The sequence below is a fragment of the Phyllostomus hastatus genome, unplaced genomic scaffold (assembly GCF_019186645.2).
Source record: "Phyllostomus hastatus isolate PE091 unplaced genomic scaffold, TTU_PhHast_1.1 phas_scaffold_1674, whole genome shotgun sequence".
NCBI classification, from domain to species: Eukaryota; Metazoa; Chordata; class Mammalia; order Chiroptera; family Phyllostomidae; genus Phyllostomus; species Phyllostomus hastatus.
Window position 1 is genome coordinate 18,886,035 of NW_025334011.1, and position 576,716 is coordinate 19,462,750.

Consider the following 576,716-nt stretch of genomic DNA (forward strand, 5'->3'; position numbering starts at 1 on the left):
GAAAGGGAAAAGGACTCGTGGACATGGACAGCACTGTGGCGATTACTGTGGGGAGGAGGGTGTAAAGGGACTAAATGGTAATGGAACAAATATAATAAAGATTTTTTAAAAAGAATGAAGAGTGGTATTGACTAGCAGTAGGACGTGAAGAGGCAGAGTCTGGGCAGTAATCACTGCATTCATAGGTCAAGTTAACCCAGCCTTTCTCCTCCTGGGGCCCCAGAGTGACACTCAGGAGTACACAGCTCAGGTTACATTGGAGGGTTCCCAGCTTAATTGGTATTTGGGTCATGTAGCTGTCTTTATCTCTTGGGCCACCAACTGCACCCTGGACAACAAGTCTCTCATCTCTGAGGAGATTTAGGAGCAAAACCCAGAGGCAATGTAAGTGACAGCCGTTAGAAGTTCGTGAGTGAAATTGCATTTGTCCCCGTGTCCTTGAAAGTCTGGGCTCCCATGTGGCTTGTCTCGGACCATGGTCACAGTGCCGTACCACAGCCTCTGTGGCTTTCTAGGAAGGCTAGGGTTTTATCACAGCCTTGAGTCACTGAAAAAAATACTTAACTGAGACAACCCTGAAAAACAAAATACTCTACATGGCTTCAATGCAACTGGCAGCTTTTGAAACAGGCATGGAAAACAAAGACAGAGGGAGTGCCATCATCTCATTGCCGACGCACTTGATTATGCTCCTCCACACTGTTCTGCTGGCAAGAGCAGTGCAGTTCTTAATGAGTAATTTGAAATATCCTTGAAGTAAATATACCCAAAGGAAAAATACTTGAAAACATATAATCTTCAGAAGAAGCAATTGGGCCTGAGTGGTGTCTGCCCAAATCAACTGCAAGTTAATGACTTGGCCTCAGGTACACACCCCCACCCCCGCCACACACATTCCCCAGCACCTGTGTTACTGAGGGTTCCTCAGACTTCAAAGAGCAGTCACACATCAGGTTACCTCAGATGATGACAACTGAACAGGGGCTATAAAAGGGACAAAATATCAAACATTAAACCTCAGATTCCTCTCTAGAGAGAGTCTTCAGATGCCAAGGTTAAAAGTCTTTGATCCCTATTTATCCTTTACTGTCATTTCTAGTCCCACTTTCCCATCAAATTTCCCCATATTATAATGATTTCTTAACCCACCTCCCTGGCTCATCCTTCTTGGTTCTGATTTCTCATGTGTCAACCCACTAGATTAATATTTCTAAAGTACCACTTTGATTATCAATGCCAAAATTTCTGAGAGCCTGTTTATGTCCTTAAACTTGGCACTGAAGAGACAATAAGAGCAAAACAAACATCCTGCATTTAAGGGACTCCCCGTGTAGTGGGTAAGAGAAGTGTGCCAACAATAATTACAAAAAATATATGCTGTCAACAGAGGCAATAATAGTTATTATGAAATGTCTGGATCTATCCCAAGGGGCTTAAGCACATTATTTTATTTAAAATTTTCAATAAGCCTGTGAAGTAAATATTATTACCAGACTAAAATAAAACATTATTATTCAGACAAGGAAACTAAATCTCAAAGGGCTTTAGTAAAAGCAAGTGTGTGGCAAAAGCAGAATGTGAATCTAAGTCACTTAATGATAAAGTAAGCAACTGGAACTCTGATGCTGTCCTGCTTCTCACTCATAAAGTGCTCCTCTATTTCCATGCAAGGCTTCTGAGATCAGAACCATGAGACATCTAAGGAGGTGAGCTAGGATGCCACGCTCCTCCTTCAAATCACATGCCCCTGGAACATTGGTTTTATGGTTGATTTTGGAATTCTGAAGCATTTCCCAGACATCACTTAGCTCAGGAGCCCCTTCATCTGTGAAGGGAGGAGACCTTTCAGACTGAAGCACTGGGATTTCAGTGCCTACTCTTGTAAACCTGGAATCCAAGCCACTCGTCCATTTGTATTAATTATGAAGTTGCTAAGCGTATAGATCTTGAAAGTTCTCATCACAAGAAGAAATATATGTAATTATGTGAGGTGATGGATGTTAACTAAACTTAGTCCGGTGGTCATTTTGCAATGTAGGCATATATCAAATCATTATGTTGTACATGTTAAACTAATACAATGTTACATGTCAATTATATTGCAATAAAACTGGAAACAAAATGTCAAAGAATATACCACTACAAATAAACCCACCGTGGAAAATCAGGACACAGAATGTTACAGAAGAAGAGCAAAGACTATGAGGATCACATTATAATTAAAGAAAACGTGGCAAAGAGAAGTTGAGTGCCTTGCCCAAGGCAACACAGCTAATGACTGATGGGATCCAGATTTGAACTTGCACTTGACAAATCTGGTATTAGTTAGAAATTAAGCTAAAGCTGGCCAAAAAAGAAAATAAAAAAAATTATGGAGTTCATGATGAAATTGAAAAGAAAGGGGGCACAACTGTTATTCCTGTTTATATGACATACACCAGAAATGTGAAATTTTCAAAATACCGCAACTCAGGCACAAAAAAAGGACCTTTAGCTCTGATCCTTGGAAGAAAAGGAAGGAGAATTTTATAACCATCAGATTAGCCATTTAAAAAAACCTGTAATGCCAAGTGAGGATTAGATCGTGGGGAACTGGACATTCTCACACAGTGCTAGAGAGGATTTCAGCATTGTTGAGAGCAGATTAGGAACACTGAGCAAACCTGAAGGGGCTCTGGCTTGGCACCTGGATGTTCCATTCGTCTGATGGACCACAGGGAACCCGCATGCCCAGCAGAGCGGATGTTTGTAACAGAGAAAAATCATAACTAGGCTAGAGTACCAAAAACAGGATTATGGGTAAGTATATTGTTGTCTATCATATAACGGAACACTATATAGCAAGTGAATGAATGAATAAAGCTTACACATAAAAAGTTAGTTAAATCTTAAAAACTTTATGTTTAGCCACAACGAAACAGGCTGAAATAGTACATCATTTATATGAAAAATAATACTATATTTTGTTCATGGTTACCTAGATATATTAAAGTGGTAAAAATGCTTACTGTGCTGATAAATACAAATATAGGATAGCTGTTTCCTTGAGGTAGGGAAGATGGAGATCGGGATGATAGTGGAAAATAGGAAGGGCTTTAAAACCCCTCAGAATATTTCATGGCTTAAAATAATCTGAGATAAATGTGCTAAAACATAAAGATGGCACTTTATAAAGTGCCATGTGCTAAAGTGCCATGTGCAAGAGCCTTTATTTAGTTAGTCCCTGTATTACTTGCCTAAATGCCTAAAATATTTTAAAATTTTCAAAAAGTTACGAAGGAAGTAACTGTGACCTTATTGCCCAGCCACGAACTCCGCAGCTCAGGGGTGCCAGTTTGTGACTAGTAAACACAACTCGGAAACAATAGGACACTCAGCCAGTTTATCTGATTTTCTTCGTCAATCAGTGATGAACTGTATGTAGTGCGGACAATCTAGCTCTGAATTGTGAGCTCTTCTCTGCTCAAAGTCACATGATCATTCATAAAAGCTTTAGGGGAAAACTTTTGAATTAAACAATTTAAAGCTTTTAAACTAATCGGGATTAGTGTGTGACAAGGTGGATAATCATTTTCTATTAATCCTGACAGTATCCTGCCCCATCTGATCCTACTTAAGATGCAGATTTTTTGGGTAATTAAACAGCTTCTTTTGATGAATTTTTTAATATAAAAGGTAAGGATACCAGGATCCTTTAAAAAATGCATGAGCAGGAAAATAAAAAATTGTAATAGCTGTGTGCCTCCCCACACCACTCCCACCCCGCAGCTGAAATCCATGAGATTTAGATAGTTTTCTTCTTGAGGTGAGAAAACCAGTCTCCATTTCCTATAAAACAATAGCAATTGAAAAAATCCTCCATCAGTAACAAATACCAATTTTCCCCAAAGGCTCTACTTTACCCTAGTTACTATTTTTGATCTTTTAATTATCCCTATGACTTGAACCAATGGGCAACAAGTATCTGATGCTGGCACATTAGCTTGCAATAGTTAGACTCCAGCCAGCAGTTCTCAAACAGCACTCAACAACACATTTGGGGGGTGTGTGTTCTTTTCCTAGAAAAGTATCTCGGTAGTGACTATCACATAGGTCCTTCAGTTCAGGTAATAGCCTTCCAGCTATCTCTGTTTTGCTATCTAAGATACTCAAATAAATTACTCTTACACCTTTCTAGAATTAAATGTCATTATTACTTTTATTACTGTATTTGTCTGAAGATCTAATTAGAATATAACTACCTAAGGCCCAATCACATGGAGCTATAATCTTCACATTTCCTGATCGGCTACACGTTAAATACATCCAACTTGACTGAGTATGTACAATGTTGCAGATGTTGTATTATCATATACATCTCTTACAACAAAAACTCCCTAAGGGAGTTATTATTCCAATTTGTCAGATGAACAAACTTTGGCTTGGAAAGGTCTAACTTGCATTTGCAGCACTGATGGATATCCAAATTGCTTGGAGAATTTTTTGCAACACACCAATTTCTGAAATGGAGACTTGCAGGCAGGAGAATTTTTAGGCAGTGCACCTGGAAACCACTCGGTAAGGAGACGGGACGCAGGACGGGACAAGGGGAGAGCATGAACTATCATGACATTGCACAGGGGCCTCGGCCAATCCCACGGAATGCTCTAATTGGAAGACATTTCAAACTTATCCCCAAATGGAGGCATAGGGCCAGCACTGTACTCTTATCAGCTGATCTTTTGCGAGCAGGCTGCTCCAAGGGAAGGCAGTCTCCTGCTGATGCAGCAATTCCCAGAGCCCACTGCAGCTGTGAGCTGCCAGCAGCCTGTATTTGCAGCAGCTGGAGAGGTAAGTGCCTGGGTCCCGAAGGCGCGATCTGGGTGGCACCCCACCCCAGCGCTATTTCTTTTTAATTCCATGGATGATTGCAAACAATTGAACCTCTGTATCATGAATTGCCTATTTGGTTAGCATTGCTATCAACCGGGGACTCAGAGAACCATGCCTACTTGTGTATTTATAGGTAAGAGAACTCAGGTGCAATACTGACCCTCACAGCATCATGACCTCACCTTTCCATACACAATTACAAAAACATTATTTCATTTGAGACTGAACACAACCTATGGAGGAGCTCCAGTTTTACAGGAGAAGACATTGAGATTCAAAGATTGTAAGTGCCCAAGTCACACATATAGAAGGTGTCTCTGATTTTGCAGCCAATTCTAAGTTCATATAGACCTAGTTGCCTTGTGTATTTCAGCCTTGTGTCCAACATGCCAGGGTGTTAATAAACCTCAACCTCCCTTCTTCTCTAAGGTCTGATACATGTTCAGCTTCCCTACAAAGCACAAGCCCAGCACATCTGGTGACGTTAAATGATGAAGAAAACACAGGAACAGCACATCGCTGCATAAATGTCTGCTTTATAAGTCACCCTTAGTAAGGGAACCTATTAAATTATGCATTTTAGCACAAAATAAACCAATTGATCTTGATAACCAGTACATCTTATTTACTCATATGTACTAGAAACAGATGGAATGTCATAGGTATGAATGACCATACCTAAGGAAAGTTTTAATTCTTAGTATCTCAAGGCAAAGGGGACTAGGCTGCTTTAAAGCACTACGATATGTCAATATGTAATGATCCTCCTTTTTCGATCTGCATGGGGCACATCCTTAGCCTTCTGCAGTTTTTCTTCAGTATTCTCAGGGGAATGTTTTTGTTCTCTCTCTCCCTCCCTCCCTCCCTCCCTCCTTTCCTCCCTCCCTCCCTCCCTCTCTCTTTATTTCCTCATTTTGGTGGAACCTCCCAAAAACCTGGAAAAGGGTCCCTAGGAATACATCATTTTAAGAACTGAAATGTCTGAAAAAGTCTAGTCTACACTTACACTTTAGTTTATTATTTGAGTGGAAATAGAATTTTAGATAGTAAATCTTTTATTTATTTTTAAGGAGATTTCCCACTCTCGTCTGTGTTTTAGGGTAGCTGTTGAGATGCTTGATGCCATTCGGGTCCCTTCATTACATAAACCACCCCCAACTCTTTCTTCCCTCTTTTTATTCCTGCAAATCCCCAAAATGTCACAGTGATCATATTTAATATACCTGTCAATTTGTTAGACAAAGTGTGGTATTACATTATTCATTGAAATCTTGGGGAAATTTCAAGTGAAAGGCCAGGAATCACCTTCTGGATTCTTCTCTACATTCTGAGGTAAAAATAACCTGCAACACTAATGTTCTTACTAAGTGGAGAAACCCCCCAGACACAGGACACTAGTTAAATTAGACCCATTTGTCAAATAGATTGAATTCTGTTCACATTTACTCCATTTATCAAATGAGACCACTCTCCTCACTTAGGTGTGATTTTGCTCCCCAATTGCATTTATTTCATGCCACAGAGGAAAGTAGATGGCTTGGGGCAGATGCCAAGAAAAGAAAATGTTTAGCATATATTTCTATTGTATACTCCAAAATATAAAGTTTGTTTAAGCCTAATAATGTAATGAAAAATTAGAAACTATTTCTGGCAAAACTGATATAATCCTAAAGAAATAGATAAATTAGGTTTGAATATATATAAATTCAAACTTGTTCTTAAAGTAAATTTAAAGATTATTAAAGTGAAATTCCTGATAGTGTACATGATTTGGTTTAGCAATTTAATACTAAATAGTATAAAGATGTCAAGGCATAAAGTAGGGGTCCCCTAAAGATGTTTAAGCAAAGATCATTACAAATCACAGTGCCCAGAGAAGTTACAGTTGCAAACTACAAAGTTGCCTACCCAGAAATACCTGTGCTTATCCCCACCCACACCTCACGTCTGTGCTCTCTCCTTCTCACCCTGGGCTCCGGGTTCAGGAGAGGTGGCCCACTGGGACTCCAAGCTTCCTTGCTCTGCAGGTTCTGCTTGGCTACATCCATTAAGAAGCACTGACAGGAGATCATACCGCAAGAAGTGAGAGAGGGATGGACTTCTTCACTCCTCACCCTCTCCGTTCCACTGCCGCTCGCTTCCAGCCTGGATATGGTGGCATTCCTCTGCATACAGCAACTGCTACCCAGCTGCAGCCGTGTTTGCCCTGTATTCCAGTCACACCGCCATTGCCCTTTGCTCCCTCTATCAGTTAACCCTTCCTGCCCGAGTTAGACCTCGGTGTGTCGCTCTCACAGTCCTCTTGTTGAGCTCTGTACACTTAACCCTTTGGAGTGCACAGCTCTTCCCCCGAAACTCGCCCTGGTACAGCCTATTCTCTAGCTTCCTCTCCAGTCTTGTTCTAGTCATACAGACTACCTAACTGTACTCACAGCTTCTAAGCTTTAAGTATACCATTTCTTCTCATTTCTCTTTATATTCATCTTTATCATTTAAAACTCCTTTCCAAGTTCACCTTCCCTGGAGACCCTGCTTGAGACTGAATGTGACTTCGATTTCTAGACTCTATGCATCTTTTAAGCCTGTTGTTACCATTTAAAATTGTTTAGAGCATTTTAACATTACTTATCTACACCCCCCCATCCCCAGCCACTGAGGGCTTCTTCGGAGCAGATGTCATGTCTCTGTCTCCTTTAGTCTCCAGCACTGGGAACGAGACTGCTGGCTCAGATTAAGTCAGAGAGACTGCCAGCCCTGGTCAACCAGAGATTATTGCTGTGGGTAGAACATAGGGGAAAACAAAACAAACAAACTAAAAAAATGTTGGTGAACACTAATCAAGAATATGGAGAAGGCAAGAACCATGGGAAGTTGGCTGTCAGGTGAAGACATGCACAGTGGGAAATAGCTGAGGAAGAAGAAGACCTAAAAGGCATCTTCCAGGGATGCAGATGAAGGGGTGGAGTCTGGGGAATGTGGGTATCTTTCTTCTAGGGTTTGAAGCCAATAGACTGGCTGGGATTTCAGAAGGAAATAATCTGGTCCAAGTTGTGTGAGACCAAGGGGTGTGGGGAAGGAACCAAGCAGAGGCAGCGGAGAAAAGAGAGGCAGGCAGAAAGAGAGTGCCATCGCTCTGTGCCACACAGCAGTGGATGCTGGGCCTCCAGGGCGATTAGGTCTGGACAAAAGGGTGCAGTAAGGGGAGAGGAAGGTTATCAGGATTGGGGTTGGGAACCCGCTGAGCATCCTGGAGGCAGATGTCAGACCAAAGGTGTTGAGGAACTGGGGAAGAAATGGCAGAAGGACATGCTGAGAAATTCAGAGGGGGTGATAGTGTGAAGATGAAGTAAGTTTCTGAAATGGATGGAAGAGATGAGGAAAGTCTACTCTGATTTCTTTGAAATTTTCTAAAACATGCAGGAAATGTCATTTTCAATCTTTACACTTATTTTATTTTATTTTGTTTTTTTTTTATTTTTTGTAAAGTATGCTACCATTTGTGGGAACCAAGGAGACAGGCTTTGTATTCATACATGCTGTGAGTGCTCAGAACACTAGATAACTTTCTTGACTCTAACTAAGAGTAAGTTGTCACTGGTAGGTTTAAGTGGGCAGGGTCAAGCCTCCATGTGCCTTTGTAACTTTTCAAAATTCTTTTATTGAATTTATTGGGGGACATTGGTAAATAAGTTTATATAGGCTACAGGTGTATGATTCTACAATACATCATCTGTATATTTTTTCATGTGTTCACCTTCCCAAGTCAAGTCTCTTTCCATCACCATTTATTCTCCTACCCCTTTGCCATCTTCTACCTTCCCTCATCCCCCCCGCCCCCTGGTAATCACCATATTGCTTTCTGATCTATGAGGTTTTTGTTTGTTTGTTTTTGGCCCAATAACCTTCACCTTTTTCACCTAGCCCTTCAACTCCCTTCCCTCTGACAGCTGTCAGTCTGTTCTCTAACTATCTGTTTCTGTTTTGTTTGTTAGTTAATTTTGTTCACTAGATTCCACATACGAGTGAAATGATATGGTACCTGTCTTTCTCTGACTGGTTTATTTCATTTAGTATAATGCTCTCCAGGTCCATCCTGTCACAAAGGATAAGATTTTCTTTCTGTTTATGCTTTTAAATTTGTAATTTTTCTTATAGTATTGTCTCCAGCTGTCCTTGGTTGACAGATTGAGGTTATCATTGACAGAATATATATGTGTGAAATTTTATTATTTTCATAATTAACTCCAGCATATCTAAACTTTGCTTTATCACATTGTCTTAGCCATTCTGCAGACACCACTCTGAAAGCTTCAGTGTGTCCTCCTTTGGTCTCTTCAGTGGGCAGACCTGTCAGTTCTGTGCCGACATTCTCATGCACCTGTGCAGTTTGCGGGCACCTTTTTAGGGAATGGATTTTAAGGTGAGCCTTACATTTAATGGTTTGTTCAAGTTTAAATTTTTGAAATTATAAAAAGAAAAATGCTTATTTCTTCCTAAGAAAGCCTTTTGCCACTCTAAAAACACTAAGATTTTCAGTACAGTAGTCATATGCTCCCAAGACTACTTCCTGGGACTGCAAGAAAAGCTGAAAAGGTGGATGTAGATACTGAGGTGCTGCATCCTCAGAAAATGGAAGGTTCAGGGTGAGTTGCTGAGACATGGGATAAAAATAAACCCTGTGACTAGACATGTGAGAGATGCATCCTGAAGGTGAAAGTGCAGTGTGGGGGTTATTTCAGTTACAGAAAGAAAAGAAAATGGGATTCTAAAATGAAGAAGAAGAAAGAGAAGGAGGAGAAGGATGAGAAGGAAAAGGAGGAGAAGCAGAAGCAGAAGAAGGAGGAGGAGGAGAAGGGAAATAATAGTAAATGCTGAAACTGAAGTTTGGCACCTTGCAAAAAGTGTGTAGAAAGAATAAACTCAGCAGACTAGAAAAAAGATCTGGAAGTCTGTGGGTGTGTGGGATTTTTCTTTTTTTCTCATCTTGGTTTTTAAAGATCCATTCTTGGTTGGGAACACAGAATCACTTGTATTCTTGCTGCAGAGATAACAATCTATATTGCATGTCAGCCTGTGCTATCTAAAGGACAGAACACAGAAATCCTATTATCGCAGTCCCTGGTTTGGTGGTAGAGATGAAGAGCCCCACTGGTGGTGTTAATCAAGTGCGCAGATTCCTAAGTCTTGGTAGACATCATATTACATTTGGGTGTTTGGATGTAGGTATCTAAACAATTATGGCTACTTTCTATTTTTCCAAACCTTAGGATGGGTGGAGAAGTTGGGAGTGATGGATTCTCCATAGAATGTGAAATCAAAATAATATAGATTTTTGCTTCCTGCTAGTGCCGGAGCTAATGGAGAATGAGAGAGCAAACTGGAGTATTGTGAAAGTATTTCCAACGTATCTTTGTTTTCTTCCTTTAAAAGCATTTCCACCTGGTGTTCTGTACTCTAATTTTTGATTCTGAACTTTGAATTCATCATGCATTTGCTCCAAAAAAGCATAAAGACTTGACTCATAAAACAGAACAGATCCTTAACACCTTATAATATGTTTCTACTCAGAGCCTGGATCTGCTGGGCATCATCTTCCTTACACCGTAAAGTAAAAGTCATGCTCCTTGATGCTAGGAAGTTGAAAGCTGTTTAACTTTAAGAAGGGTTTATTGAAATGATGATGTAAGTTCCCTGATTAAAAAATTTCACCAGAACATTCTGTCTACATCATGCTTTGCCAAAAGACTTTGGCAGAAGACTCAAACATAAACATTTACAACTAAGGCAGCAGCCTAGATAAAGAGTGGGTTTGCTCCTGGGGGTCAGAGTGAGAGGAAGGGATCCGCAGAAACAATGTGCCAGCTTCTCTGAGTCACACATCTCTGACAGGCTGTGAAGTGCACCAGGATAGTAACAAGCTAGAAAAATTCCTTGACAAGTGGAATAGAGCAACTGAAACAGGTAGCTGAGCAAACTGGCCGAGCAATTTATCCCCCCATACAGAAGGTTACCTCCCTAGAGTTATCACTTGGCCTCAAATATATTTTAGCTCCAGGCCCAGAAAAGCAGCAAAACCAGGTGGGTGATACTAGGATGAGCTGCAATAACTAATGACCCCCTGCCCTTGCACTGATGAATAAGTGGAGACCATGATGCTGAAACAGCACACCTGGAGAACTGATGAATATTCTGCTGAAACCCTCCCAGGTCCCACCTGCAAGAAAGAGATAAAAGACTCAGGACAATGGACCCGGCATGCTGGGGAGCAACCCATACCTTTCCCTTTCCCCTCTTCTTCCCTCAGCTCCCCCCCCTCCCCCCAACACCAGACACATATCTCCTAAACTCCAGGGGACCCTGAGACTTGCAATCAAGGGGCAAATGAGAAGTGGCACTCATCCCAGGCTAATCCCCTGAACCTGTCCCCAAGGCCCCTTTTCTCTGACTTCCCAGTGAGCTAAGGCAGCCCCACCTGGACTCTCCTTTTGCTTCTTCTATGCTAAGCTCTTCCTTGTTTTACTGTCCTCAGCTTTAATAAATGTACTCTCACTGTCACCTGGGCTCATGTTGTGAAATCTTTCCTGCATGAAGTCAAGGACCCATATACTACCAGCTGGCCCTAGGCAGACCCACTCAGGGCCAGTTCCCTGTTTGGTAAAAGAAGGAGCTCAGCTATTCTATTTCCCTATCAAAACAGCAGAATGTGCTCCTTCCATTTATTTCAAGGCAAACAACTCTTTTCAGGTATTTTTGATACCTAACAACTGTGGTAGAGATTATTGTTTCTGTTGCCAGTATTCACTTTTACCCCATATTCCTTTGGACAACCATTCCACCATCAATCTCTGCCCATGTGGTTTGACAGTTACTGTTATCAGCTTATCTACAGAGATGTGCCTTTGCCTCCTGCCTGGCTCATCCGAATCCTGCATTCAGCCAGCCACAGCCATTAGTTCAGGGATGATCAAGAGTCCCTCTCAGAACCACATGTCATTTTCTATGCGCCTTGAAGATGTGGAATGCAAGCCTAGAGCCATTGACTGCCACTTCATCATCATGAAGGGTGACTGGGCGTGTCCTCAACACATGGGAATCCAGTAATATAAGAAGTTCTCATAAAAAATTGAAACAATTTTCAGAATAAAGTAGTGATGTTAGTATGCTACCACAGATCTGCTAATCTGGTTCTGAGGTTTTTACGGTATCTGCCTCAGCTGCCATCATGGAGAGTTTCCTCTCGTTTTCCAGGCCTTCTGGCTTCTGCTTACTCATGTCCTTCAACTGCTGCCTCTGTCCCTGGGTGTCGTGGCTCCTGTGATACTCTACTCTTTGGGTCTTGCTCTGTGCTCCTCCTGTTCAACATAATTAAGAATGTCTGATTGAGGTAGTTTTTCACTACCTTGTACAAAGTGCTCCTGTTAGAAAAATATAAATTTTTAATTTCGTGTCTAAACTATGAACTATATATATATACCATATGTGTATATGTGTACTGTATAATATGTGTACTGTATATTTTATATATATAGCCAGATACAGAAGGTCACCTCCCTACAGGTAACACCTAGACCTAGTTGTATTTCAGTTCCAGGCCCCTATACATATAGCAGGGGAGGAAACCTTGTACCTTCTTAGGTTCTGTGGCAGGGCCTGAGAAATAAGCTAACATATGACAAATAGGAGAAAAGCATATGTTGCATTTAATATTTTTATGTGCACACAAGCGTCTTCATAAGGAAAAAGAAGACCCAAAGAAGACTTTCAGTTCCAAAAGTTTTAAATCTTCTTAAATGAGGAGCAGTGAACTGTGAGGATGTGACGAGCAGCTTGGGCTTGGGGGCAATAAACTGTGGGGCAGTGACTAGGAATTACGTGATGGAAGTCGTGGAAGGTAAGAATTATTTTCCTAAGTTTGTCTGTACAGATACATGTTGACGTTGACTCATAGTCTCCAGGGATAAGAATAATTTTCTCTTCTGGGTACAGGGAGGACACAATTCTCAGGGGAAATCTTATGACTTGTTTTTTTTAGATAGAAAGGAGGGCAGAGATCCCTTTCTGTATCTGCAGTTTCTCAAGTACCTTCCGCTCAAAATACGCAACATGCCACAGTAGCACCATTTTGGAAGAGCATGTTCTGAACCCCTTCAATACCTTTCCACAATATATACTTCTAAAAATAATGTATAGGTAGAATATATACTTTTAAAATTATTTACTGAGTACCTACTATGTGCTGGGCATTGTTTTATGCATGTTAACACATTTTATTCTCACAAAAACCCACCAGGTAAGAACTATTATGATCTTCATTTTACGGATGAGGAAAATGCTACACTTAACTAATTCACCCAAGGTCCCACAGCTAGTAAACAAAGGTGCTTTGGGACCTCAAATATTCATATCTCTAGACTGCATACTATTAATTTTCCTCTACCATGGTCCTGGGTTACTTGGCCACATCATGCCATAGGCCGTTGGCCTTTCGCATGCCTGACCACATCAGGGCCAAACTCCAAGTGGGTCACCTCTGCCTGGGGTGACATGGAGGCCAACAAATAGGAAATGACGTCTGTCCTGTTGGGGCTCTTCCCCAGCCTTCAGAAGAAAGATGTGTAACTTCAGGTAACCATGTCCTCTTTCAACAGGAGTATTTGGTTAGACAGTTACTTCCTGGCACCGGAGTGGGGCACACTGCAGGTGGCTCCCATGTGCCTTCCCCTTCCCCCCTGCAGCCAGGCCGTTCGTATTCCTCTTTCCATTTTTATCACATGCACTTTCTGCATGGCTCCTCTCACAAGGTTCACGTGTACAGATTCACCTGTGTGTTAGCTCTCTGACCATTATTTCCTGTTTCCTCAAAGTCAGGAACTGCGATCTGTTTCATCCCTGTGGGATCATCAGCAGGTTCTGGTGTGCTAGGCTATCCATAACCATTTTTCACAAGAATAGATGAGCAAAGAAATGAGTGAATGACTTCATTATCTGGATTTCTCCTTTAGAGAGAGTCTAAAATAGAGGTAAAAGGGGCAAAGCTCAAGAACCAAAAAAAAAGTGCTTTAGGAAGCCAAAGAAAAGAACCATTTAGAGTTCTGCAGAAGCTATGGAAAGCAAATAAGTTGAATATTATCTTTGGTTAACACAGTAGTCCCCTTATCTACGGGGGATGCATTCCGAGATACCCAGAGGATGCCTGAAATGGCAAAAAATAGCAAACCCTATGGGTACTATATTTTTTTCCTATACATAAAGGAAGCATGTTATGGCTCCCCTCTGGCATGTGTTCAAATTGCCAGCATCACTGCTCTCGTGTTTTGGGATCTTTATTAAGTAAAGTAAAGATGACTTGAACAGAAGCACCGCAGCCCTGCAGCAGTCATCTCGTAACACCAGACAGCTAGGTAACTAATGCGTGAGGAGTGTCTATAGTCTCCAGATGCTGGACAAAGGAATGGTTCATATCTCGGGAGGGATATACCAAAACAGCGTGAGATTTCATGATGATACTCAGAACAGCATTAAATTTAAAACCTATGAATTGTTTATTTCTGAAATTTTCCATTTAATATTTTCGGACCACAGATGACAAGGGTAACTAAAACCTCGAGAAGCGAAACCACACATAAGGGCCACTGCTATATTGCTTAAGGTAGATGCCCTATAGATAAGGTAACCATATGTCCCCGCTTGTCTGGGACAGTCCTCATTGGCCCCTGTTGACCTGGCATCCTGTCTGGTTTAGCATTTGCCTGGGATAATGTGATACAATCTGAAAGCCAACATTGATGCTTGTCTTCATTTCTCTGACTCCTTCCAGACATAAGGTCACTTTCCAGGATAACAGTGTGCCCAGGGCCTGCCGATAACACTAACTGTGCTCAAAGATAGCGCAGTCTCAGGTGGTCGTGGGAGAAGCACTCGGTGTTGCCGCCCATGATGACCACTTGGCACACCAGCCTGACTTGCCACAGACCCTGCCATTTGCTTCAACAGTACCCAGGAACAGCTGCTGTTGGGGAACCGGAGGAAAATAAAGGAAAACAAAAAGTTAGGTGGGTGTGGGTATCTGAAAGAAATAGTGCCTCCGTTTGATTCTTAAAAGTGTATAAATTATATGGATACCTTATCTAGAAACCTCATTCTTTTCTATTTTTAATTTCATTTTCTCGTTCTATTTTTGGTAAATACTGTGGTTCTGTGGTTTTTGTTGATAAATGGTCTGTCGAACACCTGGATCCCAGGACTCCCTGTAGGTGCCGAGACTTAATAGGTCTGCGGTGGGACTCAGCAATCTGCATTTTAACAAGGCTGTTCCAGGGTTCTGACCCAAGGATTCTGCAGAACACCTTGGAGAAGAACATGGGTTTCCATAGAGGGGCAGTACATTGCCAATGGCGGGGTGTGGTGGTAGCAAGAATCCTGGGCCTGAGTGAGGATCGACATACGGGAGGAAGAGGAAAAACGTAAGCCGAGAGAGAAGGGAGCCAGAACCACCTGCTCCAACTCCTGCTAATCCCTGCCTTGGGGTTGCAAGGTTTCTCAGTAGGAAACACAGACCATCAATCTGATTACGGCATACGTGTTACTTTACTTACTACCAAGTGTCTCTAGGTATCAACTACACGCCCCAAAGCAAGCACTCTGAGTGACATTTCTTCTTGAAGCTCAGGTGATGATGATTGGAGGCCCTGACATCTGGTCCACTACGACCTTCCTGACTGTTGCTGGACAATGGTGCTTTCTTCAGGCTGGTGTGGATCTCCCTGAAGTCATTAAGCTAAACCTCATTTAATAGTAGAAGTGTAGAATATGATTTTTATGTGTGACATCTATGTACAAGCACATATGTGATGGCAATTGAAGATTAGAAAATTGCCCCTCCAAACCCAGGAAAAACACTGATAAAGATTCGTTGCTTGATTAAGCTTTAGTTAGGCCCCACCTTTTTCTAAACCCTGTGTCTGTGAACTGCCTTGTAAAATCCTGTTTTGTCAAGAACCTGCTCAGTCAATTTGGTAAGAGTACTTCATTGTGCGTTTCTTCTTGCCCTTAGCACCTAATCTGATTCCTCGTCTTCCACCATACTCCCACCTGTCTTCTGTGAAGACCCTGTTAGCTCAGTTTAGCCAAAATAGAGGAAACTAATTAGCCAGAACTAGGAGGAAACTCTTGATATTTCCTCTTAGTTCTCCACCGCTTGACCTCTACTCTGCTCCATGGCTATACACTCCCCATCACCCCTGCGATATTTAGAATCGAGCCTGGTTCTGTGCTAAGGTTCTTCTCCCCTATTGCCATAGTCCTTAATAAAATCTACTTTCACTGCTTTAACTTTTTCTAGGTCTGGTTTTTCTTTTATAATTCTGATATTGACAGTGATATAATATGGCAAGGTATATATCTTTAACCTCAACACATTGAAAATAAAAAACTTTATTATGCATTTAAGTACATAAATGTATATTATATATTTTCATTTAATGTCAACAGATTGTATATTAAAAATTCGATTGTACATTTAAATACATTATAGATTTTCATTTAGAAGAGACATTTTTCTCTGAGATCTGAGAACATCCTGTTCTGTTTTATTTTCTTTTTATAAAAAAATCAATCCATCTGTTATGTTTGCCATGCACAAGAGAAAATATTCCTAGTTGGGTTAATTTTCACTAGTTTAAAGACATGGTACTGAATGGTTTTAAAAAATAACAGCTTCAAAAATCTTTGTTCCTTTTCCAAAAGGCCCATTTAGAATATTCCTTGAATGCTGTGGTGCCCAGATGGTGCAAAAGTGAAGCAAGATGCTGCTGCTGCTGGAGCTGGGTGTCACTTAGTCCCCCCACGTGCCTGCCCCTGGGCACGGACAGCCTCAGGGAACAAAGCAGGCAGGCACACCAGGGTTTGAGAACTCTGCACAGTATTTCTGCATTAATAGAAAAAGAAAGCAAACTGACCAGTGGTATTTGTTAAATGTCAGCGTTTGAAAAGAACAACAAAGGCAGATTTAAGTGAAATTCACAAAGTTCCAGAAGTAGCAGTGAGACTCTGCTGAAAGGAGACTACGGAGGTTGGGTCCTCTGTCCTCCATTCACTGAGTGTGTGAAAGTGTCAAATCTTGGAGGGGAAAAGATGAAGAGTAAAATTATTCTGCTTAATTGTTTAATGTTTCAGAGTTTTGTCTATGATGGGGAATGATGATAGCTATATGACAAGGTCTGTCCAGAAGGTATCCAGCCATGTGCTATGAAAAATAGAGACATTTATTGAAGAAGATACAACACACAAGAAACATTGTACATAGGACAATGATGCCTCAGCCCCCTTCAAAGTAGGCACCTTGTGACCTTTCACAGTTTTCCCAGCATCTCTTCCACTGTTCAAACCACTCTGCAAAATCCTTTGTTGGAATTGGCATCAGCTGCCCTGTCATATTTTCCTGAATCTCATTGACCATCTGAAATCTCTTTCCTTTCAAAGGTGATTTTAATTGTGAGAAAAGCCAGAAATCACAGAGTGCCAAATCTGGGCTGAGGTGGGGTTGGGTCACGTGGGTGATTTGATGTTTTGCACAAAACTGCAGGAGACGTGATGCAGGAGTGGGCACATTGTTGTGATGAAGCTGCCAAACACGAGTTGCCCATAGCTGCACCCATTTTCATCTTATCACGTCGTTACTTGAGAGATGTCTCAACCAACTAAGAATGCTGAGGTGGTACTCCTTATTAATTGTTTGTCCTGGAGGGGCGTACTCATGATGGACAACACCTTCCCAATCAAAAAACACAGTCATCATGGTCTTGATCTCCCTGCAACTTTGCCGCACCTTCTTTGGGTGTGCAGGCCCAGGCGACTTCCATTGGGACGACTGAGCCTTTGTTTCCAGCTCATAGCCTAGACCCACCATTCATCTCCAGTTATACGACCTTGAGGAAATCTGGTTCATTGGTAGCAGTTTGAATCAAGTTAAAGCAACTGCAGCACAATGTTCCTTGTGCTCTGGTAGCAGAAACCACAGAACGAATTTTGTCACAACACATTTCATGCCAAGATCCTATATCAAAATCTCTGACACAGTAGTTTTTGGAATCCTTGGATCAACTTCTAGCTCCTCACACTGTCAGTTGCTGATCTTTGTTAATTGCAGCCCTTACACATTCAACATTTTCAGGTGTTCTGCTTGTTGCAGGCCTTCTAGAACGTGGATCACTTTGAACAGATTTTTGACCACCTTTCAAGTGTGTGTGCCACACTTTTATTTGCACTGTACTCATTGCATTGTCCCCCAAAGCCCTCTTAATCATCTGAATTGTTTCTTCAGAAGAAAGTTCAAGAGTAATGCAAATTTGAGGCAGGTCCATTGCTCTACTCATTCAGTCATTTTGAATGTGATGGCCACATAGTACACGTGCTCATTCAACAACTTCTGCCACCCCCACTGACTAGTACAGTGAAGTCATCAGTGTTCACGCATGCACATCCAGTCCACTTTCTTTGGCAGCCAGGTAACACCAATGTCACACTTTAAATTATTCTTGTTATATTAACAATGGCTGGACTTTTTCCAGGCAGACCTCGTATATCATTGTCCCAGAGGAAAAATCTCAATTTATGGGGGACCACTTACAAAAGCAGCTGATTCTAGTACAAAGCTTTGGGTTTGGAATTCCTGAGTCCTCCAAGAGAAAGGAGTGGGGTAGGGGGAAGAGTAATTTGCATGCTGAAGGTGCCAAACAACCTCTTGAGTTGGGTCTTGGGGTCTGAAATCTTGAGCTCATATTCCTGGCCCCAGTGGTTTCTAGCTGGGTGACATTCTACAAGAAACTTAGAAACTCTTTTGTAACAGTGGAAAATTGTTAACAGTGGGGAATTGTAACCTACCCTGGCATTCTCTTGACACTGTTTCTGTAAGAGCTGATTCTGACTAATATGTAGCTTGTAGATAAACAGCATGTTTGTATAAGAATCCTAGGAACTAGCTTCAAAAGGTACAGACTCCTTCCCTGGCTGGTGTAGCTCAGTGGATTGAGCATGGACCTGAGAACCAAAGGGTAGCTGGTTGGATTCCCAGTCAGGGCACATACCTGAGTTGCAGGCCAGGTTCCCAACTAGGGTCATGCGAGAGGCAACCACACATTGATGTTTCTCTCCCTCTCTTTCTCCCTCTTTTCCTTCTCCTTCCCTCCTCATCTCTCTAAAAATAAAATATCTTAAAGACTCCGGCATCCCAGCTTGAGGTTTGCTGACCTTCAACCAAGGAGCCAGGATGATGTGAGACGTGAAGCCAGGATGACTAAACCAGGATGAGGCACACCGGGCCATCACTTGCCTTATCAGAGTGGACTGTGTTCGTCTGCATGTAGAGAACTTTCCAACCCCGCCCCCTTGATCTCTTTGTTCTGTGCCCATCGCCTTCCTTCCCTACAAAAACACCACTGACATGTGGAGATGGGCTTTGAGATACAAGTCCCCCATCTTCCAGGTGGCAACACCAGAAAATCAGCCATTTTTCTTTACATCAGCACCTGCCTCTTGCATATTGGTTTTCGTAGTGACAGGCAGCCAGACTTTTGTTCAGTTACACTTTCACTCTCTAAACCCCATACCTATAAAAAGGGGTGAGCCAAAAGATTTACTTCTCAACAGTGTCATTAGGATTAAGAAGTAGCATCTAAACAGACTAGACAAGTGTCTGGTGTACAAACAAAAGAGGTGACCCACCCAAATGGAATTATCTTCTGGTGGGTGGGCCTCTTGAAGTATAGGCTCCCCCTGCTAGGTGTTCTAGGAACCCACCTATACCAGTGTATTAGCTGGTGGTGTTGTGAAAGGCTTCGTTTGGCTTCAGTGAATTTGTTTTTAAGATTCAGTGTGTTTGCCCATTTCATGATGGTTGATTTATGAGCACACCTGCCGACACCACACTGAGCATTCAGCAGTTTTTGACTAAAAATGGCATGACCCCCATGCCCTACCCTCTCTATTCACCCAATCCCACCCTGAGCAACTCTTTTTTTCTGTTTTCCCTGATGCAAAAAGACCTCAAAGGGAAACATTTTGTTGATGTGGAAGACATGAAACAAAAAATGGCAGAAGCACTAAAAGGCATCAAAATCAACAAATTCAAAAACTGTTTCGAACAGTGGGAAAAAGTCTCAGTAGGTGTATTGCATCAAATGGAGATTGCTCTGAAGGTGATTGAAGTTTAAACATGTTACAGTAAATACATAATTTTTCATAAGTAAATTCCAGTTTTGGGGGGGTCCCCCCCTCATAGCACACAGCACCTGCTGAGTGTTAATACGATTCTCCTCAGCGAAAACATGCACTGCGACTCTTTTCACTAGGCATATTCTGAAATTTTCTCTTTTGATTTCTGAGGCTTTTTTTAGAATTATGATTGAAATGCCCACTGGTGACTCCTTTTAAACCTTTTCTTTTTAATCCCTTGTTAAGAGAGTGTATTCAATTAACTTCTCTCTACAGCAGATTTTCTAAAGAATATTTTGAAACCTAGTTTTCTCAGAGAAAGCCATTGTGCAGGAAAAAAAGAAGTGGGGTGGAGTTAGGTGGGACATGGATTTCCGGGACCAAAGAAAGCTTGGGGAACACTAGATTAAATTATTTTTGAAAAATCTTTCAAAAAATCTTATCATTGAGTTTTAGTTACTTAATTATGATTTAATAAATACCTAACAGTGCTTACTGTGTGCAGGCATTGTTGTAAATGCTAGTAGCTATAAATTATTATAAGTGCTAGTATTTATAAATTTAGTGCTTACTGTGCTCAAGCATTAAATTGCCTACTGTGTGCAGGCAATAAATTGTTGTGAGTGCTAGTGCTTATGAACTTAGTGCCTACTGTGTGCAGGCATTGTTGTAAGTGCTAATTAGTATTTATAAAAATACTAACATACTAATCCTACGAGGTAGAACATATCCTCATTTTAGCAATAAGAAAACAGAGAGGTTAAGTGCATCGTCTAAGGAATCACAGCTAAGAAAGGAAAAGCTGATACTCTGGTTCCTGGACTCTACTTTGAACACCTCGCAGGTACTAATAGGCAGTTTGAAACTCCAAGTGGGAGCTTGACTCGAATGTGCACTTCCTCTGACCATGTAATTCCCTACACTTATCTGGCCAGTGAACCCACTTTTTTGCAGAACATCTGTCGGACTCGTTTTCTCCATAAATCACAAACTCACCGATCTCAGTGGAGAAAGGAAATTTATATTCATTGAGCCTGGCTCTTTGCCAGGTATAGTGCTGGAGTTTTGCTCCCAACGGTAATAGGTCATCAGGACACAAGCAAAGCTTTGACCTGAAAATGATGGACTGTCCTTGCATTTGATTAATAAAGTCTGTATGAAATAGCACAAAGCTGGATAGCTCATCCTCAACTGCTGGATTTTCCCATCCATCAGACACAACTGTTTATGCTGTCAGCCAGAATGAAATAAACTAGGTGTTGGGATCACAAACAGCAACCTCAAATTAGATCACAAATCATTTCTGAAAGAGCTGAGCCCACCATTGCGCTGAAGGTGTTTGCATTACATACAGCCCAGGGTTTTGATCTCCAGAGATGACCCATCTCCTTAATCAGGCTCTATCAACCCCTTCAGGTCTCTTTCCTCCAAAACACTCCTACTACCAGGAAAAACAATGCAGATTGTTCTAGAAGCTACCTCTCTTTGTGAAGACACATTTTTATCTGGAGTTGGTAATTTTAAACTGAAGCATAAAGAGAATAAAGTCAAAGTTTAGAAATAAACATCCTATACTCACCAAAATCTTCAGAAAGTTAAAGAAAAGGCACATACAATTTAAATGTAATGAACTGAACTTCATAGCTGCTGAGGCGGCTATAAAGTATAGTAGGAAGGCATCTCTGAGCCAGAGTGTTTGATTTAAGATAACCTAGGCTGAACATAGAGGTGGAAAAATTGAAAAAAATCATCAGGGTGTCTTACGTTTGTTATTCCTTCAAATCTAAATGACAACAAAGCCATCATCCATCTCTAAATAAAGAAATTATTTTTATAACTAATTTGTGTGTATGTCTTCTATTTCACTTAAATATGTTTGCTAATAAGGATGACCAAATAAATCTCCAAATATTCTTAGACACATGAACAAAATTTATGTTTCACTGTGCACCATTTATATATCTCTTTAAAACTAAAAATAATTCAGGGATAATTTTGTTTGTTCTGTTTTTATGTAGAATGAAGTGGGTTGTTCTCTAAATGTAATTGGATTGAACTGTAACTTCTATCCCCCTACAGCTGAAGCTACCACATCAGCTTTTAAGGTATTCCTAAGAGAATAGTAAACAAACAAAACCCTCTCAAAACCCAGAATGTTCATTTTTTTGGAAGTTACTCGTCTTTGAGAAATACTTTGCAATGATAATATGTTAAGAATGAATTTTCTATAAAGTTGTAAAACCCCAGGAACATGTTTTTGTAAGAAAAAAATCAGTTATACAGAACCACAAGGCTTTGATATTTGATACCAACCTTGGTGTTCAGACACTTACTGTATTTTTCGGACCATATGATACACCTAGGTTTTAGAGGAGAAAAATACGGAAAAAAGTTTGAAGCAAAAAATGTGGTAAAATATTTAATAACATAAATAACATAATATTTCACCAATGTAATTATAAACAGAACTCAACAGCAGCATTAACAACCATTATTCTTCCCGAATTTGGGGGCAGGGGGGATGTGGGTCTTATAGTCCGACAAATACGATATTTAGTGAAAAGCAACCCAGTCCTCCCTTCTTTGGAAACTCATGGCCATGCACCAAGTAATTTTTCTGTGCCTACTCCCTATTAGGAGAGAGATGAACATATGGCCAACATAGTAATGAATGCATGTTTTATTAATTTGTCTTTTTTTATCTCTCTGTTCTGCCTCTCTGCTGCCTGCTATTCAACAGAGTTCTGATCTACACTCATTGCTATAAGTCATAAATGTGGCAGAGCAGAAAAATTAAGTTAAGGAGTAAAATACTTCCCTTTCCAATTTTGTTTTCCAGAGCCTAAGCACTAGGCACAGGAGTATGCAAACTTTTGGTGTCTCAGGGCCACACTGGAAGAAGAGTTGTCTTGGGCCGTTAAATACATTGTGACACATAATCACAAACAAATCTCATAGTGTTTTAAGTAAATTTACTATATTGTGTTGGGCCAAATTCATAGCCATCCTGGGTTACATGCAGCCCACGGGCCATGAGTAAGACACCCCTGTGACCAGGGGCATTTAAATGACTTTCACAGTGAGATAAAAAGGACAGAATTCCTGATCTTAGATAGCCCCTGAATTTGGCCAGAAACACTAGGAAACTTTTCACCAATTTAGAAAGAGATTTCCCTTGGCTGGATAGTGGATAAGAAAGTAGAGATTCAGAGCTTGTCAGATTCAGGAGGCCAGGATAAATGACTTCATGTTACATCCAGGCAAAAGGTGACCATCACACTCAAGCACATCCCTTTGAGAACTGTTTGTAGCCTGGCAAAATCTAAGTAAACTCTAGGCCATGTATCAAATAAGAGGCCTTCAGGAGAGACCCTGGGGAGTGCCCAGGGCTATGAGATCTTGGTCCAAAGTACTGCTCCCTCCCAGATCCCGCCCTTCCCTGGAACAGCCTTGCCTATGGTGAATGCCCTTCTGGGCAGAACTAAGGACAACATCTCAACAGTAGACAGCAGCCTGCCCAGTGAAAGACAAGCAGTAATTCATTCATTCATTCATCCATTTTAATTAAGTCAACAGATATATATTGAACACCTCCTGTAGCTGGGCACTTTTGCAGGCATTGGGCAGAGAGAAAAGAGCCTCATGGCTCTTTCATTCTCCTGGGGAGACCAACAATAAATAAATAATATGAAATATGTCAGGTAGCTGTAAGTGCTATGAAGAAAAACAGGTGTTGGGGATTAGAGAGAGAAAGGAGGAGATTCTAAATATGAGCTAGTCAGGGAAAGTGGCTGTGAGGAAATGGCATTTGAACAGAGACCTGATTGAAGGGAGGGTGGGAGACAGCAGGACAGCCTGGAGGAGAAGAGTGCTCAGGGCAGATGGGGCCATGATTGCTGTGTAAAGACTCTGGGCCTGAGCCCTGGCTGGTGTGGCTCAGTGGGCTGAGTACTGGCTTGCAAACCAAAGGGTTGCTGGTTTGATTCCTAGTCAGAGCACATGCCTGGGTTGCAGGGCAGGGCCCCAGCTGGAGGTGCACAAGAGGTAACTACATATTGAAGTTTCTCTCCCTCTCTTTTTCCCTCCCTTCCTCTCTGTCTAAAAATAAATAAAATAAAATCTTAAGAAAGACTCTGGAACAGTGAGAAGAAAGAGTAGGCAGCAGCTAGTTTGTGAAGGGAACTCATCGTGGGGTGCAGAACACAGAGGTGAAATTTAATAGGCCACTGCAGACTGTCAAGCTGCAGAACAAGAATGTCACAAGAAATGTTTATAGCACACTTACGTGTCCAGGTAAGAAGTATAAAGTAGCTCTTGAGTCGCACAGAGCTCCAGCTGAGGCAGCTGAGGTGGGCCTGCTGCTCAAGGCACTTCGTGTAGACTCCTGCTTGAGAGTTTACAAGGGAGATTGTTTTTCTTTTCTTTAATTTTGTGTGCGTTTTCTTTTGTGTGTGTGTGTGTGTGTGTGTGTGTGTGTGTGTGTGTGTTTTATAATTCATTTTATTTCAGTAACAAGATGTAATATAGGACATTAAAAAGATAGCATATATAGAATCACTCAAAAAGCACATAGGATAATTATATACTACACATTAGCCAGGGCAATTAACGCAGAATTTCACAGCACAGTATTATAAGTATGTTAATGTCATATAGAAACAAAGTGCATGAAATTGGTTAAAAAAATACAAGGGTCTGAAAATGCCTTTTTTACAAATGGAGACCATTTTATGTCATTTGGGAATGTAAACAAAGTTACTGTTCTTTATCATTTTATCAAGAACTTAAAATACTGTCAGAATTTTTTTAATCCTCATCCAAGGATATTTTATAATTGATTTTATAGAGTGAAGAAGTGAGAGAGAAGAAGAGAGAGAGAAAGAAACATCACTGTGAAAGAGAAACATTGATCAGCTGCCTCCCTACCCTGTATGCCCCCTGACAGGGGATTGAACCCCAAACCTAGGTATGTGTCCTGACCTAGGATCAAACCTACCACCTTTTGGTGTGCAGGGCAATGCTCCAACCAACTGAGCCACCCAGCCAGGATTTTTTTTTTAATGTACTGGTTTCAGGTGTACAGCTTTGTGGCTAGACACTCACATGCTTTACATAGTGTTCTCCTTGATATTCTCAGCACCCTAACTGGCACCACATATAGTTATCACCATATTATTGTCTATATTTCTTATGCTTATTTATTTCCTTGTGACTATTTTGTAGCTACCAATTTGTACTTCTTTAATTCCTGTACCTTTTCACCCAATGCCCCAACCTACGTTCCCCTGTGGCAACCATCAGTTCTCTTTCTGTATCTATGATCCAGTTTCAATTTTGTTTGTTTATTTCTACATATAAGTGAAATCATATTATATTTGTCTTTCTCTGACTGACATATTTCACTTAATATAATACCCTCTATGTTCATCCATGCTGTTGTAAATGGTAAGATTTCATTCTTTTTTGTGACTAATATTTCAGTGAGATATTTTAAAGGTCAACTATATCATACAAATCATTGGGAAGGCTATGTGGTAAAATGTCAAAAAAATTCTACTATGCTACTGGTTTAAATCACATCGGAATCTATAATTCCATTCTTCTTCAAGACCATTAGCACTGGTTAATTTCAGATACAGTAAATATAATATCCTTGTGTGTATTCCTAATGTTTGAGAGGCAAGAATTCTCAAAGAATTAGGGGCACGCTTCCTTCCTCACCTCTAGATTTGGGTGTAATCCTTTCAAATGCTGGTTTAGAACCTGGTACTTTTCCTTCATGGCTCTTATCACAATTTTGTTCACATATTTATGTGTATGATGGGGTTAAAAATAAATTTGTTTAACAGCTGCCCTCAGTATTTAGACAATAAACTCCACCAGGGCAGGGGCTAATTCTATTTTGGTTATCATTTTATTCTTTTGCTGTCATTAGTTTTAAAATGTAGTAATATAGTCAAATAAAATATGGTCCAATGAACTTTTTGAGCCTCCACTTTCTCCTGATGCCTATTTTATGGAATTAGAAGCAATATGTATAAATTATTAGCACAGAGACTTGCACACAGTAGGTACTCAATAAATGGTAATTATTAGTTTTATTATTATTATTATAATATAGTACTTTTTCTTGTTTTCCTCAATTAATGCAATATCATGAGGACTTTCATGTGTCATTAAATATACTTTTAAATCATTATTTTCCTGGGTTACAATATACACTTTTTATTAGACTCTTAATGTTTTAAATAATTTTTCTTGTTGAACATGTAGTTTTTCTCCAGCTCACTAATCTAAATAACCCTGTAGTGAACATCCATGTGTATAAAACTATAGGAAAGTTCCTGCTTATTTCTTTAGGGTGGGTTCCTAGAATAGGAAAGGCTGCTTTTCAGTATATAGACTATGGATAAAAATTTCCTTTATATAATGCTAAATCGCTTTCCAGAAAGTTCAGCTCAGTTATTTTCCCAATTGTGGTGTAAATAGGTACAACTACTTCACTGCATTCTTGATACCACGAAGTATTTATTTTACTTCTTTTTAAAAAATTATTTATTTATTTACTTTTAGAGAAAGGGGGTGGGAGGGAGAAAGAGAGGGAGAGAAACAGCAGTGTGTGAGAGAAACATCAATCCAATAAGTTGCCTCTCCACGCTCCCAGCTGGGGCACCTGTCCTGCAGTCCAGGCCTGTGTCCCAAATGGGAGTCAAACCCCAAACCTTTGGGTCTGAGGGACAATGCCCAACCCACTAAGCCACACCAGTCAGGGCTTATTTCACTTCTTAATTTAATAGTCAAAATGGTATCTTATTGTCATTTTAACATGTATTTAGTTACCAGTGATTTTGAACATTTCTACATCCTCAAAACAGTTGGTTCACCGGGCCCCTTGCACCCCACTTCACTGCTTGTCCTTCTGCTCCGCTGGGTGCTTCTTCTCAGTCTCCTCCGCGGCGTGCTGCTCCTCAGCATCCCGACTTCACGTAAGGAAGTCCCAGGAGTCAGTCATTAGGCCACATTTCTTTTTCTACATTTACTGCTTAGATGATCTAACTGGTCTCACGGCCTTAAATACTATATTTTTGTCAGACACGCCCAGATTTATACCTCTGATCCAGAATATCTCCCTTGAATTTCAGACACATAAATCCATTTTTGTTCAACGTCTTCACTCAGCTGTCTTGTAAAAATAAAACAAAATGATATTTCAAGCACAACTACACTGAGCTTCTAATGTTTTCTTACAAATCTGTTCTTTTTCAGTTTTACTCATATTTGTTGTTGGCAGCTTCACTCTTCCCGACTCAGGCCCCAAGCCCTGGACTTCCGGTGGGGCCCTCTTTCTGCCGCATCCCGTCTAACCCACGAGCAAGCACTATTGACTCCTCCTCCAAATATAGCCATAATCTGACCGATTCTCAAAATCGTCAGTATTTCATTGTCATATAGCTTTCTTTTTAATGCTACCTTGACCCAGTTCTGAGGCACCAGTGGAGGCTGGTCTGCTTCCCTTCTCAGCAGCCAATTAAGGATTAAGTCCGCACTTCAACAACTTTCCGCGTTGGGCTCTCCCGCTCAGAACAACTAGACACCGGCCCTATTCACTCCTCAGCCAGATAAGTGGGTACCAGGTAAGTAGCAACAGCATCAATGCCCTAGAGTCTGCAAATTAGCAAACCAAATTAGCCAAACCACAGGGTCCCCAGCGGAAACCTAACTAATCCTGCCCTCAGAGAATTTAGATATGGACAGGTAAAAATAGTTTTTAAATAACACTCAGAAGGCTTACTTTATTTTTCTGAAAAACCATACATGGATGACTCAAGTGTAGTAAACCCTTGAACAAAATAGGTTTGAACTGCACAGGTTCACTTTTTTTCAGTAAACACAAACCGTACTGGAAATGTATTTTTTCTTTCTTATGTTTTTCTTGATAACAGTTTCTTTGTTCTAGCTTACTTTATTGTAAGAATACAGCATATAATACAATATATGTGTTAATCAACTGTTTGTTATCTATAAGGCTTCTAGTCAACAGTAGTTATGTTTTTGGGGAGTCAAAAGGTATAGATGAATTTTTGACTAACCCTGCGTTGTTCAAGGTCAACTGTGTGTGTGTATGCAGGTACTTCTTTAAATTCTATGACCAAATGTTTTTTTAATAAAGATTTTATATTTATTTTTAGAGAGAAGGGAAGGGAGGGAGAAAGAGAGGGAGAGAAGCATCAGTGTGCGGTTGCCTCTCACATGCCTCCAACAGGGGACCTGGCCTGCAACCCAGGCGTGTGCTCTGACTGGGAATTGAGCCAGCCACCCTTGGGTTCAGAGGATGGCACTCAATCCACTGAGTCACACCAGCCAGGGCCCAAGTGTTTAATACAGATTTCTTATTGTGTTTGGCATTTTTTTATTCTTCATAAAAATGAATGAGGTTTAAACCTCCTTCTTACTCTGGTAGATCTCTCAGAACGGATAAAGAACAGACTGACAAAGACAGTGGAGAGAAATGAGACTGGCAGTGAGAGTGAGAAGACTCTAAGGAGAGTAGCTTTCCTCCTGTGCAATTCCATCCTTTCAGTTCACTGTTCCTCTCTGTTTTTGGCCTTAAATTTATCTTCTTAAGGACCAAGACAGCATTTTCGCTACCAGAATCAATGCACCTTTCATGAAAAACAATAATGATGGCATAAATAGTAACTTTTATTGAGTGTTATAGCATAACGCAACACTAAATATTTTAGGTCACTTATTTGTCACACTAATCCTAGAAAAGCAGTGCTATTTCAATCGTTGTGTTATCAGTAAGAAAGCCCCCTTCTCAGAGGTCAGTTGAGAGATGTGGCAGAGTTCACTGCTTGATTACTACATGGGTGTCAGATGGCCTAATACTTCATGTTATTGGCAGAGAGAGAAAACTTATCTTAGGAAACTGACTTCAGTAAACTTGAGAGCAGATGCCTCTGAGGAAGCTCTTGATAATAAGGGTATCCTGGCTGGACATTTATTAGAAGGGCAAAAAGCAGTCACCACTGGGCCCTCTTCCTGGTTTTAAGGGGAAATGAAGGACCAAGTGCCTTTCTGAGCTCTGACTGACAGCCAGGTCAGCTCTCAGCTGTGGTTTTACGTCAAGAAAATCAATCTGACCCCAGTGATCTATGTGAAGGAAAGGAACTCCTTTCTGCCCCCAGCACCTCAATAAAGCTTCATATCAGGGCACCACATAAAACAACAGAAAAGCCACATGACTCCTTTTCTCCTCCACATACCACCCCCCTGCTCACCCACACTGCCCCTTTATTATGCTCCGTGCTACTGGGAGTCTCCTGTGATACTGAAGCCCTCCTTTCCACGTTCTTCCTTAACAGCAGGGCTCCTTTCTTATTTGCTGACTACTGCTTAACCTGCTGAGATCTCTGGTCTTGTTCAAATAACAGACATTTCTTTAGGAAAAAAACAAAAAAGACATTTAATTAAATTCTAAATGACAGCATTTTACAAAAACGAATAGATACTTCATTTTTTTTTTTTTTGCAAGTCACTAGCTCTGTTTCTTGCGATTTGCTCTTGCTTGTTCAGAATCTCACTTCAAGGCATTCTGATGCGGATTTAAAACATTCTAGAAGGAAATAAAATGCAAGGTCTTATGGCATTTAGAATAATTTGTGCATCTCATCCTCTAGGCTAACAGCCAAACTGCAGTTGAAGAAGTTTCCTTCACATTCCATCAAGGCTAGCACCACGATAAATCCTTTTGGAAGGAAATCTAAATTGCAATTGTATAGAGAAATCTGGGGAGAAAAATAGTCCAGTGCTACTCTGCAACTCCTAAATATTTGTAAACTTCACTGAAAAAAATTGTCAGGAGAATATCTGGTAGAAGTGTAAAACTTCCAAGTAAATTTTGTTGCCGCTGTTAAGAGGAATGCACATTAAAAGGGGCCAATTAACATTTATCAAGAGATGTTGGCATTTGTGAAGTGTATTTATTCTGGGTGGCCAAGTACATTTCTGTGTGTATTCAAAGTGGTAGGAATCAGAAAATATAAGCCAGTCACTGAGTGGAGGGTGGGGTTCCCACACGGCCCAGAGTAGCAGACTCTAAGGGACCCTCATTGGTTTTCTTTTTTTGACACATTTTTAAAATTTCCAAAAACTATAATTGCCCTATGTTTAGAGTTGAAGAAGCACATATGTAGATGACAGCTTAACATGCCCACTGCCTGCACGAGGGAATCAGCGTCAGCTAAGGCAGTAGTTTCCTGTTGGCAATCCTGTCTTCTCTCCCCTTCCACCCTCTTGTCTGCCCTGCCTATGTTCATGCTCCACCCTAGGGTAGTAGGGGACAGGTATGAAATCTGGTTACCTGTGAGTGGGAGGCACACGGGAGGCAACTGTTGGGTTCTGCTCTTCTACAAGCTTTTTGTACCTCCAGGGTACACCCTCATGCTGAGAATGCATTAAAGCTCATGGCCATGGTCTTTAAAAGTAGTCAGGTTTATGGGAACCAACTGGTTTCATGACTAAATCTTAATAACTCCCCTGATGACTAAATCATATTTATCTGCTCCCTTGAAGATCTCTGAAATACTTCAGTGTTTTCTCAAATTATCCAAAGGCAGTTTGCACTGAACTCTTCTCACTGTGGACTGCTTCACACCTCTGAGGCTCTGGCTTTGGTTTTTTTCAGTCTTGACTTTCCCTGTCTTCCCGCTGGATCTGAGATCTGGTTCTGCCCTTTAATGACATTTGATGGTAACCCTGGTGCAGGTTTCATCCATCATGCCTCAGGTCCCCTTCTGAAAGCTAAACCATTTGATCTTTCCAATTTCTTTCTTTAACTCAGATTCCCTGAGCTTTGTGATCACCACAGAGCATTTACTAATTCGTTAATTCTGAGGACAACTTGGCAGGTTAAGTATTAACCTTATACAAACTAACAAATAAAAAAAATCACTGGATCATTTACTTGATGAACAACACCTTAAATTCAAACCCCAAATACTTTAATCAGTTTATATTGACCAGGAGGAAACTGATGTATGTCATTATCCTGTTTTATCATCATCTAGGAGGAAAGTTAACTTCCACTTCAGGTGGCCTTGATTGTCTGGGTTTTCCTGGATTTTTATATATGAAAAAGAGGGCTCTTATTGTACAGATTGGTACACCTTGGCAGGTCCAGCTGATTTCACGTAGAAATCTGGCAAATTATGCTGTGTTGTTACTTTTGGGGAAAAGGAGTGCTTAATTTGCTGAAAGGGAGTGGGCATTTCACACATGCTGTTGGGCTCGGGTTTCTTTGGTAGAGGCCTGAGATCTAGAGATGTGGAGAGCAGACCTGAGGACTAAGAAAAAATAGTAGCTGGGGAGCAGTGGCCAGACTTGAGCAGTTGTCTCCAGAATGGTCCCCAGCTTTTTCCCCTGCAATTCGCCCATCACTTTGCCTACTGGGTGATATTTCTAAAACAGTTTGAATGATTTGACCCCTCTGTTTAGACGCTTTCAATTGCACCTACATCTCTGAAGATAGACTCTGAAGTCTTGTTGAGGTAATCAGGGTCTTAACTCTCTGGCCTTGTCTACTCTTCTGCCATCCCCTCCTTGCTCCCTCTTTCACAGCCAGTCTATTGGCTCACAGCAGCTGGCCTAATATGTCTGTGCTGACCCTGGTGAAATCCTACTCACCTGTCAAGACCAAGTTCAATATCACTTGCTCTGTGGGAACTCTCCTGATTCCTTCCATGCTGAATGAACTCTTTCCTTTCCTGTGACTTCCCTGTATCATGTAAATATTTCTGTCCTGGGACCTGTAATCCATTATTTGCCATATTTGTTCAAATGTTTGTCTCCCCCACTATGCTGTAGGCTAACTGAAACCAGGGACCTTGTCTTTTTTTGTTTTTGTAGCCTTGGAGTCAAGCAGATTTTATAGTACAGGTTACACATTTGATAAATGTTTGTTAAAATAAACTGAGGGGAAAACACTCCCAACTTCCTGGCAGAAGATTCTGATTCTGACGTAGGTGACCTGGGAGGAGAAGACGTGGTTTCCAGATTCACAGGAGACATATCTACAGCTAATTTAAAAGTTGCATGACTGTCATTAGCATCTGTCTTTAATACTTGCATTGCACTATTTAAAGAGATGGCACATGTTAATGATTTTTAAAAGCACTGACCTTAAGTTTTTTTCCTGTTCTTAGGGAAAGTTGCATGACTTGCAGCAGTAATTTTGCCCCTTTGGCATCAAAAAGACAATTCACACCATTTAAAATTGCAGTTCTGAATTTACTCCATGATATCAAAGTATAAGCGATACAGTCCAAAAGATCCACACAGAAGTAAGACTTAGAAAGGCAGGATGGAGCTGCACAGAGCAACTGCTCCTCCTTTGACTGGAATTCCCGACAGCTTCCAGCACCTGCTGCCAGGCCCTGGGTTCAGGCCTGTGCACATTTGGTGGTTGTTTAAAGGATAGTCCTTGGATGGTGGATGAGGAAACAGGGAAAGAATATTTGGAAACCCTAACATCTTGCTTCAGACCTTGTACAAAAATTAGCTGAGATGCATACCCAAAAGCCCCTGAGAAACAGGTACCATCATTTCCAGTTTGGGAAAGGGGATGGAATATTTGAGAAACTTCAGTAACTCACTTGGAGAGTTATTAGAGCTCATAAACCAGGACTAGTGACAGAGGCAAGAGCTGAACTGAAACTCCTTGACTTCTAGTAGTTGGATTAAAGGTGGCCGCTAAAACCCCACCTCTCTGACCTAGAAGAACTCAACATGTGGGCTCTGTGGGTTGTGGGTAGGGGCCAAGCCTCCACGCAGCAGCATCTATGCTGTTCTGGGCCCTTTACTCTCTACAGTTCCTGCTAGTTGGGATCAGTCCCCAAACTAGGGCAGGTTTAGAAGAAAAAGGATTTTTGTCACTAGCTTGTGGTTCTGGACACTTTGTTGACTTTTCTCCCACAACAGGTGAAATGTCTCTAAGGCTAACAGTGGAAAGGAAACAGAGTATGTTGAAAGACAAGGGTAAACATATTTAAGAAATTAAAACAAAATGATCATTTATTGTTTTTAATATGTAGTTAAATATGACAGCAGTATTACACAAATTGTTCCCTTCTCCGCCTTCTAAGATCCCAAATTTGTTGACTTTAACTGAAAGTGAAAACCAAAATCAAACGTGATTTAATCCTGAAACTAGCATTCAACAGAGAGAACACAGGTAACATTTGGCTACCACCCGCCTCCAGACCTTTAAAGATGAATTATGTCACCATGGCAGTCGATAGATACACTGGCTTTCTTACAAACTCATTACTCAGAAGAAGAAAAAAAAAAAAAGATTTCCCACATACTGTAAGCAGAACCAGAAGAATTATAGAAACACTTGGTTTAAGAAGCTGTGTGAGGAAACCTTTAATGAATTATTGCAATCATAGGATCTCCAGGTAAAAGAGAGATGGTAAATTGATGAGCTGTAAGGAAATACATTCAAACTTAGATAATTATTCTTACAGTGAAAAGAAGCAAGAAACTTGCAGAAGTATGTAGCATCTGAATTACTGAATTTAAACAGTAGATTTCAATAAAGATCACATCTCTTCTGCTATCAGACACCATTTAGTGCAAAATCAGATACAATCATTTTTACATTTGCAGGTTCAGGTACATCAAGCATGAGGTCATCGTGGAGTATGAAGATGTTATTCTCTGCCTGAGAGAGTGCAGCCCAGAACGTCTGATTAACATGGCCGAGGAAGCAGACACGACGCCCAGAGGACTGGACTAAATGCAAAATACTCCGTTTTCCAAACCCTGTAGTAAATGAAGTTTTGGAAAACTTCCGCAAAATTAACCTTCGCCTGAAAGACACGTCCTTGATTTGATGGACGGACTGTGCTTTGGAAAAGAGTGAGAAACAAACCTGCTATGTGCTGTGCTCACCCACACAGTCCTCCTCCCTTGTTTGAGGTTGACTGGGTTCAGAGGGTCAGATTTCCCCCCAGTGTTCTCTCTCAGCAGCACCACAGTGGGCTTTGTGATTCTGACAAAGGCTACAATTATACCCACTTCGAAATGCATTTACAAATATTCTGTGTGCTGGTGCAACTGGCATAAAACACAGACAGCCCCCGGGTGCCCAGCTTCTCCTTTCACACTTCAACGTTTCAAATTGCTACAAGCAGAGTTACCAGAAACAGTAGTAAATTCCTGGCATTGGGAGTTCCCATGATCCCAGCTGGCATGCAAAAAAGGCTGTCTCTTTTTCCCTCTGAAAATAGTGTACTTCCCAGGCACTGCCCAAATGCCTCAAATGAAGCAAGTGAAAGATTTGTTTTGACCAACCTGTGAAAGACTTTCCCCTCTCAGCTAGGGCCCTGAGATTTAGTGATAATACATACAAAATGTCTGTCCAGAGAAACTTAATTTATTTCCCTAAAGTGATTTTTAACATTTCTTAGCAAGGGAAGCTCTGATTTTACTTAATGGTATTTTCCAAGTAGCCTGGTAGAGGACACTTAATTTGAGATTTTATTGCCCTGCTACAAATATGACAATCTGAGCATGTTTTTGTTCAAACACTGTTAAAATGATCACAAATTCCACTACTATGTCTAGACAATAGTCCTGGAGTCTGCCCTGAGATGGTCAGACTTCACGGAGATCCTGCTATGGGTCCACAGTTGAAAGTGCCCTTTCTTATCTTTTCCTTAAAAAAATTACTTTTTTTTTTAAAATTGCCTGTGTGTTGTGGCTCCCACGTGGTCTCTGGTATGAGGAAACCAAAGAATGTGGTTTGTAAGTCACAGGAAGATGAATGGGAAGTCTCTTTTTGGTCATTACCTGACCATAAGTAACCCAGGTCCCTACAACAAAGGCCTCAGTGATTTAGGATCAGTGCTCTAGGAGAGGAACAGGTGGACGATGCCCAAGTTTTTGATTAATTGGGGGCATCCTTTACTTTCTTTATGTCACGTGTTTCTAGCATGATTTGCAGGATTTGTGTCCCACTATCTGAATGACCTAACTTTGAGCTGATCCTACTGGAATATTTATTTGCACATTGCTCAGAGAAAATTAAAACCTCTGCCTGATAGCATATTTTGATCTTTATTTTTTCTGTGAATCATTCCCATCCACCCACTCTTATGTTTATCTTTCCCCACATACAAACTTCTAAAATTAGTTTCATTCTATGTGTCTATTCTGTAGGCACAAAAGGCTTATAGCTGCATGATGAGTAAGTGACATAATTTTTTGTAATGCTTGAGAAAAGAGAGGATGTGCTTCAAAATTAACATGTCACTATCTGCCATGTCAACACTTTCACTGTATTTCGTTAGGAGAGAATTTTTTTTTAGTAATTCTCAAATGTTTATAAATCTTAGAAATTAGAAAAGGATGAGTACCAGCATATGATTTGCATTGTTTTTTTCCCAACTTTTTATTCTGGGTTTAAAGTAACATTGACTCTTATAGTGTGAATAATGATCTGGAAATGAACAAGAATTAACATTAAGCAGCAAATGATGATGTATTCCATAAACTTCTATGGAGAAATGACTTAAGAAATTATATAACTTTATTTTCATAATTATCATCTTACTTCTTTTCAATAATCAATGTGAGAACAGAGGGCACTAAATGGATTAAAAGTTATGTGAGGCAATAATTAGGCTATTCTATTATAATTTAAGTTGAAATTGAAGATCCACTTAATCAAAATGTTAAGTAATACCATACTGTCTGACATGACAGTAGCAGAGTAGAAAATTATATGCATACTTGAGGCCCTCTATGTTATGGTTTTCTGATTTCTGCAACTGTCTTATGAGAGCTCACTCTGGGTGTGCTTGTCAATATTCTATACGCTTTGACTTTGTAGTCCAGGCTTTCAATTGTGTATCCATACTAGTGACTTGTAGTCCATAATTATGAGTGCTTTCAGAGTCTGGGTTGGGCTTTCAGCAAAGGAATACAGGGAGACCTGATAGGCCAGTGGAGGGGTTGCTGTTAATTTTGGGACTATTCTTAAGAGGCAGGCTTTGTAGAACTTCACCAAGTGTTTTAATTGGTGTAGAAAAGACACAAGCACTAATGGATGGATTCAGAGTTATCCATAGGAAATCACTAACCCTACAGGAAAACTGACATAAGGCACATCAGATCAGTAGAAACTTTGGCTTGATCTGAAACTTCCAATTTTCAATTACTCGGGATAGTGAAAAGGTTTTAAAATTTTTTCCCCATAGAGAGACAATAAAAAACAATCAGTATCAGAAATAGAAAATTCACCAGATACACTTAAAATTAGAAGCACCAAACTTCAACTTCTCTGCACATTTTGAACGTAAAGATGAAGGAACAAGATTTGTAGATGTGTGACGTGACCAGGAGTAAACTCCTTAAAGCAGTCTCTGAGACACTGAAGTTTTGTGAAGCCAAGTCTACAAACTGAAGTGAATACCACTGCAGCAGCTGCTACACCAGCAAGCCCAACTGCCGAACAGCCTGATCACTAGCTACTAAAAAGTCAATTCCCAAGTTTCTAGAGATTACCAATCTTTACATCTTCGCTCAGTAAATTTGTAGAACTGAAAGATGGAGCAATAGATAAGGATGATATTGGATTGTGTCTGAATTACTGACTTTTTACAATCCTTTTTAATGCAAAGAGTTTATGATTCCAGTCTTGTTGTAAATAAAAACCTATCTATGATAAAAATGAAGCTTACTAGCTAATCCAGTAGATTTCCGAATCCCACCCTAGGGGACATTAGTTGTCATAACTAGATTGTGTGTTTTGTGTGTGTGTGTGTGTGTGTGAAAGATAGAGAGAAAGAGAAAGAGAGAGAGAGGAGACAGAATTTTTGGCATACAGTTAGCAGAAGTAGAAACTTGGAAACAGCCAAATGCACAGGACAGTTTGCAGCTCCACTCCCCAACAAAGAATAATGGGCCCCAAAATGTCAGTAGTGCTGAGGTTGAGAACACCTGAGACAGTCTAATAAATGACAAACAACCACACATGCCTAAAGTGCAAATGCTTCTTTGATACACTGGTGCTTCTGGAATACCTTAAAATTATAATGTTAATAATTCACAAAGGCACAACAGAAATATTGGTGCAAAAAGTGAACTATTATATTTAGTCAAAAAGAATTCAAGTGGCTTGAAAAGTCCTCCAGGGTCTGGGACAACTTTGAATGAGTAACTTTTCTCATCAATGCAATTAAGAGAGCATTTGAAATAGAGCAAACAGTACAGATGTGCATGCATTGATGTACCACATTTCAGAAACATTCTTTGGGAAAATTCTCGATAATTCCTTATCTAAGTAGAATAGAAAATTGGAATTGGAAATAAGATAGGGTAATAATATTGATCACAGCTACTTGCCAAATTGTGTTTGGGGATTCGCCATACTACAATTATCAGTGGCATGCCTGATCTCTCACTACTTGTATTTATTACTATACTCATATACTACAGATCTAGTACAGGAGCTTGGTTCCTGTAGGTGCTCAATAAATATTTAAGTTGATTGAGTGGTTGAATGAATAAACAATTACAGGAATGAGTCAAAGTACTCTGCAAACACAATGGAATATTACTATATATGTAAGAGGTAATCCCACAGAGCTCGTATCTGCTTAACAAAGCCTTCTTAGGGCAATAAAGTTCAGAAAGTTTAAGAAGCGAATAAAAACCCTGTAATAACTAGAACTTGAAATTACTGGTGATTATGAAAATGGCACCATTCTTGAGACAGCGATATGATAGAGGAAGATTGGTCCACTGTCCTGCAGGGCAGAGTAGACAGGCAAACGGAACAAAGCTAGCTCTGAGACGGACTGTGCCTGCTGAGCTGCTTGGCTGGCCTCATGTGCTGACAAAGGGGTGTAGGCAGGAAAATTAGAACAGAAATAACCTGACAGGAGTGTTCAAGACCTACTTCAGACAATGGGAAAATTACTTTTCTCAGCAGGCCTCAATTTTCTGGTCTGTGAAAACAAGAAGTTGAATTAGATGGCGTCCCATGATTCTGGTATACGGATGCTGAAGCCAAGAGTTGGGGCAGGGATGGGAAAGAAAAAGCAAGAGCAACTTTTGGAATTAGTAGAGCACATCGCAATAAAATACCTGAAAAATGTCCGATGGAATGCAAAGCAAAATAAGATTTCACAGGAGGAAGAAATCATAACCACAGGCTCTATTTCTCAGTTAGTCTTATTTAAATATTCATTTCTTATCACAGAACGGAAGTGTCTTGAACCACAACATGGGTTCTTGGAAAACTTTTCCTCAAATGTACAACAGACCCTAGGGGCATCACCAAATTTATATTCTTTTAGAATGAGGAAATAACATAAGATTTTTTTTTGCCAAACCTTAATACATTATACTAATCCGAGAATATATGTTATCTGTATATTAGCATAATTTAAATTAATTTTATTCATTTTATATAGTTTTCATTTGTAAATTTTTTACAATTAAGTTCCACACATTTATATTTTAATGTGACAGCTCCTTACATTTGTGTTACAGGGATAAACTAAATATTTAAAGGTATTTGTGTTTGAGGTATTTCCTTCTAAAAAGAAGCCAGCTGGTCAGCTTCTGGGCCTCCCTTTGCTGTGGAGAATAAACTGGGGAATCAGAAGAAACCAGAGAGGCTAAGTGACTACATAATAAAGAATAGAGCCAGCTGAAGGGTGAACCCAGGGGACTTTGGTGTGGGAGAGGATGGATAGCTGGGAGAGATGTCACACAGATGAAATAGAAACACAAAATATTGAGATGAGGGAAAAGAAACTTAAGCAAGTTTGCTGTTTGGTTTGACTGTATCCTGTTTTGGCAGTCTCTCAAGAAATGTGTTTGATCTGACTGTCTTTGAATGCTGTGTGGACTGGTGGACATTTTCCCCCCGGATGCAAATGCGTGCTGGTACTGTACCAGCAGCTGTGCTTTATTTGGGTTGCACTGACATCAGGTTTTTAAAGTAAGTGCATTTGTACATTTAGTTAATCTGCATAAAAAAATCTTTAAAGGAATATAGGGAAAAATGGTTTTATTTTCTCAGAGTGCAAACGGCGACTCATGGAGATTAAAGTGAATTTGTCAAAATAACGGTGGAGACTCAAAGCTGGGTTGGCTGTCTTTTTTCATTATTCCATTGTGCCTTTCTGAGATCCAAATTCTTAAATACAGCTAAGAACTACTAAATCTTCTCTTTCTCCGCCTTCTCCTTTCTCTTCAAGGGGAGGGAAATGAAACGAAAGACTTCTATAGTACCACTTAATAAAATTTTCTGTGATGATGGGAATGTTCTGTGTTGTCCAATATGGTAGCCACAAGCCACATGTGGCTACTAAGCACTTGAATGTGGCTAGTGTGACTGAAGAACTGAATTTTATTTAATGTTAATTAATGTAGATTTAAATAACCATTTGGCTACTGGATATAATATTGGACACACTAACTCTAGAAGCTACAAGTGACAGGTTATCAAATACCCTATGTATCTCAAACTAAAATAATAATTGGGGGTTAATTGTAGGTTATTGTTTATCTTTAGTTTTCTATTTATTAGTATATCCTGAAGTACAAATCATTCATAAACAAACCAACATTGTGATCACAGATATCTGGTTGGCTTAAGATATTTTTCTTGACTTTTAATACTTTTATCTAATCATTGAATATAGTTTTTACAAACAATTAAGATGAAATAGCTAACTTCCTGTATAGAACTATTTACCTGATTTCTCCAGAAGTTTGTATGTGCTACCTTGCTATTCTCAATTTTTAAAATTGTTATTCTCTCTCTATGTTCATAGTTTATTAAGCAATGTACAGATGTGCTCCTTCTAATACATAATATATGTGAAGTTCAAAGCATCAGCATCTATTCTGAATTTCCAGAAACATTGTGTATGCTTGCTCTTCTTTTTCAATAAATGGGCACCAAGAACATAACAGAGATGCATACAATAAAATGAAAGTTGCATGAAAAAAGGGATTCAGCCAGCCTTTCCCTTACCACTAAAAGATCCATATACAGTAGAAACATCTTACCACCTTTAACTCCTAGTTATGTTAGGAAGCTTCCCCACACTTCAGCAGCCCTTTTCCTTCCAGAAAGTTGTCCCTATCACTTGGTGCTTTAGTTCACTGAACAATTTAGAAGCTTTTATGTTTTTCTACAAAATTGCCAATTCTTTTGAATCAAAAGTGGAAGATGGGAGGGTATAAAGATAACATTCCTGCTTCAAAGAATTGTGTAAGAAGTTGTATATATAGATAGGATTCATATAACTGTCAATCAACTGCGATTAGAAGCCACACCTACCACAAGAGCTAGTGAAAGAAGCATCATCTTATCCTAAAAGGAATCGTCTATGTGTCCCTTATGTCTTTGTAGAATACCAGTTGCACCAGTTACATTGGCAAGTCATTTGGTTATCTCTATCTGATCAAACCTACTCCACAAAAAAGCAAGTTGGGATACATCATATAAACTGAACAAAGCTACGGCAGAGAGATTGTCATCACATACTTTAATCACCTTGCTTGTCATTTTTTTTTCTTGCAATTTTTAACTAAGTAGATTAGGGAAATAATTACCACCTTCACCAGGTACTTAAAAATGTAAAGCAAAATATATATGATGGAAAATGGCACTAGTTTATGTTAGACAAGTGTGAATATACATATGATACTGTTAGTAAACTGATGTCATTCACCCTAAACACTGTGTAGAGATGCTACGCTGTTAGTAAAGTGCTGTTGAAGACATCTCTGCTTCTTAATACCCGAATCTGCAAATGGTAGACACTGTACCCTACAAAAACCAACAGCTTCTTGGCACAGGATGTAAGTTTCATGGGTTAAGATGTTAGTGAAATTGTACACATAGTACCTGAATTTTAAACATTAGGAGCTCGGTATATATATTAACCACTTTCCTCCTCAAACGAATTTCTTTTCTATCTTCGTTCAGGGGGAAATTTCAAAATCTGGATTTTCATTATAGGGCAAATGACGGCTCATTGAAAGAGCTTTTGGCATCTGCTCTATTTAGCCGGGGAGGGAGGGGTTGATATGAACAAAAGGGTGGCTCAAATAGGCAGGAAAATGATCTGCACTGCAACCAATTGAGCCACTTTTGCTAAGTGACATAAAAATATTCTAATATTAAGGATTATTTTACAACTCCATGGAAGTATGCAGTAATGCTCCTTGCATTTGTTTTGTCTCGATGACAAAATGCACTCGTAGAGTCACAAGAGCCTGCCTTGTGTTAGTTATAAACAAAAATATATTTATATATATATTTATGTAACTACTATGTGCTTTAAAGAAAATTATGGGATGATTCAGCAGGGTTCTTTCCTTCTTTTTATCACCAGGGATAGGCTGATTTGAACGGCTTCTTCAAAAGGAATCGACAATGAAATGGGCCTTTAGTACTGAAATGGCAAAAAGTAAAAATATACCCATAGACTTAGAATCCCTTAACATTTTTGTTTCAAAAATGGCAATGGAGCTATTCATCCTTTTGTTTCCTTCAGCCAAGAGCAAATGTGGCTTCATAGGACTTCACGCTTCATAAAACGAATCTGAAGTTTTATTCTGAGGAGCGAGAATGGAAAGCCTCATTTGCTACTCCCTCCTTCCTAAACCTTGGCTAAAAGTTTGAAAATTCTGTTACAGATCATAGAAAGGGCATTCATTAACAAGAAAGGGGGAAGCATAGTTTAAACTTCCTGTGCAGATCAAAGATTCATCCTATAAAGTAATGAATTTGTTGGAACAGGTAGATCTAGACCAGAAAACCACAATCCTTTGGCCACACGTCTGATGAAAAGATAGAAAATCTCTTATTTTGTGTTTGTTTTTGTTCCTTCATGAACTATTTTTCTCAGCAGTCTTGAAACATTCATCATTGCTCTTTTGAGTGAAAGGGTTCAGGCTTTTGAACACAGTTATCTTTGAGACATCAGAGAAGAATATTTGAATCAAAGGTGTAGATCCCTTGTGAGCTACATTTTGTTATTAGTATTTTTTCTCGATCCCTTTGCAACCCTGCACCTAAGCCAATAGCACTGTAATCTTGTCATAATTCTGATAAGTCCACAGGAGATATTCTGAGTGAACTACAGATGCCACCCCACTAGGGAATTCTGTGTTCAGTGGAAATAGTATCTTGGGTAAGTTTTAGTTTTTCTTGTACCTTTCCTGGGCGGAGCATGTCCCAAAATTTTGTTTTCTTCAGGTTACAGTAGCTTAGGGCTCCTGTGTGTGTGTGTGTGTGTGTGTGTGTGTGCGTGTGTGTGTGTGTTTGTCTGAATGGTATAGGCAAAATTTTAGTCTTAACACCTGTAAACCAGCACTGGTGCTGTTCTGTCCTAGAAATCTTAGCACTGCTCTGATACAATAAAACCTTCCTTCTCTCCCATTGGTTCAACTTCCGCATAGGCAGGATGGCCAGAACCTCTTCGAAACTTCATCGCAGGCCATCTGCTTGGGCGTCTCTGAAAGAGAAGATGAAAAAATAATGAACACCAAGGTGATGATCTCATCGGGAGAAAAATATATCTGTCAAATATTTTAATTAACTTCTGAATTAAATTTAGTGACATGTAAAATTATCTCTTATTCCCACCACAGTTGGAATTACACACCCACACAGCCCCATGCCTGGCTGTCCATTGTGGCACCCTCAGCGTCTTTTAGGTGACAGTCCATTTGCCATACCTGCCCCCGTGGGACTGAACTTTGCAAAGGCAAGTTTTATGGCTTATGCACATTTATGTCTTCAAGATTCCGTACATGCCCAAATATTACTAGGCAAAAATGAACTGTAATAAAACAGAAGTCTTTTTAATATGTAGCTGCTGACTCTTTTCTCTAGGAGTCAATAGTGGCATCACTTCCCTTTATTCATTAATTCACTCAAAACATAAGGCCATGAAATTCTGCAGGGTACTTAGAGGTGTATTTCAAAGGAAGTGCTAGATTTTTCTAGCAAATAAACTAAAAGAAAAACCACCTAATGTCTTAAGAAATTATTTGTTAAGCTAAGACTTTACATATATGACTTTTTGTGCTTCAAAATTAACAGCCATCATGCCCTGAAAACTGAATCTAACATCAGAGGATGCAAACCAGCTTGACCCTATGAACCAAATCACTGCACATATAGACACAAGTCCTAAAATGCAGGTTATCTATATCGACAGAGGAGTGCATTTCTCCCTGGCATGCCCTCTGTCAAACAAGCCCTCGGTGATTCACAAATAGAAGTGAATCATCAAGTTATGGCACCAGACACACTAACATGTACTTCATGGTCACAATGACACTAGAAACTGTTACTCCACTGATTAGACTGCCTGCAGTTTTGGAGTAAATAAGGTATTAAGTATTGAAGGAAGTTTATTTCTATCTAAGGAATTTTAAAGTGAAAAACATTAAATATCAGTGTAGATATCCTGGCATTTGGCCACTTTCTAGATTTGCTAATTACATTCCAGCGTCAACGATTATTGGCTGTAGAAGAATTTTCCAATCAGGTAAGAATGAGTATCAGCCCTACTTTCTGAGAAAATACCAATAAGGTAATTACATTCTGCCTTCTAATAACATCATGTGCTGTCTATGTAACATTATGTGGTCAGAATACTTTATATGTAATAGCCAATTAAATTCCATGAGTTAAGTGGAACTGAATTATCCTTATTTTCCAAGAGAACAAGTTAAAACTAAGAGCTAGGCAGCAAAATAGTGTCTTTGTTGGAACTGAAAATCGTCATCAATGGAAATATACAAAGCACTTTTCGGGAGATGGACCTGTAGAGATGGTCACTCCTGTTTGTGGGAAAACACTAACACGTCATTGTACTCACTATCTATAACCCCACTCTGGTTTCAGTAACTTTACAAGGGGGCTTCTGAAGCCACAACTGCCCTAGGCCTTCTCCGAGTCGAGCAGCACAACTACGTCTTGCTCCAAATCCCCGCCGTTACGAGGCTCACCTGGGCGTGGGTCCGAGCTGGCAAGTGTAGCCGTGTGAACCAGCGCTAGTACAGCCCAGCACGTAAAGACACGTAAAGCTACAGGTGACTTTTCATTAACAAGAGGCACAGATGACAAGAATATTGATGATGATGCTTGTGAAAATTATATTTTGCTAAGTTCTAACAGTATTTCCTGCTTATTAGGTGTCTTATATAAAGGACCTCATTTGATCTGTACAACCCAGTCACTTACATTTTGCTCAAACCTGTGAAGTTAGCAACTGGCAGAGCCAAGATTTAACACAAGGTTTATCTATTTCCAAAGTTAATTTTCCCCACTGTAGAACTAGTTCTTAACATTCAGTGGGTTGTGTATAGCTCATCTGAAATTTGTGAACGTAGTTCCATTTTTGTTTCATCCTTAAAACTATAACATTATCAACTTCAGTATTCTGTTAATAAGTCAGAAATACTAAGTTAATAATTCTCTGTCTTAGTTGGAAAGATTGCAGGATTAATGATAATGCTTATGTACTTGGTGAGCTCATCACAGAGGTTCTCAACGTAAAGTACACAAATACGGACAGTGAAGTTTCCTCTGTTAACACAATACTAACTTATTTTCTGAATTATATAGCCTTAGAAAGTTCTCATGATTTTTTACTACTCATCGTAGAAAAGACATAGAAGTACCCCAACAACATTGAAAATCACTAGAGATCCTAGCACTCATGAGTAATTTGGTTCAACTATTGGTGTACACCGCTTACATGCATTTCTAGGAACATGAAAGCATTGAACATACTGTTTTAAGAGCTCCTTTACTTTCCACTTAAGTACACACTGAAAAATACTCATGAAAAAAATTATTTTAAACATCTGTAGTGTATATCATTTCTCATTAAATCATGATTTATATAGTCAACTTAATATTTGAGGTACTTTTCCAAATATTTTGACAATATAAATAATGCTACAATGAATATCTTTGCTGCTCACCTAAGCATATCTCTTATTAGTTCCTTTTATAAACTCTTAGAAGTGAAATCATTGGGGGCAATGACAATGCACAAATTATTTATAAAACACTTGAAATATCTAGTAAGGTGCTAGATGTATTGAAGGACATATGACCAAAGAAACATAGTTTCTGGTTCATATGGAAGATAAAGTCATTTCAGAGAAAAGGGATTTTCAGTGTAGGTTGGACAGGTGAGGAAAATATGGAAAAGCAAGATTTGATACAGGTTTCAAATAAACATTTTGTAGTTGAACAAAATAGAACAGATATCATGTAGCTACAAAAATTACTCAAGATTACTCTTTTATTTGTGCCTAGATTAAAAGACCTTTTCAATAATAATATCTTAAAATTCATAATGAACTCTAACAAGTATCATACAACTGCAGTTTTAAACATTTGGTCTAATTTTACATTCTTTTACATTTCCTTGATATTTCCATCTTAGCCCTAAGGATACCAAACAAAGAACAACAACTTTTCCAAAGTTATGCTTGCTTTCTAGAATACTTTCATGTATCACACAAATCAATTATATGATCTTAAATCACATGATTTCTTTGAGCCTTTGTCTCCTCATTTGTAAAATATTATTTAAGGGTTTGTTCTTGAAACTCATAGGATCCTTATACTGCTTGCCTGAGATAATTGACTTTAGTATTGTGGAAAAAATAATGATTAAGAACTCTGTATGGTGGTTCTTCTGATCGTTATCCCTCCTGCTTCTCTCCACAAACTTTTAAGATTTCTAAATTTAAGGGAAATTTATATAAATTAGTCCTAACTGAAATTGCTTTTCTATGTTGATCTTCAGGTGTTCAAAATTTTTTTTCTTTTTTGTGTGTGTTCCTATTGAGATTTACATAATGAAACACATTTACATGAAAGTAAGAACAAAGGAAAGGAAGAGAACAGACATTTTTCTCCATAAGATTCTGTTAACAACTTCTGATTTTCTTCTAAATGACAATAATGGGGGCCATCTTATGACAGTGAAGGAATGGCTGAATATTTGGTTCTTATAGAAAAAATTTTAATGTTGATGCTCTAATGAGGCCTCTATCCCACGGACAGAGGGATCTAAAAACCTGGGGTCTGGCTCTGGCACGAAGTGCTGTGGTCACAACCTGGCATTTATATGTCTCTCTCAAGGCTTGGTCATGTCCAAATGTGTCTTCTTTTTAGAAAAGCTAATCAAATTACTGCAGAACCTGATAGGGACACAGGATGAGTTTCTTACAGAGCAGAACGTGTGCTGAAATTGAAAAACCCAAACCAGAATGTATTATAATTCATTACAGAGGTTCAGGAAATAATGCCTTAAAACATTAGTGGGTGTAATGCGTGGGTGAGCTCCAATTTCATGTCGCAGAGTTATTTATGTGATTAATCACGTTCGGAAGTCGATGTGCACATTGCTGTGTCAGCATTGGAGTGGGCTGTGCAATCAGGTGTTCTCCCTAATTACTCCTCAGTACTCTTAATTGAACAGTCACCCAAATCTGTCTCTGTGGTCGGTGGCAAGATAATTAGCTGAAATATCCATAAACAAACCTGCAGGGTACCCTCAGTTAGCAGTGTACACAAAACTGCAGCTGGAGACTTCTCAGGCAGCAAAGCAGACAGTGCTTTTTGTTGGGTTAGATGAGCTTTGAAAGGAAGTTACTAGGCATGAGTGTAAAGAAAAGGCACCAATTTTGAAATTCAAGGCCCAGCTGGAAGACACCTGTGGTGCATGAGGGCACTTGACAAGCAGTTGGCTGGAGATTTCTGGTGTTTTTGTGCTGCTTTCTTCAATTAACACTGGGGAAGTAGAAAGAAGCTGGAATCAGAAGACTTAAACAGCATCTGTCAATTTCCAGCACAGGACTTAGGCAAAGTCATGTTTTCTTTGTTACTCAGTTTCTACATTTGAAACATGCAATGAACTACACTATAATTTTTTAAAATTTTATTTTTTCATTGAAAAAAGTGTTTAAGTCACAGACCCTTTGTTCCAATGAAATCTGACCTTGTAGCCCAAATAGGATTGCACAGTTGGTCTCCCTCCATTGTGATGGAGGAGCACCTATCACACACTCTCCCCGGGCCATGAGTGCTGTCTGCAGATCCTGCACCTCCTCAGAGCATGTTTCTGGGAACTACAGAACTAAACCTGTGTTTCTCAAGCTGGACTGTGCATACACATCACAAGGGATCTTGTTAAAATGCACAAGCTGACTCATTATTAGGTGTCGGGGGAGGTTGGGACTCTGCATTTCAAACAAGGCCCTGGTGATGCTGATGCTGCTGGTCCACACAACACACTCTGAAGAGCAAGGATGGTGATTTGTCTAAGGTCTCTTCAAAGAGTGAGTGAAAGGAACAGTAGTGAACTTTAACCTTCCTTGTATCTCCTGTGGACCTTCAAGGGAACTGAGCACATGTAGTATAGCTGGGCTAATCTTTCTGTGTTTAGTTTTGATAAAGTTTATTCATGAAAAGGGATTTTTTTCCTTTTTTATGCCTTTAAATACCAATTATTGTCTATTATCCGTATTCTATGTTGACTATTACTTCAGTCTTAACAAATTGTATGTCTTGGTTGCCAGATTTAGCAAAATACAGAACACCAGTTACATTTGAATTTCAAGTAAACAATGAGTAATTTTTTAAAAAACTATAATGCATAGGACATATTTATACTAAAATTTACTCATTTTTAATTTGAAATTCAAATTTATCTGGTGTCCTATATTTTATTTGACAATCTTATCAATAGGGACACACAACGTTTTGGGGCCCTGGCCAAGGCAAACTTGCAATGTAATTAAAACAAACTACTCCTCTTTGTGGTTTTGCCACTTTGCTTCATAAATTGTAGGTCTCTTTTTCCTTAAAAAGAGTAATTCAAATGGACGCATCTGTCTTGTGGAGTGCCCAGGAATCCCAAGCAATAACTCGTGTGCAAAGACCTAGGCGTTCCTTTACACACTTCTGCTCATCTGATATTGGTCGCTCTTCTTGTCTTACTGTCCTCTCTCTCAGCCTACAGTTACTACTCGCCATTGGCATGTTGCCTTCATTCTAGAACTGCCCTGGTAAGACTTTGAAGAATCAGTTAACACAACCAGAGTTGGTACATGTCTGTGATGAAAATTGTCCCAAAGCATGTAGAGAATAGCTATAAACTGGAATTAACAAAACCCTCATATGATTTATGTGATTTTCTGAAAGTTAAAGTATTCTCCAAACAAAAATTCAGTGGTTCTCCATTGGCTGCTAAAGTAAGTACAAATTCTTTAATGTCTGAAAAAACATCTTTTTGGGGGGGCATAGGGTGAGGGGAGAAACATCTTTAAATCATACATTTCAAACATTTAATGTCCATTGTTTTCTTTCACAGCCTTTCACTCATGGTGGTTCTCAGACCTGACTGAAAATAACATCACCTAGGGAGATAACAACAACAACAAACAACAACAACAACAACAACAACAACAACAACAACCAACAGAGTACTGATGTTGAGGCCTATCTCGGCCAACTGATTCAGGATATCTGGCTGTGGACTAAGCAGGGGTATTTTTAAAAAAGTCTTCAGGTTGGTCCGATACACAGGGACAGTTGAGAACCACCGTCAAACCATATTTCTCTTGGTTCCATGTCTGTGTCCCAGAATGCCCCATTCTGAGCCTCTGCCTGTGTTTATTGTCCTCACCTGCATTCCTACTTACTTCATCATATTTACCGATTCAAACACTATTTCATCTTACTTCCAATAAAGCTTTCTGGCTTTTCAGCTATAGATCAGAAGTCACTTGCATTTTCCTGCACTGTCTCAGACATGTCCTGGCAGTTCTTCCATATCCTCGGTCCTATTTCAGCACACACTGTGGTTGTGTATGTGGTGCACATGTATTACAGTGTCTGTCTACGCCCTGTGGTCAAATGTCATATTCTGTGTGACTCTGAATTAGGCATGGCAGTGGTGCACTGAAGGTCTCTGACATGTGGAGAAGACCTATTTTGCACCCTCTGCCTCCACTATAAGACAACATTACTTTTGTAATAATCATAAAAAATGAATAATAATAATGACCAGGGAAGAAATGAAGACAGAAAAAAAAATGACCAGAAAAGAAATTCTTCCTGTTTTGCACTTCATACATATAACCATTTCAGTGAAAAACATTACAAATAAAAAAAATTACCATACAAAAAAGGAAAAGTAGGATGAATTAACATAATTTTGAAAAAATAAAAAAGGTAAAAAAGATGAAGGAATACTGCCAAATGAATGAACTCCAGAAGGATCACAGAATGCTTTGCAGTTTGTAATAATAGAGTTGAAGTAGTTTCTAATTGTAGTCAGTCTTGTTTCTTCATCTTTACAGCCACAATGCTCCCATTCTTTATCTTAAATCTACTGTTTTAACACAGATATATGTAGTGCCATATGGGCTAGATTACCTACTGAGCCTAAAACGAGTGCACAGGATTCCAGACTCTTATGAACTCATTCTCTAAATGAATGCACACAGCCGAGTCTACTGACAGGGCCAAGTGTGTAATGGGGAGTTCTCCGAATTAACTTCCATGCAGAAGACAATGTTTACTGAAGGCTAAGTAGTAAAATTGTGCTAAGTTGAAGTTTACATATGTATTGTCAGTAAAATTCAACAGTAACTGCATCAACTCTTTAGAACTTAGATAAGCACAATTTCTAACTCACTTTAGAAGTTCTGGCACACTATGGTAATGAAAAGCTAAGCTTAATCTGGACAGTTTTAGTAAAATTTTACCACTCTCTACAAACAGTGCACTCCCTTATTACCTGCACTTGGGGCAGATAGCTCCCACTGTCCTGCCCTTGGTTTCCCATTGATCTCCCATGTCCAGTAAAGTGGTATGCGCAGGGAGACTCACAATAAGTGTTTGTGTTGAACTGCACAGAACTTTTTTCGTGGTTTATGCCCAACAATGGGCACAGCATCCAGATTCTTGAGTGCCAAGCTATCCTCTCGACTTTCTATTTTCCTCTTTTGACTTCAGCCCATTATTGGCCACTTTGTAACCCCAAATGACCGATGATAGCCACTATTAGTGCATTCATACGGGAATAACTGCACGAGGTTAGCTGATAAAATTTCTATTTACATACCTGTATAACAAAACACAGTACTGAACTTAAAGCGTTTAGAGCATGTTTAGGTAAAATAAGACATTTCCATACAAATGCCTGGACAGGAGCTAACCAGTAGTACAAGCTAAAAACACACAGACAAAAGATTTGATTACTCAATATAATATCAAGTATCTGCTGAAAGCATTTGAAGTTCCTCCCTGTATGCCACTGGTGCCTTTCAAGCTGCTATCCGAGTGCTGGAGCTCAGAGGGAATGATTATGAGTAAGTCTGTGATTAGATTCTTTAAGAGGAACTATTTGGGACTCCAGAAGTGTCTTCCACTGAGTCAATCCCTGCTGGGTTTTGCAGCCAGAAGTTATGGGGACTTCCCTTCTTGGCACTGGAACCCTGGGTTGGGGGACCTGGTGTGAGGCTGGGAATCCTTGCTCCCAAGATAACCCTCCTAAATTTTTATCTACCACATATAGATGTGGGGCCATTCTGTTCTGCATCTCTGCCCCTCTGCACCAGTCTGGATGGATGTGGTTTCTTTAATTCTGTAGTTGCCAGACTTCCATTCAACTTGATAGTTCTGAGTGATAGTTGTTCTATAATTTAGCTGTAATTTTTATGTGGTTGTGCAAAGAGGTGAATTGTGTTTATCTATGCCACCACCTTTTCATTCCAGGTTTTTAGAAAACGTCACCCACTGCTTTTGTGTGCTTTGTTTGTTTATTCATGTTCATCTCTTCTGTATTGCTCATTCTACCCCATCTCAAACAGCCACCTCCCAGGCCAGGCCACCTCATGGCACTGCATTGCCTCAACCTTCTTCAGATTATGAAACATTGCTTCTTATTACTCTCTACAGTTCATTCAGACTTCACTCACCTTCCAGCCATGTCGAATGCCATGGTAGGCCAGTTCAATCAATGTATTCTTTGTTCCCTCACATATCTGACAATCCATCCTGCATAAGTTCTACCATTCTTAGTGAAAATCCTCAGCTTCTACCTTTTCCTCTTCCAGACCCTACAGAGTCCCAACCATTGAAGGAAAAAGCCACACATTGAGGTTCCCCAGATTGGGAAGTCAGTGATTACGCTTTCTCATTGTATCCTTATGGCACACCCTAACTCCATCCAGTCCATGCTGCCCTTCCTCAATTTTGTATTTCCAAACCCATTTTTTATTATAGAGAAGATTAAGCCATTAGGAAGATGCCAAACCTGTGCCCTCTCTCCTCATTAATATCTTTGTATGTATCATCCTTTCTTCTTATCTGAAATAAAAAGATATTCTTCCTTTGTTGCATAATTGTTTTTCCTACTCAATCATGTCTTTGCTATGAAGTCACTTCATTTCTTCCTCTTCCCAAGTACCCTGAAACAAACATTTTGTTGGTTCTTTACCTTATGCCTGCATTCAATATGGGGAAAACTCTTCATTTGACTTTCATTTGTATCCCCAGGACTATATCTCTGATGAATGTCTGACTGAATACACTACCTTTACATTACAAACTCATTTTTTTTACCCCCTTAAATTTGGTGCCTGTCCCCTCCCTTGAAAAAGCATTCTAGCAGGTTAAAAATGATTTTATTGTCACATTAGTACTTTTTTTCCTCTTGTTCTGCCACTTCTCTAGAGCACGCCACTCTGCTGCCTAAACTTCATTCTTGACTCAATCCCTTTTGCTGGCTTTCTATGATGGTTTATTATCTTGCATCTTGTCTATTTATTTTCCACTTTTCAACTTACCTCCTTTCCTGGTTTATAAACACTAAATGTGAATGTGTCCTAAAGTTTAGCCATGAATGCTCTAATCTATCTCTTCCCCTAACATCCCTTTTTGTTTTCTTGGGTTTCAACTTCGACTATTATAACTTCAATCATTTTCTTTAATCGATTCCTTTTCCTCAGTGCTTTTTCTGAGAGGCCCAAATGTAATTTGACCATCAGCTCAAATCAAATCTGCTTAATACTCACTCCTTGTTTTCATTTCTTAACTGTCTTCTGACATTTCTAATTCCACTCCTGGAAACTTTAATTTCACAGTTGCTCGGATTTTGTACTTCTCTCCTTCTTTCTTCTTCACCTCACACACTCAATGCAAAGAATCAAGACAAAGCCCCTACCTTGACTACTAATTATCTGCAGGAATTTTTGGAAGTTGTTTAATTTCTTGGAATCTCAATTACTGATGTGTAGAAGAGAGATATAATAATGCCTACATTTATAAACTTCATTGGGAAGTAGGTGAGAATCAAAGATAATTGATTCCAAGTACTTTCAGACACAACACTTTATGCAAATGAAAACTGTTGAGTTCTCTCTTCTTTCATATGGCTCTTGAATTAGCCCCATTCTATTCCTCCTACAGACACCCTAGTTTGGCTCTCAGTTATCACCTCATACATGAATTACTGATAAAGCCTTCTAACTCTGCGCTGCGTGTTCTTTTACTCTTTTAGCTTTTTCCAGCCTCTTTCCATTTTCAAATTCTATTTCTTTATTACACCACTGATTATCCCTGCCTATAGAATAAATCCCAGATTTTGGGATTTATTCTATATGCCTGTCAATGCCTGTCACATCTAACCTCCATTTACGTTAAAGGCATTCTCAGTATCTGTCCATAGATATTAATATATCATTGAGTAAGTGAATTCATCTTGCTCTTTCTTGACTTAATGTTTTTGCAAAATGATATACCTTTCTTCCATGTGAAATGTCATCTCCTCTTCTTCTTTGCTTAGGTACAGCACAGCACTCTTTCAATACTCTGCTCAAATACCTCTGAAATGAAATCCCCTCTGATTAATCTCTCTCTCTCTTTCCTAGGAATTTCATAGTGCTCGACTGTACCTTTATTCAGCATTGATTATACCTCTGATGTTTGTTTTATTATTGAGTTTGTATGTTGCTACTTGGCCTCTAAAGTTTTTATGTTCTATATGTCCACATATATAATAAACTGGAAAATATAATTATACATAGAGTGACTATGTGACTTGTATTAGAGGAAATGGGACAACTATTAACAATTTATATCAGACCACAGCCATAACCTGGGACAGACAGTCTGGGCAAACTGGGATAGTGTTTACTCTAGTTGTATCCCTCTGTGATATTAAACACATCTACCAAATTGCAATGCATACATGGGAGCTTAGTTTGGGTTGATTTCCTGTGGTAAAAGTGTTTCTAGTCTTCCTAAGCAGTAGCTTTTCTTCATAATATAATGTTGATACTGCATTTGGCAATATCACTTGGCTTTTTTTGAACCTCATTGCCACAAGTAGTTGTTTTCTACTAACACAGAATAATAATTAGCTATTAGATAGGCAGTTTACTCTGAGGGAAAGTAATTTTCAATGAATATGAGAGTACAGGACAGTTCACTATTGGTTAAAAGACAAGATAATGCTGCCGAGGTCATAAATGTTCTAATAAAAGTCCAATGTGAGTAAGCGATACCCATCACACAACAATGAGGCAGGTTTTGTTCCTCCAGAGGTTATTCTCATAAAGTTACTTGTATCTGAGCATCAGTGTGTTTCTTAGTGAGGCCAGACAAAAAAGCTGGCAAATTAAACTTTTGTTTAGCCATGATCTTAACCACGGTAGTCCGCTATTTTCTGCCCTAAAAGGCTGTGTCCTTTAATCCACACTTCATCACAAGATTAGGACACAAGTCAATAAAATGCCTTACTGCATAAAATTCAAGAGTGAACATTATTTATTTGAAGATTTAGAGTAATGCTTATCAATCAAACCAAGGCAAACATAGACCTAACATATTGGACCCTAACATATTAGACTGGTATTTTATGACATGTTTAATTTGCCTATGTTTAAATGAAATGAAAAGTGTTAGAAAAATTTAAACGATTGATAGCAAATCTTTTACCTATTTAAGGTACTACATTAAAAATGAATATTCATAATGATGTCCCTTTTTAAAATTTGAGAATCTTGATCTATTTATTTTGGAACTTTGGATACATACTATCTCTTGTCAAATCAATTTGGGGATTAAAATGAAAAAATTATGTTTCTGAGAAGGAGAACTAGGTAGCATTAGTATGGCAGAAAAATAAAAGTCAAGAAATATGTGCTGTAGAAAATCAACTGCAGAGGTACTACAGATGCACTGATAGCTATATTTTCATATAATGTTACATGTGGCACATGTCAGTGTTTCGTCATCGCGTAGGGCCTCCAGCGATCTTCATTACCGTGCTTTACAAACATTCATGTAATTACCGTGAAAGTTTAGTTAACAGCATAAGATGTTCATCCAATGATGAAGAAGTACTGATAGCCATTTTAATGCCATTATGTGAGCCAGGTTATAGTCCTGGAAATAACTCCAATGTTTAAACATTTTAAAAATGAAATAAAGTAATTAAAAAACAACATGTCTGAAATATGACAATTAATAGAAAAGCTGACTGTTTTATCGCACAATTTATAGTTTTATAGCCAGGGGTTGATAACATGGTTTGTGAATTATTTAGATTCCTTGTTCTTTTTCTCTTCCTTTTAGCATTTGGATAACTCACCAACATTTGTTTAAGAAAATGGTATAGGGATAGGAAATAAATAAATTTTGGCTGAAACTAATGACTATTTTTTTTTAAAAGAGTGCTTTTAACATTGTGCAAATGAAGGCTGTTTGGGAGTCAGCAAATTTGGTTTTAATTCCTGGCTGGGTTACTTAGAGAGGATGAGGAATTGACTAAAAGCCATGAAGTTAGTAAGCTAAGCTAGAATTTAGACAAGATCAGCCTTCTTTGCACTGCCGTCTTTCTGCTAATATTTTACTGGTTCCTGGTTCTGTTATTGTCAAACACTAAGGCATTAGGCAAATCACATTCCATCTCTTGTCAATCATGTTCTCATGTGTAAAATGAGAAGGTAGACAAACACTGGTTTTTTACTTAGCATGAGCTTACAACCTCCAAGAAGCCTTTATAACTGGTAAATATATGCCAATGTGTTTTAAGAGACTGTATTTAATCAATGACATTACTTTTATGCATTTAAAATACACTATGAATGACTTGACTACAATATTCCAATAAGATTTGAGCTGAAAATGTCTGAATGCATCAAATCCTGCAACATCAATGGTGCAATTTAATAAGTTGTTTATATTTTCAAGCATGCAAATGTGTTTTTCAGATAAATGGAGTTTAATTCTTTTTAGGTGAGACATACAATACAGCAAGTTGTGAGCCACTCATTTGATTTTTCTTTAAGTTTCCTGCCATTTTCAATTATCTATCATTTTGTGATTCCGTTTACTAAAGTTTCAGTTGGGTAGTTTTAGATGAGCCTATTTATGTAACAAATATTTACTAAGCATTGTGCTTTTCCTCAGGGATAAAAACAATGAATGAGACAAATATGCCATCCACTGAAGTTTCCATACTGTTATCAAATTTCACCAAGAATTTAAAAAAAAATGAATAAAGTTTTTCTGCTTTTGTCTTTAAGTCAGTTCCTCTAAGGAACCCATCAGTCAGTTCCACCTCTTAATCCAGAGTTAATAGAAAAACATTTTAAATCTCACAAACTCTGGTTACTTATTTGCCCCACTGATACAATAAATCATTCCATTTTAAAAAGACATAAACTAAAATTTCCAATTACCCTAAATATTTAATATATTCTGCTAAATAGATTCTATAGTTGGTAAATAAAAATTAAATAAAAACATAATTGTTTAAAATATATCTTTTTGCCTTATCTTTTTTTGTACCCCAGTATTTTTTAATGAACAGTATCTTTCTCAATACTTCCTATAATTCTAGTGTTTTCCACAATAATTTCATTGCTTTTACATTTGGAGTTGTCATGATCAATAGATTTATAGCGTAATTTTCCCTTTGATTTGGCTTTGCTCAGCATCCTCAATGGTTAATCCATCTGATCCCTTTTTTACATACTTTTCTTCCTTTACAAACTCTCGTGCAATTATGTTGTTTGTTCAAAACACACCCAGCCCCATGATTTTCCCTGAGTTTTCATGATTTTAATGTATTTCTTATGTGGCTTTATATCCACTTGATGGTAACTATTTTATCTATTACTAATCCATCTTTTCTTAATTTCCTCAATGACTTAAAGTTTTTTCCTTGCTCACATAATAGTCCAAGACAACTGCATAGGCAGGCCACTTCTTTCCATACCTGGACCAGGCTTTACCTATCCTGGCCTCTCCGTTGCCTAGGTACTGTGTGCACCCAATGGTGCATATAGAATGTGCATATATAAATTATGCACATGATTATACAGTATATAATATATAATTATTGCATAAATCACAGTATGCATGTATAAATTAGCAATTGCATTTACTTTTTTAATTCTTTATTGTGGTATACTTGATATATATAATATTATATTAGTTGTATATTAGCAACTGCATTTTAAAAATATAAATGAAATAAAATATGGAAAAATATTATAAACATTTTCCAAGCACTTCCAGAATGTTTGTTGCCATTTCCTGCATGGGTCAGAGGCTGATCCACTTCCCCCCACAACCATGGGATACACAATGCGCTCGACCACCTAGGTGAGATGCCTTCCTGCTCTTCATGTAACATGATGTGTTTTTAACTTGATAGTCACACATTACTGATTACACATTTTGAGATTACTTTTCTCACTAAAATTTAATGTTCTTTATCTATCCTCACTCTACACCAAATTTTCTCCCTATTAAATGTGTACATATTCAAAATTCAAGTACAATTTCAAGCTACTGAACCACAGACATTTCAAGGTTAACAGCAAGGAAAATTTGAAATAGCAAGGAAAAAATAATGTGTGACAAATTCAGATATAAAACAAAAAGCATATGATACACAGTTAAGAGATCCACCTTTGCTAGAACCCTAGAACTTTACCTTGCATTAACATTTTGAAAATCTATCATATATTTTTTTTCTTCTGTTAACAAAACAAATATCATTTTTTCTTCAAAGTCTTGGCAAAGACTTGGCAAAGTCTTTGCCAAAGATAACACTTGGCACAGAGTCAGTGTTCATAAGAATTTTTTTTAAACCAGTGAAACAGATGAATGACGTTTTTATTGAACTATAAATATTGTAATCAGCTGAAAGTAGAAAAGGTAGAAATATAACTAATAATTCTGACTTACTATTTAATATAAAAAGGTATTTTGAATCAGCATTATTTTGTTTATATTAGGAAAGTTTTAATAGAGTCACCACCTCTACAAAATAGAGCAAAATAATCTTAATTCATTTGCAAATTAAAAGTACCTTTGGCTAATCACTTCTAATATGATTACAAAAAGCATAATTACTTCTATCATTTAAAATACATTTCCTTATATTTTTCTTCCTCCAGTTCTGAGTTTTTTTAACTTCCTGAACTCAAATTCAACATTTTAATCTTCTAACAGTCACAAACTATTTTAGTATTATTTATAAACCAAAATATGTCACAATAATCAGCTTATTTTTAGTTGTTTTGTATTTCTGCCAGAAAAACAAATTATGGTATGTGGAATTAATGGGGAAAAGAACCTTATAATTGAATACATTCATTATTGTTATGAAGCAATAACTACTGCTAAAATTAAAATTCTACCCTCTGTCACCAAAAACAGAAAGATATACTTATTTTAACAAAGAACAGTTACCAAAGTCACAAGGAAGAAATTACTCAACAGTTGGTGCTGTAAGTGGAATAATCTTCTGTTAAAGAGGTGACAGAAGGGAAGGGTCTGAAGACCTAAAACATACGTCATGTGCTTACAGATGCTCAAGTGAATTATCTTCTGCCCGTTTTTATTTATATATTCATGTGGTTCTTTCATTTATTAACTTTCCTGTGGATATTTCATATATATGTAAAATGTACACACATAAATAGAAATACATATTCATTTCATGGCTTTATGCAGCATTATAAATGATAAGCCAGGGAACAGTAAGTAGGAAGGAATTAGAGCAGAGAACTCAGTGAAGTGTTAAATATTTTATCCAGTAGTTTTAATGATTGTTCCCAATGAAGGGAAGAAAACATCTCATTACATTAGAAACAATATTTTACTTTTAGGAATTTAAATTAAAATATGTTATCCACAAGAGTAAATTAAAGATGACATTTATAGAAGAAACCTTAATTAGAGAGGAATCACTATGAACTTGAAGCATCTCAAAAACATTTAGTGATGTACATTAATAAAACTCCAGCATCTTAGAACAGAGAAAAGAAAACCATGAACACCCAAGCAGTGCAAAACAAAAACAAAAAACCAGTTTCACCTATTTTCTCTTCTTTTTACTATGTTTCTGAAATACTGCCATCTAATAAAACAGCTTCTTTAACCAGGGTGTCAAACTATTTCAGTAAGGTTTAGCCTAATCTTTCCTTCCTTCAAGCAGTTCATCAAAAGTGAAGACTATCTTTTGCCTCCTCTGAGAAATAAAAATGTTTTGTTTCAGTGAATCAGTTTTTCCTTGAGCTTTCTTTAAGACAGAAATAAGACTAAGGAATACCTAAAGGGCAAAATTCTTATAAAAAACATCTGACTGCAAGATAAAAAAAAAGTTCTGTAAGTCTGTGAAATGATTTCTGTATTTACTATACAGGTTAGGCAATGGTTCATATATTCCTGACTCCCAAGTGCTATTCATGCAGCAGCTGCAAAGCAAGAGGCCAGACTTTCTAAACACTCTATTTTTCCTCCCAGCAGCAGCCTTTGAATCCTTGCCTTACTCCTTCCTGGCTTCTGTCCTGGCAGCACAACTGATTGCCAGGAAAAGTTGAGGGCCACAGCTGCCTGTCTTTCTGTAATCTTATTCTCCATGGGGCCTTGTTCTCCACAAATATTAATTGGGCTGAGGAATCCCTTGAGTGGCAAACCGCTCAGCAGCTTGTCGGTATGCTATTCTGTAGCAGCATAGCCTACAGGACCAGAACGAGGAATTCTGGGTTCCAGACTCAGCTCTGAAACTCAGTGTCACATGACCAAGGCAGACCGTTTTGCTATCTTGGATTTCTAATTCTTCATTGGAATTGACTTCAACAAAGGTCAATTCCAGGAACAGAGGGCTTTGCTAGTTTGAATTTACGTAGATTTTATAGCATTTACAAGTATGCGATAACTGGGGTGCTGGGGATGCACTCAATTATGGAAGACATAAAAATTGTCTTTGGGAATGTAAACTTTGGTAGAAGACTGGTAGAAATCACTTTTTTTAACATCAAGAAAATATGTCTATATTATAGAATAAATGCAAAATTTACACAAGTTTTTAAGATAAAGCATAAAACCCTAAGGAAATGTATCTGTGGTAGATACTTGGGGAATTCATACGCTTTATTCAAGAAAAGTTGCAGAATCCTGGGTTGCACGTATGCTCATGCTTCTTTTTGTCCTGACACCCTGTGCTGTGATTTTGCTGACAGAAAATACTGGCACTTACACCAAAGGCAGGTGTTTTGGTGTTCTTGCAACAATAAGAATTTTAAAGCATAATGTGAACAATGACTGGTATTTAGACATTTACGTCCAGGTTTTACTATGAACACCAGCGTGCAATTTCTGACTCAAATCAGTGTGAACAATTTAAGAATGGTAAGACTATTTTGTCCTTTAGGAAAATCAACTGTTTTGGAGAATAGTCATTTTTATTTTATTTTATCTTTTTTAAAAATATGTATCCATAGCTCTAAATGATGAGATGATAAGAATAGCAATAATAATAATCTCACTTATTACCAAATTGCAAGTTTTGGGCACAAATACCATCACAAACTCTTATATCCTTGGTTATTTGACTAATAAATCTTACTTTTTCTTCAAGCTTTGATGAAGACTGCCTCTTTTGTAAAATTAAACATTCAACTTAGAAATCCACATCTAGATTAATAGGTTTATCCTCTGTCTCTACCTACTAGAAAAAGTAAGCTCCATGAGGCCTCCCGCCCACTTTTGTTGATCTCTGCACCTTGGCTACCTGGCACGGAACAGGAGCCCCACAAATCTGAACGAATGATCTGAATGAATATGTGTCAACATGTTGGACAGCTTTGTGAGCCATCTCTCTCCTCAAGCTTCTATCTCCCCCATGCTGAAAATCACTTGGTTTTCCACTTTCGAAAAATATGGAGCAAATCAGACTTTCTTTCCAACCTCTCCTTTTCTGCAAGGTTTTCTTTATAAACCGTCACTGTCTAAAAGAAATGCAGCGTGAACCACACACACAGTTTTATGTGTTTAGTAGCCACATGCACAAGTCAGTGAACTAACTTTAAGAGTGTATTTTATTTAACTCAATATTCCCAAGTTATTTTCATTTCAACATGTAATTAATGTAAAACTTAATGAAAGCTGACATATATTCTACATGGGTTTCATTCAAGACTAGCTACATTTTTACTGCTAAATAGCCACATGGGTACTGGCTACCAAACTGACAGCACAGCTCTATTGCCTGCATTTTCCCCAGTCCTCAGGGTAAGAATCATAATCTATCTGTCCAAAGGCAAACTCCATTGCAACTGAATTCTTAGTGCCTTCCTGAGACACGAGGGACATTGTTCCCATCATTTTCCCTCCTTTTCTACCTTCTTTAAATGAGTTCTTAGTACGGGTTCTTTTCTCTCTGAGGATATATTTCTAGCACTATTATGCAGCATCAGCAGCAAGGTGAGAATTCTTCGTTTTTACTTTTCTATTACTCAAAAAAAAAAAGGCCTCCAATATTTTACTCATAGCACTTGTTTTTTAATGTTTTGATCATTTTGATCATTAGGGTCTTATACATTTTTCTTCTTTTATATTAAATTAGAACAATAAATCTGCATATAAATATTTAGACACCAGCTATTGTTTAAAATACTAAGAAAAATCATGGGTCATGTTCAAAATGAATTCTTTTATTAAGTTTGCTAGTCTACATTTTTTCATTTATAGTCCACATAGAATCCTTCCATGGAAATGTTTTATATGATTACCTCTTTATAGTATCATTTTCTTTACCTTCAATTAGATTACAGTTTATGTATTTTATTTAAAAATCTTAAATAGTGTTGTGTGATAGTATGTAACAGTGGGAACATTTATATCCATAACCCATATTCATGCAACACTAAAATGTATTATAAACCACAGAATTTCTGCCTAGAAATGTTCAGCAAAAATAATGTGGAACCTAAGGCATATCCAATTCATCTGAAAAATTAAAGATTTAGTAGTTTCATTAAAATATATTAAAAATTAAGGGATATATGCATATTCGAATGTGTTTTTTCTTTTGTTTCAAGATAATAAACTTAATTTTTAAAAAGCTTTTAGTCACTGTTACATACGATGTAATTGTTATATCGTATGTAACAGTTACTGTTAGTTTAGTCACTGTTACACTAACATGATGATTTTAGTTAAAATCAAATATCTTTTAAAAATTTACTAGAGAGAAAAAAGAAAAATACATAAAATTTACTGAGAAAAGTCAGATAGGTAAACATAACATGAAAGCCATTTAGTATTTAAAAGTCAAAGAAAATGCTCAGTGTAAGATCTGAAAATGGAATACAGAAGACACCATATTTTGCCGTGTATAATGCACACTTTCTTGCCCAAATTTTTGAAAAGAAAGCATATTATACATGGGTAGTACTAATTCTGTATCTATATAAATGTTTTTAATTACTTTATTTATGCTTATGAATTAAAAGTGCAATTCTAGAAAGCAATAATGATATCTGTATGCAAAATAACACCCTGGAATACAATAATCGGTTTTGTTTCTAAATATAAATAAATCATTAATTGAATTAAAAAATTAAAATGAAAGACTTTTTTCCTGAAAATTTGGGCCAAAAATGTGGGAGCACACTAGAAAAAGAAATACATTATACATGGCAAAATATGGTAAGTTCATGAAAAATGGACTACTGAATGTCTTAGGAAAACTGGAACCCTTGTTACAGATCCTATATATGAACATATGGAATGCAAATAGTTAATTCAATTATTGTTTAACTGTACAATACATGGGGTGATTATTTGCTTTATTATCAAGGCTTCCTCATTCTCACCTACTCTTCTCTTCATTTTAGTCATTTCATTGGATTTAGTCACATTTACTTAGAATTCCATATAAGAATATATTTCTAGATTAGATTTTAATTCATACTTTATTCCATTTCCTTCCTACAAACACGAAGTTTAAAAGCTAAAAATACTATGCAAACACTTTTAAGAGTGATTGTATCCACAAAATATATAATTGGTGTATATTTTCTGCAAGAAAAACACATAAATAACAACCACTGTCTTTATCAGCACTATAAATAGACAATAACAATAGTTGTTATGTAAGTTGTTAGACATTTTGTGGCAGTGATTTTGGTAATATTAATTAAGTACCTTTAAACTCTTTATTTCTTTCTTTTGATTCTATTTTTGGGAATCCATTCTAAGCACACAATGTATGTCCATAGGTATATATCTTCCTATATTTCTACACCCAGTGCGGCAGAGTGGCCTAGTAGTTAAAGATATGGTCTCTGGAGAACCTCAGCTCAGTACGGGCTCCACCACTGACTAGCTGCCTGATGTTGAGTGAGTTACTTAAATTCTGTACCTCAGTTTCCTCATTTATGACAGGGAGATCATCTTAGTACCTTATAAAGTCTTCATGAAGATTAAATGAGGTGATAAGAGCAAATCACCTCCACTAGTGAATTTAATAAATGTTCACTGTTACACTGTTATGTTCATAATGGGGCTAATATTAGATTGGTTGCATTAATGCTGCTGTATCCACTAACAGGGGTGTCTAGGCCGCTGCATGTGACCCAGAATGGCTATAAATGCGGCCCAACACAAAATCGTAAATTTGCTTAAAACTTTTTTTTCCTTATCAGTTTTCGTTAGTGTTTGTGTATCTAAATGTGTGGCCCAAGACAACTCTTCTTCTTCTAGTGTGTCCCAGATATGCCAAAAGGTTGGACACCCCTGTCAGGAAAGTGAAATCAATAAATTTGATCAAAATATACACAGTATCTAGCACAGGAACTAATATCTGTAAGTGTTCGAAGCAATATGGATTTCATTGTGAAATACAGAAGATACACACTGGGTCACATTTTAATAGCACTGAAACTGGCATGTCTTTTATGGTCCAGGGTGTGTCACAGTTTAATGGGTAGTATGTGATGCATACTGCATTTGATGTGTGTTGTAGGCAAAATAATGGCCTCCCCAAAATGTCCTTGTCCTAATTGCCCAAAAGTGTCAGTGGTACCTTCTATGGCAAAACAAACTTTGCACATGTGTTTAGATTAAAGACCTCGGGATGGGAAGATTATCCTGAACTATCCATGTGGGCCCGATGTAATCACAAGGGGCTTTACAAGAAGAAGGTAAGGGCTCAGAGTTAGTAGTAAAAAATATTATGACAGAAGCAGAGGTTGGAATGATGCAAAGAAGGGGCCAGGAGCCAAGGAACGCAAGCAGCCTCCAGCAGCTGAAAGCAGCAGTTGAAGCCTGAAGCTTCTAGAAGGAACCTTGCTGACACCTTGCCTTTGGCTTGGTGAGACTAACTTTAGACTTCTGACTGCCAGAGATGTAAGATAATAATTGGTGTGCTGCTTTAAGCTACTAGGCTTTTGGTAATTTGTTATAGCAGCAGTAGGAAAGTAATTAACATAGTCTTAAACTGTTTGAGATGGGGTTCTTTTTGACATATGGGCAACATTAAGCCCCCAGTGCTTTCTGAATTGCCACTTAGCATAAATGGCAATGTCTATAAAGCTACTGAGTGAATGCTGATGAAATAATATACAGTCATTAAAGTGTGTTTAAAAAGATTTAGTAAAGTAGAAAAAGTTATCTGATAAAAAAAAAATGTCATTTTGCATTTTACTGAAAACAGAATTTTATTAAATGGGCAAACATCAAAAATACTCATAAAAATTCCAGAATAAAATAAATTAAAATAGAAAAAAATGATTGTTTTTGCATGTTGGGATATAAGTGACTACTTTTCCTTCCTTTTACATTTCTGCAAGTTTTCTATAATGAACAGGCATTGCTTTCATAATGCAAAAAAGTACATCAATTTCATTTTGAAAATCAGTATTACATGAAATAAAAAGCAATGTGCACAATATTGGTAAACTCCATCTCTTTATGCACCAATAACTATAATATAAGGTCATTCGAAGCCTTCAAATTCAAAGATCTGACATTTCACTAACTATACAGTCATCACAGATCTGGGTTCGTGTTGCAAACTCGGGTCAGCATTAATCATAGTAAAGTTAAGATTATCATCTTCAAAAACCACCCACCTCACAGCCACTGTGGGCTGCACAAGGACAGCAGGGTGTCAGAGAGGTAGTGATTTAAGCAGAAACTGATAGCCGACTCAGTTGGAAGGAAAAAGGCCACAAGAAGAAAAGCTGGGAACCTGCAGTATGGTTCTGCTTCACTTGAATGTGGAAAGACCACAGAGTTCATTCTAGACTTATAGCTCTTTGACCTTGGAGAAGTCCTCCACCATTCTGAGCATTGGTCTCTTCCTTTGAAATTTTATGAAGGAAAAGGACCAAATTATCTCTAGGATTCCTTCTAGCGCTAAATATTCTGTAAATAATATATGTGCAAATATTCACACAAACACAGGGACATATAGTCTCTGCTTATAAAAGAATAAGATTGATTCAAAGAGGCAAAGGCCAGAAAAAATACTTTTTCACTATTCTCCAGTCTCCGTTTATATTCACACAGGGATTGCTGTGAGCTGGTGTGAAGTAGGTCTTTTGCACTCTGCAATTTTCCACTAATACCATTGCCATCAGATATTTCACAGTATCTTTTCTCTCAGGACATCAAAAAATAAACTGCACAGCGTATTAAAGGCTTAAACATGTGAAGGGTGACAGCAGCAGCCTGTTGTCTGGTTAGTCGCTGAAGCTTACAGCTTGTCACTTGTCAGCTCTTTGAGGCATGCATTCGTGACCTCGGGTTAGCTCTCTACTCTCTTCTGTGGAAATCCAGCACAGTAACAAAATTTAACAACTTTCCAACTAGTGAAACTCTTGATAATGTTTCCATTCTTAGGGTTTTAAGCAAGATTCCATTTCTGGTATATGTCACATGTGAAATTTTAGTGGAATCTTGAGATGTCTTAGTATATTTATTATCTTTTTCCCCCACAGGAAATATTGATGGGGTATCACTTATTTGAAAGAAACTTAAGTCATTTACTCCACATCCTACAGAACTTAAAAGTCTCTAGGGTACAATAAATCATGCACATATTTAGCTCTAATGCAGAACAGAAATGCAGGAGAAAACATAGCTGTTACAATGGATCAAACTTCAGAGGAGAATGAGAGGTTATGTCCAGCTGTTCAGAAAGAGAATGGTCCAGGAAAGCTTATAGGGTACATGGCATTGAAGGCTGTTTGGGTCTTGAACTTAAAAACTGAGGTGGAAGTGGGCGGCTTTCTTGGTGGAGGAAACAGAATAAGCAATGACCTGGTGGCATGAAAAATTGGGGGTGTGCATGGAGAGGAACAAAGAGTAAATTTTGGTGGCAGTACCAGCTTGAAGTTGGGAAGCCATGGGATAAAGGCCAAAAAGACAGATAAATCCAGTTTGCCAAGGCCTTGAATGCCAACCTAAAGAAGCTGCACTTGATTGAACAGACAGTAGAGAGGCAATATAGGGCTTCTGAGCAATTATTTAACTGATTTTCCTTCATCCCCACTTTTTAAAGGTGACAGAAGTAATTTTGACTTTGTACTCTAAAAGGCAGTATAATTTCTCACTCAACAAATGAACAAAATTCTAAGTAACCTTTGTATGTATCAACCAATGAATTGGAAAATAATTAAACTTTACATGTTTGAAAATCTGAAGGGAAAGATTTCCTTTATTGCTCTACTGATGTTGGAAGAGCAGTGACCCATTAAGATGTTGGAATGAAAGCTGCACACAGAGGGAGCTGCACACAGAGGGAGCTGCACACAGAAGCCCAATCATCTGGAGGACAGAAGGTGACTTGGCCACATCGACTTTATCCTGTGGCCCCCAGACTTCTCAGTGTCAGGCCTTCCGGTCATCAGGGTTTGGCTCTGGCCCTTTATACACAGACCCTGGTCCTTCACCTGACTGCTCTGGGGCACTGGCCCTGAACTTATATTCTGTACATGAAAACACAATACTGATTTAGCATGGTGCTTTCCTTTTGTTTGTATGAAGAATGTGTGTGCAATTATATATAAATGTATAAATATACACACATTACATGAAGTGGTAATAGCCCATCCCATTATCTTATTGCTGTTTTATAGTGAAAGCTACTATTTTTCCTGAATCGTTTGTGAGCAGTACGAGAGGAGGCTCACCATATAGTATCATGCATCCCAGCCAGAACTCAATTAGTATTTATTGATTAATTGATTTAAGAAGTGTTCTTTAGCCTCCAGCATATGCTGTATTGCCTTCCAGAGTCAGAACAGCTGGTTAACATATTTGGTGTAATAGGACAAAAAAGTATGGTTTCTATTTTCTTTTAGATCTATAAAAAGCAAGACAGGTTGTTTTTTAAAAGCTCCTGAGATGAGATAACTGAACTCATCATATGAAAGCAATCTATCAATGTGTGTGCGTGTGAGAGAGAGGGAGAGAAATCAGCCAGCTCCCAAATGCAAAACGAAGAAGTAATGTGCTAAATATTAAAATACAAGTGATGTTAGCAGATGGCAAGAGTTTGTCAGCTAGCATGGTTTTTATGTGTAATACTTGAAACCTACCTCAATAAAGAAGATGCTGGCTGCTGACGTTGGGTGGTGATACATATAGACTGTCACAAGAATGGCTGCTGCTATAATGAGGACCAGGATGAGAATTCCAACAATGAGGCCCGCGTGCAAGGTCCCCCCTTTCTTCTCGGCTGCACTGTCATCTGTAGAAGCTGAGGGAACAACACGGCTGTCAGGACATTCAGGTTGCATTCTTAAGCTTGCATTTTCATTAGAAAGGGTGTTTATATTGTTAATAAAGCACTGTTAGATCTTTTTTTACTTCCTGGGCAACTTTTCTTTTCCATGCCACCCATTTTAGAAGTCCAATACTCTTTACTTGGGCAGTATAAAATCTATACTATTCATGATTAAAATACATTTATCACTGTGTTTTAATTTCTGGTTCAATAAACAAGATCAATAGCCTTTATTCTAAAAGTACTGTAGAAAATCTAAACCTCTATCTAATAAATTTAACTTTGATTTTTCTCATTAAACCACAAGCACTTTGACCTATGAAAAATTGATTAGTTTTTCAAAGCTTCTCTCTCATTTTCTTTTGGAAACTTTAAATTGGAGAATATTGGACATCTCTTGGTGGACTGACTATACAGGCATTCTCAGAAAGTCTGAATGAGTTCAAAGATAATTTTCAAAATCTGTCTTGAACTGCAGTGCTCCTTATAACAGATGGAAGCTAAAGGAGCCTCCAATAGTTTTATCACTATCCAAAGGAAATGCACAGCATATAAAAATAACCTACTACACAACAAACCAACACAGTATTCTCTTACTTTTACTGAGATGCCTTCCACTGTAATACTCAGAGAGGTATTTGTGAACTAATAACTTTCCAATTTAAAGTCAATCAACCAAATACAAGTAATCTTTAAAGTCTTATCTGGTTCTAAAATTCTATAGTCTTTGATAACTACTCAGACATTTAGAGGAGATCTTCTTAAAGTATGTGCAGTAGGTAACTGTATCTTATTGCAAAATATTATTGGTATTTTTAAATTAGAAAATAAATTAAGACTCATAGAAGTTTTAGAACAGTAATTCCTAATTATTTTATTACCAACTTATGACTGTTATTTTCAAACTTTGCCTCTATGTTTTAAAGATTTTTTGGTCTATTAAGCCTCTTTAATAAGCTCCAATTTACTTATTTTATTTTAATTTTTTGTTAATAGAAAACAAACATGACTGCATATCAGAATATGTGGTCAATACTAGGAAATACAATCTAGCTAAAGCAAAAAGATACGATCTCCCAAATTTCCCACTGTTCCTTTAAATAGTGCTGCTATCATTTGTTGACTCTGCTTGAGATCCTTAGTGTTCAGTAATCTTCCTCCAAATCAAATAAACCTCAAAATCCTAAAGCATTCCCTTACCTAACAAATTCATTAATGAAAGAATGTAAAATTTAAAGAGTAATTCACTATAAAAAATTCGTTTACAGAAAGAATTCTGGGAAGATGGCAGTAAAATATCAGGAATCTGTCTCCCCACCTAGATGCCAACAGCATTGGCCGAATCTGCCTACGGCAGCAATTTTCAACTGATGTGTCACAAGAATTCTAAAACATGCAGTACTTCTCTATTTAGTTCAGGGCACTGACCTTCTTTTCCCTTAGACTTTTAAATAAAAAATTGACAATAGTCAATAAAACAATATCTCTCTGGTGTGAATAAATCTGAATTATACTTTTTTGTGTGAGACTGGCAGAAAATATATATTTGTTGGTGTGCTGAAGAATTTTAGTAGTTACTTTATGTTTGCCATGAGATGGAAGAGGTTGAAGATTGCTGGTCTAAGATACCTATTTTGTAACTCTGGACTCTATTGAAGGCTTGCAACTTCCAGGGGAAGGCTTGGACTGTAAATTGTGGTTGATTTTAGTCAATTTCAGCTTTTAGCACAGTAGTAGCTGTCTATCCTTCACCCCTCACTCCTGGGACAGGCAGCGATACACCTGCTCTGATCACTGATTTGTGCTTGTGATCACAGAGGTAGAGGTGCAGATAGAAAGACCAGCAGCCTTGGTTCCTTGGTTGCTGCACCTCCCCATGACTGCAAGCCCCTCCCCCTTTGGCTGACCTGACTTCCAAGGGAATTGAAGAGACTGCATGTGCCATTTTCCTCCCCTTTTACCTTTCTCATTTTTCCCTTTTAGGGAGTCAGTTATTAACCAGTAGAATGCTCAAAACAACTGTGTATATGTGTAACAATGAAAAGTGGTAGTGCATGCCCAGGAAAAGGCTCAGAAAAGACTTGAGAGGACCCTAAGTTTATACTTGAAGCTGAACCTCAATACAGAGACAGCTTGCCACAGTAAAACAAACAAACAAAAACAAAAACAATAATCAAACTCAGCAAACTCTAGGGTAGGAGAAGAATTTGATTTCCAGATTTACTACATTATTAGATTCAAGTGTCCAGTTTTGAACAAAGATTCACAAAAAGGTATGGTTTGTTCAAAGAAAAAAAATCAACAGAAACTGTCCCTGAAAAGGACTTGATAGTGGGTATACTCAACAAAGATTTTAAAATAGCTGCCTTAAAGATACTTAAAGAACTAAAAGAAGATGGGCAGAAACTAAAAAAAAATGTGGGAACAACATGGAAATATAAATGAAGAGATAGATATTAAAGAAACAAAAAGAAATTATGGAGCTGAAAAGTATAATAATAAAATAAATAATAAAATTTAAAAATCACCAGAGGAATTCAAAGGCAGATTTGATGATAAAAGAACAAATGGGCAAAACTATAAGATAGGATGACCAAAATTCTTGAGTGTGAGGAACAGAAAGAAAAAGACTGAAGAAAAGTGAACACAGACTGAGGAACTGTGGGGGCCCATCAGTGGACCAGCAGATGCATGATGGGAGTCCCAGAGGGAAAAGAGAAAAGCATATTTGAAGAAATACTTATTGAAAACTTTCTAAATTTGATGAAGGACATTCATATAAATAAATACTATCTCAAGGAATTTCAAGTAGGATGAATTCAAGGAGACATACACTAAGACAAATTATAATCAGACTTTCAACAACAAAGAGATAATCTTGACAGCAGTAAAAGAAATGTGACATTTCGCCTGTAGGTGATTCTCAATATAATTATTAGCAGATTTCTCAACAGAAATCTTGGAGAACAGAAGGCAGTGGGCCAATATATACAAAATGTTCCAAACAAAACAAAACAAAAACAAAGACAAAAGAACAATGTGTCAATAAATAATCTAATATCTGGCAAACTGTCCTTTATAATTGAGGGAGAAACTAAGATATTCCCATATAAAGTAAAGCTGAGAGAAGCGGTTACCACTAGATCTGCTCTGCAAGAAATGCTCAGAAGATTCCCAAAAGGTGAACCATAAGAACATGAGACATAACTGAAAGCCATATAAAAAATAAAAATCTCAATAAAGGAAAACCCATGGAAAAATGATAAAAGTGAATATTACTAAAATTACTGTAGTCTAAAGGCTAATATTATTGTAACTTTAGTTTTTAACTCTAATTTTTTCTATATAATTTAGGAGACTGATGCATTTAAAAATTGTTAATTTATGTTTTTAAAAACAAGAATGCATAAAAATGTGACATTGTGACATGAACAACCAAAGGTGCCATGGATGGAGATATAAAGAAGTACTTTTTATATAATTGAAATTAAACTGGTATGTATGCAAATTAAAGGGTTATAACTTTAGGATGTTAAATATAATCCTTATGATAACCCAAAGAAAAACAGCTATAATATATACACAAAAGAAAAGACACAAAGAAAATATATACACAAAGAAAATAGCTATAATATATACACAAAAGGAAATGAGGAAGTATAATTAAAAATTCCACTATGAAAAATCAACTAAACACAAAAGAAGGAAATGTTGAAATGAGGAACCAAAAAGCTACAAGGAAAATAACAGAACTATAGATGTCCTTAGTTATCATGGAGATTTGCTTTAAATATAGTTCAATTAAACTCTCCAATCAAAAGACACAGATTGGCAGAATGGATAAAAACATGTAACGCTGTCTATAAGACACTAACTTCAAATCCAAAGACACAAATATATTGAAAATAAAAGTATGGAATATTCCATGTAAAATAGTAACTAAAAGTTATAATTGTAACTATAGGGTTGCTATACTAATATAAGACGAAATAGATTTTCATTAAAAAATATTACAAAAGGCAAAAAAGAAAATTATATATTAATAAAAGGTTCCAACAGCAAGAAGATAAACAATTAAAAACATTTATGCACCTAATGATGAACCATCGAATTACATGAAGCAAAAGCTGACAAAATCGAAAGGAGAAAGAGTTCTATAGTAATAGTTGTATATTTCTAGATTCCCCTCTTAATATTGAATAGAACGACCAAACAGAAGATAAGTAATAAAATAGAGGATTTAACACAATAACCAAGATACATCTAACAGATACACGTGCAACACTTGACAACAACACATTCTTTTCAAGTGAACATAGGACATAGGGCATTTTCTAGAACAGACCATATATTAGGTCACAAATAGTGTCTCCACAGATTTAGACAGGTAAATATCATTAAAAGAATCCTCTCTAAACATAATGAGATAGTTAGATATCAATAATAGAAGTAAAAGTGGAAAGTCGCAAATTCATGGAAATTAAACAAAACACTTTTAAATGACCAATGGATCAATGAAAATTAGAATGTTTAAGAGACAAATAAAAACAAAAATACCAATACTGAAACTTATGAAATACAGAAGTATGCTGCAAGATTCACGATACCATATAAACTGTGTTGTATTCCCCATAACATTTGTTATTTTTTAATGATTTGGTTTCATTCTTAAGTATGCCTGTATCTTTGCACTTTGTGCATGTGGCTTTTTTCTTGTTTTTGAAAGAGTATGGAACATTACTTTCATGGGGCAATAGCATTAATTTAAAATGTTGCTTTGGAGTAAATACGGCAAAAATATTTACTTGAGTCAAGAAGGGAAGTCCTGAATGTTTCTTCAAATCCCATTGTAATTCCAATTTCTCTACCCATCAATCCATCTAATCATCCATCCTCCCTGACCTTTTTTTCTCCCTACCCCCATTTTCCTTCCCTTCTTTAATCCTTCCTTCCCTTCCTCCCTCCCTTCCGTCCATCCATTCATTTATCCATCCACACACCATCCAATTTACAAAATAGAAACATACTGATAGATACCAAGAAGAAATTGATGGTCGCTAGATGGGAAGGGCTTAGGGGGGTGAATGAAAAAGGTGAAATATTAAGAAGTACAAATTACCAGTTATAAAAATGGTCACAGGGATGTAAAGTACAGCATAGGAAATATAGTCAATAATACTGTAATAATTTTGTGTGGTGTCAGATGGGTACTAGACTCACCAGGGTGACCACTTCATAAGGTTACCTAAATGTGTAATCTAATATTATACACCTGAATCTAATACAATATTGTATCTCAACTGTGACTGAAAAACAAATTAAACAACAAAAAAACCCAAACAGCATCCAGTTCTATTTCTGGGATTAGTATTTGTAAGGTTCAGTCTCTCTTCTTTTGTGTGTGCAGAACAGGGAAGGGAAGGACAAGGCACTTTTGAGCTGGCCTCAGGCTGCCACTTTCCCAAGCGGACCAGAGACCCAGAACCTCTTATGGAGGTGGCAGGCAACAGGCAAGAGGTACCCCTTTCCAGGATGGGAGAAGAAAGCAAAGAACCTGTACAATTTTCTTCGACCTATCTCCAAATATACATAATTTTCTTCAACTGATGTACCAAAATGTATATAACAGACATACATGCAACACCCAATAACAACACGTTGGACACAGGTTGCCAATCTTTAAAATATAAAATTATAACTGAATTTATACCTTAAAATCTCACTCCCTTTACTTAGGCAAAAATATTTACATTTACCATTATTATATATTTATATTTCCAATAATGGTTTAGTTGTAAGTCCTTTTTAAGATTCTCCATTGCAGTGTTGTAGATGTTAAGACCCATTTCATGTCTAATTAAATCTGTATAGATGATAATTTGTTACTAGCCAAATATGAATTTTATAACATTTTTGGATGATGATTTTAATAAAATAAACAATCTCATGAATTCTCAAATGTCACTAACCAGTAGACAAAATAAATATTTAGGAATCTACAAGTGTACACAGAAATTCATGATGTCATAATTAGAGTAAACTATTTTAAGGAGAAATGTAGCAAATTCAATTCCAGAATATTGTAGAAGTATTCTTGTGTCACAAGCCAGTGCTCTTTGCAAATGCTTCAGAGTGATCACCTGAGTGGAGTGGCCAAAATTGCACACATACTTCTGGAGGACTTAATTTTCTACTTCCATATTATTTAAGCAAGGTTTCTGCATCTCTGTTCTAGCAGCTTCCTCAATTAACAGTATTATGATGGCTTATTAAATGTTGTCAAATCAGGCATTGAAGTGATCACTCCATTAATGTACGTTGACTTTAAATTCTTTTACTGTTTGGTTTATGGTTTAATATTACTGCTCAATTAAATGGTACAGGCTTTGCATACTTATGGGAACCTGTGAACAGAATGCAAGACATCCTGTGTTAAAAATGATGAGCACTCCAATGCAAGATTGAAATTTTAAAAGTGTAAGAAAGTGCTAGTAATTTCCGTAACTGAAATTTAGCTTTTTCATATTGAATGCAGATTGCTCAAATAAATTGATTCCTTCAGAAAAGATAGTAAACAAAGATGTCAGCTTTGAAAAGTGTCATTTATTCCTATGGCTTGACTGATTTCTTCTGGAAATCCACAGATAGAAATGGGTCAAAGAAAACTTAAAATCTGTTTCAGGTACAAACTTCTTAAGTTAATCAGCATCTATTGGAAGCTGGGGGAATATTCAAAAAGGCCAGGAGGGATCTAGTCTGAAGACCCAAACTTTTATTCTACTCTTAGAAATATCTTAATGCCCTTTCACTATGACCAAAGGCAAACAAAAGTCAAATAACTATCACCACTCACACACAGAACAATTCAAATCTTTAGCCTTTTTAGGTTTACACTGTGTATTCAAGTAAGAGGAATTAACGTTAAAGGACAACAAGTCACCATGAAATGAAGCCTCAAAGCCACAAAAACAAGTATATAAATATATTTGAAAAGTCTATCAAATCAAGGCATTTTTTGGTACTATGTTGAAGACATTTTAAGAGAGACATCATGCACAGAAATTCAATAGTACCCAAGATAATATGCTCTCATATTCTCTTTCCAATTCAATAGTATCAAAGATAATATGAGAGCATATTATCTTTGATATTTCATATTATCATATGAAACTCAAAAACTATGAATTTCTAGTTTTTCAGTGCTTTATAAAATACAGATCAATATTTAGACACAGAGAGGATTGTGAGAATTGTTAAATTTATCAAAACAATCCGTTCTTTGGGGGAAGTTTTAGCTATCATGATAGCAAAGACAAGGGAGTTTTAAAAGACATGAAGTACAGATTAGAAAATACTTAAGACCTCATGTAAATGTGTTTAATTTGCTGCATTCCAAGAAAAGTTTATGACTTACTGATAAGAGGAAAGATGAAAAAAAAAGTAGAAGAAAGAAGGTAGGAGAAAAGAAGAAAGTTTGACACTTTTCTTCAAAGTGTAGCATTTAATTTTAAACCTCTCTATCTCCTTGTTTTTTCTATGATTGACATATTTGATTGATATTTTTTCAGGGTTTACATGCATGTAGCATAGATATGCTGTATGAGTACAATTCTTTGGTATACGAAATATATTTTAACACATTGCTAAAATTATCTGCATCCACTACTAAATCTTGCCAATAATTAAAGTCCAGAAATAAAATAAAACTAAAATACAAATACTCCTTCTCTGAAATTTTTACTCACTTTAGAACTAACTCTTCCCTTGGCTTTAAAAAGATACACTGTAGCTCGTAAATTCTGAAATGTATCAATATCCTTTGAGGGAGCAAGATGGAAAAAGTCTTGCATAAATTAGTTCACTTACACAGACAATGTCAAAATGCACTTTTTTAAAAAGTTAAACAAAGTTAAAGTATAAATGCTTAAAATATTAGTGTTCCATTTTTGGCTTAAAAACATACACAGACACTTGGCTTTCCCTCTGGAATATTATCTAACCCATTTATAAGCTAAAACACATAACTGAAGAAAATCAAGTGATAAAATTTTTCATGCAATGACTTTCTTTTTTGAAGTTTCCCTTGTAACTGAGCTCATTTTGTAGCTCATGTATTTTTCCTTTTAGCTCTTTTAACTTTTCTGCAGCCATGATCATTTAGCATTTCTCCTGGTGTTTTATGTATTTTCTTATTTTTCATAATTCCCTAATGCTTTCATTTTCCTAGTCTTGATATTACTACTTTTTGGATGCTTACCAGTCTGTCAATATTATGCAAGTAGTAGGGTACCTTGAAATAGTATACAAGCTATACCTAATCCACAATATGTATCACTGTGACAATACATTCATAATTCAAGTTATGACATTTCCAAACAAGGGATTTGGGTAAGTACTGTGAAAAGACATTGAATGAGTGCACTGAACACAGCTAAGTGCACTGCGTGTGGTGAGAACAATATCTGGCAGGAGCAGCTGGCCCAGATTCTCCGCCGCAGCCTGTGCTGTTTACTTACTACAGGGCCACTGTGAAATTTCATTCAGGGAAACATATACCACATTCCGGCTAAAAGAGCTTAGGGCACGACCATCTTTTTAAATGATAATCCATGACTTTTTATCTTAGAAAAATGAAGCTAAATAAACTCTTGTGAAATCCTATTTAAAGAAATGCTCGATTCCATCAAAATGCAGGATTTTGGAGAGCAGCCACCACCCAGTCTGCCTCTGGTCTCATTATGCAATCAGTGCTTCGGTGCATGTGCCTGCCTGAGCATCTAAAGCACAGGGGACTGACAGTATTTACAGCTACATAAGACCAAAAATAAGTTTCTGGGATAACCCATTATAGTTTTCATTTCTTGTGTGTATGTAGTACTTTTAAAAAATAATCTGCCTCTGCCTCCAGTATTTTCAGCAACCAAGCTCTTTGTAAGACCTAACTTTTAAATTTTCCTAGCATCAGCATTCTGTACCAAGACATCTTATTTCTCCATTAAAAAATTATTTTTAGAAAAAAATATTTTTTAAGAAAATAATCCACAGAAAAAAATCTTAGTACTGTACCTAATTCTAAAGTACCTAAAAAAAACCCTAATTCTCCAGCAAAATATTAGACTAAAGGGTTTTGTAGAAATAATTCCCCTTTTAATTCCATGCCAAGTCCTTGCAGCAGTTAAAAAATTTGGGTTTTAAATTACATAAAAATTTTAGAGTGTTTGCTAATGAGTGTATTCACAGTGATTATGAAATACTAAAAATAAGGTTGAAAAAGTACTTTCAAGATCTAAGGGTACAGAACAGGGTGACTCTAACCCATGAAGTCATGTATTAAAACAGTCCATTTATATACAAATTTCATTGTCACAGTGAATGTTTCCTTTTTTTATTGTGTCAATCAATTTTTCTGAATATAGAGGACGAATCCTCTTTGCCCTGCTCCTAATGGAAAGATAAATGTGTGTCCAAACTTCTCAGCTCATATGGAACCTTAGTACTTCCTAAGTCAATATGAGGCTTTCTTGAAATTATTCATGGAAATGGGATTCATTCTCCGGTGAGGTCTGAGTGCATACTGGATAGAAATAAGGGCACCTTGGTGACTAGTTTTTTCTGTGGAAAAATCAAGGTCTATCTCATGTGCACCTGCTCTGGTATATCCACCTTAGGTAAACAGGCTACCAAAGTCCATACAGGGTTAACTCTCTATCCCCAGAACCCAGCAGTAACTAGGACATTGGTCATGAACCTGGAGCCAAAAGTTGAAAAGCAAAAGCCCAGCTGCCAGAGGTCAAGTTGTCAGTAGGCTATGCAAATAAAATTGACCTTTTATTAATTATCCATAAGCAGCTTCTTTTGAGAACTTCTGAATATTAAATCAATTTCTCTGACACCTGACTTTATGCTCAGAATTAATGAAAAACTTTGGGCTTCCTAAGAAAGCATGGATGAATTTAGGTGCCGGATGGGATGTATCACTTGGCTAGTGTGTGCCTCAGGGTAGAAACCTTAGCCCTTGCTGTTCTTAACAACCTTAAGAACCTTTTGCTATTTGCTGTGGTTTGATGTATACAATCCACAGGAGGGTAAATGGGCAGGACCCTAAATGTGTGCTCTGTATCTCAAGGAGACAACCAGATACTGGAAAAAAATGGGCAGAGTCTAAAATTTCATTTTACTCTGTATTACCAGAACTAATAAAATATATTAAGGGTAGAAAGAAAAATTGAAACTGCTGAGAACTGGTTTTGCAGGGTATTTATATTTCACAGCTTAGCATCAATACTGGCAAACACGACTCAGATAATGACTCCAACAGGGAAAGAATAAGCTAGCCTGCTTGGGAAGAAAGATGCTATAAAATTATTTAACACAATTGTTTGCCTCCCAGGTCATGGAATATCAGAATATGGTTAGGAGGTGAGCACTAGTCTCAGTCTAACCTCTTCCAGCAGATCAGCTCTGTACAATGGCCACACTTACAGGTATGCAGCGCTCCTGTGAGCTTCCCATTTGGAAGCTCTTTACTCTCAAAACATTGGAGGGTGGGATTGGAGGAGCCATAAAGCCCATTCAGACTCTTTGATTTGCAATTGGTGCTGCTGTGTTTGCTGAGATCCTGGGTGGCTTTAATAGGGGGAGGATGGCCAAATGGCGACACAGCTGACTGTGGAACACAGGAGCAACCCTCTGTGCAGGATGGAATGGCAATAGGGAACATGGCACATGATCTGACACCCGAGAGTTTGGTAGTAGAGCCCTGTTATGTCCCTTATCAACTGTGTGACCCCAGACAAATGACTTAAACCCCTGTGCTTCTGATACTTCATGTGTAAAATGGAATTAGAATAGTACTTTCTTCATAGGGTGCTGTGAGGATTAAATGAGATAAACATGAAAGCCCTTAGAAGGGTTTCTGGTATATAGTAACAGCCCAATAGTTGCTATATGATTTGATCATTATTAGAAACTCTGCAAGAAGGTTTTAAGAATAATTTAAAGCAAAACATGAAACAAATAATCAGAAGTATTACATTTTATGCCTACTAATTAGAGAAGGTGGTTTGCTAAGGACATGCCTCTTTCTTTCACTGAGAATTTTGAGAAGCTTAGAATTTACACACGAGAATTAAAAAAAGAAAAACTCTATCTGCTTTATGAGGAGCATATCAAAATTTCTCTCTCATAATTTTTTTTAACTGAGGTAAAATTTGCATCTCTGAAATGCACAGATTTTAAGTGAATAATTCAACAAATGTTTATAACTGTATATACCAAAATAACCATCAGCCAAATCAAGAAACAGAACGTTTTCATGACCCCAGAAAGTCCCCTTTTCCTGTTTCTGGTCAGTCTTTACCACTCTCTACCCTGCCCCACAGAGGCCAACCACTGTGCTGATTTCTACTATTGCAGATTAATTTTGCCTATATTGAATTTCTTATAAATGTATTCTGTCATGCCTGAGTTCTGTCTTAACATATTTTAAAAAATGTATCTACATTATAGCATGTATCAATAGTTTTTTTTGATGAATACTAAGTCCATTGTGTGAATAAACTCAATTTGTTTATTATTTTATTGCTGAACATTTGGATTGTTTTCAGGTATTCATAATTATGAACACAGTTGCTATGAATATTCTTATGTATTACTTTTGTGGATATTTTTCTCTTGGATAAATACATAAAGTATAATTCATGGCTGAAAAGGAAGATCTATGTTATATTTGAAAGGAACTGCCAGTTTTCGTGCACTATATTCTCAATATTATTGTCATGTCTTCATAGTTTTAGCCACTACCATGGATATGAAACGCTAGCTCATTGAGATTTTGGTTTGTTACCTTTTTATTACTAATTTGCAGGAATTCTTAATATTTTCTGGATATAAGTCCTTTGTATTTGCAATATGTATACTGTAAACCTTTTTTCCCCTGTATGTGATCCAACTTTTTATTTTCTTAATAGAGCTTTTGATGAATATAAATTTTCAATTTTGGTAATTTATCAATTTTTGAACAGTTTTTTAGGGGATATTAAATTTATTAAAGTTTTCAAAGAACCAACGTTTCAAAAAATATGTTAATATTCTCTATCATTTGCCTATTTTCTATTTCATTTTTTTTGTACTCCTCTTATTTCCTTCCCTGTACTTATTTTGGGCTTACTTGCTCATTTTCTTAAACTCTTAAATTGAAGGCTTAGATCCTTAATTTTAAATCTTTTTTCTTATGTAAGAGTTAAGAACTATAAATTTCTTTCTTAGTACTTTTAGCAGCTTCTCACAAATTTTAGTATGCTGTATCCATTATCTTTCAGCTGCAATATTTACTAATGGTATTTAGAAGTGGTTTTCATTTCACAGATGTAGGGTTTTTCTAGATATATTGTTACTGATACTTGTTTGATTCTTTTGTAGACAGAGAATAGAATCTATAAAACTTTAATATTTTAAAATTTAAGATATCTTTATGGTCCAGCATATGGTCTATCTTGGTGACCATTTAATGTATATTTGGAAAAATATATATATTCTGTAGTTGTTACAAACAATGTTCTATAAATATTAACCAGAACAATGTGTTTAATAGTGTAATTTAAATCTATATGCTTCCTAATTTTTAATATTTTGGTCTAATTTTTAAATATTTATTGTCTTCCTGATGAACTGATCCTGTTATCATTTTAATACTTTCCTCTTTACCTCTCTTAATGTCCTTGTCCTTAACTCCATGTAGTATAATATTTATATAGTCACTGTATGGTTAGATTTTCATACATTTTGCAATTTTACCTTAAAGCACTCACGTCTTTATGCCTTTATGTTTTATGTTCATCTCTTATTTATAGTACATAACTGGATCTTGCCTTTTAAAAAGCCAGTCTGATAATCTATGCTTTTAAATGAAGGGTTTGGTTTTTTTATTAATATAATTATTGATACAGCTGGGTATGGATCTGCCATTTTGCTATTTGTTTTCTTTGTGTCCATCCATTATGTGGCTGATTTTTACTACACCCTTGCTTCTGTAGGTTAAACAAATATTTCTTAGAATTCCATTTAAATTTAACTCTATATTTTTTAGTTCTTTTTCTTTAATGGTTGCTGAGCATGATGTTAACATATGTTAACATCACTTATGGTTGAAATTTTATCCAACAACTTGTTAACTCATTGTTACAACTGAAATAATATTTTGACACAGTATCTTACAGCACTGTTATGAATGTATTAATTAACCTTTGTCCTTCCTACCCAAGGTACAGTTTAAATCTTACATGGTATTATTTGAGGACTGGAAAATAAAACTAAGGCAAACATTAGTATGGAACAGCAAGCCATTGAAAACCTAGCTGCTGAAAAAAGTTTCAAGTAAATTTATCATCTAATGGGTTAAACTACTCTCTTGAAAGCTTTATGCCTTTTTAAAAATAGCATCTATTTTTACTCCATCAACATTTCCTCCTTTTTCCGTTAAACTAGATGAGCATATTACATGACTAATAAGCACTGGAAATTCAAGCAGAAATGAAAAAGACTAGTGTTGACCTTGAGGATGGTCACCAAAGTGAGTGGGCTCTGAGTACATTTCAGCATGCCCTTTAGACATTAATAGGAGGCTTCGCTTTCCATTCCCTGAGGAAATGTTTTATGGGTTCTCTCAACTCCTACACACCATGCTCTGAGCTCTCCTGCTCATTTTTACCATATTACTGGGCCTCCTATTAGGCTGAGAAAAAACAAGCTCATATAAAACTCCCTCAGCCTCTCCGTTTCACCTCTCACCCATGCTGACTACCCAGCAATGCTTGTCCATATACCACTTCACCCTCAGCCATCTTTTAACTCCTTTCTTCCCTGTATGTTCTTTTCCTCAACACCTATAATATGTAATTATGCTCCTAAAATAAAACAACATCCACAACATAAATCTCTACTTCCCTTTTCACCAAGCTTCTTGAAAAAATAGCTTTTCCTTGTTGACCTCAATTTCATGATTGCCCAGACACTTCCCAAATTCTCTGGGGACTGTGCAACTGTGGATTGCAGGTTTGTTCAGTTAAGGTCAACAAATGTTAACATATTACCCAATCTAATGGTCATTTTTTCAGGTTTTTTTCCTTTCTTTTTTCACTTGATCTGTCTGAGGCACTGATGTTGTTCACTACTTCCCCCCTGAGATCATACTCTCAGTGTCAACCCAATAAATTCAATAAAAAGTGACGAAAAAAAGAGAAATGTTTCTTGAATAAATCAAATCATGTCAAGTAAAATCAACATCGAAGTTAATCTCATTTTCTAGTGACATACATCTTATTTTACTAACACAAAGCAATTAACTTTGATCACTAGACATTTCATATTTTAAAAATATATAATAACTTTACATATGTTCACAACCCTGGGAAGGTGCTTAAAAATTTTTAGGTAACAGAAAAACTGCTCCTGGGGCACCTGATACATCTCAGGTTCCACAAATTCATGCTATATGGAAATTTCTTTCCTTTGGCAGGAGATTCCCAAGCCCAGGTTCTGACTTGAAGAGGGTAGATAGAAAATTATACATGACATGAACACAGAAAGGAAAGGAGGCATTGATGAGACAGTGGGATATAGTAAAACATTTTGCTGATGGCAAATTAAAAGTGTATTTAGAGCTACTCTTGGAAGCTGTGTTATTTCTTGAGAGCCTCTGCTACATCACTTTGCTCTATGTTCTATCAGCAGCATAAACTCTGTAAGTTAACATGAAAAGGAAAAATATATTCCAATGTGATTTTTCTTTATCTTTTCCTATGCTGGATAATAATATTTTAAACTATTAGATTGAACAATAAAGTTATATTTTTGCAGGCCAAAAATCGATGAGAAAAGAATGAACAATTTCATGTTTCAACAAAATACAGAAAATTTAACTGTTTTTTAATAAAATAAATAATTGAAACAGCTAAAATGTACTCATTTTCACACACTATACTAAAATGAGTCACACAATATAACGGACATAATGCTTTCGGGGCCCCTGCCTCTGCTGAGCAAGCTGCATTCTTTACATGAGTACAGAGGTAAATACTTGTTGCCGCCAATTCCAATTTTGTTTCAGGGGAGTCACGAGGGATAGGTAAGGACCAATGGGTGGACTCAGAGTAAGAGATGTCATTCTTCTTTTAGAGACTCTGGCAGAAAGAAATCAAGAGTTCATTCAAGTCTTGATACTCAAAGTGTGGTCTGTGACCTGGTGGTGTTCGAAATGCAGTGCAAGTTTGGGCTGCACCCAGAAACTACCACAACAGAAAATACACTGTAACAAGACTCTCTCTTCCCCCAACTTCCCGATGCTCACAATATTTCTGAAGCACTGCAGCAGATCATTTGCTCACAACTCAACTTTCCATAGGAATCACCTGGGGGTTTCAAAACAGTGATGCATGGATCCCAGCTCCAGGATGCAGTTTAAAGGGCCTGGAGAATGGTCTGAGCACTGGGGATTTTATAAGCTGGAATAACAAAATTAGATGAGAATAACTAGAAGATTCCAATGTATACAAATAGTTGAGAACCACTGCTCTGAAGAAAATTTTAGGAGACCAATTTCTAATCCTCAGGGATATTCAACACAACATTCTGAAGTATAAGAAGTGTTCACTATTACTGCATATACATACTTTGAAGAGTGAGAGCTATCATGAAAAGTAGCCAAACAAAGCAAAAGATAAAACCAAATGCCAAGATGGTTTACAATTTTAGAAATAGTAAGTGATAGGTATTCAATAGCCTGTCAAAAGGAAGTAACAGTTTCCCTTTGCTTACAAAACTCTGATCTGCGCAAAAGAAGTATATTTTAAAAATAGCAAAGGAAGGTAGGGGAAAGAAATGAAAGATTTGCTGCTTTGACGACTTATGTATTAGAGTCAAAAATAACTCCACTGACTGATGAATGAAATACTAGACACTTGATCTGTCACTACAGACTAGGTAATAAAAATATAACCTTAGCGGTGTTCCAAGTGAAAAGAGTCAGAATAATGTTCTTACATTTTTCTCTTTGGATGAAAAGTATTATGACATGTTCAGAAATAAAAAACTACACAGAACAGAAAAAAAAATTAGACCACCCATTCCACAGTAGTTCATTCAAAGTGTATCTGTATTAGCTGTTTGAAGTCACTTTGCAGGTATGTACCTCAGAATTAATCATACTCTGCAAGCTGCTTAATGTAGCTATTTCAGTGTCTCTTTGATGGGGACTCCACATTCTTTTTTTTTAAATCCTCACTGGAGGATATGATTATTGATTTTATTATTACTTTTTGTTTATTGATTTTGGAGAGAGAGAACAGAGAGACAGAGAGAGAAACACTGATGTGAGAGAGAAACATATGATGGGTTGTCTCCTGTACACGCCCTGATGGGAGATTAGGGAGTGAACCCACAACTGAGGTTTGTGCCCTGACCAGAAATTGAACCCATCACCTTTTGGTGCATGGGACAATGTTCCAACCAACTGAGCCACTGGCCAGTGCTGGAAACACCACATTCTGACTAAAGAATACAGCCCTTCAAAATCCAGGTTTAGTAAAATTTTTAGAAATAAGAGGAAATGACAAATACAGCAGTACCTGCATAATATAGTTGCCTGGAGTGCTGATAGTCTTTAAATATTATTAACAATGAAGAACTTACAGTCAAACTGTTTTTTTTTAAACTTTATCAAAGGAAGACACTTTAAAAGAACAAAGAGGGAATGTAGTTTTGGTACTTGGATAAATATCAGCCAACAGATTTTAAATAATAACATCAAATCACTGGATTTTACAGCTTTAAATCATTTTAACACCTGCAGTATAGCAGAATGGCACAATTCCATCTGCTGAATTGAGCTGGTTGAAGATTTTACTTTTCAATTTAAAGACATTGCCATTGATTGAGCTTTTGACCCTCTTCAGTCCTGGATATAATTTTGTGCACTTCACATCTTAAAGACATCTACATTTCTACTAAGGCGATGAGTGCCATTTGAAAGCAACTTAATCTAATGCCAAAAATGCATTTAATAAGTGTATCTGATAAAATAAATAGCTAAGTTATTCCTTAAAAATGAAACTCTTCTAATAACATTTTGCCCAGATTTGAAAATCCAAAGATGTAGTTTTTAGAAACTGTTTTTTGATTGCAGTTGACTTACAATATGATATTAATTTCAGGTATATAGTATAGTGGTTAGATATTTATATAACAAGATATGGTTTAAAAGCTTATAACCATTATTTACATTTATAACAGGTAGATGTGGTTTTAAATGCTATAACCATTATTCAGGGGTGTCAAATTCATTTTCACCGGGGGCCACATTAGCCTTGCAGTTGCCTTCCAAGGGCCAGATGTAATTTTAGGACTGTATGAATGTAACTACTCCTTAATAGTTAAGCTAGAGCTTGGCACTGCTGCTGGGTAGAAACAAGGTACTGGGCTGGACAAAACAAGATGGAGGGCCGGATTTGGCCCATGTGCCTCCTGTTTGCCACCTGTGCATTATATGTTTAGTCTTCCCAGAAAAAGTCCAGTCATTGTTAATATAATGAGAAGAGTTTGTGCAACATCCATGTAACTTGGCAGTCAAGGAGAGTGGGCTGGAATGCATACTCATGAAAAATGACAACTTTACTGTACTAGTCAGTGGGAGTGGTAGACACCATTGAGTGAGCATGTGTACTGTGTGGCTGTCACATTTAAAATGACTGAGCAAGTAGACCAATGAATCTGCATCAAATTTTGCATTAAATTTGAACATTCCTCTGCAGAAACTATTCAGACGATTCAGAAGGCTGTAGTTACAGACAACTGGTGATCAGCAACTTCATCACGACAATGAGTCTGCTCATGCATCACATCTCATGCAGAGTTTTTTTGGTCAAACATCAAATCACCCAGGTGATTCAGCCTTCCTACCACCCAGATATGGTGCCCTATGACTTCTGGCTTTTCAAAAAACTAAAATCATCTTTGAATGGGAAGAGATTTCAGATCAGCAATGAGATTCAAGAAAATGCAGTGGGGCCACTGTTGGCAATTGGGAGAACTGTGTGAGGTCCCAATGTGCCTACTTTGAAGGGGACTGGGGCATCATTGTCCTATGTACAATGTTTCTTGTATCTTGTATCTTCTTCAATAAACGTCTCTATTTTTCATATTATATGGCTAGATACCTCCTGGACAGACCTCGTATATGTTTAAAGAATACATTCTAGTCAACCTTCATGGTGAATTAAAATGGAATTTCTAGAGAAACCAAGTAGGCTGAAAGAACTTTAAGGCATTGAACGTAATCTACAGAGCAGCCCTGCAGTTCAGAGACCACATGCCAGTGATACAGAGACACTGGTCAATTACACAGGACGATCAAGGCACTGTGATTTTCATGGAAAGGATAGAATGGAGGCTAATGCATGATTACATGCAAAAGGCAAATTTCATTTTCAAGCACTTATAAGTATAATCAGTTGTTATTGAAAAGAAAAAAGAGTATAATAAGTGTATGTAAAACACCTTATAGTGGCATCTTCCACATGGGATTTATTGTAAGAGATCTGTACTACAAGTGAGCAGCACTAGCAGCAGGTTTTAGGGACTAGAAACCCACACCAAGGTTAAATAGATCCTCATCCTCCCTCTGCCACATACTGCTAGGCACCCTATCCTTTCTATGCCTTCATTTCTTCAGTTATAAAATAAAAATAAAAATAGGGCCAACTCATGGGTATTATGTGAATTAAGTGAGGTAATACAGGTAAAGCATTTGGAATAGTGTCTGAGACATAGTAAACACTCAATAAATATTTCTTTTTCCTCTTCTTTTCCCTCCTCTATTTCCTCTTTCTCTTTCTCTTCTGTTTCTCACATAAATAAGGTACACTATTTGATTAGACTTTTGGGTTTCTATAAACAATATTATAAATATGCAACTTGTAATATTTCAGTTGGAGACATGTTATATTTAGATCAGCTCCTCTGAGGTTTTGTATTCAGCCACTTAAAATGGTCAGTTAATTTTGTGTCTTACTAAGGGCACTGTACTCCTTAGATATCATTCCTCTGTTTACATTTTTTTCATGTTCTCTACTCCAAATTATCTAAAGAGCTTAGAATTTACACTCAAGCCTGAAGGCTAGTAAAACTTTCAATCAAACAACTAGTCTGAAACTTCTAGAGGCCCTACCTAGACCTAACCTAAAGGTAGCGGGAGACTCAGCACACGTCTGAAGACTCATCGGGAGGAGTGATGCAGCTGACCGCAGTCGGTCTGGGTCCTGTCGATGAGGAACCCTGCTGTGCACCTTTGATGTACTGCTGCTCAGAAGTATGTTATGCTTTCATATCAAAGATGAAGGAAAATCTCTGGGAAGGTGAATGTATAATCATGTCAGCTGAGGATTCCACAAAGAAAATCAACTCCTTTAACCCAAAGAGAGTCCCAGAAAGACTCAGAGACAAGGTAATCCAATATCAAAAAATGATATATATAAAGACAGTCATTGGTTTCTAGCAACATACTATTTTGAAAAATGTCCCTTTTCCAGAAAAGTACAGACCTCTAAAATAAAATGCTTTTAAGAACAGCCAATTAAATCAGAAAATTAAATAAAAAAATAAAACATGTTAAACTTCTTTGCAACAATACATAGCAGTTTACAAAAATTTATTAGCTTGTATTTAAAAAATTCTCAATAAATGTGAAAAAATATTTAAATTAGGCATTCTTTTTATTATCAGTTCAATTTTGCAAAATGTTAAGCTAAAGGGTGTTTAATTAACTAATGCAGTTGGATTTAGATTGACAACTCTTCCTGCATTCCCATATTCCATAAAATAAAAAGCAGTGACAGCGTGCTATCCTGATGAAGGTGCTCAAACTGTAGTGTGTGATTTTCCTCAAACGCTCTTTTGGAGGAATATTTATCTTAATGCTGATCAGGGTGGTCTGCTCTAACTGTACTTTCAGGAAGAGTACTTTATAAATGGCCCTAGAGATGAAGAGAGTTCCAATGCACAGACATAGTTGAACTTGTATTGTGGTATTTTAAAATTCTGATGGCTACCTGCTGCGTATCAATGATCTAAATATCATCTGAAAATCCAACAGTCAACTTTTCTGCTATAACAAAAAAGAAAAAAGTCTTCTATTTAAATCTTGGTATTTATTTAACTTGATATCTCATTATCATAAGGTAGTTCCAATGCACTGAATTACTATCTCCAGCTTTATCATTCCTTGCTGCATTAAACACTAAGGATTGTCCTTGGAATAACTGGCAATATTCTAAAAACCTATTTCCCAATGTGTATTTTATAAAACACTCTCTATGAGATGCTACTTATAAAAAGATTTTATGACCAAACGAGAAATGCTAGCTACTCCATCTTTATTGCCAGCTCTGAGTTTACTTAGAATAATACACGCGGGCTGAAAGCAAGGCAGTCTAAGCTTTGTTCCCTGCCTTAGCTCCAAGCCTGTAACGACGCCTTTCCATTCCCAGGCGTTCGGCAGGAATACAAGACTGAACGAGCAAATGAATTTTAAAAGCTCTGAACAGTTCTCCACTCAATACACTTCTTTCATTTTTCTCTCACACACAGTATCCCACACCTATTTAATCACAGGTATCTTTCGCTTGTTCTGGTAGCAATACAGAATATCTTATTACAAACAAAAGAAAAGAGAGCACAGAGAATAGTAACAAGCATGCATGCCACCATTATCTATTTTAAGAATTAAGTTACAAACACAATAGGAGCCTCTTGGGAACCCTCTTCCACATATTCACCTCATAGCACACATCATGCCCAAGTGAGGTAACCCCAACATCAGGACTAACACTCACATGAGACTTACTAATACCCCACTTGGAGAAATCCTGAGCTGGGGGGAATGCTAAAATCCCTTTAAACACTAAGATTTTAATTGATTTCGATATAGTATGCATTTTACAAATGGTCATCCGTAAAACTATCCACTTACTGCATTAATACAATAAGTATGAAATAAAAGAAATAACACTATGATACAGAAGCAAGGCAATGGACAACTGATGCAATGATGAATATAAAGAAGCTAAGCAGCTTCTTTCACAAATAAACTCATATAAAATCTAAAAATAGATACATGCATATGTCTTAGGTCACCGCATACACACACAGTGACCTGAGAAAAGTTAAAAATATGTTCCTTAACCTAACCTGAGTAATTTAGAAACCACTCTGTACAATTGCAGAGAAAATTACCCTAACAATTCTGACATACTCACAAAACCGCCTGAGGCTGCAGAAGTAACACTGTGGCTCATCAGTGCACAGCATGCCCACGGTTATGTGATAGATGCTGCGAAGAAGGGGAGGAGACCCTCTTCCTGAGCTCAACACACAGTTAGTAATAAAACAAATCTCCTTTAATGGGATCCAGCACACTATGACAGAGAAGCACCGTGAGCTAATAGAGCCCAATAGGAAAAGAACTATTTTTTTTAAAGATTTTATTTATTTATTTTTAGGAAGGGAAGGGAGGGAGAGAGAGAGAGAGAAACATCAATGGGCGGTTGCTGGGGGTTATGGCCTGCAACCCTGGAATGTACCCTAGCTGGGAATTGAACCTGGGACACTTTGGTTCCCAGCCCACACTCAATCCACTGAGCTACGCCAGCCAGGGCTGGAAAAGAACTATTTTAAAAATTTTAGTCAGTATTTTTCACAGCCTTATTTTGGTGAAACTTTTCTGCCTCAAATTTTCAAGTATCATTATAGATACGGTAATTCTGAACTGTCTTAAAGCATGCTTTGAGTATGCCCTAACTGAATGTTCTGCATATTTGTCCCTTGCTTCACATAAAGGATAAAAAGGCTTAATACAATATATGCCTGTATTGCCCTATTTCTTAATTTTATTTATAAAGGATATTAAACAGTCAAGTTAGTGAAAGAAAAAAAATAACAGTTGAACCCAATACCTGCTCTGTGTAGAAAATCACATGTACAATGAAACAAAGAACCAGAGCAACAAAGAATACGAAGATTTTTGGTGTATATTAGCCCTAATCCTCTCAATCTTAATCCTAGTCATTATCCCAATACTCCATACATCAAAAGAAAAAAGCGCAGCATACAAAATTTTCACTGGTCATTGCGTCATGTAGTTTTTATAGGTAAGTACATGGATTAGAAACTCCCTTCACTCTTCAAACCATTTCACTTTTCAAGCCAACCCACTGAATTTGTCTCATGTTAAATGCCAACAGAGAGCAAAATATGACCTTGTTCATCTGGAAGCCCAAGTGCTTTCTTACACTTACATTAATGAAATGGATTAGTGTCTAAAAAATATTTATAAGAAAAAGTGTCAATTCCTACCTCCATTATCTTTTAGATGTAGTGCTATCTTGGTATCATCTGAAAGAGAAATTCAAAGTTATTACAAGAGAAAAAAATTTAAACATGCATAAATCTCATGAGCAGTAATTGTTTATTAATGCCTTAAGATTACATGAATAGATTTTAATGCTTTACTGAGTTAATTTCTAGTTCAATGAGAGCAAATCCTAGCTTACATGATGTAGTACTGAAATGTCTTCGTGAGATTGTAAGGTCTGAGACTTTAGTAAAATGTTATATGAGTCTTAAGATCTGTGAGAAAGTACACTGTTATAATTGTAAATTAAAACACATTTATTTTTAAGTTTCTAAAATGAGTTACTGTTTTTATATGTTATAGTATGACCTTTATCTATTTTAAATATTAAGATCAAGAAAATTCTAAATTATTTGGAATAGTAAAGATTTGTCAATATTTACAAGTTTAAATTCAAAAGTTAAATGCTTATTCATTGCTAATGAACATACCCAACATTGCATGAAAAAATATCTTTAATGGACAAAATATAAGTAGGACACTTTTTTATTTCAGTAGTTTTGTTTCATTTTAAAAGGTAGGATTCAAATTGTTGGAATATTTCATAGGGTAGGAAACTGCAAAAATATTTTCATAAGCTATGTAACAACCCAAATCATATGGATTAATATATAATGTTGGTTTAAAATATCTAAATGAAATGTACTTAGCAGCTGTTCTCCACCTCCCTTTATCACTTTCAGTTAAGTTTTAAATTTCAATTAAAATAAAAGGTTTCAAGTTTAATTTCTTATTCAAATGAAAGCAAGATTTATGAGAGTAAAGAAGTGAGACAATCCCCCCAAGCCCCTCCCCCCATCCAAGCTTGCTCTTGGCCAGCTAGTCTCATATTGTTCTTAGTGGGGCTATTCAGAACAGATGGTTAAACTTTGGCTACAGACCTCTTCCCCCAATGAGTTGTACCTGTGCATTAATGGTTTCTGGTATGTTTTCCTTCCCTGGCAGAGGAAATGTTTCCAAGGACAATTTCTGTGATTTATACAGTGCCTTTCTATAGGTTATGGACCAACATATTTTATTGATTGTATTCAGGAAAATGTTAGAAGTTCATATGAATAGAATTATCTATTATTCAGAATCCAACATCAGTGGACATTTTAAATGAATTTTGCCTTTCTATCCTGTGACTAAAATATCAAATTCAGTTACTGCAAAGTTCAGCAGTATGAAAGGAAGTCTATGTTTCTTTTCCAGGGAGGGCAAACAGTCACTATTGGGAGGCACAGTACATTATGAGATGCCCCACACATATTTTTATTCCGTAATAATTTTGTCTTTTCCCTTTCAGAAATTCAGTTTGTTTTTAAAAAACAAACAACAAAAAAACTTTTCCCTCGAAAGAGCTACCCCAGGACATGTGAACACCATGAGCCTTCCTCCTTTAGGAAAACGCCACAGTGTCTCCAGGGCACCTTCGGTGGGCAGGCTGGTGGGCAGCTGGGACGTGGCCGCTCTGCGGGTGGTCGTCAAGACCCGGAACTGCGTGGTGGTCGCTCGCGTGGTTGTGGTGGTCTGAGAAGAACTTTCCACTGGCTCTGTGTTCTCACACATCTTCTCTTTTGACTAATGAGAGAAACAAGTGGGAAAACAGTTTAAGAGTAATCATGTATTTTTAAAAATTACATCAGAGAAGGTGGTCTGGAAAGCACAAAAGACTCAAATGAACACAAGGGATACATTTTTGTACAGGACTATTTTTAAGGTTCTGTTAATTTACAAACAGGGTAAAATAGAGGAGAGAGAAAGTTGGATGGAATGAAGCATTGCCATCTTTAGATGTTTGGATTTCACCGTTTTCTACTGATAACCTTTCTGTTTACCATAATATTGCTGTTTATCTTGCCCTAACTTTTATATCAATATATTTGTAAAAGACATAATGTCAAAAGGGAAAGGTTCATACAAGAAGAAAAATATGTGCATAATACATGCTTAAGGGTTAGAACATGCTTAGGTATGTGAAGAAAGAATGAATTCCCTTCGTATCAAACTGATAACTATAAATTCTAAAAATTTGATATCTATTCCATACTACTTTATTGTTTAAGAACAATCCCCCTAAAGATTGAATGGGTATGTAAAATTTGTTTTTTCTTTGTGAAATACTGAAACCACCCAAGCAAAGGATTGGACAGTTGTTGTGTGGTCGCTTAGCCTGTCTTTTCTCTCAGACACCAAGGAAAGGTGCATATCATGCCTATTACTACTTACAGCCTATAAAGATAAATCCTATAACCTTCACCAGTAACAATCTTCAACATTCAAACTTGTATGGTTTAGAAGTTGGTGTTTCTCCCCACCTCTCTGTACTTCAAAAAACTCCAAGCCTCTGATAGCCCTGGACAATAACTGGGAAGGTTCAGGGAAGGTACACGTGCCACATTTGAATTTATTATTAAATAAGTACCTTAAACTTTTCTGGTCATTAATGAAATACAGTGCACTTTACTGCTGCTTTGGAAGAGTTCCTGAGATAGCTTTCTTTTTACCCACTGGATGTGACACAGGCTTATTCTCTATTTTATCATCCCAGGGCTCCCATCAGTCCCCTAACTTTAGTTCCTGCATCTCTTCAGCCCCAGAGGTCTCATGGTCTCCCTCTTGACTCCACGTAGTTGTCATCTGCACACCCTGCACCTTATCTGCAGCTGGAAATACTTCAGATCTGAAATAATGACTCCAGTTAATCTATCTTCAGCCTACCATGTACCTGTTCACTCAACTTCTTCTTGTACTGTGACTACACAGAAAGCCCAAGCACGATAATTTTCTTCCTTTAAGTCTTTTTTTCCCATCACATCAACTTCTCTTTTCAATAATATCATGTATTTTTATACTATTTTTCTTCCTATATCACCTTTTCAGTAAATCACCAATACTGAATACAGTAAAAGAAAATCTGCCTTCTCTTGCCCGCTCCCAAACCAGGCACAGCTGGGGAACATTCGCACAATCCCCCACAGGGAGCTCTGCAAACTCACCTCCAGCATCCTCAGCGGGGCCTCTGGGGCCGCTTGGCCATACTGGCCCACTCTGCTAACCTCCTCACCCTTCACCCTGAGTATCAATTTCAAACCCTCTGCACTCTACTTAAAAACTCTAATCCCATAATGCCTCTTTCCATTTTACTCCTTGGGCTCACCTTTTATTTCCTAAATAAAAGAGCCATCAGCAAGAATTCTTTAATTTTCTGTACAAATCAGCATTTATTTGTTTGAATCTCCTAACCTATCAATTCCTTCTGATATTAAAGATGGAGTACATTATTTATAGCTATTCTCTCAGTCTCCACACCGGTCCAACTCAGCCCAGCTTCTCGGGAATTGTCAACTTCCTCCCACTGGGAGAAGTCATAGATATCTCAGACTCCTTAAGTCTAAAATGTGACCTGCCACACACATATTAGTCTCCTCCCGTGTTTCTAATTCCTCCCCACCAAAAAAACCCAGTATTGTCAAACACCCTAAAGTTTGAGGAAATTATGGACTTTATGTGCCTATGCTAGTAAAGATAAAGACTATAAATGCAAGTAGAATAGAATACAGATAGATCATGGATAAAACATGAATTTTAAAGCATTTCTAGGATTTGCAGGAAGGAAAGAAAATCTCCAAGAGTGCCTCTCTACCGCTCCACAAAACAAAGCAGTAGCTACGCACCATATAGACAGTAGGGGCAGTGTGCACTACACAGACAGGGAGGGTTTGCTTTGAGGGCAACAACATCAAAAATCAGCATGCTCGAAGGAGTTCAGGCCGTATGTCAGCACTAGATGGGGGAGAAAAAGCTACATCTCTCCTTCTCATATAAAGGAAGAGGCGCAGAATTCTCTAAAACCCTCTGGTTCCAATCATCAAACCCCCTTTGGGGGAAAGCACCACCTATTCAGGTCATAGGGATTCCCATGGAATAGAGCAAACAAATATGCATTTCTAATGAAAGGATACCAAAAGAAACAGAGAAAGAAAAAGAGAACCTTGACAAAGAATAGAAACAATGAATGCCTTATGTACATTACCAAAAACTTTAGACACAGGAATCACCTAATATAAAATATTTTAAATCATATAGGAAATAATTTAAATAAGTGAAAGGTACAATTTAAAAATAACTAATATAATAGGCTATAAAAGTGACCTGGCAGATTTAAAAAAGGTGCCTAATGTAAATTTTAGAAATAAAGATATATTTCTTGAAATTAAACAAGGGAGAATTAATAATCTGGCAGCTATATCTGAAGAAATTTCGCAGGATGCAGCAGAGAAAAACAAGGTAGATGGTTCACAAAGGACATAAAAGATATAAGAAAGTGATCAGAAAGCAAAGCCTAACTCCAAAGAGCTCAGAAGGTGAAAAAGAAAATGGGGAAGTCAGATTAAATAGCACATTTATCAAGCTTGACACCCAATTGATTAGAAAACACATTTTTCGAGTACATGTAGATCATTGGTTCAAATTGCCCATGTGCTATTTTATAAAAAAGTACCAACCTATTTTAAAGAACCAGTGCCATGTTGAATATACTTCCTAACAACAATTTAATTAGAAGTCACTAGTAAAAATATCAATTTTTAAAATGCCCGTAATTTAGAAATGCGATACAATTCATAATTCAATGTAATTACAGTAATTATATTAATGAAATTGACAGATGGATTACAGATCTTGACAAGTTGAATCCAAAATTTATATAAAGAACTAAAGCCCCCAGATGGTCAAAACACTTCTGAAGAAAGAGGGAGGAGACCTGCCATATTGGTAGTAAAATTTCTTATATAACTACAGTAATTAAAACAGTGTAACACTGGTCAGGATATTGAAACATTGAGTATTAGAGGAGGAGATCCAAGAAACCAATCCCTGTCTGTGTGAAAACTCTATAAGAAAAAGGTGCCTTTGAAAGAAATTGCCAGAAGGAAAGACTACTCAGTAAATACTGCTTGAAGTTATCCATAAAGGGGAGATCCTGCAAAACTGAATTTCTATATTATACAGAGAAACGAATTCCAAATGGAGTAAAGATTTTAATGTGAAAGACAGAGTTTTACAACACTTGGAAGAACACTTGAAAACAACCTTATGAAATTAGGTAGAAAAAATCTTTTTAAACAAGATACACATACACAGAAAACTAAACATAAAAGATTAATTAGACACATTAAATTTTCAATAAATGGTAACTAAAAAATATAGAGGAACCAAAAGGATGATCCAAAATTTGGAAGAAAATATATACAAGTGGAGATAACAGAGCAATAATACAACAAAAAATATAGTTAAATGATATAAGGAATATAAAATAAGAAGCAAAGCTGTCATTACTTACAGGTGATATGATTGTTTTAATGGAGAACCACTGCGTGTTTTAAAATATATGTTTTTTAAATTAGGAAGAGAGTTTTGTAAGGTGGCCATCAATCCGATTTGCTATGTCTGTTACATATAATCAATAAAGACTTGTTGTTACGAATAAAGAGATAACAACTCAATTAAAAAATGAGAAAGAGATATGAACAAATATCTCAGAAAAGACAGAAGAAGAAACATAGAAGTTAAAAAGCATATGAAAGTATAACCAATTTCACTAATGATTGATAAATGTAAATTAAGTTCCCAATAAGATACCATTCTAAGTTCCCAATACAATTTGCAGAAATGAAGAAACATGACCAAACTGGGGTTGTCAGGATCGTGGAATAATGAGAACTTGAGGACCAGTACTGTGCTGGTTGTGTGGTTTGGCATTGACTTTCAAAGTTGAACATTTACCTAACTGACATTCAGTAATTCCACTTTAAGGAATATTAGAGAAACTTTTGTGCATTTGATTCAGGGGACAATCATAAAATCTTTTTTGTATAGAACAAATCTAGAAATAATGTCCATAAACAGAAGATTGAGTGAAAAATATACGACTATGAGAACATAGATCTAGGATGGCGGGGTTCAATGGCTTTGCTCTGTTCTCCAGTTGTGTCACTAATGTACCCTGGCACCTGAACAGTGCCTGGGACACAGGGGCACACAACACATATTTGATGAGTCAGTGAAGAGGATATTCATACCATGGAATATACAGCTATGAATGTAAGCCACCACCACAAGCACCACCCGGTACAAGTGGTGAGAACAAATTCTGAGTGATAAACTCAAAATTCAGACTGGTTTTACTTATTTTTAAGAGGGAGAGGCAAGGGTGCAATGGAGCTGAAGCAAAGAACCAGTTTTATAGTCATCAGTAATTCCATTTCTTTAACTGGGTAGTACAATCATAAATATTCATTTTTATTGTTTTCAAACTCCAGTTATTTTATAAAACTGTTTAAAAATTTTTCAAAAGAAAAAATTAAAACACTTTCATAGCACTCATTTCCATTCAACTAGCTACCTAAGGATCCTTTCATCAGCCCACCCCTGTGGTCTCCACCCACCCCTGTGTTCACCACCACCTTCCTATTATTTTAGTCCTGATCATCAGCATTATTGATCTATATGTGTACAGATCAAAGTGTGTGTATACATGTATAGCTAAAGACAACTTATTGGCCTTTTTCACTATAATCCATTATTTACCCACAGCCAGGGTGATTCTTTAAAAAGTCATTTGGATCAATTCGTCCACTTAACTGAAACCCTTCAGGTAGTTTTTCTCTTGCCCAACATAAAATCCAAATTCCTTCCACTTGTCACATTTTTGCCCTTGCTTACATCATCTATGTCATCTCTTGCTACTCCTCTTCAGTTACCCTTTAGTCATCACCTTAAATATCACCTCTTCAGCAAACCTTCTCTTATTCCACTTAGCAAGACCATGCACTTGCAGATACTGTGTCTTTGCCCATGCCATTCTCTGAGTGAGGCCCTTTGTCCAGTGGTCGACCTACCCAATGGACACGCTTCTTATGCACTTCCACGTTACTGATGCTTAGAAGAGTAGATGTAAGTGCTCATATTAGGATTTGTACTTATTGAATAAACTCATCTCAAAATGAGAAAGAAAATTTAATCTTGGTTTTAGGTATGGAAAATGGATTGGAATCAGTGACCTTGTTTCTTATGTATAAAATAAGGGTGGAACTGCTTACCATAAAGCTAGTAAGGTTGATAATGTAATTTCAGAATAAAATGGAAACACCAAATATAACAGAATGTCTTAGATTCCGAGATTCTTGGGAGTAGAGAGTAATTTTTTAAAAAATCTTTGTAATTTTAGTGCTTAGCACAGGCCAAAGAACATGGTAAATTCCCCATAAATATATTTAGGAGGGCATCAAATATGATGGATTCTTCTCCATGGATCATGGTGGGCCCACATTGAGGCAAGAAAATTGAGATGTCTGAATTATACCCTTAATCTTTATATAAATATAAATAATTGAGGTAACTGTGATTATATAAAAGAAATATCAAACTAATAACACAACTATGACTCTATCAATATATTTTCTTTTCAAACTATGTTGTTAAGTGAAGTGAAATAGTTGGATTAGTATATGTCACTGTAATTACCTACATGAATGTCAAAAGTTGACTAAAGTTTAAGAATATTCTCAAAGGTGTAATTTATCAAGATACTTATGAGATACCATACATAAAAACTTAAAATTAATAATCTAGTAACTATTGATCACCTAATAGTTTTTAAAATAGTACTTTGACAAGATTTGCTTTACTGAATGAGAAAAAAATCTATTATTTTAATTTAAAATTCATACCCTAAAACATAAAAAAGGGAGAAGAAACATACTTTTCTTTTTGAACTTTACGTGTGATACTTTACATGTATCTTTATGTGACCCTGAAATGACTGTAAATGCAATTCACTAAAAATCCTTTAAACAGGTTAAAACTGCCTCTGAATTGCACTCATTTGTTTGAATCACTTCATTGCATCACTGTCTCTATCATGTTTGCCTAGGAGTTACTGTGTCCATGTTATATCACTTCTAACTTATCTCAGTCCAATTTCCTGCAATCAATCTTTTCCTCCATACAAGTCATTTTACAATTTGAGTGAAAAATATGAAAACTGGCTTCCTAGGTCTTAGAAAAGCAGCATGGGTTTAAGAGAACTACCCTTTGCTCACGGAAAGTCAAATACTGGTTCTGTTATTCCCTAGCCACATTCCCAACTCTGGACACCCTCACTGCACTCCTCTCCGCACTTCCCTTCCCCCTCCCCCCTTCTCCTCTTGGTAATGTGAGGGCCATAACAGCTTGGACCTCACAGGGCAGGTATGAGAATAACTGAGAAAATACATACAGACTTAAACCCCAAGTCTGACACATATGAGGTACTCAATAACTGCTGCCTACTTTTATCAAATTAGATACCACTTTCATTAAGTTATTGCAGCTATACATGACAGTTTGGTCCCCAGAATTTTGTCATAATAAAGCACACGTGTACCTCTTCGGGGCATCCACTGTCCACCCAGTCCTGGCGATGACGATCAAATCCACTGGAACATCTTCAGAGAAGACCACAATGCAGTTCGGAAAAGGGAGTACAGGATACAGAGTGAGGGGCAAAAATTAAAAGGAAAAGATTGGTAAGTAGTTAATTCTCAAATTTTCAGTTTACCACAACAGAAGCATTCTTCTACAGACCTGGTAATCAGAGCAGTAGTGAAGAATTTCCACTGTTATATGTACCAGCTCACTCCCACATAGTTATCTTATTAGGATCAAACAAATGTCCCCATGGAGGCCCACTTCACTGTGCACCCACCCAGAGGTAGTAAGACTGACTGATGTTATATGAAGTTGGTGTTGCTCATTTTTATTTCTCATCACTCAAACACATGGATACAGAAAAACACTGTACAGGTATCACTTTGGGGGATTTCAGATCTTTTTGTTTCTCTTAAGTTTTTATATTTAAGATCCACAGTCATATAAACATGACTATATAGCAAAGGGTTATCTCAGTACGTCTGAGGTACTCAAACCCACACATTCCAGCTCCTGGGAGATAACCTCTAAGCCCTTGGAACATCCTGCTGGAGAAATGCAAGATAGCTTATGCTAACAATATTATTCATGGTGAGTGAATGTCTGTTTTATTCGCCAGAAGCCCCAGGCCATGTTATATCAGTGTGAACTCTGTGGGGCTGGAGATTAGAGATAAGGTTAGTCACAGAGAATTTCAGACCTACGTGACTTAGCCTCAGTAAAAACCCTGGACACCAAGGCTTGGTGGGACGGTTTCCTTGGCTGGCAGGACATGCTGTGTATGTTTGCAAACTGTTGCCAGGGGAGTTAAGTGCTGCCTGTATGACTCCCCTGTAAGAGGACAACTGGACGTTAGTCCTTCCTGGACTCTGCCCTGTGTGCCTTTCATCTTTGCTCATTTTAATCTTATCCCATTGCTGTAATAAATGGCAACCTTGGGTATAAGAGCTTTTCTGAGTTCTGTGAGTTCAGGATGAATCATTCATCCTGAGTGTGTTCTTGGGGATCCCTAACACTAGTATGATTACATCATACCTAAAAAGTCCAATTCAGCAAGCGCTGGGTAAGATTTCGTCCACTTTTCCTCTCTCCTTGACTGGACTAATTTCCTGCCCTCTAGCCACAGTCCATTGATTTTTTAAGACACAGAAATTACTCTCCAGAGTGCATTCTGATAAAGCTTCATAGTTCATAGTTGCTGTTGATCACATCTTACTTTACTATTTAACTTTTCTCCTTAATATATAATTTCATATGCCTATTTACCAAACTAGATGGTGAATACTTTAATGTTATGCCCAGTGTCACATATAATCCTACCTAATGTGTCTGACACATGATTTCATTTTCATATTACAAATTCAAAATATTTTTGTTAGTCTATGAAAATTAAAGGTTTATATTGTCCCTGAATTTTAATATCTATGTATACATTTATATATAACATATATAAATCCATATTGATGAATGCTAATCTAAAGATACTTATACATTTTTAAAAAATAAGTAGAGGCTGCTCAACTTTTGTCTTAAATTTTCTTACAGGGCTTACAGTGCTGCTTTTTTCCCCACTTGTTTTGCAGTGGGTCCACACGATGACTTATTCTAAGAATCTTTGCCAGACATTATGTACTATGGCATGAATGAGCATAATTTAATTCAAGTGGAATGTGAAAACAATTCTACTGTCAACAAGAACAACAAAAAAAAGACCATATCGATCATTCTGCCCAGATATGATTCACTAGAGTTTAGCTAGTTTATGCCTACCATCTGTGTTGAACAAGCTTAATGTGGAATAAACATCTCAGTGTGATCTAGCATGCTAACTTTGAAAGTCCCTAGGTGGTCAAGGCCTTCTCTGGTTACCCAACAAGAACCTAACAGTTTGGGTCTATTTAATTCCAAATGAATTGGATGGTTGTTCCCTCTTCTTCTTTTTGCCTTTTGAGTTTCTTTAAATATTGAAAAATGTACATACTGACATGGTCTTTTGCTAGATGGAAATATATCGATTTTCTACAATAAAAATATTTTTGGGAGCTACCTGACTACAAATAATTAAATGGAAAAGACAATTCTAAAAATGCAGTTTGTTTTCACACACTTTATTATAGCTGTATTCCAAGCCAGTGGGAAATAACATTTACCTTACATTATAAGAAGACAGTAGGAAATCTTAAATTTACAGGTCAACTGAAATTTTATATTAAGTAATTAGTCCTTTAAGTGGTTAAATCAATCCTCAGGAAAAGCCCAGAAACACTGCATTTTGCTTGATTTATTCAATAGTCCCCCAGTTATATTGTGTGAAATTAGGTTCTACTAAAAATATGTGATTCAATTAAACAATTCATTTATTCACAATTGATTCTCTATTAATTGATCTTCGGTTTACTAATTGCTAGGGTAGGAGGGACTGACAATGGCAAACACAAATAAGATTTGGTCTGAAGAGTGCATGCATTTTGTAGCTCACAGGTTCTTAATATTGTAACAACACCAGATGCAGCATTTTTTTTAAACACTTTTTCATACCTTAGTAATCTAAATAGTATCCAAAAGCAATTACAGACAGAAGTCTGAGTGTACGCTATAAATTATTAAGGAAAACCACCTTTATGTTATTTCTGAATTGAAAATAAACCAAAAATCATTTCTGAGAACAACTTCCACTGAGCTGCTGTGTTGTTTTTCCTAAAACACAGAGACATTAACCATGTCATGCTCTCACATATTAATTTCTCAAATTTTTCACACTGTTAGCAAAGAGGTTCTTCTACATTGTAATCACCCAGTATTCCTGTTGAACTATAAATTCCTGGGTCTTACTGTACAAAAAAGATTCTCTGGCAATTTGGGTCCAGCAATTTTCACTGTGGCACCCCAGGTGATTCTTATCAAACCAAAATGGGAAAACCGCTGACATCCTGTATGATAGGTCCACAAGGTAGGCCCCCCGCTCCTCTCCTGCCACCTCTACAACCTGTCCTCTTGCCCTTCAGTGCCCCTCCCTGAGTGCGCTGTGCTCTTTCCCATCTCCACCTTTGAACATGCTCTTACTTATGTTTGGAATACATGCCTTGTTTCTAATTAGTAAACCCAATTGAGCCCACCCAGAAGAATAAGTAACCCTTTTGCAGTGACCCCCAATATCAACCCAATGTGAAGTGCTAGCATGTATTATTACACTGCAACTGGTTCAAGACTCCAGGAGAGAACATGGTTCAAGGGGAGGTTCTGAAATCAAACTGCTTGAGAGATGGAATTTGGGTTTGGGCACAAAACAGGTATCTAATTTTAGGCAAGTTACATTTCCCATTTTAGTTTGTTTCCTCATCTTTAAAGTGAGGTAGGAGAGCTTATGTAAGAATTAAAGTGAGAGCCTGGTACACAGTCAACATTTAGTAAATATCAACTGTTTCTCATACCTAAGTGATGACTTTGTAGTAGGCATGAAGCAAGGTCAACAACTGTTGAAAATAAATGAGATTTTCATTTTACTGACAGTGTTTTGGAAAATGTTTAAGAATAATTCTGTGTACCATATTAACAGATGGTCCTGTACTATATGATGGTCCTTTACCATCATATTTGCAAATTAGTATTATAGAATCTTATGAAGTGGAACTCTAAATTGCTCTTAAATATGAGACAAATCTTTGTTCAGTATTTATAAATATGGCAGAGATTACATGGTTTTGTAAATATTTCTCAAAAACTGATTTAAATAAAGTCTGAGCTCCTAACTCTAATATGTTTCCAATGTTTTTTGGAAGAAGTTATTTCCTTCTCACTATCACCTAACTCCAAAACAAATGGATAGAGAGTGATGCGATGTTGATTTCAAAGCCCCTAGGAACCATGTTAAGTGAGCCCCACTAAGTAAGGCAGCCTAGAAAACAAACAATAGCTTGCAACATGTGTCCACTCAAGAGATAATCTCTGTCATCAAATCTCTAATTTACCTCAGTTTGTAGAAAGGGTTTCAGAAATTGACTTATTTTATAAGGGTAATATATTCAGGTGAAGGAAACAGTGCAACTGTTCAAATACATACATAAGCAATACATAAGGATTACAAAGTGTGTCTCACTACACAATTGAGCATGTATCATTTCACCAGTGAGAAGAAACATCTACTAAAGAGAATTTAGGAAAAGAAACTTCACAGAATTGTCAGTCCCAGGCAGCAGTTACTTTCTAGATCAGGAAATCACAAAGGGTTTTCTGCAAAGGACCAGGTCAAGTATTTTAGGCTTTGCAGGCTGTCTAGTTTCTGTCCTAGGCAGTCACCTCTGCCAGAGTAGCTCAAAAGCTACTACAAACGCATAAAGAAATGGGTGTGGCTGTGTTCCAATAAAACTGTGGTAACAAAAAGAGGGAAGTGGGGCATATTAGGCCCATTTGCTAAGGTTTGCTGAAATTCTGTTCTAGTTGCTATCTAAAATTAGAGATCTGTAAAATCTGAAAACTTTAGGACAAATACCTCATTAAGGTGTCTGTTGATTTAAACGGTCCTTGCAGCCTTAGGTGTATTTATCATAGCGTGCAACCTAATGGAAAAATCAATTGTACATTTAGTAAATTTTCTTGCCACAATCTGCAAAAATGTGAAAAATGATCCTCCAGCATCAAAGAAATGGAAAGATGCTTTTTAAAAAAGCAAAAGTATTTTAGATGAGAAAAATTTAATGAAAAGCAGCTGTGATAACTAATATTTTGTCATAAGGTAAAATAGATAATATGAAGCTGTAAGATACGGCAAATTTATTTTATTTTGAAATACTGAAAAATTTTAATTGGAAAGGTAGGACATGAAATTTAAGATTTTGATCATAATCATGATTCTCAATAAAAAAATTGTAAAAAAACATATCTCATTTCCTTAAGGAGGATACTTATTGTTTCTAATTAGCCTTAGGCATGAGATAAATGATTTCACTTCTAGAAAGATTTCTCCTCTAATCAAGAAACTTGAGCTTACATTTTTTTCAGAATCTTTTGCTTGAACCTCTCTGGGAGTATGAGGTGAATCTAATTATATAACCTATTACAGAGACAATATTGTAGAATCTATTATGAAATTTCAAATCATAATATACAAGGGTATGCATATTATGTTTGTATAATGTTTTTTTAATGAAAGCTCTTGATGTTACTTGTAGCTCAGAATCATAATCCAATGCCAGTAAGAATAGTTATATGCAGAATGCAGAAAGTGTCAGATGGAAAACTGGGGTTAAATCAACTGATACCTGATATCCGTAACCTTGTCATTTTACACAGGTGGTATCTTGCAGAGTAGCAGGTTTTACACAGTAAAGGCTTAATCTTTCTTCTAAATTTCTAAAATCTAGGGTTGCCTTAGTATGTGCCTAAAAGCATAACAAGATCAATTCTTTTATCCCATTAAAAAATTCAAATCTTGTTCCTTTCCTCCCAAGTAACAAAAAGCATATTTTTATTACTTTTTGTTTTTTATTCCATTTTTCCCTAAAACAATATTTTCAATAAAGAAAATGGTTTTTGTAATTGGCTTTTCACGCCAGAATTCTTTCTTCCTACTAGTGTCACCTCCTGATGTCAAGTCTGTTTTCAGTTTTGGAGTATGCAGGGGAAGGAAGACTGATGCTGGGAGTGAAGCGACAGTATTTAGGCATACAGGGAAGAAAGCTAATCTTTTCAGAAAGGATTCTGAATAAAAGCCACTGCCAATGTTGGCAAAATAACCTCATTTGTCACTGTCAATGCTTTAGAGAATGAAGGACCCGCGTCTACTTTAAAGAAAAGGAGACTGAAATATGGGTTGAAATTGTGACGCATGACAACAAAGTCAATGATACACCAGAGAATCATCAAACACATATCAGGGCAAAGTAATTAAATTAGTAGGAGCCCAGAGCTGTGTACTTCCACCGTGTTTCAGACAGGAAGATGCCAAATCTAGATGATTAGATACTTGAGTACTTACTGTACACCAACATTTAAATCTTTCTCAGAATGCTACTTGAAAGGGACAAGAGAATGAAATATTCACCCACATGGAAACAGATAAAAGCTATCTGATTCAAAAGACTTGGACTGACTGACTTGCAAAACTAATCTCACAGTAAAATTCAGTTTTTATTTTTATTTATTTATTTATTTATTTTTAATCCTCATTTTAGGATCAAACCCACAGCCTAGGTATGTGTCCTGACACTAGATTAGCTCCAGGACTTCCTGAGGAACACAGCCATTAGGGGCTAGATGAGATGAAGACTCAAACAATAACAAAGACTTAACATTTTCATTGACACCTTCCCTTTGCTTTGTATAAACTCCTTTTCAGATCTTTTCCCTTGAATATCTAATATACTTAGTTTCCTTGCCTTCTGTTTTTTTAAAGTTCCTATTACCAACCATTCCCTCCCACTCATATCTGCAGTGGGACCTAACCCAAGCTGTGCCCCAGGAGGATGTCTTAGGATAGAGAATTATCCTTCTCCTGAGGGAAAGCTTCAGTCAAGGTGACAGGACCTATCTTGAGAACAGAACACTTACTATCTAATAAACGTTATACAGTTAAAAATGAACACTTTGTTTACCAAGGACTATTAACACTTAAAACCAAATTGTTATCCTCACATTATAAAGAAAATATTTCTTCACTGATTTGATCACAAACTTGGCTTTGCCAACTAGCCAGAATCTGGCTGCAAATGTGTTTTAACAATTTGGCTCCTTACTTATGAAAGATTTTGAACTCCGTTAGAAACACGATAACTCTTCCAATAAGATAAATGATAAACTGAGGCAGAGATATGGTAACTGAGGAAGACTATGGTTACAATGAAATAGTTTTGTTTCTTCAGATTTTATATACACGAAAAAGAAGTTATTTTAGAAAAGGCAGAATAAAATATTGATTGGCAATTATTTCTAAGAGAAAAATTCATCATTTTTTGTAGCTTTTAGAATATGTTTATAAAATGACTGTTCCAATTAAAAAATAATGCTATTTTTCCACCTAATTATAAGTGCAACTTCTGGAGTCTTGTTCCTGGGTAGCACACTACCATATTCTGAAGAATTCAGGAACACAGTGCATTGTATCACATTAGAAAAGAGAACTTCACTTTGCCCCACTTGCTCTCTAGATTCAGGTGCTGAGAGCAATGGTGTCTCTAGCCTTGACTTAATAATTAATAATGTTACTGATCTCATTGAATAAAAGTATAAGGGGAAAAAGAAAGAGAAGGAAGTAGAAGTTATTGTAGAGTTCAAGCATGTAATCATGGACATGTATCAATAACCATCAGTTACATAATTCTCACCCCAACCATGCAATATTTCTCATGATTGCCCCCATTTAACTACTGCAAAAACTTGAAGCCATACTATTCAGTGGAAAAAGCATGAGCTTTAGAACTGCACACTTAAAACTGGGTTCAGTTCTTGACTCTGCTGTCAACTGTGATCCACGACAAGGTATTATTGGAGACTGGAGCTTCAGGTTTCATAAAATGGAGATTGCAAAATCTATCTTTGCTGAGTTTTGACAAGAATTAAATGAGGTAATATAAATGATTGATATACTAAGTATTTGATAAATATAAGCTATTTTATATTTTTTACCATGCACAATATCCAGCATAGGTTGAAAAGTGCTCATTAAAAACAAAAGACATTATAACTTGATTTGAAAATATATAATTGAAAATTTATATAACATCCTCCAAGCTCTGACCCAGCTTCTTTAACCACAAAAGTGAGGGTTATAAAACAAAGAGGAAAAATCTTCTCTTTTTGATAAATGAATTCTTTCAGAATCTAAAAATTCCTTGCCAAGCATTCAACTTCACTTTTTGGTAGAACAGAAGTGAGAGCTGAGTCGTCCAGGAAAAGAGAAAAAGAAGGAAAAGAAAATCTCCTCATGGCTGTAGGCCATTAAAATAAACAGTCACAAATAAAACTACTGGAAATGTCAGGAATCCAATTTTTGACACCCTTTCTTAAAATGTCTTGACTTCATCCTAAATGGTGTGCTTAAATGGTACCTTTAAATGCATAAAAGGGGACAGAAAGAACAGTGGTTTTACTTTGTTGTTGGTTTAGAAAATAGAACATAAAGTCTGATGGGTTGAGGTGAGCTGTGCTTCTGGAAAATGTCACCCTTTTACCAATAAATTTTTATTCCACGGTGCTCAGGTTCATGGCACTGGGCTTTCAGAGTATCTGTCTCCCTCAGGACCAACAATGCATGAATCGGAGCACCTCTGTCCTGCCCAGGAACAAGGAATCCCTCTGATGAGATGGATAGTTTAGTGAAAGAAAGGTTTTATCCTAATTTATTTTTTACTATAAGAAGTTTCAGAATTTTATTTGGAATATTGAGATTTACAGAGAAATAAAAATAGATGGCATTTCAAGTTTCTCAGAGAACTCCTATCATGAAATATTCTGACCCATAAACACTTAGGAAAGAACTCTAAGGGAATACAAAAGACCATTATCTGACCCCATCCCTTCAGGAAGAGTAATTGAGAAAATTTTCCGAATGAATAAAGGTCTGTCTCTTTTTACTTCAGGGGAGACAAAGTGTTTCCAATGACAGTGCATTTGGGTCCTTGCAAAAGATCTGCAGAAAGAATGGGTGGATTAAGAAAAGTAGTATTTTCTAACTTGGGAAACCTGCATTAATCAGAGATTTTCAAGCTCCATCCAGAGTTCAGGGTTTAGTTTTGCAGAGGCTTCAGTGACTGCTGGAGTGAGGGTGGAGAAAGTGGGAGGGCTTGGCTGTGAACCCCACATCACAGACTGGACCAAAGGAGGTCTAATTCTATCTGCTTTATGACAAAAGGGTGGTGAGTGCGGGTGTTGGGGAGGGGAGGTGGAGGTAGAAGAGGGTATAAGCAAGATAAATGGTAATGGAAAACAAAAATGTATGGTGGTTACCAGACAGGAGGGGGTGGGGTTAGTGTTGGGAACCACCCTGCCTGGTATCAGAAGCTGTAACCCTGCCAAGGCTAAGGCTGAGGGAGTGACCTTGGACTGTAAGCCACCAAGGAGACAAAAGCTTATCTCCCTGGCAGGAGCACTGCTTCTGCTGCTTTTGCTTCATCCATAACTGGCCACCAATGCTTGGTTGGTTAGCCAATGATGGGTAAGATTCCTCAAGGGGGAAACGACCTAAGATAGGCACAATCACGTGGGAAGCCCCCAAGGAAGGACTTTGGGGGCTATAGCAAAAGGGGGTGATGGACCCTTGCCCCTCAGCTTTGACGAAGCCTAAGTCCTCATTGTCTGCAAGAAATCTCCTAATCTCTTGACTGCTTTACTTCCCTTGCTCCACCTAAGCCTGAAACAATGACAGAGGGTGGTGCAGCCCTGTGCTGGAAAGGAAGGGTTCCCCTGGCGATCAGGCCTAAGAAAGAATATGTGAAATCCTGTGCAACCTGCTTTGTTCAGAATGCTCTCAATTAAATGATAAGGGTCCAAGGAAGAAGTAAGTTCGTTCCTCAAGGTTTTACAGCTCTTTAGCTATCTGACCATGACTCAAAACAGGCCTTCAGAGTTCTTTGTTATCTATTGTTAGATTCTTATTGCCTGACAATGACTAATGAGCTTTACCTGTATTCCTGTGCAAATGAACCCAATAAAAGCCCATTGAGGAACAGGCTCCTGGCCCTTCTCCTTTGAGAGATCGGCCACCTTTCCTCCCCAAGCAGATCTTGTCTTGGTAGACTTATTCTCATCGGTGGTGGCCTGGGGGGGAGGGGGGGCTGTGGGCAGAGCACCCCCACAGGTTAGTAGGAGTATAGGGGTATCAAATACATGGTAATGGAAAATGACTTGACTTTGGGTAGTGGGCACACGATGCAATATACAGATGATGGATCATAGAAATGAACACTTGAAACCTATATGACCTGATTAACCTATGTCACCTGAATAAATTTAATAAAATAAAAAAAATGTTTCCCCAGTTTAGAAAGAAAAGATTTGGAAACCATTTTATTAAATCATTTAATATACCTCACCTGATTAATTCATCAAGCTTGTTATCATTGCATTTTACAATGTAATTAAATCTTTGAGGCATGTACTATGAGCTCAGTTGAAATAGGATAACATTGACAGGGCACTCCAAGAAGACAAACAGCTTTCCCTGCCTGTTTGTCCTTAGAAGATGCAATTTAAGGCATTATGATGCCAGATAATGGCACCTAAGTGACTCTTACAAAAACCAACAAACACTGTCTCTTAAAAAATATTTACTTAATGATTTTTTAATAATACACTTCTATCTTTCAGGGGATATTTCAGCTTCTCTAAGATCCAGATTAAAGTAGAATATCTTTTTACACATATGTGGTAGTCCATACTTGCTTAAATTAGTCATTCAAACTTAAAAATTGTCATTCCATCTTATCAATGTATTTTGATCAAAGAACTAATGTTTCATTCATATCTTCAGCTCCTGCTAAATTCAGTTTTATCTTTTGATGTCTCAAGGGTGATTATTTCAAAGAGTAGCAAATTGATTTTTGTAAAAACACTTCCCAGACTGCTAGAGTTGGCTGCAATGTTATAAAAATTGATTTCCTTATTATTGTATTTAAAAAATGCATTATGAGAATTTTGAAATAATTATATATATAAATATATATGAGTTCAATTTGCTTCTTGAAATGAAGCTATAATATTGATATTTAAAAATAATATGTATAAGTTTGGTATATATAAAACACTGTTTTCTTTTAAAATTCTTGTTATTCTCTCTACACTATAAATCTGTGAGCTCACCTGGAAGGGTCTGCTTCTGACATTGCACCAAGCTCAGGTCCTTATGGAGAGATTACTAACCATGTATTAGTAAATTCATTCCACTTAAGGAATGATTTTGGACATAAAACAGTGTTCTGCTTCCTTATTTTCTTGCTTTATTCTATATCAGATTTGTCAGGCATATAAAATATCAAATTACTAAATGCTAATTCTATTAGAGTTTTATGCAGCTCATGTGTACAAATGTCCTATGTCTATTTAAAGGCAGCAAAAAAGAAAGATTTTAAGAATTTGGGTATGAAGCAATTTTCTGCTTCATAAAATATAGTTAATGTCACCTCATGTTAACAGAAGCATTCTTGGGTATGTAATTTTCTCTTCAGATTTGCTTTTAATGAAACTGATTTAGTATTTCAGAGCATATTCCTTTAACCCAGATAGAGGAAAATATTTATAGAAAAAGTGATACAAGCCTATGTAGAATGGATAAGTAGACCTGAATTTTCATGTTATTCTTTCAGCTCACAAGACCCATCAATTTGACACACTCACATTTTTTAGTTATTCATTTTCAAACACTGTTTTATCAGTATGACCTGATCCTCTATTTATTATCTAATGTTTTCTTAGGTGTTTTCTAGTTTGTTCCAATGCCACTGTTCACTTCATGAAACCTCTCAAAAATGGTCAATATTTTCTTTCAAAAGCATTTATAGTAAATCCATATTTTACTTTTTTCACTAGTCAATATATTTGTTGTATGTTTTTTACTCACCTAGAAAACTTTTGCTATAAAAGGCCAGAGAGTAAATATTTCAGGTTATGGGCCATATGGAGTCTGTCGCAGGAACTCCGCTGTGGAGAATAACTGGGCTAATCTAGTATTTCTGGCACTGCCTTCAGTTCTGAATACACAAATGCATTTAAAACTTAGGCAATAGCTGTGTTTCCCAGAATGCTGTTAGGGAGGCTGACCACATCACTCATGAGGCAAGCAAGTATACTTTTGAAAGGAAAGAAATGGGACATTGGGGTATATAAATCTTTGTGAATAAATGTTTTTGAATTTTTCAGGTAGATACCTAGAAGAGGGCTTGCTGGGTCATATGGTAAAGCTCACATATCACAGAAATGTACACTTAAAACCTGTCTGATCCTGTTAACTAATGTCATCACAACAAATTTAATAAAATTTTTAGAAAATTATAGGAGAAGGAAATGGGACACTGGGACTGTCCTGAGAAAACCGGTCACGACATTTAGGGGATAAACATGATTCTCACACTTTGCAGACATTTCTATTCACAAATTCTGTGCTTAACTTTAGTAAACTTTTTCAGCCAAGTTTTCTTGTATATTTGTCACCTACCATGTATATATTCTTAGTATTCACTTTGTTCTTTTAGACAATCTAGGTTTATGTATGGATGCTAAAATTTGAGTGTATTCTGAGGTATTTTATACCTGTTCCTCAAGAATTGGTCTCACTTCTCATAGACTGAGTGCATGGGTCTGGGGGTGATACACTCAGATGTCTGTTTATGATCCATCTTCTGATACATGAGCAGAAAACAACACAAAGTGATTGATACAGGGCCTATACAAAATACAAATTTCTCTGTATACCTTTTTGCTATATGTCATTTAAGTTTTTGCCCCATGAGAATCCTATCTTTATGCTATTTTTATTATTCTCCAATTCATCATTTTCATTTTTTCACAAAGACTCCATCTTGCCAAGCATGCACTTTGCATGAATATATCCTCAATTATTGCTGAAGGAAATATACATATACACACACAACAACAAATGATTCAAATAAGTTTTGAATGGATGTTAATGTAAATAAGGCAATAAAATCTTTTTAGTAGGCAAGGGAGGGGTCTCTTTCCCTTCCCCAGGGGGTCACTCGTCCAGCATGTATGCACATACTTGTTAAGCTATGCGCACTAAGACTAGGCATAGAAGCCAAATGGAGAATTGTTAACCCAAACGTTTGTCTTTTTTTTCATCTCTCCAACCATCTATAATTCAAATATTTTTTATTTCAAATTCTGGCTAAGTTTCATGACCTTAGCTAAGCTTCTCAATCTTCCTAATTCTCATTTACTTAATCTATAAAACAGGGATCCTAACATTTACCTCTTAATGTGATTGCAGGGACTGAATGAGATAATAGAATTAAGAGACTTCAGTGGGAGTAAAGGATTTCAGGTGATGCTGAGTGCATAGTAAATATAGAAAAAAGGTAGCTATTACAATTTTTAAATTATCTCCACATGCAAGGCATTTCTACCCTTAAAATAACTCCCCTGTCCTTTCTTTCAAAGCTCATGCAATTGAGCAGCAGCAGCAGCAGCAGCAGCAGCAGCAGTGGCAGCAGGAAATCTAGGCAAGTGTAAAATACACCTGTGTGCCAGCCAAGTGCAGAGGAGGGAGAGATTAATTCTGATCAGAGCACAGATCAATATAGAGGCCTTCTTGGGTGGTCAAAAGACATTATTTTAGGGATATAAAATCTGTATTATTAGGAAAGCCTATCATTAGAAATTGTTTCAGCCAAGGTCATGTTCATGGAGAGAAGAGCTCCCCCTTGACTATGAAGGATCATTGAAGGGAAAATTCAAGAGCTGAGGTGAAAGAAAAAATGTCACTCTAAGAAGGAGAAATAAATGAATCTCACTAATCCAGATTCTGCCAATTCCTTTTATAATATCCCAGAAAAGGAAAAATTTGAATGCTAATCTTTGTTCAAACAATAAATCTTATTTTTATCCCAAAATACCTTCTCTGTTTTGCCTAATAATGTACTCCATCTTAGTTAGATGGCCCAAAAGTTATATGAAAAGACACTTAGGGGTTCTTAGAACTAAAGAAATGACAGGGTAATTATGTGCATTGTTAAATCACTGGATTTCCAGAATTTATTCATGAATGAAAATTCCTACCATAAATTTTCCTTCAAAATTCTGGGTAGGCCTTTTTAATGGGTAAGACTATCTCTGACTTGGGACTTGTCAGAAAATAAACTATTTAGCACTTGGAAATTTACATAAAAATCTTAAGTAGTATGTTCATATCAAGAAATATAAAATAGTTTTATCTCAACTTTTCTTACAGGTACATTTTTAGCAGAAAGAAAAAAAATCAGAAACTATCCCAATGGCATTTTTATTTTCTTACATGTGAGATGGGGCATCAAAGCACTTCAGAATTATCTTTGGGGAGGGAGGCTTCTTGTAATTCAGGCTTTCTTCCCCCTGCTAAGTGATTGTACTAGGAACCCAACTATATCAGTGTACCAGCTAGCATTGTTGTGAGAGGCTACATTTGGCTTCACAAAAAAGTGAAAAATTTTTGGAGACTCAACTTGTTTGCCCATTTCATGATGGGTGATTTACAAGCACACCTGCCCACACCACACTGAGTGTTCGGCAGTGTTTGACTAAAAATGCCATGACTCCCATGTCCCACCCTCCCTACTAATCTGATCTCACCCCAAGCATGTTTTTGTTTCCCCAGATGAAAAAAGTCCTCAAAGAGAAATGTTTTGCTGACGTGGAAGAGGCAAAACAAAAAATGACAGAAGCACTAGAAGGTACCAAAGTTGACACTTTCAAAAACTGTTTTGAGCAGTGGAATAAAGTCTTGATAGGTGCATTGCATCAAATGGAGAATACTTTGAAGGTGACTGAAGTTTAAACATGTAAGATTAACACGTAAGTTTTTATGAATAAATTCTGGTTTTGGCAGGTCTTCCCTTGTAAGTATTAAAAAAGCTTGCTTGAGTATGAACATATTGCATTTTGAATGTCTTGTTGTATTTTGACATTAGATTCCCAGCAAAACAAATAATTAAACCATAAACTACTTTTACTAAATGTTCTCTTTTACCATAATGTCAGTCTTTTTTTCAATATAAGATCGTTAATCAAAGATTCTCCCAATACTGAGTATTCATATAATTTTTTTTACAGAACCCAACTGTGAACTTTTTGTTTTTAAATTTTAATTCCTCGTCCTTTAAGGATCATAGTTTTTCCACAATAATTTAGCATCTATGTTTTTAAATTGAACAAATTCAATTTCATTCTTGGACAATTAACTTTTAATTATTCCAAGGGAACCCACTATTAGTGCAAACAAACTAAGGGAATGGTATATGTAATATAGCACTAAAATGCTTTATTTTTGTATATTCTATATGTTTTTAGATTGCATTTGTTGAAAGTTTTGGTTTTCTAAATTGCACATATAAAAATGTGGCTACTACAGCTGGTTAATACAGAAGTAAAACTTTACAGTCACTTGAATAATCATGAAATTGCAGCTATAAAAAGATGTAATCCTAAATAATTCTACAGATTTTATCACTAATTTGCCAAATGGCAATCACGATGAAGGCAAACACAGCATTCACTGGCTGGAAAATCTGACCTCTTAAAACAACACTTTGATATATCAGGTGGAACTTGGTTATCAGGGGAATTGGCTCAAGCACCTGCTGCCTCAGAGTTTGGAAAAGGAAAGCTGGTTCCTCTCCTGAATTCACAGCCATCCTTACAGACCTGCACATGGCCAATGGCCAAGAGGAAAGAAACCAAAACGTAAAATAGAGAAAGAGACAGATAGATAGATAGCCAACCAGACAGACAGACAAGCAAGCAGATAGATAGAAATACACAGCTCAATACCATTTTTTAAAAAGAAAAGAATTACGTGTGTTTCATACCCAAGAAGCTAGTAAATCAAATGCCATCTTTCCAGAACAAAGAAAAGTCACCTATACTTTCAGCATTGATCATTTTCTGCTCCTCAGTTCTTTAACACAGAATTTTCTGAAAGAGGACTTATATTTTCCTAACACATCTTATCATGTATCTTTCTTTCTTTTAAAAATATCCATTTATTGATTAAGTGTAGGTTATGTGGGCATGTGGTGAACACTCAAACTCTACAAAGGGGAATATGAGGAAATGCTAATATTCTCTTTCTGGTGCCAATTTCTAATTCACTGCAGTTCCCCAAGGGTGAGCTTTTGTTACTAATATCTTATCAAAAGTATTCCCTGTGTTGAAATGTACTTCAAAATGCTTTCATGTAATGGATAAAATAATATCACATTTCATTGTACTGTTATAATTCATTCACATAAAAGTAATCATTAGTACACCTTTGTTAAAGCGAGGCTTGCAATACTCAAAAGGAAAAAAAGGACTTTAATTTTATATTCTTAAAAGACCATTTGATTTGCTACATTTCAGGATAAGCTAATTAGTAAAAATGATAAGATTACTTAAATTTGAAAAAATTATAAAGGGTCTTACACTTAAAATTTCAATTTCAATTCATTTCTTATAAGCATGGCATGTCAAAACCAGTCATCTTGCCTATATGGTATTTCTACAAGCAACCTACTTCCTTTAGAAGAGTGAATTCCCACTTTGGTACCAGTTATTTAATAAAAATTCAGAAATCAAAGACATTCAAATGATTTTTAACTAGCAAACAATGTTCTAAAATTTTCTGATTTATTGATTATATATACAAAAAGATCTTGCTTTCTTTTAAGACCTACTTCATTAACTTCAAATAAATATTAGTAACAGATACTTTTTCTTTAGATTTTTTCTAATATTTCTCCATTCCAAAGTAAGAATAAGTGTTTCCACACCACCGTGGCATACCTTTGCACACTTACAGGACTCTCAGCCCATACACACACGACTAGCATTTATTTCCACTGTGTTCTTCTCATGATCACAGAAGCCCCTGAAGAGGTTTATTAAAAAGTGAAAGTCATGGGCTCCACTCTGGACCTCCTGAATTTGAATCTCTTGGTGAGCTGCAGAGAAATCTGCATTTTAATAAGCTCCTATAGCGATTCTTAACTAATATTTGAGAATGACAAAATTTGGGGCCACATGCATTTCAAGAAGATAAAAAATCAGATATATTTAGATGACACATATTTCACATTTCAGAATATAGAGTCAAAAAGCTTCTATTGGTTTATGGAAGATTAGTCAGTTAATTGCTGGCTGTGCTACTAGGTCTTCAGACACCCAGTCCATTCCACCTCAGACAACAAAACATGGCCTCCTCTCTTCTATGGGGTTTGGAAATTCTGGCTTCTTCTGAATAATGCAAGAATGCTTCCTTAGTTCTGGGCTCCTCCTGAAACTTGGTTGGCTAGTACTCCTTGATGCAGAAAGCCCAATACACTTAATAAAAATACACTTAAGAGAAAGAATCTCATTTTGTTTAGAATGGGGCTAGTGTGGTCAACAGTTTCAGACCTATGTGCCGTTCACCCACTGTTGCTGAGTGTACATGACTGAAACTACGTTTCTTTGATGCCTTCAATCAGAAATGACAGCAATGCTCTTCTTCCTGTCATGACCAGGCAGCCTGACTATAAGGCATTCCAATTTGTTTTTCTTCAATTAAATACTTACGCTGGATCTAGTAGTTCATCAAAGACACAAAAATAGATTTTGTTAGAGTTATAAGTAGCTTCATATTTTTCACTAAAATATATTTTTCTGTTTGATATTCAATTTATATACTAAAATGGTAATATTTTGGGCTATTAAATGTTATTAATCTATAATTCTGATAAGTAGATGGAGTTGATTTCAACTTGAAACATAGATCAGTAACAGTTTATTTAAAATTTTTAAAGCATTGTTAAGTTCTAACTGACCACCTGAAATTAGGTACTTTCCCAAGCACAACTTTATCTTAGCCCAATCCATTAAAATAAGCCTAAGGTTATAGTTTTGAATGATGGATCCCAGATTTCCTAAGTGGCTTCTAATGGGTTTCCTTATATGAAAATATCATGTAAATGGGTAGTGTACAGGTAGCTTCAAAGCTCTGTGCAGGATATAAAAGGTACATTTAAACAAGTGCAATTATACTGAGTCTAACTACTGATTTACCTTAATTTTTAAAATTCCAGCCTTGGTCATATATTCCAAGAGCATATGACCTGTCATTAAACAATTGCAGGTTTCTGATCCTCCCCTTTCAGTCTTAGAATCTTGAGACTATATTAAGACTTACAGTTGAATCAGACCAACAGACTGCTTTCCATGGCCCTCAAAGGATTACAGTGGAGTTGGTGAGTGAATAGGCAAAAATCATACTGTGTCAAAATATGCTGGAGTTCCCTTAGTACAGCCCCCCTTAGGAGCCTGACACTCTGTCTTTTGATAAAACTAGTTCTTCCTCCAATGTGAAAATAGACTGTGGGGTTGGGGGTTGACCCCAGATGAAGTTGTTGGCTTCTTTTAGGACCGTATCGTATGAAAAATTCCCACTGTGTCTTTAAACACTAGAGCCAAACTCAGTGCTGCAAATGTGTCACTGTTAAGGGTCCACAGGAACAAGACCATAGGAGGAAAGTATATTCAAGCCTCATTGGTGCTGTTCTCAGGAACATGAGATTACTGATTGGGGAAAGGTGGGATCCACTGCACTATTTACATTTGCTCTCTCAATCTCACTCTGCTTCAGAACTTAGGTAGTTTTGTTTCTGTAAGTTAAACTAGCACACAACAATATGTGTATGTTTTGTTTTCAAAAACTAGCTATGACTTTATAAAAAGGGCTTCCATTCTTGATTAATTTGTTTATGATACATTGCACAGCATTAATGAATTATTAGTCAGCATTTCTGAGTTATACATTTCCAAAATTTTAAAAATATATTACATGTGGTACTTTCTCTTTTTGTTACAGCAAAAAAAAAAAAAATCAGTCATTCACCGGAAAGTAACATTTGGTGCCATGGTTGCTCAGGGAAATGCAATGGAAATAATAGGTTGAAAAACCTTTGTGCACTGCTGATGGCAGTGTAAAACCGTGCAGCCCTATGGAAACCAGTATGAGGTTCCTCAGAAAAATTAAATATAGAATTACTATGTGATCTACCAATTCCACTTCTGGTTACATACTAACAATACAAAAATGAAAGCAAGGATCCAATCAGACATTTGTACTCGAATTCTACCTCAGTTTTTGCTCCCTAAAAATGAGAATTAAAGGAAATGAACCAATTAAACGTATCTTTTTTAGTGCCAACCCACCTTGATAGTTTCAATAATCACTACCAACAGATTATCATTCAAGGATAAATGAGAACAAAGGAGATGTAAAATGGATAAAAGAAAAATCTGCAAGGCATCTTGTGTGCTGTTAAGAATGAGACTTTTCTTGTTTTATTGAATTTGTAAACAAAAGCTCTAAGGTCTGGGGAAATGCTTCCAGGTAGCAAAAGCAAAGTTTTGAAGCTCACAGGTCTAAGGAGAAATTAATAAAATGCAGTGGGGAAATTAAGTTGAACAAAAGTGCAATGAGCCATAGTTAAACCAATTAATTAGGCAGGTTTTGATATGTATATAACAAGGTTGCTGAAGAATTAAAAACAAATCCAAGATTTTAAACCAGGATTCAACAAAACATCAAATGGTAACAGGAAGAAAAGTCACATTTTGTTAGTAGCATTCTTTGATGAATTCCTTCCTCATTTATATGTATCACCACCTTTCTTTTTTCTATTAATTTTTAAAAAACAATTTCAATAACATACAATAATCTTATGCTTTGCTTGACTTTTCTGCAATCTTATTTATGACTATAAAATGTTTTCACTTTCTTGCAACATCAATTATAAAAATATTTATTTTTCAGTAGTATGTCTACTATTTTTTTAGACAGTGATGAAGATTAACTTGCTCCTGAAGCCTGGGAGGTGTGAGGATGACAGCTGAGGTGTCAAGACCTCAGGCAGGGTTGTCACAGGGGTTAAGCTTCAGTTCTAAACTTCACACTGAGGAGCAATGAGACCCTGCACAAGTAACTTAGCTTTAGCTTCCTCCACTGTCAAAATGTTGCACAAGTTAAATATATTTGAAAATTCCACGGCACAATGTCTGGCAGAGAAATCTCTCAAAACAAAGAAAGTATTAACAGTATAAAGCAGTTTCCAATTTGTGGATGTCTTTTTATTACTAAAACTGCTTGTTTATACTTTAACATGTATTTCCACCAATACGATTTCAAAAACCATAATGAAATGGTTGGTAGGTTTCTAGACTAATGTCCCAAACCTTTAATTACCCCAGGTGGCAACCTTGCCCTGATTTTCATGGTTTCAGCATTGCAAGTCCCTAGTCCCTGGAAACCCTTCAGTCCCAGACAAATCTAATCATGATTTCTTTATTTGGAACCTATTCATTCATTCATTCATTCATTCATTCATTCATTCATTCATTCATCTATATTCTGCAGCACCAGGTACATTCATAGGTGCTATAGATAAAAGGGCAAATCGCCCTTAACAAACCCAGAGCCGTAAAGGAGATAGACAAATGAGCTAACTGCTAATGATGAGGATGCTGGCAAAGCACAGGGGTGGGATGCCGCACACAGGCTTGTAGTTTAGGGAGACTTCCCAGAGGAGCTGATTACTAAATTGGACCTTGATTTAGATTTATGCCCTAAACCAGAGCTTTCTACTTTATTCTTTGGGCATTTTGCATGTCTGAGTTCACTATTCCTTAAATATATGTACTAAAACACAACCTCTTTAGATTGACTGTGGTCATTTTCTTACAGATTTGGAATAATTTCTAACATGCATGTAATTTTTGTGAAATGTCAGCAAAATATAAATATAAATAACCACACACCCTTGACTTTATAGAAGTTCTTCCCACTCTGGAGATACAGCTAGTTAAAATCTACTTGTAAGAAGGCTAATTGCCTGCTTGCTTTTCATTATTTGAAATTCATTGCCCAAAGGAAATTATTAGAACAACATGTGAAACTGAAAACAAAACATAACTTATGATAAATAATACTGTTCTATCCAGAATAATGTAGTGGGTGCCCCCAAGTTAGCAAGTTAAACATATTTCTTAAAGCTTGTTATCAAGGAATTGGTGTTCTATTCTCTATACTTGAATAACTTTTAAAATATTCCTCAGCATGCCTCTGTCATTATTACAGCAAATGCTGTGACAAGGTGATAAGACACAGACTGCTTGCAACAGAAAGCTCTTACTCTATATGCACTGACTAGAGCTTAAAGATTTGATTCTTCATTTGGAGGAAGAAGCAGATTTACCACAGACTCTGAAAGTGAGAGGTGGACTTATTCTCAGACTGTAAGCTCCATCGGGGGCAGGCAGCATGTCTGTATACATTATTCCCTGCTGCTTTCCCAGTGCTTGGGACATAACTGATGCACAAATGGTTAAGTAAATACCAAAACACACTGAAAGATCTGCACTCTGTATTTCTAACAAATGGTCATTCAGAGCACTAGGAACTGAAAAACCCTCTTTACCACTCATGAAAATCAGTAACCCTCTTTGACAAGTTACGTAGCTTAAGTTTCAAAAGTAGACACAACACAGACCAAAGCCACATGTTTTGTTGTAAGGGCCAGATAGTGTCACTCTATTCCTCAGCCTCAGACTACATGTCTCATCTTAGCCAGTAACCTTTGAGGTATTTATAAGATTTTCAAAAAATGTTCAAGTGGTTAAGAATAAATTGTCCTTGTTATACTAAAGATACCTCATGACATGCTCTCCATAGAATATGGACCAGAAGCATCAATTTAAAGACTCATCAGTTGCAATCATCATCCATCTAAAGCCCCATAAAGGTTATAAATGTGTGTCAGAGAATGATCTTACTGACTATGAGGATTCCTTGGTAATTATGAGCAACCAGACAAAGGAAAGTACTAAAAAATATTAAAATTCCCACTTGTGAGCATTTTCTTTCTCATTTGGTCATGACATTTTTTTACACATGTACACTTGTTAATGTATACATAACACACCTGACACATTTAACATTCAGTGGATGAGTAGAAGTGGCAAGTCTTTTTAAAATTCACATTGTTTGTATTTGTGTTTACCTTTGAAGTTTACTGCACCAACTGCAGTTGAAGCCAATCTGAGAGGATACACAGGGGCCACAACCATTAAACTGGAGACAGGCTAGGAAATGAGAGAAAGAGAGAGTCATCAAGACTAACTGGGATCATGGAGGGAAACAACCCAACAATGACTGCGTGTTCAATACAACTCACCCATCCCTACATGCCTGCACATGCTAAGCACCATGCTATAATTATTGGTAAACAGACCATTAAACATGTGGATAATTTTTTCCAAGTAGGTGTGCTCACGTCTTAACTTACTAGGTAATGGGGTCATCTCCACAGCTGAAATGTTGGTAATTTTTGACATTTGTAACTCTACTCGGTGGTACTCATAAATTGTTCTTCTTCGAACATCTGTAAAAATAAAAATGGAACAAAAATCAACTCTCCACATTTCTTTACCTATAAAACAAGTGTTCTAATAATGCATGTGAAATTAAACACTTTCACCTGGTGTAATTTTAAAATAGAGATTTAAAATAGCAATTCTTCTGCTGAGATTGATTATTAAAAAACTGACAAACAAATGAAAAAGACTCTGAAAGTCATGCACCTATGTACCCAGTAGTCTTTTTATCAATGAAGCTGAAAGTGATGATGAGGGTCTCAGATATCTCATGCTGCTAGCAGGGCTCCAAGCTTCTCACCCAGAGTTTACTTAAGACATTTTCTCGATAGGTTATTTTTGACATATAAAGTCAAAGAGGAAAGATGACACCATTTGTCTGAAACTAAATCAAAAGTAAATCCTTTAGGAACAGGTAGTAATTAAAACATTTTCACAGCCTAAATTAAATTAAGTTGATTTTTGCCAAAATAAGAGTCTGACTGCCTTAAAGATTTAGAATAAATGTCTTTAATAAAAGTAAAAATAGAACTTAAATCATTACAAAATCAATATTGCTATTTATTATATTTAATAAAATATAGACATCATATTATGTCTAAGAAAGGTTAATAATTAGTGGTTATATTGTATGCAGTAATTTATAATAATCGATCAGCATATCCAGCAAGATGGAAAATAGGCAAGATGGAGATTTGACAAGAATTCTGATAATTAAAACTCAGACAAATGTAAGCAAACAAGACTGTTGATAAAATATATTTAAAATTGCCCTTTAATAAAAGACCTGAGCCTTATACTAGTAAGCCTGCCTGAGTTGGGTAAATTACAGTGGTAATGTTACCAGCATTTTATTTAGCTTTTGGAATGTTTGTAATGCAGAAATGCATTTCCTGAATACTGTCATACCTGTCAGGAATTATTTAGGAAGCTATAAGTTATTTAAAAAATATTACCATATCCAAACTTAGGAAGTAATATTTCATAGTGGTTAATAGTACATGATGTTAAACAGTGTGTCTGGTTCAAATACCAGTGTTTCTGCTTGATAACTGTGTGACCTGGGGCCCACAAGCTTCTCTGCGCCTCAGTTTCTCCATCAACAAAATAGCGACAATAGCATTGAGTTGTTCCGAGAATTAAAATGAGATAATAAAAATTTCTTAAAATAATCCTTTTACATTGCAAGTACTCAATAAATGTCAGATATAATTTTGTCCTGTCTTCAATATGACAACTGTAGGTTGTCATACTGGTCATATGCTGCATGTAATGTGGCCTAAATTCTGTAGATCTAAACTTACTGAAACCACACTGAAGTCCTGAAATCAGGCTTCTAGGAATCTGTCTCCCAACTTATCTTAGAGAAAGTTCAATTTTGATTAAAATTAATAGACCCAACAATAATCTCCTTTAGGACATAAAGCAAAACTAGTATAGTAACCCAGAAGATATGGAGCTGGCTTTCAGTAAAAGAGTTTAGGAAATGTAGATATGTGCACACCCAGGAGGAAGGTCAAACACACACTTACAACCTGTACATATCTCTACTTTTCTCCATTCACATCCTTTCCCCCATTTCTGGTTATTCACTATGAAATTGTTCTCCAGAAGAGGAAGGAAGAGGGTGTGGCCCCAAATGAACTTTTTGGGGCTAGGAGTGATTCTAGAGCTACTCACTAAATATACCTTCAGGTTTACCAGATTGGAAAACACTGCTTAGAACCCTATCCCCATTAATTTTTTTTGGTGTAACTGAAAGATCCATATATACATCTCAAAGTGTAAAATTTATCAAACATTAGAGAAAATGCTGACTTCACGGTTTTTAGTAAGGTTTCAAGAGGCACAGGAATCATGCCTTCTTCTTCTTCTTCTTCTTTTTTTAACTTCTAAGGCACATAAAAAGATTACTCAGTTTCTGCCTTTTTCTAAACTGGATGTGTTCCTATATACTGCTTTGCCAAATATTGTGCTAAACAATTTAAGTCTCAGAAATAAATAAATGAAATAGCTGTGCCACTGAGATGGAGGTTTCAAGTCTTCATACTAAAGTTCACACAGTATCTATGATACTAGTAGATGCTTAAAATACTAGTGTTTTCTTTTCATTTCATATTTTACTTTAAAAAGCTCAAACTGCTAACATAATGACTGTGGAGCCCCTGGGGGGTAATTATTGGTCATGCATGTGGGGAAAAGGGAAAAAGTGCTTTAATTTTCTATGCTACTTCTACCACTTGCTCAGACACCTCCAACTGTGGGGAGGAGATTAACAAAACCAAAATTAATGAGAATAATTTTTATTTGATAACTTGCCAATTAATGACAGCTTCCAAATGGTCAATGCTGTTGCATTTCAGAGATATCCCTAACAATGACAAGTAATTAGTAATCTATTTACTGGTAGCTCCTGCCAATGGTAGATGCTTTCATTTGATTCCAGAAATGTATTTAACCCATGTGTCTTGTTTAGAAAGTCAGAAAAAAAATAAATGTTGTACCAAGCATTTAGTCATACTAGTGGTGATACAGCTTCAATTGTCTTCTTACAACTTTATAAAATCAAGATCAACAATAATGCCCATTAAGAGCTTTTAAAATTGAAAAAAGAAAATAAATCTCTGGGCAGACTAACAGAGGATAAAGTTCAACAATCAAAATCTTCAGATGATGTGACTCAAAATGTAACTATGGAATTGCATTTTTTAGAAGTTCTGAGCAGTATCTGCAGGAGAAACAGAGTGATCATATGGGAATGCTGGGAACCCTCTCTAATCAATATGCACTCTATCCAAAATAAACAGTTTATTGAATACCCTGTGGCCTGATTAGCCATGATCTAGTACATTAGCCTGCCTTTTTAAAAAAATATATTTTAGAGATTATGCTATTACAGTTGTCCCATTTTTTCTCCCCTTTATTCCCCTCTCCCCTGTACCACCCCCACCATCATTCCCTCACCTTAGTTCATGTCCATGGGTCATACATAGCCTGTCTTGAAAGCTAACATTTACATAAAAATATATGAGTAATTTCCTAAATTGGCCAGTTTTATATTTATATAAATATCTTAATAGACTGTATTATCATGTAAATGATTTGCTAACATTTCCTTACTTATGTGATGCCAGTGCTTAATGACTGGCCCAAATGATTTCTTATTTTTCTTTCTTGTTCCAACTGAGCCTACTACATAGGACCACTTACTGAACAGTCTTTAATGTAAATAGCATATATTGCATAATTACAATTTCATCCCCAGTGCAAAGACTCAGGAAAAAAAACAGACTTTTGAGAAAAGAAGTGCACTGTTACAGCAGTTACAGGCTTTCTACATAAAATTGCAATGCATTAACAGAATTAGCTAATTGTCATTGCTAAATAAAGCATCTACAGACAGAAGATGGTTTTGGCCTCCAACTTTTTAAAAACTTTCTCTATAGTTTTAATTCTATTAAATAGCAATGTAATTCAATATTGGATACGGCAACATAAAATGTAGGTGATTAGGAAGTGCTAATCTGAATGTTTTAGATTTTCCTCTCATCATTCCCTCACTGTCTGCAGAATTTCAGGTCACTGCAAAATCCTAGTGGCCAGATTTCATAACTTATTTGAGCAAGCATAAAAAAAAATCAGAAACTTTTAAAACAATCCTCACTTTTGTCCTCCTTCCACATATATTTACTAATGACTTAAACAAGATGCATTTCTTGAACTCCTTCAGTAATCACGTGGCCCATGAAGAGTCAGGACAGTAATCTCGGTCAATGTACTGTCTCGAAGGATTGGGTGACCCGTGGACCGCAGGCCTGGTTCCCACCATGGCTCCCACTGGCTCAAGGGCTCTGCCTCAGAGCAGGGAGCTTCCACCCAGGGGACACATCTCTGTACTCTTGAGACTTAGGGGAAGATTCTGTAATGAACATTTGCAATGTCATTATCTTTTTTCTAAGAGAAAAGAAGATTGAGATTTTCTTACAATTGGGTGAAATGCAATAAAATTTATTTATTTCAATATCAAGTTTTTAAAAAGTGTTTTATGTTAAATCACTCAGAAGCTTGGAACATGCATAAGGAAATGACCCTATATTTTTAAGAAACTAAATTTCCTATAGCAAAATGGAACTGGAAAAATTAACACCTGGACATGTTTATAAATTTAGGCAACCAGTGTTAGTTAAAAATGGAAATATTCTTTTTGTTGTAGGGAAGTATAAGTTAAAATGGAAATAATCATTATGTAATAGGAAAAAGTAAGAAATAAATTTGAAGGCAAATGTGAAAGAGAAAAGTGAAAACTCTAATATCTGGGATCATAATTTAAAACAAAAATGGAAGATGCAACTTGACTGAAAAATTCCAGAGAATTATTTTTGAGAACTGTTTGGCTACTTTTCTATGCCCTCCATAGTGAGGCTACCCCAAAGGGTAGTTTTGCAAAGATGAGTTTTTGATTTTCTATTTTGAAAAGAATATTAAACTGGGTTTCTTTTCTCTAGACCAATAAACCCTAGCCAAATAGGTACATAACAAAGATGTATTAAATAAATTAATGTTGAAATATACTTTTTTAAAGTATTGAAGTCCTTTCTGTGAATTTCAGGATTTTATGTTAAAATAAAATAATTCAAATATTATTAAATAAATTGAGGGAAATGTCTCTAAACTGGCTTTACTTTAACTGAGGTTTGTATAGACTAAAAAGCCAATGAGTAAATAAATAGAAATAACAGAAACAACTTAACCACAAGATCCTGAAGGAATTCTTTTTTTGTTCATAGAAATTCAAACAAAAAAAGAAAAGAAAAAAATTAAATAGGTTAAAATGAATTAATCAGCAATTTCTAATATCCAGAAAATTCTCAAACTTTTTTTAAATCAAGTTAGGGTCAATCAAATAGGATATATTAGAAATGTATCTATTAAAACAATGAAATATCACTTTATATGATGCTTTCTATCTTGAAAGAGTTTCATAAGAGAATATTTATTGGACAAAATGCTATAATGTCTATTTTTTTTCCTTTAGTTGAGCTTTGAGTAAGCCGGTACACATGCTTGAGAACAAAAACACCTAAAGAGGCTGCACTGTAATGAAAAGCAATTTTGTCTCCTGTAAAAAATAATTTTGAAATGCTTTTCATTTTGAGAAGAGAGAAGGTAAGGTGACACAATTCACTGAAGGATTTATGGATTGATCTGTCATTAAGTGAATGAAAAGGCCCTACTAACTTACAAAATCATAAGTGAAGCTCAGCTCCTTTGAAAGAATGTTAATTGGGTTATGTAAAATATTATGAAAGAAAAAAAAATCTTTGAGTTTTTCCAAGATGTTTTATTTCTTCTGTATTATATCAACATGCTTTTAAAATTATAGTTACTAAGTAACTATAATGGTTGTATCTTACCATGGAGAAAATGGAATGCTTCTATTTAAAAATGTATTATTTAATCATATCTAAAATTCTAAGGCCTTTTAAGAGGCAAAGTCAAAAGAATGTTTATATAAAATTATACTTGAAATTTAATATTTTCTTTAAATATGTGTATATGGTTTATTGATGCTCTGTCCAAAGTAAATATTAGTCGCATCTATCTCTTTAAATTAACATTGATTAATTAAATCCAATTAAAAATTCAACTCCCCTGTTTCACTAGCCACATTTCAAGAACATAGTAGCCACACAGAGTTAGTGAGACTGTACTGGACAGTTCAGATATAGATGATTTCATCAGTGCAGGAAGTTCTATTGAACAGTACTGGACTATGGTATTATTATTATTATTATTATTATTATTATTATTAGAGAATTAAAGCTGATGACATTTTACAGAGTAAAAAGCAAATCTCTGTTTTTGTTTGTTGAATTTTTTTACAGTCTGTAAATATAACTTCAGTCAAATTCTTTGAAAAACAGCTGATTGGTTTGTAACCTTATATAGAGACCATATATGGCAAACTATTTACAATGTTACTCAAAAAGTTCACTGAATCTCCAAATATTTTAAAATATATTTGCTTTCCAAATTAATTGTTAGTTAAAATGCTAATGCTTCTATTGAGTGTGAATAATAATAACCAAGAAAGTAAATGCACATTGTAGCATGAACAACATCGAAAAATGTAAAATAGTAGATGCTGATGAGAAAGGGAGTGGCACTGAAGAAAGATCCAGATGATGCCCTGTTGGTTTGAAGAAAACAGCGGAGCCATCTAAGGGATTCAGAAATGGTATCATAACTTGTAGGGCCATTCCAGGTTCAGTCAGCAGCTTTCCAGACTGGTTTCTGCTACAAGAGTTCTGCCTGTGTGTGCACAAGTGAATTTTGAGTTACTGAAATGGCACAGCCTGAGGTTTCCAAATAAAAGAACCACAAAGGTGTGAGTGGATTTTGTGGGTTTCTTGCTGAGAATGTTATACTCATTAAGCTGAGAGGGTGGAGAAAAGGTGAAGCCTGATGGTGAAGGTCAGCCCCTGAGAGATTAAGATTGAAATTCAAAACATTAAATTGGAGGAGAGGGAAACAAACAAGGAGGAATGGTACTAGAGAGACCCATACCGTTTACCCAGGAAGACCTCTGTGCACTGCACGTAGTATAGAAGGATTCGAAGGGACACGAACCAAGGCTGAGAAAGAGTTTTATTTCATGGAGCTATTTAACAAGAAATTATGGAAACCATACATGGCTTATGAATATATAACAATGTTAAAACTTTCTGGTAACCAAAAGACTATTAGAGAAACAATGAAATATCCTGTGCTGCTTATCAAATTTACAAAGTGTAAAAAAATTATAATAGTCCGATAGGATTTGGGGAAATGGGATATAATATAATGCTGGTGGGGGAGTAAATTAGTACAGCCTTCATAGAAAGCAATTTGTCAAAGTATGGAAAAAACACATTGACATTCAAAGGCTATGTACTCATTTTAAAGAATCAAGTATGCATAAAAATTTAAAAATAAGGATGTTCAGCACTATTTTACTGACAATTAATATGAAAGCAACCTACAAGGCAAATCAATGCTGAGACAGGTTACATAAATTATGAAACAAAAGAATTTGTTGCCGCTATTAACGACTACATTTTAGACATGAACTTATTTAGCAATGTAGAAAATGTATTTTATATATAATGGGAAAACAGGTAGCAAAAATATTTGTAGCATAATGCTGATTTTCTTATGTGTATGTATACTATAAACAAAAAATTGTATGTATGCAGATACATGGAAACATGATTGTTAACTTTTTGCAATAATAGATTTATAAGCAATTTAAATTTTATTCTTTGTGTTTTCTGTTATTTTATAAATCCCTCTAAATTAACATGCATTATGACTAAATTCACAACTAGGGTTTTAAACTTGTATTTCTGTAATGAATAATCCCAGTCATTGCATGCAAACCTGTCTTTCATGTTTGTACCTGTGGAGTTTGAATGGGCTGATGTCTGGTTCTTTCTATCTCTGAAGTTTATGAAACACAAACGGTAATGCTGAGATGAGTACACATGGGCAGACACTAAGATGTTAAAAAAACCAATGATGTCATAGTCAGAAAGGATGAGTTTCAGAGAGAGGGAGCTGAGGTGTTTCTAGTGGAAATCCCCTGTGGACCCACTCCAGGGGCCCTTGGCCTGGGTGTGGTCACCTTAGCATCACTGCATTTTTAAAGTAATGATGTTTATGATGATGAATAAACAACAGGTGTAAGTACAAACACAGTGCTAACTCTGTGCCTGGTACTGCATGCTATACACACATTTCAATTTGTATCTAAAGAAAGTTATAGAAACTAAACAAAATGCCTAAGGTCTCATGATCAGTATCCACACTTCTTATGTCCCTTATGTGTCCTGGACTCTTTTCATTAAAATTCATCTTTTATTTTTTTTTAAATATAAGGGTTAATTTCACCATCGATTTTTCTCATTTTTTTTTTGAAGGAGCAAAGGCATTTCCCTTGTAACCTCAGAACTACTTACTAATTCACTAACCATGCCTGAATTCCCTTTGATATTTTAAACTATGAGATCACCTGATCATTTTGGAAAGATGAAGCCTACTTTAATAAATTATGCTTGAAAGTTACATCGAAACCATTTAGTATTTGGAAGCTTTTGATAACCAAAAAAAAACCAAAACCCAAGTTTCTCTTTGTTCTTGTTGATATTATGACGAAGGTGTAGGGAGAAATCTTTGTAAAAAATAAATTAAATTTGCCTTACAGCTTTTTGAATGCTTTACCAAACCTTTACCAAGTCTGATTAAAACATTATAGTAACTGTGGTCCCCCTGGGAAAAATTATTCTCAAGATTGTAGCTCATGTTCCCATGTGGCCATGGCTAGATTAAGGCTAGGATATAGGTTCCATAACCCATGTAACCAAAATGAGTAAAGGAACAGAAAATTTATCTTATGAGAATTGGGTTCTGTATAATGCACCGCAGAGCACAGAAAAAATGAAACTGCCTACTACTTAGGATAACAATCAGTTTTCCCTACATCCACTCAGGAGAGGAAAACAGGGTAACAGAGATGAGGGATTTAAATTTCCTATGAGGATAACTCCTAACAATGAGGCTGTTAAATAAGGGAATAGAATTTTGAAAAGAACTTACATATCTAAATTCTGACTGCACACGTAAGAAACATACAGATCTCTAGGAATCATCTTATTTTCTCAGGAGAAATAACACTTGCATAATTGTATTATGTTAATCTGAGGTCAACCTAATCTCTGGTGTAAACAAGTACAATAAATTTATTTTTAGCTAAGACTGCAATGCAACCACAGCTCTCCTCTCATACAGCAGCTCATGTAGCAAACGCTGCTACACTTTATAAATGTGGGAAAAGATTTCTAAGGAGATTAAAAATTTTTCTGTTCCCCAAAAGATTTTTAAGTAGAACACATCTATTCCTCTGTGTGTGTGCTGAAATATGATCCAGTCTAATGGCAGGTATGAGTGGATTAGCAACTCAAAACTTTCATTCATTTTTGGCTAATTTTCTCAGTGAAGTCAACAAAAACATGAATATGAATGCTGCTCCAGCATCAGCTCGCCTGAGAGGAGCTTTTCTTTGAACTAAAAGCTTGAGTAATTTTTTTTAGATGAATGCTGAGTCCTAAACTTTAGACATAATCTGTTCTCAAAATTCATGAGTTTTGCCAATTTATTCAATAAAATTAATATTTGGGAAGGATATTTTTTCTCTAAAACATAATGGTTCCCTATTATAGATGCAAAATTGCAGTTGGGGACAACTTAATAATTTATTTAAATGCAGTTTTATCATGTATAAGTTCTCATAAACTTGAATATTAAAATATTGAAATAATAAATATTAAAATGTTAAAGTTGTAAAAAAATTTCTTTTGTACTTTGGACTATCTTCTTCTCTAAACACTAACATATGAGGACATCCATATGGACTAAGACGCTTTCTGAGGAAGCTGTGAATAAAATTCATTCTGGGATGAAAAGACACCATGAACAAACTGAAAGTGGTGTTCCCTTTTACCTGCACAATAACTGACTCAAGTCATGCTCGATTAAAGCCTCTGAAAGAAAAAACGTGAGAACAACCCTCTTCCAGCAGGAGCTGATGTTGTCTTTCCCAGGACTCAGCTTACTTAAGAGTTCTGTCTGAATGTGTCTGCTGCCTACATGTGCTTACACAGCCTTGCTCTGTCACAGCACAGTTCTGATTCTGGAAAACTGTCTTGACTTGACAGTTCCCTTGAATACCGCCTCCCACAAGTTCTGAGCTAACATGGAGAAATGTTCTTCCCCAGCAAAACTGCCACATATGAATGTTCTTCTGAATCATGGTTGTAAAATAAACCCTGTGTTGCCAGCCAATCCACTGCTCTGAAAATTTTCATTTCCACTCCATCTACTTTCTATACTTGAGAGATGGCACAATTAAAGAGAATTAGCTCAAGTCAAGACCAAACAGCATATATGCATTTGATAATTTAAGTCTAGCATATCATAAAAGAAGAAAAAGAACTTTGAACAAAAGGGAAAGAAATGACCTAACCTTGAGGTGTGTTTTATTATCATCTCTTGCTTTACATTAGCATGTCTGGGGCACAACCGAACAGGTGTGTCCAGTATGAACACACCCAAGCATCCCTCAGGACTGTCCTTGAAATCAAGGAGGTTTAAAAAACAGAAGCTTTCTAACAGTGGCTATTTATATGGTCAGACTACTACAAACAGCACTTATATTTTGAATTTCTAATATGATGAACAGCTGCCCAAAGTACCACATATGTTTTTATTTTATAAAATGTAAGCTAGACTAGGCAGGCAAAAAAACAAAACACATTAAAAAAAGAAAATACATATATTCTCTGATAGTTATAAAATTCCACCAAAATTTTTATTTACCTAAACTTATACTTTTCCTTTCACGTTTGTTTGGATTCTTAAGCAGTCTCATACAAATATGCTAAACACAAAAAGGTGCAAAGCTGTTCATTTGCTGATAAATGTATTTAAACTAAACATACAAAAAAGTCATATACCTATTAGTGAAATAATCTGCCTCTCTTTCATGTTCTTCTTCTTCTTAATAAAAGAAATATATCTGCACAACCAAGCTAACTGTCCTAAAGAATCCAAAGTATACACTCTTGCCAGACTATTTAATTTCACTTTACCTAAATTACTGGTATTAGTTCAAGAGTAACAGAGAGAGAGAAGAGAGCAAACCTCAGTAAAAGTTATAAACCAAACAATATAATCAACAAGCAGCACTTATCTAAGCGATTTGGTTGTTCAAAGAATTAACATCAGCCCAGATCCACCCCTTTACATTTCCCCCCACAGTGGGCTCAGACCCTCCAATGTCCCTTCCTGTACTTACTGGGGATTTGCTGGATCCTGTGGACAACCACGAAAGCATCAGACAGCCCCACCTTCACCGGGTGATTGGTCGAACTTATCTGTGTGACCAGGACAGGAATCTACAGAAGAAAAATCAGATTGCTGTGTTAGATTTTAATTTCATCTTGTTTAATAAATAAAATCCGGCAATGGAGATGAAGAACTAGAGAGAGAGCAGTGAATATTAAGGAAGAAAGGCATACAGTAACTAAAATCACATCCATTTAGTGCTAACTGATGAGCTAAAGTGACAAGTTTCTGGTCCTACAGTTGGCTACTTGATGATGAAAGCAATAGATGCTCAGAGCATGTAACTGATGCCGGATAATCAAAACTTATCACACATACAGGCACACCAACACCATAAATGCAGTTAGTGCTGCCTATCACTTGAGGAATACAAATTCTTCTTGCACTGTTTTCATAAAGGACTTAATTATATAATTATTTTCATAGTTTTCTTTAAAAACCTTGTTTACAGTGGTTTTATAGAAGAAAATCTAGAGAAAGACAAATAAGTGCATTCCTAAAGATATACTTAACAATATTACTGGTCAATATTTACTATAATGTAGTGATATTTGGTGATTAATAGATGTGAAACTTCACCATTTTGGTTGAAACTCACATGGAAAACATGAATTATGATGGGTCACCTCCAAGTCACACTTCCATAATTTAAACCTCAATGAAAATTCAAATCTGAACATGACAGACATTTCTAATATTTTCAGTTTAGAGAATTAGGACGCATTGAGAATATACTAATCACAATACAGCAGTTACAAATGAAACAAATTAAAAGGATAACATTGATTACTAACTTTATTTTCTTTTATAGAAATAAAAATGGAATGAAATTATCTTCAATAAATAAAAGAACAAGAAACAAAAAGGAAAGAATAGATGCACCAAAAAATCTTTAAGCAGAATCAACAGGTTGTGGGCCATCTGTGGGTAATTCATTACAGAAAATATTAGATCAGACATTGTTGTATAAACCTTCACAAATGGTATAGCAATAAGATGGGGAAAAATAAACTGGAAAGAAGACATAATAAGGGCTGTACTGATTATTTTTGCCCATGACATCATGAAATTGAAAAGGGCTATTTTGTTGAAATTGACCAATTAAGAGGAAATTTAAATGTTTCATAATTTTCTGAAATGATCCTGAAATGCGTAAATGGAAGATGACATTTTCCCTTTATGCACTAAATCAGTCCTCTCTCAGACAATGTCATATGCCAATTCCACATTGGTGTGCCCAGTTCTTAACCATCATTAAAAATTATTCTGATACTTGGACAATAAGACAAAACAAACCTCAATTTTTGGTCCTAAAATTTCATTTACTAAATGAAACTCTGATATACTTATTCAGTATCAATATATGAATCCCTTTTCCAAATGGGCATTATACTTGGTTACCCAGGGCTATGCTCCATGAGAAGGAGCAATTTACATTTAAGACAGACTTACAGTTAAAGATGAAAAGACCAAAGAATGGTGAAAGCGCAGACAAAAATCCCCACTTGGGTTATATTTTGTATATCCTAATAAGACGAAGTTGTAATTCTTTTAAAATCGCATTATTGGGACACGCCTGCCGAGAAGTAAGTACAGAGGCTTTGTTCTGGCACGTGTCACTTGCTTCTGCCCTCCAGCATCTCTGACTGCAGTGTCTCTCTGCCAGGTGAGAAGTGTTTTGCCAGAAAACTCTATGGTAATAATTGTTATCTCTTTCTTTCCTTTTTATTTTCAAATCATTTTTATTCTTTCTTTTTGAAATTTAATTTATTGGGGTGACATTGTTTAATAAAATTATATAGGTTCCAGGTATACAATTCTATAACACATCATCTTGAGTGTTTATTACTATCAATTGAAAAATCCTATTACGTTGTTAAGAATATAATATTTTCCTACCGGAGTTTGTACTCCAGCTCACATGTCTTGGTTTCTGCTATAGCGCTTTTTCCTTATCTTTGGATTTTCCACTCTACCTGTCCTAGCTCTCTTCCTTATCATTTTGTCCCTTACCTAGCCATCTTTCATTTGATTTTGTTTTCTCCAGCTCTTTCCTTCCTTTCACTGCCTTCCTTTATATTCTGTCTTAAAGTCAAACCCTTTACTCTGGTGCTTTTCGTCTGTGGTGGGTTGACTGCAGTAGCAGCTTTTTGCTGCACCCACACTTTTTGTCTTTTCACTGGGTTGTTGTCTTCCACTCTAACTCTGGGCTCAGTAACACAGTAAAAAAAGATAAAACGTGAAGCAAAGAGGATGCTCAAGAAAGTGCTTGCACATTTGCACCTCCCTTCTCAGTTCCCTGCCACTGCCATGAGAATGTACCCTGCTGGTTTGCTGAAGATACATAAGAGACATGTGGAGAAATATTCTTCCAACAGAGATCATCCTTGACCAGCAAGCACTTAGACAATCTACCAGCTAACAGCTGACACACAAATGAGCCCAGGTAGCAGCATCGCAGAGTCCAACCCAGACTACTGGAACCACTGAGTTGATCCATAGGTATCTTGTGAGAAATAAGAAGTGTGGTTGTTTTAAACCACTGCATTTGGGGGTGATCTGTTGTGCAGCCTTGACTAAATTTCTTTTGGTATCTTATAGGAATTAAAAGGTTATCAATGGATCAGTCGTAAATAAAAGTGTCAAGGGAGATGGGAGGGGGCAGGGACAGGTATAGGGAGCATGTACTCCCTGACAGATATGGCAATGGCTTTAGATTTTATCCCAAGCCATATGGGGAAGATTTTAGAGGATTTTCAATAGAGGAAGGACATACCCTTACATCTGAAAAAGATCATACTAGCTACTGTGTGGTCAAGACTGTAGGGCCAAGGGGAAACAGAGAAACTAGTTAGAAGGGCATCTCAATTGTCCCAGAGAGATGGGTTGCTTGGATTATACTGGAGTGTAAGTGTAGGAGATGAGAACAGAGCAGAGAGATGAATTCTGAAGGTACTATCATCAAGACACACTGTACATTTAATAAGAAAAGTGAAAGAGTAGAGTCAACAATGCCACCAAGACTTTGGTCTTACTGGCAGGAAAAATGGAACTATGCTTTTCATCAGGCCTGCCGTGTTGCCCACCCTCAGTTTATTCACCGTGCATGCGGTAAGAACGGTGTGCCCCGGGGGTGCAGAGGAGCCTGTGCCGCTCTGAAGACGAGGACTGGTGCTCTGAGGCAGAGAAGACTAGGCGAAGAAAGGCTGGGAAGGGATGATAACTTTATGGCAAGAATACTGGATTCAAATGCTTTTCTTTAAAATTTTATAGAATTCATGAATAAGAGCTTAGGCTTTCCAAAACTGTGGTATTTTATCCTGATTAAATATTGAAATAAAAATGTATAAGAAGCTTTTGATTCCTCACATTTTCCTAGATGATACCCAGGCCTTTTATGAAATGATTACATATCAGATTTTAAAAAACTGCTTTTGTCAATTGAATTAAATAACTAACATTGTAAAAGATTAATGAGGAAGAGATACCTCCAGGCTCTCTCAAAGATTTCTTTCAGAAGTATGTCTGCCTGTCTCCATCTGATCCTGTCATTATCATTTCCACTCTGCCTTTTTAGCCTGTAATCTTTTTACTTCCAAATAACAAGGTGTGGGGTTGTTCTGAGAAAGGACCACTCATTCCCTCACTGCAGCCAAGTGAGTGAGCTGTGTAAGCACTCTGCGAGCAGGGCAGAGCTGTCTGCATGTCTCCACGTCACTCTGTGATTCGAGACCGTTAAGATGAATGAGTACTGTTCAAATCATGTTTGAAATGGGCTGCCTTTTGATTAATATCAACAAAGCATCTGTACCTGTGTATAGAAATAAACTGGTATTGCACACAATTAGCACAAGAACAGGTTTGCCATATTGTCACAGTCACCTTTTCTTTGGAGGACTCTGCATTTGTAAGGATTTAAGGTACACAAGCCAGAGAAGCCACCACCAAGGATGACGTCCAAGTATGAAAACTCTAAAAACTTTGCTTATGAGAAGCTCGTTTTTCTCCTTTCTACAAGTTTATATTCATCCGGAAAATGCTTCTCTTAAGTTAGTTCCTTGGGATGTTAGGGAACCAATCAGAAATTATATAAACTCTTTACTGCATAAGCTTTTTTTTTTTAATGTAGCCTCATGACTTTCACGTACTCATGATAGTTTCCTTTCACAATTAAAGCAAAGCCAGATTTTTGCTTGGCCTCTGTATGATTTGTATTGAATCATATATTTCCGAGAATGAGTTTCACAATATATTCACCCACAAGATATATATAGAAAAGAGGCATTGATGTCAGTTAAAATGTGCTTGCAGTTTGGCTTACAGAAACCTTTATAAATTATTTTTTAGATATTTTAATTTTTATGTCATTTTAAAAGATATAGATATATTTATTATTTAAGTAATCATAACTTTTCCTGCAAATGATACAGTGAACCAAATTAAGTATAGGTGCAGAAGGAGTTGCAATAACTAGACACCATTAAGGCAGGAAAGATTAGGAGTAAGCAAAGGTAGGGCATAGCACATTGGCCTTCAGAGGGAGATCCAAAGTCAAGAGCTTGCTCCCTTTTCTACACTGTGGTATCATTCACCAGGATACAAGTGCCCAATGCAATGCCTAAAATGTGAACTTCTATGTCCATCTCTAAAACAGGGAGGTAACAGCAGCTGCTTCAGTCAGAGGTAATGGGGTTTTATTTTCCTGTCTGTTCTGCCCTGCAAACTTTGCCAAGGCATTCTTTTTCTTTCCCATTATGTACCCAGCTAGCTGTCTAATAAGTGGCACAACATATCAGCAAGGGCTTGATTGTGTAGTATGTGTGCCAATGTATGAATCATATGTCTATCAGAAAGAAACTGGAAAGAATTACTCTAAACTCACTCTGGTTCTCTCACTATTTTTTCCCAATCACTTATCAACAATATGGTGTTTGATAATAAATATATTAACACAAAGCTTAGTATTTGACCCATTCTCACCTGCATTCAATCCTTAACTTCTTTCCTCACCTTCCTTAATGTCTGATCTGGCTTCTGTGTAACTCAGTAGGGTATCCAATTTTAAAAAGTCTTTTATTATTATCAAAACAACACATAACGTCCAGAGTGTTAGTGTTTAGTTGTCTAAAAACTATATTTGAATAGAAAGGCTTCCGGTTACATTTGACAATTAAAAAATTGATTTGCTTTACTGTATGTCATTAACATTTCACACAATTATTTAAATCCCTTTTCAGTTTACAGTTACTGAACTCTTTCATAGGCCAGGCACTGAGTCATGCACTTGACGGCATGAAAGCAAGGGAGAGCCTCATGCTGAAAACACATTCTTAATATCTCTCTTGCCCTATGTCCACAATCACACCCTACAGAAAATCTGGAAGGAGACAAATAACAGCATAAATCTGACAAGTAAAGACAGCCCCTACGTTAAAAGAGGAGTTTCAAACTTAGTCTCTTCAGAAGCTAGTGCTGGCCTGGGGTAAGAAAGAAGCTGGCAAGAAAGAAACTGGAGGGTGCACACCCTAGTAACGAACGAGTGATCCGAGGCTTCTGATTTCTCAAGACAAAATGCAAATCTGTGCTTTTATTTGAAACCTTCAAATATTTAAATTTTGGCAACATATCCACTTTGTGAGCACACACACACAAATGTGACCTCTGATTTAAAGGCCACCCACCGTGGATTTGACAAACTAGAGTTGCAGCTTCATATAAAGATGACAGAAAGGCAGGCGTCCACACCTAAAGAAGCCAGTGCAACTCAGCTCAGGAGAGTCAAAACCATGGTGGGAACCTTCTCTGGAATGATAGCTAGACAAGGGAGCTTGTCTAAACACAGCTTGGGAATAAAACACTAGGGGAAAAGAAAGGGGATTAAGAATCTCTGTACCCTGAGTTTCGGAAGGAGGAATGTAGAAGTCTTTGCCTCAGTAACGAGGGGGCTCTTCAGTCAGGAAATGTCAGGGTAGGAAGAATGCTTTTGGTCTAACTCGAGTAAGAGCACTTTGTGAGAGAGGCCCCTCAATGACACCTCAGGGGTGAAAAGGAGGCTTGGAAGGAAAAATGCACCCAGAAAAACCAAATACACTGCTTAAAGACAGCATAGCCAACTAGTGGCAGGGCCGGCATTACAAGTTTTCTGTTTCTAGAATTATTTCTTTTAGGTCCCTCCCTCTCTCCCTTCCTTCTGCATTTGTTACTGAAATATTATAAAGATAAAAGTGATCGAAGATTTGCCCACAAGCATTCGGTGTTCCTTCACCAAAGCCCTAGTGTTCTAGCAGTACTGGCAAGAGAAAGAGTGGAGGCACAGAATCTTTCCATAGTCATCTCTCCATGTCATAGCTCTGCATTACTCAACCAAAGATTTGAGATTCTCATAAGTTATACAACCTTTGTTGTTATACAGCTGTTACTTTAGTTAACTTCAAAGATTAGTTTATGTAGGATGAGGCCAAAGCACACACACACTAAATCATCTTTTAAAAAATTTCCTCTCAAATTATCAATTCTTCACTTTAATGTACTTTTTAACTTCAGGGTATCCATTTGGTTCCTTTACACGAATTTCATTACTTTTTGAAATCAACCATCTTGTCATCTATTTTATTAACTATATTAATAACAGTTCTTTTAAATTTTGTGGCTGATAACTCTAATACCTAGATTTCTTATGGGTCTGTTTCTATCATTTGTTTTTTTTTCCTGTAGGTTTTCATTTATGGCTCATGTCTCCCTGCTTGCTAGGTAAATTTTGATCAAACGCGGGGCATTGTTTACAAAATACTAAAGAGATACTGTGAGGTTGTAGATGATATTTCCTTCCTCCAGAGAGGGTTAACTACTTTTTGTTTGGTGGTTTGGATAGAGCAGATTAATACTATGCTCATTCTAAGGTGAGCACTGGTGATTATAAAGGCCGGCATGTTTCTGATTAGCCCTTACTCCTACAGTCCAGTCCTTCAGGAATCTCCACTTAATGCCCAGGCACTTACTATGGACCTCTGGTCTTAGTGGCCCTGAATTCTTGTATTTTCCTCAACTCCATGAGACTGAGTGAAGTTCTGCTCAGCATCTGCTCAGCCTGGTTTGTGAAGTATCAAATGTCTTGTTGGGGTCACTTCGTGATTTCCTTTCTCTGGAATTGTGGCTTTTCAAGTCCTTATTCTTTGATAGCTACCTGATGCCTTCGACATATGCTTTCCACATGCTATTCACCTTTCCTGCTTAATCTCAATAGTAGAAATAGTATTATACAAGTTCTGCCTTAACCAGATGTCCTATTCGCTTTTAATAAGAACTTTCAAATTTGCTAAATCTAGCATTTATTGAGCTCTTCCTGTATACCAGGCAGTTATTAAGTGCTCAAAATTTATCTCATAATTCTCACAAAAACCAAGGGGTAGTTGCATTTATATTTACAGAGCAGGAACCTGAAATACTCAGAGAGGTTAAGTAACTTTCCCAAAATTATGAAACAAAGGCTCATCTGAGGCAGTCTGACCACAGAGCCTGTAGGCCTATCCAGTGTAGCACGATGCCTCCCTGTAAGCTTCCTTTTGAAGAAATGACTGAACTACTTCAATCATTTTGATATAAGTGACAGTGTACCTGGTTAGTTATTGATATATTGTAACTCAGCCACTTGACAGAACAGGGTGAGAAGGGTTTGCCTTCCACAGCATTTATCTTATTGTATTACATTTTACTCTACAATATAACCAAGTTCTTTACTGGTAATTTCTGCAAAAATCAAATTTTTGTCTTCTTACATAAAATACAATAAAATAAAACAAAGCAGGCATTACCAGCTAGAAGCAACATATTACAGAAAGAATTGCACTTACTCCTTATCTATAATTTTGTTTCTGTAAGTTTAACTTGTACAGGAACACAAAATTATAGACTTTATATTCTTATTTTCTCATGATTTTGTAAGCTATGCAACTTAAATAGGAACACTTTTTCTGATTTTGTGGGATGAAAATTGTGTAATATATTGGACTCAGATAAAAAATGTTATTAAGCACCAAACATTAACAAATATTTATTGAGAAAGCAAATGAGAAATACATGTGAATAGTTACATACAATATCCTTGGGGAAAAAATGCTGAGGTCTCTTGGAGTCACCAAATTATGGTTTTTAGGCCAGGATTTGCCCTCAACTCACTCTGCAACCTCAAGCATGTCATTTAACCTCTCTGACTCGGTCTGCTTAGCTATCAAATAAAGCTAATTGTGCATGATCTAATTCCATAATTAAGTTAGGCATATTTATTAAACTCCTTCTATGTGCCAGCGCCTTTGTGAAGGCCAAGAATTGTTGGAGAATAGAAAACGAGTATAATGTATGTGAAAACATTTTGTCAAGGATAGTACATTATGTAAACAACTATTTTATGTTTTTACAATTAAGTATTTTTTCTAGGAGTGTCAGAAGCATCTAGCTCTCATTCAAGTACATGGGTACTTTCACTGTGGCAAATTTTACAAATACAAATTAGCCTTTGCAAAATAAAATGCATGACAATTATCAGAAATAAAAGGTAGAATAGAAAATAATAAGTTTTGTAAACAGGACAGAGAAAGGACAATAAGGCAAAATAATATAATAATCACTTATCTAGAACTCTGAATTCAGAAGGACCACTGTTCAACAGGAAAATAGACTAAGATATCAAGAAGGTGTTAAAACTGCCTATCAGCTTAATATTCCCATGACTAAACAAAAAAACCATCGTGGAAAATTTTTCTTTGATTAAAATAAAGAAAAGGAAAAATATTTAAAAATACTAAATGCACTATAAAGAGAGAATAGGAAAAATAAACTTACTCTTCAATGCGAGACTCCCACTGACAACAGTATAAATGGAGGTGATAATTTTGATAATAAAGACTACAGAGAGAGACCACAATAAGAACACAACCTTTATTTTGACAAAGGCTTTATTTTGACTAAGTTAGTGAGGTTTAAGACCCTGGACTTACTGACCCTGTGTTTTTCCAGAAACTTTACCACTGTTGGTTAAACTGTTGAAAACTAGCATTCCAGAACATTGCTCTGCAGTCCCAGCAGCACACTACATTATAGAAAAAACTCGAGTATGTCTCTTTGAGTGATATTATCACAGCTTCCAGGGAGTAAGGTAAGAATATGTTGGCCTATAATATCAAAACATAGCTCTAGATAAAGAAGCGCAAAGCAGAACAGATCCTATACTACAATCTATATTATTGCTCCAGCATATGATTAATTCCACATGCAAGAATTCTACCAAGAAGTAGAAACATCTAGCCTAATCATAAAATTTCCTGAAGTTGGCTTATTTAACTGAAATACAACTCTCCTTCACTTTATAGAAAGGATAAATTTAAGAAGACTTGACCAAAGTGAACCATTTTTAAATTATCAACATCCTCTTCATAGCCAGGGATTCCTGTCTGAAGAGAAAATAACCCTTCAATTGAAAAGAAGATATTAAGACTGTATTATCAAAAATACCCACCAGTCCATGTGTCGATAATGTCATTATCAATCCACATGGCCGGAAATTCTCTCCTGCCTAATGACTACCTAAAACATCACATCTGCTGCTTCTGGAACTTTACTCTTATAGTGTTTGTTTCTTCCCCAAACGTTTAGATTGTCTAATAGATCTCAATTATATTGCCAACAGAGTTTTAAACCAAAGATGTTATTATTCTAATTTAGACATTCCTTACATTTAAGGCTACAATTTTGTAAGTTTTCATTCTTTGTCAATTTGGTAAAATGAAACAAATCTTAAGTTTAAATTCCCTTGTTCTTTCTGTCACTTAGATCTCTAATTAATCTTTTCTATTGGCTTGCAATATTCACTGGTGAAAGGCTGCCCTGGAACACTTGCAGTTCTGGGTCACTGAGCCAGGCAAATTTTCATGTCTACTAATATTCTTGGAGACGGAACCAAAAAATGCCTCAGAAGTTGACAAGGCAAGAAACAAACAAACACATACGTATAGACAATTGCATTCCAAATTGAACATATTTTCTTTTAGAGTTATTTTGCTATAATATAATTATTCAATGATTTTATAAAATTCACAGATCATAATGCCAATGACATAAGAATACAAAACAAAACCCAAAGAATTAACAATCAGTGATATCCTGTAGATTAAAAACATATACTTTTTATCAAGGAAAAAAAAACAAGAGGTGAGAAAATGATTTAAGGTTCATGACTATAAAGTGTCTCTTTCTTGACATTTGAAGGAAAGAACAGATAGAGGTCAAGGTCAAGGGGGAAGACAATCTTCAATGTGTTACTTACTTCTTTGTATCCAAAGATGATGCGTCCATCTATGAGGAGGGTCGCCTGGAATGTGAAGCTTCCCAGGTTGTAATTATCCTGCAGATGTACGTGGTCCCACTGGACAACAAGTGCTGTACCTATAAACCCCATCAGAATATAAGAAATACAATGAGAAAAACATTGCCAGTCAATTCTGGTGGGAGCCTTCACAAAACCATGGATCTAGCCTTCAAATCTAGTATTTGGGCTACTTAAATTTTACAAGGTTAAGTGGAATTCTGTTCCTGAAATAACATTTGGCATATAGCGAGCTTTCAGAACATGCTGAAATCAATGAAACAAATACATTTTGTCCTGGAGATGATGATGAAATGCAGTTTAATGACATTGAAGATGATGGTGAAGGTTGATGATATCAAAATTGAATTCACAGTTTCAGAGTATTATTCTATAGTTTGGATTTTGGCCATCACCTGTTAAGAATACTAAAACTTTAGGATAAATGCAGTTTGCTAAGGCAGGCTGATTTGATTGTTTTAAAGTATTATATATCTTCAAGTGAAATATTAACACTATTCTTTTGATGCAATGGAATTTAAGGGTAAAAGACCACAATATCTGCTGTTAAACAAGAGAGAACAAGAAAGAATGAATAAAACAAGTGTTTTCTAGTTTAAAAAAAAGTATTTGGAATATTGTCAAAGAACTGAGTATTCTCTAAATATTTGGTAAAAACCTAACCTCATACTGAGGTTAATATTGAGCCCAGTATGGGGGAATTTTGCCTTAGGAAGTCCATTAATGTTAATGGGTACCGGCTGCTTAAATTTCCATGAGCCACTTTCAAAATGCAGCCCAAGTGAACTGCATGAATTTCAAATACATTTACAAATGCTGAGAGAGAAAGGAACACATTCAGAAAAGCTAGAACCACTTATAAAAGACCTAAAAACGTCTCTTCCATTCTTAGAATTATACTTTTCCAGGCTGAAGAAATTCTTTTAACACTAATGGAAATATTTTTCTTTGATTTCACAATGCCTGCATTTCTGTCTTTGTTGTATTGCTTCCAGCAGGCTGCAAGGTAGCTTAAAGGGCCCCAGGCTAAGATTTCTGAAGCCTCCTTGAAGTATACTGGGGAAATCTTTAGTGTTATATATCATGTTCTAATGAGTCAATCTACCAGGGTTTACTATGAAACTATTAACATGAAATATAAATTACAACACAGTTTAATAGCTACCAATGAGAATTCATATACTTGTTTTAACTGCCATTGCTTTTTCTCTATTTTTTAAAGAAAAAAAATAAGTGGCTAACACTTTTGCTTAGCTCTAAGTATTGGATTTTCTGTTTAATTAAAAAAACATGTTGCTGAAAAATGTTCTACAGAAAATGAAACAAGCAGAACTAAAAGATCACAACCTGTCTTCTAGGTCATTAAATATCTGATTAAAAAAGAAAAAAAAAATCAAGATTGTATGACAGAGAGTTTCTGGGTCACTGACGAGGTGGAGGTGCTGAGACAGGAGAGCCCAGAGAGGGCAGGAAAGCTCCACACCCCTCACCACTAACCTACTCTCTGCTTTTCTCCCCTTGGACTGTTTTCCAGTTAATCCCTGTACCAGATGACCCATGCAGAATGAATACGGTCTTTAATGTGCTTTTTGAGTATAACGTTGAGAGCTTTTGACCAGGATGGCAACATAGGAGGCTCCAGAATTCCCCTCCTCCCATGGACACACTAAATGTACAGCCATACAGGAAGCAACTTCTTTGGAGAGAGATCCAGGGAGTAGCCAAGTGATTGCTGTGCATCAGGTGACTGAGAAAACACCTTACACTGAAACTGCACATAACGAGGTGCTGACTGGGATCCTCTCTGGAGCCCGAAGGAGCCAGTGGCTCCTGTGTCCTCCCTTCGGCTTACTCCAACAATAAAACAAGGTCACTAGCCTCTCTCTGGAAGGAGCTTATGTATGAGTCTAGCACCCAGTTTTTGTGGTACCACCTGAGGGACAGGGCCCCAGATCGCCTATTTGTGATGTGGAATGCGATTTTCATTCCTGAGTTCCAACAGGCCTGTAGAAGACAAAGAAGTACCTGTCAACAGACTTGCTCTTGAGCACTTGCCATGGCTATTCCCACAGGAGTCAGCAGAGAGAGGGCATGCAAAAATGCCCATCTCCCAGTCTTTTCCTTTAGGGCCGTATTTACATATTTTACAAGCTGCTGCATGAGGGTCCACCATCTAATTAGCATTCATCTAGGTGCTAAATGTTATTCTGCCCAGAACCCAAAGGAGCAGGTGGGCACTTCCTCCACCTGTACCCTCCAGCTCACTCCAACAACAAAACCAATTTGCCAAAATTTATCTGAAAGCTGTAGACACACGTAGCGCCCCATCTTTTATGGCTGCCACTGAGGTTTAGGCACCTAGACCCAACAGGGCTTGCAGTTATAAGTCGGAGATTATAGCAAATGAAGAAGTTTCGAAATGGGTGCAGGACCACTTGCACGATCAAACTCACAGACCCAGTGAAGAGAGAGCAGGTAAAAATGCCTACCTCCCAGGTTCTGCCCAGAAGGGGTTTGACTGCATACTTTCCTAGCTGCTCCCTGAGGGTCCAGCAACAAACCCCCTGCATCAAGGTGCTGGCTAGGATCTTCCTCTTTAGGACATCAATGGGACTTGGAACACACTCAACTACTGAGAACAACAATGATGTCTTAGAGGGGGTGTCCAACCTTGTGGTGTCTCTGGGCCACACTGGAAGAAGAGTTGCCTTGGGCCACACATTAAATGCATTGCGACACGTAATCACAAAAACACCTCATAATATTTGAAGCAAATTTATGATTTTGTGTTGGGCCCCATTCATAGCCATCCTGAGCCGCATGTGGCCTGCAGGTTGCACATCCCTGAATCACAAGGGTTTCTGAGACAACCAGGAGCTTCAGCCCAGCTGATGGATGAGGTTCATGCCCTATACAAGACCACTCTGATGAGACAAGTTGGCTATTTTATCTAATGTGCAGAAACAAACACAGAGTCAAGAAAATGAAGAAATGGAATGTGTTTCAAATAAAAATACTAGATAAATCTCCAAGAGACAGATCTTAATGAAAGAGGTAGATGATTTAACCAGATGAGTTAAAAAATAACAGTCATAAAGAGGCTCACTGAGGTCAGAAGAGCAATGCATGAGCAAAGTGAGGATTTCAACAAAGAGGGAGAACGTTAAAAGCTACTAAATAGAAATCATAGAACTGAAGTATACAATAACTGACATGACAATTTTAACAGAGGGGTTCAGCAGCAGGCTAGATTAAGTTGAAGACAAGGCCGTGGTATTCGTTCAATCAGAGGTGCAAAAAGAAAAAGAATGAAAAGAGTGAAGATAGGTTAAGGGACATAGAGGACACCATTGCTTGGACCAATATTCACATTATAGGGATCCCAGAAGGATAAAGGACAGACAAAGGGGCAGACAGCTTATTGAAAGAAATAGTGGCTAAAAATTTCCAGGAACAAAAACAGGCATCTGGATCCAGGAATCCCCCAAATACCAAGCAAGATAAATCAAGAGACTCACCTGGAGACATGTTATAATGAAAAATTACAAGAATATAAAGCTAAAGAAAGAATCTTAAAAGCAGGAAGGGAAAGCAATCTTACTCACAAAAGAATCTACATAAGACTGCTAATGGACTTTTCAGCAGAAACCTTGCAGGCTAGAAGGAGGGGGTGAGATATTCAGAGGGCCAACCAAGAGGCCTCTATCAGGCAAAGCTGTCCTGTAGACGTGAAGGAGAGACAGTGTTCCAGACAAGCAAAAGCTGAAGGAGTTCATCACTGCTAGACCAGCCTCACAGGAAATGTTAAAGTGTTCTTCAAGCTGAAATAAAACCACGCTAATTATAAAAGGAATTACATGAAACCGTAAAACTCAATGGTAAAGGTAAATATATAGTTAAATTCAGAATGCTTCAATACTGTGATTGATGGTCAGTAAATCACAAATAAATCTAGTGTAAAGGCTAAAAGACAACAATATTAAAATAACTATAACTAAAATAATTTAATGGGTATACAATATAAAAATGTATAAATTATTATACCAAAAACATAAAATATAATGCAGGGTATAAAAATGTAGAACTTTTATATGTATCAAACCTCTGATCATTAGTAAGAATTATACTTTATAAATTGCTATTCAAGTTATTTTTCTAGTAAAGGGATTTTAATTACTTTTCTAGTTTTTCTGCATTAATATTCTGTGACTCAGATTTCTGTAGTCATCTAGGTTGCCTATAACATTTGGAAGCATTGTCTTATTTTCAAAATCCAGTGATTTTTAAACTTACAGAAATACTATCTGAGAAATTTTCTAAACTGCTGGCGCCTCCTCTAGAAAAGTCTTGCTTTCCTAAAATGTTGAGTTTTCCATCCTTTAGCATTCTTTCAATGATCCTAACTAATAAATGTTGGAGATATTTCAGTAAGTTGCTTTTGTATAAAAGGACTTAGTGAAGAGCCTGGAATATTCAAAAGTGGTTCATTCATTTCCTGAAACACAAGCAAGTACTCATCTTTCATTGCCATATCGTAGGAAATCAATATTTCCATTGGGTATTACCCAGCAGATATTTCAATAAAGTAGAATATATTAACTCTTGAGTATTACTACTTTTACAGATCTCAGAATTAAAAACTCATCTTACATATTTATTATTTTTAATTTACTCATTCATAGAATAATTATGGAAGACTTACTGTGTATAAGTTCCTATGCCAGGTACTTAAGAGAAAATGATTTCTTATAGTCACAGCCCTTATTTCAAGGAATTTAGCATTCAGCTGGAGTAGCATTCATTAATTTTTAAAAAACTATTCAAATAAAAGTAAAATTCAAGTATCAAGTGCTGTCTAGGTACATGGAATATGAGAGAGTATGTGGATGGAAAGACATACTCTATATGTTTTATGACTTTGATGCTCATGATATAAAAACTTGGTCATCAGAATCCTGTGCCCATGAGTGAATGTCCTCAATTGCACCTAGTAAGTGACAGAGCTTGGAAAATAATCAACTTTCATCAATCATTTCCTGTTCATCAGACAGGTGATTCTGTTTCATATGTCATGCAATAAGCTTCAGGTAAGTTTCTGGTTATAGTTCTGCCTCAAGTATACTTAGAATTTATCTGTGCTTTATTGAGCTTTAGTACCTCATTAAATTTGTTAGACAGAGAAGGTAAACTAGATGACAATTCTTAAAATAATAGGGGGAAGCTATTATTACAGGTAACATTCAGAGGTACTTAATACTGGAACACACTTTGTTGTTATTCAAATTGCTTGAACTTTATTTCTCAGAGTATATTTCTAACTATGTTTAGTTTCCTTCTTCCTTTGCAAATTTGACCTATAAAAAGTTTCATCATACTGGTCAGAAGATGGCTTTTAGTAAAATGATCACATTCCCCAAAATAGCTGCATCATTGAGTCTATACCATCCACTAGTGAATTTCTCCCTGATCATTAAAACAAGAGTAGAAATAGCTATGTTCATGCCAAATGCTTCTGTTCTTTTAAAAGGTAAAAATCCTATTTGGACAATTAAATATTATTCCTATATTATAGAGTACAGAAATGTCTATCTTTTCAAAAGTTAATTAAATCATTAAGTAATTTGAATTCACTTTTAATTATACTTGACATGCTGAATTACATTAGTTTCAGGTAAAGGACAAAGTGTTTCAACATTTATATGCCTTACAAAGTGATCACCACAGTAAGTCTAGTAACCATCCTTATCGTAGGTAAGTATTACAATATGACTGACTCTGTTCTCTGCTGTGATTTCCATGTCCATACTTATATGTAACTGGGACTTTGTACTTCTATCTTTTATTAAGTTTCCCAACAAACTCTTCTTTTGCTACAATATTTTCTCTACTAAAGTTAGAGCCTTCAATTAGATGTAGGTGTGAAAACTCATTTATGTCCTTAGGACCTTAAATTTTTACTTAGGTTTAAGTAGCATTTAGTAGACAGTCTAGGTTTTCTTTGACTATTTTATATGTCCCCCAAAGAAACAGTAGGGATAAATTGTTGTCAGTATATGTTATAAACCTTAATAGGCTCTATTTCATATTTTAAAGTCAGGAAAACTAGATTTTTAAAAATGTATTCTAACTATTCACTACCCTATATTTTTAAAAGATATGTTCATTTTATGATATATAGTTCATAACTTTTAAAAGTTTAATATCAACATACTATGCCACTTGCCTCTACTTGAAGATCAGAAGAAATTATCCTTATTTAGCTTTTCAAATATAACAGCAAGGGTTTACTGAAAATAGCATCAAATGTATTTGCTTGGTATGAGGTGTTGCTTAGTATAACTCTTTTATTATAATGCCTAATAGATGTTGATATACATTTTTTTAACAAACAAATGAATAAATGAGTGACATTTGACTATATACTTTACTTCGCATATTAACCGTTTAACATTTGTCATCTTAGGGGTTTGCACCAAGTAGTTTACAAATCCAGTCTACCAAGAACAAAATAAAACAAAGTACCCCAAGTTACCAAAACATTAAAATGAATCTGATGATCACTGTTTAAAAGTATACATTCAGTAAAAAAAAGACTGACCAATACATACCATTATCAAAATATCGGACTGTTGAATTTCTGGAGACACTAGGGTCGAAATTTGCCATCAGAGGCGCTATGTACTGCGTGGCTGTCAGCATCCGATGCACCACTTCTCCAGTGTATATGAAACCTGTAATTGGAAAAGTAGGAAATAGGTTTAAAAAAGAGCCCAGATAAAATTTTAATTAAAATACATCCAACTTGGTTGCAGTCCTATTTTGAAAATAAAATATCATAGAAGCTAGGAAAAAAAGGAGCAAAATTAATGTTTGATTGGCTGCTCGAAGGTAGTTGGGTCTGGATTAAGTAACAAATTTGCATAGGACTCTGTAGCACCCGATAGACTGTCCAATCAGAAATTGATGCTATGAACAACTGTAATTGTGGGAAAAGTGACTATTATCTGAAAGAGATTATTAGGCTGAAAAGACTAATACAGTACCATCAGTATTCTAACATATAATGTCCTATTATTAATCCCTTGTTATTTTAACACTACCCAATCATGCAAACAAATCTTTACAAATGAATGTATTTTCATGGTGTTTAATTGCAATTTCTTAAACTGTAATCTCAATTTAGGACATTTTAAAAACTACATATGCATGTTTTTATATTTATTTTTATATCTTTCTCCATTACTAAAATGGAGAAAATGTTTCAGACCTTTTTTTAAGTTGAAGGGAGGCTAAGCACCCATGGAAAACTTGCACATTTCTCAGATTAGCCAAATGTTTATAATGCTAGCACCTCATCAGAAAGATAAAGATTAAATGTCTGCAGATAAGATGGCAAAACACTGATAATGCACAAATGCCTCTGTGCTTATCAGTACCAGCCTATCTTAAGCAGGGGATAATGAGAGGGAATTACTATAGAGAACTTCCTCTTGAATTAACTTTCAATAGCTTCTATGTTACCACACTACCCACTTTGAATTATTCACACTGGGTTTATTTACTTTGTGGATTATCCATGACAAATTGTTAATCCTGTACTGGTTTCTTGCCTGTAAATCTTTAGGTTGCAAAGGAAAGGAGAGTTAGCTCAAGGAATGTTAACTCATTTTAATATTAATCTAAGAAATGCACAAATAAGAACATATATGCAAATAGATACACCACAGTATTACAAAAAAACCCCCAAAGCAAATTATTTGTGAAAATGCAGTTGTAATGTTTGGGTAACTGTAAGTTAACTAGATATCTGGGGCCACTATAGATCATTTTTCTATTTTCCCAGTAATTGATAAAACAAGCAAGATTTAAAAAATACAAAATTGGTAAGACTGAAACTTCTAGAAGTGTTAAAACCTCTGTTATCTTACTCTGTGATCTGAAGAAAGACTTAATTAGAATATTGTGGTCTTTATTTTTCAAATTCTCAACTGGAATTTCTAGGTGAGTTACTGGAAAATTAAATCTATAGTTATTTACTTTGAAATTAATTTGTTTTTGCACCAATGTCTTCTTTCCTTGACTTTTCATTTTTTCCAAAGGTATACTTAGATTCTAGCTATTAACCTTACAGTGTATTTTAACTAGTACTGTCTTTAGCATGTGTTTTAATCACTGATCACATCTTGTTTCTCATTTGATGAACAATAGCTTTCAAAATAAATTTCCTATGTCTGGAGAAGAATTTTGTACATTTGCAATTTCACATAGCTCAAATGTGCTAAAAGATAGTTTATAAAGTGATGCAGTCATTGCTTGTATTTTTCTGTAGATTTTCAGAGACACTCTTGAAGTTCAAAGCCCCACATCACATCCTCAAAATTATGAAGATGATAAGTAATTATTTTTTTCAGGGAGTATGATTTATTTTTTCTCTGCTCCTCACCAATATGCCTTTATAATTTCCCCATTAAAATGGTAAGAAATTTTCTATAAGTCTGAGAATTTAAGAGAAAAATTAAATTATACTCTGCCAATGTTCTTTCAGGGGCAGTAGCTCTGCATAATTATTTCTCTATGTTCTTTGAGTACTAATAGAAGAAACTTTACTTGATTTAAAAATAAAGGCAATAATTCAAGCCAGTAAGATAACTTTAAATTGATACAGAATTCATTTTCTGAAACAACTCTATGAAAAGCAGCAGTGATTCCTAAAAAAAGGGTTGCAAAATGCACAAACATGGGTGATTTCAAATACTTAATTCTTACTGTTGGTATTTAAAATCACATACCCGTATGAAGTCTCGAATTGTTCCCAAAGAAAAAAGTATAACTACAAAAGAATTTGTTACTATGTAAAAGCTATAATTACAAGCCTTGATTCTTCTATTATTGTAAAATTAAAATAAATTACAATCACTCTTGCTGTGACTCCTACAGGTGGAGCAACCGTTAAGAGAAAGGAACGACTGCTATCCTTACTAGCCCTTCCGACTGCGCTAATAATCTACTGCCACCGTCACTACTGCCACCACCAGGAATAATGTGAAAGCAATCCAAGGAGGCAAATGCCCAATTACTCCTCAAAATGAGTTTAATTTGGCGAATTCAGAGACTACTTCCTTGTGTTCCTCAGCCAGGTCGAACTCTAACTCCTTCAGTATGTTAGGTTAGTTCTGAGTGACCAAGAAGTAAAACGCTTGACTGAGCTGCTGGGCTCTACTTAGTTCTCCGTACGTCCACAGATTTTTCAAATGTCATGTCAGCAGTGGTTAATGACGAAGTGGAGGAGCACCCTACAGGCGCTGAAAGCAGGGAGGTGTACCTAGGTATTGAGTGAGAACCAGTCAGGCAAATTAAGGACAACTTTAATGCGATAAATATTTCCGAAGCTTCAAAGGCACCCAGAGCCACTCATTTAGATGTTTCTTTTCTCTCAAATTTTGTTTTTCAATAACAGTTTACATCCAGCATTATTTTGTATTAGTTTCAAGTGTACAGCACAGTGGTTAGACAATCATCTACTTTAGAAAGTGTTCCCCCGATATTTCAGGTGTCCACCTGTCACTATACATAGTGAAGAGTTTCCTCAAAAAATTAAAAATGGAACTTCCTTATGACCTAGTGAGTCCACTTTTGGGTATCTTAAGAAACCCAAAACACTAATGTGAAAGAGTATATGCACCCCTATGTTCACTGTAGCATTATTTACATTAACCTCTTTTCTTTAGCTGTCTTGGGCATGTCCAGTTGTATAGAAAAAAATATATCATTCTTCTTGCTTTTTCACAGTTTGAAGTAATTTAGGCCATATATATATATAATACTATATATAAATATATATATAGTATTAATATGATTATTGAGTCTTTTAAATGGTTGTAGTTATTTGAAGGGCTAATCATAAAATGCCTTCTTTTTTGCTCACTTTATGCTTTTCTTTAAATATCACTTATTTATCTAGCCATTAGATTTGCAGACAAGTTGTTATTATCCAGATAACCTGGTAACCAGAAAGATACCTCCGTTTGAAAGATCCAAATAAGAGAAGCAAATGTGTTTGCTTTTTTGAATTTCAAATGATAGCTAACACACCGAACTTCTCTTTGGCCTTTACTACTAAACCTGGCATCAAGTTTTGAGTTCAGCTCTAATCGACAGCTTTGCTTTTGCATCTTCTTTTTTTTTTTGAATTTTTTTTTTAATATTTTATTTTTTAGAGCGGGAAGGGAGGGAGAGAGAGAGAGAGAGAGAGAGAGAGAGAGAGAGAGAGAGAGAGAGAGAGAGAGAGAGGGAGAGAGACATCAATGTGCGGTTGCTGGGGGTTATGGCTTGCAACCCAGGAATGTACCCTGGCTGGGAATCGAACCTGGGACACTTTGGTTCCCAGCCCGTGCTCAATCCACTGAGCTACGCCAGCCAGGGCTTGCTTTTGCATCTTGAAGGCTCTCTTTGCATTGCTTTCTGCCGGAGGCTTATAGTCACTTAAAAAACTATTTTTTTTTTTTTTTTAGATAGAGAGAGGAAGGGGAAGAGAGAGAGAAAGTCAGAGAGAAAGAGACTCATTTACGCATTAATTAGTTGCTCCTTGTATGTGCCCTGACCACAGATAAATCCGCAATCCTGGCGTGTCAGGACAATGCTCTAACCAACTGAGCTACCCAGCCAGAGCAAACAATCTAGTTTTAAATCTAAACGTTTTCAAGTCATTTGAGGATTCTATCATTGTAAGTCTTGATATGAATAAACCCTCCTCAGTCATTTTATATTTATTAACTATAGTTACATATTTATTATTCACCAATACTACTGTGATATAGTAAAATTAACAAATACCTGTTCACCTTTACCGATTACATTGTTTTCATGTACTCTCTTCAATGTATCCTTATAATAACTTTGAAAAGAATATTATCATTTCCCTTTATTAAATGAGGCATATAATAAAGCTGGGTAAAATTTGCTTAAAGCCACACAGCTAGAATCAGTCTTCTAATTCCAGATATTATGACTTCTTTACAATATATTTCAGAATTCATTAAGTTTTGAGAACCACATCCTCTTCCTCACTGGATTTCATACTTAAACAAGGAGTTTGAGGAAGAAGAGACCTGTTCTCTCTGAAAATTCCAACACCTACACCTTAGAACAAAGTTGTAGTCATTTCAAATCCTACTACTTTTTATTGTAACTTGTATTACTTTAGCCTCTGTTCCTTTAATTGGCAAATTGTATAAGTAGGTTGAAGTTAGATTCCTCTATTGCAATATACCAAGTGACTCTTAAATTGGTAGGTGAGTGACATACAATTAGATAATTTATTTAACAGTACAAGCCAGTCATTTTCTGGCCAGGGCCTTCATGTCTCTGGGCCTCTGTTCTCCTATCTGCTCAGAGGAGGAGTAATGGCATCATTATCACTGAGCTTCTGTGAGGGTTGAGTAAGTTGGTAAATGAATAGCACTTGAAAACAGTGCTTAAAATAAAACTTTGCTGAAAATAACCAATCTATTAAATTCTCTCTAATTTTTACCCCTTGAAGTCTTCTCTGTTTAAGGCATAGTAGTTGATTAGGGTTGCACTAAGATGTTTATATGACTTCAAAATTGAGCTTCAGATCCAAATGGCATGACACTCATTCCTTTGCACTATTCAGTTTGGGGTAAGGCGTACCACTGATCTAACTGCAAGGCAATAGGTAACAAAAAGCCTTAATGTCCAAGTTCTTCATTAGATATGCATTTCCTTACGGTATGATGGAATAAGCAGCTTGTAAAAATATTAACCTCCTATTGGTTGTAAATGGCTGCTTCATTTAATTGAAATTGTCATAGTAATAAAGGAAGCACGAAGAGGCTGTAATTGCCCGTGAAACATTCTGTGAAACATTAATGTTAAAGGGCTGCATAGGATATTCTACTTCATCATCGTTCAGTTGATATTTTGACCCCAGAGAAGAGGATGGAGCTGATGAGAATGCCTGTATGGCACTGAACAGTGATAATTAAACACTGTTTTCAGAGTGAAAATGACGGTGGTGTATGCTGCCACTGCCACTTCCATGACATATGTATTGGGATCCTCACACATGAATCGAATGTATGGTCTTCCATCCACACGGATTTAGAAAACAGATTTTTCAAACTCATTCTTCATTAACTTCACATACGATCTGTTTCATTTGTATTCAGGAAGAATTGAGTTATTTAACTGGGTGTTGTTTGTGGTTATTGTTTACCAATTGCTCAGTATTTGTGGTGGACACCTTGCTCGAAGCAAACAGACAGATGAAGTCTGATCATAACTCAACTTGTATTTTGTACCACTTTATGAAATCGTAATACATCACATGCTATAGATTACCCCACTGCAGACAAATACTTGTTTGTAACTCAGTCCACCTTTTAAACAAAGCCATGTGTGGCAGCAATTGCTAATTTGAAAATTAAAAGTTGTGGTGAGTTATCTGGTAGTGTAACTGTCTGCCAGCTGCGACTGAACAATGACAGGTTTCGTGTAACACACTTCCTCTGGATACAATTGTTCCTCTAGACCAGCAGTTCACTGTGAGGATAGTGGTTTACAAATGCAGCCAGGAAGAAAAAGAATTTCTGAAGTTCATGTGAGCTCACTGACCACTGGCTCCGATGATATTGTCAGTCACAAAATATTTTCCTTTCTCAATTCCAACCAGCTGTCAAAGTAAAATATATCAAACCTATTTTATATAATGAGAAATTATAAATACATATGTTAATATATAGCTTCTCTCATACGCTCTTTATTCTATTGTCTTAATTGGCACCATTGGGTGTTACAAATTACAACAAGTTATCCTCCGGGGGAAAAAGTAACAGATCACACTTGGTTATTGGCTGCAAATTATGTTAATGAAATTACCAATGTAAAAATTTCTGTTGGCTATAGAAAGTGCCTCTCTCCAACCCCAGAGAGAAAAAGTGGGAGCCAGAATTGTGTACATGAAGAAAGATAAAAATCTGTAAATTCTTTCATTTTCATTTTGAAATATTAATAAATTGACTATAGTTTTTGTTTTCTCCATTTTGTCAAATCAATGTAATTTGTTCTTAGCATGTGTGAATGCATGGTAAACACATATTAATGTGCAATGGTCAATGTCAACAGTTCCTCTTCTCTCTCCTTTCAAAATGCTCTGACTCGCTAGGATTTCCACAGATAATTACGTTCACACTGCAGAATGGTGCCCCCTGGAGGTATGTAGTGCATGAACCACATGGCTTCTCATGGAGGCATTGGCCTGTTGCTCCTTGTTACTTGAAAACGAAGTTCATCCCGTCTATTAGGACATACTCTATAATTTTTCAAAAGACTTACTCCTACATGGGGGAGACAAGGAGGGTTGATTTAAATTATTCGTGCTCCTAGACTGAAGATTCAGGGATCTGTTGTCAAATTCTGTACTCACACATGGTAGTCAAATTTTAGCTGGCAAGCAGTCCCCAGGACCCCAGGTCCTGGTTTCCCAGTATGCTTCCTATGTGTGCAAGGACTCTGTTTTGAATTCCATCTTGGGCAGTCTTTCTAGAAGGCAACCACTTGGCTTCCTGACTTATGAATATAAGTCTCCTATGGAAGTCCTCCCAAATAATCCCTTTGGGAACTACCTAGGACAGAGAGAAATTGTCAGCTGGGCTTCTATCCAGACTCTGTTCTTCTCGAGAGAGGGGAGGTCACTCCTTGTTCTGTTTTTCACTCTACTGCCGTTACTACCACTGTGCCACCACCCCGCACCCATAGCGGTCCAATATGGGGAACAATGAAAACTGTCCAATATGGGGAACAATGAAAAACTTCTTTTTATAAGGACTTATAAACTATCACTGAAATATATTTTTTAAATGTCCAGTAACAGCCCTGGAAGGAGGGTGGCCAAATGTAAAGAGAGGCCACCTTCAGGGAGCCTCTATATTCTCAGACATCACTGTACTTATGCAATAATCGTAGTTCTGCATGTCTTACTTTAAAAGTCAGTTATGTTTAAAGTAAAATATTTCCTAGAAGGAGAGTAGCTCATTTGCATTTCTGTCCAGAAATGTAGTTTATCCATTCTCTAGTTTACAAAGTAAATTTTACTGTACATTTTTTAAATTATAAGGATTCCCCACCTCCATTCTTCCAGGGATGTTGTTGTTTTCCATTACTACATTTCTAGGAGAGATAGAAGTCTCATCCCTAAATTGAACCAGAATCCATCCAAGCAGGGTCATGAAAGGTCTTGAATGTACAGACAATCTCTTCTTTGTCCCTCCCTTTTCAGTGCAAGAGAAATACTATTCATCTAGGCAGGCAAGAAGCTAAAAGGGGGTAGAAGAAGGTCACTTTATCAAAGACGGCCATCAGCATTGCACCACCACTCCCCAAGCTAGGGCCTGCTCCTTACAGCCCAATTGTTGCCTCAGATGGCTCAGATATCTACTGCTTAGGTAGATGATAGATAAGTATAGATAACATTAAACAACATTGCTGTGCACATGAACTAGTGAAAAGGGCCACACAACCATAGCTGCAATTCCACATTCAGCACATGCACATGGAGCATCGGCATGGCCTTGACATTCTCTCACAGGCAGAGCTCCATAGAGGCCCTTCTGCAGCTGCACAGATTCATCTCCTGTCTGCCCTCTTATCTTTGCAGTCCTAGGGTTAGGCTCAAATCTCTCTGATACTTCCATGCTTCCACCTTCCCTGAGACGTGTGCCTTTTTATAGTCTCAGAGTTGTGATCATTTCGAAGTTGTGATCTTCACTATATTTTTTCACATGTTTTACCAGCCTGGTCCCTTAGGGTGATGAGTGGTCAATGAGAGCAACAAAATAACCATAGCAAAAAGCACTGACCCAATTGTATATTCATATTACACTTTGTACTTTGTAATTCCCATATGCCCTACAACGTGAACACTCAAAACATTAGCTGCTGAAAGAAAAAATTGCTCTGAGAAAAGAATTTACATATATGGCTTTGTTTTAATATACATATATGTGCATGTGCTATGTATATATATACACATGTATGGATACACATTTACATATGGGTATATGCATACATAAATGCATATATTTGTATATGTACATATACATATATAAAATATATAATATATTTATATACATGAGAGAGAGAACACATTTTAGAGTCTGTGGATTGTGTAAATCAATATACAACGTATTTCGACCATCTTAAAATCTGAAGCACAGTAAAATTCATGTTATTTCCTCTGGAAGTACTTTGGGCACGGCTTCACCATTTTGCTGACCCAGATGCACAGCCCCATCAATACTTTGGTCAATATTACCTACACTCAACTTTTCAAAAATGCATTTATTTTCACAGATATGTTTTCTTACATAACATTGATCTACCCTATTTTCAAACACTGTAATTACTGAGAGCAGTGAGAGACAGGGGAAAGTCCTAACACTTACTTTCTATATCTGTGCTCTGTATTTTTCTCCCGACTCTCTCCCTCAAACTAAAAGATAAACAAACAAATAAATAAATATAAATAAAAAAATCAAGTTTATTCAGAGTCATCTCTCCCTAGAGTTGACTCAGGGGAGGGTTTATTAGAATACACATTCTTCTAGCACAGTTCCTGCAACTTGTATTCATTTGGGATATGGTCACTGAGACCATTTGGATAGTATTTTCCAAATTATGCAAATTATCTCACAAATTAGATCCTAATTCAAATGTTAAAGATTCTACTTTCTATAGTCCTACTGGCAAAAAATTTGACTGAATATATTTATTTTGATGAAGATATGGACAAAGCATTTTTTCTTGACCTTGGAAGTTCTGCAAGTACTATTTAGATTCTGCAATTATTAAATACATGTTCAAATATTCACACATATTCAGATATGGATATTTTGAGATGTTCAACCAATTTTGATTTGTTTATATATGTGACTGTATTTTAATGGTTTTAAAAATAAAGTTTAAAAATTCATATTACATGCATAGAATATGTGCTTTTATGCACGCATGAGTAAGAAAGCAGTGAGCACCCACATATCAGTTTACCTACAAATCAGACTAAAATATATATCTGTGTATATAGACATACATAGTTATATATAATAAAGCATAAATTTGACCTTTAACATGCACTGTTTCCCTCCTGAGAACTAATCATTATTATAAATTTTTGTTTAACATTTCTTTTATCTTCTTTATAGTTTTTATGCTGTATATATGCATCTCTAAATAATTAGCTTTACATACATTTAGGCTTCAAAGTAACTGACTTGTATGGTAAAAATTTTTCTGAAAGTCTTTATTTTTGTGTAAATCCACATTCCTGAGAGACTCATCCCTGTTGTGCAAGTAGCTGTGTTTTATTCATTTTTCACTGCTGTATCATAGTCCACCATGTGAACAAACCACAGTTAACTTACCATTAGACTCTTGAGAACATTCATATTGAACATTCGTGTTGTCTCAATTTGTTTGCAATCATTAAACAGTTCTACATGTGACCTTATCTGTCCAAGGTATTTTAATGTATAAATACAGAAGCTATGTGGTAGCTCACAGGGCATGCACATGTGAAATTCCACTGGATAATGGGAAATTGTTTCTCTAAGTAGTTACATCTGTACATTTTGCTTTACATCCCTATCAAAGTTTGATATTGTCACACTTTTTTATGAACTTTTTAAAAATCCTCACCTAAGAATATGTATACTTATTTTTGAAACAGAGGAAGGGAGAGAGAGATACACATCAATATGAGAGAGAAACGTCAATCAGTTCCTCCTGTAGGCACCCCAGCCTAAGAATGTGCCCTGACCAGGGATGAAACCTGCAACCTTGTGGTTAACGGGATGATGCTCCAACCCACTGTGCCACCTGGCCAGGGAGATATCATCACACTTTTAAATTAACTTTTGCTAATCTGGTTGGTGTAAAATTATATTGCATTGTGGCACTTATTTACACTACTCAATTAAAATTATTCAGGTACTTCAATTAATTACATTACTCACCAGTAAGGTTCAATTAAGAATGACATTCAATATTTGTCTCAGAAGTTTATTTGCCATTAAAGTTTCCTTTTCTGTGAAGTGACTGAAAATTCCTTGCCTTTTTCTGATTGTTTTTTAGGATTTGTTTTCTAGCTTAAAAAAAAATCTGATTACTATTTATGGTTTGTGCTTTTTGTGTATTCTTAAGGCACTTCTTTTTCTGATATTATAGCAATATTCTTCCATACCCCGATGTTCTCTAAATATTTTATAAATTTACTTGACACATTTTTTCTTCTACTTAATATTATTTTAAAGGGTAAAAAAATCAGTCAATTGGTGCTTCCTTTCTAGAACAATAACCCAATAAAGTTTTTGGAAAATTTCATCCTTTCTTACTGACCTGAAATATCAACTTAACCATAAGTGTAATTTTCATAAATCTGTATGACTCCTCTTATAGTTTCTATTTTGATGCACTGGTCAGTTTCCATATTCCTAGGTGGATGTTACAGTGTCTTATTTCTGTGTGTTCATATCTAGTAAATCAAAAGACTATCACCTGTCTTTTCCTTTAAGTAACAGTTACTACCTCGGCCCTCTGTTCTTCCATATGTAATTTGAGATTAATTTGTCAAGATATAAATATATGCACACATGTGAAAATAAAATAATCATGTTAGACTTTGAAATTGCACTGAAATTATGTCAATTTGGGAGGAAACTCCTTTTAATTTTGGGTCATCCCACCCATGAAAATGGTAAATAACTAAATTTACAAACTCTATTATTGTAGTGATTAACTCTATTCCCTAAATGATTCATTTAGGTACTCTTAGATATCTTTCACATTTAAAAGTAATTTTCTCAAAACTGTCTTTTATGTGCTCGCTTCAGCAGCACATACACTAAAATTGGAACTATACAGATAAGATTAGCATGGCCCCTGTGCAAGGATGACATGCAAATTCGTGAAGCATTCCATATTTTTGTGTATTGCCAATTTACTGTCCTTCACGTCACTTGTGTTCCATTAGCACACTACTGAAGGTCCTATACTCCCTATTCTTGTTATCCAGATCACATAGAGATTCTGTCATATGATTGTTGTTCTAATATTATTGTATGTAATAGATGTTCCATACAATTGTAAATACTTCACAACACCCCTCCCAGATCTTAGCCTACTTCACAGTTTCCCAAACTCTATTATTGTAGTGATTAACTCTATTCTCTTACATACTACTCCTATTTACTATCCTTTACTCTCACCTTACCTCAGAATATGACCTCCCACAACTTCACTGCTTTCTAGATCCAACTCACAATCCTTCCCTCCCCAACAAGAGTCTTATCTTCTTTCCATCCTTTCTAAAAAGTGGCTAGTTGGCTGAAAGATCACGGTTAACACTATACATAGCCAAAGTATCTCCTATCTCTTCTCTACAGGGTGCTATGGTAAATATCATAGAATACTCTCTTGCTGTCTTAAACCATTTTGCGTTCCCCCTCCAACTGATCACAAAAAAGAGTAGGTGGAAGTGGTGAACACCAGGATACCCACTGGAAGAGGAAACCCAATAACCTGTTAGGAACCACTAACAGATAACAACAGAAGAAGGTGAAGCAGGAAGTGGAAACTACACAAACCTCAATCCAGGACCTATCTGAAAATGCAACTAATAGTGGAGAAAACTACCCAGTACAAACCACTGAACAAGAGCAAGAGAGAATCTTCAAAATCTTGTACACACAGAAGAACCAGCTTCAACACAACCTGCCCTCACCAGCACAACAAAATACAAGAGGGGGTGGACAAAGGGACCCTCAGTTAACCAGCTGGGGGGAAGGACCCACCAAAGAAAGACCCAACAACAAGCAAAACCTAAAGACAAACAGAGCCAACTTAAATGACAGCCCAAGGCTAGTGAGCTCAGGAGATCAAGGATACTGCAACACTGAATCTCACAGGTATTCTACCACAGAAGTTCCTACCATAAACCCAGGGAGTCAGAACAGATCAATTTAAGAAATAGGGGCTAACAAGAAGAGTCTCACGAACAATGGGAAGACAAAGACATAATACCCAAATGAAAGGAAAGGAGGAAGCCTCAGAAAGAATGCTAAATGAAATAGAGGCAACTCAACTATCAGATATTGAGTTCAAAGTAATGGTTATCAGGAAGCTCAATGAGCTCACAATGAGTTACCAGAAACTACAGGGAAACTACAATGAACTCACTGCAAACTATATCAACATGAAAAAGGAAATAGAAAGTATCAACAAGGGCCAACAAGAAATGAAGAAAAGAATTTCTGAACTGAAGAACACAGTAGAAGGAATCAAAAGCAGGCTCAATGAAGCAGAAGATTGGATCAGTGAATTGGAGGACAAAGTAGAAAAAACACACAGAAAGAGCAAGAAAAGGAAAAGAGGCTCAGAAAGAATGAAGAGGGATTAAGAGAAATGCAAGACAATATGAAATGTAATAATATCCATATAATAGGGATACCAGAAGGAGAAGAAGAAGAGCAAGGGATAGAAAACCTATTTGAAAAAGTAATGCTGGAAAGCTTCCCTAATTTGATGAGAGAAAAACTCACACAAATCCAGGAAACACAGGGAGTCCCAATCAAGAGAAATTCAAAGAGTCCCACTTCAAGACACATCATAATTAAAATGGCAAAATTCCAAGACAAAGAGAGAATCTTAAAGGCAGCAAGGGAGAAACAGGAAATAACATACAAGGGAGCCCTGATAAGGTTAGCAGCTGACTTCTCAATGGAAACACTCCAAGCCAGAAGAGAATGGCAAGAAATATTCCAAGTAATGAAAACCAGAGGTCTGCAGTGAAGACTACTTTACCCAGCAAGGCTCTCAATCAAGACAGAAGGCCAAATAAGGAGCTTCCTAGACAAAAGAAGTCTAAAAAAGTACACCTCCACCAAACCAGCTCTGTAAGAGATGCTAAAGGGACTGCTTTAAGGAAAGGAAGGAAAAGAGAGAGACAGAGAGGAACATAGGTATGAAAATGGCAAGGAATAAGTACCTATTAATAATAACCTTAAATGTAAATGGATTAAATGCTCCAATCAAAAGACATAGAATAGCTGAATGGATAAGAAAGCATGACCCACACATATGCTGCCTACAACAGACCCACCTCAGGACAAAAGACCTACAAAGAATGAAAGTAAAGGGCTGGAAACAAATTTTCCAAACAAACGGACAGGAAAAAAATTCTGGGATAGCAATATTCATATCAGACAAAATAGACTTCCAAAAAAGGGCCATAAAGAGAGACCCAGAAGGTCACTTCATAATACTCATGGAAGAATCCACCAAGAAGACATAAACATTGTAAATATATATGTCTCCAACATAGGAGCACCCAAATACATAAAGAAAATCTTTGAAGACTTCAACAAAGATATTAACAGCAACACAATTATAGTAGGGGATTTTAACACCCCACTGTCAGAAATGGACAGATCTTCCAAACAAAATATCAACAAAGATATTGTGGCATTGAACAATGCCCTAGGTGAAATGGACTTAACTGATCTATCTATCTATCTATCTATCTATCTATATCCCTTCATCCCAAAGAAATACACATTCTTTTCAAATGCACATGGAACATTTTCAAAGATAGACCACATGATAGGACACAAAACAAGCCTCAACAAATTCAAGAAAATTGAAATCATACCAAGCATTTTCTCAGACCACAAGGGACTGAAACTAGAAACCAACCTCAAGGGAAAAAACCCAAAACACTCAAAATCATGGAGATTGAATAGCATGCTATTAAACAATGAATGGGTCATGAATGAATTTAGGGAAGAAATCAAAAAGTTCCTGGAAACAAACGAAAATGAACTCACAACAACCCAAAACTTATGGGACACAGCGAAGGCAGTCCTGAGAGAGAATTTCATACTGATACAGGCCTACCTAAAAGAGAAAGAAACATTTCGAACAAACAACCTAACCCTACACCTACAAGAGCTTGAGGAACAACAATAAAGACAGCCCAAAGCAATTAGAAGGAAGGAAATAATTAAGATCAGAGCAGAATTAAATGACATAGAGACTAAAAGCACAATTCTAAGGATCATTGAATCCAGGAGCTGGTTCTTTGAAAAGATAAACAAAATTCACACACCTTTAAGCAGGCTCATCAAGAAAAAAAGAGAGCGGACCCAAATAAACACAATCAGAAATAAAAGAGGAGAGATTACAACTGATGCCACAGAAATACAAAGGATTATAAGAAATTACTATGAAGAACTGTATGCCAAGAAATTTGAAAACCTAGGTGAAATGGACAAATTTCTAGAAAAATATAATCTTCCAAAACTCAATGAAGAAAAAGCAGAAAGTTATTGAACAGACCAATAACAGCAGATGAAACTGAAGCAGTAATCAAAAAATTCCCAACACACAAAAGCCCTGGACCAGATGGTTTCATGGGAGAATTCTACAAAGCATTTAAGGAAGAGCTAATCCCTATCCTTCTCAGACTATTCAAAAAAACCCAAAATGATGGAAGACTCCCAAACTCTTTTTATAAAGCCAACATCATCCTAATCCCCAAACCAGATAAAGACACAACAAAGAAAGAAAACTTCAGGCCAGTATCACTGATGAACATAGACACTAAAATCCTCAACAAAATATTGGCAAACCACATCCAACAATACATTAAAAAGATCATACACCATGACCAAATGAGATTCATCCCAGGGATGCAAGGATGGTTCAACATTTGCAAATCAGTAAATGTAATACACCACATAAACAAAGCAAAGACAAAAAACCCATGATTATATCAATAGATGTGGAAAAAGCATTTGATAAGGTACAACACCCATTTATGATAGAAACACTCAGCAAAGTGGGAATAGAGGGAGCATTCCTCAACATAATAAAGGCCATATATGAGAGACCTTCAGCCAACATCATACTCAATGGGCAAAAACTAAAGTCTTTTCCACTAAGATCAGGAACAAGACAAGGGTGTCCACTTTCACCACTTCTATTCAATACAGTGCTGGAAGTTTTAGCCACAACAATCAGACAAAAAAAAAGAAATAAAAGGAATTCAAATCAGAAAGGAGGAAACAAAACTGTCATTGTTTGCAGATGACATGATAGTGTACACAGAAAATCCTATATACTCCACAAAACAACCGCTAAACCTAATAAATGAATTTGGCAAAACAGCAGGATATAAAGTCAATATCCAGAAATCAAAGGCATTTTTGTATACCAACAATGAAACAACAGAAGCAGAAATCAAGAAAAAAATCCCATTCAATATAGCAAAAAGAAAAATAAAATATGTAGGAATAAACCTAACCAAGGAGGTAAAAGACCTGTATGCAGAAAACTACACAACACGGAAGAAAGAAATCAAGGAAGACACAAACAAATGGAAACATATACTGTGTTCATGGATGGGAAGAATTAACATCATCAAAATGTCCATACTACCCAAAGCAATTTATAGATTCAATGCAATACCTATTAAACTACCAATGGCATATTTCACAGACATAGAACAAATTCAGAAATTTATATGGAACCATAAATGACCCCAAATAGCTGCTGCAATTTTGAGAAGGAAGAGCAATGTAGGATGGATCACAATACTTGATACCAAACTGTATTACAAGACCACTGTAATCAAAACAGCCTGGTACTGGCATAAAAACAGGCACATGGACCAGTGGAACAGAACAGAGAGCCCAGAAATAAACCCAAGTCTCTATGGTTAATTAATATTTGACAAAGAGGGCAGCAACATAAAATGGAATAAAAATACCTCTTCAACAAATGGTGCTGGGAGAACTGGACAGCCACGTGCAAAAAAATGAAACTTGAACAGCATACACAAAAATAAGTTCAAGGTGGATAAAAGATTTAAATATAAGCCATGACAGCATTAAAGTCCTAGAGGAGAACATGGGCAGGAAAATCTCAGATATTTCACACAGCAACATTTTCACTGATATGTCCCCTAGAGCAAGGGACATAAAGGAAAGAATAAACAAATGAGATCTCATCAAAATAAAAAGCTTCTGCATGGCTAAAAAGTATTAAAATAAAAAGAGAACCAACTGTATGGGAAAACATATTTGCCAATGATACCTCAGACAAGGGTTTAATCTCCAAATTATAAAGAACTTACACAACTCCACTCTAAGAAGACAAGCAATCCAATTATAAAATGGGCAAAGGACTTGAACAGACACTTCTCCAAGGAGGACATACAGAGGATCGAAAGACACATGAAACGTTCAATATCACTAGCTATCAGAGAGATGCAAATTTAAACCACAATGAGATACCACTTTACACCAGTGAGAATGGCCATCATAAACAAAGCAACAAACAACAAATGTTGGAGAGGTTGTGGAGAAAAGGGAACCCTAGTGCACTGTTGGTGGGATTGCAGACTGGTACAACTACTATGGAAAACAGTATGGAATTTCCTCAGAAAACTAAAAACGGATCTGCCTTTTGACCCATCAATTCCACTGCTAGGATTATATCCTAAGAACCCTGAAACACTAATCCAAAAGAATTTATGCATCCCAGTGTTCATAGCAGCAGAATTTATAATAGCCAAGTGTTGGAAGCAACCTAGGAGCCCATCAGTAAATGTATGGATCAAAAAACTATGGTACATTTATACAGTGGAACACTACACAGCAGAAAGAAAGAAGGAGCTCCTATCCTTTGTGACAGCATGGCTGGAACTGGAAAGCATTATGCTAAGCGAAAGCATTATGCATAAGCATTATGATAAGCCAGGCAGTGAAAGACAAATACCATATGATCTCACCTTTAACAGAAACCTCAACAACAAAACAGACAAAATACAATCAAAGACACTGAAATAGAGAAGAGGCTGACAGTGACCAGAAGGGAGAGGGGAGAGAATTTCAGGGGAAAAGGGGAAGGGTTTATAGGAACAAGTATAAAGGACACATGGACAAAAACTAGGGCGGGTGGTGGGGATGGGAGTAAAAGACAGAAAACTGTACTGGAACAACAATTACAATAAAAAATAAATTAATTAAAAAATGTCTTTTACATCATTTTTAGATTAACTCCAATGTAGGTAGCCTTTTTTTGAAGCTATTATTATTAAAATCTTTATTTTCAATAATATTTTCCTACAGTTTGTGGTGGCATTCAAAAATGCAATTGTCTTTATACATTGATTTTATACTCAGCAATCTTGTTCAACTCCCAAACTAATTCTAATAACCTGTCTGTACATTTTTTGGGGGGAAGAGGGCTTTGTATTTTGACAGTCACATCATTTGAAAATAATGAGAATATTTTTCTAACCATTACAGCTTTTATTTCTTATTTACCATTTGTATATGTAACTTGTTTTAATGCAGAAATAATAAACTCCATTTTAATAAATATATCTAAATGATAAAATCTGTAGAACATGAAAAGAAATACAATTCAGAATCTAATCAAAACAACTACCATAAAGATATTTTATTAGGCTAAAAAAATTACAAAATACTGGAATGTCATTGCCAAAGTACACCAATTTTGATTATTTCTCTTATCTGTTTCTCCTTCTAGGAAATTCATACACACCTTAGAGAGAAATGAGTAAACTTCTCTCAAGTCATCATTCCACAGATACCTGAACCTTGTTTCTCTTGATATTTCATTTGAGATGTCATTTAGCCATATCCTTTGCAATATCTTATTATCCAAACAATACAAAGTAGTAGGAAATGTTATTTTCAAAAGTTGCCCATTACTTCTGAATTTATTGTGCTTTTGACCAGAACAATACATACTGGGACCCCAAGAAAGGGGTGCATAGCAAACAAAGGGTAAGCAGTAAAATTCCAACTCTGGGACAGCCCTAGGCCCGGAGAGTGAAGGAAGAACGCTGCCCTGCCCAGCTCTTAGGTTAACCGCTATGATGGTAGAAAAAGACCTTCCAAGAGCAGCTGCAACATTTTATTGCCTCACAAGGAAAATAATGGATTCTTTCATTTACTTTTTCAACACCTTTACATTTATATATGTCAAAAAGCTCAGGGGGTAAAGCTGTCATCTTTTCAGGTTGAAAGAGGCCCTTTTCCAAGGGGACTGCAGGAAGGCATGACAGCTACATTGTAACTGAGAACCTGCTTTTCTAATAGGTTAGCTTTTGTGGAAGGGCAGCAAGACCCATATTACACATAACTTCTGTGGAACTGATTCAGATTAATTAGAACTGAAGGGACAATTTTTAAAAAGTTACTTCACTTTGTGTCTGCTAAGGTGAAGAATGAAAAGGTTGAGCATGCTGGGAGGAATTCTTTCCCTGGATGTTCATCAGCAGGCCCTGCTCTGTGCCTCAGTGGGTCAGTCCAATTTTTTTTTTTCCAGGGGGCTGCAGATGGAGCTTGGCCTCAAGGATAGAACCTGGCTGTGACAGTGCACCTGCTATATGTGCCCAAAACTCAATAAAACCAGGGTACTCAACCAGACACCAGTGCTAAAGTAACACCCCTTTAAACAAAAATCAATAATGTTTGAACTCTCCCACAAATTTGAGATATAGGAGGCATGGGTGAAAGACAAAATTAAGAGTTCTTTGTTCAACATTTCCTTTTTCATACATCGCCAGTGTCAGAAACCCTATCGGGTACTTAATGACCCTCCACTCTCTCCTTCTTGTTTAAACCATCTCTCAAGGGAAAAAAATTGGTGGATATTATGTACTATGGTGTGAATGGTATATAATGTTTACCATGTTATCCCCTCTCAGGAGTATTTCCATGTCACTGAGGAAGATGACTGTCCTTAGAGTAAAGGAATGGTTCTCTGCAGTTATTACGAACAAGGCACTGAAATCATGCAGGTGAGAATCTATTCACAGTGCATCTCAGGTAGAGGGTCAGTGCAAGTCCCCCACTAACCCCTATAATTCTGCAAAAAGGAGAAGCTGAAGTCTTGTGCATGTGGCTCCCCTGCAGCCCTTCGGGTGGCTGTAACCCCCCTGAGCTGTCTCTGCAATGCTGTAGCTTTCTGAAGACTCGGCATCACTACACAATCACACTGCAAACTCGGCTTGTGGGTGTTGGAGTGGCATGGGGCTCCTGGTTTATGGCTGGGGCCCAATGACTTTATAATGTACAAAACATACAGAACCACGAGTGCATTAGAATCTAGTCATTACAGCGGCACTGATATTTGAGAAGAAAGTGGCAGAATATATTGCATTGTGGATTCATCTCCTTATCAAATAAGCTTTTCGGTATAGGTGGGTCAACTTACTCATCTTTGTAGATGCTGCTTGGCTTGGCATGGTGTCTGGCATACAAGCAATAGAGTGGGTTTCAAGAATGAGACTAGCTGAACTTCCAAATGCTGCAGCAGAGATAGAAAGCCCTCCCTGATCTGGCTACCACCTGGCTTTTCAATGTCATCTCCTACCTCTCCTCCACGAGTATCCTGGCATTCAGCTCTGCTTAGCTCTCCGCAGGTCCATGTGGTTTATGAATTTTGCACATGCTGCTTTTCTGCCTAAAACATGCTGTTCTCTTTCTGGGCCCTGAAAAATCCTATTCATCTTTCAAGCTTCAACTGAAACATCTCTTCTTTTGTGAAGCCTTCTTTTATCCACTCTAACCTCCGAAGATCTGATTATTCCTATGCTCATCCAGACTTCTATTATAGATCTTAGCACACTGAGTTACAATTGTTTATTTTCACATCCATCCCTTGACCTGTTTCTACCTCTTATCACCAGTCAGAGACTCTAGGACAGTGCTAGAGTCCTAGCGCTGTAGGACAAGCTGTGACTTTTTCACGTTTGTGCCCTAATACTATCTGACAATCATTCATGTACCCTTCCAATTTGCAAGCAATTACTGAATGCAAGTTGTGTTTGAGGGATTGCACTAGGCACCAAGGTTAGAGGGAGGAGAAGGATATTCTCTGGGCTTCACAGAGAATGGCACATGACGAGGCTGGACAGCAACCCTCAGGGGTCAGACCATGGGGAACCATGGCAGCACCAGCCAAGGCTTGGGGATTTTTTTTCAAAGACAAGCAGAATGCATTGAAGTGCTGAAGCAGAGACTTAATATGACCAGATTAGGAGACTGTATATTTCCAGAGTAGGAGAATGAAGAATGGGTACATAGCAAAATTCAACTGGGTCTATTTCTGCACCAACCCCTTAAACCGGGTTCAATGGTAGTTTCTATATTCCTGTTTTTTTATACAGTTGATATATTTAAAGTTTTAAGAGTTTGTTTAGGCAGAGTATAGACGATGAATAAGGAAGAATCATACTTGCAATAGGGTGAACAGTTTACTGTCTATTACAACAATCTGTGGAAAGGTGGAACAGGCTCTGAACTAGGAGTGAGAGACAGAAGTAGACACGTCGAAAGGTTTTTCAGAAGTAGCATCAATGCCCAGACAGTTCATTAATATAAGGTGGGGTGCTGCGGAAGGAGTGAAATGGAGGATGATAGTGCCATTTACTAAAGTGAAGCAACTGGTGGAGAAAAAGCTAAATCTAGGCTTACAGACTAGTTTCAGAATAAAAGTATGCAAACAATTTAATTCAATTCCTGTCACTCATAGGCAACTTCAGGTATAAAAGGGGTCATGTGATGGTTTTCCGTCACTGAAGCTTCCTTGTTGAGTCAGTTGCATTTGCATTAAGCCCTTGGGACCCCTGGGGATCTGGCTATAATCGTATTCCTTCCATGGATAAGCAGCATTTCAAGGCCTGAAAATGCAAGGGATTACCTGCTAACTTCATCATAAAACTGGATTTATGTCTCTATCTCAGATAAGGTGAGGACCATGAACATGCATAGATAAGCTACTCTTGGAGGAACTAAAAGAATCACTTCAAGGGTCACTTATGCTATTTTGACCTATCTTCTTCTGTGGTCTAAACCTTAAGTAGAGCCTTTATATTTAGCATGTATTTCCCTGCTGACAATGCATTTGTCTGTAGTATCAGAAGTTCACAAATATTATATAAGGAGTGATAGCAAATATATTCCATGAGACAGATTTTCTTTCCAACTTTGACACAGACTCTCTTTGGATTAAAATAAGAGAGTTTAAATGTTGACATAAAGTTAAACATACACAAAGCAATAAAAATATTATACTTCAAAATCTAAAAAACACAACTGTAGAAATGTTATAAAAATAATGTGACAGAAGTCTTTTTTGAGGGATCCCAACCTAGTCTAGAAAACAAATAAGACAGCCTACAAGAGAAAAGAAAAGTCACACAAGGTCCCCACTGAACATTCTCTCACTGAAGAGGAGGGTAATGGGGAGAAAAAACGTGCAGTTGAAATGCAGAGGACGATTTCTTTTTCAGGAAAAGAGTAATAAAGACTATACAGTGAGGAAAGGAGCAATTTAAAATCCAAAGTGAGGCTAGGTACAGAGTGAATACAAAAAGGAAATTAGAAATGTTTCATTTTCATAAGTGAACCACTTAATATCTCTATTTTGTTCAGTAACTGAAAGATTCTATGAGATACTGAAATAGAATTCAAGTGATAATCGCATTAGGAAATGTGAACTTTCTAGATATCAACTGCTTCCCAAAATAATTGTCCTCTGGGAAAATTAATTTTGTTATAAGAAAGGGGAATGTTTCTTATTCAAAGTTTACCCCCTTCCCCCAAAATGAGGTCATTCATCCCTTTTTTGGTTTGTTTTAATTGTGGAAAGAACACTTCTTTGAACCACTGGATGATTAACGGTATGCTGTTTAAACTTCATATATGTGTAAATTTTCCAGTTTTCCTTTACTATTAATTTTCTGGTTTCATACCATTGTGTTCAGAAAAGATGTCTGATATCAGTCTTCTAAAATTTGTTAAGACTTGCTTTCTAGTCTAACCCGTAACCATTCCTGGGGACTGTTCCATATGGGCTTGAGGAGAACATGTTTTCTGGGGTTGTTGGATGAAATATCATGCATATGTCTATTAGCTTCATTTGGCCTATTCAAGTTGTTATTCAAGTCCCCTGTTCCTGTATTGATTTTGTCTGGATGTTGTATCCATTATGAAAGTGGAATATTGAAATCCTCTACTATGATTTCTTCCTGTCTATTTCTCCCCTCAGTTTGTCTTTGTTTGGTTTACATATTTATGGGCACATATATTTAAAATTGTTATATTTTCCTGATGAATTGATTCTTTTACCACTACATAATATTCTTTGTCTCTTGTGACAGGCTACACTTACATCACGAGTCTACTTTGTCTGACACAAGTACAGCCGCCCTGTTCTCCTCTGGTGACCATTTGCACAGAGTATCTCCCATTTCTGCACTGTGAGCCCATGTGTGTCCTCAAGTCTAAGGTGAGTTTCATACAGATAGCAGATGGTGCAATCTTCTTTTGTTTTGTTTGATTTTTTTATCCATTCAGCACCAAGTCTTCTGATTAGGGAGGTTAATCCATTTACATTTAAAGTAATTGTGAGGGAAGGACTTAGCGCTGTGATTTTGTTGGTTGTTTTCTGTCTTGTAGCTCCTTTATTCCTATTTTCCTCTCTTTTTGTCTCCCTTTATATTTCATTGTTTTTTTTTGTAATGATAAACTTTGATTCCTCTTTTTCTTTTATGTATCTTTTATAGGTATTTTCTTTGTGGTTACTACTGGCTTACATCTCGAGTTTTAACAGTCAGTTTTAGCTGATAAGACCAGTATTTGGGTCATTCCTAATTGGTTTTAAAATGAAGTAAATATGTCTTTCCTGTAATGACCACAGAGTGATTCTTTACAATGTTTATTGACAAAACAAATGTTTCACATTGACATTTTTGGTTTAGCTTTTGAACTAAACTAACCCAAATATTAGTTCATAAATGTGTCTATTTTACTTGGAGAACATCTATGGTTCAAGCAAAATATTTTCTCTGGATCTCAACACAATTGCTTTCAAAAATTAAAACAGAAAAAAATTTATTGATCTTTCAAATTTTAAAACATAACATTATTTTCCAGTGTAGGTAAAATAAATACTTTTAAGTAAATAGAATAATGGATTTATTTTAAAATGGCATGAGAACTTTATCATTAAGGTTAAAATAAATAAGTTTATGTGAAAGTATTAAAATAATAGAAAGCATTTTAAGGCATTTTATAATTTTTCCCATTGTGTATAACTTAGGTTTCCCAGTCCGTCACCAACCCTAAACTGGGCGTTCCGGTAGAGCAGGGGATGCACTGTGGCCATAAGCCCCTCTGCCTGCTGCTCTGTGCAGCACGTAACAAGCTCTCCATAAAAATTGGCTGATTTCTATTGTGGAATGAAGCAGGAGAGTAATAAAACCACGTTTTAGTTTAATTTGGTAGAGTTATACTCCCTGGTGATAGACTGACAGTAGACAAGGAGCCCAGGGAGGCACCAGAAGTGATTGGAATAATCCAAGTGTGAGGTGACATGGAACCTAAGTGTTGGCAGTGAGAATGGAAGGGAGGGGTGGGTCAAAAATCAAGTCTGTGGTGGGGAAAGGAACACAACTAATAATAAAAAAAAAAAGACAACCTTAAAAATGTAGATGCTGCAAAACTGGAAAGACTGATGGAACAAGGACCAAGGTTCGAGCGGGGAGATGATGAGCCGGGAAACATGACGTCACAGGAGTCTGAAGAGGCGGGGTCGACACTACAAACGCTACCACTGAGGTAATTAGCAAAACATGTCTGCTCAGGCCATTTTCTATTATTGCTTAGGATGAAGATCACAGGAGAAAGAACTAAGTTTTGATGAAATGTAACAATAAAACAGTCCTAAGTCGCATGACCTGTCACCACCCTCGGGGTTGCAGCACTAATTTATCTACCAGGTTTTCTCCTTAAGGTAGGCAAAGTCAGGTCTTCTACCCTTGATTATTTTCAGGTCCTTTCTGTATGCTCTCATTTCTATTTTCCCTTCCTGGAGAGCTCTTCTCCTGCCTAAACCACATCTGCCAAAATTGCACCTGAGCAAGCTCCATCCCTACCCAGTAGATGATACGTTTCTTTGAACTTTCACACTATTTTTCAACTTTCCCATGGCAGCATACAGAACATATCTTGTTTCTTTTGCCAGACATATTAATCTCCCTTCAAAGGAAAAAGGACCAGAATCAGCATTTACTACATCCCTATGAATGCTTAGAAAATATGACTGTGCTTTCCGTATTTCCTTTATTCCTACATTTATAAATCCAAAAGTAGACTCAGACCAAATGTTGTTTTGGAGGCTGGACACAGCACTGAGCAGATGGAGAGTGTCCTGCCTTCCTGGAGGTTACTTTTCATGTTTTGGAATTACATTGACTAGTTAAGGTTCTCTTTGATTCTAAAAAGTTATTACTCTAGGGATTATTTCATAATTATAGTAGTATTTTTAAAATATAGTAAAATATTTCCACTGAAAAGGTTTTATAATTATTTCCCATTTGAAAGAAGATACCAGAAAGGCTATTTTCCAATAGAAAATTACTGATTACAATCATTAAGAAGAGAAACCTATAGACAAGAGGATATGTTCTCAGACAAAATAATCTTACTGATCTAATTCTGTAGAGCTAAGCTTACAGACAGTGGGGCAGAACGTCCTAGAAGAAGTAAGACTCTGGTATAATGAGTTTTTAATGCGTTCAGTGTATCACTGAAAATATAATTTATCAGTCTCAGAGAGAAGCTGCTATTTTACTCAAGGGATAACAATATTTAATATGGTTGCATTGCCAATTTGTATGGAAAATTTAAAACCACTATGTGACAGTGATTCCCATTGGTAGCAGTAATATGGTAACTTATACCAGTAAAAACAATGCATTATAAAAAATGATGACATATTGTCATTAAGACAATGCTCCAAACTCAATAGCTATTGCTAAATACATCCTGGAAACAGAAGGATACAAATACATCATAATATTAATTGGTGTATCCAGAAATTTGGGGAAATGTGATATTCTATTTCACAAAGAAAAAAAATTCTATTGCTAACTGATTTTTTTCATTGCTTCTTTTATACATAAACAAATACAAGAAATTCTCAATTCATATTACTTTCTCTTGATTGCATTAAAAAATCTTTAAAAACCCTCAGTCCTTTTTTAAAAAATCCAGTTGTGATGTGAACTTTTCATCTATAATAAATTTAATATCCATTATTAAATAGCTCAAAAAAGTTTCTGGAGATCTATTGCACAACACAGGGCCTTATAGTATGACATACTATCTTTTACACTTAAAATTTTGTTAGGAGGGCAGACCTTATGTTAAGTGCTCTCACCACAGAAGAAAAATCAATCAATCAATAGAGTGAAAGAAAACTTTGGGAGATGATGAATTTATTTATAGCCTTGATTACAGTGATAGTTTCAGGGATAAATACTTATCTCCAAACTCATCAAGCTGTACACATTAAATATCTACAGACTTTTATATGCCAGTAATATCTCAATAAAGTGATTTAAAAATAATAAAAAATAAAGAAAATTAGAATAAGTCCTATACTGGAAAGTTTCTACAAGTAAAAAGAGTAGATTAGGGATAAATGATAATTTTGAAAGATACCAAATGACATAAACTCTATAATAAAAAGGCAATGAGGAGATGTCCTCCAATTTTAATATGGACAATAGCCTATACCCATCCTTTTCAAATACTGATGAAATTGTGAGTTCTTTTTTGCCATCATATTTTACTTGACTTATCATGAACTGATTTTTTTTCCTTAACTGCTACTAACATCCTTCTCCTCTCTTTCACACAGTATATATTCAATACTGACCTTGAACAGAGCATTGGAGGATGGTGGAAACATAGGACTGCTGTTACATCTGTTCTCCATGCCTTGATTTTTTCCCTAATGCTTTACTAGTGCAGTTTAGAATAACATTTCCTAAACATTGTAGGAAGTCCTAGAGTTTTGAATCTAATGTTCATTTCCAAGAGGGAAATTTGGTGTGTATCATTCCCTACACTTATTTGAGTAAGGACCTCACATTTTTTAAATTGCTGGCTTTTCCTCAGCCCCACAGGTACAATACGAAAAACACCACAGCAGGGTGACAAGAGCTGGGCAGAAAGGTCCTGGACAGTCACTGCCGAGGTCGACCTGAAATACCGACCTATTGTACACTTGACATTTATTGGTAATGAGGTGTAATCCACCCATTCTGAGAAAAATACCAAAGTATCTTGTTTAACAATCAGTTTCTGTCCTAAAAGTATTTGTCTATTCCCTGAATTTATGCCCTCACCTTGATTATAAGACAAAATTCTGAATTAATTTCTTTGAGCAAAGACATGAAGCAAATGGAAAGTGAAGTTCTTCTTCAGTGAATTTCTTTACTTTCTTTACTTTAGTTTTATTGTTGACATTACTACAGGTATCCCCATTCCCCTCCTTTGCCCACTGCATCCCCACCCATATCCCCCTTCCCTCTGGCCATCACCACACTGTTATCTGTGTCCATGGATCATGCACGTATGTCCTTTGGCTAATCCCTTCACCTTCTTTCATCCAGTCACCCTTCCCCCTTCCCCTCTGATAGCTGTCAGTGAATTTCTAAGGATGTATTGAAAATTTATTTTAAATATTTCAAAAGTCTGAGAAAGATATATTGGCAGAGAGTAGGAATCCAAGAAGTCTGATAGGGAGAATTGCAAATTATTTAACTTGTATCTGGAACTGTTTATGAAGGCTAGGACAAAGACTAATTTAAAATATTTTCCTAATTTTGTTCTTATTGACTTGTAACATTGTTTTTATATATATATGTATATACAGAGATAAATAAATAAATAAATAAATATATATCTCCTTTAGATAAATGTATATATCCTTACATCTAAGAGGTAAATTTCTTGAAATAATTTTTATTCTGAGGTTAGGAATCCAAATATAAAAGCCAAAATACTTTAAACTCAATACACACTATTGAAAATGTCATAAATTGAATAAACCCTTTTTTTGCACGGTTGTCTGCTCATCAGGAAGATTTTGAAAGTCACCTTTGCATAATAAGTCTCTGGAGCCATTTAAGGGCCTTGCCTGTGAAAGTCCACTGCCTATCACTATTCTCAACAGTGTTTCATGAAGGTTGATTTCATGTCATACTTGATTAAAATGGAAAGCAAAACAGGATTTTAGATACCACCCGTTAGACATGTACTCCTCATTTTATGGTTTTGCCCGAGCTATTTCCTTCCCAATTTTCCATCAATCCATAAACCTTCCCTCAGAAATCTCAAATTTAATCTATTCCAGAAGATCATCATTCATAATTGAAACTTTGAGAAATATTTATGGAGGCACTCGGTATATAATAGGAAACAATGCAGCCACAGTTTATAACCTGGTAAATCTTTTTATTAGGGAAAATGATACTTAAATAACCAGAAACATTAAGATAGGAGATCTGCACAGGAAAATTCCAGCCATTGTTAATGTGACGAGAATGGTTTGGGTGACATCGATGTAACCTGGGCAGCCAAGGACAGTGGACTAGAAAGTGTATGCATGAACAATGACGACTTCACTGTACTCATTAGTAGGTAGACACCGCTGAGTGAGCATGTGTATTGTGTGGCCATTGCATTCAAAATAACTGAGCAAGAAGAGCAATGAATCTGCATCAAATTTTATATTAAACTTGAACATTGCTCCGAGGAAACTATTTGGATGATTCAGAAGGCTGCAGCTATGGGTAACTTCATCACAATGCACCCACCCATGCATCACCTATTGTGCAGAGTTTTTTGGCAAAACACCAAATCACCCAGCTGTCTCAGCCCCCCTACAGCCCAGATTTGGCACTCTGCAACTTCTGGCTTTTCCCCAAACTAAAATCACCTTTGAGGGAAGAGATTTCAGACCATTGATGAGATTCAGGAAAATATGACAGGGCAACTGATGGCAATTACAACAAACGATTTTGCAGAGTGGTTTGAATGGTGGAAGAGATGCTGGGAGAACTGTGTGAGGTCCCAAAGTGCCCACTTTGGAGGGGACTGAGGCATTATTCATTGTCCTATGTACAATGTTTCTTGTATCTTGTATCTTCTTAAATAAATATCTCTATTTTTCATATTACATGGCTAGATACCTTCTGGACAGACCTTGTATACTAAGGAATAGTGATAAATGCTACAGTATATAGTGTACAGTTTATAGTATATACTTATGTAGTATATAGCATATAACACATATATAGTATATAGTATATAGCATACAGTGCACATATACATAGTTGATAACATATAGTACATGGAATATAGTAAACAGCATATAGCATACAGCATATAGTATATAGTATTTACCAAAGGCTAGCTGAAAGGTCAAGAGTTGAAGGATGCTTAGAAATTAAAGGATGGGTTGTTGGGGGAAGAGTTCCAGACAGAGGAGTCAGGTTATGATAGTGAGATGGTAAGGAGCATGATTCTTTTAAGAAACTGAAGGGAGATCAACATTGCTGGGAATAGCTAATGTGAAGCTTCCACCTTGTCTTTCCACCTCTATCCAACCACAACCCATTCCTTTCCCCATGCACAATCCACCTCCACATTGCCAGCAAGCAGCTTTGTGTAGCAGGGCAGAAAGGAACAATAGTTCCCAAGGAGCATGGTGAGGGGTATGACAGTGCAAATTCTTGTACTATGACCACTGGTAGGAAGGCCCTCATGATGCCAGTATGTCAGCCAGTTACCTTTCCAATATCCCTCCAGGTATGAGGGACTCCATTGCAATGCTTAGGCTCCTCCATGGCCTCTTGTGGCTATTAGAATAGAGTCCAAAGTCATGGCTGGGCCCAGCCTGTGTGGTGTGGCCCCTGACATGGGTCATTCACATGGTCATCCAGCAAGATCTCACTCTGTCCTCTGCCTCACATTGGAAGAAAACTGACAAATTTCAAGACAGCAATTACCTTCCTAAAATCAACCTATGAGTCATGTGATCAACACTGCCAGATGTCAGGCTTGTATGTAAGTGAAGTCCCCAATGGACAGATGAATTTTGCAAAAAATAAATTTGGAAGAAGTTCCTGCTGGCACAGAAGTGAATTGCTTTATTTCTGAACATTAACTTTCTAACTCCTTAAAGGCAGGAATTATGCTTTAATTATTCTGCGTCCCTGCTGTTGAGTATAATGTCTAATTCAAAATAAGCACTCAATAAATGTTTGTGGATTTAATGAATATTTTAAACTAGTCAAGACCAACACTACATTTTAAATAATCATATTTTCCAGTGTTTAAGTTATTGATTGTGTAATTTAATAGCTTAATTTTTAAATGAGCAAATCAAAGTGTGGAGATTAAGTAAATGATGCTCAGGTCATATTGCTTAAGAGCAGGTAAGGATGCCTCTGAATGCTATTATCTCAATGGACATGGAGCTCTTCCTCAGAAGGTTCTCAACCATGATTAGTGAGAGCCCAGCCATGGTGAGAGCAGGCCAGCTGACAGATAAAGAATGGGCCATTGGGACTTTACCAGTGACTATACATACTCACATTCCTTATTTCCTGACTTTGTCAGGGCTGCCATAAAGAGAAAGGGAAAATAAAGATTGCAGTCATGACTTTATTCATGAGAATCTACTTTGTGAATTATTGCAGATTGGCTTTCCCCTGCCACTCAGCACCGTTCTAGCACCCCTCACCCTTCCCAGACCACTGCTTGGAGAACATATGAACTAACTTGCACAAAGCATTCTGAAGTTAAGAAGAACAAATATTTGATTTTTAGTATGTCATTGCTTCCTACCATTAATGTGGGTATTCACATGTAACCTAATATTCATTTGAGGTTGACACTGTTGAGACTACTTGTGAATTGTTTCACCTAAGATGCAGAATACATTTCCCAATGGAGATGACATTATATGTACCTGTGGTTATGTCTGCAGGCCAGCCCAAAAGCAAGAAATTGATTTATGTGGCACAAACATTTACTGCATGTGTAACATTTCTGGAACAGAATGAAGTAGAACAGTGTGGAAACACTGTTTTGCCATACACCAGTAAAAGCCTCCTGGAGGCCAAAGTGGAACATTAAGGATCACCTTATTCCCCAAAGGTCTGGTGGTTGGAATGCCACTCAGAGCCCAGAATCATTAGGACCTGGAAGCCCTTATGACACTGAGGAGGTGGGCAAGATTACAGAAAGTAAGAGGCGAATTCTGAAAATGCATTCCCTTCTTTTTCCAGTTTCATTGTGCTTCCTTCCTTCATTAAAAAATAAGTTTTTTTTTAATGCTTGCCTGTGGTAACCCTATTTATTTACCTCTGCGAGTCTCAGTTCCCTACTGTGCTTATGAAGATAGAACTACGTTGCTGGTTTACAGTAAAGATTAGAGATAACACACCTGAAGCCTGTGATATGAAAGCTGGCGCCCAGTCGGCATTCTGTGAATGGTGTCTATCCCCACTGTTACTGGCGCTGCTACGATGATTATTGCTACTCTTACCACCACTAGTGCTTTCACTGTTCACTAGCTGAATAAATGGGCTGACCCCAGAGGATACAGCCTTATTTCATTTCCTACCACAGCCTTCAAACACTCTATTGGGTCTTTTCCCTTACCCTTGATAACATCTCAGGAAAAAGCCACATCATCTCAGGCATTAATGAGTAGTAGTATTTTTTAGGGATTAGAGTACAGAGTTAAGAGATGAAGATTTCTGCCTTCTCTGGTTTAAAGCTAGTTTAAAGGTAATCCCCACTCCTATGAGCTTAGACTGAACCTAGGGCTCAAGGACCTGGAGCAGTGGCAGTCTGTCCTTTTACTCCACCCTCTTCTAGCTCCTTGACTCCTTTACGGCCAACAGGGGAAATGAGATGAAAGGAAAGGCCTTTTCAAAATTAGCTGGTTCTCCTTGGATCTCTCTTTCTTAGGTGTTAGACAAGCACGTAGATATCAAAATCCATGAGGTGAATTTATGGATTCTTCAGATACTACCATGCTTTCCCTGGGGCTCTCTAACACTGCCCTTCTGACTTGAGTGATGTGTTCTCAGGGCGACACTGCTGTCATTGACCCTTGTCCCCACATCTAACCCTCAGTAGTCAGTACACAGACATTTTCTGCTGGATTCACCTTGTCCCAGCTGCTGAGGGTGGTGACTAGAAACTCAGCCTGGGCTATCTTTCCCAGTACCCATTAAACAATGGGAACAATGTGTGTTGTTGCCACACATCACTCCTGCCTTTGTCCTTGCTCTCACTGCAAGCTACTTGACAGCCTCCCCTCTCGGACTTCTTCAGGGAGTGTCTACAGGGAGGGAGGAGAAACATGGCATGGCTTTCACTTTTATGAATTGTTGCTGAAGACCCTTCTGTCTAATGAATTCTTGTCTTTCTCATAAACCTCTTGCATAGTTCGGTTTCCTCTGAAGAAGTGTCTGGATTCTCTCTTTGAACTCTAGAGCAACTCATCACCATTTTGTTCAGAACTGAGAATTAATTTTTGACAGAAGATTAAGTGCTATGTCTTTCCTATTACCCATGTAGTACTGGGACACATTAAAGAGTACTTACCATGGGGGAGAAGGTAAGGAATGAGCGTGAAAACAAGAGTGGCAGAGTTCTCTCATTTCCTCCTTGTTCATACTCCTCAAGTTCTGTTCTATAAGTACAGACCTTATGGCCTCAACAAAACTGAGATGCATTTGCAAGAGGGGGAATGAAGCAGTGCCTGATTAAGCACAGGTTGAGGACCACATGGCCTGTAAGGATAGAGCAGGTTCTGCCAAAGTAAATTAGAGGTGAGAGAAAACCCATATGTTAACAAAGAAGGTTGACATCTAAGACATTTTTGAACACTGATGCATAAAACCTTCATGGGACCTCATTGCTGGCAGTGAAGAGTTGGTAAATTCATTAGGAAAATAATGTATTCATACATAAAGTTGTTTAAATAACATAATATACATGACAGGATACTATCATACACTGGAGATTAAGTCTTTGGGAAATTTTAACAAGGAGCTGGAATTGGTCCAGGAAAAATTCCTATAGAAAACAGGAACCAAGCCAAGAAATAACGGGTAGCAAGGCTGTTGCTTTCTTTTCTATTATTTTAATAGCTTTTTAAAGCAGCAAAAGTACTTTAATGTAAAAGCTCTGAAAACAAAAATTATAAAGCAAAATTTAAAAACTGATTGTACTATCCAAAGATAACTATTGCTGTTAACATTTTCAATTTTCTTACATTCTCTCTCCCTCAGTAATTCTATTACATTTCCCCAGATAATCCATTCTCTCAATATAAAAGGAACTATGGCACATTTGTCCTCTCCTCACATCTCCCACATGCTCTCAGATCTCCTCACTCCCTCCTGATGACTTGACCTTTGATTTCACTGTGGAAGCAGAAGCATCTGGAAGAAATGGCTCCCCTCAAAGGCCAACTCCTCCCACTGGGATGATCCCACGCCCTTCTATCCCAAAGGCCTTTGCTCCTTCAGTTATACCTCCTAAAAGATGTGTTTTCCCAGGCATACACTCACACACACGTTCCTCCTTTGGCTCCACATCACACAATATAAAACAAAAACTTCCTTTGGCTGCACATCTCTTCCCACTATGATCCTATTTTTCTACACCCTTGTACAAAATTCTTTTAAAGGTTTGTTTAAAATGCTGACTCCTGTCTGTACATTCAATTTCCTCTCCAACTCTTTCCTGAATCCATACCTACAGGCTTCTGTCCCCAGGTCTCCTCCAGGGCTGTTCTTACCAAGGGGAGCAGTGACACCCACACTGCCTATCTAATGCTCAGCAGGGCCATGCCATGACCTTCCAGAGCCCTTTCTTGCATAAAAATATTAAAAATTATAATTTATGATTACATTATTATAAAGAAAAATATAATCTAAGATGGATTCATTATTATATATTCATTTTTTCTTCTAATTTAATATTAATAAAAATTAAAACATTTGTGGGCCCTGCAGCCTCGTGGGTCCTAGGCGCTGTGCCACCTGTAGGTAATGCATGACCTGGCCCTGGTACTCAGGCCTTCAGAAGCATTCCACAGAGCTGATTACCCTCCTCTTCTAGAAACTGTTTGCAAATGTCTTCAGTGAAAATGTACTCTTGGTTTTCTTCCCACCTGGTTGATTGCTGTTTCTCAGTCTTTCCCAAAGCATGCTCCTTCCGTCTTGCCTTATAATATTGGTGTGCTCCAGGGCTGAGTCTAGGAGCCCTTCTCTGGCCACCTACACTGAGTCCCTAGGCACTTTCAACCCACCTTGTGGATTTGAAAACTGGCCATTCCTAAATTTGTATCTCCAACCCCCACTTCTTTAAACTCTGAACTCAGAATTCTTAACTGCTTATTTAATGTCAGCAGTTGAATGCTTTAGAGGAATCTCAAACTTAAAATGCTTAAAATGCACTCCCCCAATCCTGTTCTTCCCCAGTGTCCTAAGTTGTACAAGCCAAAATTCTTAAAATCACCCTGGACTTTTCTTGTTTTCTCATACTCCTCACTGAATTCATCAGCAAAAATTCTCAGCAATACCTTCAAAATATATCCAGAAACCTTCCCTTGATGGCAATGGAACAGCACAGTTGTTTAGCCCATTTAATAAAAATAAGTGATTAGATTTACAGGTGAAAGGATTATAGGAATAAATAGTGACCATATCTTGAGATAAAGGCTGTGCTACTGATAGAAAGTGAAAAGTCAGAAAAAGAGTTCAGTCACTCTCACAGAGGCAATGAAAATCACCCAGATGTACCACACTTTAGGAAGCACTGAGTTACCCATAATAAATATATGTTGGATGATATTTAGGTACAATAACAATATGGAGCGTAGAGTATGGATTTGGGGACAGGGCAGGACAAAAACATCTGAAATATAAAAAGATGAGAAGCTCTGAGTCCCATCTTGGGGCATGCTTGTGCACACAGCAAGACAGAAGTAGTAGTCACTAATGAAACAGAAAAGGATCTCTTAGAAATTGTCGGTGAAACAAACAACAAACAAAAACCAAGATACTGTCATTTCATAAAATTCAGGGGAAGAAAATGTTCTGTGAGGAGGAGATGATCAGCAGAACATGATACTATAAAAAGGTCAATGACAATGAAGGTTGGTCTACCACTGTTAGAGTCTTCAAGGTGTTGGGCACTGTGTTAGTGGTTCAGCTTTAGTACCGACAAGTCTACAAAGCAGAAAAAGAACACTGACTTTTCAATGCAGGTATCAGTCAAAGACATCTTTTATAATAGAATAAAAGGAAAAATAGCATAATAACTAAGGAAAGAAATGGAATGAAACAAAAATTTTCACGATTTGAGAGATGAAATGCATGAAGCTGAAGAGAAGGAAGTGTATGCTTTACATGTGATGAATATTTTCGAGATCAAAAGACTAAACGGCAAATCAAAGTATGGAATGCACCCAATTATTGGCAAAGTTACTTAACTAACGAAAAGACTCCTCTCTCTTAATTCTCAGTCACCTGTGTGGCTAAGCTGTTATAAATTACTCTGCAGGCCAAGGAAATTTCACCTTAAATCACATACTTGGGGGAAGAGAGAATAGGAATAACATGCTCTGAGCAACTGAGTTACAGTCAACTGTGAGTTAAATAAGTGCCTTCTGAATTACACAAAATGTCTGCACTTGGCTGATAACTACACAATGTTTATTGTACTTCCACCCTTTACATTTGAAGAAGAAAAATTGTTTATACCACATCACCTCCATGTTACAGATTTTCTGCTAATGTTGCTATGGAAACCTACTATTTCCTTTCATTGTCACATCTCCCCCCGTATGTGCATAAAATTAGAAATGGAAACACAAGTGGATTTACAAATTTATATAAAAACTTATTACAAACTCCTACATGCAGATCAAGCATTTGTTATCTTGGTCTCAGTGGGAAACAACAGTATCAGATTTTCTCTGTGTGACTCACTGGTTTAACCAGAAATCCTTCAACACTCCTCCCATTCCCCTGCTACTTATGGTTTTCCACAATTGGGAATATTTCCACGGACAGTCAACATTTGCTAGAATGAGATTCTCTTACTCATTGTGACTTATCATATACTTATTTCCAGTGACAAGAAAGCAGAGAATAACTAGTTAGACTTATGTTTTCAGTTAAGTCATTTTCTGAACAGATGATATGGAAAATATTCTATTTTTCTTTTCTATCAATATTACATGTTGATTTTGTTTACATAGTTGCTTATTATATCACAACTATGCCATGTTACCTGTTACATAAAAGCTATTTCAATTGAAAGAGATTTTGTGATTCAGAAGGTATAGGTAAAACAAAATAGTAAAACAAATGAGTGTTTCCTGTGTAACATAATTAAGAGAAGCGCCTTAGCAACATAATCCTCTCTCAGTCAACCCTAACTAGATTTTATCTTTCTAAAACTTTCCCATCAGATCTCTTTAAGTGAGAGGCAAGACTAAAAGCAACAATTTTTTATGGCTTAGAGACCAGGCCCTCTCTCAGACAACTCAGCACACTTGTCTTGTTTTGCTATTCATGGACTACCATTTTACATTTTACTCCTGAACAAAGAAACACTAAATAAGAACAGAAATGAAAAACAAGCCTTGATTGAGGGTCCGTAGGAAATAAATGGAAAATAAAAGTACTTAAATATTCAAATCTTAATTTTTAAATAAAATTTCAGTAAAGATTAGTAAGTTATGATTTATCAAAATGAGGGACCACTATGCTGACATTAGTTTTACAAATTAATGACATGAGATAATGATCATGACATAATTAGACCAAAGCAGCAATTTCTAAAAGGGTAGGTATTTCAAGGTCCCTTCTGTATGGCCAGAAGAGTGTACGACAGATGTGAACAATGATAATTTCTGGGAGCTGGCTTCAGAGTCAGCATTTTCTTTTCTAGTCAATCTTCAACAACAGTGAGGGAAAATAAATTTGTAAGTAAAAACAAACAGAATCATGCTAAATCCAAAATATGTGAATGGGACAACTTTTTAAGGAATAAATGACGCAAATGGGGAAAGGGCACTGCTCTCAATCTCCCTACAGAAACACGGTTAGAACAGTAACAGTATCTTTAATCTGCCATGGGAAATAACGGAGGAATGACAGAATATGGGTATTCACTTCAAGGCCAGCTATTAAATTTTTCCTTTTTTCCTTTCCAGAACTCAATCTGACATGGGCTATTTTCAGAGTATGATCTTTCTGCCATCCACGTCAGCCCTGGCCATGAAGACCACCTGCTTCACGTAAGGACCGTTAGCACACTCCCAGTGTTTCCTGATTCAAATGACCCATTTCTTAGTGAAATAATAAGATGTCACTTAACTTTGGCTCTGTGAAATATACTCTCAACTCTAAATTACTTATTTACAGAAGAAAAGTGCTCCTGGATCAATCTGAAGCACTGATCTCTGTCAGTGGGCTGTCAAAACTCCATTCCTGAGGCTTCACAAGAGAGCAATCTGCAGATTACCAGATAGAAATGAAGTGACTAGGGAGGTTTGAAACCAGACAAATGGAAAACCTGAAGAAGTGCTCTAAAAATCTCATTCAGATAAGCCCAAGAAGGGAATTAGGTACAAAACAAATATTCAGATCCTACCATTAGGAGAACACATTGTTCGTCAAATATTTTGTAATGATTTTATATTCACCAACTTCAGCTAACATTTTTTTTCTTGATTCCCTTCCCCTGACATATACTTATAAATATTCATGAACTTTTAAGTTTCAAGGATAGAATATAAATCTGAACAACCAAACATATGAAACAAATACTTAGCCTTCAAATAAATAATTCTCATAGGATGTAAGCTGGAGTCCTCAATGCAAGAAGGTTTCTCCTGCTTGATTCCCTTTTCCACTGGGCTCTGCTGGCCACTCTCTTTGTCAAACTATCTCCTCCCTCTTCTCCTTCCTCCGTCCCCTTACTCAGTTTTCTCCATTTTTTCTTTTCTTCTGCCAGCCGTTTTATTTTATTTATTATTTTCCTTTAAGGTAAATTCAAGTTTGTGTATTTTTAAATTAATTAATTTTTATTGTATTTTTTCCCATTGCCATTTAGTTCTCTTATATTCCCCTCCCCTCCCACAATCACCACACTGCTGTCCATGTCTGAGTCCTTTTTCATTTTGCTCAATCTCTACACCCTCATCCTACCCCTCTTCAGCTGTCATCCTGCTCTCTGTGAGTCTGCCTCTATTTTGCTTGTTAGTTTGGTTTGTTCAGTACATTCCACATATGAGAAAAATCATATGGTATTTGTCTTCTTCTGGTTAGCTTACTTCACTTAACATAATGTTCTCCAGGTCCATTCATACTGTTATAATAGGTAAAATTTTCTTCTTTTTTAGGGCTGAGTAGTATTCTATTGTGCAAACGCCATAGTTGTTTTATCTACTCATCGATTGATGGACACTTGGGCTGCTTCCATATCTTGGTGACTGTAAATAATGCTTCAATGAATATAAGGGTGCTTATGTTCTTTCAAATTAGTGTTCTGCCAGTTATTCTAAATACAGGTGACCCTATCCTTTTTCCTTTGTTTTTATTTCTTCCTCTCCGTTCTAGTTCTCCCCCAGATCTCCCTCCACCAAATCATCTCCCCTCTCTTTTCTCTTCTGGGTCCATTCCCCTTTCCTCTTGTCTCTGCTGGTCCTCCCTTATCCTCTCTTCTCTTTCCTTCTTTTTCTTTTTGACTTTTTACCCCAACACTTCTCAATTTTATTTCCTTCCATGGAGAGATTATTATTTATAAGGTCTCAAATTGATTTTTCCAGCTCTGGTGGAAGAAAGATAGAAGCAAGGAAGGAAGGAAAGAAAAAGGAGGGGACGTACGCAAAAGCCATTTATTCAAATGAAAGGATTTGTTGCCTACAAGTAAAATCCTAATTTGGACCAGAAACAGAGTAGAAAGACCTTTGAAATTTCACACAGAGGCCTCCTTTTATTCCATCTAAGACTCTTCCTAAATCAGCATTTGCCAGATATTCCAGAAAATACTTGTTCTGCAAGATACTCCTGGAAAAAAAGTCCAAGTGACAAATTAATTTGGAATAGACTGCATATGACTTATCCTTAGTGAATTTCAATAAATATTAGCATCACAGAGATTGAAAAATCTTAGAGAAGATAAGTGTGTTTGTATTTAATCCAATATTACACAAACTTATTTGACCCCGCAATCTGTTTTATAAGTCAGCTAATCTTCATGAACATCCCTCTGGCCAATGCAGGAGCCTGTTAACTATCCTGTGCTTTAAGCATCACCCCACTCCAATTCACTCTACACTTCCACCAGGACTACCTATCCACAACACACATCACACCTCAAAACTCCTGATCAAAACCAGCTAGGGGCCTTAGATTGTGTGCCAGATAATATCCATATTCTCAGTAGGACACAGAGGGATTTCTAGTAATTCTGTCTTTAACCTACTTTCTGCTCATACCTTTTTTGTTACTATCTCCTCTTCATTTAACACTCTAACAATCACTGAGTTATTCGAAATCTGGAAAATACTTATGACTAATTGTTCCCTTTCCTGCTCCTTGTATGCTCTCTCTTGTTTTTGTTTTCTGTGTAGCTTATTGATCTGCTCCTTTAAAAAAGAATTTATTGCTCTCTTTCTCCTTTATCTAAGTAGGTTCATTGTTTCCAACTTTGTGTTTCCATACACTTTATAATCACCTTTAGACACATATTAATCCCACTAAGCCTACTGAATCTAGTAAATGTCAAGCCTCTACACCTGCACAGATATGGTAGGATGAGCCACAATGTGACTTTTGAGCACATGAAATGTGGCTAATCCAAACTGAGATGTGCTTCATGCACAAAATATACATTGGATATTGAAGACTAAGGTAAAACTATAGTATTGATAACTTTATATGTTGAAATGCTATTGTACTGGGTACATTTGGTTAAATAAATATATCCTTAATTAATTTTGCTTGTTTGTTTCACTTTTTATATTACTAGAAAATTTCAGTTACAGATATGCTTATATTCATGGACCACACTGTCGTATTGCACAGCACTGTTCCAGAGGGCTGGCACTCTTTCTTACCAGCACAGCACCTACCTGTTACGGATACTCGATACTCAGCAAATGTTTCTTGAATAAATGTGATTTATTAGCACATTAGAAACAAGGTTAGAAAAACTTCCTGAAGTTCTGAAGTTCTAGATTTTTCTTGTGCGTAATATGTGTGACTATGCCATATACATGGCACAGTACAGCTTAAATGTAAATAATCACTACTTAGCTATTTCATTGGAGACCCCAGGAAATAACTCCCCCCCAACAATAAATCCTAAAATATAAAGGTTCATCACATATTAGTATTAGTGGAAAAAGCATATTTTTAAAAATATTAAGAGTATTATGAGTATGGCATCACATTTGTATAAATTTCTAATATTAAGGTCGTCCCCACCCCCCAAGAATATCCAGTCAAATGCCTAATGAATAAAACCTTGCATATGGCATCCTGTTGTCAGCATGGCATCATGGTAACACACATATCCCTTTCTCGGGTGGGAAGGGAAGAGGAGGGAGGGAAAGGGAAGGGAAAGCTCAATATCATAATGACCCTATAAATAACATCACATCCTCCACAGCCTCCTACAGAATCCATGCTACTGTCCTTTGATGCAGGCAGAAGAGAAGTCTCAATTGTAAGGCTGCTCAAGCCCTCTGTTGCTTTCAGTCATGGTATTTCTTCCAGGAATCACTTTCAGTGCACAATCCTTGACAGAAATGAAGTAGAGACTCTGGTCTAAAAATGGACAGAAAATCAAACCCACAGGAGATTTTATCTTAATGATCAGTTCTGCATCACCTTGAGAGAACTGCTGACTGTCTATGTCTTAGAATATTCCAGAATTAAAAAAAATAATTCTGAAAACTCTGTACAGTAATTGGAACAACCTAATGCTATGGATGATTACCTCCAATATTTTAATCTATATCACAATTATCATCATTAATGTGCAGGATATTATGTTCCTTTTTCAGATAAAAATCCAAATGGTTATTTCATTAATAGATGAAGATGTCATTTATAGATTTAATAGCTAGAAAAATATTCTGTAATAATTTGCCCTGTTCCTGGGTTGTCTCCATGTATTCTCCATGTATAGCCACATTTTCTCCATATATACCAGAATATAAATCTCTGTTGAAGCCATTTATACTGTTTCCAATTAATGTGAAAGGCAACCAAATGAGCCATTATTAACAAAGGTTTCACCTGAAATTAGAAGCAAAGTTTCTTGTTTGCTTGTTTTTTTGCCACTTTCTCTTATGTGTTTTAAAAATTTTTTTGTAATAACCAGTTCATGAGATTTTAAAAAAATAATAGTGTTAATTTTGCTAACTGAGTGACAAACACTCCTGCACTGGGGCAATGGCGCAGGTGGCCGAGGACCGCCCCCTTCAGGACCCCGAGCATCAGCAGTGAGGGTGCAGGCACTCAAGAGCAGCTCAGTGAGCATGAAGAATCTTCAATGGAAAGCAGATCTGTCTGTACAAATTCTTAAAAAAAAGACATATACTCAAAAAATCAGTGCAGACTTGCATTCTATAATTTACTGATATTTTCATACATTCTCCTGAATAGGGAGGAAGAAGAAAACCAGAATAAATATTATGGAAATTTCTTTTAATTCAAGAAGTTGTTCCATAAAGGGCAGCTGAGTCCAATGAGCAACCTGTTTTATCCCTAGATTTATTTGTTTTAGGAATGCAGCTACCATTTCAGGTATATACATTATTATAAGACTATAAGAAATAATCAATGGACATTGTATTAGTGAAATATTTATGAACTAGGGTTGTGGTTGAAGCTATGAAACTCATTCATGTATTTAGCAAGCAAATATTTATTAACTGCCTTTACCACTGTAAAGGTACTGGCCCAGGTGCTGGGTTGACATCCATACTCTCGGAGACCTGGAAGTAAGTGGAGGAGACAGAAGGCAGGGGGCTGCATGATAGAGGAATAGACACTTTACAGCAGGAAGCGAGGACAGGTACTGGAGGGCACAATGGAACGACACCTCACCCAATCTAGGGGCTGTGGATGTTTTCCATGAAGAAACGCATCACGCTGAGACCCGAAGGACTGCAGGGATATTGCAGGTCAGGATCTGAGAATGAAGAGTAGGTAGGAAGGCATTGGACAAGGGGATCAGGTTAGTGGAACCCAGAGGTTTTTAAATGGCTGAAACTCAGTACAGGAGGGGTGTTCAATAAGACATAAAGAAACATAAATAGCTGTCATTTCATGGAATTCCCACTGAAGCAGAAAAGATCATTTTGTCACATGGAAAAAAAGTTTGGAGGGGCAAGATTAGAAGCATAACAATAACTTAGGAAACTGCAAGTTACATAGCAGTAAGGTTAAAGACAGCATGTGGAAAAGTTTCAAAAGTGCAAGTGTTCAAGACTTGATAATTATTAGACATAAAAGAGTTCATGAGAAGGCAGAAGTCAGGAAGGATAGCAAGGTTTCAGGTGTGAACAAAGTAGTGGGTGGAGTTTAGTTCACAAAAGCTGGGAACACTGTGGGAGGGGTACACTGGTGGTGAGAAGTGGGGGTGGGTGTTGAATTCAGTAATACCTTTGAGGTGTAAATCCCCAGCAAGTTCTAGACTGGATATATCTGCACGCCAATGTCTTAAATCATGGATAAGCTGGCAGTGATCAAATTCACAAGGCTATTTTCACCCTGTGTGCAATTCCCCTGGTAGCAAAGTGATTTATTATCTATTATTTCAGGATACCATGTCTGACTTTTACTCATTCAGCATCTAATTGGGATATTGGAAAATATCCTTAATATAAGAAATCTTACAAATGGGATACCATACCCATAATATTCCTAATATGGTTCAAAATTATGGTTTTTAAATTAATATTAACACGTGGCAAAGTGTTACCTTTCGGGATACATTTTGTGGAGTAATTATTTTCTGGGGCCTTCAATAAAATAGTCAAGTAATGATAGTTTACACCAAAGCCATTTTGTTTTCAATGTGCAACATACATACAATGTTTGTGGAATATCCACACATATTATACACAAGAAAAACTCTGCTCCACAATTTCAGGACTTTCTCTAATTTTGTTTTTCCTTGTCAACAAATAACTCAATTTAAGGCACTTATTGTAGCTTAGCCATTGCATTCACATAACACAAAATAAAAGAGGCTAAACCAGCAGGAGAACATACGAGGGGGTCGCCAAAAAAACCTGGACTTATCTTCTGGAGTTTGAGCCCCTTTTAATATAGTTTCCCCACTAGATGAGTGTTCTAGGAACCCATCTATATCAGTGTACCAGCTGGCATTGTTGTGAGAGGCTACATCCGGCTTCAGTGAATTTTTTTTGAAGACTCAACATGTTTGCCCACTTTATGATGGGTGGTTTACAAGTGCACCTGCCCATACCATGCTGATTGTTCATGTGACCAGCATGTGACCCTCCCTCCCTATTCACCTGATCTCACCTCAAGCCACTTTTTTTTTGTTTCTCCAGATGAAAAAATTCCTCAAAGGGAAACATTTTGCTGATGTGGAAGAGGAGAAACAAAAAATGGCAGAAGCACTAAAAGGCATCAAAATTCATGAGTTCAAAAACTGTTCTGAGCAGTGGAAAAATGTCTCAATAAATTCAGGGTTCTTTTTTTTTTGGTGCTCCCTTGTATATAGATGGAAAAAGTTAAATATACTCACTGTGTGTCTCCAGGGCATGGGAGTAGAAGAACTACACAATCTGTCTCCCTCTGTATTCTTCCTTCATCTAATTCATTCACTCTGCTCATCACCAGTGCTACTTCTTGCCTAGATTTTATATGACATCCTTATCCTCTGTTGTCACATTTCAGATTTTGTTAGTAAATCTAAGAATGATGTCAGTTTTGCCTTTTCTTTAGGTTCTGTGGAAAGTAGATCCTGTTACTTGATTTTGGTGGGAATCATGGTTGATCTTTAACCTGGTATCCCAGAATACACTTGGGCATTTTTTTCTGTTTACTATTTGATTCTACAACTCTCTTCCAAAAAAGTGGTATGGGATTGGTATACCATTTACATCTGTGGGCACCAGGCACCCTGCACTTAGGTCGGCTGGCTTAGCCAGTGGTGAAGGCTCAGCTTCATTTGTGGTAAGCCAACCCTCTCTGACATTCAGCTGTGCCAAAGGCAATGCTACTACACAAGCCCCATGGTTTACCATGGTGTGTGAGGCCAGGGAACTTGGTCTTTTCCTTCTTCTTTACTCAACTGCAAAAAGTTCTTTAAAGAATACAATGGATATAGAACTCAATGCTAACTTTCATCTTTACCAATCAAGATGGAGCCCACGTGAAAATAAAGGTGGGACTATCACCAAATACATCAGAGGACTAGTTATCCTGTGTTTCTTGTATAAGTTAACTATTACTCTCCTCTGGGCTCTCTTCCACTGTCAATTAATGGCCATGTGTAAGAGATCTGTCAATGAACTGTCACCTCTTTCAATCCTTTCCTTCCGGGTTTTCTGTTTGGGCCCAATTTAGGTCCCATTGCTTTTGAACCAGACAATAGGGCTGCTTTCCAGTCAGGACCCTCCTTTCTACCCACAAAATATTCAATGGCTCCATCTTACTAGTTACTAAATTAAGCTCAACCTTCTCCTTCAAGGACATACCCATAATACATATCTCTGACCTATCTACTTGACCTAATCTCTTAGTAATTATCTCCATTTACCTCATGCACAAGTCACTGGACCACTCACCACTCTCCGTACATGCTGTGAACAGCTGACTGTACTTCTACATCCTCTGCCTGCAGTGCTCTTCCCTAGCTCCTCAGCCTACCCAATCCCTATTCTTGCTTCAATCAAATGTTGCATCTTTCGTAAACCCATTCATGACACATGCAGTGGAAATTAATTGTTGTGTTTTTTTTGTCTCTGTTTTTTAAAATTTGGACTTTCAAACCCTTTGGTAATGTATGATATGTGTTTATAAATTTAGCAGTAGACCTTTGAATTTAACTAATGTAACATTTCCTCTTTTGCCTGTTTGTGGGTAATTCTGAAAGTCCATGACATGTATTATTTATGGTTTTGCTTAAGTACTGATTGAATTACCCAGTGTGGGAGGACAAGCTAGCATGAACCTTATAACTGGTTGTGAGTTTAGCTTGTGTCCCAGAACCTAGCAGCGGTGTTCTTTAGACAAGGTCAAATATAATTTGGGGGGAAAATTATATGCTATAGAAACCCTCTTAAACTGTGCCATAGATATATTCTTTAGTAAATACAAAAAGTACTTAACATTTACTGAGTGTTTAGCATTTACTGAGGACTGTTCTATGCACATTATATGTATTATAGCATATAAATTTTCATAATATGCATGACAGCTGCTATTGAAATACCCAATTTACAGGTAAGAATACTAAGGAAAAGAAGGCACAAAACTATTTATTGCAGAGGTAGGGTTTGAACCAAGGCCATATTACTCTACAGTTTGTACCTTTAACCAACATACTCTGCTGTATATCTGCTGGTAGATATGAATGGTCTAGCACAGGTGTACCACAGCACCCCTGTGCAGTTATATAATATACCTCTAGCTCTCTTGGGGACAGAGACCATGCTTTTTGGTATGTTTCATCAGTAGTGCCCAACATGGTTTAAATAACGGACTCTCATAATAACAATAGGTTCACTAAAATATTGAACATCAATACTTCTCTTCAACCCAGAAAAATATCTCATTCATTCATAATTCTAATTTGTTCTTAAATGCAAGTCCACAAATTCTCACTTGCTTTTGGATTTTTCCCCTAAAAATTAATTTAATACATATTGGAATCATTTAGTTCCTTCCACTGTGTAAAGTAAGCCTTGGCACAGAAAGCACAGCATGAGGAGAAATCCTTAGTCCACACTTAGGTACTACTCGTCAGAAACAGAGTTAAGGGAGATGTGAAACACCTCCAGGCCGCCTCGTTCCTAGTGCCAGAAAGTATTTAAATTTTTACTTTTTCACCCATTGTTGTTTAGATCATTTTGATTTTATGGGAAAAAAGTATAGTGATTTATGAAGCCTATGCTATGGGAATTTATATATTCATTGCCTTCATTCTGCACAGGCTAAATGCATTAGCATTTGAGTGAAGGCACAGGCATGGTGGTGTGACCAAATTCCACAACCACCATATACTTAATTAAAACCCTGGGAGTTTCCAGGATATGTCAGAAGGGGCATGGAAATCATTAATAAAATGATTTTAATGAAATAAATGCAGGATATGGAAGCCACAGTCCACTCAGAGAAGTGCTCCTCCTAAATGTAGCCTATTTGTTTTTCTTTTAAAACAAACTGCAAATATATTGCCCCTAGTCTTAAATGATCTACAAGTACTTCATTAGATTAAAAAAATGTTTTTCCATTACTACCAAGTCCGGTCTCTTCATCAGGGACAGTGTATCTAACTGTCAGGTGTCAACATTTAAATGCTTAAACTTCATCTATTGGAGGAAGAAAAATCACTTATGGTTGGAAGGTTCCAGGGGCTATAGGATCACTCAGGATTTTACATATGTGCTTAACAAACAAGTATCTCACTGGACGATATTGACATTATTGGCTTGAAGCTACTCCCAATATAAAGCAATGGGATGAACATAATGAATTTTACTTTCCTTTATGGAAATAGACAAATGTGCGAGGTACACATTTTCATCCTAACTGTTCAGCATTAATAAATTATTTTAAATATTCTGAATTACAGATAAATCCTCAATATCTTCAAGTTGGACAGCACACATGAAGACCTACTCTTCAAGCCAAAATATGAGAATTAAGGGCAGATTCTACAAACTTAATATGAGGTTCCACATGAAATGCTGGCCTGTGGGGGCCAAGAAGAAGGAAGTTTGACTCCCACGGGGAAGCACGGGCCATGTGCATTTGAACTACGCACCCAAAATCGATTGATAAGCTTTAAAATCAAGACTGCCACTTTGGTATTTTTCACACTTTTCTTCTTAGTTCTGCCTTTCCAAGACTGAGGACTCAGGAAAGCTCCTAATTAGGTATTAATTTATTCTTTATCCTTTAAAAGTTTGAAAAACAGGTTTCTTATACATCATTTGCCTTACTTAGGATACAAAAGGCTCTCATATAGAAAACGTTAACCTCTGAAAAGACAGTGTTTTTAAACTAAGCCGAGTGTGAGTGACAGGGCCATTACTCAGACTGTCATTTATATCATTCTCTGAAGTCAACTGCTGGGATGTGCTGCAGGCCTGGGTTTCCAAGGAACTACTACAAGAATGGATTATTTGAATGAAGTAGTTGTGACAGATACTGTCTTATTAAATTCTGCTCTTGACGAGAAAAAAATAAAAAGTCTTTTATGCCCCTTTTGAGATCTTATACACATAGCATATGTCTATGATGTTAATTCGAAGAGGCTACCCCAAGTTCTGCATTTCAAACAAGCTCAGAGGAGACTGTAGATCTAGGGTGTGGACTGGGACAATACTAACAACAGTATGCAAAATTGCCTTCAAAACAGCAACCAAGTCACTTTGGTAGTTTTCATGCCTTGGCCACTGCAAATAATGCAGCAATGAACACAGGGGTGCATTCATACCTTTATGAATAAATAATGGGTACTACTCATCCATAAGAAAAGATGAAATACTATTTGCAACAGCATGTATGAATCTTGAGAAATTATGCTAAAGTGAAATAAGTCAGAGGGGAAAAGTCAATAACCATGTGATTTCACTCATATGTGGGACACAAAATGAAAAGCAAAAATGAACAAAACAAACAAACAAAAACCCATAGATACAGATACCAGGATGGTGGTTACCAGAGGAAAAGGAAGGGTAGGGGGAAATGTGTGAAAGGGAGAAGAGGTCCAAATATATGGTGATAAAAGGAGATTTCATTTTGGGTAGTAAACACACAATGCAATACACAGATGATGTATCACAGAACTGTATGCTTGAAACATATATAATTTTATTAACCAATGTCACCCCAATGAATTTACTAAAAAATCTAAAAAGAGTAATCTTAAGAAAACAACATAAAAAAGAGCAGAGGGGGGGAAACCATATTATAGCATAGAACATAGATTAGGGGAAAAGTTAATGAAAGACATTAGGCACAAACTATCTTTAAATACTGCCAAACCAAAGCAAAATGAAAACAATTACACCCCTCCCCAGTGAAAAGCTCTGGAAGACAGACAGAACAGAGGTGACATTGAGTCTTTTCAGAACAATCTGGTGTGTGTAGTCTGAATCTTGACCCGTCAAGGAAACTATTACAAGAGAGTAATTAGATCAGCTATCTAGGGAGGAGCAGTGACTTTTTTTTCTTTTATGGTTTATAGGCAGCTGTAGTTGAATTTCTGCCTAAAACCTACCATTGTTTTATCCACGTGCAACATGTATAAGTAGAAAGATGTTTGTAAGTTCGTTTTTTACTACAGAGTCTCCACTGACCAGATGTTACATAAAGGCTCTCTCTTTCTTCAAATGTGTTTTGCTCCCTTAGCAAGAATAACCCAGGGAATTTTTCAAAAGCAGATTCTCAAGTTTTGTTAGCAGAAATTCTGATTGAATAGGGAGGGTGGTACTTAGAGGTGGCTAGAACTTTTAGTCACTACTATCCGTGTCAGCTTCCCCCTGTCTCCCCAAGTAAAATAATAATAATTAATTAAAAGTACAAATCCTGTGTGCATTTTTAAATATGGACCATTAGAAAATTCTGCTATTTTTACTGAAATGAAACAAACCCTAGGCAGAAACAGTGTGCATGCTATGCAAACTCACCTTAAAGATCCTTTACTAAGAGCATCACTTCCTGTCTTCACCTTTTATCCCGAGTGCTGAGTCCTTGCCACCCCCTCCCCAGAATAGGTCTGATGCAGAGCTCAGACTTCCACATTTCAAGAAAACATGCCAGGAAATTCTGAGGCAGAGTCTGTTATTCATTCTAACCTTTTATCAGTTCAGTGGCAGCCACCTGCTAGGCATGAAATGTTAAAAGGTACAGTTGAAGTTTAATCTATGAAAATAAAATTTTTTTAGATTTTATTTATTTATTTTTAGAGAGGGAAGGGAGGGAGATAGAGACAGAGAGAGAGAGAAACATCAGTGTGCGGTTGCTGGGGGTTATAGCCTGCAACCCAGGCATGTACCCTGGCTGGGAATCGAACCTGGGACACTTGGTTCCCAGCCCGCGCTCAATCCACTGAGCTACGCCAGCCAGGGTGTGAAAATAAGATTTTTAAAAGTGAATTGAACAGCAGCTTCCCCTTCTCCCCCAATAGGTGAGAGCCAGGAACGAATGGTGCCAAGCTGCAGGAGAAATGCTGTAGATCGACCACTGTACAAAGAGCCCATTGGCTGTGGGGGGGCGGGGGGAGAAATGTATGCTTTTGTCCTTGACCAGAGAGGTGTGCCATCTATATGTGTATGGAAAAAGCCAGTAATTTGTATATTCTGTATGTATGTAGAACAGACAATTATTCACTGGACAAGGAATACACTGAAATAGGGAAGCCACTTGGACAATATTATAAAGCTACAGACTTCTCAATAGAGATAGTTTTATAGACACAGAGCTATTGTAAGTCCTTATTTCTACCAATACCTACAGAGCATCTTCAGAGCTGGTCCTGAAATCCTTCATTCTACATACTCTTGACCAAATACTAGACTGAATTATCTGTGGGCTGTCCCATCAGGCCATTCTTTCCTTCTATCTGTCCAATAGTGTATCTACTAAAAGCAGCCAATAGCTGTTGTCCTGTATAACCGTCCTTTTGGAGGAATCCTGTGCTCTGGAATTCATGCCTTCTGACCTGAACTTGTCCCCGACTCCATGCCTTCAACAGAGAAGAGCCATTTACCCAGCTTCTACAGGCTGTCTCAGCTACACAGCATGACATAAATTACCTATGGAGATTACCACTTATCAAAGCAAAAAAGTTATTCAGAGCTGAGCTCAGTGACTAAAACTTCATAAATAGTAAACTCATAAGTGGAAATTTTATGCTCTTATATTTTTCCAAAATTTTAAAAAAATTAAACATTTTCCATGTCACATTTTTTTGAAAAATTAATTGTTCCAAATTCTTTTTTTTCTGGATTAATCTACAGTGCTATGGATTTTCTCTACAAACCATTACTAGAGGGAAGCTTTGTTTTAAAAGTAGCTGTGAAAATTGATAATGAAACAATTAAAGGCATTCTCCTCTTCTTTTTTGCCTTCAGCAAAAATTTCTCACTTGAATGATAATTTAAGGAAATTAAACGAGAATCTCTCTGTAGTCTTCAGTCCAGTCAGATCAACAAGGTAATCTATACCCACAACAACCCCATTAGAAAGAGCCAGCAAAACATTTAGATCTATTTTCCATATTGTGTCTCAGCTCCAGAGCTTATCAGTTGAGCTCAGAACACAATTTTGGGCTGTTCTGACATTATATCTACTAGTTTTCTGTGACATACTAAAAAAAAAAAGAAAAAATCCTGAAAATAAAGGTAGCACTGAAATACTAGGTACACATAAGGATAGCTGCCTTCTAATTCAAAAGCAACACATCATACATAATATAACTGAACGAATATTTAATATACTTTCAGGGTGGGTCTTTAATACATTCTCAAATTGGATTATAAACAATTAAGTGAATGTCAAGTTCATGAAAGGCAGCCTGGATACCACTGGGACAATGTCCATCCTCTATCCCTATCATTTCACCCTTAACTAACTGTGCTTTTGATGACTGGTTTCATGGTGCTCTTGTTACACAAGGGCTAGAATAAGAAGCAAATATGTGAGGTCTGCTGATTATAATAACACCTGTTACCCAGTTATGACTACTGATAACACAATTAGACGAACATTTCAAAATTTTTCTACCATGTGTGACAGAATTGCTAATTTTTGTAAGACTTTCGGACAGTCACAGATTCAGAGAATGCCAGCCCTGGCTGGTCTTTAGTGGAGATTATGCAATGCACTTAGAGATGACAGATATGCCCCAGGTTGATAAAGAGGACTGCCTTCTGTCCAGCATGTACTGCCCTTCAGTTCCTTCCTTTCATGCATCATATGTCTAGACACCCATCATCTCTGCTCTGTGTTGATAATAATAAAAAAGACAAAATAACTCCATTTACTTTTTCACCACATCCGGAAAGTTAATGGATGCATCAAATTCTGTTATATGAGGTTATATACTTGAACCACGACGGGGTTGATGTTTATAAATTGATCACTTTTGCATGTTTGACTGCTCTCTACTGCTCTTAAAAGTCTTCTATAAGTATTATTAAGCAAGTCCCTCTAAAAAGCATAATATATTATTTGGAAATATAGCTAAAATATTACCATTTGAAAAAACAAAATAGAAGCTAAAATATTTGATACTATCATTCCTGAAAACCCAATGAAGATAACATGCACTACTCTTCAACCTCTCTTATTGGGGACTTAAAGGGGGGAAAAACAAATGAATTTGACCACATATAAAAAATTAGTCCAATTTGAATTGAAAAGGAAACATAGCTCAAAGAATAATGGTTATTTTTTTCTTGGGAGAGGAGCTAGTGCACTAGAAGACAGGGAAACAATGGAGATTTATATTTTACTTTTGCATGTTTGACTTTTTTAATGTCATGTATTAACCTTTAAGATATTAAAAATGGATTATTTAATGAACATTTTATATTTTATTAATTACTATGTTGCAAAACAAAATAAAATAGGTCTAATTCTAAGTGGTTTTCTTATTAAATCTCCAACTAGGAATTTGTGCAGAAAGGAAGGCAGGGCAAATCCTTCACACAGTCAATGAAAACAATACATGTTCATTATCCTCTTTTAAATTCCTGTCATTTTTGATTCCTAATTTCATGTACAACTCCTGCAATTCCACAGTATTTTAATTATGAATCAGCATCTGCCTACATACTTAAATTTTAGACTGAGAATTATCTGGATGACTTTAACTCTTCCTCAACATCTAAAGCAGCATTTCCCCACCCCGCCCACCTTCATAGTTATGTGTACCCATGATGGACACATGAAGAATATAATCACTAGTGATGGCTGCAGGAATTAAAAATCATATCTTCAAACCTAAATCTACTTTGTAAAGCATTTAAAAGGTCACCTTAGCAACCTAATGATAAAAAACAATTAAAGTATTCATGTAGAAAGAAAGTAAAAGGCAATGTGATACGCAAACAATACAAATTATTGGTGCCATTAATAGAAATATTTTTATGAAATGCATAGGAGATTAGCTTTTTAATGCCTCAAATCTTTACATTCTGAAGTATTTTTTAAATAAAAAGAAATTATTGCATTCAGATTCTGCTACCAGTGAACCAGAATATAATATGGTTCTTCCAATTCATTTTGTGTATTATCTGTATGGATAATTGAAGCTTTTGAAAATTAAAATGCTTAAGAAGCAAAGATTCACTTTTGTAGTTTATAAATAGAGGACCATATAATTTAGTTTTTATTTTATTCATAGTTTAAAAATATGTAAAGCTGAGTCACAGTAAATTATGTATATATCTCTATTTTCAAACTACTTTCTTTTTGAAACAATATTGATCCCAGCAATAACAGAAGATATTCTCTTTAATTTCATTTCAGTTTTAAATAAATTTGTGTCTATGGGAAGAGAGAGAGTGGAGGCAGGAAGGGAGGAAGGGAGAGGGAAAATTAGAGAGAGGGAGGGTGAAAATGGTTTTAAGGAAGGCACAGGAAATGGGAAAACAGTGAGGTAGGAATGAAGGAAATTATAGTTAAAAAGTCCACTTTAAGATTTTGCTTATTTTTCCCAAATCCAATGTTGAAACAAGTTCAAGAAGAATTTGTAGACACAGACAAGAATATCTCTATTCACTTCAGTTTCAAAGAAACCTATGTTCTCCTACTTACAAATCCTAGTCCTCAGTCTATTTTAGAATGGCCTGCAGTACACTTTATTTAACCTGACTGTGGTTTCGACTTTTCTTCTAGGCCTTTCACAATTAATAACTTTTTAAAAATTTGTAAGGTAATGAGCATTTGTTGGGCAGGTCTATATGCTTATAATACCTAGTCAATCACACAAAAAACATCCATCAAAACCTGCGGTGGAACTTGAGACTATTATGATAAGTGAAATAAGCCAGTCGGTGAAAGACAAATACAACATGATCTCACTTATAAGAGGAATCTCATGAATAAAATAAGGTAACAAGCAAAACAGAATCAGAGACATGGAAACCTGGAACAGGCTGAGGGCTGTCAGAGGGGGGAATGGTGGAAAGAAGGGGAAGGGACGAGTCAAAGAACACCTATGACCTTTGGACACAGACAATGGTGTGGGGATTGACTGTGGGAGTAGGGAGGTAGGCTGTGAAGAGGAGGTCAAAGGGAGGGAAATTGAGACAACTGTAATAGAGTAAACAAGAATTCTTTTAAAAAGCTTGTGGTTCAGAAGTCTTCTTTTAAGTGTTCTTACTTTTATTCACTGAGTCCTAATAGATTCTTTTGGCTGGAAATTTTTGCAACTGTGGTGATTAAACAACTCAGATGGTCTTGCACTAGTTTCTTTTCTGCTCCATTGAATACATCTCAGTTCAGGTCCATACAGAAGTATTGAAAAACCTGGTGATAATTGTTCTCTTTGCCTTCACCCCCACACCTCATCCTGCTCTCCACTGCCAGAGCAGGCCAGGTCTGTTCTTTTCCCAGAGAAACCCATTGCTTGTTGGGTACCATCCAAATTTCCAACATACAAAGTACTACTTCACTGCTCTTCTCATCTTCCCTTTAGTACATTCTTATTCCAACTCTTCATTCAAAATAAACATATTTACTTAGTGGAACTCCGAACGTGTTCACTATGAGCTCAGCACCGACACTTAGCTCAGCATTCCCTTGTTTGGAATACCCCTTCCTTATCCACCTCTTTTCAACCTGCCTCTTTGCCAACTAAAAATCCAGTATGGCCAGTGTCTAATGTTAGCTCTTTCACAAACCTGTACTTGACTGGCCCAGCGAGAATGAGCAACCTCCTGCTCCTTCAGCACTGAAAGTTATATGTACCTTCTCTTCTTAGATTCTAAGCTCCTGAACAAAAACTCTAGTTTCTTCTTCTCTGCATACATTGAAGTATCATGTACTGTACCTTTCATATAGTAAGAGCTCAATCAATATTTATTAAATAAACAATCAATGAAAGTGCAAACAAGCTATTTATTTAGCCAAAAACTTTTTCAGGAGGTTCTGGTTTCATTCTGGAGAAACCCAGCTCAACGTCTAAAGTATCTTGCCTATGCCTCTCTAAAAGAGGTAGCAAGTTCCATGCTACTGCATTTTAAGCAGAGGAAAAAGTTTCCTTACATTAGTATTTTCTTCAATGAAGACATACATCATTCAAGACACCCATTTTTTTATTATTTTGAGGATCTTTTAAAAGGAAATTGGACTTAGAGAAATATACATGATATAGCCATCTGTTTGTTTTTTTTTCTACCAATTCAGCTAAGGGAAATCTTATTTCATATTAGCTGAATCACTGACATGAATTTTAAAGATAACAATTTGAGAAACTGAAAGTACAAAGCTGTTAATATTTTTATCACTGTGTATATACATTTTGAACAGATGTGATTAATCACTCACTTTAAATTTCAGTGGAACCATAGAAGCCTGAATGTTAGAAAAACTGACTAATGTCCATATTCTAAAATAATATTTAATCATATTTTAAAAATGTGAGATAACATGATGTTAAGCCATGGTTTATAGGGGCACTCTTTTAATTTCACTTTTTTCCTTTTCATTCAATCTTTCAATGCATTAAAATTAAATGCCTAGTACAACCACTATGGAAAATAGTATGGAATATTCTCAGAAAACTAAAAATGGAACTGCCTTTTGACCCATCAATTCCACTGCTAGGGTTATATCCTAAAAACCCTAAAACACCAATCCAAAAGAACCTATGCACCCCAATGTTCATAGCACCACAATTTACGATAGCCAGGTGTTGGAAGCAACCTAGATGCCCATCAGTAAATGAATGGATCAAAAAACTATAGTACATTTACACAATGGAATTCTATGCAGCAGAAAGAAAGAAGGAGCTCCTACTCTTTGCAACAGCATGGATGCAGCTGGAAAGCATTATGCTAAGCGAAATAAGCCAGGCAGTGAAAGACAAATACCATATGATCTCACCTTTAACAGGAACCTAAAGAACAAAACAAAGAAATAAGCAAAATATAACCAAAGACACTGAAATAAAGAACAGACTGACAGAGTTCAAGGGGAAAGGAGAGGGAATTTCAGGGGAATTTCAGGGGAAAAGGGCAAGGGTTTACAGGATTGAGTATAAAGGACACATGGATAAAAACTAGGGGTGGGTGGAAATGGGAGGGAGGAGGGGAGGGCTGGGTGGGTGGGTTGGGATAGGAGTAAAAAATAGAAAATTGTACTGCACCAACAATTAAAATAAAATTAATAAAATAAAATAAAAATATAATAAATAAAAAAATTAAATGCCTGTTAAATGCCTGGCACTATTCTAGCGCAGAAATACACGTGAGCTCAGGAAGTCAGTCTTTGTGTAAATTTTGCTTATATGTAGTCCTTCTTTTTACACAAAATTTAAAAGTTTTAGAATTGAAGCCTTTGGTTTTCCTTAAACCTACCTCCCTCTTCTGCTTGAGTTCATAATTTTTGTTCATAACATCATTTCTCTCTCTTGGTTTGAAGCCACAGAATCACAAAAACATATTTGTCACACAAACTATTGTGGTGTTCTTTCAATTATATGTATTCAAAACTAACATTGGTATATTTCTTATACTTTAAGGCATAATACAAATGTCTATATCCATTTACTTAAAATTTATTACTTACCTAATTAAGAACTAGTGACAAAAACTGACCCTAGAGACATTATGCAAATCTTTCCCAACCTACATTTTTTAACACCTCAATATGCCACACTTTTTATAAACATATTCCCACTTCTACTCACACTCAATTGTTTACTATCACAAATATATGATACTCATTTCCTCTTCTGAATATTTACTCAAGATGTTCTTCCCTGGAATCCATTCTTTCCCTATATAACCAGAGCAGTTGTGATAGCCTTCAATTAAACAATAATTTTTCTATAAATCCTTAAAGAATTATCACACATGTTTGAGCTTTATCATCCCTGAAAACCTATACTTCATCATGAGTATTTTCTAGGGAACTCTCTCCATAGTCAACTTCACTTTTTCTAATAGCCTACTAGGCTTTATGTTCCTAATGCAGTGTAGCTTTATTCACCATTGCTCCAAGTAACTACTCAACAACTTTTATTTGACCATTGATATTTCTGATTACATATCTTTTTCAGAATCCTACATATCTCCTAAGTGTTATATTAAAATATGAGAAGAGTAATCAATGTGCTTTTAATGCCATCCAGAAGAGCAATAATAAAACCCTGTGAAGATAAAGGGCTCTGGACTATGGTGCTTTAGGCACAGATGCGCTGCAGCCTTTTCAACACATCTGTAGATTTCTTTTAATTTGCTTCTTTACTTACTCTTTAATATTCATGTTTTTGTCTTATTCTTCTATTTTCTCTACTCCATGTTAGGTCTGGAGACATATTATTGGGCATTTTGCTTATCTCTCAGTAGCACTCAAAGATTAAAATACTTCTGACTTCTGGGATATACAACAAAGACTGATTGTTGCCTTTCAAGGGTATTGGTAATCTCTACACTAATCTCCAAAGTCTGTGGGGAAAAATAAAACAAAAAGCATTCAAACTGAATTCTAGTGTTTATTTTTGAAACTCTCTAATGAAGACTTCCGACCAAGATGGAGGTGTGGGTAGATTCACATTGCCTCCTCGTACAACTAAAAGAAGAACGACAACAAATTTAAAAATAAAAACAACCAGAACTGCCAGAAAATTGAAATGTATGGAAATCCAACAATCAAGGATTTCAAGAAGAAATATTCATTTAGACTGGTAGGATGGGCAGAGACGGGCAGCCAGGGTGGAGAGGACTCATGGCAAAGCCATGGCTAGAGGACCAGGCAGTCCAACTGAATCCAAAAGTAGCAAGAGAAAAGGAGAGAGTTATTTACAAAGGGGTTCCCATAAGACTATGAGCTGATTTCTCAAAAGAAGCCTTGTAGGCAAGAAGGGGATGGCAAGAAGTATTCCAAGTTATGAAAGGCAAGGGCCTACATCCAAGATTACTCTATCCAGCAAAGCTATCATTTAGAATGGAAGGGCAGATAAAGTGCTTCCAAGATAAGGTCAAGTTAAAGGAGTTCATCATCACTAAGCCCTTGTTATATGAAATGTTAAAGGGACTTATCTAAGAAAAAGAAGATAAAAAATATGAACAGTAAAATGACAGCAAATACAACTATCAACAACTGAACCTAAAAAAATATAAAAGTAGGAACAAACCAAGCAAACAACTAGAACAGAAACAGAACTAGAGAAATGGAGATCATATGGAGGGTTATCATCCCTATCAAAAGGTACAGGGTATAAGAAGCATAAATGATAGGTACAAAATAGACAGTGGGAGGTTAAGGATAGTATAAGAAATGGAGATGCCAAAGATCTTCATATATAGAACCTATAGACATAAACTAATGGGGGGAGGGGCTGGTACTGCAGGTGGGAGGGTGGGTGCAGGGCAGAGGGGAATAAAGAGGAGAAAAATGGGACAACTGTAACAGCATAATCAATAAAATATATTTAAAAAATAAAACTCTCACTCTGGCTGGTGTAGCTCAGTGAATTGAGCTTGGGCTGCAAACCAAAGGGTTGCCAGTTCCATTCCCAGTCAGGGCACATGCCAGGGCAGACCAGGTCCCCAGTGGGGGCCATGTGAGAGTCAACCACACAATGATGTTTCTCTTCCTCTCTTTCTCCCTCCCTTTCCCTCTCTCTAAAAATAAATAAATAAAATCTTTAAAAAAATAAAACTCTCTAATGAGTTGTCAGTCAACATAGGTGACATTAAAAGAAAGTAAATAATTAAAGCTAATATACATATGGTTATATCTATTATAGCCATATATATATTTATATCTATCAACTAAACAAAAATACATGAAAAATTTTCTTAAGCAACTTTTCTTTCTACTTTAGTCCCATTCATGCAGTATTACCATACTACCAAAAACTAATGAAAATTCAGAAGGAAAGCAGAGGAGGTGAATCTAAGCTGAAAATTATTAGAACTACATTATTTTTCCTATTGAATAGTTTTTCCAATAGCTATAGTAGTTGTTCCTAAGTTTTATTTATAGCTGTGACTTTATGACAGAAGACAACAGTTTTACCAATAAATGTCCCTTTTGAAATATGGAGTAAATTAAAAATAATAACTGTAGCAAAACTATAGATTATTTAGGGTGAGTGGATAGAAAACTACTTACCCCCAGTTGCCACAGTGATTTCACGTAGAAAATGGCCATAAAATGGAAAATCGAAGGACAGATTCACTCTCTGCAAGGAATGACAACCAGAAAAGAAAATCAATAATTTATATAATAGTAAATGTATTATCAAGACCCTTCCACTTAAAAAATTGATGCTTCTATTTTATACCACTATAATTGTAGTTGATTTTTAAAACCAGAATCCTAGATGATAATAAAAGATTTTTTTCCTGGTAATTACATCTTTGAAGTGTGTGAATAGAATAAAGTTGGGTTGTTATAGTCTGTTGGTCTGTTCTTTGCTTATAAAGAGAACCTGAAAGTATCAACTCTAAACCAAATGATTCTCTCTAATATCACCATTGTCTGTTACATGTTCACTGCAAATCAGTTCAGTCATCATGATGAACAATTTATCTTGGGTTTTTTTTTTTTAGTTTGATTATTTTTCTCCAAAAAAGTACACACGTTATCTGTCAAGTTACATTGACTTAAAAAAAGATTTTCTTTTACATAATTATGTATTCAATTTATTTTCTATTCATCCCATAACAAACTGCTGTTTCATAGAACAAGTTATCTTGCATCTATAGATCTAGACCTGTGGATATTTCTTTATTTACAGGCATTGAATTGTCCATATTCTGTATATTATGTCTACTTTAAAAGCACAGTCAAAGAACAGGAAATGCTGGTAACTGGACAGGTACTTTTCCTTTTATAGAGAATACTTAGGGAGACTTAGGAAAAAAGTTCATAAATCTTGCCCCTCTTTTTTCTAAAGAGGGGCCTTAAGCTATATATGTATATATATATCTTGATGTCCATATATATCTTGATGTGTGTGTGTGTATATATCTTGATGTATATGTTATCTTGATGTATATATATCTTGAGGTCTACATATATCTTAATGTGTATATATATATATATCTTGATGATATATCTTGATATATATAATGACCTTTCCACTTAAAAAATAGATGCATCTATTTATACCACTATTACTGTAGTTGATTTTTAAAATCAGAATCCTAGATATATATTATATACATATACATGTTATATATCTAATTTTTGTTATATATTATTTATATATTACATACTTTATATATAACAAATATATAATATATAATAAATATATAATAATGTATAGTAAAAATAAAAACAAAATATAATACAACAAAACAAAACAAAGAAACAAAAAACTCTTGATATTTTGCATGTTTGAAATAATATGATCCAGATGTATTATTAGGAAAGAAACAAGAACAATGGTGAATTATAACAAATATCCACTGAAATAAAAAAACCCATAGGGAAATTAATTAGTTGGTTTAGAGCCCAACAGCACTGCAGATTATCTACAGTAAAAGGCTATTGGGAGAGGGAAGATGGCAGCCAAGTAAGTGGAAGCTGAGTCCACTTGTTCTTGTATCCCAACTTAGAGAGTTGGGTTATCTGCCAACAAATGAACTGAACATTCAACAGAATCTTAGTTGTCGTGAAGTTCGGAAGCTAATGAGAACTGAAGACACTTCACAATGGGTGGTAGGGAGATTTTATAAGTTGAAGGGGATATACTCTGTGTATGGCACCTGCAGCCATGGACAGCCAAGTCAGAAATTGCAGCTTTGAAACTCCCTCCAATCCCAGGGCAGAGAATCCTCAGAATTGGGACAGAAGTGACTTGAATACACAAAGTCAGGGAAATCCAGGCTATACACACACAGCGAACAGTATACCCATAGCTGCAGTGGAAATGCTATCCAGGAGAGTGCCAGAGAGAGAGGGGCACTGAATTTGCACCTGGGTCAGGTGGAGGCAGGCCACGGCCAGCTGTGACTAGGAGAGACTTTTGGCTTTTGGAGAGGTAGTTACGTGTGGAAAACCAGACAGTGACTGAGTACTGCAGTGGGTGTGCCCAGAAAGATTTTTTAAAAGGGGAGATAAGCATGCTAGGCAGGGACCCTGTGCACAGTTGCCTTGCCAGCAAAGGGAAAAGATTGAAAGCATGGTTTGCTCCCACTGAGTGCAGCTGGGCAGAGGGATCAAAAAGGTGCACAGCAAGGGGATTTCTCAGCCCCAACCCAGCCCAGCGAGCAGGCCAGAGGCTGCTCAGAGAGAGAGAGAGAGAAAGAAGGGGCAAAAATGGCAATAAAAAATACTTATCAATAATAACCTTAAATGTAAATGCATGGAATACTCCAATCAAAAGACATAGAGTAGCTGAATGGATAAGAAAACATGACCCACATATGTGCTGTGTACAAAAGACCCACATAAAACAAAAGATCTACATAGGTTGAAAGTGAAGGGATGGAAAAAGTATTTTAAGCAAAGGGACATGGAAAGGAAGCTGAGGAAGCAATACTTATATCAGACAAGAAAAGACTTCAAAACAAAGGCCATAAAAAGGGACAAAGAAGGTCAATACATAATGGTTAAGGGAGTTGTCAAACAGGAGGATAGAACCCTTATAAACATATACGCACCCAACATAGAAGCACCTAAATATATAAAGAAATCTTGGAGGACTTCAAGAGAGATACTGAAAACAATATAGTCATTGTAGGGGACTTTAACACCCCATGGTCGACAATGGATAGATTGTCCAAACAAAGAATCAACAAGGATATGTGGCACTGAATGAGACTCTAGATCAAATGGACTTGATCAATACAGAAGCTTTCACCTCAAAAGAAGCAAAATATACATTCTTTTGAAATGCACATGGAACATTTTCAAAGTTAGAGTACATGGTAGGACACAAAACAGGCCTCAACAAATTCAAGAAAATTTAAATTATATCAAGCATGTGCTCAGATCACAATGGATTGAAACTAGAAACCAACTTCAAGGAAAAAAACTCAAAAATGTGAAATATATAGAGACTGAATAATGTGATATTAAATAATGAATGGGTCAATAACCAGATCAAGGGAGAAATCAAAAAGTATCCAGGAAACAAATGAAAATGAACACACAACAACCCAAAACATAGAGGAAACAACAAAGGCAGTCTTGAGAAGGAAGTTCATAGCAATACAGACCTACCTAAAGAAGACAGAAAAATCTCAAATAAATAACCTAACCCTACATCTGAAAGAACAAGAGGACAATGACAAACAAAGCCCAGAGCAAGTAGAAGGAAGGAAATAAGATCAGTGCAGAATTAAATGACACAGAGACTAAAAGAACAACTCAAAAGGATCAATAAATCCAGCAAATGATTCTTTCAAAAGATATAGAAAATTGGAAAACCTTTAACCAGACTCATCAAGAAAAAAAAGAGAGAGGACCCAAATAAATAAAATCATAAATGAAAGCAGAGAAATTACAACGAATACCACAAAAATACAAAAGATTGTAACAAATTATTATGAACAACTATATGCCAAGAAATTGGACAACTTGAATGAAATGGACAAATTTCTAACAACATACAATCTTCCAAAACTGAATCAAGAAGGAGCAGAAAGCCTGAATAGACTGATAACTAGTGAAACTGAAGCAGTAATCAAAAACTCCCAGCACACAAAGCCCTGGACAGGATGACTTCATAGGTGAATTTTACCAAACATTTAAGGAAGAACTAACTCCTATCATTCTCAAACTATTCCAAAATATTCAAGAAGAGGGAAGACTTCAAAGTCTTTTTATGATGCCAGTATCACCCTAATTCCAAAACTAGGTAAAGACACACAAAGGAAAGAAAACTACAAGATAGTGGCATAGGCAGCTATGGCCCACCTCTTCCCACAACCACATCAAAATTACAACTAAAATATAGAACAATCATCACTCAGGAATGTCAGAAATTGAGCTGAATGGAAGTCTGGCAACTATGAAATTGAGTGAATGGAAGTCTGACAACTACGGAACTGAAGAAACCACATCCATCCAGACTAGTAGGAGGGGCCCAGACATGTAATGGACTGGCCTCACACCCACATGGATAGAAATTCGGGAGGGAATTCTTGGGAATGAGGAGTCCCAGTTCCACACCATGCCCCCCATTCCAGGATTCCAGTACCAGGAAGGTCATGACTTCTGGCTGCAAAAACCAGTGGGGATTGAATCAGTGGAGGAGACTATTGGAGCTCCTCTTGGGGAACCTATGCATGGGCTAAACTACTGAGACTCGCTCCCTCTGAGCACCAGTACCAGGGTGGCAGCTTGGAGGGCATCAGTGGTATCCAGGGAGAGACTAAAGTGTCTGGCATCCAGGTGAGCAGAGGCCATCGTCCCTTTGCTGAGTCCTCACTCCCACAGAGCCAGTAGACTGGTGCCATATCAGAGACACCATCAACCTGGCTAACATTGTGTGACCCACCATGGAGATCCACAGAGGCTCTACCCCACCCAACTTATGGGCCTACACAAGCTCCTTTTCCATAGGAATGGCTTATCTTGGGTTCTAAATTCTCTCAAACAACCAACAGCTGGCCTCAGTAAGCCCTATCAGCAGCAAGATCAGAGTCACAGCTTGGCTTTACCTGGGAATCTCCAAGCCCAGCACAAGTAGCAGCCATCTCAGATTGCTTTACAGCTCAGGAAAGGTGTCCCGAGCAAACACAGGTGGAGGCTGACCTCAGCCTTTACCACCCGGGAAACTCAGTCCACTGGATGTCCACCAGTGCACCCAGTGGACAGCTACAGACAATGCTGGAACACCACCACCATGCCCCTGTGCAGCTGATCCTCCACAGAGGGCAGAGGTTACGGTCAGTGGTCACATCCAGTCCTTGGAGCAAACTGGCCCTTCCATTGACCTGCCAACTGAAACCAAGGCTCAACTACAAGAGGAGGGTGTACTCAGCCCACACAAAGGATGCACCTCGAGTACTCAGTTTGGGTGATAGGGGAGGCTGTGCCACTGGACCCTACAGGACACCTACTACATTAGGCCACACTACCAAGACACAGAGTCAAAGTAGCTCTACCTAATACATAGAAACAAACAAAGGGAGGCTGCCAAAATGAGGAGACAAAGAAACATGGCCCAAATGAAAGAACAGATCAAATCTCCAGAAAAAGAACAAAACAAAATGCAGATAAGCAATCTAACAGATGCCGAGTTCAAAACACTGCTTATAAGGATGCTCAAGGAACTTAGTGAGGAACTCAACAGCATAAAAAAACCCAGTCAGAAATGAAGGATACACTAATTGAAATAAAGAACAATTTACAGGAAAACAACAGTAGAATGGAGGAAGCCGAGAATCAAATCAATGATTTGGAACATCAGGAAGCAAAAAATAACCACGCGGAACAAGAAGAAGAAAAAAGAACCCAAAACAATGACGATAGTATAAACAGCCTCTGGGACAACTTTAAGAGGTCCAACATTTGTTTCATGGGGTGCCAGAAGTGAAGAGAAAGAGTAAGAAATTATAAATCTATCTGAAAAGATAGTGAAAGAAAACTTCCCCCATTGGTGAAGGAAACAGACGTGCAAGTCCAGGAAGTACAGAAAGTCCCAATAATGGTAGATGCAAAGAGGCCCACTCTAAGACACATCTTCATTAAAAAGCCAAAGGTTAAAGATAAAAAGAGACTCTTGAAAGTGAGAGAAAAGAAATTAGTTTCCAGAAGGTTGCTAGATGGGAGGGGGTAGGGGGAGAATGGGTGAAGAGGTGAGGGGATTAAGTAGTACAAATAGGCAGTTACAGAAGAGCCATGGGATGTAAATTATAGTAGAGAAAGTGGAGTGACCGAGGAACTTATATGTATGACCCATGGACATGAAAAATGGTAGGTAGATTTCCTGATGGAGTAGGGGGTGCTGGGTGGAGGAGGGCAAAGGGGGAAAATCAACAACTATAATAGCATAATCAATAAAATGTAATTTTAAAAAAAGAAAAGAAAACTACAGGCCAGTGTCTCTGATGAACATAAATGCTAAAATCTTCAACAAAATATTTGTCTAGATCCAGCAATACATTTGAAAGGTTATACACCATGATCAAGTGGATTCATCCCAGAATTTCAAGGATGGTACAATATTCACAAATCAATAAACATAATACACCACATAAACAAAATGAAGGACAAAAATCACATGATAATATCAATAAAAGCTGAAAAAGCATTTGATAAAATCCAGCACCTATTTATGATAAAAACAGTTAGCAAAGTGGGAATAGAGGGAGCATTCCTCAACATAATAAAAGCCATATACAAGAAATTTGCAGCTAGCATTATACTCAATGGGCAAAAATTAAAAAGCTTTCCCCTTAAGATCAGGAATAAGACAATGTGTCTGCTTTCATCACTCTTACCCAACAGTACTGGAAGTTCTAACCATAGTGATGAGACAAGAAAAAGAAATAAAAGGCATCCAAATTGGAAAGGAGGAAGTAAAACTGTCATTATTCACAGACAAGATAATAATATACATAGAAAACCCTATTGTCTCCATCAAAAAATTACTTGACCTAATAAGTGAATTTGGCAAAGTAGGGGATACAAAGTCAATATTCAGAAATAAATGGCATTTTTGTATACCAACAAAGAAATATCAGAAAGAGAAATTAGGAAAAATTCCATTTAATATAGCAACAAGAAAAATAAACTACTTAGGAATAAAATCAACCAAGGAGATAAAAGACTTATACTCAGAAAACTATAGAACACTAAAGAAGAAATTAAGGAAATACAAATAAATGGAAGCATATACCATGTTCATGGATTGGAAGAATTAACATCATTAAAATGTCCATACTACCCACAGCAATCTATAGATTCAACAAAATTCCTATTAAAATTACAATGGCATATTTGTTCACAGATCTAGAACAAATATTTCAAAAATTTATATGGAACCAAAAAAGACCCAGCGATCTTGAGAGAGAAGAACAAGGTAGGAGGGATCAAAATACACAAAATAATACTATACTTCAAGGCCACTATAATCAAAACAGTCTGGTATTGGAATAAGAAAAGACACGTAGATCAATGAGACAGAATAGAGAACCCAGAAATAAACAAAGTCTGTATATCTGAAAAGGAGGCATGAGATACAATGGGGTAAAAATAGCCTCTTCAATAAATGGTGTTGGGAGAACTGGATTGGTAAAGGCAAAAAAAAAAAATGAAACTATACACCAACTTATACCATAACACCAAAATAAACTCAAAATGGATAAAAGACTTAAGTATAAGTCATGACACCATAAAGTCCTAGAGGAAAACATAGACAGGAAAATTTCAGATATCCCAACATAGCAGTATTTTTGCTGATATATCCCCTACAGCAAGGGAAATAAAGGAAAAAAATAAACAAATGAGATTATATTAAAGTACAAAGTTTCTGCATGGCTAAAAAAACCATCATCAAAACGAAAAGGGAACCAATTGTGTGGGAGAACATAGTTGCCAATGATACATCAGACAAGTGTTTGATCTCCAAAATATATAAAGAACTCATATGACACAACATCAGGACGACAAACAATCCAATTAAAAAATGAGCAAAGGACCTGAACAGACATTTCTCCAAGGAGGACATACAGAGGGCCCAGAGACACATGAAAAGATGCACAACATCACTAGCCATCAGAGAGGTGCAAATTAAAAGCACAATGAGATACTACCTCATACCTGTCAGAATGCAAGTCAGCAAACAAAAAGTGCTGGAGAGGATGCAGAAAAGGTGCAACTAGTGCATTGTTGGTAGGAATGCAGACTGCTGCAGCCACTGTGGAAAACAGTATGGAATTTCCTCAAAAAAACTAAAAATGGAACTGCCTTTTGACTCAGTGATTCCACTGCTGGGATTATACCCTAAGAATCCCTAATCACCAATTCAAAAAAATTTATGCAGCCCTATGTTCATAGCAGTGCTATATATAATAGCCAAGTGCTAGAAACAGGCTTAGTACCCATCAGTAAATGAGTGGATCAAAAAACTGTGGTACATTTACACAATCTTATACTACACAGTAGAAAGAAAGAATGAACTCCTACCTTTTGCAACAGCATGAATAGAACTGGAGAATATTGTGTTAAGTGAAATAAGCTAGTTGGTGAAAGACAAATACCATATGATCTCACCCATAAAGGAATCTAATGAACAATGTAGACTAACAGACAAAATAAAACCACAGGCATGGAAACATGGAACAGACTGAGTGACCAGAGGGGAGTAGGGAGGGAGAAAATAGTGGAAAGAAGGGGAAGGGACTAGACAAAGAACATGTATAAATGACCCGTGGACATGGATAACAAGTGTGGGAATTGACTGTGGGAGCAGGTTCAGGGGGTAGGATGGGCATAGGAGGGCCAAGGGGGAAAAATTAGAACAACTGTAATAGAACAATAATAAAAAAATGAAACCCAAGTCACAAACCCTACTAATGGTAATTCTGTATTTTTAAAAAAAGGCTATTGTGTTCAAATTTGACAATTTCTGTATTATCTCTCCCAATGCACAAACTCAAAAAAAAAAAAACTAAACCCACAGAAATATACATAGATTAAATTTAGCTTCATCTGATTTTGCAAATAATTGTTTTCTTTTTATATCCATTAGAAATTTCTAATAAGTTATTTGGCAAGAAATTAATCATTCAAAATTTATGGTGGTTTTCAATTAGATTTTCTTTCCTTTTTAATAAAAGCTGAATCTTTAGAATGGGTTTATCATCATTTTTCCTTTTTGCTGACTAGTGGGAAAAACAAAACCCATTTTTACTGCAGTAACTGAAAGGGGTGATTACTAGTAACTAATAAAAAGCTTCAATAGCAAAAACGTATATCTCAAAGAAAATAGCAAATGATTTTATAAAGACACTTGCTATAGTATATTGTTGTCCATCACTCTAATTTATTTCCATGCTCATGAGATAATTGGTAAAATTTATAGCCCTTTGACATTCTCACTTCCACAATGGGAATTTGGTTTAGACCCATAATCATTAATAAACTCTATCAATAACCCCCGATAATGAACCAGAAGGGTATGACATGTTTCTCACCACTACAAATATTTGAATACTTTTAGATTAAGACTGAGATATACAAATACATAAAGGCTGTTTTAAAAAAGAAAGTAAGTTCTCAAAGAAAATTTGTTAATAAAACATCCTGAAGAGAAACATCAATAACTGAAAGGCTCCCCTGTTTCAATGATCAATTTACCTTCGTTAACACCATACTGCTTCATACGGGTAAGAAGTAAGAATGACAATTGAGAAAAATGCCAGTTTCTCAATAGTTGTGAAATCTGCCGATTTCTCTCCAGGTGCTACTGCCACTCTTCCCCAAGTACATGTCATTATTATCACAGTAACTTCCTCATGGGTGTCTTGGCTTTAATTTTCCTACAATTCATTCTCCTTATTATTCAGCTTATCACTCCAGTACTTCAGATCTTTCGATCTAGAATCCCAGTCTCTGAAATAATGCTGAAATAGCGAAAATGGTTCTAAGGCCCACCACTAACTGTCTGGCTCCAGCTCCCTCACAACTTTCCCTTCAGAGTCTGCTCCAACCAGCCATCTGGAACATCTGTTAGTTCCTTGAAACTGCCATGCTTAACCCTTGACTCTGGTACCTTTACATCATGTCTCTTCTGACTGTTATAATCTCTCAGTCTTGGTTAGTCATGGCTTCCATATTCTTTAAGCTTTGGCTTAGTTTGGGGGACCCCAAATACTATCCCTGACATAAGGACTCAGAGGCATATAGTTTTTTGGAAGGTACTCTTAGGAAGCATTTGTTAAAGGAAGTGAAAAAAGAGAAACCAGTACTAGTTACATTATTGGGTGTGTAACTACTATATTCAGGTTTCCCCTTAGAGTGTCTTTGAGAAACAGTAGGGAAAACATGCCTCAGAATCATTTCATTAGGGGTTAGAATTGGAACATTACCCATCAACTCCCATCCCCTAGTGACTGAAGGTTGCTCTTTGGGTGTGGGTACCCTAAGCCAGAAAGAAGAGATACAGCACTTGATCTAGAAAGATGCAAGCATGTTAGAAACTGCCCCCCACTGTTTTTGGTGAACTCAGGAAGGCAGAAGGGACACGGGGCAAAGCACTGACAGGACCAACTGAGGGTCACATTCTCAGAGAGTCATGCCTTGACTTCTTGGTCCGAGGTACATCTTCCTACTATATCTCACCTAGCATTCTCTAGAATACACATGCATACATAAAATGACTCCATCAGGTTCTTATTACAACCTCTCTGAAGCAAAACTAACTCAGCAAAAGAGTAGTTAAGTATAGCTCAAGTGGGAAACCAGAATTTGAGTACAGGTTTGATTGACAAAAAGGCAATGTACTTAACTACTGAGATATTTAAAACAAAATGATAAGAAAAGTCACACTTAAAAGACAAATTCTTGGAAAATTTTATTATTCCTCTTTCAAACTCACATGGCCAAAAAATACTAAAACATAAACAAAAACAAACACTAGAATTTCATGAAGTACTTTGAAGCTAAATGATTATTTATTCAATATAATTACCTTTGGGTAATTGGATCATTATTCTGTCTCGGTGTGATAAATAAAACAGGCATTTAGGGAACGGAAAGAAGTTTTATTTGTCTCTTTATTCATTCATGCAGTCGACAATCAATTATTCAACACCTCATATATACCAGGAACTAAATCAGGGACTAAGGACAAAACAGTAAATAAGTCCCACCCAGTTCCTTGCTTCAAGGAGTTCACCAAGTAGTTCAGGTCAGGATCAGACAGGGTAAATGACAGGACCAGGTAGGGGCAAAGTGAGGACCAGGAGAGGACACCTAACCCAGAGAAGATGGCACTGTGACTGACTCTTTAAAAGGAACTACGGAAGTTAGCCAGATGAGGCCTGCAGATATGGGAGCAGAAAGGATGGGTCAAATTACATGTAGAAAGTGAAATTGGAAGGACTCTGTGATTAATCGGGCAAAAGGGTGGGGTGTGAGGGAGGGCAGTCTAGAATAAAGGACTGATTTCTGGCTGAATAACTTGTGGTCCATAGTGGCACCAATTGAGATGACAAATACGGGAGGAAGAGTTATTTTGGTTAGGTGTGAGAAGACCTACCATGTCACTAATCTGTAAGGCTCCCTTAACCAAATAGTAAAAATAAAAATGACTTAAAATTGTATATGCAAAAAAGAGCTCTTCTGTAACCAGAAGGCTAAATAGAATCCTGGACATTGTCACAAAAAACCATTGTAAACAAAAAGAAACGTAATATTGAGACTATGGTGTAATTACTACACCTTGAACTTCATGCTGTCTTGGATCTCATCCCTTACAAAATACCTAATGTATAAGGGAAAAGGGTTCAGGAAGATTGCCATGTGAAGGCACAGTAAATTAATTAATAGACTGGGCAAAATGACAAAGAAAAGTCTGAAAATGAAATTTTCAAGAGCATGAGTGACATAAATAAAATCAACTAAATTTACTACTTCTTTGTACTCTGTGGAAAGAGTTAACTATTTGAAAGGAGAGGTAGGATAATTTTGAGACAAAGAAAGTACCATTTCTTCCTATGGGGGAGGACAAATTTACAAAACATTCTTTGAAGTGTTTGGTGAAGCAGATAAATGTATGACAGGCACAGCCAGTACATGACCGTGACCTTTCAAATCATATCATCCTCTCCCCACACCATGCCCCCTTAAATTACAATTAGCAGAAATTTGGTCCTGTCTAAAATGTCCAAGCTTAGAAAACAACCCTGGGTTCAAACAACCCATGTTTATTTATACTTTCAGTCAACAGGATGAATACATAAAAAATACTATCATGTTTTATTGGTCCAATAATTGTGCTGTGGCTGTATCAGCAATAATAACCCTTCTTGCCTCAGCAGCCTAGCTAGTAATGGCACATGGGGTTAGGAAAATGGGTTGGTATGGACTAGAGGTGTCCATGGATGTCTTGGACAAGATCAAATAACAAGGACTTTTGGGCACGAATACTTTGAACCACTATGTTCATCTCCATGAACATTATGGGAGCATTTTGGACAGGACCAAATGTCAGGCAAGCGAAATTCCTGCTGGGGATAGACTATCAGATTTAATCAGGTCATGCGCCTAAATTTCTAAGTGCATCTACACCTCTTACTGCCGCTTTTACATATTTTTTCTTATGCCCATTGCATTTTGTTTTCTGACTAATTATTATCTCTTTTAATTCTTTTTTTAATAACACAAGAATTTTAATACTAACTACACATGGTTCCAGTTAACTTGCTTGCCTATTTCTCAGTTGTATTATGAAGATAAATTAGGTAGTCAGAGCCTGTAAAACCTAGAAGACAGAAACTTTTAATAAGAGTTAGGAATCTGGATTAGGCACTTTTATGATTCTCAAAACCATTTTAAATGTCACTAATAAAAAATGCTTTTTTTAAGACAGCTTTTTCCTCACAGTAATAAAGCAACGTGTTTCTGGTTCCCTGGAGCCTGTATGTGACCTGTATGAGCCATGGCCCTGCCGGAAGCAGCATGTGGAAAGAGACTGGCAGTAACTGAACTTTTCATAATTGCTGACATCATGAGTTCATAATAGCAGAGGGTCTAAAGAATATAGGATTATTCATTTATTCAAGAATGAATTAATGGATTAATTTCCAATTTCTATACCCATATATTAATATTGTTTTTAATAATTCAAATAAGTATCTTAAAGCTTTCTAATAGATGGAATATTACTTAGTAGTAATAGTAGTAAAGTGATATTTGTGTTATTTTTTCAAAAAGTAGGTCAAATAAATCTTGACTCAAATCCTTTTCAGTTTATTTATGTATGCTGGGTATTAACTTTGAGAGAAATTGAAAACCTTGAGAAAAATCACATCTTGTTCTACTTAAAGGGCAATTTCTAGTGATACTGCCTTTCATCGGAAATACCTGAATAAATGACTTATTTCCAGTAAGATTTATACCTCTAGTAAATAAACATGATTAACTAATCATTATTTATTACATGACTTTTTAATAGATAACCCCGAGTAAATTTCTTAATTGGAATGTGCTGCATTCTTCAAGAATGCACATAACAATTCACTAACTTTCTCAAAACTGATTAAGATCCAAATAAAACACATTCACCTATGGATGCTTAAAATAGATTACTGGAGTCTTGCTACTTTACTTACCATAAGACATACATTTTGCAATCTTCTTTTAATGAAACTAGATGTAGAATTATTTTTAAAATTTTAAATGGTTCTTTTCCTAATTTTGGAATGACATAGCATGTTTTAAACTCAGGGAGACTTGAAATTATATCCCAGCTTTGGTACTGAAAAGCTCCACGATTTCATGAGTCATTTAACTCCTTTAAGCCACAGATTGCTCATTTGTAAAGTCAAGACACTTCTTTAAAGGTTATTAGAAGGATTAAATGATCAAATTATACCTGGACCTTCATAAACACCAATTCAAAGATGGTTAATATTGTATCATGTACATGAAGGTATCTAGCATAGCAACAGTTCCTTAAAAAGTTTCCTAAACAAAGAAACAAAAAAAAAATAGCTCCAATTAGATTCCTAGTAAATATCTGGAAATGATTTGATATCATATGTTGTCTCTAATACCAATGCAGGCAAATTACATCTCTAATAGAATCATACCACAATTAGATATTATGTTCCTGAGCAATGTTATGATGCCCTCAACTTTATTATATTGAAATAGTTATCACTACTGTGTTTACTGGTATTAGGAGAATGAAATGAGTATTTAATATATCAGACGTCACCTTGGCTGGTGTAGCTCAGTGGATTGAGCACAGGCCTGTGAACCAAAGGTTTGCCGGTTTGATTCCCAATCTGGGCACATGCCTGGGTTGCAGGCCAGGTCCCCAGTAGGGGATGCATAAGAGGCAGCCACACAGAGATGTTTTTCTCCATCTCTTTCTCCTTCCCTTCCCCTCTCTCTAAAAATAAATACATACTTTAATATATATGTATGTATGTATATATACACCAGACATGCTATGTATTTAATCTGTTTTTAGCAAGTATGAGTCCTAAAATAAGGTAAAAGTATGATGAGAAACAGGACATTTGTATAGTTGCAAAATATTATGCCAAAAGATACTTGATAATTACAAAAGGAATGATTGTCACTTTACAGTGAAAAAACAAAATCTGTTAGATGCCTTAAGCAGGTGACCAAAATTAACATCACCTGTGACAAGACACGCTGACAACATGCACTTCCTCAACGAAAGCACAAGAAAGGACAAAATACATTGCTGAAGCATTCTTGCCAAAAACAGAGACCTGTGTTTATTCATGAAGAAACAAAGATTTGAAGACAAATCACCAATCAGAGAAACTGAAATAACTGGCCAATACTCTTCAAAAGTGTTGAGTTCATGAAAGATAGACTGAAGACCGTCCTAGATTGGTGGAGACTAGGAGATTGGACAAATAAATACACTGTGGGTCCTAGATTAGATTCTGGATAAGAAAAAAGAGGACAATTAACAAGATATGAATAAGGCCTATAGATTAGTTACTAGTAGAGTAACAATGTTATTTTCTTCATAGTATTTTTAAATTATATTTTATTGGTTATGCTATTACTGTTGCCCCATTTTTTTTCCCCTTTATCCCCCTCCACTCAGTTCCCTCACTCATTCAGGTAATCCCTACCGCAGTGTCCAGGTCCATGGATCATACCTATAAGTTCTTTGGCTACTCTGTTTCCTTGCTGTACTTTACATCCACATGGCTATTCTGTAACTACCAATTTCTACTTCTTAATTCCTTCACCTTTTTGGCCCAACTCTTCACCCCTCTCACATCTGGCAACCACCAAAATGTTCTCTGTATCTATGATTCTGTTTCTGTTCTGCTTGTTTGTTTTTTTAGATTCAATTGTTGATAGGTATTTATTGCCATTTTATTGTTCAGATTTTTTATTTCCTTCAAAAGAAGACCTTTTAACATTTCACATAATACTGGTTTGGTGGCAATGAACCACTTTAATTTTTTCCTTGTCTGAGAAGCTCTACCTGTCCTTTGATTGTAAATGATAGCTTCACTGGGTAGAGTGATCTTGGTTGCAGGTCCTTGCTTCTCATCACCTTGAATATGTCTTGCCAATCCCTTGTATCCTGCAAAGTTTCTTTTCAGAAATCAGCTGACAGTCTTATGGAGACCCCCATAAAGGCAATTAACTGCTTTTCTCTTGCTGTTTTTAAGATTCTCTCTCTGTCTTTAACCTTTGGCATTTTAATTATGATGTATCTTGGGGTGGAGCCTCTCTGGGTTTATCTTGTTTGGGACTCTATGTGCTTCCTGTTCTTGTATGTCTACTTCTTTCACCAAGTTAGGGAAGAATCCTGTCATTATTTTTTCAAATAGGTTTTCAATTTCTTATTCTCGTTCTTCTCCTTTCAGCACTGCTGTGATGCGAATGTTGGTACACTTATAGTTGACCCAGAGTTCCTTACACTATCCTTGTTTTTTTTTTTTGGGGGGGGGGGGGATTCTTTTCTCTTTGTGTTGTTCTGATTGGTTGTTTTCTGCTTCCTTATGTTCCAAATTGCTTATTTGATTCTCAGCTTCATCCACTCTAATGTTCATTCCCTGTAAATTGTTCTCCATTTCCGTTAGTGTATCCTTCATTTCTAACTAGTTTTTTTTATGGCTTCCATGTCCTCTTTTATGCTGTTGAAGTTCTCTCTGAATTCATCTGCTCTTCCCCTAAGTTCCTTGAGCATCCTTATAACAAGTTCTTTGAACTCTGCATCTAGTAGCTTGATTGTATCCATTTGATTTAGTTCTTTTTCTGGAGTTTTGTTCTATTCTTTCATTTGGGCCATGTTTCTTTGTCTCCTCATTTAGGCAGCCTCGTAGTGTTTGTTTCTATCTATTAGGTAGACCTGCTATGCCTCCCAGGCTTGGTAGTGTCCTAATGTAGTAGGTGTCTTGTAGGATCCAGGGAGACAGCCTCCCCTATCATCCAAGCTGGGTACTCAAGGTGCACCCGCCATGTGAGCTGTGTATACACCCCTGTTGTAGTTGAGCCTTGGTTGCTCTTGGCACGTACAAGGTCAGCCACCACCTGTGTTTTGTCCAGGGCCACACAGCATAAGCTACAAAGCAATGTGCAGTTGGCTGCTACTTGTGCTGGGCTTGGAGGTGCCCAGGCAATGCCAACCTCTAAACTAAACCTGGCTGCTGCTAGTGCTGGGCCTGGGGCAACTTAGTGAGAGGTATGAGGTTCGCCAAAGCCAGATGCTGCTTCTTTGAGAGAATTTAGGAAAATCTGAAGCATGGGCCAAGAGAGCCATTTGTATGGAAAAACCACTGGAAACAGCTTGGGTGGGATTGAAAGCTGGGTGGGGCAAGGCCTCAGGTAACCACCAGGGCAGGGCAAACAGTGTGAGCCAGGTTGATGGAATCTCAGATATGGCACCCGTCAGCTGGCTCTGTGGCTCTGTTGGGGGAGGACTCAGAAGAGAATTAATGGCCTTTGTTAGCACTTCTGCCTAGAAGACAGCTGCTCTGCAGCTCTAGTCCCAATGCCACACAATTCAGTTCCTCCCTGTGTGTCTCTGGTGCCTTTCAATCTGCTGCCCCTGAGCTGGATCTCAGAGGCAGTGAGTCTGAGTAATTCTGTGCATGGGCCCTTAAAGAGGAACTTCCAGAGATTCTAGCAGTTCCTGTCTTCAAAAGCCTCAACCCCCCCTGGTTTTTACAGCCAGAAGTTATAGGGATTCTCTTCCTGGCACTGAAACCCTGAGCTGGGAGCCTGGTATGGGGCTGGGACCCTTCGCTCCTGAGATATCCCTCCTGACTTTTGTCTGCCAAAATGGGTGTGGGACCAGCCTGTACTGAGACTCCCCCCCTCCTACCAGTCTCCACATAGTTTGTTCTTTAATTCTGTAGTTGTAGGACTTCTATTTAGCTCAATTTCTGACGGTTCTGAGTGATGGTTGTTCTCTAGTTTAGCTGTAATTTTGATGTGGTTATGTGACGAGGTGAGTCATGTTTACCTATGCCTCCATATTCTAACTTCTTGGTGTTGATAAGTGTACCATGAGTATGTAAGATATTAACATTTGGGAAAGCTGGGTAACAGCTACTGGGAACTCTTTCAATAATTCTTGCAAGTTTTTTTATAAGCCTGAAATTATTTTAAAAAAACACATTACAATGAAAGGGCAAACAGTATGTTCATACCATAATAAGTAGAGGAGCCAGGATTTCAATCCATGTAGGTTTGACTCCAAAATGCTGAGTCTTAACCACTGTATCATTCTATCTCCCTTCTTTCATATGAGGTAATTCTTTACCTATGTCACCAGACTTTCCATAATTGTTTTCTACCTGGAACCCTTAACATTGTCAGTAACAATTTTCTTTAAAATGTAATAACGATGCATGAGGCCAAAGTAAAAAAAAAAAAATACAAAGTCTGAAAAAGGTTCAGAGCTGTTCTCAGGTTACATGCCTGGGATTACAGGGACCAGAGGAACAGAGTGCCTGCTGGCTGGAGCCACAGCAAGCCCCACCCCACTGAGGCCCGAGGGCAGCACCTTCCTGCCAGAGGACTGGCACAGCCGGCGGCACTTTATTTTTCACGTTGGGGTTCAGATGCTTCCATTGTCCTCTTCCCAAGAATAGATCCAGGGGCCTATTTTCTAAACTTGCAGAACACTTCTTTCCTTTTTTACAGTTCTCCATGGTAGTTGCCTTTCACTGGTTTATTCACCTATTTAACTGAAATCAATTCACTTATAAAAGTAATAGAAACTGAAAGATAGCAGAGGGATGTGAATATAAGTACATATACATGTATGCTTGTAGATATAGATGGAAACATTTTAATTAACATGTTTTCCCCAAAAGCAACTATTAAAGAGAGAAAATGGACCATGGAGAGGCATATGCATGTGGAACAGCAGTGCAAACTTCTTTTGATAGACCCTAAAGTAAAATTCTGCTTCTAGTCCAAAAATGAGCTGAGTGTATTCCAGAAAAAAAAAATAGCTGCAGTGGGCAGCATATTTCATAATGCTTTTACCATCTGGGATTTTTTATAAAATGGAATGTTAGCCAACCCTCATACCCTGGGAGGAGTGAACAGGACGTGGGTCATTGATCCAACAACTGAAAACACTGGAAACCTAATTAAAAGATCAAAATGTTCATGGAAATTGGCTAATCAATATGCAAATATACAAACAAGGGACTGGATACTCAGTCTTTCAGAAATAAAGCCCATCAATTGAATTGATTTTCTGAGTTAGGAATTCTAACGGCTTCAGCACATTTTCCATAACAGAACCGAGAACTTCATTAACCCTGTATATTGAATGACACTCTGCATGAAACTGTTCATAAATTAGAAAACAACGTGTAAACATTTTGCAGCTACCTGATGCTCGCTCATGTGAAACAGTGAGTGAACTCTCACCATATCTTTTGGCCTCTTGTATTGCATGGTTCCCAGCAAACACCCGATGTACAGTAGCCTGCCTATACTCGAACATTTTGAGAATTATTCAAATTAGTTACACGACTACCATTCAGGAAGGGTACAAAGCAACAGCAAGTTCAAAGGTACACAGGAGGTACAACACGATTTCCTAAGGAAACCCTTGGAGGGTATAGGAGAGGGAGAGAATCAGGGAAAGCCACTTCCTGATTTTGTACCCTGCTGTAGAAGCAAGGCAGTGGATCCCTCAGGCTTCTCTAGCTAGAATGTACACAGAAAACATTTAGGGTTCTTGTTAAAATGCAGATTCTGAATTGGTAGGTGTTGGGATGAAGGGGCTGAAATTCTGTTTCCAATAAGCTCTCAGGGCTGCTGCTACTCCCCAGGGGCCCACTTTGAGTGGCAACCCTTGAGATCATATAAATGTCTTTGAAACTCCAAAACAATTGTTGTGAGGACTTTGACAAGCGTGAAATGGATGAAAATGATAAATAGACTTGATTCTGGATAGCATCATCTCACTTCACCTGGTAGTACTTACATGTCCTGAAATTTTCCATTTCAGGAATTGAAACATAGCAGTACTTGCTTGCCAAGGGCCTTTTAAGCAATGAATTGCTAAAGCTCTTTGCAGAAGCACTAGTACACCTGAGGACAATTGACATTCTTGTTAGTTCCCTGACCAGTGATCCTCAAACAGGGCAGGCAGGAGAAGTACTCCTATTAGCTTATCCTTTACAGTCTGAAAAGTCTCTGCCTCACCTTAGTCCACAGGTGGCAAACACAAGTCCCACGGGCTGAATCCGGCCCTGCACGTTGTTTTACCCGGCCTGGCACCTTGTTTCTACCCCGTGGCAGCCGAGCTCTCACTTAACTGTTAAGGAGTAGTCACATTTATACAGCCCTAAAATTACATTCTTCCCTTCGAAGGCAACCACGAGGCTGATGTGGCCCCTGGTGAAAAAGAGTTTGAAGTCTCTGCTAGTGGATTACAATCTGTCCTGCTTCTTTCCTGTCAGTGGAAAGTGACTGTTTTAAAGTTAAATATTTGCATGATGATTATTAATTAGTATCAGCGGAACAGACATCTACAACACTGGGCCAGTCACCAAATTAAGCACTGTACAAATGTCAAACCATTTAATTCTAAAGCCAACATTAAAATGTTGCTGCTGTTTCATTCCCGTTTTACAGATGAGGAAAATGATTAACAGAGTAAATAGCATGCTCAAAGTCACCCGGCTAGCAGTTGGTCAAGCAGGAGGGGAGGGAAGACTCAAATCAGGCAGCCTCTTTCTAAGTCAGCCTTGTTTAAACACTATTACCACACTCTCCCTCAACAGACGTGTTATGATTTGAAATTCAGTGCAAAGTACATCAGAAGAGTGGCAAATAATCCAAAATCTGATCACAGGTTGAAATTGAAACTAGACCAAGTTCAATTTTAAATCTTCATCCTCTTCTGTTAAATTCACATTTTCCTGACTTTGTATTTGGAAATATTTTCAAATTAAAGAAAAGTTACAAAAATAATAGAATGAGGCCCCTATATATTTTACGCAGATTCACCAATGCTTAACACATTTGGCCACATTTGCCAACCTCTGGATTTTTTAAAACCTAAGGAAATTGATGACTCTCAACACAGCTTCTTTTTTTAATTTTTGTATTTCAATGACAGTTGTCCCCATTTCCTCCCTATAACTCTCCCCTGCCCATTCCCCACCTCCCACATTCAATCCTCCCCTCTCTGTTGTGTTTGTGTAAGGGCCCTTTATACATACTTGTTCCTTGACTTGATCTTGTCCCTGCTTACTCCCCACACAGCTTCTAAAAGCTGCTCCCTTTGGACACCCTAGCACATCCACAGGTTAACCTGTCTGAGAGCACGACACACATGCCTAACCTTGGCCTATTTAACAAGAATGAATCTTATTTGGTATTTCTTCTCAGATAACTATTGCATGGTAAGAAATTCCTGGCATTTTACCTTGAGAGTAGCTACAGGAGTTTCACTTCTACTCCCACTGGCATTTTAACGGACTACCTCAGTGAAGAAAGGAAGACACCCACTTTCTGGGGCTGGACTCTGTTGCTGTAGAAGTTCTGATGGGAAGCTAACTATATATATATATATAAACAACGCATGTCATTTTGACTATTTCCCCAAGGCAATGATTTTCAACAGGTGTGCCGCAAGAATTTTTAAAACGTGATACTTGGCTATTTACACTGACCTCTTATTCCTTAGACTGTCAAATTAAAAAATGACAACTGCCAACACAATGATAACCATCCAGTGTTAATGAATCAAAATTATACCTTTTTTTGTCAGATCAGCAAAAAAATTTTTTTTTTGGTGTGCTGCAGAATGTTAGTAATTAGAGCAGTACCTGAATACTCATCATTAATTCATTCCAGAACTTGTGATGAGTGCTGAAACCAAGTGCTAAACCATGAAGCATTTTTCTCTTGCTGGACGGCATTGTGACTCACACAAGTTTTAGCGAGTGGGACGAGTCCTGAGCAAGAGCCACATGCTGAAACTTTTTTTCCTCACCAAAATGCCACGAGTTCAGGGTTTGATGAGTTCTGAAGCCAACGATTACCAAGGTATGACTCTAGTTTATGTGTGCCATGAGATGGAGAAGGTTGAAAATTGCTGCCCTAAGGCAATCATCTACAACTAAGAGACAGGCTATAATTTGGTGAGAAGAAACAGACAAAAATAAAAGATATTGAAATACCCATAAAATATTTTTAAAAGATACTGAAATACTAACTTGCAGAGGAAATCTTCATCCCAAAATGTCTTCTTTTTAATCTTGTATAATTTAAGATATTTCACAAGAATCAAACCTACTTGCTTTCAGTTGTGGTCTTAATGAATATTATTTTCTATATACAGTTTGCTACCTTTTCTTTTACAAAATATTTTTTTGCAAAAGAATCATGTGTAAACTTAATCACTGAATGACTTCAGAATGAGAATATTTTGCATTCATGTTATTTATAATTAACCTGAATTATAGGTTAATTATAAAGCTGTTGGTCTTGGCTGGGCAGCTCAGTTGGTTAGAGCATCTTCCTGATATGTCAAGGTTGTGGGTTTGATCCCTAGTTAGGGCACATACAAGAAGCAACCGATGAATGCATAAATAAGTAGAACAACAAATTGATGATTTCAAATCGATACATAAAAATATTAAAATTAACTGCTGTTACGTCTTCATGGGTTCATGAAGAGATCTTGGAAAACAGGATTGAAAATAGTTTGGAGAAGAGAATCTAGGATGAAAGACGGGAATAGATGGATTTATTTCATCAGGGACATGGCTGTGTCATCCTGTTTTGGAAGCTTTGTGACTATGAATGATTAATGTGAAACCTTTTAAGAGGGTTTCACAGAAACCTCAAGTATTCACCTCACTTACGACTTTAAAAAGCTGAGTAGATATTTATTCCATAGCCATCACCAGTAACATAGAATGTATAAAATTACATCCTAATTTACCTATGCTAATTTTATATAAAGAATGGTGTTCATCTTCCATTAAAGACACAATATGGAAGATTAAGAAGAAAGTGAACGGAAAAGGGATGCACTCAAGTCATCAATGCCATCATCAGAAGATGGAAGAGAGAATGGCTCTTTCCATGTATTTCCTGGCTCTGAGGCAGGTGGACCAGCTCATTTCTTCGGCACTCAGAGGAACAGAACTCAGTTCCTCTGATCTCACCTTAAGTGGTTGATTGGAACAAAGGTCCTCAAGTAATACTGTCTTTAGGACAGAAAGAATTATTCTCAAAATTAGTAGGTGACTTAACTACAATAGCAATGTAAAGTGAATTAATTAGATCCAAATCAAGCTAGATGGATTGACATCTGCAGACCCAACTCATCTCAGTCTGCTATTAAATAGAGGAAAATCCCATGAACAGAGGCAAATAAAGCTAGCTGGATGAATTTGTGGATGTCTTACTTGATATGGAGCAATTCCCAAGGCAAAAAGCTGCAAGTTTATTCACCCAACCAAAATAAAAATAAGTAAAAGCAACTTCTTAGACAGTGTGAACAGAACACAGACAGAAATGTGTGGTCTGCATAATAGCCTAATAGAGATAGCAAATTCAATTGCCTCCCAAGTTAATCATTTAGAAAAATATGCACTTATCAGCGGATTTTCTGATGCACAGAAAAAACCAAAATTATGCAACATGAGCAAACAATGGACTAAAATCACCACTGGCATCCAAATTTAGCTCTCCCAACATCAACATTATGCAAATATACTACAGATGGAAATACTAGTTGAAATGATGCTATTTTCCTGAAAAAAAAAAACTTCAGAAAACTTAATTTTTTAAATGAAGGTTTCTGTAGCCCTGACCCGCATGGTTCAGTTGGTTGGGTGTTGTCCCACAAACCAAAAGATCTCTGGTTTGATTTCCCATCAGGGCACATGCCTGGGTTTCAGGCTCTATGATCCATCCCCCAGCTGGGGCACTTGCAGAAGGCAGCCAATTGAAGTTTCTCTCTCTCATCAATGTTTTTCTCCCTTTCCCCCTCCCTCCTCTTCCCTCTCTGTAAAATAAAAATAAATAAATATTTTTTATTTGAAGGTTTCTGTATATATTCAAGTAGTCTGAGAATCCTCGCCAAGAACATTCCAATTTTTAAAATTCAAAACAATTGCCATATCAAAAAGTACAAGTTTTATTTCATTTTGCTGGGGTTTCTTATATAAAGAATCAATCTTTTTAACAACCAATAGAAAAATATGTTTTTAAGATAAGGATGTGTTTATGTCTTGCAAAGAGCACACTGACAATTAACTGGCAAAGAAAGTATATAGAGATATATGGATATAAAGATCTATCCATCTAGACTCTTAGAGAATACTTAGAATTTAATTTATTCATGTTTTTTTGTTGTAAAAATTTAGAACTTTCAAATAACAATGCCTTTGCAATCTTACTTTTATTTGATGTTTTTAATATTCTTTCATGTCTGTTTTATTTTTATTCTCAAATTAGAACTGAAGGGTAGTTAAGGCAGACAGGTTATGAAAGTGAGATGCAGAGAGGCCAGAATCTGAGAAAATAACTTTTGAAGCCATGGTTTTATAACTTCTATAATCCCAGATTCCTTCCACTGGAGAGTGGTATCATACTGTGAATCAAAATTTCATACACTGTAGTTTATGAAATTGACTGGCTAGTGAATCAAACTTTGTGCCCAGCAAAGAATAAAAGTCTACGATAAAAAAGCACAGAGGAAAATATAAAAATTTTGGAATTTGAAGGTCCACAAAAAGGGAAACAAACATGTGCACACTGCTTCCTAGGTTTGTATGTCAGAAACTTCTGTATCTGCAACCTGACAACTGTGCAGCTTTTCATGAAGGAAGAAAACCCCCAAAACAAATGAGTACCAGTATTTGAATATAAAGTGCCTGGCTCATTGCTTGCCATATGGTAGGGCGTTAACACAAGTTTTTCAACTTGCCTTTATGTAGGAAGATATGATCCTTCCATTTTTTGAACTTTTTTAAAAAAAAAATTCTCACCCAAGAATATGTTTATTGATTTTTATAGAGAGATGAAGGAGAGAAAGAAACATTGATGTCAGAAACAGTGATTAGTTGCCTCCCATATGCACCCCAACTAGGATCGAACCCTCAACCTAGGCATGTGCCCTGACTTGGGTTGCACCCACAGCCTTTGGGTATACGGGATGATGTTTCAATCAACTGAGCCACCTGGCCAGGGCATGATCCTTCCTTTAATTTGTCAAAGGTAAAAGTAGGTTTTAGCCTCTGCTTTTTGTGTGACAATGATTTAAGAAATGTTATTCAAACAAAAAGGACAATAGAGATTTAAACCAAAAAGGACAATGAGATGTTTGAAAGAATATGTAATCAAATTATAGTATACATATGTAATATAAATACTAATGAGTATGGCTTGCACTGTAAAAGGAAAGATAAATCAGTGTGTCTGGCATGTGGAACATGTAAACTAAATGATTGATAAATCACTTAATTGATTCAGAGTTAAATATCCCGCCCTGAAATTATAAGATATTATTGTTAATGAAGAAAAGGGAAAATATGTACTCTGTTTCCACCCTTCTCCTCTTTCTAAAATATTAATTTAAGATTCCAAAGTGCTCTTTGGATCACATTGATGAATGGTGGTGAAAGAGGAAAAAATTTTTTTAAAAATCATGCTTCCAAGTCAGACACTCCTTTGTCTTCCTCTGACCCATTCTGAGGAAGCCAGGGAAGGAGGAGGAAGCTGTGCCTTCAGAAAAATCAATCTTCTAGTTTTCCTACTTAAGGCCGGATTCATTAACCAACTGTCCCTGGGTCTGCCACTGGTTCTGCCCCTGCTAGATCTGTCTTTCTTCCTCTCTCTTTCTCTTCTGCCTGATTTGTTGACAGAATGCATGCCCTTGGGCATACAAATGATATCATTTGGTGATCATATTATAGAAAAAAATTTTTTCCCCTTAGGGCTCTGAATCAAGGGTTATGATAATTATGATATCAGCAAATCACACTTATAAAATAGATGCCTTCTTCCCCATTTGCCATTTTTCCTTGTGCTAAAACCTCTCAGTAGTAAAACAGAGACAGTACCTGTGGTTTTGACACAGAGAGATCTGATCAGATCACTGGGAGGAGTAGGAAGGGGTGGTAGGTGGAGGTTGCCGGAGGCAATGGTATACAGTCTAGGACAGGATTGGCAGAGAAGCTGAATGCCTTTAGAGCACATGGAATTATGTGCCAGAAGATTTAAAATAAAGAGATGGCAGAAACTGGCACTCGGGTTCATCTTCCTTGAGGATGCCTGGATGATTGTGCTGCAGCTGCCTGCATTTCCCAGAGAATGATATTTTGGATGGGTTTTAGATAGGAAGGAACTCCAGGTGCAGCCTAGAATCAGGATGGCCTGGTGGAGGGTGGCAGGGTTATTTTTTTGGCTGGGGGGTTCTAGAGGGCACAAGGTCTGAGGCAGAAGACTGCCATTCTTCCAAAATTGTGTCACTTTTGCATCTTATATTGTTTTAGTTTGTAAACTAACCATGTAGAAATAACATAATTAAAAATGAACCAGGGAATGACAGGAGAATTCAGATGTTAAAGAGTTTAGCCTTAATTGACAGATTTGAGTGATTAAAGCTGGAACTAAAGAGTTCAAGATTTGAGCCTTAATTGATAAGCTTAAATGACTAAGGCATACCGAAAGCTGTTATTCCAAAATTGTGTAGCTTTTGAATAAAGATTCCTTTCCTTTATCACCAAACCTTTGTCTCTGGAATTTACCCTAGAGGGTGGTGCAGGTGGCAGGACCCACTTGCTGTTTGGTAACAGTTTGGGGTCTGTGTTGTGTGTGTTCTGTGGAGGTTGGAAGGAGGGACTGTGTGGACATTATTCAGCCACGTGGTACCTTAACATTACAATTCTGTCCTCTCTAACAACCCTAATTCTATTCTGAGGAAGGCACAATAGAATATGAGCAGAAGAGATCCAGGCAGTATTGGAAAGGGAAGGAAGCCAACTACAGAAATGTTAAACCATGCATCACTCTCTCCAATTTGGAAATCTCATAGTAATTTTTAAGAATCACATTTTTGAAACAAAGAATATTTGTAGAAAAAAATTGTAATGTTCCATTAACTCAATTTATAAGTTTCAAGATATAAAACTTATTTAAACAGAATCCAAGTGGCAAATTTTTCCATTGGAGAAAAGAAAACCCTTGTACACTGTTGGTGAGATTATAAACTGATGTAGCTACTATGGAAAACAGTATGAAGGTTCCTCAACAAATTAAAAATAGAACTGATAAGGGAACTCAAGAATTCAAGATCTTAGCCTTAGTTATAACTGCTAGGCTTAATGATTAATGCTCGTGGAAACCTCTTATTCCAGGAACTGGAATGCATAACCTACGTGACTCCAGGAGGCGGAGACGAGCAGTTCAACCTTTGTGTCCCAAGCAATGGAGATGGTATCTGAGCCATTGTGTTCCACGGAAGGAATGCCTGAGATGCAGATAAAGAACTGTGGATCAGCAGCTAAAGAAATTCTAGGAAAGTTAGCAAGGACTGCAACCCTTATCTGATTAACCTTTTTTCCAAACCCCTTACCTACCCTCTTCTTCTTATGAAAAGGTTGGTTTGAGATGAGAGATTAAGATGGTTTTTATGGTACATAATCCACCATTTTCTCAGATTGCCGGCATCTGAATAAAAGCGTCGGTAAAGATTCAATCCTTGTCTCTACTTATTGGTTCTGGAAGTGATAGGCAGCAAGAATACTGACTTTTCTGGTTCCAGAACTATATGACCCAGAAATCTCACCTCTGGATATCTACCTGAAGGAATCCAAAACACTAATTTAAGAAGACACATGCATTCCTATGTTCACTGCAGCATTATTTAAATAGCCAAGATAGGGAAGCAACCTAAGTGTGCATTGATAGACAAATCGATAAAAAAGCTGTGGTACTATACACAATGGAATACTACTTGGACATAAAAAAGAATGAACTCTTATGTTTGCAACAACATGGATGAACCTAGGGGGTATTATGCTAAATGAAATAATTCAGATAAAGATACCTTAGGACTTTACATTTATGTGGAATTTAAAAAACAAAATAAACAAAAAAGGAAACTAATACTATTGAAGGGCAGCAGAGAGTATGGCACCACAAAATATGCCTTTTGGAATACTGATTGCTTTACAATCTGGTAATTTTCAAGAAAGAAAAGACTCAGGGAACAATTTTTGACCCCCTTACCTGCCTAAGGGAATTTAGATAGAAAACCTGCTCTGGGAAGAGGGCTATCATTTTAGATAATATGAACTAAGTGTGACAGGGAGGAACCTAGCAAGAATCTTTTGATCAAAGTCCTCACTATGTCCCCTTGTTAACTGTGGCCCAGCAAGCATTTACGTAACAAACGTTTGCTTTCCATCTCCCTGTGAATTGCCTTCTCCCACTTTGAAATCCAAACTACAAACTTCCATCGCCCTTTCTCCTTAGCTCAAGAGGGACTATAAGCCTTAGAACTGTCTGATCTGTCCTGGGCTCTCATTTTGAAACCCCTGTAGGTACACAATAATAGATCTGGTAATTTTCTCCTATTAATCTGCCTCATGTTAATTTCACTATTGTCCAGCCAGAAGAACTTAGAAGCGTAGCAGGGAATTTGTTTTTACTCCCCTATATTATTAAGTTCACTGTTGTAAATGGAAGTGTGTGTGTGTTCTGCTGGTGGTGATAGGGAAAATGGACAAGTTTTTAACTCTAAGAAATGTATGAAAATGGCTTAAATTCTCATGAAAAAAAAAAAGAAGCCAGTCTACGATAACAGAGCAGCTAACATAAAGCTTCTACCAATCATTTAAAAGAGCAGTGTGCAGAGCACCAGGTGAGTTCCAAGCACCAGCTTCAGTTTTCTATTGTATTAAGGCCACTCTCTGGTGTTGAAAGTGACAGTCACTGTCACACTAACAGTAAGAAAAAATGAATTACAGTATCCTGATTTTTCTCAAAACTACCAGAGACCTGAGGTCACAAGGCAACCAAGCAAACCCTAATCCAAAGAGAAAAAAATCTTCAAGGGACATGCCAACTATCTCACCTTTCGGAGAACACAGGAGAAAGAGATAATGGTGATGCAAGTGTGTAAGAAGAAATCAGCTAACATTTTAACTAATGACCTTTCTCTGCCTAGAGACATTGTCCATAGTGGCCAACACCAGAACTTGGCCACTTTTCGGATTCTCTGATTAGATACACCAACATTCAAACTGTTACAAAGTATATTTTATACTAGCACTGTAATATAGTTGGAGGATTTTCAAATGCAATAACTTTGGGATAGATGTTGTCCTAATATAATCTTTCTCATTTTCACTTCTTTTGAAGATCTGTTCTAAACCTAGCAGTGAATCATTTCTGAATCTATCATCTCGCCTGGGGTTGTTTGGGAATGGAAAGGAAGGATGATGAAATTCAGCAAGGAGGGGTGGCTACTTTCTTTCCTTCTCTGCTTCAGAAAACATGTGCTCTACACTGAAAATTGAATAAATCATCATGGTGGATTATAATTGCATTTTAACTTAGAAGTTGACCTTATGAAATTGGAAAATCGACATATATATCATGGTTGTGGCCAAAAATTTTGATATTTTATACTTATGAGATCTGTGTCTCTGAATCACTTAAGCCATCAAGTCTTCATATCAACAATGTTATAACACTTGAAAGGTTAAAGTTCTGTTTTTACTTTAAGGCACACTAAACTGAACAACATTTCATCGACGGTAAGATTACTGCTATTGTCCATGATAGAAAAACTAAATAATTTCTAAAATGTTAAATTAGGCATGTATCCAGAAGTGATTATAAAAAACTGTTGAGAAGAACCCTAACTGGTGTGGCTCAGCACGTGGGGCATCATTCTGCAAACCAAAAGGTCACCGGTTCAGTCAGGGCATATGCGTATGTTGTAGGCCAGGTTCCTGTCTGGGGGCGTGAACAAGGCAACTGATCAATATTTCTCTCCTTTCTCCCTCCCTTCCCCTCTCTCTAAAAATAAATAAATTAATTAAAATTTTTAAAAAACTGCTCAGAATCTAGTGTGGTAAATTTTACACACACACACTTTGAGTGTAGGCTTGACTGCCTAGGTCAGTCTCCTAGTTTCATCACTCACTAGCTAGGATCACTTAGGTAGGATGCTTATCTTTCCAGGATTCATTTCTCTTATACTCAATACCTGGGTGGCAAAATATTGCAATCATAGGGTTGTTGTGAAGACCGAAAAGCTAACCTGTGCAAACATTCATCCTAACAGGGGAAACAGGAAATCAATGGTCATGAAAGGTGAGGCCTGCACTAATTGCCCTGTCATATCCACCATACAGATCTGGAAACTGCCTCCGAATAGTTACATTATTTGTTTAAGAAATCATGGCTGGTAACCAATGAACTCAGACTTAAAATATGTTTGCAGACTTCTAGGTTTTTCTTTTTTTCCCTTCACATCAAACTTCTTCACTTGGATCCATAACTTGGTCTACATGTGTTATCTGAATCATAAATGTTTCTGGTTAAATCTTTCTCAGACTCAGAGTAAGAAACCCATGTAAAATGGAAGATACTAGATTAATGTAATTTTTTTAAAAATGTTCTGTAAGCTCATGGATTACAAAAAACTGAAAATCATTCAAAATCTATCTTAACTGTGAAAATACAATTCATCCTCTCACTATGGAAATTAATTGTTAATTTAATTAATTAATAGTTGAATTAATAGTGGCTTCTTAAAATAGTTTTTTTCATTTTCTATAATATATGAAATTATTAATCTAATTTGCAATTGCAGAAATAAATATACTTGAAAAGTGATCATAAGCACAAAGTGTTGATATGCCAAGTAAAGCAAAATTTTTTTCACAGCAGATAAAAATAAATTCAAAATGTTAAAGCACTTACTGCAGCTTGCCGATGAGTATTGGAGAGGATTCCGTGAATCTTCACTTTGTCCTTTTCCATTTGGTCTATGTTCACCCACAAATCGCGGCTGGCAGAATCAGATGGGCCATATATCCGGGATATATAGTAATTGTGATCTGTGTCCTCCTATAATAATAGAGAATAATTCAAGTCAAGAAAGGAGCAGAGATGGAACTTGAGGGCATTATGCTAAGTGAAATGAGTCAGAGAATGACAAGTACTGAATGTTTTGATATGTGGAATCTAAAAAAGGCTAAACTGGAAACAGAGAGTAGAATGGTGGCTATCAGGTTCCAGGGTTTTGGGGAAATGGGGAAATGTTGGTCAAAGTTGACGTCTTTAAAGAAATCTTGAAGGCAAGAAGGGGCTGGAAAGAAGTATTCCAAGTCATGAAAGGCAAGGACCTACATCCAAGATTACTCTATCCAGCAAAGCTATAATGGGGGGGGGAGGGGAAAGGGTTTTCAAAGGACATGTATAAAGGAACTGAGGACAAAGCCAAAGGGAGGTAGGATCAAGGGTGGGAGGTGGGGATGGCTGGGGTAGGGGGAAAATGGAAACAACTATACTTGAACAACTATCAAAAAATACTTTAATAAATAGAATGGAAGGGCAGATAAAGTGCTTCCCAGCTAAGGTAAAGTTAAAGGAGTTCATCATCACCAAGCCCTTATTATGAAATGATAAAAGGACTTTTCTAAGGAAAACATGATAAAAAATATGAATAGTAAAATGACAACACATTCACAACTATCAACAACTGAGCCTAACAAAAAACCAAACAAACAAACTAAGCAAACAGCTAGAATAGGAACAGAATCACAGAAATGGAGATCACATGAAGGGTTATCATTGGGGAGGGGAATGGGGAGAATGGGGGAAAAGGGTACAGGGAACGAGAAGCATAAATGGCAGGTATGAAATAGACAGGGGGCGGTTAAGAATAGTATGGCAAAGGCAGAAGCCAAAGAACTCATATGTAGGACATGAACTAAGGTGCGGGGGGAATGCTGATGGGAGGAGGTGCAGCAGGGAGGGGAATCGAGCGGAGAGAAAATAATGGGACAACTGTAATAGCATAATCAATAAAATGTATTTTTTAAAAAAAGACTACAAACTTCAAGTTATAAAATGAAGAAGTTCTGAGGATCTCCTCTGCAGCATGGTGACTATAGTTAGCACTATATTAACAGTATATTATACACTTAAAAGTTGCTAAAAGAGTAGATTTTAAATGTTTTCCCCACAACAAAGAACTGGTAATTAGGTAATATGATGTCAGTGTTAGCTGATGCTATGGTGGTAATCATTTTGCAATATATTAGTATACCAAGTCAATATGTTGGATACCTCAAACTTACACGATGTTACATGTCAATGATATCTCAATAAAGCTGAAAAAAGAAGCATTTAAATCACTATATATCTAACTTATGTAATTTATAGAGTTCCCTTAAAAAGAAATAAAAAAGTCAGTCTTCAAAGGAAAAGAAAGGAACAGAGACAGTGTCCCTAAAATTCTTAAAATATAAACAAAAAATGATACTATAAAATTAGAAACATTTAAGGGACATAAAGGAAAGAATAAACAAATGGGACCTCATCAAAATAAAAAGCTTCTGCACAGCTAAAGAAGACAGAATTAAAATAAAAAGAGAACCAACTGTATGGGAAAACATATTTGCCAATGATACCTCAGACAAGGGTTTAATCTCCAAAATATATAAAGAAATTACACAACTCTACTCTAAGAAGACAAGCAACCCCAATTAAAAAATGGGCAAAGGACTTGAACAGACACTTCTTCAAAGAGGATATACAGAAGATCCAGAAACACATGAAAAGATGCTCAGTATAGCTAGCTATTAGGGAGATGCAAATTAAAACCACAACGAGATACCACTTTACACCAATCAGAATGGCCATCATAAACAAAGCAACAAACAACAAGTGTTGGAGAGGTTGTGGAGAAGAGGACCCTAGTGCACTCTTGGTGGGACTGCAGACTGGTACAACCACTATGGAAAACAGTATGGAATTTTCTCAAAAAACTAAAAATGGAACTGCCTTTTGATCCAGCAATTCCACTGCTAGGATTATATCCTAAGAACCCTGAAACACCAATCCAAAAGAACCTATGTGCCCCAATGTTCATAGCAGCACAATTTACAATAGCCAAGTGTTGGAAGCAACTTAGATGCCCATCAGTAAATGAATGGATAAAAAAACTATGGTACCCTGGCTGGCGTAGCTCAGTGGATTGAGCGCAGGCTGCGAACCAAAGTGTCACAGGTTCTATTCCCAGTCAGGGCACATGCCTGGGTTGCAGACCATGACCCCCAGCAACTTCACATTGATGTTTCTCTCTCTTTCTCTCTCTCCCTCCCTTCCCTCTCTAAAAATAAATAATAAATAAAATCTTAAAAAAAAACCTATGGTACATTTACACAATGGAATTCTATGCAGCAGAAAGAAAGAAGGAGCTCCTACCCTTTGCAACAGCATGGATGCAGCGGGAAAGCATTATGCTAAGTGAAATAAGCCAGACAGTGAAAGACAAATACCATATGATCTCACCTTTAACAGGAACCTAAACAACAAAACAAAGAAATAAGCAAAATATAACCAAAGACACTGAAATAGAGAACAGTCTGACAGTATTCAAACGGGAGAGGAGAGGGAATTTCAGGGGAAAAGGGAAAGGGTTTACAGGAAGAAGTATAAAGGGCACATGGATAAAAACTAGGGGTGTGTGGGAATGGGAGGGAGGAGGGGAGGGCTGGGTGGGTGGGTTGGGATGGGGGTAAAAGAAAATTGTACTGCAACAACAATTAAAATAAAAAATATTTTAAAAAATTAGAAACATTAGTATTCTTCAAAGTAGACAAAAGAGTTAAATAACCTCTAAGGCATGTGAGTTAGATTTAAAAATATGTAAAATTAATAAGCCTCTTTAGAAGAAATTGCTAAATAAATAAAAGTTAGAGGGAAAGGTACACTCTTTGTGTCATAGTCTTTCTGCTATAGTAATATTAGGGATAGCTCTAATTGCTGACCAAAGAAAATGTCACTTTTGGAACTTTTTAATAAAAACATGAACTGTGACAGGCTGATGGTGACCGGAGGGGAGAGAAGAGGGAATTTAAGGGGACAGTGGGAAGGGTTCACAGGAACAAACTTAAAGGACACATGGTCATAGACTAAGGGGAGGGTGGTAATGGGAGGGAAGGGGGGCGGGTGGGAGGGGGGGAACTGGATTGGGAGTAAAAAGGAGAAAACTGTATATGAACAATGATTAATAAAAAAAAAAACATGAACTGTGATTACTATTGAGTGACAACAAATTCAAACTTCTCTTCTTTAGCACTAGGGTTATATTAGGGCCCGCTTTCAGTTAATGGTCCTAGAAATGGAAATAATACATTTTTCTCTGTAACTTGGTTTACTAAATTCTACTCTTATTTCTCATTATTGATATCAGCATGGTGCCTGTCACAGAATCTTTATTTTTTCTCATGTGTTTCTCACTCACTGAAGAGATTTAAATGTTTTTAAAGGTTATTTTGCTAAGGTACACCCAGAAAAATCATGATTCTTGACTAATTCAAATTGCAATTAATTTTTTTACCATGAAATGTAATTATACATATCAATTTGAGAAGTCCACTAGGTAAAATATATTTAAAACATTCAGATATATGTAAGAATAACAGTTACTGAATAGAGTGTCTATGATTTGAATAATATTTGGTATATTAATTTTGTCTATTGCACTTATTAGTTGTGCTAATTAAAGTACAATTATTCTTGAAATCCTATGAAAGCAAAAACCCCAGGTACCTATTCAAGAGTCATCAGTCTAGATATATACACATATATATAGAAAGATGACTACATAAAGGAAAATAATATTCTAAATAAATTTTGCTGCATGACTAAAAATAATGACACTAAATGTAAATATTGAGAACAATAATTATATGTTAGTAGTAAGATTAAGCAATAATAAAGTTCATAAGTAAACTCCAGTTAAACTCTGGGTATCACATACAAATTATGCGTATACCCATGATGAAATATTAGGAAATTCTGTAGAAAAAGGAGAAAAAAAGAGATACAAAGACAAAAGCAGGAATAAAATTCTAGGTAGTCCAAGAGAGATTTTACATCTTAGGACTGCCAGCACTCCCTTCCAAAAGATTAGGGAGAATCGCTGAGCTCAGTAATTCAGGAAAGCAATGAAATAGCTGCCTTAAAAATGTGACATTTTAGCACTATGAAATTATTCAGACCGCATGTTGTCCTTTATAGGAGTAATGGTACATCAAGAGTTGTTAAAAGCCACTTCAGGCACAAAGGTTTTCCTTTACTTCTCAAAAGCAAACTATTTCTGATACCACAGAAAATGAAACAAAACACTACTGTGATACACCTAGTTGCCAATTCCTTTAGGATAGCAACAGTCACTGAAAGTAGATTGCACAGCAGGCAGCTATAAACTCTATAAAGCCATGCTTCTCAAACATGCTGGGAAATGCACAACTGTAAACAGACAGGGGACATCCTCCAAAAATACAGAGAAAAAACCCTCATAACTGTAGCTGAACCATTCTGCAACATGCAGTTTATACAATTCCTAACCCAAACACTGTCTTCTTTTATATCGTGGCGGGTGAGTTTGCTTTTATTATGGATAACTTTTATGAATACTGACACTGCCTTATGCAGTAATAGGATTTGCATTCCAAATTAATTTCATTGTGCTTTAAAAATATCAAGAATATATTATATGAATACCACTGTGCTAGTCATTTAAAATATATGGATACATAAAATATAATCAAAGTTCTTAGGTAAATTTATTTAGCATTATATCAATTGGTTATCTCATAAAGATAGTTTCACAATAAGTAAAGGAATATTATAATTTCAATAGTTTCTGCCAGGTGTTAATATATACAAATATATAAATTATTTCACAAAGACTGTATAGTGCATTTAAAGGTAAAACTATTTTAAAGTATTACCTGTGTGTATTAAACCACTCAGAATCAAATATTTAAAAATAGTTCACTGTGATATAAAAATCACCTTAATATAAGAAACCAAAGCACATGATAAAAATTTTTAAAAAGAGAGAAAGAATGAACTGGCAGTACTCAGAAAAAAAACACAGAGATGAACTTACTAGTAACAAGAGCAGAATAAACATAAAATTACTAGCCAGGACACAGACAACAATCTTATAAAATATACATGAGATGAAATGGAAAATAAGAATAAAATAAATGTCAAAGATAGACAATTAAACAAATTCTGAAAAAGGATACACAAACACATATGTATTTGGCATAGAAACATTCTTTCAAAATGTTAGAAGAATTTTTCTGAGATAGAGAAAGACTTGAACTTACACAACATGTCCCCAAAAAATTTACAATAGGATTTTGAGTACTAAGAAATTTGATGGTGAGATTTTTCACCAATATTTTTTTCTATCCTTCCCTGGGGACATTTGTGCATTGCTTTTTTACAGAGAGAAAAATAAAGACAGAGAAACATCAACTCGAGAAAGATGCACCAATTGGCTGCATCTGTAAGCGCCCAGATAGGGGAACATGTGCATTCAGACAGGGGACAGAACCCGCAACCTAAGTATGTGCCCTGACCGGGGATCAAACCTGCAACCCTTTGGGATAACGCTACAACCAAATGAGCCACACCAGCCAGGGCAGATTTTCTTTAAAGAAGTCTTACAAGCTATGTATAAGGAGGAAAAAACCTCGGAGAGTCTTGTACTTCCTCATAATATCCAGTGGAAACAATGTCCACACAATTTGAGAGAAGAAAGTTGTGACTCAAGAATTATCTACCCAACCAAGTTAGAACTTACATAAAAGGGCAACAAATATATTTCTAACACATACAAATGCAGAGGGAATGTACCACAAATGAAACTTTCTTAACAATGTAATGACTTGTCACACAACCAATTCAATTATGAGGTGAATCACACATGGCCCCAGGAAGAGGATAGCTTTAGATGCACTGACTCCACAGAAATTATGTTCAGAGAAACAGGAAATTTTAGTTATTATGGTTATAAGTCACACTGCAAATATCAACCATGAAAATAGATAAAAAAATAGTCTAAGTTGATTATCATATTTCATAGCAGGTAATCAATAGATAAATCTGAACTATAGAAATCTAGTGTTAAAAAGTAAGAAACCCAAATTTTCAATTTTAAGAGAACCATCTGAGGCAAAAGCCTGAAACCAGTGACCTGCAGATGGCATGCATGCATGCCACCAAGGCCAGCAGGTAAATTCACTATTTTCCTCAAATACAGTACTCATAGTGTAACCCAACTTTATAAAAGTACATCCATCTAAATATAAATGTACTATACCTTTAATTTCTATCTCTCTAGCCTCTATGATTTTATAGATAGATGATAGATAGACAGATAGATAGATAGGTGATAGATAGATAGATGGATGTGTGCCAAAGATATCTGGCTTACGCTGATTGGTTATTTCTTGATAATGGGATTTGGGAGATTTTTTTTATCCTTAATCTGTGTTTTCTTAAAAAATGATATATATTATGTATAACCCCTTTCTTTTTTTGTTCACATAAAGTATTAAACATATGTTAAGATGCTTAAAAGCATTAATTGTTGATTCTTGAAATCAAAGACACAAGGCCACAATGTCTATAGAATTTCTATACTAAGAATTTCTATAGAATTTCTATACTAAGTTACTCAGTTCTAAGTTCTATACTCTATATACTAAGTTCTGTACTATAGTTACTTTTCAGTTACTATAGAATTTCTATACTAAGTACTCTGAAAAGTGCTTAAAGAAGAGTCCTGGTCATACTATATAAATCAGATAATCATACTCAGTGTAGAGCTTTAAGGTTAATAACTTGAAATTGCTCCATAAAGTAGCTTATATAAATTTTCATTAAATCTTTTCTTTAAAATACCAGCTCTGATGAGCTACTTGATGTACAGCACAATCTTTCCCAATAAATTTTGATTGAGATTAAAGTTTGAATCTTTATAAAATACTTTTATGATGTATGCATTTTATTGACACACCAATAAATTGCCTCTCTTTTTCTTTGACTCTATTATGCAGAAATCATTTGTTTCATGTGTATAAGATACAACTCAGCCCTGGCTGGTGTGGCTCAGCAGACAGCCTGCAAACCAAAGGTTTCTGGTTGGATTCCCAATCAGGGCACATGCCTGGGTTGTGGGCCATGTCCCCAGTGGGGGATGTGTGTGAAGCAACCACACATTGATGTTTCTCTCCCTCTCTTTTTCCCTCCTTAACCTCTCTCTAAAAATAACTAAATAAAAATCTTTAAAGAAAGTTTAAAAGATACAACTCATTTTTAGTGAGAAACATTTGATAGAACATATGGGACGTAATAGTGAAGAATTATTCAATAGCATTGGTAGATCTTGGCAATGTCTACCAGTCTAGTTCTGCGAGAGACTTTGAACCAGTGACTCATGTTTTGTTTTGTTTTGTTGTTATCCTAGTACAAACAACTGGCTTATTTTTAGGACACATTTTCAAAGATCTCAAAAAGAAGGAATAGGCTGAAGACAGCTACATTCCGACAAAGCTGTGGGTAGAGGATGAGAGGTGGGGAAGGGCTGGGGAAGGGAACAGTGCTGTGGCTTCATGTCCCTAATTCTCACAGGACTCAACTCTGGTAAATCTGTCACTTCAGTGAAGTCAATTACTCATTCAGTTCATTTCAGTGGATTAAAAGTGTGAACTTCTCTGGGCACATAATTCTTCCTCTGCCAAAGATAAAATCGTAATGAAAAAGGTGTGAGTCCAGGACCTGCAGGAGCAGCCCAGCAGAATGGGCTGGGCTGGAAGCACTGAGGGTATCATGAGACATGGAGAAGACGAGATGGAAAGAAGTGTGAGCCCTCAACCCACCCTTCCTAATTACATATGAAGATGGTGACTAAGAGAGAATGTGATGAGGGCAGATACTTAGGTTATATGAGTGTCTCTATTAATAAAAAGCAAAGAATAATATTTAGCTTTCTTCACTGGGTTTCCAGTGGAGTAAATTAGACCAATGTATTTAAACACAATTGAAAAGCCTATGAAAAGAATGTAAAGGATTATTAAACGAACCTACACAATTTCAGCACCATGGGAATAACATAGTACCTTCAAATAGCCTTCAGTATAAATCAGCAAGTACTATAGCAACACCCTCTTAGACACTAAGAACCATTATTGGAGTATAATTCAATTTATCAGAAAATGTAAAAGCCTCTGTCTTGTTGATTATACCAGATTATTGCACCAGTTCTCATTATGCTCACCTGTTACACACACCATTTCTCTAAGGATTTTTATCTACATGATCGATTTGCACATTGGCCTATCCCCCTACAGCTTGTCTATGACTCTTAATATTCATGATTTATTGTATTAATTATTCACAAGAGTTTAATTAAGTGACCTTGAGGAATGTAAGAGTACGTGTGTGTGTCTGTGTGTGTGAGAGACAGAGGGACACAGGCAGACAGACAGAGAGTTTATTGTGAGGTCTGCTGTGCAACACATAAAATTTGGGGTTCCAGCAATATTTCTACTACAAAATAGTTTCCATTTTTCTAGTAACAGTCTCTCTCGCAGGAGATCATCTTAAGTGCTAGGCAGGAGGGTAAACTGTATGGCCAGAGGCACACCATCATTACTTGTGATCTAAAATAACAACAAAATCAAGGCTCTAGAGTTCAATTAAGCAATTGCCTAGATCTCCAGGCATTTTGAGATGTGCTGCTAAGTGTTTATGTTGATTCGCTTACTCAATGAAGCAGAACCCATTTTCCCATTGGATACAGGATGCTTTTATAGGCCCCTGGTAGAAACCTTTAACCTTTGCAAGAATGAGCCTAGAGACTATTTCCAGGCTTAGAGTGGTGAGAAAGAAGAGGCCAGAGAGAAATTCTGAAGCAGTTTTGAGTGAATTACTAACACTTCAATTTATCTTTTATAAATACAAGCATACATCCCCAAATGGTGGCCACTAAAGAGGCGCATTGCCGACTCACAAGGGATCTTCGAAGACTCCAAAAACGTAGTAAAACAATGTGCAATTGAAAAATTTAAACTATTTATAAGATTCTATTAAAACACACAAATTTGCCATTGAAATAACATAGATCAAAGAAGATTTGGGTTCAAGTACAGTTTGTGCCTCATTGTAAGTTCTGGACTCCACTTTGTATAAGAGGATTGAATTAGGTTCTCTCTTAAATTGCCTTCTGATGTACCAAAGCCATAAGACAATTAGGAAGCAACTGGTAAGCATGGAACAAAAGATTCTGCTTTAAGTGCTACTCACCAAAAGAAATAAAAGTGTGCAGTTTGAAGAGCCAGTATAGGTAGCTAGTTATAGTACCTGCACACTATTGTGCAATTTCAATAGGTACTTAATCATTCTTGATAAATTATAGATTGGCTGCAGGATTAGTGGCAAAATTCATAGACTTGCTGCAGGGGGTGCAAGAACCCCTAAGACCACTGTGTGTCATCTGTGCACACTGAAAAATTCATGGGTCTTGCATTCATGTGCACTAGTTTTCAAATACACTGAATGTATATCGTGATGAGTAAATAGTAAATGTGTGATCATTTTACAGTGTTGTTGAATTTCTCTGTAATTCTTGGAATGGTGTATTTTTCTAATCAACCAGGAAGAAACAACAATTGGGTGGAAAACCTCAAATATTCTGATAATTAAAAAAGACCATCATAATTTAAAAGGATGGACATTTTTGTTCCATATTTAGCAACCATATGGAGCCAAACTTGGGTATTATATACATACAGACTTCACCAGCTCAGGCTGCCATAACAAAATAACATAAACTGGGTGGTTTAAACAACAAAAATTTATTTCTCACTGTTCTGGAGACTGGGAAGTCCAAAATCAAGGTCCTGGCTGACTTGGTTTTGGGTGAGAGCACTCTTCCTGGCTTGTACATGGCCACCTTCTTACTGGGTCTTCACATAGTAGAGAAAGAAAGTTCTCTGGTGTCTCCCCCTCCTCTTGTGAGGACACCAATCCCATTGGATTAGGATCCCACCCTTAGGACCTCAATTAACTGTATTTACTTCCTAAAGGCCCTATGTCCAAGTATAGTTCACAGGGCTTCAACACATGGATTTTGGGAAAACACAATTTATTCCATGGCACATATAGTTTCTTTATTAAGTTTGGATTTGTACAAAAGTTCTAGATTTATTAGCTTTGAAAACTCACGTCATTTTTTAATATTAATCAAAATTGCCATTCAGCCTTTTTTATATAGGAGGACTTTTGGAAAATCCACACAGTTCTCTGTCTTGGCCTATTTCTTAGGGGGAAAAAAAGAAATGACTACTATTTATAATTTCAAAAGACTACGGAAACATTTACTCAGAAGCAACTTTTATAAATTATAACTCAGATGAAAGTTTTTACATATCAACATTTGTGAAAAAATTGGACGGTTTCCTCCAACCAACTGTGAACCTTTTGGCCAATTTTCTCATTTCTAAGGTAACTGTTACTATCCCCAAATTATCCAGTCTGGTATTCCAAATGACAGGTTATTATACTTTTAATTAGTCAGATTTTTTCATATATACTTTCATTCCTTTATGTCAAAGAATAAAGCTTTTCTTCTGTTACTTTTTCTTTTCTTATAACTTCTCATGTCCTCAAAATTTTAGTCTTGGAGTCGGTCAGTGATTAATAAGCTGTGAACAAAATTTTGTCCGAGGAGGTGTGACATGACTTACACTTAGAATCTAATACTAATTTACATTTTAAGTCTATTTTATTGATTATGCTATTACTGTTGTCCCCAACTTTTTTCTCCCCTTTCTCCCCCTCCTCCCTGCAACCACACCCCACCTTCATCATCCCCCCTTAGTTCACGTCCATGGGTCATACATCTAAGTTCTTTAGCTTTTCCATTTACCATACTATTCTTAACCTCTCCCTGTCTATCTTAGGTCTACCATTTACGCTTCTTATTCCCTGTACGTTTTCCCCCATTCTCCCCTTTCCCCTACCTGCTGATAACCCTCCATGTGATCTCCATTTCTGTGATTCTGTTTCTGTTCTAGTCGCTTGCTTAGTTTTTGTTTCTAGTTGTGAGTTTGTTGTCATTTTACTGTTCCTATTTTTGATCACCTTCTTTTTCTTAAATAAGTCCCTTTAACATTTCATATAATAAGGGCTTGGTGATGATGAACTCCTTTAACTTGACCTTATCTGGGAAGCACTTTACCTGCTCTTCCATTCTAAATGATAGCTTTGTTGGATAGAGTCATCTTGGATATAGGTCCCTGCCTCATGACTTTGAATACTTCCTTCCAGCCCCTTCTTGCCTGTAAGTTTTCTTTTTAAAAATCAGCTGATAGCCTTATGGGAACTCTTTTATAGGTAACTGTCTCCTCTTCTCTTGCTACTTTTAAGATTCTCTCCAACAAAATTTTGTCAAAGGAGTTGTGATACCACTTATACTTAGAATCAGAATCTAACACTAATTTACATTTCTAGGTAACACTTTGCAAATAAAGTTAACTTTCTAAGCCTCTATTTTTAAGACTATGAAATGAAAAGTAGTAATAAAAATAGTCATGTAACAATGCTGGAGTTAAATTCTTGAGATAAACATGAGAACATATGAGGTCTGTCTGGGAAAGGTCAGGCCATTGTTAACATAACGAGAATGATTTGTGCAACACTGACGTAACCTGGCAGTAAAGGAGTGTGGACTGGTATGCACATGTGTGAACAATGACAACTTCACTGTACTAGTCAGTGGGGCTGGTAGATGCTATTGAGTGAGCACGTATACTGTGTGCCCACTGCATTGAAAATGACTGAGCGAGCAGAGCAACAAATGTACATCAAATTTTGCATTAAGCTTGAACATTCCTCATCAGAAACCATTTGGACGATTCAGAAGGCCACAGCTATGGGCAACAGGTGATTGGCACCTTTATCATGACACTGCACCTGCTCAGGCATCATGTCTTGTGCAGTATTTTTGGTAAAACATCAAACCACCCAGGTGATTCAGTCCCCATACAGCCCAGATTTGGTACCCTGTGACTTCTGGCTTTTTCCAAAATTAAAATCACCTTTGAAAGGGGAGAGATTTCAGACTGTTGATGAGATTCAAGAAAATGCAATGGGGCAGCTGATGGTGATTGGGAGAACTGTGTGATGTCCCAAGGTGCCTACTTTGGGACTGAGGCATCATTGTCCTGTGTACAATGTTTCTTGTGTCTTGTATCTTCTTCAATAAACATCTCTATTTTTCATATTACATGGCTGGATAAGTTCTGGACAAAGCTTGTATGTTGGAAACCACAAAGTGTTATCAGGTACTACCTTTGTTTTGACATAAACATCCAGATAACAAAAAAATTTTCAGAAGTTCTATATTTTTATGGTACTAACATTTATCAAACTATGAATTCTCAAATTTCAGAGAATGAGAGTTCAATAATTTCACCATAGTGAATCCAGCTACCATTAGATTTTTGGTGATTGGTTTTGTTTTGCATCCTTTACTTTAAAAATAAGAAAATAGCTAATCACATATTTATGAGAACTGGTAAGTGTAGCTATCACATATCAGTGCATATAACATTTCAAGTTCTCAGTTTGATACATAATATACATCATGCACTTAATCCTACCAACTCAATGAATTATAAAGATTCTAAAGCTCAGAAACACCAAGTATGTTGCATGACATCACTTAAATCCCAGGAATGTAAAAACAGCTCTGTATAACTTCAGTCTGTGTTCCCTCTACTTACATAACACCTTTTAGGTAGTAACATGTTTAGGACCTCAAAAAAATTTATTTGGTCAAATTGTTTCCATGAGGCTACTTATCAGATTTTCTGAAATAGCTCCCTCATTGATCTCCCTGCTTCTCCTGTTGGTTCCTTTCATTTTATTTTTCCCACAGTAGAGTATTCCTTTTAAAAAAGAAATTTGATCATGTCCCTCTTTTCCTCCAATAAAACTTCCCATCACACTTAGAATAATACCCAAAGTCCTTATAATCACTGTGCTGGACACAGCCATCTCTTCAACTGCATCCTCTCCATCACATAGTCTGCACCAAATCTACTGGTTTTCTTGTGCCATCAATATGCCAGTGTGTCCCACCACCAGACTGTGCTCCTGCTGTTTTATGCATCTGGAACAATCCTCCCGTATTCTATCATGCTTTAATTCTTAGTCTGCTGCAATTTCCTTTATAACATTTTTTATCATATTTAAAAAAAATTATCACCCCCCGCATCTAAAATATCTCTCCCTCTCATCCTGGATGGTGTAGCTCGGTGGATTGAGCATGGGCTGCAAGTCAAATGGTCACCAGTTCGATTCCAAGTCAGAGCACATGCTTGGGTTGCAGGCCAGGGCACCAGTAGTGGCCATGTGAGAGGCACCCACACATTGATGTTTCTCTCCTCTTTCTCTCTCTCTTTCCCTCTCTCTAAAAATAAATAAATAAAATCTTTAAAATATCTCTCCCTCTCTCTACTGGGTTTATTGCCATATTCTAGGATTAGAGCGTCTGGTACATGACCGACATTCAATACATATTTGTTGATGTTAGCACTTCTTTACATTTCTCAAAGCTTGTTTCTTTGGCTTTGTAATAACCTCCTAGAAGAGAAGTCATCTTGGAGTATTCTTCTTTACACCAGGGAAAATGTAGAAGATCACAGACAAACAACCTAAGATCTTGGTGACTTGAAACAACAGTCAGGATTCTGCATTTCAACCATTTAAAATTCTGTTGAGGAGAACTGGGCTCAGCTGGGTGTTGCTACTCTTCTACAGGGTCAGCTGGGTCGCAGCTGGTTTGCAGCCAATTTGCCTGTTGGCTGGAAGTTGGCTGGTTCACCATAGCGTTGTTTGCACATTTAGGGTCTCTATCTCCATGTGTTGTGTCCTTCCCAAGGAGGCTAGATTGGATTTATTCACAAGGTGGTAGACTTCAAGAGAGTAAGAGTGGAAGCTGCAAGGCCTCTGGAGGCATTGCTTATAAGTTGCATTACTTCACTTCCATCCTACTCATTTGATCAGAACAAGTCACAAGGCACATCCTGAATTTGAGGGGTGGGAAGGTAGATGCTACCTCTGAGAAACTATAGAAATTTTTGGCTTTTTTAAACCCACCATGCCATCCAATTTTCTGTTCATGTGTGTTTGAGCTGTTTTGCTAAGTGTAAAATGTAGAGCTACTTTGCCCCCCAAGAGATGCTCTATCATTTCCACTTCACTGAGAGACCATTTTGACAATACCCTCTGGGGGATTTAATATAAAAAAGAAAAAAATATCTGTAAAGGTGCTTTCATTTGGCACACAGGTACTTGTTTCACCAATGTGAATTTTCTCAATGCTTTCTAAATAAGAATTTAAATGCCCATTTCAGATGATAAATTCTTCAAGATCACATCTTTAAAAAAGGAAAGTCTTGTTGACAATTCTCTTAATTTTAGATAGCTGATTAGAGGTCAAACAAGGTCAGGGCAAAGGGAGAGAGACTATGATAGATAGTTTCATGAATCAATAAAAACAAAAAAGCAAAAAGAAAAGCACAATCCGCAGAATAGTTTTGTTATAAAATTACCAATGCTAGATTCAAACAACTATTTTCATAACATGGTTTTGCTGACCTTGCAGAGTCTCTTTTAAATCTATAAAACTGGCATTTATATCTTACAATAAAATTACAAGATAGCTAGAAATATTTTATTTTAGTGCAGACTGTGAAACATGTTTTCCTTTTTTTGCTTCTGTCTCACAAAAATTATACAGGGGGAAATCAGTGTTTTTAGCTTCTTCCTTTCCTAAGAACTAGCTGGAAAAACCCCAAGAAAAATATACACAGGCCAAATTTTCAAGACACTACTGTCTAATGTAGGAAGATGCTATAAAATGGTCTGTTTATTTACAACCATTTCTTTTAAGTGTCACTCATTTAAGCAAACAAGTATTTATGATGCACTGACTATATATGTGGAAGGCTTTGAGTTGAGTGCTTTGAAGGGCAACAGATATTTACAATATTGTCCTTACCCTCCTGCAATAGAGTGAGATAATGCGGGTACTCAGAGATCTCTGTTCTTAACCAGTGTGAGGTCACTATGGCCCTATTGGCACAGTTATGTGAGCCTTCAAAGAAGGAGAAAATTTCATTCAGTTCCAGTGATTTAAAGCAGGGGACGTGGGTTCATAGAGTTATGATATTTAATGAGGGCCTTCAAAAATGATTTGGAACTACAGAGAAAGGCTGGTTTGAGCAAATAGTGGAACAAGCAGGGAAAAGCTAGGAAGATTACAGAAACTAAGGAGAACAACAGATATATACAGAGGAGTAAAGTGAAGTGAGTACAGTTAGATGCGTATTTAGATTGCACAATCCCTTGAGTGTCTGAACTTGATTCTGTGTAAGGTGAAAGCCTTAGAAGTAATGGATTAAGTGGACACTCAGAAGGAAAAATCTAGAAAATAGAATGAACTAGAGAAGGGGGATATTAGAATCAGACATTGGTTTGGAAACTACTGTAAAAGTGAAGAGTAAACTCATAACAGCTCCAAGTAAGTTAGTAAGAGCCAGAGTAACAGGGAAAGAGGAATTGTGAGAAATACTGAAGAACACTGAAAAATGACACTGAGGCACTTAGTTAGGACAACCAGACAATGTGACAGCTCAGAGTGACTAGTGTTAGTTAGCATGTTAAAGCAGAACTTGGAGTACCTATATGTCACTTTAAATGCTAGAAAACAAATACAGGAAATAAATAACGCCATTGGTTTACAAATATAGTGCACACCAAAAGCCACAGAAGCAGGGACTTAGGATAACCAGATGTAAATGAAAGGTTTCCCACATTAATAGAACACCTGTATTCCTACCTCGGTTTCACTGAACTTGAATAAATGCTCAAGGTGGGACAATGCCATGAGCTAAGGAGTGCCTTTGAACTTCAGTGCTGGTTCCAACACTTGTCTGCACATTAGAATTACTTGGAGATCTTTTAAAAATTTCAAAGCTGAGGTCATATGTAGACCAATTAAATCAGAATCTGGTCTGGAGAGCAGAGCTGAGCACAACTGTGCAGAAAAGTCTGGAAAACACTGAGTAAGAGCATATATTACCTACTAGCTGACATTTTTAATTTTCAGGTTGAGCATGTCTATATGTTACATGATCATGCCCAAACCAAGATGTTAGAAATAAAAACTCAATTTATCCTTAATGATAAAATTTTAAGAATTTCATGTTTTTAAATGTTGAGCTTACTACTTTCCATACTACATGCAGCAAGGTTTATATTCCAGAGAACTATAGGGATAATAAACAATCTACTTGTTTTTGAAATGGTGGCTCTCCAGAGTTCTAGCACTGTTGAAATGGATCTCAATAAAAAAAGCTGAGTCCGTATTTCTTTTCCTTATTGGATATCGGATCTGGAGAATTTCTGAGATATTTTCTGAATGTTTCATAAGTTGCATCTTATATGTCCCAAATAGTATAAATTTGGAATCCTCATATAGTTTTGCTGCATTAATTTGATGTAACATTTATGTGCCCCCCCCAGTATATTAGCTTTTAAAGAAGTTTCAAGATAAAGCAACTTTAAAAGCTCAATGGATATATTGTTTTGAGGTATTAATGTAATTTTAAAGACTATTAGTCAGCCCACATGTATGAGGAGGGGTGCAAACCCACCTAGAATTTATTTATAAAAAATTGTGTATTTATTCTTACATGTTTAAACTTTAGTCACCTTCAAAGTACTGTCCATTTGATGCAATATACCTATCAAGATGTTTTTTCTACTGCTCAAAAGTTTTTGAACTCGTCAATTTTGCTGCCTTTTAGTGCTTCTCCCTTTTTTTTTGTCTCATCTCTTTCACATAAGCAAAGCGTTTCCCTTTAAACAAACAAACAAAAGTCTCTTGGGGTGAGATCTGGTGAACAGGGAGGGTGGGGCATGGGAGTCATGCCCTTTTTTTGGTCAAAAACTGCTGAACACTCAGCACGGTGTGGACAGGTGCGCTCATAAATCACCCATCATGTAATGGGCAAATGTGCTGAAAGACTCAAAAAAATTACTGAGGTCAAACATAGCCTCTCACAACAATGCCAGCTTGTACACCAATACAGATGGGTTCCTAGAACACTCATCTGGTGGGAAAAGCCTGTACTACAAGGGGCCTGCCCTCCAGAAGCCAATTCTGTTTTTTTGAGGGGGTCCCTCCTAGTATAATCATCAGGCTTTGCAGAAACATGTAAGCTACTAAACAGTGGTAAGTGGAATGTGACTATACCAAACATAATATAAATAGCATTTTTAGAAGGAGGTTAGAGTTTGCTTTTGGAAGTTTAACTTGATTTACTTGTATGTTTTGAATGAAAAGTTCTAAAGTTTTAGAAAAGTTCTAAAGTTTTAATATCCTGTTCTCCCATTAGAATTCTATGTGTATTCAAACACTTGTATAAGCAGAGAATTTCCAATTGCTCGCGATTTTCTCTGTCTTGGCTTCCATATCTAAGTAGTTCTCTTTGCTAATCTATAATGTAAATAAAAGTTGCTTAGAATAGTCATTAGTTAATAAAACAAATTCAGCTAAGTTATTTCATTACTTAATAAAACAAATTCAGCTAATTTATTGGTAGAATTCAGAATATTACTTAATGGTGAAAACATTAAAAACAACCCAGGGAAAAAAATGAAGAAAGCTTATATCAAAATTATCCCTGGGTTTTGCTCGGGAAGGAACACTATTACCCCAGGGAATAAAGTGGAGACAGTGGGGAGGAGGGTGAAGAATAAAATTCTAATGTTTACTCAGAAAGTAAAGAATATAGTAAACACTCCTTGGAATCAGGCAAGTGAGAACAGGCATGTACGCCCAGCACATCAGCATTTTCTTACAACTAGTATGAGAGCCAAAGTTCCATCTGGGGCTCTGCACGAGGCGGTTTTGACTGCATAATTTATAACTAACCAGTCTAATATGTAGAACAGAGTTTCCCAAATCTGACACATATTTGGTCCCCTGGTGTAGCAGAGAATTTGTATACAGTGTGGGGAAAACGTAGGTTTACAGCTGTTCACAAGGAAAATAATGAAATTAATAAATAGTAATACAAGAATAAACCCTGTGTTTCATGTACTCACAACCATAAACCTAATTTTGACCCACCCTGTAACTCATCATGGTCCAGAGGGTTTTAATGCAAAAATAATGCCAACAATGGTTTGCAAAGCATGGAGAGGAATAACAGGCATGAATTTCGAAGCTGAGGAAGCAAACAAACAGATGGTCTTGAACACTAACAAAGGGGTCATTTCCCTCAGATACCTTATTAAGCAATAACATTCTTAGGTTAATCATTTCAATAAAGGAGTTCTGGAAAGTGGCTACCTAAAAATAACTTGTTGTTACATACTTACCAAGGCATTTATGATACAGAAAAATATTTTGGATCCAAGGTGAAGAATTTACAATGTGATTCCCAAAAAGTAAAATGTGAAAAACGTAAAAACAAGAATAACTTGGTGACTGACTTTTTTAAAGAGACACACCTCATTACCTATCATTTACTCTAATAATACAAATTTAAATGCCATTAATTCTCAAATAAAAACACTCTTTTTTGCAATTTGGTTTTATGATGATATCCATACTCCAGAGGTCACTGCCACAGGGTTTTCTGCCTTCTCCTTTTGTGATAGATCAGAACATCTTTTAAGAATCAGAAATACTGATCATATGACTGCTGAGTCAGAGCCTACAGAATTTCTGATACTCCGACACAGCACATTTTATTCACGAGGACTCTAGGAAAGGTGCAAGGGCACCACGTCAAAGTAAAAACTCCCCTTCCCCCTGAAAATGGTAATAATGAATGTAGCAAATGAGTATTTCTACATGCTACACATTTCTTCTCCTTGGCATCAACTCTCAAGAACTCCTAAGGTCAGTCTGGTTCCCCGGGAGTGGCTGATGAGCTATGTAGGGAGCAGCACTGGAGCCACAGTGAGTCCTCAAAAGGATTCCAGGGGAGTGGTGGTGGCATTTGCTCACGTTTCTGATCTTCCAGTCCTTTCTCCAGAGAGAAGCCCCGAGGGTCCTCGGGCATTCTCCAGTCCCCTCTTGTGCCACTTTCCTTCTCCCGCCTCCGCCTTCCTCCAGTTCCTGGAATATATCTATCTCCTCACTACTCATCATCCTCTCAAAATGCTGCTTTCCCTACCTGGAATGCTACATCCATCTCACTCCACCATTAACATTTCAATATAAACTTTACTTCTTTGAAGGTATCTTCCTCAATCGTCTTACTTTACAAGACCCTTCTCACTCCAGCTACTAACACTTATCTCTTTACCCACTTTGTTCCTTTATGTTTATGATTCTAGACTGTAAGTTCCAAAAAGGCATAGTTCACATCTGCTTTATTTACTAAAAACTACTAGCAATAGGTATTGATGAAATACTTGTTGAATGAATAAATGAACAAGTGGACGAATTAAACTGAGGGACCTTATTGTTTTATCTTGTAAAAGAAAGTATTCTGAATCCCTAAATGTCAGTTTATACATAAGTTTATAATATTTACCTAATAGTAAGCGGAGGGACAATTGCTAGTTGGCTACTAGATACAATAGTTCCATGATGAATTCTTGCTGAGTACAATTGTGAGTTCAGCAGTTTAATGATAAATGAAATTACTAAAACATAGTTGGTGCAGAAAGACCTAAGTAGAGGTCTGTAGGTCCAGGCATGTGAGAAATGGATGGGGAAGAGTCCACTGAACAATGGAGAGGAACTGTCCTCTGTGTGTAGACGTCAGGATAAGGATTCCTGGGGTTAAAATGTTTGGCTAAAGATGAGAAAAACTGCAGTGTCAAAAACAAAATTTTCTCTCTTAAACAGGCTAAAATTCCCATTAGAAGACTCTAAGCAAATAGATAGGAGCATATATTTGAATAAAAAAAAGCATTTTATAATATATCAGATTATTTTAACTACCTTTAAACTATGTTCAGTTTAGATACATTTAAAAATACTCCCTGAAGTAACTGGTGACTAAACAATCTGCTATCCAGATAGCAAATAACTTGAGATCTATCTGAATTTTCAAGAAAGCTCTAGATCATTCTTTGTCTTCTCTTCAATCTTTTCTTTCTACATTCCATCTCTAGCTTGTACTCACTTACTTGGGTCAGAGCTCTTAGGATACTATTTTACCTGATGAAACAAAATCTTAGGCTAAATAGAGTTATATGGGTGTAAGAAGAAAAACAGCATTAACTGACATTTAATTTTCTCACCAGGCATTACTGTTTACTGAAGGCTATACAGAGCTGTGAGTGGTGCTGTCAGCACACACAAAATGTGGTCGATGTGAAGGGTTTAGCTGAACGATTCGGTTTCCAGAATTCTATAGCCAGAATTTTCAGGGGTTGGAACTATTGTTCATGAAGAATCAACCATGAACAGAGAGATTCCTACAAAAAATAGGTTAAGGAATCTCTCCAGTGCCACAGGCAGGGGTCCATATGAATGAAGAAAGAGGAAGTTAAAGGTCCAATTGAAGTGGCTACTTCAAGAGAAAAGCTATCATGAGTTCACTGGGAAATGCGCATTGAGGAAATGGGCAAAAGGAAGATACAATATGAGACTTGTACTGGGACGATCCATGCAGCCAGTCACATGGCTGAATAAGAGTAGGATTAACAAAAAGGAAGCCAGATTCAGATTGGAAGGTTAGGTGTTCAAGTGTTGGAAACCTCATAAGGACCCATTTCAGAAAATGACATGTATTAATAACACAGAATCTCTTTACACATACCAGTTACCTTAGTTCACTTGGGCATAAGTACTATAGACCGAGTCAGTTAAACAACATAAATTTATTTTCTCACTGTTCTGGAGGTTGGAAGTCTGAAATCGGGATGCCAGAATGGTCAGGTTCTGGTGAGAACCCTCTTCCTGGGCTGCAAACAGGAACCTTCTCATTGTGTCCTCACGTGGCCTTTCCTCAATATTGCACACATGGAGAAAGAGGGCACTCTCTCTTCGTCTTTTTATAAGGCCACCAATCCTATGAGATTAGGACCCCAGCCTTATGAACTCATTTAACCTTCATTACCTCCTAAAAGCCTTAGCTTCAGATACAGTTACAGTGAGGGGCTAGGGCTTCAACATATGAACTTGAGAGGGACAGAGTTCAGTCCAGAGCACCAGGTGTCGGAGTTCGAGAAAGAGCTATTTCCAGAGTCAGAGAAAGAGCTACAGCGTGGTAGAGCACGCAAAGTGGCTAGCTGGCATTGGAAGCCAGAAACAGGGCTGTGGGTCCTTATCCTGGCCCTGCCAATAGCCTAAGCTGACCCCAGGTACTCCATCGTGCCTCTGAAGAAAAGTGTTCTGTGTAAGGTAGCACTTACAGCTGGTGAAACTTCTATAAAATTGAAAAAATATGCAAAGTCTCAGCCTAAAACTTTTTCCCCCAAACAGTTAGTTATTTGGTTGAGTTCCATTCTTTTTTTTCCCCTCCAAGTTGATGTGCAAACTAGAAATGTTTATGGCTAGTAATTTATGTATACTGAATACTATTGAATACATGGTGACCATTTAATCATACAATTTAATTCATTTGTTATTTATTTTTTTAGTAAGCTGGTTATAGACATAGACCAGACCATATTTCTGTCATTAAAAGTTGAACCTTTTGTCAATGTTTCAAATCTCTTTGACTTTCTAAATTTGCCCTGCTGGAAAGTCTAAAATGTTTCAGTCCTCTAATAAATAAAAAAAGATGATTGCTTCAAGACATGTCATTGTTTAAATTACAGTATTTATAGTTCTGGCTGGCATAGCTCAGTGGATTGAGTGCGGGCTGTGAACCAAAGTGTCGCAGGTTTGATTCCCAGCCAGGGTACATGCCTGGGTTGCAGGCCATGACCCCCAGCAACTGCACATTGATGTTTCTCTCTCTCTCTCTTTCTCCCTCCCTTCTCTCTCTAAAAATAAATAAATACATTTTTTAAAATAAATTACAGTATTTATGTATAATTAATAGAATATGCAAAAGTTATTCTTTATTATGTCTAAATACTCTTGAAAACTTAGAACATTAAATCAATCATAACCAAGTGGTAGGCTTCTCGTAAATGCAATTTCATGCACTGTAATATTTCTTTCAGAGGAACAAGAAAATAATCTTGGAAGCTTCCTGCAAAATAACCATCTCAGGTAAGGCCTCTAAAACCATCTTCTACTTCTTGTTTTCAATACCATGTTTTTAAGGGAAGCATTAGGAAGTCATCTGCCTATACTGTACCAACATAAAATAAGTTTAGAAGAAACGCAAGACAGAAGAATTCTGGAACATATACCTAAGAAACATATTATGTTTGAATTCGACTTAACTTACAGAATGCTACCTTGAGGGTGTCCATGAGGCCACAGTGAGCTGCCTACTAGAACTTGAGAATTAGATGGCTCTGTGGGAGATGACCTAGTAAGTTTCTATCAATTAAGAATATGATCAGTCATCTGTTTTGCATATTATTCTAGCAATAGCATCTTGTGGCCCATTTGATTGATGGGCCTGTGGAAATATTTAATTTAGACATCACTGCATTGGTCCACATGTGATTAAGGTAAAAAACAAATAAAGAACCAATACCTAAGTGTTTGACTATCTCTTGAGAATACAAAGGTTTGGCACCTTATGCCCACATGTCCCCAACCTGCTGTAGCTAGGCAGCAGCTGCCTCATCAGGCTGGGCACTTGCATCTGTCTGCCACAGTCCCCATACCCCATGGTTTTCCTATGTCCAGGAATAAACTCTCTTGCAATCGATCATGTCACTGTCTGATGTCTTTTTTTAACACCTGGGCTATTACCAGCATGACCCCAAGGACTCAAATTTGCCAACTGAATGTCAATCCAGTGATTGTTTTTAAATATGAGACTGAAGAGTTTCAGAACACTCAGAACCTGAACAAGGCAATTTTACTGAAATATCAGGAAAACAAATTTGGAATGTGTTAGCAATTTTGGAAGTGGAAATCTAATCTACTATATGGAATTCTATGAAATGAAAGGGGATAATCAATCCAAAACAGTGGTTAACACAGACATTTTGAAAAATGGAATTCAATGACTTCATGTTAGAAGTGGGAAGATATATAATCCGTCAAAAAATGGAAAGAGAAATTCCAGATCGATCATATCCCAGGGCACCGTAGAAATAGGACTCTCCTGATCCCCTGTGGGAGGTTAAGATGTGGATTGCTCTATTAAAGGAAGCCTTGGGCCATGGGTAATTCACCAAGGAGTAAGTGGCTGCAAAACCCTGGAAGGCCCCAGTGTTTTCATCAGCCCCATGCCCTTTTTTTCTACCTAGATGCCCAATGGCCCCTGCCTATCTAGAAGCATTATGATGCCCGCTGTCAACTGAGAAAGCCCGATGAGCACTCAGGGCAGGTAGTTTAAGGTTCACAGCAATGGCTTCAGGTGTTCTGTCATCACTGGCATGAACAGAGATGATTAAGGTGCTTCTCTGTTCTCCTGTGTGTCTCTAGGCATATGTGCTGTTGCAGCATTTCAATTTGTGGTTGCCTGAAATGGGAAGCAGACAGAAAGGCAGCAAAGTGAATTAAAACAGCCACAGTGGAAGAAAATGACTGGAGTAAGAGCAGAAGCTACAGCAGCTTGCCAAAGCCAAAGGACACTTTTCCTGCAAGTTCATCCTTGCCCCTTTGCAAACTGCTGGTGGCTTCATTTTGCCCTGCTCCAGAGATGGTGCAGGGAGTGACGGTGCTCACACGATTGCTGTCTCTCACTATTATTTTATATGTGGACAGACCTGAATTTGTAATTCATCAAAACTACTGTTTAGGGGGTAGGGGAGAAAATTGTTGGGAACTGCCCTGACTGGTATCAGAAGCTGAAACCCCCGCCTAGGCTAAGGCTAAGGGAACGCCCTTGGAACCTTAAGCCAGCAAGGAGAAAAAAGCTTATCTTCCTGGCAGGAATGCTGCTTCTGCTGCTTTATTCATAACTGAACCCCAAAAAGCTTGGTCGGTTAGCCAAAGATGGGTAAGATTCCCCACGGGGGGAACGACCTAAGACAGGCACGATCACTTTGGGAGGCCCCCCAAAAGAAGGACTTGGGGGGCCGCCGCAGCAAAAGGGAGTGATGGACCCTCACTCCTCAGCTTTGACATAGCCTGAGTTCTCAGTGTCTGGGTAAAAACCTCCTTGTCTCCCAGTTGCCTTAGTTCCCTTGCTCCACCTAAGCCTGAAACAATGACAGGGTGGTGCAGCTCTGTACTGAGAAGTGCGGATTCCCCAGGGTGATCAAGCCTAAGAAAGAATATGTAAATTACTGTGAAACCTCCTGTGTTTAGAATGCTCTCAGTTGAATGAGAAGGGTCTTAGGAGGAAGTTAGTTTGTTCCTCAGTCTTATAGCTCTTTGACCCCGACTCAATAGACTGGCAGAGTTCTTTGTTTTCTATGGTTCCTTACTTCCCCCTAATGACTTCTGTACTTTACCTGAATTATTATGCAGAATGAGCCCAATAAAAGCAGGTATGGACTGTAAATCGGTGCGCTCCCCACTAGGGGGGGTGGCCATTTCGTCCCTACTTCTCCACAGAAACTAGTTTGTCTCTGTGCATGTTTTTTCTTGCGTGTTTATCGTCGAGCCATCCGCAGCATTCCGTGATCACTGCTGGCCGGTGACCCACGCAACAGAAAATCTGCGCAGGTAGCATGAACTTCAATTGGCACAAGTAGATGGGGGACTCCAGTGGACACAAGCAGGGCTTCCCTACGGGCACTGAGGCTGGACCACTGTTTTTGAGCCTGGGGACAAGGGCTTCCAGACTATGGCCATGGTCGAAACACTCTCTGCTCCTCTGTAAGCACCTCACTCTCTCTCACCCCTCATCTTTTCTTTTGCAGAAGAAAATGGTACTCAGGTCATTTGAGTGTAAAAACAAACTTACTGCTGTACAAAGAATTCCAGTGGACACCCTATAATCACACACCCCACTTCACCACTCATTTTAATGCGAAAGTGGCCAACAAAACTATCAGGCTTTTTTATTGGAAATCTCCTTCTAGTTCTTGTCACATTCTATTTTCCTTACAGTCCAATCCACAATCGAATCTTGGTTTTCTTGATCAAAAAGGAAGGATAGCCTCTCTATTCTTTCTGGGTTTTTATGTCCAATCATCAGTTAAATACCACTCTCTTTGCATCCAGTAATATTTGCTTCAAACCGATGGATGTTTTATGAACATCAACAAATGTATCTAGCGATGTTTCATCCCTCATGGAGGTAGTAATCTGAATGAGATTTCCCAAGATGGGATCTTTTGAGATAGTCTGGTCATTTCATGGTGATATGGTTTGGAGCGATACCCATGGGGTTTTATTGCCAGACCATGCTTTAAATAGACAAGCCCTCTCACTTATTCTAGGAGAGAATCTCCTTATTCTTTTCCCATGGGGTTACAGCAATGGAGACACGCACAATGGTTTTGGACTATGCACACTGTCAGTAGTACATGAGTTTCTAGTCAAGAGAAATACTTGGTTGAGAGGGCAAATACGCCACAAAGAAAGAAGAAGAGCTGCAGTGATGGACACAGACACGGGGAGCCAGCCTCACAGGGGTGCATGCATGTGCGAAAGGGGAATATGCAGGAAGAGAGAACTGGAGAACCTCATTTGGAATGCCCCACTGTCATGAGTCCACCACTGTATCTGCTTTCCAGTTCTCCCAATTTCAGACCCCATTATTAAAAAAAATTCATTATGCTTTGATTCTTCTCATTGTGTCCCCTCCTTATCTTCCAGAGCCATAATCTAATGAGTATAATTAAAGCTTAAGGCATTCACTGAAGCAAAAGGGAGTGTTAGCCAGTCCTCCATGTAGCTATATAATTTTTATCATTGTCCTCATGAAAAAAGATTCTGACTGGATACTCAGGGAAAGAAGACACCTAATTCAAGGGTAACCTAGATGTCTGTAGAAGGGGCTATCTAAGGGGCCATTCATTTTCCTCTCTTTACCATGATTAGGAATGATGCACACATGTATGCATGTGCACATACATACAGGCAAAACACAGATACACACAAAAACATGCACTTACAAATCACCCAAACTTCCATTGGCAGGCTTTGAAAAAAATCTCTAGTATACAGCAACTCTGCCTACACATAGGGTTTTTAAAAACTCTACATCTATCACCAAGTTCTCCAGTTTTAATGTTGTAGCTGCAGCCCAAAGGAAGACAATGATGTATCGGAACGGTGGCCACTGAGCAGACGGGGAAGATCACTGGAGAAAGCACTGCTAGTGCGAGAACAGAAAGGAACAAAGAAAATTAATGTGGGTCCCAGATTCTGCTTCCAGGCTGGCTCACTCACTGCTTTGTATCAAGCACTATTTCAAAGTTGGAAATCATTTCCTCTCCCCAGATTCTTTATTACCAACGTTTAAAAAGTCAGTAGAAAATCAGGGAGAACAGGCCCACAGTCATTTACCATTTACTGTAATTTGCATTCACAAGTGATCAGCAACCAAACAACAGTTTCCTTTGAAAATGTTTAAACATTTTTCTTAACTAGAGAAAAATGCAGTTTTGCCCTGGCTGGTATGGCTCAGTGGATTGAGTGCCAGCCCACAAAGCAAGGGATCACTGGTTCGATTCCCAGTCAGGGCACGTGCATGGGTTGAGGTCCAGGTCCCCATTGGGGGGCATGTGAAAGGCAACCACACACTGATGCTTCTCTACTTCTCTTTATCCCTCTCCGTTCCCACCTAAAAATACATAAATAAAACCTTATTAAAAGTACAGTTTTTTCTTTTGTCCTTTTATGCAATTGACTTTGTATACAGAATATATCACATTCTCTTTTTAATGACAAGGTAAGAAATACACATTTACAAAGCAAATTTTTTTAAATCCTTGAAGTAGCAGTTATGACTGTACCTAAATGAAAAATTTAATGTAAACAGGTAGAAATCAGTGTTGCAAAGTTTTCTTTCAAATCCCTTTGACCACAAGTGGGATCAGCACTGTGAATCCAAAATAAGATGGATAAATACGTGACTAATTAATAGATATTGTCTAAAAGATGAATGTCAATGTGTTCTGTAGTTTTATTCTTTTAAGCTAAAGGTAGTGTAAATATATGAACTTTACAAAAGAGAAATTACTTGGAAAAGAGAAATAGTATCACCAGTGTTTAATTCATTCACTCAATTCAGTGCCATGGATTCCAAACTATTATTTCAATTTAATAGCTCAGGCTTGAAATACCATATAGAAAATAGCTCAGAACAACAGTTCCCAGGGGCTGCAAAGTTCAATTTTTCTCTTGACTCTGGGCAGATTCAGACATCTATGCATTGCAGGATCATGAACAAAATGGTTTGCTTTTAGGGATACACAGAAAGAAAATTAGGGAAGTCTCTTTTTATTCTGAATGTTACTACCCTTTCTTAAAAAGACCTTTCGCCATTAGATGCCTTTTTAAATAGAGTGGCATAGTACAAGTTTGTTTATGACAAACACAAACGAAGCAATGACTATGAGTATACACATGCATGCTCTGCTATAAAGAGACCCTGATCTACCTTAAAACTGCTTTGGAGATGCAAGGTGTACAAGTTCTGTGCATGCTCAGCAAAGTATGCTTAAAATAGAAATATAATATTTCATACCTTAAGTAATCAGAAAATTTTAATTATCTTCTGTGTTTGTAATGGCCCATTTTTTCTGTAGACCTCATAGTCTTTCCACCTAAATCACAATATTTGGCAAAGATGCATGAGATGCTTTTGCCAAAGGTCCCTAGAAACTTGTAGGTAATCACATAAAATTACAGAACACCATTGTTTATCACAGGCCTATATTCCTTATTTTTTTCAGTGAATTGGTGCTAAATTATAAAGTGCTTATTAATTTGTTAGATAAAATACAGCAAAGACCTTGTATGATTTAGTGTACCAGACTGGTATTAGTATTTCTAAACAGTAAGTGAGCTCATGCTGTGGGGCTGGCAGGTTCATGATCCTACAGATCTTCATGGGAGTAAGCAGTGGCACTAATATTCCCCCAGATGTAGTAATAAAAGCCATGCTATCAGCATGCCTGTTCCCACTCCTGTTCCAACTCCTCTTTGAGCCACAATCACTTTTATTACTCTATTCCTCATTCTGAAAAAAAAATCACAGAAAAAAAAACTAGTCTTTAAAACATGGCACATTAATATAAAATGAGACTGTCCGGCGAATGACCCCAGAAGCTCTCTCTTTGCTCCCCAGAAACCAGACAGCTGAGGAGATCGTGAAGGGGAGTAGAACTTGCCAACCCAAAAATATGCCTTTTGAGATACTGGTTATTTATTTTAAGCTGGTTATTTCCAAGAAGCCAAAGACTCAGGAACAAACCTCTGTCCTCCCCACAACTGCCTAAAAGGAATTTAGAGAAGATCTCATCCAGAAAGGGGGATTTCATCATAGATAACAATAGTTTAATATAAATTAAATGTGACAGATGGGGAGGAACCTAGCAAGGACCCTTTGATCAGTCTCTGTGCCCTATGGTTAAAGATGGCCCAGCGAACATTTATTTAACTAGCTTTTGCTTTTCCATCTCCACGTGAATTGCCTTCCCGCCCTATGAAGTCCCAAACCATAACCCGCCTCCTTTTCTCTTTAGCTCAAGATGGCATATAAGCTCGTAACTGTCCAATTCATCCTCAGGTCTAACATTCATATGAAATCCCCACATATACTTAATAAATTTGGCATTTTCTTTCTGTTAATCTGTATTATGTTAATTTGATTATTTGTCCAACCAGAATAACTTCTAAGCATAAGAGGAAAACTATTTTTCTGCCCCCACAATAAGATACGCTCTCCACAAGGAGATGAACTGATCTTGAACACAACATTCCATGGGACCTGACAACACCCCCCCCCCCGCCCCCCGCCGCCAGGTGCTGGTAGTTGACATTTTCTAGGCCTTCTGAAATGGCTGGCAGGGAGTCTGGGCTGCTCGGAGTTTGAACCTTCAATGTTTACTGCCCTTGTGCAAATGTCTTCTCGTGCTTGTCCAATGAGGAGGAACAGTGAACAGGATGCCATCCCTCCTGGAGCGCTAGCCCACTGTGGGCCACCTCTGTCTGGCTGCCAGGAGGACAGCAGATGGGAGCATCTGCTGGTTTTTCTGCTCTTGAAGTCTAGCCCACACTCAGGGCCACTTACTCCTTCACCTTGAACCCTTTGCTCAGCATATGAAGATGGGGCACATTCTGGATCATCAAACCAATTAATCTGTTTCTTCAGCATGAGTTTTTCAAATCTATTAAACACAGATCTAGACCTATGACATTGGTCTGTACTGTATTTTTGTATTGAAAATAATAATTTTCTCAAAAGTGTATTTTAAATCTCCTATTGAATGTTAGTCTGAGCAAAGAAGAAAAATGAGATTGCAAGATGATGAAATAGAAATTCAAATGATTAATAGTTATCTGATGTTTTCTATATGAGAGGTCCCCTATCACTGTCACTAGTTAATACAAAGAGAGACAGAGGACATAACAGGGTCCTCATGAGTGGCTAAGAAGCTGAGGTAGGGAACACTCTGCAATATTTTTGTAATTAATCTCAGGGTCCTGGTGGGTGAAGTTAAATATACTATTTCTCTTTGGATATTGAGAATTCAAGTATATTATTCACTCTGAAACATAAAACTTGTTCTGCAAATACATTATGACTAACACACTTAATAATTTTACACCCCGTATGCATCATTCCAAAGACTATTTCCATGCCATACCTATAAGTAAACTTAATTAGTGCACGAGGAAGCATCACAGAGATAATACAGTTATTCTTTATATAACTCTTTGAAGGACAGTTATGAATCTTTTTTCCATTTTTGTTTCAATAAAGACCTAGCATGTCAAGCAAAGAATAATCTATAACCAAGCAAGATATTTGATACTCTATTTTAATCCTCATTGTCTTTTTAGAGGATGAGCAATAATTGCAGATCGGTTCTGCCTGCTTTACTATTTTCAGTGTGTTTTTTTTCTTTAAAAACTAAAAGCCCTCATCAATATTCCATAAGAAAATGAATGGGATTAAATCAGAAGCTTAAAACTACATGTTTTTTTCAATTACCAAAACAGAAGAAATTGAAATAGATTTTGTTGTCAGTTAACATACAATCTTTACAATGCAGAGCTGAAGACATAAGGCCAGTACCCAACCCACACAGGATGGGTGCTGCCCAGGGTGGTGGTCAGCTCCCCTGCAGGGATGGCAATAGTGAGGGTCTACAATTAACCCTCAGAGTCAAACAGGCACCAGAAGGTTGGGGAAAACTTTGTCCACAGCAGCTAATGTAAGTTAATGATTCAAAATCTAAATCTTCCTCAAATTCCTATGCTCAAACATAGCCTTTTCCCTAACTACTGTGTCGTGTCACTCCACCATTTTCATCTAAAGTTAATTCACCTTCCTATGTCGGGATGTGGGTTGTCTGATGAAATCCTCACTCACCCCAACCCAGGGCAATATTTTAGGAGCATCAATGCAATCTTGCCTTTTCCTGTTTACAAACTTTCAATGGCTCCCAAGAATTCAATACTTTCCTGGTAAATCCCAAACACCTTCATATAGTGTTATGAGCTAATGCTTGTGTCCCTCCAAATTCATATTTTGAAATTCTAACCCCAATGTGATCAAATTAGAAAGTGAAACCTTTGAGTGGTGATAAGGTGATGAAGATGGAGCCCTCATAAATGAAATTAGTGCCCTTATGAAAGAGACTCCAGAGAGCTTTCTAGCCCTTTCAGCCACATGAGGACACAGCAGAAGAATGGCCCTCTGTCAGTCAGGAAGCAGGCTCCCACCAGACACCAGATCTATCAGCACCTTGATCTTGGACTTCTCAGCATGCAGAATGGTGAGCAATACATATTTGTACTTAGGTATGTAAGTACATAATACATACTTAGTCTATGGCATTTTTGTTCCAGTGGCCCAAGGGACTGAGACACTAAGTATAAAAGGAGGTTTAATGTCCTGCCCCTGCTTATCTGTGTGTAACTTACTGACCAGAAATACTAGTATGTGGCTACCTTCTAGTGCTTTCTTCATAACTTGGTTCACGTGCCCTCATGTGCTTTTTTATCATTTGTGGAAGCAAATCTGACACCTATATGTGTTTGAGAAACTTCAGTTTACTCTTGAGTCAAGTAAATGCTCCTTCAGGACTAATCCTAGTATTCCCTTTGCTCAGCTTTCTGTTTCTGCAACCACATACTGAAACCTCTGCGAATGGAACATCCCCTAAACTGGAAGTGTTTCATTAAAGAAATCGGCACAAGCTTTTCACATTCACCATAAATATAGTAACAAAGCTGTGCAGTATCAGATGGTCCTTTTTTTTTCAAACAATGTCACAAACCTTCATTATCACACACATCTCATATGTAAGTATTCTCTTCCATGAGATCGCTATGCAGAACAGTGGCCTGCAAAGAGTCAGCACAGCAATATTCTGCTAGTTTTCATCACTCTATTTCTGTGGAACTGGGCAATATGTTTGATGACTAACCTATATTTTTATTCATTGTTGTTAACGTTCAGATCTCTGAGACACGCGAGCAGTAGGCTTTTCATTATCTGAGAATATTCTGATGTATTCTCCATCCTACAAACATACTGTGGACATTCTGCCCACATGGGATATTATGGAATTTGCCTTCTTCTTTGTGAGATAATCATCAAAGCAACCACGCTCTTTTTTAGATTAAGCATTTGACAGTGATTTCTTGCCTTTCAAATATATTACCTAGTGACAGAGTGCAATAAAATATCAGAACACACACAAGAACCAGGTGTGCAGCAATTAGCAATTGCTAACTTTATAAAGAAACATATTTTACAAGTCATAAAAATCAGATGCAGACACATGGACAATGTAAACCATAACAGAAGATCAAAGAGAGTTTTCCCCTAATGCATTTAGGAGAAGAATGGCTGATCTCTACTTTTTAATTACATTGTCACATACATTTGGCGACCACTCACGAACGCACCTTCCTCAGGGCTATAAGACAAACACAGATGATGTAACAGTTGCTGGAAACGTTTGCAGATTTTAACTTGATACCAGAATGGGAAATCCATGCGACATACTATTGGTAAGCAACTCAATTTAATCTCTTTCAGAACATTTACATCCTTAAAACTACTAGCTACTAGGTGCTCTAAGTCCTTGCAACTTAAAGTGTGGCCGGTGGTCCAGGCACACCTGCACCACCTGAGACACAGTGGTTAAGCTGACAATTTCTGAACCAGTTTGGATCATAAAGCTTCACTGATGTGATCCATAAGCCCTATTTTTAAATCTTCTCTTCTTTAAGTCACCCAGGTGCTTGTCAATCAAGACAAAAAAATCACACTTGATAATCATTTTCAGAAACCCTCTCATTGTCCCAAGAGATGGAATATGAAGCTCCAAATACTGCATATGGATAAAAGCACGTATTTGGCTCAGTGCCTTAGAAAGGAATTAGGGGTTGGTGTTTATAAAGTGAAGAACTATATTTTACCAACACCATTACACAGGAATAAGATAATGAAGTTGTGCTTTATGAGAATCAGTCACTCTCACCAAACACTGTCTGCTCAGGCCCCTCCGTTCTACGAGGCACCGCCGAGTTCTCTGTGCCAGAAGATGGAAGGGCAGCTGGCAGTGAGGCGGAGATATGACCCCGGCTCATCCATGCACGTGCCCTGGGGTCACAAGTTCCCTGAAGGCTGTTCAAACAAGGCTGTGCCGTGAATGGAATTCTACTTGACCTGAAAGTTCTGGAAGTACTTACATTCCCAAAGTCATCTCAAAAAGTAGCACAGGAGTGACTGCTTTATGACACCTCACTCTAAATACCTACACATCAAAAGAAGGCACTGTTCTTCTACTTGGCTAAGTGGTTACATGTCCACATGATCAGAGAAAATATAAGAAGAAAATCTTACATAAACTGACATTCTGATCAACAGTGGCATTTCTTACTGTTGAGTCCCTGCTTGTTCAACAGGAAATACAATTGATTTTTTTAAAGATTTTATTTATTTATTTTTAGAAAGGGAAGGGAGGGAGAAAGAGAAAGAGAGAAACATCAATGTACAGTTGCTGGGGGCTGTGGCCTGAAACACAGGTATATGGCCTGACTGGGAATCGAACCTGCGACACTTTGATTCGCAGCTTGCGTTCAATCCACTGAGCTACGCCAGCCAGGGCTGAAATACAATTGATTTTTAAAACACCTTTCTATCTTCAAGGGAACGATATTTTTTTTAAATGGCGACAACAACATCAAACTTCAATTGGAAGAATTCTTTAGCTGGGATACCAGGTTTTACAATCCCTCCATTATCTGTTCTTGTGCAGAGCCAGAAAAAATAGCCACAAATTTAAGAGAACAACTGTCTTTGATTCATAATGAATTTGTGCCAAAATACTAAATGTGCTATTGTCTTTTCTTTTCTGACTTTGATGAGTGAAAGTGGGACAGAAACTCCAAACATGGCAGAAGTGAGGAGGCCGTGCACAAGAATGCGTCCTGGGGTTTCAATCTCACTGGGAGGCAGATTATTTTACGAGCCACCACTGTAGCCAGGGCCCTCGGGCAAAACAATTCTGATTCCTGAGACCCACTGTGGAAGCCTTTCAAAGAAAAAGCACTCATAGTTGTTCATGCTTATTGCTTGCAATAAGCAACAGAAAGCAAAATGTTTATTCCTAAAAGAAAGATCACGTCCCAGGGCCCAGGACAGAGGAGTTCCTCTATAACCATCTGGTTGCTTTCCTTTTTACTCCTGTTTACCTCAATTCAGGAGAAGTACCTTCCCCCAAAGAAATACAACGGCATTCAAAAATACTATTTCAAGGGCCAGGATAACTACACTTTGCAGAAAAGTTTCTGACAGAGGCTTTCGTTTTCAGCACTAGTGGTGGTGTCAAGAAATGATTTACGGGACTTTAGATCCCCAATCATCTTTAGCAAAGATCCCCAGAACCCCATCAAAAGAAATAAACTCTCAACATAAAGGCAGTCCTCTTGTAATATCTAGCTTCTTGGAAGACAAGACCCCTTCCAGCCAGACTGAAGCGCCAAAGCTGCTCTCACACTGATATCTGGGTGCTGCCGCTGCCCATTAATCTTTCCCTGTATATTAGAGAAAGCCAAGTCAAGTAGAAGTGCTAAATCTGAGGGGCTGGGAAGTGCCTAAGGTTGAATACTGGCCTCTTTACTCATTAATGGGAGTCCTCAGGAAAAACACTAGACCTAAATCTAAAACTGCCTTCATGTAAAAGTCACTGAGATTACCAGTGAACCTGGGGATGCAAATCTCTCTAAGCTGATGTGAGGACTATCCCTACAATGCCTGGAGGATCTAAACACCAGTGAGTACCCAGCAAACAGCTTCCTGAACCATCCTTGAATTTTCTTTTTACTGATTTGGAATCAATGATATGTGGTCCCCCCCTGTTAAGGCAGAAAAAGAAAAAAAAAACCCCAGCTGAATAACAAAATCACAGCTATAATAACAAGTGGGATTATATTTTGAGGAGTGTAATATATCCCTGAGCAAAGACATTTTTTATTTCACAAGTGATTAGGAAAATTCAGCAACCTGCATGGAGATCACAGAGTCCTCGGAATCTGTGTTCCCCTCTTCCAGTCTCAGTGGGTACAGTTCTGTGCAGAGAGTAAACACCTCCGCTTCTGTTCAGTTCTCCTTTCTTTATGTCGTACCCTAACTAAAGAGCTTCTCAGGGAAGAATAATGTTGCCTACTCTGTGTTGCTATAACAACACAGTTGCCAAAATAGTAGGCACACTGCAGGAGTCAGAATAGCCTCTTATAGATATTGTATCACTTCTGCTCCTGGCATATCCTCTGCTGGCTGCTAAGGGGCCTGGCTGAGGCCGCCAGAGACCACCAGAGTCCATACTAATTAAGGAAATGGAGAGGGGTTTTGAAAACTGCCGGGCTTCTCACATGCACAGACCCCCACTAGCCTGTGCTTCAGAGCTTCTGAAGAGTCCTCTCACTAATGAGGGAACAAATGGTGCCTTGATACTATTGGCAGGACTGTGTAGTATCTGTTGCATGAAGTTGAGTTTTTTACTAAATAATGAGTAGTTCAGGGCAGTAAAAAGAACGATGCCTGATTCTTAAAAAAGATTAGGTCTGTCACCTGGAAGAAGTTAGAAACTAAGACTTCGGAGTAAAAGAGAATATACAATCAGACAATGGCCACACCACAGGTGACAGCAGAACTCTGACCCTGACCTCCAGAGCAAACAGTTCAGGGAGCCAGAACACAATCCAGGCAGCAACTGGCCAACAATGGGCAGGACTTGAGTAGTAATTGACAGCTTCCCTATTTCTTTCTCCTAGCATCCAAGTCAGGGCCAACCACAGAAAGCCACACACACTCCCTCAACCAATCACATGAGATGCTGTTTTTCAGTAGCCCACCTCCAGCTTCTCCAGGTCAGAACTTACATGAAAATCTTTCTTTTCTTAACTGAAACCTTTCCCACCCCCCTGAATGTTTTAAGCCTCCACCAAAGGCAAGTGATGGAGGCTGGCCCCTGTGCCATTGCAAACTGAATAAAACAGCTCTTGTTCTCATTTGGGTGGTTTTTGCTCATTCCCTTAAGATTTATCTGTTTGATTTTGCTATGTCTAGCACAATAACTAGTTCAATTTTATGATTTGCAATGCTAAGGACTACGGAAACTTAAGCAATGCAATACTACCCTCGAGGCTTCTAGGTCACCCTAAAATCTGCCTTAAATCTGCCCTCAGCGAACTTCCAGACTCACCAAACCCATCTCCAACTCCTCCCCACTCCGCTTTATAGCTCTACCCATGACAAAGAATTACTTCCAGTCAGAGAGTGACCAACCATCCCAGTCTGCCCAGAACTGCCCCACTTTTAGCACTGACAGTCCTACCCTCCAGGAAACCCCCAGTTCTGGGCAGCCCAGGAGAGCTGACCATCCTGCGAGACACCGCAATGTGCCACGCTGTTCTGCAACTCAGTCACCGCAGATGCAATTCACTCCACCAGGAATCCTTTTTCACCACTGACAGGACATCAACCTGGGCGCTCCTCTCAATTTGCCAAGCCCTTGCCTAAAAGCCCACTCCTAGAATTAACCTCTCTGACAACAGCCCACCCCCTACCCGACCCCAAGCCGATGATCACTCCCTCCTCCATGCCTGCCACACTACAGCCTGTACATTTTTTATACATATGACATGGCACAGAGGTGACTTGATAACAGTGCTTAGACCCTCCTATACAACACATTCCTTGCAGGCAGGGTCCGTATCCTCTTCATCACTGTGTCCCCTCAGTGTCATCACACACCAGAGCCCATGTGTGTCTGTTTCGTGAGTAAATGAATATATGGGTGATTGAATGGTTGGTTTAGCTATTCATTCATTTGATATCATTATAAATACTTATTATTGAGTTTCTAAATATTAACAAATTAATTATTTACTAATGAATTAAATTGATCCTTACCAAAAAAAGTCCAAAAGTTCTAGGTTGAGCTGAAGGGACAGCATACGCTGAGTGCCTTACAAGAAATACATTCATTAGTCCATTTCGATTGCCCAGAGTACTTACCTCGATCTGGGTGGTGTTGTCCTGCCCATCATCCAGCAGCAGGTCTGTGAAGCTCCTGGGCTCTGGGGAGTCTTGGCCCATGCTCGCTCGGTTCGTGTCCACAGCCTTGAGGGAATCTGTGTTCCTTTTCCACCGGTGGCTGAATGTATGTGTGTCTACTTCTATCTCCTCTTCTGCTTGCGGGAGAGCCTGAGGAACTTGATGCTGCCAGTCTGTTTGAAAAGAAATAAAATAAGATATTACTACTTGCTAAGAATCACACACACACTATCAACTTGAGTAGGAAAAAAATTCTGCTAGTCATGAAAATAGAAAACTAACTCATACAAGTGAAATCTGTTTAATTGCAATATTTTGAGTTGGTATGCACATCTCTGAGTGGAATGCAATTTCAGGACACATCACAAGTTGCAACAATGGTTAATGTGCAGATGCAGCAGAGTCTCTAAAACAGATGTGCAGCCCTAAAGCAATGCATTTTTATTCGCTTTCTTCCCTGCCTTCCACACACACTTCATATACATTCTCCAGTTGTTCTGAGAAAACAAGCTGTAATCCAAACAAAGGAATGAAAACCAAATGATTCTCAGTCCATTTGAAAATAAAAGTCTGACCTAGTTAACATTTGAACTTCTATTTGTCTCATGTGAGCTGTGCTGAACCGCAAAGAGACACCCATGTGTTTGAATGGGTTAAATAATACACGGAATGATCTTCATGTAAATGTGCTAGCCTGCCTTGTAGCTCACAAGTCACACTTGGTTCACAGCTGAAGTCATTTAATAAGCAGCGCCCTCAGGAAGCATCACAAACGTTCTTGTTCACTTGTGCTGTTCCTACCTCGGAGTCTTGTCAGGGAGGCAAAGAGTGACAGTGATAGACATTTAGAGAAATGGATGGGAAGGCAAGGAGATCAAATCACAAAGGTATTCGAAAGCCATCTGCAGGGACTGGCCCCGCTCATCCTGCCACTGCAGGAGGGAAAATTAAATTTAATCATTACTCCTAGTCTTCCATTTCAGGAGGTCAGCAGGGGAAGGTGTAGCACAAGCATGAGAAATTCAGTTTCTGACTAAGAAGAACAGCCCTCTTCCACACAACTATTACCAAAAGATATGAATCGACAGGCTTTATAGCTGGCAGGATATGGCTTCAAAAAAAGCTATTGGAGCAGTGATTTAATTATAACTGTGATGTTCCCCTCCATGCAGGAACATTCCAAGAAGCCAAAATGTATTTCATGTGGCTTATAATACCACTGAATCAGCTATTTGCAACTCTAATAACTAAGGTAAAGCTACCAGTACTCACCATAGGCAACTAGTCTAAAATATCTCCCTTTTACCTCAAAAAAGTGGTAATTCTTCCAGACAGAGAGACTATTCTTTGGTTTCATTGTGAGAGCTTAAAAGATCCCCCACTGCCTGATGCTTTAGTGGATATGGCTTAGAGAGAAACACTATCACAGTGTCGGCAATCTAGACCTTTCCATGGGCTCATAAAATAATAGAATTTAAAAAAAACCATGGAGACAGGAATGGTCAAGAATGCCACAAAAATCACGAGAATGAAGCACTGTGTTCAATTCATAGAACTGTTGTAAGGCTGAAAAGAATTCATGTACTTTAAGGGTTGATCACAGTTGCCTCTCAGCCTCCAGGAAATGTTTCCTTTTTACACTGCTGTTTCTACTGGCATTTGAACCATGCTCAGTGAATGTGTGCTGAATGAATAAATGAATGAGTGAATGGGTGAATGAGCTGTTGATAGTCTCTTTGGACCAGGTAGAATTGCATAATAGGGGAAATACTGTACAAGGATTCAGGAAACCCTGGGTGGAATTTTTCCTGTTATGTTTGCTAGAAATGGGGTCTGGCATAATTCACAAAACTCTCTGTGCTTTAGTTACCCTATACTTTAACTGGGAATGAAAGTACCTCACCTGCAGAAGCGGGCTGCTCTTCCTGAGGGTGTATCAGGCTCTAAGACCTGATTCTAGGTAGAGAGCTACATAAAGCAATTTGATTTGCTTTATTTATACATTCTGCCTCATTACCAAAAATGTACAAGGAAGCTTACAACAAAAGTAAGCAATAAAAGTTTTATAAAAACCAAATTAAGACCTCCTAGCACAACACTTAGGTTAACTTTAGAGTTGTTTGTTTGCCTTGCACCGGGGGTGGTGGCTGTCTGCATACAAGTAGTCATGGAGGAATGATTGAAAATCTACATGGAGTCTTTGTTAGAAATAATCTAGACAAGAAACTAGCAAATGTGATGCAGCTAATAGATTAAACGGTCCTAGATATAAAAAAAAATTTAAATCACTCAAAGGAATAGCTTAAACCAGAGGTATTTTCCTCTGTAATGTAAATTAGGGAAACTATACTGAAAACTTCAAAGACTTAGACTTTATTAAAATCTTCAAAACAGAATTTCAAAGCAACCCTGGGTTTCCTTTAAATTGATATTATTGCTGGCTATTAGTTGACTGGTAATAATTTTATCGCTATCTTTTCAGATGTTTATAGCACAAGACAAATATAGTACTTTCCAGGATGCCCGTTAGGCCAGTAACAGCCACGCCCTGAGGTCCTGTCCCCTGCAGGGAGTGGGTGGGATATCTAACATGGGGAGCAGCTGTCTGCATAGGGATTGGATTTCTCAACTTCCTGAGTCCCCTCTCCTTCCTCATTTTCTCCCTGCTTTCTTACCCAAGATAAGAAATAAAAAGGAGTTGCAAAATTTAGGGAATATGAAGTTCATAGTCCCCATGGTGAATTAAAAAAGGCCATTTAGTAGACTGAGGTGGTACTAATGCATTAGCAGCCCACACAGAGTAAGCAAACCCAAACCTAAGCCTGCACATTCCTCAAGATGAAAGAATCAAAACCTAAAGACAACCAGTCACAAATAGCTTTCCCAAATCAAATAGATGCTTAAGCAATAACCAATCAAATAGTTTCCTTACTTCGCTTCTACCCTTTCTTCATAAGAGTCTCTCCCCTACCTCCTGTCCTTAGAGTGCTCTTGGTCATTTCTGGTTTGGTGCTCTTCCTTTGGAATCGGTTACTGCTCAGGTGAAGTTGAAATGTTTAATATGCTGAACGTCACCTTTTAACACCACTTATGCTGAAGTTTGGGATGTTTCACTAGTGTGTCACTCTTGTTTTTGCAGTGACCATTCAAACTCTGTCAGCAGGATTACTGGGGAAAGGAAATTGAGCAGACAGGTAGGCCTCTTGTATGAAACAACAACAAATGCTCACTCTAGCACTCACAAGGGTAGGTCTCTACGTAGCTGTGGAGTTTTGGTGTTTGTTCTTTTAAATTTTTAGCAGGGTCTTAGAAAATGTTTTCTCTTGCTTTACTGTCATATCAGCTATTGCAGTCATTGATGGGTTTGCCTCCATCATGGATGGGCTTGCTCCTCCTAAAATGTGCTGCCTTAAACCATGTAAATGATCAAAATGGATCACTTGCTGGCTCGAACTGTATTTACAAAAACATAAACAAAAATCTAAAGGAGGACCTGAGAGTTCTGTGATGAGAAAATTTGTGAGCTTTAGGTCCTGGAAAAACAAGGATTTTTTTTTTTGGTTGCTATTTTAGAACCAATTCTTTTCCTCTGTTTATGTTATTTATAAGCACGGCTACTCAACCATCCACAGAGGATGTGTCCCTGTATGTTCTTAATTCAGTAGTATGTGGTTCATCAAGACTGAAGTATGAAATTGGCTTAGATTTTGGTCCCATTTCAGAATCATTTTTAAAGAAGTCAAAATGGATGTTTTACAGGAATAAAGACTGAGAAAAACTGCCAAAACCAACCACAGGTTGGTTTATCTACACTGTAAATTATTCCTATACACTTCATGAGCTTTCAAACTGAAAAATATTTTAAATCACCACCAAAACAAATCACTGGAAGCAAGATGAAGGGATATATATAATGTAATTTTTCCTTTCCCAGCTGCAGCGAAAACAAAAGCAACAGGAGGGATCTTTGAATTGTGTGTTTGAACAGACTGTTTGCTTCCTGACCACTGTATGTTAATTAAACCACCAGTAGAAGACCTTCAAAGGTGGTTTTCTCCAACATATTTTGCTATAGCTGTTAATCACATAGCTCATGGGAACATTAAATATATCTAATGACTCCCACTTGGATATTAAGAGAGAAAGCTTAAGGACATAATTTTTTTGTATATAACAAGTAAGTTGATCTTAACACATTCTTGAAATATTTTATTCAGTTAAAATAGCCAATAAACTGTTTTTGAAGAAGGTACTTCATTATATTTCAAATAGAATATCACTATGAAATCCAATAATGTCTAGTTAATCAAAGTAAAAGGGGAAACACATGTATATTTTCAAATTATTTCATGCAAACCTTGAAAGTCTATTTTGTGCCATCATACACTATAAAATGAAATAACATAAAATAATACTGAAACAAAAACAAAGAAAACTGTACTTGGCTGGATATGCTCATATTTGTGTTACCTTAATGACCTTATTTAAATACTTCGCATTTACTTATGATATGTGTTGAAATCATCTCTAAACCCATTTCTTAAGTCTTGCATACAAATCACATGCACAAAATGCATCAAACCACCAAGAAGTAATTACATAAATTGAGGTGAATCTTATGAAATTAGGGTCTGTCAAAACCACACTTTTGACAAGCACTTTGGTCTACACTTTACAAGGGAACAAAATCACCTCTTTGAATCCTCTGTGGAAACATTAAGATTTCTCACAGCAAAAAGATTTACTGGCTAGAATCATCTGAGAATAGATAAAGTTATTTCACTAAGGTAGACTGCCATACGGCTTTGCATTTCAATTTATTGTCAAAGTGAGGAGGGAATTACGTCCCTGGTTCTGTCTAATAATGAAATGACTACACAGTGGGGTTGGAGGTTCTGACTGATAGAGAGCCTTACAGAGTAAGAGAGCTACAGAAGAGAAAGCAAGCATACAGAATGTGTTGTTAAGAGATATTAAAGGGCTTGAGTAGGACCTGGACATCCCATTCTTTTTAGGCTTCCTGTGTAATTCTTTGCACCTTCATGGTTGAGGGCCGCTGCTCCACGCCCTGGTTCTACCACAGGAACCTTAGGTTACATCATCACCATCTTTTGCCTCCTAATTGGTCTGTCTTCAAACTCCTCCTTGTCCAATCTTGCTACCAGATATACTTTTCAAATTTATTCACATCTCTCTCCCGATTAAAATCTCTAATGGTGCCTTACCACACCACTGCATGTTCCTGTTCCAACCAGTCTCCCCTGTCTCCGGCTTCCCGTCAGGCCCTGTGCTCCCACCACACAGACTTTCTCAATAATCTCTTTACTGCCTTGAACACAGTTACTTCTGCATGGAGAAAGCCTTTCCTCACTCCAGACTTTGGTAAATCTCACCATTCCTTCAAGATCCAGCTCAATGATTGTCTTTATACATGAAGCTTCCCCTGGCTCTCCCAGGCAGAGCTAGTTGAGTTTCCTTTTATAATCCAGTAACTCTATTTACCTTTTTAAACACTCTCCTGCCTCCCTCACTTGAATGTAAGATCATGCTGAAAAAAGTTAACACAGCAGGCCCAAGACTGACACCCTTAGAAAATTGTGTTTGTAAGGCCCTTGGCTGGCATCTGAGAAATTAGAATTAGTGAGGGTTCCCACCATTCCCTAACAGACACAAGTAGTTCGCTGTGGCTAAACCTTTTGGGCTTACCCAAACAATATGGTTTATGCTGAACACCTGCCTTCCTGCTGGGACTCTGGAATTTGGGTGTGTGCTACATAGCAGGTAGTTGTATGCACAGTCCCCATTAAAACAGCTTGGGCATTGAGTTCCTGATGATCTTCCTTGTTGACAACACCATTTCACATGTGTCATCACAACCTGTTGCTGGGGGAGTTAAATGTCCTGTGTCCTCCTGCTGAAGCAGGCTTTTTGAAACTTGCCCTGGTTCCCCAGAGTGCCTTCTCCCTGTGCAGACTTGGCTTTATACCTTTTTTTCTGTAATAAATCATAGCCATGGGCCCAACTATATGCTGAATTCTGTGAGTCTTTGCAGCATATCCCCAAACCTGGCCTGGAAGGTGCCTGATGCAGAGATGTTTTACAACTGGGACTCTCGCTTATATTTTTTGTTCCATCAGTATAAGGATTGACTCTGACATATAATAATTATCTAAAGTTTTTGAACAACAAATGGATAAATGAGAAAATGAATGATTGGCTAGGTTGCTGTTCATTTGAGATAGCATCCTAAAAGTTGTGCATGCAATTTCTTGTCCAACTTTTTAACATTTTAACCATGTTTCTGAATAGTGGGATGACAGGGTGGAAGACGGAGAAAACTATGAGAAAGCAAATCTATAACGGCTCCTATTTATCTTATATGAGTTTGATTCCAAAATAGCCACTGGCCAGTTGAGTGATGTTCAGCAACAGTTAGCGCTGCAGTTCATCATCTTGGTGTTTTTCCATTAATGGGCTCAGTAAGAAATACAGCACATGTCTTGGAAGAATGTGGGCCTGGCCCAGTGCAACTGAGAAGCTATGAAGTAGATGAAACAAGGACAATTTTAAGTTAAAAGCAGAAAATACGTGGGAATTACTCATGGAGTTTGATGCAGAGGAGCTCAGTCTCTGAGGGAGCAAAACATGAGAGCCATAATAGCCTAACGCCAAGATGTAAGAGCCTGCACACCCCCTTCTCCGTCTGACCCCTTCTCTGACTGCTGAGTCATCGCAGGGTTCTGGGTCGCTGTAGGGCAGACCTCTGCGGAATATCAGGCAGTGTAAGAAAAATATATGAAACATTAAACAGAATTGGAAAATCTAATCAAACACTCCAAATGGGCATGGAATCAACTTATACTTCTAAAATTTAATTATTTTCTAATTTTACTATTAAATAAAAATAGTAAGATATTTTAATTTCTATAAAAATGAAAAATTATCCTGTGGAAAACATACTACTCAACTTTATAAGCACTCATTAATAAAGTTTAAGACAATTTTAAAGTACTGCTACATATTAACTAAAGTATAAAAAATAAGAGAAAGATTAACACTATGTTAAGTTAATGGGAGTTATTATGTATTGCTTTTAACATGGGTTAATAATAACAATAACTAATTTTCATTTAGGATTAGTTAAATACCAGGCACTGTTTTAGACATTTGCATACCTTAGTGTATTTGGCATGTAGTATTATTAGTCCATTTTACATATGAGGACATTGATGTATACGAGAGGGTAAGTGATAGACTAGGAAAGTAACCAGAGCTTGCTCCAGAGGCTTAGCCTTAACTATTAATCTAATCAACCTCTGATTAATCTTTCCAGGAGTCAATTTAGCATTCTGTTACAAAGTCTAATAATATGACAAAAAGAAACAATCTAAAATAAAAAAATTAAATTAGACATAATGGGCTATTTAAATCAGCAAAAATATGTAAACAAGCCAGCATCTGAAAGCAAATAAGGAATACAATATCCCTCAAGTTGACTTACCAACAGGAGTAAGTTAAACAACGTTAATGTAAAAACACAGCAGAAAGTAATAGCATATTAATATTGATCATATTTTTATTGTATCTTGAAAGGTTAGGAAATACTTTAAAATAAATAATTAATCCTCTTGATAATGGAGAATTTTCTATTAACTGCCCAGTAGAAATTAAAAAAAATAAATTCCTTCAAATAGATTCCAGCACTTGTTTCACTGTGATTTAACCTGTTGTTTCACAATAAAAAGGCCGACTGTCAAAAAACTCAGACCATTCACTGATTTTTCAGATTAAGTTGCCAGATTTGAAGAATAAACTCATTTTCACATGAGCCATAATCTATAATAATTTATAAACAGAGAAAATAGTATTTTCTTAAATCTGAGGATCTATCTTTTAATAAGATGCTTGGGATTTGCTGTAGAAAACACTGTATCATGAACCAGCGCATACATGGGATTTGTAGGTGTGTGACTTCCTGCCATCTGTACAATCAGAGGGGGCAGCTCTGTAGCCTTTACAGACCCTCCCAGCTACAACAGTCTGTCATCCACAGAGAGCTAAATATCTTAACACACTTAGGGCTATTTTGGATCATATGTTAGTATTCAATATTTGTTTTCAGGTTTTCTATTAACTTGTGAAAATTAATGCATTGTGAGAGTTTAGAGTCTCCATAGTACCAAGAAAACCCTAAAACTTATTTGGTAAAGCACTTTAACACTTCTATTTATCATTAGCCATCCTACATTACCCTTGTGTTGTGCATTAAAAATAGGCTGTGCACAAAAAGCTCAGTCCCATGAATGAAAATGTGACTCTACCAGCAAGGGGAGATGGAAAATTCTATAAACAAGGACCAGTCATGCCAATAGCATCTCTAAGGAAAATCTGAGTCCTCTGAGCCAAAACATACCAGATGGAATCAATTGTTATAATGGTGTCCAGTGTCGAAGATGATGTCCAAATGCCTAGGGCCCAAATCCCTGAGGACCTTCAGTTAAATCACGGCAGCCAGATGTCTGAGAGATTCCATCTCATTGCGTATGGCTATCGGGCCACATTCAGTCGGGGGGCCAGAATCTATAATGGCCCACTGTTGAGCTCAGGCTGAATTAGCCAATGGCCACACATGAAAACCAACAAATGCATTTCTGTCAGGTTATGTTTTATAAATATTATCTGATCTAAATTATATAAATCTTACTGTAATCACAACAACATCTAATTTCTATAGGTTAAATGTCCTCTAGAGATTTGTGTGGACTTGGACAAGAGGCCAATAACATTTTTAATTTCCTCACCACAAAATTATCTGTTGTTTATTTTTTATTTTTTTAAAGCTTTAGAGAGAGGGGAAGGAAGGGAGAAAAAGAGGGAGAGAAACATTGATGCCCAAGAGAAACACTAATTGGCTGCCTCTCACATGGGGGACCTGGCCCTCGACCCAGGCATATGTCCTGACCAGGAATCAAACTGTGACCTTTAGGTTTGCAGCCCAGGAGGTTATAACTGTTTAACCTCAGGAAAGTCCTCAACCTTCTGGGCTTATGTTTCTTTATTAAAATATGACTTTAGTAATTGGAAGACATATTCTTAGAATCAAAACCAGCAGTATTTTTCTGAAATTTGACTGACTGTAAAGCTCAATGTGAACAAATTAATAGGTTAACTGCACCCCAACTCCCTACCTCCCTGCAAAGAGATGAGCAATGCCCTCCAGGTAATGCAACTGGGTCAGCTGTCTGGCAAGGCCTCTAGATCTGTGCTCAGCCCTACTGTCTTGTCTGTGCCCAACTGACTGACCAAAGATTATTAGTGGCTAAACATTAAATATCATTCCTGGATAATGGTGAAAAATAAAACTGCAAAATCTACATTTATGAGCTCCCTTCTTCTGTGTGCGAGTGTTGAAAATACAGGATAAACAAAAAATTGTCTCCAAATGCTCTCATTGGAGACTCAGTCATTACACAAAACTCACAAGCACAACAGCAAATGATGAAAGAATGGTAAGCAGAAAAATACAATGGTCCTCTATTCAGCTTTATATAAATTTAAAAGGTCAGCAGAAAACATCAACAGCATATATCATGATTAATACTATGTGTACCTATTTAATTTTTGACCTACAAAATGGCAATCACATATGCTATATCTTAATACAAATATATATCAATAAATATACCAATAAATTTTATTAGTCCTCAATTTAAAAAATTGGCAAATGCCATAAACAGGTAACTCCCAGCAAATTCCATAAATAGATAATTCAAGGGAAATATAAATAACTAATAAATATATAAATTGTTTAACATTATAAGAAGTTGAAGAAATACAGTAAACTATAATTCTTTTCCCTACCACATTCACAGAGATTTATAGTAAAATCATGCTTGTCAGTATTTTATAGCATTTTTTTCTGAACCAACTGTTGTATTATCTAAAATTGGTAGTGGGATCATAATTTTAATCAAAATTTTCTATGGGAAATTTTTCAATCTGTAGTAAAGTCTTCTAGGATTTGATACTGTAAGATGTGCAAAAAAGACATGACTATGTATAACAAACTGTATATAGTCTTTGAATTGGGTAAAATATATATGCATATATAATTTGTATATATTCCTATACACAAAAAAGGGCAGAAAGAAATACCTTATAGTATTAACAGTACTTTTCTCTGTAGTATGCAAAATGGCAGCAACTAGTTTTTGGTTTGTTCTTTTGGCATATCTTTATTTTAAACATTTTCTACAATGTGCTGCTTCTGTAGTGAGAGAGAAATAGTCCTCAATCTCTACTTTTTGAAGGTCAAGTTCAAATTATTCCAATTTGGTCAAGGCTTCATCATCATCAACATGTCACTTTCCTAGGCAGAGTTTTTTAAATGTGATCTCATAGAACCACTTTCAAACCCATTGCTGTGTTCTCCTCATCACATTGTAATTATTGATCAAGTGTCAGTCTTCCACAAACTACCACGGGCTTAGCCAGGAAAGGTGTCATTTACTCATCTCTCTGCTCTTTTCGGTTATTACAAGAAAGTTCACTGAATCTGCCCAGGCTGCCCTGTCTGTTTGTTTCCCGGGGATATGCCGCAATGTAGTTGGGATGGTGACCTGGCATTGCCCTCCCATCATGGCAGCTCTTCCTTAAGACAGTCTTCTGTCTCTGCTTAACATTGTTACACTTAAATACTTAGATATGCTGAGTTACTTCTTCAGAACATTTAGAAACAGGCCTGCCAAATTCTGTGCAATTTCCTATACTTTTCTTACCTCTTTCTCTATATTTGAGTAAAAAGAAAAGTTCAGTGTTAAAACACTATTACATCAAAGTACTTAAAAATGTTCAGAGATTACCACAGCAAGTTTTCCAAGTTATTCTATTTCTCACATTTGATTCACATATTTCATGAAACACATATTCAAACAACCTCAGAACCACAAAACAATAGGCAAAACTACTTAGTTTTAATATTTCCAAAAACTTTATAATAAATTCTACAAAAAAATCACAGAAAAAATTATGCTTTTCAATGTCAAAAGCATTCTAAAGCAAGGATTCATAAATAACAGTAGTTACAGCAGGTGTATGATTCTTCAACCCAAACTAACACTGGTATTTATACTTAAAAATGCAATATATATATAGAAAATTGTATTGCTCCATTAAGTGTTTTTCAGTATTTACTTGCTAATTACTTGCATAATTTACCCACTTGCTGAGTTTTCCTTATGACTAACTCAAGCTATTATTTGAGGTAAAATATTTTGCCATAGAATAATATATATTTCTCTATGTAAACCTACAATTTTAAGTTAAAAAATTATATTCTAAATAGCCTATTTCACAAGAATGGGAACTGTCAAGCCCAAAACTGAAGAAATGATAACAAATAGAAAGTGTAACATCTTATAAACATGAAACAGACTGACAGTGACCAGAGAGGAGGGGGAAGGGGGATAATGGTGGAAAGAAGGGGAAGGGACTAGTCAAAGAATGTGTATGAATGACCCATGAACATGGACAATGGTGTGAGAATGGACTGTGGGGGCTGGGTGGGTGGAAGAGGGCAAAGGGGTAAAAATTGGGACAACTGTATAGAATAACAATAAAAATGATTTAATAAAAATAAATAGATAAATAAATAAAGTTAAGAAATTCTGGTCTTTTACAAACTGCATTGTACTTCTAATAATATATTTTAATCTACTGAATTTAACAAGATTTTTCTCACTTTTTTTTGGAAAACAGAAATACTTAAATTTGAATGTTAACTACTTTTCATTCAAATAACAGTTTTAAAATAAAGTTCCCAAGAAATTTAAAAATGCCATGAATGTCTAAATTTTGTAATTGCTTTCCTAAATAACATTCCTAATTAAATTGTATGATTGCATATATTTATACTGATTACACATTTAACTAACATTGTAAATAAACCACAATCAACAAAATTACATTAAAAAAGAATTAAGACAGGAAAAATGACACTAAAATTAGATTTCAATTTCTGTGCTATATTCCTAAAACGTATCAGTTAAGGATCAAGCTACCGAAATGAGATAGAAATCCAAAGTAACATTCCATCCACTTAGAGATTAGTAAAACTCTGGAACTTTTAGAATCCAATTGTTTCATTCTCCTTTTATTCTTAAATCACTTTTTCTGTAAATGGTATTTTGTTCATACAAACAAATGTCTGATATACTGAAAAAGTCTCTGCTCCAAATATTTAACACAATATACATTTACCAAAAAGACCCTGGCCAGGTTGCTCAGTTGGTTAGAGCACTGTCTCCACAGGCGAAGGTTTCAGGTTTGACCTCCCATCAGGGCACATATAAGAATCAACCAATGAATGCATAAATAAGTGAAACTACAAACTGATGTCTATCCATGTTTCAGTCTTTCTTTAGCTCCCTTTTCTTCTCTCTCTAAAATCAGTAAATAAAAATTTTTAAAAACTTCCCTTCTATGGGTGTGCCTACTTCCATCTGTGACCAAGAAAAATATCTGAATTTCATAAAATAATTTAAAACCTGTAACTTTCATTATTGGGCAAAAATACTCCTTGCCAGAGAATTGTCAACAATTTTATTTTGTATATTCATTAGTGATCAGTATAACATTGTTAGGAATTACTTTATTTCACGAATAAGCCGTATCTGAGGAATGTGGATTAAGGAAATCTTGCTTCAGTTCATAAAAATTTTAAATAATAGATTTTATACAGTTTTCTTACAGTAAGCATCTATTTTACTAAAAAATCATTATTCATATTACAAAATGAATAACCTAGGTGGTTTTACAAATATTAACTTAAAATATTCTTTCTTCTAATATCAAAACTTTGACAATTATATAATTTTTTAAAATAGGACAAAATTTAAAATACTTGTTATTCTGTCCCAGATGCAAAGCACAGAATTATCACCTTAGTGAAAATCCTTCCTGGATATCCTTCCTGGAAATCCTTCCTTTCTAAATGTCTGCACATGCTTGTATACAAAAATGTGTGTGTATGTGTGTGTGTGTGTGTCTGTGTAACTTGTTTATTCCAGCACTACAAAATAAATATGTTATTGAGTATATGCTACATTTAAGAATAACTAGTGTCTACCACAAACAATCTAACTAAATCTCAATTGTTGAACTTTTAAGTTTATATTAGAGGCTGAAATTTTGCGATCATCTTCAATTATTTTTAGAACCAAACTCTACGAGAGTGACCTGTCCTCTACTGCACACAGACTGCATCCGTTTCCACACTCATCAGTGGGACATGAACGTGGTGATTTCCCTCAATCACTTACTGGTGTCTTTCAAAAAAAATTTGCCTATTTATTAGGTTGAACCTCACTATTTTGATTGCTAATGAGTCAACATGTTGATGTTATTTCCATTTTGACGATCTTATTTAAATCCTTTCTGTGGGATAGGAAACTCTATTTTTTTAATTAAAGAATTGCTTAGTTTAGGAAATACTCATTTATCAACAATACTCAGAAAAATCACATAAATCCATCAGAAATAACTTTATTGAAATTGACACAATTTTTCCTAATACATGGAAGTATTATGTTCAGTTGCTTTTCACAGTTCTCACTTTTAGGAAAGGATGGGGGGATTATGTTTGCATATACAAACATGGTGTCTACATATTTACTTTCAGCGCATGTCACTGGGAAACATACTCTATGAAGTGGAAGAAATGCTTCCGCTCCTTCAGAAGATCCTGTCTAAAACATTTTATTGATCATCTCCCACACTGCTGTAAAAAAAATCACCCACTTTTGTCGGATTGTGCCAGTTATAACACAATACCCACAGAAAGAAGTGTGCCTATTTACATGTCCCTAATTCAGGGACCTTGGTCTAACAAGCAGACCTTATTAAAGGATAAACCAAATATTTTCTTTGATCCATATCATTATCTACATTAGCCTATGAGATAAAACAATAGCATACCACTTTTTGGATGGTAAGATTTAGAACATACTCTACAAACACTTGCTTATTTTTATAAAGTCTATAGTCTATTAAGTACCCACTAGGGTTTGTTCGTTTGGTCATTCTCAGAGTAAATCATAGTTAATTGTTTTTTGTTGTTGTTGTTGCCAGATATCTAAATATAACATTAATAAGCTAAAACTAATGTGAAACTTTGCTAATATAAGCATTTTAGTTCTTATCAAAAGTGCTAAAATATTGACTCAAAAAATAACAACACTGAAAACAATAGAACATTTGATTTTAGAATGAAACAGTGAGAATATTTATTGTATTCTTGTCAAATTGTACAATTTGAAGATGTCATATATTAAATATTTCTTTTTAATAGCTATGTGGTGTGGGTTAAAGTGTGCTAGTTCTAAAATCCACTGTGAAGTTAAATATTCACATTTGATACCTCACAAAACTCTAAATATTACATTCAGTCAATTTCAAGTACTGTAGGTAATAGAAGTATGAGGATTATTATTAGATCTTGAGAGAAAAAGTTAGTCATGATTTCTGTGACTTACAAATAGTTAATGGCACAGATGATAAAGCATACTGGACAAAATGTTAACATTTCTAGTCTAATTAAAAGACACAAAGGAGTTATTTGTATTATCTTTGCATCTTTTCTTAAATTCAAATTTATTTCTAATTAAAAGTAATGCCCACTCAAACATATGCTTGTATAACAATGTTCACAGCAGTATTATTCACATTAGCTAAAAGGGTGAAACACTCCAAGTGTCTATTAGCACACAAATACGCAATTGGATATGTGTCAAATAAACAGATGGATAAACAAAATGAGGTGTACATAGGTGTTTATTATTCAGCCATAGAAACTGTATACATACTAGACAATTGGACAAACTTTGAAGAAACTATGCTAAGTTAAATAAGCCAGACAGAAAAAGACACATATTGTGTAATTCCACTAAAATAAGGCATGTAGAGTAGTCAAATTCATAGAGACAGAAAGTAGGATAGAGGTTACCAGAAAGACGAAGGAGGGAATAATAAGGAATTATTATTTAATGAGTGCAGTTCCAGTTTGGGGTGATAAAAATATCTCTTGATAGATGGGGGTGATGCAAAATATTATAAATGTACTTAATAGCACTGAATTGTATAACTAAAAATGATTATCATAGTAAATTTGACTACACAGATACATATTATATATTTATCACATAAAAAGTTAAGCTCCAGATGAAAATAGGCCAATTGCTTATTTTTCTATATTTTTATTCTTCTTGATTTTATATATCTTTATACTCTTTATACTTTAATTCTATAGAATAGGATCTGGTGCATAGTAAGCATTTATTTAATATTTGATGAATGAAGGAACAGAATTTATAAAAATTAGTAGGAAGCTGGTTAATCAAGGGGAGAGCCAAATTCATATAAATTATTAGGATGGCTTCATTTTTCCGGGAAGCTATATATGTCAGGTATTGCCAAATTCTGTATTTCCCTATGTATCAGATAGTTTTCAAAGGCTTTCAAAAACATTGAGTCTTCAAAATTCCAACAAATGGTGGGCGGGCTTGTATGACAGGTAACGCCAACAAGAGCAGTTACGTAAATGGTGAATCTGGTTCCAAACCAAGGACAAAAGCACTGAAGTTATTCATCAGTAATAAACGCCACAAGGAGAAAAAGTACTACTACAATATGTTTGGTAATAAGCATTTAAATTTTAAACAAAATAGAGTAGGGGAAAAGGGATAGGATATAAAATGAAAGTTAAAATTCTGAACCCTTTCTCCTAATTTCTGTTAATAAAAAATTAAGTAAAAATAAAAGCAACATCGAAACTCAGAGAAAAATGCTAGCATAAAAGATGGCACATGTACTTATACATTTAAATTTCAATTGACTTAAATCAAAACGTGTATTCATAATACCCTGGACACCAAAAGGAAGGAGCCTAGGCACTAAGGGAATTTAATTGAGGTAAAACTATGACATGGGAGGTGGGATACACATTACATTGAAAAGGCAGACAATGCTATTGAGAACCAAGCTAAGGAAAAGAGGAAAGCCAGGAGGCTTTGATTGTAGGTGTTTAGAAGAATGATGGCAAACTTTCATAAAAATAATTTTGGGGGTTGGTGAAAGCAGAGAGATCACCTTAGGAGATAAGCAGCTGATCCAGCATGTGGTTTCTCTGTGAAGGTATCACCTGCTGTGACTTGCCCTGTGTCTGGTTCTGAGGACATCTTTCTGTGCTCTCAAACCAAATGGTATTAACCTCAGTTGTCCTTTCACTCCACACTGAAGCCTGGCTGATAGCTTCATTCAATCCATAGTTCAACTCATAAACACTTAAAAATGATAGTATGTGAAAAGAGAAAATTGAGAAAGTGATATACCAGTGACCTGTGTGTATATTTTTTTCACCCCTAACCACTTCTCAGTTCAAACGTTGCTGATAACTGGCCACAAGCAGTTCTGATATTCATGCACAGAAATCGTAACTTGACAAGAAGTCCATTGCCACTTAAATGTAACTCTCCTGTGTCTCTTCTAGAGTAAATTAACACACATTAACCTGCTTTTATTCTACATAATTTCCTTTCACCTTTCCCCACAGGGAAAGCAAAATGCTCTGAGACAAACTTTGAAGTATATTGCTCATAAAGAATGGCATGTGAATAAAGAGAAGAAAACACATCAGCTTGTTCTCCCTTTAACTTTACATAATATTTCACATCTCACAACACACTGCTCTACAGTGAAGTGTTTTGACCTGCTTTTTTGTTATGAATTGCTTGGCCGGGTAATAGACACGCTGTCTGTGATCATTTTTTTTAAAGCCATCAATATCGTTCAATGCTATTTAGAATGTCAAGAGGGTGCTTTCTTTCTTTCTTTCTTTCTTTCTCACTTATCAATCAAATACTTATGAAATTTAATTCAAATTAAGTCAAAAATATTCTGTGTTTGTATAAACCTTAAATTTGATAACCTGTTATTAGATTTTCAATAATACCTGTTTAGAAAACTGATTTAATTTTCTATTTATATGTAAATTTCCAATTCTAGGCCTAGATTCAGGTCTGCTCAGAGAATGTTAATCCTAACTCTACTGTATATAAACTCTGTGGGTACAATATATTTCCCAACATCAGACATTTAAAACATTCCAAATCACTCTGCAAAATGCCTATCTAGGTTATTATTGAAGGGGAAAAATGCTTTGCCCTCAACTAATTATAAATTAATTAATTCATTCATTTATTCATAAATCAGATCAGTTCCTTGCCAGCTCCAAGCCTTCTAAAGGCTTCCCAGTATGTAGAAGAAATTCGTAGAAGAAGCAGTCAGAACACAAGCACAGGTGAGAAGAGCATTCCATTGGAGAAGAGGAAGGACGACCAGTGTGTCTGGAGTGGACAAACAGTGTGTCTGGGCAGGTGGCTTTAGAGGAGGCTGGGGAAGTGGGTAGAAAGCATATCACAGGGGGTCTTCAGTGTGTAAGGAAGTTGGATTTTACTCTGAGAAGAGTTGAAAAGCCATCGGAAGGTTTTAAACAAGAAGGAGCATGATCTGACATCACAAAGACCACCTCCCTATTTTCTGCATGGTGGTTTGTAAGAGAACAACATGTTTGCCTTATCTTAGGTTCAACTGGTAAACGTAAAAAAGTGAATGTTATTTTTCTGAAGATATTCAATTATCATGTATATCCTACAGTTGAGAACTGACTTTTATATTGTAAATATTCAGATTAATTGGTGGAGTGATAGACAAAAAGGTACTCAGGAAAAGCTAAGACTCTATCTGCTCAAAGAAGCACAGGATTGACCCAGGGAACAAAACACAGATTTGGCTCAGCATATCCAAGATGGGGGCCAGGATTCTGTTCCTGTCCACAGAGCGTTTTTGAGCAGCGAGGCTCTACGAGGGCTCGATTGAACCTGGGCTCCAGAAGGTAATAGGAGCCACAGGAGAACCTATACAAAGGTGGGAGGCAGAAGGAAAAAAAGCTGTGTAAATGTTCTCATCTCTGTGGGTGTTTGCGGTCCTTGGGATGGCCTAAAACAATCCAGTGAGACTAGCTGTTACACCGGAAGCACTTCATTCCTTTGCCCTCTCTGCCAGATATTATTCAAATCCAAGGGCCAATTCCTCCCCTTAACTTTGACCTCCAAAAAAGTCAATTAGCCACTTGTCCTCAAAAACCAAACAACAATAAAGACCATTAGAAAGGCACATGTATCAATGTAGGCACACAGAGGAAGTTGAAGAAGACTGTGTCTTCCCTCTCTTCTTTTTGTTTTTCACAAGACAACTAGAATGTCTTCTTTCCTGGTTTGGTAGATTAATTCAGAAAAAAGGAACAGAATTCAGCAATTACCCATCACAGGCCTGATTCCTATCAAATCTACCACTGGTACACGTATCAAATGACTCTCTCAGCAAAGAGTAATGACTTAGAATTTTCTCATTAATGACTAACTGGGGTTCCCTGAAAATATATTCTGCATAGAGGAGGATTTATATAACCAAACGTGATATAAATAAGTTTATTTTAAAATTCTATTATTAGAGTATAATTGACATATAATATCCTATTGATTTCAGGAGCACATCACAGTGATTCAGTATTTGTATACATTACAAAGTGATCCCCATAAAAATATAAATCACATGAAAATGGAATAAAAAAGCATGTTGATATGAAATTTTTGTAATAATGTATTTAAATTTTAGCAGACTCACTGTTCATAGAGATAAATTGACTTTGCAGATCTGCAGTTCTTTATTCAGTATTATTGATAATATTACTGATGATAATATGTATAATGATTCAGTGTTCCCTCAGGAATATGAATGACATCATTGTAGAAAGAGAGTTACATAGTTTATCTTCTTGCAATAGCTCATTTTGTATCTACCAGCACTAAGAAAAGCAGCTGATTTTTATCACAGGTTTCTTTTTCTTTTAAATGTACAATCCTGCTTACTAAATGCTGAATAGGCATTTCAAACAACAACAAAATCCAGGATGTCCTTCAAGAGGTGAATGAACACATAAATTGTGGTGTGTCCAGACAATGGAATATTATTCAGTGCTAAAAGAAATAAGCCTTCAGGTCCTGAATAGACATGGAGAAACTTAAAATGCCTATTTCTATGTCAAAGAAGCCAATCTGAAAAAGGCTACAAACTGTATGATTCCAATCATTTGATATTCTGGCAAAGGCAGAAAGGAGACAAGAAAAAGAGCAGTGGTTGACAGGGTTAGGGAATGGGGAGGCATGAACAGGCGGAGCAACCACAGGGGATGTTTAGGGCAGTGAAATGTATTTGTCAAAGGCCACGGAATATTCATCAAGTGTGAATTCTAATGTCCGCTGTGGACTTTGGATGACAATGTAGTATCAGTGCAGGTACAACGTGGATTGTACCATATTACCACCCTTGTAGGGGATGTTGAGGTAAAGTCAGTTACATATGTGTGGTGACAAGTTATATGGGAAATCTTTGTACCTTCCGATCAATTTTGCTGTGATCCTAAAAACTCTCGAAAAACTAAAGTCTATTAAAATGTATTGCTGTTGTCCATAAAAATAATTTAGCTAGTGACCACGATTTCTATTCTTAAATGATATAAGTAGTGTATTGTCAATCCTGTATAAAAACATAGATTAAGTTTGCTCTCCTAATATGGGATTAAAATCAGACAGGTATTATGCTTGCATTACTGTATTGTGTTGCAAAAAGCTGCTGTCCCAGAGCTAAAATAAGCACAGAAGCTGAAATATTCAAGAAGAAAAATGATTGTAAAAGTGATGATTGAACCAGAATACCGCAGCATTAGACTTGTAAATGGCTAAAAGAATGGAGGGACGGTTCTGAATGTGACTATCACAAATCAGACACAAATGACCACTCAGAGACTCCAGGATTAAAATTAGTCATGGAAAGTGTTGTTATTTCTTCCTTAAGGAAAAAAGATTCTGAAATACTTCCTCAGATAACTCCCTGATTTTAAGATTTTACAAAAATTAATGCATTTACTTTGTTGAAGAAAAGTCCTTGTTATTTTCACAAAAAGTCTAATCGTGGCACTCTGCAGAGGCAGGAATCAAGAAGACCCTGTATTCTGAACTAATGATAGCAGCATTTGAGACTCCTGCTTTGCTCTTTCTCAAAAGGCTGCAGGTGCTGTCCCATGTACTATCTCGCCTACCTGACCAGCTCAAAGAGAGGGTGTGTCAGGAATCTATGGATGGTTAATTATTATGGGAAGGCTTTACAATGAATCAAGGGTTGGATTTTATCTATAGAATGGCGTGAAGAGCACCTTTGCTCTCATTCTGTAGCTCGTCTTTACAATCAATGTCATACTAATTTGGAAGAATCCACTACTTTATTGATTACATAATTTCAAATTTTTGTGTTTAGATGGATACATACCATGTTATAATGACTTGGCTGTAAATGGCAAAAGACCCAGCAGAGAAATAAAATTGACACCCATCAGCTTGACTCTCGTTATTTTGTGAAATCACACCTCAACTTATGAGGTCGTGCAAAGATTCTTCTAGGTCTGGAAGAGCTTACCAAGAGAAGAGTCCCAAATCTCCCCTGTTAGAACCCTCTGTAGCAAATAAAGTTCAGGAAGGCTTATTTAAACCAAGTGTGTGAAGGCTGAAAGTCCACTTACATTCATTACTATATTAAAGTGAACCAACCTGGAGGACTGACAGCCTTGAGAACTTTTTTCCAGAAGCATTCCATGTGGTTCCTGCATACATACATTCATACTCACACACAATCATGTGAGAACACGCTTGTAAAGCAATGAGAGTCAATATTACCATGTTTTTGTTCAGTCATTTCCACAGATATAAAAACCAACCACTGTGAAAACTTATCCTGTAACTGGTACTTTGCAGAGTGGTCAAAAACCTGCCATTGTGAAATTCACTTGCCTACCAGGCCTCCAATTTCCATCACTACTCACCCAATAGCAGGTCCAACTGTAATTAAAATTTTTAAAACACTAAGTTTTATGCAAAATTATGATCAATTGACAGCATTTTATTTGAAATTTTATTCAAATGTCAAGTAATTAGTGAAGGGTAAAACAAGAAATAAAATACATATAATGTATTTTATAATGTGCATATAATGTTGCTGGTGATAATTTACTTTGACCTCAGAACTTGGTTGCAATTAAACTTGAGCACTATAACTTCCTTCTGGAGATAAAGATTTTTTTAAAGAATATTCAGTAGATGTCTATATAAATTAATCCTCTTTAGCATAGGACTTTTTGCTATTCATATGAAACAACTGAAAATAAATAAGCTCAGATATTTTAAACAGTGGGATAAAGATACATTATAAAAACAAGCAGATGAACAGATAAGACATATTTAGTCTATACAGATAGTAGAGAAATTAAGACACAATATTTGAGAGGCAGAGGAACATTGAAGATCAATTAGTCTACTTGTATTTAAAGATGGTAAATCACATCTCCATTTTGTCTGTGCTCTTACTCTAAAGCCCACTGAAAACCAAGTGTGGGGATCTTTAAGTGCCATGAACCTGCCCGGGTAGTAAAATGGAGGAGAAAGGAAGAACTACAGGATTTTTGCTCTCAGAAAAAACAGAAGGCTGATGCACTCAGAAACTGGATCTACCACTTACATCAGGAAGTGGGAAGAGAGGTGAGAACATTGAAAAGGATGAGGCAGCAACCAGACCACTAGATGATCTGCTCACCTGAGCAAAACAAACAAACAAGGCTGGAGGTTTGGTAAAACAGAGGGGATACCAGGTGCCACGGACCAAATATCTGTGCCCTTACCCCTTCAAGACTCACCTTGAATGTGATGGTGTTTGGAGGTGGGGCCTTTAGGTAATAATTAGGGTTGGATTAGGTCATGAGAGTAGGGTCCCCTTATAAAAAGACTAAGAAATATGAAATCTCTCTCTGTACCATGGAAGAACACACAGCAAGAAGGTGGCCACCTACAAACCAGGATGAGAAACCTCAGCAAACAATGAATATGTTGGTGCCTTGATCTTGGACTTCTGAGCCTGCAGACCTGTGAGAAATAGATGCTCTTGCTGAAGTCACCAGTCTATGGTGCTTTGTTATGGCAGCCCAAATTGACTAGGATGTCAGGCGAGGGCGAAAGCAGGGACACTGCCCTGTCATCAGGAGATTAGTTAGAAGGTTATCATCTGAATGTGGAAACACCTGCCCTCTGCCCCACCCCCCACTGGCCTCCTAGACTGCTAATGTCCAGCCTCGGGCACTCCAAGTAAATGAAGGGAAATTGTTCACTCAGAGATCTTCATCAAGACTAGATTCTGATCAACAGCTTTGGAGTGACAGCCAGAGACACTATACCTAACAATTTTCCTGGTGATGTTGGTCACAGCCTAAACTTTTAGTAGCAAATTCTAGACTGACCAACACAAAAGCCTGACAGAGACTTATTTTGGGGATTTCTCAACAAAAACACCCAGCCAGGTCAACCTACAGTCAATGCCAACCAGCTTTTCAGCTTTTTGGCATGCCTCTCTATAATATGAGAAAACAGATGATGATTTTGAGACATCTGAGAAATGACTCTAATGTAAAAGAATGAAACCCAACAGACAAAGGCAACTGAAAGGGAACAGACATTATCAATAATAACCTTAGAAAGATCAGAAAGTCTATTTCATCCATAAAAAATGTTATTTTTTTAAATAAGGGGAAAATAGAGCTCTCAGAAATACAAAGGTTGATATTAGGAATAAAAGGACGTTTATGAGAGAATAGTGAGGAAAAATGAGCAAAATAAAAAACATGTAAAAAATAAAGGGAAGCAATACTTTAAAAAAAGAGTGGAGAAAGAATATTATTATAGAGGCCCCACATCTCAATAATGGAAACCCCAGAACAAAGAACAGATAAAATGAAGGAGAAAAAATATATTAAAGAAATCAGCCAAGGAAACTTTCCAGGACTAAGGAGTTTCCAGACTGAAAGAACAGGATGTCCTGTCATTGGGTGTCCTGGCACTCCTCTCTATATTCCTGTCATCCCACCCTCAATGGGTGTCCATTGCATTCCTGCAATGGACGTGAATATAACCACGTCTAAGCACATCACCTTGAAACTCTTGAACACTGTGGATGTGATGACCAAAAAAAAAAAGTTGAGAGAGGGAGAGACTAGATCAAGGATCTAAAGCTAAAAATGACTCAGGACTTCTCAACATCACAGGAAACTAGAAGGCACAAAACAATGCCTTCAAAATTGGGAGGGAACTGAATTCCAACTTAAAATTCTACATGCAGCCAATTTTGCGTGAGAGTACAAAGCTTAAGATATGTAGAGTCTCAAAAAGCTACCCACCCCCAAGCATTTTTTCCCAGGAAACTACTGGAGGCTATACTGTATCGAAATCAGATAGTAAATCAAGAAAAAATAAGATCAAGAATTAACAAAACAAGAGATCCAACTAAAAAGAGATGCAAGGAAATAATAGATGACTTATCTCTGGAAAAGTGTTTTCATGGTCCTAACAATGTTAATATTGAGGAATTGGATGAATGGTGTGTAATAGGGGGCTGAAGCTAATTTAAAGGGCTAAAATCTCATCTTCTACTGTACTTAAGAGATAGTTATTAAAATTGATAAACCAGATCTAGCCCTATAAGCATATATATTATTTAGATATATGTAGAAAAATATCAAGAGAAACAGTTGAAAAGAGTTAAAACAGCTGCTTCTGGAAAGTGAGAAATGATAGGGCTATGGACATGGGCTGATGATGGGTTTTCACCTGTTTATTTTTTTAAAGGTTTTATTTATTTGTTTTTAGAGAGGGGAAGGGAGGGAGAAACAGAAGGAGAGAAACCCCAATATGTGGTTGTCTCTCACATGCCCCACACTGGGGACCCCGCATGCAACCCAGGCATGTGCCCTAGACTGAGAATCAAACCAGCCACCCTGTGATTCACAGGCCGGCACTCAAGTCACTGAGCTACACCAGCCAGGGAGGTTTTCACCTCTTTAAACCATCTGTTCCCACTACTTTTTATGAAAATATAAAGAATTATAATGACTTAGTCTACCCATTCCTTTAAATCATGAAGAATCCAAGAGACTTAGAATTATAAGCTTGTCCAGGTCCCTCAACAAGTAGCCTTTAAGACTCAGGACCAGAACATTTCATTGTTTTATTATTTAAACTAGTATGATTATGTTATTAAATGTAATCACAGTCATAAAAATTTAGATAATTGTTCACTCATTCATTTAACAAAAATCTATTGACTACTGACTAGGTTCTCCAAGGTATAATAATGAGCCAAAGCAGACAGTGTCTGTCCCCATGGACTCTGCAAGTTGCTAAGAGATATTAATGTGACATTTACAGCTAACTAGAAGCCCATAAGATTTGGAAATTGAGTTCTGTAATCATATATCCATTGTTTTTTCTACATTCCTCATGGAAGTTTTTCTCCCCAGATAGTCGAACTCTTCATTTACTGACACAGTAAGCACCAAGAAAATTTCTTTTTCCTTCCTTCCTCAGTGCCAAGGGTCCAACCGCTACCAGCATGTGAGGATGGCCTTTAAACAGCTTCAAGCTTCCATGTTAATGTTGCTTTGTCGCCAGCTTTTCAGCCCATAGACTGGCTGACAGCCTTCCCGGAGCCACAGAAACCGCTGGCTGGTTGGGTAACTAGCAATTTACGTCTTGTGGTGCAATGAAGATCCAGCAATGGTTGATTTTGTAGAGGATTGTGGAACTACATGGGAAATCGGCTCCTTACCTACTTCCTGATGGAAATGTGACATAAGTAACTCTACTTAAAGGAGTGGTTTCATAATCTGGACATTGTGAACTATTCTCTGACTTTTCAAAAATAACTTCAAAAGGCAAACTATTGATGCCCTCTATTAATCCTGCTTTCCTCTTTTTGAGGTTTTTTAAAAAAATAAAATACTCTTTCAATATTATACATAAAGTATTATATAAAAATACCCAATATTTAAATGTTTAAAATACTATACATAAAAAGTCACATACCTTATTTTCTATAAGTTAACCAAAGTAACTCTGAATGAATATTCTATGCTTTTACCTATAAAACTCCCTTAGATATAAATGCTCTGAGGTGGTAGACACAGTGCAATGTAGAGATCTAGCATGACAGAAATGCACACGTGAAACCTGTATGATCCTATTAACCAGTATCACCCCAACCAATTTAATAAAAATTATTAAAAACTAAAAGAAATAAATGTTCTCATTTTATTTTCTTTATTCCAAGTGAAGACTTCTTCAGTCTGCTTTTGACAGTTTTTTAAACTTTCTTCCATTTTCGTGCTGATTGTTGTGCATGTCAGAAGGAGGCAGAATGGCGCTCTCCCAGGGAGCTCAGTCTCCATAATGATAGGTATTCAGCCAAAGAGTGCTTATTAATGGTTGTTCTTGGGGCTTTCTAGATGATGGTCTACTATTCCCTAACCACTTCCTTACAGACGGGTAATTCGTCATCAGAAGGAAAATTCCATTATTATAACTTTATTCTGTACCAGCGACACTGGTGTTTCTCTAAAGGTAAACCTGAAACCTATGCCCTTTGACTCCACAGGGTCCGCCAGAGCAATCTGGTCATCTACTTCTACTCACTAATTTTAGGTACTAAGTAGAAATTAGAAATTTCTAATTAGAACTTGAAAGACCAAATTATCCTTAAGCAATATCTTTGTCTACTAAATCCCTTTATATTAAGGTAATGATTGCATTGGAAATACAGTAATAATAATGGCCCAAGTTCCCTCTAGAGGTACAGAAGCATGTGTATTCTCAAATCCTGAAGGATGTTAGACAGTGGAAATATCTGCATCAGCCGCAAATGACAAGATTTGCAACTATGCAACAAAATCAGTCATCTAAATTTACAATAGAAATGAAGAAATTAACCATGGGCACAGCTTCTTAAGAATAAAATAGTTAAAATTCAAAATCAGGGACTCTAAGTTTGAACTACATTTTTAACTATGAATTGACAGAGTTCTTGCAGTGCCCCAGTCGTCAAAAGTTAATATTACAGGTCTTTCTTTGATCAAAAATGCCAATTTCTCTACCATTTCAATATTTTTCTTTTTTAAAAAAGATTTTACTTATTTATTTTTAGACAGAGGGGAAGGGAGGGAGAAAGAGAGGGAGAGAAACATCAATGTGTAGTTGCCTCTTACACGCCCCTTACTGGGGACCAGCCTGCAACCCATGCATGTGCCCTGACTGGGAATCAAACCTGCGATCCTTTGCTTCGTGCAGTCTGGTGCTGAATCCACTGAGTTGCACCAGGCAGGGCTCAATATTTTTCTTAATTCTGACTTGCCATTCCAAGTCGATGGGGAATAGGGATGTTATAAATAAATTTGTTCCACCAGTGCAGAAAAAGGACCTAGAGGACATTAATTAGTTCAAGTTTCTCCAACTGATCAAGTGTGCCACTTCCTTTTTATTTCAGTCTTAACACTGACAGTTCAGGCTTTTGTTCTGTCTTTTCTGTATCCTAATAGCTTAACTATCCCCCAGTATGCATTCTCTCCTCATCCAGTCTCTCCTGGTCACTTTGCCAGATAGATCTTGAGACAGATTTAGAGGACCTGATCAAAACTTTTACTGGCTTTAATTTATCGACAGGATAAAGCCTGGACCTATTAGTCTGATACTCAAGGCCACTCCAAATGATGTCTCAGCTCACCCTTCAAGCCTTATAGGTAAAATGAACTGCTCTCTCACCGCCCATGTGATCCTTGGACCTTTCTACCTTTATGCCTGGTTCATGCCACTCCCTGTTCTTTGAATGTCTGCACTGTTCCTTAAGCCCCATATTATGACCTTCTGCTTGACTTCACATTCACAAGACCTTTCTCTGCCTTTTCATGACAGTCAGATATGCTGACTTACATAACAGGTAATCCCCTCTTTTCTCCCTAGGATCCCACATCAGACGCATCACTGCACTAAAGGGAGTTTAATAAATGTTTGCTGAGAGATGAATGAGAAAACACATGCCAAGCAGAAGTCTGGGATGACACATAGTTACTTAATAACCTGATGAACGTAGAAAAGCCCAAATGTAGGTATTTCTTTTGCCTAGGGACTGTTCATTTTCCTTCAGCCTAGAAATTTGAGCACAACAATGTCTATATGCCTTCATATTCAGCCCCTTAAGCAGGCTGCTGATTCACGAGGTTAAGCCACTTCCATCTCCTTCCTCAGAGGAAACAGATTCCTCACCTCAGCCCTTTCATTTATTCTTTCTCTCTGACTTAGGACATAGCACCCTTGATTATCCAAGTTGAACTGTTAGCTAGCATATAGAATGTCCCCAATTTTTTCTATCATAACAGGGAGCTGTGCTTGTGTGATAGACCCAGTTTATACAAATAAACAAATACACAGTTTATAACTTGGTTATAGCCAGTGATTTTCACCTCTCAAGACAACTCATTCATCATGTGATTATTAGCATACTAATGGCTTCTTGAAAAATAGAAATAAAAGGTAAGCAGCAGAATCCAAGAAGAAACAATTAATCTGCATAATTTAACAACTTTAAAGTCTACAAAACAATTACAAATTGCCTACACGATAAATTAATCTTTTTTAAATCATGTAAGCTCAAAAATCTTACTAAGACCAAGAGAAAGGAGCCCTGGCTGGCGTAGCTCAGTGGATTGAGCATGGGCTGGGAACCAAAGTGTCCCAGGTTCGATTCCCAGCCAGGGTACATTCCTGGGTTGCAGGCCATAACCCCCAGCAACCGCACATTGATGTTTCTCTCTCTCTCTGTCTCTCTCTCTCTCCCCCTCCTTCCCTCCCTCCCCTCTCTAAAAATAAATAAATAAAATCTTTAAAAAAAAAGAGAGAGAGAAAGGAGTAGTGCAGAACTTGAAGAAACTGAGAACAGCTGCATGGTTTAATCCCAACATACCCAAGGGATTTTATACTTTTCAGGTCCAAGCCAACTTCTGACAAATCCTTCTGTGACACTGGAATGAAGCTCAGAGTGAGGTTCCCATCACAGAACAGGTTTAGCCTCGATTCCTCAGGGCTCCTGCAACACTGCTCAGGGGGCACTGGTGGGACCATAGGCTTGTTCTTGGAGGTAACTGCAGCTTGCATCTTATTCCCTAAAAATCTGTTCCTGAACCATAATGGTAATCCTGGGGTCTACAGGGCCATATAAGAGGATGTGAGAAATCTTATAGTTAAGAAGACCTAAATATGTCTTTGTGTTCGTGCAATGTAACCAACAAAAAAATGCCGTAACAGTCTTCTAAGTGAAGGAAATAAGTCAAGGTAATGTCTTCATTAGATGTGGAGGAGATGACTACATGTGCTTCACAGTTAGCAACTGCTGCGAAATCTGAAGGATTATTTGAGGTAATCCAGCAGAGCCTTTATTATAAACAGAAGGCTTAAATTCACATTACAGTTACGCGTAACACAAAGGCATTCACTGTCTATTTCTTATTTCTTGGTTATATTTTCCTCATGTGAACTGTCTTGAAAATGTCAGTGTAACGTGCCAAGTGCTTACTGTTCCTAAGTTTTAACAAGAACCAGGCTGATTAGGTCAGCAGTTGATACATAAAAGGCACAAGGATCATCATGAGCAGAAAGCTGATCCCTAATGATAAGCCAGCCATTCACTACCTAACTAAATGAATTACTAAAATACAAACCAAGGCCTTCAACAAAGCCAATAATGAAAAAATGCTTTCCTCATTTCTGATAGATAAATGCCTAGTAAGAATAATGCAACATGTGAAGATACAACTTCTCCCGGACTGGGAGGGGGAGGGTAGAGGCAGGCTGATGCACAGCTCTGGGAGGAGGATTGGAATTCCACCCACTCTACCTACTTCTTCATTATTTTGATTAACAATGTAGTCCCAACATGCAGCAGACTTCTGACTTATAGTTCTCCACATTATTATGGAGAAAACAGAAAAAGTATAAGGAAATAGAACTCTGGATAACATGCAGTTCATTGTCCTTTGATTTCACACAGTATTTTTCCAAAATAGGGATTTTGGAATCATGTAGCTATTCTCCCTTATATTTTTATTTATACATATCCTGTTTTATGGCCAGTCTCAATTGTTATAAATACAGTAACTACTATTTCAATAAAGTAAATGCTTTTCTGACAAATTACCCAAAGTATAATCAGGAGAAAACTTACCTTACCATATTAACTGAAATTTTAGCTAATAGTACACAGGAACCTACAGGAACATTCCCATGACGTGCTTAAAGGACTCCAACTACTCATTTCTCTCCACACTGAACAGTCTGGCCTTTACACAAAATTCTCAGTCTCCACCACAATTTTCCAAAAAGCTTTGAAGTACAAGACCAGGCTTGGAAAGTAATGATTTTGGACAACATTAGCAATTTAAGTCTTTATCCATTTCTTATCTATCAATTCCCCCTGTGAATAAACTTTAATTCACTTCCATATCCACTGGGGAGGGGCAAAAGGGCAGCAACATACTTCTAAAATGAACATTTTCCGTTCAAACCATGGTTTGGTTTTTGTGGGATTTAATTTCCACTGAGCAGAAACCAAATACAGATGTATTTGATTTCTCCTGAAGGGTTGGTTACGGATGAATGGAAGAACCAGAGCAAATGCCACAGAGAACCACTGGGGCAGTGTAGACAGTGCATCTTGTCTTCCATCACGTATTTACGATCCCTTTGCACTACAGAAATAAATGTCTGGTATATTGCAACTTAAGCTAACAAAGTAGAAGAGAACCAAACACTGGTCAAAGGTAGCTTACATGTATTGATATATAGAGTATTGCAATTCTAATTAAATAAAGCTGTGAGGTCCTTCAGCCATTAAAAATGTCATCAGCAATGAAGCTAATTTTGTGTCTGACCAGGGCTTTTTACAGTAACTGATTACTTACAGACACCAAGTGCCCCAGAGACCTTTTGCCACCTGGTTTCAGTTTTTGGATTGGCAGCTGCACCTTACGAAGTTCACTGGTCTGACACTGGCCTGTGCCATTTGCTGCACTGATGTTGGTATTTATTGATTAAATACCATCTATGTTACTCAAAGACATTTTATTTTAGCTTTTCCCTTTTATTCTGTTACTATTTATAATACATGAAAAAAATGCCCCCAAAGAACTGTACTGTTCAAATGTTAAAACCCTATATACTATAGTTATTGATCAAGTCTGAAGTGACACTCTCCTCTAGACCAGAGATTTTAGAAGCAAAGGAGGTGTGATGTCATCATATTTAATGTCTCATGTAAAAAGAATTCCTTCTACCATAAACCTGCAACTGACTTCACCTTCCATTTGAAACTGATGACTACTCACAGAGCAGCCTACGTCCATGTACTTTAAATAGCTGACAGTCTTACTTAGAGCTCTCCCTTACACTGAGCTGAGACCTGTAGGAGACTGTTCTGCGTGGTGTGGGCCCAGCTCCCACTGGGAGATGCACAGGACCCACGCCCACAGATAGGTTCTCCCATGGGGAATCAGGCCTGCAATGTACCTAGGCCACTATGAGTCTTGCTTTTTGCTAAAACTCCCTCACCCTGAATTGAGGACATTTACTTCAAAGTAACTTCCTAAAATCCATGCTAAACCTTCCAAGGATGAGTTTAACCAGTTCAACCACTTTTGCCTTTTCATTTGCAAATATCCCTCTTCTGTGATGTGATTAGCACATTGGCTTCTTTGTTTTCTGTAAAAGGTAACCACCTAAAGTGAACCTGTGCATAGTAAAGGAGTACCATCATGTAATGGGCAGAAAAACTGAGTAAAGGCCTGTCATGGTGGAGGCCATGGCTTTTGCTCCCCTTGAGAGAAAAGTCATGCTCTCCCTTTTCCTCCACCAGACTCGGTAGTCAGCATGAATGTCTCATTTCATCCATAATGACTTGGACACTGTGGGCCAGTGCCTGCATCAGAGACCTGTCCATTTGCAACTTCAACTTGCTTATTGGTCACTGCACACTGCAGTGACAAGATAAAGTCTAAACACAGCCCATATGACAGCCTTTTAAATATGTGAAATAGCCATCTTTCTCCTCACATCTTTTCTTTTCTGGGCTAAAGAGTCCAAGTCCATTCGGCTAATTCACATAATATTTGTTTCCTTTTCTTCATCATTATAGTTGATATAAATCAAATGTGTTGCATCAATGCCAGTGTAAAACCTTTCTCTGAAAATAAACACAATATCAAATAACAGCCCTAACTGGGATGTAGTCTCTGACTTTTTTCTGGAAATTAAACTTTAAATAAAGCCTAACAGTCTCTTTGCTTTTAATGCATTATGCTCCATTTTCTGTGGTTTTTGTTTTTACCCTTTAAAACAAGAGAGCAAGGTCTCCCTTCTTTTTAAGTTGTACCACCAAAGTTGTATTGGGTTGGCCAAAAAGTCCATTTACCAGTAGTTTTTTCAGTAAAATAAAAGACGCACATTTATTTTCACCAATAAGTTTATTGATTTTGATATTTTGAGTATGTTGGCTATCTCCTGCATGGTAGAACATTGATTATTCTCAATTAATGTCTTGATTTGATCACTAGCAACTTCAACTGTTTTACCTGATGTGGAGCATCATGCAGGGAGAAATCTCCAGTACAAAACTTTGCAAACCACTTTTGGACACGTTCAACCAGTCACGGTACTTTCTCCATACACTGTGAAAATATGGTTTTGCATTTCAGTTGCATTTTTACCTTTCTTGATATAATAAAGCATAATATACCAAAAATGTTGCTTATTTTATTCCATCTTCAATACTAAAATGGTACACAAAAATTGACCAGTTTTGATAAATTTTTTGTATGCATGTTGATATGACAGCTGTCACAATACAATCTAACAAAATTGTTTCAAATGAAGTTAAAGACACCTAAGCACTACTAGAGTCATCTTATGGAAAAAACCAAATGAACTTTTTGGCCAACCCAATACCACCTAAAAAACTTAAAATTAGTTCAAGACTCTAGGTTCACATGAGGAAGCTGATATTTGCAATTATTTCCAGTGCACTGAAATGTCAATCATGTGTGTCTACAATCTTGAACTAATTTTAACAGGTATGTTTTTAACATATTTTTCATGTATTTTATTTATTGTTCTTATTATATATGTATGTATATATATATAAATATATATATATAAAATTGTTGTTCAATTGCAGTTGTCCCCATTTTCTCCCCATTACTCTCCTTGACCTACCCACCACCCACCTCCCACATTCAATCCACTCTCCCTTTGTCTTTGTCCATGGGTCCTTTATACATGTTCCTTGACTTGACCCTTCCCCTTCTTTCCTCCATATCCTCCACCCTCCTCCCCTCTGGTTACTGTCAGTTTATTCTTAATTTCAATGTCTCTGGTTCTATTTTGCTCACTTGTTTGTTTTGTTGATTAGGTTCCACTTATAGGTGAGATCATGTGGTATTTGTCTTTCACTGCCTGGCTTATTTCACTTAGCATAATACTCTCCAGTTCCATTCAAGCAGTGTTTTCTCTTAATATATTTATTCTACCTTTTCTAGTTTGAACATGGTATTTCTAAACAATAAGAAATGAGGCAGAACATAAACTAAGTGGTATTCCTGGGTCAAAGTTGAAGTAATTAAATGATAGTGTTCTGAGCCTATTTTGCTCATTTATTTATTTGTCTTTTCAAGTGGCCATATTTTTTCTGAGTTTATCCAGACATAATTCAGCTAATATCCTTTCTTTTCACTTGTGTCTGATACTATCGCCATCTTTCCATCATCTGGATGTGTCTGGAAAATGTAGCCCAATACTGGAGTCCTAACAAACTCCCATTGGTGCCCTAAGCTGCTTACTTCCTTTTGCTCAATCGACCCATTTGTGATTTTGATACCACAACAAAATTTAGAATAAAGTAGTTAATGTAAAAAGGTGATATTCTATGCGTTGTACTAAAACACATGTAAAAAATGAGTTTTTGCTCTTTAGATGTAAGGAATGTGATAGCATCATTATGGTCACATTTTACACAATGCATAGGAGTTAGCTCCTAAATGCATATAAAATCTGTGCCATAAAGCAAGTCTTGCCACGAGGTTGCCATCTCCTAACACAGGAGAAGACAGTCTGGGATTTACGTTACTACAGGCCATTCAGAAATCAGAACTGTGGCTATGGATGTAGCCTCCCCAGCACCAGCTGCCAAAGCGGCAGTGCCGGGTCCTCAGAGCCATTTCCCCCCATGTTTACCACTCTCGCTTCCATATTCCAGGCCTGCCTATGTCAGGTGGAATTGCTAATACAATTGTTCTCTTCTCTGGGTGACCTGCCCCCAAATTATGGGCTTCAGCACAACAGAAAAAGTCTCAGACCCAGTGTGGCTGAACTTGGCTGCTGAACCTTAGAAAAGACAAAGGGATGGGGGTTAGGGGGGTGACTCGTAATAAAATGCAAAACTGTATGCTAAGCTCATGAAATAAGAGAATGGAATAAAATGAGTTCGTATTGCTCCCATTTGAGTGTAGATGTGATACATAAATATAAAACAGAGTAAGTCTGATGTTTTCTTCTGTTATTTACTAAAAAGGTAAAAATGTGCATGCTGAGTATGACTGTAATTTCACTTCCTGATTTACAGTAGAACCATTAAAAATATAACCCAAATTATAATAATATATATTTCAATGTCATAATATACGTGTATGTATATATATCTCTGTGTGTATACACATACACAGAGAGAGAGAGAGAGAAATTTGTGCTGTTTTCTAGTACCTGCAGTTCTACAGTTACACATTTCTCTGACTTGTAATCATGATGATCACAAATGTGATTATAATAGCCCATAAAATCATTTTCCCCAATTCAGAAAAGTTATTGAAATTTTACTTGTCCCATTTAACTGATATGTACAAAAAGTACTTCCTAGAATTCAGAATGGAATCTTATTAGTGAGAAGGACACTGCAAATCCACTTGAGGACTACTGGGATATAATGAAATAGGAGCTTCATTCCAAAACTAGGGCACGCAAACCCAGTGTTAATAATAGCTATTCTGGGGCACGCTGAAGAATCCGAAGTTAATCGTCCTGATTTCTGAGATTTATACATTTAGATGCTTTCATCTAATCATGTAGCAAAAGAAATGTTTTGCAGAGAATGTTATGCTCTTGAGGATCTGTGGGGTCCAAGCACGTGGATGACAAGCTTCCTCACAGTCTGTTTCACCACAGCCAGGAGATCTGCTGGTGCCATAGACATGACTTTCTTATTAAAAAACACAGATATTTTTCTGGCCACAAGCTAACACGGGACAAGTGGGACTTGCTTGTACCAAGGAATCCCAGGTGTTGTACCAAGGAAGTAAGGTGATGAAAAGGTACGTTCAATATGACTGATGACATGAGACAAAAGGCACAAACCTACATTTTTAGTGAAAGCCCAAGAAGCAAATTGGCCAACAGTCCACACCAACTTTACCAAATTGGCTGGGAGACTTTGTGACCATGGTAGAATTCCTTCTCAAAAGAGTTTGTACTCTCGAAAGGAAACTGCTTCACTGATCACAGCTAAGTGAGGTTATTTTAATGCAGAGTGCAGAGAAATTTTTAGGAAGCTAAAGAATCTAGTTTAATAGCGCCCTTAAGCAGAATAATGCTCTTTCTTTTTAAGTTAATGCCAACTACTTAATGTTTCTCTGAAGTGCACCATGGCAGGAAAGTGCTCAACTTTCCAGATTTCTCATTATGTAATTTTCAAAATCTCATATATTAAATATTGTCTCTTAACTGGAGATTTGCACACAGGAGGTTTGTTGTAACATTGTCTTGGGAGCAGCACTTGTTAAGGAGTGAGGAAAGCAAGAATAAGCAGAGGGAAAATTCAATTAGAATGCAGTTACAGCAGAGCCCTAGGGTGACTGCAGGGACGGCCTGCAGCTAGAATGGCCCGCAGAGCTGCTCTGTGGATGCACGGAAACCACCACTAGCTCTTCTTATTAACCAAACACTGTGCTATGGTTTAAAGATAGAGAAAAAAAAAGTACCTGCCTTCAAGGAGTTCATAGTCTAGTACGGCAGACAGGTATGCAAAGGAACAATGACACAGTACAGGGTGACAAGTGCTGTGACAGCCGTGTATGACCCTGTGCTAGGGAACTGCCTAGTACACAAAGCACAGTATACCGGCATTACTACAAGGATGTTGCCAGGATGCTGTGTTCACTTTCCCTTTAGCGATGAGCGATGAGCTCTTAACTGCATTTGGTTTAGTGCTTCTATTGAATTTCTGAATTGTTTCTGCAGGATTGAAAGATGGAGAGGGATTTAATACAGTGTATAAAAGTAAGAAGCTACTAGTTGAGAAAAGGCCCAACCCTGAAACTAATTTTTGGTCCAGTAAAGGACTGATAGTGAAAATCTGAGGATTCACTTCCACCTTCTTGCTGTGAAACAAACAACCAATAAAGCTGTAAGCAGCATGTGGTGCACTAAAGCCAGCTCTCAGAAACCCACACTATACATCTCTTGCCAACTCAATTTTTCAGGGATGTCTAGGTGGTCGCTTGAAATTGGTCGTGATGGGAGTACTAGCATCGCGGAAACTGGCAAACGCTACAAATCAGGGCTACTTTCTTTCCTCAGAGAGCCAGTTATTAAACATTTACTGGTACAACATAGCTTTTAGCTGATATCATTTGGCTGTAAGATTTTTCTAGTTGCTGTGTTCTCTGTATATCACTCAATTATGAGGTGACAATGTTTGCAATACACATGTCTACTTTCAGAATCCCAGTATGTAGAAGGTAAAAAGCTACCACTACCTTCCCAAAAAAACAGAGAGAAAACTCATTTTCTGACTTTCAGAAATGACCTAAAACTTAAAGAAATACAGGGATGGTTCCAATCAGTGATAATCAAAAAGGCTCTTCAGACATTTCCCATTATGTCCCCAAGATCTGGTTTAAGTACCTCAAATGTCAGGAGAAAATCACAGTAATGAAAAGTGATCAGAGCCTGGCAGGGTATAACAGAGTGCATACCACTAAGGTAAGAGGAAGAGAGTGTGCTGTGGAATACTCTGAAGTTTATTTCTGAAGTGCTGTAAGCCTTCTATATAAGATGAGTTACTACCAGAGCAGAGAAGAAGCAGGACAAAGGAGTCTGCTAGACAAAGGGGAGGGAAAGGCTCTGAGCCACATCTATTATGCAATCACAAGAGAGAAAAAATTATAAACAATTCACTGGCAAACATGTCTACAGATGCTTCAGTGAAAATGACAAGGAAAAGTCAAATGGACTCCCTAAAATATGAATAAATCAAGTAATCAAATGACATTAACTGTAGCTCACAATCAATTATAAAATAAATGCTACACTTCTCAATATTTAAATCCGTATGTTTAATCTATAGTTTATACTCCGTTCATTCAACAAAAAATATTTTTGAATGTCTGTATCAGAGATTGCCCAACTTGGTTAAGTCTTTAAACGTTAGGTATACATGTCCAGTCAAGATGCAGGCATGGGTAAACACAACTCGCCCCCTCACACAACCACAGCAAAAATCACAACTAAACTACAAAACAACTACCACCCAGAGTTGTCAGAAAATTGAGCTGTATGGAAGTCCAACAATCATGGAATTAAAGAAGCCACATTCATTCAGACAGGTAAGGGGGCAGAGACATGGAGACATGGAACAGGTGATCCCACATCCACGCATGGTGGATAAAAATCAAAGGGATATCTCACAAGCGAGAAACCCCAGCCCCATACCAGATGACCCGGCCAGGTGTCCAGTGCCAGGAAGATAAGCCTGCATAACTTCTGGCTGTGAAAACCAGTGGGGGTTGGGGCAGCAGAAGAAATTGCAAGATTCTCAGGTATTTCCTCTGAAAGGGTCTGCAACAGACTTAGAACTTACACAGACTCATTCCTTCTGGGCTCCAGCACTGGGGCAGCAGTTTAAAAGGCACCAGTGGCATACAGGGAGAAACTGAAGTGCCTGGCATCAGGGCTAGTGCCAGGAGAGAGCTTCCTCCCAGACAAAATTCCAGAGGCCAGGCAGTGGCATTGTCCCCTTTCTAAGCCCTCCCCCACACATAGCCACAGAGCAGTCACATCATACCTGAGACTCCATCAGCCTGGTTCACATGGGGTGCCCTGCTCATAGTAATTACCTTACGCTCTACCCCATTCAACTTACAATGTGCTTTTCTACATTAGGTCATACTACTGAAACAGGAAATCAAAATAACTCCACCTAATACATAGAAACAAACATGGGGGACTGCCAAAATGAGGAGACAAAGAAATATGGTCCAAGTGAAAGGAAAGAACAAAACTCCAGAAAAAGAACTAAACAAAATGGAGATAAGCAATCTATCAGATGCAGAGTTCAAAACACTGGTTATGAGGATGATCAAGGAACTCACTGGGTACTTCAAAAGCATAAAAAAGGTCTAGGCAGAAATAATGGTTACACTAAGTAAAATAAAGAAAAATTTACAAGGAATCAACAGTAGAATGGATGAAGCTGAGAATGAAATTAATGATTTGGAATACAAGGAAGAAAAAATATTCAATTAGAACAGCAAGAAGAAAACAGAATCTGAAAAAAACAAGGATAGAGTAAGGAACCTCTGGGACAAGTTCAAATGTACCAACATTTGATTCATAGGGATGCCAGAAGGAGAAGAGAAAGAGCAACAAATTGAGAACTTATTTGAAAAAATAATGAAAACTTTCCAAATTTGGTGAAGGAAATAAACATGCAAGTCCAGAAAGCATAGAGAATCCCAGACAAGATGGACACAATAAGGACCACACCAAGACACATCATAATTAAAATGCCAAAGGTTAAAGACAAAGAGAGAATCTTCAAGTCAGCAAGAGGAAAGAAGTTAGTTACCTACAGGGGAGTTCTCATAAGACTGTGGATTTCTCAAAAGAAACTTTGCAGGCTAGAAGAGACTGGCATGAAGTATTCAAAGTGATAAAAAATAAGGACCTACCTCCTAGGTTACTCTATTCAGCAAAGCTATCACTTAAAATTGAAGGGCAGATAAAGTCCTTCCCAGACAAGGTAAAGCTAAAGAAGGAGTTGATCATCACCAAACCATTATTATATAAATGTTAAAGGAACTTATTCAAGAAAAAGAAGATGATCAAAACTGTGAACATTAAAATGGCAGTAAATTCACAACTGTCAACAATTGAATCAGAAAAACAAACTAAGCAAATAAGCAGAACAGAAACAGAATCATAGATATGGAATTCATTTGGAGAGTTATCAATTAGGAGGGGGAAGGGAGAAAATGGGGGAAAAGGTACAGGGGTTAAGAAGTACAAATTGCTAGGTACAGAACAGACAGGGGGATGCTAAGAACAGTATAGGAAATGGAGCAGATAAAGAACTTATAGGCATGACCCATGGATGTGAACTAAGAGAGGGATCGCCAGAGGGAGTTGGGGGTATTAGGTAAAGGGAGGCAAAGGGGGAAAACTTAGGACGACTGTAATAGCTTAACCAATAAAATATATTTAAAAGTTAGGTGTAACATTGAATGTAAACTGTAATTGAAACATAAAATTTAAATAAAAAAAGTTAGATATATTATAAAACAGAATTAAAAATTTAGAAGTGTTTTATTTTAATTTCACAGTGACTAGAGCATGCTAAAATATAACACACTTTTTAACACATTGTTTTTGGGTAGTTTTTATCGCGTTCTCTACTACCAGTCAACGTAAAATGTGTAAATACGGTTTCTGCATACAATATGTTAAAGTTTCCTGGAACAGTGACTCTTGCTATAGCCTTTATTCAGAGAATGAAGTGAACTGTGGTTTAATACTGACTCACTCACATTTAAGCAGTTTCTGATTTTTATTTAGAACAGTACAGGATGGGGCAAAAGTATGAACAGTTTACAGCTGTTCATGTGGAAAAAATACAACAATTAATAAATAATAATACAAGGTTAAACTCTGTTTCACGTACAATTGTAAACCTACTCTTGCCCCACCCTGTAGTTCTTGAAGTGAGGTTTCAAACTAGCAGCATCACCTAGACACCAGACAGAAATGCAAACTCTTAGGACTCACCTTAGAACTACTGAATCAGACTACTGCTGCTAACACTGTATTGTATAACTGAAATTTGCCGAGAGAGCAGAACTTAAATGTTCTCATCCCAGAAAAATGTTAATGTGTAAGGTGATAGATACATAATTAACTCAATGGGGGAATCCTTTTCTAATGTATTCATGTATCAAATCATCACATTATACAATATCTTACAATCTTGTTAATTATACCCCCAATAAAACTGTAAAAATAACTTAATTAAATAAAAAGTTTTAAAAACAATACTGGAGGTAGAGTCCAGTGATCTGTGGTTTGAAAGGCTCTGCAGGTGATGCTGATCTCAATGAAGTTTGAGAACCACTGATTTCAGATGTAAAAGACAAACTGGGGTAAAGGTTAATTCAGCAAAAGATGGAGTGACACATGGCCCAAGTGAGGGTTCAGATTATGTCCATCCTGGTTACGCCTGTATCATTAGTATCTTCCACAGTGTCTGGCCCATGGTCAGGGTCATTAAGTATTTCCTGAATTACCAGCCTCCCTTTGCTGCCTTTATCTGTTAAAGAAAAAAGTGCTAACAGAGCACATCCAAAGCCTCAACCTCTGTTGCCTTAAATGAAATTCAGTTTGGGGTCCTGCTTCAAAATCCATTTCGACTGCATTTCATCATATCACTATTGTAGATGGAATCCTCTTTCCATCAAGTGATCCACACAATCTATTCCCTTTCACTGTAGGCTTTCCAGGGAAACATGGTCAGACATGAAAACACCTACATGCTCTATATTCAATATAATTTCATTTGCAAGGCTTATCCCCTTATTTCTTGAAGCAAGTATTTCCAATATAAAAGTACCTACTAAATTTCAGCTTTATGGCAGAAAATAATGCCTTGATTCATTTCTTTCCACATTCAAACATACAAATAAGTATCTAGTCACAAAAAGTCACCTTGTATCCCACATGAAAAAAAAGACAATGCGATCAGTATCGATTGCTTTGAAAAAGGGTTTGAGAGAAATGATTATTAGAGCAAGTTCTCTGTTCAAGTATACAGCAATAACCACACTAGAAAATAGAACCTTCAAATTTACAGGTAACTGCTTTTCAGCAAGACCATGATACATCATTTTGAGGGGCTTTCTAAAGTGGTAAAGACATCACCAATACAAAGCAGTTCAGCTCTGATTGAGAAATCAAGGCAGACCCTGATGAGCCAATCAAGTTGACTGCTTTCATAGGTCATTAAAATGCTTCTACATGAAAACATTCCTCCAAGATGTCTCTGTTCAATGTGCCACACAAACATCTCTTTAAATTGAATCTGTACATCAGTGCCATTTGTCACATTTGGATGACACCTACAAAAACAAAGTTGTCTTTGACATCTTTCATGACCTGGCTCATCTCATGAATTTCAGAGCCGATCATGTCATGACAAAGATTCCTGCTGAAACTTCTTTGTGCTTAATGCAATTTTTTTGTCACTTCTATGGTATTAGATTTTGCTAATATTTCTTCACTCAGAAGGTTTAATGTTGCACATGCATCAGAAACTTAACAAAATGTTAAGAACAAGAGGTTTTAAGTTAGACATATTCAATGAGCTTAAAGTTCCATAACAATCCAATTTGTCCCTAACATTGAACCTCAATGCATCACTATCCCATTTGTTTGGATTGCTGTGGTCCTTGTTGATACATTCAGTGGATCAAAGGTTTGTATTTAGATCTCGAAAACAATGAGTGTGCACAGTATATTGTACGCTGCTGTTATTGCATCACACCCACCTCCATAAATCAAAGGAAGTAATCCCTCAATTTGAGATTGTTCATGGATGTGCAAGAAAATGCAGGGGTACTACCCATAAAAACACCGCAGACTTCTGTTGAAAACCCAACAGGAAGTATCCTGCTAACAACATCTAAGTAAATTCAAACACAGTGCCATGCTGTAGAGTCACAGCAGCAGCTTCCAGAACTGCTTGGCAATACAGATGTCCAATTTAAGATAACATATCACAGTTCAAAACAAGTAACATACTGCTGTTCTGCTTTCTACAACACTGAAAGAACTTATCAAATTAAGCCCTCATCAATTTTATATATTTGAGTCTCAAGGGCCAGTGAGCTATGTACATTGATGATTTGTAGTCCAAATGATTATGCAAAATGGCAGTTGAGGAGTAATAATTTATTCAAGGCCTGTGCAAATAGACTTTATGTGGCTGATATAGTTTAATATAAAATTTTTAACGTAATGTAGTTGGGGGAAAATGTTTACCCTGGCACCACAACTTCTGGGTCAAAGGATGAAAGGGAACTAGTTTTGCGTGGAAAATACCATAAATATTTGATGGTATGAGTGTAGTTCATAGGAGTTGAATACCATTCAACTTCAGCAGCATTAGGAGAGACACATTCTACTTTCACAGAGAAGAGAAGAATATAAGCAACTAAAAGAGAAAATAGGGAGACAGAGGAGGAGATGGGAAAAATCATGAGGCTCCACCCTCATAAAACTACAGAGCTGGAGTGTTTTAACACATACTACAACAACAGAGGTAAACTTGGTTCCATTTTACCAGTGTTTGTTTCTGCTGTATAAACCCCTTCTCCAAAATCCACCCTCCGTAAGTAGCAGTAAAATCCTTGTGCTGATTTTCACATCTATGCCACATACCACAGTACAGAGAAAATCAGCAGGAAATAGAGCCATAAAAGCTAGAGGCACAGAAAATGTCCTAGAAATCCAGGCAATAGCTCTGCATTTCTATAGGTCATAGAACTGGGGAAAAAGGGGTTGAATAAAAACTCTCCCAAGATCTTAAGAGATACATCAGTTCCTACAGTTATACTTGGTTTACTGAATATTTTATATTTTAAAGAAATCTGGCACTCCTTAGAGTAGATTCCACAGGAAATATATAGGTCCCAGGATTAGAATGACTGATTTAAATAAAGGCCTTTGTGGTTCACTCTACATTAAGGTATATTTCAGATATGAATAGTTCTCAGTTTAATTTAGGTAAGTACTAAGGCTATAAGGTATTTCAAGGTTTTTAAATTAAGACATGAATTTTCAACTCACAGTAACCATAAATTTAGTGAAAACCTACACAAGATTCTTGCTAAGAAAGGAAGCAAATAAACTCACAACTATAAAGATATTACTCTATTGCTAGTTGTTTTTCTTTCCACGATAAATCAGTTTTACTAGCTTTTTATCAAAAGGTAAATCTCCATTCAATTATTCCTAATAACAAAGGCTTTGATTTCATTTTCCTTTTTTATCTGAAATGTGTTTCTCAGAAACACTAACTTTACCATTCCTGGTTACCTTTATTACCACTTCCTTAAAATCAATCATTCAATAACTTTGAAAGATAAGAAGTTTTCATCAGATAAATGGTTGAATGCTTTTTATGAAAGGGATGGTAATTCTGGGTGAATTGCTTGACATTTTAGGATTAATTTCTTTACTAGTAAAATGAGCATTCAGTGACAGCTAAGGTCCAAATTTAGGTTAATTTCTTCCTTCTGTTCAGCTATCAGAAAGATACTTTACTTTCCATTTCTGCTTCTAACCAGAAGCCTGTCCACTTCTAACAACTGATTCAACAGTCTGTATAAGAGCTGCTTAGGACTCCAAATTTCCTCTGCTGACCACAGTATGACATGGCTTGACAACCTGGCAAACGGCTTCAGTCTGGGAGCTTAATTTGAAAAACAACAACAACAAAAACTGGCATGATGCTTATCTGATCTTGAGTTATGGAGTTACACACAGTTTTTTGAGATGATCTATTCTCCCTTTATACAAAAACAAAAACAAAATAAAAAAAACACCTCCCTCCTGCAGACTAAGTCTGAACACAGCAGAAAGGCAACTGCAGAAAGAACTTTGAGTATGGGGCTATATCACAGCCTTGATGAAAATGACTAAATCCTAAATTCCCTGGCCAATACTACTTCATATACAATTCCAATTACACTTAGAAAGAGAGGAGATCTGGTTACAGAGGCACTATAGGCTTTATCAGACTCTGTACTGAATAGCCAAGGAAGATATGTCAGTTTTCCAGTTCTAATTTATATATTAAATGTCAAAGGACAGTAAAGCTAATCAGTTATAATGATTTATCTTAGGTCTGTAGGCTTTATTACATATTGGATCAAGCACATAGTGAGTGACCAAGAACTTTATCTTGGTTCAGGGAGGTCAAACATTCACTCTGCACAATAGCATGGGGTGAGCATGGACAAATCCATGAGATTAGTCACTTCTGTCTGTCTTAGGTAGTAATTGTCTAACAGGAGCCTTATCACTATGAAACTTACTCTACCCTGAGATGATAAAGAAATGGGTGATTAACTTCCTCTGCTCTTTCTTCCCTTTATGAAATACCAACAATATACATGCAAACAACAATTTTCATTTAAGAATGGGTTACTCCAAGAAGATATCAGATCTAATGAAAACTAAGCTACACTTTTACTTAACAGTTGAGCTTACAAAAATATGCTGATATAAATCAGCCAGTCTCAAAGGAATAGGCTAAGTATTTGATCACCAGGAGATGAAAATCAGAAAAGAATATGTGTATTTGTGGAATCACTTAACACACAGAACAGGTACCAAGACTGCACAGAACTCAAACTCTAAAAAATAAATCTTACTGTCCCAATAACTTTGATTGCAAAAGCCATATTGTATTGCTAAGAAACTTGAACACAGAATGTACACTGGTACAACTTTTTTGAAGACACTTTGGTAACATGTACTAATATTTGTATGCTCTTGATCCAGCAAGGCCCATGCATGTCCATATTAGTGGCCTGGGTACATATTATGATACAGTAATTTCATGCAATTCTATGCTTCCACAAAAATGATAATTCCATATTGTGACATGGAAAGAAGATAGTTCCAACATATTATTAAGTCAAAAAACTTAAATGATTTGTGCAATTATTTGTGAAACTATATATACATAATTTGTGAAACTATATAGGAATGAAAAGCTGCCTGGATATTTGAATACAAAAATATTAAATGTGGTTACCTCCTGGATATCAAAAACACAACTCTTTTTATTTGCACGTATTAAACTGTGTATATTTCACATGTTCTCACTACAAGCATTTACCATTTCTATGGTCAATATGAACTACAAGGAGATCAATAGCCCTTTTATAATGGGACACGCATCAGTAGTATACTCTATTGGCTCCAAAGTTAATCTCCACACAGTCCTAGTTGTTTTTGGTGGAAGAGTTTCTTCCTACTTTTTAAATCTTTTTCTGGAGTTACTCATTCTAAGGCTGCAAGGAGGAAATATGAGGGAAGAGTATTATTGTCATTTCCCAAATCCAAAGAAAACTACAGCTAGACATGATAAATTGTGGAGTACCAAATATTAAAGACAAAGCTTCAAAGAAGCCAGAGAAAATAAAGACACCTTACTTACATGGGAGCAGTGATAAGAATGATGGTCAACACCATCAGAAACAACAAATATTGGAAGATAATGAAACAACTTCTTTGATGAAAAGGGGGGAAAATATCAACAAAAATGTTCAGTTAGAACACTAAATATAAAGAGTGTCTTTTTAAAAAATGAAGGCCAAATAAATGCATTTTCAGAAAAATGAAGGCTGAGAGAAACTGGTACAAACAGTTGATCTGCAAAATGACACGGGGTTAAAACTCAGATCTGTAGGAAGAAAAGAAGAATAAGAAGCTGGGAAATGCTAAAAATGTGAGTGAACATTTTTAAAACCTATATTTTCTCCTTGCTTAATTCTTTAAGAGACAACTCATACTTAAAGTAAAATAATAATATACTATGGGTTCCATAACATATTAAAATAACACACAGAATGGAAGGAGAGGTTAATGAAAGTATGTTACTATAAGTTATTTATACATAAGGAATATAATATTCAGTCAAAAAATTCTGTTAGGCTCTGATAAGTCTCAAGTGCATATTGCAGTCCATAGAACAACAGTAAATAAAGAGCAACAGCTAAAAAGTGAACAGAGTATACAAAACTCTTTAAAAATACTTAATATAAAACGATGCAGAAAAGAAATATGAACATAGAGAAAACTAACAAGAAAGTGCACTTAAGCCAGCCATATCAATAACTGAATTAAATTTAAATATACTAACTTCCAAATGAAAAGATAGACTGTTAGACTGAATTTACAAAAAAGCAAGAGTCCATTATATAATGTCCACAGGAGACACACTTTACAATAAAGATTCAAACAGTTGAAAGTAAAAGGATGAGTAAAGGAACACTACACAAACACTGATTTGGTGCACCTATTTCATTGTCAAAATTGATTTCAGGACTTGGGATATAATCAGGCATAAATAGGGACACTGATTCATGATAATATGACCAATTCATTCAGAAAACTAAATAATCCTACATGCATGTCCTAAATAAGTAGGTTTTAAAATATATGAAGTAAAATATGACAAGAAGAGGAGATGAACATCTAAAATTAACTGTGCATATTTTAATATTCTTTCAGTATTTTCTAGAACAAGTAGATAAAAGCAAAGTCATGAGAGATGTTATACCTTTATAAGCAGTTAAATTTAACTGACACTTAAAGAACCCTACAATTGGCAACTGCAGACTATATATCCTACTCAAAGACACATGGGCTAGTCAACAATATATGCTGACCATAAAACAGTCTTAAGATTTTCAGACAAATGAATCATATAGTATATGATTTCATATAGTATATGATTTCATATACTATAGACATGATAAATTGTGGAGTACCAAATATTAAAGACAAAGCTTCAAAGAAGCCAGAGAAAATAAAGACACCTTACTTACATGGGAACAGTGATAAGAATGATGGTCAACACCATCAGAAACAACAAATATTGGAAGATAATGAAACAACTTCTTTGATGAAAAGGGGGGAAAATATCAACAAAAATGTTCAGTTAGAACACTATAGTATCATATAGTATACTATATAGTATAGTATAGTATCATATAGTATACTCATATAGTATATAGTATACTATTTGAATATAGTATATAGTACTATAGTACTATAGAATCATATAGTATATAGTATACTATTTGACACCAATGGCATGAATTTGGAGATCAAATATACTAAAAGAAATCACAGAGGACATTTAAAATGTTTTACACTGCATGAAAATAAGAACAGAATACCAAAATGGAGAGGATGCAGTTAACACAGTCTTTAGAGGAAAATTTATAGCCTCAAATGCTTATTTAGAAAAAAAGTAGAGTAGAAAACCAGTGATATGAGCTTCCATCTCAGGAAGCCTAAAAAGGAGAGACAGGCTAAAACAAAAGGGCAGGCAGGGAATAAAAGAATTTTGCCCCAGGAAAACCTTGTCATTTCAAGAGTCATATTTAAGGACTTGCCAATTTGTAGGTATAATTTTTATAAAATAGTTAAATGGATCTTTCTGGTGTTTAATAATTTAAGGCTATTCAAACATGTGACTGAAAATACTACAACAAAAATATCCAATTAGAAAATAACTGCAATATTTTTCTACATTCTAAATATAACCATAAAAGAGTAAATGCTGGAATCCTACACATGTTTAAATGACAGTGATTTAGCCTGACTGTAAAAAGCTAAGCTGTTGGAGAAAAACTATGATGATAAAGTGAGCAGTGATGCAGTTATTAGATGGGCTGCTCAGGTAAAGATTCATTAACGTGGAAAAGGAGAATTGATTCTATACCTTTCCCACTAGAATATATCTCAAACTCATATGAATATATCCTTTGCAAGAAGGAAAAATAAAGATCTGTCAGAGTAAAAGCATTAAAAAGAGACCTTAAAATATAAATGTTCCATTAGCAAAATCTTTTAATCACATGTTTAATACATGTCATTAAGAAGTGAATATAAAGAACATATGTGAATTCTCTAACATGGTCACATATATGCAACTGCAAATTTTCTAAAATATGCAATTAAAGATAAAATAAATGAGATAAATTAATTTTAATAGTATAATATTAGTCCCCAGTATATCCAAAATGATATCACTTAACATATAATCAATATAAAAAATGATTAATGAGATATTCTGCACTCTTTTGAAAAATATGTAAGTCCTCAGAGGGGGCTCTGAGGTAGCATCTGTCATCCATTCACTCACCTTTCCAGTTAGTAAACACTCGTTTTCATGTAAAAGATATTTGTTTTTGGTCTGTGAAGGTTACAGAAAAAAATAAGACATCTGTAGTTTCGAGGAATTTACAGCCAGTATAGATGACATAGCCAATAATTAGTCTGATAGTGGAAAAAAGGTAAGGATATGAACAAAGTTTAAATGAATGCTATGCCAGCTCAGAGGAGGAGAGATTATTTCCAGAGTGGCAAGAGAAAACAGATGGGACAAAGTTTTCAAAAGAGCAAGGGAACTGATTTTTATTAAGCAGCACCCACTGTATACCAGGCATTGTTTATCTGTTTTACATTTTGTCTCATTCAGTCCCTAAAGCAATCACATAGTATTAGCGCAGTGCTCTATTACCTTTACAGGCAAAGAAACTAAAGCTGAAAAATTTAATCCTTCACTCAACCTGAACTCAGCCCTCACACTACAGTCTGTTAGACTTGAAATCCCATGGTTTTTTCTCTCCCTAAGCCAGGATACCAGTGGTGGGAGGAAGCCAGCTGTATACTGTATACAGATGGGTAGGATCCATGGATTTCCTGGGATGGGGTAGGAGATTTTATTTTGGGGGGGAGTAGTTCAGACTGATACAAAGTCAAAAACGGGTAGAATGAGAGGTAACTATAAAAGATTACTACAGAGAAAGCCCACCTATAGCTGCATCTGGGCCTGATTTAGTTGGCAGCAAAGAGTTCTAGATTTTTGAACAGTAACATAATCACCCAGGTAGTATGCTCAGTGCTCACTTCTGAGTTTTCCCCCTTGGAGAGCATTTACAATTACTTTAGCTGTCTATTGCTAAAGATAGCTTTAGAGGAAATTTTCATTCAAACTGTTCAGAAGGAAAATGAAGGTTAAACATGTACCAAATTTTGTCCTCAGGAAATAGCATTAAATGGGCTGACAGAGAAAAATCAGTCAATATGCAAGGCTTGGTACACTTTATTAACTGCCTTCAAAGAAAATGCTTTAAGAGATAAGCACATATATTTTGCTTAAGTCAATTGTGCTTATTTTTACATTATTCTCACAATCTCTGCCTGTTTCAGTGCCCACCTATCCTGTCTATTCTTCATCAGATCCAGCTGGGTTTATATAAATTGCTATAAATTACTTAACTTCTAAAGACTCAAGTCAAGCTTTTAATATGATTTAAATACATGCTTCCATCACCCCTCCCACGCTTCCCAAAGTTACCAACTGTCATTTTCTTCTTCAGCCTCTTTCAAATTAAAAGGCAATAACCAAGGCTTTGAAGAACATCATTTCATCAATAAGATAGTACCTTCACTGGCATATTTAAAAGAAAAAGAAATATGCTGTTTTCCTTCCCTTCTATAACAAGAATGATTTATAATAAAAAAAAGTAAATCACTCCTGGAGACCACTTAAAGTGTAATGATTATAAACTCCTTTAAGAAAAACAATTCTAGTGCTCAAGAAAGATACAAGATTGACATGTCTGAAACTAAAATTTGAAATATCTTTTCCCTTATAATATTTTCATTTTAAACCAAATCCAGAAAAATATCCACTTTAATGCTAATACTTTTCGACCTCCTATAAGTTTGAAGTTTTGTTTAAATTGTAAACAAGACTTGTATTTTTGATAGAACTGTTCTTCTGTTTTATTTTTCAAACAAGAAGTAGAAGTTATTCTTGATTTTTTTCTGCTGCCTCATCACCCTCCACCCTTAACAACCCAGGCTGCATGGACTCTCACTCTCCTGCACATGCATCGAATGTTTCAGCAAGCTCTATTGATTTTACCAAAATAAAATCTCAAATGCCTCTACTTCTCTCCCTCTCCACCCTACAGCCCTTGTCCAAATCCCTACTACCCCTTGCCTGAGCTTCCACAACAATCTCAATGGTTACTTGGTTCTAACAGCTATCTCCCTGAAGTGTGTTTTCCACACAGCAGTCTAAATGTTTGAAAAGGTAAATCTGACACTATTAGTATCTCATGTCCACTCACCCTCAATGTGGCTTCTCGTTGACATCCAAAGTCCTGAAATCAGCTGGTCACTAGCTCTCTGGTATCAACTAAACTTACTTTCATCCTCCTTTAATAAGCGCTGGTGTGTCTTTTCCACTGCTGCATCTCAAATGCCTAATACTGTGTGCCTGGCATATAGTAGATGCTCAATAAATATGTGCTGACTTAGTTTATTGAATAATGATTATATATGTACACATATATGCAGCATATATCACCTTATTATAAATAATTCCTATTAGAACAACCCGCTCTTGCCCAAATACTATAGAAACTCAACACTGCACAATTAACTAGTTGTATAAGTAAGTTCAAACGATGACCTCCATGATATTTGGAATTCTTGATTCTAAGAAATGTACAGAAACTAAATAACTCGGAGTTACAAGTATACAATCAAGTATAAAGATTTCTTTTTATTTTGAAATATATTTCCCTTGGCCCATTCCTGTCAGGCCAGACAAGAATAAGTTGACCTGTTTACAATTTGCCCTTATATCTCAGTCTCATTCCCCTCCTGGGAAATCTGAAGCATGACAACTAGTCAATTCTTCTACAGAATTTACCTACAGCTCAATATATTTCCAAGACTGCTGCTTTTCTAATAGGTACACACCCAAGCAGTTCCTTACAACCCTAGCGATCACCACAGAAAGTCATATATTGAATATCTTCCTATATATTCTCTGAACCAAACATGGAGGCAATCTCTGATTAAGTCTGAATCCTCTGGAGGTTCTGACTGCTAAATGGAATTTCCCACATTCTACTCCTATTAGTTTCAGACAGCCAGAGATCATTCAATTTTAGCTGAACAATTTTTGGTTCGTTTTGAGATCCTGTGGGAGAATCTATATTATATTTGTTCAATTAAAGTTGAATGACTTTAGGCTGTTGATTATCATTACTTGTAATGGTCAGTGCCATTTCCTGGGAAATTAGCAGCCAGTCAGCTGGTGGAAAGGCTGACTTAATAAATACCTCTCTTTGTGGTCCAGACAACAGCTGCTGTTAAGTACCTTAACTGGCCAAAAGAGATCTTCTGGACACTCGAGATTTTAGATGTGTACACATGACTCAAAAATTCTTCTGTTTCAGTAAAATCTGACAGTAACAAGAATATCGAACAAACCGGGCTATACCTTGGCAGAGATGTGAACATGAGGCAGGCATTACTTAAAGCCATGAGGGTAACTAGGGTATGATTTTTCCATCAAATATGAAAAAGAAATAAGATTTTTTAATATCAAAATATATATTAGCTAAAACTTAAAATCACATGTATTTTAAAATGATATATGAATCTTCAAAGAAAATGCTAGCTTATTAGTCAGGTCTTAAACATACTTGGATTTCTTAAGTGTGTCAGCTGAACTTTCTCAGTCATATTCAACCTCCTCTTCATTCTAGGGTATTTTAATTAAGACAAAATTCAAGGAAGTAAAATTTTAGGGGCACTTTCAGTACTAACTCCAAACTTCTCTGAATTAGGTGAACCATTAAAATATTTCTTTTGTTTCATAATTTCAATTTAACAATAGTAGAGAGTAAAAGGAACATAAATTACCACTTATCTCTCATACTGACTAAAATTAGCCAATATGGGTAATTTCTGCATGTGAAGAACACAAATATTAAATTGTGGCCTCTAAAGCACTTATGTGTAGGGTGAAGTTGAATCATACCTCATCATGTGTCAGAAAATTCAGTAGACTGACTCCCTACATCCAAAATATAAGAGGTGGTCATTGTAAGTTAGTAAGTGTATGAGAAATCATGAGATCTTGTTTTAAAACAGGAATTATATGCAGGTAAAGATTATTATTTTGCTGTAAAAGGTGGAGGACTTGTTAAGGAATCATTCATTCAACAAATACTTTTAAAGCATTTTATACAAGCCAAGCACTAATACTATTGCTCCAAAAAGTATTTTTCAAAGGCACTGATTACAGGGTTTTGTGTTTTGTTTATTTTTCAATATATTATTATTATTTTATTAATTACAAGTTGACATTCAATATTATATTAACTTCAGGTATGTAGCATAATGGTTATAGATTTATATAATTTTCAAAGTCATCTCTCCCCCCAGTAACTCTAGTACCCGAATGACAATGTACATAGTTATTACAATATTATTGCCCACATTTCCTATGCTGAACTTTGCACCATGTTGTTCTTAATGAATCCAAGTAATTGTGAACACACATCCAAGCCAGCCACTGAATTAGTTTATAAGCTGAAGTACCAAAGCAGGCCAAGACTGTTTAGCTGAAACTACCAAAGTGAGGTTCATGCTATATATTCAGTGTTATCTTCAGTATTCATACATATTCAATATATATTCATCTATATTCAGTATGAAGCAATCATTTTATAGCCTGGGTATAGTAAAATCTTTTATAAACTGCTGGTGTGTTATTCTAATAGAGTTTCTACTGTGTTTATGCTACAGAGACAATGTCTTATGTTTATGTGGTGTTTTCAATTATTTTTAAAGTATTTATTTGTTAACTTTAGGGAATATGCCATTTGGTTTTCCAGATTCATAATGAAAATGCCACAATGGTGCTGCACTCAATTTTCCAGTTTGGAGTTATCTGAGCAAGTGAAGATTGAACACACAGAATTGAATTCCACCAGTTCAGATCAAGGTTGTCCACAGACAGCTACAAGGTTGTAGAGTCACCTGGGTAGAAGAGGTTAAGCTCAAGATATTACTAACATCCAGACAAAAGGCTTTAGAAATCTGACCCTGGTCATCTAATGATTTTTTAGTTCAACTAGGTGGTGTTTTTTTCTTCTTATCTTTAAGCTCAAATTTGAAATTTTGGCAGTAAGCCTCTTAGCTAGTTTCCTTGCTTTAACCTTTGTCTCTTCTCTCTCAATATGTGTTCCACACACCACCAACATGATCTGGGGGTGGGGAGGACAATAAAGCAGTCATTTCTGTCATTCCTCTGCTCAAACTCCTCCCAAGGCTCCCCGCTCACTCAGTCAAAGCCTCACTATGCAAGTCCTTACACTAGGACAGGTAAGATTGGGCGCCAGCCCCTCCCCCATGTTCCTCGCTCATTCTGATCCAGCCACCCCAGCTCCAGGCAGTATCTTGAACGGGCTGGACCACTTCACTCCCCAAAAGTGAAGTCCTTGCCATTTCCTCCTCCTGGAACGTATTTACCCACACAACCTGAGCTTTCTTCAGGTCTTTCAAAGTTGCTTTCCTTAGACATTTCATCTAAAATGTCCACGCTCTACCCAAGTACATATTTCTCTCTTCTCTGCTTCACCTGCTTCTCACTTCACCCTTAAGACAGATTACTCTCTAACACACTATTTATTTTCTTATTTGTCTTGTTTATTATCTGTCTTTTTTTCTATTTTATTACCTTACAAGGTAAACTGCATGAGGTTAAGAATTTTGGCCTGCATTTTGGACTATATTTCCCCAGTGCTTAGCATACATGAGGCTTTCAATAAGTATTCATTAGGAAAAAGGGAAGAAAGGAGGAAAGGAGGGAGGGAGGTAATACAACTTTAAAGAGTTTCTCCTTCTATTATTCACTTTAGCCACCAAATGGTGGGTTATAGTGTTTCTGCCTACCAAACATGGTTGAAATTACCAATATATCTTCTATGACTCAGTGTTCTTTTAATAATATTAGAATATGGCCAACAGGACATACATACACGCATGTACAAACCACTCTTTCACTTAACACGTGTTCTGTAACTGCAGAAAATAAAATGTATCATCCAGTTTCTATGAAGTAGTCCAGTGTGTATATAGACCCACTCACAGAAAAGTCTTTAATATCAAAATGAATTGTTGTTTTTTGTTAGTCACACAGTAAATCAGTATACATCAAAAAATGAAGATTATTTTTACATTCTAATATAAGTACCATTCCCATTATTTTATCCCCCTAATAGTATTCTGAAATGTTAATCTTGGAACTACATTTCAATTGAGGTGAAAGGTCCATCTCTGACTCACCCCTACTGTTCCTATTAATTGTTTAGTTTTTCTCTGTGTCTAACCTCATGTACTCCCAGAAGATATTCAGATACCACTGCTCTGACAAGCACTGGGAAAATGATCATGTCAGAAGGGCTGCTAAATTTTTCATTTCTGCATACCAAAATCTTCTCCCACTTGACTATGTAAGGTCACATTTTCAACTAGCCTCCAAACACCCAGAGAATTAGTATTTTGACATGTAGAATGCTCCTGCACAAATTCAGGTTCCTCAAGAATGACTACAATAGCATATATTACAAATAGCTTTTTAACATAAATACATAGTGTATGTATAATTCATTAATAATAATGCAATCTTTGTTCTTTTAAAAATACAAAAAAACAGGCAACAGAATATATGAAATAATAATCATTTTTTAAGATAAATTGCTTTATGATAAACATCTTTATAGAAGAAAAGAGAAGCATAGAGAGGTTAAGCATGGCTCAAAGCCTCAAAAATCCTAACTGACAAAGCTGAAACCTGCATCCATGTCTGTCCTCTCTGGAGCACAGAGCATTAATTTAACTACCACACAATGACAGAATTCTTCTGTCCCAAGCATGATTTTCCTTTGAAGCTATCAAGCATAATTTATAAAGAAAACGACCAGCCATAAGTGGGGAAGTGGAGCTAGCAATGGTTAGTCAGAGTCTGAAGCAGAATGGATTACCAAAATCGTTCATAATTGAGGGCATTACCTTCTATCTATCGCTCCCGAGATGGACACAGTGATTCTGCAACACTATCCTCTGTGCACTTGCTTTTAAGACCCTCATTTATATTTTCCATTTTCGCCTCACTGGAACCTGAGGAATAGGGTGTGGAAAGGGCCAGGGCAATAGAAAAGAAAGCATATCTCTGCTAGTGTGTAGCCTCACTCTAAGCCCTGATAATACACTGAGTATTTAAACTCTTCACTACCTAACACATAGTGAAGGATCACTTTGGGTAGTAATTTTATGAAGAAATGTCAGATGTGAACTTAAAAATTCACTTAATAGGAAATCTTTAAATCAGCATATTTCAGTATTTCATCCTTGAACATCTTTTAAGTGCTTACTGGGGACATGATGTTATTTAGTTATCACAATGGACATTACAGGTTCTGACGTAAGATACCTTACTTGACTCTTAATTTCACAAGAGTCAGGTCAATAGTTAAGTTCAATGATTCCACATGTTGAGGGACATCTGTAATAAGCAATGTACTTCTCTACAGCTCGAGGAAATGGGGGATGCAAATATGAACAAAATGTACCCATATTCTCAAGGGTTTTTATTATTAATAGCAATCATAAAGCAAATATAACTAATCACAGTAGAAGTTATAACTTGATAAAAAGCAAAACTCTAGAGTTGCACCAAAAGAGAGAGAGAGAGAGAGAGAGACAAAAATCACTGTTGAGAGATCAGAGATATTTTTGAGGAAGTGAAAACACTAGGGTAGGATTCAATAGGATAGGCAAATATTTTCCAAATATGGGCATAACATCAGAAAAGCACAGCAGCAATGAAGCACAAGACATTTTGGAGAGACCAGTCTCCCAGTCATCTGAAGCCTTGGTGAGTAGGGAAAGAACACCAAGCCTTAGAAAACTTCAACATACTTGCCTAGCTACACACAGCTAGTGTCAAGGTCAAGATGCAAGCCTAGTAGGCTGAGTTCAGAGTCTGTTTTCATAACTACTGTACTGTCTTAGTTTCCTACTACTGTAACAAATCACCACAAATTTCAGTGGCTAAAACAACACAGATTTATTACCATATGTTGTGGAGGTCAGAAGTTCAAAAGGGGTCTCAAAAGGGCTAAAACTGAGGTTTCCACAGGCCTGCATTCCTTCTGGAGGCTGTAGGAGATAATTCCTTTCTTTGCCTTTCCCAGAGGTCACGTGCATCCCTTGGCTCCTGACTCCCTTCTTCATCTTCAAAGCCAGCAGTCTAACTAGCATCTCCAAATCTCTCTTGAGTCTCACTCTCCTGCCTCCCTCTCTCACTTATAAAGACCCGTGAGATTGCACTGAGCACAAGCAATTAATCCAGGATAATCTTCCCATCTCAAGGTTGCTGATTAGCAAACTTAATTCCTTCTGCAAATTTCTTCCTAACAATCTGAGATAGTGACAGGTTCTGGTGTGGATATTCTGGGAGGGTGTTATTCTGCCTACTACAAACCGGATATTAAATTTGGCAGGATCAAAGGGATAGAGTGGAAGCTGTAGCTAGAAAGGAGGGTTAGGGTGGGCAATAAGCTTCTCCCTCTCCCCTGCAAAAACTTTTAGAACAAAAACTTTAGAGCAAAAACTTTAGAAGGTGACTTGCTCAGGCAGTGGTGTATAGAACTGAAGGGCATGGTGATTGGAAGCAGGAAGTTCAGTTAGGTATCAGCAGATTCAGCTGAGCTGCATTGAGGAAATTCTCTTAACAAGCTATGAACAATATATGATGTTGACAGTTTTTTCAAATGTGAAAGCATTCTGCCTAAATCATTCTTATCCTTAATCAATGGGTGAATTTGAGAGACACACAGTATTAGTTCCAATTTAAATGATTGTTCTTCTACATGGTCTTGTCCAAAATTATAACAAGAGATTTGGAAGCTAGTGCAAAAATACATTTCCAGTTCTCTGGAAAACCTTTTCAACTTAACAGGGTACAACATAATATAAATCTTTCATATCTGATTGGAATGAATTGGAGGCTTTGTCACACTGACTGAAAGTAGTTTGTTGGGGTTAGATAGGGCTTTTCTCTCTCCACAAGACAGTTAATTCACTGCTATTAAGAGGCAATTGAATTTACTTTAAGCATATGAGTGTACTTCTGAAGCCCAGGCAAGGTGACAGGGAAACACTGTGGACTTCTCTGCAAGTCAGATGAACCTGAAGATAATTCACGACATGTAACAAACTGCTCGTAGCCAAGGATTTCACTAGCATCACAAGACTAAAAGCCATTCTCCAGTTCCATCAGCACTGCACAGGGAAGAATAAAAGACCAAGGCCAAGAGAACTGAATCCAGGCCAGCATGGACTTGGAAAGGCTGATGGTCGGTGACTGTTGCCAACATGGCGTCCACTGTTAAACAAATTGAAGGTTTACAGAATTGGGAATAATGCCTAATCATCAGCACAATTTTATAAATAGTTTCATCAGATTCTCTTGTTAGCCACAAGGAATACTGACAAAATGGCAGGCTCCTCAATAGTGAGGCTCATGGTAAAGTTAGTAAGTCAGCAGCGGAGACCTTAAAAGGGTGAACAAGGTCACAGCTCTTCATGTGTCTGAGTAGCAGCATTTACAGAAGGTTCACTACAATATCCAACAACCTGAACATGCGTTACCAACCACAGAAGATAACGTAAAAAAGTACATTATTCAACTGTATAATGGCTGGTGTATCCATGTGAATTAATATAGATTTTGAAGGTTTTCATGTCAGAAGGTGGAGAAAAAACAGATTCTTAATCTGGTCTTTATTTCCATCTCTTCAAAATGCAGAAACCAATTAGATAGTGATGGCTTCTCAGGGAAATTACAGCACCATTTCTCTATTTCTCTAAATAATATTTATTATGAGCAGGCTATAAGAAAATCCCTCTAAATAAATTGTAGCTGGAAACAATAAAGAAATTCTACACTTACTGGAAGGTGTGTCAAATTGATTTCAGGTTTCTGAGAATATTGTGTGTGTATATATGTATATATTTATTTATCTTATAATAATTACTATCAAATTTACTTTATAGCTACTTCTGTATAATAGCTACCAGAAAGGTAAAAAAGCCCACAAGTTTTTTTTGTTTTTTTTAAAGATTTTATTTATTTATTTTTAGAGAGGGAAGGGAGGGAGATAGAGAGAGAGAAACATCAATGTGTGGTTGCTGGGGGTTATGTCCTGCAACCCAGGCATGTACCCTGGCTGGGAATCGAACCTGGGACACTTTGGTTCCCAGCCCATGCCCAATCCACTGAGCTACACCAGCCAGGGCTAAAGCCCACAAGTTTTTAGAGGAAAGTGATTAAGTGTTAATATTCAGGCATTTTAATGGTTCAAATGCTGAATTTTATTAAATATAGTAAATGATCATTCCAATGAACAATGCAAAGCAAAAGTCTGTCTCCTCCAGAAACACAAATGACCTTTATTACTACTTGGTTTTCCAAGTAAACAAGTCACGAAAATAACTCATTTTCTTAGGATGGGTCCATTGGATTCAATAGCTCCAAAAGGACAAGATGAAATGTGTCCTACTTTAAGACTTTCTTCAGATGGCTGGTACTGTACCTGGAAGAAGGGGAAATATTCAGCAAATAGCAGGAAGAAAACCCAGTGACATGGGGAGCTTTATTTTACCAAGCACAGCAATTTTGTGTTTAATGGATCTTGACCAGTAAACTAAAGCTATGCCGACAGCACACGGCCATGCTTGTTCACTCACCTGCTCTATAGAAGAGGTCTTGCATAATGGCTGCTCCGCTAAAAAACTTTCCACCCTGCCAGAGGGAAGGAGTGAGCTCCCTCTCACCTCGTTTCTGAGAGAACGATGGCAAAGACAGAGAACTCTTTAGCATTAGAAGCTTAGAATATCTATCTAAGACCCAAAGTAGGTGGAATAGAATGGTACAGAGATGCTTAAATTTAGCAGCCATTGGGTGCTATGCTATACATGCCTATATTGAAGAAAATCCTATTGCTCAAGACACCTGTAGGCAGGAAATTTGCCCCATGAAATAAGCAAGCAGTAAAGCATGGCTAAGTCTGGAATATTCTGGGGCTAAATATAAAATTATAGAGGGACTGCATACTCTGTCTGCAGCTGCCTCCTTTTTCTAAGAGTTTTTGAGCTATACCCTTTTAGCAACTCTACTGGGAAGCCAAACTCAAAATAATTACATCTGTGAGTAATAGCCTAAGAAACAGGCTTCTGTAAGGTGGAGAGATTATAATTAATGGCTAAAATACTGATTTTGAATTCACTGGAGATACAGTTATTCAAATACGTATGCCCTTATTATTACAAATAAGCACTGGTTGCCTTGACTTTTCCCCTATAAATATTTAAATTAATATTTAGCCAACCGATGATGAAACTATACACATTAAACTAGATCCGAAAGGCAACTATTGTACTATATATAGACTGTTCTTAGAATTGTTGGACAACCCAATTAAGTGTAATGAGTAAAGTTTGGAGTCGTGTGAAGCAGCACATAAAAACTACAGAAGGTGCTTATCAAAGGGCACTCTATGGAATGATTTAAGGCAGCCTCCACAGGATGGTCCTCAGAACTCTGAGGGGAAACACCTACAACAACTGGACAGGTGCACGCCCTCCTCTCACAGGCCCCATGGACAGCGCTGTGCAAGGCCGCTCCGTACAGCACACGCGAGTCCACAGCTTTTCCCATCTGGACAATCTTTCCTTCTCCATGGCATTGCTTTACAACAGCATTTCTCACATTTCAGTTTAAGTCCATTTATTCTTCCCTAGCCTTGGAAGGGAAGGAGAATGGTTGCAAAATCACTACCACTTTTACAGAATAGCAAGGGGGATAGTTATTAAATCTTCCCCTTAGTTCAAGATAAACAACACCAGGAGCTTCTGCTTTTTGGGTTTGACTATTCAGCCACTTAGAAAAATCTACTCAAAAAGCAAAGGTATTATTTTTTCCAAATTTCAAAGGATGGAAACAAATAATAAAAAAGATCTGATTAAAGAACAGTTGTACCTCATCTTACAAAATATGAAGATATATATTTGGTAGAAAGGAAGTAAGAAGACCTACATGGAAGCCAACACATGGCTCACAATGGAAATGTGGCAAATGTCAGTGGGATCTAAAGGCATGGAGTCGGGGGCGGGTGGGGAGAAACAGAAAATAAGAGAATCTAAGGAAGATGAACCTCAAGATGTCCATGAATGAAATATAAATTTCTGTAATTTTCATACTAATAAAGGGCATCTTTCTTCTGTAAAGATGTTTAAAAGGATAAACACAAGTTAGGCTATACTTAGTTTCAAGTAAGAATCACATTTGTGCTGGCTTAAGAAAATATTTTAAGAAAAAGGAACTTCTAATAAAGATTCAGCCATGTGCTATATATAACCCAATGCAGCTGGTTCTCAGTAATGACTAGAGCCCGGACTGTGGAGCCAGAAAGGCTACAGCAATATTCTCTGCCCATTATTTTCTTGCTGTTCACAGAGCAGTTTCCTCTGTTCCAAAAGTCACATAATGCCACCAATGGCAGCTGCATTCACTAGACGGTCCAATTAGTTTATGTTGCCATGAGATCAAAAGGTTGAAAATTGCTGCAATGATATGAAATTAACTTTGTTACAATTGTCAGTTCAGTGGTAGTGGCTCTGATCGACCCACTTCCCTTCAGGAGCCCACTCATGTCCGGTGCAGCAGTGAGCTGGCCCAGCCCGGACCAACAGCTGATCTGTGCCCATGGCAGCAGATCAGGCAGCAGTTCAGGGCAGCTGACCATCAGAGCACAGAGGGAGTAACCTGGTAAGAACACATTTTGTCTAAAAAGTGAAAATACAGACCAGACATATGTAGTGCCATTTTTATAAATCCAGTTACTTTGAAACATATTCTCTGGGAAGTGTTTGTGGAAGTATGCATATGCAGGAATAAGGAGCATTTATCCTTGAAATAAAATCAAGTAAGGGCATGGGGATTCTACTAAGGATCCACAGCCCTGTTCTACACAACATAGCTCCATAAATTTGACCAAATAAATCTCCCTTTTGTTTAGCTCTTTTTCTGGTGTTTTGATCTGGTCTCTCATTTGGGCCGTGTTTCTTTATCTCCTCATTTTGGCAGCTTCCCTGTGTTTGTTTCTGTGTATTAGGTAGAGCTGCTTTGACTCCCTGTCTTGGTAGTATGGCCTAATGCAGTAGGTGTCCTGTAGGGTCCAGTGGCACAGCCTCCCCTATCACCCAAGCTGGATACTCAAGGTGTACCATTTGTGTGGACTGAATACACCCTTCTCTTATAGTTGAGACTTGACTGCTGTTGGCAAGTCAATGGGAGGGATTTACCTGAGCCAGTCAGCTACAAGGATTGGTTATGACTGTTGACCATCCATCTCTGTCCTCTGTGAAGGATCAGCTGTGCAGCAGCAGGGTGGTGGTGCTCCAATGTAGTCAGTCTGTAGCTGCCCACTGGGCACACAACTATGGGGTTTCCCAGGTGGTGCAAGCCAAGGTGAGCCCCCACCTGCCCGAGCTATAAAGCAATCTGCAAATGGCTGCTACTTGTGCTGGACTTAGAGATTCCCAGGTGAAACCAAACTGTGAATCTCCCAGCAGCTGGTGGCTGCTAGTGCTAGCCCCCAACCACTCAGCAAGAGGTACAGGGGTGGGAGGCTCATTGAGGCTGGCTGTTGTTTGTTTGAGAGAATTTAGGAAGTTGTGAGGCATGTGCCAAGACCAGCCATTCATATGGGAAAGCCACTGTTAACAGCTGTAAATTGGGTAGGATAGAGTGTCTGAGGATTTCCAGGGTGGGGCAAATAGTGTTAGCCAGGTTGACAGAGTCTCAGATATGGCCCCAGCTTCTCAGCTCTGTGGGGGGTGGGTCCAGGCAAGGGATAATGGCCTCTGCTTACCTTGATGCCAGGCACTTCAGTTTCTCTCTGTATGCCACTGGTGCCTTTCAAGCTGCTACCCCAGTGCTGGAGCTCAGAGGGAGTGAGTCTGTGTAAGTCGGTGTGTGGGTTCTTTAAGAGGAACTGCTTGGGACTCCAGAAGTTTCTTCCACTGACTCAATCCCTGCTGGTTTTGCAGCCAGAAGTTATGGGGATTAAGCTTCCTGGCACTGGAACCCTGGGCTGAAGGGGTGGGACCCCTCGCTCCCTAGATATCCCTCCTGAATTTTTATCCACCACACGTGGATGTAGGACCCACCCATTCTGCATCTCCATCCATTCTGCATCTCCACCCCTCCTACCAATCTGGGTGGATGTGTGTTTTTTTTTTAATTCTGTAGCTCTCATACTTTCATTCAAATGATTTATGATGGTTCTGAGTGATGGTGGTTCTATATTTTAGTTGTAATTTTGGTGCAGGTGTACAGAGAGGTGAACCGTGTTTACCTCTGCTGCCATCTTGATGGGAAGTCACAACAGGGTAATTTTTTAAATGTTAAACATACCCTGTATCCCAGATATATCTCAGGCTAGAAATATTCAACACTTACAAGTATGAGAACTTGAAGAATTGTTAACAATTCTAGGGTGTCCCACTTACGGCCGGGGCATCACATGTGGCCCAGAATGGCTATGGATGAAGCCCAACACAAAATCATAAATTTACTTAAACATTCTGAGATTTTTTGTGTGTGATTTTGTGTCACAGTGTATTTAATGTGTGTCCCAAGACAGCTCTTCTTCTCCAGTGTGTTCCACAGACACCAAAAGGATAGACATCCTAGAACACTTTGACAGAATTCTTTCCTATAAAGTATTTCATTCTCCCTCTTGGTGTTATAAATTCTTGTTAAATCTCAGAAGCACCAAAATGTCTCAAATTCTTTTATGAAGCTTTAAGAGTAATAGGTGATTTGGCATGTATTTTTTATTTCTTATTATTCAAAGGGGCAATGATGGTTTATTTTCTCTATTTCAAACAAAAGACTCAAGGTACTTCATAAATCTGGGTTTTAGATATTATTATTCTGTCTCTGCAGATGATGAAACACAGTAAAGTAAGTCTGAGAATCAAAAAAAAAGCCTAGTAAGCTTAAGAACCAATTTAATTTCTCAACTGTTAAGATGACAATTATTAAATCGAAAAATAGGCTGAAGGAGGAGATCCAACCCACACAGTTGCTCTGCCCTACTTCCATCCATGTCCAAATACCAGTAGAAACTAAAAGAAAATTCAATTCTATTTGCTGGAGAAAATTTAAAACTTATGAAAATGCAATTATTTTCAGACAACTATTTTCAAAGTGGTTGAACATTCAAAAATAATGGGTTCTTTTTTTTTTACAATTTAATAAGCTTTTATAAGTAAAGAAATGTACTTGTACCTACTCTACTAGAGTATACAATGAGGAAATTACCTGTCTTAAAAATGCAAATAAAAATACTTATTCTATAACTATCCAATTAATTAAGACCAAACTACAGATTTATTTTAAAGGAAAAAGTCATGCAAATGATTTCCTTAATTCTTTCTATAAGTTTGAATATTAGTGTTCATTTAAAACTCATAACCTTCTAGCATTTTTTAAAATTTTGCTGGAGTATATATTTCCAAATTCTGGGCATCTTAGTACAAATTGTCACATAATGTTCAAAGTTCCTCACTTTATTTTAAATGAAATAAAACCTCCCAGAATGTATTATTAGTATGACATTAAACCATGTTATTTTTTGACCTTCAGCTTCCAGGATATGAATTAATTTAATGATAAAAACCTCTGCTCTGAGATTCTTTCACATGACTGCATTAAATCACATACATTTGTTCAATTATTGAATATTATTAAAATTTGAATTTATTAAAGCAACAGCTTGAATATGTATGTCTAAATATATATATTATATAAAATGTCAACCATGCAAATATAATTCCCTCCTGACTTGGCACCCCAAGTCCCAATAGGCATCTTCCAGATTTTAGAACTTGGAAACAGAACTTTCTTCTCGTAGCTGAACACATTCATGTTTTCTGCCATTTATGCCACACTTGTCACATTTTGCCCAACAGAATGCTTCAGTAGAACTCAATAAACATTAGGTCTTTTGAGCTACTGTATTGCTCTCTCCTTCCCACATATCATCAAGTGACATTTTCCCAAAGAAAAAAAAATGAAAGAAGAAAAATTCCAGCCCTTTTAAACCTAATGTTTCATGAGCTTTCATGGTAATAAAATCTTACACATTAGTAGGGAGTGTTGCTAGATAATTCCTGGATATATATATATATATATATATATATATATATATATATATATATACACACACACACACACACATTCATCTTGAGAAAACCATGTTTCCAAATGCTAATTTGATGAAATTTAACTATCTTTGAGACAACTCTGACCCAGGGTTGCCCTTGATTGACAGATGCAACTCTCTGGAATTTTTTTCTTTTAAGATAACATTTTCTCTAGGTGGTCCTTCATTCTTGGACGGAGGTAATCTATCTCCCCAACCCAGGTTGTTGACAATGTCACTTAACACTGTTAAAGTCCTATAGCATCTCAGCTGACAAATGGCCTTTCACTTTACTGACATGTAAAATTCCCAGCACAAACATCCCAGAGGAAACACTCAAATGTGCTGATTGGTTAATTTGTGTTATTCAACAAATTTACACCTTTAATTGTGTATTTATCTTCAGTTCATTTGAACCTTCTCAGCCACTAGAGCACAAAACTTCAAAATCTTTTTTGATTCCGTTCTTTGATTGCAAGAGTATTTTTCCTTCACCTACATGCAACTAGCCATGAAGTTCAGAAAAGCCTTTCTCTGTTATATTTTTCATATCCATTCTTTCCTTGTTTCCAATTTGTGGTGGCCAATTTGACTAGGGTAAATGTTGCCCAGATAGCAGGGAAAACAGTATTTCTTAATGTGTCAGTGAAGCTGTTTCTGAGTAAGATCAGCATTTGAATTAGTACACTGAGCAAAGAAGATCCCCCTCACCAATGTGGGTGGACATCATCCAATCCACTGAGAGTCCAAATACAACAAAAAGGTGATGAAAGGGTGAATTCCCTCTCTTCTTGAGTTGGATATCTAGCTCCTCATGCCCTTGGCCATCAGAGCTCCTAGTTCTCAGGCCTTCAGACTTGGACTGAATTACATCACTGGCTTTCCTGGTTCTCCAGCAGATCATGGAACTTCTGGCCCTACAGAAGCAGATGAACCAATTCCTACAGTAAATCAGTATATATAACGATGGTTCTGTTTCTCTGGAGAAGCCTGACTAATACACCATTCTCACTATTACAGCCCTAGTTAGCAACATCTTACTTCCTGTCAGGGCTATTGTAACAAGGTTCTCCCAGGATGTCTGGATTCTGTTTCTTCCTACTCAAATTTATTCCACATACAATTGCCAATTTAATTTTCCCATGAGCCAACTCTGACAATACTCCCGTGATAATCATCTTTCGGTTACTTTTTGTTGCCTACCCAGCAAAGGCAACCCATCTCTGAAGTTTTATTTCAAGGTCATCTCATACCTTTCCCACCTTATCTTCCTGTAGTACCAGGTAACTGAAACTCTTGCTTTTGAAAAATCAGATTCCTGCTCTAGGAACCATTTGGGTTTATGCCTCAGGTAGAGCCTCAAGCTTCCACGCTGTGCTATAGTGGCATATGGCAACATAAAATAAGCAACATGCACTACACATAATACATTTTGATGTTACAAGTATGAGAATGAGATTTCCAAATCAGGAAGGCTAGCAATGACACCGTGCAAACAGGGATTTTGAGTTTTTACAACCAGTGAGAAGTCAAATGCAAAAGGTATCCAGGGCTGAAGAAAAAATGTGTTAGCTACTGGTTATGCTGTGCCAAAAGCCACAATTACAAGTGGTATCCCACAAGGCAATATCATACCACCTAAGTGGGTTAAAAGCTCTGCCAAAGGTGTTCTGGAGATGCAACAGCTACCAAGGACTGGTCATATCCTTTTACATGCCAATTTGGCCAAGAACCCTTCCTTAGCCAAACAGAAATTCTATTTAGATGAGCTTGCCCAGAGATGGCAGGGCCTTTTTGGGGACTGTGGCAATAAACCTGCATGATTACTTTCTTTGTGTTCCCCTGTGGTTCTGGCTTGCAGCCCAACAATCTATTGGTATTCCCAGAAGAGTTTTGGCGGCATGGTATTAGGATAAAAAATACGGTCTGTCCTCATGGAACTCACGACTTAAATAGGAGAGACAGATATGTAAACAACAGGTCTTAATGTGATATGTTTTGTAATAAATATTAAAGTCAAATAGCTGTGGGGACATAGATGAGGGGAAAATTCCTTCGGCTGTGGGTGAAGGGGCAGGCAAGGGGTAGAGAAGGGTGAAGAGTGGGGGAGTATTATGTAAATTGGCCTCAGCGCTTAGGTAGAGCTGACATGGGGAGATGTTCTTTGGCGACAACAGCATGACCGAGACCCTGGCATGTTCTGAGGGTAGGGCAGAGCAGGCAGAAGATCTGGAGATGACAATGAAGATGTGTGATTAGGACCATACATGGCTTGCCAAAGGGGAGGACATTGAATTTCTGGGCATTGAGAACCATTAAGTTGACCCAAAGCAGGTAAATGTCACACTTTGGAAAAAATAATTTTGATGACCCTTGTGCAAGATGAACTGAAGAAGCACAGGGATAGAGGACATTAGGCTAATTCTAGGTAAGAAAAATTGAGAGTGTAAGTCTCATGTAACTAGAGAGCAGGGAGAAAATGCTGAAGACATTTTCAAAGTCAATAAGAACATAAAAGATCCAAAATTAAAAAGTAAAAAGTGCTAAGATGAGCTCTCATTATCTGATATCTGGAATATTCTAGATCATTCTGTTGAAATGGAATACTCAAGCAATAATATTTAAGCTGTTTATTAATATATTTATTAACATATATAATAAATCAATACATATGCTATCTCTGATGTTTCCATGTACCCATTACAGATGAAGAAACACAAGCTAGGCAACATCAAGTGAATTGTCACAGAGACCCAATTCTGTCACATTACAGCATGATTTGTAGCATTTGCCAATTCCCATGGTGTAAATACTGCACCATGGACAATTTCAAGCTATCAACAAGAAATCATTGAATGCAGAGTTGAGAAAGGATATGCATCATCAGTCCTAATGAGTTGATTTGAGCTGGCCCCCATGTACTACTGAATGGATCTCACAAACATATTGTCAGGCAATAAATATGTAAAGCAAAAGTCAGCAAACTATGGTTATGGGCCAAACCTAGCCAGTATCTGTGTAAATAAAGCTTTATTGGAACACAGCCATGCCCCTGTGTTAATGTATTCACTGTGGCTACTTTTGGACTGCAATGACAGAGTTGAATAGTTGCAACAGAGAGTCTAATACCCCAGAAGACTAAAATATTTACTGATACTGAACTACCTGGCCTTTTACAAAAAATATGTCAATCCCAATATAAAATGTAAAGTAGGCAAAACCAACCTACATATTGGAAGTGAGGGTAGTGAAGACCCTGAGAGAGAGAAGGTGGGGAAGAGTGACCAGAGAAGAGCACAGGGGACTTTGGAGCACTGGGAATACGGGTTCTCCATCAGCATGCTGGTCACTGAGTGAAAGCACATCATGTTTACATTTAGGACTTGAGCATTTTTCTTTATGCAAATTATGCTTAAATACATAAAAATATTGTTAAATCAAGATATTCTAAGAACAAATTTTAAAATTCTGTTCATCAGTTTATATCAGCAGAACAAAGACATATTTGTTTGATTTATAACAAATGCTGATGAATTCTTATATATACATATATATATATATATAATAGCAGAAACAAGATCTATATATGGGGTGTGATTATTGTTTTAAATGTTTTTAATTTTTTAATTATATTGTATTAGTATTGTATTAGTTTCATGTATACAGTGCAGTAGTTAGACATTTATATAACTTACAAAATGATCATCCTGATAAGTCTAGTATATTGAGTGTGATTCTTGTCAAAGCTTTCCTTCTGATGGATTATACTAGTCTTTTCCCATCTTTACCACCCTGGCAGTTTTCATGCTTATAACTCCACTGTTTTAAAATGAGTTTTCGGAATACTAACTCCTTTGAATGTCATTTATGATCAGGCTGTTTATGGGCTCACTGCATTTCCTTGGGGAAGTAACTTCAGTGCTGTGAGTCTCATGCCCAAGATTTAAAAAAATGTGAGGCAGGTCAATCATATCAATTTTAACATTCTGTGAGGTGATGGGCTAAGACAAAGAGATGCTTGGCAACAGCCAAGATGTGTGCACTGGAGCCAAAGAAGAGGCAGCCACTGCCAAGCCTGAGCTCCCAGGTGTGATTCCTAAACACATACTGCTCCCTCCACAAATTCTTAGAGTCTACATTTCTAAAATGAAATGGGAGGAGTGGGAGCTCACACTGCCTTGGGCTCTTCCATGTGCCAGGTCCTACCCTGGCAATTTTTCAGAGCAGAGAAGATACTCCTCTAGCTTCAGGCTCACACCACCTGTCAGCTGTCAGGATAGTACACACTCTGGCTCTAGCAGCTGGTCAGCCCCTACCCTGATGCTAATACACAGGAGCACAGGGTACTGGGGCAGCGTATGAGGAGGCCATAGGTCTTGTCAGAGAGCATCAGGTTCCCACCGTCAGCATCTACCAACCATGAACTTCGAGGCAGGCCCAGACCACACAATGTGTATAAAAGATGGGAAGAGGCTAAAAGTCCTCACAGTCAATGATTTGTTGAGCATAACCATGACTTTTCTATTTTTCTACTGACTCTTCAGTGGAAATATATTTCCTCTATCTAGCAAAGGGGCAACCCTAGGATATTACTGAGTCCAGCACTGATGGTGAAATGCTATTGGCTCTAAGAGTCAATAAACCTCCCTACATACATAAGAGATATTTTCTTTGGATATTTTTTTTTATTCTTCAAATTACTTTATTGTTGTTCAATTACATTTGTGTGCATTTTTGCCCCACCACTAACCCCCACCCCAGCCAAACCCACCTCCCTCCCTTGCTTCTACCCTCCCCCTTGGTTTTGTCCATGTGTCCTCTTTAGGAGTTCCTGAAAACCCTTCCCCTCCCTGTCCCCTTCCCCCTTTTCTTGTTTGCTTTTTTGTTTTGTTTATTATGTTACAGTTAAAGGTGAGATCATATGGTATTTGTCCCTCACCACCTGGCTTCTTTGGATAATTTTAAATAAAGAAGCCATTGAAAGAACCTGTTTCACTTTAGTAAGTCAGTCACAAAAGAGCAAAGTGTCTTTTAGGTGTGGATAAGGACCTCAAAATGGTAGATGGTTAGGTGGTTCTTATGAAAATTAATGAAAAGAAACCTCATTTAAAATGGAGTTGGGAGGTTAGAAGAGAACTCACACATGTCACTCAATGCACACTGCTGACCCTGCCAGGAAGAGATGTCCCTTGTATCCCTGACAGGAAATGATAAGACTTTACTACTTGTGCAGGAAAAACGTATTCCTCCTTGCCCAGTAACAGCTCAGTCAATGGGACACTGTGAATATTCAGCCAATGAAAAGTCACTACCAATTTTCAGTTTCCTCCAACTGACTCTTCTTTACAATAGCCCTTCTCAAGTCCATAAAAGGGTCTTCCTGTCCTTTGTTTCTCTAGACTTGCAAGTGGTTTTCCATTAAACTACATGTCTCAAATTGCAATTCTCTGTTGTTCCCAAATAAAACCATTTCTTAGAGAAATCTTTGCTAATTTGTTTAAGGCCAACACTTTTACACAAACTCTGGGACCCCCTGTAAAAGCAGTCTAGAAACGAACTAGTTTGACATTGTTTGGGATAGAAAATACTTTTAAACCAGTACACTGCATTTTTGTTTCATACTAACTGCACCCTAACATTGAAAGAGAAGTAGTAGTTATGACAATAAATCCTCGTTTTGCTAGCAAAACACTTTAGCAAATTTAACTGAATTGGGGGGGTGTCAAAGTATTTATCAGGTCATTGTTGATGAGGTATATCTTTGTTTCCATCAAGTCCATTAACACCATTATCATAATAGCAAGGCTCACACTCATGAGCACTTACTTTGGGCCAGAAATTATAAGATCAACTATAGGCAAATTAACCACATGCAGAAGGTAACAAGTCCCTTCTGCTGCTGAAGAACTTGGCCTTGACATGGGCCTGTCCTTTGGCTTACACCTCATACATACCAAGTGGCCCAGACCTAGCTAACTCAGTGCATGCTTGTTACCACAATCATTTGGCTTACATTGATTTTTTCCTTCTAATCTGCTGTCTAAACATTGTCTAGCCATTCTTTGGCAAAAGGAAGTTATGTAGATGGCAGCAAGGGTGTCCTAGATGAAAGGACAAATGCCAAAACTAACTGAAGGTACCAAAACCCCTCTTGTGCTTTTCTTAATCACTTTCTATTTGACACAAATATATGGTCTTGATTCTGCATATCTCAAGTGTGATAGATTGCCTACAAGAAGCATGTGAGTTCAGGAGACTATTTGGTTTGGAAAGGTTGGTATCCAAACATGCTCAGAAAAAATGTGGTTTTTATTTCCATAACATTTTGACTTTGGACTCTGCAACTAAAACCTCCAGTATGAGATATGAGGGTAATCTATCAAAAGATTACAATTTACTTAAAAGCCATTTCATGTGGAAAGCTATCTTTTGCTCTCCAAATGACAACACATGTGGTAGCTGTCTCACCGTGCAGTAGAAACAGAATCCTAAATCAGAAAATCAAAAATGAAAGGAAATCACAAAATGCCACTGAGTGTGCCAAACCAAAAATAAATAAAGGAAGATGAAAACAAACCTTTGAAAATGCATGTTTACTTTAGTATTTGTTGAAGGAGACTTGGAATTTGTAAGAAGAGCCACTCTGATAACCCCAGATGGGTGACTGCAAGGAGGTGGGAAGGAAGAAAAGGCAAGCAGGTAACACAAGTTTAACATCAAGAAAGACGCATGTGTACCAAGAACAAAAGGAAATAGAGTGAGTGGGAAGAAAGACAAGAGGAGAGGAGATAAGTAAAAAAAAAAAAGAAAAAAAGAAAAAAAAGAAACCCTTTGGAAGAACCTAGAAAACAAATAAATCAAAAGTAAGAATAACACCAGCAATTGAATTGGTATCTGTCAGTTTGCCATTTTTTTTTTACTAAAATAGCAAAAACTATGTCACCGTGATGCAATGAAACGGAAAGGGATGTTGTTGACCTGGGAGCCACTGGGACTCACAGCTGATTTGCACAGCATGTGTTGTTTGTACAACCATGTGAGTTCTTCAGGCGGGAAGTTTTTTATTAGATTTCATTATTTAACTCAAATGCACACACATGCACCAAAATTTTCCAAATTAGAAGGTATTTCCTGTTTTGAAATTTAACCATACTAAGTTCCAAGTTTGTCATCCTTAAAGCTCCATAATTTATGTTCATTCACAGAACTAGGGAGTCTGCAGGAAAGCCTGAAAGGACCCTGCATGGCAGGAAAAAGAGTGTTAAAAACAATCTGCTTTCTCCTTCTGCCAAGTCCTGTGACTCTCCCGTGGGTCAGGAAACAACAAAATTGACGAGTGAGCTGGTGAAACTCAATTTGGACCACCCCACTTCAAATCTATCCAATCTATACAAGGCCAAACCAAGGGGGCACTGATAATTAACTGACATCATAAAAAGATTCTTCCCCTTTCAAAATAAAGAAACTGCTGAGGGTTCCTTTAATGAGTGAGCCCACTGAAGATCATTTAAAAGCACATTTTTAAATGATTTATGTGCACCTTTTAAATTATATATTAACTGTGAACTGTTGAACAATGTGTACCTGTAAAATAGCTGTTTGGCTGAAGCTTAAGGAAAGCCATTAACACCAGCCTGGCTCACAGCCTGGGCCTTGGTCAGTTCAGAGGCTGTCCACAACACTCAGGGAGGTGAGTGAGAGAGGAGGTGGGTGTCAGAGGAGAGGGATGTGCCAAGCTGGCTCATCCTCATGGCTTCTGAAGATCCCAGGTTCGACTCACAGGGAGAATTGGATCACTAAAATCCCTCTTCACTGCATTTTTTCTCTTAGTCAATATGAACCAGGCCATCTGACCCAGACAAGCTTTCCTTCCCATGTTTCCTTCCCACACACAGAAGACAACACTTGCTCGTATCCCATTGTTCAGTAAACACAAGGATCATCTCTTCATTTCCTTTCTACAGCTGCTCTGTTTTCCCTTGTTTAGCAATCTTCCCAAATGTCGCTCACACATTTTACAAAATCAGTGTACAATTCTGCTTATCATAGAGCTTATTGGGTACTTGGAACAGGTCCAATAAAAAATTTCTGAGTACGAATACCAGCTTCATTGCATTTCATTTGTAGGAGTTGACATATCTTCTAGGTAGGCAAATATCCTCCTTGACAACCATGAATATGCTAAGACCACAGAGGTAAAGACCTTATTAGGGGTTTGCAGAGAGCTGGAGTGGAAAAAACATCCTGCCTCTTTTTTGAAAAAAAGGTTAATTCCTTTTATATATCAGTAAATGTTCGCTCCTGAAGTTCTTCAATTTTCAACTGAGATATCTCATCCTCATTTTAAAAACTGATTTCAGACAACTTCTTAATGAAATAACCTCCCAAAAATGAAATTTTAGAATGTGGGCTTAAAGAGTACAATACCTCATATATTTAAACAGCATTAAGAGAATCTGTGAAGTTAAGATTTTTAAAAAGAAGAGGAGGAAGAAGAGGAGGAGGAGAAGAGGAGGAGGAGGAAGAAAATGAAGAAGAAGAAGGAGGAGGAAGAGGAGGAAAAGGAAAAGAAAAAGGGAAGGGAAGGGACAGGGAAGAGGAAGGGCTGGAAAATGGGGTTGAAGTCCTGGGAGGAAAAAAAAAAGGAAGAGACAAGAATTTCTTTTGTGACCACTAACAGATGTCCGAAGGACCTATTTTCTAAGATAGAGAAGAAATTTTTCTTCTGGATTCCCTAAGCAGACAACTACCTAATTGGTAAAACAGTTCTATCAATAAAGTGATTTTCAGCAACTAAATATGAATGAGCTCAGACAATGAAATGAGTCTGGGGACATTAACACAACATTGCAAAAGAAACAAGTCTCTCTCCCCTTTTCTCAGGACATGTAGTGAACAGGAAGTTTCTAGTAATCATTCATTATATTTCAGAGTGCTAAGATAGAAAAGCAGATTTGTCTTATTTTTAAATTCCTGACCTATTGTCTTACATCAGCCATTGCTTATACTCTGATTCTGCCAAAGAGAAGAAAAACTGGCCTCAATTTTATACTTGTGTATAAACCAGCCTCAAAGTCAGAAGGAAATATATTCAGGGGAATGTGAGAAGCTGCTTTTACAAAAATTACCAATGCATTGTTAAAAGGATCCAGACAAAATATAGATTCCTATGACTATGTACTTAACTTTCGACATAGCTGAAACAGAAGCAAATTATTCTGTGTACAAAAGGCAATTCTAGAACCAGTGTAGGCTTAGCCTCCATCTCCAATATAGAAACCTGAAGGTTGGGTACAAATCCATGGTTCTAGCCCTCTGCTGGGGTTTTCCAGTAGAAAACTGTTAGAGAGCAGGTCCTTGATTAAAGGATAAAAAGCCTTTATTTCCCCTCTGACCACCAAAGGTGGCTCACTCTAGAATGGTAGGCAGGCCAAGAGTCCTTCGTACAATAAAATTCTCCAAACCTCAAACTGCTGTCCTTTCTCCCTCTGGAAGCAAAATCCACTGAGCCACGCCTCACCCCAGTGTGGCCTGGAGTTCTAGCGCATTTCATCACAGCACCGTCACCCATGGGTCACCAGACTGTTAATGGGATGAGTGCTCTTTATTTTCTTCTGATTACTTATCTGTTTTTCAAAGTTTTATAATAAACACAGACTGTATTATAAAAAGCTATTTCTTTAAAAGACTTGATTACATTAAGATACATTAAGCAGAGTCCCTGCTATTGTAAATTTGTCTCCTCATCTGAATTGCGCTTTATTCCTCCCTCATCAGAAAAATGTCATCTCATCCTTCAAAAGTCCAGTTAAATAAATATCAGCTTCCTCTGGGAAGCCTTCCCTGTCACTCCACCCTCACTCCCATTATGTTCCCAGTGCACATGGTTCTTAACCAATCATGTTCTACTGCAGTTTAGTGTTAGGTTCAAGGTGTATGTTAGTTTCTCAAGGTGAGGTTTATTTTTTCTTTTTTATTCTCAGAATTCTAGCACAGCTCCTGGAATGTAGTAAGCATGCAAAACAAATTAAATGACCGCTGAATGAAGGAATGAATGAATGTGAGTGAATTTTGTCAGGAACATCAACTTCATGGTATATTGGAGACCAGTTGGAAAAAGGAAGAGACAGAAAGAAAGAGACAGGAAGAGTTGGGACAACAATCATTATCCAAATTGCAGGAAAACTCTTCAGATCACAAGCTACCTGTAAACTTCTCCAGTCTCTTTTAATAGATGATGCAGCCATCAAAATATCAAGGGCTCTCATTGGTGTAGACAGATCTTCAAATAATCAGCCTGTTTCATTGATATGCCTCATGACATGTCTCACTGCAGTAACTCTAGGCAACTCCACACACCCTATGCTCTCATTTCAGAGGAAGGTCTTCCACAGGCCACAATGCTCAAAGGTAGTGTTGGGAAAGGGGAAGGACACACTCTAAGCAAAACCGACATTCAGATTCCATTCTCAATACTAATGCCTCTCCCACTATATGATAACAACAGGAAAACATGGGAAGAAATTCTGCATTTGTCTAATTTGCCCCCAGCTCAGATTCTTGAAAAAGTGACTCCATCATCCTCCTAGGAATTGCCTATTCCATTTCACAGGGCAGCGGTCGTGTAGACTTCCACCCGCTGATGCCTCCCTTCCGCAGACACCCTTCTCGTCCCCTTTAGGCAATTTTCCAACAATATATTACTGCAGGCAAAAAAACCTGTATGTGGGCTGTTTACTCTCTGCAAAATAAGTATACAGTTAAAGAGGCAAATATATCCATTAAATATTTTTTCATTGGCTGCCACTGAGGTACAGAATTGTCACCCCCATAAAACTAAGCTAGAATGGAGACATTGCCCATTTAAATGGGGATGTAATCTGGATCCTTGGCTGAGCATGAATTAAAAATCATTATTTCTCTTGCTTTCAGTTTTTCTACCATGGAATTTGTATAAAATCACAGATTGATCATCCATGAAGACTGTTAGAGGGGTAACTGGATGTTTTACTTCCCTAAATTCACTTCTGGTATAAACTGTGACTGACAGAATGGCATTAGGTCCTCTCTTTACTCTCCAAAATTTCTATTTTTACTCACATTTGCCCTATGTTGAAAAACAAGGAAAAAATGCCAACGCTACCTCCCTGATGTTATGGATCACTGGTTCTGCTTAATGCACCCATGTGGATGCCTTAAATGTCTGTATGTGGGAACTCTAATTTCAGCCATCAGGTATAATGAGCTTACTGTTCAGCTGATAAACTCTAGCACAAAACAGTCACTGAGAAACTCTGCAGGCTGTGTACTTTTTCATTTCACTGTGGAACACAGCAGGCAACTCCAGTTCAATGAATGTTACTCCTCAACTAAGAACCACCCTGCCAAGGCTGATGAAGATCTATTCCAGAATGGGCAGACCCAAACAGAAAAGTCCATGACTTCAACTAGTCCCCTTGCAGTCTCTCACTCCAAGTGAGAAACAGTCTGGGCAAAGTATGGGATCGTTTAGTAAAGTATAATTTTGCATAAAACTCCATGATTAAATATACTCAGATACTGTCCTTATTTTCAAATATACTGACACACACACCATTTGCTTAAAGACAACCAAAGCATCTACTACATGCCCTTCTCGCATTGAACATATATAAATGAGTAATAACACACAGCAATTTCCTTACTATTTTGACTCTCTGATATCATGTCTCTCAGACTGCACGTAGGGGGCCCACTCAAAACGGAACCATGTGAATGGTACAGGGTGCCACCAGGTTACAGATCCACTGGTGTGCAGAGTGACTGCAGTCTCCACGCCTTCAGCTTCCTCATGGTTCCAGCTGAGCTGCCATAAGTTTGACAGACTTTGCTGCAGGACCAGAGTGACCTTCTTTGTCACTTTGATGTTAAATACAGCTCACTGGTGTCACAGCTGGAAGTTAAGTGAGGTAACTGTGCTGTGTGTCTACAGCAGGTCCACACACTTTTATTTTATACAGAAGTTTACAGATCTTTCACATCACCCTGATTTTGAATCCATTTCCTGTCAGCTTCCCAAAAAGTAACAGATAACAAATACAAGTTCACTGTTATCTGGAACAAGCCATTATAGTATCTCTATAGACGGTGATAAAATGGTCAGTAGGAAACTACCTTTGTCATCCAAAAAGAGCAGTACATTTTACTAGCACTAACTCGACAACTCATAGGCCACCAATATCTATGCTATAAATGTAGAAATTGAAGCGTCAAGATGTTAAATGTCTTTACCAAAGCTGCTCCTTGGTAGAGAAAAAGATTTGTGGGCACCAGTTTTTATCCCCTTTTCAGATCTCCTCCAAATGACTTCCACAGATGGCTTACAATAAAGGTCTCAGGATTGATTAAAAAACATTTTTCCCAAAAGTTCTAGTTGGAACAACACTGAATACTTTGCTACTCTGAGAGATCATTTTCCATTTTTTGTTTCAATGTTTTCTCTTATAAAGAAGTAATAACATTATTGGCCAATATGATAAAACCCTGCTAAGGAATTAGGGGCCTCCACTTACCAGTAATGTCAAAAGAATCACAAGGAATATATGGGATTTGAGTTTTAGGAAAACAGAAAAATCATGAAGTGATAACTAATAGTAGTGGGGATAATTTGAAGATTATCAACTTTATCGCAAAAATAGAGTAGCATTCACATATCAGTTTTTCTGAGGGAAAAACAGGCAATCAATCTTTTCAAGTAGAAGCAAAGATAAAAATTATTCAACCCTCATCCTCTACTGACTGTCATGAATTGTTTTTAAACTGTCTTTATTTGCCTCAGTGTAACACCTAGGTAAAACACTTTTTCTGCCTATATCAAATGAAAATCACTCAGTTTAATATATATGTATGATAATGCCAAGCCCTCAATAACATTTTATCAACACTAAAAGACATTATATAAACACATTAATTAACTTTTATTCTTATGGAATTCAACTCTTCTATTATGTTCAATGTAAATGTGTTTATATTTTGTTAAACCAATTTACGTAGACTTTGTTCTTATTAGGTGAGACTTCTATGACCTTATACCTAAGAGAAATTTCAACTGTTTTATGACATTTGGGGGTAGATTGTCAGTGAGACATACCTATTTACATAATATATAAAACGTCATTCTTTCTAAATAAAGCTTGTACGTACTTTCTGCTTAATTTTGGCAATTTGTAACTTACTGCTCTAAAAAAATAAAGCACTGGATGGATTATAAAATGGCTCAAAAGATTTCTCAAATATAAGGATTCTTGGCCAAATAGCATTTGGATGAGTTAAGAATTAAAAAATGCCAACAAAAACATGTAAGTACACAAAGATCATATTTCCTTTGTAATCCCGTCTTAAAATGAAGAGGTTAAGAGAGCTTTGTATTTGAGACACTCAAAGGGTTTGAACAACAGATCAGTTATTTTTCAACCCTCAAGAATGTTTGGTACCATGTCTGTTAATAGGAAATAGTTTGATGAGTCAGTGTCTAAACTTTCACTGCCTAGGAAACCAATCCAAAATGGGAATTTCTGGCACTTTTGAGCAATTTCATGAGTTTTAAATACATGTTTTAGTTTTAGAATCACTGAGTTATATTTTATCATTCAAAACACTAAGCTAAGTCTCATATGTGCTCTTTGAAGTGTCAGCTGTTTATTCCCAGCTCTTGAGTTAGGCCCAGCCCATACAATGAAGCAATAAAGTAGATGCAACAGGACCTATTGTTGCTATTCAAAGTGAGTACATAGTCTTAAGTCAACCTGAAGAATGACTAGTAGAGGTAAGCCTCACCACCAGCAACAGCTTTCTTTCCCCCTCATCCCCATGACCACTGATGTGCACCTAATCACCTTTCCACTCCAACACACATAACCTTACACTCAAGGAACAGCCCCATAAAGGATAAGTTAGAATAAGTTTTAACCACACCAGCAAACTGTCCCTCAACTCACAGTGGGTGGGCAGATGCACAAGTCTAGCCCGGGGCCCTCTGCTAGCCCAGAGAGTGCCTTCACGTAAATCAGAAGCGGATGTTCCCTGGGTGGGGCAGACGAGGGAGTCCTGACTGGCTCCCGGGCACTGTGGTTGTCTTGGGCTTGGCACATGTGCAGAATGTGGCTGAGTTTCAGTCCCTCACCTCCCTTGGCAATGCCTCTGTGCAGAGCTCAGACCACACAACTGTGGTGCAGCAACCTGTCTGGCCCTGTTGATCCCAGTAAGCTAGAGCCACAGACTTAAAGAAGAGAGGAAAATAATAAGCATAATGGAGACTTCAGCAGGAAAATAAAACTAAAATTAACAGGTTATGTTTTGCTTTTGTCTGGTTACATATGATACCTGTCCTAAGTCAAGTAACCATCTCAGAAAAGATCTTCTATGAAAGCAGCAATCATGTCTTTTTGGGGTTCTCTCCAAATCCCTAGATTACTGTCATTGTTATCCTGAAGGTTCTCAGCATTTAGTTGCAAGGAAGATAGTCAACAGAGATAAAACTGCCCCCTAGACATCTGCAAAATGGTAATACATTGTATGTGATTCATTGTATTTTATTCACATCATATGAACCTATTTTCTCAATTTGAATTCATTACAATTAATGATACTATAAAAAGCTATATAAAAACTTATGCTTTTCAAATTCTAAAACCAAAAAGTTTTGTTTAAAAAAAAAACTATACAAATCAGCTCTGGCTGGTGTTGCTCAGTGGTTGGGTGCTGGCCTGCACATCAAAGGGTTGCTGGTTCGATTTCCAGTCAGGGCACATGCCTGGGTTGTGGGCCAGGCCCCTGGGGGGGGCACATCAGAGATAACCACACATTAATGTTTCTCTCCCTCTCTTTCTCCCTCCCACACTCTAAAAGTAAATAAATAAAATCTTTTTAAAAAACTATACAAATTGAAGTTAATTAAATAGAATGGTCACTTAAACAGAATAAAATTAAATAGAATATAGCCAGTCATTCTGAACCATTAAGCCACATAATACTGGGTCTGGAAGAAACCTCAGAGGTCAGGAGGCAAAACTCAAATGCCTACAGGGACATATCAAGTACCACTTACAAGTGCAGATGCCATATAGAATGAAACCAAGATGTACATGCAATGCAGAGCAACCACAGGTGCTGGGACTCAATGTTGGGGATCAGCAACGAGTGAAGAGAACAGGAAGATGTATTTGTCCTCTCTGTTATGGACCGAATGTCTTCGCCCACCCCCCTCCACAAATTCATATGTTGAAACCCTGATCCCAACATGATTAAATCATGAGGGTAGAGCCCTTATGAATGGGATTAGTGCCCTTATAAGAAGGGGCCAGAGAGCGAGTTAGCTCTCCTTCCATTATATGGGGGCATAGAAGGTGGCCACCTATAAAACCAGAGAGCCGGCCCTCACCAGACACTGAGTCTGCCAGCACCTGGATCTTGGACTTCCCAACATCCAAAACCATGAGAAATAAATGTTTGTTATTTAGGCTACCAGTTTATAACATTTTTTGTAAAGTAGCCCAAACCGACTCAGACAGCATCTGAAAGTGGTAAGGTGGTAGAACACTCAGTCCAGTTACTTATTGCTATGTCACTGTTATAAAATTATTTGATCATGTGATTGGAGGGTAGGTAAAAGTGGCAATTTATTTTCTCCTTTCAATCCATTGGTCCTAAATCAAATTTCTAGAATTATGCAATACAATGTATCCCTGACTAAAACATAGCCTTTCAAACACTAGAAGTTGTTAACGTGCCTATGCCTACTCTTGTCTTCTGCAGACTAAATATTGCTATATTCTCCAATCCACTGATCATGGGCCTCAACACCCTAGTTGCCCATCAGCAGTTTGATGTTGGTATTAAAATGCGGGGTCTAGAATGGACTGCCAGAGCATGTGTGAACACACAATAGCCAAAGTGCAAGTGGTGATAATAAAAGACAGAAGAGAAAGATAAAATTGGCTGGGTCTGATGGGCTCAAATTACTACTATCAAATACAGGTATTAAAAAAACCTAACAACAACCATCTCTATAAGAAACTACCATGGATACAATGCGTACTCTTTTTTTTTCTGAATTCTTTTTGCTTTCTGTTTTGTAATTCAGTAAATTTAGGGTCAGCTCAATTTGTTCATTGCTTTCCTTAAAACAAATAACTATTAATTAGAGTGACTGTTATTAGCCACCTCCAAGTCTTCCAAGTTGCAGATGTTTTTATATCAGGCTCTCCCAATGAGATTGGCAGCCTAGAATAATCTCTGTCAGCAAGATTCACTCCTTTTAGCCAGCTCCTACATGCAATACAATGTTCATTTTTAAAAAGGGGGTTTTGTGCAAATACAAATGAGGAGGATGCTGTAAAACGTACATGCAACAGCAATTAAAGCTAAAGTATGTATAAGGTGGATTTTTGTACTCATTCAAGAGAGCCACACTTTGCATTTGCTTCATAAAAATGGCTTATTGCACTAAGCATCCACACTAAGCACCATTTGATTCTACATTATTATTGATAAGACCAGAAAATTCACAAAATAGAATGGCCTTTAAATTTAACTAGCCTATTTACTAACTTAATTTTACAATGAGATAAAAATTTTTAAGTACAGAATTTCAATCCCAGAATGTTTATGTGAATCCCCCATGACATTGCTGGCAGCACTGGAAATACAGCACTGTTCCTCAGACCTCACCTCTGGCTACTTCCCATGGACCTTCACTGCTTTGTTGCAGTTGCAACAGTTAATACTGAATTTAAAAATGCAAGTTCTCTATGAAGGAATTGTAACTACTAAAGGTCTACTATAAGAAGCATATCAGCACCAACAGAAAAAATCTTCCTGTTAACCCTAAATCTAAGGACCAATCCTCTGATTCCTATCAGCAGAGTATTTAAGAGGAAGAGCTATTCTTCAGCTACAAGAGCTATTCATTTCACTGTTTTTTTCTTTTATAATTTTAATTTTTTAGAAGAATCTTGCATAAAGCATTGATTTAAAAGCAGTGTTCGAACAACACACAATTAGGAAAACTCAGCAGCCATTTTCAAAGAGTGAGACCCTCTATTTAGATTTCTCCATAATTTATAGCCACAAAGCAATATAGTAAACCCTCTATATTTATAAATGTACTAAGTTAATGTGTTTGCCACCTCACTTCACACAGTCTGCACTAATACATCAAATGCATTAGTAACTTTCCAGCTTGTTTCCTATGAGAAATGTTCAAGGACCCTCAGATCTAGTAATGCACATTTACACTTGACTTAACAATGCTCATATGTCCTGCAACTCCACATGCACCCCATGCATGACACATTAACTACCTCACAATTTAGAAATTCTGAGCAGTCCGTCGCCTGCCACTGAAAGGAACTCATCCTAACAGATGCCCTTTATGAAAGCTGTATTTGCTGTCTGCAGTAAGAAAAGCTAGTCATGCTCAATTGATTCCATACCTACACCCTCTGGGAGTGTTGCTATTAGAACACAGGAAAGCAACACCTATGTTAATTTATTACTTTTCTTTAATATACCCTTCCCTACAACTTTCAACCCTTTCACACCTACTCAGGCCAAGGCAAACCTCCATTTTTTTGTTGTTTTTAAACAAGTATTAGCTCAATTTTCTTTAATTAAAAAAATAGTTGCATCAATTTGTTCTGCTTGTGTTTAATGTACTCGATGTTGGGAAACAACCAGCGTGCTCATGGTCCTCCAAGCCCACCCACATTTCTCAATGTTTTCACAGCCTTCCTTTCATAGATTTTCTGACTACAGAGATTGTGGGAACTTGAACTCTGCCTACTCAGTGCTGCTCATCACTTAGGCTGATCAGAAAACCTACCTCCTCTCCCAAGCTATTTCTCAACTACTGCAACTCAGGTTAATTACATTCTATTCTGAGACCAGTGTGGGACTTCCTGGCTCTGCCACGAACCAGCTGTCTTTCTCAAACCACAGCTCTCCTGATCTCATAACCTCATCTCCTCTCCTACAACATGAAAGATGGATGAAAGTGGCGATGCCTACTGCAGCTCATCTAAATCAGGGTGGCCCTGCTTAACATTTCTGGCAAGAAGATAGCATCTATATGGCTACCATACACAAATTAACCAGTGGTTGAAAGGGAGTGTGAGAACACAGATCAAAATACAAAAGGGCTGACTAGCGATGGGGCACCTGCAAAGAAAGGGCGGAAATATTTCATGAGTCCATTCAAGCCCTAAGAGAAACACAGTGTGCCCAACTTCACACCATCCACTTGGAGAGTGTCGCTATGAACTCTGCAGATCAGGTTCACTGCTTTAATCTGACGGAAAAACTGATCAAGACTGTGTGTTTTCTTTGTTATCCAGGTCTCCGGTTTATGAGCTTATTCAAAGGAAGCTGAAGCAGAATATAAGCATTTAATTTATTTTATTGTAATGCATTCAGATGACTAGGTTTTAAATACCTCTTAAAAAGTTTACTCAGCTGTTGACACAGATCAGAGCCTTTGTAAAATTAAAGGTCTCTGAGAGACCCAAACTGTCTGAATCCCTTTCTTCCCAACGTGAGAGAATACAAACAGCCGCAATTTAAAAGGACAGTTATTGAAATTCAGACTGAACATGTGCAATTAACAACGAGAAACTGCTGCATTCAAGCTTCATTGCTGAAAGGACCAGGGCTTAACTGCACCAGACATTTTACAGAACTGCAAAATCATACCGGAGAGTTTGTGTCCAAAATTCAAAGGCGATTCACAGAATTTGATGAGTATGAAACATGACTTAAGTTTCTGGAATATTTCTGACGATCAACCCCAGGATGGATCCGAAGTGTCACTAAATACACTTTAGTTTGTAAGAAGGCTTGCCAGAGCTTCGGCCCAACTGCCCCCAACCACAACCATAAAATATCCTTCATTCTGTCACAGTGGTGCATGAACCCCAATCCATGCTCAGGGCCACTGGCTGGAACAAAAGCCTGGCGCTACTCTGAGTGATACAGAGCAGGACGCAGACTTAAGTCCAGCCCTGACTGAACAAACTCCACACTTTTTGAGAAGAATTTAGACCAGCTTTCTAAATTAAATGATGAAATTCAATCAACAGCCACTCTGACAAGTGCGAGTTTTATAAAAGCAAAGGTCTTCAGACTCTTGGCAATACTTCTATTGTAGCAATAGTACCCCTGTTTTTGAATGGCAGAAAGGCTATATATTTAACCACTGATGCTAGAAAATTTTCTTATGCTCTGCAGACACATGGAATTTTGTTCTTGAGCTTCACTGCTGAAAAACCAGGAATATACAATACTTAGGTCAAATGATCATTTAAACTACAAAGGAATAGTATTTATTTATGACTATAGCTTGTACTTTTGAGCCCCAAGTATATGCCAGGTACTTGATGTATTTATTTCTAATCCACAGATGTGTTTGAGGGAAAGTCTGAGTTCATTGCAGCTCTACAGCCACTATGAAGCTCTTAGATTTGTCTCTGAGCCTCAGTTTCCAAGTCTATTAAATGGAGGTCATATTAGTAGTCATTTCAGAGAACACTGTAAGATTTAATATAGTAAACAGCTTGCCACAGCATAGTGCCTATAAATAACTGTTAGCTACTCCTACTGTTGCAATATTTAGCTGAGTATTTTCCCAACTTTGACTTCTCATCCATCCATATGTGTTTTGAAAAGAAAGCAAAAGAAAGCTTCCTCCACTTCCCCTTCAACATTTTATCTACTTTGATAGCTCACGTTCTTCCCAACAGAGTATTTATAAATTGGATGCACTTTGTTCTTTTTCAGGGTGTGAGAGAGGCGAACAGTTAAGGACCAGCTGGCTGTTGGACCCTGGAACCTACCTTACAGAAGAAAGGGAGAAATGAGTGTTGCATTCCTATCTGCACTGCTGAGGCTGCAGCCTCCATGTTTGATTTGAGCCTGCTGTGCTAAAACAAGTGTAGGGAAGACTTCTGGTTCTGGAATCATCAAGTAAGCACACCTAAATCCCTAGATAAAATGAATGAAACCAGCAGCAGAAGACTCTGGAAGGTAGAGCACAGAAGGCAGACTTTCTAGGGACCTTGCAATGCAAAGAACGACTCACTGACCTGTGTTAAAAGAACTGTTGAAAGTTCTTCAAAGAGAGGGAATGGCAACAGAAGGAAACTTGAAACATCAGAACAAAGAGAGAGCACAACAGAACAGATAAATATATGGGTAAAAAAAGGATACTAACCATCTTCTCTTGAGGATTTAAAATTATTTTAAATGGTTGAAAGGCAAATTATAATATTTTCCAACATGGTTCTCAACTATATATGCCTGTAAAAAAATAAATTATAAAACGAGGAGAGAAAAAGGAAAAGGGGCTAAGGGCCCTACATTTTCTGTGAAGTGACAAAATAATGATATTAGACTGTAATTAAGTTTCAGATATATTGTATTGAAATAAAAATAAAAAGACATGCCCAAAAGCACTATAGATAAAGCAAAATAGAACACTAAAAGATGTTCACATAACCCATAGGAAGGCAGGAAAAAGGAAGCAGGAAAACACAAATCAAAGAAAAGAATAAAATGTCAGACTTAAAGTCTAACAAAATATCAATAATTTCATTAAATGTAAGAGTTCCAAATATACCAATCAAAGGACACAAACTGGCCAAGTGGATTAAAAAATGACCTGGCTATATGGTGTCTACAAGAAAGTCATTTATAATACAATGATAGGTAGGATAAAAATAAAGATATACCATGAAAATAACAATTAAAAACATGGTGTTATGTCATATAAAGTACACTTCAGACTAAAGGAAATTACCAGAAGCAAAAAGTAACATTGAGTAATAATAAAAGTGCCAAAATATAAAACAGTATATGGATGGTTACAAAGACATAGGGATAGACTTTGACTACTGCACTTAATACTGTAGACCTTGGGATTCAGTTTTGTTAAGTCTCTCTAAGCTTCAACGTCCCCCCTCCCAAACACACACAGACAAGGACTGTATCTCTATGTCTATTCAATAGAGTTGTTCAAATACATAAATGAGGTCATTACATAAAAACTCGAAGCCCTTGTTCTGTATTCTTTGTCCCTCCACTACCCTACAAATACTTTGGCCTTGAAAGCTAAAAATGGACAAGAGAAATCTTCAAAGTAACCTCAACTTTTCAATTCTTTACATAGCATTTCTTTCACATGAATGGCCATAAGCATTATTTGCAGACCATCATCTGTAACTGTGAGTTCTTGCAAGGAGAATATACTGGTAAATTAGTAAAGAGCTTGGAAATGTAGATCTGAATTAACTTTAGAGATCATTGTGTGATGATGGGTGAATCGATCAATGAAAGACGGTAATGGAATAGAATCCAGATCCTTACAAGTTTTTACCTGCTTCTTCTTTCCAAACTTAAAATAGGAAGTAAAGGTAAGGAACAAGAAAAATAAATTATACCATGTAGTTATTATTTAATATTCCTCAAAATAAGAATTGCAAAAAAGAACAGAGAACAATTATTCAAGTAATCTCATTTGATGTTTTTTCTTCTTTCTTATCCTTTCTTTTCGTTTCTATTTTTCTTTCCAGTTTCTGTGTGTACGTTGGATCTTCCTTTTTGGTGGAGAATGGAATATCTTATCTTTTTCTTGAGAGCATAATTTTCATCCGAGTGTGTGTGTTGACTACTATTAACTCATGATTTGGATAGAATTAAAATAAAAATTTTAGTTTGAAATTAACTTTTCTATTTTCTAACTTAATGGTCTAGGACAAAATTTAGTATTCCAAAAGATACTAACAACGATTTAATAGTAGAAAAAAAAGAGAAAAAAATGAATGCCACCCCTAAAGGTATACTACCACTTGCTTTTCATTGATGACAGCACAGTGCCCCAAATAGTAGGCACTATTATTTTCATAATTGATCAAAAGAATAGAGCGAAGCAAAGGAATTTACAAATTTACACTATTTAAATTTTAACTTAATTTTAGGCAATGACTTAGTCACCAAATGAGTTACTAAATGATAATTAATAGTAAATGAATCAAAATATAAAATCTCAAATAATCTAAGTTTAAAGTTATAAATTTATTAATAGGAATAAAACTGATGTTCATAGGTTTTTTATGGAAATTCAATTCATTGTGTTTCAGTACATGCAAAAACATTCAGATCACTTTGAAAAGCTGTGCGAACTCACACATCAGAGCTCATTACAGGTCCAAGCTTAGGAAAGAGTCTTGAGAGAAGCTGCATTCTAGATCATTAAACTGCCTTAGGGAACAAGTTCCAGGCAAACAAAGCTCCAGTTATTGGTTTTCTGGACTATATAGTTAAAGAGTAACTTTAAAAATGTAATTAGACCATTGGATGATTTTTCAGAAGGCAAATCCATTGTCCAGCTAGAGAAAAATCTAAGTAGTTCTTAAATTTATTTCTTAATATTTAACTGCTGTCATGTCTCTATGTTTACATTTTTATATGTTATATACTACTAACTTCTAAAATAATTGGTGGCAGTTTCCAAAATTAATCATATTGTTAAATATGATTATTCTTAAAGTAAGTAAAATGTAGACCTTAGAGAGGAGCAAAGAAAACAGATGTTACCAGCACCTGTTAACAACAGATGCTGCCCATACCAGTGCTCCCTTTAAGGGGCCATGGTCACTGAATTGGACTCTGAAAAAAAGAGTATATCAAAGTCATATGCATGATAAGGTGATTAAGGTAATGATGAGCTCTTTGCTCACATGCATGAGAATTATTTGATAGTTTTTATTCACCTCCCCAAATCCCATTCTCTTCACGTTATAGCAAAATTCCAGGTGTGATGAGGTTAAACAAAATACCAGAAGTTCGAAGGGGGAAAATCCAGATTGATTTCTGCCCACTTGATTAACTTGATTTCAAGATGAGCTTGTGAGAGTCTGCATTTATAGACAGAGGATAAAACAAGTTTTGTGTACATTTATCTTGAAGTCTCGGCTGGCTTATGGGAGAACAGGCGGCACTAAAACAACACAGCCCCCATCTCAGCTCTGCTGGCTCTGTGCACTCAGACTGGAGTCCCTGCAGAAAGGCAAACCAGGGAGATGCTTCAGGGCCATTTGTCCCAAATCCTGAGATGCAGTGACTGAAAGTAACATGTGGAATCAGTTTGAGAAAAATAAACTAAGTCGGGGGAATATGAAACAAGCAATAAACCAAGATAGAGTAGAGACAATTTAAGAAAAGGAAATAGCTTCGGGGAAGTATTTTGAGATGCAGCAGACAGAAATTTCAAAGCCAGAGATGGAATTTGCTTACACAGAACATTCAATTCACAATTCGGAACATTACGTATCTATCTATTCACCATCTCTTTTTGCATAAAAAGACTTTAAATACTGATCTGTGACCCAAAATATAATGCAATCTACCCCACTGATAAAATATTTTTGTTCTTTAATGAACTTTACTAAACTTTACTGGGCTGATATTACAGTGTTTTAAGCAAATTGACCCAATATATTGTAAGAAGTGGGAAATTTTGTAGGACAAAACAATAACCTTAGAGAATTTGAACGAGACAGCTACACAGATCTTATTTAAAATTATGCCACAGCAAATTAGAGATGTTTTAGGAGGCATCAAGTATTTAAAGTAAATAAAAATTATATTGAGAATGCCTGTTTTAAAAATGTGTACAGATGAAATATATGCAGAAAGATAATCTTTAAATCTTGACTCCATTCAGCAGACACAATTGAAAATTCTTACTACTATATCAAAAATGATGAAAAGCTCACTGATTCATGTTCTTGGTTTTGTTTTTAAGCAAGCACACTAGATAATCTGTACAGCTCAAATATGATGGTCCTGAAGCAATGAAGATTAACACCAGGCCACACCTGCAGCCCATTTCCTGGAGAGAAGCCCACACTCCAGAGAAGGGCTAGGTTTTTCAGGGGAGATAGTCATAAAGTAAGATGTATTCGGTTATTAGAGTATGGCAGTGGGTAAAGACAGACACTGGAATGTGCTGTCTTCTGACTCTGACTGCAGCTCAACTGGCCTGCATCTCCCTCAACAGCAACCACCCCTTCCAATGCAAAAAACAAGCAGCAACTTGAAAAGTGATTACTCTCAACATTCAGGTGAAGAAAAGGACAAGAGTGGTTATCAGTGCTCTGCTAGGAGGACTTGGTCCTTTATTATTTATAAGAAGGCCCTAGCTTTATAATCTCACATAGACTCTTCGACTCATTTTCCTCCTCTGGGATAGGGGACATAATAGCAGTATCTACTCCATTGTGTTGTGAAAATTAAATAAGACAACCCATTTTAAGGGCTTAGAGAAATGCAGGACACGCATACTACCTGACATATAAATGTTATTTTCTTACCACCATCACATTCATCATCATCATCCTCACTCTCTGGACAATGTATAATTAATTTCCAAAGATGAAAGAAGTTCACAAGTACAAACCCATCAAACCTGAAGATGAATAAACACATCAACATACAGTTTATTAGTCCTTTGGTGCCCTCGTCCCTGGGGCTGCTGGCTGTCAGAGATGTTGATGTTCCACCAGGGGACAACAGAGACTGGAACATCCTTCTCTACCACTCAGGCCTATGAGAGTGTGCATCTGATTGACACAACACAAACACCAATTTTATATCCTTCACTAAATATTTCCTTAGAGGTGGGATTAAAATTCCATTGTCCTAATTACAAATGACATCATAATAGGATATCCCAATAAGTCTACTAGCAATACATTGAACATAGGTAGTTGATAGCTCTTTGGGTATTTGAGTTTTAGTTCTTAGCACAGTGCTTAGCTTACAGTAAGTCTTATAGAAAGAGGTGTCATCATCATCATCATCATCATCATTTTAGTAATGCCTTACACCTGTCTGTTCCCTCTAGCCACTAGACAGCAAGCTTCCCAAAGCAGAGCTCATGGTTTATTCTTGATATCTCTAGTACGTTGAATACTGCTTGACTGCACAATGAATATTCACTATGGATGAATAACTGAATACAGACATGAATGAAAGAATGAATGAGTAATCCAATAATTAAGGTGAGTAAATCAGTAAATAGATTGGTTGGTCGTGTTCTATTCTGCTGTGGCCATCTGGTCATTCCTCTAATCTCTTGCCAGACTGTTGTCAGATTTTATTAGGTTTGATTTGTGACTTTGGTGAAATATATGCCAGCTTCCACAAGCTTTATTAATCTCTTTCTTCTTGCCAACTTGTATTTAGATAATACATTGCTGAGGTGGTAGGGCTCTGGGATAAACTCTAGCTTTTCTATGAGCAAAAAGTAAAGACTAGTTTGAGCTAGAAGAACATGAATCTAAACAAAGAAATGACATTTGCTTCATAATTGTGTGTGTGTGTAAAACTCTAATACACAGTAGTTAACTGACATTCCTAAGATTTTGATTCAGGGATTCTCAGCTCTGTTGAGACTAGTCCCCTTACTCTCAGCTCCAGAGTTCCAGTTCTTATCCATGGAAACTGGGCGACCGAGCAGCAACTCCTGCCATGCAAACTCATGAGACGCTGACATACGAACCAGAATGCCACTGTTTTAATTGCACAACCTAGCAGACAGTCATAAAGATTGCTTTGCTAGTGCATTCTTTCCTTGAAGAGAACTTCGCATAGTAGTAAAATGATAATAAAAAGTTGATTAGTAATCAAAACTAAAAAAAATTAGATGATCTTAATACAGCAATGATCAGCTAAGAAGGGAAAGGCTCTCTTCCCCATTGCAAGAATAGAGCTTACAGTGTCCTCTCTTTAGAAGACTCCCTCCTCTGGATGTATGGAAAGGCCTATGGGCAATATCCTGCTGGAGTCCTCAAGACTGCTGTGAGGAATAGATGAGGTATTATATGTAAGGTAAACTACTAGATAATTAGCAGTTACTCTATGCTAGTATTCTTCAAATTGGGTTACATATGCTCCTGAGGGAACACAGATGCTTATGATCTTGGCCTAAACTTCCATATGCACTATGTCTTCTAACTGGTCTCCTGGAGAACACCTTTTATTTATCAAAATCTCACTCTGGTGCATTTCTCAGGCATGTTAAATCCTCCTAAGCACCAAACAAAGGACATTTCAACATACCTGTGTTAGATCTTCTTTAGTCAAGGCCCCAACACCTCTTTCAGATGCAATCTCAATAGTATTTTGCTTTTTACTTTCAATAACTGTTTATCACAACATAGAATATAGTTATGATACTTTGATCAATTAGGCAATTCTAACAATTATACTTATAATTCTATATTTTGAATTATAGTCACAGAGAATTTATGAGTGCTGTATTTGAATTTACTTACATATTTATTGCAAATTGACCAAAGGTTTTCAAGCATAAACACATGATGTTGGGATAAATTTTCTAGGAGAATTACTCTTATAAAAGTGCACAATTGGCTAATTATAGCCTGTGTCTTCCCTAGCTCCTGTCTCTCACATTTCATCTTATCTTTAGAAAACAATTTTGGCTCTACCTTTGAAACAGTCCTGGAATCTGACCAATTTTCACGACTTTCCCAGAACCACTTGGGACCAAGACACCACATCTCATGCCTGGATTATTGCAGTAGCCCCTGCACTTCCCCTCCTGCTGCCACCCTTCCCCCACTGTAGTTCATCCTCAGCGCAGCAGCCAGAATAATCACACTAAAATGTCAGCCAGCTCATGCCACTCCTCTGCTCAAAACACTCCAGTGGGCTCCCCAACCCAGAGTGGATGCTGAAGTCCTCATGGTGCCCACCAGGCCTGTGTGATCTCCTCTTCTGCCTGACATCTCTGATTTCATCTCCAGCTTCTCCACTCACTGACTCTGCTCTAGCCACACAGGCCTCCACAGTGTTCCCTTAAAGCAGCAAGTGTGCCCCTGTCTCTGGACGTTTGCATTTACTGTTTTGTCTACCTGGAGCTCAGACAACTACATGGCTCCTTTTCCAGGCAACTTCAGGTCTGGGCCCGATGTCATTTTATGTGTGAAATCTTCTCTGCCCACACACGTACACACCGACTTAAACATGTCTTTTATTTTCTATATGTTTTAACAGTTGAAGCCCTGCTGGTGCTACAGGGACTGCCCCTCTCAAGGTCAGCCCAGAGGTACTAAACCACTACCCTAAGAACACACAATCCATCTGTAAACCAATCAATATGAGGCTCACACCTCCCACCACCTCCTCTAGCTGACACTCACACTCAGTGCCACTATCCACCTGCCATAATCAGCCTGGAGCCACATACCAAACCCTAGGGACAGCTCTTATACTCTGTAGACCTTGAAATTATTCAAACTAGCCAATCTTAAGTCTGTTTTCCCTTACTTGCCATTTCCTTCTTGTGGAAACCACAATAAAATCTTTCTCCTGGTTTTCTTCACTTCCTCTGCCACCGGTCCATTCTGGTGCTTCGTGTGCGGCACAGTGTGTCCCTTCTCTTACATCATATCATCTTTTCAATTGAAACCATCTTTGAACCTGCTAGCCTCACTATATTTAAGTAATAATTAAACTTACATTTTAAAACATACACACATGTGAGCATGTACTCATACTCACACACTTTAGTCTCTATCTCTGATTTGTTTTGCTCCAAATCTGTCAGAATGTGTATTATCATGAAGACAAGAGATGACAGCTGTTGGAGAGAACGTGGAAAAAAGAGCACTCTTGTTTATTTTTGGCGGGAATGTAAATTGGTGTAGCCACTGTGAATTACAATATGAGAATCCCTTTAAGAATCAGAACTAGAACTACCATACTATCCAGCACAACCCTGCTTCTGGTAATATAACCAAAGGAACTGAAATCAGAACTTTGAAGATAGATTTGCGCTCCCATGTTCACTGCAACATTCTGTATAACAGTCAAGATATGGAAACAATTTGTGTCCGTAAACAGAAGAATGGATAAGGAGATGTGATACATGTGTATATAAAATAAATCTATTTTCACTCATATGTCTCCTAGAGCAAGGGGCATAAGAATTAACAAATGGGACTTCATCAAAATAAAAAGCTTTTGCACAGCTAAAGAAAACATCAGTAAAATGAAAAAGGGACCAATCATGTGGGAAAATATATTTGCAAATGATATCTCAGACAAGGGATGGATCTCCAAAATATATAAAGAACTCACACAACTCCACTCCAAGAAGACAAACAACCCAATTAAAAATGTGACACTTCTCCAAGGAGGACATACAGAGGACCCAGAAACATATGAAAGGATGCTCAGCATCGCTAGCCATCAGAGAGATGCAAATTAAAACCACAATGAGACACTGCTTCACACAGGTCAGCATGGGCATCATAAACAAATCAACAAACAACTTTTGTTGTTTGTCTGGGAAGGTTGTGAAGAAAAGGAAACCCTAGTGCACTGTTGGTGGGAATGCAGACTGGTGCAGCCACTGTGGAAAACAGTTTAGAATTTCCTCAGAAAACTAAAAATGGAACTTCCTTTTGACCCAGCAATTCCATTGTTGGGATTATACCCTAAGAATCCTGAAACACCAATTCAAAAGAACCTATGCGCCCCAATGTTCTAGCATCACAATTTACAATAGCCAAGTGCTGGAAGCAACCTAAGGGCCCATCAGTAAATGAGTGGATCAAAAACGATGGAATACTATGCAGCAGAAAGAAAAAAGGAGCTCCTCCCCTTTGTGACAGCATGAATGGAACTGGAGAGCATTGTGCTAAGTGAAATAAGCCAGGAGATGAAAGACAAATGCCACATGATCCTACCTATAACTGGAACCTAATCAACAAAACAAGCAAGCAAGCAAATTATAACCAGAGACACTGAAATTAAGAACAAACTGACAGTAACCGATGGGTAATGGGGGGGACAGGGAAGGATTGTCAAGGGACATGTGTATAAAGGACACATGGACAAAGCCAAAGTGGCTAGGACTGAGGATGGGAGGTGGGGATGGCTGGGGTGGCGGGGAGTGGTGGGGGCGGGAAATAGAGACAACTGTACTAGAACAATTTAAAAAAGAACAAAAGAAATGTAATAAAATACATAATTTGTATGTAATACATATTTAATATATGTATACAAGAAAATATTATTCAGCCCTGAGTGAAAGAGGAAATCCTGACATTTTTAACAATATAAATAGGACTTGAGGGCATTATGCTAAGTGAAATTAGTCAAACAGATAAAGACAAATACCGAATGACATTACTTATAAATCTAAAAAGGCTGAACTTAGAAATGGTGGTTACCAGGAGCTGGGCATGGGTAAAAGGGGACAATGTCAGTCGAACTTCCAGTTAGAAGACTAATATGTTCTGTGGCTCTAATGCACAACACGGTATACACAGTTCTGTTAATACTACTGTATTATACAGTTGAAAGTTGCTGTAAGGATAGATCTTGTGTCCTTACCTCCCAAAAGAAATGGTAATTATGTGACTTCATGGTGGTGTTAGCTAATGCTATGGTGGTAATAATTTTGCAATATATAAATGTATCAAACCAACACTTTGCATACCTTAAAGTTACATAATATTAAATATCAATTATATCTCAATAAATCTGAGAAGGAACAATAAAAGAAGAAGACTGGCCAACATTCCTGACAATGAGATGTCCTATTCTTTATGACACCACCTACAGTGGAGATTGGACAGAGTTTATTTTCCCAAGAGTTGGTTTATAGACTTCAAGTGTTAACCTCAAATTGGAATGGTTACTCATTTACTTAATTGCGAAAATCCTTTTTCCTGATGGCACACTGAGACCGAAACAGAGAGAGCTCTGAGGCACTCACTATTCCTGAACCACATGATGTAGAGAAGTTTATTCATTAATACTTCTTCTCAAACATACAGTGCATAACTTCTTCCTTACCTAAGGTTAAGAATTTTTTTCCTTTCTTTTAAAGAAATAGCACGTGCTACCCTAATGAACAGTGAGATTCATACAACTGCTAATTTCCCTTTTTGCTTTAGTCATCAGGAAGATGAAAACCAAAATCTCAACTCCACCAAATGATTATTGAGAAATATGTAGCCCATGCATTTTCATTCCAAAGCACCACTTCCCACCATGTACTTCCTAGCCCCAACTTGCCTTTCGCTCTTCATATTCTCTCCAATTCTAATTGCATTTATTTATACTCCAATCTCACTGCTATTCCAGTCCTTTGTGAAATGATACAGATAGTTAAGTAAAGAAGCTGGCAAATAAAAACTCACTTCTCTGTGCCTTTGGAAACAAATCACTCAAGTTCCTTTCAGTGCGACACAGAAAAACAATTTTATTGTGGCCAAACTGAAAAATCTAAGAATCGTGACCTTTCACATGTTTATGTCTATATACATATTTTTCCTCATTATGATGTATCTACAAGACTGAATAAAACCATGCTCTAACTTAAAAAGAATGTGACAAAAAGTCAAATAATCAGAAGTTCTTGGCCCCAAAATTATAAATATTTGAAATTTAAATAAAATCAGAACAGGTGAGCCAGAGATTATAATAAAAATACTGTAATTTTCTTAAAATATTTTATATCATGGATGTAAATTTTAAATAAATCTAAGATACTTAACAAATGTCATGTTCTTACATAATACTAACTCATTATCCTACCATCTTTTCACATTTAATTTTAATTTTTTGTCAAATTTTTTAAAATTTTGTTTTTCCCAATAATAAGAGTTTAGTGATACTTTTAGACCAAATATACTTTAATCACCCACAACTATTAGCAGGTATTGCTCCTTTGTATATGTTGACAATAGTGGCCCAACTTTACAAAGTTCTTTTGAGGCTGCTTAATAGTGTTCAGGAGTATTTATTCCCATACAATTGCCATCAAAATCTCCTGCATTAATTTTGTAAAATGATGTTTTAATTAGGCAGCAATTGGTATTTCACAGGCCAGAGTGTTAAACTACCCGGACCTCACTAGCTTTGGCAGCAGATGGAGGGCAGGCAGGTTTGATCTATATAAACTACCTGGTTGGAAAAGAAGTTAGACATTATGCTAACTTATTCTTATCCCTTAAGCATTTAATGTATCAATCGAGTGTGCCAATTTTCTACACTGTAATGCAAAAATTATGAGAAACGACCATAATGCAAAATTCAGGGAGACAAGTGCACTGAGAAATATTGAAGGAGACTGGGGTGATTCTGTAGAATGAAAAGAAAAAGAAATCAGAGTAGAAGACAAAGGGAATAATCCCAGTTCCCTTCCTCCTTGCAAAGCCTGAGTGAACTCTGATGTAATTAATGGATCATCATTTGAGGTTTCTTTCTTTCTGTTTTCTAGCCCAGACAAGGGGCTAAAAGGACAATAAAACTGCCAAGGGCAAGAACTTTGTACCCAGAACCTAGCGCAGCGACTACACCATTGCGGGTCTAAGTACATGTTTGTTTATCTCCAGCACCCCTGCTTTAATGTGATCTCTATTTTTAATGAATGCCTGCTGTGTGCAGGGAACTGTGCCAGGTCGAAAGTGGCAGAGGGCAGAGAACAAACACCCTGGGGTCTGCTCCATGTAGTGATCTGACTGTGGGGAAGTTCTCATCCCAGACCAATAAGACTTTCTCCTACTCTGCAGTTCCGGGGAAAGGCAAGAATGGGCGGCAAAGAAAAGGGACCCTGGTTTACAAGCTAAATGTTCTTACTATTCCCCAAGTTAAAGTCAGTTTTTGTTGCTGCTGTTACAGTTAAATTTTGTTGTTTGCTATTAAGTTTTTACTGGTTGTATTTGCCACACTGAACTGAAGTTAGTTTTGGTTGTTGTGGATGGTAAAGTTAATTTTTATTGTTGCTAATTTTCACCAGTCGTGCTTGAAAGACATACCCTAGTTAAGGCCTGTTTTAATATTTCCAAGTAGATAATAATATAATAGTGAAATTCTTCAGTGAGCAAGAAAAAAAGTCACACATACATATGCAGAACCATAGTTGATCATTACCTTCCCTGTTCTTTCTACCTAGTGAATGACTCAAGGTTAAATTTCAAGTCATCGCTCTATATGAAAACAGTGTTAGTTATTTTTATTTCTAAAAAACAAATCATAGTCAAGATAAAACATTTTATTTAATGAGTTGAATTTATGGGAGAGCAGGGTATTCTTCAGTTTCATTGATCATAGAAGAAATGCATGGTAAATGACAGTAAAATTTTTAATTAAAAAAATAACCTTAGCTTTTAGCCAGTTTTTCTACCTTAAAATTATATCATATTACATATTAGGTAATAATAAATTACTTATGCATAGTTACTAATAATTACATATGAAAAGCATCTATATGATCATACATAGTTCCAGCAGACAGACCCAACATCTATTCCCAGCTCTGCTACTAACTAGCTGTGTGACCTTGGCCAAATCATTCCATTTCTCAGGATGCTGGTGTTTTCAACTATGAAACTGATGATGGGCTGCATGACCTCTTAAAAAGTCCCCTTCTACATATATTTTTAAAAATAAACTTGTTGAAAATTTAAATACAACAAGAAGCATATATTTATAGTTTTCTTTATAATAGCAAAGTAGAGAGTCACAGAATAGCAATGACAAAAAGAAATAGTATTCTCATATCATCCTGGAACATAAAGGAACTCTAAACAAGACAAGTCATATACTCATCTAAGGAAGGAGATCGATCTTTGTCCTACAAACAATCATGATTCCCAAGACTCATGACTTCCCCTACTTGTTAATACAATTAACAGTATCTACAAGGAGATATCGACAAATAAATTCCTCACCCACCCACTCACTTCACCTTCTAAGGAACACAAAGTCATAGAAACTAGAGTGGTTAATTCAAATAAATCTTTGATTTATGGGACTATTACCCATAGGGAAATTTCACACTATGTTATGGAAAAGTTTAAGGAACAAATGAACTGCTTAGGACTGTGTTATAAAATGGAAAGTACCAGTCCTTCACCTTCCCAGGACCCCTCAGGTCTTGGACAGCTGAAGGACACCTGAGAACTCTCATTAAGACACACCTTTCTCTTCCCCCAGATTTCTCCCAATCCTGGTTCCTGCTGCACCTCTACCCTGTAGAGCTGTGCCCAGGCTAGTTTCTCCTCCTGAAGACTGGGCTTTGACTCCCTCAGAACCAGGGTATTTCTCTGACTTTATTCCACTTTCAGGAATGGAACCCCACCAGATCCAACATTTGGGCACTGGAGTGGGTTCAAAGGAATTGAGCTGTCACCATGGTTGACCCTGGACCAGACCATTCAAGTCATTTACTAAATTCCATTCATGAATATTCAGGTTTCTTCTTCAAAGTTCACTGAAGAGGCTTTAAGGAAGAAAACATTTCTGGGAAGGGCTGTGTAATTAGTTGATCAGAACTGAGTTGTCATCTGTCCTTGTGACATGCTGATGAAAAAGTGAAAAGAACTTGGGGGATTGTTTTAATAACTACAAACTTTCACTTACAGTGGGCTTTGTAAGATTATTTTCAACTATAATAAACTTCTAAAGCATTGCCTTTAACTTCAGAAGGATTGTTTCTTTGCAAAGAAAGCCATTATTATGCTGATCATAGACACTTCTCTGCGCACAGAACTCCCACCCAACTTAAAACAAGCCTTAGAGTCATCATATGGAGTTTATGGCCATTCTTTAAAAAAAAGGAACACCTCTCTCAATTAATATATATTACATGGCTTTCTAAAGGCATTTAGGACTTTGAGGATGAACATTATAAAAATACATGTAGAGGCATTCACTACACAAAAATGAAGTAGCCCACAGGTCACTTTGTTATAAGCCATCAACTATTTCAACTTGTGCAATAATGAACATGGTACTTTTTTTCCCAAATGTTACTTAACACTTCCTACAACAAACATCACAAGTAATAGATTTTTCTGATATATATTCAGCTTTGAAAATATGCAGTAGGACTTAAAATTCAGCATAACAATATTTCTATGTGGATACTTATACAATTTTTCATCACAAATACACTGGACTCATAAGCTGATTAGCAATATATGATTATGTATATAAGCCCCTTTAAATAGGATTATTATCCTTTATTGATGAAAGTTGGAGCCAAACCCTGAGGATATAAGATAAAAACAAACCTGTATCTCTGAGTATTTATAGAACTGACCTGCCTTAGATGAACCTACTCCTTGTGAAGACAATGGTGAGTCATAACAATGGTAGAGGGCATTCCAACTACGGCGAGACTAAGAAAGAATGTCTCATGCTGCCTGGCTTGGGTGTCAGTTTGCACTGTACACGAAGGGTTTTCTTTAGAAATGAACAAATGCACACTGAAACTTACTGCTGTGTAGACACACCAGAGAATACAAAACACTGCTATGTGAAGTGACCATCAAATGTGGAGGCAGTTTGAAAGAATGAAAGGGATCTCAAAGGATAAAAAGGCTCTCTTTATTTATAGAAGCTGTATTTCTTTTGAACCAATTTTGTATCATAGGATTAAGCTTTTATGGCCAAAGATAAAATAATGGAAGGAGCCTGATTTATGAAATCACAGCATCAATATTCCTATGGATGAGCGATCACATATACATAGTGTCCAGCAATTCTGATTGGTGTCACAGTTGTAAGTTTACCCCATAAATGTTCATGAGCAGAATCCCTTTCAGAAGGACTTTTGGCATGCAACGCAAAGAGCAAGCCTCTTCTTTACCTGCACTGGGATGGCAGTGTGCATCGTGGGGGTAACAGCAAAACTGGAGAGCCAGACTGTCCGCGTTTGACTCCTGACTCAACTTCTCACCGCTTGACTTTGGACAACTTAAACATGTAACCTCACCATTCTCCAAATACTCACCCAGAGTTCCAAAACAGTAAGAGCACACACCTCTTTAGGTGGTCGGGGGGCTAACTGTGTCCTTAGACAGTGGCTGACATACAGTAGAAAACAGATTTAAGTAATAGCTAGTGTGATTATTTAATAAGTACTTATCAAGTTCCTATTAAGTAGGATATATGACTCTTGTGTAGTAAATACTAATGTAAACTGAAATTTCTTTGCAGAGTATTAACATTCTGTATTTCTAAATTCCTGGTTTTCATTAACAAAAGGAAATGTCTCCTGGCAAGAGCCATTTTTTTATGCCAGAAACAAGCAAATTCATTAAGAGAAAACAATGTAACATGAGAATGAAGTTACAGTCCTTTTTGTTTCCACAAGGATCTCTTAACTTATTCTGTGAAAATGAAAATCCAATTTTTTAAATCAAAGAAGCAATTCCACATGTAATATCATTTGATGTTTACTTTGTTCAGACCTTAAAGGTAAAACCAATTCTTTGTGTTATTAGACTTGAGTTTTACTTTAAAAACAGGTTATAACAGCTAAATGGCATTAGCCTAGAAGCAAAAAAGAGGTTTCCTCAATCATGCCTAGCTTCACAATCACCGCATAGGTGAATGACCTTCCAAGGGCAGACGGTCTAAAATTAGGCCTAATTTTTTTGTAGGGAAGATTCAGGGAGCTTTGAAGCAGGAGGCAGAGGTGGGGACCTGGGGGCTTTCATTTTGTAGCGCCTGCAGTAGGTACTTGAGGAGTAGGAAGCACAACTCAGAAAATAATAATTCCCATGTTAGACTCTGTGGCTAAGCCATTCAAAAGCCTGTAAGGCAATTTAACAGATGGGAATTGTAATTACAGAAGATTGTGACAAGGAAACAGGAGGAAAGAGAAAGAGGGAAGGAGAAGTACTGGGGAAGGAGGTAAAAAAAGTGAGTATAGGTTAAGTCAAGACAAAAAAATTGAAAGTTGAGAAATCATGTGCTTTTATCCATACAGAATGAGACACAAAACACTACACTATCACCTCTTTGTGTTACTACAAAGAACAGAAATACTAACAACCCAGTACTTTTTCAAAGGAGAATAGGGCATATTATACTATATTCTAAGTCCTTTAGCTAGACAATTATATTTTCTGGTACCTGGAAGACAGAGAAAGATTAAAGAGAGGAATAATTAAAGATGTGTAGAGAATGGCAGAAAAGGAGAATGCGTGGCAGAATATTGAGAAAGAAGTGAAAATAGAGGTTGGAACCTAGAACTGAAAAAAAAGTGGGAAAGTCAGAGAAAAAGGAATCCCAAAGTAAAGCAGAAAAGGAGAAAAAATAAACTCTGTAGCTAAATATGTCCAGGTGGCTACTTGTATTTTAGAGTTCCATAAGAAGGATACACACACACACACACACACACACACACACACATATTGGAGATTATAGCAAAAATAAGAGAAATACAAAAAAATTTGACAAATAGTTACATTAGTTATATATGCATTCACATACATCTAACTGCATTTTACAAGCAGAAGACTTAACTGTGCCACATAAATGTGCATTGTAGGCTTATAAAACAGTGTGCAGCCAAGAGGGGGGCCCCAAATAGGGATTTGGAATGGGGTCCAGAACTCAAGGTGTCCAGGAAAAATTAGGATGTCCTCACCCCTTCCTCCCACAAGTGTGAGTTGGTGGAAGGGACACATGGAGCAAGAACATGCACAGCTGTTTTGTACAGCCACAGCTTTGCAGCTAATCCACAGCATGGTCATTTAACATATCTAGAACCTTTAACTGGTTGCATAGATTTGTTAAATAGCTGTGGCCATGCTCGGAGCCAGGGGGATGGAAGTGACTTCCACCCAAGATGTAACGGAGAAGGGGCAGGTCTCCCTGATTTACAGTGCCTGCGTGAGAGCTTGGAGGTGATTGGCTCCATGACATGGGGCCACACCTGCCCAGACCCACTATGGCAACCCAGTAAAGCTGGAAGGATATGGGAGTGCTGGCAAGTGCAGCCGATTGTGGGAGGAGGCGGAAATGGGGCTGCAGAAGAAGACTGGTGCGGGTATTTAAACCCATACTTGGCAGCCATGCAATGGGAGAGAACCATGCAGCTGTGGCAATAGAAAGGAGAACCACAGCTTTGGCAGAGCGGCGATCCCTGCACTCGCAGCCATTGCGGAGGGAACCACACAGACTTGGCAGACTGGAGACCCCCTCACAGCTTTGCAGAGGAGAACCACGCAGCTTTATCCTGGCCAGCAATACAGCCGATGGTGTCAGGAGCCTAATCTACTTCTTTTCTTGAGATATGGTACCCCAAATTAGGGCAGAGAAAGAAGGAAGGACTGTGTGCACTTGTGGGTATCCTAAATGACTTTGATATCTTAATGAAGACATCAGATCACTACTTTAAGTCTATATAGCTTTAAATAAACATTTCCTTTCCTTTTCATAAATCTCTGGCATTGAGAGATCTTTCCTCTGGCGGTGGACAATGCGAACCTAGTGAGAAGTCCTTTTGGTAACGGTATATCATACCCCCTGGCCCATGTTCTATAACACTTATGCATAGTTGAGTTTTAAAAGAAGGACTTAGCAATCCTTGATTGAAAAAACAGGTCTCCATCATACTTCTAAGGTTCGAAGGAAAACCAGAGCTTCCCCCAAATTGATTTATTTCTACATTGTACAATATGTAATAGGCTCCATGCCCTTCACTTTCACAGAATGGGCATTAATAATTAAAGGAGCAATGTACGAAGCAATTAGGAATGAATGACAGAGGTCCCTGACACATGGAGATGGAATGCTGATAGGCTCTGTTAGGATCCCAGCTCTACCACTTGCTCTGCCTGAGACTACTCTAAACCTCAACTGCCTAAAATCCAGACTACAATGAAAACCTACAACCCACGGTATTTTTTTGAGAACTCAGTGAGAAAACTGAGATAAAGACATGGGTCATTGTCTATACATAGTCAACACTCATTTTAATTACATGAGTTACCTGCTGAAACTCTTGTAGAGCCTGTCTCTGAGCACAAGGTATAAGATCTGTCTTGGTCTACAATCTTCCTTGCTGTAGATGTCTACAATTAAGGCTGAGAAACATATTAGTCTCAAAATTGCAAAATCACCAGCTTTTAGTGACAATATATATTCATAGTTGGCGCCTTTGCAAAACACACTAGGGAGGCCACAGAGAAGGGGGAAAAAAGCAACAGAGAGACGTCAACTCAGTTCACTTTATACCCCTGGCATAGTTGTGGTCACTTAATAAATTTCCTTTTCAAAAGTGCCTGAGTCATTAAATGAGGCTCCATTTTGAGGGCACTAGGACACTTTTTAATTGCAGACTACAGCAAGTTATTAAAAGAGACCCTCGTGGTTTGAAAACAATTAATGAATCATTTAATGAATCACACATCCATATATTTGGAGAAGCCCAAGAGGCTTGAATGAGTTAATGCATATGCCTCCAAGAGCACGATGAAAAGCAGAAGTGCTGTTAAGAGAAAAAAAAAATAACTGGCAATAAAAAGAATCAGCAGAGCTTGTCACCATGTAAACTTAAAGAATATACCCCAAATGGGAGGGTGTGCCGCTTCTAAAAATTTTCATACGGTGCTTAAGCATTTTATACAATAGACCAGGAAAAAGATGGGAGCACTAGCACTGAACCATCTTTCTAAAGAAGAAATGAGTAAAAGACTAGGCCCTGTCATATTATAAGAACGTTCCCTACAGGTAGATGGTATTTGTTTCTACTAACCTCTGCAGCATGTAAAATCAAGCTATGGTCTAAGCTTGAAAAGAAAGTTTTATATCAAATTACTTTAAAGTTTTTAATTAACATTCATAAAAGCTGAAATTTCTTCACAGAGAGCCTGCAAAGAATATTAGCTGGCATCATTAAAACCAGGACACTCCTGTTCTGCACTCCCAGGTGATACAGCATCTTCCAGGTTTGCAGCAGGTCTCCCTCTTTAATGGTGCTTTCAGCAATTGAGTTTTTTCCTTGATGTTACTACCCCTCCCTATGTACGCCAGGTATGGCTAGTCCTACCCCAAACCCCGCCGTCTGACACACCTCTCAGATGCCAGTCTCTCAGCCACCTTGATCTGTGCAAGTATGGTCTGCTCCAACACTGTGTGAGCCTCTGCTCCATCTGCCCCATGAAATATGTCCACCAGGCTGTACTGAGCTTCTCTGTTTGTGGGTGTCCTGCTGCTGTGCTGTAATTACAATAGTGTCACCCAGCTTGCTCTTCTTTCAGTCTCTTCAACAGTCCCTTAAACACCAATCTACTCACCGTAGGCCATTGCTCCCTGCTGTAGGTAATCGCCCCGGTCATATTTTAAATCATTACTTTAAAGGCTGCCCAACTATTTATTGGAGATTAATAACCAGAAGAAAAAGGACTTTGCTTGAAAAATAAAATCTATAATTTATGCCAAATCCTAGATACAGGTGAAGAGTTTCCCAATAATTTTAATACTCCCAGAATTCTCAAGTAAAACTCACAGCACCTTTGACCAATTCAGTTCAATTAATACTTACTAACCAATACTTTCTTATCATTCTCCTGGCAAAGCAGGCAACTCATTATGCTAGTTTATTAAAAAATTAAAGGAAAATAAAGATATGAAAGGAAAGGTCCTCGAAAGATGAATGCTTTAATGATAGCAACCCGTAGTACTCTCTCATAGGGGACACCAAAGCGCCTTGCATTGTCAGAAGCACAGTGATCCTCATGTTCCTGCACCAGACTGAACTGCAAACTGCAGAGTGTGGGCTGTGCCAAAGTAACTCAGCACCTAGGTGTTGCTGTCTTTAGACTGGCTAAGCACTAATATCATCCTTTAATGACTTACATTCTGACTATGGTGTCTATGTAAGTATAAAAAGCCTTCCATCCTGTTTCAGGCAAATACTATTTTACTTTTACTTTTGTGTCAAATGACCTGAATAAATTTTAACACTTTTACATCCAAGAGAGGCATATACTATCTTTTATACCATTTATGCTTTTGAACTGTCTCTATTACTTCATTCTTGACTGACTGAGGGGGAACACATTTACATTGTACATGTATAGAAATTAAATGTGGGCACATGTATGCACACATACGCACTCACATGCTTCTTATTTAGTCTCCTCATTCTCAAGCCAATCTTTCACTCACATACTTGTGTTCTAGGTTTCAGCATCAACTTCCCTGATGAGAAGAGTTTTGCTGATCCAGATTACACAGAACATATTATCTGTAACTACCAAAGAGACATAATTAAAAAGATTCAAAAATACATGCCTAATATCTAAAGTAGTGCTTTTCAAAGTAGTGTGTCCTGAGGAACTATAGGTGTTGCTGAGACTTTCTCAGAGGGTGTGAGGTCAAAACTATTCTCATTATAAAACTGAGACATTTTTTACTTTTCACCCTCATTCCCTCATAAATCTATAGTGGAATTTTCCACGTTATGTGTTGTGTAAACCAAGACATCTTCTATTAAGTTGAATATTAAATTTATAGAAGTGGAAAATATATTTTTACTTCCCTAAGTTTTTGTTTTAAGAAATACTGTATTTTTCATAAAATGTCACATGTAAACAAGTACTGAGTTTATTTTAAATAAACTAGGTAAATATTTTAAATTCACTTTTAATTTCTAATACAGGTAATATTAAGATATATAATTTACAATAAAAATTACTAGCATCCTAAATAATTTTTAAACATTTCTAGAGCTCCAAAGACAGAAACATTTGAGCACCACTAATTTAAATAAAGATGAGCTCCTGCAACGCTAACATATAGAGGTGGGGGAAGTTGGATGACTGAAAGGCACACAGAGTTTGAGTCCAAATGACTAAGCTAAATATTAATTTTCACTATCTTCTCTTTGATTCCTATAATTGATTTCAAGTCTGAAATATTTTTTATTTAATTTGTATTCTATTTTTCCATTACCATTTAGTCCCCTTATTTTCCCCTTCATGTGGTGATTGTTGGGGACACGTCCATGAGTCCTTTTTCCTTTTTGCTCAAACCCTTCATTCTCACCTCTGCCCCTCTAGCTGTCATCCTCCTTTCTACTGCAAAGAGAAGGTGAACTATGGATCTTAGGGAGCGTTACTGAAACCAATGCAATATTCCAGAAAAAACAGGAGCTGTAAATGAGTTCTCAGCATTCTTTTCTTCCTTCTTGACTGATCAGCCCTTTGAAGTAAGCCATTATACATTCTTGTAAGATGTACAATAAATTACACAAAATTAAAATAGGAAGGAGAATTTTCAGTTTTGAATTTTATGCTATGGATATTTTAAACCTGAAAGAAATACATCAATATGTTTAAAAGAAGATCTATGAAAATATGCTAAATTTCACTAGCTATTAGGGAAATGGAAGTCAAAACCACAATGAGATTCCACCACATAACTATTAGAATGGCTATTATCAACAAGACAGGTGATAACACTTTGCTTCCTTGAACAACCAAAAGAAGGATAACAACAAACTTAAAAACAAAAAACAACCAGATCTGCCAGAAAATCAAACTGTATGGAAGTCTGACAACCAAGGAGTTAAAGAAGAAACATTCATCCAGACCAGTAGGAAGGACAGAGATGCATAGCCGGGGTGGAAAAGACTCTTGGTAAGGTGGCGGCTGGCAGGTCAGGCAAGGTGGAGGCTGGTAGAGTGGGTGGTGCCATATTTGAATGCAGATAAACTGGGAGGAACAACTGGGGAGCAAGCCATACCACACAACCCAGGGTTCCAGAATGGGGAAATAAAGCCTCTAAACCTCTGACTAGAAAAACCTGTGGGGGGTGGGGATGGTCAGAGATATTTCCAGTCTCATAAGAGAGTTCATGAGAGAGACCCACAGGGTCCCAGAACACACACAAACCCATCCACCTGGGAATCAGCACCACAAGGGCCAAACTTGCTTATGGGCAGTGGGGGAAGCGACTGAAAGCCATCTGAAAGCAGAGTGCTGAGAGAGTGGCATTGTTCCCTGTAGGACCCCTCCCCCACAACACTGCAATATGGTTTGCCTTGCCCTGGTGAATACCTAAGGCTCCACCCCTTACAACATAAGAGGGGCGTACAAAAAAAATTTGGCCCAAATAAAAGAACAGATCAAAGCTTCAAAAATAGAACTAAGTGATGAAGAGACAGCCAACCTATCAGATGCAGAGTTCAAAATACCGGTAATCAGGATGCTCGCAGAAATGGTTGAGTGTGGTTGCAAAACAGAGGATGAAGTGAAGGCTATGCAAAGTGAAATAAAGGAAAATGTACGGGGAACCAACAGTGAAGGGAAGGAAACCAGGACTCAAATCAACAATTTGTATCACAAGGAAGAAATAAACATTCAAGCAGAAGAGAATGATGAATCAAGAATTTGAAAAAATTGTCTCCAGGACAACTTTAAATGTTCCAACATCTGAATCATAGGGGTGCCAAAAGGAGAAAAGGAAGAGGAAGATGTTGAAGACTTATTTGAAAACATAATAAAGGACAACTTCCCCAATCTGGCATGGCAAAGGAAATAGAATTTCAGGAAGTGCAGGAAGCTCAGAGAGTCTCAAAGAAGTTGGACTCAAGAAAACATATATCAAGGCACATCATAATTATATTACCCAAGATTAAAGAGAAAGAAAAATTTTAAAAGCCATGAGAGAAAAGAAGACATTTACCTACAAAGGAGTTCCTATCACACTATCAGCTGGTTTCTCAGAAGAAACTCTGCAGGCAAGAAGGGGCTGGAAAGAAATATTCAAAGTCATGAGGCAAGGACCTACAACCAAGAGTACTCTACCCAGCAAAACTATCATTTAGAATGGAGGGACAGATAAAGTGCTTCCCAGATAAGGTCAAGTTAAAGGAGTTCATCATCACCAAACCCTTATTGTACGAACTGTTAAAGGGACTTACCTAAGAAAAAGATCAAAACTCTGAATAGTAAAATGACAACAAACTCACAACTATCAACAACTGAACCTAAGAACAAAAACAAAAACAAACCAAGCAAATGACTAAAACAGGAATAGAATCACAGAGATGGAGATCACATGGAGGGTGATTAGCAGAAAGGGGGAGGGGTAAGAATGGCAGAAAAGGTACAGGGAATAAGAAGCATAAATGGTAGGTACAAAATGGAAAGGGGGAAGTTAGGAATAATGCAGGAATTGGAGAAACCAAAGAACTTATATGTATGACCCATGGACATGAACTACGGGGAAGGGATGCTGGAGGGAGGGATGGTGCAGGGCAGAGGGGGATAAAGGGGAGAAAAAAATGGGACAACTGTAATAGCATAATTAATAAAATATATTTAAAAAAGAACAAGACAGGTAATAACATGTGTTGGAAACACTGTGGAGAAAAAGGAACCCTCATTGACTGATGATGAGCATGTAACCTTGTACAGACACTGTGGAAAACAGTTTGGCGGTTCCTCAAAAAATTAAGAATAGAGCTACCATATGACCTAGCAATTGTCCTTCTGGGTATCTACCTGAGAAACTCAAAAACATTTATTCGCAAGAATATATGCACCCCTACGTTCCTTGCAGCATTATTCATGGAGGCCAAGATGTGGAGTCAACCAAAGTGTCCTTCAAAAGAGAATTTGATTGGATAAAGATGCAGTACATATATACTATGAAATACTACTCAGACATAAAAAAAGATGAAATATTACCCCTTGTGACATGGATGGACCTTAAGAATATCATGCTAAGCAAAATAAGTCAGTCAAGAAAAAGTGAAGCACCATATGATTTCACTCTTATGTGAGATATAAAACTGAAACTCACAGGCACAGACAACAGTATGGTGGTTATCAGAGGGAAGATGGTTGAGGGTAGTAAAGGGTGAAGAGGCCAAATACATGGTAACAGAGGGTGATTTGACTTTGGGTGTAAGGCACACAATGCAATATACGGATAATATATCAAAGGTACACTTGAAATCTATATGACCCTATTACCCAACCTGACCCCAATAAATTTAATTTAAAAAGGTCAAGTTTTAATGGCATCTATCCTGTCCAACCAGGTTTTCTGAGAACCTACTAAACACCTTCCAGTTTTTCCTCATTCCTTAAAAGCCATGCATTACTAACATTTTGTTGCCTTTTTTCTTAATAAATTTCAGTTCCCTTGAAATGTAAGATGAATAAAGAAGCCAAGATTCAAGCACAGGCAACCGATATAAAACAAGGCTCTCATCTTACTTGTTCTCAATTTTGTGCTTTTTTAAACACAGGTCAAGGTGTAATCTTGGCTGACCTTGTCAGGTGTTGTCTAACACTGAACTTACATTAAACAAATCTTTTTGACATATGCCACTGTTTATCCACATGCCATCCATTTGTTCACAGTTGCTTCACTGAATTCAAGTGCAGAACTTAATATCTGTCCTTATAAACCTTTCACACTGTTGCATTTAATTCCTTGATTGAGCTCTGCCCTGCTGCTTTGTGACATCTATTTATGGAAGCAGGACAGCAGCAGTGAAAAAGAACTGCCTGACTTTAGAGTGAAACAGAACTGGGTTGAAATCCTGGATCTGCTCCTTGACTGTCTGATTTCTTCAAAGCCTGAATAACCTCATCTTCCTCTGTTTTACTGTTATTAATTAGCCTACACATTTTGTTGGCCTCCTGATACCGATCTATGGGCTTCCTGTTTTCCATAATCAGAGGCTGCAAACCCTGACCCCCCCTAGTCTTTATTGCCATATTCAGTTAACATTCCTACTGTAGAATAATGAATGTATCTTTATTGTGTGAAGCTGTAGCAAAAATACATATAAATGAAAATTTTAAGATCTTATAAGAAACAAACAAGTAACTGCGAATTAGTGTTATCCCTAAGATTATTACGAACATGTGAATTACTTCGATATGAGCCAGAGTTCCAAAATGGGGAATCCTTCAAAAGAAAAGTCCACGAGTCACTTAACAAGGCACTTAGTAGGCACTCAATATCAACTTTGATTGGAAAATGTCAAATTTTAATACATGAACTTGAGCTGGAACCAGCAATGAAAGCCCTGTCAAAATAGGTGTCTGAAAAGATATGATGATTGCTTGAAGAAGCAACTGGAACATTAAGTTAAGCTGGACATTCTTTCAGTCCAATAAGGACAACACTGAGAATCTATAGCGCAGGTGGCACACCCAAGGCCCTCGGGCCAAACCCGGCCCTCCACTTCGTTTCATCTGGCCCAGCACCTTGTTTCTACCCGGCAGCAACACCAAGCTCTCATTTAACTGTTAAGGAGTAGTTACATTTATACAGTCCTAAAATTACATTCAGCCCTTTGAAGGCAACCGTGAAGCTGATATGGCCCCCAGTGAAAATGAGTTTGACAACCCTGATCTACAGAATGTAAAATACGTGGGCTCTGTATAATAAGATATATAAAATATATAAAATTAATGTCACAATAACTTGAAATCGCTAATAATTACAATGCCTTTTATAACATGACCTTGGAAAAGTTATCTGAACTTCCTGGCAGTTTCAATAATTAAGAAATTGACAAACAACTTTATTTAGTACTGCAATCAACTACTGAAGTCCCTTAACCTTTTTTAACATATCAATAATGTAATGGACCTTTAAGACTTTTGTTGTCACATCTGCCCTTCAAGCAATTCAGAGCAGCCTTATAACACTTTATGAATGGGATGTTAAAACAAATCGTCACAAGTGAAAATATTCCATTAAAAATTCTGTTATCTGGCACCATATAGTTGATGTTAAATAGTAAATCTAGTAGGTGTTTCACACCATATTGTAAAGCTGTCTCATAGTTACTAGTTCAGTAAGGCTATTTTTGTAATAAGCCTCAGCCTTACTAGTTAAAAGACTCACAATATAAAGGAGCCATTGGGGAAGAAAGTGAAATACTCCATTCTTAAAGGAAATTGACATCTTACATATAACTTTGGAGAGAAGAAAAATGGGATGTATCTACAATACTGGAAGAAAACCCCCAATTCATCCAAAGACTTAGGCAAGTTCACGGCTCTTTTGAACACAACTTCATTTGAAATTACTCTTGTGTAAACACAATGGTCTGGATCTCAAAACGGTGTTACTAGAATTAAAATGAGTTAATTGATAGAAAAATGTTTTTCAAACTCCTAAAAACTATACATATATGGTTATTTTTAAAAATCAGTTTTGCTGATTTCTGTAGCATATTTTGTATTTCTTCCATTACTATTCATCCAGCCTATACCCTCCTCACCTCCACCGACCAAGCAGTTCTTAAAGAAGCAGGAATATTGGGAAAAGCAAAACAAAACAAAACACCCCAGCAGTAACAACAGCATGAAGTAAGGCACAAGCATTAGAGTAAAAATTTAGTATGAGATGACTGGGTCTAGAAAGAAAACGAGAGCTGAGGACGAGGAAGCTGAAAGAAGACAATTGATGAAGAGTCCTGGTGCTTTATTTTACAGAGAATTCCAAAAGAGCCCCCCTGCCAAACATATTGTATGTGACATTTTTAACACTAATAATGCATTTGTTGAAATAAATACAATAGAAAATACTTTTCTCACTGATTCCAAATAGAAAACTTTAAAAAAGAATCACTATTCAAGTTGGTCACATAATAGATACCACAGAACAACAAAAATTATTCATTAACATAGTTCAAAATGTGTTCACCCAGGCTTTAAGGTATTGATGATCACATTATGTTTTTAATGTTTTAAGACCATGCCTACACATTTTTATCCTTAAGTTATGGTCTACAGTGTTAACTCGTATTGTGGTTTCTTATGTAGAACAGTTTTGCTATCAGTCCACATGAGCCAAAGCAATTAAAATTTTTATTTTTCAATAGCACAACAGAAGGAAAAGAAAAGCCCTAAAATCGAAGTATTTCTAAACATTCCAAAGGGTCAGGTTCACTAAATCAACTTATTGGCAATGAAAACCAGAGCTAGGTCAGCCACAATCTTGCATTATCTACTCGTGAATTGTATTGTATTACCCACAATAAGTTTCAAATTGATGTCCCACCTTTACTTCCATTATACCTCAACCCAGCCTATAAAACTCAGCTGAATTAATCCTTATGAATGCACTTTTACTGCATGTTGCTAATCTTACGCCTTCAATGAATTCCCACTGCCTACTGAAGTTAAGTATAACCTCCTCAGCTTGAAAAGCAAGGCCTGTTCCTACATGGCCCTGGAGGAGTTCATCTCCTCAGAGCCCTCCAACCCCCATAATATCTACACTATGGCCCAGAAATTCTGAACTAATTGTTATTTGTCAAATACATCTCATAATTTCCCAGAATTGTACCTCTGATAATGTTCTTCTGACCTCCAAAACAGGCACTGCATGATTATTGCACTTAACAACATTAACATATTTTCTACACTTTTACTGATCTGATGATGTGTCCTCTCTGCATTCCAGGATGATCCTTCACTTGGCATCATGACCGCAAAGATGCTGTAATCTCTCCAACATGTGCTGACTTCCTGTTTTGCATTTTGAGAGCACACTCCAGCTCCTAAAGCATTTGCTTATTTACTGTGTCCAACTCTATTGTCTCCTTCCTCACCTGAATCCAGACCAATACGACTGCTTGCCCTAACTATCTTTTGGAAAGTAGACAGAGTATAAGTAATTCAACAAACCCATAATTTGGTTATATTCTCTTGAAAGAAAAAGACCATGCTTTGCTCACAATCAAGGGAGTATCCCTTAGTCCTTGTAAATAACACAGTAGCTAAGCTATGGTCATTGCAGCAGCAGTTTTTTGTATACCTAATTGACTTACCTTACCCAATACTAAAATAGCTGGATGGAAAAAAGAAAGTTTCAAACAGTAATGCTTTCAAATTTAAATCCCTAAATATTTATATTTGTTAAAATGGAAGCACCAGGCAAATACCTAACATTTGAGGTATCTAAAATTTAATAAATAGCTGTGGCTGGTGTGGCTCAGTGGATTGAGTGCCAGTCTGTGAACCAAAGGGTCACTGGTTCCATTCCCAGTCAGGGCACATGCCTGGGTTGCAGTCCAAGTCCCCAGTAGGGGACACATGAGAGACAACCACACATTGATGTTTCTCTCCCTTTATTTCTCCCTCCCTTCCCTTCTATCTAAAAATAGATACATAGATAGATAGATAGATAGACATAGATAATAGACAAAAAATTTAATAAATAATAGAATAATTTGATATGTATATTCACACGTTGAGATATGAAACTCAGTGATTGACTAAATTTATACAAAACAGCATCTGAACATTCTAAATGGATATGATTTGACACTCAGTCAGCAAACCTTGACTGAGTGCATTATATAAGCCAGCACTGTGATACCCACAGAGTTTTGACAAGTCATCAATGTTAATGTGAGCCTAATAAGTATTTCAAGTGTAAGCAGATTTTCACTTTGCATTTTGTTCTGAATCATATCCTACAAGTTGTAATTCTGAGTTCTAATTAGCTGTCCTTTCATTGCTTGAATCCCTGAATGGAAGAATTTATTTTTTCTTAACAGGTACCTATGAAATTTAATTCCCCAGATTCTGCAGTGATTAACTGGCTAATACTATTGGCAGAGATAAGAATAGCTCTCTTACTTTAGACCAGGGAGAAAATAATATAATTCGTCTTCTGTTTTGCTGTGAGATAATGGCCAAAATAATAAAATTTCAAATCTAATGAAAAGTACATGTGATGCTCCTGTGATATGTCCTGAATGTTTATACCTACATATGCTATAGTCACTATTTTATTAAAGTACAAAATGTATACCTCATAAAGAAGTAGCTATCACTTATTCTTAATGAGCTGACAAATTCTTGCTCGATTCCACTCTAAATGTCTTCACTATCCCTTTCTCTAATATATATCCCCCCAAAAAGACAAGGTTGATTTGGGTAGTAATGGGACCTGAAGATGCTTTAAGCTCCTCCCTCCAAAGTATTTACTGGCATCATGTTAAGTAGGACATATTCTTCTACTGATGCTAACCCATGTTGAAGACGAAGGAAGAGGAAGAAAAACATATCAAAGCTTTATACATTTTAACTATCGTAACCATAGTTAGGGAGTAATCCAAGTTCTTATAACATAGCCCAAAAGTTCAGTGACTCAGTTGAGATAACAAATTTCTACATCTCTCCAGAGGTAGGCAACAATTAGGGAAAGTGAGTGGATTTTCTCCATGAGTTCACCCAGTGACCCAGCTCCCTTCCACTTTAGTGCTGCACTAGGGTGTGGACCTTGAATTCAGAGTAGAAGCTGGGTTACCAGATCTCCATTCCAGTCCACTCAGAGGGAAAGCAATATTCTCTAAGCAATGATTTAGATGTTGCAAGCATCATTTCTGCTCAATGATCAGCAAAAACCTAGTCATGTGGTCATACCTAAATGCATGGGTGGTAATTAAAAAATCATCACTAGCTATGTAGCTATGTGCCCGATAAAAATTATAACTAGAAGGAATGGAGAACAGATACTGTGAGCAGAAAGCAACCTAAAGAGCTGGATTTGAATTAAATGTAATAGAAATAATGGTGACTGAGAAAGGGTTAGTCTAGTCCCGGTTCTGCTGACTGTATGTGTGCACTGAGGAAGTCATTTACTATACCTCTCTCTCCCAGCTCCAGCTATGAAAGAGTTTTAATCAGGATTTCCCTGTGTCATGTGTCATTTTATCTCCACAGAATTGAACGATCATTCAGTGGGACTCAAACAATTTGTTGAGGTCATTCTCATATCCATGACTGTAGTGGCATTTTATAAAGGACCACCTGTTTTCTAGGTTTCTTTCAATGGCAACTATGACTAATATTAATTTAATTATCACAAGATCAGATATGTTTTTGTATGAGATTTTTTAAAGTACTTTCAATTTAATATCACTGAATAAATATCTGAATTTAACCTGACAACAGTGAACGGTTTTTAGAAGCAGAAATGCTTTTATCACTCAAGAGATACTATCATAATTAAGAATCCAAGAGACACTGCAAAATGAAATGGGAAACAATTATATGTTTGCTATAACTATTCACATTTTTGTGATGCTTTGCTTACTCTTAAAGAATTGGTTTTTAAAATCCTTTCCTTTTATAGAGAAAAATATACCTATAGCACAATGTTGGTTGAGAAACCAGAAATCAATGCTTTGTATACATTTCACTAAAGTTGGGAAAGATACCTAGTTTCTCAGACATTTACAAATCTTAACATACAAGTTTTTCTTACTGGTTTTAAAACCATCTTCCAATGTTAGCAAAACTTTCATTTTGCCACAAATGGAAAAAAATTCTCAGTCTGTAATCCTACATCCCTCCTTTCCAACCTGTATTTTCTTCCTTCTGGTGCTTCTACCATGCTCCCAAAAGCATGGTGCAAATAGGACTTGAAGATAAGAAACTGGGAAGAATAAATTATGGACCATTGTCTGGGCTCACTATCATCACGTTTGACTATCTTCCAATGTTGCAGGCAAATTACTAAAAATTTTTTTTCCAAGGTAAAAGTTTACAAAAATTTCAGGAATAAATTTGCACTGAGTGATTTTGTATATATCAAGAAAATGAATGTGCTGAGCTTTTTTCTCATAACATGTCCCATATTTTACACAACATTGAATTAGAGAGAGATGACAAAATTCTCACTTTGCTGACTCTCAAACTCAAATTTTATTTAACTCAAAAAATCATATAATTGAAGAAAACAAAAATTTTGCTGTTGATGTGTTAGAAAAGTTGAACTAATTACTTTAACTTGTATTTCCATCTACATTGTAAAACACAAATTCATTGCAAGAATTCTAAGTCCTAGTTGCACTCAGCTCAGCATTATGGGAGAAATTTGATTAGTCTGTGCATGCAAGCATGTGTACACACACAAAAAAATATGTTACCTTTATTTTTATTGTACTTTTATTCATTTCCTTGACAAACTTTGGGCTTTTTACTATCTTTCACTGTTATTTACCAAGACTGTTAAACTTAACTTGGTTATTTAAATTTACCACTTAAAAATATTTCTAAAAACTAAAATCTCTTTTTATCTTTTAGCCTCTAATTATTCTTTCTGAGTAAATGTATGTATGTAATTCTTTTACTTCCATGTTGTTCCACACACCTTTCAGTTATTTATTTTTATAACACAATGAGTAAAACTTCAAAAGAGCCATGGACTACATTCGCATTTCTTTTCTATTTATTTTCTATCACTGCCACATTTTGTTAAGTTTTTTAAAAAACTAAAATGGAAAACAATTCTGCCTTTGGTACCACTTTCCATGTTGAATCCCAAAGAAGCTCAACAAGGCTGAGCACAGTATGGAGCACTGGGAACTGCTTTGGCTTTTTGATTTAATTGCTGGACCTTCAGTCTATACTGTTCATTAGAATAATGTGACTGGCTCTTATGTGATACCGTTAGAAGGCATCAGAGAAATCATTTAGACTAATCATGTACCCCATGACGAGATTTCCTCCACATTTCTAAAAGCTGATCTCCTTCCTCATACAAACTTAAAATGCATTATCCTGGGTCAAGGACCTCCAAGACCAGGTGCCAATGAACATTCCCAGACTCCACCTGCCCCCCCACCAGCCAACTCCAATCACACTGGAGGAAACTCACCCAGTTCCCCAGTTTCACAAGCACTCTGCTTTTCTAATCTTGTAATCCTTTCTGCCTTCAATTCTGCCTGCTAACATCACAGCCCTCAAGGAGCTTATCTAGTCTTTTCTCAGCTCCCCCCCAAAACCAACTCCGTTTTCTGCATGACTCCTTCACCCTTTTAGCAGTGTATTCCTGTTCTCTAGCACCTAGCCTGTTGCTTCCTGTATTCTAAGTATTGTGTGTTTTACTTATCCCTCTCTTAGACCTATATTTTTCTTGGGCAGGGAGTCAACATCTATAATTTCTACATTTTACAAAGGTTTTTTGTTTTTTTTTTTAAATTCAGGTTCAAGAGTCAATGACTCTGCTATACATAATTATATATACAGTGTCAGATGGTTACTAGACTTACTGGGGTGAGCACGTTGTAAAGTTTATAAATGTCTAATCCCTATGTTGTACACTTGAAACTAATCAGATCAATAATATTGTATGTCAACTGTAATTGAAAAATAATTATTTTAAAGAACAGTCAATGACTGTCTGAAGTTGAGGAAGCAAGTAGGGTAGGAAAGAGACAGTGACTGATGTGTCCCTGCTGACTATTTAACACTCCTTATGTCTCTGAAAAAGGGAGTTGCCTCCCACCACACTAATCAATATGAGGGGATTCAATGACTTAAGAGAAACTCGTACATTTGCCTAATATAAATTGTTTCTAAACAGAAGGAAGACTTTATCTTAAATGCTCCCCATACTTTCCGCTCCATGCCATTTCACAGCACTCATTCTTCAAATCCATTTAGTAATGGTACGCATTTTACTGATTTCACTGGCAGGAGGAAGCAGAGTTAATCAACTCCAATCACACTGTGTTCAGCTCTGCTATTTTCTGGGAGCTACCTTCAGCAGGTAAAGTTTCACACAATATCCCCCACCTGCTGGCATGCCTTTCCCCTTCTCTATTCTTTCTTTGACCACCCACCAGCAGGTCTAAAATTTTAAGAATTTGAAAACCTGGATTCATAATTTTTAAAAAGCTTGATATATCTTGTATGCTATATCCTCATAAGAACTGAATACTGGTCCCAAGACTGACTCTCAAAGCTTTTCTGACTCCAAACCATTTTAGGCAGCACCCAATACTCCACGGCCTCCACGTAACCACCTCCTCTCACACTGCAATGGAAACAGATTCTCATGATACCAAAAAAATAAATGGAATTTCTTAAAATTTCTAATGAAAGAGTACATTTTATACATTGTTCATGAGGTTTTGTTAATAAATCTTTTTGTTCCATTCTAGAACCAATGTAAGTCTCCTCCTGGGCCATTGTACAAAAGATCATACTTTGAAACGTAAGTGATTGTCCCCTAGAGGAACCAGGGTCAGATCCACATACCTCTAAGTCTAGAATCATCTACAAAACAAAAACAAACACACGTCTCTACTAGGTGTGCAGTACAATAACCATGGACTCAGCAACCTTCCACAGAACAGCCCTTCATTGTTTCCAATGCTCCTCTAGGCTCACCCCATCCTAAATCACGGCAGCAAAGAACTCCATGGACAAATACCAGCACTTAAACTATGGTGACTTTGGCACACATGATAAAAGCGTTGCGTGAACACCCTTGTTTTGAACCAGTACCGACCCTTTTGCTTTATTAGGAGGTTTTCTGTCAAAACAATTCTTTGGTGTCATATAAACACTCAAAATGTTCTGTGAGGAGTTTGTGCAATCACTTGAATCAGCATAAGGATTAGACATGTGGAAAAGGGGAGTTAACAAAACAGTCTCAGACTCTTTCCCGGATACTGGTGACCTTTATGTAGACCCAGAGAAACTTGAAAAGCATTTCTCAGGGAGCAAGAAAGTGAAATTCTTTACACTTGCATTGACTTACCCCAGAGAAAATCTATGTCCCGTGACCATAAGCCCTCCTTGCTGGAGAGCACCAGAGATCACAAACATCTACCCAACCCCACCACCCTGGCCTGGATTCTAACTCTGACCAGTGTCCCCTCTCTCCACCCTGTTTCCCAATTCTACAGCTACCACACCCCTTCCTCTGGAGCATTCCAAACACATTTGTCTAGGTGTGGCTGAGATAGTTTTGCTCTTAGTTGAGCTAAGCCAATGTCGAAATGTTTCAGGCAACTTTACTAGGCACTTAAGGCAAAACTGCAAAAACACAGAAATAGGTAGAGGGTGTGCTGAGGACTAAAGACTGATCCTAGCTCTGCCAGGCTGATTCTCTATGAGGCCACACATTCCAGGTCTCGATTTTCATGGCTGCCAGATTAACATGTTCCTCTGGCGTATTACATCCTCTAATAGGGCTGCCATCACTGTCGGGGTTAGTGGTATTTTTGTGGGCTCCCCAAATCTGCTCTCAATGTTTTCTTTACATCTGGGCGTTTGCCATTGCAGGCTGAAACCTCACCTCAGGGATGAAGCCACCTTGGCCACATTCTGCAGTGTTCCCCCTGCCCATCCTGAGTTTGCTTTTGCAGATGTCTTCATTCACTTTTTGGACTCCTTTATGGCTAATGGTCCCAGGAATTCCTTCTCAGACTTATTAAATTTCCTGAAGAAAAATAACTCACTAGTTCCTTCTGAAGAAAAATAACTCACCCATTGTTCTCGACAAGCATTATCAGCTTAGTATTCCAGAATATTTATTCAAAAATATTTATTAAACATCTAGTATGTGTCAGGCATGTATCCAGGCCCTGGTGGTATGGGAGTGAATAAAACAGACAAATCTCTGCCTTCACAGGGCTTACACTGAAGGAAGGTGACACACACTAAACCCTACATAGAGTCACAAGGCACATTAGAAAAGACATGCCATAGGGAAAAACAGAGCAGGAAATGGATACCAGGAGTGGAGCACGCACATTTAATGGGAAATGTCAAGAAAGTCCTCACTAATGAAATTACATTTGAACATGAATTTTAGTTCAAAGAATCTAAGCAAGAATAAGTTTTAATAAAATTTGCAATCCAGGTAAAATCTGACATTGACACATGCTCTTGTCTGTCTTCGGTTTTTTGGTTACCTCTGGGTGTGCCCCATGATGCATGGTTTCAAGCTCTGATGTGTCCCTGTGTCAACATACTGTGGCTAAGAGAATGACTTCTTCAAGAATACTTTTGCCATATATGTAAACTACTTTCTTCATCATGTCCTAATTCTTTAAAAAGACAAATGATGCTGTTGTGATTCCTTGCTTTCCCATCCTTCCTTTCTTTCTTTAGGTTATTAAAAACTGTGATGTTCCAGCTTCTAAGAGGATCTCCACTAGCCATTTATCTCATTTCCAGTCCCTCACTGTGAGAAAGAATTAAATCAGATCCTAATGGTGGTTAGCAGCCAGGCTGCCTGAGTTCAAATTCCTGCTCACATCTTAGACAATTCAAACAAAAGAGATAATAATACAACCTACCTCGCAGAAATGCTATATATATTACATGAGATAATGCATAAAAGCATTTAACACAGAATCAGGGCAGAGTAAGCAGAAAATGAATCCTACATGACAGATTTTTCCCTCCTCCCTTGAGCCTAACACCAAACAGGTCTGGCAAGCTAACATCTAAGTAATAATACAGGGTCCGGCACAAATAACACCCCTCTGTATTACAAAATCTTTTATTATAAAATCATAAGCATGTAACTCCATAACATAACAACATCACACTCAAGCACACCCTATGACATTTTAGGTGAAGTGTTCAAATTTAAATAAATTATGACACCCATATTATTACCCTACCAACCACACTCAAGCAGCCTTACTTCTGCAGACCCTGTAGGTACAGAAATGGAAACAGTGCTAGTGGCAGTTGTAACTGCAACTGATCTTCAGTTAGTACCTGCTAATGCCAGGAAATGCCCTAAGTACTTTATGTGCGATATTTCATTTAATTTAGCACCTTCAACATATTTTGAGATAAATAACAGATTCCATGCTTTCCACTTTTAATTTTCCTCAAATACTCTAGCACTCTTGATCTTTTCCTTATGAAGTATATTTCTATTCCTTTGTGTCTATTTTTTCTGCATTTTAGTCTTATTCCATAGTAGCTCATTAAAGTTATAAAACAACACCTAAGAGCATGCTTGTGGTGGTTTATTAAATATTTTGATGACTATTACTTTATTGCATATTCTTCCACAATGAATTTTAAAATATAGTTTCACGAGTTTTCTGAATAAAAATAGAGCTATGTTTCTAGCATAATCAGGGTGTTCAGAAATATATTACATTGCCATTACATTAAATAACATAAAAATTAGACATTATACATAATTAACTATAAATAAACACTACTCAATATAACATTAATTAAATATTACTTATTTAAACTTAATATTAAAATTAAAAAGTAGAACTTCCAGCCAAGATGGAGGTGTAGGTGGACACACTATGCCTCCTTGCACAACCAAAAGAAGTACAACAACAAATTTAAACACAAAAAACCACCAGAACTGCCAGAAAATCGAACTGTATGGAAGTCCAACAATCAAGTAGTTAAGGGAGAATCATTTATCCAGACCAGTGGGAGGGGTGGAGATGGGCAGCTGGGCAGAGAGGACTCAAAGTAAGGCAGCATGTGGTGGACCAGGCGGTCCCACATTCACGTGCAAATAAACCAAGAGGAACAACTGGGGAGCAAGACAGACCATGCAACCCAGGGCTCCAGCATGGGGAGGAATAAAGCCTCAAACCTCTGAATGAAAACTCCTATGGGGGTTGAGGCAGTGGGAGAAACTCCCAGCCTCACAGGACAGTTCATTGGAGAGACCCACAGGGTCCTATAACGTATACAAACCCACCCACCCAGGAATTAGCACCAGAAGGGCCCAATTTGCTTGTGGGAAGCAGAGAAAGTGACTGAAATCTCGCAGAGAGTGGAACAAGCACCATTGTTCCCTCTGGGACCCCTGCCCCACATAGAGCATCACAACCCAGCGACAGCAGTTGTCCTGCCCTGGTGAACACCTAAGGCTCCACCCCTTACTATGTAACAAGCACAGTGAGACAAAAAAAAAAAAGTCCCAAATGAAAGAACAGATCAAAGCTCTAGGAAAAATACAAAAGTGACAAAGAAATAGCCAACCTATCAGATGCACAGTTCAAAACACTGATTATCAGGATGCTCCAGGAACTCACTGGGTACTGCAACAGCATAAAAAAGACCTAGGCAGCAATAAAGGTTGCATTATGTGAAATAAAGAAAAATGTACAGGGAATCAATAGTGATGGGAAGGAAACCAGGACTCAAATCAATGGTTTGGAGGAGAAGAAAGAAAGAAATATTCAACCAGATCAGATGGAAGAAACAAGAATTAAAAAAATGAGGAGAGGTTTAAGAACCTCCAGGACATCTTTAAACATTCCAACACCTGAATCATAGGGATGCCAGAAGGAGAAGAAAAAGACCAAGAAATTGAAAACTTATTTGAACAAATAATGAAGGAGAACTTCCCCAATCTGGCAAAGGAAATACACTTCCAGGAAGTCAAGGAGGCTCAGAGAGTACCAAACAAGTTGAACTCAAGGAGGAACACACCAAGGCACATCATAATTACGTTAGCCCAGACTAAAGAGAAGGAGAGAATCTTCAAAGCAGCAAGAGAAAAGGAGAGCTACCTACAAAGGAGTTTCCATTAGGCTATCAGCTGATTTCTCAAAAGAGACCTTGCAGGCAAGAAGGGGCTGGAAAGAAATATTCAAAGTCATGAAAGGCAAGGACCTACATCTAAGATTGCTCTATCCAGCAAAGCTATCATTTAGAATGGAACACAGATAAAATGCTTCCCAGATAAGGTCAAACTAAAGGAGTTCATTATCACCCAGCTCTTATTATATGAAATGTTAAAGGGACTTATCTAAGAAAAGAAGATCAAAACTATAAACAGTAAAATGACCACAAACTCACAACTATCAACAACTGAACCTAAACAACAACAACAACAACAACAAAAAAGGCAAACAACTAGAACAGGAACAGAATCACAGAGATGGAGATCACAGGGAGGGTTATCAGTAGGGGAGTGGGAGGGGGAGAGAGGGGGAAAAGGTACAGAGAATAAGTAGCATAAATGGTAGGTAGAAAACAGATGGGGGAGGGGGGAGGTTAAGAATAGTATAGGAAATGTAGAAGCCAAAGAACTTATATGTATGACATATGGACATGAACTAAAGGGGGGGAATGTGGGTGGGAGTGGGGTGCAGGGTGGAGGGGAATAAAGGGGGAAAATGGGACAACTCTAATAGCATAACCAATAAAATATATTTAAAATAAAAAATAAAAAATTAAATTAAAAATATAATAAGTAACCATATTGTGTTCACTCTTATTTAATCCTTTCAAGAGTTCAATGATAGAATAATATTTTGAACAAAGCAGAACGTAGGTTTGGAGAAAGTTCATGAACCTGTTCACAGTCATTAAAAGGGCAGAGCCAAATCTCGAACCCTGAGTTCTCTCACTCAGAGGCCTATGTGCAACTATTATCATCTATTTCTCATAATCTGTAGCACATGGCAGAAGGTGCTAGCATATACTTAATTTAAAATTAACAGCGTATAATGGAATGTCAACAGGGAAAAACTAAAAGAAACAAAAACACCTTTCATATTTTAACCTAAGATTTGCAGTTTCCCATTAAATTTTTTTAATTAAGCACAAATATGCTTCATACTGGTGGTTATGCAATGCTATGTTTTGAAATAATATTTAAAGAAGAATAAAGTGTCAGCTTAAAAAAGTGTAGGCTGACAAATGAAATAAAAGCACTACAAAATTATTTCAAGGATAACAAAGATGATTCATTAAGTAAGAAGGATGTTTTTCCATAAATCAACAGAATTTGTATTAGGAGTAGCTTTCACCTTCTAACTAGGCAATTACTTAATGAAATATGAACAAAGTAATAATGGTTGTATATTTTCTTTTAATAGTGTAGATTTAAACTTCTTTTTGAAGCACATTTTATAGTCAGAAGTGGATAGACTACATTAAATTGAGATCTGGCACAGTGTCTGCAAAATGTCAGTGTTTATTTTTGACAATGTGTCAATGGTGTGAGGAAATCCTCAGTACCAGGCACCCCCTTTACTTAATGCAGTGAAGACAGTTCAAATAAGACTTTCAAGTTTACATATAAAACCACCAATTATACTTGAACAGGTTCTACACCCCTAAATAACAGTTTTAATTTCTAAATTAGCACATTTGGAGATGGTAAACTTAAGCTTAGTTGAGACCATTTATTAATTTTTAATGTTGATGTTTACAGATTTAGTTAGAATTCTATTTACTGATATTAGCAATAATTAACCAAATTTCATATAGACACGCTTTTCGGTTTTTCAAAGACAGATATATAGATACCAATTACCTCTTGTTCCCTTGGGATTTCCCCAGATGGTATTTTACCTCTAACCCGGTCACTATTCCCACATTTTAGAATACCCTGAGGCTGCAGATGATACCTTTTCACTCAGTTTCATCCACAAAATTTCACCTCATTTCTTCATATTTTAATCACCCAAAGAGCCAAGAAAACTACAAAGCTCAGGCAGATGACTTTTACAATGTGTTCATGCCAGTGATTCCTTTTTTCACAGGCAATGACGCAGAAATAAGGATAAAGGTGGGAGTTCGTGGAGCTTGCCGGGGATCAGAAGCACCTCTGCTCTGGCTCAAGTAACAGAAACCAGCAGGGTGGTAACAGAGGCTGTGTATCCCTTAGGAAATGGAAGGAGGGTTAGAAGACATCAGTGTATCGTGTTCATCGCAAGTCTGAAAGCGGAGAGATAGCTTAGAGAAATGTGTGAAGGAACTGAAAACCTGCTGTACTAGTGCTGCCATAATGGTTTGTTCTTTTTAAATGTTCCATTTTTTTAACGTTTCAATCCTTTATAGAACTTCCTGAGATGACCAAGGCTAAAAAAGAAAGTAACATTCTTCAATTAGAACTCCCACAGGAATATTCAGGGAATGGAAGGTGTTTTAGAGGTTTTTTTCCTCCTCACTGTATTTGGGATGACAAATGGCAAAGAAGTAGCAAAGCAAATGATAATGATGTAAGACAGCCTTAAAAACGCAAAACCAAAGAGGGCATCTCTTGGCAAATTCATCCCAATAATGAGAAGGCAGGACCTTAAGCACATATAAAAGCTTTTTCTGAATTTGCAATGTGAAGCACAGCTCAATTATACCTCTGGGAAGTAGAAAAATACATTTCACAAGCGTAAAGAAGAACCAAGTTTTTCCATCAGCCTTTGGAATTCTTGTTCAAAGAGAAAGCAAACAATTTTAACCCAACATGTAACTAAGTTCCCTACAGCCCAAGTGTGCAAGAGAGGACTCTTCCGATTGTGCAGGTTTAACCTGGAGCACAGGTGAAGGGCCCTGAGATTTCTGCAGATGCACCAGCTTTCTGAGAGTCCATGGCCCTGCACAACTAGGTCAACCTTCCTCCCTCTTTATCCTCATTGCGATAACACAGAACACAATATTGACAGACAATCTAAAACTATTACTTTGCTGGTAAAACTCCTAAAAAGAACTAGTCCCACGTCTCCGTTCTCTCCTCCAATCTTCTCTGACCACCTTGAACTGCAGTCTTTTTTCCTAAAGCACCATTCTCTGAATCCTCTGGGCATTAGCTAAGCTGACCCTCCCTGCCAGGAATGCTTCTCCTTTGGCTTTTCCAACTCTCAATTGTCCTTTGCAACTGAGGAGTGGTGTCACTTTCTCCAGGAAGTCCCTCGTGACTCACCCTTCAACCCTACATTAGGTTTCTCTAATACCATATACAACTACAGCCTGCTGCGACTTTCCCTCTTGAGCTCTTTTCTTACTTTTGAGATGTTTATACTTATTTGCCCAGTTCACTTCTGTGTTTTCTGTGAAGGTTCTTCATATTATTCATCATTGCATCTCCATTCCCTAGCCCAACACATATAATAGTTGCTCAATGAATAGTCATTGCATGTATAATTAAATGAATTAGCTAATTATCATCAAAGGTCCATTTTCCCCATTTTTCTTAAAATTAACACTTTATCAGCACTTTTCACTGCTATAATTAGTCTAAGCAGAAAGGCAATAGTATTTTGATAAAAAGCACTTATAAAATTATTCCATTTATTTAATTTAAACTATGCTTTAAATATTTTCAAAAAGAATATGAGGCTTAAGATAAAATGGCATTTAACAGATAAGGATATAAAGCAAAAATATCATTTTGCCTTTTGGAAACATGGTACTGGCATGGCCTACTGAATCTAGTCATAATATAATTTTCGGCTACAGTGTAAGGCAAAGCGTATGCAGACATGTAAGCCTGAGCTTCAGCCACATTATTAGTCAAGATGATGTTAAACACACGACCGCATGGCAGGATTTACCATTATGAATTAAATTAAAAACAATACATCAAGTCAACCAAATAAATAATATATTTATATAACTTTATAGTAAATTATAGTAACTACAATGTTTGTGGTGATATTTACTTCAAATGTTATTTAAAAAGATACATTTAAATCAGTTGGTCAAATCAAATCAAAATCAGGATACTAAGAAGGCTTTGTAAGTGACCTTTTCAGATTTAACCTAATATGGTGTGCCAAGTAGGTGCCTATTTTAGCCCAAGAAATCAAAATAGGATTACTCACCATGAAGCCATTCTTTCTCATATTCAAATGGAAAAATCTGCCTAGGCTTATCACAAATGGCATTTTCTTTCAATTCATTCATGTTGGTCCCTCTCCTAATAAAACAATATGTAATTCATGGATAATGAGTTTGAATTGGTCAGAGATCCACCATGTACTTCAAGAATTATCATATTTAAATCACATATTTAGTAAGCCCAACATTCCTTCCCCTGATAGTAAAAAAATATTTTGGGAAGTATGTTTGGTCTATGCCTTCCCTAAACCAGTTTTTGCTTTCTCTCTCATCCAACATATGACCTATTATCTGGAACCAAATTTTGTAAGTGCTTAATAGTAATTAATATAAAATCTTATATTAATATAAAAAATCTTTAGACTCTACTCCCTTAAAAAATTGAAACACCAATCCTTTGCAGGGAGAAATAATAACAACCTATAAAATATGATACTGAATTAAACCTAGGGATGTATTTCTTGCTCCTTTCAGATACTCAATCATTAACTCATTCATACTTTGAGGAAAAAAGCAAAAACAAAAGTTCCAGTCTTGGTGTTATGTATAAGAAGAACAACTTACAAACAAGGAATTGCCACAGGATACACTAGCTCCCCCCCAGGGCTATTTCAGGTAGGGCAGCAATGCTCCTCTAAGATACCCGGCCTTACATGCTGCTCCTCAAAACAGGAAATGTAACTTCTAAGCAGACCAGCTGTCAGTTCATAAGAGACAAATGCAAAACGCTGCATAAAGTGTACCAGCCAGCCCTACAAATACTTTTATAATGTAACGTCAGCTGGCAGCTATTTGTGAACAATTCCCAGAACTACGTATTGTTTTGAACTGGGATCTACACAGATGTCTCTGTCAATACAACTTTTGCGTAAACATGATCCAAGACTCATCTAAACAAAGCTTGGAGGGAAGAGAGGGTCCACAACATAATAGCACAACATTCACATCCTCAGCAATTCAGATGCCATTAAAAAATTGAAGAATGACATGAAGACTCAAATAGGGGGATGGTGGGCTCTTGTTTTAGACCTTAAAGATCCAAATCACCTCCTCTCTCCCTCTAACACAAATGGGGAAAAGAAGCCTCCCAATTGTTAAGTTGTTCACATCACTTGAAAACCAGAAGAGAGTTTATGTAAAACAGGCTTCAGTTCAGTGGACTGTAGGGGACTCTTCACAACCTACTTCTGCCATTCCTCAAACAGATTCGGGAAGAGTCAGGGCTCCATGCTGCTCACATCTCTCACTCCTAGGTTCTAAAGAAATGAGAGATCAGGGCCCGAGGACTAACGACAATGAAAAGAAAACAGGTGAAAACCTACAGTAACCCTAAAGAGCTTGGCTAACTCCTGGCAGGGTGGAAGTAGATTCTGTACTATTAACTTCCATCTTTCCTCAATGGGAAATTCAACGTTTAAAAAAAGAAAAGAAAAAGGGTTGCTGTAGGGGAGGTGTTGTGTAGATCAGGTAACATAAATGCCTTCAGTAGCAATACATAAAACAAGCAAACTTTCTCATTCAAGACTAATGAGCCAATTCAAATTTTTAAACTTAAAGAAGACAAACTAAAGAGAAAAGAACCCTCTTCATCTCCTACGATTCTGTAACTATCTTTATTGTAACATCTGGCTACCTTGACCGCAACTCTTCAGTTACCATTGAATTTTTAGTGCCCGGAAAACAGTGAACATTTCATAAACAGTACGACTCAACAAATATTGGTTGCATAAAATCTTTTCTTCTGGATTGAAAGAGATTACTTATGCAATTAGTATGTAAAAATGTAATATGTACTTATATTTTACAAAAAAGTACTACATCTGATTTGGACACTAGATAAATACTACATACTACTATACTAAATATATCTAAACACAAATATCCATTTATACCTATTTTACATTTATGTTTTTCATATTAAATACTAGATAAATACCATATAAATACTAATTGAAAGAATACCACATAAGCTTTATAGAGAAATAATTAAAGCTATTTAGTTAACACTAGTTGAATTGTAATAATTTAGTCTGAATTTCCTTAGGTCAGGCTATGCTATGTATTTGTTATTATAATCATTAATAACATCTTGCCACTGTAAGTTCTACAATTAGGTGGATAATTGGAAGATATTTAAAGCCATCTCCCATATTTAGAGTCAAGGGTCTTTAAATGACATCATCTAATATATCCTCATTATTTAGAGTTGAAGAAAATGGGCAAGTGTTTCCCTAGGAATATTAAATAAATACCACTTACTAATCAATGTGAGCAACCCACAAATGAAACCTTCTCTGTGTGAAAGACCAGACTCTTGATGTAGCTTCTGTGTAAGAGTCTCTGCCATCAAGTTCATAGTCCAATGGAGATATTAGCATGAAGCCAATTATCTTAGCTTTCAGAAGGCTGCTAAAAGATGTGCTCCAGCTCTAACTGAGGCAGAGCTGGGGTTAAAGGAAAGCTACAGGAAAGGTGAGGGAAAAAAAGGAGATTTGATCTGAGGATTTGAAGATGAGCAAGAAATTGCAGAGCAGAAAAGAGGGCCCAAAGGGCACCATAGACAAAAAGAACAGGAGACATATATGAGACAGGAGAGTGCTTTAAGCAAAGGCAGGTAATTTAGGGGAAGCTGAGAATGAAGTGGCAGAAATGAAGCTGAAAAGGTCACTTGAATGCTGTGCTAAGTGGCTTAGACAATCTCATAGGGACTAGGGAAACATTAAAGTTTAATGCAAGGATGTAGCAAAGTGAGATTTCACTTTTAGGCAAGAAGAGTAAGGAAACAAGAAGACACTGTAAAAAAAGAAAAAGAAAAAGAAAAAGTAAAGGGAAAGCAGAGCTGTTGAGAGGCTACTACAAAATACAAATACTCCAGGGATGAACTGCAAAGGTCCTACACTGAGGCAGTATCTTGGGCACCAGAAAAAAAATGTGACAAATTCAAGACATATTGAAAAGGCAACATTATCAAGCTTTGACAATCATTTGGTTTTAAGAGGTGAAAACTAAGTTAGTTAAAACTAACTCTCAGATTTATTCTGGCATGAAGCGTATGTACCTATTGATGCCTTAACCAATACTAGAAATATTGAAGGAAATGAGTTTAGTTTCAAGCACATTAATTGCTCAGTTAAGTCCTATAGACAGAGGGATCTAGTGAACACTGTATCCCTCAAATTGGTATTGAGCATCTGGTTGGTCTAACACACTGTGTTAGTCACTGGGTATAGGGTAAACAGAACAGGCATACTCTCTACCCTCATGAAAGTTTGTTTCTCCCAATGGGGAGATCTTGACTACAGCATAAGATGTTCCCGGAAAATGACAAAACAGCCTTGTGGTAAGTTCTCCACTGGCTTATTCCACAAGTCCAGGCATTCTCCAAACTCTTGAAGAGCCAGAACATCACATACTTGGACACCTCTTTAATCTCTAACCAGTACTCATTCATTCGCTTTTTTGTCACTTCCACAACACTTATTTATTTATGATCTTTCTTGTGGCAGGCACTATGCTACCATTGTGCAAGGTGTTTTTACTCTGATGGCTGGACTTGATCTGCTCTTAACTTGTTTTGCCAAGTTTCTAAATGTCACTGGATTTCCTTCACCAGTAAACAAGCATAAGTGTGAGGTCAGTGAATGCAAACTGACTGCAACGCCCAGGCTTTCACGAGAGGCCAAACCACCTTGGGAGGAAGAGAGAGAAAGGGGAAGTGCTGAGTTGGTAGTGCGACCATCCCGGCTTTTATCTATGTGACACATTTCACCTCTGAGGAAGACTGACTTTCTAAAAAGCGAGGGAGGGGTTCTAAATCTAAAATACATTAAAAATCCACTGAGTTGGAAAATTTCTAAGATTCCTTAAAATTCTGACATGCTTTCCTCTGCATTTTCCCCATAGAAAGGCTGTAACAAATGGTGATAGGTCTCTAGGTCAACCTGCTACAATTTATTTGACACATAATATATCTGAAATGTATAATATTAATGGTATGGTCTGAAATATGAATCTTAGGAATAAGAAATTTTTAGCAATGAAAGAAAGATAGAGAGAACTGTAGATTTCACTTTGAAAAAGGAATATGTGGTCTGCCCATAAGAGTAGAAGACAGCAGATGACCTGAGTGGTATAGATTCCCGTCAGATGAAGAACCTTGGGACGCAAGTGGCAAAGGAAGATAATTTTGGAGACCAGACTCCTCCACTAGGGAGTATTCTGCTTTAAAGTTTGTCCCCAGAAGTGAACAGCTCTAAGCTGTTCTTGTCATTGGTATCTTCTAGTCTTACTTCTGTCCTTACTCTATCTATTCTGCATCTGTTCCTCCAAAAGACCAGGTGGCTGGCTGACTGGCTTGACTGGATGCTGCTCCCAAGGAAACAGTAATAAAGGCAAACAGAGGGAAGTGCAGTAATTTATAATTTCCAGGCCATGTTTAAATAAGTCAAGGAACAGGCAAGTTTGTGAGAAATGTACCCACCAGCTGAACTCTATCAACAAATATATTTAAAATGTCCCAAGTCTGAATTCTGGAGTAAAAAGAAAAGGTTATTTTAAATAATGTCCCCATTGGCCATGAGTTCATTAATCCATTACAAAATGGGTAAACACTACTTCTGTATATCTATCCCTGCGGGTATTGTTTGGCCTGCATAATAATACTTTAGAACTTAAGTTTAGCTTGCCTGACTACTGAGAGGAATGGAGAACAGGCATATATTAAAAGTACATCATCTCTAATATCTTTGTTGTTTTCCTGTTTGAAGCCTAAGTCATGATGTAACGTGTTTCTTCAAAGTCTCTGGCCAGGGATAAAATTTTTCCAAAGGAGAAAAATAGTGGCCTGACAATGAACCCTTCGGACACTTGCAACCAGACAAGATAATTCTCTGTTAAACACGAATAAAAAGAATGGTCCTTCTGTATCATTTCCAGATACCTTCTAAAGTGTCACGAAGAATATGTTAAGTAAATGAATTATTCTTATTCCAAAACGTACACAAACATAATGTACATAATTAGGCACATGAATTATCTGATCCCTTAAATTGGTTTTGTGCAGTCTACAATTTTAATATTGATTCAGGCTTTAAGGAGTGGGTAAGTTGTAGACCTAAAGGAGAGACACAGATTGAGGTAGCTCTAGTCAACCTTTGTTTTCTGTTGATGAAATATAAGAACTATATTGTACAACTTTAGTTCACTGTAAAACTGAAACCAGTAAAACCAGTAAAGTGCATGTCTTCATGTCTCACATAGTAAAATGATTAATAAATTATAACTATCATTTGTCCCTTGTGAAAACAAATGTTAGCCATAGCAGAAATTCAGTTTCCAGTCCTGGTTGTTTTGTACATGTCTATTTTTCCTGATGATTTTCCATTAAGTAATTTCATCAATTATTTTTTTCTTTATCCTCATCACAGGGCACCATATATCTTGATGGATGCAATTAAACAAGATATTTAAGAATAACTGGAAGATGTAATGGAAAATGAATAAAAATTTTTCAAAATTGTCAAAATTTCAGATTTCAGTACAACTTGTTTTGATTTTCCCTTCCCATTTGTGTCTGAAAATAGTTCACCCTGGGTATGAGGAAAGCCAATGACACAAGCGAAAAGCCAGAGCAGAGCTGTCAGGGCCAGAAGCAGTGAGCATGGGAAGGCATAGAAAGACCTTCGGAACCCTAGTGCTCACTGACGCCGCAGGGGCCGACCAGCAGTTCTTGAGCACCATGCAGACTTCACAGACAAAGGTGTCAGGGACCAGCGCTGGCTCCACGTGCATCAGGAATCATCAAACTGGCAAACACTGCGGTCAGTGAAGCCCCACTTAACTGTAAGATATTATGCACAGTGTAAGTGTGAGAGTGTGTGTGCAAAGCTTCAATTATTAGCTATCCTTAATGAAAAACATACCTTTTTTAGTATAATGTTCTCATGCTAATGTCTAAAGAGCCAAAAAAAAAAGTTGTGGTTTAAAAGATTTCTCCTAAAGAAAAAAAATAACAAAAGCACAGGAAACACTTGTGGAAAACAGTTCACAAATAAAGACTTGTTGCAGCAGTACGGTAAGTTGACTAAATAACTTCAAATAACAAAATCCGACATGCTCAGTGTTGCAACAGCACATAATAATTAGTAGAAAAACCCTCCAGAATAATGTTTGTCCTTTCATTCCCAGCATGGATTTGGGACCATACTGAGGATGAAGTCATAGACTTCCACAGATGAGATGTAAAAGTGTATCTTAAAGAAATCTTTCCATGTGATTGGAAATAGTTTTGAAATGAAGTAAACTGATTGGAGGTCATCACAGCTGCTCTTGTGAATTACATTACAGGCATTATTATCCATCTCTCCCTCCCCCTTCCCTAAATTACTAAAAATAAATAAAAATGCATTTATAATGTGCAAGACAAATATGGACTGAACATAAAATGTTTCACATTTTGATCTAGAGTATAAAAATTAATCAATCATTCAATCAGACTAATGGATAGAATAACAAAAGTGATTTTTAAAACTTTGGGAGACTTCTTCAAATTGTGATATATAAAAAATTTTTTAATGAATACTACACTGGTTCTAATGCCCAAAGGCCTCAATTTATGCACCATGGGTAGTATTCCGATGATACATATGTCAAGAAGTGTTTAATAATGAAAAACTGTTATATAAATGGCTAGGCTCACAGATGTATATTTACTTCAAGAACTACTGGAACTATAGAGACTTAAAGATTCTAATCCAAATTCTTTGTCTTAAACATAGTGGTCACAAAAAGGCACCACAGAGAAGGAAGCAGTAAAGGTCAAAGTTTAACCTCTATTCATTGTTCCTAATTGGCTAAGGTACATTTTTAAATCACTGAAATCTGTCTCTCACATCCCCACCCCCAGTAATACTCCCTGGAGCCCCTCTTGCCTGAGGCACAGATTGTACCTAAAGGCACTGAAGCTTTCGGGAGGCCAGACTAGGCTAGAATTCCCAGCCAGCATTTAAGAAACAAAAAGTGAGATTTTTCTTTTTCTCAGTTGCTTTTAAAAAATATTAAATTAACCCTATAACCAAAAAATAGGTTCTTTGCCAATGTCAACATTTCTCAACCAAGATATTTTGGGCCATGTGCTTTTTTTTGTTGTGGATGGTGGTTCTCCATACTCTAGGATGCACAGCATCCTTGGCCTCTACCAACTACATGCCAGTAGCAGCGCCCTTCAAGTTGCAACAAATCAAAATGTCTCCAGACACTGCTTGAATGTCTTGGGAGGCACAATTACCCTGAGTCTACAGCAACTGATTCATATGTGTTAGGCAAGTTTCATTGTTGTGGAAAGAAAAACAGGTATTTTCTTTCAAGATGCTATCATTTCAGTCAACTACATAGTGACTGTATGGAACAAAATTTACATGATGTCCAGGTACACTCAGCACACCTGCCTCCCAGGCCTCGGCCACTTGTGCAGATTCAGGCCAGAGCAGTCCCCAGTGATTTCCACCAGTCCAGTGCTGTAAAGCACTCAGCTGTTGCTGCAGTGGCCTTGCTTCCTATGGTGGCAGATGGACTCAGCCTTCCCGGGGTGGTTTTACCATAAAACAGCCAGTCAGAGCACCAGGGGTCTCCCCCATTGGTCAAGATGGCAGCACAGAGAGGTTCTTACACTGAGCATGTGAAAAGCTAGCAACATAATTGATAGGAAAAGCCCCTCTGCTGCCTCATACCAGATTGGGGCTGGGACCAGGGAAAGGAAGGCACAGGTGCCCTACAAGTCAAAAGGGCACAGGGGGAGGTGCTGGACCAAAGAGGCCATTAGTCTAGCCTGGGGAAAGAAGTCTAGCTCTCCTGCAGCATGCAAAAGTTTAGGATGTTGATTGGTCATTTTGAGAAAGCACCTAGTCTGCCCCACACCCAAGCTAAAATCAGCCCAGGTAACAAAGAAGCTCTTTCTTGATCATGTCCTGCACTCACTGTTCTCTCCATGGTCATGTGACCTGAGCAGTCACATGGCCCATGGCCTCCAGGAGGGAGCCCCTCTCTCTCCTGCTCACCAGATCATACTCCAGCCTATGTGTTCCTGTGTACTGTTGCCCAGGAACATGAAACTATGTGGCTCCAACAGCCACATGGCCACTGGCCATGTGGGCTCCCCAGGCAGCTCCAAGAGGGAGGCTGAAATGGACAGCAGCTGGGAACAAGCTAAACTACCTGGATGGGGACTAAGACCACTTAGAAGGCACCTGTGGGCTCCAATGGAGTGTATTTGAAAATGGGGCAAGAACTCTGGACACTGGCTTTTGTCTTGGCCTTGCTGAGGACATGCTTGGACTTTTTCCAAAAAGAGGAGATGGTCTTTGAGATGGGAGTCCACCATTATCCCAGGTCACTGGGCACCTGAAATAAACCTCTTTCCTTTTGCACCAGTATCTGCACCTCACAAGTTTGGCTTTTGTGGCGACAGGCAGACAAACCATTTTTGTTCAGTTACAGGTCCCATGTGGATTCTACTGCACCTACCACGGCAGGAAATTGCAGGGATTCCTGCCAGGAGGTGTGCACTGTGTGTGCCTCCAGTGCACAGGTCTGGCCTGAGCAGATCCAAGGAGATGCCAGGTTCTGCAGAGGCTGCCCAGAGGGACAAAGTGCAGAGCAGTTGAAGTCCCTTGGGGATAAGTTTTGACCAAAGGCAGATAAAATGGGAGAAGCCAGAAAACAAATTAATCTGAGTAAAACTCTGATCCAAGATGTAGTAGCTTCATACATCCTTTTGGGAGACGAGATAACTTGTGGGACCAAGCACCCAGCTGTGCTTTCCTGTGAAATGGTGGCTAGTGCAGAGTCATCTTTATTCGCTTGCCTTCCCTTATTCCTTATTTACCCTTTGCCCTCACTCTTGTTTTCAGGGAGTGCACACCTCCTGGAAAAGCAATAACCCAAAACAGCCTCAAGCTCAGTGTACTAGAGACCCAAGCCAAGACAGAACTAAAAAAAGAAAAAGAAGTGCGATAAGAAAAGGAAAAGAGGAGGAATGTAACATTGTGATAGCAAAGCAGTAAATCTAGTTACACTATGCCCAGAATCTGTGCAGTTTTCACAGGTTAAACAATATGAGTATGATAAGCAGCACTGCTTGTAATGAACTGTGACACAAAACCTATGAACAAAAGCAAGACATTGATCACTTTAAGTTCTACAGGTTCAGGTAACAAACCTTGGATACTTTGGTCCATTCCTTTAGCCTTCAGAACTGTTGCATCTATTTCATGTTTTCTGTATCTGCAGCCTTTATCCAGCACGTAAAAAAAATACATCTCAGAGCAGTTAAATAAATGGCTTTCTTGAACTGTGTCCAAGATTCAAATTATTCTGATTAGTTCACATCCATAAAATTAATAAAATGTATTTTCACCCTCTGCCTGGTGACGATGTATTCCTTATTTTATTTTACCAGGCTGAATATATGATTAAGTTAGAAACCATCACAACAATATAAAGAGATCAAAAATATTTTCAACAGTCAGATTCTGCTTAACAACGTACTCATGTTAATTTTCTGAACTCAGAGGGTCTTTAGATATGTACTATTCTCTAGACCAGACAAAATAACAAACTCCCCCATAGAAACTCAGAGTTTCATTATCGGGAGGGTTTGAAGTGAAAAATTGTCCATTTGATTGAATATATGTTTTGACATCTTGATCATCCCTCACTTACATACTCTATTTTCTATAGTCAACAAACTTTATTAAATTTAACAGCATCACCACAGGCAAAAAACACTTTTATTCCTAGAATCTATTGTTATTTCTCCTTTCTCAATGATTTAGCCCCTTTTCAGCTTATCTAAACAAATCCTTCTCAAAGTGTAACGGCAAAGGATATGAGAATATGAGAATATTCTTATAACACGGATTCTGGTTCAGTGAGTCTGGAAACATTCCTAAAAAGCCCAGAAGTAAAGCTGATGTTGCTAGTTCATGGGCCACACTTTGAGGAGCAAGACTCTAGATTACCTTTTCATAGCCTTAGTTAATACTTCCGGTTTCCCCTGAATTTAGCTGTCAGTGTAATTCTTCACTAAAATCACCCTGAGTTCACTGCTCCCATAGTCACCATCTGAGATTTCACCTATGTCTGACTAACTGGATTTCTTCAGGGGCAAGAGAAAAAGAGCTGAATAAAAATGTTGGATATCCCAGCTCTTTCTCTTGGTCATACACTCCATCAAAAACTGCTTCTCACAGTCTTTTAGGTGGTAACTGAAGAAAGAGACAACTAAGGCACCAGAACATGTTAATGAGGGAGGGTGGGCTGCAGGAGGTGACACCTTGGTCAACAAGTACCAATTTGGTGTGACCATTCCTTAAAAAAAATTCAAGAACTGTAAATGCTTTAATTCAGGTCAATCCAGCAACTAAGTTTTGAGCTATTATTATGGGGAAGGCCGTAGGCTGTGGTTTTACATTATTCTTAAGAAGGATGACAAGAAAGCAAGAGAAAACGAGTTCTTTGTTTGGAATATGACCACTGACAGGAACAACTGCTCCTCATCACATTCTGAAACAGCGTTGTGAAAGTACCATTATTTATAACTCTTACTAGCATCATAAAATATTTTGTTTATGTCTATCTTTGTCCATTTATTGTAAAATCCTTTATCTTCAAATACTTTCAAAAGCAGTAAGTTACGTCTTATTGTTTGATTCATCTGGGGTTACATATCTGAATGCTTAGCATGTTGTAAGAACTCAACAAATGTTTGTTAAACCCAATGGAATGATAAGGAGGGTCTGCTCCCCCTGATGAAGATCCTCCTCACCAGATCTAGAGTAGAGCTCTGAGTTTCTGGTGGAATCCACTTGCATTTAGCTCTAGGGTCTTCGCTTATCATTTGAGAGTTCTGAGTATGCCATGAGTTGCTTTCTTATTGGCCACTTGAAAATGTATTAACATTCATGTCTTGCCGAACTGCAGTATATAGGATATTTTACTTAAAATACATATTTTGGTGTATCTTATAAAGAATTTAACAGATAGTAATTCAAATACAGATTATTTGCTATAGAATCAATCTCTCAGTATGAGATGTATAAGTTGTAGTCCTGTAGAAACCAATTAGGTGGGTCTAACCATCCAAGAGATAATCTTTTAAGCAAATTTGCTTTATATTTTTCCTTTTAATTATAATACCCATAAAAGAGTAAATATTAAAGAGTTTCAAGCCCTAGCTTGTGTGGCTTAGTGGACTGAGTGCCGGCCTGCGAACCAAAGGGTTGCTGGTTGATTCCCAGTCAGGGCACATGCCTGGGTTGGGCCAGGTCCTTAGAAAGGGGCGCTCAAGAGGCAACCACACATTGATGTTTCTCTCCCTCTTTCTCCTTCTCTTCCTCTCTCTCTCTAAAAGTAAAATAAATAAACTCTTTTAAAAAAACACAAAACACCTTTAAGAAAACATTTTAAGACACAGCATCTATAAACAACTGACTTCTCAGTTAAAGTGTCTTTAAAATACAGACACTTTTACTAAAGGAAGAATTAGTACTCAAAATTACTGTGGGGGGGCATAATTTGTCCTTATTCAAAAAGTGTGTGTGTCTAAAAAATCTGTCAGTTGGGCAGGTGCAGTTTTCTTCTAGGTAAGTGTTGACAAAAAAGGGGCCACATACAAAACCTGACCAGCTCAGGAGAGGCTTGTGCGGCAGCTTCACAAACTCAGAGACCTAAAGTAACTACCTAGGATGGTCTGAAATTAAAACTTTCTCACTAAAAGCGAGTGTTGGCAGGTAGTCATATCCTAGGCTGGTATCTTCCCTGACAAAGGTCCATCTGTACCTTAACTGAGCCTGGCCATTATCTTTTTGCATCTGTAATAGCATCCCTTTGGAATGTCCAGCTACTTTTGTTCAGACTCATCAGGACACAATCTACCACCAGAGCAGCAGACCACAGAATCATTCATTGTCATCTCGTTCCCCAAATACTATCTCCATGTGCGGTAAATGTTAACTATCCTGTACCCGCTAATGTAAAATAAGTATATGTCTCTCCATTGTACTTTTTAACCAATTACAGAGATTTCCCACTTTGTTTTCTCTACCTCCCTAATCTACCACCAATAGATTTCATGTAACCCCTCTTCTGCCTCCTCCTTTGATTGGAATTATAAAATAAGCCACCACACTTCCATTCTCTGTAGCATTTTCTCAATCTGTTCAGCTTTCACTTCCCAGCAAAGGTCATTTTGGCTCAGATAAATTCTTACAAGACTTTTTTTTCTTAGGCTGGACATTCTTTTGTCTACATAAGATAAGGGATATTTCTAATTTAACTATACAGTGCAAAAAAATTGAAAAGGAAAGAAATTATTATCCGTGAAGTTAGACAATGAGGTTGGCACAAAGCAGAATCCTTCTCCAGCTTGCTTGGTTTAGAGATTGCAAAATATGTTGACGAAAGTTGCTGAAGTGGAGTGGCAATTACTGACAATGACCTACGTCTATCAAGTTATTCTAAAATAATTTAGGGAATAAGTGAATCAACTTAGAACTGCATTTGATACCCCCCAAACCTGACTGTCCCCAGTACCCAAACCACAGGCAAAGCAGACCTCCCTCATGGAAGAAATCTGGAAAACTCTTATTGCAATTTATTTTCTCCTCTACTTTCTCCTACTATTAAGTGCCTATTTTAATTTATATTTCTTTAACTTCACAACCACCTATACTGCCCAATGGAATAGGAAAACACATAGAACATATAACATATCATACTTAATTTTGTAGAAAGGTTTTCATTTAAAAATCTGACAACTGTGTGTGTGTGAGAGAGAGAGAGAGAATACTTGTCATACACATGTTAACTAATTTATAATATATAGCACTAAGTTCACCACATGGGAAAGAAAATGAGCTTATTTTATTGTGTAATTTTATTTTCCTTTCTATGATAGACATGTTTCTTTTGTCATAAACATACTAGTTTTTCATTTAAAATACTACAGATATGTGTGAATGGTTTGTAAAACTATTGGTTATAAATTCTACAAGTCACTATTTAAATAAATGTATAGGCATCTAATGATCAAAAAAATGAAATGCTTCATAAATATATGTGACAAGAGATATTAATAGGGTACTGGTAGGGATTCCTTCTTCATATGATAAAATATTAATTCTCTTTTAAAATTTAAGTTTTGTAGCATTGCTTAAAAGTACAGCGATAAAATGAAACTTTTCTGAAAGCTTTTTATGAGATGATGAGTTCATTTAAAAAACGCATTAAAAAATCTCTTTTAAGGCAAATAGAATCACTTCAATAAATTGAAGCTCAGCCAAAAAGAACAATCGGTGGGTACAACACAGAAAGGAAGAGCCACAGCAAACCTGGTGGGTATTTCATAATAACATTTGAAATTCTGTTTGATCATCATTGAAGACTTTTGGAAATGTAAGTTAAAAACAACTGTCTGTACTTTCAGGACTTTTATCAAGTACTTCTAATTTATTTTAGTCATTTCCCTCCAAGGTGGGCCCCTACTCCACAGTACCTAAAATTTTATTCCAGGACAATAAAGAGATTTTATAAACCCTTGTCATTCAACAAGCTTTGCATGGATGCCTCCCATGTGCAGAAACTTGCTGGGGAACTTAGAGAAGTCAGCAATAAGAGACAGATTTTTTTCTGTCTTGGAAGAATCTGCAATTCATTTGGAGGATTCCAAGTAGGAAGCATGCAAACGGTGCAAAACCACCAATCTGCAGGAATAAAAGATGACAATAAAAACCGTGGGCAAATAAGTGCCTAAAGAAAAGATCTAAAACACTAATTCTAAAGAATATATGCATCACTGTCCTATATTTATTGCAGCATTGTTTACAACAGCCAATATTTGGAAGCAAACCAAGTGCCAGTAATATACAAGTAGGTAAAAAATCTGTGGTACATTTACACAAAAGTATACTACTCAGCTGTAAAAAAAAAAAAAAAGAAAAAGAAATCTTACCCTTTTGTGACACCACAGATGGACCTGAAGAGTATTACGCTAAGTATAATAAATCAGCCCTGGTGGTGTGGTTCAGTGGATTGAGTACTGACTTATGAACCAAAGGGTCATTGGTTCAGTTCCCAGTCAGGGCACATGCCTGGGTTGCTGGCCAGGTCCCCAGTAGGGGGCATGTGAGAGGCACCCACACATTGATGTTTCTCTCCCTCTCTTTCTCTCTCTCTTCCCCTCTCTCTAAAAATAAATAAATAAAATCTTTAAAAAAAGGTCAGTGAGGGAAAGACAAATAACATGACTCACTTATAGATGGAATCTAAAAAAAAAAAAGGTAGAAATAGACTCACAGATACAGAGAACAGACTGACAGCTGACAGAGGGGAGGGAGGTTGGCAGGATGGGTGAAAAAAGGTAAATAGAATGGTTTAGTGGGTAGAAATGGGTAGTTACAGGACAGTGTAAATTATAGCATAGGGAATATAGTTAGTAATATCATAGTAAATATGTATGAGGCCAGGTAGGTATTTGAACTATGGGAAGGACCACTCTGTAAAATATATGATTTTGTAACCAGTATGGTGTACCTCTGAAACTAATAAAGAATAATACTGAATGTAAACTGTAATTAAAATAATAAAATAAAACCAATAACACCTTGATATTTATATATACATACCTATATTTTAAAAATTAACTCTTCAGTACTTCTAAGGATACATCTCTAAAATTAGGTCCAACCCTCAAATAAGACTAGAAACAGTATTTTCCAAAACATATCCCATAGACTTTATATGTATGGACTCTTAACTTTTCTTACCCAATATACTCAATATAACAATAGGGTATATAATGGGTTAAGATTTAATTGACAGTTTTGAGGTATGTCAACATTGACAAAGAGTAAAAGTTTAGTTCTAGTAAAAAATAGGTACAAACTGTGGAGGGGGATGAGGAGAGGAGAAGTTTTCCTCCATTCTCTTAGGGTCCCTGGTTGGGTCTAAAAATTAAACTGACAAAGACAGAGGAACAGAAGAAAAGTATATGAATTTATTTATCATAAGTTTTATATGACACCAGTGTCTTCATAAAGAAATAAAGACTCAAAGAAATGATATATAAAAAAAGAAATGATCCATTCCACAAGGTACATGAGGAGTAGGTGTATCTCAAATTTGATTTTAAAAGCAGCCACAGAACTGGATTAAAGGAGAAGAAAAGCAGTATTTTCCCAGCAAAACAGCATGCACAGGGGAAATTAGCAAAGACAGATCCATTGCCACCATAAAATGGGATTCTACTGGGTCTGGGACTACTTTATTCTAACCCAAATATCCAACTGCCCTGCATTCATAAAATATATCAGAGGCATATAGCTCTGTGGTTACGTGCACAGATTTAGGGTTTAAGCAGTCTAGACCTCAGTCCCTCCTATGTGCTAATCACATAAACTTGGGAAAGCTTATCACAGTAAGCACCCATTATCCCATCTTTAAAATGAAACTGATTATACAGTCTATGTTATAGGGCTGTTCCAAGAACATAACAATGCACATACTCACTTGGTACAGTCTGTGATACAATTTAGAATGTAATATGTAGCCATGTAAGTGTTGCACTGAAGTAAATTGAGTTCAGGACTATAAGGAAATGGCAGAAGGGGATCTGAAGGCAAGTTCAATTCAGGCTATGATTCTTAAACTTCAGTGTGTATCCCAATTCCTTTGTTAAATCACAGATTCCTGTCCCCACCCCCACAAAGTTTTGCAGTCAATAGATCTGGGGTGGAACTGAACTCTGCAGGTCAAAGTTCCCAGCGGATGACTACGCTCCACCCTTGGAGAACTACCGCGTTAAGACTTGCATGCCAGTGAAGCACCTTCTACCAGAGAAAATGACTTACATCAGTGATTCTCCAAATGTGTTCTACAGAGCTGCAGGAACACCAAAGTGAGTACTTGTGAATTTCCAGGATATGCATTCCATTTATTTGTAATGGTTACTCAGAATATTTTTTTTGTCACACATGAAAATCTATTTGAAATAATGTGGACTTTTCTATTTCAGGCCAAATATACAAAGCATGTACATTCAAAGCTATAAAATACATTATATTCAGTAAGGACTTGAAATAGAATGGAACAAAATGACCAATAAATTCTTTTTGTGGGAGGCTCGTCACACTCCTCAAATGGCCACCTGTCACTAAGTCAATTATGTGCCTGGTGGTCTTGACCTCTGACACTTTCCCCTCCATTTCCCTCCTCCCCATATCATGCCTCTTGTCACTAGCTCCATGTAGAATAACTGATGTCAGAACCTCCAAGTAACTGGGGAGACAAAGGAAGTTGGACACTCAGAAGTGATTGTGGACCCAAACAAAAACCTCAAGTATATATGTATGGACAAAATTTTGTTTACAGTTAAGGTTTGTTTCTACAAAGAGAAGATAACTAATATATATGAAGAAAAGATGAACAAAATATATCGTGTCACTAACACTGTGCTTTCAAAAGCTAAAAGACTGAAGGAGAAAGTAATTCATAACCCATCAGTAAGACTTCGCTTTTCCTTTTTGCCTTCCCTAGAGATTCAATCACTTCGTAAATCCCACACCTTCCCTTTCCTCTCTATCTTCTATGGTAAAAACATTGAACCATAAGGAAATAAGGAAGAAATGCTATTAATGCCCTTTTCCCTTTCCCTTTCTCCTCCTCCTTCCCTAAAAATAGCTTTCCTGCCACTACCAGATCCAAATTACTCACCTTTGGCCCGACCATCAGGTTTATATTTACTTCTTAAGGTGGTTGCCATGACTACACCTAGAGGTACCAAGCAAGAAGTGGGAGGTCTGATGCATAAAATTGAGTGCAGCTTGGCAAAATTTTGTTAATAAGATAATTGACTTCAAGGATTTAAATAAATAGCCTCCCTAGATAAAACCCTACTGATTTGGTCACCCTTGACACGGATGGTGTTACCGAGAGGAACAGTCTCATGCTGCGCTTTGCTGCCTGACTGACATGCAGGAGAAGAATTCCCACAGGGTCCGACAAACACCTGTTCTTCTCTTAGCGTGGGCTTAAAATTACACTTTTACCCCCTGCTTATAATAAATTGCCCCTACACTACACAGTTCATTTTAACATTTCATCTGACAAGAAGTCACCATAATTGCCTCTCAAAAAGCATAGCAAAAAGTAAATCCTACAGATTTATTACCATCTGTCAGTACACCTGTGAAAGCTTTACATTACAGCGCACCTGGTGAGACATTCAGAGCTGGTGCAAAGGTCTTCTGATGCACACGGGGAACGTGAAAACACAGCAGTTAAGTGACTGGCCCCACATGTCAGGAGTGGGAGGCTCACCAGGAGAACCACATCAAGGCCCAGTCACCTTGCTAAGAAAGGATTTGTATTATGTCCCAGCAAGTACCTGTCACCCGTGAGAAATTAATAACCAGAATAAACCAAAGGGGGGCATTTTGTAGTATAAAATTAGGCTGTGAACATATAGGGAAAAACCTGAGTTTATTTCACTATTTCCAATGGCCACAACTCCATGAATTTTGTGTATAACAAATAACCTTGTATATGATCTGAAAACAGCATTACAAAATTCCACATTCCTATAGCCTTCGGGGAAGCAAGATCCTCCTCTAGCTGTGAGTGCTGGTAGTTAGTCGTTAATCATTTAACTGAGTCAAAGCCAGTTAATAACTATAATTTTAAGCAGTCAGGCATGGATTTCAGCTAGCACCCATGAAAATGCGGTTTAACTCAGCTTTTTTGTTAGTAATTTTGACTGTAATTCTCTATCCTTGGAGATAGAAAACGTGGTTCAAGAGCAAATTTACAAAATGAGCTACGATGTTAACCTGGTTCCACTACGAAGAATCAGGTCACTGCTGAACAAGTCGCGCTGCTGCTCCTCACAGTCATGTCGTAAAAGACTAAAGAGAAACTGAGGCAACGGGTGTGGGACCGCTGTCTTCTCCTGTATTGTCTCTACCTTATTATTCCTTTTTTTTATTTTTCCACATTTCCCATCTCTTTTGTTTTCTAACATTTTCTCTCCTTGATTATCTTCTTCACTAGAAAATAATAAAAATTTCCCAGTGACACCCATGAATGGAGTTCTTATAGAGATAAGGTGGACATAACATTAGTTAACTCTTTGGAAATACAGAAAAAAAATTGCAAATACAGAATATGAAACTAAAGTATTGAATAATATCAAATTAATATATTAGCTTTAAGTTGTGAAAAATAAAAATATAAAACATAAAAATCATTCTTCAAATGCATTTGTTACCCTTTAAAGTACAGCCAAGGAAACCATGCTCACCCATGAACATGTTATTATGAAACAATATGCATAAATAAGTTATTGTACAAAATATGAGTTAAACCAACATTGGTGGGAAATTGAAACCCTCAAACCATGACAAAAGAATATGTAATTGCATAGGTATTAGGAGTTTAGTTTTATAGCAAAAAAAAGTGCCATAAGTAAAAAGCATTACTAAGAGGGGGCACATATAGTATAGAATAATAAAAACATTTTTTAAAGTCCAGCTATATGGGGAAATTCGCTATGCTAATAAACATGCAATATACTTATATCTCAGTTCTGCTGTGCTTTTAGAAAATGACTCCTATTACATATATTTATATTATGCCAGATAATATAAACACAACATCAGAGGATGAAAAGCCTTCATGCAGCAAAGAAGAAGGGCCCTCTTTGTGGAACATGTTATGGAGAATGCACCACTGTGAGGAAGATACCCATGAACAGTATATGAGGAGAAGCCTAGCATAACTGTCCATCCATGGCCCACTTTTAAACTTGGAACATATTTATCTACCTTCACATTCAACTTGCCCCAGCAGGAGAAGAGCTTCTTACAAGCTGGGCTTGGCAGATTATCTCTAGGCTGTGTGTTTCAGTTCACTCGAGCTGAAGCCTGAATGTCAGTAAAGATGTTCATTATGCTGCGACATACACATGGGAGAAGAAAAGGCAGTTAAATGGTCCAAGTTCAAGTGAGTAACTGCACAGGGAGAAATCAATGGAGACAAGGGTTTTTGTGCACTGCAATTGTCAGGAAAATTTTTATGAAGTAGCAGAAGTGGGAAGTGGGTGTTGAGCTGAACCCTAAAATTAATTCCAGCCTTTGAACCTCGTAATATAAACCTGTGATTACTTTAGAAGCTTCAAACTAAAATGCCGTAAGATGACCTTTAATCATATTGCCATTCAGTAAAAAGATACTCAAAATAAAGTCAGAGTTCTACCCCAAACCTTAAAAATAAATATAATTGTGTGAATACATCTGTAAATACTATCATTTATCCTCCTTGCAAATTGTCAACTTCCCATTCCCAGTGGTGTCCAAGGTGGGTCAGGGCACCCCCCACTGGGTGCTCTGTTCTTTTTGATTTCTGTTTTGTTTCTCTTTTAGAATTTAAACACTACTGTAGAAGCGCAGGCAGATAAAATATAAATTTAAAATATGGAATACAAATCATTAGTGATTACTGAGAGTTTACTCTGTGTCAGGCTCTGTGCGAACTGCTTTATATGAATTAACTTGTTTCATACTCAAAGTTATCCTGTGAGGTAAGGGTTGTTATCAGTCTCATTTTATAAATAAAGGAAGTTAGGCACACACAGAGGTTTAACTGACTCAAGTCACAGTAAGTGGTCAAGCCAAGACAGATGGAAGCAAAATGACTGATAGAGAAATAACAGATATGTAGGTAGGTAGGTAGTAGATAGTTAGACAGACAGGTAAGTATAGAGATAGACAGGGATTTTAAAACAAAAGAGAAAAAACATCAAATTCGAGTAATTTCTGACCACTGGGTGATGGGCAAGATTCTTCTTTTGCACACCACTGTGTACTTCCTAAAATATCTATAATTAACAAAGACTGCAGTTATAACTTGGAAAAATCAGGGAACGCAAACAATATTTCTATTAAGAACTGCAATTTAGTGACAAAAAATAGAAAACCAAACAAGACATTAGTAACAAGGTGGAAACTGTTAGATCAAAAATAACAAGAATGAGCATGGACTTATTTTCTATCATAATGTGCACATTTCAAGGATGATCACGGACCAAACAAACACAAACATCTAAACAGAAGGGAGCCGCTGTCTGTGAAAGCAAGCTTTGAAAAGTAGTTGAATTAATTTGAAAAAGATTGAAAATTTAGAGGAGGACTGGAAAACTGATGTTACACGGTAGATCTAATTTAAAGTGTTTGAATGCACTTTTTCTTTTTAAATTGTGATGGGTAAGAGAAAGAGATCAGTGGCCTTCTTCACGGCTGAGGAAGATTATTTGCTTTATAAGGATTCTAGGCAGGTTTCTAGAATTAAATTGGTGGCAGTAATCATGTTGTTATTAGTATAATTGCTTTCTGACATCTGTTTCCCTGTCATAATCAGTTCTTTGATAATAGCAATGACACAAATAGTATACGAGTATATCTAATCAGTAATGTCTAAGGCTTCTCCAAAATAAAAATGAAGTTATATACCAGTTACATATGCCCCTCACCAAATTCCCTTCCACCACGTAATACTGTATATGATGTGCCATACAGTGATGAGGGTAGGCCCGCTCTTACTCTCCTCTCACAGTAATTTATTTTCAATAATTTTTATGATGCCATATTCATGTAAATGTGAAAGTCCTTTATGAAGTAGCAAGGAATAAAATGTACATATTGTTGCTCAAGGCGTAATGAAATGCAATCTGTGAATAATTGTTTCTATTTACATTTTTATTACCAAAGCTAACTACTCAGGGCGCTCTGTCCTGTACCTGTGAACTTGGTGAGTTGCAGTGCTACATCTCACTGAGTACTCGTGCAGGGGAGAGCGCCTTCCAGGCCTGACCCTGCCACCACAACACATGCTGTGGCCTCTGAAAGTTGCAAAAACTCTGTGGCTGTGTTTTCTATTATTCCTCTAGATCAAGTATCATTTTCTTAAAAAGAAAACTCCACTGCCTAAACTATTGAAACATAATGAAATTTTAGATTTTTTTGAAGACAATCGAAATGGCTATTTTTTAGTACATAAAAGTAGAGGAATATAGCTTCACCCTTTGTTATTATAGAATGCTAATACATATTTAACCTTCACTTTTGAAAGGAAAGTAAACAGATGCATGTTCAAAGCATATTTTTGGAAGAATACACTGATGTACATGAATAGTTGTTTGGCATCTGTGATATCTATCATTAGTGATCACTCTTTATGCTCCAGAAGGGGTTCTAAGGATGTTCCGTATTTTACATTTTAATCCTCACAAGTATCTTGTGACATAAGCATTATCACTGTAGTTTTACAGATGAGAAAACCAAAAGACTGAGCATGAAGCAACTTCCCCAAATCACAGACTTAGTAATTCATGGGACTGGGAATCCAGCACAGGCCAGATCTGTAAGGCCGATGAGAGCCCAGTCTCGGCCTTTCTGCTTTGTTTCTACCATAAACGCAGCACAGCAGCGATCTTCCGCACTGATTATGAGGAGCTGTGGCTTAACCTTGCAACACCAAAGTCATCAAAACTCACGACTGATCTCCACCACCCAGTTTGCATTTGTCACGCCCCTTCTCTAGTTGACCAACAGATTGTACAAGTCAGCATTTAAATCATATTTACCTATTCTTGGATCCCAGTGAGAGAATGACCATGAAAATTAATTCCAGTTAAGTATAATTCAAATGGAGCTTTTCGAACAGGCTACATTACACTCAAATCCCAAAACAACTGCAACGATGATGACCACCGTGTCACATGTTAAAGACAACATATATGAAGCTGGATCATGTAATGAATACTTAAAATACCTCTTAGAGTAACTGAAGGTTTTATATTTTCTATGGCCATCTGCCTTTTCCTATCTATCTGAGATATGAAGGATCAGTGAAGGAAAGTAGTAAATTTAAAAACTAAGAACTGCACATGAAAAATAAATACTTTTTACCAATTGATTTTTATTGAGTACTAACCCCAAGGCAGTAGGTATCCTTAAAGAATAATGATCTCAATGGGTGTCATAAATAAACCTCTTTATTGAAAAAGACTCCTTGAAAACAAAAATATTCACACTCCTGAATAGATTTGGAAGTAAATGGTACAAGCTATTGGTTTTATACTACTTACACAGTATAAGTTAGATGAACTTCACCTACGAATATATGAAATCAAGAAAATTTGAATTTCTTGACTATGATCAAGAACACACATGTATACAAATAACCAGAAAGTTAGAGAGAAAGTTTGCTATGTAATTCTTTCTGCATAGCTGAAAGATGACCAAATTTGAATTCTGGAGTGGTATGTTTATTACTTATTCTCACTATTTGTGTCATCTCAGAGAAGTCTCTTCACCTCCTAAAGTTTCTTTTTTCCCTCTTATTGGTAAAAGTCAATGTTTACAGAAGCATTGTTCACGATAGCTAAAATGTAAGAGTCACTCAAATGTCCATCAGTGATTAAGCAATCAGCAAAATGTGGCACATACATGCAAGACAACATTATTCAGCCTTAAAAAGGGAATCCTGACACGTGTTACAATGTGAATGGACTCTAAGGACATCATTCTAGGTGAAGTAAGTCAGTCACAAAAAGACATACAAATGCTGTATGATCCCACTTATGTGAGGTGCTTAGAGTACTCAAACTCATAAAGACAGAAGGTACAAATAACAGTGTGTGTGAGGGACACGGGGAAGTGGGAAATGGGAATTTATTGTTTAAGGGGTACAGAGTTTTAATTTAACAAGAAGAAAAGAGTTATAGAGACAGACTAATGGTGGTGATGACTGCACATCACGAATGTATTTAATGTCACTGAACTGTACACTTAAAATGATTATGTTATATTATGTTACGTATATTTACCATAACTTAAAAATGGGAAAAGTCATTGAATTGGAATGAAGCTTACATAAGATATTATAGGATAAAATGCTTTGCAGAGTTTAAAGTGCCGTATATGTGTGCAGTGGCTTTTTCATTTTCTTCATCTTCAAGTCTGCCCATCCTCTTTTCTTTCTGGGAATGAGCTGACCCTGAGCCCGGCCTAGCTCCATCTGCCTCTTTGCAAGGGAAGAGGCTATCCCCGGAACAAACAGTGGCTGTGATCCTGCAGAGTGTGCCAAGCCACAGCTTAAGAATCTAGTAATGAACAGTGGACCAGGTCCCTGACCTGACCACAGAGAGAATAATATGTGGAAAAAACAAAGAAACAGATATAAGAAAATAAATGGTAATTTCAGAGAATGGCTATGGTCTAATGAGTAGTCAGCAGGACTGTTACAAAGAAATAACATTTAAACTGAGACCTTAGTCACGAGAAGGAAACAGGACTGGGAAGCATATCCTGTGTGAGAGCAAATGAACAATAAATACTTGTGGTTTGTGATGAGGTCCAGCAGGTAGGCAGGGGCGTGCTCACACCTGCATGCAAGCCATGGAAAAGAGACTGGATTGCATACTTATTTTAATGGAAAGTAATTGGAAGGCTTTAAATGAGGGCACACCATCATACAAAGATGACATTTAATGGAATCTGGCCTCCTGGCCACAGTGCTGTGGTCCTGAGGTAGACAAAGAAATCCTTTGACAGGACTTCTGAACTCCAGACCAGCAGTGGACCAGGCAGAGCCCTTTCAGAGTGGCTGAGGTCTGAAGGGGACACTCACTTTGTGTCCTGCCACATGGACCAGCCAAGCAAAAGCATAGACTGCTACAGAAATGACAGATGGAGAAAGAGTGGACCACTGTCCCTGAGGCCCAGGCACACTGTTCTTGGGCTTTGCAAGGTTTCTCCCCAAATTTCCTGCTTTGATTAAGCTAATTAAAGATGGATTTCTCATAGTTGGTGACAAAAAATCCTAACTTTATTAAATTAGGTGCTATTATTAATGTAGTTGTGGAGTACATCAAAAACTAGTGTTCTGCATATAGCATTCATTTGAATCGCCCAATAACCCTTTGGTACACTGTTGAAAGTATCTTAGAACAGCGAAACAGGTGCTCAAATGAAAGCCCGAAGAAGTGGTAAGGCGGAGTTCACTGCCACGTGGGTCTCTCTGACTCCCAAGTGTCTGCTTGAATCCAGCACCACTCACATATTCCCTCTATGACCCATGGAGTGCGACCCATCGCCCACTATAGGAGAGCCCACAGCCAGATCTGAAGGAGCTAGCAGTAGCCAAATCAAAAGTCAGATCTTCAGTTAACTCCTACCCCACTTCTTGAAAAGGGAAGAAAACCAAGCCCTTTATCTTTCAGGTCAAAAACAGGTAAATCAGTACACAAGTATTGACTCAAGTCCCTCCCTGCAAATGTGTGCAATCATCCAAGAGACAAGACTCAACTAATGCAGCAATTAGAAAATGAAATGTATGACTGATTACCAGACTGACAGGTGCACACAGAACACGCAGGAACTGAGAAAAAGGCAAAGAAATGTGAGAAAATCTCACAGAAGGCTTTTTGACAGTACAGAAGCTACAAGATGGAAGCTACAAATTGACTTTTTTATCAGTCCAATACTTCCATCTTTGCTCTAAAGCAGGGGTGTCAAACTCATTTTCACCAGGGGCCACATCAGCCTCGAGTTTGCCTTCAAAGGGCCGAATGTAATTTTAGGACTGTATAAATGTAACCACTCCTTAACTAGGGCCAAGGAGCCGGTGCTGCTGTGGGTAGACAAAAGGTCTAAGACAAGGTGGAGGGTCAGATTCGACCGACCCGAGGGCCTTGCGTTTGCCCACTGTGCTGTAAAGGATTAAATAATAAGCTCGAGTTCACTTTAGCTTTCACTTTTCAAAAACTGTTTCAAAACCTCCATTAAGTTTAGGAGACTAACAAACTGATTTGTCTTTTTTATTGGGATGTAAATATACTTGATTACAAATTTCAAATGTATTTATTATTACATGCTGGGAAAAACTACAGGGTCAAAAATAACATTATAATATATTACAAATGATATGTGAAATAGCACAATTTGTGCTGCATTCACTGTTTTATACATATATAAAACATTACATAATCTAGAAATCTGAGATTTAGAGGCTGGAAATTTTACTAAGAGAAAATTATGTAAGTTCACTGAATTTTAACTATTTTTTTTTGTTTCACCAAAATGCAAGTAATGGAAAGACTAAGTAGCTTTATGACAGTGACTTTTTACTAGTATCTGGTCAGGTGAAATATTAACTGTCTTACGTGAATTAGAAATAAACTAAGTGAAAAAACAAGAGGTGTATGTTTCTGATTAACAAGAAAGCATATGACACAGCGATTTACACAAACAGTGATAAACGACCTAAAGAATTCAGTGGCAAGCCGACCAATTGCTGTAGATGGATGCACATTTATATTCTGTATTAGCATTTCTGCTTGTCTTATAAAACAAAATTCATTAAGTCTGCATTCTGTTGTTTTGGTCTTTGCAATGAGTTACAAAGTTAAAATAGGGCACATCATTTACAAAAACACAAACTAAGTAACTACCTTTGGTACATCCATAAATATCATTCAATAGTCAGAAGGTGACATAGGTCATGTCATTGTTCATCTTTTACTTATTCACTACCTTCCCACACACACACACATACACACACACACACACACACACACACACAGAAGGCACTGGCAATCTTCCAATTACTGAGAGAAACACACTTATAATTCATCCTGAAAGATAACCTACAGAGAAGAAGGGTTTATCGGTTTTAATTTTGTTATCGTTTTTAATTTCAAACTTGCATAAGGCTGATGTCTTAATTTTTTTTTTTTCTAACTTCAAGCTGGTCAGGAATGTCTTGCTGGGTAGCATGTTACAAATGATAACAATCAGTCCTCTTAAGGTCTTAACAATTTTATAAAGAAGCTGTTTATAAAGACTCTAATTCATCTTGAAGGCAATACTGGTAGAAATAAATACCTCTTTAATAAGAGTTTATTGGTGAAAAGATAGTTCCAGTGATTTTATTAAAAATTTTTTTTGACCCTTATTCCATTGCTTCAGTACAAATAAAGGTTAGAAAACTCACAGTTCACAAATATTTATCAAGTACCCTCTCGATAAATATGTGCCAGGCACTGTTTTATGTTTTAATCACTATAAAAATTCATCTTGAAAAGAGTCATAAAATTAATTACAGTGAAGAAAAAACAACACTCTTCCCTCAGTTTATTATTTTGATTGCTGGTATCCCTGTTGGTAAAGGAACACTGAAGTGATCATTCCCTTTTCCTTCAAGGTGTGATGTTGCCCTAAAATTAAAAATTCCTGAAACTAATGATTTTAAATACTCCTTTTTCTAATGCAGATATTATTTATCATGTTATACCCATTTTGTAGCCCTAACTTAACTGATAAATAAAATGTTGAATTTTCCTGCTTCTACTTAAGGTAAAATTCACTTTCAAACAAACTTTATTATATTTGAACGATTTAACGGATTTCATGATTCAGGTTTCATAAATGTGATTTCATCTAAGCCTTAATTAAAGTTTCATTAGATGTCACAGCAATTTTCTTACAAGTAATACAAGGTTCCTCAAGTCAGGCCGCATTTTGGGAGAGCTGTGATCATCTTCGCAAAGACAGTTCCAACACAGTTTAATGTATTGACATCACAGTTACATCCCCATCTGCCTGTCCATCTACTGGCTGCCCGCACCCATCCCTAGAGGCAGGCTCAGGTTTCCCACTCTAGCAAAACCCTCCCTTGACCCACGCTCCCTTTCAATGACTTCCTCTCCTACTTCTGTCTCAGCCATTTCATCCACGTCACTACATTCTCCTCTCACCCTCATCACCTGTCCCACTGAAATCTGGCACCAGCGGCCCCCATTTCTGCACCAAATACACTCTTACTGAATCCCAGATGACCTCTCCTTGTCAGTTCTCAGGATCTGCTTTTCCTCTTACAGACCTGCCCCCTTCCACGTTGCTCCTTCTCATCTCCTCCCTGGTGTCCTCCCTTCACCCTGCCCAGACCACAGCACTAGGACTCTGACTCTCTGTTCATCTCCGTCTATTCATGCTTCTTGGCTGGTTTCTACCACTACTTAAACATCAATGATTCAACATCTTGAGCTTACCCAAGCCCAGCTGGTAGAATTGATATCTCTACTGCGATGTTCTACTAGCATCTCAACAAGTCTAAAACTTTCTATTTCTGAAAGCACCTGGGAACTTGGACTTTTCCCCCTTACTGGAAGCCGTTGTCACTTTTCATCTTTCTTAATCCAGCAGTTCCTAATTCTGCTCTGTCTCCAAGTCAGCCCCCTTTCTATCTTCTCTCCATACCAATACTAGAGGGACCCTTCTAAGAGACCTGAGTGTTATTCAGGTAACAAGTATCTGTCATTGGCCAGCTATCACCCTCAGATTGAGTTCAAAATCTGTCTGTGGTAGCTGAGACCTTTCTTTGTCTTAGGAATGAGAAATTACTCCATAACTCTCAAATAACACCATGAACGCCCCAACCTCCACTGGCCATATATATAGAGCTGGCCTCAACTAAAACACCAAAGACCTCCATATAGTTCTAGAAGAAATGCTAAGGGTGAAATGCTCAGGAAACTCTAGATTTTTAAAGACATTCATTTCTTACTTTAACCTTACTTATCTTTCATTCACTGATGAAATCTTAGAACAGCTAGCTGTCTTGCTTTTACATGTATACCACTTACCTTTCCAGATAAATTCATAAAAACACAGGTAACCTTTTGGACCAATTTATAAACAGAGCACCATAATTCAAGAAAGTTAACTTGTTACCCAAGGGTATTGTGCAATCTCTTAAGGCAGTTTATTTACCCTAAGAAGCAAGTATATTAATAAGGTCAAAGTTTTATTTTCTTGCATCAAAGTAGATGATGTGGCAGAATTTTTTTTGAGTGTCCTCAGCTCAGGCAGGGAAAAGAAATCTGTTTTTGGGAGGTTTGCCTCATTTTATACAACATGGGTTTGTTAAAAATAAATTCTTTGAGTGTTCTTTTGATGCATGTTTTACTGGAATAATCTTCAAATCCAAAGACTGCCCTAGGCTATCACTGAGCGAGGAGAGGATTCTGGAAAAGAGTGAGGCTTTGCATTCCCCGACCAAGTCATTCAAGTCAAAGCCTGTTGGAGGTGCCGTCTGCAAGCCACCTCATGTTCACCTGACCCTCAGAAGCATTAACTGCTCTGAGTTTCTCCTAACCCCGCAACGATACCACTACACACGATTACTAAACGAAAGATGATGTGGTTTTTATCTCTGGCAGTTTGAAACATGGACAGCTCAATCGTTAACATTTAAAAAGTACTAATGAAAGTCTTCTCAGACTGCTCAATATTCTGCAGAGAATTCCTTGCCTTGCTGTCCTACTTCATTATTCTTATTTACATTCTTCCCTCAACTTATTGCTTCCACGCTTCCTTATATTTCCATAGCAACCCTACCAAAACTTCAGGGAACAGAAAATTTTCACTACAGTTATTACTATTGGGCAACTGTATCCCTGTATTACAGATAAAGAAATGAGGTATGAGGGGTTAATATTTTTGTGCAAGGTCACCTAACTAGTGAATGGCAGAGCCAAGATTGGGAGCCAGGCCAGCCCAGCATCAGAAGCATCCTTTAAAACAGTAAGGCAGTCTAACCCCATCACCCCTAGAGAGCCTGCACGCACTCCCACCTGGCCAGGCCCTCCCTGGGCTTTGCTGCTCCCACAGGCATCGGTTTGTCCCTTCACTACACTCACGCTTGTCCTTGTTCTCCCACTAGACCCATGCTATGTCCATGCTCGTGTTCCCCTGAAGATCACCTTCCTGAAGTATAGAAACCATATTTTTCAATCTAAAACAGTGAATTTTGACACTAAGTTGATGAATAAAAATATCTTCCAATTGAACTTAACATGTTGGATGAACAGCTGAACTAATATGAAAATTAGATGAACTGAACTTTATAAAGGGATTTCAAATCATATCATGAAAATGTCATATATTTTAAGCAGACATCACACATAAATGGATAACATATGGCAGTACCCAATTTACATATAAAAATATGAGATAAAAGCTAGTTTTCCAATTAACCTACAAGAGCCCATTTTACTTCTAATAAGGGCATTAATTTAGCCCGCCTATTTATTTAAATTATAGATTACTTATTGAATAGATAAACAAATGTAGAAGTGAGTCAATGTCTTTATTAGAAGTGAAACAGATCTTTGTACGTCTGTATTCAATAAGTTAACAATATTTAAATGGAAAACATACCAAGTATGGGGAACTATGCCTTACTAGAAAAATAAGACCTAGGTAAGAAAATTTAATGTATAAAATGAGGAGACAAAACATTACTTCAGGAAACCAAAGGGAAGAATCTATTGCAGTCAAAACTTTTGACTCGTCTAATCAATGTCACCTGACGCCTGAAACGTGAATTATGTTAATGGTCACTAAGATAACACTCTCCCAATGAACTCATGCAGGAAATCCATTTAATAATTAATTGAATGCCTTCTATATGCCAAGCACTGTAAAAAGTACCAAGAAAACAAAAAAAGTAAAGTAAAACAAACATGGATACTACTTTCACTGAGCTTACAATTTAGTGAAAAAAAATGTCTTCAATCAAGTAGCAATATAACTGAATACTTTGATGTGTGGGTACTCGCCAAGACTTTTACAGTGGCAGGTAACAATCTCAAATCAAAACTGCAATTTTCTGAAGATGGCGGCACAGGCAGACATGGCTCACCTCATCGTACGACCACATCAAAAGTACAACTAAAACACAGAGCCATCACTCAGAATTGTCAGAAATCAAGTTGAATGGAAGTCTAACAAACACAGAATTAAAGAAACCACATCCATCCAGACTGCTAGGAGGAGCGCACATGAGGAACAGGCTGGTCCCACACACACGTGTGGAGGATAAAAATTCAGAAGGAATCTCTCAGGAGTGAGGAATACCAGCCACACACCAGGCCCCTCAGCCCAGGGTTCCAGTAACAGAAGATAAGTCCCCACAACTTCTGGCTACAAAAACCAGCAGGGACTGAGTTGGTAGAAGAAACTGCTGAAGTCCCAAGCAGTTCCTCTTAAAGAACTCACACACGGACTCACCTACTCAGATTCACTCCCTCTGAGCTCCAGTGCTGGGGTGGCAGCTTTAGGGCACCAGTGGCATACTGAGAGAGGCTGAAGTATCTGGCATCAATGCGAGCAGAGGCCATTGTCCCTTTTTTGAGTCCTATCCCCACAGAGCCACAGAGCTGGCAGGCCAGTGCTGTATCTAAGACACCACCAACCTGGCTAACACTGTTTGACTCAGCTTGGAGATCCCCAGAGACTCCCCCCACCACCCAACTTATGGGCCCACCCAAGCTGCTTTTCATATGAATAACTGGTTTTGCTTCATGCTTCACAGCTTCCTAAATACTATCAAATAAGCAACAGCTGGCCTCAGTGAGCTCCAGGCCTCGCACTAGCAGCAGCCAGATTAGTTTTACAGCTTGGCTTCACCTGGGATTCTCTAAGCCAAGCCTAAGTAGCAGCCTTCTCAGTTTTATAGTTTAGGAAGGGCAGCCCCGGGCAAAACACAGGTAGGGACTGACCTTGACATGCACCATCCTGGAAGCCCCAGGGCCAGGCACCCAGTGGACAGCTACAGATCATTCAGGGCACCACCACCCTGCCCCTGCACAGCTGATCTTCTACAGAGGGCAGAGCTTGGTGGTAAGTGGTCACAGCCAGTCCTTGCAGCTGACTGGCCTGGGAAAATCCCTCCCACTGATCTGCCAATAGCAACCACGGCTCAACTACAAGAGGAGGGTGTACTCAGCCCACACAAAAGGTGTACCTGGAGTACCCAGCTTGGGTGATAGTGGAGGCTGTGCCTCTGGACCCCACAGGACACCTACTACATTAGGCCACACAACCAAGACACAGAGTCAAAACAGCTCTACCTAAAACAGTAGAAAGAAACACAGGGAGGCTGCCAAAACAAGACAAAGAAACGTGGCCCAAATAAAAGAACAGATCAAAATTCCAGAAAAAGAGCTAAACAAAATGGAGGTAAGCAATCTATCGTGCAGAGTTCAAAACATTCTTTATAAGGATGCTCAAGGAACTTAGTGAGGATGTCAGCAGCATTAAAAAGATCCAATCAGAAATGAAGCATACACTAATTGAAATAAAAGCCAATTTACAGGGAAACAACAGTGGAGTGGATGAAGCTGAGAATCTAATCAATGATTTGGCACATAGGAAGCTAAGGAAGGAAGCAAAAAACAGCCAATCAGAACAACAAGAAAAAATCCAAAAAAATGAGGATAGTATAAACAGTCTCTAGGACAACTTCAAGTCCAACATTTGCACCATAGGGGTGCCAAAAGGAGAAAAGAGCAAGAAATTGGAAATCTATTTGAAAAAATAATGAAAGAAAACTTCCCTAATTTGGTGAAGGAACTAGACATGCAAGTCCAGACAGCAGAGAGTCCCAATCAAGTTGGATGCAAAGAGGACCACACCAACACACTTCATAATTAAAATGCCAAGAGTTAAACATAAAGAGAGAATCTTACAAGAAGCAAGAGAAAAGCAGGGAATTCCCTACAAAGGAATTCCCATAAGACTATCAGTTGATATCTCAAAACAAATTTTGCAGGCAAGAGGGGGCTGGCAAGAATTATTCAAAGTGATGAAAAGCAACGACCTATAACCAAAGTGCTTCCAAGATACGGTAAAGATAAAGGAATTCATCATCACCAAGACATTATTACATAAAATGTTAAAGGAACTTATATAAGAAAAGAAGAACATCAAAACTATGAACATTAAAATGACAACACACTTACAACTGTCAACAACTGAATCTAGAAAGATAAAAACAAAGACAAACTATGCAAACAACTAGAACACAGGTGACAAACACAAGGCCCATGAGCCGAATCCCGCCCTCCACCTTGTTTCTACCCGGCAGCAGCACCGAGCTCTTTGGCCCTAGTTCAGGAGTAGTTACAGTAATACAGTTCTAAAATACATTTGACCCTTTGAAAGCAACTGCAAGGCTGATGTCGCCCCCAGTGAAAATGAACTTGACACTCCCGAATTGTAACAACAGAATCATAGGTATGAGGATCATTTGGGGGATTGTCAGCTGGGAAGGAGAAGATGAAGAAAGGGGGAAATGGTGTAAAGATCAAGAAACATAAGTGGTAGCAACGAAATAGACAGGGGATGTTAAGAATAGTATAGGAAAGGGAGAAGCCAAAGAACTTACACGTTCAATCCATGGACATGAACTAAGGGGATGGGAGATTGCTGGAGGGAAGGAGAGTACCAAGTGGAGGGGGGCAAAGGAAAAACAATAGGACAAATGTAACAGCATAACCAATAAAATATATTTGAAAAATAAAAATAAAAATAAAAAGGAGAAAACTAGAATTTTCTGGTTTATGCTATTAGTAAGTCTAAGACTGCCTATCGATGTTTTAGACTTCCATCTTCCTAATGCAGCAGCTCCTAGAGGAATTTTTTAAAATAACTCAAAACCCTTTCTCTTCTAGAATAGATATGGAATATTTAGGGAAGAACTAACTAACCTGAGGTCCAAGACACAGGTCATTATGAGCAGTCACCTTTGGGGCACGAGCTGAACTGCCTGGGGCGGCATGCACTCTGATAAAAAGCCCAGGAGAACAGCAGAGTGTGCAGGAGGATATTCCCGATCCACGAGAAAGTGCTGTTACCAGAAGAAGGTGGTCTGAGATACTGGGCAAATAAAAACATCAGAGGTTCACACCAGAAAAGGGGTATGGAACACAGGAAGAACTTTGGAGAATGTTTCCAGAAAAACAATAAAGACAGACAAAGGTGAGGAAGATGTGCTTGTAGAATAATGGACACAAGGTGCTGAGCACACAAAGGGTGCAGATGACACCAGTGTGACCTTCAGCAGGTGTGTTTACGACCTTGGAAAGAGGTAACTCACTTCACTGAGGGCAGTACTGAGATCTTTCAGACTCTTGTTGAAAAAAAAATGTTTAAAAGGCTGCCAATGATTTGCATCTGGAAATCTTTTAAATATCTAATCCTGGTATTTCCCAATTTGCATCTTTAGCTTTGAGACACCTGGAAAACTATTTGCACAAATGTCATAGTTTTGTCTCTAATTTCTACGTCGCTGATTCTTTATCCACACATCCTTTTTAACTATGGCATTCTCTCCAGAGAATTAACCATTTTAATTCATTAACTAAACCAATGGTCAAAATTAACTATGAAATTCTTCCTAGTAGTATTTTGTCAAACTATTCAAGTTGCTGCCTGATAAAGCATTCAAACATCATCTCCTTCTCTATTCTTGGTAGCTCAGTAAATGCCTTGAGTATTCCTAAACCATCATTCTGTAAATGAATTCCTCACACATACATATGATAAGTTCCCTTACTCTGAGGTCTATCTGTTTCTTTATATATTTTCATCACTAATATTTAAATCTGAGCCATCATATTACAGAAATTATGATTTAGGAATTTTGTCTTAAGAAACATGTAGAAATAAGGTACAAACAAAATTCTGGCTATGTGATGCCTCTGAACAAATATAGTACCATCATACAAGTGGGACACTAACAAGATTGCTTCATTCAACACCTTTTCAAAGAGGGCTTCCTATACTTGGAGCTAGGGATGCAATGATGATTGGTCTCGAAACTTGGGCAGATTGGGACTAATTACAAGTACACACAGGACTGATTATATTATGGGGGATAAGTGGTATGATAAGGGTGCGTAGAGTGCATTCTGGCTTGTCTCAGACTCGGAGTGGCAGAGAAACACTGAGAAATAATTCGATATGCCAAAAATCAAGTTGAAACCGACCTGAAGGACAAACAGCGAGAAAAGGAGGAAAGGGTGCTCCTAGAGGAGTGAATGGCAAGTGCAGTTTCAGAGAGGAAACTTGGGAGGGTCCGAGGTGATGATGAGTTTGAACCTGCAGAGGTAAACCAGGAGCAGTAGGAAGGCAGAAAGGCAGTTTCAGAGGGGAATAACACAGCCAGATTCGCATTTCCGAAAGATCTTTCAGGCTGTGGAGTGAAGAATGGGTTGCGGCCGGGTGTTGTCTGAGGCAGAATGGGAAGCTACTGAAGTATGCCAGGCTAGAAAGGATGACGGTCTGCCAGCACCAGGATAAGGGGACTGGAGGACAGAGAGAAGCTATCTAAAGTCAAACATCAGTACTTGCTTTTAGAAAAACCAGCTTCTTATTGTCTGTGCCTATTTTACAAATCTCTCTTCTAAAAACAGCTTGACAAAACAGAGATTGCACAAATCTCACTTCCCGCAAAAAGCTGTTTTGCAATGTCCAGACAATGAGACTATCCTCTGCAGAATGACTTTGAATCATGCTTGTTTTTTAAAATATTTGAAATGAACAACAGATGTTAAAAAGATAATGAAGACTAAATAGCAAAGAAACAGACCAGACTGCCCAGCTTGTGCATGTTCTCCTGATGAAAAATATCCAGATCAGTATGCGTGAGTTCAGGGCAGCAGCCAGTCATAAACTGCTGGGCTGGAGGTCAAGTTAGGAATTTCAAATCAAGCAAATTATAAACCACTAATTTATAAATGCCCAGAGTCTAAATAAAATCACAAACTTACTATCTTTAAATGGTAGCAACTGCTCGTGTACTCTCTTTAAGGTAAATCTTCCATGGAATTGATATTAATTACCTTAAACATTAAGAATAATCCTAAATCCAGGATATTCCCCATAAAGCAGCAAATTTGGAGTCCTCCTTAGAACTCCTACGCTGGTCAAGGGACACTGTAAAAATGCCATCATTCCCATGTAGCTTTTGCCGGGGACTCACCCCTCATTTGTGGCAGTTCCCAAGAAGTTAGGAATTACCATTCTTTCCCTTAGTTGAATTGTTCATTTTAAATAACCAATGATTTCCCTTTGTATTTCGTAAGAAACAATTAGATGTAGGGTTAGTTTAATGATGTGATCAGGAAAACATCACTAACTCCCAGCCCAGGGACATCTTTCAACTGAAAAAGGTCACTGCCAAATAGCCCCTATTAGCAATGTGTTAGGAAGCACTGTGGCTCTTGCTCTGGTGCAGGAAAGAAATCATTTCCAAGGGGTTTCGAAATTGAAATCTCTACCAAATGACCCTGAGATTTAATGTGACTTCAAATTGAAAGTCCAACAGAATTTTTCGTGAGATCTGAAAAGTTTCTTCTAAAACAGGTATGGAAAAGCAAAGAGACTTCTAGAATAGCCAGGACACTTCTGAAAATCAAGAACACAGAGGATGGGTTTGCCCAGATATAAAGACATAAAACAAAGTCCTTGAGACTTGTGATATCTCTACACGGATAGTTATCAGGGTTTTAACCTCCTCCTCCCCTCTTTAACTTGGAAGTACCTAATCCTGGAAGATCTATCAGGAATTATCTTTTATAGAACATTCATAAGCCCAATAGCTTATGAATTCCACCTCTAAACGGAAGCTGAGTATCTCCTGCATATGAAGAAACATATGCAAGGAGAGGCATAGCACCAGTGTGCAGAACAGTCCTAATTTGTCACTAATGGAAGACTGCATAAACCAACTGCAGGCACATCGATTGTGGGAAAAGTAGGACCGACACATGTACATGTAATACGTGTGTATGAAACAGAAAGTGATGTGAATTATTTCACAGTACAGCCCCAACCAAAGGTGTTTGGTAACACATTCCTCAGCGTTTTCTTAGTCTTGGCAGATTAACAAATGTTACAACAATATTCTGACACAGGAAACAATTTTATATATAGTTCATGTCAAATGAAAAGCTTTCATAAAATTCATTTAATCTGATTAAAAGAAATAAACATTTTAAAAATGTAAAATTTTTAAATCTAAATTATGAATCAAAACATACATGTGCATATTACACAAGACACGTAGTATCCTATGATTTTAAATAAGCATATGAAGTAAAACATCAATGGTATCTTTGTAATATAGCAACAATGCTTTCAATCAAACTAAAACATAAAATGGCATTTTTTAACCTTTACAAGTCTATTTTTACAGAATTTTCAAATAGGTGTTGAAAATATTCTTTAAAATTTCATTGTGTGACAAAAAGCTCCAATGACCCTTTCTGTTCCCACTCCAAACAAGAACCAAATAACAAAAATGCAAATCACAGCAATATGTCTTTTAGTTCAGTTTTGTTTTGTAAAACATAGCAAATTGTGAACTGAAATTAAAATTCTAAAAACAGATCAAAATATCATGTAAATTAGCAACTAATAACATAGGGTTAATCACAAATTGATTGTCTACTATAATGTTTAAATTACAGAAAAAATACTCAAAAGCCTAAACTTCCAGGACCTACACAAATACTAAATAAAATTCAAATAGCTATTACCAAATGATATAACTCTTGAAATAATTCTGCATATGTGGTACACTTTAGCTAATTTTAAACATAAAAGCATGGACTAGCAAAATAAATAAGAGGTTATTTTTCAATCAAAGTTCGGGACAGGAATGCTTTAAATAGCAAGAACCCATATACACTGAGACTATGATTCAGGATACTAAAAATCATCTCACATTTCCTTTTTATGAGCATTTTAGAATACATAGTCCATTAATGTGATTTGTGTCTATGCCTTCTCAATGTACTGAAGTACACGGACAGCAAAAGGAGGCAGGACAGCCGAGAGAAGTCAGACACACTGGACTTGCTCCCAGACCTGCCTGCAGTAAAATCAGTGGCCTTTGACCAAACAAATGAAAACACATGCCAGTGAAATAACCAGTTTCACTGTTAGTGTAGCTACAAGCTAACTTTGTATCTTGGAGAAAATTAAGCAAAGATACATAAATTCATCATGAGCCATACATGAAATGTACCTTCAAGACTATTTCACATCTTGCAAACCATTATTATTTGTGAATTTTATACTCTAACATTTCAAATTCTGCCTATATTACTCCCCATTTAGGGCTTAGGAAAATAAATATTTTATTGGATGTCAAATTATGGTTTCCAGAGGTAAAAAAGATGGGAAGCTTTATTTGGGTTCACCAACCAACAGATATATTTAAGGAGGAACTAAAAAAAAAAAACAGAATTATCTTCTGGAAGGTGAGCCCCTAGAAGTACAGGCTTACCTTGCTAAGTGAGTGCTATAGGAACCCATCTGTATCAGTGTACCAGCTGGCTTTGTTGTGAGAGGCTGCATTCTGCTTCTGTGAATTTTTTTAAGACTCTTTCAATGCATTTGCCCATTTCATGAAGGGTGATCTATGAGCACACCTGCCCACACCGCACTGAGTGTTCAGCAGTGTCTGACCAAAAACAACATGACCCCCATGCCCCACCCTCCCTACTCACCAAATCTCCAGATCTCGCCCAGTGACTTTTTTTGTTGTTTCCCAGATGAAAAATGCCCTCAAAGGCAAACGGTTTGCTAATGTGGAAGAGGTGGAACAAAAATGGCAGGGGCACTAAAAGGCATTAGAATCGATGAATTAAAAAACTGTTTTGAGCAGTGGGAAAAAAAATCTCAATAGGTGTACGTACTGCATCAAATGGAGAGTAGTTTGAAAGTGACTGTAGTTTAAACATGTGAGAATAAATACACAATTTTAATAAATAAATGTAGTGTTGGGGGTTCCCCCTCATATACACACAGAAGAATATTCCTACTTCTCAAAAACGTCGTTGCACGCTGAATGTTCCACATTCCTACTGGACCAAAGAACGTATTACCCTAATCTAAATAAACCAGGAGACACTTAACAGTCATGCCAAAACATCTCAGCTTCATCTAGACTTCTATCACTGAACACTCCAAGGAATAGGTAGAAAATTCACTTTTAAGTATTTGATTCATATGAAGTTTATCTACTGGACTAGTTCTTCATATTCTCTCTATATTCTCAAAGACTCAATGAGCTAAGCACCTTGTCTACATGATGACATCTTCAGTAATGTGGACTCTAGGAAACATTTCCAATGATTGAGTGAAAAATAGTAGGTGGAGAAGAGGAAGGAAGTAATTAACGAGTCCAGAAAAGTAAAATGAAAGTCATTCCGTATCCTGGCCTTTATGATCCTCTCTTCACAAAACCACAAGCCATTCCCAAATAGAGTGCCTGTAGCAAAAACAGTAAAGTCAGCTGATCTTAATTTAGTGGTGGGGGTGAGGAGGGGGGGGGGCACTGCTAATGCTTAGATCTGTTTGGATGGCCCCTGTAGAAAGGGATTAAAAGTCTGGATTTCAAGGAAGGTCACACAGTTTCTGACCCCATGCTCAGACCTGCAATCTTTAATAGGCCATACTAATTCCAAACAGGCACTCAACAAGACCTCTAATTCTATTTAAATACCCAAATCAGGACCATCATTCCATGATGGTCCTTTTAACCTTTAGTTAAAAGGTCCACCACCGTTTTAACTAAACAGGGCAAAATAGAAACAAACCAAAAAACAAACACGAAACGGGTTCCAAGTGGCTACAACACAACATAGATATTTTATATTCTATTCTTTCCTCAGATACTATCCTGTGAATTTGGCCAGGCAATATATGACTCAAGAAGGAGTTGGAGAAGCTGTCTTAAAAGCATCACTGCTTAGTCTGGCATTGTGCAGTAACTTCCTCAGCTGAACAGAACCATCCTTTCTGGGGGATGGTAAGGGAAAACATCCTGTGTGAACCTTCTGAAGAAGAAAGACTTCTCAGAGAAGAGTATTCTAAGGAGATAATTAAAGCTTTGAGAAAATGTGCTCAGAATAAAGGCAAAGGACTGGAATTGGTCATATTAAAAGGAAGCCCAAGAGCAACTTAGTAATATATAACCTTATATATAATAACCACTGCCTTTTATTTACTTATTTCTTGTCCCATACACACAAAATATTTATATACTTGTTGGAGGTGGGGCATGAATTGTACTCTGAGCTTTAAAGAAACTAAAATTTAAAAGGCAGTGCATTGGTCACTATTCATAATGTCCAGAAGATGGAAACAAATACAAACAAACCCATTTGGAAGAACAACTATATCTGTTATTTCTGGTATTAAGACTCAATATACTCTCTCTCCCCCTCTTCCACTCCCTGTCTCTTTCTTTCCTCTAAGCCACTCAGGGAGCAGGCACTGTTATACATTCTACGCATCGCACAAGACCGCCCACCACGCCACCATAGCAAGTTTTATGAGACGATTTTTAAAGCCTTCTTCACTACAGGCTAATGGCATGAGGCCTAAGCCCAGTTCAGTTCTGAAGTAATTTCACAAAGAACTAAAATTATTTAATAATGTTCATCTCCATGAAACCAGACTACCACCGCTATCTGCTGGGTCCAGCTGAAGTAACGCTGCTTCAGTGTGGTTGGTAGGGTAATAATATGGGTGAAATAATTTATAGTTTTAACTTGAACATTTCACCTACAATGTCATATGGTGTGCTTGAGTGTGATAGTTATGTTACAGAAAGTGCTTATGACTTTATAGTAAAATATTTTGTAATGAAAAGGGGTGTTATTTGTGCTGGACCCTGTATATGATGCACATATGCATTTTCATATACGAACACACTGTATTTTTACATGTTAGATTAAGAATAGGAGTGAAAACTCAGTCAGAAATCAGAAGGATAGTAGAATAGTGGAATGAACTTTTTGAAAGTTCTATACTCAACAGAAAGTTTAGTGTATATGTCATCCACCAAATGCACTGTGGCAGTTGGGCAGACCTGTAGATCCCACTGTCTCATTTTTAAATATTATTCTATGAAGCCCGTTTATATATTTATTTCCATGTTATCGACAGAAAAAGTGATAGAAAAAGAAATAGAAAAACACCTCCCAAGGCGACATTCAGGTCAATAGTCCAGCTTGAACTATAATTCCACTCAGTTCAACTGTTTATTGCATGCCTATGTGGTAGATGCCACAGGGGATTCAAAAATGAACGACTCCGACTGTGACCTCAAGAACATGCAATGTGATCTAAGAGTATATATGAAAGGGATGCAGAAGCGGGAAGGAAAAAGTACTCCTACAATATCAAGCAGAGTCAAACATGTGCCTTAAACAAGGCACAAAGTTCTCTATGGGCTCTACAAGATCACATCCTTTTGTGGAGGGTGTCCCTCCCAATAAGCCTGTAAGGAAAAGTGGAAGATGCATAGATGGAGATGGACTATGAATTCAAAAGCAGGAGGAATGGCAAAGAGCTAGTAACACATGGTACATAGTCAGCAAGCATCAAGGAAACACATTTGGTCGGAGTATTAAAAAACATACAGAGGAGAGAGGGGTAGGAAAGTAGTTTGAGAACACACGCTTGAAGCCCATGGTTAAGAGATTGTATTTAAAGGAAATGGCTCAAGACTTTAGGTTTCACGATTGAAGTTGTAGATCAATCCATTCCTCTTTATACTCTATCTACCACAGCAGGTGTCTTTTAAAAAGCAGAAAGCTTAGACAAAACTGAAAAGAATCCATATTAGCTACCTCTTTGCATGAAAACATAATTCTTGCAAAGAAAACTGTTTAGAGAAAGTTCTTCCATTATCTTTACTCAAGCACATTCTCTTTGATAGAAACCCATTTCTAAAGATCAGATTTCACAAATGCACAATGTTCTAATTATAATAATTCAAAGTCTCTATGCAGACATCCATGACCTAAAACCTTATCTCTGACATATATGTTGTAGATCACACTGATGTCCAGTCCAAACTTGCCCAACTTCAGGCTTCAACTTGTATCTATTATCTAAAAAAAAAAGGCTCTCACATTTCATATTTTGAAAATTTTTATATGCAGTCACAAGTAATGGCTATTATTTGTCTGAGGCATACATATGAACACTTAGAAATTTTATACTAGTGACAGTTTATCTCAACAGAGACACTCTCATAACTCCAAAATTATTAATATTTCAAACTAAGTTTTATAATTCCAATGAAAGCAGAAAGTAACAGAAAAATATCAAACTGGAGAAACAACTAAAAAATGTAAATAATCTGTTCAAAATAAACTGTCCCTAGAATATAACAATATTAGAAAATTTAAAAAGTTAAAATTTCCTTGGGCCCCAAACTAGTTTTGCTCTTTCTACTAATAAACTAGTTCATTACCATTGTAGTACATTAAGTCACATTAAGAATAATCAGATCAAACTCTAACAACATGTTTTAGGCTTTTTTTCCTCACTTAAATTTCAGAATTCTTCAAGACATTAAGACATCCTTCTCCTTTGACATTTCTAAACTGTTTTTCAGAAACTTCATTGTGTAAAAATGAGTGTCTAATAATACAGATTTGAGATTTATAAAATTTAGAATTATCCTAAGCTTATTTTTCTCTAAATACTGGTGTTGAGATATATATTTAGTATGAGCAAATACTTTTTAGATATGCATAAAGTACATTCAATCTTAAAGTTTAATTAATTATATAATAATTAACTTTTAATGAGAGGTACTTTAAAGTTATCTTTTTGGCAATTCCACAGTAATTTTTAAATAATCTGCAACAATAATGCAAAAGAGGGTGTCTTGTTTTTCCACTGCACTTTTCCACTGTACTTTCCACAAGAAGTATTCAAAGTGTACGTCTTTTTACACGTCAGGGGTTGAATGAATAGTTAATTTCAATAAAAGCAAATATATAATGAACTCTTATTAAATTGCCATGCATTGATAAAAACTGAAATACCAAAAAAACTGTAAATATGAAAAACAAAATATTAAGGACCATTAATCAGATATTTGAGAAAGATAGGAATAGAATACCATAGCAGTTTTTCTGCCCTCTGGTGGCAATAAAATTAACTGCGGTTTGCTGAAGTAATGCATAATAAAATAGCCCTGTTATGAAATCAGATTTTTCTCCCCATGCCAAATTGTCTGTAATAAAAATTCTGATTGTTACATGCCAAATCTCAAGACTGTTGGGCCCTTTTTTATTTACTGTGTTGAACTTTTAGCGAGACTACTTCACAAAAGAAGCGGTATTTTTTCTTCCATTCATTGCTGTATTTTATATATTCAGTAGACTAACCATTTAATTCCAAGATTATTTCATAAAACTGTATGGACTAGTATCCAGAAAACTTCAGTTTGAATAAATCTCCAAATGCATTTGTCAAGAAATTTAAAAGTATTCCTTTTTCACTCAATCCTAAAAATATACAGGTTTCTAGAGTAGTTTTCCACCAGAAATATTGGATTAGTTTATGATACCTGAATATTTATGTTGAACAATATAAGTATTTCATGTTTCCCAAACCAAAGGTTTTTAATTATCTAACCAATTTTAGAGTGAAATGAATTTCATCCTCAATAACTTAGAATAGTAATTTCTTGTATATATATTCTTTCCACATTAATATAGTATTAATGAAAATTTTCAGAAAAAAGAAAAATCTGCTGACCTTTCTTTTATCTTTTACTGTAATGCATTACTTACACCCAGTGCCAAAGAAGTTTTCCAGTAACTTCGGATGCATTTTGGCACACACACCACTAACCTCCTTTGAAATGAATTAAATTGTTTACATGCTTAAAGCCGTTCATTTATTCCATAAATACGTCCATGAAAATTACTGGTGCACCTTTTAGAATAAATGTGTTGTTTCCTGGAGGGGTCAGTCTTATTTGTTCTTTAACAAATGGTTTGTGTCAGAGAAATAAACAGAGGTATGATCTACTGATCTAAATAATACCTAGTCAAGAACGACCTATGTCCATGCATGGAGAACAATTACATGTGTCAAAGACGAATCAACATCCAGGAAATTTGCATTTTATTCACAGTTTTAAAAGTGTTGTTATCATGTTGCCCCAGCGCTCCCAATACAAGCACACACACACCCTGCAATCATGAATCTGTGCTTCCTCTAAAAATTTACAACTGGGTTAGACACAGTATTTGAGCTGTCTTCTAGGTCCCAGCTTGTGAGATTTCATTCACGGACCTCCTTCGAGATGCACTTCACCTGGAATCCCCAGGTTCCCTCTCTAGCTTTCTTTCATCTGCCACTTACATGTTTGACATTTTCATACACTTGTGTACTTCCGGATAAACACTTACCATCCCCCACACCCCGCCCTCAGAATGAAAACAAAACCTTATTATCCTAAACAGAAATGTTTCCTTGTGTTTCTTGTTTATTTTCTCATTTCACCTCCTCTCGAAGTCCACTCGAGTTTACAAATTTCTGCCAAGGTCCCCCTCTGACTGTTTCTTCGCTTTCTTCCTGAGGGGTGGAAATGGGGGGCAGCACCGGTTGGCAGTGGGTAGGGTCGCGGGAGGTATAGCCCGGATGAGCACCTCGCTTGGCGGAGCCGGCAGGAGGCGGAGGGCGGCTTTCAGGGCTCCGCGCTCGCCCCGGGGGCGGGGGCGCGGCTCCCGGCTGGACGCACTCCTGGGAGGAGCAGCCGCAGGAGCAGGAGGCGCTGCCCCTGGGAAAATGAAGATGCCAGGGCTGCTCGGGGCGAGGGGCGGTGGGCAATGTCAGGGCACTCGGAGGAACCCCGGCACCTTTAGGCCTGTCTACTAAGCCAGCCGCGGCGTACAACGACGCCAAGGGTCGGTCTACAGACCCGCGCCCGCTCCACCTCTGCCACCTCCTAGGCTCCTCCGCTCTCCGCCGCACCCACTCCGCCCTACTTCCAGCACGCACTCAGCACTAGACAGAGAAACGGAGCTAAGCCGGGGGTTGCGTACAGGAGAAAGGTGAGGCAACTGGTAATTGTGTCCAGTAGACCCAAGCCCTGCAATCCCCAGCTGCCACCACGTCTCCCACCCACAGCCCCCATCACACGCTCGCTCAGTTTATCCCGGCGGCAGGGAAGGAGGAGGAGTCGGAGATGAGACAGCCCCGGGATGGCAGCTCCTGGGCGAAGTATCCACAGATTTGCTCTGAAACCAGAGTCCGTTCTGGTGACTTGGGGGAGTCAGTACCACCCCCTGGCGCTCAGGTGACGCAAGCCCGAATCCTCAAGAAAACCCCCAGGCCCCTCCATCCTTGCTAGCCAGCCCTATTTTCCCCATTTGGGAAGCCCAAATTTACCCGAAAATCAACTGCATTAACTTTCCCAAGGGCAGACCGATGAGGTGGGGGGCGGGTGAATTGAGAACAGGGGTACCAGAGAGGTCTTTAGCTGCGCACAAAGTCAACAAGCGAAAGTGCATCTTACCACTGATTTGGTTTCCAGGCTCTCCTTCAGCGAACTGAAACCGGTCCATTAAAAAGTGGCAAAGTAACACAACTCCTGCAGCGGCCAGGTCGGCCCTCGGGAACCTCGCCATGCCGCCGCCGCGACCTCCCTCCTCCTACCCGCCAGTCCTTCCCTGGCGCCCTGGGCTCCCAGTGGGAATGGGGATGGCAGGGCTTAACGCTGCGGACAGGTCTTGGCAGTACCAGGAGTCCTCTGTATATTTCGCTGGGATTTCACACCCTGCAGCAAGGAGAAGGAAGGGAGTACGAGGGGAAGCGCAGTCCTCTCCGGACCTCCGGGTCTCTCTTCGCAACTTGCCACAACACTCGCAGCCCTCACCCCAAACACAAAACGACACCCACGGGGAGGAAAGACCACTTGCACCCGGGGCTCGCAAACTCTCGCTTCCTCACAGCCAGCGCCACCCCGGTGCCTTCCGAGCCCCGCGATGCGCTCCACTGGGTTCAAAACAGATCTAATTCCACAGCCAGCGCGGGTGCCTCCTTCAAATCCAAGAAAGCAGTCGGCACTGAACGAACTTTCCTTAGTCTTGGGATGGCCCAGAGGGAGGTTTGGGTTTGCGGGAGGGGTTACTGTGGACTGGCGAAACCCCTCCGACAAGTTTTTCTTCTTTTCTTCTCCCGAAGCCGGGCGCGTGTCCTTTCTCGCAGCCGGAGGGATGGAAAGCCCCAAACAGCAGAGACCTGGGAAGACTCAGGCTACAGCAGTCTGAAGTCCAAAGCCAGGAAAAAAAATTTATTAAAAAAAAAGGGAAAAGGAAAAAGAAAGAGATGGGTGGAAAAAAGTCAGGGTGAAACCTATTGGGAGAGGGTTCCTCCTGGCTAAGGAAGAGGTGGCCCCAAGCCCAGCCGAAACCTGGAGTTTGCTGGCGGAGGAGGCGCCGCCGGGCTCCCCAGCGCTCCTGCTCCACACTTTGGGAAGGAAAGGCAGCTCGCAATTTGCCAGATCCGCGGCTGCACCCTCCTCCCTCCTCTCTCTTCCCTCCCCCTTGCTCCTCCAGCCTCCCCCACCCCCTTCCTCCCCGAAACCAGCAGCTAGCACCGACCTGTCCAATGGCTGCACTTTCCTCCGCGCAGGCTGAAAAGTCGCCTAGAGATTATACTCCGGGAGCAATGCAAGGGGTAGTGAGAGGGCAACTCCAGCCCCGCGCACTACGAAAGGCAGCGAGAAAGGCGAACCAGGACGGAAGTGCTGGGTGACAGCTCCGCGCCCACCGAGTGCCATCCCTTCACCCCGCCCGCCCTCTAGACAGCGGCGCCCGCACCCACCTGGCCCTAGCGTCGCCTCCCGCGCTGGACTGCGGGGGCTCGCGGCCCACTGAAGGGGTTCTTCAAGGACGCTAAAGGGTTAATTACAGTTCTCTTCCGGAAGAGTGTGTGTGGCTGTGGTTGGAGTGTGAGGAAAGCAAACCAGAGCGCGCCTGAAGCCCCTTTGGACCCCAGTTCCACGAGGAGAGTCGAGGACGGAGGCGCGCGGCAGCGTGGTCCACTGGCCGCAGCTGCTTTGTAAAGTGTAAGCCGGAGCGAAAGCGAGAGGTTGAAGAAACAGGAGGCCCATTGAATATCCTGCGGAGGCTTTAACTGGCTTTCGCTAGCTAGTTTGTTTTTGTTTCTTCATGCTCGCGGATGTGCTTTAGTGTTAACCCTTTCCACCTCCTCTCATTAGTTTACATCTTATTTTGCAGTTAACCTCATTTTAACGGGATAATGCAAAGAAAGAAAGTAAAGCATATTGGTTAAAAGTACAGATTCTGTAACTAGAATGGGCTGGAATTTCACCTCCCCTACTAAATAGCTATATGAGTTTAAGCAATTTTCTTAATCTCCGTGCCTCAGTTCCCCAACCATCGAATGGGGAGAATTGTAGTAACGCCCTTGTAGGTGTTGTATTGGATTAAATGAGTTAATACTCCAGACTTTAAAGAATTGACATCAGTGCCTGGAATTAAGTACATGACTTTTTACAATGTTTCTCAGAGAAGGGAGAGGAAAGAGGAACTCCTAGATCAAATGGAAATTTCACTTCAGTGTTCTAAGTGCAAAAGGTCTTTTTAGTGTATTCTTGTCCACTCTGTTCCATGCTCGGAGGAGTTTATAGATGCCATCAATAAACACTTTACCACTTTGCTAATTTGATGCAGAAAGAATGGCTGTCTCCTGGTCACTTAGCTGGTGAGAGGGAAAACAGTAAGTGTAACATATTTTCCCCAATTCAATACTCAAGTTGCTACTTATTTCAGAATAAATATGTATTTTTAAGAATTAAATGTAAATACATACATATATATATATATAAAGAGAGATCATACACACTTTGTTATGCCCAATGGCTGCAGTCTCCCAGCAGGTTCATTTCTTCCTCCTCAATATACATAGGAAACCTTTTTTTAAAATTTCTGCTCAACAAGAATTTTTAAGTTCAATGTAATATTACATATAGGACATTACATTGGACATGTCCCACACACCTAGGACACTATCTTTTTAACATTAAATTGGAAAACTGAGTCTTACCAAAATGTGGTTGTCTTTTAACTGATTTTTTTTTCTTTGTCTACATGAATCTACAAGTACCTTGTGGCCTAAATCCTTTGAGTTTCCCAATACATTTCACCATAGAATTGTCTGTTTCAAATTCATGGAGAGAAATTAAGATTTCCTTATGGAAAGTGTTGTTGTCCATCTGACTTGTCAGAAGTGTTATAATGAGTGAGGTCTGTTTCTATTTTACTGTAGTTAACTGAATTGCTGGTTGTTGTTGTTTTTTTAACCCGCTGGTTTAATTTTAGCTCACCTCTCAAAGAACAATGAATCAGAAATCACAGAAGAGTACCACGTTCTTCGTCCATGACAAAGGTGTGGAATTAGAGGAACACTCGCTCCTTTAAGATCTTGGGATCATATCTCAGAATCATTTGCAACTACGTAGAACTTTAGATAGACATTAGTCCCTGAGCTAATTTCTCTACAGATCTCAAACGTGTTTGCAACCCTTATCTATACCAGCTTTCACAGAGGTTTTTAAACACTACATGTGCAATATTATCTTTATAAAAGTAATTATAATTACCCATTTCATCCCACCTGCAACTCTTACTTTTCTGTGTTTCTAAGGACCTGTTGTAAATTGAAGCTTGGCTAACAGGATACTTATTATGCTTACTTAAGGAAAAAATGAGATACAAAACAGGCTGTGGAGTGCTTAGTATTTATTGTAATCTTTATTGTTATTGTTATTAGTGTTCATTTTAATAGAATTTGTTGAAACTCTCTATAGTTGCTGTCAGATAAAGGAAAATTGCTATTAGTGGATTGCTTTAATTCAATCCTAAAGTAATATTACGGCATTTTCCTTTAGGTCTATGGCACTTCCTTTCTCTGCTCATTTTATAGGGCTAATTTTTGACCTGTAGTATGCAATTGTAAGACTCATTCGTTCATTTTGGCTAACTTCTGCTCTCAGAATCAACAGGAATATCATTACATTATTTATGCATAGTTTAGTTTTTTGCTCTTTTATAGTTTTAAATAAAAATTTTATGAAGTGTTTTGAATCAAATAAGCATTTTAAAAAAATCCACCTAACAGCTAACATTACTCTTTATTTATGGGAACATTTAACATGCAAGATACATAATGCCTTTTATCCTCATATCATTGCTACATTTATGATAGTAACACTAAAATTATTTTTGCTTCATTCATAGAAAAATAATATATTGCTTTAAAGTGGCAAATGTTTATACCATCTTCTTTTTAAGTCTCAATAAGCTAATGGGTGTTTTTGATCAGCATACAGCAAAGTACAAAAACTACTACACAAAATAGTAGAAAATAAATTATTAAAATGGACTTGTACATTCTTTAAAAGGGTAAGAGCATAATCATACACTTCAAGTAGTAACAGTGTGTAGTAGAAACATAGACCTTATCCCTCAATTATATTGAAGATTAATTCAAATCCTACATTTTGTAAGAAAGGAAAATGGGCAAGTGCTCAGCAAGCACTTAGTGAATTAACACATAAAATAGACATGTTAACGAATATGCTGCACAATGCCTAATAATGGAGCAAATGAAAAGTTCTGAAAATGCTGAATGTTGTGGACATCACTGTCAGCCTTAAATCCCATCCAGATTTTTCTGAAGTGATAAAAATATCCGAATTACAGGACATACCAAGGTCTGTCCTGAAAAAGTCCAAACATTATTAATATAATGAGAACTGCTTGCACAACACGGATGTAACCTGGCAGCCAAGGAGACTGGACTGGAATGCACATGTGTGAACAATGAAGACTTCACTGTGCTAGTCAGTGGGGCCAGACAGCGGAGCCCATTGAGTGAGCATGTATATGTGTGGCCATTGCATTCAAAACGACTGAGCAAGTAGGGCCTTAAACCTGCACCATATTTTCCGTTAAGCTTGAACGTTCCTCGTCGGAAGCTATTTGGATGATTCAGAAAGCCAAAGCTATGGGCAACTGGTGATTGGCAGGTTCATCACAATACACCCACTCATGCTTCCCGTGTCACACAGAGTTTTTTGGCGAAACATCAAGTCACCCAGCCCCCTACAGCCCAGATTTGGGAACTCATTCCTTGTGACTTCTGGCTTTTCCCAAAACTAAAATCACCTTTGAAAGGGAAGAGATTTCAGACTGTCATTGAGATTCAGGAAAATGCAATGAGGCAACTGATGGTGATTGGGAGAACTGTGTGAGGTTCCAAGGTACCTGCTTTAAAGGAGACTGAGGTGTCATTGTCCTGTGTATAATGTTTCCTGTTATCTTGTATCTTTTTCCATAAACGCACTTTTTCCATAAACGTACTATTCTTCATAGTATGTGGCTGTATACCTTCTGGACAGACCTTATGTTCCCTAAGTTTGTCAGCCCCAGCAGAAACTGTGCTTCTGCAGAGCCTTTGGTGGAGGCTTTTCCTCCAGGCAGACCGTGGGGCTCATGCTAACTGCTGGAGGGCTCTGTACCACAGGGCACAGCCAGGCCACCGTCAGTCCTGATGGCTCCTACTGCAACTCCTTTCCTCATCGTGCTTTCCTCTTGTTTTCATTTCTTCTTTTTAAAAAATTTCAATTTCCTCTCTCACCTTTACCATATGAATAGTTAGATAGATATTGAATGTTTCAATCCATTTATATGGAATGCCTTTCCATTTATTTAGGCTTTTTAAAATTTCTTTCAAAATTGTTTTGTAGTTTTCAGTGTACCAGCCTTGCACTTCTTTTGTTATATTTATTCTTAAGCCTTTTATCCTCTTGGATGCAATTATAAATAGAATTGTTTTCTTAATGTCATTTCTAGATTTTACATGGCTAGTATATTAGTTTGCTAGAGATGCGGGAACAAAGTGCCACAAGCTGAGTGGGTTAAACAACATAAATTCATTTTCTCACACTTCTGGAGGTTAATTTCAAGATCAAGATGTCAGCAGGCCTGATTTCTTCAGAGCCCTCTCTCCTTGGCTTGCTGCAAATATGTACATTCTCTCTGTGACCTCACATGGTCTTTGCTCTGTGCTTGTGCATCCCTGAAGTTTCTCTCTTTGTGTCCAAATTTCCTCTTCATGTAACACCAGCCGGACTGAATTATGGCACACCCAATGACCCCATTTTAACATAATATCTTCTTTAAAGGACTTATCTCCAAATAGAGTCACATAATGAAGTACTAATGATGAGAACTTCAACATGAATTTTGGGGAATATGATCTGACCACTAATAAAACTGACTTTTGCTTATTAGTCTCAAATTCTGCAACCTTGGGCCCTTGATGGTGTGGCTCTGTAGATTGAGCACTGGTCTGCAAACTAAAGGATCACCAGTTTGATTCCCAATCAGGGCACAAGTCTGGGTTTCAGGTCAGGCCCCAGAAGGAGGTGCATAAGAGGCAACCACACATTGATGTTTCTCTCCTTCTCTCCCTCCTTTCCCCTCTAAAACTAAATAAATAAAATCTTTAAAAAGAAATTTTGCCACCTTTGTGAACTCACTTATTAGTTCTTGTAATTTTTATAGGTGTATGGGTTCTTTATTTTTTCATATGTAAGGTCATTTTATCTACAAATATAGTTGAACATTTTTTTCTTTCCAATATTATTACTTTTCATTTTCTTGCTGAATTACCCTGGCCAGAACCCCATACAGTGTTTTGTTTTTTAATTAATTTATTTATTATGAGCTTGTCTTTAAAAAATTTGTATTATACTTTTCATTACCATTAAACCCCTTATACCTCCCTCCCCCCTGCAATCACCAGACTGTCGTCCATGTCCATGAGTCCTTTTCCATTTTTGCTCAATTCCTCCATCCCCTTAATCTCCCCAATACAGTGCTGAATAGAAATGTTGATAGTGAATGTTTTGTCTTGTTCTTGATGTTAGAGGGAAAACTTGAACTCTCGCACTATTAAGTATATTAGCTGTGCATTTTTCATTTATGCCCTTTAACAGATTGAACAAAATCCCTTCTATCCCTTGTTTGTTGAGTGTTTTTTTTAGTCATGAGTGGATGTTGGATATTGTCACATTCCTTTTCCCACATTTACTCACATGACTAGGCCTTTCTTCCCTTTATTCTTTGGTGTGGTGTATTGTATTGATTTTGGTATGTTGCACACACCTTGCCTTTATGAAATAAAGTTCACTTTTCAATGGGATACATTCCTTTTACTAAGATTCTGAACTCAATTTTCTAGGATTTTTTTAGGATTATTGCAACAATATTCCTAAGAGATAGTGGCCTGTCCTATATTCTTCTTTTCTTGTGAGTGCTATCCAATTTTGATAAATCAGGATAAAATTAGCATCATAGAATGTAGAGTTAACAAGTACTCCCTCATCTTCTCTTTTTTTCGGAAAAGTTTGAAGAATTGGTATTAATTTGGTAGAACTCACCAATGAAACCCCCTGGGTCTGGGATTTTTCTCTGTGGAAAGTTGTTTTGATTACTAATTCAATGTTTTTACTTGTTATTGGTCTGTTCAGATGTTCTACCTTCTTTTGAGCCTGTTTTGGTACTTTGTATCTTTCTCAGAATTTGTCCATTTGTTACCTAATTTGATGGCATACTGTTGTTCATAATATTTCCTTATAATCATTTTTTTTTAATTTCTGTAAGGCTGGTGGTAGTGTGCACTTTCCACTCTTGATTTTACTTACTTGAGTCTTTTCTCTTCTATTCTTGATTATTGAGCTAAAGGTTTGTCAATTTTGATTATTCAAAGAAATGACTTTTGGTTTTGCTGACTTCATTGTTTTTCAATTCTTTACTTCATTCATTTCCCTCTAATCTTTACTTCATTCTGCTTGCTTTAAATTTAGCTTAGTTTCTTTTTCTAATTCCTTAAGGTGAAAAGTTAGGTTACTGATTTTAGATATTCTTCCCAGCTTTATTAAGATGAAATTGACATAACATTAAGTAAGTTAAAGATGTACGATGTGATGATTAGATACCAATATATACTGAGAAATGTTTACCACAATAAGGGTAATTAACACACCCTTCACCTTGCATAATTATCATTTTTTGTTGTTGTTATGGTAAGAATATTTAAGATCTACACAATTAGGAACTTCCAATATACTATATAGTAGCATTATTAGCTACAGCCACAATACATACATAGATCTCCAGAATTTATTACCCTTAAGTTGGAAGTTTGTATCCATTGACCAGCATCTGTTCATATGCCCCATCCCTCAGCCTCTGGCAATGACCAAAATCCTCTCAGTTTCTATGAATTTATCTTTTTTAGATTCTGTATATAGGTGGGTTCATACATTATTTGTTGTTTTTTGACATTCCACTTAGCATAATGCCCTCAAGTTTTATCTGTGTTGTTCCAAATGGCAGGATTATTTTTTTTTACGGATAAATAATATTCACTCATTCATTTACATCACATTTTTAAAATCTAGTCATTCATAAATGGACATCCGTTTGTTTCTATGTTTTGGCTATTGTGAATAAAGCTGCAATGAACTTGGGGGTGCAGATAACTCTTTCCGATAGTGATTTCATTTCCTTTGGATATACACCCAGAAGTGAGATTGCAGGATCACTTTTAATTTTTTAAGGACTTCCATACTGTTTTCCATAGTGGCTGAACCAATTTACATTCCCACCAACAGTGCACAAGGGATCCTTTTATTCCATATCTTCACCACCATTTGTTTTTATCACTTGCCTATTTGATAATGGTCATTCTAACAGGTATGAGATACCTGGTGGTTTTGATTTGCATTTACCTGATGATTAGTGATGTTGAACACTTTCTTATGTTACCTTTGAAAAATTTCTATTCAGGTCCTTTGGCCATTTAAAAAAGATTTTACTTATTTATTTTTAGAGAAAGGGGAAGGGAGGGAGAAAGAGAGGGAGAGAACATCAATGTGTGTTTGCTTCTTGCTCCCTCTACTGGGGACCTCGCCTGCAGCCCAGGCATGTGCCCTGACTGGGGATCAAACCGACGATCCTGTGGTTCACAGGCCAGCACTCATTCCACTGAGCCACACCAGCCAGGCTCTTTGGCTATTTTTTAAAATGATATTATTTGGGGAATTTTGCTAATAGATTTTATTAGTCCCATATGTATTTCATATTTTGAATACTAACCCCTTATCGGACATATGGTTTGCAAATATTTTCTCCCATTCCACAGGTTGCTTTTTTATGGTGTTGATTGTTTCTTTAATTGTATGGAAGATTTTCAGCTTCATGTAATTGCACTTGTTAATTTTTCCTTTTGTTGCTTGTGCTTTTGATGCCAAATTAAAAAAAAAGTCATTGCTGAGACCAAAGCCAAGGAGCTTTTCCTCGTATATTTATCTAAAAGTTATATGGTTTCAGGTCTCACATTAGATCCTTAATTCTTTTCTAGTTAATTTTTGTGATGCAAAATAGGTGAAAATTTCATCCTTTTGAATGTAAATATTCAGTTTTCCCAGCATTGTTTTCTCAAGAGACTGTCCCTTCCCTATTTAGTATTTGTGGTTCCCTTTTAAAATATTTGTTGATTATATATGAGTGGGTTTATTTGTGGGATCTTGATCCTGTTCCATTGGTCCACATATTTACTTTTGTACCAGTACCATGCTGTTTTGATTACTGTAGCTTGGTGAGGCCTTTAGCTTTGTTCTTTCTTAAGATTGCTTTGGATATTTGAAATCTTTTTGTGGCTCTATATGAAATTTACATTTTTAAAACAATATAATGCAGTCATATCTCAGTACCCATTGGCTTCAGAACTTGTCAAGCCCTATACTTGTCACATTTTGACAAGAGAAAAATGTTTCTGCACTTGGCACTTTCTTGGGACTCATCACACTTGCTAGAACTTGTGTAAGTCACAGCACCACCCATAAGAGAAAATGCTTCATCATTCATTCCTCATGGTTTTGGCACTCATCACAAGTTCTGAAACAAATTAACAACAAGTACCAAGGTACCAGGGTAATTGATTGTTTTAGGATGACTTAGATGATAAAGTGATTTTTAGCTTTCATTTTATTAGTGTGGTATATTATATTTATTAATTTGCATATGGTAACCATCCATGCACCCTTGGAATATATACCAATTGATCATATTATTTTATACTTTAAACGTGTTGAATTCTATTTGCTAATATTTTATTCAAAATTTTGCAACTATATTTATCTGCTACATTGGTCTATAGTTTCCTTTTTTTGTAGTATTCTTATTTGGTTTTGGTATCCAAAAACTACTGCTCTCTTAAAATAAGTTTGGGAGTGTTCCCTACTTCATCATTTTTGAACAGTTTGAGAATTACCATTAATTCTTGAAATATTTGGTAGAATGCACTGGTGAAAGTCATCTGGTTCTGGGCTCTTATGGGGGGGATGATTTATGATTAATTATTCTACTTTTATCCTTAATATTGGTCTGCTCAGAGTTTTTATTTCTTCATGATTCAGACTTGGTAGGTTGTATGTTTCTAGGATTTATCCATTTCTTCTAGATTATCTAATTTGTTGGCATACATCTGTTCATAATAGTTGCTTATGATCCTTTGTATCATAATGTTGTCCTTATGTTGTATCATTTGTGATGTCACTTCTTTCATCTATAATTTTATGTTTCTGAGTCCTCTCTCTTATTTTCTTGGTAAGTCTAACTACAGTTTTTCAATTTTGTTTATCTTTTTAAAAAGGAGTCTAATTTTTGTTGATTTTTCCATTATTTTTCTATTTTCTATTTTATTTACTTTTCCTTTGATATTTGCTACTTTCTTCCTTCTACTAACTTTGGGCTCAGTTTATTCTTCCTTTTCTAGTTCCTTGTAATGTGAAGTTAGTAGAAGTTGTTTATTAGATATCTTTTTGTGTGTGTGTCTTAATATAGGCATTTATCACTTTCACCTTCCCTCTTAGAACTGCTTTTTCTGCATTTCATAAATTTCGGTGTGTTGTGTTTCCAATTCCATTTGTTTCAAGATATATTTTGATTTCCCTTTTGAGTTCTTCTTTGACCCATTGGTTGTTCACCAATGTGCTGTTTAATTTCCATGTTTGACAATATTCCAGTTGTCATCCTGTTACTGATTTTTGATTCATTCCACTGTAGTGGGAAAAGATACTTGGTATGGTTTTAATCCTTTTAAATTTGCTGAAACTTGTTTTGTGACCTAACATATGAGCTCTTCTGAGGCATATTCTGCCTGTTCTTAAGAAGAACGTGTATATTGCTGCTGTTGAGTGCAATGTTCTGAATCTATTAGGTCTATTTGATCAAAAGCACATTTCAAATCCAATATTTCTTTATTGATTGTCTGGATGATCTGTTCATTGTTGAAAGTGGGCTACTGAATTCCCATACTCTTATTATATTGTTCTCTGTTCCTCCCTTAAAATCTGTTAGTAGTTACTTAATATATTTAGGTGCTCTGCTGTTGTGTGCATATGTATTTACAATTGTTATATCTACTTGATGTATGGACCCTTTATCTATTATTACAGTTTTTGACTTAAAGTCTATTTTGTCTGATGTAAGCATGCCTACCCCTCCTTTCTACTGATGGATGGACAATTTTTTTCTCCTTTTTCATTATAACCCTATGCATGTCCTTGAAGCTGAAGTGAGTCTCTTGTAGGCAGCATATAGTTGGGCCTTATTTTTGTTGTTGTTGTTTGTTCATGTGTTTGTTTGTTTTTTCATTTTTGAAAATCCATTCAGGTGTCCTATGCCTTTTGATTGCAGAGTTCAATCCCTTTTCTTTTAGAGTTAGTTGATTACTGGTATGTAAGGACTTTGTGATCCCACCTTCTTAATTGTTTTCTGGCTGAAATGTAGTTCCTTTCTTCCTCTCTTACTGTCTTTTGTGACTTGCTGATAACAATTTTATTCTTATACAAAAAAAACTACCCTTATATTTACACCCACATTTTATTTCTAATTTCACAATTTATATATTTTTATATTGTGTGTCCATTAACAAATTATTGTTGCTATAGCTATTTTTAACACTTTTATTCTTTAAGCTTTATACCAGAGTGAAATGTTTAACATAACACGAAATTACAGCATTAGAGTACTCTATAGGGTCACTATGTGCTTACCTTTATGAATGTGTTTCATATTTTTACAAGTTTTCATGTTACTGATTAGTGTCCTTTCATTCCAGCTTGAACAATTTCTTTCAAAATTTCTTGCAAGGCCGGTCTAGTGGTGGTGAACTCTTTCAGCTTTTGTCTGGAAAACTCTTTCTCCTTCATTTCTGAAGGACAACTTTGCTAGACAAACTGTTTGGTCGTTAGTTTATTCCTTTAAGGTCTATAAATATGAGGGGGACCTCCCCCCAAAGACAGAAATTATCTTCTGGAGGGAAGGCCCCTTGTAGTACAGGCTTCCCTCACTGGGTGAGTGTTCTAGGAACCCATCTGTATCAGTGTACTATCTGGTGTTGCTGTGAGACGCTGTGTTAGCTCCAGCAATTTTTTTTTAAAGGCCCTTTCAACATATTTGCCCATTTCATGATGAGTGATTTACGAGTGTGCCTACCCACACTGCGCTGAGTATTTAGCAGGTATTGACCAAAAATGGAATGACCCCCTGGTCCCACACTCCTGATTCACCTGATCTCCCCAAATGACATTTTTTTTTTTTTTTGGTTTCTAGATGAAAAAGTCCTTAAAGGGAAATGTTTTGCCCATGTGGAAGAGGTGAAACAAAAAAAGTACAAAACACTAAAAGGCATCAAAATTGACAAGTTCAAAAACTGTTTTGAGTTGTGGAGAAAATGTCTCAATAGGTGTATTGCAGCAAATGGAGAGTACTTTGAAGATGACTGGAGTTTAAATAAGTAAGAATAAACACACAATTTTTCATCAATAAATGCTGTGGTTTTATCTTTTTGAATCCCCCCTCGTATATTACTTTCCTGTGTCTTGGCCTGTAAGATTCTGCTGAGAAATCTGCTATAGCCTTATGGAAATGGGTTCCCATGAAAGTGACAAACTTCTTTTCATTGCTACTTTGAAGAGTCTCTCCGATTTGGGTAGTTTTATTATAATGTGTCTTGGGGTAGATCTTCCTCATTCCTAGCCCTCTCTAAATGGCTTTGAGTCTCAGCTTTGTGGTATATATGTGCCGCATTTTGTTTACCCATTCATCCACTGACAGTCATTTGAAGCTGTCTCAACAGGACAATGGTATGTAATTAGGCCATATGTGCAAATGAGAACTGAGTTGGAAAAAGATTATGTCAGCAAGTGAAAAAGAAATCACAGTAGATATAAATCCCTTAGGACACATACATCCATTATGATGGCACATTTACATGGCTAGTATGCAGGTAAAATTGATTTTTTTTTTCATCTCTTTACCTGGATATGGGCACAACACTGATTCCTGGCTGAAGTTTAACATTCATCTGATTTTGTTTTAGGTTAACATACTTTGTGCAAAAATCTCTAATTATTCTCAACATTAAGAATCATAAAACATAACCCACAACAGAAATCTTCATGAATATTTTACAATGTATCCTTTATGGCACTGATTCTGCTATAAGCGTGTTTTGTTTGGTATCCAGTGAGTCTGGTTGCATTCTTTCTTCTAACCTAGGCTTTTTTGTCACTCATTTCAGAATTTCTCTGGTCATTTGGTTCCCCTCTGAAGATCTCCTTTGCTTCTTTAAATATTACTATAATTTTTTATTAGACCTTATGATTCTATTTTTTATTTTTCTCTTTTACTCCACAATAAGAAAATACCATGGAGCTGACTTAACGTCAACATTATATTATTGTTGGGAAGGGAAATTAATATGAACACAATTACAAATACGCACCACTTAAATTTGAGAAATGTTTATAGGCTATCACAACTATAGCAACCTTCATTAAGGAACGGGGCCAAACCTCACGTGGGATGAGGATGGTTAAAACCAGCAATGCAAGAGGCAGGATTGCTTGTGCAATATGATGCAAAAGCTTGAAGAGTCAGCGAAGGGTGTGGTGAAACTCAGCTGTGCACTCAGCTGAAACTTGATGGCTCCAGTAACTTCCTACACACCCATATAAACAGACTGTCAACCATAGTCATCTGGAGGATTCTGAACTATGCCTCTTTATTTATGTCAGAATGAAAAGATAAACCCCAAATTTTATAAACCATATTCCCTTCATATAAGTTAAAGACTAGCTTTGGCCTGTGTGGCTGGTTGGAATATCGTCCCATAAACTGCAGGGTTGCGGGTTTGATTCCCACTCAGGGCACATGCTTGGGTTGTGGGTTCAGTCCCCAGTCAGGGCATGTGCAAGAAGCAACCAATTGATGTTTCTCTCTCACATCAGTATTTCTCCCCCTCTCTTTTTCTCCCTTTCTGTCTCTCTAAAATCTATGAGCATATCCTTGGGTAAGGATGAAAAAATAATTAAAAAATAAAATTAAGTTGTGTTAAACAAGTATTAGATAAATTCTATTGCACTACCAAAAATTAGTAGACGAATATGTAGGAAATTAGTTGACCATAATCTAACAAGCAATCCCCATTTTGATTGGAAAAAAGTTTAAAATAGCTTTCAAAGAAAGCTGATGGAGATGGTATGATCAGGTTCTGCATAAGACTCCTTTTATGATGTTTTAAAACCAAGTAGCTCACCAGCATCTTTCAAGAGAGGAAGAGGTAGAATCCTGGTTAGAAGGCACTGTGTTCCAGTGATCCCAGCATGCCATTTAAAACTTTTAACCTAGAACAAGTATTCTTATAGCAAATATATTGGGATATATGTTATGAAATATGTTAATATCATAATAAGTTACCAGGACATTCTAAAATGTCTTTTTACTTCATAATACTACTGAAATTGTATTTATTTCAGAAAAAAAGATTGTCAAAAGAAAAACACAATCAATACTATCATATATTGAATGCATACCTAAAAATATCCTATTATTCAACTAGAGACAGAAAGGGGTAAAGGATATTTCATGGAAATACATGGGATAATATTATATGGATCTAAGAAGTAATACTATGACAATAGACTATAAGAGGAACAAAAGTAATCTTCAAGTAATATGTTATTGTCCATTTCAAACTTTCTTACAGAGTCATGCTGTCTTTGTCATAGTTAGATACTTTCCAATACATAGAACTTTGTTGCCATTGCATTTTTGTTATAGAACATCAGTTTTATTTAATTGTAGCTGATTCATTGAAATATGCAGTATTAATTGGAATCCTGCAAAAATGAAGAAACATTAAAACTCAGGCGTTTTATGGCCTACTTAAAATGACAGAAATCGCAGTGTAATTTGTAATAAATTTATAATTTATAATAAAATGCAAATGAAAGCTTTCGAATCTCTTACAGCATCAAAAATATTTAATGAATCTAATGTGCTATTGTTAATGAATGCCTTTTGCACATAACTGGAAAAGTCTACTAGTTTCTTTTAACACTTTGAGTATTCCATTTATTATTAAAGAATCCAATAACCTATTTTTTCCCTAGCTCTACAAAATCTGGTCTGACATATTTTGCTACCTGTGTGTATTCTCTTTTGATTTAATTCTAGTTGTCCTGATTAAATCATCCATCATTTTTAGGAAGATTTTTCTCCTTATTGGTTTTCAATATTGCCTCACTAGTTTAAGCTACTTGCTACTTTCTCTTCCAGATATGTCACTTTGAAAATATTTCAGTGACTTTCTTACATTAAATTTTCTAGTATCATTTGAAATTTTTAAAAAATATATGTTTATTGATTTTAGAAAGAGAGGACAGGGGGGAGAGAGAGAGACATCAATGTGAGAGAGAAACATTGATTGGTTGCCTCACATACACACCCTGACTAGGAATCGAACCTGCAAACTTGGTATGTGACCTTACCGGGAATCCAACTGGCAAATTTTTAGTGTACAGGAGGATGCTCCAGCCAACTGAATCACACCTGCCAGGACTCTCTAATGGCATTTTAATTTTCACTTTAGTGTCAGTTCATTTTTCTATTTCTTATTCTTTATACTTTAAGTCTCTTCCCCAGCAAATGTAACTTAAGTTTTCAAAATTTAGATTTCCATAACTATTTGTGACCATCAAAAAATAAGCAGCTTCCCCAATTAAAAAATCTCACTCTTCTATTGTCATGATATAGCTTGCAAATATTCTACAACCCCTAAATCCTGCGACACCTAGGGGTAATAGTTTTCTAATGTATAGGATTCAGATGATCATTAGCTACTGGCTTTTTCTTGTTTTATGAACTATGAAGTGTTTAGTATTAATTCTTAGGAGATCATTTAAACTTTTTCTTTTGTGAGGCATGGAAAGGAAAGATATACATGTTTAGGGACAGAGGATTAACTTTTGAATTTTAACTTTTGAATTTACCTAATGAGGGTCAACCAAGATAAAGGTCCAGGCAAGAAATGTTTGCATTACAGTAGGGAGGACATACACAATAGTTTCTTTGGCAGTATCTAATTATGGAAATAGAGAATGAGTGTAGATGGGAGGAACAAAGAACTCCAAGCTGGAATGGAGGAAAATGCACTGAATGGTAAAAATCAGGAGGTTGTGTTGTAAAGACTCAGAAGATCCATGCAAGGATAAAACGTGGTCTAAATAGAGATGAGCTGTATATTAACAAATGATGACCATGTATGGGGAGGGGCAAGAAACCCAGAATTATCTTCTGAGGGTGGGCCCTTTGTAGTACAGGCTTCCCCCACTAGCTGAGTGTTCTAGGAAGTCATCTGTGTCAGCGTACCAGCTGGTATTGTTGTGAGAGGCTGTATTTGGCTTCAGCAAATTTATTTTTGAAGAGTCTTGCAAGTGTCTGCCCATTTCATGATGGCAATCAGGTGACTGGTTCTTCCACCATGACAGCACACCTGCCCACACCACGCTGGGTGTTCAGCAGGTGTTGACCAAAAATGGCCTGACCCCCTTGTACCACTCTCCCATTTCACCCGATCTTGCTCCAATGACTTATTTTTGTTCCCAGATGAACAAATAGGTCCCCAGAGGGAAACATTTTGTCGAGGTGGAAGAGGTGCAACAATAAAATGGAGAAGTATTAAAAGGCATCAGAACTGATGAGTTCAAAAACTGTTTTGAGCAGTGCCAAAAATGTCTCCATAGGTATATTGCAGCTGATGGAAGATACTTTGAAAGTGACTAAATTTAAACTGGAAAATAAATACACAATTTTTTATAAATAAATTCTGGGGGTTTTTTTCAGTCTCCCATATAACTGACATGTGAAATAGTATACAGAGGGTTTCTGGAGAAAGTACCAAGGAATGATTTTAGATAGAGGACAGAGACATATACAAAGAAAACATCATCAAAGGGCAGTCACGGAGTTACAGCCATAGGATGATCTCTTTCCCCATTCCAAGCGATACCTGAGAGTCCCAGTACCACCCACTAACCATGTGACTTGTGGAGTCAATCTTGTAAACTGTAAAACTGGTTCTGAGATTAATGGCAACTTGAATTGATTTCTAAATTTTCATCTGAAGCATGATAGTATTTTTTATAAATGTGATTCTCAGCAGGATGAGCACATTGGTACTTCATGCAAGGCAAGAGGATACTTGGGGGGAAGAAGGCTGCATAGACAAAAAAAATTGGTGTTATAACTTTCTATCAGGAAAACATTGAAAATCTACTTGTGAAAATATGAACTACAAAAAAACCGCAACCTGAGCTAATGGGAATACAAATAAGATTATGATCCTTAACTGGGCTCGGGCAGAGCTGGCATAGGCTGGCAGGGGTCATATCAGAATCTTCATGAGAAAGGATGGCAGTTTTTGTAAATATATTTTATTGTTTATGCTGTTACAGTTGTCCCCACTTTCCCCCCTCTGCCCGCCTTTATCCTTTAGGCAAACCCTGCCCTCCTTTAGGCAGTCCCCGATTTGTTGTCCGTGTCCATGGGTCATGCATGTGTGTTTTTTGACTACTCCCTTCACTTTCTTACATCCATTCCCCCTCTCCCTATGCTCCTCTGACAGCTGTCAATCTGTTCCATGTATCCATGCCTCTGTTTCTATTTTGTTTGTCAGTTCATTTAGTTCATTAGATTCCAGGATGGCAAGTTTTATGTTTATCAAAGGAGAATATGAAATGACACCGAAAATAATGTCAATGTGGCATAATGACGAATCCAAGGTTGTCACTCAAGCATGTGCACCAGTCAGCATCTCAGTGGTGTTAACTGGCCTACTGTCAAAGCAAGCCTTGTGCTAATTTCATGATATTTAAAAATTTGTGATCATTGCCAAAATCATGATCAGTTCCACAAATTATAAATTAAAAGTTCAAATATAAGACTCATAAATATATGATAGATACACATATGACATTATATTATAATTCTTCAAAGAAGCTCTATAAACAAACCTTAGAAAAATGTGACATTAACTCATAAAGCATGACTTTAGGATCACTCCTTGAACTATTTCTGTCAGTATTGCCAGGTGTGCTTGTTTGTGTACACACCTCTGGTCCACAGCCCTGCCTGAGAATTCTGATTCAATGAGTCTGAGTTGGGGTGAAAAATGGGAAACTGATTTTTTAACAGCTGCTTAGGTGATTAAATGATACAAATTATCCTAACACCACACTTGGAAAACATTTACCTAATGTAAAAGAATGACAATAAAGATCCTTTTCACTATACATGTGTATATAATTGAATATTTTTACTATTTCTCATTTTTTCATAGTAAATTACAATAGAAAAGGAAAGGTACTTCTATAAAATAATGCATGATATTTTTAAAAAGAACCTTCTCTAGTATCTAAATTTCTGCATTCAGTCCTATTATGCAGGTTAGAAAGTAAGCATAAATTAAAAATTAAATATAAAGCACATTCCTCTAAGATTAAATTCATTTATATGATGAGGTGTTGTAATTCAGAATTTAGAAAGTAATAGTCAAGTTGAGGACACACCCATCTCATTAAATAGCTCCTCCTTGGTTATGAGTTATTATCAGTCAGAGCTTAAATCCTTTTGATCCCAAAACAATAATGAAACTCTTTAGTTTTTTTAAAGACACTTGGAATTTTCTCCCTCCTTGTTTCATTAATCAAAATAAGTAAAAAAAAAAATCTCTATATGGGGCAGCTCATTATTCATATGTTTTTAAAAGAGGGATATAATTTCTATCTAGAACAAAAGACTAGCCCTTTTAATACAGACACAATCTCTCATTGTGTATAATGTAATATAAAGACAGACATCTATGATTTAATTACTCATTTCCACTCTTAAAACAATTATCATTCAAGCTAATAAACAAACCATGTTGTTCTTAGCTTTATATGAAAAGACAGTACACAATAGTTCTCTTGTGAAATTAAGAAATAAAATGAATATTTTGTGTTTCAAGTACTATATAAATACTAGTTTTCACCATTATAGGCTTTTGCTTATTTAAAATATTTTACAAGAATTAATTCAAAAAGTGTGCCTTTTCAATAGTAATAATTTGTGCCTTGTGGTTCTTACATAAATTACAATATCAAAATTTTGTGTTAGAATGTTTACATTGACCAGAGTAAAAGAAGTGTTCTTCTGAATGAATCAAAATGATTGTTTCAATACAAACTTAAAGTGTTATATATGCAATTAGAAATTCTATTTAAAAATTACAAATCTTGAGAAAATCTTATATTTCAGACACTTTTATTGGTAAGTGCATTTACTCAAAATTGTAGCTTCATGATATCCTGTAATAGAAATGAATCCTCATCCTCATAACTGAGTTGTGTTCTGCTTAAGTGAGGGGTTTGCTCCAGTTATGATCAAGCTTGACAAAGGGACCTATTCTCAAACTGGACTGTGCAGCAGCCACTGTACCACCCCAATAAAACAGTAGAATTACAGTAAAAGAAACAATACCCTTTTCTTCCCAGTTCAGAACACAGGCCAATCTAATTTGGGAACTGTGGCAAAATTAGTAATGGCTTGTAAGTGCATAATTTAAAGACTTCATATGTTTAACTTAATCCTTTGAGATTTTAAAAATAAACAGATCAAATGCACATCTAGAAAAAAGTAGCTATGATCAGTTCATTACCCATTTTAATCTTTTTCTTATTTCTTGTTTCTCTTAATGCTTGTATTTGCCTTTTACTTTCTATGAAGATTCATATTTTTGTCTGAACATGTTTTTGTCATAAACGAGCTATAATTTATGACTTTGGCTGTGTTTCTTCAAGTTTTTCTTAGGATTAGAAGAAAACCCTGGTGCCTGCTTTGTCGGTATGCCCTAAACTAAAATGGAAACAGCACAGAGAAGACCAGTGCAGCTGAGTGGGAAGGCGGCTCGCACACTGCCGACCCTTCCGCACGTGTCCCTCTCCATCTCCGTCTAGGAGGAGATGGGGGTGGGGAAGCAGAACAGGAAAGGGGATTAAAAGATACTTAACTTCTACTACTTATATTGTACTTATTATATTAAACAGCTAGTGTTAATAAAAGTTAGCCTCAGTGTCTGAATATAGTATTTGTTGTATGATTCTCTGCATTCTCACTGTATTTTAAAATATAAAAATCAATTATTATATCAGTTATTCCATTTCCAAACCTAAGAACATTATCACAAGTACATGCCAAGATTTATTCATAAGAGTAGTCTCTTCAGTGTTAATTATAATAAGAAAAAATGGAAACAATCTAAAATTTGAACAATACAGGAATGGTAAATTATAGCAGAATCCTATTGTTATTATGCATTTAGTTGGAAATCTTATTTTCGTATTAGTTTCTTATTGCTGCTGTAACAAAGCACCATGAATTTTGTGGCTTGAAAGAACACAAATGTATTACCTTAAGGTTCTGGAGGTCATGGATCTAAAGTGTGTCTCACTGGGAGAAACCAAGAGGTTGGTAGGGATGTGTTTCTTCTGTGGAGAATTCTTCCCTTTGGCTTTTTCAGTTTTTGGAGGCGACTGCATTCATTGGCTCTTGGCCTTTCGTTGTCACATGACCCCAACCCTCTGTCTCCATCCCCACATCGCCTATTCCTGACTGTGACTCTCCTGCCTCTCTCTTACAAAGACCCTTGTGCTTACACTGTGCCTACCAGAATCACCCAGTGGACTTTCCCCATCTCCAGATGCTTAGATTAATCACATCTGCCAGGTCCCTTCTCCCATGGAAAGTAACATATTCACAGGTTCTAGAGACTAGGATGTGGACATCTTTGGGGGAGGGGTATGATTTAGCTTACCACATTTTATAAGCAAATAAGGGCATGTGAATACTTAAAGTATTTAAAACGGTGCCTTTTTTAAACTGTGACTTATAAAAGGAACACGAGGATAAGTGAACTGCTGCTCACTTTGCTCACCACCTAGTCTAAGCCACTCTCGTCTCTTGCCTGAATAATTCCATAGTCTCCTCACAGGCCGCCCTGCTTTCCTCCTTGCCGCTGTCCATTTTCAGCACAATGGCCAGAGTGATCTGTTTAAAACATAAATCAGACTGTGTCTTCTGTTTAAAACCCTGCACCCATTTCACTCAGAGTAGAGCTCACAGCCTTCCACCATGTGCGGCCTCTAATGTGACCTGTTTCAACAACCTCCTTTGCTCGTATTCAGCTGCAGCTTTACCCACTGCTTACTGTTCCTCCCTAAGAGTCTTGTTCCCACCTCCCTTGAGGTTCCCCTGTGCCTGGGATACTCTTCTCCAGGTATTTATGTGGCTCGCATACCCACTTCTTGAAGTCTTTGTTCGCATTTCAGGTCCCTGAGGCCTACCCTGGCCACTTCATTTAAAATTTCCCCAATTTCCCCTACTATATCATCATTTCTATGCTCCTGATCCTTCTTACCCAGCTTTGTTATTTTTCCATAGCATATCACCTTTTAGTATTCTAATGCTTTATTTGTAATGCTTATTATTTGTCCTCCCCTGCCGAGATATAAATTCCAAAGGACAATGAATACTACTCTATCTTTTGTTCCAATGATACATTTGCAGTTCCTGGAATAGAGCCCGGAACATAGTAAGTGCTCAATAAACAGCTGTTGGACATGTGAATGAGATCCTGTTACACACAGGGTTCTGTGCTGGGTACTGAGCCACATCTGTAAACTTGACAGTTCTTCCTTTGTTGGAACTTTCTTTCAAGTTCTCCTGTCTGTCTTTCAAATACTCCACCCAAGTCCCTGGGTTGACTGAGATAAAACAAAACTCTAGATGAGAAGCAGTAAGACTGGTGACTATTAATTAGCCTTGCTTTCCTTCCATACCACCCTACCCTAACCACTCTTATAGTTTTGTCCGAATCACAGGGTATTGTTTTACTGTGCCTTTGGAGATTAATTCAAACACATGTAGTTGTTAACTGTGGGTGCCCTGAAAAACCATCAGAAAACAACATGCCAATCTGACTAAGGGTCATAGAATAAACCAGTGGGGAATGAAAATGTCTCTTTAAACATTATTAGTATATCATTTTACACATACACATACAAGAAATATGCATGTGTTTGTGTAGAATTGATTACAAAGCAAATTAGTCTTTTATGTTCTTACTGACCATCATTGTAAAACTGCATTGAGTAAAAACCTGGGTCTGAAACGCATCCTTCAGAACCTTCCATGAAGGCCGTCAGATGACTTCAGGCTCGGAGTTTTCCATTTGTTCCGCTGGACAGCACACAGATAGCTGTCTTTAGAAATTAAGCAAAGCAGGGAAATCAGGTATTTGTAAGTACAAGTTTTCATCTTGCTTATTTATGCTTTCCATTCCCTTTCTATATATGCCACACTCTTCAGTTTTAGAAGAAATACTGATGCTGCACCATTCTGAACCTTTTTTAAACCAAGAGAGTGCGCGGCCTGAACACCCCAAATGGCTGACATGCAGTGTCAGTGGGCTGGTCTCACCCTGCAGGCTTCCCACAGGTGACGATTCCAAAGACCGAAGAATTCAATGTACAATTCCACCCGATTCTGCTTTTTTCTGTAACAATGCACATTATTGAAATTACCAAGTATAAGTATTGAGGCACTATATTTTAAAGGCTTATTAAAAAGAAAAATCTGAAGAAATTTAACTACATGGATACCATAGACAGTCATGTTCTTTTGGTCATTTAAAACCTTCCTGAGACTCTTCCCTTCACATCTGTAGAAAATATAAGTGCCAATTTCTCCTCAAATATTCATCAAGAACTTTAAAGTAATGCAATGTTTTAAAATGCATAATTTATTCTATGTATTTTTGCTCTGTGACAATCTAATAATTATTTTTTATTATTTGGAGAAATTTTAAAAAATAAGATTTGGGAAGGCATCTATATTCTTGAAATGTTGGTAATTCTGGCTAATTCCATCAACCACAGTTTTAGTAATTCAGATATAGATAATTTCTGATTATGCTCTAAAGTTAATAATATGAATGTCATTAAGGCATTATCTGATGAGTAGTTAACTCATCAGATAAATTAATTTTTACTTTTTTACTTAGAAATATTTTGTAGCTTTACATGGAAACTGTATCCCACTTAGAGATAGAAATGTTAAAATTTACATATTTTAGCCCAATCATTGATAACTCTAAATAACTATTAGTGATTATTTGTTTATTTGCTTGTTTTCTTTCTTATGTCTCTAGCTTCAATCAAAAGACCTGACACTTAACTGTGATTTTTTAGTTACATGTTCCACAGCAAGCAACCCAGTACCTATGGGCCTCACTCTCTATGTGATGTGTAGATAATAACTTTTGCCCTACCTCACAGGAAGGTTGTGAAAATGAAATTATATAGAGGCATGTTGTAAACTCTAAAGCAACTAGAGATGCAATATTATTTTCTATTGGAGATATCAAGTGCTTGGATAAGCCCCCTCAGCTTCAGTGTTACTAAAATGTGTCCCCCTCTTCCATATTATCCATCCTTAGAAAATAGGGAACCATGAGACACATTAGGCAAGTATCATATGATTTTTCTTCTATGAGGTATGTAAAGTAGTCAAATTCATAGAATCAAAGCCAGAATTAAGGGGAATTATTAACCTGCAGGGGTACAGTTTCAGTGAAGTAGGATAAAGCAGCACTGTGCTCAGAGTCAATGGCAATCTGCTGCACATTAAAGTTTGGTAAAAGGGCAGCTATCGTGTTAAGTGTTCTCACTACAATAAAATAAAAAAATACTCTTTTATGTGATTGCACAATTCTTTATTTTTTTAATTTTTAAAAGGATTTTATTTATTTATTTTTAGAGAGGGGAGGGAGGGAGAAAGAGAGAGAGAGAGAAACATCAAAGTGTGGTTGGTTGCTGGGGATCATGGCCTGCAACCCAGGCATGTACCCTGACTGGGAATCGAACCTGTGACACTTGGGTGCGCAGCCCGAGCTCAATCCACTGAGCTATGCCAGCCAGGGCTGTGATTGCACAATTCTATTGAGATGAAACACCCAGCATAGGCAGATGCACAGGCACAGGATGTGGATTAGAGGTTACCAGGGACTGGTAGGGCGGGGGGATGGGAGTTCACAATAAGTACAGAGGTTTCATTTGGTATAATGAAGATGTTCTATACAACATTATGAATGTAATTAATGCCACTGAATTATCCATTTTAAAATGATGAAATTAGTAACATTTGTTTTATATATATTTTACCACAATAATGAAAAAAAAATAAGGGTCCATGAAATTCCTTTTCCTTGGCCTAGATGTGTAGTTAGACCTTTGAAAAACCATGACCGTGCATGCACTCAACAAATGTTTGCTGAGTGCCAAGTTTGAATGGCTCTTGTTTTCCCATGTGGGGAGTATAGATGCATGGCCCCATCTATTTCTTGCCTCACTCGCAACTTTACTGTGATTTTCACAGTGGAAAAAACCATACTGACTTTAACTCTGAAGCTCATGTTCACTGACAGGAAAACATAAGTTCATATCTTCTTTGTACCATAACTCTCTCAAGATCTACAGCTCCACCCATTATACTGTGACTATCTTGGCACCATTCACACCACACTTTTTGTCCTCCCTTTCCCATCACCAAGCTTCTCCTTCTGACTTTACTGTTTCTAGAAATACCAATGTCATTCTCCAAGCACCCCGTAATTTGAGAAGGTTTTGTGTTTCTGGTCTAATGCATTTCATCCTCTTTTTTCATTCTATCACTAACACTGTTCCCTACTTCACAAATTTCATGTTCCAAGGACTTGAAGTCTTCAGCCTGGATTATTTACAGTTATTTGCAAATTGCACTTTGGCCTGTGATCCTTCTTCTCTGCTCTGTTGCCAGAGCAGTTTCTCAGAAATCTTTATTAGAGTTCAGACTCCCTCCACGCTATCCTCAGTGTTGTCCACCTTTCTTGGCTCTTCTTTCAGTAGCCCCAAAATCCCATTCTTATTCTTTGTGCCCAAACCTGTATTTTTTCTGTCTGTTTATTTGCTTGTAACATTAAATGTACCAAAAATGTACAAAGTGGGGGGAATAGTAGGGTTACAGTTGTTCATACAGAAAATAATAATTAATAAATAACAATACAGGAATAAATTCCATGTTCATGTGCTCACAACTGCAAACCTACTTTTGCCTCACCCTGGACAACTACCTCCTTATTGCATCCTCACTTCCTACTCTATCCATTATTGAAGACCTAACCCACTGCCTTTACGAGAGGAAGCCTAGCACAGAATGCAATCTTTCCTTTTTATGCCCATTGCTTTTTAAAAGACCAACAGTTTTTGTGTCCATGACTCGAGATTTTCAGAGCTCATATTTTATCTGTTTAATGTTGTTCCTGAGTTCAGCACATTCTCAATTCGTCCTCATATCTTACAGTGCAGAATCAATTGACAGACTACAAACGAAACAAATCATGAGGAAGGATAAAAAGAAACAGTGGTGAGAAGAGTTTTGAGATGTTGAGAAAAGAAGTCACTATCTAGGATGGTGGAGGAAAATGCAATTTTGGGAGAAGAAAAGAAACTGTATTAAAGAAAGCAATAAATATTGAAGAAGGAAAGTGATTCACATCCCTCCCTTGGATGTTGGTTTTTCTTAGTTTTGATGGTAGCCTGTGTGCTCCTGGAATATTTAAAGGCCTTTACAGTTCGAGAAAGGTGAAAGAAGTAGCTATTTTGATTTTAGCTTCATTTCCAGATATAACTTCTTTGAATTGCACTCTTTCTGGGAAGTTTTCTTGTGTTACTAAGTGAAGATATGAGGGAAGTCATGATTCACTACCATTTTGGTACTTTGGTGTTATAAGAAAATCAATAAATGTCTTGTTCATTGTCTTATTTTTAAGAAAGAGGTCTGCTTTAACAAATAACTTATTCAGTTGTAATTATTTTAGCATTTGTCACTGATTCTCAAGACTCTATTATTGAACATTTAGGAACTGATTTTCACTTTCTATAAAGAAATGTTTTAAATCTCCACTTGAAGATACATTTATTGATTTGAGAGAGAGGAAGAAAAAAGAGAGAAAACATTGATGTGAGAAAGAAACATCAATCAGTTGTTTCCTGTATGCACTCTGACTGGAGATCGAACCCCCAACCTAGGTATGCGTCCTTACCGGGGATTCAACCTGCAACCTTTAGGTGTATGGAATGATGCTCCAACCAACTGGACCACCCAGCCAGGGCTGATTATCACTTTCTTAGTATCAAATAAAAATAGGATGAGGCAGTAAACTTACTTTTAATTTTTAAGACTTTTCAAAGGAAGAAACTTCTAATTTCATTAAACTATATCCATGTTTTGAACATAATAGTAATTTACTCCAACATAATAAAAAATAATCAGTATAATTAGCATCATGTCAATAATGCCATTTATTGAGCATCTACCATACACCAGATGCTTTAGACCAGATACCAGGTCTGTCTGAAAAAGCCCAGCCATTGCTAATGTCCAGAGCTTCAGTTATTCACCAGGGTGGGGCAATCAACTTCACTGATTTGTGGTGCTGTATGTGGCAGGGCGGGGGGGTCAGAGAGGGAACAGTGCTGCTTGCTCAGCTCTCCACTGCCTTTCAGTCACTTCCCCTGCTACCCACAAGCAAATTGGAGCTTTCTGGTGCTGATTCCAGGGAGGGTGGGTTTGTGGACGTTCTAGCATCCTGTGGACCTCTCCAACAACCTCTCCTGTGACGTTGTGAGTTTCTCCCACTGCCACAACCAAACCAGGGGTTTTTACATTTTGAGACCTTCTTTCCCCTGTGCTGGAGCCCTGGGTTGCATGGTCTGTATTGCTCCTCAGTTGTTCCTCCTGGTTTATTCACATGCAAATGTGGGACCACCTGGTCCTCCAGCCACCACCTTGTAGCACATTCTCTCTGCCCTGTCTGCCCTTTCTGCCTGTCTCTGTCCCTCCTACTGGTGGACGAATGTTTCTCCTTTAACTTCTTGTTTGTCAGACTTCCATACAGTTTGGTTTTCTGGCAGTTCTGGTTGTTTTTTGTTTTTAAATTTGTCATTGTCCTTCTTTTGGTTGTGTGAGGAGGCAAAGTGTATCTACCTATGCCTCCATTTTGGTCAGAAGTAGAAAACAGACCTTCTCAGTGGATAAATAGTTCAAGGTTACACAGCTGATCAATTAGAGTCAAGTTTTCAATCTAGTGCAAACATACACACACATTTCCAGTATGCCATGCTATGCTAGTCAAGTATTTCTAAGATTAACATTCTCAAATACCCTGCAGCATTCTGCAATATGAGAGCAGAAGTGTATAGGTTTCAAAATTTACAGCTATTTAAAATTCTCAGCAGAGGTTAACCCACTCTAGCTTTTCTAGCTCTATCTTAAGCTATGCTATGGCTGTGGGCAGCTTTAGGTGTCACTAGCAGGTCTAATGTATAAGCACTACAAATGCACAAAGGAGCAATAAGGCAGGTAGAAGGAAAGCCAAACAAAGAGAAATGGAAGGGAGGGCTATTTTTGGTGAGGAATGAATACTACCAACAAGAGGCCACCAGATACCTCCATTCGTGGGTCTACTTTCGTATTCAGTGCATTTCTGAAAATGTGTGTGAAAGTCTCATGTACACAGCCAAATAATAATTACAGGAAGAGTTTCTCTTCTCAGAGAGTTTAAAGGAAAAAAAGTGATCTCTTTTCTTCAAAGCTATCATAATCTTTAATGATAAAAGTTCCAACATTCTATATAAATGTCCTTAAATGTGTTTTTGTTGTTTTAATTTGACAATCAAATATATAGCTGACTTCTTTAAATCTAGTGAAAATCTGGTGATGATATGAGTTTATTAAAACTTTAAACACTTTCTACTGTTCTCTACATATATTAGGTTTATATCCACACTTCTTGCCACCTGACTCAGCATGTTTTGTTTTCCAGTTTTCACATTTTTCAGAAAGGGGTAAGAACAAAATGCAAAAAGATATTAAATGCAGATGCTCCTTGACTTGCCATGAGGTTACATCCTGAAAAATTAATTTTAAGTTGAAAATATTGTAAGTTGAAAATGCATTTAATACACCTAACCCACCCAACATCCAAGCTTAGCCTAGCTCATTTCTACTGAATGCCCACTGTTTTTATACCCTCATAAGATTGAAAAATCCTGGATTAAACCATTGCAACTTGGGTATCACCTGTACTTACAAAAACTGGTGCACATACATGGTGATATTCCTTAAATTGAACTATAGCCTAGGAAGAGTTTCTTTTTGTGACTGTTTGAAATGTTTGTCAGCTGATTATAAAGGTCTACATTCAGAATCTTAAAGGTTGTTTAGGCACTGATGTGTTTGGAAGATGAGCACCACCTGTAATTACCTACCTTTTGTCTCTGTGCTTCAAGTGTCCAGAGTACCTGCCATCCTATCCCAGTATTTTCAAAGTTCCTTTTTGGCACCTGACCTAACTTAGAGATGCTCCTTTGCTTACATCAGAGAAAGTAAGCAGCATACCTGTTAAATGTTGATTAATCTGCTTTTTAATTAAATAACAGGCTCTGGGAAAGGCACCATTAGAAAATCAAAGCAGAAAAACTTAAAGGCCACTAAAGAGCTCTCAAGATAAGGCATAAGTGAATTAAAAGAGGAAACATTTAATAGACTTAGTTTACCTGGAAGAATAAATACCTTAGGATATTGAAAGATGTCCAGTAAGCTGTTTATTTATATTAAGCACTGCAAAATTTAGTGATGTTCGGGTGCTATTTTAAATTCATTTTGATGATTCCTTTATCTTTTCTTTTCCTAGTTACTTTTTGAGAAGTATAAGCAGCTAGAGTTTTATCCATATAATGCATACTCAGGATTCTAGATATAAAGTACTTAATAATAATAAGATGCTATTTATTGTGCAAACAGTACTCTGCAAAGATTAAAAGATACTTAATATTTATTTTCCCTATATCCTTCATAAAACTTAATTCTAACTGGGTACATTTGAAGTATTTAGTACATATTGGCATATTTTACTATAATGTTGAGAAAACACTGTAATGGGGATTATAAATGAAAATATTATTCTAACTCTGTCACTTATTAAATGGAATATCTTTGTTTAATTATTTGTTTTGTTAGGTTTTTTGTTATTTTTGTTTAGATTTGCTTTTGGAGTGAATAATGGCAAAATATGAATCAGGATAGAAGAAACATTTTGCTGCAAGAACAAGAAACGACTTGAATTTGTCTATGTAGCAGCTGCACAGGAGGCCCTGTTTACCCGGTATAGTGAGGTGGGGGGTTATGTAGCAGAGCTCAGATCTAATTTATGTGTCCTTTTTAGTACTCATCAAAGTCTGGGGTAGACTACATACAGCTATACTTATTTCTTAGCTCCATTTCTGAATTGTAAGCTCCTTGAAGTTATGATGTAACTCATTTGTTCATCACCTGGTGTTCCTAGCCCAGATCTTACATATTATAAGTGCTGCTGCAAAATATTAGATTTTAACTAATTAGTTGACTTCAGACAATAATTATACACTACAAATTATTTGATGTTGACATTCATTTAACTAAAATAAATTATTTAACTCAAATAAACCTTTTTAACATTCAAAATCAATCCATTTGTTATAGAATATTTGGAATATTTAGAATATAGTGGAAGTCATAATTGTAAATAAAAGTTTCTCATAGCTTCACAAATAAAAGATGCATCTATTCATTCACCAATCCTGAGCACTACCTACTGCTCCTGGGGCGGGTGGGGAGTCCCAATCACCCTGTCTTCCTGGAGACTGTGTTCCCCTGCTCGGAGACAGACTACAAAACAAATGAACAAACAAGCTCGAAACATTTGGAAGGACTGTTCTGGCACAAAGGGCCTAAAGTGGAGAGAACTTCATGTGCAGGAAGCTTTTATGGTTGGAAAAGGTGAACAAAGGGTGAGAGTGGTGTATGTAGACACTCATGCCAGCCACTGTTTAGGAAACTGAGTTTTTACTTTATACACAGTATGAAGCCACTGAAAGCTTTTACGTAGGGAGCTGACATGGTTTTATTTAAAAACAAACAAACCACCAGCAGGAAAAACCAAATCAAACCATATTGGCTGCTATACGGGTGACGGAAGATCAAAACTAGAAGAAACAGACCCAACAGGAGGCATTGTAATAATATACCTACCTGAGAGATGACTGTGGCTTTTGCATATTAAAGGGTCAGCAGAAGAGAAAAGGCGAGGAGATGATAAACTCAAGGTATATTCTGGAAATGGCACTAAGAGAACTTGCTGATAGACTGGATGTGAGGAGGAATCAAGAATGACTCTGGGATTTTAATTTAAATCATTAAATTAAATGGACAATAATTCTGTTTACAGAGATGGCAAGAATTAAAGGAGGAAGAGTGTGAAAGAGACCTCTACTTGACACACAGTATCAATTCTCTTCTTGTTTCTTGGTAACAGAATTCGTATTTTACTAACGATGGAAACAGATCCAGTTAAAATCCATTTTTTGCATTCCCTTCTTTGAAGCTAAGTGAGTGCCCATTGGGTAGGTTCTGGCCAAAAGCGTGTAATTAGAAATACTTTGTGAGATTTCTGGAAAGATTGTTTCAAGCACAGTGAGGTGTCCTTTTCACCCTTTTATCTTCCCTCTGTCATCCTTCATGAAACCTGGCTATGAGGGTGGCATGCCAAGACCACCATGCTTACTGAAATGATCTGAAAGATGGAAGAACTGGCTAAGATGGTAAATCAAAATGATACACCCCACCCCATGACCAAGCAGCCTACATAGCAGCTCTGAATATTGAACTTCAAGCCCCTTTCATATAAGAGAAAAATAAAATTTGTATTTTCAAGCCACTATTTTTTGATATTTTTCTTTTACTTGAACTGAATTCAATTTCCAGTAATACCAAATGGCTTAAGGAGAGGGACTGAATGTCAAGGTCTGTTTTGAAATGATAATTTGAGATGTCCATCAGACATCCAAATAGGAGTGTAAAGTAAGCAACTGGATATAGAAATCTGGTTCTAAAATGGGAGACTTGGGTGGACGATGAAAATTGGGAGATATTAAGAGAATTAAATGAGGTCACGAGATTGATAAGATTAGGTAGGAAGAAGGAAGGGTAGATAGAAAAACGGGCCCTGCACTGAGCCCTGGCGCCCTCAACCTTTAGGTACCAGCACAAGAGAAGGAACCAGAGAATGAGGCTGAGAAAAGACATAGTAAGAGAATTCCAAGTCTGTGGTTTCATAGCAGCAAAGAAGGGAAAATGTACCAAATATAGGGAGCTGTTAATTGTGTAGAACGGACATGAGTAGAGAATTGAATTGAGTGAATTGAGTACAAAAAAAAGGAAAGTGTCTGTTAAGACTTGCTAACGTGGAAAACATTTAATCTCTGACAAGAATAGTTTTAATGGGATGGGGTGGGGATCTGGAGTCTGGCTTAGAGGGAAATAAGAGACGTGAATGGAAAGGCTTTAGTTTCCTGCAGTGTGGTAACATACATATCTTGGAAAGCCTCCCAGCAGAAAACTGGACAAAGTATATATAACAAACACCTTCTTGAATGTGTAGGTAAACTACAAGAAACTAAGGCGAATCCCTGAAGGTAGACAGTGGAGAAGGGTAAGGAGGAACTGAGAAACCATAGGGATAAGCTGAAAATAAAAGTGTATATAGCTGCTGCCAGTAATTTGCCGATCACTGTTTAAATTTTTTCTTGAACATTGAATCAATACATAATATTTATTAAGTACTGGTGATGTATGAAAACAATCATGACAAATGAACAATTACAAGATCCTTCTCCTCCATGCTCCTTATACTTCTCCTTCCTTCCCCTGCTCCTAAGTGTTAAACCCATCCTAAGCATTCTATTGCTATCGTCATGTTCTATATAGTTTCAACACTATGACCCCAAACAAAGCTCTGTTTAGCAAAGTAAGTTTTAACTTCTGGTTAAACTCATAATCTTTATGACCTTATGCATCTTGCTTTTTGTTTTTGGCATAACAGTGTTTTTCTGATGTCTATCAGTGGTGTTACATGAAGCCATAATTCAATAGCTGATGGTGAAGGAAATACTGCTGAGTGGCAAGGAGAAGTCGGTTTTGTCTCTTGAAGAGGGTGACAGTGGACACGCTGAGTGAAGGGCTGGCTGGCAGGGTCAGAGGTAGCTGGCAATTTGGCACTTAGAAGGACTGGAAGAAACTGCCTGATTCTTTCTGCACTGCCTGAATGCTTCTTAGGCCAAAACTGCCCAGCAGAACTTACTCTGTGACTCCGTGTGGAGATATTTGCAGATATATTTGCACACTGTTGTACAGAAGAAAGACAGATGTATGTGGCCCTGAACGTGAAATAGGGGAGGCACCCTCACCCAGTTCTGAAGTCTACTCATTCCCCTTCTTGGCCTACAGCCAGGGCCAAACGGGCATGGAGGGCGCTGGATTGGCTTGGACATCTCACATGCTCTTTGCATGTCACTGCTCCTGGCAGGCTTGCTTTCCTGGTACCGTCGACTTCATGGTTTCACTGTGTTTCAAAAACCCACCCGCAATGAGTAAAGGTTAGCAAATGATAATTCACAAAGAAAATCAACATTTTTATGTTGGGAACCGCCCTGACTGGTATCTGAAGCTGAAACCCGCCTAGGCTAAGGCTAAGGGAACGCCCTTGGAACCTTAAGCCAGCAAGGAGACAAAAGCTTATCTCCCTGGCAGGAATGCTGCTTCTGCTGCTTTATTCATGACTGAACCCCCAAAAGCTTGGTCGGTTAGCCAAAGACAGGTAAGATTCCCCATGGGGGGAATGACCTAAGACAGGCACGATCACTTTGGGAGGCTCCCCAAAAGAAGGACTTGGGGGGCTGCAGCAAAAGGGGATGATGGACCCTCACTCCTCGGCTTTGACATAGCCTGAGTTCTCAGCATCTGGGAAAAAACCTCCTTGTCTCCCAGTTGCCTTAGTTCCCTTGCTCCACCTAAGCCTGAAACAATGACAGGGTGGTGCAGCTCTGTACTGAGAAGTGCGGATTCCCCCGGAGTGATCAGGCCTAAGAAAGAACATGTAAATTACTATGAAACCTTCTTTGTTTAGAATGCTCTCAGTTGAATGAGAAGGGTCTTAGGAGGAAGTTATTTTTTTTTAAAGATTTTATTTATTTATTTTTAGAGAGGGAAGGGAGGGAGAGAGAGAGAGAGAGAGAGAGAGAGAGAGAGAGAGAGAGAAACATCAATGTGCGGTTGCTGGGGGTTATGGCCTGCAACCCAGGAATGTACCCTGGCTGGGAATCGAACCTGGGACACTTTGGTTCCCAGCCCGCACTCAATCCACTGAGCTATGCCAACCAGGGCTTAGGAGGAAGTTATTTTGTTCCTCAGTCTTACAGCTCTTTGACCCCCAACTCAATAGACGGGCAGAGTTCTTTGTTTTCTATGGTTCCTTACTTCCCCCTAATGAGTACTGTACTTTACCTAAATTATTATGCAGAATGAGCCCAATAAAAGCAGGTATGGACTGTAAATCGGCACGCTCCCCACTAGGGGGGGTGGCCATTTCGTCCCTACTTCCCCACAGAAACTAGTCTGTTTCTGTGCATGTGTGTTTTTTCTCGTGTGTTTATCGTCAAGCCATCCTCAGCGTTCCGTGGTCACTGCTGGCCGGTGACCCACGCAACATTTTTCAAGAGTTTTCTATTTAGGAAAAAACAAGGTCTCTTTCAATGCTTCCTTAGAGAAGAGAGGGGTCCTTCTCATTTTGTATTTCATATGTTTTTTTTTTCTAATAAAAAATGTAAGAACTTATGCCATTCCTTGATCTAGATTTTTTTTAAAGTGCTAGATAAAAAGCACTGGGTCATTTTGGCTGCTATCATGCCTCCCATCGCTAGAAATTCTTCCATATAAAACTTCAAATACACCACATTTATAGCACCGCACCACCATCATTGTTTTATGAACAGGGAAACAAAGCCCGAAGAAACTGAGGTGCTGTCCATGATCACAGAGTTTTAGGGAAATGAATTCTCAGAGTAGGCCCTCACTCAAGCACTTTGCTGCTGACATCTGACCAACGGAAAGAAAGAATGGTTTATGCAAATGTGGAAATGAGTTCATCTACAAAGGGCTAATCAGTGATCTTATTATTAAATATATTGTACTAAATGCAGGGGAAAAATCACAAAATGAAATTGATCAACATCTAATTAATTGTCTACATAACAGCAGTAGCATTACAGCCTCTTGTCGAATGTAATCCAACTCATATGATTGTGTATACATTATAAAGTATATGTAATATCTGATATGGGTACATTTTAAACATGTTTGATGGAACATTAAGCATTTCAGAGAGTTCAGAACTTACAAAGGACTTCTTCCCCAGGCCTACCTGGAAACAAGTATTCTATCAAACATCAGCTCAAGTGCCACTTCCTCTAAGAAGCCGTTTATTCTGCATTTCTGCTTCCACTAGGCTAAATAGGCAAGCTCTTATTTCTCTGTGTCCTGATGATAATTTGTTCACATTACTATTGCAATAGTTGATTATAATTTTTGAGGGTTGGTTGGTTGGTTGGTGGATGTGCTTTAATATCCTGCCTGGATTCTTAGCTTATCAAAGGCAGGGACCACATGTTACTCATCTCTGTGTTCCTACCATATTACCCCGTGAGTCAAGACAGTCTCAACTGTTCTCAAGTGTTCTCAACTCACAGGGTAATACGGTAGGTGCCTCACAGTTGTTTACTGAATTAAACTCCTTTTCTGTGTCGATGTGAGAGCACTGGAAATCCTACTTGTATGGGGGTTTATGTATGCTTATCATAAAATGCACATAATCTTGGGACTCACAGTGTAGTGTTTTCCTTGGATGTTTTGAATACCTTGCAGTTTTTCCTAAGGCTGAGTTGTTACAGAATATTAGAATCTTATTTGATCATTTAACTTTTCCTCAAAGTATGATGGCTAGCCTAAAACTTCCCCAAAGTACCTCTCTCCTCCACTCCCTTTTTCTATTTCTTCTCTGGGAATCATAATTTTTTCCATTAACTCTTTCTATTTTGGATTTATCAATAAAGGTTTTACCCAGAATCAAATTTCTTGAGAGTTATTTATATAAAAGCTCTTAAGATTCAAGATTTTCTTTGAAATAAACCTTTCACAATTTATTCATACTTCCAGGATGTTTGTTTTTACTTTTAGTGAAATGGAAAAAAAGTTAGAGACAGAGCATGCTTATTCTCATACTTAATATTTTTACACTTACCCATTCTTGATTAATTACAATGATATGCTGCAGATGTCCAGCCTACATTGGATCATTTAATATGTAATTATACCTTGTAGATGAATTCCAGATCTATTGCTGTTATTTTCCATGGACTAGAACAGTTATGTGCCTGAACAGAATTAAGTTCCAATCATCCTGTGTCATAGGATATTATCTCATGGAAGAGGAGAGTGAAATAGAAACTAGCTTGAGGAGAAATGCTTATAATAACAAAAGTGTCACTTTGGGAATGCTTTGAAGTTCCCTAAAGACAAGAAACTGCCAAATGCCACATGAACTAATGTAAAAAGTAAACTCCATTTTACAGATGGTGAAACTGTTCATAGGGTAGGGAGTCCTACTGCCTGCCTCTAGAGGAGCAGGTTTGCAAAAAATGTATCATGGACTTGTTAACAAAATACTGTTGGTATGCTTCAGCTTTCTTCATAAAACAAGAATTCCTACCTTTTAAACACCCTCCCCTGCAAAAAACTTTTAGTGTGGAAGGGATGAAAAGGTAACAAACAAGTTTGTAGCATATTTTTTTTTTGCTTTATCTCAAACTTGATCATACTGGCATTGTACTAACACACTACGTGTTTTTCTGTAAAGGTAGTTATTGAATTTTTAGAGATAATAGACACCTTTTAAAGTTTTTATTGGTTTAATGTCATAACAGTATCAGAATTTCAACAAAAACTCTGAAAAAATCAGTAACACCTATATCTCCAAATTATTTAATTGAATTGTGCACTTAACATCTTAATTTTGTTGTAGGTTTCGAACCTTTGTCTTCCTCTTGGATATTTTTATGGGGGTAATAAACTACTGAAGTGCTTTCAAGATCAAAAAGATTATGCACCAGAGCTGCCTTTCAAGTGCACTATTTCATAGAGCTGTTTTACTGAGGTCTAGGGTAAACTCCAGAGCAAGGGGGTGAATGTTAAGCTCACCGAGTGGCAGGTTTGATATGACAGGGCTGCATGCTAAGGGTCAGAAGCCAGATCTGCAAGGTCAGTTTCATCACTCTACTTTGTGGATGACCATTGGCAGGCAAGTCATGAGACATGAAATTGGGATGATAATAGCTGCTTAAAATTTGATAAAATGATACCTGGGAGAGCACTTTGGAAAATGCAAAATTGCACAAATCTCAACCTATATTTAGGTTTTCTCCTGCTCTGCTACCCAAAGTGTCACACTTGACCCACAGTTGAAGTATTTTGTTAACCCACAAAAGTGCACTTTGAAGTGCTTCTTTGAATTTAACTTCAAATACATTATATGCTCTCTCTGGTTGACTTAACTCATTTCTATTAGTTCAAATAACTTCAAAAATAAATAGCAACAGAGCTGTCATTTATTGAGGCACTGTGTACCTTCCACCTACTTGCCCACTGAAACTCTGTAATGAAGTTGATATTGTCTTCATTTAAAAAATGAAATTAAAATATATTGTTCAAGAAAATCATGGTGTAAATGTTCAGTTTTCACCTTTACATTGATCTGGAGCAGTAGACCCATATTACCTACTCTTTATTAGAATCTTCACGGGGATATCTAGGTTAGTTCAATTTAACATCTAAACTCACTAGTTTCCTTCCAAGATTAGTTTCTCTGTCTTACATCCCTAATTTAGTTAATTGTATCAATATCTACCTAGATTCTCAAGCCAGAAACCTAGTATCTTTATACATTCCTCTTTTCCCCTAACCAACTGTAGTGTATAGTCAAGATGTTACCATACAGCCATGTGTGGCTCTACTGCTCACCACCCATTAAACCTGGAGGCAGAGGTTTGGTGAAAAACAAAACAAAACAAAACAAAAAACAAAAAACAAAAAAGGGGTCTTTTATTTAAAGGCTATGCAGTTCTGGAAGAATAACAACAGCCTTCTACCTCAAAGCCCAGTCCCTTTAAGATACTCAAAGACAACCCCTCTACCCTTTGCCACATCAGTTCAAGGCTGCTCCTGGAATTCCTTCTCCTATATACAAATTACTGTCCTTTGTGAAATGCACCTGGCTGCACTATCCAGGTGGCTTAGCTGGTTCCCAGTCCCAGTCCAGCTTCAGGCGGCTTTTGGAGACTGTGTGCTTGCTGGAATCTTGCTTGGTGCTCACTGCCCTTTCCTCCAGCCGCTAACCACTGGCCCAGGCCCTACACCCTGTCCCCCCGCTGTCGGCTGGCCTATGCCTGCATCTGTGCACCTGGCAGGCCAGAACCATGCAGCACAGCATGGGTTGCCTACACCGCGGCCACTTCTTATGCAGGGAGGGGTGTGGTGCTCATCGCTTGGACGAGAGGTCTTCAGAGTCTGAGGCCCAGGAATGCTTTGGCCCTTGACCCCTGACCAGGTTAGCAACGGGAAGGAAAGAGAGCGAGGTTCTGCATGCCCTCTGTTTAAATCTTCCATCCCCAAATCCTGTGCTCTTTGGGAGGGTCCAGCTTGCCATTCAGTCTAGGCTAACATCCATCACTTGCATCAGCCTGCACTGGGTCTCTGCCCCTGCTCCTGCCACCACAATTCAGAAGCGGGTAGGAGGGTCTTTTCCTTTGTTCAAACATTCCACTAGCCTGGCACATGCCCTGTGCTAACTTCCTTCTACTGTGCTGTATAGTTGTGGGGTAACGTAAGTTGCCACGCCCCACTGGCTTTTCCACTGCTGCCTCAGGCAGCCTCCACCTGTGGCCCCTCCCTTCTTCCTGCAGAAGGCTGGCTCTTTCACACTGCCTCGGGGTTCCTTCCTGCCCCACAGTGATGTGGCCAGATCCACCGTGTTACAAAGACACTGCCAATTATACCATAAAAGTGGGTCCTAAAAATCTTTCTATCTCTACAGCTATGTGTTTAGTCCAAGTCAAATAACAGTTGGTCCATATGACAGCCCTTGCATTAATCCCACTGGCATTATTCATTCTTATCCAGAAACTATCTATCACGTTGAAAACATACATACTTTTCTAAAATAATAATAAAAATGTGTGGTTATGTTGCTTCCTTGCTAAAGTAACCACTATGGTTTTCTGGCAAATTTAGGCTAGAATCCAAACTTCTTGTCAAGACAAAAAGTTCTTTATTAATATGCCTTGACTTATGTTTTTGGTCTTATTTCCTGCCCCTATTATGTTACATTGCCTGCCTCATACTCATTAATTAAATTCTTCTAGAAGTTATCCAGAATTTTTCTACTTCTGTGCTTTTGCTCTAGCTTGTACCTCACTGGGTTTTCCCAATATTTCTTGCCTTAAAATCTCCCATTTATTTTTCAGACTTAGCCTATACTGTCTCCTTTATTAAGACTTTCTTTAGTTCTCTGTCTACATATGTGTTTCTTCAAGTAGACTAACATCTTCTAGAAGCTAACACTCAAGATTTTCCCCTAGTCAGTGACAACTACAATATAGAACATTGTATATAGAAGAATGTGATAAATTTTCTTAAACAAATGTTAATAGTCTATTTCTGAATACAGTGGAAATTCAAAGGGCAAGCAAAAGCTAAAACAGTTTATTTTAGCAACATCTGAGTATATTTGTATTTAATAATATTTAGATATAGAAAGCTCTGGACAATTTTGTTATTTTCTTTCCTTACATTCTGCCTCCTAAACTGTATGTATTGTAGTTTAACCATCTATAATGTAAGAGGATTGTAGACAGTTGCCACTTAATATTAAAAAATAAAAACAAATTATAACTTAGGATGTAGAAAATAAAGAGTATGCCACTTTGACCTTACAATGAAAAATAACCCAGATGACCTACAAAATTCCACCTTTTGGAGCCTATTAGAGAGCTGAAGCTGAAAGATAAAGAAAGTTGACTGAATTCCTTAGTTGCCTTTTGGAGAACAGAGAAGATACAACTGTTCCAACCTGACAAATGCAGGAGAGAGAGGTAGCATCACTCAGCCAGGTAAGAGAAAATCAGGTGATAGACTTCCACAGGACAGTATGTATAGCTATACTGCCTTGCTCCCCAGAGAAAACAGTGAAAATTATATTAAATAACCAAAACAAAACATTTAAGACCTCTGAAAATGGTCCCAAGGACAAATAGCAAATTAAAAAAAAATCTATTGAAGAACTTATATGAAAATTTGGTAATAAAGGTGACCGTCCGTAGTATTTGAACCAAGACTACCTCTTCCTAACTTCTCCTAGCTCAGTGAGGCAGAGGCTCTATTCCATGCTACTGCTTCCAAGAATGCAGATCCTAGAGGGAGGGCTTTCTGTCCAGCAGCAGTAGGGCATCAGCATGCCTCATTTCTGGCCCCAGCTACCTGTTACTGAGGATAAGTCCTGGGTGAACGAATGCAACTGAAACACTAGAGCCCCCTTCTTCTGCCCAGCCTGCAGTTAGGGAATGGAAATTCTGCCTTGGCTGCAGCATGCTGAAATGCTGGCACTCTCATCACTCTTGCCCCAGCTGGTGAAGTGGTGGTTCCGTGCTAAGTGAGGCGAGCCAGAAGGACCTCAGGCTCCTGCCCCCACCCATCAAGCACTGGGTTTCTGGACTAGGGTTCCACCCATGGAAGATTGCTACTGTCCCCACCCCTAACTTCAGAACATTGGCTGAGAGACCTTTGCCTGGGAAGAGAAACAAGCACAAAACAAAAACATAACTATACATTTTGCCCAAAGGAACTGATTTCATTTACAATAGAAGGAAGAAATCCCAGCTAAAGGCACTCTGAAGAATAATGAAGGCTGTGATGAAGGCAATTGGAAGGAGATTGAAGTTATAGATAAATTGTAGATCAGCTACATTGAAGGAGAAAACTAGGAAATAATGCAGTTGGGGGAAGTCCTCCTGACAGCAGAACAAAAATTGAACACATGTCTGAGAAACAGTCCCTTCAAAGGAATCACATGTGATCGGATTAGCTTGCAGAACAGTTTATGGCCGCGGGCATTATTAAAAATAATCAACTAGTAATCTGTAGAGTTGAACAGGATGGGTGGGTGGTCAGGGCAAAACTATGAAAAAATTCCTACCAGTACCTCTGTTACCCCAGGGAGACTGGTTGTGCCCGAAGCTGTACCGCCCTGAAGAATAACATCAGAAGCTGACACTGAGGGTCCAGGGTGGAGGGATGGGGTTGGAACAGATGTCACTAAAGTAATCCAGTTGAGTCCCATACAAATAAATAATCAAATAATAATAACAAGGCCCCAAATCGGAGATAGTACTCAGAGTTACTGAGCCAGGACAGTAAGAAGCTAGAAAAATTCCCTGTCAAGTGGAATAGGGAAACTGAGACGAATGGCTGAACAAACTGGCCAAGCAATTTTCAGCCAGATACAGGTCACTTCCATAGAGAGAACATCTGGGCCTCAGTTGTATTTCAGCGTTAGGCCCAGAAAAGCAGCAAAACAATGACAAAGAACCTCCTGCCTTGGCACTGACCAACCAGTGGGGACCCTGACCCTGACAGCACACCTGGAGAACTGATGAATATTCTGCTAACATCCTCCCCTGAGACCTCCTTTAAGATCCCTGCCTTCAAGAGAGAGAATAAGGACCCAGTGCACATGCTCTCTCTCTGGGGAGCAGCCTGACCCACTCCATTTCCCTTCTTCTTCTCTCACCACTCCCCCCCACCACCAAGCACGTGTCTCCTGAACTCCAAGGGATCCTGCGACTTGCAATCAGGGGAGCCATGGCAGCTGCAGCTCATCCCAGGCTGATCCCCTGAGACTGTCCCCAAGGCCCCCTTTTCTCTGACTTGTGAGCTTATGCAGCTCAGCCCAGGCTCTCCTGTTGCTTCTTCTATACTGAGCCCTTCCTTGTTTTACTGTCCCAGCTTTAATAAACATACCCTCATAGTCACTGGGACTTGTGTTATGAAATCTTTCCTACAGGAGGTCATGGACCCACATGCTACCAGCTGGACCTAGGCAGACCCGCTCAGGCCAGGCCCCCTGTCTAGTACACAAATAAATAAGCAAATAATAACAACAAGCCTTGGAGTGGGAGATAATATTCAGAGTTACTGTAATGTATTATATAAACTTTCCTTTAATCTAGCAAAAAAATTCTGAGATAAGCAAATAAATAGGCAAAGTTTGACTTACACATGTGGGGAAAAAATCAGATAATTAGAAAATTACCTACAAAGCAAAGCAATGGTTAAAGAAATTAAAGAAGATGTAATAATTGGAGAAATTCCATGTTTATGGATAAAAATATTTAATATTTTTAAATGGCAGTATTCTTCAAACTGATATACATGATGCAACATAGTGCCCATCAAAATTCCAGCTGACATTTTTATAGAAATTAACAAGCAGATTTTAACATTCATATGGAATCTCAAGGCACTCAAAATAGCCCACATTTTTTGAAGAAAATATAAGAAAGAAGACTCACACCTCCTATTTGAAAAGTTACTGCAAAGCTTGAGTAACCAAGAGATTATGGCACTGACGCAGGACAAACCCGCAGAGCAGTGGAATAGCATTCGGAGTCCAGATACAGATCCTCACAGCTGTGGTCAACTGCTTTTCAGCAACAGTGCCAAAACCATTCAATGGGAAAAAAAGCATCTTTGCAACAAAAATGTCTGAGACAACTAGATATCCACAAGCAAAAGAATGAATTTGGCTCTCTTTCTCACACTGTACACAATAATATACAAAATGGTTAAAAAAAAGAGGTCTAAATATAAGAGCTAAACCTATAAAACTCTTAGAGAAAAAGAGGTAAATTTTTATGAACTTGGATTTGGCAATGGATTCTTAGATATGACAGCAAAAACAGGAGAAACAAAACTAAAAATAATAAATTGAAATCATCAAAATTAAAAACATTTGTGCTTCTAAGGAAACCATCTAGAAAGTGAAAAGACAATCCCCAGAGTGACAGAAAATATTTGTAAGTAATTTATATATTTCTGAACATGTGGGTGCAATAGGAAAACAAACAAACAAACAAACAAACACAACACCAACCTGTGGAACCTCAGGCCTCACTCTAACAACAAGGTAATAATAATCAACTATTATAGATATTTGAAATCTGTGGCAAACAGAAGTTTATGAGAGCAGCAGTAAAACCCCAAACAAGCCAAAACTCCTGACTGGAATAAGACCTCCCCACACTGAGGCATGACAAAAGCAGAGGTATGCTCCTTTCTGGGATAAATACTACTTACCTCAGTCCCTACTATTCTACCTATGATATTGAAGCATTCAGTAAAAATATCAGACAAAAATGCAAGAAAAATCAATCCATAATCAAGAGGTTCATTAATCAAAAGACCCAGTTTCAAAATGACCTAGTGGTTGAAATGATCTAATAGGGAATTTAAAATAGCTATAATTAACAAAAATTGTGTGGAAAAAGTGGAAGTGTTTATGAGCAGATGCAGGATTTCTACAGAGAGAAAAAAACTATTTTTTAAAGATTTTATTTATTTATATTTAGAGACAAGGGAAGAGAAGGAGAAAGACAGGGAGAGAAATGTTAATGTGTGGTTGCCTCTTGCGCACCCCCACAGGGGAACCGGTCTTCAAGCCAGGCATGTGCCCTGACTGGGATCCAAACCGACAATCCTTTTGTTTGCAGGCTTGTGCTCAATCCACTGAGCTTCACCAGTCAGGGAGAAAACTATTTTTTAAATGTCAAATGAGAACACTAAAATAAAACAATACCAGAGATGGCGAATTCTTCAAATGCGCTAAACAGCAGACCAAGGGCAACTGAAGAAAGAAAAAACAAAACTACATTTGCAGGTAAGTCAATGAACATCACTCAAACAGAAACTCAAAGATAAAAACCGTGGAGGAAAAGCAAACCAAAATACAAAAAGGAGCGCTCAAGACCTTCAGGACTATATCAAATGGTCTAGCATACATGATATTTTAGTCTCAAAAGGAGAGAGAAAGGATGAGACAATAAGAATATGGAAATGTGACATCTAGAACATATTTTGAAATTTTGAAAAAAAAAAAACCCCACAGATCCATGAAACCCAAAGAAACTGATGCAGGATAAATTTTTCCCAAACACATCTACATACATTATGGACAAACAGCTAAAACTCAATGATAAAAAGAAAAATCTGGAAAAAAATTAAAAAGTACAAACAAAACCCCATAGGAACAAAGATAATAATTTTACCAGACTTCTTACTAGAAACTGTATAACCCAAAAGAAAATGGGGTTATGTCCTTTAAAGTAATTATAGAAAAATCTTTCATCACAGTCTTCAGTACTCAGCAAAAATATCTTTAAAATAATAAATGCAAAATAAAAACTTTTTTCAGGCAAATAAAAGCTGAGAGAATTTATTACTATAAATTTATGCTTAAAAAGTTAAAACATGTTATTTAGACAAATATGATGGAAATTGGGACCAAATTGAGAAATAGTGTAGTAGAAAGGGTGAAAATAATGGTAAATTATAGATGTTTTTCATGATTTCAATTGCTTTAGAAGATAATGCAGAGGTAGTAACAATGCATTTTATAGTTTTGACATATCAGTATAGATGTTAAATAGTATGACAAAAAAGCACATAGGTTTAAGAGAAAATGGAAAGTTCTTACACTATACATGAAATGATATGTGAAGGTTGTAATAACATGACATACATTCTAAACTCTACAACAGTAGTTGAAAAATAATATAACAATTTAACTATATAATATGGGAAACCTCTAGAATAAAAAAGTTCTATCCTTTTTTTTCAAAAAACCTTGTTAATTAGTGAAGACAGTGTGCTCTTATAAAAAATTTGTTATCAATTGAAAACACAAATAGTTTTAATGTAAGTCATTAATCCTAAAATCAGTACACTTTATCTTTTTTATGCTCCCTACATATTCAAATATAAAATTACTAGGATTAACATGGTAAAGAATCTAGTGGACAATGTGGATAATATTTGTTCTACTCTAGATACTCTCAGCACTATTAAGCCTAATAGTGACAGCTTAAAACCAAGTTGTCTTAAACAGCAAGCAGTAAGCTGAGGCAGCAATTTTCAACGAGTGTACCACGAGAATTTTTAAATCATGCAATACCTTACTATTTAGTCAGGGGCACTGGCCACTTTTCCCTTAGATTGTCAAATTAAAAAAAAAGGACAACAGCCAACACAGTAATAGCTGTCCAGTGTGAATTAATCAAAATTATACCTATTTTTGGCAGATCAACAAAAAATATTTTTTTTGGTGTGCTGCAGAATTTTAGTAATTAGCTTATGTGTGCCATGAGATGAAAAAGGTTAATAATTGCTGAGCTGAGCTATTCTACTTTCCACTCCTACAACAGTAGCAAAAGTAACAGTCTTTCATTATAACATCACCTTCCAGGGCACCATGTTTTCAAACACACCATTGAAAATCTACAGACAGTATTGTCCCAAGCAACAGCAGGGACTTTAGTGGGAAGAAAGAAGAGTGTTCCTCATACTTTTTACTTCATTCTTACACTGGTATTTTGGATTCAAAAGACATAGGGAAAATAGGGTATTTATCTTTTCAGTTGTCATAAGACACATTTAGCTCCAACAAAACATAAAAAGCTGAGCTTTTAATCTGAATATAAGCTTTTCTGTAACTTCAGAAGTATAGTTGCTGCTGTAATATAATTGATAGAAATACATCAAATGCTGACCATTTTTTTTTGCATTAATTGAACTACATTCATTTTAATCTTTGGCTTGGGGATGGTTTTATGCTCTGCATGGGAATGAGCAGCAACTGGGCTGATTTCCTGAAATTTCTTTCCATCCTCCTTTTTCTCTGTTCCATTCTGCTTCTAGATGCTCGCAGTAGATCAAAGCTTCTCAAAAGCAGCAACATGCTCATTGTCTTTCGAGTCATAGTATAATAGAGAGTGACGAAAAGGAACAAGAATGTTTGGAACAGCTACAGCAGTACCTATTATGCATCTGTCATAGAAAGACGAGCTGAATTGTGCAGAATGAATATGTGCCTGTTGTTGAAGCTTTTTCTGTAGCATCAGATAGAAATAATCATTCTGAGGCAGGCTTTCCCAGGAAAGATATCCTCTCTCTTTTGGATGTGCATTTTTAGTTTAGTAGGTGGTTCTATAGTTAATGAAAGTCACATCAAATGAGTAATTCATTTTCAAAGAATTGCTTTTAATTACTGTGGCAATACTAAATGATCAAGCATTGAAATGTATATTACCAAGTGCTGAACTGGCAGACATTTGAGTTAGAAATTGTTTATTTTCATATTTATATATGGCAAGTCCCTTACGTGTGGAGAAATGCAAATGCTTCAGGGAACTGCAAATGGGTATCTGCCAAATACATATCCATTAAGAGCAAAATATCTAGTGCTCTTGAGAATCTTTAAATTTGTTTTCAGAAACCATAATAATCCTACTTGGCATACCCATAATTTGTCTTGTCTTCATGTTTAGGGCGCTTGGCTACTTTGCACCATTTTTTTTCTGCTAACATTTATAACTTTAAAGAAACTGCTAAATATTTTATTCTATTTCATTTTCTAATACAAAATCTCTGATTACGGTGTACTTCATCAACTATTTTCAGAAAGTGAACTTCCAAGGTCTTTTCCTAATAAAAATTTTCCATAGGATTCATTTTGTTGAAAGATGTATACAAATGTATTAAAAACTGGTGTGGTTTTTGTAGCTTTACAGGCACTAGAAAAAAACAAATTTTTCTAACAGGCACATTATTAAGAATGTAAAACAACCAATTTTATATTTAAAAAAATCTTGTGAGAAATTGCTCTTCAGCTTCCAATTCTTAATATTTTTTTCCTGTAGGGAAAGACTTGTCTCCAGACTGTCACAGCAGGTCCTTCTTGAGCAGCAAGAGCTCCTGAAACCCAAGGAGTGTGCAGACATAGAGCAGGTGACCTAAGAATTTTACCACTAGGAGTGCTTCCTGTCTTACCTCACCTGGGCAGGTATAGAGAGGTGGCTTCTCTTTATGAAGGCCATGGTAAAGCTGTCTTAATTCGACCTGGGTAGACTGAAGAGAAGGTCTCAAAAGGAAGGATTTAGGCCTCAATGTCAAGATTTGACTCAAACCAAAATGTATGATCTCTCCCCCTATCTCTAGATGTATCATCTTCCTATCTATTTACCAACCTACATGTACATCTACACATGCACACCTGCATCTACACCTATATCCCACATCAATATCCACACTGTATCTATATCTTGTTGCATCTGTACCCACATCTGCATCTATATATTGTTCTTGAGAGCCTTCAACTTGTATCAGTAGTTTGTGACATCTCCACAAAGGTCTCTATTGAATTGCACATTGTATAGACATAAGGATGTTTTCTTTTTCTCCTATAATGTAACACCTGTGTATAGACATAGAATAGAATTATACATGGACTTGATCATGCTACTTACCTACTTAGTCAGAATTAATGTAATTTAAATGAATATATTTCCTGCTACTATATCTGGAAAATCATTACTAATTTGTGGGCACACTGACATAAATTATTATCATTCTTGACATTGACATTACTATAATGGCAAGTTCTATCCAATGACTGCTTTAATTTAGCATTAAGTAACCTCCATTTCTTGAAAGTTGGTGTCATGTGCAGATTAGTAATGAATAATATTGAGACCTTGTTTTTACTTATATTGTTCCCAAGTTTAACATACTTCAAAACTTGACACATTTGCATCTGAAAGAAACCTAAAATACTACGAATTAATTTCTGAGGAATAACATATCTTCAAATCTTCAGCACAGAATGTTTATTAGGAAAGTCAAAATTAAGTGGAATAGTGTTTGCAGGGAACAAACACAATTTGGCAAAGTTAAGTGGAATTGTATTCTACTAAATCAAATCTGTGAAATCTTGGCAAATAAATATGTATTGTGATTGTTCATGCTTTATTTTAAAAGCAGGTTTAATAACTTCACTAACTCAGTGTTAATTAACCTTCTATGAGTTTTTGTTCTTAAAAGTTTCTAATGAAGGCTGCTTTTATTTATCCTGCTCTAACAGTCTGTTCTCATACCAGAATGTTTGACAAAAATCTATAAACATAGCATTTTTATATTACTTTAATAATTTTAAGAATTTTCCATTGATATGTATCCATAGTAATGAATAATATGCAAACCGTACCTGTAAAAAAGAATGAAAGAATTATTAGATACCTGAACAGATGAATTTCCTGATCCATTCTTGGTCTGTAATCACAGGTCATTATCTAAATTAGAGTTGGAACTTTATGCTCTTTTCCTATTATATTCTCAGTCAATTCTTAATATATTCCCCATACCTATTATTACCTATGAACTAACAATGGCACAAAAAGAAATCATTGCAGGTTCCATTTAACAGCAGTGAAATGTTTGTATTCTTCAAAATTCATATGTTGAAGCTCTAACCATAATGTGATGGTATCTGGGAATGGGGCGTTCGGAAGGTAATTAGGTTAGAAGAGGTCATGAGGGTGGAGCCCACAGTATGGGATTAGTGCCCTCATCAAAACAAACACGGGGAAGCACTAACTTCCCCAGCTCTTTCCCCTCCCTCAAGAAAAAGGTTATGTGAGCACACAGTGAGATGGCAACTGCCTGCTGGCCAAGAGAAGCCACCTCAGGTTGAAACTTACATTGGTGGCACCTTGATCCTAGACTTCCAAGCTCCAGAACTGAGAAAGATAAATTTCTGTTGTTTAAGTCACAAGGCTAAGCTATGTTTGTTATGGCTGCTCCAGCTGACTAAGGCAAGCTGAATTTATGCTTCAGTTGTTTTTCTTCAGCTGTTAGAAACTGACTCTAACTAAAACAAAAGAATATACTGGAAAGATACCAGTGAGCTCACAAAATCAAAGAAAAAGCAGAACTATCAAACATGTGAAGGGTTTGAATGGAGAATTGCCTTGAATATTGTAGCAGGAGTAAGGTCACCATCTTTCTAGGCATTTCCATTAGATGCCTCAGCTTCTAGTCTTCGGTCTGACAGCCTTCCATCCTCATGTGTCTGCCTAAGATGCAAAAATCCATCAGAAAGAATTGGCCTGCCTTGGAGTTGGTAAAATATAACCCAGGATTTTTATATATACTTTTATAAGAAAAATGAATCAAAACTTTATTTTTTTCTTCACCATTTTCATCTTCTAGTTATGGTAACAAAATGATGCATGCATTATGATTGAAAAGGGAATGATGGTTTAGAATTGCTTAAATAGAATAGAAATTTATTCCTAGAAGATGTAAAGTCATTTTTTTGAAGCCATCTATGTTTTTGATTTCTCCATATTTTCTGTCATATCTTGGATCAATTTTTGTAACCAGCATTTCCTTACAAAATCATTCATTTTTATCCAGATTTTCAAATTTCTTAGCAGTTAATAATGCAAGTTATTTTTATAGTGAAGAATTATATGTTTCTACTTTTATTAAGATGTAATTGACATACACCATTGTATTAAGGTATAAAACATAATGACTTGTTGTATATTAAAAATGTGTTAAATGATTATTCAAATAAAGGCAAGTTCAGGATAATAGTTTATCATATTTTTTTCCAAATTTCCAAAATAAATTTTACTCATAGTTATGTTGAGTAGAATTATTACTATGATTTTTCTGTTCCTGAGAGTTTATATACTGATTGTTCCAAAATAAATTTTACTAATAGTTATGTTGAGTAGAATTATTACTATGATTTTTCTGTTCCTGAGAGTTTATATACTGATTGTTCACCTTTGTTTCTAAGCCTATGGCATGTAAATAATCATTTTAAAACTTTTCTTATTCAGGATCTGAAACAATTTGATTCATTATTTTAAATAACCATGATAAAAGCAAGAAAAATGAGAATCTTAACTAGAATATTTTATTAAAATATTCAGATATACAATGATAACACAGTTCTGATTTGGATTCCATGAAAACATTCAATATATTCAGTAAAAATATTTATTCTTAAATGTAATAATTACAGCAGTATTGTTTTTACTATTGCATGAGTATTGTTTTTACTATGCCTTGTTTTTACTATTGCATGAGTTTCTATCAGATTTGACTGATTGGAATTTTCTATCTACTCACATACTAGATGATACTTGATCTTGATGGTACTATTTGACATGATTAGATATAGTCTACAGGCTTCCTGATGTTGGACCATATAACGGATTGGAGAAGGAATATATAGAACTATAAAGAAAAACACATTGAAAAGGTTATGATTTTAGGCATTAAAATAAGAGACTTCTTTCCTGATCATGCAGAATGAAGTGACTTTTTAATGACTTTCTACTGGAGTAATAACTAGAGCAGCCCCTCCTTCCTCCATCACGTTCATTCTATACTGCCTGAACCTCTGACACAAACCTGGTCCTGATGTGTTCCTGCTGCCTGTGCTCAGGAGCCACTGCTGCATCCTCACCTCTGGTGGGATGGGGGATGCAGCTGTCAGGATCCTGTCTACTACTTTTTATGGTGCTGGTTTCTCTAAGCCTGCTGTATTCACTCTACTTAGGTTTCACAAAAGAAAAAATCATAAAAGAAACAACCAACAGCTTTGGAAGACTTATATTTTGCAGAGTTTATTAGAAAATCTAGAATCTGGAACATTTATAGGACAAACAACCTGATTTCTTTAATAAATAAATTGCAAGGAAAAAAATAAAAGAGAAAATAGAATCTACAGATTAAAAAAGACTTAAGAGGCATGTCTACAAATTTGGATGCATGTATTGGGCTGCATAAAAGTCTGTTTAATTGTTTCTGTAAAACAAAAGATACACTTTTCATTTTCACCAATAAGTTTTTTGACTTGGATATTTTTAGTAAGTCAGCTAGCTCTTGCATGGTAGAATATTGACTGATCTCAATTGATGTATTGATTTGCACGCTATCAACTTCATCTAGTCCCTATACCTGGCTGTGGAGTATTGTTCAGCAAGAAATTTCCAGCATGAAACTTCACAAACCACTTTTGACATGTTCGATTAGTCAGAGTCACAGCATCTTCTCCACATATTGAACAAATCTGTTTTGTGTTTCAGTTGTGTTTTTACCTTTCTTGAAATAATAAAGCATAATATTCCAAAAATGTTGCTTATTTTCTTCCATCTTCAAGATTAAAATGACTACATAAAAATTCACCAATTTTAATGTTTTTTTTTAATGTACACTGATATGATAGCTGTCACAATACAATCTAACAAAATTGTTTTGGATGAAGTTAAAGACAACAAAATGCCACTAGAGTCATCTTGTGTAAAAATGTAATGGACTTTTTGTCCAACCCAATACCTTATACTGATCCTGATTTTTAAAAAATATAGCAACATCAATAACAAATATAAACCTCTCTATACTTATTTATGAGACAATTGGGGTAGGTTGAACACTGACTAAACATTTGATAGTATCAAGGAATCATTGTTAAATGTTTGGGTGAGATATTGTGATTATAGTTTTTAAAAGTCTTAATCCCTTAATAATACCACTGAGGTCTTTACAGATGAAATTAAATGATATCTGGGATTTGCTTAAAAACACTCTGGTTGACACCAAAAGTGAACCTTGCTGTAAACTATGGACTCTGGGTGATAATGACTTGTTAATAGAGGTTTGTCATGATAACAAACTTAGGCTCTGGGGTGGGATGTTGATGACTGAGGAGGCTGTGCATGAGTGGAGGCAGGGATATGTGGCAGCTCTCTGCACCATGTGCTCAATTTTGGGTGAACCTAAAACTGCTCTAAGAAAATAAGATCAATTTGAAAAAACACTGCCATCACACTGGTGGGTGGAGAAAGTAGGTGACATTAGAAGTGAAGCCAGAACGACCATGGGTTGACAACTTGAATTTTGCTGACTGGAACCTAGTGGTTAATTATACAATTATCTCAATTTCTATATCAGATTATGAGAGTTTTCTCTGAGTGTTTATTTTTTTAAGATTTTATTTATTTATTTTTCAGAGAGGGAAGGGAGGGAGATAGAGAGAGAGAGAAACATCAATGTGCGGTTGCTGGGGGTCATGGCCTGCAACCCAGGCATATGCCCTAACTGGGAATGGAACCTGCGACACTTTGGTTCGAAGCCCGCGCTCAATCCACTGAGCTACGCCAGCCAGGGCTCTCTGAGTGTTTAGAATAGTACTTTGGAGAAGCCTATTTCTCTGCTATAAAGTCTGGGAAGATACATACACTTAGTTTAATTAATACAAAGGCATTTGTTTCTGAAACAAGAGAATCACAATTGCAACAAAGATCAAGAAAGATTTTAGGATTTCTTCTCTAGCCATTCTTTCTTCTTTTAAAATATTTTATTTAGTTATTTTTAGAGAGAGGGAAAAAGAGGGAGAAAGAGAGGGACAGAAAGGTCAATGTAAGAGAGAAACATCAATCAGTTGCCTCTTGTAAGAGCCCTGGCCAGGGACTGAACTCAAATCCAGGCATGTGCCCTGACTGAAAATCAAATCTTCTACCTTTCACTTTTTGAGATGATGCCCAATCAACTGAGCCACACCAGTCAGGGCTCTAGCCATTCTTAATGAAAGGAAAAGGGAATGTGAAAGAGGAAGAATTTTCTCATTAGAATAGAAAATGAAAAGAAATTGCTTCCAAGGTTTTTTAGAATTATCAATTGCACTGCCACATGCATACATAGTAGAAAGCATCCTGAAACCACCTTGAAACATGGGTCTTGGATCCGGACCTCTGCCTGGGCCCCAGAGAAGCCATCTTCTCAGTAGAAAGTAAAGGATGCATAACATCTTCCTAGCATATACTTAATTATTGCAAGTTGATGAGATATTCATATTAAAAATACCAAATTTAAAATACTACATTTTAATTCCTACATCATTTATATCTTCAGGTATTAAAGGTTAAACTAAGCTAAAAATAAAGCAGATTATAATTTATTTTCTTTAGTAAATATGAAAAAGGTTTATATTATACTTTCTTCCTACTTTGTCAGAAAGATACATTTGGTTTCCTTAAATATGCATTTATTTGTTTATTACTCATTAAGCAGTACTACATTTCACTTTTATTCAATGTGTTGATTAACTTGGCACATTATCCAAATTAGTTCTCTCTGCGCTCTGGGAAGTAATCTTACTTCTTGTTTTCACTCCTGCCTAAACAATACTAAAGGTGTGTATGACATCATTATTGATAGAAACAGAAACAAGTCCAGGGTTTTTTAGACTTCAGCCTCACCAACCAAGACTCAAAACTACTGGAAACCACCTGATCTGACACCTTTGCTACTCATTTTCCATAACAATAATGACTGTTCATGGCCTATTTTCATAAAAGAATAATAGGGGAAATTAAAATTTGTATGTGCTCACTTTGACAAGAGAATGGATTTCATACAACATTTCTAAAATCAGTTCTAGGGAAGCTTTTATAGATTGGACCGTTGTGCCATGGCTAATCCCATTTTATACCCAAATGAATGCTTATATTACCTACTTAAGTAAAAGATGAGACAGATTTTACTTGCCATTTTCTCTCTTGCCTACTTATTATGCTGGTAAGGAGTAGCCCTAAAAAGAATTGAGAAAGATGGAGTGCACTTATTTTCTCCTTTTAGTTTCTGAGTATCAAGTAGAGGCCCTCACTGCCCACACCTATAATGAGAGAGAGCACTGAGTGCCATCCCCCTTTTTGTCTTTGACAATAAAATATGAAGAACAGTCAATGAGTAGGCACTGTGAGTAGCTGACTAACACTCTGTGCCTTAAATGGATATTTTTCCAGATTTGTCAGTTCTCTGACTACAAACATTGACCACAAAGTCATTTAACAGTGAGCTGATTTTATAAGCAGATTGAAACTGTCCTGGAATGGAAAATTCTCCTAATACATTTAGAGAGACTGAAATTCCTTTCCACCCTCCACTAAAACATTCCTTTTAGTGAAAACATGTTCAGACAACAGTGTGTGTGTGTGTGTGTGTGTGTGTGTGTGTGTGTGTTTCTGCTTCTGAAATAGTACAGTTCACAGTCACCTTTTATCTCTGGTTTCTCTGGGTTGCTCCAGTTCCCATAAACTGGATTAACAAATTGCACAATTAACACTTCTTTTAGTTTTCCTTAAAGCACACAGGGCCAAAACAAAAAGTGTGTATTGCATTGCTCCACAGTACATTTTTAGGTTATTATCTAGTAAAAATCTTTGAGAGACACATTGTCTAGCCAGCACACTTATGTATTACCTTAAGTCAAGAATTTTTTGCAGGACACAGAAGCAACCACATTCTTGAAAGTAAATATTATTTGACCTCTGAATGCTTAGATGCAAATAAACCCAAACAAAGACATAAATGGCATAGATTGGTTTTAAAATTGATTTTAGTATCAGGGGTACAATGTTAGAAAGACCAATATAATATAAAACTGAACTGGTTAGAAAGAAAGGCCACCTTGAAGTCTGTTTGACTTCAAAAGTAACAAACCCTCACACGGTAAGGACTATTTTCCATTATAGTGTCTGTCATAAAGATTTATGGCATCATAGTCCTTAATATTTTAAACAGAAAATTTAAATATGAGTGTTTTGAAGAGTTCTTTATGTATTTGTTTCCTTTTATGAATCACAAAAGGACATGTCATTGGTAATCTCACATAAATCCTAAATCTGAATCATTTACTCAGATTTACTGAGGTCCTAAGTGATCATTTTCATTTTACACTGTAATTATTTAAGAGTCAATAGACTTATCAGAAGACAACTAGCCTTGGAATAGTTGCTCACAATAGATAACAAAAAATGCCCATCACAGGAACAGAAAACTGTATAACCAGATAATAAATATACCCTATTAAAGACAGAAGGAAGGATCACATACATACACACGCATATAGATACCCATATGCGCATAATGGAGAATGGAAGATGATTTCCAGGATTACCAGTGTCTTGAGGGCAACTGTGGAAAAATATATTCTTGAATACTTTTGCTTAATTGGAGTATAATGGCAATAAATTTGCTAATAATACACCTTTAATCCTAAAAGAAAAGGTAGTAAAAAAGAAGTCATTGCTGATTTGCTTTTTGAAAGTAAATTGTCACAGGCATGACCTCTTATTTCACACACCAAACCAAACACATGGTCCTCTTTGAAAAGAGTGAGTCCAACAGCATGACATAAGTAATTGTGTTGGGCTGGCAATGCATTCTGCTTGTGGACTCATTGTCTTCCAAATTTGCTGACCTCCACTGTGCTGTGCAATTGGTTTAAATGGGCAATAGCCTCACCAGTTCACCTTCATTAAGTCTATGCTTTGGTTATTGACGAGGAGGGCAAGAGTAGCCTTTTTGTGGGTTATATTTTGAAAAAAATCATAGAATACTCTTAAATGATGAATCAACAAGTATCATTAATTGAATACTTGTGATTCACTACAATTAAATCAAACAAGCAGCGATTGATTCCTTGCTTTTCTTCCCCTAAGACGAATTGATGTTAACCTCTCAGAGTAGCAAGCTTAGTAAATGGTACAATTAGGGCTCGGGCAGGGCAGCTCTCAAAGATGAGACTTGGTAGGAAAATAAGGGCAGTTCTGAAATATGTCAAAATGTCAAAGGAAAAGCTGGTACAGGAGAGATTGACATGGAGGTGGGGAGAATCAAAACAAAATGAAACTTAGAAACTAAGTAAAGAGGGGACAGCCACAGATATCGGCAGCTCAGAAGAATTAATCTTGCCTGAATTCAGGCATGAAATCAGAAGCAGGAGGAAAACTTCAACCACAGAAGCAGACAGAACAGGGGGTCCAAAGGCCAGGCAGGCAACCAGGAACCGAGGGACAAGCTTGGCAGCCAACTGGATAGAAGTAAGGCACAAGCAACACAGAAGATCTTGATATCAGGCAATTATTTTTGGCTTTGGACTGCGGGGACCTCAGACAAGCTAGACCAGGATTAGCAGGCAGAAGTCAGGTAAGCAGATCACTTGTCCAGCCCTTAATTCAGTTATCGAATCTACTTTTCTTCTAAAATAATTTTAAGTCTTAAAAAATTTTCTACTAAAATAAAAAAATGTATGTGGCTACCCTTTGGGGATTTGGTAACTGTGAAGAAGGAAGGGTGCTACTGAGGGTAAGATGTAGGACTATAATAAAGAGGAAAGGGTCACACTATGAGAGGTGGAAGGTGAGCAGTGGTTAATTCTTTCTACTTTGAACTATCTTTATCAGCAATCTCAAACTTTTATTTTTTCCACATCAAAAGATGTCTTCCGATATTGGAAATATCTGAACTGTTAGGGTAAATTCTTAATGTCTTTTTTGTTTATGAGGTAAAGTATAACTCACCACCCATAAATACTTCCATTAAGTGAATTTCTAATGTCAACTCCGTATATGATTTCAAGTTTTATGATACAGTGTCTTATCTTCATCAATTTCATACGTTTGATATTCAAACATAAATAATTTTACTTAAAATGATTTATCCTTATATGAGGAAAACAAAACGATTAATTATGAAATTTTCTAACATTGTGTGGTACAATGGTAAGTCTGCATCAATGCTAAAAATGCAATGTTTAACTTACTTTATTTGTGGATAGGCACAGTGTTCAGAAACAGTTTTGAGGTTTCAAAGAATCTAAAACTATGAACAATAAAATGGCAATAAATACATATCTACCAACAATTGAATCTAAAAAACAAATTAAGCAGACAAGAACAGAGACAGAATCATGGATACAGAGAGTGTTTTGATGGTTGCCAGATGGGAGAAGGGTATGAGGGAATGGGTGAAGAGGTGAAGGGATTAAGAAGTATAAATAGGGAAGTACAGAATCACCATGGGGATGTAAAATATACTGTAGGAAATGGAGTAGCCAAAGAACTTATATGCATGACCCATGGACTTGAACAATGGTGTGGGGATTGCCTGAAGGAATGGGGCATGCTGGGTGGAGAATGACAAAGGGGAAAAATTTGGGACAATTGTAATAGCATAATCAGTAAAATATAATTTAAGAAGAAAAAATAAAATTTTAGGTAATATTCTTTTCATTTAATTATTAATTTTGAGAACTGTTGTAAAATAACATAAAAGTTTCCATTTTACTAATTTGTAAATATATAATTTAATGGTATTAATTATATTCAGTGTTATGCAATCATTACCATTATGTATTTCCAAAACATTTTCTTCACTACAAATAGAAACCCTGTAGCCATTAAACAGTAACTCCCCATTTGCCCTTCCTCCATGCCCTATAAACTCTAATTTATTTTCTGTCTCCAAGAATTTGCCTATTCTAGATGCCTCATATGAGTGAAATGATGTCATATTTATCTTTTTGTGTCTGGCTTATTTCCCTCAGCATAATGCTTTCAAAGTTCATCCATACTTTAGTATTATAAAAACTTCAATCACTTTTATGGCTGAATGATATTCTGTTGTATTCATATGCTACATCTTGTTTATTTATTCATCTGATGATGGGCACTTGAACTGTTACCACCTTTTGGCTATTGTGAATATTCTTCTATGAACAGTGGCATATAAATATCTGTGTCCCATTTTCAATTCCTTTGCATGTATAACTTGGAGTAAAATTGCTGTGTCATATGGTAATTTTATTTTAGCTTTTTGAGGAAGCACCAATTTTCCATAGTAGCTGCACCATTTTACTTTTCCACCAATAAGGTACGCAGTTTTCTATTTCTCCACATCCTCACAAACACATTTTTTCATATTACTATTCTTGTATCCCAATAAGTGTGAAATGGCATTTAATTGTAATTTTGATTTGCTTTTTCCCTAATGACTAAGGATGTTAACATTGGTCATTGTGTATCTTCTTTGAAGAAATGTCTATTCAAATCTGCTTATTTTTTTAAATTGGGGTATTGGGTTTTTAATCTCTTTGTTGTTGAGTTGTAGGAGTTTTTTTTAATTTATTAATTTGAGAGAGAGGGAGGGAGAGTAAAAGAAGAGAAAGAGAGAGACTTGTTGTTCCACTCATTTATGCATTCATCAGTTGATCCTGGTGTGTACCCTGACTGGGGATAGAACCCACAGCATTGGTATATTGGGACTACACTCTAACCAACTGAGCTACCTGGCTGAAGAGAGTTCTAGGAGTTTTTAATGTATTCTGTATATGTATATTAAACTATTATTTTTAAGCTTTTAAAAATTTGTTGTTCAAGTACAGTTGTCTCCATTTTCCCCTCACCACTCCCCACTCCCTACTCATCCCTGCCTCCCACTCCCAATCCTACCCCCTTTGGCTTTGTCCATGTGTCCTTTATATATGTTCCTTGATGACCCTTCCCCTATTTTGCCCCATTTTCCCTCTCCCCTCTCCTCTATGGTTACTGTCAGTTTGTTCTTTATTTCAATGTCTCTGATTATATTTTTCTTCCTTATTCATTTTGTTGATTAAGTTCCACTTATAGATGAGTTCATATGGTATTTGTCTTTCATAACCTGGCTTATTTCTTTTTAGCTTGACTTAGTATAATGCTCTCCAGATCCATCCATGCTGTTGTGAAGGTTAGGAGCTCCTTCTTTCTTTCTGCTGTGTAGTATTCCATTGTGTAAATGTACTGTAGTTTTTGAGCCTTTCATTTACTGATGGGCACTTAGGTTGCTTCCAGCACTTGGCTATTGTAAATAGCGCTGCTATGAATATTGGGGTGCATAAGTTCTTTTGAATTAGTGTTTTGGGGTTCTTAGGGTATAATCTCAGCAGAGGGATCACTGGATCAAAAGACAGTTTTATTTTTAGTTTTCTGAGGAAATTCCAAACTGTGTTCCATAGTGGTAGCACCAGTCTGCTTTCCCATCAACAGTGTTCTAGGGTATTAGCTACATAATTTCAAATATTTTCTCCCATTTTGTATGTTATTTTTTCACTTTACTGGTAATGTCCTTTGATGCATGAAAGTTTTTGATGTGGTGCAATTTAATTATTTGTTCTTTCCTTGTGCTTTGGGTGTCATGCATATCTAAGAATGCATTGCCAAATCCCAGGTCATGAAGATTTACTCCTATGTTTTCTTTTAAATGTTTTATGATTTTAGCTCTTACATTTAGGTCTTTGATCCATTTTGAGTCAATTTTTGTGTACGCTGTGTGGTAGGGGGCCAACTTCATTCTTTTTTTTTTTTTAGATTTTATTTATTTATTTTTTAGAGAGGAAAGAGAGTGAGAAAGAGAGAGAGAGAGCAACATCAATGTGTGGTTGCTGGGGGTCATGGCCTGCAACCCAGGCATGTACCCTGACTGGGAATCGAACCTGTGACACTTTGGTTCTCAGCCCGCGCTCAATCCACTGAGCTATGCCAGCCAGGCACCAATTTCATTCTTTTGCATGTGAAAATCCAGTTGTCCCAGCACCACATGTTCAAGAGATTGTTCTTTTCCTATTGAATGCACTTGGTAACCTTGCCAAAAATCAATTGGTCATAGATGTATGGTTTATATTTGAATTATCAGTTCTAGTTCATTGATTTAGTCCATTCACACACTAGCAGCATTCACACGCTGCTTAATTTGCTGTAGCTTTATGGTAAGTTTTGAAATCAGGAAGTGTGAGTTCTCCAAGTTTATACTTTATCAAGATAGTTTTGGCTCTTTAATGCCCTTACATTTCCATTTGAGTTTGAGGATCAGTTTTTCATTTCTGCAGAGAAAAAACGATTGGAGTTTTAATAGAAAATACATTGTATTATAGATTGCTTTAGATAGTATTGATAGCCTGACAATATTGTCTTCCTATCCATATATAAACTGAAATGTCTTTCCATTTATTTAGGTTTTCTTTATTTCTTTCAGTAATGCTTTGTAATTTTAATAGTAAAAATCTTTCACCTCCCAGGTTAAATTTAGTCCAATGTGTTATATTCTTCTAGCTGCTATTGTCATATGAAATTGCTTTCTTAATTTCTTCATTGAATTTTCATTGCTGGTATTTAGGAACACAACTTATTTTTGTGTTAACTTATATCTTGCAACTTTGCTGAATTCATTTATTAGCTCTAGTAACTTTCTTGTAGATTCTTTGGGATTTTCTATATACATAAACTCATGTTATTTGTAAATAAAGATAGCTTTATTTCTCCCTTTCCAATTTGGATGTCTTTTGTTCCTTTTCCTTGTTTAATGGCTCTAGTCAAGTTTTCTTATTACACTATTGAAATTAGAATAATGATAATGCAGCTGTCAAAATGATTTGAAAGGATAAACATGATAATTTTTTTTATCAAAAGGTTTTGCTGGGCCTATGTGTGTGGAAGAATTTGTTCTCATGATTCCATTAATAAAATGATTTCTATATATTGTTTCTAAATGCTAAAGAGTATCCTAAGATCCAAAAAATGATTATCTTGAGTTAAGAAAAATAATGCTCTACAATGTAGTGACTCACTCCTCAAGAGGTAAAATGACAGAGTGTTGATTATGTTATTTACCATCTTTCATATTCACTTATTTAAATTTATCCAATATTTCTAGGACACATACTACATACTAAACACTACACTAGGTCCTGGATGGTTCCTGACTCTAGAACTTCTTTTGGAGGATAACAGCTATGAGATTTCTGTCTCTTAGCTGAAATTACATGTTTATAAAATGCCTTCCACAAGTAGATGTTCACTAATAGTTGAGTGCTACTCTCTTTACCTGCTTTTCCTATTCTTTCCTCCTTTTGTCATTGATATCTCCTTTTAAACTTCTTTAAAACTTGACCCCAAAGCCTGGGATTAATGAAGTGATGTTAGGATAAAGATAAAAAAGTAAGGAATAATCAAAATTAGTAATAATTATCACTGTAGTACTTTTTAATTTTTAAAAGTAGATTTCTTAATTTAAAGCTAGCAAGTACTTTTGTAATCATCTTGTTAATGCCCTTTTGACAGATGGGGCCACTGAGATTCTTACCCCACCAGACAGTATAAGGAATTTTGTTTGGTAGTGAAGTGCCTAGTAGAAATCAATTGAATGCTTATAGAAAGGATAATTTCATGAATGCATATAATCTGAAGCCTTAGTGATGGGACAAAATACACTAACCTCTCTCTACCCTGTTCTCCCATGCCCACTTCCAAAAATATACTTCATTAGTACCCAGAGAGAAAAGACATTCATTTTTGCTATTGTTATCATAGAGCCACATTTGTAGTTAGCTTTCTGTTCCACTTAGCAGAAGACTTTAACTGGGCCAGGAGCCTACTTTTGTCCTCTACCTTTTCTCATTCTATTTCCAGCCAGCCAGAGCAGTAGCTTAGGGGCTTCCCTAAGGATGAGCAGAGTAGAACAGCATAGGATGGCCCTTCTATCCCTTTCTATTACATAGAAACCAAAAAAGTCATATTATTGAAGAAAAATTAATTTGGGACAAATAACTCATTTTATAATATTTGAAAAATAAAGGTCTGTGTTCCTAATATAGCATATATATCTGAAACATGAGAGGCACGGAATACCCATGTATAAATACCAGGGTCTTAAAATGAATTTAACGCTATGAAATATTTTATTTGTCATTACTGAGGAAAATGTTTTCTAACCATAAAAGTACATTTGCCATACATTTTTTAAAAAATGAATCACATAAATTATGAAATATAACCATTTCACTGGTGGAGATGTAATTTATTTATTCTGAGTGTTCTGCCTATTACATTAAACTTCGCTTAGCCTGATAAATGGTGAATTGGGGGTATCCCTGGAAAGTAAACCTCAATTCCACTCTCCCCACTTGCACCTCTGTCATTTTAACCTCTTCAATCAGGGGTTTTCCCCAAATGTTTCTAGTCCTGGGACTTTGAAGCCCTTTTGAGTGTGCTACTCTTTCAGATAAAAAGAAAATACTATGTAAATTTCCAATAAAAATAAAAAACTCCTGGGTTTCCACTTTTGCTTGTATCTATTTTAAACGTTCATTAAACATATTTGTCTCTGTCAAAAAGATATCTTTTTAGAAATGTTTGTTTCTTAACTAGGGTACCCATAATTTAGGGGTTTTTTGTTAATCATAAAATAGTGATGAAGATTACAATATGTAGTGTGTAATTAGAGTTGGAATATTAAATCTGTTATAAGAATCTATAGGTAGAATAAGTTATCTGATATCACAAAGCAATATAAGAAAGAATAAATTGAGTCTACCAAATCAAACTTTTTTCATTGAGTGTATATACCTGTAAAATACTAATATATATTATCTTACTATTGGTAAAGAAAAAAGTGAAGAAATCATGCAGAGTAGTGAATGGAAATATTAAGCTATACAATACTCTCTACTTCTGGCAAAAAGATGACTTTTTATAAAAAGATTTCAAACAAACAATATGAGCAAAAGAAGAAAGAAAACAAACAAGCTGACTGAAAAAAATAGAAGAGAACAAACTCAGGTTTTCATTTCCAAGCCCTTAAGGAACAAGCTGAACCAAATGTTTGGGTGAAAAAGTTCAGAAAGAATTGGGTTAACAAACATAACTGGGAATGCCACAAAAGTGAGAGGAAAGGATTAATCATCTGGGGTCACAAAACCATCAACCAGGACACCAAATTTCACTAAACTCCTTCACATGTTATAGCAGCTGTCATATTTTCCTCCTTTCTTTTCAGTCAGGAATAAGTATCACTGACCACAAAACCTGTCACTGTTTAATGCAATCTTGCTGTGGCAGGGTGCTTAAATGGGAACATACCCAGGAATATGGATGCAATTAGTATGAATAAAGCTGACCCGGGTTCCTGTAGCTTAACCTGCAGGAGACCCCACGCTGCCAGTGGGAGCGCAGGATCCAGGGGCTGCTTCTCCTCTGCCTGCAGTGTTGGCACATTCACAACCACCTAATGTGAACCAGATGCAGAGCAGTAGAGTCCTTTGGAAATATATTTGATAGCACACTGGGAAATGTTTTCTTCAACTAGTAAAATTATTAGGAGTCAATCTTTAGGAAATAATTAGATAGGAGGACAAAGATTTACACAGAAAGAGCCTTATTACAAATTACTGATAATAATGAAAAAAATAGATACAACATAAATGTCTAATAATAGGAGGATGGTTGAATGATACATGTACTTGAAAGAGCATTAGAGAGCCCTTCCAAGTAATGCCTTGGCGGTGTGAAGGCACTATTTCTCAAAGTGTGGTCTGTGGACCACTGGAGATCCTGAGACATCTCTAGAGGCTAAGCCCTTCAAAACTTTTTTAGAATAAGACACAGGGATAAAAGATTCATTCAAATTGCAAACTAGATCAATTAATTTTATTATAACTTACTTTTTTCACTGTGTTGATATTTGCACCAAAGGTGCAAGTTCAATGGTGGGTCAAAACTACTGGTTTCTTATCAGAAATCAAGACAGTACTACTGAATTATACATTATATTCTTCACTGCCATGGGCTTCAGTGTAAGTCTTTTTAATATTCTTAGAAGCATGTATTGTACACTTTTGTGACAGCTTTCTCTATGGAACATGCCTTTCCCTGCCCCTCTTCTTTCCCCAGGGGTGTCTCCCTCTCTCTCTCCCCCCCCCCCACCCCTCTGTCTCTTTCCCCACTAAGCTCCAAGGGCTCTTCTTGTGCTGTAAGTTGTTTTCTGAGTCCATTTTATCCTATGGTTCACTTACAAAAATATAAATAAAACACTTCTGTGCTATATTGAAGTGCATGCTGTTACATGGAAAAGCACTGTGAGATTGTGTTACTTGCTAAACTAACCACTTTTTCATGGAACAACATTTTTGTTTGAATGAATGACTGGCAGACAAACTCTCGTCATTCAGATTAGGGAATTTGGCAGACATTTTCTTAACAATGAATGGAGCCAGGCTGGTTAACATAAAATAAGACACATCAGAAGATGTCTTGCCAATAATAAAATTTGAACTTTCAAACAAAAATTAGCATTTTGAAAAAGTTTATGTTGTTCATCATGAGCACAACAGCTACCCAAAACTTTAAAGACTTGTCTGATGAGATATTTTTGTTATGTTGCATAATAAAATGTTTCAAAATTTGACAAGCTGCATAATTCACCAAACCAATATTTTCTAAATAAAAAATGCATGGTATCACAAAATCACCAATGGGTAAATGACCCATTCAAAGTGCAAGACAGGCTAATGAATTTCTAATGTAACAGTACAAAAAGTTTACTGGTAAGAGTTTCAGATTCCACATTACAGCTACAGTAGAAGAATGATTACCTGAAAAGCTACGAAAATATACCTCTCCTTTCAAAATATGTATATGTGAAGTTAAATTTCCTTTATTATACTAAATCAGAACAATATAGCAAAGGTTTTAATGCAAAAGTAGATATGACTATGATATGAGTGTCAGAGCTCATTAAAATTTTATTTTGATTTGAGTACCTCTGTTCTCGTAAACACTGAGCCTTCAAATATCAGTAACTACTCATGTTTCTAGCTAATATATACATTTTTAAGTATAGGTTTTTTCCTAGTTATTGCTTCTGAAAATACTTAACTTGCTTTCTTTTCCCTTCTGAATGTGATATCTCAAAATCCTATAGTGGATAAAGGTCATTTTTCATAAAGTGTTATAATATTTTACTTATATTTTAATAATATGTAATATATTATAATGTTATAGTTTCAAAACTATTATATTTGTTAACATGTAGGTTTATTAATTTAAAAAATAAATTAATAAATATAATTTCAAATATCCCTTAGTTTTAATTTTTAGTATTATACATTTTGATAGTAATAACCACATTTTAAGGAAAAACCCTTTAGGGTTCTCAATAAATTTTAAAGATATAAAGGTATCTTGAGAACAAAAAAATGTGAAAATGATCAATGTGGAGAAATAAGGAGAAAGAATTGATAGACAATAATTCAGATTTCAAGATATAAAGAATGTGTATGCATGTGTACATGTGTGCACAATGATGAAAATTGAGAAAAAATATATCAAAATGGTAATAGTATGTATAGTTGGGTGATGACATTATATGTAATTTAAAATTTTCTCCTGGCACTTCATTGTATTTTCCAAATTGGTAATAGTATATATAGTTGGGTGATGACATTATATGTAATTTTAAATTTTCTCCTGGCACTTCATTGTATTTTCCAAATTGTATTCATTAGGCTGTGCACAAGAATCTTGTGGTAAAGGTTTTATGGTTGGGAAGAGATCACGAGGCATCTCTCCTGCTTGCGCTCCTCACATCCACCCTGCCCTAGCTCCTTGGGAGTCATTTCCCTAAAAGTGAAGATCCACATCCTTGGTGGTCTTTCCTTTTCCAGTCTTTCCTGACTCTTCTTTTAATATTTCTTCCCAAAGTCTACCTGCCAGTCTTGCTGCACTATGTACAGATTTTGCATGGGTCACATTTTCCCATAACTCCCGATTTGCTCTCAAATGCCCTCTGCCTCACCCAGAACCTTTGCTAGCTCCGGAGCCAGATAAACCCTTCTCTTCTTTGTACTCCATTGTGTGCTGTGCATTTTCCTCTCGGGACATGCAGTGCTTCTTAAATTGAAATGAAATATTTTTCATGTAAGTTGCTCTGTAGGAAAACTCACTCTAATTTCCTTATAGAATTCTCTTAGACACATAATCTCTTTAGTTGAAAACTAATTGCAATGTTGAAGTTAATAGTCAGTCTTCGTGGTTTCCAGTAGCAATCACCTAGCAACTTGCTTCATTGTTAAGTCTTTTTGACAATTTAAAGTTGAAAACCTTATACAAGAATCTGTCTAGAAAATGGACTTAATTGCATTTATTTATTTGTATTCATTTTTCCAAGTTGAATGTTAACTACCTCTGGGCATAGCTAAAGTCTTTATTTTACAATTTCTTCAGGAGCATTGTCACTGAGCCCCAGTTATGTGCCATGTACTCTTTTACAGAGTCACTCAGAGTGTGACTTATTTATGCTTTGGTCTTATTCTATTTATTGTTCCATGATCAGATAAATATAAAAATTGAGAAGCAGTGTTTAGAATCATTTGTAGCAATCTGACAGAGTACATTTATGTCTGTTGAGGCTAAAAATAAGAAATTTGGAGTAGTATTTATATCTTTCAGTTTCATTTTTCCAACAATTCTTACAAAAGCATTGGTATGTGATGGATTGAAAACAACAAACCAAAACAGAGCTGGTCCTTCACCACAAATAGTCTGAATGGCTCTTTTCCTCAAACACTGGGTATCCACATATAAGCAAATACTCATTTGCTTGGCTGACTTCTTTTCCTTCTATAACTTGAGCTACCTACCTCTTCTGAAAATATTCTTTTCTCTTCCTTTTTCCTTATGAATATGATACTGCAAAATATTGCATTTATCGTGCTTGGTCCTCTCCAACAAAGGGAGAATACCAAGTACTATATAACTTCCTCTGATAAGAATGAAATGTTTTTTCTTTCATGTAAATTGCTTTATATGAAAACTCACTCTAATTTTCTTATTGAATTCTCTTAGACACATAATCTGTTTACTTAAAGTGATTGCAATGTTGAAGTTAATTATCAGAGTCTGTAATTTCCCTTAGCAATCACCTAGCAACTTGCTTCTTTCTAAACCTTGTTAGATCATATTTTTTAAGATTTTATTTACTTACTTTTAGAGAGAGGTTAAGGGAGGGAGAAAGAGATGGAGAGAAACACATTGACATGTGAGAGAAACATCCATTGGTTGCCTCTCACATTCCCCCAACTGGGGACCTGACCCGCAACCCAAGCATGTGCCCTGACTGAGAATCAAACTGGCAACCTTTTGGTTCACAGCACAGAACTCAATCCCTTAAGCCACACCAGCCAGGGCTATTGTTAAATAATTTTAAATTTGACAATGCTGTATGGAAATCTGTATAGCAAAATGTGCTTGTTTTATTATAACTCTCAATTATTCACAAATTCCTTTAAATAGACCCTATTTTGAATTTAATACTTGTAGTTAAAGCTCTCTTGGAACTCTGAATTAGTTCAGTTTACAATACTTACAAACTTTAAAAAGCAATAAAATTGCATTTTCTTGTGTTTTTAAACATAAAAATGATTATAAATGCACAAGCACACTATTAGCTTTCCATGTAGATTTGTTAGAAATAACCTTTCTTGTTGATTCCCAGCATGATTCCCTCCTTTTTTTTCTTACCTGACCCATGTTTTATTCACACTAACCCAGTCTTTCTCTGTCACAACTTGTGCCTTTACACTAGTGCTTCTGTCCTGGAATGCTCTTCTTCCTTTTCATCTCGTTAATTTCAACCCAAGAATTCAGACTTTTGTGATGATGCACATCCTTTCTATATCCTTCACCACCATATTACTTTCACTCCTGAAGCAATGTCAACCTCTCCGTGACCCATGTTTCTCTGTTGCTTGTTAGAAAGCAACTGCATGTGCTTATTAAGATATGCTTGTTGCCCTGGCCAGATGGCCCAATTGGTCGGAGTGCCATCTGGTGCACCAAAAGATTGTCAGTTCAATCCCTGGTCAAAGTACATACCTGGGTTGTGGTTCTGATCCCTGGTTGGGGCAGGTACAAGAGGCAATCAACTGATGTTTCTCTCTCACATTCATGTTTCTCTCTCTCCCTTCCCCTCTCAGAAATCAATAAATATATCCTAAGTGAGGATTTAAAAAAAGTTATGCTTGGATGTGAGGGCGATCTGGCAGTGACATCTGTCACCCCATTGATTGCCAGGTTTGATTCAGCTGCTCTGGCTGGCTAGGCGGGTGTCCTCTTCTTCCCTCACTGATCCATGTGCATCCCTCCAAAAGTTGTGTGCTGGGTCAAAGAGGATGACCTTCCCAACTAGAGGAGAGGACCAGTCTTCAGTCAAGGGTGTAGGAGTAGCTGCGCTCTCCTGCTGGAACCCCCAAACAAGCTCTCAAAAAAAAGTTATGCTTGTTGAAGAACTGATATTATTTGCTTTACTATATGCCTTGTCTACCACAGTGTAAAGTATTATTTACTTTTTATACTCCCAGCCCCTTTCACAGTACCTAGCACATAATAGGTGCTTAATAAATGTTTACCAACAAATATATTAATGAATCACTCAGTTTCTGATTAATGTATTTCTTTTTACAAAGATGAAAATAATGTGTTCAATTAAGTTCTCTTTTTAATCTTTTCTTTGATTCATTAGTGAGCTAGAAATTCCAACACAGTAAACATAGTGTTGAACTTGTAGGAGGGTCCCAAAGGATGCTTTTAAAGAGAAATTGTGTGAAATATGATTTGAAAGCAGGAAGGAGTCTATCAAGAGGATACTAAAGCAGTTACTGAAGAAAAATTGTGAAGCTGCTCCCATCCTCCCCTGCTCCAAATTCCCAATCCTCTAGTAACACTGATAAAGAACAACGTTTAGAATTCTGATTCCCCAAAGTTGCTGAATATATTTGCTGCATGCCATGGTAGAGCTGTATGATTTACTAATAATACACATTTCACTTACATTTACTGCCTTCTTGTCCTTCCTCATTTAAACAAGCTTCCTTCTTTCAAGGAGCAACTGTGATGTTCCTATAATACTTTGATATACGCTGATGGCTGGATACAGAGAAACAATTGCAACATAGAACTACATTGTGTCCTGAAATGCTGCCTTTTGCTATGTAAGATTTACACTGAACTGAGGAAAGTGCCTTGACTCCTGCCCTGGGGACTGTCTCTGCCAAAGGGTCACCTACTTCAAAATAGAGACATGGCTATCCTCAGAGTAAATAATTAGAGTACAGGGCTATTTATATAGTAAAGTGCTCTTTAAAAATTGTACACAGATTTAATTTCTTAGACTACTTGGTGTTTGGGTCTAATGACAATAAATTTGAAACAACACACATGTACATACCAAATGAATCTGACACTATTCAAGACTTGTATTCCTGATACATTGCATGTACGCTAATTTTGTTTAGTTAAATAATATATTTTTAAATAATCAGGGAATTATTTTAAAATCTACTAGATATTTAGGAAAAATAGCAAATCATTTTGAAACTCTTATAAAATTTCTTCTTTTGTTTCATAGATAAATATGAATACTATTTTCTTGAAAAGAGTTCATCTATACACTAATTTGGAAATGACTTTCCTGAGAAAATAGAATGAGAGGAACAATATCTTCATAAGTATAATTGTTAATTACATTAGGTTGACAGATGGCAACTTCTGTTTCAGAAGTTTCAGGGTAAAACCTGTCATGCATTAGTACATCTAAATTAAATGGTCTAGTATGAGGACAGTTTGGGGGAAAGTGAACACAGTTACACTTTTAACCAAATTCAATTTCCTGCCTCCCTGAAATGCCCAGGTTTTTTGATGCTAAATTTCTTCCATAGATTTTGAATGCTTATATTTGCAGATCTTGGTACTCTCTAATGTCCTTCATCAATATCCTAGTATTTATGCTTCTGATTATGGACTGATTTTGTAGTCTGTCATGGACCCCAGTAATCGGTCTGCCAAGGGTCATACATGCAGCACCATTTGGTGTTCCCTGATATGCTTTGAGCTTTCACAGATCACAATGAAGTTCAGTCAAACTGGGTGGAAATTCTTCAAGAATACCCAGCATTGATATCTGAACTTCTAATTTAGAGTCAGTCATCTATGAGGATTCTAGCATGAATAAATTCTGGAGCGTTAAGTCCAAGTGAAAGATTGCTTTGGAATATAAATCGTTCCTTTGGGCTCGAACACCCTATTGTAGATAGGCTGAGAAATTCTATTGCACAAATATTTACTGAAATGAATTTCTAACTGCTATTTGTCAACTTAGGGATATAAATATGAATAGGACAAGGACCCTGCCATGAAGAGACTCAAATCTGTTATGAAAGGTATCAAACCAAAAGTCAATGTGATGAGTGAAAACCCAGCTGAGAACAAAGTACTCCGGAAGCTCAGAGGCAGGAATGGTTGCTTTTCCCCACAGTGCCCTGGGAAGATGTGCAGAAGACACCACTTCTGTGGTTAGCTTTTGTGAAAGTCTTAGCTCTTTATGTTTTATTTTTTTATGGTGAAGAAAGAAATAAGCCCAGCATTTTTGGAAATCTGTTTTACCTTCCTTTGGCCATTTTATTCTGGAAAGGTGGCAGTTGGCATTACTCTTGAGTATAATCAGCCCACAGAGCCAGAATTCCAAGACTTTGATGCATTATTGCAAATCTACAAATCCTAGCCATCTGATTTTTTTTTAATCTGCCCTACATGTTATTTATGAAATGCAGGCCATATGTTGGGCAAGACTGAAGATAAACAAACAATGCTGTCTCTGCTTTCCAGAGTCATCAGTGAACAGAATCACAACCAAGTCCCAGACATTGTGGTTTATAACTGTTAGTCAGTTGTGTGGTCAAGACCACCGTGAAGATAGATTTGCCAAGTGTTTGGTCTAATATTCAATTACAAGTTAGGCACTTTTCTTTTATTTTCTTTTAGATTTTATTTACTTATTTCTAGAGAGAGAGGAAGAAAGAGAGCAGGGGGAGAGAGAAACATCAACATGTCATTGCCTCTTGTGCTCCCTCCACCAGGGACCTGGCTTGCAACCCAGGCATGTGCCCCAACAGAGAATCTAACCAGTGACCCTTTGGTTTGCAGACTGGTGCTCAATCCACTAAGGTACACCAGCCAGGGCTTTTTTTTTTTTTCTTTTTAAAATAAGCATTAACTACCTAAAGGAATTGTAATGCACAGATAGGTTGGGTACTACTCAAATAAAAGGCACCCTAATAGCTGAATGCAGCTTACTTTACAAACAGGAGATACTCAGGGCCCAAAGAACCAAGCTCAGTATTCTATTTGAATCATGCCATTTTGGAGCTTGGAGAAAATTTGAAATAATTTAGTTATCCTTTCCCATTATGTAGTCATGAAGCAATGGTTATAAGAAAGTAATTTAGGCAACACAAACATTTTAACTTTATAGTTATATTTTATATTAAAAGTATAATAAAATATATAAATGGCATATTAAGCCCATGATTTCATGAATATAATTTCTTAACAGAAGGCTAAGTAAAAAATGTAGTTTATTTAAAGATAAATAAAAGTAATAGTAAACAAAATACATAGTCAAGCCCTAAATTGTGGGGTGGCCTAAAAATGATAAAAATTTGGAAAAATTGATTGAATTAAATTTCTTCATTATATACATAAGAAAATATAGAATATTAAAGTAATTTTCTTCTCTATTACCCAAACCAAGTCTATCTTTTTCCCTGGGTTTTTGGATCTGTTAGTGGCATCATCAATCATGCAGTTGCTTAGGAATAATACCCTCAAGTCAACTTTGACACCTGCATTTTCCTCATCTCCGATATTAAGTCAATCACCGTTGGTCAGTTTCAAGTTCTCATCTCTCATCTAAACCTCTTGAACAGGTGTATGTCCTCTAGACTGCCAATTATCTTTCTTAATCTATTTTTATGCTCTTCGTTCTTCTTTTTTCTGAGCACAGACATGGTCTTGCCATCCTTTCCTAGCTTGTATCAGTTAAGACCCTGGTGAGAAATAGCTGAAATACTCAATTTGGAAAATTTGCGGAGTGTTTGATAAAGTGACAATTTACAAAACTATGGCCTGAATGTAGAGAAACAATACGAGATGGTGCAGTTGCAGAGCCAATGACATCAGGCTTGTTGTCACCTTAGGTGGGAAGGAGGAAAAAGGACAAGTTAGGGAGCAGGTAGCTGTCAAAGGCATAGGGGCTCCTGTTGGACCCATCATTTACAGCAGCCAGCTGGAACTCCACTGCAGGAAGGAGCCAGGGCTATGGATAACCAGCCCCTTCTCTGTCCTTCCTCAAGGTGCTCCCCATTGACCAAACATAAGTTCAAATGACAAGGGAGGTCACTGATGCAATCCAAAAAAAGGTCAAGTCTCCACATTTACATTCTATACTTCTCCATTCCTTTTGGTCAAGAAAGGTAGAGTAGATCTGGGGACAGACAAAAGATAGCCAGCACCCAGTCCTGTTTTTTTTAAAATGAATCAAAATCTCCTTAGTAGGCATTCAAAATCCATTAACCATCTCTCTGCAACATAATTTTTAAGTGCAATTTACTGTTTCCCCTCCCACATTCTATAGCTATGTGAGACATTTTTGAAACCATGAGTTTCTACATTTTTTATTTTCATAAACCCTCTTTCTTCATTTCTGCCTGGTTTCTTCATCCTTTAAGTCTTAATACAAATGCTACATCCCCTTTGCAGCCCTCTTACTCCATCCATCTGGATGCTGGCTCCCTGGAATATACCACCTCCATATGATAGACCAAGACTTGCCCAGGGCACCATTTACTCCACTCTGATAAGAGGATCTACAACTTTATGATGAAATCCCTGGCCACAGGGTGGGAAGTAGGGTCATATGAAAGGAATAGAAATGTGTCCAACTTGGGACAAATGCTCTTTTTCCTCTGAGTTCTCTCTTACAGTCCTTTTCTACCATTTCAGGACAAGAAAACAAAGGTGAGAAATAAGGGGAAAGTATTAGGAGGCAGGCTGCAAAGGCTTCTCTTTTAAAATAGAGAAGGAGGAGAAGAAGGAGGTAGAGAAGGAAGAGAAGGAGGAATCATCAGAAGTGGTCCAATCCCATTTTTAAGGGAAAGATTTTGAATTCTTTTTCTCAATTTCCTTTTTCTTGTTCAAAACTAACATTTAGCTGTGTTGGCAGAGTTGGCCACTATATGCATGAGGGATTGAGACTGGGAAGTTAGGTTCATGGATGTTATGAGCTGTACTTTCTATGGGCAGACACACATGCAGAGAGAGCAAAGGTTTGTCAGCATTGTGAGACCACTGTGGTCATTGCCACTAGTGGAGTCCATTTCACTAGAACTAATTATTCAGTTATGGGACCAAGACAGGCTCACTGGTGATACTCTACCTATAAAAGCAGCTGAATGCCTTGAGGCACAGAGAAAGCAAGGTTACAATTTTTGTTAAGGATAAATATTCACTGCTGGGCCCAGGTTAGGCTTCTGCAACTAGGATCATGTAATTAGGATCTCTGACTACATGAGTGGTTAAACTTCTATTTCCAAAGCTCCACATTATTGTACAAGGTGTTAGCAGTAGGAAAGGGTCTGGTAGGGAGATTGTATTACAAAGATATATATTTTATTTGGAGGGCAGGACCACTTATTTATGAATCTCAAAAAACAAGAGCATCTATATCTCCAGTGGGGTAATATAGGTAATTAATGGGGTAATAAAAAGCATGTCCGGCTTTGGGATTCTAATAACCTTTGTTTTTTACCAAAAATATTTTTTAATTATTCTTTCGAATATTCTCTCCTTCCATTTTACCCCCAAAGTATTTTGGTGTACATTTCTACCATTATACACATCATATTCAAACATATATTGTAATTAAGTGTGAGTCAGAAACCTGGGATATCATCTTATGTATCTTTGAGATCTCTCAAGACTAGGACATAGGATGTCTCCATAAAGGTTTGTGGAATTGAATCATGAGGAATTCTCAAGATTACATTCAGGCATTATAATTTCCTACTTGGCAATTTCTCTACTATTACACACTTACCTACAATTCTACAAAATTATTTAGAAAATTTCCACATCTAAACTTTTCCAAAAAATCCTCACACAGACATATTATTTCTTAGAACAACTAACTAAAATATTTGCTTTTTAAAGTTTTGTTAGTGTATTTATTAAGTCGTCTCAGTGTAGCTATTTATTGACAATTTTCCCCAAGCAAAGATGACACAGTCTAACTTATCCTAACATGACATAGAAATGGCCAACAGACATATGAAAAAGTGTTCAACTTCATTAGCTATTAGGAAAATGCAAATCAAAACTGCAATGAGATACCATCTCACACTTGTTGGAATGGCTATTGTCAACGAGACAAGTAATAACAAATGTTGGAAAGGCTGTGGAGAAAAAGGAACCCTGATTCACTATCGGTGAGAATATAAGCTGGTATACCAATGTGGAAAGCAGTATGGAGGTTCCTCAATAAATTAAGAATAGAGTTCCCATATAATTGAGCAATCCCTCTTCTGAGTATCTGTCAGAAAACTTTGAAAATATTTGCAAAGATATATGCTCCCATATATTCATTGCAGCACTATTCATGGTGGCCAAGACATGAAAACAACTGAATTGTCCTTTGATAGGTGATTCCATAAAGAAGATGTGGTACATTTAGAGAGATCCAAGATGGTGGAGGAGTGTGTGAAAATTACACTAAGCTCATTCCAGGACCAATCTGGAATTATAATTAAATTGTGTAGAAATCATCCAGAGCAAACAACTGAACAATAGCAAGAGAGAAGCCTTATAACCAAGGACAGACAGAAGAATTAGGTTCAACACAAGGTGACTGGTAAGGAGTGTAGTGGAGATGGGAGAGGGCTGGCTGGGTGGATATTTAAGCAGCCAGTTGGAATCCCCTGAGAACTGAATGGTCTAAACCCTAAGCTGGGATCATCAGCCTAAACCAACAGAACCCAAAAAGTACCCAGATAACATCCAGCTGCAAAAAACAGCAGGTTTTCTCTCTGCTGGAGACACAGAGAGCTGTTTAAAAGGCTAACACATAAATTTTCATTTGCAGCCACTTACCCTGGGCTCTGGCAAAGGCAGGATCGGTGGGCAGAATGGACTAGGGATGCATGTGGAGAGAGTGGGGATGGAGGCTTTGGTAAGAGAATGGAGAGAGTAGCAGGCAGGATCCCAGTGCTGAGTCATCCCCCATACTGCAACAGCCATCTTGCTCAGGCAGACCACTCCCCTATGAGCAACAGCAGCTTGAAGGGAAGACTCTGCCCCGCCCTATGATACTTAAGTCTGACTGATGAGTGCAAAGTGACTAGATTAACAACTGAAGGTGTCAGCCATAGACAATAGATCCCTGGTAGTTTCAAACAGGCTACCTAAAGCCAGACTGGGTCACCATCTGCCATCACCAGAGACAGATCCAGAAAGAAAAAACAGTGGTAAACACTAGAGGCTACTGGGACAAAATCCACCATGGTCTTTTCCATGATTTGCAATATTTTCTTTCCTGCATAGATTTTTAACACTCATTTCTTGTCCTTTAAGTCTGTACATATTAAGTCACTAAAATTTATATTATAATTTATTTCAACTCACATATTTTGCTCTTCCATTCTTATACCTCATTTTATCTTCTTTTTTCTTCTTATTTTCATTTAAAACTGTTTTCTCTCTTGCTACAACTTGTTTCCATTCTGCATTCTTATTATTTCTCCCCTGTCCAGCCTCTCAAAATCAATTTTCTTGTCAATGGTCATCTCACATTCTTTTGTTCTGCTCTTAAAATACCAGCGCTCTCTCCCCACCTTTAGCAATCTTTGCTCATTGGTTGTGGATAGGGTAGTTGTTGCATTTTTTTCAATTTTATCTCTAGATCTTCACTACTTTTGTATTTCAAATCTCAAATGCTACCATTCCCCTCTCCTACTCTTTTTTCATCTCAAATTTTAATGTTTCCCTGTATTAGCCAGGCTTTCTTTCCTAATTCTTAGTATCCCCACTCCTTCTATTATCTCAAACCCACTTCCCTTTCCTCTACACATCTCTTAAGCTTTTATTTCTTCCTTTTTGCCCTCTTATTACCATCCCACCTATATTAATTTTAGCTCATGTGTTGTAGATAGTGCTGTGGTAGATCATTTTTGCCAATTTAGTACCTATTTTTAATTATTTATTTATCTACTTTTGATGTTTCTTCCTTTCACTTTATTTTATTTTTTAAAATTTATGTTTAAACTTAATATGATATGCTTCCCTTCTCTTACTCTATTGTACATTATTCATCATCTTTTTATTTATGATGTGAATTTTACTTTCTTTCTTCATATTGCTCTGATTCCCTACTCTTACAGTGCTCCTCCCTCTACCCTCCCAAAATTTTTCTTTCAGTAGTTTATCTCCTTTCTCATAATAGTCTTAATCTCTTTTTGTTGGGAACTGCCCTGCCTGTTTTCAGAAGCTGTAACCCCCACCAAGGCTAAGGCTGAGGGAATGACCTTGGACATAAGCCAGCAAGGAGACAAAAGCTTATCTCTCTGGCAGGCACACTGCTTCTGCTCCTTCTACTTCATCCTGCCTGGCTCCCAGTGCTTGGTTGGATAGCCAATGATGGGTAAGATTCCCCAACCGGGGCGGGGGGGGGGGTGATCTAAGACAGGCACGATCATGTGAGAGGCTTCCAAGGAAGGACTTTGGGGGCTACAGCAAAAGGGGGTGATGGACCCCTGCCCCTCGGCTTTGACAAAGTCTGAGTCCTCATTGTCTGTGAGAAAATCTCCTAATCTCTTGGCTGCCTTACTTCCCTTGCTCCACCTAAGCCTGAAACAATGACAGAAGGTGGTACAGCCCTGTGCTGGAAAGGGCGGGTTCCCCAGGCAATCAGGCCTAAGAAAGAATATGTAAAATCCTGTGAAACCTGCTTTGTTTAGGATACTTTCAATTAACTGATAAGGATCCAAGCAAGAAGTAAGTTTGTTCCTCAAAGTTTTACAACTCTTTAGCTATCTGACCCTGACTCAAAATAGGCCCTCAGAGTTCTTTGTTATCTATTGTTTGATCCTTACTGCCTGACAATGATTAATGAGCTTTACCTGAATTCTTGTGTAAGCAAACCCAATAAAAGCCTGCTCGGGGGGAGAACGGGCACTCTCCCCTAGGGAGGGTGGCCGAGACGCTCCTCACTAGATAGAGTGGCGGTACCGTCCCTATTTCCCCACAGGACCTGGTTGTCTCTGTGTATGTTTTTCTCGTGTTTCGACGAGCCATCTGCAGTGTTCCGTGGTCCCTGCAGACCAGTGGTCGTGTCCTCTTTATACCTTTACTAATACTGGTTCATTTGCTGCTGATAGTGGGATTGTAGGTGGGAGTAATTTTTTCAGGTGTCGGTTTGTTTCCCAGGCTTTGTAATTTTGTTCTGGCAGCACCTGCACAACAGCATACAAGATGCGGTGGGCAGAGTGATTTTCAGTCAGCCAGCTGGAGGGTAGGACCCACCAAAGAATGACCCAACAACAATCAAAACCCAATTACATCCAGAAAGCCAACATAAATGGCATAAAGGCATCCCATGACCATCAAGTTCAGCAGACTAAGAAGACTGCACAACTGAATCACATAGGTCTCCTACCATAAAAGTTCATACCACATAGATAGACAGTCAAAGCAGAACAATTTAAGAAACAGAAGAAAACAGGAAGAATCTCCCTTAAAATGGGCAGACAAAGAAACAACCCCTAATTGAAAGGAGAGCAGGAATCCCCCAAAAGAGTGCTAAGTGAAATAGAGGCAAGTAAACTATCAGATATTGAGTTCAAAATGATGGTTATAAGGAAGCTCAATGAGCTCAGTGAGAATTGCAAAAAACTATAGAGAAGCTACAAGGAAATTACTGTGAACAACATCAGCATGAAAAAGGACATAGAAACTATCAATAAAAGCCAGAAGGAAATGAAGAACCCAGTGAAATTGTGTTCTCAATTTCTGAATTGAAGAACACAGTAGAAGAAATCAAGAGTAGGCTAGATGAAGCAAAAGATCGAATTAGTGAGCTGGAGGACAAGGTACAAAAAAATTCCCAGAAAAAGCAAGAAAAGGAAAAAAGACTCAAAAAGAATGAAGCTGTGTTGAGGAACTGTAGGACAACATGAAAAGCACTAACATCCATATAATAGAGATACCAGAAGGAGAAGAGGAACAAGGAAGGATAGAAAACCTGTTCAAAAAGTAATAATAGAAAATTTCCCTAATTTGATGAAAGAAAAATCCACATAAGTCCAGGAAGCAGAGAGGGTCCCAATCAAGAGGAACACAAAGAGGCCTACTCTAAGACACATCATAATTAAAATGGCAAAATTCAACAACAAAGAGAGACTCTTAAAGGCAACAGGGAAGAAACAGGAAGTAATATAGAAGGGAGCTCCGATAAAACTAGCAGCTGACTTCTCAACAGAAACACTATAAGCCAGAAGGGAAAGACAGGAAATATTCCAAGTAATGAAAAGCAAAGGCCAGCAAACAAGGCTATTCTACCCAGCAAGGCTCTCATTTAAAATGGAAGATGAAATAAGTAGGTTCCCAGACAAAAGAAGGCTAAAAGAATACACCTCCAGCAAACCAGCATTGCAAGACATGCTAAAGGGACTGCCTTGAGATGAAGAAGAAAAAGAGTGAGAAAGAGAGAGGAACACAGGTACAAAAGGGAAAAATTGCAATGAATAAACTCCTATCAATAATAGCATTAAATGTAAATGGATTAAATGCTCCAATTAAAAGACATAGGGTCACTGAATGGATAAGAAAACATGATCCACACATATGCTGCCTACAGGAGACCATCTCAGGAAAAAAGACCTACACAGACTGAAAGTGAAGGGTTGGAAAAAATATTCCAAGCAAATGGACAGGAAAAAACCCTGTGTAGCAATACTTGTATCAAACAAAATAGACTTGAAACAAAGGCCATGAAAAGAGACACAGAAGGACACTTCATAATACTTAAGAGAAAAATCCATCAAGAAGACACAAACATTGTAAATATATATGCACCCAAACATATAAGGAAAATCTCAGAGGATTTCAAAACAGATATAGAGAGCAGCACACTTATAGTAGAGGATTATAACCCCCCTTTGTCAACAATGGGTAGATCTCCCAAACAATATAACAAGGATTGTGGCACTGAATGATGTACTAGATCAAATGGACTTAACTGATATATATGTACAGAAACTTTCATCAAAAAAGAGCAAAGTACACATTCTTTTCAAATGCACATGCAACATTTTCAGAGATAGACCACATGATAGGACACAAAATAAGCCTCAACAAATTCAAGACAATTGAAATCATTTTCTCAGACAAAAATGGCTTGAAACTAGAAACCAACCTTAAGGAAAAAACTCAAAAACATTAAAATTCATGGAGACTGAATAGCATGCTATTAAACAATGAATGGATTAATAATTAGATCAAGGAAGAGATCAAAAAGTATCCAGAAAACAAATGAAAATGACCACAAAAGAGCCCAAAACCTATGGCACACAGAGAAGGCAGTCCTGAGAGGGAAGTTCATAGCAATATAGGCTTACCTTAAAAAGACAGAAACATTTCAAATAAACAACCTAACCCTGCATCTACAAGAATGGGAGGAAGAACAACAGACAAAGCCCAGAGTGAGTATAAGGAAGGAGGTAGCCCTGGCTGTTGTGGGTCAGTGGAATGAGTGCTGGCCTACGAACCAAAGGGTTATTGATTCGATTCCCGGTCAGGGAACATGCCTGGGTGGTGGACCAGCTCCCCAGTATGGGGCACTCCAGAGGCAACCACACATTGCTGTATCTTTCCCTTTCTTTCTCCCTCCCTTCCCCTCTCTAAAAATAAATAAATAAAATATTTTTTTTTAAAAGAAGGAAGGAGATAATCAGGATCAGAGCAGAATTAAATGACATAGAGACTAAAAGAACAATTCAAAGGATTAATACATCCAGGAAATTTTCTTTGAATAGCTAACAAATTGACAAGCCTTTAAGTAGATTCATCAATAAAAGAAGAGAGAGGACCCAAATAAATAAAATCAGAAATGAAACAGAAGAAATTACAATGACTACTACAGAAATACAAAGGAATGTAAGAAATTACTATGAACTATATACCAAGAAATTTGAAAACCTGGGTGAAATGGACACACTTTTAGAAACAGTCTTCCAAAACTGAATCAAGAAGCAGAAAGCATGAAGATACTGATAACAGCTAGTGAAATTGAAGCAGTAATCAAAAAAAAATCTCGGCACACAAAGGCCCTGGACCGGATGGATTTACAGGAGAATTTTACAAAACATTTAAGGAAGAGCTAACCCCTATCTTTCTCAAACTATTCCAAAAAGTCCAAAAAGAGGAAAGACTCACTAACTCTTTTTATGAATCCAGCTAAAACCAGTTAAAAATACAACAAAGAAAGAAAACTACAGGCCATTATTGCTGACAAACATAGATGCTAAAATCCTCAACAAATATTGGAAACTGCATCCAGCATTACATTAAAAAGATCATATACCATGATCAAATGGGATTTATCCCAGTGATACAAGGATGGTATAATATTCACAAACCAATAAACATAATACATCACATAAACAAAAGGAAAGAAAAAATCACGTGATCATATCAACAGATGCTAAAAAAGCATTTGATAAAGTACAGCACCCATTTGTGATAAAAACACTCAGCAAAGTGGGAGTAGAGGGAGCACATCTCAACATAACAAAGACCACATATGAGAAACCTAGAGCCAACATCATACTCAATAGGCAAACACTAAACACAACTAGCTTTCCCACTAGGATTGGGAACAAGACAAGGATGTCTGATTTCACCACTTCTATTCAACATAGTATTAGAAATTCTAGCCACAATAATGAGACAAGAAAAAGAAACAAAAGGCATCCAAATTGGAAATAGGGAAGTAAAACTGTCATTGTTTGCAGATGACATGATAGTATACATAGAAAACCCTATAGACTCCACCAAAAAAACTGCATGATCCAATATGTCAATATTCAGAAATTGAAGGCATTTTTTGAACAGCAACAATGAAATATCAGAAAAAGAAATTAGGGGGAAAAATCCCATTTGCTATAGCAACAAGGAAAACAAAGTACCTAGGAATAAACCTAACCAAGGGGGTAAAAGACCTGTACTCTGAAGACTACACAACACTAAAGAAAGAAAGTAAGGAAGACACAAATAAATGGAAGCGTATACCACGTTCATGGACTGGAAGAATTAACATCATCAAAATGTCCACACTTCCCAAAGCAATGTATAGATCCAATGTAACCCCTATTAAAATACCAATGACAGATTTCACAGATATAGAACAAATACTACAAAAATGTATTACCCCAAATAACCTCAGCAATTTTGAGAAAAAAGAGCAAAGTAGGAGGGAACACAATACCTGATATAAAACTATATTACAAGGCCACTGTAATCAACACAATCTGGTACTGGCATAAGAACAGACACACAGATCAATGGAACAGAACAGAGAGCCCAGATATAAACCCATGTCTCTATGCTCAATTAATATTTGACACAGGGGACAGAAGCATAAAATAGAATAAAACTAGCCTCTTCAACAAACAGTGTTGGGAGATCTGGACAGCTACATGCAAAAAGATGAAACTTGACAACCAACTTACACCATACACCAAAATAAACTCAAGAAGGATAAAAGACTTAAATATAAGTCACAAAACCATAAAAGTTCTAAAGGAGAACATAGGGAGGAAAATCTCAGATATTTCATGCAGCAATATTTTCACTGATATGTCCCCTAGAAGAAGGGACATAAAGGAAAGAATAAACAAATGGGACCACATCAAATTAAAAAGCTTCTGTGTGGCTAAAGAAAATATCAACAAAATGGAAAGGGAACTGGTATGGGAAAATATATTTGCCAATGATACCTTGGACAACAGTTTGCTCTCCAAAATGTATGACAAGCTCAGGAATCCACTGCAGGAAGACAAACAATCCAATTAAAAAATGAGGAAAAGACCTGAACAACATTTCTCCAAGGAAGACACACAGAGGGCCCAGAGACATATAAAATGATGCTCAGCATCACTAGCCATCAGAGAGATGCAAATTAAAACCAAAGAGATACCACTTCACACTGGTGAGAATGGCCATCATAAACAAATCAACAAAAAAAAAGTACTGGCAAGGTTGTGGAAAAAAGGGAACACTAGTACACTGTTGGTGGGAATGCAGACTGGTGCAGCTACTATGAAAAACAGTATGGAATTTTTCTCAGAAAGCTAAAAATGGAACTGCCTTTTGACCTGGCAATTCCACTGATTACATTATACCTAAAGAACCTTGAAACACTAAAAACACTAGAAATCTAAAAGAACCTATGCACCCCAATGTTTACAGGAGCATTTTTACAATAGCCACATGTTGCAAACACCCTAAGTGCCCATTAGTAAATGAGTGGATCAAAAAACTGTGGTACATTTATACAATGGAATACTATGCTGCAGAAAGAAAGAAGGAACTCCTACCTTTCATGGCAGCATGGATGGAACTGGAGAGCATTATGCTAAGTGAAATAAGCCAGGTTATCAAAGACAAATACCATAGGATCTCACCTATAAGTGGAACAACCTAATCAACAAAATGAACAAGCAAGCAAAATATAACCAGTGACACTGAAATAAAGAACAAACTGACAGTAACCAGAGAGGAGGTGGAAGAAGGATAATAGGGGATAATAGGGGAAGGGCCATCAAGGAACATGTATAAAGGACATATGGACAAAGTCAAAGTGGGTATGTTCAAGGGTGGAAGATGGGAATGGGTGGGGTATGCAGGTGTGGTGGGGTGAAAATGGAGACAACTGTACTTGAACAACAATAAAAATAATAAATAAATAAACAAGTAAAATAGCATAAAATAAAATAAAATGAAGATGGATGAAAGATCCACAACCCAAGGAATACAGAAGTCCTCTAGAAACTGAAACAGGCAAGGAAATAGATTCTCCCCTAAAGCCCCCCAGAAAGAACACCTAAAGTTTTAGCCCAGTGATACCCATTTCAGATTTCTGAGCTCCAGAACTATAACATAGTAAAAAAAAAAGATATGATACATTTATACAATCAGATTCTACTGAGTCATAAAAAAAGATAAAATACTGCTTTTTGCAACAGCATGGTTAGACCTTCAAAATATCATGCTAAGTAAAATAAGTCAGAAAAAGCTAAGAACCACCTACTTCCACTCATATGTGAAACTCATACACAGAGACGACAATTCAGTGGTTACCAGAAAAGAGGGGTGCTGGAGTAGTGAAGAGTACAGGGCGTCAAGTGTATGGTGACAAAAGGTGATTTGACTTGGGGTATATACAATGCAATATACAGATCAAGTATCACAGAATTGTATACTTGAAACCTATAAGATCTTATTAATCCGTGTTTCCCCAATACATTTAATTAAAATAAAAAGAGATGATACCATCTAAACTAAGAAAATAGTGGGTATTTTGTGGCTGCTGGTAAGGAAAGCATAGTCTACTATTTATTTGTATACTTTAATCTTGATTTCTAGGAACAGATTTTGATTATCAGCTCTTCTTTGTATTACTATAAACAACTCTAGAAGGCTGCCATATTTGTTGCTTCCTCTAAAGTACCATGGCAGAATGACAGTCTGGTGAAGTCTGGACCATGGGGACAGATTAGTGGATACCTTTCAGAGACTTTTCACAATAACCCCTTTCTTAGCCCATCCCCATCACTGGAATGCCTTGATAGGGATCCATGCAACCATGTTTATACTATTGACCTAACCCCATATCTCACCCATGTAGACTTGACCAGAAATGGGATCTTGGCCCAAGTGGGCTAATCAAAGGTCTTCTTTTAGAATACTGAATGGGTACAAAAAGACTAATATTTAGTTTATCCCCATGTTTTGAGATATAATACGTGTCTAGCATCCATCCTATAGGTGACAAAGTTTTGTTAAATAGACAGTGAGTAGAGGAAATATGCTTTCAGAGAAAAGCCACCAAGCAGAGGAGCAAAAAGAAGCAGATATGAGAGGCAGGTGGAGAACCTCACTGGTTCTAAGCCTTTCTGAGGCCCAGCCTCTTTCATTCCTACCCTTGAACTCTGGGAGACATGAGCATGTTTATACCAAATTCTTTATTGTGATTAAGGCAGCTTGAGTTGACTTTCTTACCTGCAATCAAAGTGTCCTCACTAATACTTTAGGTGTCAAATACCCAACAGAAAGTCACAGGATGTACAATAAAATCCAGGAAACCAGATCTCTAAAAACAACGTTAAGAGGTTCATTGCTGTGCTTAGCATTACCTCAGCAGACAGTGTTCCATCCTATGTTTTTAAAAAATTAATTAGAAATGTTTCTTCCAAGTCACTGAAAGACCTCTTTTGCTACAGATTCTTTTTACAAAATCTAATGGAAAATCTCCAGGTTAAGGTTTATTTATAGAGGGTGATGAATTTCCTGCTTCCATGAATTCCTGTGTATCTCAAAGTTTCAATATTATTTTCAAGGTGACTCACTGTTGTTTCATTTATCCATCTCTGCGCCAAACATTCCAGCTTGCTTTATAGTTTAAATAATTTCATGCAAAAAACTTTTTAAAAAATTTGATGTGTAAAAATTTTATGTGAATGTAATTAGAAGTAATAAACATTGATTCTGATGATGCTCAGGAGTATTGATAATATTCAGTAAAGCACAGTTTTCAATAGTTATGTATTGGGTATCAGTTATGCACACAAAGCTAGCTACTGGTAATATAAAGGTGAAGACTCTTTAATATGTAAATACTTAGGTAATAACACTACATGATAGTGCTGTATCTATCCTCTTGAGGACAATATTCTGACATCTCAGTAACTAACCCCGAAGGGGCACCAGGAAATTGTTTTCTGTCATCAAAAATGTGTGAGGTTGAGTAGCTCTGCCAGGCAGAGGGTGGAGAGAGCCATGTGCTTTGGGGGAATGGTGAGACTTTCCCCAAGGATTGGGTGTGGAAGGGTTTGAATGGTAAGAAATTTAACTTGGTGCACTGGTCTTTGACCGTTGTCACTTGCATTTTCTTTTAAATAATTTGACAGAAAAAGATTGATCTCAATGTTCAGCACAAATAGGCATGCTAAAACGTTTCCTAGGGCAATCATATCAATTAATTGTGATTTCAAAATCTAAGTGGGAGCTCCGGCTGGTGTGGCTCAGTGTATTGGAGTATTGTCCTACAAATTAAAAGGTTCCGGGTTCCATTCATGGTCAGGCACATGCCTAGCTTGTGGGTTTGGTCCCCTATCAGTGCATATATAAGAAGGCGACTAATCAATGTTTCTCTCTCTTCCTCCCTTCTCCTCTCTCTAAAATTAATAAGCATTTTCTCCAGTGAGGATAAAAAAAAATTGGAAACATCCGAACAAGGTCATCTGTTCTGATTGAAAAAAAAAAATCTAAGTAGGAAAGGAGAGGGAGGGATGACAGAGAGAGAGAGCGAGAGAGAGAGAGAAAGAGAGAGGAAAAAATGGGCAAAAATTTCCCTTCTTCTCCCCTTTCCATATTGCTTACCTGAAATAATCTACTTTTACTCTCAAATTATCTCTCTATTTGGCTCCCAGGAGCATTCCCTGCCCTTCTTCTACAGGTAGTTTATTTTAATAAGAATCAGGGTGGATGTGGGCAAAGAAGAGGACACAAGCTAATGAATAAATGAGAAAGCAGAAGCAGCAGGCCAAATGAATCTTTCTCAACCTGGGAGAAAACACATGAAATTTAAGCATCCACAAAAGGACTCACTTGGCACTATTTATGTCATGTACCCTCAAGAAGTCTCTGAGGCCTCAAGATAAGCATCCTCTAGTCTATAGATCCCTGTATAGTGAATGGTGGTCATTCTGCTTGCATTCTGCCCATGTTGGGGTCAAGGCCAGTCTTGTTTCTCAGAGGAAGTTCTTCTCTCTTCAGTAGCACTACTTGGAACTTCATCCTTGTGGCCTCCAGGGCAATAGATACAATCAGTGATTCAGGAGATCACTCAAGACTAAGGATGCAGCCCTGGCTGGCATAGCTCAGTGGATTGAGTGCGGGCTGCGAACCAAAGCATCGCAGGTTCGATTCCCAGTCAGGGCACATGCCTGGGTTGCAGGCCATAGTCTCCAGCAACTGCATATTGATGTTTCTGTCTCTCTCTCTCTTTCTCCCTCCCTTCCCTCTCTAAAAATAAATAAATAAAATCTTAAGAAAAAAGACTGAGGATACAGTCTTCGGTTGTGTTTTTTGGGGGGTAGTAAAAGGGAATAAAACTTTTATTTTGAGGTTTTGGAAATCAGAAAAGAAGTTACTAGGGAGAGGGAAGCAGGTGAGGTGGTGAATCAGTGTCAGAGAGAGGTACTAGTTTGGCTCTCAAGCCCTAAACTTTCCCTGCCTGTAACAGGAGCAGAGTCTTAAGATTTGGGTAACTGATTGATGGAGGTATTTATATCCATTTCCAATCATTTATTTCTACCATGTTTTGTCAACCATTCTTTTTTCTTGGTCCAGTTCACATACATCTTAGGCAAATTTCATAACATTATTTTCTCTTTTAATGATTAAAAGGTAGGTTTTTTTGTTTTTATTGTTGTTTTTTTTTAGGGTGCCAGGACCAACAATTACTAGCTGCCCAGGTACCAAAAAATTATGCTTCCGAAATCTCTTGATGTCGATTCCGCACATAGAGCAATCAAGCTGCCCTACGTGTGCCACTCACGACAGAAGCCCTTTTTTAAAAGGTAGTTTTTAATGTTTAAATGTAGTCCAATCCCCTCTAACGCTGCCAAGAAACACCAAATTTTAACTCTATTTGTTGACTGTTCTTTCCCCACTTCAGTCTTGAGGTCTGACCATGGCTGTTTCTTAAAGTCAGGAGGAGAGTGAAGTTCAGGAGCTGGCTTCAAGTAACCCGCCTCCCCTGCCCTCAGCCATTTTTCAAACCTTGGCCCTATTGTGGGGACATAGAGGTGAAACGGGAATGCAGACCTAGAATTTTCTTAGTAACTAGTCACCTGTCATTGGCTGGAAGTCACCCTCGACGGACAGCACAGTGGGTGATTGTCACTTTTGTCTGTGGCCCCCATGGTGACAGCACATGTATTGCGTGTGTTTGCTTGTGTGTGTGAATCAACTTCATCTGGGCCCCTTCTATCATTGAATACCTTTCAAAAGTAAGGCAGCTGTGTCAACTTTAACTCAGTCCTTTCCTCAGAGCTCTTCTCAGGAGGGGCATCACCTCATTTAAACTGCCTAACAACACCACAACACCAACTTATCTCTACTCTCTGTGCTTCTTCAAGTGGACTGAAGCAGGAAACACTAGGTTCTGTTGCATATGTTTGGAGGGTCATGCATAACTGGGCTACAGTATAGTACCTCCATCCCTCACTCTCCTATTGTTCCCAGGTACATTATACTGTGGTCCTTTTAAGTCCAGCTGGTACAGGATACTCCCAGGGCCATCTACTTCCAGAGCAGTGCGCCAAAAATTGTCTTTATGTCTTTTTACAAAGGGTACATGTGCTAAATACTCCTAAGAACCTTTTCTCTACACTGCACTTCGATGCAGCACAGGAATCAATGTTGCAGAATTTTCATCTTTTCTTCTAGGCATCACCAACCTTAACTATTGATTCTCTTGGGGCCCTTCCATCATGTTGCTTTGGGTAATGCTGCTGGTGGTATTTTTCTCTGTTCTCCATTAGGAAAGGGATAAAAACTTCTCACTACAAACATGGCACTGCTCCAAAGGCAATGACTTCAAGGATCCCTTCTCTTCCCTTCCCAGTCCTCTCCTTATATAGACTAGAAAAATGAAAGATAGGCTGATGGCAGTATAGATGGCTCTGCTTCCACTAGCGAGCCTCATTGGGTTGCATCTCATCCCAATTACTAGTAATCCTAGACAGTTCTTTCAAATCTGTGATATAAGAAGCCTCCTGTTTGTAGAATGTAGCAAATTCTACTTCATATGTCAGGTATCTTGGGCAAGAAGGGTTATTTATTATTCTATAAAAATTCTGGTGTGTTCAGGAAGGATGATAAAAGCACTGCAATCTCTGCTTTCCATTTCAAGTAATGAAGTTACTCTTTATTTTGGGGTTCTCAAAGGTAGGTTCCAGGATATGGAAATGATGGGCACTAATATTTTATACATTAAAGTCAATGTAGCTAGAAAAATAGTTGAAAGTGTAGCACGAATCTGGAGCTTGGAACAGAATGTCAGTAAGAGAGAGATGATTTGAAGCCATTAATGCATAGATGGCATTTGAAAGCTTGGAAATGAATGGCATCTTCCATGGAGAATAAGTAGGGTGGGAAGGAAACTAGATATAGAGGCAAACCTTGGAGACCATCAGTAAGGGGTGAGAAGGAAAAGAGAAGAGACTAAACATTTCTAGAAAGTCAGAGATAGTGGAAAGATTAAGAAGCAATGAACAAAGAAACAGGAAAAGAGAAAACAGAAATAGAATTGGTTCGGCAAAGAAAGGTGAGAAGTGATTAGGAAGTGTGACACTGAAGAAGAACGACAGAAAGGAGAGAAAGGAGAGCTAGCTCTTTCAGGTTCTGGCATAATGCCACCAAAATTTGCCTGACAGGTCCCTCCAAAACCCCAGTGGCATAGGCTGTCCAATATAAATCTGGAAAAGGTGTGAAATTTAGGGTTCTCCCTGAGTATTCTCACTGGTTGTGTTAATATGATAACTTGTTCACAGAGTGTGATGATTAAATTTATGGGTCAACTTGTACAGGCTATGGTGCTCAGTTCTTTGCTCAAATAATAGCCTAGATGGTGCTATAAGGGTATATTATGTGTGATTAACATTCACAATCAGCCAACTTTAGGTAAAGCATATGACCTTCCATAATGCAGATGGGCCTCATTCAATCATTTAAAAGCTTTAACAACAAAGACTAAAGTTTTCCAAATAAGAGGAATTCTGCCTCAAGGCTGCAACATAGAAACCCCCACCTGTGTTTCCAGACTGATAGCATGCCTGGCAGACTGGGGACTCAAGCCTGCACCATCAACTTTTACTTGAATTTGCAACTTGCAAGCCTGCTCAACAACTTTTAGGCTTTCAACCCCAGCTGCATGAGCCAACTCCTTAAAATTATTCTTTTTCTGTACATGATTAATATGATTACATTAGTGATTATTTAATTAATATCCTAATAAGTATAATTAATCTTATGTAATTTATTAAATTATAATGTTAATATACCTTATTATTTACATATATACATGCTAATCTTATCTTAATGTATTCCATTTGATGATGTATTAATATTATAGACTATGTTATATAATAAGATATTTCAAGATACACATATATGAAGATGGAAACAATAATATATCTATGTAGCTAGCCATCAATTCTGTTTCTTTGGAGAACACTGACTAATGCATGTGTACCTTCTATCACAGAAGTAGGATTCTACTTAGTAGCTTTGTGTTTGTTTTTCCCACTAGATTACAAACTCCTTTAGGTCCTGAGTGCTTCTCATTCATGTTTGTATCTAAGTTGTCTGGTATATTTTAGGCACATAAGAAATAACTATAGATTTAACAGATCAGTAAGATCTTCTAGATAGTAATGGACTAAAAATGTTATCTTTTTATTCTAATAAACACCACAGTTGTAGAATAATTTTGCTTTAATTGATGATACCAAGTTTGGTGTGTGCTAATTAACAAGATCACAGGCTGAAGATCTGAGGATAATCCATCAAGTCATGGCACCTATCAATAAACACCAAGGAAAATGGAGTTGAGTTATTCTGGGCTCTGACACATTAGCATTGGAGCCAATTTAACCCTCTGACCACAAACTCAGCATGCAACACACGATGCATTTCTTCAATTTCTTAAAATTTTATTAAATATTATTCTCAGCCTTTATCTTTTTCTGTTCGTGGAAAACCAGTCACTTTCATTATTGGAGTGACCTATATCCCATACAGGTGATGGGAAGATGGGTATTAGCAGCTCCTAGCATTCTGACCAGCACTGTGGATTGTGAGGTCTTTGGAGCTACGCCTGCACTCAGCCTGCAGAGTGCCTCCAGTGCAGCAGCTGTTGGCCTGTGTTACGTGCATTCTTTAGCACATGGGGGTCTTGGCCTGGAAACCTGGTGCCTAGAGTTCAGCCTACCTGGGCAGGATGTGAAAGGGTTTCTTTTGCAGTTCTTCCTTGGGAACTACCCGAAAGTGGGATGCCCATCCCCTCCTGTCTTTTCTGGAGAGAATGCCATGTTCTTTTTGTTGTTATCAAAAATGCTCCTAACATAATCTGAAAAGTCAATTTAAGGTTTTTTACCTCCCTGTCCAAAAAAAAGAGTTACTGTTAAGTAGCTCCTGCTTTCTGCTCAGAGAAAGAAATCCATAAACTATGGAAATGCTAAAGTTACCTGCACATAAAATGAAGTGAAAGGAAAATACAGCAAATTAAATGTTTCAGAAAATTGTTCTACCATAGAATATTTTATTCAGCAATCAAATACATCACTTACCTTACCGGCACTTTTCTGTTTGCAAGGAGACACAAGATAGTGACTGTGATATTAGCCATCAGAAAAGCTAAGCCAGCACCCAGCAGAGTCCAAACATCTAGAATTTCAAATTAGTGAAAAAGGTAAATATGCAGCTAAGAATATTAGACATTCAAAACCAAGTGACTTGTTTAGTCACAATGGTACCCACTATGCTGAGAGTATGTAAAATCTGCTGTAGATGGGCTAGCTTTGATGTGGCATCAATTTCCTTTCCATCCTTGTCCACATCTGGAAATGAGATAAAACATGTAAGGAAAAAAAAGGTAGAGACATATTTTAGCAGTATTGTCATGGAATAAAATGATGAGTGTCAATAAACAGTGAGACACCAGCCATGTGGGTAACTTTGATAAGAACCTAAAGCCAACACAAAATTAAATTTTATTATTTTCACATTGTTGTGTAAGATGATGATTGTTCATGATTTATCCTCTTCTTGACTTTATAAGGTGGGAACTTGGTTTTCACAGGTTTCTTTTTTTGTTTTCAAAAATTGACTTGCCTTTCACCAGTGTCCCTATTACTTTACTCATCACTTGTCTCACTTAAAATCTAGCACATTTTTCAATAGTAAGTGGATATAAGTTATTTTAGATACTGATAGAGGATATTCAAATTACAGAATAACATAAATATAGATCACAGAGTATATTTATTTTTCATTAAAAACAGATGATCTTTCCAGTTCATCGATTTGGAATAAGGTTAATAATCTTGCAGAAGACATGAGGAATACTACTAGAATTTCAGTCCCTTTGCTTTACTTAGGAAAATACATGGTGAAATGTCTAACAACTGGGGGCATCTCCTTTGATATAGGTGGCCTTCAGACAGTTCAGACATGGGGATGAGATTGTGCCTTACTGTGTGAGAAGATTTATTTCTAAGTGGTAAACATATCAGAATATTTCTGGTAGTATGTGTTTGTTTATGGGTGTGAACGCTTGTATACATATTTTTGTTTACCATAAATAACCAGATACAAATTAAGAAGGGTTTAGTTGAATTTCCTGTCAGGTTCATGGTATATGCTACAAAATAGTATTAAAAACTAGCTTTTAAATAAAAGCTGGATGTTAGAAGCAATGCTTCTTCAGCACACATTTACTATAGTTTCTCTCAACTCTCTTTCTGAACTTGAAAATTTGAATGCTCAATAGCAATTTCTTCACAAATCAATAGCTTTTTTTAAATTTAAAAAGCTTAGAAGCTCTTCCATCCAAGTACTAACCAGGCCCAACCCTGCTTAGCTTCGGAGATCAGATGAGATTGGGTGCATTCAGGGTGGTATAAGCTCCTATACTTTGTGACAGCATGCATGGAACTGGAGAGCATTATGCTAAGGGAAATAAGCCAGGTGGTGAAAGACAAATACCATATGATCTCACCTTTAACAGGAACCTAAACAACAAAACAAACAAATGAGCAAAATATAACCAAAGACACTGGAGTAGAGAATAGGCTGACAGTGACCAGAGGGGAGAGGGGAGGGAATTTCAGGGGAAAAGGGGAAGGGTTCACAGGAACAAGTATAAAGAACACATGGACAAAAACTAGGGGGGGTGGAAATTGGAGGGAGGTGGGGAGGGCTGGTGGGTGGGCTGGGGTGGGAGTAAAAGACAGAAAACTGTACTTGAACAACAATTAAAATAAAATAAAATAGAATAAAAAGTGAAAAAAAAAGCTTAGAGGTTCTAGGAAGTACATAAGAATGCCTTCTTTCCTTAGTAGCTATTCTTTAAAAGGTATAAATTTATGACAATGTGATTGTTTTGCTGTCTCTGAAATTCAAATTAAAATAAATTAGAACTGTTGAAGAATTGGATATTTTTTCTTTTGAGTTTCTTATTTATTTGTTCTTCCTTTATTTGTTTACTTTATTTATCTCTTTTATTCACATTCTGCACTTTAAATTTTTCTTTTCTAATGGTCATTCACTTTAAAGTGCTTAAAGTATGTTCTTTCACCTAGTGTCCTTGCAAAACGTGGCATCCCATCTCACATGCACACATTAACATTGTGTTTCTTTGTCCTCACAACCCCTAGGACATTGTTCTTGTCCATCCTCAATTGACAGTGTGAGTCTACAGGCCAGTCTTTCACATGTGCACAAACTTGGTGTGGCCTGGAGACGGGGACAGCTTTTCATTTCGGGTTAATGTGGCTCCTTCATATTTTGAAAATGCCATTTCACTGGCATCAGGGTTCTACTAATCTTCACTTAGTATATTGTGGGTATCTGAATGTATCTATTAAGATAAATATCAGTGGGAAACATCTTAAAATGAATGGGGAAAATCCAAACCATACTGAGAAAAAGCATGAATGCTATGTTTCTATCATCTATATATTATCATTTTTCTAGTTATCTATATATTTATATATGAATATGTACATATATATTATCTATCTATTTATCATCATCCATCCGTCATCAATCTACCTATCAGCTATTAGCTGCAAGACAACACCAGAATGTTACCAGAACTCGGTTCACCAAAGGGTCCCTTGTTCCTCTTCTAGGAAGGTCTACCACATGACTATTGACAAACCAGAGGAGGAAGATCAGGGAAGGGTCTGAACTGTATGACCAGCCATGCAAAAGTTCAGGGAGTCTAAACCGCAGGACCAATGATATGCTAAGAAAGGTCATCTAGGTTGTATCTTAGCTATTTTATGACTAAACAAGGCTGAATGCAATTGCAATTTAACTTTTTGTATAATCCAAATGGTTCCATAAAGACTATAAGCATTATGCAGGGTCTGGCAGATGTAAGGCGTGCTTGAGTGTGGTTGGTAGAGTAATAATATAGGTGTAATAATTTATAGTTTTAATTTGAAGACTTCATCTGAAATGTCATATAGTGTGCCTGAGTGTGATATTGTTATGTTACAGAATTACATGCTTATGATTTCGTAAAAAAAGATTTTGTAATAAAAAAGGGGCATTGTTTGTGCCAGACCCTGTATAATACTTGTGGTAACACTAAGATACCTCAGTCTAAATTAGAATGATTGCTTGTTTTGTTATAACGTCAAGAAGAAAGAAAATGTTAGATGTGATATAATTATTTTAGAGGTCTTATATTTTCATACTGAGTCATTAGAATTAGTTTAACCAATAAAAGTAACTATTAAGCTTGACAGAAGGGAAGAAAATCACTTTTTTCCTTAAAGACAGCACCCATAAGTAAAACGAACATGAAGAAAAACTGATTTTTAAGCTAATATGGGGCTGTGTGTTTTGTCATTTATTTCATATACCTAATGACCGCAAGCCTTTTTTTGTACCTATGGAAGTACAAACTACTACCAAATTATAGTGCATGTTATGAATACCCCCCTCACATTCATTTAACCACACTAGCACCTTCCCTTCCCTCCACCAAATTGTAAGCATGTCTATGGTTTGGTTGGGATTGAACCTCAGTCTGACCCTTAGGGTTTGTTATCTTGGTCTCCTTAGCACAATGTTTTGTCTCATGATCTTGTCTATCACCACATGGCCTTTCTCATCAACAGGGGATGGTTCATAAAGAAACACAGACAGCCCTGGCTGGTGGGTTCAGTGGATTGAGCGCCAGACTGCTAAGCAAAGGGTCACCAGTTAGATTCTCAGTCAGGGCACATACCTGGGTTGCAGGACTGGTTCCCAGTAGGGGGCATGTGAGAGGCAACCACACATTGATGTCTCTCTCCCTCTCTTTCTCGCTCCCTTACCCTCCCTTACCCTAAAAATAAATAAAGTCTTAAAGAAAAAAGAAACACGGACATCAGTTTGTCCAATAAGAATTCTATTACCATGGGGTGCATTTGTAAAGAAGACATACTCTCTCCAACTCTAATGTGAAAAAGGAAACATGGAGCCCTGTAAGCTCAGGGAATCCTCTTGCTACCACTCTGCTACAAAAGCCAGCCGAGCTAAAATAGACTAATAGGAAGACAGAGCCGTCGAAATCATTGAGGAATGGAGGAACAACCTAATGGCGTTGCAAACTTCTCCATCAGCTCTTGTTCAAAGCCTGCTCTGCATTTAGACACTTTAGCTACATGAGTCAATAAATTGTTTCTCATTAAAGGATTTCAGTTGGCTCTTCTATTATGAGAGCACATATAGACAACTTTAGTCTTCCTACTCTTCCGATTTGATTACTGAGTACTCCTTACTAAATCAGTAATTTCTTATTCATAAAATATTTACTGAATGCTCATTATGTACAAGAGAACTCTATTAGATACATAGAGGGTGGGCAAGATATGTTTTAAAATTTGTAGGTGTATAAACTTAAATATGAAGTAAAAACATATTATAGAAAATAACTGAGATACAAAGTAGAGAATAAAATTATATAATATAAAAAAGGTAAAAAAGAGTGCTAAAGGAGAGGATGAAAGAATTGCTTTAAGAATAATTATATTTCCAGAACCAGAAAGTGAAAAATGGGCAATCCCAACTATACACATTTATGGAACATGCAATATATTAAATTATATTTGTTACACAGAATGAAGTACTTATGTATATGTATTATATAACAATGTTTCAGAAAAATTGGTCATACAAGAATACAGAAATCATTTACAATTGACAGAATCTGGAGAAATATGTTCAAATATAAGTTGTTATTGGTATCCTAAATTAACCTCTAGATTTCCGAATTCTTTATTACACTATATTTTTCAGTCATACATGCTATAATATTGCAGTTTTTAAGGATATAGAAAGAAAATGCCTTCAGAAGCAGCATGCATTTTGAATATATTTTTAGATAAGATTTACAATTTAGCATTATAGCTATTGATTTGTTTTTCTTTTTATTAGGCATTTTTATAGCAACATGCTATGATAATTAAATTCATGTATATCACTTTTGCTTATAGGAGTCAGTATCATTCTACATTTACATTCCATCTTTCGAAAACTACAACATACAAAGCCCAATAGGACTCACAATTGAATACCTTCTATGTGCTCAACAATATTCTAAATGCTTTAGCATATATTTGTAATTCAATAATGTTACAGAATAGGAATTATTTCCCCATTTCAAAGTTGAAGAAATAAAGGTGCAGAGCAGCTGAGCAGTAAATCACCCAGGGGTACCTTCTGAATGAGATTTTAAACTATGTCTCCTGTCTCCTCAGTCAATGAATGCCTACGTGGTTTTGCCTCCCAGGTCTTCACAAAGTAGGGATACAGTTGTTTGTGATGTAGTTAATTTTTCAATCTTTGTTAGGAGAGCTTCACAAGGAGAAATTTCTGGTCTTAATGGTCTGAAAATGTCCATTTATCACATTAAGCTTTACTCTGGAAATGTCTCTAAGTGTAGAGGAGACAGATGTGACACTAAGAGTAAATAATAGAGTCAGGGTGGCCAGGACTTGAGGCTTAGCTTTGCCACTTTCTAGCTGTTGGGGAATCAAATGACTTCAGTTTCCTCTTATAAGCAGTAACAATTACAACTCACCTCACAGAATGTGCATGAGAACTAAGCAACAAATATAAAAGTCCATTGTAGACTGTGGAGTATTATCTATGCCCAGCTGTTCCATACCTGGCCTTTTGCTTTTGGGTAGAAATCATGGTCCTGACTGTACCCTGCTGACCTTAGGCCCTAAAGGACTGTCGCCCCAGGAAATGGGCATCTGACAACTGCCCTGTTCCCATGCCTGCCTGAGCATTGGTTAAGGTGTATGAAGCCATGAAAAGCCATTGCCACAACTTCTGCTTTTATGGCTTATTAATTATGCCTTTTAAAAAATGTATGTATGCATATGCAAGGGGTTATTGATTCAGTTATACAGGTAGGGGAATAAAAAGCAGTTTTTAAATATGTTCTGTGCCTGCGATGTACATTTGTCTCTCCCACGGCCCCGAGGTTTCTACCCAAATGAAGCACGTACTCCAAGTGGGGAGAGGGTAGTGCTTTCCCTACTTAGTATAAAAGCATCAGCTCAGACCACGTTTTCAGAGCTCCATGCTGAGCCTGTGCCAGCAGAAAGGGAGGGGACAACAGAGGGTAGCCCTTAACAAGCCATCCTATTGTCACGGGTGAATTCATGTCACAGAAAACAGAAAAGCAGGAGAAGCCACTAAATAGTCCCTGAGGCACAAAGCACTGCAATTCCACATTGAGTACCAGTGATTAATTTGCTTAGACTAATTTTCTCCTTGACTAATTAGCTCCAACATATTTTATAAAATTTAGAAGTATTAGGGAGAATCCACCTGAAAGAGGAAGATAAACGTCCCACTTCATCCATGCGTAAGAGTCTGTTTTCTTAACACAAACAAGAGAAAGGGAGAAATAAAATATAATTAGATGCTGTCAGCCAGAGACAACACCCTCATCTTTCCTAAATTCTAATGGGCCTACTGCTATCCGTGCACTATGACAGAGGGGTTATGGAACAACTTCCTTCTACAGGCGGTTGGTAACTGCCATACATTACTCACTCACACCTGGAATAAAAGCTCCTCCCATCCTTATTACTTGTAGGTTGGCCCCAGTTCCTTTGTCTCATTATCAGGAAAAAGGAAGGGCTATGTACTTTCTAAGCAAGGGTTCATGGGTTAATTTGGTGAGAACTGGCAGAAGGTATACTCTTTAAAAAAAAACAACTACTTCAACTGTTGAAATAGGGCTAAAGTAATAAAAGAACAAATTAAGTGTTAATGCAGAGGCATGGTTATTTCCTTAAAATGTTGATATTTGCATATTTAAATTTAGAAGAGATTATAAATGTAAATTAGGTGACCTAATCTAATACTTTTCACTGATTTAGGATAATGGGGAAAACATATTTGATTGCATTTTCCCTGAAATTATAAAACTAAAGGGAATCTTAATCTTATTTTGAAATACAGCATTCCAAGCACTAGAAAGAGATAAGAATTTGTTTTTTTAAAATGTATAATTTAGGAACAATTTCTAAATTCCCATATCCATTCCTCCACCTCATCATCTCAATCACCAAAGTTCCATCAATCTACTTCCAAACTATCTCATCCATGTGTCCTCTCTAGTACGGGAAGAGGATCCTCACTGGATGGATTTCCTGCCTCTCCACTGATGTTACATCATCATCTTCCCCATTCACCCCCTTTGCTACCTTCTCCCAGCTTTCAGAGTCCTGTCCAGGAGCGGTTTTCCATAGAGGCTGTTTTCTGATGTGTCCCCTTGATGGCACAGCTGGATTGATCTCAGTTCTCCCTTTGCTCCCAAACTCTTTATTCTTATTGAAGGCCCTTCACCTGAGAGATGTATGTACTCTTGTGCACTTCTAGGCCTCTCCAGAACATCTATTCTTATTGGCTGGAAGGTGGCTTCACTCCTCATCAATGAGGCTGACTTATATTCATCCTTAAAGACAGAACAAATAACATTTACCCTGGGAGACCTTCCTTTTTGCCCTGCCTGACTTAAATATACTAACTTTGGTCCTGTGGCATAAAGCAGTCTCCTATGACAGTAGGAGTGCTATAACTGTCCATTTCCTGATAAATCTTTCTAGACTCTAAATTGTCAGAAGGTAAGGACTATTATGCTGGTTACAATCTTGCATGCTCCAATTAGCTCAGTCCTGCTCTCAGAGATTTAATGAAAATATTCAGTATCATGACAATAATTGTAGTTAACACATAGAGAATTTGCTACAATTTTCAAAGCACTTTTATGTTATACTTATATTATCTCATTTAATCATTGTAATAGTCATTCACAACTGTAGTAAGCATCAGAATCACCTGAGATGTTTGTAAAAACAGATTGCTGGCCCCATCTGCAGAGTTTCTGATTCAGTATGTCTGCGGCGACCTCAGAATTTCATTCTAAGAACTTCTCGGGTGAGGATGCTGCTTCTGCTGGCCTGAGGCCACACTTTGAGACCCACTGCCTTGAGATCCTTTTGACATTTGTGTTATTATTCCCAACCTACCGAAGGCAAATAGAAACTCAGGGAGCAATGTCTTTGTCAGTGTTAGTTTGAGCTCTTAGAACTGCTTAGCTGTGTTCTTGTTATTGTACCATATGGATATCTGTGAAATACTATATTCTACTTCCTCACAAATAGAATGTATATATTATCAGATTCTGTTTTTAGGGGATGCTAATTTCAAAATGCAAATCACATGTTTCTGTGGCTCTTATTGCAATTTCCACTTGAATTGGTAGTCGAGCTGCTCAGAATTACAAATGTAGGAAGGAAGTTCAGTCATATATTATTTCAAATTATTGAAGCATCATAGAAACAAACAACTACTTCTACTTTTACTTCAGAGTAGAAATAAAGCAGATGAAAAGGGTTCTTCTGTTTTCCTTTCATTCAAACAGGTTGATGTGGTATTCTAACTGGTATGAAACTAAAAAAGGGGGGTGGGGAAGAAAATTCCTAAGAATGATGTTTTAAGTTTTCCTCTTTTGAATTTTTTCAGCTGTTAAGAAGAGATACTTTCCTGAAGTTACATGGAAAAAAAGAAGAAGAAATAGCAAGGAAAAACTGAGAATGGGCTATATATCAACAGAAAGTAGTCTTGTTCTAAGATGAGGAAGGTAGCGGCATTGTACTTTTTTTCTGTGGATTGTAGTACCAGCAAGAAGTGGGTTTTTGAAATTTTTCTCCTGGTATCTTATGATGCTTGAAATAATTTTCCTTGAAAACATAGGCTCTGACCTCTTACTCCAGCAAGATCTTATTGTTTCTTTCTTTAGTTCACATTAAAACACACACAAAAACACAGATGTAAGAACAAAATGGTAAGCCTGGGCATGACAAAGAGAGAGCAGTGAAATACTGGGCTCTGGAAGGAACCTCCACTAACCACAGTACTTACAAAAGCAGGAATCCTTGGCTGTCTACGGCCCACTTTGACCTTTAGTAAAGTAATAAGGCCCTTTCCTTGCTCAGTAGAAAACAAGGAATCTTTTAATGACTTTCCATCAAACTGAGAAAAAGTTCTAAACCCCACACTCATTCTTTAGACAGGAATTACTGAACACCTTTCTATTCGCTAGGCCTTGTTCTAGGGGCATCATAGTCTGTTAGACTGTTTGCCACTGGTCTCCGAGCTCCCTCCCTCACAACACAGTAATGCTCTTCCCTCAACACACTAAGCTTGTTTTTGCCTCAGTGACTTTATGTTTTCTGCTTTTTCTGACAGTTAAGAAGTTTGCACACATCTTGGAACAGTTCTCACTTTCACAGAACTGTGATCTTGTGTCATATTCCATCCTTTCAGGGAAGCCTTCGTCAACAAGTCTATCTAAACCGCACCATGGCCAGCATCACCTGCTCCTCCCTGTCTAGCAATTGGCTCACACTAATTCTTTTTTCTTCACACCATTTGTTCTACTCAACTTTTATGCATGCGCACATATATATTATATATGTATGCATATTTAAAATGTCTTAAGTATAAATATTAATTTGTAAATATAATTACCTATAGTGTATATAAAAATGAACATATATGTTATATGCATATACATACAAATGCACATTAAACTATATGAATGGAAACTTGAAACACCAGTGAAATGATTTTACAATGGTAATCTAAATTACAAAATTAATGTGAGCACTAGAAATTCAAGTAGTTCCATAACATATATAATATTGAAAAAGCCTTTAAAAATGCTCCAAGACCAGGCAATTTTGCTGCTTTGGTCTTTTAAAGTTTTAAGAAAATGTAATTTTCATGCTGTACTTGGCATTTCAGAAAAGAAAAGGCTACCCACTTTACTTCAGGGAGCTAACGTTTGCCTGATAACAGAAACAAAAAATATTATGCACAGAAGAAATCCTGGGAACGATGTCACTTATAGATACCAAAATTCTACATAAATTACCAGCACATTAAATACAAGAGTACATTGTGCTGTAAGATTTAGTAAAAACTGCCTCTTTCCTTTGCACGTAGTTATAATACACAAGGATAAGGCAAATCAATCTGTATAAAGAGCAAAGGGCCTCAAAAGATAGAAGTAAAATTATAGTAGAAAACCCGTTGTTCTAAGTTGTAAATAGATTCCCTCTAAAAATGTTTTTACCTCTCAATAACTATACTAATGTCTTTTTAGCTCGAAATAACTGTATTAATGACTTTTCTACAGTTATTTTTTAACAAAGATTTATTTATTTTTTAGAGAGAAGGGATGGAAGGGAGAAAGCAAGGGGGAAATAAACATTGATATGTGAGAGAAACATATATTGGTTGCCTCTCCCACACCCCCAACTGGGGACCTGGCCCATAATCCACGCTTGTGCAGTGACAGGGCATCGAACTGGTGACCTTTCAGTTCACTAGCGGGCGCTTAACCCTTTGAGTCACACCAACTATGGCTCCCCAGTTCTTAATGAATAAATAACCCTCAATTATATAAACTGTTCTAAACATAAAAAATGGGTAATGACAATGAAAAGTACATTGTTATTAAGAAATAATCCCCTAATATAATTCCTGACCTAGATCTGTTTACTGATATATTCTCTCAAATATCTAATAAACATATAATTCAAAGATTTTATATATATATATCCTTCTAAATATCTGAAGTGGTTAAGGTAAATTAATTTTTTTCATAAAGCTATATATCTCTGCTACATAAATTAACTAGAACACAGAGAATCATAGAATCACAGATCAGTGTCACTCAAAGATGTCCAAAAATGTCAAAACACAATATAGGAAAAACTTTTTTATTAGAGAGTCTAAACAGCAGACAGTAGTATTTATTAAAAATATAACATTGCTCATATATCTCTGTTGTTAGATTACGTGATAATCTCTTAAAATCTCACACCCTTGGACAAAATGAAACATGATGGTCCTTAATGTGTAACACCTGGAGACCATGGCGCCTTAGATGATGGGCTGCAGTTGGCACGGAGGAGGGATTTCTGGAATAAGAACAGGGCAGTATGGCCAGCAATAGAAGAAAAATGACTCTGTGAGGGGCTATTTCATGCTTGAAAATCTCATAAGTTTTTAGAATAATAGGTCATTAACCACCTGGCCTCAGATACTGTAAGTGCATAGGGAGAGAGACATTAGAAAAAATAAAAAAGGCAAGGCAAGAGCCACTGATGATGCCGATGGTTCTTTATCAGAGATGTTGCTCTGTCTTCCCTGTAGGTTTCAGCAGTTTCTGTTATGATAAATTCTGATATTAGATGATTTTATCACACTCCAAATACAGAACACAAATATTTCCTGTTAAATCATTGGGCTGGCCAAAAAGTTTGTTTATTTTTTTCTGTATGATGGCTCTAGTGGTGCTTACTTTTCTTTAACTTCATTCAGAGCAACTTTGTTAGATTGTATTGTGACAGTTGTCGTATCAGTGAGCATTCAAAAAAACTTACCAAAATTGGTGAATTTTCATGCAGCCATTTTAATATTGAACATGGAAAAAATATGCAAGATTTTCAGCATATCATGCTTTATTATTTCAAGAAAGGTAAAAACACAATTGAAACACACAAAAAAGATTTGTTCAGTATATGGAGGTGTTATGACTACTCGAATGTGTCAAAAGTGGTTTGTGAAGTTTCTTGGTACTATTGACATTTTAGCCAAATAATTCTTTGCTGTGGGGCTAACTTATGCACTGGGAGATGTTGAGCAGCCCCCCTGGCCGCCAGCACTAGAAGTCAATAGCACGAGACAGCTGACACAATTCAAATATTGAAATCAATAAAGTTATTGGTGAAATGAAAAATGTCTTCCATTTTATGGAAAAAAATAACAGACTTTTTGGCCAACACAATAAATATATATACTTTTAATTATTTCTGAGCACTTTATCACATTGGCAAGGAAATAAACGTGCACTGAAATTCAGATTTCTAGGCAATGAGAACTGACATGTAGCACATATTAGCTATTTTTTGTAGCATGTTATATTTACATATAATATAAAATCAGATTGGTGTGAAATCTTTAAATACATATTTTTATTTTCTTTACATTGCATATTCCAAAGGTTTTTAAAAGCATAAATTTTTAAAAAAATATTAAATTGTCACATTATATGTTCCATATTGCATACCATACATTTATACTAAAATATCTTTTTAAATAAATCATTGCATTCTTTTGAAATAAAATTTTATAATTGATTCATTTGTTTAAATATTTTTATTGAGGGCCAGGCTTAAGCATTGGGATAGCCACACAAAAGACAAAGCACTGACCTCAGGGAGTGCACATTTTATTGAGGGAGGGAGGTGTGGTGAAAGACATTAAACAAATGTATGTCACTGTATTTATGGTGGGATTGGAGAGGCTGCAGTGGCAATAGAAGAACCAGATTGGAAGCTGAATGTGGACAACAGTGGGAACAAGTGAGAGTTGTGTTGTGTGTGTGTTTTAAATGAGATTGCCTACAAGAGCATGCTAATTCAGTAGATGAGGAAAGGCTAGTGTCTGATAAAGAGGGAAGGGGTGACATAGGAGAAATTCTTGGGAAGAGGAGAAGGAATGGATTCAGAGTCCATTGGGGAACAGGATCTTTTCTGAGAAGAGGCATAGAACACAAGAATGCGTTTTTACTGTTGGAATGACTTGAGAGTTCTCTGATGAAGATTCTTTTAAAGGTATTGGCAGAGATAGTACTGCGGGGTAGGAGGCTTGAGGCAGAGAAGAGAAAGCATAAACTGGAGCAATTTTTGACTCTCAGAAATTACCAAAACTGGACACATGCAGCAGCATTTTTGCCCAACGCCGAGCACCCATCTGAGGTCATAGGTGTGTGTGTGTGTGCAGGGGGTGTTCTGCTATATTCATATTTTTATTAAAGTATTGCTCATCTATTGTTCAAAAACTGAAGTTATACTTAAACTTCTAAGACAAATACTTCCAATTTCCTTAACTGTTTTTTAGTGTAAACCTCTGTTTTTATTAGTAATACATAATGTGGTGTTATTTTACTATATCATTGTTATGCTGAAATTTTCACAGCATGTATATAAATAGCAACTTCTTACTTTAGCCCTTAGGGACTTCCCTCTACCACTCGATATAATTAAATCAATTTTCAGAGTTTAAAATATTTTTTCTTAAATATTGCTGTTCACTTTTAAGCTAATAGTATACAAAGATTGATGATCTACCTACTTTTTCAGCTTTTTTTTCCTAGAGTGAACTATCCAATTCATTTTAATTTGTTAAGTGTTCTATGCTTTGAGGCTAATTCTTAAACTTGCCAACATCTTCTGAATATAATTTTTCACCTGATTGAAATATCAGATAGACTCTCAGTCTTCTTTTGGATGCATCCCAAGCCTTCTGTTTCTTTGGGCTGACCTGGACTGCTTGCTCTCCAAGCCATTCTTGGAGAATGTCGAGGACTCCTCTTCACCATCAGCCTTGTTTCTGGATTCCATGCCATCCTCTTCCTCTGTTTCCTCCTTCATCTTGCTGGGGCACAGTGTGTGTGGGTTGTTAAATTTTTGAGATCTTTTGTTTGAAATACTCTCAAATCAATTTTTAGTTTGGCTGGCTTTAGAACCCAGGTTTGAAAATCAAGTAATCTAATAAACCATAAGATTTATTATCTTCTAGATATTTCCAGTACCTTCTAGGTGCTAGATGTCTCCATTATCTTGTACTGTTTAGTTCCTCTCTGATGCTGTTTCTCATTTTTTTGCGTGTGAACTGTTACATCCACAGATAGTGTCGTCATTCCAGGTTTTCTGAAATTTCCCCATGTGGGGCTATTGTATAGTTCTTTTTCCATTCACTGTACCTGATACTTCATCAGTCTGGGCAAGCTTTTGGCATTATTCCTTCTGACAATTCTCTCCCTGCTCTATTTACTCTGCTCTTTCTTCCTGGAACTCTTATTTGGATACTGAACCTCCTGACTTGGTCCTTAAATATTCTTACTTTTATTGCATACTTTCCTTGTCTTTATATTCTATCATTCAGGAGAATACTCTGATTTTATATGCCAATACTTTAATTAATGTTTAAACTTTGTAAGTGTTATATTTTAAATTTCCTAATGTTCATTTTTTCTATAATGATTTCTTTTTCATAGGTGTTTGTCTAACTTTCTGAACACAATTAACTATAATTAAACATTTCTCTTCAGCCCTCTACAGTTCCACCTGCGTTCCATTCTTCTACCTGACTCTGTGGACTTATTAGTTTTATCTATCTTTCATATTAGTGGCTTCTTTCTACATTTGGGCATTCTTACCTTTCTAAATCTATTTAAGAGTAAAATCCTATAAAATTATCACTGGGTTTCTGGCATGGGCTGACCTGGTTACTGATGGACTACATTTTAAGGGAACAACATCTCTTTTCTTGGCGCTGCTGCATTATAGAATTTGTAGGATTTATTCTGGTGTCATTCAGCCTCTCCAATGAGAGAGATTTCAATTTGTCTTAGAGTGGAGTTTGGCATGGAGAAGATATAAGATTACATGCTCGTGTTCTTGGATATGGGAAGGAATAAGGAAAATAGGGTTTTCACTATTAAACATGAAAACAGGTAATTACTGGATCAACACCTCCTGGCTGCCCTTTGCTGTCCAGGGTCTTTGGCACAATTTGTCTAGAGAATAAATTTGAATGGATGGGTACAGTTAGGGGTTGGATATCTAAGACCTCCTCACAGGGTTTCAATGAACTATTTTTCCAACCTACTATTCAATTCTATCATTGAGGTACTACACGCCTCTAACTATTGGCCTTCTGGGTGTCTATAGAGTGAATGCACTGTACCTCATTGGAAGCACCTTTCTCAGGGGCTTAGATTTCAGTTTGTTGTACTCAGGTAAGTCATCCTCCACCTATGTCTTATCTTCTAAAATGTTACCACCTTCTTTAGATTTTTGTTGTTTATTCTTCATTGCCTTGCCCTTGTAAATTTATATGGCTTTTCTTTTTTGTTGTTGTTGCTATTTTGTTGAATCTGGAAATGAGACTGGACAAATGCATATATTCCTCCTACCAGCTTTTATAATTTCCTTCATATGCATTTAGTTGCTCTGGTGTCATTCATAGAAAGGACAGGTAGTTGGGTTGACTCAGAAATAAAGTTTTTCCCAATAGACATGATATAGAGAGAAATGTGAAAGGGAGTTGCTAATATTACCAAGAGAATGCATTTAATAATGGAGCATAGAGTTTAAGCTCTGTAAGAATAGAAATAAAGACATGAAGAAGATGATAATAAATGTGAAAAATTAGTTTAAGGTCAACAATTTGGGAATCTGAATAAGAACAGAGAATATCGCAGTGAATAGACTAGATAGACTACATACAAGTACCAGGCACTTTAGTCAGAAAGAGTGATATTTGGAATCTAAATAATATAGCTGGATGTGGTGACAATGTCCAGAAAGTGACCACAAGATTGAATAGATCTGCAAGGATAGGAGAAACACTACTTGGGGAGAAGTCAGAGAATGGAAAGGACCGAGGGTTTTGTTGAAGAACACGCACAGATGCTTAGGTCACTGAGGATGATCACCCAAGTGGGAATGAATGTTGTGAGGGCTGTGGGAAGTCTGTTGACCACACATCTGGAGATCAGAGGACAGGAGAAAAGAGTCTGGGAAAGTAGAGAGGGCTGGGGATTGCTTTAGAATAGCAAACGTATTTTTAAAAAATGGGATTGAAAATATTTGGTCCTGATAGATATGTAATAAAAAATGTAGAAAAGTTAAAGTTTAAGCTAAGGTGTCAAAAGCCTAAATTTTGGTAGAATCAGGGCAGCTGTTTTGTTCAGTAGTGTAAGATAATACTAAGTCTTGGAAGAGGAAAGGGATTAGTATAATCAGTCCTAAATAGGTGCCTATTTATCTACCAAGACTCTTAGTAATGGCCTTTGGATTAAATCTAAACGCTCAATGACATGAGAATAAGTAATACTATTTAAAAGTAACTTTTTAGTAAAATGCAAAAAAAGGGAAAGGTACAAAAAGCATTCAGATAGTATACACAGTATGATCTTAATTTTGAAAGTAACAATACATCAACATATTAATTTTGATTTTTTTCTGAGGTTTTCTCTTCGATGCACTTCTGAATCTAAAAGTCTTCTATAATAAATTTATTAAAACATTACTTTTTTACAAGAAAGAAACAATAAATATCATTAAAATATATCACAATATCCTGAATTAAATCTGTTATTTTACTTAGATGTGGGTTTACTGTATTTATTTTAAAAGTTTACTATATGAAACTTTCAGATTAATGAATCAATTTGTTCTGAGATACAAAAAAAAGGATATAGCAATTTCATCCTAAAATTGAATAAATACCTTAAGCCAATAATTTCCAAACTGCTCTTCACCAGCACCACTAAGAGTGAGTGAGATATCTTGGCTTCACCTGAGGATTATTGAAGTGAGGTTGTATCTTCTAACTAGACAGCATTTGGAACTACTGTTGTAAAATATAAAACAAAAATTATATTAGATCTAGTTATTCATTAGTAATAATCTAATACCCAGGCAAATTTAACCAGTCACCCTATTGTTTTGGGCAGACTGGCTGGGGACCTTAGGAAACCCCCAGGGATGAGTCTCCTGTTGCTTGTGTGGGTGTGTATTTCTCTTGCCTCTTGTGTACCCCTGCTTGGGTAGTAGAAAAGTCCACAACCCATAAACACCCATAGGTGCCCTCAGTAAAAGCCTTCTCCTTCTTCCATAAAACTGGTCAAAGGTAGCCCAGCAGACAAGTAACATTTTAACCTGTTGTCTAGATCAATCCCAGAAATGACACTGTCTTTTCTTCATCCTTAAGGGTGAATTTTTCTCAACTGGTCCAAAAACAGTTCATCTTTTTCTCATATTGAGTTTTGAGGGCCGGGGTGTCTCTGAGGTGGAGGAGCCCTGGGCGTGCTGAGTGAAATCCTCACTGTGGAACCTGGGTTCTGCTCTCTCTTCTGTGATCCCACTGAAAGTCCCACTCTGGGGCCCATGCTGCCCCACCACGATCATACTCCTCTTCTGTGGGCTAACTTCCCTTGGTAGATGAATAAAGGCCTCTTCTCTGGAGGGTTTTCACCTTGACTTTTTATACAGTAACCTCGTTACCTCCTCAACCTACTTATTTGCAAATTAAGAGCTATCATCCAGAGTTTTCAGAGTAACTGTGACTGACTTTCTTTATCCTCATTACTTTCATGATTGAGGTGACTTGGGTGACAGGCAAAGCATCACTGATGAATGACAATCAGGAGTCATGTTTCACCAAGTTACATACAAAACTACACAAAATAGTGCTCAGACATGAGCAGTTAGAAATTTTTAAATATGACTTTTCTTTATCTTCAGAAAGCTGGATGACCTTGAATAAATCATTTAAACTCTCAATACCTTTGTCTACAAATATCCCAGTACATATACTCTTTAAGTTTCAGAAATGCTATGAATAGATAATTATTTCAAGGGTGAAAAAGTATTTTAAATTCTTTTAAAAAGACTATACTATAAAAACTCAACAGTAGTATTTAATTTTGTTTAATAATAGTGATGCTTAAAAGGATTATTTCTCTCTCTACTCCTTTGCTTCTGAAAGCTGCTGCTCTGAATGTACTTGGTATGCCTTGGCACTCCCCTTCAAAGAGCAGGTGAGGTGGCCTCAATGAATACTTTCATCTTAAAGGTCCTTTAATTTCCATTTCATTATATGAACTTTGCTTCAAATAATTATTTAATCTACATGTATTCAATTATAAATACAATATAGTGTCAGCATTGAGTAGTCCTTAATCAATAGCAAAAATATACGATAAAGCCTTTCCAATTAACTTTTTTCTTCCTAGGACTTAGAAGAGTATATACTATTTACACTCTTTCATATTAAAGTAGTCTGTGATTATATTAATAGATGCTACCTATTTTTTTTTGATTCATGAAGTCAAAAAGAAAAGGAATGAAGGAACAGGTGTTACGTGAACCCATTACCTATTTGTATGCTGGAAAGTCGATTCAAAACCTCAAGTTTCCATCTGAAACCCCTGTTTTATTGATCTTGGTGTAAGCCAAGGTGTTTAATACATGCATCAGTTTCTCACGATAGCAAGTAAGTCTGTTTCCCTTGGTTTGCTCTCTGTGATTACACTGTAGTGATTGATATTAACCTGTCATTTGTATTCCTTTCACCAAAGAAGAATCCTTAATTCTTCTTTGGGTTAGGAATGATGACATGGAGTAGCTAAAGTACCATCTACTACCTCCTTTTGCATGGAAACAAAGAAACCTACCACCTCATCCTGCAAAACTAGGGTTTAACAAGAAAGTACAATTATAAAATGGTTCTTTAAAAAACAATGACCGCTGTAGCCAATTAGGTTTCTCTTTTATGAAAATGTAAGGAAGTAGAACAGCCTTCTAGAATTAATGCCACTATTTTGATAGTGTGCTGTTTTGTTTGATAGGATGCTTAATGGGAAAATAATATTCAATGTTTTTAAGTGGTTGCAATGGCTGTTGGCTCTCAAAAGCAAAGCACATTGAAGACAAACAAAACCAGGCTTTTTTCACATGGAGAAAATTGGAGGTAGCTTATGAAATAATTTGGGCATTTCAAAAGGATACCTGACTACTGTAAATGGACCTAGTATCCTGTTCTTCCACTTTTATGCCCTCATCAGGACTAGATAATCACTTTTTAAGAGTGTGGTTTCGCTCCTGACCTCTATGCCCATGAAGGCTGCAGTAATGTGTCTTGTTCACTGCTGTACCTATAGCCTGGGGAAGAGGCGCTCCGTGGTCATTCAGTTCATATGTTTTGAATTAAACTGTGTTGAGTGATTATAACTTCTTGTATGGATATCTCTGATGATCCAGAGAAAAAAGAGGCTCAGAAATGCAAAACTAAGATTGATGTTCTACGTATTGCCAGAGACTGGAGAAATTTCTTCAAAAAACAAATCAGGCAGATTAAGACAAACAACCAAGACAAAACATCTTGCAAGCTCTAGGTCTGTCAGGTCTGTTCCTGGAAGACAACAAAGGGTCATTTCGTTAATGCCAAGTACTTTGTCTCTCTGTCTTTTGTCGGGGAGGGAGCAGGGGGTCAAGGGGAGTTCCCCCAAGCAACATGACCCAAAGGTATTGATTGGGCCACATTATGTCCCATAAGATAAAGTCTCAAGTCACTGAATGGGAAGATGAAATTAGGGAGAAAAGACTCATAATATCTCTGGCTGTTCTTATGCAATTCAGTATCTTATTTATCGGTCCAAGAAATCCAGGGCCCATTAGCAGGGATAGGAGATTCTCCACCTTAGCACCACAGTGTGGAGCTGAAAATGGGACAGTGTCACTATTTGATTTGAGGTGAACATCACATTGCCTAGGCAGAAGTGGAGCAGGGACATAATCACCTTATATACTGTTTATTGACTTCATTCCACAGGAAAAAGTAAATATGACACCTTAAAAATTATGTTAGGAAAAGTTGAAAGGAACATTATCCTAAAGGACCAGAGAATGACCTACTGTAAGACCTTACTGTATGAAGCAAAATGTGAAGTGAAGAGAGAAGAAAACAAAATGAAAGATCATGCAGAAATTTAAACCAACAAGGTTAAAAAATGAAAATCAAACTATATATTAGTGATAATAAATACAGAAATAGGCATTTCAAAAATATTGATTAAGTGGATAAACTCAAGAATTTCCAATATGTAGGAAATAAAGATAATTACTTAATCTATTTGTGTCTCAATTTTCTCATCTGTAAAATACATGAATATAAGAACACCTATCTCTTAAGGCTTAACTCAATATATGTCAAAGTGCTTATAATTGGACCTGGTATATATTAAACATTCTATGAATATTAGCTATTATTATTGCAGACAAATATCTTATTAGGCCCCTAACATGTGCCATGTACAGTGCTAATTATTACATATATAAAGGCTAAAGCAACTGACATATTCATCAAAAGGTAATCAAATGACTAGTGGAGTAAACACCACCCAAAAGACTAAACAAGATAAGAAAGAGCTCACTGTCCTAAAAAAGCACTAAAGAGCATGGATAATGAGCAAAAAGTAGGAAAATACACAGATGAGTCATTTTTATGGTCAGTTTGGCAAACAGGCAGTTTTCTAGTATGCCAATTAAAATACAAGCAATCAAACCATTTGTTTTCCAAAGAAAACATTTGGCTCAACTGATTTTTTCATTTATTTTTTAAATAAATCCTGATTGTTTTTAATGGTAACTCCTTAAAAAATTAGTACAGTGATATGATGACTTTCAGAGGTAAACCACCAAGAGAGACCTGAGTGTTTCTCTACTGTGTCCAACATTACAATGAAAAATACAGTGGTATAGAATCAGAGGCCGTGCCCACCACAGTAGGTAAGCAGAAAAGAGTGATAAAAATTCACACTGAAAGGGTCCTTACTGCTCTTCTGGTCTAAGTTGCTGCCCCATTCCCATTTACATAAAAGGAAACTGGAGATCAGAAAAGTGAATTAAATGGGCAGAAATGACCCAGCTCATCACTGAATATCCATCAGAGCCAGGACTCGTGACTCTCAGCATTGAAATCTCTCTAACCTCCTAAACTGTTGTGTGTTTCAATTGTCCTTTGTTTGAAAATGGAATACAAAGAGAAAAAAATTTCAGTGAGCTCTTCTAACACTCACTGTGGTTCCTAACAGTCTTATCTCTTAGAATTAAGTGTCTGGAGCATTTGTTCTCCCAGGTTGTGTGTGAACAGGCAAGGATAACAGGAGTATATGTAAAAGATCCTTGGAAACTGACCACACACAATTATTTTGATAGTGCATATGATTCTCAAAACTATTTTCATCTTTTGTAAAAAATATAATATCCTATACTTCACCTAAGTATCAAAATACAGCACTTACAATATTAGAGTGAGCTTAATGTACAAATATTAGCTGAGTATCATGAGAGAGGCGGAACAAATTCCCAAACGTCTAACAGCCTCTTCTCCCTCAGAGCCTCATGCCTATATTTACACAACAGAATTGTCAAAGGACTTCTATATGCATTATTTTATTCAGTTCTCAGAACAGCTCTATGAAGCAGCCAAGGCAAACATTCTTAGCCCATTTTAAAGATGGAGAATGTTTATTGAAGTCTTTCAAGCAATATAGTAAAAGATAAGAAGTATCACCTAAGCTCTTAATGAGGGGATCATGAAAGTTTTTAATGATTTCTGACTTGTGTATTTTAAAATTAATGTTATATTTAACTATTAGATTTATATACATAGATATTAATTGATTAATTTTCTTAATTTATTTATTTCTAAAGTAAAAAATAATAAAAATGACTATACTTTCCTACCCTTGCAGTCATTTCTCGCTGTCTAGGCAGGGTTCCTCCTTAATGAAGCTCACCAAACCAGCAGGTGCAAAGGTCCCTGATGTGGACACTAGAATACACTTTCACTGGGTTCTTAAGGGAAGTCACTCTGAACTTTATATTCTTAAGAAAGAGCAAAGCAAAGGCCCAAGGATTGTATGGAGAATGTATATTATTAGGATGTGGAAGAAGGGAATTACTTCAATGAAGAACAAAAATCCAATTAACATAAAGGCTAAATCAGTCAACAAAGAAGAAGCTGGAGGCAGGTGAAAGAGAAAAAGGATTGGATTAAACAATCGAGGGTGGCTGAGCAAATGTGACAGCACATGAAATATAAAGGGTAAAAAATGAAAGGAGTGAGGGAGAATGCGGATAGCAAGCTTAATCTACAGATGGAGAAATTTGGTGATGGAAGGTAACAAATAGGTATAAAAAAGCATCACTAATCATTTGGGCCAACAGTATTTGATCCATATCTGTGACATTATAACATATTGATTCGGCAGCAACTATCCTCTTAGATATTACAAATTTTTTTTAAAAATCTGGAGATATAGATCAAAATAGAATGATGTGTTTGTTTGTAGAGTGAGGAAAGCCAATGGAGTGAAAAGACTGAAGGTGTCATAAAGGGGAGACCCGAAGGAAAATGTTTCATGAAGACAAGGTCAAGTGCAGTATTGAGCAAGATAACCCTAAGGAATAAATTGTCGTTGCTGTAAAATCATTATGTTACTCATAAAGCAAGTGTATAGCTTAGGAATATTTCCCAGAATGCCATTTATATATCTATTTGGGAAGTTTTTATAAAATTACATGGAGGCTACTGATAAACAAATGCAATGCGCTGAAGGTTAGTTTGGGTCAGAAAGAAAAAATAAAGTTCCCTGTGTGAAATATTGCCAGAACCTTCTGGATCACAGTAGTAAAAGAAATAATGAGAAGAAATAATAGCAATTCAGCAAGAAGTAACTGGCCCTCAATATATTATTTTACATTCTTTTTAATATATAAAAACATTTATTTATACAATTAATAAATTGGAAAGGTTAGGTGAATAGATCTGATTATTGTTCTTACAAAACATTATAGGAACATAATGGCTATTGTGAAATATATCAAATAAGGCATTCTAGGTTAGTTGATATTTTTCTCACACAAGATTATAAATGGTTAGCATAATTAAGCATAAATATTACCAGAACACTTAGACACTTCAAAATGTATTAGGTTTAATGTATTTGGTTCAAAACAACAGATATTGTTCTTTTTAATATAAACTGTGTAAAATGGTAGAGCTTTTTCTTAGTGCCAATCCACCAAAATAATTATAATAACTACAAGAATTAAGCATTGACTTTGTCCTTGGCATTGTTTTCGGTGTTTAGTCAATATTAGCTCGTTTAATCTTCACATCAACACTATGAGGCAGGTTCTGTTACAATGTATACCTTACATATGGGAATGTTGAAATGAGTATAATTGCCCAAGCTCATGTAGCTACGCAGCATTAGAGACAGGAAATCAACTCAGACACCCTGAATCCCAAATTCTATACATTAAACCATGATATTCCACTGTCTCAAAATAAGGTCATATGTAATTAAGGTAAGTGTGTAGCTCTTTAGGCAGAAATGGTGAGAAGATAAATCAGAATGTAGCAGGGCTTCCTACCAGAGTCATTAACTCTCTTTTAAAAAAATAACTATTGTACTGGTGTTTTTCCATCCATGACTATATCTTATGTGTAGATATATCTCACATAGCAATCATTCTATCTCAGCTATCATGGGAATAATTTTGGATAACACTACTGTTTCATCTGTACAGGTATACATGTCTTTCCAGACCTCTAGGTTCTTTGACATCAAGAGTATTTTCAAATCAACAATAGTTACATCAAAGAAAGTCAGGCCCAGACATGGTCTAAAAATCACTTCTCTCTTCCTGCATATACAGGGAAAATTCCTGGAAACTGACCCGTCTCCCAAATCTTACTGTAGAGTTTAAAACTCTTTTATTTGCAATTCATTTTTAAAATTTATTTGACCAGAAGTCTGTAGAAGAACAACAATAAAAAACAAACTGAAGCATATATTTCTTTTTTATCTTAAATGTGGTTTCTATAGCTTCTACAGCCTCATTGTCTAAAAAAATCTCACTATTTATGATTTTTATCCCATGGAACAGGGCGAAGTATTGACAAACTGCATTGTATTTTCTACTCTCTAAAATGAGTCTTTAGTTTCACACAAATTCTGTGATTACTTTAAAGTTATTACCAGAGGAGAAGGGCGTATTTCTTTCTGTTAGACAAACAGGAAAATAGCTGCAGTTCGTTGCTCTCTAATGAATCCAGATACCTCAGTTCTTCATAAGACCCTTATGTGCAGGTGGAGCAGGAAGCTGAAACAGGCCATAAATATTCAAGAACTCTGGCCCAGCATACACTTCCATGTCTATCCTTCACATGCCTTTCTTGTGGTTTATTCTCCTGGTAGTCAGCTGATTTCCCCTCTGTATGTGGGTATTTTCAGCTTCAATATTCATGCTCTCTCATTTTCTCTTTTACTGTATTCAGTGACAAAGGTAGTTTCTTTTGGGAACTTTGTTCCTTATCCCCTTCCCTTTTTTTGCTTTAAGAACAGTGAATTTTAGATTCAACTGAAAGTTATTTGCAATTGGGAGGAAGTAAAAGCAAAGAAATGCCATTTACTACAGCAAAGGTTTCCTTTCAAATGTATAGTGAAAACAAGAAACTGTGCTATTTAATGACTTTCCTTTGGGCTCATCTCTGTAGAAATATGGATAGTGGTCATTTTTCCCAGCCAAAGACAGCCTTTACACATGTTTTCACTGGTGTTTAACCTATAAATCAGCAAAGCATTGATAAAATTAAACAGACTTTTACTTCAAGGCTTGAACGGTGACTATGTTTGGTGAAATGTATTATGCTACACATCTTGTTAATAAGATGCATAAAAATCCCACATTTTAGGTAATTATTTTCTTTACCTTTTCTTAATCTTGGTTTAGTCTTTTATCAATCAACACTGTTTGTTCCCACTGGAGGGAGCCTGCCAGGGGAAGCATTACTCCTACCTGGTGGATGGCAGTACGTATGCAAGGTGATCAATCATTTTGTCGTTTCAAGAAAATCACAAATTCATCTCCTGCTACAGGAGATGATATTATGCTACAAAGTCTATGGCTGCCTATTCTTAATGCTGTACACGTCAGGAAGCCACTCAGTATATCAAAAATAACCCTGCTAACTGTCAACAAAGAGCTTAATTAAACTGTTAACATGTGATTATAGTTGCACTTGGACTTAGCTCTCTGGGTGACTGTTGGGATCCAGGATCATTTCTCTGCCACAAAGAAGTGCTTAAATCATCTCTCCATTAAGGTTTCAAAAAATAGAGAAGAGACAAAATGGTATTTCTAGTTCCTTTCTATAATCTATAGAACTCTTTCTTCATAGTTCTACTATCGTGTTCCACTATTAAGTTAGTTAATTAATTCAAGCGTGGACTAAACTTGAGAGCTCTAATGATGAAGAAGTCATGTTTATCCTCATAGTTAGTTGGTACTTTAGTTAATTGTACAGACACAGAAGTTTAAAGGAGTGATGTGTATAATTTGTAGAATATCCAAAGAGTGTCACAGCAAGATGGACTGGCTAAAGTCTTTAGGCAATTGACATCTTCCTCCTGTGTAAATTTACATATGCATTTGTAATGAGAATTAGGAACCAAAGACAATGCTGCAGAACTCAAACGTTTGTATTAATAATGGAAAAACTATATTAAAATGGATCACTGTGGACCACCAAAGAATGGCTAAGATGCTGTTCTGAAATTTAGATACACTATTCAGAAGTTGCCTTTGAGGTAAGGAAGAACAAAATTCTGTGAAAGCACAAAGAAAATGTAAGAAATGAACAAAAGAAAACTTGAATAAAAGAGGGCAAATTGGCTTTAAACTTTCTTTCAAGAATTCTTTGCTGCTACCCTTTTATTTGTTTGATTTACTTTTGAACCTATATAAAATACACCTTTAATCTGAGGGGAAAAATCAGTAATTGTTTAGTTTTATTCTTACTAAGGATTCAGAGGTTTCTTTGCATTTTTAAACTGGAAAAAATGTAAGAAATACCACTGCCTTCTAATATTTACTGTATTAACTTTATTTTTGAAACACTTGTCATATCTATGTATCCCATGCACTTTCCCAATTCTTTCAGACTGCTCTAAGGTTGCTGACAGTATTCTAATTGTTCACAAGTGGACATTGTCCATCTCTATCTTACTGGGCTCTTCACCACTGGACGGTTCCAGTGACTGTGGTTGAGGTTCTGTAGGATCTAGGAATCCTCCCTAGGATTTCATGACACCAGTGCTCCCGGTTTTTTCCTCACTCAGATTCCTCCTTACATTCCTTTCTGCATTCTGCCCACCCCTTGCATTTATATACTGTTGATTCCCAAATCAAAACCTCTAGTGCTAAATATTAAGAGCTACCTCTTAGCAGGTATACATTGTAATTGATATACATTATCTAGGTCTTCACATACAAGTATATGAACCTTAGAGGTAGAGGTTATTCCTGTTTTAGAGTTGAAAAACTGGCATTCTGTGAACTTAAACAACTTGCTGAGGTCACATGACTTCTAAGTAATAGAGTGGTGACTCCAAGTGAAGAGAGTCCGGCCAAAAGCTTCAACCCTTGCCCCCGTGCTACGCTGATTCTTTCTCCCCGATCTTGTCTAAGCATCATACACTTCTATTGAACTCTTTAGAGGGTATCACTATGTGTGCATTTTGCAGGTCCTTCATGATAAATATATACAAGGTTGAATTCAACATCATCCCCCAAAACCTTCTAATGTTTTTGCCTCTCTTGTTTCAGTCACTGCTATTCCTGGCAACCTAGCTGCACAAATCTACAACCTGAGCGTTATCTCAAGCCATTCATTTTCCCTCATCCTTATGTATGATCAATTTCCCAGTCTTGCTGATTTCTCTTTTACACAATTATCTGTCTTCCTCTGCATTCCTGCAGCCATAGCCATTATCCAGACTCTTACCTTAATTGAATTCAATAGCTGCCTAACTGATCCTGCTTGCTTCAGTGTAGTACTGACCTATACTCATTCCCAGAGCATCCCTCACCTGCACAGTTATTTTTATGACATTTAAATCCAAGAATGGCCCTCTCCACTTCTGCCAGGATAAGGCTTACCCTCCAAGTGTGACATACATGAACTTTCATGATGTGAACACTGTCTGCTTTGAGAATTTTACCTTCCAGGCCTCTCTCCATGGGCCACGTACTTGTGCAGAATCTTCAAAAAGTATGTCTTTAAATATTTGGTTCCTTCTTAGAATATACAACACCTTCCCTATTTGTAAACATCTATTTATCAAGTTTCATCTCAAAAGCACTTTATATAAAAAGTGAGAGGCGGAGCCCGCCCCCCATTGTAGGACATGAACACTTCAGGTAATTGCTTCTCCAGTTCCCATGGCAGCTAAGATGTCAGCATGTGACTTAGGCTCTGCCAAGGAGAGGTTACACTTTGAATTTGGGGCTAGTGATGCATCATGGGCATCTTTGCTGGTGGTTTTGGTAGTTTCATAAGTTGTTCTAATATTCAAATAATAGATTACTATATTCTGGGACAATATTGTACTATAGTGCTACAAGCTTAGCACTAGTAGTGTTTTGTGGTAGCCATAGTGATGCCCCTTCACCATTAGGTCTGGGGTATGAACTTGGCCACTGTTCCTGGCTTCATAGCCCTGAAGCATTCTTCTCTAGCCCTCCAAGTATTTTTGTAGGTTATGCAATATGTTTATAGTTCTTTTCTTAAATCATCACCTGAGGAAGGGCATAGAAAGAGAAGAGGGGAGACAGAAAGAAACATCAGTTGCTGCCTGCATGTGTACTGACGGGGGGTAGAATCGTAACCTTTGTGGTGTAGGGATGATGCTCCAACATATGAGCTGCCTGGAGGCCAGGGCTCAGTATGCTAAAAATAAATTTCTTTTTACCTAAATTTACCAGAGCCATTACTATTGCTCACAAGTAAAAACATTGATTGTTATGCGCAGGCAAGATTAAGCAAGCCCTATTCTCTGACTTTTTGCAAGGCTACTATGTAAATATACCTCTCATTACACTGTGGCTCCATAGCTCATCTGTTTTCTCTACTACATTAATCATTTTCAATCTAGGATAATTGCTTTTTTTAATGTTTCTATCCACATCCCATCACAGGCTGTGGTACATAACAGTGTTCAGTAGGTGCTTATCTATTTGCTTTGAATGATGAAACTATTTAATAATTAAGTAACTGTCATTCTAAAGTAGTCTGCTTTCCACATTATGCATTCTCTCCTTCAAATAATGGCCCTCTCTTAAAAATTAACAATAACACTTAAGTAGGTTCACTCTTCCTACATTGAAGCTGATGATTCAAAGTGTTTTCTGAAGATGGATAGCTGAGAAATCAAACAATATTCTTGTATTGATCTGGTAAGAAATGTTCCTGATGCTAGATAAGATATAGGTCAGCATAAGACATCCCAATATAGTCAAGGGTGACCTGGTCCCAGTCAGTTTTACTAACTAACTTTCGGTTAACTAGAATCATTATCAAAGACACAGACAATAGTATGGTGGCTACCAGGGGAAAAGAGGGGTGGGGGTATTGTCAGGTAAAGGGGGTCAACTTCATGGTGACAAAAGAAGATTTGACGTTGGGTAGTAAACACACAATGCAATATACAGATGATGTATTGTAGCATTGTACACTTGAAAACTATATTGTCTCATTAACCAATGTCACCCCAGCAAATTTAATAAGAAAAAAACTTCAATTTCTTAATCATGTCAATTAACTAAAAAATTACTGTAACTAAAATGATACCTATCCAGGTCAAGAACAGAGACTATCCTTTGACATGGACAATAGGTCTGGAGGGGATGTGGAGACTGGTATACTACTGAGCACCCAGAGCACTTAGAAACAACCCAGTGCATTCGCTGCTTTCAGTACAACCTCCCAGCTGTGGGACTGGATGTGGGGTCAAACTGACACTAATTCACGCCCTCAGTAGGGAGTGCTGCTGCAGATTTACCCTAAAGGGAGAACTAGGAGGCAGTCTATGGAAGTCTGACTGACCTAAACATGAATTGTTTGCAAATCTGAAACAGTAAGAAATGCTCAAAGCTATTACAAAGACATGAATTAGCTAAGCCTGAAATATAATTTTATTGACCATCCAGTCATATATTACAATGACAGATTTGTCTGTCTCCACAACAGTCCACCTTGAGGAGAAGAACTTTGTTGGACTTGACTGTTCTTGCCATATTTCTAGGAATAAGCACTGTGCTTGGCACAACTTAAAAAGTGATTCAGTCATAACCAGATAATGTCCATCAGCCAACTCTCCTGAAAAACAGTTTAAAAGCTGCTTTTTGCAAGTCAGTGGAAATTTTTCTATTACTCATTTGATGGTTTAAGGAGACCATTTAATATAATACATTTTATCCTTTCCAATAGTTCCATATTGCTTTAGTCAGTTTCTCTTTTATTCCTCTAAAATTTTTAAACAAGACTTTAGTTTTTACAGCATGTCTAAAATGTATAATACTATGATCACATTTGATAACAATAACTAATAAACATATGGGAACTTAAACTTTTAATTAATGCTAACAGGTGTGATAATACTGTTTTTTATTATACATAATAAACACTGAAAATATTTCATTGATTTTTCAAAACTGACATGTTTCTCAAATTCAAATACCATGACAGAGCTACATTCCCACCGCATCTGGTTTTGATGCTTGCACTATCTTCAAATTGTTGAGGGTGGGGTTACCTTTTTATATGCTCAGTAATTTTTTTTTGATAGCCAGACATGAAATACTGGGTAAAAGAAACTAGGCCTTCAGTAATGTGTTAGTGAGCTGTGTGTGGAGCAGGGAAAGGCTTTTATAGCCCTGTGTTTAGTCTTCAGTCTTTTACTGAGCTTCACAGGAGTCTCTCCATTCATTTGTTTGTTTCCCTCTCTCAGGTGGGACAGGGTAGTTAGAAAGAACTGGAGTTAGGTCTCAGGTGGCACCACAAGGCCCACAAGCCAAATCTGGCCCTCCACCTTGTTTTATCTGGCCCGGCACCTTGTTTCTACCCGGCAGCAGCACCAAGCTTCTTGCCCCTAGTTAAGTAGTTATGTTTACACAGTCCTAAAATTACATTCAGCCCTCAGAAGGCAACTGTGAGGCTGATGTGTCCCCTCGTGAAAGTGAGATTGATACTCCTGAGTTAGGTATTTCCCTTCCCCGCAGGTCAGTTAGGTTCTGGTTAACTAGTTTCCCCTGGGGGTAGGCTTCCATGGGAAGAACAGAGCTCTGAAAGCAGCAGTCCCCAAAGTTTTTGGCACCAGGGATCAGTTTCCTGGAAAACAATTTTTCCTTGAATGGGGGTAGGGGGCTGCAGATGGTTTCAGGATGATTCAAGTGCATTACATTTATTATACACTTTACTTCTATTGTTATTACACTGTAATATATAATGAAATAATTATATAAATCACCACAGTGCAGAATCAGTTGGAGCCCTGAGCTTGTTTTCCTGCAGCTAGACGGTCCCATCTGGGGGTGATGGGAGACAGTGACACCCGAAATGTGTTGCTTATGTCCAGTCTATTCTATAATCTTGTTTTGGTTACTGTCACAGTGGAGATCTCTGCGTCACAAAGATAGGATGTTGGAAATGGAGGCAGGCTTTTGAGTGCTTTTGTGACAATCTCAGGATATTCTCTGCCTTGACTTTAATCCAGAACATATGGAGATCTGAAGTTGCCTCAGACATGCTCCTAAGGTCACCGTCATTTGTGATCGCAGGCAGTTGTTCCTCTTCTAGCACGGACAAAGTCGATTTGCTTGGCTTATGCACCAATGGAACTGGGATTCATTCCTTCCCAGTCTGGGGGTCTTTTGTGGTTGGGAAGTAATGCTCAAACTCTTTCGAAGCTGAGACAGGTGATCATGCACCAACTGGGAGAAAGCAGGCCCTGGCTGAGTCTCTTTCAAAATCTCTGCTAATGTTTGAAACATGTCAAAAATCCCAGTGTTTGCTTGTCATCCCCATAGTTCCAGTTCAGCTTTGAACACAGCCACTTTTATCTGCCAACTTGAACACAGTTGTTGTTCTCCCCCAAAGTGAATGATTGAGTTCACTGTCCAGGTTAGATATGTCACACAAGTAAGCAAGTTTTGACATCCATTCTGTGTCACTGCAATGTGCTGCCAGTGGTGGCTGTTTTCCCAAAAGAAATCTGTGGAGTGGCTCTCATAACTCAAACTCTGGCCAGTGATGCACCTTTAGAAAGCTGTCTCACTTCAGTGTGTAAGAGAAGACACATGTGCCCTGTGCCCATCTCCTCACAGAGCTGTGCAAACAGACATGAGTTAAGTGCATGTACTTTAGTGTGGTTGATAATTATAATCACATCCTGCAAAACATTAAGTTCAGGTGACATTTTTTGGCTAGCCAGCATTTCTCTATGGATAACACAGTGCGTAGACTCACATTCAGAAACAACCTCTTTGACTCGAGTAGTGAAACCAGAAAGCCGTCCAGTCATGGCAGCCGCCTCATCCGTGCACACACCGACACAAAATGACCAGTTCAGTTTTCCTGATATGTAATCATTCAAAGACTTGAATACTTCAGCAGCTGCGGTGTTGGTCGGCAACAAAAATGCACATAACATATCCTTGTGTACATTCTCCTGAAAAATGTATCACAAGAGAACAAGCATTGTTGCCTTGTTGTTGACATCGGTAGACTCATCAACCTGGATTGTGTACCACAGTGACTCATTAATCCTCTCTAACAATTGTGCCTCAATATCCTCTGCAATTTCATCAATTCGTCTAGTTAGGGAGCTAGCTGAAAGAGGAACATGTGCCACCTTTAAATTGCAACCTCTCCTAAAAGTTCATGACAGATGTCCTTGGCAGCAGGCAGGATGAACTCTTCACTAGTATTAAAGGGCTTCTTAGCTTTAGCAATGTGGTTAGCCACTAGGAATGATCCTCTCAGTGCAGACACATTTGATGAAGTGGTAGCCTTCAAAAATTGCTTCTGTTCTTTGTGTTCACTGATTTTTCTTTTGAAAAACTCCAAAGGCTTGTCTTTTTTTAAAACTAATTTTCAGATTCTGTTTTTTTAAAGATTTTATTTATTTATTTTCAGAGAGGGAAGGGAGGGAGAAAGAGAGAGAAACATCAATGTGCGGTTGCTGGGGGTCATGGCCTGCAAGCCAGACATGTACCCTGACTAGGAATTGAACCTGCGACACTTTGGTTCGCAGCCCGTGCTCAATCCACTGAGCTACACCAGCCAGGGCTCAAAGGCTTGTCTTTTAATGCAGGGTGCCTGGTCACCATGTGGTAAAGCAGTTTTGAAGGTTTCATGGCTTTGTTGACTAGCTTGTCATCACATATTATATACAAAGCAGGCTTGGAGAATGTGAATCACCTGGTTCAATGAACCTGTAATTTAAATAGGCCTCTTGGTATTTTGTTTTAAATGAATCTTTTTGTTGGCAGTCTTAGAGTCTTCTGCTGTCTCATTATTGGGTCTTTCCCCCTTTTCAAAGAAGTTCCCCAGCTACATTTGTTTTTTATTCATTTTGGCTGGGGTTAGCATGTGGGCTTACCAGAACTGTGTCTGAGATAAGTGCGCGATGCAGGAAAGAGGCACGGACAGAAGTGGTAAATACAATGGGTGGGCCATGCTCGGACTTACGTAAGTGTCGGATTCTGACTTAAAGCTGCCACCAGATGCAGCTGTACACTCAAAGTACATCAACTCAATGGCCACTATAAAGCCTTTCACAAGATGCAGCTTAATTGCCACTTGCCACTCACTGATAGGGTTTTGATATGAGTCTGCAAAGCAATTGATTTATTATGGTCTCTGTGCAGTCAAACCTCTCTGCCAATGATAATCTATATTTGCAGCTGCTCCCCAGCACTAGCATCACCGCCTCAGCTCCACCTCAGATCATCAGGCATTAGATCCTCATAGAAATCATGCAACCTAGATCCCTCACGTGTGCAGTTCACAGGATGGTTCGTGCACCTATGAGAATCTGATGCTGCCACTGAACTGACAGGAAGCAGAGCTTGGTGGTAATGCAACCTAGAGCTAGCGATAGGGAGCAGCTTTAAATACAACTGAAAAGCATTATGTTAAGTGAAATAAGCCAGGTGGTGAAAGACAAACACCATATGATCTCACCTTTAACAGGAACCTAAACAACAAAACAAACAAACAAGCAAAATATAACCAAAGACACTGAAATAGAGAACAGGCTGACAGTGACCAGAGGGGAGAGGGGAGGGAATTCCAGGGGAAAAAGGGAAGGATTTACAGGAACAAATATGAAGGACACATGGACAAAAACTAGGGGGGAGTGGAAATGGGAGGGAGTTGGGGAGGACTGGGGGGTGGGGGGGTAGGGGGCAGAGCTGGGGTGGGAGTTAAAGACAGAAAACTGTACTTGAACAGCAATTAAAGTAAAAACAAAATACAACTGAAGCTTCACTGGCTTGCTCGCCCTTCCCTCACCTCCTGCCTCTCAACAGGCCACGGACTGGTACAGGCCCGTGGCCCAGGGGTTGAGGACCCCTATTCTAAAGTATTTCAGGGTAGTTCTTTTTCCCTTCTCCATGCTGGAAGCATAAGGGGATTTTTCTCTGTTTACTGTGGGAACCTTAATGAGCTCCTGGAGGGAAATCTTATAATATTGTGGGGGCCCCAGAAACTGCACCTCTGTGGAGCTTTCCCACTCTTGGGCTTGCCCACAATGAGACTCCAGCAATTTGTCAAACTGAAGTTCAGGTTTTCCTATTCTGGCACTGATTCCTGTGGTGGTCTCTAATCCCAAGTATCTGCTCTGGTAAACTGAGACACCCTGTGTTCACTTGTCTGTCACTGCAATCTTGGAAACAGCATTTGCCCTGTATCCTCCCCTCTCTTATGGCTCCAAGAAGAGTTGTTGACTTTTCAGTCTGTTCCGCATTTTACTCATTGTTATGAGTTGGTCCATCTCAAATTTTTAACTGCGTAGGGTCCACATGTGTGTGCCGCTGCTGTTTGGTGTAGTGTTCTATAAATATAATGTAGCTTAAGGTGGTTGGTAGTGTTCTTCAGATAATGTTCATACTTATTAAAGTTTAGTCTATTGGTTCTATCATTTACTGAGGGACACTTAAAATCTTAAACTGTGATTGTGAATTTGTCTGTTTCTCCCTTTGAGTTTAGTTACTCTTTGTTTTATGAATTCTGAAGCACTGTTATTATTAGTTGTATACATATTTAGATCAATAGTTCTATTCAGTTAACTGCCCCCTTTTTATCATTAGAAACATCTCTCTTCATTTCTAGTACTCTTATTAACAGAGCCATGACAGCTTTCTCATTCTTAGTATATGCACAGTATATCCTTTCCTACGCTGTTACTTTCAACCTATTTGTGTCTTTAAAGTTACTGAGTATCTCTTGTAGACAGGACACATTTGGGTCTTGCTTCTTTTTGTCCTACCTGAGAATCTTCCTTCTCATTTGAGTGTTTAGTCCATTTACATTTAATGTAACTTAATATAACTATTTATATTGCTATTTGTTCCCTCTTTCTTCCTTTGTTTATGCTTTTGATTCTCTAATGCTTCACTCCTGCTTTTGAATTCTGTAGGTTAATTGAATGTATTTTGGAAGTCCATTTTAGTTGTATTAAATTCTTAGGTATACCTTTTTACTTTAATTTTTTCTTAGCTGTAACTTTTTATTTTAATAGTTGTTCTAGGGCAATAAATATACAACCTTAAACTATCAATTTCTAATTAAGGGGACTTCACACCTCTCCTCACTTAAACCTCCTATTTCACATTTCATAAACATAATGAACTCACAACACTGTAACTCTGGTTACCTGCCTCATCTGGTCCTTTTTTGTTGTTGTTGTTACTTTAAACACACTTCATATTTCTTATTTCCTATCTCACAATGTTTCTGATGCTTCAAATGATCAGTTTAAAACTGTCTTTTGACAAAAATGATTTTTTTAAACCCTATCTTTTATGTTTACTACTTCTGCTATTCCTGATGCTCTTAGTTTTTCCCTATAGATGCAAGTTTCCATTTCTTATCATTTCTATTTAGCCTGAATGCTGTTCTTTCACATTTCTTATAGTATATGTCTGCTAGTGACATTTTTTGGATTTGTTTATCTAAAATATTTTGTATTTCACCTTGACTTTGAATATTTTTATAAACAGTTTCTCTTTCTTTTATCCCTTTGGAATCTGTCTATGATTTTTTGCTTCTATTGCTTGTGACAGAGTCAGGCTTCATATGTATTATGAGTTCTTTGTACATAAGCAGTATTTTTTCTCCAACACCTTTAAGATGTATTTTTTAAGTTTGGTTTTCAGTGGTTTTACTATGATGTGTTTAGATGTGATTTTCCTCATATTTATCTTCTTTTGTTGGGGTTTGTTGAGTTTCTTGAATCTAAAAGTTGATGGTTTTCACTAAATTAGGTAATTTTTTGGTCTTATATCTTTAAATGTTTATATAGTCAGTTCTCATTCTCTTCCTTTTAGACTCATTATAAATATGTAAAACCATTTCATTTATCATATCATCTAATGGGTTGTTGAGCTTCTGCTCATTTTATTTGTCTACTGGTTTTTCTGTTCATGTTTTCTTAATAGTATCATTTTCATGTGAAACTCCTTTTGATTGGTTTTATTTGAATGGGTTGGTATAAAAGTGGTATGATACAGAATATGCAAAATATGATAGAAATGTATATCTAATTTAGGGGCATCAATTATACTAAGAGAATTTTGAAAGACATTATTATATACAGAGAATGCAGACATGGTGCACTGACGTGGTGTACACTGCAGTGACATGGTGTACATGGCAGACTCTACTAACTTCTAGGAGGTAAAGCAGGGGACTATCAGGAAATGTCCCCCTGGCACTGAGCTGTACCGAGCGGCACCCCTAACATTTCTAGGGACAGTCATTTGTGTCTCTCTGCTACTAGTGCTCTTTTGGTGAAAAAGTTTGAGGAACACTTTTAGGTCATCTGAGGACATTTTCCAAATCTCATCCAGCTTTTAAGATAATCAGTGCCTTTCTTTTGCTGGCCCAATGACCTCTCAGAGGTCTATCACACAGTGCTCAGCACAGCTCTTGTAACTTTTCTATCAAGGACTACATGTATGTCCAGCACATTTTATTTCTGCATAATTCTGTCCCTTTTACTCTTGAACCAGGAAGAGTGAAAGACGGTGTATAGGTTATCTCACTCAACACATGAAACAACTTTATTAAAAACTGTATTGTTATTATTTGCCTTATTATTATCTTTTCAAATATCCTTGTGCCAAACATTGTCCCGAGTGCCAGGGACACAGCCATAAATGGTGCTCAACCCCATAACTGAGAAACTGACAGAGGAAGCTTTGAAACCTACTTTAAACTTGAACTGCTTTCTATTCTACAAATATTCTGGGGCACCGACTCACCAAAAGTTGAAACAATGTAGTAGATGAGACAGTGGAATGAGTTTTTCTGTTAATAATTCCAGGCAGTAGCCACATGCCAGCACCCTCCCTAATGAACTGCTGAAAAGGGAAATGCTAACCTCCAGGATGTGTCTCAGAGAAAATAAACAAAAGGAGAATCAGTGTCATGTTTTAAAAAGAAAAGAAAATGGGGAAAACTGGATCCATATTTCATATAGCACAGCTTTGTTTTTCTCTACGTGAACTACAAAACTTGCCTTTTCTCAGCAAAGAGAAGGCAAATGAAGGAAAAACAGAATTTGCTTTTGCAAGTAAAAAGATACTGTTGTTTAAAGTATTGCCATTTAGAAGTTAGAAAAATAGTTAGATTCCTACCCATTTCTTATATACTGAACTCAGAGACCATTGTCTAAGATTTAACAAGATATAATGGGACTGTTAAACAAAAAAATGAGGAAAATTATCTAATTCCTTCAATTAGAATTGATATGTACTGTATTTCAAGTTCTAATCAGTACCAGATAATTCTTTATATGCCCCTATAAAAATATAACTGTTTTTAATGTATATATTAAAACAAATAGATTTATGAATGATTGCTTTTTCATATATGTACCAAAAAACTAATTATGAAGTTTAATAGTTATGAGAATATTATTTATAGTCCAACAGATTTGGTCTATATTCCAATTATGCTGCTTAGTGGATGCGTGACTTTGGGAAAAATACTAAATGTTTCATCTTCAGTCACTTTCATCATCTGAAAACAATACCCTCATGGATTTTTTCCCTTAAAATTAAATTAGAGAGTTGTACCTCACCCATAGTACTAAAAATGATGGTCATGTATATTATTAGATAATATACTGTCTACTAACATAACTGTTTTGACTTCATCATAGAATCATGTCATGAGATAAGTTCTTGGAAAATGCTAATTTTTAAGATAATTAGAATCAGATGCTGCCTCGCATGTAAGCATGGAGTCATATATCTACATAAGCATAAACACCCCCCACCCATCAATGCACATGATCCAATTGAATGAACTGCTTCTTCTTCTCCATCTCTGATGCCCACAAACAAGGCATTGGAAGGCACAATTGCCTTTGAACAAAGCAGACTGATAGAGCATTTGTGGTAAGCATCTTCTGATCCTTGATACAGACTTTAATGACACTTTTAAATGAATACCAAAGAGATTTCCTCATCAGATCAGGTGTCTAAAATGACTTCAGGAAGACAGGATCCCATAGGACCCCTGGTTCCTGTACTTAGGGGATCGATAAGCCTATAGGGCACTACTTCTGAGTCTTCTTCCTTAAACTCAGGGTTTGGAGGGAAAGTGTTTAGTCAGGGTTCTGGCAGAAAACAGATGACATAGTCAATTTGGTTTATTGAAGAAAGTTTATGAAAGGGATTTTTTTTAATAAAGTGAAGGCAAGGCTTAGGCAAAGCAATAAAGGGTGAGACAATACATCAGGACAAGTAGTACAATAGGAAGTTGAAGGGGCAAAAGGAGATAGCTCTTTCCTGAGTTTAAAAATAGACCATAGCAGAGGAGGGCTCCCTGTCAGAAGCTATGTCTTAGAAGGATACAGACATACTGCAAAGGCCCTGGACGGAGGGGTCAGGGGAAATACTCTTACTCTCCTTCTCCCGTCTGATCCCCACCAGTGCATTCCACTGGCTGGATTCAATTAGAAGGTAAAGGGCAAGAGAGCCTATCAAAGCAGTCCAGGGAAGTAGCATGCCAGCCCAGAGTGTGGGAGAGAGGGTGGGGAACAGATATGGGGGTTGGGGGGCAAACAGTACATGCTGTGAGGAGGGGACAGACTGTGCAGTGTTTCTGATGTTGACACTGCCTACTAATAAGTAGGCCTCTTTCTAAAAATTCCTAATGTCAAACATTTAATTGATTGCTAGTGGAGTCAGGGGCTGAAGTGAGGAGAATGGTTCCTGATTTTCTCCCTCTATTATTAGAATTAATGAGATTACATTACATAAGTATGTTAAAATTATTCGACAGTTTAATCAAGTACAGTTCTGATTAACTGAATAAATAATATGCAAAAATCTTATTCATGTTAACTGAAACAATTTTTATTTTACTCAGATTATCAATATTTCCCATTAATTAATATGCCATTTTTTCCTCTAATGAAGAGAATATACATACTAAGACAATGCAAGGGCAAACTGGACTTGATCATTATCCATGAGCGGGTGATAAGACCACTATGTTCAAACTTATTACAAAACTACTACACCTAGTAAGTCATAATAGGAATCAAACTCAATGAGAGTCTGAAGAAGAGAGAGCTTTCCGAAGCTAAAGGAAATGCCTTTGTCTGCTTAAGTCTATCTGAGACCACTCCCTGAAGCCCTCCAGAAACATTCTCTCTCCTGGCTTCCTTCTAACCTCACGATCCACACTCCCTGTAGTAATATCATACATGGATGCCAGAAATCTTTGATTCTTTCATTCTAGACTCTCAAACTGGAGTTATCTACTCTAGGACTTCAACTTTTAAAAGACCCATATCTTCTCATAGGAATGTTACCTAAAATGAACTTGAGGGATTCTATACAGATTGTTTTGTTTTTGTTCTTAGATCCTGCTAAGTTATTCAGAGTATTGCTCTGACCCTTAGAAATAGTTTTTTTTTTCAGTTGGATTATATGTATATTTACAGTATTGATTATTTTGACCTCCCCCTCCTACCACCATTCTATTCAGTATATTTCTAGCTTATTTTTATACTATTTATTTTACTTTTTTTATATCTTTTACTGAGGAATTGGAAGTAACAACGTAAGAGGGTCAACCATGCGGGTAGGCTGAGTTTTAAATTAAGAAATTCAATACTGTGGTTGGTTTAGTTAGCATTTCACAAGTAATTTTTGTACCTGTAAATGGTTTTCAAAAGCAGGGGCATAGGGTCTAGTCAAAAATTTATCTATTTTGCTAACTCTGGAGATCACAGGGTTCAATACACACTCACAGAAGAGTGCTAAGATTAAGCACAGAGAGAGTTCAATAGATTTTCTGGAAAAGTCTGTTGTCCTGTTTCCACTATGGTTCAGGCCAATACAGGGAGGTGCATAAATAACCAAAAATTGTTGGGCTGACATAGCCCTTAAAAACAAAGTATCCTGTAAGGTTTTGATACATTTAATTTGGGGTTGAGTTTGAATTATATCACTAAGATATATTTTCAAAATATGCCAATACTAAGATTAGTTTTAATTTTGAGAAAACATATATAAATCTCTATTTTACTCAGAGATACTCTCCAATTCCTACCTTTATGAGCTTTCTTGTTATTACCAACAATAAAAGAGAGGTTGTAGATGTATGAGTTGTAACACAACTTCTGTCATTTCACATATATGAGTGTTAAATTTACCATTTACCCTTGGGGAAGTCATGTTTAGTGGTTGGGAAATATTTTGTAAAATACTCTTATAATTAAATTTAGGCTGCTTGTTCCAGGCACTAAAAATCAACTAATGAGCTTGCATAAGAAGCAAACACATATTAGATTGTAAATAGTAGAACATAGCTACAATGCTCATTCTCTCATAATAAAGGCTTTTTGCTTCAAGAATGTAACAAATGGTTTCTATTATTTCTTGAAGGTCTAACTTTTTCCATAATTTGTTGTATCCTGTAATGTATAATGGAGAACTAGAGTACCAACTAAAAAAGTTCTAAACAAAGTCTAATACTGCATTGGAAAACTTTGTTAAATACATAAAACAAAACTATTAATCTGCCTCAACATGATATCAAAAGATATCAAAAGATGATATCTTTTCCTTGTAATAGCCATACTCTTTTATTAAATATTTTTTCTATATTTCAGAATTCTCATTTTTATTTGTCATATAAAGCCATTGTAATGATCAAAAGGCAATAAATGATCCTGACTAGTGTGGTTCAGTGGGTTGCGCATCATCCCACAAACTGAAAGGTTGCTGGTTCAATTCCTAGTTGGGGCGTGTGCCTGGGTTGTGGGCCAGGTCCCTGGTTGGGGCCATGTGAGAAGCCACCGATCAATATTTCTCTTGTACATCGATGTTTCCCTCCTTCTCTTTCTCTATCCTTTCTCTTCTCTCTAAAAATAAATAAATAACATTTTTTTAAAAAAGCAATGAAGGAACATGTAATTATTGGTTAGTACTCTGATATGTAGAGTTTACTTATAATATTTTAGTATTATTCATTATTCACTTTAACCATTTTGTCTAACAATGGGTTTTTAAAATGTCATTATTTGCTATTTATGAGATTCATTATACTATCTATACTATCATCTAAAACCATAAACCACCTATAGTATAGTGCCTATATTACATTAAAATTATGTTTGGAATTTTAAACCTCATAAATACATGGTAAACATACCTTCGAGATATTTAAATATGATCATTTTAGACTTTTTTCTTATTTAAGCCTATTTTTCTTCCATGCAACCATTATTAAAAATTAATGTGTGATATAAATAAACACAGATGACATTAGGATGATAATATAAGTAGAAAGGGATTTGTAGATGCTTTCTAGTTAGATATGAAAACAAAATGAAAAACATCACCAAATTTTTAAAGATAAAACTCCATTATTCTGACAAATTCCCCCTTTGTCCTTTTATTCTTTTCATTTGAAAACCAAAAATGTATTCTGTAATTTCCACATCTCAGCTGTTTTGTTGTATAGTACCATGATAACATTATTTCTGTATTGCATAGAGAGGAGAAAGGAGGAAACTAGATAAGTTCAAGAAATGGAATGAAAGGAACCTCTTTACCACTGGGTAACAGGGACCTAAAAAGATACAAATTAGAATTAGATGCTATTACATAGTACATTTTCCAAAATAGTCGAGAGCTATGAGACTGTAAAATATTTGATGCAGAGAATAGTTAAGGTAGAGAGGAACATCAATAAAATGTTCAGTATTTAATTTCAACTGCATTTTTTGAAAGACCCTGTAGACATTTATTTAATTAAAATATTAAAACATGCTGTCTTTTCCTCTTTTTTAATTCTTCTTCTTCTTCTTCCTTTTCTCCTTTTCCTTCTCCTTCTCCTTCTCCTTCTCCTTCTCCTTCTCCTTCTTCTTCTTCTTCTTCTTCTTCTTCTTCTTCTTCTTCTTCTTCTTCGGCTGAAGATACTCCTGGAGACTGCAATGGGCCTGCAGGGAATAGCAGCCCAGCAGAACATAAGGAAGCAGTACCCCCTGCTGGGTGTCATTTTCAAAGGTGAGTCACTGCAATAGTGTGAGTTGGTGGAAAGGGAGCTGACCAGAACTCATTTCAGTTTAATTTGCCTATCTTTGCTGTGCCTCCTGAAAAAAAATCTCCTATATTCTGATATGTGAGACATATTAATATAAAGCCACACATTGACACTGAGGTTTAGTTACTGGTGACTCCACCTATACCCTCTTGTTGAGTTAAAAACACAAATTATCTATATTCTGAAAATGATACAACCAGAAACATATACATTGCAAATATGATCAGAAGAACTATTAGTGTTCAATTGCTATACATTCATACTCTCTTCTTTAATTCTGTCTGCCAATAAAATCATTATACCTGTCATTTCCCACATGGACTTTCTGGTGGAAGACTAGAGATAGACACAGTGCCTGTGCATGGAAGGGAGACTGAGCTTTCAGTGCCTCTTTTAGGGGTCCTCTGGAGAGCCACACTCTGATTTTGAAGTATTGTTTTTGTTATTATTATTATTTTTGCATATTTCCCAAAATGTATTGTGTGAGCTGGGGAAAGGGTACTTTAAAGGGCTTGGGAAACTCCATGTGTGGTGGGAAGAGAATCATTTTACAGGACACTTGTGGGGATGAAATATTAGATGTGCCCGTTGAATTTGTGCTGCTTCATTTCAGCCATTTCCCCAATCAAGACCATTTAGAGATGACTGCATGACTATACGCTGGCAGGGCTCCCGAGATAAATACACGAGCTTCATCCATCTGGGTCTACAGTTGAACCCTATGGTGGTGCAATGGGTGCTTTTCCTGAAGTATAAGCACAGTATTGAGAGTGAATTTTTTCTTTGTATAGTATAATTTTTTGAAGGAGAAATATTTCACACTTTATATAATCTATATCTGTCTCAATATTTGAACTTCTGGACTATTACATACTTACATTTTTTATCTTTTACTTTCTGTTTAGTTTTATGCCTTGTGGAGCTCTTACCTCTCCCCCCTTTCTTGTTTGTTCTCAGATAAAGCAAAATTTAAAAGGTTAGTTTTCATGAGGCTTCAATTAAAAAGAAAAAAAAAACAACTAGCCTTCCTGTTACTCCGGTTACCCACATGACAAAAGGGAAGTTAAACTGTTTGCTGACAAATCTCTTATGGTTTGAGCCTGGGCTTCCTTCACCAGGAGTCTTGCCAAACACTCAGTGTCCACAATCTTTTGTGGGAGGTGACTTCACTGGAATCTGAGAGCAAAGGCTAAAAAAAAAAAAATGCCATAATAATTGCAAACAAACCCTAGCTCTGGTGAAGGATTGCTTGGTTCACATTCCCGAAGTAGCTGGAAATGTACTTTCTGGACAGTTTAAAAGAATAGTAGGTCTCTTCCCTTGAAAACAACTCCTCTTCCAGACATTCAAGTTCATTCTTATAATACCAACATTTTCCAGGTTATTAAAAAGGCTTAGGGTAATCTTTCAGTCTTCCTCTTTTGTATCATCCCTCACTCATATTCAATTAATTATTAAGTTCTAAAGTCACTTTTCCAAAATTAATTATCTGCTACTTCCTTAATGCAGGATCAGTTTTTACTTTTAGACTAATGGTGTGCCCATGATTTTTATGATTTTCAGTCACTCTCATCTCTACTTCTATTTGTTTTGTCCAGTGCTTTTAACAAACTTGACTTATTTTCATAGTCCATGGAGAGAAACCAAAAAGAAAAGAGAAATGTGTCCTTTGTCATGTGACTTCATTCGCTGCCTTTTAACTTTAAACACCGTATATATCTTTGGCATTCCTTTTGTTAGTCTATTAGGACTAATACTTTTGCCTTCTCTCTAGAATTCTTTGATCTGTTATATGATGAAAAGTGTTCTCAAAATAGATGATGGTGATGATTACACAAAATGTGAATATACTATTTAACTCTACACTTAAAAATGGTTAAAATGGTGAATTTTGTTATATATTTTTGCATAATAAAGTAATAAAAATAAAATCATAAGTAATATTTCTGAAACAAATCCTAAAGTAATTCAAAGTGTCTATCTTCTTCTGAAATGAAAAAGAGATTTTGGGGAGACCAAAAAATCTAGGAATTCATTTATTAAAAAATTGTGTATTTATTTTTACATATTTGAATTTCAGTTACCATTAAAGTATTCTCATTTGATGTAATACACCTACTGAAATGTTTTTTTTCACTGCTCAAAACAGTTTTTGAACTCATTGATTTTGATGCCTTTTAGTGCTTCTGTCAGTTTTTGTTTTACTTCTTCCACATTGGCAAAACGTTTCCCTTTGAGGACTTTTTTCGATGAAAGAGTCTTCAAAAGTATTCACTGAAGCCAAACACAGCCTCTCACAACAATGCCAGCTGGTACACTGATACAGATGGGTTCCTAGAACACTCACCTAGTGGGGGAATTCTGACTACGAGGGGCCTAGCTTAAAGAAGATAATTCCAGTTTTTGCAGGGTCCCCCCTCATATTACTACCCTGAACTCTCCCCTGTTTTCAGATTTTAGTTCTACTTTTTAAAACAAATTTCAGAGGGGGTATTGTTTTTAGAGTTAATAGTAAATGTATAGAAGAATTTACCAGTTCCTTCAGTCACCATTGTTTTGCTTTCTCTTTGGGATAAACTTTTCTTTTTGCTTAAGTAATTACCAATGAATTATTTCTTTTATGGGAAAGTCTGTGGGTAGTAAATATTCCTAAACTCTGTGTGACTGATGATATCTTTATTTCACATTTTTCATAAAAAATTTCATTTAGCATGAAATTCTACTGTGACAATTATGTTCCCTCAACATATTCCAAAATCTGTTGTTATTGGGTATCTATAGTCTTAGGAGAATTTGAATGCCGGTTTAATTTTCTAAAACTTCGTAAGGATTTTTATCCTTTTTTCTGAATGCCTTTTAAAACATTCTGTTTTCCCTGATATCTTGCAATTTTTTATGACTCATTACGTTTCTCAGTTTTTGTTTCACTAGGTGCATACGTGTGTGTGCGCAACACTTTACAAGCTAAATGTGAAGTCATAGTTTTATTCAAATTAGATATATTCTCCACTACTATATTCTTTGAATGTTGCTTTTTAAATATTTATTTTCTATGTCCTAGAAATCATAGTGGCATATATTAAGTTCATCAATCTACCCTTTGTATATCATAACTATATTTCATATTTTAAAATCCTTTTGTCTTTCTGTGTTGTTCTGAGTCAGTAGTGTCTTAATAATATCTTCCAATTTATTGATTCCCCTTTTAACTGTGTTCACTTAAAATTGGATTTTATTTTAAATTTCATGGTTAGTTTTCAGTTCAATTTTTCTTGAATCAGGCATGGACATTTCAAATAAAACCCAATTCTTTAACATATCTATTTTGAACTTATTTTAAATTGCTTCTTCTTCTTTTCTCTTTCACCAGGAATATATTTCCCAATTGTAACTTTTTTACTATCTCTCTTATCATTAGATTTCTTATGCTTTAGAGCTTTATTTTGTGAGCTCATGTTGAATTGGAATTCTCATGATTCTTTCCCGTGTACTGGTTTTAGTTTGCTTTTCTTAGGTTGCCCTCCACCCTCTAGTCAGATCTTTTATTGCTTCAAGGCTCCGGTAGTGCCATGATACCAGAGATCTCAAATATGTAGTTCTTGCTCCCACGGGTGGCTTGGTCCAGGTAATAGCTGCAAGGCAATATTGGTCCTTGCTATGCAGGCATTCAGCTTTATAAAAGGTGCATATAAAAGCCACGATTGTAATTTTTTCATCCAAATTTCATGAGAGCAGAATCTTCCTTGCACACCTCATTTCATGCATTCTTCCAAGAAACTAGAAAGACTTCTGGTACAGGAGTTAAATGTCCAGCCAATATTGCTCTTTTTATTTGGCTTTAGCCAAGTAAGTCTCTGGAATCAAGCTCTTCTTAATAAATTTTTATAGCTCACTTACTTTTTATAGCATATTATTTCTTTTATAGGTGTGTTGTCATATTTGAGGACCCTGGGCCAGTTCATCCTGCTCGATTTGCAGATGAGTTCTATGGGAGAGACTTCTGGGCACCTAGTCCACGCTCATTCTCTCCTTCTTTCTTACTGAAAGATCCCTAAAAAATGCCCAGCTGAAAAGCTGTCAAACCTGTATATTGCACAAGCATAAATTTTTTACTATAATTAAAATGAGATTGATTTTTGTCTTCCAAGGTCTTTAAATCTGC

General features: G+C 37.2%; 1 protein-coding gene and 2 non-coding genes across 3 annotated transcripts; 1 reads left to right on the forward strand and 2 right to left on the reverse strand.

The window, feature by feature from the left end:
- Positions 1-33,129: 33,129 nt before the first annotated feature.
- PLXDC2 (plexin domain containing 2) lies at positions 33,130-442,034 on the reverse strand. The gene is made up of 14 exons (XM_045858118.1): positions 441,914-442,034; positions 273,005-273,216; positions 236,109-236,255; positions 206,160-206,229; positions 148,192-148,314; positions 141,524-141,642; positions 131,156-131,255; positions 120,177-120,272; positions 119,892-119,973; positions 98,135-98,195; positions 91,137-91,287; positions 89,667-89,705; positions 67,078-67,238; positions 33,130-42,635 (listed from the first exon to the last, which is right to left on the reverse strand). The coding sequence occupies exons 1-14, from the start codon at positions 442,023-442,025 to the stop codon at positions 42,519-42,521; spliced, it is 1,590 nt and encodes a 529-aa protein (XP_045714074.1). The 5' UTR covers positions 442,026-442,034; the 3' UTR covers positions 33,130-42,518.
- Positions 159,474-159,580, forward strand: LOC123831371. The gene has a single exon (XR_006787894.1). It is a non-coding gene; the product is annotated as a U6 spliceosomal RNA (small nuclear RNA).
- An 85,304-nt stretch (positions 442,035-527,338) lies between the features above and the next one.
- LOC123831390 lies at positions 527,339-527,472 on the reverse strand. Its single transcript, XR_006787911.1, has one exon. It is a non-coding gene; the product is annotated as a U11 spliceosomal RNA (small nuclear RNA).
- Between the last annotated feature and the right edge of the window lie 49,244 nt (positions 527,473-576,716).

Bases quoted from the DNA above. Each gene is read 5' to 3' on its own strand.
- PLXDC2 (XM_045858118.1), bottom strand. From the start codon at position 442,025: ATGGCGAGGTTCCCGAGGGCCGACCTGGCCGCTGCAGGAGTTGTGTTA. The intron at 273,217-441,913 runs GTAAGATGCACT...CTTTTCAAACAG, and splicing joins GCCTGGAAACCAAATCAGTG to ACTGGCAGCATCAAGTTCCT. The intron at 148,315-206,159 runs GTAAGTAGTTTT...TTCCAATTACAG, and splicing joins AATCACTGTGGCAACTGGGG to GTTTCATATACACTGGAGAA.